A 521137-nucleotide genomic window follows, 5' to 3' on the forward strand; every position below is an offset into this window, starting at 1 on the left:
GGGACTTACGGGGGTGCCTTAATGCCTCTGTGCAACACCCCGGATTGGTGGCACTGATGGGAAAATCTATATAAAATCAGTAACTGAATACTTCTAAGGGTAAGGACTGCGTGTGATTACTTGTTTGGCTGCATCGGCTGAAGCTGTAGCTGCTAACTCAGCAGACTGTAAGCAGTCAGTATTGTCTTTTTGGTTCATTCTGGCTGCAATTCAGGATGTTAATAATAATCTAGAGAGCTACATGAGGCTTGGAACCTGGCTAGCAGAAACCACCTCTGTCTCCACATACTGTTACAGGAGGCGAGATTGGGGAGATGATCTGGTTGACAGGTGCCCTAATTTAGCCATGAGTGGCAGGCATTTGTGGTGGAGACCTGTACCACATCCATTATTTATTAAGCTATTACTTAGGATCCAGAGTGACTGTATTTATTTGTAGAAAAATGTGTGAACACCTTGATTGCTGATTCATGTTTATCCATCAGAGTCTATGCTATGGGGATGCTTTGTTTTTAATTCAGGAACAAAGTATCCCCTCAAAGCTAAACATCAGGCCATGTTGTTATCTTCTTGCCCTGGCGCTTACGACAGCACTGAGAGAACACTGGCCAAGTCGATGGGCAGCCAAATATAATTTATGGCTTGCCTTAAACTGATTTGTTGACTTCATGAAAGGCCCTGTCAAAAAGAACAGTCCCCTGAGTCTTAACAATGATAACAGTTATGTTGCGTCAGTGCTGAAAAACTCTTGGATAACAGTGGCCCTATCCTGAAAAATCTTTTTAAAGTGCCTGAACATTGCATTTTCTAAAAAGAAATAGGGCCAAAGCTGTTGTTTGGTAGTTAATTTTCGTTTTCTTCATCCTTTTTTCATTTTATTTTCCACTGATTGGAATACTCCCTTAGAAGCATTACAATATTTTTCCATATTCCAGGTAATTAAAAAAAAAGATGTGTGGCATTTAAAGGTGATGCTGCCAACAAGGACATGATTGGTTTCACTTGTGTACAGTATTGAATTTGCAAGTGATATCAACACATTTGCATCTGCATCAGTGTGACCGACAGCTGAAAACATCCAAGATGCGTATCAGCCTCATTTCTCATCTCCATGTCTCACTCAAGCAGAGGAAGCAGCCTCAGTGCACTGCACGTGGATATGCTGTTCAAAGCTCCCTCGTCCAAGGGCAAGACACATGTGCCCTGCCGTGGACTTGGTGCACATCAGACTTCCATCTCAGGAAGCCTGCAGCCACCATACCCGGCCGGGCTCCTCTGCTGCTGTCCTCCATGTTCTCTGCCCCGTGACTGCCCTCCTGGCGCAGCCTTGCCCCTGCCTGGCTGTGAAAACAGCACACACAGTTGCAAAAGAGCATCTCCTTTGCATCTTTTCTCCTCACTCTGTTTTTTAACAATCTTGTCTCCATTAAGTTCAATATTGTTTCATTGGGTGAAGTTCTTCCTGGTGGAAATACAGTGCTTCAGTCAGAATATTTTCTTTCAAATCTTGGTAAATTTTACATGTTTGCTCTTGCCTCCTCCCATCCCTTACCTGAAGCCACGACACAGATTTAGTGTGCTGCAGCTCTGCAAGTTGTCATTATTCTGAGTATTTTTCTGCGGGTCTTACTTGGCATTGCTGAATGTCAATTGTGAAATCCTAGCTTACAGATAACACGGTATCACAGAAAGAATTATAAATATGTTCTTGTCCAAGCACATAACAATGAGTGAGTCTGAGTGTGACAGTTTAGATCTCTGGTTTCCTCCCACCACCACAGGAAAAGGAAGCTGCTTCTGTGCTTAGACAGCAGCGATTGCTTCCTACATCTGTGTGGTGAAGCAGAGGTCAGCCCCTCCTCGGCCCTGCCAGCTCCAGAGAAACAGGCACAGTGGCTCCAGCTCTGCAGCCTGTCACCGGTGCGGGGCCAGAGGCCCTTTGCAGCCTTTGCAGTCACACGAGGCTAGGAGGGACCTGGCCCTTGAGGAGAAGAGGTTTTGCAAAATTTAAAATAGGTTAGGGAAGGAGGAGAAAGTCCTGCCAACTTCTGGGATTGCAATCCTGGGAGATGAGTCCACGGACCTGATATAAGCTCAGGCAAAGCAGAACCACAATCCCATGGCCTTCACAAGGGTGTTTGCTTGATCAGGGTCTGGGTTTTTGTGAAGCTGAGGGGAAATAATTGTATTAAAAAGCACATGTCTTGTTCCGTCTTTCTAGGAAAACACAGAACAAAAATCCAATCCATTTGGGGGAGACAAAAAAAGACATGCATTTTAAAGCAGAATATCTGTTTTTTGTACAATTTCTTGTGGAGAAGAACTCCCGGTATTAATTAATGAGCCAAAACTAGATCCATTAAAACAAGTGAGACTTCTGTCATTTACTTCAGGTTGAGCAGGTTTTGATTCATGTCATATAATTACAGTAATTTTCTTTTAGCATCTAAACAGTGAAAGTACTGTGTAACCCACACAGTTAAGTTCTTGTTTTCTGTGAACAAAGTAGATCTCACTTCTTTTATTGGTAGTACAGCTGGACAGAACATATGTTGCATAGTTTGATGTCTTTGCTGAACCAGAACACTGGATTTTGGGCCCAAAGAAAATACTCAAGTGTTGGTCCTCTCCCTTGGAGGTAAAACTATTCTGTTTGTTGTTGGGGTTTCTCTTTTTTTTTTTTTTTTTTTTTTTTTCTCCTCTTCTAAATGTTATTTCTTCTTGACAGTTCACATTCCACAAATAACAGGAAGGATACTGTGGTTAACATGTGGTTGCAGTTCTGGAAAGTGGCAATACAAATCACAATCTAGGATTCTGTATTTTATTGTCTCTCTCCAATATCCATGTCAGATCTGCATAGACTGGAAGTATATATATCGTAACAAACTTTTAAAACATTTTTATAACCATCAGCCACATAAACCCTGCTTGACCCTAGGAATCTCAAAGTGTGTCTGTGGCGAAAGCATCACAATGATAAAAATCCTATTACAATTTATTTAATAATTCTCCTGATGATGCAAGAACTAGAGTACATCTACTTCACCTGTTAGGGCTTGTGAAGAAGAATGGAGTTATGCAAAGAAGCCTTTTATTATCATTAAAATTCCAACTCTGATTTGCAACTACACTTTTTTATTTAGTAGCATTTACTATTTTGAGGGGTGGAATTGGATTTTTGAATTCGTATTCCTTGTACCCCATTCTTGAACCTGGCGTAAGAAGTTAGGCACAGGGAAGCAATTTCCCATAATTGACCCTGTGGAGAAGCCCAGATATGAAGGTGCCCTCTGTGTGCAGAATGTTTTTAAGAACCCTTTTCTACACTACGCCCAGTAAAACTTGTTTGAAAGAGCCTTGCCGGGCCACAACATCAGATACTACATTCCAGTCCAGTTCTCCCATCAACTGCTGGCCTCAATTATCTCTCTTGTCCTATGCAATATAGCAAAGGTTAAAGCATATGAACAGCTCAGCCAGTTGACTTTATCTTTTGTTTTGAAATCATAAAAATCTCTTCAATTTAAGAGGCAGATAGTGCTTTTGCTTGTGAGAGTCTGGTGGCTGAAGCCGTATGAGATGGGTGGACTTGCCAGGAGAGGTAGAGGGAGGGAGAGGTAGGTAGTATTGCCAGTGCTGCGGCAGAGCTCAACAGGGCCTGCGACAACAGGGCCTTGAAGCAGGGGACGAGGCAGAAGCTTCGGGGTTTTTGAGACAAAGTCCGTGGCGTTCAAGGCTGATGCAATCTCAGGGCCTGCAAAAGATTTTTGTTGTTGTTTTTAAACTCGCTTTTGCGATTCTTGAGCTCAGGTTCCCCTGCTGCCTAGCTCCCTGAGGGTCCCCCGGGGGCAGCCCCCCGCGGCCCTCCCGGGAAGGTCTGGCGGAGCCTTCCCCCGCGGCAGGCTGGGCGAGGCCCGGGCCTATCCCATACAGCCCCCTCGCCTCCAGCTCTCCCGCTCGCCACGGCGGCCTCTGCCCCATCGGCGCTGCCCGCGGCCCACCCGCCCCTGGCACGGCCCAGCGCCGGCCCGCCGCCCCCTCCCACAACATGGCGGGGCAGCTGCCCCCGCGCGCGCCCGCCCGCCCGCCGGGCACCGCCCCGCCTCCTGCCCGAGCAGGGCCCTTCTCTACCTGCCTGGAGGCCCACCTCTATGGTCAGGGGCGCGGCGGGCAGGGGCGGGGCGGCGGCCGGCCCCGCCAGTGAGGGGCGGGGGGCGTGGCCTGGCCGGCGGGTCGGGTGCCAGGGCTGGCGGTTGGAGCGACCCCGCTTTGTGTCTGGAGCCGGCGGAGCCGTTGGTGCTGCTGGGGCGGGCCGGCGGGGGCGCGAGCCGCGGCGGGGGAGGAGGAGTAGGGGAGGAGGAGGAGGATCTCCGGCCCTCGGCTCCCGCCCGCAGCCGGCGGCCGGCAAGGGAAGGAGGCGGAGCGGCTCGGAGCTGACCCTCGCCGGCGAGCCCGGCGCGGGGGGGAAGGCGCTGGCAGCGCGGAGGGGCTGAGCCGTTGCCCGGCGGCGAGCGAGGGCCCGCGGGAGGAGGCCGCGCGGGGCCGGGGGCTGCCCGGCGTTGTGGGAGCTCGGGGGGCGGGGGAGGCGGCGGAGGGGGAGCGCCTTCCCCCGCCGCGGGGAAGGGCCTTCTCGGCCGCGGCGAGCAGCCGGGTGCCGCCGGGGAGGAGCCACCCGCCGCCCCGCGCTCTGGGCCCCACCTTTGTCGGGGTGGCCGGGGGCGGCGTCGCCGCTGCGGTGGGGGGCGGGGGGCGCGCGCCGGAGCCCGCCCGGCGGGGGGACACGGATGGGCCGAGATGCGGCCCCAGTCCTCGCCGTGAGAGCGGGGGAGGGTCGCGCCTGGCCGCGGAGCGACTGAGGCGGTCGCCGCCGCCTTCCCGGGAGCGTGAGGCAGTGAGGAGGGGCGGCGGGAGCGCGGAGACCTGTAACGGGATGGGACGCGGCGGTGCCGTCAGCCCGTAGCGGTGCCGGTTCCCCCTGCCGCGGCTCTGCCGGTGCCTGGGCGCGGGTGCGCGGCTGGACATGTTCGCTGCTCGGCCGGGCCGGTCCCTCGGCGCGGTGGAGCTGCGTGGGAAATAAGCCCGGTGCCCGGTTCCCAGCCCCAGCCCGGTGGGGAGCGCGCCGCCGCCGCCGCCGCCGCCCGGCGGGGGGAGATGCCTCGGGGCCGGGAGGCAGGAGCAGGCGCTTCCCCGGCGGCCACGGAGCGGTGCCGAGCCCCGAGACATGACGGCGGGCGGGTGTAATGGAGTAAGAGCGAAGACGGCTCCTCTCGTCTGCCATTTGCCCTTCCAGACGGGATCGTAAAGCCAGAGAGTTGAGGAAGGCTGCGCGCAAGGAGGAGGAAATTCCTCTCGTCGGGCCCCCCTCCCTCCCCATTTTTTTTGCTTTTTTTTTTTTTTTTTTCCTCCTCCTGCCTGGAACCTTGGCTCCCCCAGGTATGCCTGCCTCACTGCAGCACCTTGTGCTGGTGCTCCTGCTCTCCAGTGCCACCCTGCTGCTCAGCACTGCGGCTGGTAAGTAGCCAGCGGGTGTAGCGAACTAGCCATTTTGGCAGAGGGAAGGGGGGTGGGGTCCGCGGGGATTTGGGCACATCGGTGTCTCCTTCAAAAGTGCTGGGCATCGATTTCGGCGGCGAAGCCCCATAAAGTTTTGAAATCCCGATACGTTAAGTGTCTCGGAGAATAAAATCGGCTTTATTGTGTAAATGACCTGCATTCAAGACGCATGCTTTGCCTAGATCTGCATCTCTTGTCTCCTAACTTTCAGTTTTGGAAAAATATATAATCTTTTTGTTTTGCATGCCTCGCCCTTTGTAAGGTAATGCAGGAATTTTTAATATATATTTTAATCGCCAGCAGAGCTGTGCCTGTCTTGCTGTGGGATCTTTGGGCACAGCCATTTTTAATTTTATCAGCATCGGTGCTTTTAGGGGCCTTAAACATGTGCTGCAGTTTTATAACACGCTTATTGTAACCTGGGGTTGTTTGGTTTTTTTTCATGGAGGAAGGATCCGAAGCAAAAATTTAGCTGTTTCTGTTGTCACTTGTGATAATAGAACGGTAAAAAGAAACGCTGTTGGGAATGTTGAAAGATCTTGGAGAGTTTTTTGTGTTTTGTTTTCTTTTTTTTTAACAAGAAGTTGGAAGCATATATGCTAAGGGCATCCTCATTCCTATTTTCTGGATGCTCTAGACCTATTTTTAATTTTGCTCGGGCGCTCAGTGTCAGGTATGTAGGATGGTTGTCCCTGATACTGGAAGAGAGATGTGTATTGGTCTGGCATCCTTTGGTTTTCTGTCATGGTGACAGAATAGCATGTTGGAGCCTTCGGAGTGTTTACCCAGCTTTGTTAGGCACTAATACCAATTCTTTTTGCAGTATGCGTTTTCCAGCGGTTTTGGAAGACTCCTAGCACTTTGGTGTCTTTTGCTAATTGGGATCCAGTTTGCAGTGCTTGCTTTTTTTAGTGTTATTTTGTAATCTGATGTGTATAGTCCATAAATTAATCTTTGTAAGAAAATTGCTGTATCTTGCTAAGATGACCCAACAAGCTGATGGTAGTTTCCATATTACATTTCACTGAGGTCTTAAAATTGAATTATTTGTTAAAGTTGAGTATATTTGGTGTCATTATTAGGAAAATCCTGTAAATTATGCATGTTGAGGCAGTTTCTTCATCGCTCTGACTGGATAGTCCCTGATTTTCTCATTTCTGCTTTTTAAGAGATTTCTTTCAGGAAGATATTTAAATTAAAAGATTGATGTTGCCTATATCATCCTGACCTTTGACTGCCATTATTTTAGATTGACGTCTGCAGTGTCTTTCTGTGGTAGAGGAGTGTTTTTCTTTTTTCTTTTTCTTTTTTCTTTTTTTTTTCCCCCTAGAAGAAGGGACTTATGAAGGTCAAAAATATTGGTATTAAATCATGTATGAATCAAGAATACCCAGCATCTTAGCTGCTTTTTTTTTTTCAAATACAATTTTTAAAAAGCGTAGGCTTTTTTTCCCCTCTTTGAAAACTTCACTGAGTTGGTAATTTCTGTGCCCTCACGAGGGAGAAGGGTTACTAAAAGAGTGAGTATGGATTTGAACCAGGCCAAGGGCTGGGCAGGTGCCGTGCAATGTCGTTCGCACGGCTTTGCCAGTTCACCTCAATCCTGACCTGGCAACAGCATTCCCAGTATTTCAGTTCTGGTTTTGCCTTGCTAAAAGTTATTAAGGATGCTTGTTTGCTTGTTTTGTGAATAGGAACCTGTTTTCCCATTGTGATTTATTTCTTAATTGTGAAATTTTAACAATCCACATTTTAAAAAACCTTGGTCATAATCCTCTGTACAAGTAATTACACGGATGATTTAAGCTTTAGTTAAAGTAACTAATGGTTGATTTTAAGTTTAGGCTGCATTTCAGAAAAAAAATGTCTATACATGGGGAAGCTACTACTAATGTGTAATTCTGCCCTTTTATGTTCATGAAAGAGCTAACACTCTTTTTTGTCTTCCCCTCCCCCAAAGTATGAACTGTACGCTCCCATCAGAGTGAAAATGCTGCTTTTGTAGCTTTGCAAACCTCTGTTAATTCTTACTTCTGATTAGTGAATGGATACTATTTCTCAGCAGTGTATAGAATTGTTTATAAATGCAAAATTGCGACATCAGAGGGATCAGACAGGTTTGTTAGTTTCTGTCTGGTGGAGAGTATCTGGACCTCCTTGGGGAGAGCTCCAAAAAAAATCTTTACAGTGGGGCTGTAGATGACAGTTTCGCTCATAATCTGGAGTATGAATGAGGAAAGAAGGTGGTTCTGCCTTCACCTTTGTGGCTGAAGATACAATAGAGAGCTAGCCCTGGATTCAGAATTACTTGCTGATTATTAGGGGGAAAATATTAATGGCTTCCTCTGGTAAAATTCATATCTGAACAGGTATCTGGTAACTCTGTATTTAAATCACATACTAGTCCTTGTAAAAAGGAATGCTACAGTAAGGGCATTTTAGTAATACTAGTCTTAGTAAAAATTTGAGGGGTTTAAAAAGCTATATTGGAAAAAAATGGTTTGCGCCACTTTGTTCTTTATTTCTTATATGACTTGATATACCACACTTTAAATCTTGTGTTTAGAACTGTGAGACAGGTTTATACACCCTTATATTTTAGAGGATTTGGATGCGTTAATCGTGAGGGTTGTGCCTGCAGAGGTGGTTCATACACCTTTGAGCTGTTCCCCAATATTGCTAAAGAATTTTGTTTGGGTGTTCATATGGACCTGATATTAAAGATACAATCTTTCCTCGTTTCACTTGTTTGCCTTCTGTGATATGCAATATTAAACCACTTTTCCTTCTTTATACATATCCAGGATAGACAGCATTCCATTGTCTAATATGTAAATGATTTGTGGAAAGTATGAAGTGAAAATTTGAGCAAAGAGAATATCCTTTTATCTTTGGGAATCTTTCCATAGGTCTATGTCTGTGTGGTTCAGCACTGTTGCAAAATTTTTGGTGTGGAGTTGGATAGAGATTGAAGTATTTTTTAAAAAATTATAATCTTAATTATTCATTAAAGTGAGTGAACTGAAGCATCTTTATCCAATTCTGTCTTGCCAGTTAGAGTTACTTCAGCGTTTCAACGTAATTTGTTTGAAGTATGAATTGTGTGACACGGGGAAAAGCCTCCTTTGGCTATTCAACTCTTCTAATTCAGTGGTTTGAATTAGTTACTCTGTGTATCTTGCACATTAAACAAGTTTTTTTAAACATCTGCAAGCCAATTTCTACTTCTTTACTAGAGCTATACCTATTGTTTATGACTCTTTCAGATGTAACCTAAAAATTAAATTTATTTTTCTATTTGACTTGGGAGCTCTCTCAGAAATACTAGCTTAGTGGATGGAAACAGACTGAGGGACACAACTGGTATGCTTGATGGATAACCACACGTACAAGTGCAGCCTGTATGTCAGACTAGGGCTTCATTAACTGTCTAGTTGTGTAAAGAAATAGTGTAGCTGTAAAAGCACAGGAGCTATATTGTGCTTGGACTCAGTCTGGCTGTGCCTTGAACGTGTGCTGTCATTTTCTGAGCAGAATCTAACTTTCCCAGCCAGGGCTGTGTGTAAGCAGTGTGTAAAGTTTCATTTGGAACAAAATGTTTATGCCCTGAATGAAACAGGCTTGGTGATGCTTTATGTTGGATAGGACAGGAATCTGCATAGCTTACAAGCAGTTTTAAGTATTAAGCTTGTAGACTTAGTGGAACTGCTCACTGCTTGAATTTGAATTTAAAAATAAGTGAAATAGAAGATACGTTCTCCAAAACACCAACATTTCAGTACTTAAACTGATTTTCTGTGGGTTTTTTTTTCTGTATTTTTTTCTTTTTCTTTTTTTTTTTTTTCTTTGAAACATAGGTTCACAGAAGTGTAAGGCTGGAAGTGGCTTCTCTTCTGTTTCCTTCATTGTCTGGCTGCATGAGTACAGATAACAGTGTTTGTCTAACATGTCTAAAATCTCCAGCGAAGAGGGATTTCACAGCCTGTCTAGGTAGTCTGTCCTGTTACAGTGCTTAATTATGATGTTTTTTCATAATGCAATAGTAGTAGGTTTTTTCCTCTTTCTATTCTAATGCAAGATTGTTTAAGATATGCCTTAATTAATATGTGGCAATCCATCTGAACATACAGTGTGAAGCACACAGTTGCCAGGGTGGTAAGTTCATATGTTGAAGCCTAGTGTCTCAGACTTCGCTACAGTAATTTGCAATGGGAAGCTTGAGATGACTATTAATGTTTTAAAATGAAACTTTTGCAGTTTTAAAAAACATTTTTGCAACCTTATGCTCTTCCCAAAATTTTGATTTCTGACTTTAGGGGTCTGTTAATTGCATCTGATAGGAGAGGTCAGTCTAGGTGTGTGACCAGGAGGAGGGAAGGCTAGCAGGGCAGGAGACCTTTGGAAGGGTGAAGGATTCAATCTGGATTGCATTGGGTTGAGAACCAAGGTGTATTAGACAACCAGATGGAGATGGTGTCTTAACATTTGTCAGACTTGTTTGGAGAGTGAGTGCCTGCAGTTGTGTGGTGGAATGAAGTTTTTGCGCTGAGGGAGCGAAAAAAAGTGTAGTTGTAGGAAACAGTTTTGAACATTTCTGTTTCTCTCTTGTAAGAATGAAAGGGAGACCTAGTAGTAATTTAGATGATGCCTTTAGTCCTCTCCTTTTCCCTCAGTCTTGTAGGTTTGGAAACCACAGGGGTTTTGGGTGGTGATGGTATTTTATTTCAAGTCATTGGGGTGTGTCGGTTTTGTCAATTTCCTTCTTGGGTTTGCATTTTTTGTTTTGAACTCTAAAGTTGTCTAGCTTCTGCATGTCTGGGTACTTGGTGTTTTCTCTTTTGTTTCTGATTTCTGTGAGAGAAGGAGGGGAAAATAGGCAATGTGGACACAGAAGAGTGTCATTGCCATTTGCAAACCCTTCCATCTCTACCATTAACTTCTGGATCTGCTGGCCAATTTCAGCCATGTGTGAAAGATGCTGAAAGTCTCAAGAGATTAATTTGCTGCTGTTTTCCTGAAAATTAGGAGCTGAATAGGAGACAATTCCAAGGTAGAGGTTTCCCAAGGGGAAAGAATGCAGAGCAGAACTCAGCCCAGGTAGTTATCTTTGCTTAAAACTGGCTGCCCAGTCAGTGCAGGGATGCTGGCAAGCATGTTGGTGCAAACACCGTTCTGGACTAAGCAACAGTGTATTTTGTCTTCTGTTCACTCAAGCCTGCCATAGGAGATCTGGGGGAGAACTGGGGATCCCTTTTGTGGGAGGGGTGGAAGCTGGGTAAGAAGCGTGGGAGAAAAGGCATGTTTATAGGCGATTAGTCCGCTTCGTGTGGAACAACTTATGTTTCTGAGACAATGCAGTAGGCAGTTTGTTAAACTGAGCTTCCAGAACAATGCCCAAATCACTTTACTGAATGGTTGTCATCCATCTATGACTTCACAGTGTGTATGAGTAACTTGCAGTTTATGGTATGCATTGGTTTTCGCACTTGCAAGACTGGATTTAATCGACTATCCTGTGTATGCACTTATCTTTAGTTCAGATATCCCACACATTAAATTTCCTTATGATATTTTTTCAATGGCTCAGTAACTTACGCTTTTCCTGTGGTCCCTTTTGAATGTTTTTGTAACGTATTATACTTTCTTGAACCGGTAAAGTTTTATTATTTGTGTTAAGCAAGAGTAATGGAAAGGTATGTACTGTCACTTTCTGGGTTGGAGGAAGTAGCGGACAATGACACAGCTCGTGGTATAGTGAACCTCTCAGCTGCTGTACTGGTACTGGCATGTAGGCTAAGTAATGCTAGCGGTGCACAGCAGCTCTTACTGTTAACGTTTAGCCAAAAGGTGATACTACATTTATGCTCCTTGTTCTACTATATGTACTTTTTCTATTTTGAGTTGTAAGCGGGATGGGTGTGAGAAAATACGGGTAAGAGGTTGTTTGTTTGTTTTGGGTTTGGGTTTTTTTTTTTTGAGTAAGATGACTGGAAGTGTGATCGTAGGTCACATATGTTAATTGGGCTCCTTAATTTATACATTAGAGAATGCAGCACTTAATTAATATCAAAGTATTGGGTGTTGGCAGGGTCATCTCAAGCTTATCATTCTTGGCGTGAAGTAATTTCCCTCTGCGTAAGTCACGAAGGTCATGTTCACCTGGTGTGAGAAGCTTTAATGTAGTTCATTGAGAAGAATGACTGACTAAACATGCTCTATGGCTCTCGCTTTTTTGCCTTATCAGACTTACTGAGTTTAGTTTAGTTTCTGTTAGAAATAAAATGTTTTATTTCTGCAACCAAAGCAGCTTGGGTACAGGTAATTGAAACAAAACTCCTAGACCATCCGTATTACAGAACCTTATTTAGGTTTTCCAAGAATTTGAGCTAATCCACAGTTCTTTGCTATTCTGAAATTCGTTAGACTTGAGAAAACATATATTGGGGGAAAAAAATGGGTTGTTAACGTTCAAGCTGTTTTCTGTAGTAATGATTTTATTAAATGATCTTACAGGGCTATGTTTAGTTGTCCACTGCTAAAAAATGTTTGCTTTTGTTGGTCTTTTGTTAATGATGGAGTGGTTCTGTTGTAGTTAGTTTGTTGCTGAACCTACTTGAAAATTAATCCTTCCTTCTGGTGCTGTCCTTCAGAGAGAGGTCAGTAAAGCTAATTCTGTTGGGGTGGTTTGTGTCCTGATACTTTGTAAGTTGCAAAAATCTTGATGCAGACATACTATACGCTGTAGATGTGTGCTGTATGCTGTGAACTTTGCCAGTCCTATTACTTGTTGAAAACCCAAACTCTAGAAATTATTTTTCTATATTTGCAGACAGGGGTCCTTCTTAGTTGAAGATTAAAGTTTTTTATGGTTACTGGTTCTTAAAGATAAAATTTCATTATAATTAGCTGCCTGATATATGAATGATGTGAAAGGCCAATATAGTAAGCTGAAGAAAACTTAAGATTGTAGCACTGATGTTTTTAGTTAGACCGTGGCATCGCCATATATATGCAAAGCAGGCACTTCGCCCAAGAACAATATTTCTGTATTAAAATAATTTCAGCTGCAATCAGAGAAGGATAAAAGGAACCCTCTAATGGTGTTTGTCTGGATGCCACCACGGTGTTGGTTTCATATGTTTGCATGTTTAAAGTTCTTTTCCTTTATTTCTAGCTGTAATGGGCAGGCCAGGGAGCTGCAGCGGGAGCAGCTGCCAGGACTGAAATAGCCCTCCTGGCCTGGGCTCTGCCAGCGCTGGGTCAGGGCGCACGCTCCCTCTCGCAGGGCTTGCTGCTGGTTCCACTAGGACTCTGCTGAGGAGTGGAAGAACTTGTTCCAGCCTTCTGTGCTATTCTTACTCTGCTTTGCAGGCTGGGATGAATGACTCAGTGAATCTAAATGAGTGAAAAAAAAGATGTGGAAACAGTACAGTAAATCATTTCTCATGCCCACTGCAGCATTATTTGGATTTCTCTGTAAACTGTTTTTAGGTAGAACATACACAAATCCCTGATTGTAGCGCGTATTGCACAGGTACAGTGAAGATGATTTCTAATACATATATATATGTGTGTGTCTGTCTCTGTATGTGTCTATATCTTTATGTATTAAGTATGTTACCAAAATTCAAGCATACCAATCTGTCTCACTGCTAAAACCTAGTATTTTAATATTAGCAAATTAGCTGTTTGCTTGATGATCTTTATTTCCAAGAAGTTCTTATAAACAGCTTGTTTTGTGTGACTGGTAAACTTTCCACTTGCTAATTACATCCAGATTCTATCAGAACCTGTTAAATAATTTCTCTTTTAGTTATACTGAGATGAATCTGGCCTAATTAAATTTTAGTTAAATTTAGTCAGTAGTAGTTAATGCTGTTACAGCAGAATGCAATTATTTGATCCCAGTTGTTTTAACAGTTTCAGCTAAGAATTTAAAATCTAGTAAATATTTTTTTCCTGAATTTTTCAGTGCAAACTTAGAAATACTTTAAATGGCAAACAGAGAGACTTTCTTTGCTTTTATTGTTTCCTGTTAGAGAAGTAGTACCATTAACGAAGCTGTCAGCAAATTTAGCTTCCCTTATTTTAAGAAGTAGTGGAATAGAATATTTGTGTGCAAAACAAACCCCTAATGATTATTTTACTAATCTGTATGCAGACTATATAATGCTACTTAAAATAAAAGATATGGCCTTTGGGCACAAGAGTACGCAGTCCAAATATGACACAAAGTAGTAATTTAATTAAAAAAATGGGGAGAAGATGTGTGAACCGAGGAAGACTAGTGATACGGTAATAATATGATAACTTAATGGTTTCACCTTGAAAGTGCAAGAATACTCTCTTCTCCCTTTCCTGTGTGCAGGGCAGGGGAAAAAAAAAAAGGCAGTGGGGTCCTAAGACACTTGAATAATAAGTAGTGTCATAATATATGAGACTGGTAAGCATATTCTGAGCAGAAGCGAGTTCACAGAGGAAATGTGGAGGTGTTTAAGAGGGAATGCAGTAAGAGAGATGCTGAATTGGGTCCTGCTGAGGAATGGAAGAGTTAAATGTGAAAGCAACTATTCAGATGTCAGGTACTTTGAAGCAGTCATCAAAACAAAGACCTTCATCTTGAAGCAAGTGAAGGTCTCCAAAAGGAGGCAGATATTGTCAAAGTGATATCATGGGCAACAACTTGATTTTTTGGACTGGTTTTGGAAGGGTGGGAGAGGGGTTAGTAACAAAAGAGCTGAGCTGGGGACATAATAAGGCATGCAGAGGAATAAAGAATGGGCTTTTAACACTGTGAACAGAGTTGGTGATCCAGTAACGAGGGAAGAAGATAGGCGGAAAAGTCAAAAAGCTCCGCAGTTAATTAAGATTCTCATTAAAAATTGGGGGACCAGTTGGGAAGAATGGTGAATTGTTTGCAGCACACAGGGCAGTATGTGTTACACTCTTAGTCCTTTTGTATGTCCTGTTACAGAAAGAGGCTTGCACTAGCTGAGTGAGAAAGCATCTGGCATTGCCACTAAATCCAGAATATGTCCCGAAGAATTGTGTCTGAACTGCACTGTGTGTAGCTATTGCCCATCAAAGTAGTAGCAAAAAGTTTCTGTTTGAACTGCTGAGCATGTAAAGAAACAGATGAAAACTAAAATTTTAACTTCTAAAAAATGTTTTTATGTGGCAAGCAATGCAAAACTTTACTGAGCATATTTTTATACAAAGAACCTGAATAATCCACAGTTGTACTAACTGAAATATGAATTTTCATAGAATCTCAATCCTTTTCATGACTTTACTTTTTGCATTTGGTTAGGATTAATCGTCCATAAAATTGTTAAATATTTGTGAAAATCAGTGCAGTGTCTTAGGTAATGCTTAATTTAAGTGAATGACTGGCTACTGAGTTTTAGAGATAGTACTTACGTTTTAATGTTGCTTTACTACTAACAAGAAGAGATACAGCTTCTCTCGGGTGACAGGTTTCATGATGCATATGGTATCTTTTCTGCCAATTTCAAATCTTAAAATGTAGTTAAATTCATAGTTTTCAGACACCAGGATTTGACGTACATGTAATGATGCTGTTATATATCACTTCCAGTCTTCCTGCAATATGTTCACAGATACAATGCAAAATAAAAACCAACCAGAACACATCAATGGCTTTTTAGCCAGGCTTCTAACTGAAGTTAAGGTATTTCTGAATACTGAACTTCTTACTGTATTGGCTGACTTGTCTTCTGCATCTGATTACCAAGGGGAAAATGAAAATGTATGTGACTGTTCTGTATTAAAATGGAAATTTAAATAAGTCACTTTTCCCTTTCTGTGCTGAAGTGATGCCAGTTACAGACCTCTTCAACGCTGCTTTTTTTTGCATGCTTTTGTGTTCATGCTATTAACTTAAAACCAAAATCACTTTGGGACAATGAAGTTCAGTATAGTTACATTCTGTTGTCAAATGCTTATTATACAAGATGCTAGTGTAATCCCAGCAGCCTTTTTAGCATTGCCATATTCTGAATACTTTATTGATTTGTACAAATTTACAGTTAGTTCTTTGAACTTTACGTAGATTTTGGAGATCAGACATTTTAGTGAAACTATCAGGAAGCACTGAGGAGTAAGCCTATTGCAATATCCTTGCTTCTCCGGATAAAAGTAGACATCCTGGCTGGGTGTTTACCAGTGTTATTATAGGACAAGGTATTTGTGTCTTGATTCTTTTCCTAGATTTGCCCACCCTTCTCCACCCTTGGTTTTATTATTATTTTTAGGCTGGTTAGAATAAGCTTGTAATTAATTTACTTTTATGTTACCGACATGTGCTATCAACATAATTGCAACTAAATAGTTTGAAATAATCTAGGAATGCCACAGACAAACAGTTACTGCTTTTAGCTGAAATACATACTAACAAATGAGGATGACCTATTCAGTGGAATCTGATAGTAAATTCCTTTGTGGTAATTACCTATAGCTGTTAGTTCCAGTGCTTAATTGATAACACCGGGGCTTGCTTCACTTCTGTGAGGTGTGGGGATAGGAGATGCAGAGGTAACTGCATTCCATCAAGTTTCAGTCTAGACAGGCATGAGAGCATCATTCATCCTGTACCAAACAAGGAAGGCTAATCACCTTCTTAAAAGTGACCTTGCAGCTAAAGAATGCGGTGGGCATACAGAAGGGCAAGGCAAGAGCTCGCTGTGATCACCAGAAGCACTCATCCTAGAGGTAAAGGATGCAGTCTGGATGGCAGAATGTTGGGTTTCTTCGCTTTTCATCGGGGTGGTTGGTTTTGAAAGAAATGGTTTAATGAAACGCTGTACAGTTAATTATATTTGAAGGAAAAACTTGTTATCTAGTTGAGGTGGGAGGAATTTTGAAGTACACATTTATAGGAAACACCTCTAGAGACTTGCCTCCCTCCTTTAAGTAGCAGAGTGAGCTTTGACTTCTACAAACATTTCCAAGGATAGGGCTGTGCCTTCCCCCGCCCCCCCAAGAGTATGTGTCTACTTCTAAGGCATATCAAAATTTGAAGGTGAAGTGTGATGTAGCTACAAGCTGAGCCCAGTTTAATTATTTCTGCTGGATTTGTTAGCTTGATTTCTATGTAGACGCTACCAGAATTAGTTGGGGAGGAGTACTGAGGGGAAAAATGGCAGAGCTACTGAGGAAAGCATGGGAAGGGATTTCAAAATTTTCTTGGTGATGTGAAGACTAACAGTGAGTAGCAGATGCCCCTCAGGAGGCACAAGCAGTGAGATGCACCTTGACAGCTTGAGGGTAAATGTTAAGAACTCACGAAAAAGATATGTAAAGGAACAGGATCAGTTCAGATGGAAACTAAATAGTTTGCCACCTGCTTTGCTTTGACTGCCTGTGTGCATGCTTGTAACCTGCAGTAACTCTAAAAGCTCCTGGAAAGAATTTGTGAGTGTGCACATGCAAAGCTACTGCAGGATAAATAAATTCCTACTGACTGTAATTTCATATTTTATCTTACATGGCTTTGTGGACATCGTTCCTTCTCCCTTGTCAATTCTTCTGTTTGAGCGGGAGGTGATAATACTTCCACAGTTTAAAATCCAAGTGGAGCACTTAAGGAAGGGAAGCTGCAAATGATATATTTAGCAGAGGATGACCATAATTCTATAGTTTTATTTTCACTAGCAAAACTGGAATTACCTAAAAGCAGAGCATTAAAAACAAACATGAAATCAGTCACATAAAATCAAAAAATGCCATTATTGTGACTATCTGTCTGACCTTAATTCAGCTGCTTTGTGCATAATTGTGACAGTTTTTATGAAGTATTTTTCTCTGGGGGGTCTCTGCTTCATTTGGTGGAGAAAGGGGCAATTTAAAGTTCTTGCAGAGAGCAGACTTTTGTGGTTGCAGACCTTCCTGCTTCTCCTTTCCACTCGGATGCTGTATCTTCCAATGTGGAGATGATTCTTCTTGCATGATTCTTTCTTGATATTCTCTCTTCTTCATTTTCACTTATTCCCCTTATTTCATTTATTGTAGAAAGATGTTTTTATTTCAACTTGAACATTGCTGTTTTATGCATTTTTTTTGCCTTAATGAAAAGAAACTAGTTGTATCATGTTACTGAAAAGAGATCTTTGATAACTGCTCAGATCAACTGGGATGCATAAAGGAAGTGCAAAAGACTGAAGTTTATTCTTCCCTAAAGGAATGCTTAGCTTCCCCGGCTCTTCTGGTATGCTTTCTGAAAGTGTGGCTCTTTTTTTTTTTTTTCTTTTTTACTTTTATTGTCTTGCAGAGCACAAACTCTGAGGGTCGTGACTGACAGATGACATCCTCTGTGAATGTATAATTCATTCTGGGGAGATGCAGTAGGGTGAGATTAGAGGCAGTATAGGACAGTCATTGCCTACTTAAACTTGGCTCGGTATAGCCCATGAGAGGTGGCTCATCTACTAAACTTCTTTGAAACATGCATGAGCTTGAGCAAGTAATTAAGGAAGCGATTTCAGATATATATATTTAAATAATGCTTTTGGAAGAATCATATGAAGCTTTGGTTGGGATTTGGGGAGGGGGGCGGTTAGGGTAAAATTGTGTGAAGGTCTGTTCCAGTCCTTGGGTGATATACAGGTTCCATGCCACAGATTTCCAAACTGTTTCTCCTATAGTGCATTTTTATTAGAGGGTTCCAGGACACTTGAAAGGCAAGCCGCTAATACATTTTTTCACTACATGTAGAAGAAAACCGAAATTATTCTTAGTGTTGTCAACTACTGTATGGAGGGAGAGGGAGGGTGTGACAGTTAAAGAAGAAAGTCATCATGCTCTCTTGGAGATCTGTATCTACTCATTAGTGTGATAGTGAATACCTTTCCTTATAGTTCTGCTAGAACCGTTTTGAATTCTCATCTTTGTGTTTAAAGTTGTATTGTGCAAGACTGATGAGATCAGGCTTTGGAAGTTTGTTTAGAACTGCTGTAGCCTTTGCTTGCTCTGCCCTTCCTATCCTTCCGGTTTTTATTCGCCAAATGTATACAAATGTGAATACAAAGATTGTCCTCATCTCAAATGTCTCCGTTTGAGGAAAAAGACAGAGTTCCTCTCTCCTGTCCTGTACCTGACGTATAGTAGCATTTATCCGGTTCTGTTAAGGACCACACAAGACTTGTTTTAGCATGGGATTAATAAACCTCTCGTAGCTTTAAAATAAACGGAATGAAACTAGAGTCAGAGTTAACTAGGTCTTTAGCAATGATCCTTCTAGAGAGAAGCTCTTAAATTCCTCTTTAATGATCCACCAAATGTTTGCTTTTGGTCATCAGGAGCTGACAAATCAAAAAGTGCTGTCTGTCCCTACAGGTTCCCGTGCTGGAGTTAAATTGTCTCAAAGTGCAAAGGATGACACCAAGTAGCAAAGCTTAAGCAGCACAATCAAAATACATTTGTGAGAGCGCTGCATACCCTTTGCACTTGGTAGTGGGAGCACCAGCAGCCTTAAACACGAGCAGCTTAAATTCTGGATCCCCGGACTGGCCTGCTGGTTCATGTTCAGGGCCTTACCCAATGCAGGCTTGCTATTTCTGTGTGGAACAGAAATAGATGCTTTCAAAGGTAAAGTTGCCTCCTGCCCTTCAGGGCAGAAGTTGGTTTGGAAGCAGTTTTCGGCTTTTGCTTTGAACCTGTGACAGTATTGAAGACAGTGCATTGTTGCAAGCCCTGATACTCCATAAAAGTAGCTGAGGGAAAAGCAGCCATAACTACTATTTCCTATGTAAGATGAAGAAAGGAAATGGGAGCCTCCCTCAAGCACAGCCACTAAGCAAAATAGTTAAAAATAGCTGGTTTTCCCCTCTAAGCAATTGTCTAAGTTGCCATAAATGTTGTTGTTTCTTGGGAGCTGGAGACAAGTCTCATTCCCTGGATTTTCTGTTCTGGGACACCAGTTGTGTTTTGAGAACTTGTGCTGTGCACCACTGATTATTGCAGTACAGATGTTTAAAAGAAGAAAAAAAAAAAAAAAAAAGGCAGTGAGGCCTAACAGTGATTGTAATGAGGAAAAGCATCAGAGTACTTACTGACTATACAGACAAAGGCTGGAAGGAGGACTATAGTGAGATGAAGTATCTCCCTGTTGCTTTGCCTGCCACCAGGAAAGAGGACCAGATCTCTGGTTTGCTGGCTCCTGGTCCATTGCCGTCCACTTCACCTCATTGGGTTTCTTTCATTACAATCCCAAACTGATGTTTTTTTTGAGACATCTCGTAAATGAAAGCTGGTTGTGAAAGCATTGTACTTATTGAAAGTACACCTGCAGAGAAAAGTTGTGAAAAATGGTGTTTTTATTGCAAAGCATAGAGATACCAATTTTTAAATGAAAAAACATTTTAATTTGAAATACATTTTGGAGTGTCATACCTTGCATTTTACCTTACTGCTGTTTGGATTCTGCTTAGTTAAACTGAATTTTTTTATAATAATTTCTAACGTCTCAATTTCTTTGACTTGCTACCCCAAGCAGGCCACAGGTTCCAAATATCTGTTGTTTTGTATCATCCACTCATCATCTTTGTCTGACTGAGCTGTTCCTGTGCAGTTTAATGAACAGCTAAGACAGCTGAACAGATGACTAAATAGCTTTTTTTGGTAGTGTATACGATTGCCCAACTACGTGAATATATTTCAATGATTCAGCAAAAATGTGGTGCTTATTTGGTAGGCACATGGTGGAAGTTCCTTATTTTAGATGAAAGTGAATGTCTAATCTTAAACTGTATCTGTATCTAAATTAGCAAATCCAAGTGTCTGTACTTCAATATGCTTTCACTGTCTTTCTAGAAGCAGCGGTAAACTGAAACATTCCCTATGTGACCTTTCTTTTCCCTTTCCTTTTGAAATTATCCTCGTTTTTTTACTGCAAGAAGAAACAAAGTATAAGGACATGGGCATATTGCTGAAATTTCATTACTCTTATTTCTTTCTATCATCTTTGTGTATTTCCTTTGTTTTTTCACTTTTTTTTTTCTTTCTTCTGTCAGATGTTCCCTAAGTGTTTCTTCTGCTTGTGTAGAGAGAAAAGTGGTAACGTGAGCCTTAGCATTATCCAGTTATGTTGCTGGAATGTTTTTGTTTCTAATACTAGTATATGTAACATTACTCTGAGCCCTGCCTTCCCTATAGATTTTAAGAAACTCCTAGACATAAAGGACATTTAAATGAGCATGCAAAACCCTAAGAGTGTTTTCTGTTAACCTTTTCTGAAGCTATTCATTTTTCACATCTCAGGTAGTGTGAGAGAATCCAGTGGACTAGCATATGTAAGTTCCAAAAAGTAGGATGTAGTGTTAAATTCCTGAATTAAAATATGCTAGTTGCCAAGCCTTACACTGCTGCCATATTAAAATCATTATGAATGGACCACAGACACAAACTGTAGTTTCTCTACTGTGGGAGAAACATGCTAACTAGGTGCAGATTTCAAACTGTATTAATGAAAAAATACAGTAGAATTAAAAGTATCAGAATCTGTTCTGGTACATATAGATGAAATAGAGTAGTAGATGAAAATAGAAGAATGTATGCTATAATATTGGCTCACTGATGAAAAGATAGGACATCTGTAACAGAAATAGTTATTTCATTAATTTGCTTCTTGGAAGCACAAGAAATGCTGGTGAGGTGGTAGAATGCTGATAACGTAATTTGAGATAATTTTTTTTTTTTGCTTCCTAATTTTCCTCTGTGGCTGAATGGCTGAAGCTGTAGGCACTAGACTGGTGTGAAGAATGGATCCTCCTCACCAGAGCTATGTAATGAAGGCCTCTTTAAGTGTGTGGGGAAACAAAATCAAATTTCAGTTAGCCACAGGTCAGGGTTGGAAGGGACCGCTGGAGATGGTGTAGTCCAACTCCTGCTAAAGCAGGTTCACCTACAGCAGGTTGCACGTAGGCCACTGGATAATTGTTGTATCCCCAGTTCTGTCCAAATTATTTCATCCTATGGGCTAAGAAGTTATTTTAGTTTCAATTTGGAAATTGTTGCTTGTCTTGTTGGGCGTTTGTTTGGTTCTATAAATGCTAGAAACTTTAAAGTCCACGTATGTTTGCAAAGACTTTCTCCCTTGAAGTGTTGCACCTTGTTCTGTAATGCTGATTCTTGTTATACCACATTTCAGATCTTATCAGTATCTTTGGATGAAGTAGGGGAGCATTTAATGATGGTCTTAAAATTCTGAGATTTAACTCCAATGGTTACCACAAAAGAGACTACAAAGAGTGCTAAGAAGAGAGGAAAGACTGAAAAATCAGCCTTACAGGCTGTGTTGCATCCAGATATACCCTAGTGAGAACTGTCTGCAATAAGGATATGGAAGCAATTAATTAAAAAAAAAAACAAAACCAAACACCAAAAAAGCAGAGAAAACCCCCAACCAACCCCAAAGTCAAAACTTTGTATATTGAAAACAAGCTGTCATTAAAAAACCCTCTTGCTGTATGCTTTGAACCTAGCAATTTATTTCCTACTCTTTTTTGCTACAATAGTATTTTTTTTCCCAGAGCACAACATTGTGACCAAAATCACGGAATAAATGCCAGCTATCTAGAGGATGAGAAAAGAAAAAAAAAACCAAAGAAAAGGTGGTGGGGGAGGGGGAATAGCTGCTTCTACCAAGCAGAGTTGCTCTTTATTGGAGGCTACAAGCATTTCCCATCTCTCTTCTGTTTCAGTTTCCTCGTCTCCCTGGCTTTTGATCTTTTCACTTGGTTTTGACCTCCTTTGCTTTGTCTGCTCCTCTGAGCCAGCAGCACCACTGCTGCTTTCTCTGCTGGCCTGTGTTCTGTCTTCTCTCTGCTTTTCACATATTAGCACTTAGTATTTTGGTTTCTTCCTATTTTGTCTGCTTCCCTGGCAAGAGCAAGGAGCTCAGGAGAGAGTCATGCTTTTAGTTCCAGTTGTACCAGAGCAGGTACTTGGCTGCTGGGGGAGGAATGGAAGGTAATATCACCTCAGACTGTTCATAAAGCAGCTGAGCACATTTTTACCTGCCTATGGAAGCAGCATGTGAAACAATCCTACGTCCTGGAGAGACTGTAGAGCACGTTCAGCACTGCTGGTCTGTGAAAAATTGAGTTTCCAAACTAACAGCCTCTTCTGAAGTTTTTCAGAGGCCTATAATTTTGGTACTTTGTCAAGAAAATGAGCAATCCACCCTCTATTCCCTTTCCACTTCCCCAAAAGAAAAAAAGAGCTAGCCACAAACCAACCGAAAGCCACACCCTTGGTATGAGGCAGCCCATCTGCCACATCTTAAATTCAGCTTCTTCCAGTTTTAGAATTTGTCAACAGAATACTTTCAAAAAGTATTTTAATAGGGACTTCACAAGCTATTTTTTCTAGTCTTACTCTCAGGCTCGACAGCATCATTTTAACAGAATCTGGTTTTCACTTCTAAGTAAAATAGTAGAAAAACACTTGCCATATGAAATCTGTGACCACACCGATAGTTTGGCAAATGTCTTAAGCAACTGAAAATAGAGTTCTTCTAAGATGTGTCAGATTCTTAATTACAGGCAGAGTTCCAGGCTTGGTTATAATAAATGTAATTATTCCCTCCCCTCTCAATTTAAATTAAAAGTAAGTAAATACGAATAATGTCAACCCAACTGTCCCCCAATGCTGTCCTTAATTTGCTAACATTGAAAAGATGGTTAGCAATGCAATTTGTTTAAAGAGGTCCTAAAACTTGAATTTCAGGTTATGTATATGACCGTGCTGAGCTGAAATGCTACTAAGATAAACTAGAACAGGAATAATTGTGGTGGTGGTCAGTTTAACAAAACCAAATCATGATAAAAAGCCAATGACAAATCACACTTAGTGTGTAAATGCAAGTATTTATAACCTATTTGACCTGAATTGCCATCAGGTCTTCCGCTGTTACAAGTTTGATGAGAACTTCCCTTCTGCTTGAATATTTGTTTTGTAACATTATTTACAAAATACACATTATTTACAGGTAAATACAGTACCCAGTAAAATAATTTCATGGAGTTTGCAGGGAGAAATCTGTAACTCCTTGCAAAAGTTTTTTTAAGATAAGCAAGCCCTCTGTTATCTAACGACGGGGAATTCACAGCACTGCTATTGTGCAGCTTGTCCCCACTCCTGATGCTTCTCAAAGAAGTTGTGAGCTGTGGAGGACAGTACTGTTGTGATTGCTCCGTCTTGCTTTCTGCTCTGTAAGCAGAAGGACTTATATTCGGGTGAGACGTGTCTTCATGCAAAGCATAAACTTCTTCAGAGCTGCACGTGCTCAGGGTTTGTTATTTGAAAGCATGACTGTAAAAACCCTTACATCCCTGTGGAGAGCGATCCCCCTCTCTGGACTGCCCCAGTGACACAAACTATGTGTCTGACAACTAGTATTACATTTGAAAGATTGTTCTAAAGGCCTTTACGGGTGAAGTAAAAACATTTGTTGTCATTCCTGTTGTGAAGACAATGGTACAGTTTTTAAAGGCTTATGCCGATGAAGATGAGCACCTGTCTGGTGTGGATGGGGTACCTCCTTGCCCCCTCCATGTTTTTAAGAGCTTGCATCAGGCAGTTCAGTTTTCCAAGGGAGCCAGCAAGAGGTTTGATGTTTCTTAATTGGCTTGAGACTGTTTTCTCTGGGCATGAATCTTAAAAAGATCATGAGACATTGGCTGAAAGACAGGGGAGGAATCAGTGTAGAGTACTCCCTCCCCTTACGTTATCAGCGTACTCCATTTGAAGCTTAGGTGGTTGTGTTGAAGTACTTACCCTTCTTGCAGGGAAGTTTCATCCCCATCTTGTTGAAACACATTTGGTGGTTCCCACAGCAAGTGGAGACCTGTGCCAGGTCTGCCAGATGTTGCCTCAGGGCTACTGATAGGGCTTTGGCTGTCGGCAGCGTTCTGGTAAGTGGACATTTTGGCACTCGGTGTTTTGAATTTCCTGATGCTGCAGTTCCAGTCACTGCTTATGACGAAATCATGTAACCAGTAAATTATTTACAGAGGCAGGGCTAGATTGGCAGAGGTGCCCTCATTGTGAAGTGAAAGCTCGCTAAAGGAATGAAACAATAGAGCAGAATAGGAGCAGGATTTAAAGGAAGTAAAGGTTTTGTGGCAGCCAGCCAGAAGGCCAGATAAGGTTGTCTGAAGTACTGGCTGGGTTTGTGTTCATAATCTGATACTGCAGCCCTGGAAGCTTGCAGAGCTTTCTGGTTTTGTCTGTAAGGTGACTAAAATGTGTGATAATCGTGGCATCTTCTACTTATAACAATTACTACTAATAATTGCTTATCAAGAACTTGGAAGAGATTCACAGATCCTCTTCTCAAGTATTGTTAGCAAGGCTGGGGAGGCCAGGTCACTTCAGTTCAAGTCAAGCTCGTTTAGAACTGAGTATGCTGACCCCTCGGTATGGCTGAAATACGGTATTTAAAACGACAGCAACAAAACTATAGTCCTCCCTTTCTACCTCCAGACCTTCTCCCACACTCCCCACACATCTCTGGCAAAAACCTGACTGAGAACAGACTTGTTCTAGAAAGTTCTGTTGTGAGTCTTACCCATGGATTACATAGGCCTCCCAGGTCCCTGTTCCTCATCTGAACAGAACACAGGGCATGGGTATAAGGGAGGAATTCAGCAGAAAGAAACTGTATCTTAAGGGAAATTTCAGAAGAATCTGAATTTAAGTTTCTTGTGTGTTCCTGCTGCTTTCAAATACTCAGTTGCTACAAACGTCAATTTATTATCTGGTATTATCCTTACTGGCTTTAGGTTATGTTAGTACATCTTTAAAAAACAGTCTGTAGAAGTTTTTAGGTGTGCAATTGAAGTTAACTTCAAATATTTAACAGTATTTGTTACTATAACTTACTTGCCTATTTTTACAGGGTTTACGGTGGTTATGGGTATGATCTAATTTCAAAAGTTCTGAGAAGCTGAGAGAAATGAGTGTTGTACCCAGATTCCTGCCCCCTCCCCCCCGCCACAAATGGCTATTGAAGCATGCAAAGTCTTCTGGATGTCTCTAAATATTGTTTGTAAACAATAATAGATATCTTGCCTTTTTTCCTAATCCTTCATGTTTTACTGGGATTTCATTAAAAACAAGCCATTATCCCACAGAAGGACAGTTGGTTTCTGAGCTAATATATACCACTGAAAGAAACAATGTTAATTTTTTCTGACTTGGCATGGCTTATGTTTTAGGTGAAAATCTAGGTAGTCAGTTATTGAACAATTCTGTGTAACTTACCCTTTCATGAATGAGTTACCTATCTTTGTCATTCTTAACAGCCGCAACTGAGCAGTGTTCATTGAATATATACAAAATTAGCGCAGAGCTAGAAAATACTTTAAATCTTTTCAGCTACAGGTAGTCATCTAATGGGACAATCTCTGCATTTCAGTGGTTGAGAAATGTAATCTGTTTCTGATGCTTTTGTAGCAGGCAGGGCAAAGTGAAAACTTCAGGACTGGTATGTAAGCTAGGCAGCTATCTGGAAGCAAATGTTAATTTTCATTAATTTGATGCAGAATGGTGCTTGCCAGGGTCAGCGCTAGCATTGTGATTTGCAAATGGTGTTACACTATCACTATTCGTACCGTTTTTGTTTTAGGAAGCAGTTTGTGTTGGTAGAACAGATTTGTTGTTTCCTTGAAAATAAAGTAGCTCATGACAGTCTGTGATTCTATTCTAGAAGCTTTAATACACAATTTGAGCTGTACTTTTAGGTAGATCAGTTTTATCCAGAAATATATTTCTCTCTTCCTTCTCCCCTCCTCTCTCCCCTCCCCCCCCTTTTTTTTTTTTTTCATTTTAGGGCACGGAGAAGTAATTTCCCTGTGGAGATGGTAGTTAATGTGGTTTTAAAGATGCCATATAAATATGTAACTGCAAATACATAATTGAATTTTTGCACAGGGTTGCTTTTTAGGAGATACCTGCAAGTAACGATAGCTAAGGTTTGGCCAGTAGGTGCCCTTTGAGGTAGGGAGAGGCAGAAGAGTGTTTACAGTTCTTTTCTTACTTGTCCCCAGTTACTTGTCGCATTCTGGCCAGGGTCTTCAGGAATCAGGCAGGAGACTGCAGTGCTTGGAGCTGATGATTTAGTTAGCCTTCTATGGCAGCAATCCATTAGGAGATCTCTCTTCCAGCTTCTCTTCTGTCCTGCTCCTAGCTATGTGTTCCTCCTCTCCCTTGTACTTACTTGGAACTCATCATTAAGCATCTTTAAGTCACTTGGCAGAAATTGTAGTATGTTTGTGGGGCTACTGACATAGTTTTCTACCAGACTGATGAATTAGAGCAGCTCAGGTGGGGTCCTACAGTGGGTTGGCTCCAGCACTTCTTAAATAGTGGGAGCGTGGAATGCTTTTCTACTATGCCTTGAAATTTTCAATGTTACTGCTGATCATTCTGAGAAGGAAATTTTGCTCTGCCTGCTCATTGTATTTATTCAGGAACTTCAGGGCTGTTAGATGTTGAAACAGTATCTGCGTATGTACATAGATTCTGCAAGTGCCTAGGTTCCTTAATAACACAAATTTATACCATATTTTAAATGTAAAGAACCTGCAACAATTCCCTCTGCTGCAGAATGTGCTGTATTTCTTCTTTCATGTCCTTGAACCAAAGTTTCATAGCTGGCTATGTAAACTCACCTCTTGAAATATGCATCAGACTGATGGACATAATTTATGTCCATTTGTAAAACATGAGTCTTTTGGGTGTGAGATGAATGATAGTAATAACATAGAATATTATAATGTTATAACTGAACACTTCAGATAAACTTATTGTAGAATTTTGTAGAACGGTTTAGTATTTGTAATGTGCAAAATGGCTTACAAAGTGTAAGCAGATAAAAAAATGCTTAGTAATGTAAGATCTAGGTGATTAACAAGCAGTTAAGTTCATAAGATACAAATTTTTAAGACTTGCAGAAAAAAGTGCATCAATTGCAGTGTGTTTTTCCTGTAAATCTTCAAATCTGAATTTTCTCCATCTACAGATATTTCAACTTCAAAGGCAGATGAATTTATTTGCCTGCTTATTTTTTCACATTTTAGTGTAACTTTATGTTAAGGAGATTGAAAAGATGTTTTGAGTGATCTTTTATCTTTCATTATTGTCGAAGTTAATTCTCACAAAACTAATTTAAGGTAATTTTTATTGTGATCCAGTGCAATTGTCTTGCTTTGTAATCTGTCTTTATATATCAGGTCCATTTGACACTCCCTCTTCTCAGTGCCTTTACCTTATCTTAGAGAAGACCAGAGATGTTTGCATTGGACTGTAGCACAAGTAGTCTTGAATTTTATGGATGCTTGTGTGTAAGGTAAAGGCAAGTCTGATTATTGGCAACACTTGAAATTCCAAAGTCCACTGGTATTTGTCCAGGTCATTAGGAGTGAAATTACTCAGGGTCAGCACAAAGAAGGAAGTAACAGATTTACTGCTAAGAAATGGCTCGGAAATGTCTGTGTGAAGTAATTACACGCAGGAAGCTGTATGGGAATAGGAAGTCCGAAAAGGCCCAAACTGGTGACTTAAAAGATTTGGGGAGAATCCAGGCACCTGTGACTAGCAGGTCCGTCACCGATTTTTCTCTTCAGCTTGAGTGGTGGTTGTGTAACAATCCGGATCTGGTTTTGGGTATTTTGGTGTGGGTTTGGGTTGTGGGTTTTTTGTGTCCCCACAAATTTTTGTGTTCAAACACATAATTATGGTAAATTTCTCTACTTTATCCTTGGCTTCTAGGGGTTTCTAGAGGCTTGTCAGAGAGGAGTGTGAAATGGTTTTAAGGAAGGAAATAAAATTGCTAGTAAATAATCCAATTAAATTTTAATGCAGAGTGTGTATGGGCGTCTTAATTTCTCTGGGACAGCTTCTATCATCCATAGTTACTGAAATAATGAATGTTTTCTTTATAGTTTATTTAAAGGGATCTTCAGAGAACCTCTTTGCATATTCTATCAAAATTATGCAAATAGACTATCAACAAGTCCATTCACTGAGCTATCAAAAATGTATTAAAGCACTTCAAAAGAATTGAGCCAAGTGAAGATTTCCTGTTCTGAGGTGGTATCAGTAGCAGCAGATTCTTCCTATTTCTCATTTCTTTAAGAGGAAATTTGGAATTTCTTAATCTACTAGTAGACGTACATGGTACTAGGTTGCTGTGAAATAGGTGATGTTGCCTTTTGGCTCCAGAGAGGTCAAAGAATGAAGCACTGTGGAATTTACTCTGCGAAGGTTTAGTAGTTTACTCTTCTTTGTACAATTCTATACTGTCATTACTCAATATAGGACAAGGTTACAATGTAAACTTCTGTAAAATTCCCATAAAACTCCTGTGACAATCAAGTCAATGATTTTAGAATAATTTCCCCATGAAAAAAATTCTTGGCTTTAATTCTTGGAAGCATGGATGGTGTCACACAGTGGGATACTGAAGCAACCAGCTGACAATGACAATTCACTCTAACTCCTCCAGTCAGTGTTTGGTGACGGTGTCTGTATCAGTGGTCTGACCATTGATTCCAAAGCATTGGTTTCTTTGCATTTGTAGAATTGTTAACGTGTTTGATTTGCTTTTGAAGGAAGCAGTGAAGCCTAGGGTGCAGTTCTGTGGCAGCTGAAGTTGATCTAAGCCTTGACCTGCCAAGGGTGGCCACCTTTCTTGACTTCCACCTGCCCCTCGTGTGCCCTGCTAGCCAGCTGGCCTTGCCCTCTCTCCCCAGCCCTGCCGCAGCAGTGCTTCAGTACGCAGCGAGACCCTTCCCAGAGCTGGCTTTTCAACAGAGCTGGCCTCCCCCGCTCCCCTGGTTTGTTTTTTACCCAGATTGTCTCTCCGAGTTGGTTCACTGTGCAATTTCGTGAGCGTCAGCTCTGGCTCAAGAGAAGCAGCAGTAAGTAGGGGAGGGGGAAAGGCAAAGTGGTGCTAATCCCGCTTCGCTTTAAGAGGCAGCGTAATGGCCCCAGGAGAGGGAGAGAGAAATATTCCTGGATTACTGAATAACAGGGTTGTCTGGAGTTACTGAGCAGCTGATTAGAAAAAAATCTTTGTCTAACCACAAATGGTCCATGGAGCTCAAGAGAGTTGGTAGTTCACAACTGATGTGTAAAAAGCATATTAAACAACTTAAAACTGCATTGCCTCAATTGAAAGCTTGGCTTAAGCGTTGATGTTTTGGGAACGTCTTGTCTAAAGACAGAGATATTTATTTTTTTCATCCTCTATTCCCATTGGTAGCTTCCTTGATTTATAGGAGAAGGATGTTTAGGGCTTGATTATATTGTGCTTTTTAGGGACCTTTGGGGTAAACCTTTACTGAAGGAAAAAGGAACTGAATAGGTTTGAGCGGGTTGTGTGTGATACATTGACTTGCATTATCTTTTGAATTTCTGCAGTGGTTTGGGTTTTTTTGTGTTTCTTTTTTTCCTTTAACTCTGTTTCAGTCACTGGGTAAATAGCAAGTGGTGTGAATGCGTAAGTGTTGGGGGGGTTTTCTTTTTTTTTGTTTGTTTGTTTTGTTTTGCTTTATTTTAAAGGACCCATTTCTACTTGAAGCATTGCTTTGTGGTGCTTCCCAGCCCTTCTCTTTTGTTTCATGTGGGCCTCCCTAGAATGCTTAAATATGCTAATCCCTGACAGCAGGAGGGTAAAGGCTTTTTAAACTTTTTGGTTTTGTGAGCCTTCGGTTACTTAAGATAGTAAGAAAATGTAAATAATAATGATATGTAAATTAAGTGCATAATTATTTGTGAAGAAGTATAGTGCAGACATAGATTGCTTTTGCAAGACTTCTAGAATAAAGTGGGAGAGATAGTAAAGAGATAGGAGACATTTAAACACCAAACTTGCAGAGCTCTGAGGAACTGTTTCTAGCTCTACCACTGAATCATGTTTGATGTCTTTTAAAGTGATAGGTGATATAAAAGTTGGTATTGTTACTCTTCTAAAAAAACCCTACTTGTTTAAATCAAGTGGACAGTACAATTTTGTAAAAGCTTATAGTTAACCTATTTATAGTTTCAAGATTTCCTACTGAAGAGTTAATTGTGACTCCTTTTTCCCCCCTCCTACTTCATTTGTTGCTCCTTTTTGGATTATTTTGTAAAATGATAGCTGCCTTATGGACACAAGCTGTTACTGTGATTTTTGCATCATGTTTGGATAAGCTCTGAGCATTATGTACAGAAGACTGTGCAAGTAATATCTTAAAAACTTGAGATTTTAAGACAGTAATTTGCATTTATGAAGAAAATAAGGGACTGATATAAACTACTTAATGCTAGACAGGCTTTATGATTTTTAGAGATAGTTTGAGGTAGAAAAAAGTGAAGGAAATTAAAACGACTTTATCACTGTATTTATGATTTATTGCAAATTTACTAAATATCAGATTCAAAATCTTAATTCTTTGGGGCACATACAATCGAAAGTTAATGAATCCTTGATGTTAAGCACAAAGTTAAGCATATGTTTATGCTCAGCTTGAATGCTAGTCTTGAATGTTAAGCCAAACCAAGACATTTATCTTGTGCTCATAATAAATGGCTTGGATTTGCATGAAGTCAGATTTTTCTTGGCGCTTAATTGCTTTTGTTTAAAGTAGCGCTTTTTAATGGACTTTCATACAGTTGGATAATTCTTTTTTTAATGTGACCTGGTAGACAAATGTTTTTGGTCGTGAATTACCGACATTTTTAACAGGAGCCTACACGGACTAAGGCTGTAATTGTTCCAACCCTAGAGAAAGACGTCAATCTTTTCAAGATTGAAGGAGGTCATTGCTAGCAAAATGTTTTGTTATTGTTGTTTTTAATGCAAGCTATTTCATGCCATTGTCTTCCTGAAAATAATATTGATTAATAACATTAGAGGGTATTGAACCGCATTTAAAGTTTAGAATTGCTTGACATCCGTATTTGCGCATTAGTGGAGTAAAGCCCTTTGTTGCTTTTCTGTGGAAGTTGTGATTTGATACCGTTGGTTTCTTTTAAAAGATGGTTGATACACATGTGCAGGATAGAATAGGATGATTAAAAGGAGAAATACCCACTATATATCTGCAGGAGAAACATTTCTAGAGGTGGTTTTTTTTAATGCAAAATGTTATAATCTGGGACTTGGAGTGGCCTAAGCTGCTGATGCTTAGAAGCCAGAAAATTGTACTGGAAAATATTATATGTTTATGTGTCTAACATCTGAAACTGGTCAGTATTGGAAATCGTCCAAAAAATGTATGCAATGTAAGTGTAGGGTTTCAGAAATAGCCTACTCTGTTACTGGCACCAAGTGAATAGCTGGAGGGAAACTAATGTAACAGCCTGAAACCTTTTCATACCCTGAGCAGTCAGCTTGCTGAAATGCCTTTTAACCAGAAGCATAGTCTTTGTAAATGATGTGCGTTGGCTCATTGGGAAAAACATTTTGTCTCATACTGCAAATAAAGGTCTTCTGATCATTTTGCCTATATGTTAAGAATGCCGAGAGGTCAGTGTTACGAGTTATCCCTGTCTAATTCATGTTAAAGATCACACAATAGACTTCTGCTACGGAAGAGTGGTGGTACCAATAAGTAAGAAGTGCAGTTTTCAAAAGCACACAGTTGCCCTGTGAAGAAGGAAGACGTGGAAGCTGAATGGCCTTAACCTGAAGCTTCTTCACCCGTACGGTGTGGGTTGTTGCCGTGTTGTCACGTAGGCACTGGGTGCCATCCTGCCGGTGGTGGGGGACGTCCAGTTTTCTCGCAGCTCCTTCGCTCCACTGCTGCTGATCCTGCTGCTTTTCTGCTTCATTACCCTGATGTGGGCATTGTTGATGCCTTTTCACTCTCAGTCCCTCAGTCTGATTCAAAGGCTACTTTAGTGTATCTAAAGGAAAAGGTCTTTCACCTCCCGCTCTTTCAAAATACAGCCGGCATAGCAAATATTCTGTGGTGTGATTATGGAACTATGTTCAGCTGCACCGTTACAAAGGCAGATTTAAATGAAATCCAGACAAAAATTGTAGTCCAGTTCGGTGAGAAAATAATAAATGGAATAACAGGTTTTTCATGATAGCAGCTTGCAAAATTACAGATTACTGGATATTGTTAAGAAGAGCAAACATTTCAGTCTTCTCCATGCTGTTAATTATGCAGAATCAGTTTCTTTTCTCAAATATCCTTACATATAAATCCTTATTTTTGCATTTCATAGGTGTGGTGTTAATTTGTGTATATTTCATAGTCTGAAATTGAAGTGAGACAATGATGTTAGTACAAACCTTTTGTTCAGTACTGTATGGTAAATTTAAAATTAATGACATCTAATACACTGAACCATTATTTAGGTATAAATGTGGTTTTATATTTCAGCTGACAGTAGCATTATGCACAAATTGAAATATAATTTGTGATTAATGTAGGAATGGATTGTCACAGCAATGGTAACCTAGACAGTGCTTTACCACTTTTGGGCAGATGAACTTATCTGCTGCCTTCGGTGTCTTTCCTTTTGAATCCTTTGCCATCCCTTCTTGTACTCTGGTCCACACTCCTGTGTTTGCTGTTCAGATTTCCCACACCCTGCTTGTGCTGTTACTGCTGTATTTAATTAAATGTTTTGCCTTTGCAAAATTATCCAAATGCAGTGCTTCATTGAACAACATGCTATGAAATGCCGTTCATGGGAAGCAAAGTCGTCTTGCCAAGTGTCAGCTGGAGAGACCTGCACCCCCATTCTGTCTCTCCCAGCAGTGGGGAGAAGTTAGGCTTTATCTATAGCATTTATTATGGTTCCACTTTGTGCTCAGTAAAGTTCATCCACATCTTTTACTGGGTACAGTCTCTTGCTGCATTTATGTAATAACAATGTGAAACGCATGAATCTGGTTCTCTTGTTGTCGTACATGATCAAGTGGTTACCTTCTCAGTTTTGGGAAAAGCTTGCTCCATTTGGACAAGGCTTGCCTGGGTGGAGAGAGCCAAGTGCCTGTTCTAACCTAGGATTTACTTGGTATGTTCATTAGATATTACAAACAGAATGTCTTTTAATGTAAGCTTTGAAGAGTAATGCCTTTGCTAAATACTGTATACTTACTATGTATATATAATTTATGTGTGTAAAACAAAAGAGGTGGGCTGAGAACTGCTTTCAACATGAGATGGTAAAGGGAAGTGTCCAGCAGTGAAGGGAGTAAACTTCCTACGTGTTAGCCTTGGGCCTGGATGGTGCTGGCATTGACCCTGGGGAGGTGGGCTTCTTCCTTGGTTCATTGCTGATGATCTACCGAAGTTAACGCTGTTCAGATGGAACCTGGCAGCCAGTGGGATCTGCATGTATGGTTTCATGCAGGGCGTCTCCTGTGCGCAAGTGGTCTTTTTGAAAATAAATATTTTGGGCCTTGTTAGCAAGGAATTGGGTTATACTCTGTAATATGATAGTAGGTCAAACTCAGTTAAATTATTTTAATAAAGTTTGCAAATTATTGTAGGGAGAAGTAATACTTCTTTCCAAATAAATAAACCCTTAACCCAAACAGGAAAATTCTACTCCCTAACTAGATAAGAGAGAACACTTTCTGTGCACAATTCATTAGATTCTGGCTAATTTAATTTTTTTTAAAACTTGAAACTAAATGTTAGAGCAGCTTGGAAGCAGAGAAACTGCTGTCTATTATATAGTTAGGTTGTACTTGTTTAAAATTTTTTTAAAACAAGCTTGTAGTCAGTCAGGAAAGGAAATAATCTAAAATATGGATACACAGCATGAAAATTACTGTCATTTAGAAAATATGGAAGTATGAGTGGATATTATATTCTCCAGCAGATTATATTGAGTAGTGTCACTAATGTATTACTGTGGTGTTTCTTTAGTTGAGAAATGTGATGCTTGTTGAAAGGAAGAATCTCTTTGTCTTGTAGAACTTGGTTCCAGTTGTAGTGATTTGCACTACCAGTGATGCTTAGAAAAGAGATCAGAACTTGACTACTACTGATTTCATGTGCTGCACCCCCCCCTCCATATTAAATAGGTAGCTGGATTTCTAACAATTTAAATTAGAACAGTTAAAGGTTTCTTTTGCATCAAGTGTTAGATGACTTGAATCTATGTGTTCTATGTAAACTTTGTTAATTGTTGGAATGTGTTAGTACTTACTTTTCTTGAAGAGTTGAAGTGACATTGGATTACGTCAGATAAAGCCCGGGGTATAAGATATTCTAGAATGTCTGTTTGTCTCTTTATTTTGGAAGTAAAAGCCCTGCTGTCAGGTGCAGGTTTGCCGGCGGTTCTTGTCTGTTTGATGAAGGCTGTTTGCGGTGCTGTGCCAGGGAGTTGCCAGGACCTCATTAAGTGCAGCTTGGACCAGAGCCAGGTGTTCAGGGCAGGGGAGCCTCAGCATTTTCTCTCCCAGTGAAGAGGAGCAGTCCAAAAAGGGAGGGGAAGAAGGAAAAGGCTGCTTCACCCATCAGCTGCTGTGTTTTATTGTGCTAAAGGGGGTTAGTTAAGTTCTTGAGCTGTAACTTCTACTAGCTGTTGTAGAAGTTGAATGTGTTGCCTCTCATCCCTCACCTTTCTCCTTTGCATTAGTAAGACACACTAACTGTAACAGGATGTTCAAAGGTCTTCCCCTGTGTAGTAAAACTGACTTCTCTGGTGCTATAAATGAGAAACAACATCTGTCAAAGAAGTAAACATCACCACCTTAGAAAAATGCAGGCAGTTTTTCACATTTCCCATTCTTTGTGAGCTGCAAATTAGTTCCTAAAAATAAGTATTTCAGTCTATTCCTTTTCGTAAGCTATAAATGCAATCATAATTTCTATAAGGCATAAAGCTGTTTGCTAATATTAGAAGTATATTCCCTGTATCAGTTATGAGGGACTTTCAGGTAAGTTGTAACTTTTCTGAAATATTCAGTAACCGAGGCAACTGTGTTTTAAGAGACAAAAAAACATGCTTTTTGAAATGAAGTTCTGCTAGACAGAAGGATTTTCAACTCTGATGCCACTTTTTTCCTTCTGTATTTAACCTGTTATTTTGATCTGGATAAGATTTAAGGCTTTCTAAAAAATACAGTAGCTCTGAGCAGCACCAATATAAAAAGCTTTTCATTTAAGTGCTACCCTGCTGAATGTTTTGAACAGCTAAGATGCAAAACTGTGCCCTGAGATATCTGTGCATGGACAACCCAGAATCATTTAGCGTAGCTGAGCCATTATAATGTGAATTGGTTTTAGCAATGGATTGGATGAGTGTGTTACATAGAAGAGGCAGATCCAGGCACATATATCTTTCTCCTGTGTATTTACCCCAGAGTGCCCAAAAATATTGCAGGGTGGGCAGGGGGAGGCATGAAAATGAGTGACAGCCTGCTGCCAGCCAGGGCTGTCAGCTGTGAGAGGTACTATTTGCTCATGTTAGCCGACTTGTTTTGCAAATTTTTGCAAAACCAACTCTTTTCCAGACTTTTCTTTAGAAATCACGGTCTCCTCCTCATCAGTTTAATAGTTCATTCAGGTAAATGATGGCATTCTTAGCACAGCTGGGGAAACCTCTTCTGCCTTAAGAAATGGTGGCTTTTGTTGATGGCTGTACCAGGTACATGGAAAGATTTTTACAGTAGTGCTTTCTGTTTTGAGAACAGAACCTGATAATGAGTCAGAATATTCATAAAACTTAACACATGGCCCCTCAGATTCCCCAGGACTTGCGATTTCAGCAAAATCCCTTTGTGGCAATGCGGTAGACAGACTGTCATGCAATTTACTGTTTGAGACCTGTAGTTACCTTTTTGTGTAGCAGGGAGTATGTCTTGAAGGTATTTGTTACTGTTTTTCATATGCTGGGCTTATTTAATCTCATGGAAATGCTATTCAATGAGATGAATTGTGGTGAAGCAGACTTTATGCTGGTGAAACACTGCTGTTTGTACAGCTGCAGATCAGTTAATAAAGACATAAAGACACAGGCCAGAATGGGGATCTGAATAGTCCTGTATTGTCTGAAAACTGTACGCATCCTTAGCTGGGTTGACTGTGACGGAGGGAGGGAAGCAGCCTGTCCCGTACTGTGTTGGGTCCCATACTATTTTCTGGGAGCAGGACAATGCAGTTGGTAGTTAGCTTTTGAAACAACATTTGGTTTACAATGCAGATGAATTGTCTGTGTTGTCTGAAAAGAATGTGCCTCTTGTTTGTTTTTTCTAAGGGATTTAGAATTACTGTAAGGATTGCACAAACTGATGTTGTCAGTACAGTAGTAGTGTCTTTTGCTAGTAAGTCTTAGGAATACAGGGAGAAAGAAGAGTATAGAAGGATGAACGCTGAGTAGTCAGCTGGCACATCAACATACAGCTGGTACTTGAGCTAGAGGGAGTTGATTACCATTTCTTGTAAAATATCAGTTTAAATTTTAGGGGATGCTAATCTCAGAGAGGGGGTGGCTATTACACTCTGTAGATTTCTTTTACAAGAAATGGTAGTTCTGCAAGTATTAAAACCAGTGCATTAAGTAGCTAAAAATTGGAAATATTGCTGACCAAGCTGAAAACCTCAGATTTTCCCTCCAGCCTAAATAGGTAAGTTGCTTTGAATATTTAGTATGTAGGAGAAGTATCGGTGACCACTGCAGCTTATTTAGTAATGCTAGAATGGGTGAAGTACAAAATAAAATTAATCATCACAGAAGCTTTTGTTGTTGACTTTTTTTCTTCTCTCTAAGCTTGAGAAAGACATGTATCTTTCACACTTATCTCAAAATATCTGTTTGATAGTTTAGAAGGTTGTAGCTTTTGTTGGCATAATCTAAACCATGCTGCAGGTCCTTACAGCCATTTTTTGTAACATGGCAACTCTACAGCCATAGGTCCTGCATGCTGCCTTTATATGTAAAGTAGCTCATATAGTCAGAAGGAAGTAATTTCATTAAAGTTTTGCTTTTTTCACAAAATATCCACAAGTGAGAAGTGATTTTCTTGAACTTGTTTGGATCACAAAGAAAAAATAAGTTTTAAAGATCTGAATAATTATGAGCTGAATCATCCCTAGTTAAAGTTAGGCAGACAAGTATATGTGGCATTTTTCTGTGCCTTGATGGCATGCCAGAAATGTGTAATCGAGTTTGCATGTCTGGATTTGCATTTAGTGACTAAAACTCCATGTATGTAATTTAGAAAATAATTTTTGTTTAGGTATTTGATTTAAGAATTTAGACAACAATTTAAGAAAGGTTTCCAATTTGTTGCTAGTCTGTCATAATTGCTTGCAGGTTATGTATTGATACTGCTTGAACTTTTTCTCAGATCTGAACTTCGTATCACAGGACATCCACTAGAAATGGCAGACACTCCCTCATGATGTTTAAAAAGGAAAAATTATTACTCAAGAAAAAGAATTACAGTTACTTCTTACACACTGTCAAATGACAATGGCAACTTAAACCTTTTCATTGCACTTTCCCCAGTAGTGACTGTCAGATTCCTTACTGCAATAGATGGACTTTACAGGGACTCCAGAGAACTGGCAGCTGAGGTTATTTTGAATGTTAAGGCCCAGGGCTCTAGAGGGGAAATAAAGATGTGCATTCTGTCTAGTATTTCTCAAATATGACCTGGGCAATACTGCTTAGTTACTTGACCGGTATGTTTTCCTCCGTTATTTGTTTTATTTTCAGAAAGAGGAAAAGGGGGACAGTATGAATTCTATTATTGAATTTTTCTAGAGGTGTGCCAAGGAAGCCCAGGTATTTGGGGTCAGCTAGGAAATTGTTTTTCTTCCACTCATAGGAACTGAGCCATCTGTCAGCTATAGCAGAAATGTGCAATAAGAACTAGAGACAGTGTTCTTTGATGTATCGGAGCTTATTTTCATTTATGTGAGCTGGAGGACAAAGGGCTGAATCTCCAGGGCTTAATGATGTTACTAGTACATAACAGTATTGCTATTTGAAAATCAAGGCTTGCAAGAATCCTGAAAATGCTGGCATCTGTGCCTGCTATAAGCAGCGGTAAATTGTTTGTCTTTCCTTGCACCACACTCCTTCCACTTCATTCAGGCCAAGAGGGTGCAAAAAGGAAGGTGCAATAAGTACCAGAAGTTTACCATCTTACTGAGGGATGGCTTCTGCAAACTCAAAAAGGGATGAAACAAGAGCCATATAAATGTAATCTTAATTATTTTTCAAAGTAGGAGCCAAGCCAGAGTATTTATTAGGAATTTTCATTGTTTTTTCTTCCATGTGTTTTTGGCAATGGGAATACAATGGCGAATTGATGCATTTTGATGGAGTGTTAATGTTTACTTGAATATTATAATGGTTGCTATAGTTCATAGTGGCACCTGAAATGATCTTTTGGTTGTTCTTGTTTCCATAATACTGAAATTCATGCAGAACATTGCAACCAATGAAGAAAATTCACAATGATCTGTCATTCATCCCTCAATGGCTGTATAAAAAATACAAGCCAATTGTGCCTTTACTCCGGTCTTTCCACTTTTTCCTAGAGGTACAACAACCCTGGATTTGTTTACAATCTGCATAGTACTTTTTTGTTACTGCTATTATTACTATTTTCAAAGATTTTGATTCAAGGATACATAGCCATTTCCACAAATTTCATCCAGGTAGTTAGGCAGAGTTGATGGGCAGCAGGTATAGTGAAACATTACAAAATACTCTGGATACAGTGTAGTGAGTCAAAGGGCCGGGCTACTAGAGAAATCTCCTGTGAAGTGTGGAATTCTGGCTCTGCGTTTGATATATGTGGCAAAACTGCCGCTGACTTTAATGAGGTCAATCCTTGGGTTGTAAAGGGACTTGAATAAATACCTTGCGTAATTCTTTTCTTGTTTTAGTGACATTTCACACAGGCATTTGGGTGCAGATGTCATGATATTGATTGTTTTACTTCTTTTCAGAACTGCAAAAATAGGTGAATTTATATGAGTCTCTATGGTCTTTGTAAGAGCAAATTTGGCACCAGATGTCCCTGCTAGTCTTTGGAGGCTTTGCAGGAGAGAGGCACCTTATAAAAAGCAAGATAGAGATGGCATTTTGTTCCATCTGGAATCTGAGTGTTGAACCAAGGAAGCTTCAGGAGCTCCAGTTGCTATAGTGATGCTTGCAGTGATGTTTTTCAGTACTTATTTTCTTTGAGCACACATAAAAAGTAAAGCTTAAGAAAATAAAAGTTGACAGCCTCAGACTCACTTAGTTTTAAATGGTGGCTTGTGTGGAATCTTTTAAATCAATTTATGCTTATCAAGAAAACTGTGTAAAAAGATAAGAATGTCTGTTCTGTTCATCCTACTGCCAAGAGTAAGTTTTGTTTTTTAATAGGCAAAATTCTTGTTTCTTTTAGATACTGTATGTGCCAGCATAGGATTAGTGTTAGTGTATGCTTCAGCAGAAGGTGGTGGGGGTGTGCATGCGTAGATCCCATAGGATTCAATTGTTTGAATTGCTTTATAAACAGACACTGCTGTGAGGAGCTTATGTCTGATTTTAGATTAAAACACAGCAAGACGCTTGCATGTTGCACTTCTTCCATTTCCTCCCCTGTTCCACTGCAAATGGCCTTGGCTGGGAAGCCGGTCGGCAGAGCTGAGGAGGAGCAGAGAGACCTCCGCAGTGTTTCCCGGCTTCTGCCCTGACATCATCTCTTAACGCCGCTATTTGGCACTTGACTGGAATTTAGCGACTTCAGTACAATTTAAGTAAAGTGTGAATGATTACATGTGTGTACTAAAAAGTTATAGAAGTGAGAAATACGGGTTAGATGTGGTGATGGGAGAAGCTCTGGCAGAACTGGGAGCATTGTGCTTGCCAGAGGTCCTCCAAGAGCTGCTGTGCTGGTATTAAGTAGCGGGCACTTGTAAGCAATCTTTCTTTCAGCTGTAAAATCTCTTGTGTCTAATAAGCACCTTTTCTTTCCATTGGAGTCATTCTGGTGTCTCTCACCTCTACCCAGAGCGTTTTCATTGAACTCTTTAAGAAATTGGTATCCATGAGGTCTGTATTTTCTGTCAAATTTGATTGAATGTAGCAAGTAGGTGGTGTATGGTGGGTGGGAGAGGAGGACAGAACCTAAATAAAGAAGTTTGCGCTCTCACCATCTGGTCTCTCTTGGGTTGTGGAGTAGACCTGGTTAAGGAGGGGAGTGCCAAATTTTTGTGCAGGTGGGTTGTGGAGTAGACCTGGTTAAGGAGGGGCGTGCCAAATTTTTGTGCAGGTAGGGACAAACCAGTACAGGGGAGACCTCCACTGCCAGTGCAGCCCCGTGCCTGTCTGCTGGTGAATGTCTATAGGCTCGAGCACTTGTGGTCCTGTTTGTTGGTTTGGCTACGGGCTCACCAGCAGGCCTGCCACAGCGGGTACCTGTGCCAGTCACGTTACTGTAGCCCTGAGAGGTCTCTAGAATGTTCTCGCCTGCCTTCCCCCTGATTCTGCAGTTACACAAGCGTTATCCCGTGAGATGACAGAATGAATTACTTCCTCTGAATAGGGACTTTGATAAGCGCTTTGTAGTAATAGGCAACGTGACAGTAACTAGGGCAGTTTTGATCTTTCTTATTTTAATATTTTGGGTTACATACTTGGATGGAAGCATGAGTTGGTTCCTGTCTCTACTTATTTATAGTCAGAATAAAGACACAGTGTAATGACTTAAGGCAGAAAATGCCCAGATGTCGAGGTCAGGTCGTAGGCTGAAGAGTGCCAAAGATAGGGGCGATGGAGCTGTGTCTTGCGTCAGCTTAATGCGTCTGTTAGTACAGGGATTTTGTTGGTGCTTTTTTTAATGGTTGCTGATTTCTTCCTTGTGGACTTACGTTGTGGTAGAAATTAATTTTCACCCAACAAGCTTGGGTGAAAAGAAGAGAGTGACTTTGTGACCTGGTGGCTGCTCAGGCACCAGGATGTACGTATAGTGAGCTAGAAAAAGTGTATGGGTGCTTATGGGAGAAACTGGCATCTGCTATCAAATGCATCATGGTGGGAGGGGAAGCAGGCGGCAGGCAGGGGAGTGATAAGCAGGTTGAAGAAAATCAGTGAGAGACTGAATGCTCTAGGACTTTGAAAGGTAAGACGGGGAGTACAGTGAAGTTAAGCATTAAGGGGTGAAATAGCAAGGCAAAGAACCTTACTGCTCGAGGGGTGTGAAAGGGATATAGAGGGGAGCATAATAATGAACTCTGCCGGGGAAAACCTACCTATGGCTTTAAATGTTGTGGGATGGGCTCTACACTCACCATTTGAATATTTTTTAGTAAACTCTACTCAGTGTATGCAGAGATTGCTGAATTCTGTAGTACTTCTGTTGTCTGTATTTTTCAGGTAGAAGTTAGTAATTTTGCAAAGCCTGCAGACTGTCATGTCTCATTAACATTCTTCTCTAATGCTGAATATACTCTCAAATATTTTCATATAGAAAAAATTCTTTTTGTTTAGGACTTTATTTACATTTTTCCTTTGCTTTTATTACTTGCTTTGTATTGAATCATAAAAGCTTCATCTGAAGGGAGTGGTGGCTTTCTGTTGAAAGACTTATTTCTGTAGTTTATGTACTCATTCATTGGATAGAGAAAGCTTAGTCATAACTGAATTAAATTCCTTTTTTTTCATCGATGGGATGCTCCCTTCCCTCCATCACTGGCGGTCACTGGCTTGCTGTCACTGATGGGAAGAACTGCATATTTCTTGTTAGACTTAACTTCATTTTCCTTTGCTGTTGCCCTATAAAGACAACCTGGCCTGGATTTTTGTTTTCTTGCTTTGTGTTCTCTTCTCCTCTTTACAGAGAAGAGACTTACATATCCGCCAACATTTTGAATATTTTACTTTAAATTTGGCATTAATACCCGTGTTGTACATCCTTTATTGGTCCAGTGTTCTCAGAGAGCACTTAGGTCATACTCATTAGAGGTGGGAGAGAGAAGGAAAGGATTGATGAAGCCGAGCATGAACTGTTTGGTTTTTTTCCCCCCTCTGTGAAGTCCAACTGATTCTGTTGTTGGGAGCTTCTTCACTTTAATTTCTGTTAAATGTTTTCTGGTCCCTGAATAATACAGTGACTGGGTAATGTTAGAATCCACATGAATCAAACTATTTCCTGTTTTCTCATCCTCGTTGCCCTCAGTGACGTCCAACTATGATTTAAAAAAAACCAAGATGTCATGGAAAATACAGCTTTTAGAAATAAAGAAGCCAAAGACAGTGTGGATGAACTTGTGTGTAGACGCTCTTAGCAATCTTTACTTGGATGGACGGGTAGGGTGGAAGATTTCAAGAGCATTTATATAAGGGTGAAAACAGCTTGCAAGCCTGAGAGGTTTACCTTTCAGTATTATGGGATAGAGACAGCAAGCAAGACTTGGAGAATAACCACATTGTAAACAAAGAAGCTGAGGGTAAAACTATTGGAAGCTTCTTTTGTTTAACTACTCTGCCTCATTCAGACAGAGCATTTGAGAACTGTGAATGGCTGCTTGTTTCATCTCCTAGAGGATGTTCAAAGACCTTTAAATCCCCAAAAGGAGAGCGAAAGAAGACAAAGCAGAGGAGACACAAGTAAGGGAGGAATAATCTGTCTAATCTAAAAGCTTTCTGGAAAGCCATGCTTTGAATAAGTGATGCATATTTATACTTATGTAGTTACCCCTAGGCTGTCAGTCCTATCGTGCCTGGCTGTGAAATTGTGACTTTGGCTTCCTCTTCTGAGATACAGAGGCCATATCAATAGCTAGAAACTGAGATCAAGATTGTCCTGGTTTTGTCCCTGTACAGGAATCCTAAGATTCAGTATATAATTCCAAAGGACATAGATTAACTCAGTCAAAGCAAACCATAGGCAGCAAAAAATGCCATGTCCGTACTTCTGAAAATGAGGTACAGCTCTACTCTCTCTCCTAAAATTACTTCTTTAACCAGATACCAAAGGGATGAACTCAATTGGTTTTTAGTCTTGGGTTTGCTTTAGTGTCAGCCGAAAGGAGTGGTTTTACCAGATGAAATGAATTTCCTTCCACATCTGAATTTTCTTTACAGTTAATGAATTTTGAATTTCCTTTATAGTTGTATCAAGTTGGAATGATGCAAACATTCTCCCATTACCAGTAGAGCAACTCATAAAGATGTTGGAAAAACATGATGCCGAAGTGTTAGTAGATGTTAGTAGAAAACTGAAGAAGTTTTCTGAGCTTTGGTAAGCAACGGTTAAACGCTGGGTTCTGCTACTTTTCTGTTTGGTAGTAAGTAGCTCAGTCTCCAGTCAGAACAGTAATTCGTAGCCTTAAGGAGGGAGGTGTTTGGGCATAACAGACTATTTGAACACTCATATAACAAAGACACTTCGTTTACTGAGAGCTATTGGAAGTTTGTGTTTTGCAAATTTTTCTACACATGAAACAAAAAAACTATTTGAAAACATTTTGAAGATAAACCTGTAACTTCCAAATTGTTCAATTTTTCTCTTTCCATGGATTTTGGCATCGGTTTAGTTATTAGTAAGACTCGGGTAGAAGATTGAAAAGTCAAAGCTTCATTGCACAGTGTCCCTGGATCTGAATGGCAGTATTCTGTAATTCTTCCACTACTTCATTCTGTCAGGTTTTACTGTAAACGTAGTTTATAACTGAAGATTTCCTAAACCACATGCAATTTATATTCCATAAGTTCAATTTTTAAAATGTATAATAAATAAAACAATGAGTTAATATCACATTATCCTGCTGTACCCTTCTCTCTGGCAACAATTGAGTATTCCTGAAAGCACCTTCCAAGCTAGCTAGCTGTCTACAGTCTATGATAATCAGCTGTAATGGCACATAGGCAGCTGGTTTGCTAATCCTTTGATTGCAGTATTAGTTTGTCTCAGAGATTCTGAAAACTTGTCTGATCCTGTAAACGTGTTTAGTGAATATAGTAGACTAAATTATATCTTGCCTTAAGACTCTAAAACACATAATCAGGTTATGAGTTGTGTATTTTCACTGTGCTTCTGGGTTTTTCCCTTTTTTGATAGCTGTGTTTATGTTTAAAAGAAAGAAAAACATACCTGTTCTGAAACTGTTTAGCAAAAACATTGAACTTAAATTCATTTAACATTGGAAGGATTTGTATTTTAATCACTAGAAATTGTTCTTATCTGGCTTATCACCATGTCAAGTAATTCAGGCTCGGATCAGGATCTTTTACTTAGAGATTGCAAATAAGATTTCCATTATACAAATCTAGTAAGAAGAATGGGAAACATACTTTGTATATATGTATGGCTCATTTAAAATATCCAGTATCCTGTACAACGCTGTATTTTTGATAAAGAAACATAACTTTTAGTAATGCATCTGCAGACATGAGTGTTTTTTCCATGTTATACTTTAATTTTCATAAGTTTGAGCCAGTTTGCTAGAAATGAAGTACATGAATTAATAAACTTGATCTGAAATTCTTTAAAGCTGCTATTTAAATGTTTACTGCAAGCTATATTGCTTTCTAATGTTTCTAGCTCAAATTAAAGAGAAAAACTTACTTTATTCAGTTCATAATAACATTCTCAGTAGTGGCTGACACAGTGCTTGATTATAGTTCTTTTTCTAGAGACAACGAAACCAACTAGCTAATACTTGTTCAGTATCCCTATAATAAATGTATATACCACTTTGTGCTTTTATAAGACTAAAGGCTTTCAAAAAAGGTGAAAATGTGGAGGAAAAAAACTCTTCACTGGTAAATTCTGCCATTGTGAAGCCTCTAATTTTTTTTTTCTTTGTTAGATGAGATTTGTCTTTGTTCCTTCCTTGTTAGTCCCAAATGCCAGGATGCTATTTGTGCTTATTTCCTGTCCTTAAAGTATGTCTGATTCAGAAAAAGTGTGGATTCTAAAAATCACGGACTGAAGTGCTTATTTTATCTACCTATGTCTGTGGCAGAGAGCTAGAACGTTCATGGGGAAGCCCTTGTGCAGTCTGGCTCTGTGCTTACCCCTGGGACAGCAGGTTGGTGGGTCAGGCTTGCTAGTGACCCAAAGAACCTGATGTTTTCTGCTTACGCTACCTGTTGTTTCTTGTGAGACGTTTTAGCTGTGCTACCAGGAGTGTATATATAGGGTGAGGAGTTAAGATGGTCTTTCAAGCATAATTGTAGTTGTCATCCTCAGGTGTGTAATGCAAAATGTTAAGGAAGTTGATTACAGTCTTTTCTTTGAGTGTCTATATTTTGGGAGTGCCCTTTTCCATGCTTCCTGTCATTAGCATCAACAAAGATAATTAAAAACAATCTTCTGCTGTTTATAATAATTTTTTTGTTTCCTTGTCCCCAGAAGTTTGTTTCTTAGGTGTGACGTACTGTACTTCAGTACATGAAAGCCAGTCCTTGAAACAAAAGTGTGTTCAGTAATCTGGGCTTGTCTGTGTGTACCAGCCATGCACTTTTTGACTGCATAAGTTTAGAAACCAGAAGTTAATGAAGACCTTGTCTTGACTAGACACTGGTTTTTCTGACTACACAGAGTTTGCAAAAGTTAGTTTATATCGCCTTCTTAGCTGATGAAGATGTTACTAGTACAACAAAGATTTAAATGTGAAAGAATAAATGTGTGAAGAATATGTATCAATTGGTTTTATATAGTTCAGTGCTGTGCCCATAAATTTCTAACAATTTACACACTGTAACACCAAGAAATACATGAACAGTGACCTCTATTCAGTGGGCTGGTAACTTTGAAGTCTAGCAGAAGCAAAAGTCACTATTTTCCGGTTTTGCCCAGTTCAACAAACACCCATAAATACCTTTAGCTCACAATTCTTTTCCTACCTTCTCTCAGTTAAGGAACAGGAGTTTCTTAAGAGTAGGAGTGTTTGAAGTAGGTCCCAGGTTCCTCCCAGAATCTCTTACTCCTTGATAATACTCTGTGCTCTCCATGAATTTGCTTTCACCTTGCACTGGCCAAATTAAGGTGCCTAGGAAGCAGTCATGTTGACCATGCTCTTGACTCAAGATGACGATGGTTTGTGGGATACCATTAAATGCCTTGAAGAGAAAGACTTGAGATGGTTTGGAACTTAAACATATATTCTTTGAGGAGTTCTGAAAGGGTGGTGGGCTTGATAGCCTCATAAAACCTGTCAAGGTGGGAGCTAGTTTTTGCCTTTTGCTCCTCTTGTGATTTTTTTCAGAGTTAAGATTTCAGAGCCAAATAGAAAATATTTCTGTAGTCAGTCAACAGATAATATAATGTATATTACTGAGGGCAAAATATGATTACAGTTTTGGAACTAAATTTCCTTGTAGCTTCAGATCACAGAATGTTTGCCAGTTTTCAAATGTTTCAGCGTATTGTCAGTTGTATAAGTTCCCTAAAAATGTTTGTCAGAATTTTGGTAAAATACTGTAAAAGACAGGCTGTATGGGTACTATCGTTCACATTGAAGCTATTGAAAAGTTTTTGAGAAAATGTTTTAGTAATGCATGCAATGGAAATGGCATCCCTGCTTGCTAGAAAAGTGGGTATGTTGCATATGTTAGGGGAATTTCCAGTAACAGGCTTTTTTTCAAGGGAGTCTAAAGTAGACTCTGAAATAATTAATTTTGTCTGGGAAGTTTGTCACATCTGAGTTTGGGGGAGAAGTACCACATCATTACTTTGCTTTTACTGTTGCTCTTGATGCAGAGTTTCCTGTGTTATTCCATGCAGATACTTTACTTTGACAGCCCAGATAAACAAAAGCCAGACGCTCATACCCAGAAAAAAATCCCTGAACTCTAGTCTAGGGCAAAGATAAAGAATTTGGACTTCTTCAGTTCTGTGAATAGACACCGGCCACTGGAAAAGATTATGTGTGACTAAGGCTGTGATTTCTGTTCTGGCATAATCGCTAAACAGTAACATGAAGATGCTTATTTTTCTCTGAATGGAGACATAGTTGTTTAGGAAGTGAATAATATTTAAACAAATAAATTGGAAAAATGCTATGTTTGTTTAAATCCTGCAATATACATATTCATGCTTTCAAGAGATTAAATGTAGGCCGGGATTTTTCCAGGAGAGCTGGTTAAGTTGGATGTCCAAAATCACATCGAGTCAGTGAAAGCCAGCTATGTCCTTCCCAATGTTTTTCCTGAAATCTGGGTTTAAATGACCTTTAGCTTGAGTTGAAGTAATACTTAAATAAAGTAGAAGATACATATTAAAGCTGGCTTACAATACTTTTTGTTGAAAACGTATTGGTTTTTTTCTCCCAACATCGTGAGGCTGTGAGTAGATTCTTTCTGAGCTGATACAACTAGGTGTAAAGACTGGAATTCCTGTTTGCTCATGGGGTAAAAAAAAGAGATCGTTTCATCTTGAGACAAGAAGACGACACAAATCAGACAATGTGATTGAAGCCACAGAGACGCTTTCTGCCTTGCGAAGTCCCCACAGAAAATGGTTGTCTTACTAAAAACTGTGGAAGCTCTAAGATGGTTGCAAAAAACAAGCAGAGTTGAGAGTAAATGTTTTTATGCTTCTTATTCCACTAATGTGTTTAGATTAGGTTCTCTCTTGAGTGAGTGTTAAGCGTACTCCATGTTTTGACACTTCTGTGGTATTTAATGGTTTAATTGTATAAGTTTTATGCTGATTTACTTCTACTTCCCAGTATTTGAGTACTGACAGCTTTTTCAGAGGGGTATTTGAGTATGCCTGGGCCCTTGCATTTCCACGTAGGACAAGCTGACTGTATTTTGCTATGGTGTGGAATGTGAAGGTTTTGGAAATGTCCATAAGCTCTAGAAGTTGAAGTCTGATGACAAAGATGAGTATTTTAAAGCTAACAAAGTGAATGCTAAAATGCCATGGTGTTTTACTGTTTTCACAACATTAAAAAAAAACAACAAACCCACCCCAAAACCACCAAACCTGCTGGAATCTCCTGCTGCAAAGCCTTTAGCTGTTACTTAAGTGAAAAGTTGTGCGATAAAATGTCATTAGTCTTGTGTAATCGTTGAACCAAGATAATGTTATCATTTTTTTCACATACCAGAGTGTGCTTTTCACTGCTAGCAGGTGATATATTTAGAAATTTCCTATTGGACAGATTGATAACCTTCCTCTGCTACCTGTTTGTTACAAACATTTTGTTTTAATTCTGTCTTGTTAAAAATCAATGGCAATTTAGCATAAGGGAAAAAGAAGGAAGAAACCTGCTGAACTAGACAGACTTATACAATAAAAACAAATGTCCTAACTGCATACCAGCTGAACACAGCTATAAAACCACGTTAAGGAAAACACTGAATCATTGATGGAGGTATATTGTTTTTCTGGTTTAGATATATACATTCTGGAGGAAATCTTGTAAGGTGGAGGAAGCTCTGATTAGTGGCCAAAGGTCAGCTTGTTAGGGCTCCAGCTGAGACTTCAGGACACTTGGTTTTAGTTCTGTAGTTTGTCCTTCTCTGACCCTGGCTGAGTCAATGAAATATATCCTCATTACAGATTCAGCTTGAATCTCTTGCCCTATCAGCCTCTTGATGCAAACCATGAACCAGTATTGACTCTGTTGATTCAAATTTGCTTGAAATTTGTGAATTTTGTCCCAGCAGATTTTATGCCAGGACACAGGCGTTGCTAGCTTTCTTGCCACTTACCTTGTATTCTTGCCACATGGATAAAATTTTGGTTCTGTGGTAGTGCCTGATTTGGATGAGGCTGGCACAACGAGGTGGTCTGGTTGTCCTCAGAAATGTTTAGAAAGGCTGTGGAAGTAAGGCAGTGACACATTTTATGGGCAGTAAGCTCACGTATTTTTGCATAACATCTGGCAGCATTTGGGGACTACATCATTTGTCAGCTGCTAGCAATAAATCTCTGCCATCCTGTTGCTCTCCTGCACAGCTCCTCTTGCTTAAGCTGGGTTCTTCTAAGGCAACGCTTCCTTTTGAGAGTAAATCTGGGGTAAAGCAGAACAAGGCCTTCATTAAAAAATTTGAGTTGACTAATTTTTGGCCACACCATACCTCTCTATTTACATTAATAGCAACTCATTAAATTCCTGGTATGGTGCATGCATCTAACACCAGTGAGCTGAATATGGGGCATGTGGCAGTGGCCCTGTAGCCCTGGGGCTGTGAGGAGAGGGGGTCTGCACATCCCAGACGGGGCTGACAGAAGGCCATGGCTCGTGTGCCACGTGTGGTGCAAGACACAGTTCCTGGGTGGGCAGCCAAGTGTGAGCCTCGTGCAGGACATGCGAGATACAACACAGCTGCCACATGATCTTGTTTTATTTATTTAATGCTAAAGGACCACTGTTACTTCAGAATGAAGCTGAAACACCGTGCCCAAGTACTGGTGAAGAATACACAACAGGAAAAGTTGGTATCTCTGTCGCTGCTGGTAACGTTGCTCAGCAGACAGCACTGTGGTGTCGCCCTTTCTAGGGAGTGAAGAGAGAAAAGCGATTGCAAATTTGCTTGCTTACAGGTTAGATTGAGGAGAAGGAAAGACTAAAGGACGTCCATGTACAGAAAACAAGTTGAATTTTCTAGTCTCATGATCTTTTGACGGAAGTGTCTTGTAATGAACAGAAATGATCTAGTCCTCTGCATATGCAGTCACATAACGGCTTTGAAATGGGTATCAGTACTAGCAATCGTTTTAGTTTTGGCACTAGTTTTCAATCAAAGCCTGGCTCTGTGTAACTGCCAGCATTTGAAACTGATGTTACATAGCAAAAGCAGGCAAACCCAAAATAATTTTCATCAGTGGAGGCTAAGGACATGCAGTACTGGGGATAGATTATTCCAGACTTTAACAGTGAGTATAAACTGTAAGGGGTTATTGTCAAAATATATTTTGCAGTGCATCTTGAGGTACGTAATATGTCCTATAAAATATAGGTGGAGCATTAATGGTTGTGATGGGTATTTCCTCTCTTTTTGTTAGAAGAAAAAAAGCCTGCAGCCATAGATGTAAATTTCTGAAGCATTTTTCTTTATTTTCCTGCCTACCTCCTGGGAGTTCCTACTGTATTCTCTAATGCAAATTTCCATTCTTTCTTATTCATGTCTTGATGATATTAAACTAGTGGTTGCATTTGTGGAGCCCACCTGGAAGACCTCTAACACAGGAGTTCACTGTACAGCAATAAGCTGTGCTGTCTCCCCGGCCATACGCTCCCTGGCTGTGTGTTGCACCATGGTGCTCCTGACCTCTTGCTCAGAAAGTCCCCGGGGCCATTTCTGGCTGGTTGAAGACCTTCATGCTCTCATGCCCGATCCTTAAGCAGGCAATTTATTTACCTTCCTGACCAGTTAGTGCAGTTCTCTGCTGTGCAGTTGGTCAAACACGCTACAAAGCAGAGTGCTGGAAGTGTAAACACGTGGAAGATTACCAGCAGTTTAGCTTTTTTTCCTCCCACTCTAAGTTAGTATTAAGGACCATCTGTCTGTAAAGAATGGCTTCTTTCAAAAGGCGTCTGCTTGTGATATATTTTTATATAAGTGTATACACATTTAGAAAAATTTCTGATTAAAACCTCTGAGGAGAAAAAGATGAAAAAAAGCAGCAGTAATGCTTGTTAAGTGATGATTTCTTCAGGTTTCTGTTTCTCTGTGCATCACACCAGTATTCAGCTATCGGTAGTTGAAAGGATGTACTCAAAGGAGCCTCCTGATGTACATTACTTTAATCGCCCTCCTTTTAATAGTTTGCATTATGAAGACACGTGCTATCTCGTAACTGTGCCTCGAGGGTGATGATGTTTCCCCATATTGTGTAAATAAGAGAACTCCATAGAGAGCTGACAGGGCCAGAAGAAAACAGGTTTTGTGTCTATGGCTGTTCTGATGAAAATCTCAGTAATTCAAAGTTACAGAAAAAAAACCTTAATCTTTTACAAAAAAACTGTTGAAGCCTAATGAGGTTCCCAGTTGAACATATTTAAAGGAATCCCATTACAGGCAAACAAACGCTCAGAAACCTTTTTAACTTTTTGTCTTTTCTCAAGTCTTCACCTATGTGGTCATGAAGGCAGCTGGACATAATTACCGCCACGGTACCCACGTATGTGGTCCTTGATGCTAGCAAGTCTGTTCTTGTAGGTTACGTGCAAGTTTGTCTTGACTGTTATCATGGATTCTTGTATTCGTGACTTGCATCACAAAATGTATTGCCTGGCATTAATTGTAAAGTGGCAAATGTTTGTTTGTTTATTTTTAATCCCCACAGTTAGAACATGGAGTAGAATAATTCTTTGTAGCATCTGAGTAACATTTGAGTCCTTTTTCCTTCCTTTCCCCCTGCCTTTGCACTTGATGCAGATTCCATGTACTGCACTGAATAGATGAAACGTCAGGAAGTGTCGATTAAGTACTAATGGAACTGACTTCCTATGCTATTAATGAAAACATGACTCATGTTCTCAGGATTTGCAGTTGGATTCCTGTAACTTTTTGGTATTTCTGTTTTAATTATTTTCAGTAATTATGTTTTCGTAGAACACAAAATGATTGCAAAAGAACTAGTATATTAAAAGCAATAACAGCATATTCATTTGTTTAAAATGAGCCTAATACGGACGAATCATAGATTCATAGCATACAAGATTTCTGACAGTCAGTAGATGCACTTGTAATTTTCTTTTGATCTTTGCTGTTCAGAAGTATCTTTTGTGGGGAACAGAGGAAAATATTAAAATAGTAAATGTATCTCAGTGTTTTTCTAGCAAACCACTACAGACATCCAGACTTCATTTATTTTTGTGAATCACTTCTCTGTTCTTGAGCAATTGGAAATAGCAGTACAGTTACAGGGAGAAAATATTGAAATCAACAGTATAGTATTTATCCTATAACAACTTGCTTTTTCTGTCATCTTTTGTTGACAGTAGAACTGATAATTGCTAAGACTAATCATGTCAAAACCCGAGCCATATGCCAGAGCCCTGGTGCTTTTTCTTGAGGCTGTGTAGTGGCATAGGGATGAACCTCATGCTCCCCTGAGCACTGCGGCAGTAAGAGTGAGCCACAGGATGGACTTGGGAAACTACAGCCAATTCCCAGTTCCTTTATGACTTCAGGAAAGTAATTTAATGTAGTCTGTTTCCCTAGTCTCCTTTCGAAATAAGACAATAAGGTTTCACAATCTCTTTCAGGTTAAGTCTGTTAATGTGCACGTGGTGATCAGATGGCAACCAAGCAGGAAAGCTAAGAACAGTTTGTTTCTTAGACTGTTTCTTGAAGCATCCGTACTTGGTTGTTATGCCGCTCATGTTTTAAGCAGAGTTTTGAAACTGGACAGTAAAGTGTATTTTTTTTTAAATACAGGTGTAAAGTAGGCTGGAGAGCAGCAGAACTAATTTTGGGGTTTTTTCTGAGTTACGATAAGGAAGTGAAGAGCTTGCCCTGTTCTCAGTGGCTTTTTTCCCTTGGTAGAACTTCTGGAAATGGTGCCTTCTCTTCTTGTCTTTGTTGGAGATCTCTGATGAATGAGAGAGTGGAAGTTTGAGTTAATTTTTTTGTTTTTATTCAGTTGTTTTGACATAGTTTGTCTGGTACAGAAGTTCAAGAGGAATCAAAAATAGGCATTTAATTATAAATAATTCACAATTTGTTCTGGTTTTACTTTTGTCCTTTTCAATGTCAGCCCAACTCTTGCTACTGCAGATCTCTGTAGTAGCAAACTTTTCAGTGGTGTATGATGTTGTAAGCATTCAATTGCCATTTGTTTGTTTCAAAATTTCTCTTATAGTCTTTCATTAAAGGTGAATTAGAAATGAGCTGAGTGTATAATGGATTCCATCCATGTGATGAGCAAATATAGTTTACTATGAAGTTTACTTTATAAAGATAATGGAAGTACCAAAAGTCCTTCTCTTCTTACATATTGTGAGAGAAATAATAAATAGATGTTTCTTAGTTTTGAAGGTAGCCTTTAAATGTAACTTTCTCCTCTTTGTAGTCATAACTTCCTTATTTCTGAAATTACACTTGCCACGTGCTGGTTTGATCAGATAATTGTGTTTAAGTACAGTGCACTCTCCAGAGGTGTCTACCCCCACCCACAAAAAACCCAAGTTGTTCATTTCATTTCAGTAGCTTTTTAATCTTTGGGGGAATACATGCATCTTTGGCATTTTTTTCTGTTTGTTGTGCTTTAGACCTAATGATGAGAGAGTTATTATAGAATTACACATTTATAGAGAAACTGTAATCCAAGTTAATTTTAATGATTTTCTGTGGTTATTTTTTGTGATGCCTAACTTGCGCAGGAGTAATAAGATGGATAGCTTAAAAGCACCTGTAAAAGAGTTGAAACAACATGATTTTTTTTTTTTTTTTTAGTAAGAGCAGGGCTCTGGAAGATGACTGCAGCCATGCAGCAGATGTCCTGTGAGACCTGTGCTGCCACTTGCCTTGGTGCTTGGGCTTAGTTTTCTTTGTACGCTGGGACATTTCATATCTGGGCAAATGTACTGTATAATCTGATCTGTAAATGGTTTCTGCGCTTTGTCGATTTAAGGATACACTGCTGGCGCATCTTGAATCTGTGAAATCTAAGGAAAGGAGTGCTGCACAGTGAACTGCTTATGGGCTCTTAATATCTGGTGGGCACACCTGTCTGCAGGGGCTTTGCCCTTCATTTTCCTGACATAGGCAGCAAATGAACTGGATTTATCAAGTGGATCAGATCAAGAGCCTCCAACTTCATAGGATAAGTTGTTTATTTTAATTGCTCTTGTTGTTTAGTAAAGATACTGACATTAAGATATTTCCTTGGGTTTGGATCTATTTGAACTGAAGACAAACAAGATAATCTGGTAGTTCTAGTCTTACCCTACCATTTTGCCTGCCTTGGAGACAAAAAATAGCAAGTAGCCCAGCTGAGTAATTCTGGTTTTCTGCCTGGTTGCTGCACACTGAGTACCTCGGGACCTGTGTCCTGCAAGAATCACATGATAGTTGAGGTTGGAAGGGACCTCTGGAGGTCATCTTGTCCAACACCCTGCGAAGGCAGGGTCACCTAGAGCTGGTTGCCCAGCACCATTTCCAGATGGGATCTGAATATCTTCAAGGATGGAGTTTTGGAAAAAGCGGGTTTGGAATTGTTTCCAGCTAAGCTGCTATAGAGAGCAGCGTTAGTGGTTGCCCTTTCACATTGCAGCTGCAGAGCTTCCAAGGGACAGGTAGATGTGTTTCAGCTCTGAATGTACCGTGCATAGCTGTTGGCTCCCACGATGTCAGACATAAAAGCTTGGCCATGAGGAACACATATCAATCTAAATAAGCAACAGTATTTTACCTTGAAGAGGTAGGATTTCTGTTGAAATAAGTAAAGATTATAACAGGCACCCCAGTACTTCTGTGTGTTCTTATAGTAGTATCTCCATTTTTGGGAGGGAACGTTTAAAGCATACTGATCTAGCCTGGAGGCTGCTTTCAAGGCCTGACTTAAAAGTATTCCAATATTAAAAGTTTTTAGAGCTAACTAGTTTCCGTTACCAGGAGGAAGGAAACCTTACTGCCAGATTCCCAGAGCAGGAATGTGCCAAAATCATGCAAAGAAATTGCAGCAGCTCATCTATTCTGTTGTTCTTCAGGATGGTTTCTGGATATCTGAATGGCCTATCCAATTTTCTTCGGCTTTACAGCTTCAAAAATGAAGCTACAGAGGCCATAGAGAAAAATAAAGTAGCTTTTGTTATGTGTCCCCTGTTCTCCAGATGTTCCATGCCATCAGGGAAGGGGCAGGGGTCAGCAGAGTATTGCAATGGGTACTGCTCCCACAGGGGTTGTACTACTCTAACTTATAATCGAAGCAGGAATGTGCAATGATCAGCATGAAAACTCTAGTTGTTGGGTGAGTAACCTTTATTTTTTGTTGGAGAAGTTTCTCACTGAGATCATCTGACACTAAATTGTGGCACATTAACTTGCGTTTTTATTAGTTTGCTAGAAAACTGATAAAGATACGCACTCAGGTTGGTGTAGCAGTGGGTGTTCTACCCTCCCGTCTGCAGGTATTCTTACAGGGCAATACATTTTGTTTAAATCAGAAAAGCTTTTGGTAGCAACTGTTATTTTCTGTAGTGTGTGGCTGGACAGCATCTAGCGTGATGGTTAACAACTTTCCAAGTATCTTCTGCATGTTCTTGCCTCTCAATGTTGATCCTAAGAGATTTTTAGATAGGTTAAAGAGACCAGAAAAGTAGGCAGTTAAAGCTGTCTGTGTCTCTGGAGCACAGACATGATGCATATAAATATATTTTTGAGTAGAAAGCAAAACCAAAAGGTTTTTTCTTTTATTTCATTAGTTCAGAGGTGAAAAGATTGATATTTTTTTTTATTATTATTATTTTTTAGAACCTATTGAGGTATTATGAAAGTGTACTTCCCTGGAATTACTTTTTGGTTTTTCTAAACCAGAGGTTTTTGATAAGGAAACCAAATCTGTGTGGCTGTTTTATAAATTCTGTTGTTTTAAATTTTTTATTCACAATAAAGGCAAATTACGAAAGGGCTTATATTGCAGCAATTTGAGCATTCTGTAAACAACCAACATCTCAGGTGACCTTAGTCCCACTCAGCTATCACATGCAATTGATTCAAAAACCTTTGTAGTGTCCCTAGGAGCAGATATTTCTTAATAAAAATGTATTAATATAAAATTTCGTATTTCAGAAAGCCATATAATTCTGTCACATTCTCTCCTGAAAATTACAGTTCCATGATAATTTTTTCGCCTTTCTATTTTCACTAAGTTAGTCGGCTCCAGTTCCTTTATGGCATTGGACTACTGTCCTTTCACACATTGTTCCTTGGCCAGTCCCATGTCATGTAGCAGAGAATGCAGGACAGATGCTTCACGCCTGGCATACTCAGCTGTTCCTGAGAATAAAACTACTACGTGCGACTGGCAAGTACTGCTTGAGGCAGCATATGCTAGCTGTTAATGTGTGACCTTTTTGTCCTCAGTAACTTGAATAACTCTACTCATTTAGAAAGGAAAAAAAATTAGATATGAAATTTAGGCAACAAGAGTTTCTGATTATCAAGCCCATTGCTTTATAATAAATGTATTTATTACTTCAAAACTCTAGTTCCAGATGTAAAGTGTTAATGGTACCCTGACCAGTGTATGGTGAGGTGGGTGAGTAGTGTGGACTGTCAGCCAGGTTACTGGAGTACGTGGAGCTGCAAATGATTGAATTACAGTGACTTAAGAGGTTCCTGTCTCCTTAGCTGAGAGTTTTACCACCACTGGGCTGACATGTAGCTCAACTTACCACACGTGCCCTATCAGACCACTAAAAAATAAGCTAAGTTGCACTATTTTAATTACTGCTGCCACAGAATAAACCGGGAGTCACTGACAGACTGCTTTTCTGGATGGTGTAGCTATTTATGGTTGTCTCTGCATGAGAGAATTATGAATTTCAATTCCTTAATGAATAATAACAGCCTTAGAAGTGAGACATGTATCTGAGTCTCTTGGCTTGTCTTTCTATTACCCAGTCATCTGTGCTGGTGACACAGTGAAACAGCATTTTTGCAGTCAGTGCGCCTTGCTGAAACATGGCTTCTTTGGGGCCAGTGCTGCAGAATGATCAAATAAATAAATACTTAGTGAGGAGATATTTTATACGTAGACAGTGCCTTTAATAACTTACAATTATGTATGCTGTAATTCACTAAATTCAAAATCTGTTTTACTAAAATACCAGTCTATTCCACCTTGCATCTTTTTGCTACCAGTGCTTTCATGGGAGTTAAAGAACTGGTTAAAATCTAGTTATTGAGATACATAGGACAAGTTCTTACTGCAGTTGGATGTGTGCTGAGCTGTACTACTGAATAAACTGAAGTGCCTTGTAAGTACACACCTAGATTTTCATGCATTCTACAAAGTAATTCCAAGGAAGAGTGAAAATATTCTAAATATCATATTCCTTACAAATGATGGATTTTTTGATCTTGGACTTGATGCCTTTCTGAAGAATTTTATTGTTTGAATGTGTTTGCTTTTCCTAAAGGAAAGATGACAGAGGGATATCAGCATGGTTGAGTCCTTTCGTTGAGGTGATATGAACAAAAATAGCAGTAATCATAGGGGTAAAACATATGCATTCTTAAGATACTAAATTTCTGAAGTTTGTATTATTCTTGTAAAAAATATTTTTTTTTGTGGGTGGCTTTGGTTTTGTTGCAATAAACCCCCGCAGAGATTTTTCAGGTGATGATGGGTATTTATTTTGCGCTCTCTGTATGTTTTATAAAATATTGCTGCTGGATATTCCCCAAGGAGGCTTTACAAACAGCATTGCTCCTGTTTACAGGCAGTGTTTCATGGAACTGCTGGTCAATCGTATGGGTTTTACTCTGCCATTAGTATTTGTGTGGGTGGTCATTAATGAAGTTGTGTAAAAGAACCCAAACTGATAGGTTGCTGAGCATAAAGAAGTAAATGTCAGTGTAATGGCTGGATAACATGTAGAAGAGAAGAGTTAGGTCAATAGAAAGAGTGGAAAAACACCTCTGAATTAGGTAGGCACTGGGCTGGGTGGCAGTCTGAAAAAGATCATCTTGCTTTAGGATCTGGAAACAATTAAGGAATGCATGCGGTTGCTGAAGAAACCAGCTAACAGTTGTGTAACTTGTGCTTGAGGACAAATGATGCAGAGATGATAGAGACTATGCAATGAAATTTTTGTTCTGCACCTGTGAATTTTAAACATTTGCATGTTCATTTTGAAACTTCTGCTGAGGGCCTTTTTTTGTCCTCTTAATGAAAGTGACTTTCAAGATAGACCTCATTTTAATTTCTGACTGTTGGAGTACAGTTTAAAGAATGGATATGTGTAATTCAGGGTGGTTTCAAATGTACGTTTCCAGAAGACCTTAATTGTCCTTTTATTAAAGTTAATATTTTATGCATAAAATCGCTGACAGATGTTGTCCTTTCTTTGTCTAAAGCTGCGCAGAGTGAGGAGCGGCTGTGTGCTTTTAAGGACCCATATCAGCAGGACCACGGAATCAGTGAGAGCCGAATCTCCCAGGAGAATGGCACAATTTTGTGCATGAAAGGTAGTACCTGCTATGGACTTTGGGAAAAAACACGAGAAGGAGACATACATCTTGTAAAACAAGGTATGTAACATTTTAGTGTTAAGTGCAGTAGTTTTGCTACTCTCTTCACTTTTTTGTGATCTAGCCAGCCAATGTGAAAGATGTGCAGCTGCAAAGCTAGATGTTTTGTTTGTATATTGTACAAATGCATTATTTTAAACTTCCCACTTAGCAGTTTTAAATATGAACAGAAAGTTTGTTTGAAATACATGACTTACAAAAGAGACCAAAGAGCAATGCACAGTTGAAGGAGAAAGCACTCTAATTGCTTGTTACTTAGGATATCCACCGTAAGATGGCTTTCTTGAAGGTATCTCGGGTGTATGTGTTGATGTAATGATACATTTAAAAATGTCTCCTTAAGTGAAAATGTATATTCATGTTGATTGGATGTTTGTTTACAGAGGAAATTGCAGCTATAGCACAAGACTGTCACATATCACTAACGGTCAATTCACTGTTACTCTGTGGGGAAAGTGATGGTAGGGAGAGGCGAAGGGTCTTGCTGTTGCTGGAGAGGTATTTCGATTACCATTCACAGGGACTCTGCTCTTGATTACTTGGGATACAATTTAATGGAGTGTAAGGCTGAAATGAAAACTGAATGTATTTACAAGCATCCCGTGCAGTTATACATTTGATCTGGTGATCTGCCGAAAGAAGCAGTCTGCTCACCTCTGCGCCCATGTTGCCTCTTCCCTTCCAGGCATTTGTGCATAAACGTCATTAACTGCCGTTGACTGTACTTGGGAAGGAACAGTTGCTGCAGGGAGAAAGGGCCTGCATTAACCAAGAGATAAGTTGTGGTCCTGTAGAAGAGTCCAGTGATGCTAACAGTGAGGAAGGACGGAATTTTTAGAAATGATGTAAGAAGCATCAAACTATAGATGCAGTCTTGCCTAGCTCCGAGGAGGGGACTAGGTCACAGTTTCATCTAGACTGTGGGCCAAAGGGTGGTAATACTGTCTGTGGTATCAGAGAAATGGGGAATGGCGTACTTCTGCTTAGAAGGCTCAAGAATTCAGGTTTTATCATATTGAGGTTGACAGCTGGACACCTGATGTTAGCTTTCATTGCTGCCCATGTTTTTTCTCCTTGGCTGTGGTAAATTCTGAAATAAATTCTTCAGTTTTTGGTTTAAAAGGTGGTAGTGAAGTCAGACAAGCAAATTATGATGTGTTTTCACCCCACACACTTAATTTAGGTAATGTGTGGGTTTCTATAGGTGTATTTAATTGTCTATGCAATAGAATTAATTTTATGCCTCCTTTAAAAAGAATTAATTTGCCTCTTTCCACAGGTTGCTGGTCTCATATAGGAGACCCACAAGAGTGTCACTTTGAGGCGTGTATAGTTACAACCACCCCTTCCTTGATCCAGAATGGAACATACCGCTTCTGCTGCTGTAGTACGGACTTGTGTAATGTCAACTTCACGGAAAATTTTCCACCTCCTGACCCTACTGATACAACACCTTACAGTAAGTCAGATGTTTCCATCTCTTGTCATTTCATGGTTTAAATAATTTAGAGAAGGATCCTTCTGTCATGGTACTGTAAAATGCGAAACCTGTGACCTTACTATGTATATGCACCAGAAACGGCGAACAGAACAGAGCTTTTCCATATGAAGATTGCGTAGTGCTCTGCAATGAACAAATAAAACGCTTACAGGAGAATTGTTTGTATAGGCATCTGCTGAATGCAGACAACGTTTTCCAAAACGGTCTCTAATCTTGGGTACTTCAGTATTTGGATGCCCAGCATGAAGATCTTTAATTGGGTAGTATTTACAGCTATAGAATGCAAAAAGAATAGTTTGTGTTTAGGAGTGATACTATTTGAATTAACTTCAAGAGAGTAAAGGTACTGATGCTTTCAAAAATAGCGGTAGGATGCAGTCTTTGTAAGTAATTTTGGTCAAAATGGGAGCTTGGCATGCTAAAATAAAACAGTAGCCTTTTACTGGGAAAGTGCATGTGGTATAAATGGGTAGAGAGAGTTGACAAAGCATGATGCCTTTTGGCTGATAATACTGTTTGTACAACCAGTAAGCAATCACCGTTCGGTGTCTGAACCTAGCACTGTGCAATGCAGAACAGACTACTTGTCTCTGGTAATAACCATCTGACTGGGCTCCCTGAATGTGACTGGAGTTAATGCTGCGGAGGGGATTTGGGCAGGACGGGTGAGATAAATCCTTGTCCTTTTCTATCCCCCCAAATTAGGAAGACAACATTCCTACAAAATAATCATTGCTCGTGCTTCTCCAAGGGAGAAATTACAAGCTGAATTAATCCAGTTATTGGGTGATAAGATCTTCAAATACTTCTAAAGTGGAATTTTTAATACTGAAAGATCTAGCTTGACTTGCAAAGCGTGTGTATGTGTGTGGAGGGGGATATATTAAATTTGTTACACAGCCCTTAATTCACCCAGCTGTAATTGAGTGCTGCAGCATACATTTCTACTGACTCAACTGTTTTGTGTTACTGTGTCACCTTCCATTTTCATAATACGCAAATTTGGCTTTAGGCGTAAGCAAAGTAGGTTGCTGCCTAGCGCAGTTGTCTGCCTGCCTTGACGAGGTTAAGAGATGGAGGTTGGCCATTCCAGCAGTAAGGATGGCCTCATTCACCACTATGGTGGTTTTATTTGTAAAGCTCTTCTACTGCTGCATCCGACAGAGGTAGGGCTGCTCCTGGCACTGTAAACCCCGTACACCCACAGCACTGTGGAAGTAGAGGATGTTCTAAGAAGCTGGAAGGGTGAAAAAAGAGAGATGCTGCAGCATACTGACCCCTGCAACGCTACTGACCCCTGTTCCAGGCACTGGAGTCTCCATGGTCCCTTCTTGACTCTTTTAGAACCCATTTTGGTGCTGCAAGATTTAGTTTTGCCACCTGAATGTCAAGGACAGAATTACTGCTTCGGCAGAGTTCCATTTTTATGGAACTGTTGGGAAGCTTTGAGTTCCCTGCTAGATACCTTACTTGGGCATCATATCAGCCCTGCCTTTAAAGTTGACACAATGCTTTAAAGACATTAGTAAGCTTAGCTGCACAGGCTGTGGCAATCTGTTACCATACCTTTTAGATAATTAAATTGAACATGTCACAGTCATACAGGAAATCTTTTGCAGAAGGTTATTTCAGTATAGCCCATGAATTGAAAGAGCACCATTTCATCTATATTTTTGATAAGGTATTAAAAATGTTGTGCACTGAATAGTTCTTGGATGATGGAAAGTAAGGTGTGTGGCCTCCTAGAACTATATTTATGATCCTGTAAATTTTAAAGCAGATGTGACTGGTTTATGGTTAGTTATGTGAAGCCTGATGAATTCAGCCAACAGTTTACTAAGTCTTTGTAAATGTTTTTCTGCTGATTTCCAGTAAAATTACGCAGAATAAAAAGTTCCTAGAATAGCAAGTGGAAATTCAGCTATAGTTTAAAAGCTAGTGGAACCTGAAAACACTACTGATGAACCTAGTCAATTTAAAACTTCATTATTAAGGAAAATTATAGATGTTCTTTTAAAAATGTTTCCTTGCAACTATATGAAGGATCTGTGGAAACAGCAGAATAGTGTTAGGCCTTTGAGCTAAATCCATCCAGAAAAATAATGGAGGAATAAAAAACCTACTTTATACAATCTTTTAGTTGCAATTTTTTGTAGGATGATTAACAGTGGTGTATTGAAAGATGTAGCTAGACTGTAAACAGTTTAAGAAGACTAAGAGTAACTTATTAAGATCTTAATACATGTTAGTTAAAACAAATCACAGCAAATCTCTTAAATATTGCACTTTTATGTCATTGTTGTCTTTTAGGATATCAAAACATGTTTATCTTGCAACCATATCTGTGTAGTATGGAATACTATTTTTTTTTTTTTTTTTTTGGTTCATATTTGGTCAGGGCATAAATATGAGAAACCCATCCTGTCTTGTAAGAAAGCTTTTATAAAAATGCAAAATGCAAATAAGGACAAACAGGTTCTTGAAGCTTTAAATTTAATCTTTACTGTTGCTTAATGTGCAGCTGATAATTTAAACCAATCATACATCTGAGTAGTCATAATATTCATCTCTCCTATCTTAAAAAAATCCAAGTAGATTTGAGTAGTGTCAGTTGCTAGTCCCTCCAGCTAGAATTTTGCAAATGCTGTAGGATGGGGTATAGTCTGGAGGTATTGAAAATGCAAAGGCTGAGGTAGCTGTTTCCTGGTGCCAGGAGAAGTAGAGATTGGGGAATGGTCTTTATTTCAGATCTGAAGATTTTCTTGTGGAGTTTGGAACTAATGAAATGCGGTTCAAAACCAACCTCTCATCCTGAACCGGAGCTTGTACTTTGGGGGGAAAGATATACTTTCTTATGCTTTGCTAAATCACTCATTTTTCTTCCATCTTCGACTTTCACGAGAAATTGACCCAAAAAAATCCATCTTAACTTCAGTTAGTATGTGTACATACCCCTTAACCTGACCTAAAAAGGGCCAACTATGGCTTCCCAGGTAAATGTTTTGAGATGTGTGTTTACTCTATTGGCTTTGTCAAATATTTATTTAGAGACTTGTTAAATATCTGCCTCTTATGTCTGTAAAATGCTTCCTAAATTCTGAGACTGTTTTGAAGACAAGTTCATAATGGCCATTTAAATAGAATTTAAGTAGCTAAAGAGGTAAATGGTCTCCCTCATTGGTCATAGATACATTGTTGTAGTGAAACATTCATGTTGAAATAACATCAAGATGAAAGCAACAAAGACATTTTTAATTTTTTTTTTTTTCCTCAAGGCTGCATTTCTGGCACTGCGAATAAATCAATCTTACAGCAACTGAGTGTTAAGAATATACTTTTATATGACACGTGAGGTATTTGCATGATATATGGAAAAAATCCTTGGCATCAACAGTTGAGCATGAGTGGTACATATTGTTGCTGAAATTATGTAGGGTTTATTCCTCATAGCAACAAAAGGTGTCTGCAGGTTTTAGAGGATTTAGGAAACTTACGTAAAATAAAAGCACTGAGTTTTGGATATGAAGAAACTGCCTCACACAGCGACGAAGATGGAATTTTTTAATTCTGAAACACTGATAGATGGATTTATCTTTCCAGTGTATTATCCTGGCTTTCCTTTGCCAGCCTTCTTGCTATATATATATTATAAAAATTAGTAACAAAATAAATATATATATATATAAAAAATACATGTCTTTTAAGTGCTCACAGAATTCTGTGGAAACTTGTTGAGGAAAGCTACTATTAGAAAAGTAATTATTAATGTATGCAGCTGAATCAGGTTATTTAAGGTAGTAATAGACAGTTTTCACTTAACTATTGCTTTTGAGTGGCAGCAGTTAGACTCGTGTTGCTGTGAGCCCATGGTCCAATCTGACTCCCACCGAAGTTGTGTTAGATCATGTCAGACTAATTTTGCACAGTTGTAGCCCTGCTCCCTCTCAGTTGTTACCTTGAACTGCTTTTCTACCAGAGAGCAGCACACGATATTAATTTATAATTAAAATGCATTTATTTCAGCTAGGTTCTGCTTGCAGTACCTGATCAGCTAGGTTTGTAGCCAGTGTTTGAGCTGGTTTTTCATTTCTGATCTGCCTAATCTAAGAAAATGCTCTGTAAATAAGCATTTTCCCTTCTTTGCGTTGCATTTTTTCCCCCAGGAGATTTGGATGTACAGCAAAGGGAAAATTACAAACCTGTGCAAGGTGGCAGATCTTCTGTTTTGAAAGATGGAGGCAGGACTGATTCACATGAGCATTAAAATTTGTACTCTTGAAATGATAGGGAGTCAGTAAGGCACATTTTGCCTTCAGTGAAGAGAATAAGGTGAAGTGAATATGTTGTGAAGTGAAGTGAATAAGAAGTGAAGAGAATATGTTGTTGATATACCTTCACTATGCTATAAGGTAGGTGAGGAAATGTTAAGACAAAAATGAAGGGCCTGATACCTCTTAAAAAAAAAAGTAAGGTACTTTGAGACAGCAAAGTATTTGATGCAAGAAGATAGTACTGTGCCTCCCAGGAAGTTATTTTAGGGTGCTGTAGAAAATGAAGACTCTGAACTACTGAAAGAGATACAGATGAATGCACATGGAGATTTCTAAATACATGTCTCTGTTGAAAGAGTTTATATGTGGAGCAGCTAATAGAGGGGAAAAAACATAAAGTGGGATTTTCTTGGGCATGATTATCTAAGATACTGCCATAATGATGAAATATTTTGGACTTTTGGCCAGCTGTTAGCAAATGTGTATTTTCTTGAAATTTACATTGCCTTTCTGCCTGAAATCTAATGAATGTTTAAAAGAAATTCTGGTATTATTTATTTTTTGCTGTTTATTTGGTTACAGGAAACGAGTTAACTGCAGAGGGGGTTGTGACACAGGGTGTACATTGCTACAAATAACGATAACATTTTGGAAACGTGTGCTAATTAAGGCTATTTCGTGTGTTGTTGCAACTGGGGAAAAGGTGATAGTATTGTGGATTAATGTTGAGGAGAAGAAATAGAAATGAAACTTGTTGCAAGGAGCAAACAAAGTATTAAAGCAATGAGTGTAGAAGGCTATAGAGGAATGCAAGTCAAAGCCTTAGTTTCTGTAGAATCTGTGGAAGATTTTGCGAGTCACCCAAGATAACTGGTAATGCTTGTTGAGTAACTTCTGTTCAGTGATTCTCATTAGAAATGGATCCATCAGAAGCAGACTCTTTTAAAGATTGCTGGTAGCAGCACTTTAACATCTAAGACATCATAGCCTCCTGAGATTAAACTTGCATCTTTACTGAATTTAAAAGTAAAGCTTTGATGTGCAATTGGAGTCTGAATATGAAATGTTAGCTGTGAAGGCAAAGCCTGCTTAGACAGAAAACTGTACATAGAATTTTTTTCTCTTACGGAAACATTTAATCAGGAAGATGAAGTCGGAGTGTTTTACTTGCACTGAGATTGAAATGTTTTGAAAATGTTTGGAAATGGTTTAAAATTTCTGTTATGTACCAAACCCACAAAATGCTAAAAACTGTGTTAAATAAAACAACAACAGACATGTTTATTTGAAAAAGAAGAAACATTTAAAATATTATTTTTACAAAAAAACCCTCACCCTTGTTTTCTTATGAGTGCATTCCTTATTGTTTTGTCAAACTGCTGTTTGGAGTGCGTTTGATAGGAGAGCTGTACCAGGTAGCTGCAGAGCTGTGCCAACAGGAATTAGCACTGTGTTATGACCTGGAGGTCTGAGAGCAAGGACCTTTGCAAAGTTACATTAAAAATCTGTTGGAATCTGAAAAAAGAGCTTTTTGGATGCAAGGTAGGATCTTATCTTTATCCTGACTTTGCAATAGTGTATTTGGGAAGTGTGAGGGCTATAACTGTGCTTTGTTTCCAGAGGCCTAAAAGTATTTTACTTGAGAGTCTTAGAGATGTCAGTTCTTCAAGTAGATATGAACATAACTTTTAGCTTATTCGTTTGATATAATTGTCTGATCTGCAGCTTTGTCATCTTTGAAGCATCCTGCATATTTCTAGTACGACACAGCAAAAATTTTATTTGAGTTTAAGGTCTAGAATGGAGATGGGAAACATCCGTTTTCTGAAATAGAGTCATTTTTTCCACCTCCAATAATGGTGAAAACATACGTTTTAAGCCAACTAGTATCTGTAAATACAGGTGGCTCACAGTTCTTGTATCATGTGCAGTTCTTGAGGCTCTAATTTGCATCTCTGCTGGAAATTAGTTGCTTATAGTTAGTATGTTTTTTGCACTTCTATGAGTTTAAAGATCTGCAAATATCTTTGGGTAATGCAAATATAGTAAATATATTTTTTCCATTTACTGGGAATGCTGAGGATTGTCTGACTTTCATATTGTTGCATAATAAATTCAATGTCATAATTAGCAGAGATCTGTTGTGACAATGTACATTGGGGCTTTATTGTGACTACCTTATAGACATAAGGCAAAAGTAGGTAAGGCTGCTAAGAATGGGACTCTTTCAGAATGCATTAGTGGAACATTGGACTGTAAATAAAAAAGGTAGTAGATAAAGAATTGTTTTGCCCATCTCAATGCAAAAAGAGGAACTGACGAGAATGCCATACTTTTTATGTCTTTTTTTAGATGCTGCAATGTGTAATGTAATACATATATACAATGTATACAATATCAACATTATTCTAAACAAATCCTATGATGCTATTTAACAACCCAAATAATTTGAGAAATAGGTAGGAGCTCTCCGGAAGGCAGAATGACATATCAGTACACTTTCTGGGAATATTCTAGATCGACAGGCTTTCTGATGTAGTAGTAGTAATAGGCTTCTAATAACTATTCCACCCACTCCAAAAATTTAAAACTGGGTGCTGTTTATCTTAACACTTCAGAGCAAGTTTAGCGGAGATACTGTACGTTGTAGTCATTACCAAGCAAAAGTAAAACACTATTTATGTTTTGTGAATGTTCCACTTGTCTTCCCTGTGCTTTTTCAGACAACATTTATTTTCACATCGGATTTGTTGCTATCCCCTTCTTCCTGCCTTGTCATGCTAGAGGCTTCTTGCAGTGAGCAGGGGTGGCCACAGTGGCTGTGCACAGGCTCCTCTGCTGCTTGCAGCTCCTGGCAGAGGGCATTAGCTTCAGAATGCTACAGCTGTATCTCCCTGGGCATTCCTTGTATTTTATTTTTACCATGGTTCTACTCTGGTTTTCTTTAACAATGTTGAAATGCATGGAGTTAAGATCAAAAGGAACAAGTATGCTGCAAAGTTCAGTTATAAAGCACTGCTAGGTGCTGCCAGCTGCTACCAATAAATTCTCGCCCCCACCCTGTCACCGGTTTTGTCTGTACCCAGGATGGCAGTAGTGACAAGGGTCTTTGTCTGCGGACTGCTGACCTGGTAAGGGGCAGACGTGGGACTGGAACTGTTAAGCACAAAACGGATAAACTTACAGATACTGGGTATTGACTGTTCAGTACTATTAAGCTCATCTGTGCAGAATAGTGTTTAGAACATGGGAAATCTTTCATGTCTTTTTCTTGCTCCTTAATTAGACGTTTCAATAAGCCTCATTTGTTTCTATCCTATGTGCTAAGCTTGCTGAGAAAAACCTGGTCCCTGTATCGTGGTTTTGCCGAATACATTTTACCCTCTTGATTTTGAAACTGATATGACTTAGAAGTAAAGCTTTAGGTTCTTGGCATTTGACAGACACTCAGAATAGCCCCCTGTTAGCCCAGCTGCTTTGCAGTCTTACCCGAGTTGCTTCCATAGCTCAGCACGATGGAACTCGGGCTCCTCAGAGGAGACGGGGAGCCCAGACAGGTGATTAAAAGATGTTGGCACTTCAGAGTTGGTCATTTAATCACTGTTCCTTTTTGAGCCTTTTTCAGTAGATTTTTTTCTTTGTCTGGAAAACATTGTGATTGTGAAAACCCAACACGTTACTTAACTTTGATTTCTGGCTCCTTTCTTTATAATATGGCATACAGCGCTTCTTCAGAGAGGATGCTGTCTGGAGGTAAACCACTAATGGTATTTCAGTTTGGCACAATCTTAGAAGCTGTAGGTAAATGAAGCGTTTGTTTTTTAATAACGTGATAAGTTGTTTCTAAGAACTCTTGAATTACTTTTAGACAAAAGGTTTTGTCCATTAGATGTGGGATGGCTCCCAGGGAGGCTGGGGGCAAAGAGCCGCACGCCTCCAGGCCAGGGAGCAGAAGCTGCGGGGCAGCCCCACACTGGGTCGGCTCTGGCTTGCAGGCACTGCAGTCAAAGCCTGGACTCGGGACTGTCTCTGCTTATCTTTGTACATATACACTAAGTGGTTATTCTTTATGTGATTTGGTTTCTTCTTACTGCTTTCACAGCTGTGCTGTTGGAGCATCTTGTATTGGGAGTACAAAAACGGTTAGGAGATGTACTTGGTATAAGCTATCGTTTGTCTCTTTCCTTCCAGCATGAGACAAAATCACTGCATGTGGATGGATACTGGGGATCAGGGTTTTAAATTTGTTTTCCTTACAAAGAAAGCTTATGTCCTTTTTATTAATAAAGTCATTGGCAAATTAAGTAATTGCCTCAGGTGTTTGAATTGTGAACCTCTGACTAACTCCAGAATTTTGATTGTGAAGTTTCATAACTGGGTATCTAGCTCCTGACATGTCATCCTGGCTATGGATACCTCCATTATTTCTGAAGACCTGAGCTGTTGGGGCTGTTCTGAAGTCACAGAGATCTGAGGTGATCTTTGCGTTTTCTGGCTAATGGAAACCATGTGCTTGAAAACAAAGAGTTCACGGAGCATTCAGGGCAACCACCGCAGACAGGGAAGCATCACGTCAGTGTGCTCCTGCTCATGTTACTCTTGATTATACACCAGTTGCAGGTGTTTTCAAAACTGTTGCTTTCGAGACCAAGTAACTCCTACTGTTGCTGTCCAAATAGATGATGACAGCATATTCACTAAAAGCTTGATGAAGATTTGCATGAATGTAATTGTACTATTGAAAGGCCTTCAAGCAGAGATTTGAGTTGATACCAAAAGTTGATTTATAACCCAGAAAGCTTATTGTTGTTAATAGGGGAGACTAAAGTGAGGGGGATTCTTGCAGATGTTATAAAGAAACTTACATGAAATATAAGAGTAGAGTTCCTCAATCCATAACTACTTCTGTGTACCTGTACCAAGTCTTTCTTCATGTCTTTTCATCTTAGCTTGATGTTTTTGTGGTGTTCCCACTCTTCCCAGTCACGTTGCAGTTTTGTTCCCTTTCCATTATAGGTTTGGCAATGTTCCCTCCTTATGCATTGAACAGCTGTCGTTGATGTATACCATTCATCAGTATTATTATTATTATTCTCACTGGTTTGTATTTAATAAATAAAATGACCAGTGCTGTGCTGCTGTGGATGTTAATACCTAAACATTGGAGCTGGGAGACTTGAGTTTTGTGTGAGACTTTCCCTTCTTGCAGTTCTGATATTAGAATTGAATTTGTGATAGGAAATCGGAGTTTTAATGCCAGCTGTTAGAAATCTGCAGTGGGTTTTTTGGGGGGTTATTTTAGCTTCTGTGCTTTCAATATCAGGAAAAGTATGGATCTTACTAAATATTGAACATAATCAGATTTATGTAGACAGTACATACATTTCTTTCTCAGAAGTCTGATTATCAGTGTTTTATTTTGGCATATGAAGATATTTATTCTATAACACAATTGATAATTTGAAAGAAATAAGTATGTTCATTAGTCTTAAAATCTGACTTACATGAGTTTTACTTTATTTCAGTTAATTTGCATAGTATACTTCCATACAAAATTGGTTCATGGAAGAACATTTGGTATACAGATACGTCTAAAGGGATTCAGCCTCTAAGGGCAACAACACATGTTGAAAGAGGGAAGTGTGAAGACTTTCTATTATCTTAGCTTTTTTTTCTCTTGTTTCAGAGTAGAAAGAGAGATTTGATGTTTTGAGAGGTCTGAGGAAGGACTTCTTTTTCTAAGACGTCTGATACCCACTTGCATTGAGACTGAGTAGGAGTTTGTGATGCAATTTTAAATTCCTTTGAAGGTTCCGGTGAGGTGGATTCAGAGTTTCAGCACAACAGTTCTGTGCATTTATTTTGAAATTTGAGCATATAAAATATTGTGTATGTGTTTCTTGGCATCAGGCCAATTATTTCCTAACAATTTCTGAAGTATCTGTGGTATCACTCTCTACAGTTACCTGAAAGGAGGTTGTATTGAGGTGAGTCTGCTCTCAAGTAGCAAGTGATAGGACAAGAGGAGATGGCCTACAAGTTGCACCAGGGAAGGTTTAGATTGGATATTTGGAAATATTTCTTCACCATAAGGGTTGTCAAGCACTGGAACAGGTTGCCCAGGAAAGTGACTGAGTCACCATCCCTGGAGGTATTTAAAAGATGTGTAGATGTGGCGCTTAGGGACATGGTTTAGTGGTGGGCTGCATTTTAGTGGCAGCTTTGATAATCTTAAAGGTCTTTTCCAGCCTAAATGATTCTATGACATCAGACAGCTTTTGGCTTTGGCCTGGATTTTTACGTTCCTTTAGACTGACAACATGAGGCTCATTTAGAAATGCTTACAGGCCTGTAAATACTTCCTTAGACTAGCAAAAAATCCCTTGTTACAGACATTCAAATTGACTGCAGGGGTAAGGTGTCCTTACATTCTGTATAAAAGCACTTCCCACTTTTCTAACACTTGGACAGGAAATATGAGTGGTGGAGCTATAGCAGTGAAAGTGATTTTTTTTTTTTCCTATACCAAATCAAAATATTATGATTTATCTTTGATTGATGGTTCAGAGCCCTGTCTATCGATCTCTTCACAAACTGGATCTGTGTATCTGAAGGAATACATGGCTTATTGGATGCTCTACGCAGTTGGATCATCTATATGGAGCCATTAAGACCATTGTTGCTTGGTTGTAGTTCTGTTTCACTAATTAAAGCATTAACTCGCTCTAAAAGTAGCGATGTGGGACACAGAAATAGAACTTAAAATAGAAATAGAATTTAAACCCCAATGAATTAGTACAGATGTTATAAAGCACAAGTACAGTTTTTGTATACATGTCCCTTTGACATGGGAAGTTCTACTGTTTAGAAAAAACAAAACAACTAACACACGCACAAAACCCCAAAAGAATTAACACCCCAACCCTCCCCACCCCACCCCACCCACCCCAACAAAAACCCAAACACAGTAACCCCAAAGCGTGGAGAAAATTCCCACATTCTCACCAACATGAACTCCTGAAAGGTAGACATTGAAAATGCAGTGCATACAAATGGATTATATTCTAACTGCTGTTCTGTTCTCCTCCATTTCTGTTCTCTGAGGATATAATTGCAGCGAGTAAGGCAAAACAGGTGATGCTAGCTGAGCCACAGTGAATTACACTTGGCAATGTTTGTCCTTTGAATGCAGGTCCAGACACTGATGGGAAAGCAGAGAAAACTTGGTGAAAACTTATTGTGAAATAAAGCGCAGGAAACTACTAGAAGTCAGTGACAGATGAACATACAGAAAATATTTAAACTGGTCTTTGAAAAAGTTTTTTAATGACCCTGAAGACTAACTTGAGCCTCTTTGCTTTCATCACCACTGTCAGCAGATCATTCATGCACTTGTTAGCCGTGCAGATGAAGCTGGGAAGTGTTCCCCACCACACGTAGGGTTGGGAGAGCTGAGCGCTGCACACACCTACGTTAGGCACTCCCAGCTGCGGAGCCATTCATAGCATCTTCAGAGCAAACTAAAAAAGTGTGTGGGTGAAATAAATATGGCCTGTAAACCAAAAGCATTACACATCTCCTGAGTGCTGTGCCAGGAGCTCGGGAAGAGATGCTGTCCATGGGGCTCGCAGCTCTTGCAAACAGTGCTTGTACAGGCACACTGGCAATGAGGGAGTGCTGAGAAAGATGTGAGCTAACCCTGCTCAGCTTTGGAGGGTTCAACAGGAGACAAATTCTGTCCAGCACTAAGAGAATAGTTAGTGTGTAATGGCAGTGGGAGAGAGAGCATCAAGGGAAAGATTTTAAACTAATTTGAGATTTCAACTGCATAGCTCAGGTATGCTAACATTGTTGTTCCTGGTTTTATACAGATCAGTTAATGGGTTTATTTTTTTGAAATTATCGTTTTAGTTTGAACAGGAAACATCAAGCTGTACTGTGGGGGCAAACTTTATTCATAATAGTCTTAGGGTATTAAGATACCTGTTATGAAGACAGTAATAATGAAGTTTTGCTGATGGGGAAAACTCATTAATTGTGAATCCTCAATTTCACTGAATATTCCAGAATAGAACAAGTGAAATAAGGTGCCCAAGATACCAGTCTGAATAGCTTCTCCCAACTCTGCTGAACTTCATTCTACACTGAGCTAGTGTATATAGCATTATAACCAGTAGTAGACTGCACAGAGCAGGGAGTGGAGGTGAGCACTGTCCTGCATTTAGAAGGACTCTGGCTGCATGGTCACCACGTTATATTTGCTGTGGAACAGAAGTTTGCTATATGTGGGGGAGTATGGCGCTAAATATTTAATTAGCTGAGGTCATATGTCACCTAAGTGTTCATCAAAGACACGTTCATTTTATGCCTGCACACTCTTACATACTAACTTATGAGTTGGTAAGTGGGCATAAACTGGTAAATTCTGAGATTTTTCTAGAACTGAAATGATCGCTTTTAGTCGTTTACAGTTTCTGCTTAAGCAGGACCTGACAAATAGCCTAGCACAGTCAGTGCCACAGTGATGCCCGAAGCATGTCATGAATTTCTTCACAGTGTTAATGTATTTGTAATCATTGTAATGGGTTATGTCAGTAGCAGTGTCTTATTCCCAAAAGTGCAATTGGCGTGGTGCAGGCCTGTGTTATGATAGAGCCCTTGAGATGAGATCGGAAGGCAGGCTTTTTCATTCATTCTAGATTGCTGTAAACTGAAATAGCTACCAGGTAGGTGCTGTCAGCAGCAATTTTTTTCTTCTGGAGAAGAAAATCCGTATTTGCAAATGCCTTTTAAAGTTTGAATATTGGCTTACAGCTGTAATGTGGCTATATTTTAATTGTGCGGTAGAAATGTGCTCAAGTATTTGACAACTTGCTACATTATTGTGGTCAACTGGGCTCTTGACAGACCTTTCCTGCATTTGAAATCTTACAGCAAAGGGAAGTTTAGGAAGAAAAATAACAAGTGTATTTTGTAAGTATAATAGAAATCATAGGACACTTGGATTTCCTTTTTGAAAGGATAGATTGGGAAACAGAACTCGTCTCAATAATAGGACGGTACCTGCTCGGAGGCATAACTGGTGTGATTACCTGCAAATTGTTAGAAAAGATAAGCAAAGAAAACAAACAAAACACCCCAACCACCAAACTGTAGTACAGGCTGAAAGTGTAAACTTGATTGGTGTTTTCCCTTTCAGTTGGCAATTGTAAATCCTCATTTTTGTCCTGATTATGCATTTTCAGTTTAATAAAACTTATAGAATTGCATCTTCTTAAGCGTGATTTCTTGTAAGAGTAGCATGAGAACAATGGGCAAAAATATGCAGAAGACTAATGGTTGGGGGTGTCTTAAATGTTGGGTGACCAAACAAGTATGTATTAAAAGTGGGCAAGTTTCACAGTGTCTTCACTGAATCTAGGAATGCTTTAATGGTGTCCATTTGGGAACAAGAAGTCATTTGAAAACCTTGGCTATGACTGCTTGTATTTTGTGATGTGTTAAAGCAGGAACACCTGTCAGGAAGGAGTCAGTCTCAAGTTTAATTTTATTTTGTTGTTTCACAAAAAGAGTTTCTATTTGTTTAGTGGGACTTGGGGGTTTTGCCATTCATTTAACAGGATTTAATGGTACGCTCAGAATTTAAGTAAATCAGATTGACAGAAGCCTACTTGGTATTCATTTTTTAAAAGGTTGCTTTTCCCATTCTAATTTCTACAGTATTTGTGTAAATAAGTGTCTTGTGAAGATAAAAATCTCAGTCTGTAGTTTAATTGTACAGCGTTATTAAAACAGCTGAAACCACTACTCGGACTGTGACAACTTCAGGGACTGATCTAAGAAAATTTTTAATTACATTGAAAATATGTTTCAAGTAGAACAATTACAGAAGCTGTATCATTTAATATGTAAAAGTTTTATTCAGTCTGTGAAATCTAGCAGTCATGCAGATTCCAACATTGTTAGCAAATCAGTTCCATAGGATTATGAAATATCTCCCTGTGACCTATTCAGATTTGTGTTGAAATATTTATTCATGGTTTGAAACAAGTTTGTTACTGTAGGGCAGACAGAACATGTTATACAAGTGAAGTCAGCTGTATTTTTCATATACCCACGGCGTAACACAAATTGATAGCTTTGATACCAGCCTTTGTACTTGATTGATGTATATTTGTTTTGGCAGGGGTGTTGCCTTAGATATTGTCCTTCTTCCCCTCCCACGGTCTCTCCCGTTGGCTTTTGTACCCAGTTCCCTGCTCAGCGTAACCACAGTGGTACAGTGCAGCTGTCGGGGCACCGCTGGGCTGGAGCAGGCACCTGGGAGTAGGAGGCAAGGGATGCCTCAGCTGGCACTTGTGCTGCGAGAAATGAACATCAAACGATGTCTGTATTTCATCTGAAATCAAGTACTTAGATCTGTAGAAGGATTTTGCATAAGTGCAAACTAAGGATTGCTATTTATCATTATTGCCTTTTTCATCTTCATGTTATTTTAACATAATCAGAATAATCTTTGAAGTTAGCGAAGGTACTGTTTTTTTCCCATTATATAACTGGCCAAGGTAAAGCACAAAGCAACAAAGTAACCTACCTAAGATCAGGCTATTCTGTATCAGAGCCAGAAACAGAACCCAAATTTCTCTTTGCTTTGTATTTCAAATTCTGGAAATTTTTTCTTTCCCTTAGGGGGAAAAAAAAAAGGCATTTACACATATCTAATGTATGCAGTCGTGTGCCCTCATACAAGATACAGTTATCTATCTGAAGAAGGTCACTCCAGCTGATGCCTTGGAAACAGAAGCTGCATGTCGGTGGAGATTATTGATCTTGCTAGGGTCCTCCTGAGGTTAAAGCCTTTATCTCCTCACTGGGTCATTCTCACTGTTTCAGCTTCTTACCCTGCTGAGTGCTGGCCATGCCTCTGTCTCCTCCTGACTGCTCTGTTGGGCTTGTCAGGTTTCTGCAGCCTTTTCTGTCCTTAATTTCCTTCTGCTCAAGGATGTCCCCAAACAGCTGCATCTCATATCTGTGAAGTATCTTTGAGAAGCAGATTCTTTTGCCCAGAAGCCAGCTGAATCTCCATTTAAGCAGGGATAGGGTTAGAGGGAAATAGCCCCTGCTAAAGCCTCTCAGCTGGGGAGGAAAGACAGCTCTCAGCAGGAACAAGGAGAGGTTCAGCTGCTCTGCTGGCCACCTCTGCTCACCGACATGGACACGGGATTGCAGCAGAGAGAGCGGCGTCTTCAGTGATGACCCGGTGCTGGATGGGAGCTGAGCGAGGAGTGGGAGTGAGAGGGACTGAGAGCTGCTGATGCTGACTGAATGAGAGTGCCTAAGGGAGAAGAAGGGAAGATACTGCTCGCTGTGTTCCTCAGGGACCCTGGTGCGAGATAGGAGGGGGATTTTTGGCTGACCTCAGCTTCCTGCTTTTTGCTTCATCACTCAGTTCCTTCCAACAGTAATTTCATCTGGGAAATACCTGGTAAGGCAAAGTACAGTGTTAGAGGGTGGAGAAATGTAACGATTACCGTTACCTTAAAGTTACAAAAGTCTTAAAATATTTAAGTCCTAAAAAGAGAATCTGGTAAAAGTTAGAAATTATGTGGCCATGTAGAGAAGATGATTGGGGAAAATGGGAATGAGGGAGGATTAATGGGAAAACGGGACATGTGCTTTCATGTTAGACTTTGTCCTTCTAAATCATAGAATCATTTAGGTTTGGAAAAGTCCAGCTGTTAACCCAGGACTGCCAATTCCATCACTAAATCATGTCCCCAGGCACTGCATATATGTGTTTTTTAAACACTTCCAAGGGTGATGATTCTACCACTTCCCTGGGCAGCTGTTCCAATGCTTGACCACCCTTTCAGTGAAGGATTTTTTTCCTGATATCCAATCTAAACCTCCCCTGGTGCAACTTGAGGCTGTTTCCCCTTGCCCTGTTGCTTGTTATCTGGGAGAAGAGACCAACCCCCACCTGCCTACAGCCTCCTGTCAGGTAGTTGGAGAGAGCAGTAAGGTCCCCCCGAGTCTTCTCCTCTCCAGACTAAACAAGCCCAGTTCCCTCAGATGTTCCTCATAAGACTTGTGGTCTAGACCTTCCCCAGCTTCATTGCCTGTCTCTGGACACACTCCAGCACCTCTGTGTCTTGTGGTGAGGGGCCCAAAACTGAACAGGGCATTTGAGGTGCGGCCTCACCAGTGCCAAGTGCAGGGGGACAATCACTGCCCTGGCCCTGCTGGCCACACTGTTTCAGATACAAGCCAGGATGCCGCTGGGCTTCTTGGCCACCTGGGCACACGGCTGGCTCATGTTCAGCAGACCGTCACCCAGCACCCCCAGGCCCTTTCCCACCAGGCAGCTTCCCAGCCGCTCTGCCCCAGGCCTGCAGCGCTGCGTGGGGCTGGTGTGAGCCCAGCGCAAAACCTGGCAGCTCTCCCTGTTGAGCCTCATGCAACTGGCCTTGGCCCATCGGTCCGGCCTGTCCAGATCCCCCTGCAGAGCCTTCCTGCCCTCCAGCAGATCAACACTCCCACCCAGCTTGGTGTCGTCTGCCAGCTTCCTGAGGGTGCGCTCGATCCCCTCATCCAGATCGCTGGTAAAGACATTAAACAGGACTGGCCGCAGCACAGAGCCCTGGGGAACACCGCTTGTGACCGGCCACCAGTCAGATGTAGCTCCATTCGCCACCACTTTTTGGGCTCAGCCATCCAGCCAGTTTTTTACCCGGTGCAGCGTACACCCATCCAAACCATGAGCAGCCTGTTTCTCCGGGAGATGCTGTGGGAGATGGTGTCAAAGGCTTTACTAAAGTCCAGGTAGACACCATCCACAGCCTTTCCCTCATCCACTAGGTGGATTGTCTTGTTGCAGAACACCACGATAGGAGGAGCTGGAGCAGATGCATACCTTTTGGAATACCACGAGTGTTATTTGAATTGGCATTGGCCAGACAAACACAACCTTTAGTAACCATCAATGTTTCTAAAATGTCAGACAGGTTTAACTCACAGCTCTGTAGCACATGCCTTCAAATTTACAATTACAAAACCTTCTATGTGCAAGAAGGTACACTATACTGAGTTGTGCTGAAAGTATAGAAAAATACTCTTGAATTAAGGTAAGTAGGAAGAGCTGAGTTTTGGTACTAAAATATTTGCTACACTTGAGGATTACAGTTGAGGATTACAGTATTAAGCTGATTTAGGACTTTAGATCTGAAGTACTAGGACATAAACCAGAAGTGTAATGAAAGTTTTTTTTCAGAACTCTTTCTCACCCTGTTTTTATTGATTTTGAATTTTTACTTGAACAGGTAACTTGTCTAAAGTTGTGTTATAATTCAGATTCCATTGCATGTTTAGGGAAATGATTTTGAAATAAACACCCCATACAGTCGTGTCCATTAAATCAGTGCATTTTTCATTGCCTGCTGAGAAGGTTGACAGAAAAAAAAATATTCCTGAACCTCAGTCAGTGGTGTGCAGTTTTAGTGACAGGACATCAGCCCTCTGTGTACATGGCGGCGCAGGGCTGGTGGCCGGCAGACGCAGCATCATGCCTCCGTGCTGGGGCTGGCTCCGTTGGATAGAGACCGCTCCTCCGGGGTGCCCCCAGCACCCTGCTTTGGCTTGGCACAGCCTTCCCACCAAGGAAGTGGCTGGCGAGGGGGGGACATGGGTTTGTGGGAGCGAGGGGAGAGCGACCGGTTGGTAGACAGAATTCCTGGGCTTCAGATCTCTGGAAGATGTGAAAAATGCAGGCAGAGCTGCCATTTCTAAAAGGTTTGGGGGGGTTTGTTTGTTTGCTCACCCATATAAAAATAGGAGTTTCAGTCTTTTGATGTCATTTTTTGGGCTCTATTTTTAGTGCTTGGGAACGTTACAAATGTGAAATATTTAGCTGTTGAGCCTATTGAATTTAAAATAACTTAAAATAGCTTTGAAGAGGCTTTCTGAAGCACTTTTTTTTTTTTTCCAGTTGCAGTACATGCATTATTTGATCCAGTGTTTTTACAGAGGCTGAAAGAGTGCCATTATGTTAAAGCCAGTGGTACCATTTGGTTTGATAAGGAGGAAGTCCTGTTGGTCCAAGATCAGTATAAGGAGATAATGTAAATTTTTTTTCAGCTTTTATATTAAAAAGCATTTTTCTGACTATTTTATTTTGATATTGAAGCCCAATACGTTATTAAGCGCCTAAATTAACTTTCCATTAAGCTTGAAGGCAAGGTTGAGGTGTACTCAAATGCAGTTTTGCCTCTAAAAGAAAAATATTTCTTTTATCTCTGTAGTATCCCAGGTATTTATTGATATATAAGGAACTTCAGAAAGATAATCTAAATTTGGGGTTGGTTTTGAGTTGTTATTCATTATACATACATCATGATTATAAGGATCTGTTCAGTAGTATAAGAAATTACACTGAAGGTGCCCAAACTCGCAGAATAAAAAGGTAGAAAGGGAAGTTGTATGGGTGTTTTACCAGCTCAGAAATTACTTCTTTACAAATGTGACAAGCTGCTAATTCACCTCTCCATCTAGTCATTAAAGACAGAACCCTTAGGGATGGCATAACCCACTTTACTGCCAAAGAAATTACCACACATGCTTAATTTTTAAGTTTCATGTATCCATGCAGCCTTCAGTTGCGAAACGAGCAAAAAAGGCAGATGTAATACCCACAGCCTGGCTCTGGATCAGGTGTTTGGTGGCAGCTGGTACCCCAGAGGAGGATGGATTCCACCTGTCAGGCTGCCTGGCCACAAGGGCAGTGGGGGAGCCCTTGTCTTCAAGACACAGCCCAAAAGGTGAAATCTAAACAGCATTTTCTTCAGCAGATTTTTAAAGAGAGATCTGCCCACTGAAACTGCCATCACGAATGACTGCCTTCTGTGTGTAACAGGATTCCTCTGGAGCATACTATGGAAAATAAATTTTACAGCCCAAGCTGTATGATGTTTTGAGGCATTCTCTGAGGAGGCAGACAGAACCTGTGATGCATCGCTGCCAGGTCATGATGTTACTGTAAGTCTCATGAGAATCTGGTGCTTTCTTACAGCTCAGGTTCCATACAGCGATGCAATTGTGTGAAAAATGAATTAAAATTTTAGCTCTCCTGATGTGGAGAGAAACATGAAAAGATGTGTCGTAAAGGACACTTCATGACAAGAAGTGTATAGCATTTTATATAAAAAGTTAAAATTGGTCAAATACGATGATGCTAAGTGCAAAGTGGAAACATTTTGGTGACTGTTTAAATCTTCTCTTCAAATAATGGAACAATGAGAACTAAGTGCAAATTTTCTGCTTCATCTAAGCCAATAGACTAGAAACCAGGGATTTGCTCTTAAGTCCAGGGAAAACATCCGTTTTCAGTTATGAAAGAAAATTGCCTTTGGGTTACTGGTTGGCAGGATTATTTTGTTAAAAGAATGTTGCACCATCTCCCACAAAAAATACAGTTCCTGTTGTGCTTTTCACCTGCGTTAGCACTGAGTCCTCCGCCCTCTTCCACAGAAGTTTTCTTGCTAACTGCATTGTGCATTCCGGTGCCTCCAAAAATTGTATGTGAAATAACGTTTCTCACCTTAATGGTTTAAATATTGGAGGTGGTCACTTGATAGGTGTCAGATATTTACATTTTAGACTATCTTATTACAAAATTTGGACATGGATTTTAATTTTATTAATAGTTTGTCACACGCTTACAGAAGAATGCATCCTCATTTCAAATGTGCAGGCTCATACATCAGAACTGGGATAATAGTTGTTTTAAAACTATAAATATTTTTTTTATGTATATGTTCTTGTGCCTATAAAAGCTTAGGTGAATGGCTAAAGTTGTTAATGAAATGGCTGGGTTTTTTTCCTTTCATCATTCTCACCTGTGCATAGGTTTAATGGAAAACTGGCAATAGCTCCTGCTGGACCTTCATTGTAAAGGTCTGTAGAATATAACTTCAAGGTATTCTGACCTTGTAGTTCCAGCTTAACTGAAAATGTGCGCTTGAATGCATTGAGTTATATTGGTGTGTGATTGAGATTCTTGTTTACATATGTGAAATCTGACACATGTCCATGGTATCTAAAAGGCTACTAACATATTTCTTAATTTTGAGTTCTCTGCCTTTTTTTTTTTTTCCACATTTTGTTTCCTGCACTGAATGAATTTAAGATTTACGTAAAATAATTCAAGTTGTTTTGGTATAGTGTTTATATTGGAGGCTTTCTTGTCATTTACTCTAGCATGATGAAGACTGAACTCTCTTGCTGTGGGACAGTGGGTCAGGAATGAGGTAGTGGTCAGCTGGTTGGAAAGAAATGTTGATTACTATCCAGAAAAGAGGAGAAAAAAGACCCGATGAGGTGGTTTGGTTTGGTTAGAATGCGCTGCTAGAGCACAGTAAGGGACGAGGGCTTCTTTTACACTTTGTAGATTTCTAGGACACGTTTGGTACAAGCTATGTGTAGACACAACAGATAAACAGATTTTGATTGAGATCTGTGGGCGCTTGGAAAATATTGCTAATTGTATGCTTTTTCAAAGGACTGTGATCTTATCGCTGTCATGACAGTTGTGCAGGGCTTCTATGAAAAGAAATGCGACTTTAAAAGCAAGTAGAATTAATTATACTTGAAAAGTCTCTTTTCCAATCTGCAGAGCACATTTGCAGTCATCTGCAGCTTGAAGGCCACGTTGCCCCCACACTTCAGCCTTCATCGCGCTGTGCTGATGACTGAACCGTAAGGTTTCCCCTCATGCTTCTGATCTCATCCTCAGTATCATTAAGATTCCTTAATGGAAAAGCAACTTCTGCAACAGATTGGTAATGAACATATTGAATCTATCACATCAAAGAAATAGTTGTAGGATGGCGTGAAGACTGCTTCTTTTTAAAGTGATCTGTAGATCTTTGAGTCCCTGTGTAATTTTACTGGCTTTGATCAGAGTCCATACAGCTGTAGTTGTTTTGAAGAATCAGATGTTATTGTTGTGCTGTGGAGGTTAAAGGGTTCTGTTTTCCTTACTTGCTGGAGACTAACATTGCTACTTACTTGGTGATATGGCAAGTTAAAAAAATACTAATATTTTGGTACCTATCAGCTGTAAGACCACTTGGCTTCTGATACATTGATACCAGAAATTCTGTGGGAACGAAGGTAATTATTTTTAAAACTGATCTTCATTATATAGAATAATTGTATGTTTCTCTAAAATGTTTTTATACAATGTGTATCTAAACTTAAACACACGCATATTTTCTAGAATTATTTACTACTTTGTGACAGATACACAGCTGTGAGTCATTTACATGAAGAGTAGCAGATTTCTAAAAATGGAATGAAAAGATATAATAGCAATATAGAGATCTTGTGGGAATTTGTGTGCAAATGTCCTTTATTATATGATCACCCCCATATAAATACATAGCATTGAAACAACATTTCAAAGCCTAAGGTTTCATACCAGAGTGTTTAAAGATTAGAAAGAAACAATGTCGTTGCTTGCACAGTTTTAAGGCCAACTCCTCGTGTGTGTTTGTGTTGTGATACTGCCTTTAATTATACAATCAAATTTTTCCCCATGGGATGCCTAGTTTTTCAGTAGGGCTAACACTCAGCGCCTTGTCTTGTGGCTGCCTTAAGATGTCTCATCATAATGATGATTGCTATGGTGTCGCGGGGAGCTCTGTGGCCATCATGGTGTAGCATCGTTGGTCTAGCAGTAGAGAGTAGTTTTCAGGACAGCTTTCAGGCGCTGTAAGGAGGAGAGTATCCTTCCTTCTCTTCATTTCCCATTCTATTCACTCCGTACCTTGTAATTTTAGTAGTAGTATCAGGAGCAACAATCTGCTGAATGGTGGAGTAGGAAATGTGAAAGCTCGGCATGAGTTCCTCATGGTTTGTCAGTTAGGCTGGAGTAATTTACCTTCACAGCACAGAATCTGGTGCTTGAACTGACACAGTAATGTCAGTAGTAGGGGATTAGTTGATGCTTTATCAGGGATGGCCACAGAGGGAAGATATATTGGGGTGGAGAGAGCTAAGAGGGGGTGGCTGTCTGTGGGTTTTACAGTATTTGCTAATGGGAAAGGAAGATAGAGGAATTAGCATCCTCTTTCTGGCTCCCAGGGAAGAGTTCTGTATGTTTACAGAGTCTTTTGCCATTGGCTGTTGTTACCTGGTTTGGTCTCAAGTTTTCTCTGACTTCTCAAAACTTTCTTTGCTAATAGGATAAATTCTAATTTTAAAGCAGAGAAACAGGAAACATATAAAAAAGGCTTTAAATTTTAACAGTTGAACTACAGGGTAATAAACAAAGCTTTTTCAAGCATAAGCACGAGTTGGAATACTTTTGCATTAATATTACAAGCTTATATCTATAGCAGAAAAGTTAATTTGAAGGAAGAATATTATTCCTCCTGATGCTGTTAGCACTGCCAGCTTTCTTCATTCTGTGTCAATCCTGTGGAAGGTTCGGAAGGCAGCAGTAGACAACCTCCATGTGTGGCAACATGGAAGCTTAATTTAAAAAAAAATAAAAATGAGCAAAGATATTGTATAAGTGCTTGGAAACTATTGTGGCAGTGATGCCTGAGAGAGAGAAATCTTGAATGTGGTAGAAGTGCCTGCAGGGAGTATCTGAAGTGCAGGGCTGGGTTCAGCCAGATGACTCACTTCTGAGTACTAGAAGCATTACCCTTCATAGTGTGCTCTGAAATACTTTCTCAATTATTTGTGTGTACCTTCAACAAAATTCTCTCTGTACACAGGAGCTGTTATGTTTGGGTTTTTGGAACCAGAAAACAAGCTCTTTATTGATGGTGAGGTCAGGACGCTTCTGGGAATGGTGGCTTGTTGTTTACCAGCTGCTCCCCAGCCAGAAGGAGGTCGTCTCATTTTTAATACGAGTCGAGCTTTGTTTCTTTTTCTTATTTAGGGGGAAAAATCAAGGGGAAAAAAAAAAGACTTATGCTATTTGCTCTGATATTTCTTTGTGATGGGATTGGTGGACTTCAGAAAAATACTGACTAGTATCAGAATTACTGGCAGAAATGTTTCAGGGTAGAAGTGTGTATGTGCTGAGTGCCTTCTGAATGGCATCCTCACAGTACTGCTTGAAGAGTGGGTAGTCCTGTGAGTGGTACTCTCCCTTTCCCATCCAAGTGGGATAAGAAGTTGGCTCTTACGGTGTTCCAGGCCTTACAACAGTTTCTGTTGGTTTTAATTTTTTTGTTTTGTCAGGTTTTGTTTTAGATCAGGGAGCCTAAGTGGAAGTTGGAAATAAAAACCTCACACATAAATAGCAGTGAAACAAGCAACTGCACTAACCTCTGCTTTCAGCAACAGTAACATAAACTTGAGGAAGCTTTGCTGATACTTAATGCATACAAGCGTAGGTGGAATTTGGCTCAGCCGTCAACTCCTCAGTCACTGGATTTTCTAGAGTCTGCAGCTAATTCTGCTCAGCATATGCTATTGATTTTTTTATGCTATACATTGGTTTGGGAATTAATATTCAGACACCAGTCTTCCCAGTCTGAAATTTGACACTGGTGTTTGACAGCTTGTTCATCGTTCAGTTTGCATTTGTCACTGAAGAAATGCCCAAATATTGGTAATGATCCCAGAAACTCAAATGCGGTGGTTGAATAGTAGTTACGTATGTTTAAAGTCAATTTGTACTATGACATGATGAAAAAATACTGAAGGTGTGGGGCAGCTGTCTTGGCATTTTGTGCATAAACTTCAAAACCAGAGTCCACTGGTTTGGGAATGGGGTTGTTAACCGTTTCAGACCAACAAAGTCTTCAGAAAATCTTTGTTTGTGCTCTGTGATGCATCTAGAACTACTGATAAGAAGTGAGATATCAAATAAATTTTCTTGTTCAATTTCCTGATCATAAGCATTCATGGGTTTTTTGGACAGGACTATGTTCATGGAAGAAAACATGCAATTTGCATAGGTGTGTGTTTTACATGCCTATTTAAAAAGTGCCTTGCTTGAAGGTTAGTAATTACTTTTATTGACCCACACTGATGTGCCCTCTGGTGAGTTAATTAAAATGCATCTCCAGTTAATACCAAGAGAAATACGGCTTGTGTGCTTATGTATATGTATAATAAAATATGCAGTATTTTACGTAAAAGTAGATAAAAGAGGAAATGTGAAACTCGAAAAGTGCCTGGAGAGGTCCTTTCAGGTTTTGGCTTTGCTAGCATTTCTCGTACAGGCATTTAAAAGGCAAGGCTGGTGAAATATATCCGAAGAAAGAGATGGATTGAAAACCTGAATTATTTAATAAGACTCTAGTTAAGCTTTGGAAGGTTTTAAAACTGGGTCAATAAGTGACATATCTTTTTTGTTCTATTTAAGAAAGTTTGATAATCTGACAACATCAGAAGTTATTAGTCATACAAAGCAGATAGATAGCAGATAGATGGCAGATAGAAACAATACTTTGTGGGGGTTTTGGGGCCATCTGGGCTTTTTGTTACAGTGTTTCGTGCATTTCTTTTTAGGTAGATTTACAAGTAAAAGACAGTAAGGTTGTCCTTGCTGGGAAATGACTGGCCATCATATGCAGCGTTTTACCCACTTGTATTGTTTTGAGCTGCATGTTACCACTCCATTGAGATGTTCAGTTGCCCTTATTAAGAAATTTGTATTTATTCTTAAAATAAATGTTGCTCAACAACCTGATAACAGTAACTCACCCTGTAGGACAGACTTTGCTTTTGGAATATTGACAACATTATTTTTAAATGTTTATAAGAATCAAAAATTGGTTCGAGATAAGCCAATCTAAGATTTAAGAAACAACTTTGCTTTAAAAAAACCTAAAACATTCTTTCCTGTTGAAAGCCAAGGGAGCGCTCTGAGGTTACCTGGCGGCTGCACGGCTACCCCCTAAATAGAAAGAGCCCCCAGAGGGGATGGTCTGTCAAGGAAGGAGAAAGCAATGGTCCTTTTTCTCTGCATGTTTTTCTACAGCTGATCGGCACAAAACGTTGTTATTTGGAGATTTTCTAGTGGCTCTGCAGCCTGCATAATGCCACCATTCACAAGCTTCTAAGGGGAGAAAGAGCAAGTGTGCCAGTGCAGCCAGACCTGCTAAATAACCAGTGTTGCTGATGCCCTTGCCCTGGGCCATGCTAGCAGTGGAAGAACAGCAAGATCCTGTTCCAGGGTAGAAGAGGCATGTTGTTAACCCTTTGTACAAAGAGCTAAAGTAGAGCAATCAGACTTGGGTTTCGGATAGCATTTGATAAACAGTGGTGATGGGAAGGTTGCCGATGGCTGCACTCTAGGTCTGTTATCAAAGAAAATAGAGCTGAGATTACAGCAAAAAGCTCAGCCCCTCAAAACCTCCATTTTCTTAGTATATGCTATGCACTATCTTGAACTGATGCAAAAGTCCGCCACATTTAATATCTATTTTAAAAGATAAGCCAATAAAATGTAAACTCCATTCACAAAAATATTAGTAATTTCCTTGCCAACAGTTATTCAGCTTCTTACACTTGTGTATTATTTCATATAACTTTGTATGATGTAAGTTTCCTTTATGATGTTTTTTAATATATATGTGTGTGTGTGTGTGTATGTTTTGAATTCAGCATTTAGAGGAGAATTGTAACGTGTTTCTTTTAATCTCCTTGCAAAGAAAGTCACAACACTTCTTCCTCAGTACAGTGCTCTGTGGCAATAGCTGCTTTTCTTGGTGAAACTTATTTTATCAGAATCAGTAGCGCTGGTATTTCTTTTGACTGAACAAATTTAAATGTGATGGTGTTGGGATTATCACAAGCTGCTTCTTATTTAAAGGATTTATCAGATATAAGCTGCATGTTATTTTTGGTGGGTGATTTTTCACATACTTCTATCACAGCTGAAACTCTCTGGTTATTTTCTTTTACCAGCTTTTTATTATTTCCTCTTAACATTATGCTTATGTAAAAGTGGAAGCTGTTGTCTTACAAATTTGCTTTCTCTTCTTATCTGGTTCTCTTGTGTCTGTCCACACTGGGAATTGGAATAAATTAATCATGTTTAATTTATCTTAAATGCAGTTCAAGTGAAGTAAATTTGTCAGTTTATTCAGCTAGTGTAGACTGGGATAAATTGTATTGCAGTCTCACCTAAAAGTTTACCCAATGTTTAAGCCTTGTGTGCATTTTATATTTTGTGGTTTTAGCATAGTTAGGGCTCATTACAGTCTTTTAAGGATACTTTTAGCAATATATAAGACAAGTTTAGACATGGTTCCCAAACTTGGTTTTGAAGCCAAAGTAAATGAGGCCTTGTAGTGCCACATTCCAGTGATTCTGACATCAGAGGAATATCTGCAGTAATAAATTTTTATAGTAAAGTCGCTGAATTTTTATATGGCTGCAAGAAGCAAGACTGGAGTCTGACATGGAGAAGGATTAAGCTAACCATTCAAGACACTAACAGATCTTTTTCGTGAAAACTTTTTCCCCCTGTGGGAAAAAAAGCAACAACCAAGATATATTTTGACAAAAATCAAATGTTAATTTAAAAAAAGGCTCAATAAAACTGGTTATTTAATCTTGTTTAGGTTTTTATTACTGTTTCAGGTTTCCTGATACTCTGCTGCAGGTTTCCTGATATTCTGCTGCAGTCTGTGGAGGTATCTCTGTCCTTTTTTAAATTAAGGAGTGAGAATTATGCTAAAAATTATCTTGAGCACTGAACAAATTAAAACCACAAAATATTTTTGAAATATTTGCACAAATCGACTTGTATCTAATGTATGTTGTAGATATTTGAATACAATAATCAGTTTTCATCATACTTGCAGCACTATTAGCAACCATTTTTGAGATTTTCATCGGGGAAAAGTAATAAAAAAACCCAACTTGTAAATGTTACAAACCTGACTCATACCGGGGAACTGGATTGTGGCACAGATAGCAGAGCAGGAGTGCATCGACTTGGCCTTGTGTGGCTGGGCTGAACTTTGCCAGCTAGATAGAACATTCACTTTCTGCTGTTGGTGCCTCTCTATGGTGGCAAAGAAAGGCTGGGAAGAGCTGCTGACACACGGGTGCTCAGCTGTGTTTGGGCCGATCCGCTCTTTTGACATCCCTAGGTTTTAATAAGAAAGTGTGCAATGTTTTACAACCCAGAGTACAATTTTTTTTCCTCATTTTTGTAATAACAATTACATGTTTTATATTGCTGATTCTTTCATATTTATAATTAAAGTCTTCATCTTGTTTTCTTTCAGATTCTTCTCATTCTTTTCATCGAGATGAGACTATAGTTATTGCCCTTGCATCTGTGTCTGTACTGGCTGTTTTGATTGCTGCTCTGTTCTTTGGATACAGGATGCTTGCAGGTAGGGTTTAACAATCCTATTTTATTTTTTTAAAGATTGTTCTTTTGACTGTTTCTCAAATTTATACTTATGTCTTCTGTTCTCCCCAGTCCCTATTATATGCTTGTACATAACACTCCCTTCTCTCCCCTCTGACACTTTATGGTGATAGCCCATTCATAACAGACCAGAGAGATTTATCATTTCTCCAAGCTGGCATTTTGGGACCCATTTTTCTTCCACAAATTCTCTGCTCAGCACAGCTTAATTGAGATTGTGGGCATGCTTTACAGTTATTGCCAGTGACATTCAATTATCAAAATAGTTGTGTAGCAGATAGCCTTAAGTTTGTAGCTATCAGCACCTTCACTGCTGATTTACTGACTCCAAAAAGATTTTACAGGGTTCCTTTTTACTTGCTATGTCCTTGCCTACCGTACGTATTTTTGCCGAGTCCCAGGTAAGTTGTATTGTGTTCACTGTAGCATGGCAAAAAAAGTAAACTGTCTGATTCCCTCCCCTTCCACAGGAGACCGTAAACAGGGTCTGCACAGTATGAACATGATGGAGGCAGCAGCATCAGAGCCCTCATTGGATCTGGATAATCTAAAGTTATTGGAGGTAAATGTTCAGCTCAGTCTCTTAATCTCCGTTTTTATTCAGTGTAACGCTTGTGGTCCTCTCACCTCCCAGGTATAGTTACAGAAATGAATGCGTCAGTGCTCCTGTAACGTTTCCTTCTAAATCATAGTTTAAAGAAGAAATTAAAAGAAAAAAAGGTTACCGCAGTTACATTTTGCCTGGTTTTGTTAGTAATATTGTTGGTATTATCTAGAACGTGTTCTACCTTGAGAAGAAAATACTGAACACTGGGAGGTAATGGGGGGAAATTGGGATGTGCTCTATTTCAGCATCGCATCAAAAGATCCATCTTTTTGCTTGACACTGATTGCTTTTAAGTACAATGTCACACCATAGTCATTTGAAATGCTTTAGTAACACTATTGGAATATAGAATTTACTGCAGATAGGGTAGTATGTTTCAGTAGTGGTGCATTTATGTAGGGTCATTCTTCACAGTGGGCTACTGTCTATCTCCATGGCAACTAGAGGCCAACCAGAACTTTCTACTCAGCTTGGTATTAGATACATCATCAGAAAACAGCAAAATGTTATGCTTTCAGTTGGTATGCTTGATAGAACTTACGGAAATTTTAAAAGCTTTTAGCCAGAAATAAATCAATAGAATGACTGAGAGAGATTCAGAGAGTGGTACTTTTTTTTGCCCGTTAGAAATCACACCTAGAGATGCAGACTGCAGACATGCAGCATGGTGTGGGTTAGTGGTCACAGCAGGCTAATCAGCAAAGAAGCTTGGGTGCCTTCTGCCAACAAAAAAGTACTTGAAGCAGAGTTTACAAGGGTGTTAATGATGCGTATTGTAGAAGTGTGCAAAGCCCCAGATGAAATTACTCATACTGATATGTGGTCTTGGAAAAAGCAGTGACTTTGTTGGTGGAGAGATCTGCTATGGGGTCTTCTGCCCTCTTCCATAAATCCCAAGGAGCTGACTCCTCACCCCCAGTCATGGGGTGCCGTGGAACAAATTGCCTTAACCCGTGTTTGCCTTTTGACATCTTGAGGTGGCGGGGAATACATTTTGAGTTAGTACCTTGAAGTGACTCGCTGCTGCTTTGCAATTCGCTGATATAGGAGGACTGAGAAACGGAAAGTCTATCTGTTAAAGGATACTTTATTGTTGCAAACTTTCCTTTTAGACAATTTTATCATCTTTAGAAACATTACTTTTGTAACCCTTCTGCTTCCCATTTCTCGTCCATTTGTAAGTATTTTAAAAGTGAAAAGGTACTGCTCTGTGAAATCCTTACACTTTCATGTCTAGGTCTTCCTGAAAATTATTTGATTTAAATAGATGTTTAAATTCTTATGTAGTTAGAAATTTTTGAGCTTTAGAAACTAGGACTCTTTCTGAAGGTGGTCCTACTTTTTGGTTTAGAGGAGAGATCACATCTTTCTTCAGTTGCCATGGAGATGGGAAAGGCTGTTCTGTGGACTTTGTAACATAGTGGGGGCTCAAATAAAGTTTCACAGGTAGTAAGGAATTAAGTATTCTTTTCGGTTAAAACCTGCGTACCTCTTTTGATACCTGTTTTGCACTACAAATGGATATATTGTTATTACTAACCTGAAAGGTACAGCTTATAAAGCTATCTTAGACCTAAGAACTTCAGCTTCGTGTCCGTGATCTCTGAAGTTAATTAAAATTTATCTCATAAGTTACAAATGTTTAGTAGGCAGAACTTTAATAAGAGAATTAGCAGCACAAAACACATAGATTTTATTGATTCTATGTATGAAACTGCCGAATAGATTATCATTTATTTACTGGGTATTCAGACTATAGATCAATTAATTAAGATCTAAACTGGCCTGTCCTGAGGTTTCCAGCTGCAAAATAGCTTTTATGATAGTATTCTAATTCTAGTTTTCAATACAAAATATTGACTATTCACTAATTTTGATAGTATAAGTCAGCACAAAAGTTGGCGTACAATGTGTAGAGTGAAACCTCGGATTTTGTCTTCATTTGTTATTTAGTGAACTAATTATTTACATTTTTTTGCAGTTGATTGGCCGGGGACGATATGGGGCGGTGTATAAAGGCTCCCTAGATGAGCGTCCAGTTGCTGTGAAAGTATTTTCTTTTGCTAATCGTCAGAACTTTGTCAATGAGAGGAACATTTACAGGATTCCACTGATGGAACATGACAACATTGCCCGCTTCATTGTGGGGGATGAGAGATTCACTGCAGATGGCCGTATGGAGTATTTATTGGTGATGGAATATTATCCCAATGTAAGTGCTTCAAAGAAATCAATTGGGTTGGTTTAGATTCCTAAGAATAGCCATATTAAAAAGGATGTACTTTAGCATTTGCCAGTGTTTTTCATTGCTTCTGCTTGCACAGCAATGTAAAAATAGTCCATATAAATTATGATTTTAATGAACCTTAGTGTGGTTTACTGTAATAGGCTTTAAGATTTCCCAGTGAGTGCTACCAAATGTAGTCTTACAAATTTCTAGCTGTAGTGTTTGATCTTGGTTGTGGTGCAGGTTTTTTAGTCAACTGTGCAACATTCAAGGACAGAATTTGAAGAGTTGTTGTACTTACAAAGGATTTAATAAATTTCAGACTTCTTGGTATGAAGGCATTATCTCTGTTACGGTAGTTATGACCTCACTAAGTAGCTGTAAATGTTGGGGTTTTTGTAATGGAACATAATAGATCCGATACTGTTGTCAACCTTTTTTGTGGTACTGTAAATCATGTTGGCTTTTTAGCCTATTATCTTCTTTAAAGCTTTCTGTGGCATACCGTATTTATTTTGCTGTACCATATATTGATGATGTAGGACAAGTCTTAAGAAGGCAGCTTTACTTTCCAGAACTGTATCTTCACACCTCCTTAACTAACTGGATTCTTGCATCCCTCAGATTCATTGAGTTCCTAATGTTCTCTGTGTGTGTGTACACATGCATAGAAACAAAAAAATGTTTTAAAAATACACAGCATAAATGTGACTTTCATGAAAAATCATATAGTTTAATATATATCAGGGTTATATATATGAAAAGGCAAAAAATTATATTTCATAATTTGGGTTTTCACTTGTATATGGGAAAGAACTTTAATTGTTCAGTTAAGTAATGTTTTTTAATGAGCTTTTTGGTCTCAAGTATGAACTCATACTATTATTTGCTTCAGTGTGTAAAGGTGATTGTTGAAGCCTGATTGGTGATGGGGACAGTAGGACTAAAGCTGCTTATTCAAGTAGCAAAAAGAAGCAGAACAGCAATAAACAGCAGTAATGATGGCCTGTCTTAGCGTGTTTTAGGCTCTATGTATATGCTTGTGTTGAAAATTAAATGTGTATGTCTATATAAACATCTAAATTATGCGTAAAATTTAAGGCAACATAAACACTTCACAAATACATGAAGAGTATCTTTACTGAAACTTTTAAGTGAGGACACACTTGGTCATGTTGGCTTTTAAGAGATGGTCATTTAAGAAGAGATTGCAGGAACTAGGAACAACCATAGAAAAAGCTCAGTCATGCCATACCAGATGGACAGTGGCGAGGCACGTCAGCTCTGGCCTGTTCTGGCAGAGTAGGCTGATTTTCAGCTAATTGAGTTAAGTGAAATCAAGCAAGTCTTCTGCTCCTGTGAGGGCATAGCGTAACTGCCTTAAAAGGTGATCTGGTTTTGCTGTTTTCTTGAATGAATGAATTTTCAGCTGAAATGTAATTTGATTGAAAATTGTCTTGTTGCTTATATAAACAGGATCTCTTAACTATCTGATTAAATGCACAGATGAGGTTTATGACATCGTATTATCAGAGTCTTTCTCAGTATGGTATTAAGAACAGCAAGATTAGACTAAAATCAATCCACTGGTGGTTTGGAAGTCATTGGAAAAAGTGCACAGCAGGTGTAATTAATGCACAGTGTGATCCTTAATTCAGAGAGCAGATGTTCTGCTGTATGTGGAGCTAACAGCAGAGAAGGAAGCCTGCTGTGGCAGCCCTCCTAAAAGGGAATTGCACTGTTCAAACTGAAGTCATAAATCTTATTTCAATAAGGAGTGGCCCACCGAAGTCGTGCAGGTGAAATGCTCCCCATCCAAAACATCATTCTCCCTCAAAATACTTTCCTCCTCAGAAATACGAACATGCAAACCGAAACATTTTCACACAGAAAATTGTTCTTGGTGTTGTCTTGGTGAAAGCGAGACAGATAGGTTTGACCCAAATTGTGTTGTTATCCAAACATGCCTTCTGACCAAAGGAAGTACGTAAGTAATAAAACGAAGGATATGTCTATTTATCAATCAGCATGCTGTTCTGATGGTATTCTGAGGTGTGGCAGGTGAATAAGCAGTGAGTAATTTGCAAGGATGACATAACAGGAAATAGGTAGCAGCCACAGATGTGCCCCCCCCCCCCCCCCCCAGTAGTCAGACATTCAGGTCTTTTTAGAACAACAGAAAAATTGTTGTAAAACACATACAGAATCTTGCGATTGTTAAAACAAAGCCATCATTTTTATCAAAAGTTATAATCAGAACAAATGTCCCCAGTTTAACATAACTCATGACTAACAAGAATAATCTTAATTACAAATATATATGTCTCTAAATCTTGTCGAAAGCTTTTCCTGGCTGTCATTTATATTGAACTTCACTGAAAACATAAAATCACAGCCCTCAGCTAGCTTAAAAAATAATTGATGGCTGGCAAGCTCTACAGCAGAAAGATCTTGAAGTGGGTTTGAGATCTTCACACACCGAATGTCAGTCACACCATGACAACAGTCCTGTGGCCTCCGTTAGAATGGGTTGGAATCTCAACCCACTAAACCAAGAAAATCCCTTACCACACCCAAAGCTGCTGGCATTTGAAGGCTAATAAGAGCCATATGTATTTCTTTAAAAGCTTTAAATGCTGAGAAAAAAATGTAAATTTCTGTAACTAATTTCTGGGTTGATTTCAAGTTCATATAACAGCATTTTAAACAATGAAAAAAATGCTTGTGTAAACCTGTATGACACTTGGTCTGTGTTTTCACCGAGGAGGTTATTTACTTAGGGGTTCCTTGTTCTGCAAGGCTAAGTCTGAAAAGCTGTAAGACTTTTGTAATTCTATTAAGGAGTGTCAAGAACTTGAGTTTAGTTTTAGCATTGGATTCATAAAATGTCTAATGCTTCGGTCACTTTAAATTCTGGTATCTGTGTGCCTCCATCTGAGCTGTGCATGTGTTACATACCTGAATGTCAACTCGAAATGGATTTGAATGGCGCATACCAGCTTTTTTTTTTTTTTTTTTTAAACCAAATATTACATAACTAATTCTGCAATGAAGTGGTTTTGGTTGCACCTATGAGAAGATATTACACATTGGTACCTCTTTAAGATTACAGATTTAAATAGGCAAAACCAGGGTAGTTTGTAGACATAAATGTATTGTAATATGTATGCACAGAGAACTGGATGACTTTGTTCTATATGCATGGGGATATAGTTTGTTTAAACAGAGTACATTGTCATTGGGACTATGTGCATAAAAACTGCCCAAACGTGTCATAGTTTTCAGGTTCTGGCTCTTGTTTCAGATAATGGCCTCAATTTCTACAGTATCTTAGTATCATCAATGACACCCTTCCTTCTGGTTTTCTTGGAGATTCCACCACAAATTACTAAAAATACCCCATTTTTCACATCTAACTTCTCTTTCAAAAAAAGGGGAACATGACATTCTTTTTTTCTGTTTCTTCGGTGCATGTGGCATTCTGAATTCTGAATTGCCTCTGCATTGGTTTTTTTTTGCTTTGATACCTAAATAGATTATAGCAGGGGAGATGCCAGCGAGAGATGTTGAATATTCTTCTGTAAGTGCTAATGGTTTAAAGGCCACTGTTTAGTAACCCAAGCTGTTAAATGTCTGCAGTTACCTTTCTTCTTCTGTTGTTCAACAAGACTTTTTCAGAAGCATAAATCAAATGTGTGCTTTGCTTTTGTTTTGTAATTAATATAATTATTCCTAAAGGCAATCCCTGTTATTTTGTGATAAATTTTCTGTTCTGCTACTTTAGATGAAACAAATGGCAGCACTTGAAATTAATGAAACTTTGGTCCAGTCTGGTGTTTTAAAACATCTGGGTAAACACAGTTGCAGGATTACACCTTTCAGGAGCAATGGGTAAAACTGACTGTCCTAAAGATTTTGAGTTGTTCAAGTGGGCAATGATTTTAATCCAGATTTATTTTATTTTTTTTAGGGTTCTTTGTGCAAATATTTGAGTCTCCACACCAGTGACTGGGTGAGCTCTTGTCGTCTGGCACACTCTATAACTAGGGGCTTGGCCTACCTGCACACGGAGCTACCTCGAGGAGGTAAGGCCAGGAGGGGATGCCAAGACGTTCAAGATACTCTTATTTCTATCAGGTAGTAGATTCCGGCTTTTCTTTTTTCTCCGTGACGGTACGGTGAGTAGGGAATGATGAATAGAAATAGAGATTACTCAGAACTTCTGCTGTGTTCTTCCCTTCTGAACAATCCCACGTCATGGGCTCCATCTATGACACTTGTATGAAAACATGGAGTGAGAGCCAGCACAGCCCCAGAAAAAGGGAGGAGGAGGAGGAGGAGGAAGCAGAGCAGCGCGGTGCTGCTGTATCATGGCAACAGATGACTGAAGACCTGAAGTGCTGGATGTCTGTCTAGCAGAGAGCAAACAGATGGGGTGTTCTGTTTGTTCTTGCAGTTCAGACACAAATCACCAAAGCAATTTCTAGTTTGTGTGAACTGTATACACAAAGAGAAATAATTAAATCCTCTAGCTCCGTTGTAGTTTGATTTATCATATCCCTTGATTTTTGTCTCAGGGTGTGGGCCCATCTTCGCTGCATGCAGACAGTACTGCTGGGCTTCCAGTGTTCTGTTAGAGCACCAGATGTGACAACCTACTGATTTATATCTTCTATCTCTGCTCATGTGCTTCAGCCAGCGTTGCAGCAGCTGAAATATCATGATTATAAAGCAGATATTCTGAGATCTGTGATGTATCAGGCTGCAGAATATGGCCTGGCGCTGAAGCATTAGCTTTTTGGCAGTAAATGAAAGGATGGTGTCATTAATTCTGATCTTAAGGTGCTAATGTTAAGATTAAAATTCCATACTGTGTATCCCAAACGTTAAGCATCAGCTCTAGCAAAGAATGACGACTGAAGATGCGGCTAGATGTGCCAGGCTGAAAATACCTAAATCAGTATTCCTGTGGGCCATTGAAACTGCAGCTATGATCTTAAGTTCATCATTTTGAAATGTGCAGACAGGTGTGTCCATTAGCAGCCAGAAAATGTGTAAACCTTCCATCATAAAGAAGAGAGAGCCATAGGCTGATCTATGAATGCTAGGAAGGAACTCATGGAATAGAATCAATTCCACAGTAAAGCCGGTTCTATACTGCTGGCTGCTTTACCAACAAAATAAATTTGCATATAAACTAGGAAAACTGAAGTTATTCTTTGGAAAAGATCAGAGCACTTGCAAGATGAACATGTTCAGACTCTCTGGAATAATATTGTCTATGTATCTTCTGAATAGGTGCCAGTTCCAATCGTAACATAAATAGTTGATGCTGTATTTGACACGGGACTGTGGATATGAGAGAGAGCATTTGGAATGGCTGTCAGGGCTGTGGCTGCAGGTCTGTGCTTAAGTACACAATGCCTCCCCTGCCAAAATAATGCCAAAATACCCTGGCAGGAAGCTTATTGGCAAACATTTAAACTGTATATAGCCTAGTATGTTGTATAGATACAGTGAAACTGAATGCCCGTCAGTTTTCTATAGATAGCATACTGTGGAGCTTATTATAAAGAAGCAAAAATGTTAGCTTTCTAAAAGAAAAGTTGATTTTCTGTTTGTAATAGCTGAGCAGACATGATGAGGTCCTCTCATTTTGCCAAACAGTAGAACTGCTCAAATAGTAACAAGCACTTCCATATGTCCAAACAGACCATTACAAACCTGCAATATCCCATCGTGACTTGAACAGTCGCAATGTACTGGTAAAGAATGACGGAACATGCGTAATTAGCGATTTTGGACTCTCCATGAAGTTAACTGGAAACAGACTGGTACGCCCAGGTGAGGAGGATAATGCCGCCATTAGCGAGGTAAGTACAAATGAAGATACACCAGTGTGTAAAGGAAGACTAATTAGTGTGGAAGTAACACAGAAATATTTGTGCCTGTTGTTATATGGTTAATGTGAAGGTGGTACAATTCCTGTGAGGGGGAATTGCGGCAATATGAGTGAGAAATAGCTGAAACCTTGGTAGGAAGAAACTGGTTTTATTCTCCAAAGACTAACCTAGCATTTTGAAAGGTGATAGATTGGCAGCCCTGGAGACTGAAGGTTTCTGTGTGATGTATGAGAATGTGCAGGGTAGGTTTGGTTGACGCGTTGTTGGCCGATGATGTGGTACAGATCCCTTCAGTCTTGTACTGCAAGTATTAACTGAAGTCCAAACATTCTCTGATGGGTTTGCTGTTAATTTTTCCGATACGGTGACGTAGCGCATTCTGCATCCTACAACCATTTCTCTGTGTGTCATCTGCAATTTTCTGGACTTTAAATGGATACAGCTGGGAGAATGAGTGCATGTAGAGAGACATGAACCAACTGAGAATATGAACAAAATAACAGGGGATGCCTGAAAGAGTAACTTATGGGAAAACATCAAAGAATAAAGATTGTTTAGGGAAGTGAAGACAGACAGAGGTCTTCAAATATGTAAACAGCTGCTGCAAAGAAAAGGAATAAACTGTTTGCGTTCATTGTGGATAGGACAGCAGGTAACAGGATTATGTTGTAGGAGGGAAAATATAAGTTAGTTATGAAGAAACCTTCCTAATCTGTAGAAGGCATCCAAGGTCTGGAACAGACTGCTGAGGAGGGCTATATAGAATTTGCATCATTTTATGAATTTAAGGAACAGATTGGGAAAAACATCTGCTAGGAGTGGGTTAGAATGGATTCTGGGCAGAAAGAAGAAACAAATTTCTTAAGCTTTCTTTTTTATGATGCTGTGATTCAGAGAGTGGGGGTTTTAGCTGTTGTTTCCTTTTTTGTATAAGCATAGATATACTGTCACCTGAATGTAGGCTACTAAAATACAGAAATACACTCTTAAAACAAAGCATGAAAGTCCCTAATACTTCTGTGTATTTGTTGTCTTTGTGCTTTTACAGAAAACCTTTACATTTCATTCAAAGAATGTGTTTCACAGTGCTTGTCACCTTCTCTTAGAAAGCATGTGCTACATTAACAATGCCTAGTGTCGAGGTCCTTTTATTAGATCTCCTCTTACTGAACAAAGAAACGGGGAAACCACTGTTTAAAATGCAGGGATACGGAATAGTCCTGGGACAAAATACTTACTGGGACATCACTACTTACAAGTAGTGATGGGTGATTGCTCTAATCAAACATATGTCCTAATGAAAATTAATAGATATCTTCCAAGACTGTTAATAACCTTTGAGGATGCAGGGGACAGCCTTGCTGACAGTCCAGGAATAAAGAGAACAGGTTCCTTGTCAGCAGCATCCTCTTCCATTATGATACATGCCTTGGTGTTTAACAGAGTAATTCCAGAAAAAAAAAAACATTTCTGCTATATCATATTGTATATGAGAACATTGAATAAGGGACAAAATTATTTTGTTTTGGTACATACAAAAAAGTGACAGAGCAGGGGAAGGGTTTTGTTATGACTAGGCTCCTGAATCTAGAAGCTGGGACTTGCATTTTCCTTAACTGTAGAAAATATCAAAGTAGGTTATTAAAAAAAATTAATCTCCATAATAAATTGAATTTGGAAATTGCTTTCTGACATGAAGGTTTCATTTTATGTTTCTCCAGGTTGGTACGATCCGCTATATGGCCCCAGAAGTGCTTGAAGGAGCAGTGAACTTGAGGGACTGTGAATCTGCGTTGAAACAAGTAGATATGTATGCGCTAGGTCTTATCTACTGGGAGATATTTATGAGATGTACAGACCTCTTCCCAGGTAAGTAAAAGAACTGAAAAAAATGTAGTAGTAGAAAGTGGTACCAGCAACCAAAGCTGCTCCCTAGCCATAGCTTTTTAAAGTGAAGAAGGGAAATAATTTTCTCCATTGTTTTTGCCATTAAGTCAGTGCCATCTAGCGTTCAAGACGATTGTTATCAATACAGTGTATCTGAGTGTGAAGCATGGTTCATGCTGAAAGACTTCAAATTACCTGTTTAAGCAGTTTGCAGGCCTTATGCAAAGTTTAATTTGAGCATTATTATTATCGTCCAGAGTTTACAAACACTGAGAGCTGGGATGATGGCAAAGGCAGTACTTTCAGTTCTTAGAACTGATAGAAGTGCCTGAAGTGTCTTTCAGACTTTCCTCGTGAGAGAATGAATGAGAAAGTGCTGTGGTTTAATTTAGCCTTTAGTCAAATCATGCTTTTATTTATGCTAGTGATGTTGAAAAATCAGGGGAATCCTCCATACCTGTAATATAAACCAAGAGGAAGTAGACTTCTAATTTTGTGTCACAACACCATCTTCTTCCCAAGATACAGCTTACAGAGTTATTCTGACATGCACCGTTCTCTCTGTAGTGAATGTACTGCACTTCATGTGCAGAGACTTGTAATCTTGCTGGGCTTCCTCCCAGATGAATATATTCAGTCAGCAGTGTTTCACAGAAATTAGGCGTCATCCTCAGGCTCTCAGACATTCGAATGTGCCACTCAACCAGCAAAAACTAAAGATGCTATCCTTTGAGAGGTTGCTGAAAAACAATTTATTTGCAGTTCAGCTTTTTTGGTGAAGTTAGATTTTTGAGGAAAGTAGAGAACATCTCAACAGACCAACTTCGATACTACCTTTCATCACCTGAAAGCCCTTGCTCTGCCTTTTAGTCTGTGATATTTTCTTTCTTCCCTTTGCTAACAGGGGAATCTGTGCCAGAGTACCAGATGGCTTTCCAGACAGAAGTCGGAAACCATCCCACTTTTGAAGATATGCAAGTCTTGGTGTCTAGAGAGAAGCAAAGACCAAAATTCCCAGAAGCGTGGAAGGAGAACAGCCTGGTGAGAGACAATTTTCAAAGAAACAATCTTTTCACCAGATACAGAGTGACCTCACTTCTTAAAAGCAATTTTTTAATACATTCTTTTTTTAAAAAAATTGTTAGTATTTAAGGTTTGGGAGCTGCTTCTGTCTGGACTTGTTAAATACTGAATTCATTTTTTGAAAAGCCATTTACATAAAAGTTAGATTTCTTTTAAGGAAAAGTACTGTGATTATTATTGGGTGTTGAAGTATGATATACAGAGGGTAACTTGTTATATTACTTGTTAGACAGTATCTGTACTATTGTGCATGAAAGTGCCCATATGTTCTCTGTGTGCATGAGAAACATAAAGGCATTTTCTGCCTTTTGACATCTATAAACTAATAACACCCTAAAACAGCTAGCAAAAATATAGATATACTCTTGCAAAACTTAAATCTATAAAATTGTAATAAGGTTTTTCTGCAGTTGTTGTATAGCTCTCAGAATTTGCAGAGGCTACAGCTTCTAGCAATCATTTCATTATAACTGCATTAGGAACTTTATATGGCTTCATTTGATCTGCAATTTTTATTTTCAAGACTATAAACATAGTAATGTTGTTTGTTGTTTTGAATTAGTATAGATATGGCTTAGAGCCTTTCTTGCTGCTGCAGGCCAACAAGTTACGGCAAGTCAGCTGAACTCTGGTAAGAGTCTGTGTGCTTGCTTTCATCTGCAGCAAGGGTGAGGTAATGCAAATCCCCTTAGTTTAGGGGGGGTTGTTTGTCTTTTTTTACAAGCAAAGTGAAATGCAGACAGTTACTGGGTTCCACCTGATACATGGTAACTTCTTTAAGCTAAAATAGCTCAATTGCAAGTATGATAATGATGTATTTGGCTGTTATTTTAAAAATACTTCTGGTTATTCCCTTACTGAAATTACACCCTTCAATCTTCAGAGACTTTGCTAGTTGATAAGTGTGTAGCTACTGTGCAGATAGCGGGGAGCCTAAGGCCTCATCTATGCTGGTACTTGTAAATATGTATGAAACCATTTTCAGAGAGGAACATAGCCTCCAGTATTAACACTGTTGTAAAACATGTTGTAACCGAGTTGAGAACTTTGTAGAGAGGTTTTTCACAGCCAGTCTGGGGTGGGGGGCAAGAAAAACCCTCAGCCAAACTGTATAGGAAATGAAGCAGCAACTGTTTTAACTGTAGCCATGTTGGCAAATGCAGTGTTGGAAGAACCAAGCTTGAGAGCTGTTTCTGAAGACAGTTATAACTAATACAGTTCAAGAAGGTTTGTTTTGTTTTGCAGACTACCATTTTAAATGTTAATTATGTTCTAACAAACTGATAGACTCGAGCAATATTAATGATCCCCATATTTAAACTGCCTAATGCAGTCTTCCTGTTGTCACTACTTTTTTTGCAAAAAGTCAGAATAATAATAATGATGGTAAGTCCAGCTCTGAGGATGAATCTACACCATTGCTTTAAGAGAAAAGAAGAATAAGTAAACAATCTGTAGTTCTCTCATGGATATCAAACAACCTACTCCACCCTGTGCCAGTCTAGGATAACATCTGAATGAGCGAGCACTCTAGGGGAGATACTGTAGAAAACTACGCTCCAGTTAACCTCAGCCCGGACCCAGGTCCTAATCTTCTGTGTCTAATGTATAGGATAAAAGACTTTTGTCCGTTATTTACAGCTATGCTGACATGTTGGGTTATAACACTTTGCTGCAAATGCATCCGTTAGAGAAGTTTTCCATTTTCATTGGAGAAATATAAATAAAAAGCAATGCTTTATTTTTTAGGTCACATAATTAAGGCACTCAAAAGATGTGGAGTCCTGTATTTATGATGACCTATGCAGTTTCAGCCTGCTTCTTGAACATATGTGTTATGATACAGAACTTAATTGGCAGTATTGTTTTTCACAGTATAAGTCAATAATCTGTGGAGATCATGTGCATAAAATAATTCAAGGGCTGTGAACTGAGTTGAGATGTTAGCAGCATTCTTGTTGCATTTGCCAAAGCCAAAGCAGGGCCCAAGCTTGACTTCAAAGGTCAGGACTGTATGATAGTAGTACCTATCCCTTCTATCTTTTTTTATGAGTGCTAGAACTTCTAAATAGTGCATTGTAGTATAGATCTCTTTGAACCTGAAATTAATAGACAACACATTACTGCAGTAAATGTGAAGCTCTAGAACTTCAGTTTTGTTAACTATCTATATACAGTCATCACTATGCTTCTTTCATGATCCTTAAAACATCAAAAGGAAAGGATCTGCTAGAAGAGAGGCAATGTTAAATTAAACACTGGTTAAATATACTGCTGGTGAAACCTGTAAGGGAGAGTCTTACAAAGGGGTAGGACAGGAGATGAGGAGTGTCCAATGACTTGGATATGTCTAAATTGTGACTAAATCAAGTCCTAGAAGCCGAATGAAGGCTTTTATTCTGGGAGAGAAAAGGGATCCATTACACTATGCTGTCATTGTCCCTGAGTGTGCTTCTAGACTCGTGTCCCTCAGCTAAGAGGGGTGTAATTGCTTATCCCCCCTTCGATCTGCTGTGGGAAGGGAGCTGCAGGGTTTGCTAGTGTGGGAGCTCATCCCCACCTGTGCAGCCGTAGCTGCATCACTGAGCAGCAGTGACTTGCCAGATGCAAGCAATGCCAGGAGCCTGCTCTGTGGGTGAGGAGCTCTTGGCTAGCATGCAGAGCTAGTCCTGTCTTTCCCTGCCAGGAGTGAGCAAGGCAGTTCTGGCACAGAGGCAGTCGGCAGGACCCGCTGAGTGCCTCAGTGCCCAGCTGGGACTGCGCACAGTCATTGGTGCTGGAGAAGTTAAAGCTGGGCTGTAGATGTGAGATGTTCTGGCAAACTGTATCCTTTCCATGGGCCACAGGCTGGCAACAGGGGCCACTAAATGTCTGCCTGGGTTTTGTACTCGGCCTGTAATGGAAGCAGAAGTGTTCGGTGCTTGTAATTTCAGTTGTCTCCTCTCCAGGTCTCTGACCATATGGCTGCACGTTTTAGAGGTCTTGAGCTCTAATCCTGACTGCACCATTCACCCCACAGTGTGGTCCTGGGAAAGTGTGTCTGTTTCTGCTTCTCCATCTGTAAAGCAAGAGCAGCGATAGTGCAGACAAATTCACTGATATTTAGGGGGCATGTGGATGTTACAGTAGCGAACAGAGGAAGAAAAGCATGATGAAATGAGCAAGGCTGTGTTATTTGCATACAGTGCAGGGAAGCAAGGCAGAGATCATTAGCTGAATTGTGAGGATAACAATGACAGCATTTCCAGAGTATCATCAATCCTTAGTGCACAGCTTTCATAAGGTAGGGAGAGCGAGCTGAGTATGCAGTCATCAGAAAGGGCTGGCTGAAGGTTGTATGGGCATTGGTGAATGTAGCTTTTCCTAAGTCGTCGTCTTCCCAGTTGGGGTGGGTGTGTGGGGTATGATAATTCTAGACCTGCACATTGCTGCTGTTAGGGTAAACTAGCTTTGAATGGAATTGTCTGTCTTCTGTTTCTCTTTCTCACCAGTTTGTGACTGTTTTCATGCATACAGAATGCCGTCATAAAATAGTAAATTAGAAGCACAATATAAAAGGAAAATAATTTAAGATAAAGGGGTGTTCTTTGTCTCCTGGCAGGCTGTGAGGTCACTTAAAGAAACGATTGAAGACTGTTGGGATCAAGATGCTGAAGCTCGACTAACAGCGCAGTGTGCTGAGGAGAGGATGGCAGAACTCATGATGATTTGGGAGAGAAATAAATCAGTTAGTCCAACGGTCAACCCGATGTCAACTGCCATGCAGAATGAGCGGTAAGAAGAGAAAACATTTGGGTTTACTCAGCAACCAATGCCCCATGCAGTGCTCAGCTCACTCCAGGAAGGAGGCTAGAGCACTCTGCTAGCTTCACGTTTCTGCACACGTGAAGTGGGTGTGTTACGTGAGCTAGTCTATATAGGTGTATTGCATGACATGATCCCTATTACCTGTGTTCTTAAGATCTCCTCTGTCCCCAGAATTCAGGCACTTTTTATGTAAACAGCTGTACTGCTCACAGAGGAGCCTTTTAAACTGAACATAGGCAAAGTGTCTAAACAGGCTTGCAAAGATACGAAGGGACTATGAATTGTCTTTAAGGACTCTTGCTAAATGATTCGTAAAACTTCTGCTAAAAACTGTGAATTTGCAGGCAACATGAGTTCAAGAAATCATTTAAGTCTCAAACCTGTAGCTTTTCAGCTGAAGAACCGCAGGGCCATCGTTTAAGTCATTGCTATTCTGACCCAAGGGAGAGAAGTGCTGCACATTCTCTGCTTATACATGATCCAGAGGGAGTGAGAATTTGCAGAACTGACATTAGTGCTTACTAATATACACTAGAGATCTGGATTTGAGAGAAGAGTAATGTTGCTGTATATGGCAGTGTTTATTGTCATGGAAAAAATTACGTTCAAATTGCAGAATACCTAAATCGTTAAAGTAATAGATTTTTCATGGTTTAGGACCTTGTGACTTTTTCTCAGCATCACTTTCTCCATCTTGTGTGTTGAATTCTTGTTGCCCTCCTTCAGTGTTGTTTTTCTGCAACCATACCAGTACCTTAGCAGTGAACTGGACAAACAGCATATTGGACAAATGGAAGAAAATTACTGTTATCCAACTTAGTTGTGTAAATAACAGCCATGACAAAATTGCTGTCCTAGTAAAACCAATTTTCTGGTACCCAGGATTTTTCAAGGAAGCTACTGAAAGATCTGAGTTTGTACTGTGTCTGTCCTTAGTTTATGCATGAAAAGAAATTGAAAGACATTCAGCTCTCTTAAATGAGAGGCTTTGTAATATGAGGTGATTTTTACATATATGATCTTAATATCACTTATTTTTTCTTAAAGGAATCTGTCACATCATAGGCGTGTATCAAAGATAAGGCCATATCCAGATTACTCTTCCTCTTCCTACATTGAAGATTCAATCCACCACACTGACAGCATCGTGAAGAACATTTCTTCCGAACACTCAATGTCCACTACACCATTGACTTCAGGGGAAAAGAACAGAAACTCCATTAACTACGAGCGGCAACAAGCACAAGCTCGCATCCCTAGTCCTGAGACAAGCGTCACCAGTTTGTCCACCAATACTACCACCACCAATACTACTGGCCTCACGCCTAGCACGGGCATGACCACCATATCCGAAATGCCTTATTCGGATGAAACAAACTTACATACTACAAATGTCGTGCAGCCGGGTGGGCCTACCCCTGTTTGTCTGCAGCTAACAGAGGAGGACTTGGAGACAAATAAATTGGATCCGAAAGAAGTGGATAAGAACCTGAAAGAAAGCTCTGATGAGAATCTGATGGAACATTCGCTTAAGCAATTCAGCGGGCCAGATCCACTCAGCAGCACTAGTTCCAGCTTGCTTTATCCACTGATAAAACTTGCAGTAGAGGTGACAGGACAACAGGACTTCACACAAGCTGGCAATGGTCAAGCATGTTTGATTCCAGATGTCCCATCTGCTCAGGTCTATCCTTTACCCAAGCAACAGAACCTTCCGAAGAGGCCTACAAGCCTCCCTCTAAACACCAAAAATTCAACAAAGGAGCCAAGGTTAAAATTTGGTGGCAAGCACAAGTCAAACTTGAAGCAAGTGGAAACGGGCATTGCCAAGATGAACACTATCAATGCTGCAGAACCTCATGTCGTGACAGTTACCATGAACGGAGTGGCTGGGAGAAGCCACAGCATAAACTCTCATGCTGGCACAACCCAGTACGCCAATGGCACGGTGCCATCTGGCCAGACAGCCAGTTCGGTAGCGCAGAGGGCCCAGGAGATGCTTCAGAACCAGTTCAGCGGAGAGGATAGTCGGCTGAATATTAATTCAAGCCCTGATGAGCATGAACCCTTGTTGAGGCGGGAGCAGCAGGTTGGCCATGATGAAGGTGTTCTGGACCGCCTGGTAGACAGGAGAGAGCGACCACTGGATAACGGCCGAACAAATGCCAATAACAACAACAGTAACCCCTGCCCAGCGCAAGACACAGCTGCAGTCAGTATCCAGAATGTAGTGAGAAATCCTGGGCAGACCCAGACTAGAAGAGCGCAGAGGCCTAATTCACTGGATCTGTCGGCTACAAATAGTTTGGATAGCAGTAGTATGCAGTGTAAGTGCCTGCAGGACTTGAACAGTTTCCCTGACACTTTTTTACTTAATAACTACGTGTGTCTGCTTGAATAGAAAATGCTTCTGTCTCTCCTGTCCTTCCTCGAAGCGTACTTACTAAATCCCATATAAATTTAATTTCTGTCAGCACAGTTTAAATCATCTTGATAAAGTTCTGTCTCCATCAACCCCAGCACGTTAGGTCACTATCTTCCTTCCACATACATGGAGTAAATCTGTCCCTTTATAACCTGTCTACTCTGACTCCAGGAAGGGAGTGATTTCTAATTTTCATTATTCCTTGCAAGGCACCTACCTTGGCAGCTGCAAAGCACATTGAAAAAGCTTCCTATGTCTTCCTTCAGGGGCACATTACACCTTCTTTTCCTTATTTCTGCTCATTCTCTTAAGAGTAGCTGGCTCTAAGCTGCATTAATTAAAATAATTTATTATAATAACTACTTATATGCTTCATTACTTGTAAAGCAACTGATTTTACTGTGTAGCTCAGCCTAGACAGAGGGTCAGGCATTTTCTACTTTGCTATCTGAGCTCCAACAATTTTAGCAATCCTTTGTCACCTTACCATGTACATATTAAAAATTAATCAAAGTAGTTAGAGAAGAAATTGATTTTATAGACTCCTTCAGAATAACTGCCTTTAAGAGTTTTACTGCCAAAGGGGTTGCAATGGGGCACTTTCCTTTTTACAGTAAGAAGGTAATTGTGTAGTTACAGTTAAATCAGGTACTTCCTCTGAGATTCACCTCGGGCCTGTTGGAGCTGTTGGAAGGTGTGCGTTTTTAAGAGTGCATTTTTAAGGAGAATATATTTCCAAAATGCACCGTAGTCTTTGAAAAGTGCTTGCAAACCTCTGACTGTGTTTAGACAGATGCTGGGATACTAGTGAAATAATCTGTGGTGCCAGGCATATTTGGAAAGAAAAGGTTTAGAAACAAAACAGAACAAATCTTTCAAGAAATGTAGTTGAATATTCAGCAGTAGAATGTTAAAGCCTTCCTTTTAAGTAGGAAACCCTAATTTTGTCTTAACATGTTGACTTGAGTTGAAATCTTATTGAGGTAAAGAAAAAAGATTATTGCAGTAACTTTCTTTAATTGAAGGTTAAATTAAAAGTAAGGGTTTGAAGGTTATATAAAGTTTTGTAACAGTCAGATTTCTGCTGCTGAAATTTTGTCATGATTAAAGTTGCTTTCGCCAGTTGTACAACCAAACATCCCAAATCCTGACTTAGGATCTTAACGGAGAACGGACCATTTTGTCTTCAGGTGAAATGCTTTGCCAGGTTAAGCAGGATTAGGGGACCTATGATTTAATTATGCTATTAAAAGTTTAGCCTTTGCCGTCCTGTAGTAGCGACATTTTTTTGTACCTCCCATTACAGGTAATATAAGATACTATGATTGCAAAAGCCCCTCAAAAGTCAAATGCTGATTCTGCTGTTTGATGCCAATGTGCATTCAAGGTAACACAAATTACTTCACTGAAGTAATTTCTGACAGAGAACAGAATCTGACCCCTTGTTTTAGTGGCAGCTACTGTGGTTGATAGACCTGCCATGCCTCTGCCACACAGTTGATTCGTGTGATAAGATTTTGTTCTTTTGTTCTGTTTTGCATGAGTAACAACCCTGGACTCTCCAGTCTAATCTTATCTTCCTCGTAATACTATTTTCTGCTCTGTTTTTATTTTTTGTTTGGGTTTGGTTTTTTTCTTTTTTTGGTTTTGTTTTTTTGGTTTTGTTTTGTTTTTTCCCTCTCTTTAGTAGGTGACTCTTCACAGGATGGCAAATCGGGCTCAGGAGAAAAGATCAAGAAGCGTGTGAAAACTCCGTACTCACTTAAGCGGTGGCGTCCTTCAACATGGGTCATCTCCACCGAGCCGCTGCACTGCGAGGTCAACAATAACGGCAGTGACCAGGCAGTCCACTCCAAATCCAGCACTGCTGTGTACCTTGCGGAAGGAGGCACTGCCACCACAATGGTATCTAAGGACGCAGGAGTGAACTGCCTGTGAAATACTTTAAAAGCCAACAAATGACCTTTTTTTTGCATTATTTGAAACAAACGTGCAGAAGACATTTTAAAAAAAACTGCTTTCTCCTCCTGTCAGCAACCCGTACCAAGGACTCGCTTTAAATAGATTTCAGCTATGCAGAAAATTTTTAGCTTATGCTTCCATATTTTTTTATTTTGTTTTATTTTTTGAATGTTTTTGCACTTTTATTTAGTATCGCTAAAGTTAAGTCTGTCTGTTTTGACCACGGAATATATATATGTGTATCAAGAATGTGGTCTCAAAATATTTTTTTAAAAAAGAATAACAAAAAAAAGTATTGCTGATAATCAGTTTGGACCAGTTTCTTAAGGTCACTAAGATCATAAGCAGACTATAAGACAGGTTTGACTGCAGTGGTGTCTTGTAACCATGTTTTGATTTCTGTGCACAAGGTAGTTTGTATATTTCTATGTTACAAAGTGTATTCTCTTTTGAACCCCTCGTTTTTCTTGTGTCATGTTGAAATGTGCAATAGTCTATAGTTCACAGTATGCTTTATTGAAAAGTGTGTTTCTAAAACTGCCACGTTCCCCGTTTTGTATTTGTTAATTTTTCCCTGACAGTTGAGCAGTCAGCTAGTCATGACAGTGAACTTTGCACACCATAGCCAGCTTGAAGCTGCCTATATCACATTGTGCTCTGAGGTGACAACGCATGAATTTTCCCCAACTTGAAAGGGCTTTTAAAAAGGAACAAAAAAAAAAAAAATCCGAGCTCAATACACTTCCTTTGATCCTTCCAAATCAAAATGTGTTTCCTTTATAGTAGTAGATGCTAGCCTGTGAAGTTCTGAATAACAAAACGTTGAACAAATGTAAGAAAACCATGTCAGATGTTTTTTTCCTTTTTATTTTCTGTGCAGTTTTACCCCCTGTATTTATGTAAAGGCTTATTTAGATCACTAATGATGTACTTTGAAAAATACGTTTTATTCAGAAATCTTAATAACTGTCATACTTAAAAGCTCTAGTTAAGACAGGTTGCGAACGTGTTCTCTTTACACAGAGGAAGACTCATGAATCTTACTTGGTACAAAACAGTTTTGTGATGAGTTGCAAATTTGTCCTGATTTACCTCCTTACAGAGAGTCTAGGGTAAAATCAGCCTGATTACTTAAGCAGGTAGGTGCATCCTAATTGTCTGTTGTTGCTGGGTTGAGGTGAAACTTGTTCTCCCTTCAGAGTTTTTAGAGCCTCTCATTCATCTTTTTAAAATTTACTGCATGCTTTTAAAATTCATGGTTATAAGTGTTTGCAGGGGAGGGTTGGGGTTTTTTCCCTCTGCTTAGACCCTTCTTTCAGTTTGTATGTACATTGATTTTAGGTGTCAGTGGACATGAATGTAATACCTATTGAGTGAGATAAATCGGTTTTTCACCATCTCAAGTAAACCCTACCTTTTTTTAGAATTATTGTTTTTACTGTTTACTCAAAGGAAATTAATTTTCTTATTGGTCAGGACCTGCTTCCACGTAATAAATACCCTTCCCCCTGAGAAGTATTCTTTCTGATTGAAAACACTTCAGTAAAAACTATTGAGATAAACAAGATATAACACATGTCTGTCTTTGGTACTGAGTAAAGTTTTATCACTTTATCTGAAAACTGATGATGTTCAAAGAAAGAAAATCTATTCAGCCAGCCTGCCAAACTCCTGTGGCAGGATACTGGCAGCAAACAATTGTCTCCCCCAGCCTGTCTCCTTTCAGCTGACTGAAACAGATGCTCTGTGCTTTCAAGCTCATTTGTTTCCTTGCTGTTACATTATTTCCTCCCCGCACCTCAAGGTAAACTTTGCCAGCCCTGTTTGTCTATATCTGGTGATACAACTCGCGTAATACATGCCTTGCTACATCTGATTCGTGCTGTTTCCCAAACTCCCTTGTTTATGCTTGATTGCTATGGTTTTCTCTTGTAATGCTTCTTAATGTTTCTTAGATTCTCGTAGATATCTCCAAGAGATAACTTTAAAAATCCAGACTTCGATTAAGTGTAGTTGTAGAAATACAAGCCAGGAGACACAGTCTGGGCTTCCTGTGTTCTTCAAGCACCAGTTCAAGTAGCACCTTCCGCCTCTGAGGCATAATTGTGTTATCTGCCCATATAAATACACAGTTATATCTCCCCTCTTCAAAAATACTGCCTTTCTCTGGTTTTACTTCTAATTCACTCTCTGGCTTCCCATCTGCTCCAATCTCGCATCCCAGATGTTGAAAACCTGCCAGTTGCTCAGCTGGGTTTCAAGACCTGAATCAGAATTTTTGGCATTCTGTTCATAATGCTGGCTGGGGTTTCCTTCTCTTTTGGCCTTCTTTGAGTCTCCATTTGAAATACGGTATGCTGTTTTGTGATCGTCGCTTTATCATGCATATTGAAGATTCTTCACTCCTTTCCCAATGACTTTTTCCTTTGCCTTGCATGTATCATCATCAGCATTTCAGAATGTGGGCTGAAAAGCGTATTTAGGACACTCTTATCTAACTTGAAACACTCTGGGGAGAGAAAAGTTATTTGCTCTGGCTGCTGCTTCTTTCTGCTAAGACAGATTTGTACCAGTCTTCTAGCCTTTCTTTCAGGCCGATCCTTTGTAAGAAATCCAAGGTTTTTATGCTCGATGCAATCAAAATCACTATAATACCAGATGAAAATGTTCTTCTACAGTTTTCCTTAAACATCCTTAAAGTAAACCTAATGGTTTCTTTTCCTTTATCTGTTTCTGTCTCTTGCTGGAGGGCTTTTGGGATGAATTATTAGTAGTAGAAAGTACTGGCTTTGTAATCTACCGTGGATAAATAGAATTTGTAACATGATAAAAATATGTACTTTATTGGAAAATACCGTATAGATTGAATAGAGAAAAAATATTTATTTGTAAAGTTCAGTCAAAACAAACTCTTGAGCAGGTACCACAATATTGTAATTGTAAACCTACTGTAAAACAGCTAGATGAGATCAGATTAGCAGTTTGGTTTTAATGCTTAAATTAGTAATGCCCCTTTTTTGCTCACAGCACATAATCCAATCTCCACAGAATACTTTCTCTGTAAATTAAATGATACTTTATTTTATCTTATACCATGGGGAGTCATCCTTAACCAAACAAAATACATGTAAGAGAGAGAATTCTACAGATCGGTCTCATGCATAGTTGATAAATGTACTATAATCAGGGGAGACAAACGTGTTTTATTTCTTTGTGGGTTTGTTTTCTTTTGGTTTGGTTTTGGAGGGTTTTTTTTAAGAAGAAAGGATAATGATAAAAGTTGATAATTTTCTATCAATTTCTCATGTATATTGCAGGCAAGATAAATATAGCAAAATGAAAATAGAATGATAGTGTAAATACCTATGAATTGTGCCGCTGTCAAATAGGCAACAGTAGAATATTTGCTATGGTAATTTATAATGTATAATTCAAGTAAAATTTTAGAGCAAACATTTGTGATGTTTGTATATATAAGCCAAAATCCAAAATCTTACTGGTTTTAGAAATCATGTGCTAATAGAAGCAGAAGAGTTGCTTAGGTTAATGCATTGTCTTTTTCTGTTTCCTATAGTAGAGATGCTCACCAACATAACGTGATTTTCAGAATGTGAATTCTAACCATTTGAACATGCCTCATAGTCAGATGTATTTTCTTCTGAAATTGGTATTTACAAATCGGATTATCTGCAACACTTACCCTGAATTTACTTATAATGCTTTATAGCTTCATGTGCTAAACAATTAGTTTTAAAAATTCCTTTCTTGAAACTCTAGGATGCTCTTAAATTGCACAGCTAAAGATAAAGGAATTCCTCATTTAAAAGAAAACCTATCGACATTGTCATCATTAGAATATTCTCAGAAACAAAGCGTGTTTCTGTTTGTATTTTGCTTTCTTACTGCCGTTCATTTGTGTCTTGTTTCCATGTAGAAAATTACCTAATTTTAAAAAGCAAGACAGTTTCTTTTTTTTTTTCAGTGGACTGGGGACAAAAAAAATGCAAGATGGTTGCTGGCCGGTTTCAGGAACCAACCAACCATCCTACCAAAAAAACCCTCCTTATAAATATGTTCAGAAAGTACTTATCTTCCCATCTGTCAGCTTTCTCTAAAAGAAATCTTTAATCCTACCTGCCTCAGAAAGGAGAATAAGGAAGTTCTGTATTTGTATGGAATAGATTACTGGGCCAAGTTTAATAATAATGAAATTGCTACTTAAAAAATACATATGTACACATTGTATATGCCATAGTTTGTGTTCAGTGATTTTGCTCCAACGATACTCCTTTTTTAAATGTTAAAAAAATAATAGTCCGCTAATGTAACATTACTAAGCCTATGTTCAGATTATAATTTTCTTTCATTAAAAGTATTCAAAAGATCATAGCCATTCTGCTATTGAAACATTATTATGGAAAGTTCCAGCCTAATTAGGGAGAATTTAAAAACTCACATATTTAGTTCATACAGGAGAAATTCATTATGCTGTAATTTTTACTTGTGTAAAAATGATGGCAGTTCCCATTGCTGAAAGTGGCTGTTTTTAAGTCATAAAAATAATAATTGCCAAGCACAGTAGCATATACGTGACCTGGTGTCTGATTGGAAAATTTGGAGCAGCTTATCAAAGAAAATTGAAATAGAATTGATTAGTCTGTGAAAGTTAATAGACTGGACGACTTAGTATTTTGCATAAATTTGGATTATTCACATTTTTCTGTCTGGTCTCCCACTATCCGTTTTAACAGATAAATATATTAACCTCCATTTTTAATATGCTTATTATTTTTTTGTTCAACTTCTTCAGTGAAAAAGCTATACATATTGCAGTGATGCCAAATGTATATTTTTTTAATGTAAATTCTGTATGTATTTAGATGCATATGTGTGTTGTGCATAAATTCCAGGATAAAATTCTGTGAGTTACAGCATCAGACGGTAGCACTGGTAGCAAGTATAAGGTTCTTTTTCATATGCCATTTTAAGTTGTCTTTAGTGCATCACAGTAAGATTGGGATCAGTTTGTGACAGTCCGGTAGCACACGATCTCTCATGACAGATTTGTTCCTGATTGCTCAGATGGAATGGATTTACGAAAAAGAGAGAGAAAGCTGGGGGGATGCACGTGACAAACTTTACTGAAGCTGAGCAATTTACGGTACCTCTTTTAAACATCAAAAAAATAACCCAAAGTACTTAATAAACGGTGATTTTTACAAGGCTTTTTTGCGTAGTAGCTGTAGTTAACGTGTGTGGTTGCCATTTAAACGTAGTATTTTAGTCCATTAAATCCAATTACATTTTAGGCTTCTATCTTGTCATATAAAACTGTAGCTGTAGAAATACATCCCTTTTTGGATCCCACCTCCCACCCCACCCAAGTAGGCTCAGTTTTGATGTGAAATAGTAACAAGTCAGATTGCTCATTTTGAGGTTTCTTCTGTACTGACTAAAATGGGTAGCAGAACTTCCACTTCTGATATAACAGATTTAAGCGCTTCCGCAGATCGAAGTGGGAGTTGTGAAATCAGCATCCCATCGGCTGGCGCTTGGGCGAGCTGCCGCTGCAGTCAGAGGAGTCTGCCACTGGTTATGGGCACAGGAGGGCTGGGTTCCGCCAGCAGTGGTTTGAAAAACTTCTTGGGAGGATTAGCCCTTGGGAATGCTAAGGTGGGATGCGGGACCACCAGTGAACCCTGGCTGCTAACGCGCCAAGGTGTTAGCTGATGTCCGGGCTGTCCGGCGGGTCAGTGCCAGTGCGTGTTGAGAGGGTGGAACTGCACCAGTGGGAGCAGAAAGTTTCAAGATACAGACTCATTTACACCAAAGCCCTTTAGTGTTGATCTGGACTTCATGCAGGTCCAATTTAGTGGCCGCTGTGGTGTGTTACTAATACCAATTATTTTTTATGGCAGTTTCTATATTATTTCGCTGTGGTTTAATATACATAACGTGCGTAACGAGCAGGAACTAGGCGGAGTTACGTTAGGTTATAACGTATTGTCAGATACTTCTAAAAGCCTACTGATCAACAGTCGTGTACATTTGCAAGTCATTCAGTTGGTTAACTTTAGTGCATACATCCTGCTTCAACAAGCGCAGTAACTAGCATAGTAAGGAAGGATTTCTTCAAAGTTCTTGCAGGCTTCTGCAGGTATGTCACATGTGCATACATCCATCGGGGCATAGCATCTTGCCTGGTAACTATTCTAAAGCAGAAATAATTAGCCTCTATAACTCCCTAGTTTTAAGGTCTCCCAAAAGTCAATTTTTGTAGCCCATTCTCTTGTTTTTAAGACAGAGCAAAAATGTGTGTGGTTTATTTCTAGAGCACTTGATTCACTTTTTTTTGTGCTTCAGAACTGTATCATGAAGTATCACACTTCAGTCTTGTTTATTCAAAAGTAAAGAAAGTAGTTAATGTTTCTGTAGTTTGTAAAACAAGTCACAAGAACAAAGAAACAGGCAAGCCCAAGTTATAGCTGACTTTTGTTTGTAACTTTTGAATTTCCTAATTGGTGACTCTTCTCTTTCTTTCACACTGTTGAAATGTATTTAAAACAGTTTGTATGTAATGTTTCTTGTCTGCTTTTTGTCTCTAGAGGAAAAGTGTGCTCTATTCACATTTATATAAGCTGGAATCATATTTTACAATCACTGTTGATTATTTTCCCCCCAAGTGCAGTATAAGAGGAAAATGAACGTGGCAAAGACTGATTTCTAGGGTTTGGTCTTCTGTAGAAGCTGAAATAAGGAGATGTGAAACTGCCATTTTCCTTACGAAAGACTGTAAAGACAGCATTACATTACTTTCTGAGCGAGCTTTTCTGGGGAAGAGGGGGAGAAACCCTAGAATATGGAGTCTCATCAGAACCCTTTTGTTAACGGGTATTTTTGATTTTTCTGTCAAATGACTGAGGAAATATCATGTATGAATTTATAAATAATTGCTTTCAGTTATTTCTTTTGTATAAGCTGCCCAATACCCTTGCTATGCTGTATAAGTTGTGTTTCATGGAACAGTGTGAGTATGAAATAAAAAGCTAATTTTTGTTTTTTAATCATCTGTGGATGCCACTATGAAAGCTGACATTGTTAAAGCCACTACAGAGTTTTCTATGAATACTTGTAAGAATTGCTTTGTTATATATAAACCTAAATAAAGAGATTGTATTGATACAGAGACATTGGATAAGAACATTTAAAAGGCTATTCTTTAGCTCTAAAAGAAAAGGCTTGCTGTAAAATGGTGCATTATTCCATTTATTAAAGATCATATTAATGACAAAAAGCATGGTCTTTTGTGGGTTTTTCATGGGGTTATTGTCTACGAGTAATAAGACATGCTCGCAGGAGTGAGAGGAAAACAAGCTCCTGCTGCAGCTGTGTTTTGTTAAGGGATAAGGAACTGCTTCGTAACAGAGGGCTGCGTGGGACTTGCAGGCACCTGAGGCATGTGGCAGATGGCACACGGCAGCGTCACCAGGTAGAAGTGTGAGATAACTGGGGCTCGTCCCTGCGCATCGATGCGGTGCCTCTGCTTGCGTTTTGCCCATTCTCACCGGGCAGCGGGTGGGGTGCTGGTGTTGGCAGCTAAACACAGTTTTGTAGGCATTTCAGAGCAGCAGGCCTTACAGGTGGCTTCTTGTCACACCTTGTCTGCCTGCTAAGTGCTTAAATGCAGAAAAACGAAGAGGGAAAAGGAAAAAACAACAAAACAAAAAAGAAGACAAGATAAAAAGGTGTTAAAATTCCTCCTATTTTGGTTGGGCTGCACTTGGCTAGAAGTCAAGGTTGGGGGCAACCAGGCATGTGGGGAGGGGAACACAGCAAGCAACAACCTCTGTAGGTGGGAAAAGAATTAAAATAGCGGCTCCCTGTCCTTCCCACACGAACTATTGCACTCCTTCCCCTCCCCGTGAGGAGGCAATGTCAGGGCATGCTCGCAGGCAGGAGCTTTCCCAGCCCAGAGCGGCTGTCCTCTCCGACAGAACCAGAAGAGATGGTTGAAGTCAGTAGCAGAACCGTGCAGGTGTCCCCCGCTGACGGGCCTGAGCCAGGAGCTGGCTGCTGTGCCTCCTGCAGGGAACGTGCTGGGAAGAGGCGGCTCTTAGCTTCACCACAGCCTCCTTTGTTTTGCTTCCTGGTGTTTTTCAGCTCCTGATGCAAGACCTTCGTTTTGAAGGAGTTGTCTGGGATTTGTTACTTTGCAATGAAGAGCTCTTCCACTGCTTTCCCTTCTTCCAATCATGCTTGTGAGGCACTTCAAGCTGAGCCATTACCTGGAATCGCTGCCACACAAACGGTAGCTACACTCTGCCTGTACGCAGGTGATGCCGTTCACTTGACCTCATCTTTTTATCTCCAGTGTGACCGTTCCTAAGCGTGAGGGAGTTGGTGCCCCACAGCCAGATTGCCGCTAAGGCAGGCAGCAGGGTGCCGGGCTGTCGGATGTGGATGCTTGTCCGTGTGGAGAACAAAGGGAAACGCATGCAAAATGGTCCCGAGAACTGAGTATCACCCCCACTAAGTCACCTTCCTGACCAGAAGGAAACTATTAAGTCTTCCCTTTAAACAGGAAACAAGCCCCACCTCTCCCTCCCTTTCCAGCCATGCAAAGCTAGCTGGGCTCTGGGGCAGCCCCTCTGCCATGTGGAGGGGACTCGGGTCTCCTCGGTTCTCCTTCTGGAGCTCAGAAGAAGGGCACTGCCACCACCCTGCAAGCTCACTTGAGCAACAGCCGCCACAGCTGCCACAGCTTTGAGGCAGCCTTACACAAAGCGCTACGAAACTCAGCTTAGTGCCACGTCACCGGAGCAGTGAGCCCCTTTTCCTTTGGTTCCACTCCCAGCGTTCCTGGGTTTGCCTTGGCCTCGGGAAGGGGTTCCACATCAGCACCAGCTCCACAGCATGAGCATCCCAGACCCCACAGTGCTTGTGTGTCAACACGCACCTTGCACCTTAGAGCACTGTACTGTGGGACCCCACTGGCTCCAGCGCTTCCCATCACACACAGATGGGTGGGACCCATCCTCCACCCTGGCTGCTTCATTGTTTGTATCTCTTCTCCATACTTAATTCTTGTTATTTTTCTCTACCCACAGTGAGGATTTTTGCAAGCAAATGAAGTGGTGCCAGTCTTACACCTCTGTAGCCAAAGAACTACCTCCAAAATGCAAAGGAAGGAGGCAGACTGAGGAGCTGCATCTCTTGTTCTCATAGATCAGGAGGCAGCAACACAGCGAGGCCAGCAGCGTGTGGCTGAGCGTGTGGCTGAGCACCTGCCTGCGCGGCAAATCGCCCTGGTCCCACAAACGAACCTAGAAAGCCCTGGCTGCAGGGGGGGACGGTGGCGAGCCCTGCTTCCCCTGTGAGCAGGAGGCAGACTCCGTGTTCCAGGCTGGATTTGCAGCTGCCTTGCGGGTTTCTGCCTTTAGAAAAGGATTAGGAGTTGAGGGCCGTTGCTACAAGGAGAAGGTCCCTCCCCGAAGGAGAGCGCTCTGCTTACAGGCAGTGGCTTGCTGTCAGCTCAAGATGGCTGAGCAATACGGCCCACAGGAGACAGAGGCTGGCCGGCCAGGTCTTATTACCTGCGTGTGGGGCTCTAAGGACAATCCTACAAAGCTCTTTGTATCCAGAGGCCTCAATGACATTGGGGGGAGCCTGAGACCTCTCAAGCCTTCCCAGAAATGGCTCCAAGAAAGCTGGGTTTCTCCTGAGGTTGTAGCCTAGTCAGGGAGGGTCAGGAGGCTCCAGGGACGCCAGGAGCGCTGAGAACCTCATGAAGCTCTGGCTTCCCTGGGACACAACAGGCCAGTTCCCCACTGCCCTGCTGGCCATCCTGCCTCTGGAGTGGGGCAGAGAGGGTGGTGGCAGCACTGCAGCAAGATGGGGAGGGATGCTGACCTGATCCATGCGGAAATAACAAGAGTTCCTGCATGCCCTTTCCTCCATCGCTAGTGCCCTGGATGGAGGGGCTGCTGCCACCAAGAAAGGCTGGCGGGCAGCTGTGACAGAAGGAGATGTTCCCTCTCCGGCAATCACCACTCCTTGCCGACAGCAAAAGCAGCCAAGTCCTGCCCTACCCCGGCAGGTGTGGCTGAGTCTTATTCCCAGGGCATCCGAGAAGCCTTGACTGAGCTCTGCAATAACAAAATGTAACTGGTGAATTTTACTGATATATTTTTTACTGGGTGCGTGAGCTATGCAGGCTTAAGCAATAGTCTCCTCATAGATTTCCTTGTGTGACCTCATATACTCACCTCAGCCAGCTCTTTCCTGCAGAAATAACAGCCACTTTTATTCAGCTTTTGCTTTGCTAAATGGGAAATGAACGTAAAACAACAATAATTATACTCCCCTTTGTTCCAGAGCAGTGATGCAGCTGCAGAATGTACTTTGTGGAACGCAGCCACGTCAGTCTTCCATTTGTTTCCATTCAGGGTTTTTTTCCCCATTTACTTCTTGCTAATTCTGATGTTATGGAAATTCTCCACGTGCAGGAGATTATAGACATCTGCTCGCTGCCATGACCCAAGGCATGTTCTATTGGATAAGAAGGTTAATTTTCCACAGGCAGGAAAACTTGACTATACCAAAATGTTTGTATCTGTATAAATTCAGCTTTTCATGTTAGCCTGAAAGGTTGTCATTCTCCATCCAACAAGAAGTTGAAACATTTTGATTCCTAGAATTTAAATGCACTTGGGTCTTCTGCTTTTATGTCAGGGGATCTTCTTCTTTCGTCTCTCAGTACCATAGGGAAAGTCTGTGAGAAATCTACAAATGGTGATCTGAGCCAAAGTCATGCTTTGGGGATCACTCATCCCTCTTTTACAAAAACAACTAATAACGCTGCCTGAGGACAGCTGGTCTGTGGAAGATGATTAAGGAAAGCAAGTCAGAGCGTCTGAGCAAACAGCATTTCTAGATGGGGCTCGCATGGGCACTGGAAAAATGTTAAGGATGCAAATGTTGAGAAAGGTTGGAAACACCTGACCCAGGCACATTTCAAGTCCTGATGGGAAGGACAGGAGCCTCCCAAGACCCTCTATCATGGTCCAAGTGCCTTTTGAGAATGAGGACGTATGCCCAGTACAGAGTAGGCATGGTTTGGGCAGAAGATGGGCAAAAGCCAGCAGGCAGTGTCTCAAGTGCACGAGGTGGATTTGAGGAAGGGGAAAGAACATGGAGGAAGGATAGAGATATTTGTTTCAGGAGTCAGCAACACAGCAGGAAAGCATTTGTCTTTGGCCCTATTTCTTTGTTCTTGCCAAGTGCTAATAGGAAAGGATAGCACAGGGCATTGTGATAAAGAGGGTACAGGGGTTGTGCAGCTCATTCTATTAGCATCACTGCTTGCAACAGGCCTGCAAGCAGCTCCTAGGAATGGTACAGGCTTTTCCGCTTTCCCCTATTGCTTAGTGTAGCCTTTGTTTGTGAGAAGTTCGCACCACAGGCCATCAGAATTCCTAATCAGAATGACCAGAAATACGGTTTTCATACAGTACTTTCATGTGCATGCAACTGTGTGCAGAAGTGAGGTTAGTTTGTGCTCTGTTCCTGGTTTTGTTACTGACAGTTTCAGTAACTGGTATTTTACCAGTCTGCCATAATGAAATTATACATGTTTTCTCCATCTCTTTTCTCCCTTTCTCCCTCCTTCTCCCCCTCCCCCTTTCCTCTTACTGGAAAGGTAATAATTGAGCCCTGCAGATACATTGTGAAGAGTAACTTCCGGCACCTTCAGGTCTCTGGATTAGTTAAAAAATCAGATCTGACACAACTCATTGCAGCAAGCTGTAGGTCTGACCCTAGCCCAAGCAGTAGCCACTGCTGCACACTCAGTTCTACTGCCGCAGCCAGGGCACGTATGTGTGGCTGGAGAATCTCCTTCAGGAGAGAGGCCTTGCTGGATCTGTCCTGAGGTGGAAAGAATTCACTGGGAGCCTGCATTTCTGTTGCCATGCCAAGGATTTTCTTGGACCATTACATTTCTGAATCAGGCCTCAGAAACAGCTGGTTTAAAATCACTGTTAAGCAGGCTAATTTTATTTACTGTTTGCTTCTGGAAAACCAGAACGCAGGTCAGTCATGTGTTTGAGCTTTACTCTGTGATCGTGAGGGGTAGAAATGTGCTTGTAAAGCACAGGCAAGCAGCGGTTCCCACCCGCTTACATAGGCCATGAACTGAGATCGCAAGCGAGACGTGAGGTATTTGCAGGCAGAAGCAAGCAGCAGCATGAGAAGGGTTCGGTTTGGGCACCGTTAGCCACAGCAGCCAGCCACGGGAGATACCACAGGTCCTCCTGCTGCAAACCAGCAGTGGAAGCAGGAGGAAGGGCAGGTGGGTTCCTGGGCTACCCCTGGTGGGATGCCAGCTGGGGGGCCTCTGGCTCCGTGCTGGTGTGTGGCAGAGCTCAGCTCTTGCACGTTGGGTTTTTCCTCGGCACGCAGGCAGCAGGCCGGTGTGCTCTGCCGGGGAGGCAGGAGGGTGGCCGTCCTGCTGTGCTTCCCCGGCAGCAGAAGGGTCTCTGCGAGCTGCAGGCACGGTGGGGGAAGCCAGGCGACACACGGGTCAGGTGGGCGCATCAGCTGCTTTGGGCAGGCTGCTGGGGCGTCTGTAGATGGACACCAAGCAGACCTAGTCCGAGGATTTACTGGTCCCTGCCCCAAGGACCAGAGACAAGCTGCAGGCTGGCCGCTGTGAAGGGTCACCCAGCCGTGCCAGCCGTGCTCCTGCCGCAGCCAGCCCGACCCCTGCCTGAGCGCGGGAGCAGGCTCCGGCTGCTGACAGCAGCAGGGATTGGGACCCAGCTGCGCTTTCTTCATCTCCTCACAGATGATGTCCTCTCTGTGACGCTCTCCAGGCGGCGAGGCCAGGCCAAATGCCACGTGCAATGCATGAGGGCAGGACGGGACAGTGGAGGCAAAACCGATGTCTGGCTGAGGTGTAACCAGACGAGCTAAAAGCCCCGCTGCCTCCCGTGGCTGCATGCAGGGAGGATTCACAACACTGCTTGATCCATTCTTTCTAAGTAGGTGTTTTCCCAAATGAGAGAATCCCATGCTTCCACCTCATCACACACCCGGCTGAAGTCAATCAGCTACAGGGCTAGTATATGTATGTGGAGAGAGAGGCAAAACCATTTTCTTGCTGCCTCTCAGTGCATGGATAAGCCATGCCAACACACTCTTCACAATCCCTTTAGCTTTTCTAATTGTTATAAAAACAAACAGAAGCAAAATAAGATTGTAGGCCTCAATCGGGAGTGAACTTTCTGCTCTCTGAAGTGAAGAGTGTCTGTAGTTCTATGCCTATTCATCACGAACACGGGATGTTTATCATCCTACAATACGGCCGTAAAATCTGTTATTGAAATATTGTCATTTGTCAAATTAATTACATCAACAATTCAAATAAATATTTTACAGTATATAGTTCCATTATACTCACAGTACAGAAACTGTGCCAGTGGTCTGTAGGAGCAATCAGTGTCTAATGCTTGTAAACCAAGTGTTTCCTTCTATACTTTGTACGCATTCTTCTGCCCTGAGACTAGAAATACAGTGACATGTTAATCTCTATATACAGCACAAATACAGACAAATCTCTGTGTTGTATTTGCAAGTTCTGTAAATACATACTAAAAATATTAAGTTTTTTTAAGATAATTTAAAAGGAAAACTACTTGCTTTCTAAAAGGAAGGAAATTTTCATTGTGGAAGGGGAGGAATGACGTGCAAATAATCATTTAGCACCTTTCTTGCAGGATACCTGGAGGAGATTAAACTGTCTTGCTTACATGAAGCAGGCCACTTCTCTCGGTGTTACGGAAACCAAAGAGTCAGAAATGTGCTGGACAATATGCCTTTTCTGCTGCTCACTGCGCTCCCTCAGCAGAGCCCAGGAACAGTTGCGGTCACCCTCAGCTGGTGGGAACTCCTGGCGAGCCGAGCTTGGCTCCAGTCACCATCCTCCTGCAGCAGCCGGGCACTCACGACCAGGGTATTGCTTAGTGTTGCTGCTGTCATTTAACATGTTGTCAGAAAGTTGATCTGTGTGCCTGTAAAACACAGGTTGCATGTAGGTGCACTTCGCACTGGCTTCTAAAGAAATTAACTTCACACTTCTCCCGGGTAATGATGTGCGCCATGACCACGCAGTGGAAACATCTCTCAAGCCTGCAGTTAAGTGTAGCACTGAGGAACTGGGTCTGTTTGTCAAAAATGTGTTATCTTAACACCAGTGAGGCACTGAAGCCTCAGGATGTTATTTATATGACAACTTTTCGTAAAGATTGTACTTCATAAAATGTGGCAGGAACGCATTTTGCTTGAAGTTGTCTTTTGCTTATTGCATGTAGTTTGATTTATGTCCAAGGTCCCATCTGTTGTTTTTTATTGTTTTAATCTTAATACCTTATTTCAATCTGCTTGCCTCCTCAAATCCCCCCAGATATTCTGGAATATTAATTAGGATCTTACAGGGTTTGTGTGAAGCAAATTCTATTATATTTGTCCTGTTTTTAATTTTTTTTCCTCCTGTTGATGTTGAACACCCACATGAACAAGCAAAACAAACTCACTCTGCAGGGAAGAGATGAGAAATGCAATGAAATATCCTGGGGCATAATCTAATGTTTAGATTAAACGCTCAGAATCTTTAGTCTTTCAACCTTCAATATGGCTTGCATCAACTGTAGGTAGAAAAACAATTTCAGGCAGTAGATTGCTCCTTTAAATGTGCTGTTTTGCATTAATTTAATTTTGGAGTAAGAACATAGCTGAAGCTACTTGGAGCACAATCATTTTCTGTAATGTTCGCTATGATTAGTATTATTTTTAACAGTACGTTTTTCATATATATTACCATGAGCAGTGGGTGATTCTACTCATAAACTTTCAGTCCTTCGTACAACAAAACTCCCTGAGTATTAGCTGTTTTCATAGCCACACAGAGGGATTTGGGCCTATGAACTTAAACCTCTGACCCTTGTTTCTCTGCTTTTCATTTATGGTTACTATTTTGACCACCTCCCTGACTTGTTTACGTCCCTATTTTTAGTAGGTTGCAAATTTGTTAGTGCAGCTCTGTGTGTTTTATCAGTCTGCCTTTGAGGGCACTCTTGATATGCTTCCAGCACTTGGACTGATGTGTTTGTACCTGCAGCTTTTACTACACACCGTATTTTAAGAACGCACCAGCACCTTGCACATGAGGGGACGCCTGCAATACCTAGATTTACTCTCCCCACAGTGAGTACAAAGCAGCACAAAGTGTGCATCACCCCCGGGGTGTCACTTCAGCACGGGATGTGAGCACACTGGGACCTGCTCAGCTCCTGCAGGCCAACGGGCCGGTTAACCTACCAGGCAGAGAGGAGCTGGAGACGAGCGATCAATGGATCCTTGCACCGTGTGTATGTGGGATCACACGCGACTCCAGTGAGTTTGGAGTCACTAAAGTGACTGAGGTCACTAAAATGCTGGTTCAGGCGATACTGATAGAAGGCTCACAGCCTTTGTGGCGAGTTTCATTCCTACTTTTTGGATCACTGTTGGCACCAGCACATTAGGTATTATGATCAGAGTAAGGGCGTAATGTATGTGAAGAAACCCCAGCCTAAAGGTTGCATGTGAAATGTGGAAATGAGTTCAGAGTTGGCCTGGGCAGCGTTTGACAACGTCTGAAGGCAATAAGGAGTTCAACAGCTGAAACAAAACCCAGAGCTTGCAGGGTGGGTGTGCATGTGTGAATTACAAGGAGAGTCTGGGGGTGATCAGGATCCAAGTTATTTGGGGCTGGGGTTTTGGTTTGGGTTTGTTTGAGTAATTAAAAAAAAAGTTTCAAAACTATTTTCAAGTAACTCATAATCCTGCTGTAGTTGCTTCCATTATTTCCATAAGGTGTAGGAGTAAGATCCTGTTGTAACACATTTGTTACAGTTTAAACAAATTAATGTATGAAGTACATGGTGTTTGATTAGGTCTCAGTACATGACTTTACATGTTGAACTTTCATGTCTAATGCTGGTAAAGCAATAAAACTGCTTTAGAGTTGTACAGTATACATATGAGCAGTGTACATAAACACGTTGCTTTATATTCTCCTAACAACTGCGTGGAGCAGTGGCATTTCTACAGTGCCCAACAATGTGGGAAGTACTCTAATTGTCACAGATATCTTCTGCATTCAAAAATCGTGACTTGGCTCTGTAATATGCATCATGCAAATAAACATGAATCAATACCTTTAATTTTTGGCCTCTTCAAAACAGCAGCAGGAATTAGAATGACTTAAAAATTTCTTTGTGGCATGTTGCTTCCAAACAACCCCAGTATTTCTGGGGAGGATAAACTGTCCAAGGGATGAAAGCCTGCTGAGCAACCATACTGGCACTGGCAGTGGGTGCTGTCACAGCAGGAATGACTGCAAAGGGGATTGCATCTTCTGCTTTTGACTGAAAACTGCAGCAAAGAAGTGAAATAAATGCTGCATAGGTTAACCTGTTTTAGGATAACTGTGCACTGTCCGGGGCTGCTGTCATGGTGTAACCCAGCAGGCAGCTAAATACCATGGAGCTGCTCGCTCACTCCCCTGCCCCTCACAGCAGGATGGGGGAGAAAATCGGAAGGAAAAAAAAGTTAAATTAGTGGTTGAGATAAAGGCTGTTTAATAGGACTGAAAAGGAAGGGAACATAATAACAACAACAACAACAGAATTAGGATACACAAAACAAGTGATGTACAAGGCAGTTTCTCATCACCTGCCAACCAATGCCCAGCCAGTTTTCCCTTCATTTATATACCAAGCATGATGTCATATGGTATAGAATATCCCTTTGGCCAGTTTGGGTCAGCTGCCCTGGCTGTGTTCCGTCCCAGCTTCTTGTGCCCCCCCAGCCTGCTCGCTGGTGGGGTGGTGTGAGAAGCTGAAAAGCCCCTGACTTGGTGTAAACACTGCTTAGCAACAACTGAAACATCAGCGTGTTATCAACATTACTCTGATTCTAAATCCCAAATACAGCACTGTGCCAGCTGCTAGGAAGAAAATTTAACTCTATCCCTGCCAAAACCAGGACAATATCTACCCCTTATTCTATACCATTTATGTCATGCCCAGGTTCCACACTTTCCAATACATCCCAGTTAATCACCACCACCTTTCCTGTCTTTTGTTGATCACATCCATTGGGATCTAATAACATCCATCTTGCTGTTTTATTCCTAAAAAACTGGATGTCTGGTGCAGGTCCCTTTACTTTGTTTTATGGCAAAACTGACTTTCAGGATTCAGACTATTTTCTCCCCCTTCACAAAAACGTCTTCTGCTGTGCTGCCCCACAAGATGAGTCACAGAAACTGTGGAAGGACAAAGCAGCAGACTGGTTCCATTTATTTCTCCAGGCGTGCTGGGTTGCTGTGGAGCACTATGAAGCTCATGTTCTCTTTTTCAATACATACATGGAGTCACCGAGGGAATGAGAAGACCCCTTCACCTCCAATGCCAGCAGCACACAGCCCATACTGTTCTCCACTGCTCAGCCATTCCTGGCTCAGAGAGGACCATCTCCCAGGTATTTCACAAAGCGGGTTATCTGAGATTTTGATGCGCTGCCACATCATATCAGCAGTGCTTGTGATGGAAAGGACTGGGAAAGTGGCATTACGCATGTAATCTATAAGGTGACTTCAGTAAATTGCACACTTAAAAAAGCGATACCATGGGACTGATGGTGTCTGCCAGGCTTCTGGTGCCTCCCCTTGATGCAGCCGCTTTCAGGGGGGTAGCCCTGGATAATCCTCAAGACGGGGCACAGCTCTTGCAGCCAGTTTTGGTTGACCCATCCATCTACCCTGTGGTCCATATTACTAGTATTTACAGTACCTGTTAAGCAAGCCTAACGTCCTTCAAAAGACATTTAATTAATCCAGAATGCAAAAACTAACTTCATTACAACCTCATCACTGGAGACGCGTCCATCCCGCTCTCTTTTGCCAGTCTGATTTCTCATAAAAAGCTCTTGACTCTGACAAGGGCTTTACCTTCCAAGCCTTTAGGTGGGCCAGTGCCTAGGCACCTTGCGGAAGGGCCTGTGCACGTCGTCTGACTTTTGGGGTTTGTGAAACTGGCCAGCCACAAGGATGGAGCTCGGGGCTTTTGAAGGGAAGCTGGCTTCAATCAGAAACAGCAAAGGAGACTGGGGGAAGAGGAAGAAAAGCCCCAAAGCCAAGCACAGCCAAGCTGAAGGAAAGAATGCTATGTGATTTCTTGCCACACCATTTGTAGCACAGCAGCGGTATGCAATTGCAACATGCAAGTTGCAGTGCAGCACAGAGAAGACTTTGGGCAAGTTGTGCTGGCCCACAACAGGCACCTGCAATAAAGACAGAGACGATTCCTTCACGTCTTGAAGGTGCTGAAGCACGTTTACCTTGCACCTACGTAACCCATATGTGAACTAAGGCCTGTTTTGTGCCGTGCTCACTGCTCTGGTGTGTGAACCAGGCTAAGCGGGTGTCGGCGCTCCAGCGGGCTATTTGAAGGATCGCGGCGGGGACGCTGCTAACCCAGGGGAGCGCAATGACAATCCTGGCGGTTACGGGGACACGGTGAGATCTGCCTGGATATTGCCCACGTCGCCGGCGCCACAGCGGCAGCGCCCAGCTGGTGGCCAGGCGATTGGGTGTCGCGCTGCTGAGCCCCCGGCCCCTCGCACCGTGCAGCCAGAGCTACGGGCGACCGGGGCGGGGGACCCGCTGCTCGCGCCCGGCCGTTCCGCGGGGCCAGGCCCCGGGAGCGGGGCGCCGCCATCCCGGCCGCGCTCCCCACGTGACGGGGGCAGCTCGCCAAGGCCCGGCGCTGCCGCAGGATGCCGAGGGGCGCTCTCCCGGCCCCCCGGCCACCGTCCCCCGCCCGCCTGACCGCCCGGGGCCCTGCGGGACCGGGGCCCCACGGCACGTGCGGCACCGCAGCGGCGGGGGCCGCGTGTTGCTTTAAGCGCCGCTCCCCCCCCTCCCCGCGCAGGCTCGGCCAGTCCGGAGCGCGCTGCGCAGCCAATGGGCGCGCCGTATCTGCGCGAGCCGAGCGGCGGCGCGCCCAATGGGAGGGCGCGGGGGGCGGGGCGGGCGGCCGGGGCACTATTGTTGATGAGGCGCACGGAGGCTGCGGAGGCAGCGCGGGCAGCCCCGGGCCGGGGACGGCGGCCAGGGGGGGACGGGGCCGCCACCGGTGCTGCCGCCGCCGCCTGAGGCGTTGGATCCCCGCGAGGACCCGCCCGCGCCGCGCCTCCCCCGCCACCGACGGCCCTCCGCCAGCCCCGGCTCCCAACGGACAATGTCCCACCAGCGCGTGAGGCGCAGCGGCTCCCCGACCCCCGCCACCTCCCTCGGGGGAGGGGGCGCGGCGGCGGCGGCGGGCGGCGGCGCGGGAGCGAGCAGCCGCCTGCAGCCCATGCGGGCCACGGTGCCCTTCCAGCTCAAGCAGCAGCAGCAGCAGCAGCAACATGGCAGCCCCACGAGGAGCGGCGGCGGCGCGGGCGCCCTGGGCGGGGGGCTCCCACGCGCGGCGCCCGCCTCGCGCAGCGTCAGCCCCACGCGCGCGGCGCCCACCGGCAACGGCGCGCGCGGCGGCCCCGCCACGGCCACGCAGACGCCGGGGGGAGGGGGCAGCGCCGCCGCCGCCTCCTCCTCGCGGGGCAGCCCCACGCGTGCCGGCGGGGCGCGCGGCAGCCCCCCGCGCTCCCACCACCTGCCGCCGCCGCCGCCCCCGCCGCCGCCGGGCTGCGGACCCTCGCCCTGCTCCTCTCCGCTGCCGGAGGGCAGCGCCGCGGCGGCGGGCAGGGTCCGGCACCGGCGGCACTCGCCGGAGCAAGGCCGGAGCTCCCCGGAGAGGAAGAGCCCCAGCTCCCCCGTCTGCAAAGGTGAGCGCTCCCGGCGGCCCGCCCCGCCGCGCACCTGCCGCCAGCCCGGCCCTCACGGGGGCGCGGGGCAGCGGCGAAGGGCGCCCGCCGCCCGGGGGGCTGCGTGAGGCGGCGCGCCCAGCGCTCTGCGGGGCGGGGGGCGGCGGGGTGCCCGGCGCCGTGCCTCCGAGCGCGCCGTGCTGCGGCGGGGCCCGGGGCCGTGCCCGGGCTTGTGCCCCTCCGGTCCCGCCCCGGCTGGCAGCGGCGCGGCGGCCTCGCCGCCGTTGTTGCCGCCGGGCGGCTGCCTGGCCTTGGGAGGGGACGGGGCAGCCCGGCGGGCCGCCTGGGTGCTGCGGCGCCCGGTGTGCCGGGGAGACAGCCCGCGGTGGAGCTGCGCTCCGGGCGCACCGTACGGGCGAGCGCTGAGCTTGCTGTCGGAGGGCTGCTGCAAAGCCTGCGCGTCTTCTCGCCTTTCCGTGCATCTCCTGCCGGGCGCTGCGGGGTGTTCATCCGGTGGCCGCAAGCTTGCGATTGGAAAACTAGCTGGTGCTGTTGGCATTGCGCGTAGACGTAGGAAAAAAGTACTCACTCTCTCCCTTAGTAGTTACGTTCAGCACGAGCCCTGCAGAAGGATGTGTGAACTTGAGAGTGATGACGAGCTCACTCTGCAGTACAGTGCAGATAGAAAATAGTGCGGGAACGGCGTGCATTTTGTAGCAAACTGCTTTTTAATGTTCCTGAAGAATTGAAACGTACTTACTGAGAACGGTGAAATGTAAGCAATATGTAACATCTGGTTGAGGATAATAGATGCTTACATATGTAAGTCCTTTTTCTTCTTAGGGTAAAAGTTTACTCAGAAATGCATGAGTGAGGCTTTGTGTTAATATCCTCAAATCTGGAAAAATCTGTGACTTGAGATCCTGAAGCTTACGGTTACGTTTTTATGGAGTTGCACGTGGTAATCTAAAGAGTAAAGCTGACTAATATGCAGAAATCTAGGATCAACATGATTCCCTGTAACACTGCTCCTTCTCCTGATGTTGCTCCCTCATTCTAAAACAATGATTATAACCAGACTGCTGTGTCGGTTTTTGTTTTGTTGTTTGGTTGTCTTTGGGGTTTTTTTATTATCCTGGCTTTGAGGAACGGTGCCGCCAAATGAGACAGCCATAACCAATTGGTGCAGTACTGAAGGTAATGTCTGTGTGACTTAATTTTTATTTTCTTTGTGGGGTAGTGTTTTTTGGGTGTGGGTTTTTTGTTGGGTTTTTTTTTGGTTTTTTTTTTTTTAATTCAGACATGCCCCTTCAAGATTACCATATGGTTGCTTGTCTGTAGTGTAAGAAAGCAGTGCCACAAAGGCGGTTAGGTTCTGAATTAGATTTTTCTGCTTTCTAGGTCAATGTGGTGTTTTTTTTAAGTTTTATTTTCCAAGGCTTTGGATTGAGGAATGTGCATATTCTTCATTTGAGAGTCCTGTTAGTCGGTCATCTGAAAGACTTTATACACATCACAAAATACTGTCTTTTTCCTGTGAACTTTATAGAAACTCTTGCCCAAGATGCAGACTCCTGGCCTGGAGAACGAGGAACAGGATGACTTAGCCTTGAGATCCAGGTTCAAAAGCTGTTTGTGTAGGCATGCATCAGACCACTTTAGATGGAGAAGTTGCACCGTCTTCTGATCATTGCACAGAAACTTGTTGAAACCATGCTAACTTCTTTACTGGATCTAAGAACTAGCATATAGAAAGAAACAAGTCATTTGATTACTGTTCTGTGTTAACTTCACTAGCGTTTTACAAGATGTGTGAAAACAGAAGAGTAGCATCCATTTAACTGCTTCCGTGTGTTCACATTTCTGAACAGTACTTGTATTGGCCCAAAATTAAAAATTAAACCTGTTCTATATTGCTTAACTTTGTGTGGTGTAGTCCAGTGCTTGATAGAGACTGAGTTAACTTCAATTTTTTTCTTCAACTAAATGAGAAAACTTAGTGGTAGCTGAGAACATGGAAGTGGAGCTTCATTTTTGCTAATGAGGCTCTGGTTGTGAAGCCATGCAGGCCACTTCAGAGTATCAGTCAGAATCTATGACAGAATAACTTGGATTTTCCTATTTTTGGCTGATGATAGCTTTTGTTCATTACTACAGCTGCAGCCTTGGTTTTTTTTGTAGATTCAAGTGAACCTCAAGGTTAGACAAATGATAGCTTCTGATCTTTGATCCTGGTTCAGTAAGTTGTATGCTTTAGACACAGCTTCATGTTTTTCAGATTTTCTTTTCTGGGAAGCAGTTGAATAGCTTTGAACATAATCTTCATGATCCTGCTATCCTGCTTAACATTTGAGAACCTCAAGTTGTGAATTTACAAATGTGACTTAATAGATTCTTTGGGTTTGTTTTTTTTGTTTGGGGTTTGGTGGTTTTTTTTGTGTACGTGTGTGGTTTTTTTTGTTGTGTGGTATTTGTTGGTTTTTTTCATCCTGGTTTTCTGAACCGAATTGCAGCTAAGTCTTGGAAATGCTAACTGAATTTTCTGTGATGATGAGATAATTATGAACTGAAGAGTCTATGGCATAATTAATTTCTAAATTTCTGTGCTTTTCTTGCTGCTGCTCTCCTAAATATATGACTCAAGACCCTAGATCTTCCAGCTACCTAGTTTTCATCTTTTACTTTCCCCCTCTGCAGTCTCTAGCACTTGCTTCACAGACTTCAGCTTCTACTTGCCTGTTAATGGGCTCTCTCCTTCCCATCACTGTTGGTGGCCTCACTTCTACACTACGAGGTCTGTCCTGCAATCTCCAATTTTGGTTCAGTTTTCACATATGTCTCTTTACCTGTCTGCAAACCACCCCTGCTAGAGGACATTATTTTCACCTAGCAGTAGACTCAGATAGAGAAATGTGTATGCTTTGCCTTTATTGTTATTTTTATTATGGTTTATCTACTGAGCAAAGATCGAATGGGATCTTGTTGTTCGTGTTTTTATATAAAACATCTTCTCAGAAGGGTTCCATCTGTTCAGCTCCAAAAATACTATAATGCACCAGGCTGTGTAAACAAGAAGGTTGGGACTAGAGCCATAGCAGTTGTTTTCTGACCCTTTCAGGTGCCTTCAGATTGTCAAGAGATTTCTCTACTGGATGCTGAACTTTCGGGTATATTCCAGTCAACTTTATTGGACATTTAAACTCACTGTGAAAACTGAGGAAAAATTGATTTGTTTTATCTGGAACTACATTGCCCTTTAATTGGTTAGAATACTATATGGAAGAGTAATCTTAAAGCCTGCTTGTGTGAAAGGAAATGATGAATACTGTTGTAACAGTATATTGGAAAGTCTTGAAGAGTTCAGATGTGAACACCTCCTTGGGTTAGGGAGAAGGGATGGAACTCCATTACACTCTTAAATTTCACTGTAGAATTTATTTTAAGAATTTGGTGAGTGACACAATAATAGCTATGGACCTGTCAACATTAATTACCAAGGTTTTGCAGCAGTTATAAAAGGTACCGCTGCATGGTAAGAGAGTGCAGAAGGCTTTGTGTACCATTACGTGCCTGCATGGCTTACATAAGCTGTTTAACAAATGCTAGATGTAAAGAAAGTGAATTCATTATTGCAGCATCATAATTTAGGTTTCTTGTGGCCCACACTTCAGGGGAGTTTATTTGGATTAAAAATGTTTTCATTCACTAGGATGAAGTAAGTTGAGCGTCTTGGGCTTTCTGAGGTTGGTTTTGTAAAACAACATTAGTTCAGTCATTCTCCTACCAAGGGATTGCTTTGAATTACTAGAGGGAAAAAAAAATACAAGTAGTTCTTTTACATTTATGTAAAGACAATAGCCAAGATTGCCTTCCAAAAGGAATATACGCACTTCTGTAGTGTGTCTGTTCTTACTGCTGTCTGAATGTGTGGAATACTTTCAACGAAACACGAAAAGTAGGTGAAGCCCCTGCGATCAGTTGTGTGTGTTTGAGTTTTTGGGAAGAGACAAGTATGCATGGGGGAGATCCCATGAATGTCCTTTCTGAGGAAGAGGCTGACTAAAATGGAACAAAAAGGTCAGCTGTTATGCCTAGGTGCCAGAGAAGCTAGTTAGGTCTCGCTCTTTCTCACTGTTTTGGATGTTCTACCTGTATAAAAAGCTTCGGTTAGAACTCTTACCAGGGAATTTTGTGAGGTCAGTGGTGTTCTGTACTCTTCCAGCGGCGCTTTCTGTTGCTTCTTAGTTTTGTTTTGTTTTCTCTTCTCATGGTGTCTATTAGAAGATGTTTGTTGGGAGTTTTTATTTGCTTTTCTGAAAACTTTAATTTCGGATACATAGAAAGATATCACAGGACTGTAAAATCAATCTGCAAGTTACACTTCAGCAGCAATCCTTATTTTACAGTTCTAGCAGCAGTTCGGAACTTTTCCTGAAAAAGGAAAAGATGACTTTTCAAAGTGTTTTTTCTCTTCGGACTTTCTTATGTGTAAGACCTTCCGTGGTTTTTTCTTTCCTCCTTCCTTTTATATATAGGAATTTTTTCCTGTGAGGTATCAGATTCCAAGTTACGTGTTCTCTCTCACACTGTAATTTCCTTTTTCAGTTATAATTGTAGTTGTAGGACTTCTATGTTAAGACTCCCCACCACAAGCCACTGCTCTCTTTCCTACCTTTCGTTTAGCTGTTGGTAAGCATCTACGTTTGTACAATTTTGCTCTTCAGTCACGTTGTTAGACTGCCTTAGCTTAAATTGCCTTTGGAGGTGCCTGGCCTCACAGTTGCAATAATGTGTGTGATACTACTTTACCCGTAGCAATTTCAGTTGGTTGGTTGGACTGCAATGGCTTGTGAAGACGTGGTAACTTACTTGTTTTCCCACATTATGGACTTCTGGACTTGGTTGGTTTATATTATGTGTGTACTGTTTATGTTTCGTTCTATTATTTTACTTTGTTTGGTGCCAGATTGCAGAAAGACTTTGTTTCTAAATAGATTTAGACTAGTGGTGGATGGATAGGAGGGTTGATACTTATCACAAATATTGGTTTAAAGAGATAATCAGGCCAATTAAGACTAGATCTAATATTTAAGAAGCGTCTATTTGATGAAACAGCTCCATTGTTTTACATCAGCCACAGCTGTTGTAACTGTTATCTCTATGGAGGCAAATCTCTTGTTATGTAGGTCACATCAAGGAAAAATAGCAGCTGAACACTTGCTTCAAGTATTGTAGAGGAAAGTGCAATGAAAACATTGTGTATGTTCCCATTGAAATGTTTGGAAACTGTAACAGGAATTGTGTGGTAGACTTTGGTAATTTGTATTAAGACATGTTGTGAAGGTGGAAAAGTAAGTAAAACCATATCCAAACATCCTTGCGTCATCTAAATAAAAGTAATTTGAAAACAGAATTCTTTGAAGGAATTGTTAAATTGGAGGAAAATAGGAGTACTTATAGGCTTTGTGCCTTGAAATGAGCAGCTTCCCTTGAACTTAAATAGTAAACAAGCTCTTCAGTTTTCATTCTCTCTGTTTGCCCAGAAAATATTCTTTCCACTTTTTTTGTGGGGGATGGGAGAGGGCAAGAGTTTCTGCTGCTTCAGTTTTGAAGCCGTCTGCTACAGTGGCTTTGCAGATGATGTGACTGACTACATACACTTCCTGATTTTTTGTGTTTTTTTTCCCCTGCATCCTTTCTGTTTCCCCTTGGTAAAAAGAGACACTTCTTCAAGAGGAAGACTAATAATTCAGAAGAAAAATAAGGAGAGTATGGCAGCTGTTTCTGAGACAAATGATGTGTTTGATACAACTTTGGAAGCAAGTGTAATTTTTAAGGAATGACACATTGCATTAGCATGCCGCATTCTCCCATGGTACAAACAAAAGGAATCGTTTTGAAATCTTCTGACATAAACAGACCCTTCAGTGTGCTGTATGGTGGTAGCAGTAATAGTCAGAGAATTTCTTTGTATGGGGGTCAGTCTTAGGTGCATGGTACTCCAAAATTGAACTTTGCTGCTACTCCCTGAGAGCAGATCAGCTGTGAGCTCAGTACTAAGATTTTTATCATTGTTGGTACTAGTAGAAATAATAAATCAGAAGAGGTTTCTGGACTGCTTTATGTGAATGTGGCTGATTATAATGCTGGTAATTATTTCCTTACAGTCTAAATATCTTCCACATTTTTAATGTGTACATTTCTAATGCAAAATTTACATGAGGCTCTTTAGTACAGAATGTCACTAGACTTACATTGAAAGACTGCTGTTCTGTCAGACTAAGATGTTGCCCACACCACTGACAACTCTACGTAATGGGTTTTATTAGTATTTATGTATTTTCAGTAGATTGGAATGGCTTAGAAATTGAATTCTGGACTACTGATGGCAGTGTTTTCTATTTTCTGACTAGCAGTCAGACACTAATCAGGCAGTACTTCTTTTGCTAATAAACTTAGGTACAATACAAATTGCTATGCTATTTATGCTTTTAGTGCAGAATTCATCCTAAGGCACAGTCAGGGAGGACACATGACTGAGTTTTTCCAGTGTCCTTGTTGTAAAACTTCCATCTGATCTCTCTATCTCGTTTGCTGTCTTCTAGCGGTTTGTTTTTGGCCTTTGTATTCATTACAGGTAAGATTAATACAATTCTTTTAGGTATGATTCTGTGGGGAATAGATGAATTGATGGTGAGCTTAGATCATTGTGATCTCTGGATTTGCATTTTACATCTAGAAGAGCTAGTAACAAATAATGCGTGAGCGTATATGTATATCTAAACACTGGGTCTTTTCTGCTTGTCAGTCTCTTTAACAAACCTCAGCTACTATTTTGAGGAACCTTTCTTCACAGTGTTTACATTTATTAGCTTGCAGCATTGTCTTTTGCTGCCACTTAAAAGTATCGGTGACAGATGGCATCGGTGCAAATTTTTGGTTTTAACAATATTAATCTTCCTCTACTTGTTATATTTAACCTATTACAGTAAGGGTTCCTGTTAGTATCTAAATTCTTCTGAAAAGTGATACTAGTATAAAACACAGTGAGAATGAGGTGTTGCAGGAGGTGTAGCATCAGGCAATTATGAATGTAGTTACCAAGTGGCATGTAAAGGGAGGAGATGTTTTGATTATGTTGTAAAATGTAAATCATTACCCTTTAGTGGACTTCTGGATCTGAGGGTTAAACATAACGCTTTATGAATCTGCTGTATATTGTATGCTGGGTGGTTAATAAAAGATGTCAGTTCATAGTGTCCCTTGAATTAAAGTAGGTGAAGGGTAAAGGACTGGTGGGGTGAACTCTAAACTCAGCATTAAATTGAAGAAGTTCAGCACAGATTTTCTTTGTTAGCCTTTATGTATGAGGAAATATAGCTATTTTGATTTCTTCCAAGCCATCATCATATAAGAATCCAATGACTGTTGTACCTTTGAGGGAATAAACGGTAGTATGGGAGTACCAATGTGACATAAGAATGTGTTTAAGGAAACCATAAAAACACATTTCATTGCTTATCAAGACTGAGTAGAGCCTGCAAAAGGAAACCTAATTCCTATATTAAAAGTATTTTGTTATTTACTTAATAACATAGTAGTTCTGATTTGATATGATTTCTTGTAGACAGTTAAAATAATTAAGTTCTGTCTTGCTTTCTTTCTAATCACATGTTCTTATTCTAGCTGACAAATCAAGACCACCTTCATCAAGCCCTTCCAGTATTATTCGCCGGACTTCCTCATTGGATACGCTTGCTGCTCCGTACCTTGCTGGACAGTGGCCTCGTGATAATCATGGACAAGCTGCTCCGTGTATGAGAGACAAAGCCACACAGGTAGGATAGATTTTTGTCTTCAGAGTATTTAAATGTGAAGACAGGATTTAGATGTAAGAAGCTTTTCCCTTGAAAATGTTCACTTTGGCTTTCTTGCTTGCAAGTTCCTATTCACTTTCAAATTGCAGGAATCTGATCTTTGCTATTACCTTGGCTATGCATGAATTATTTGCATTCTTTAAGAAAAGGCTGTGAACTGTCATATCTGTTAAGAATTCTACTCTCTTCTTGCCTCAGAAAGGCACTAGCGTATTGCACATCTGTTTTCTCATTGTTCTTAGTGTGCAGTACACTAGATTGCACTGGTGTTAAGTACTATTTAGTTTAAGTTTATACAAGGGAACTTGGTGATTCCTTATGTGTCTGTCTTAAAACTGAATAAAAAGGCTTCTGCAGTGCCTGTATAAAAGTTATTGTAGCCTTTTCTATGATAGGCTGTTCATCTTCTGATTGTAAAAGACCTTTAATGTTTATCTGGGATCTATGCACCAAGTATAGAATTACATACATTGAAGAGCTGCCTCATTGAACCATGAATGATGTTGAAATTTAGCTCAACTGGAAAGTATTAAAGTACATGATTTGCCAATAAACTGCAACAACTTGACAATATTTCACAGGCTTTTAATGGCTCAGTCCTATGAGACCTGTAAGGATAGAACCAACAAATATTGAATGAAACTGGCATTACAAGAGTTACACACCTACCGTGACAGTTGTTTTATTGTTTCCCTTAAAGGTTGCTGTTGTTGTTACATGGTATCCTACTATATGCAGACGGGATTCAAGATGGATTTTTCCATAAAATATTGCAGTGTTTCATTTCTCCTTCTGTGGATGCAGTCTGGCAGTGGATTTCTCTAACTTGTGGGGTGAAAGAAACTGACAAACATACCAGATTTTAAATGGCTATTCCCAGAGCATGGTTTCAACAACAGGTCTCCACCAATTCCAAAGAACATAAGCAAAATGCAGTTGGAAGAGCAAGTGACAGCGTGTGGGATGTAGTTGATGAGTTTGAGCCTGCCTTAGGTTTGGTAACAATAACAAAAATGGGGCCAGGTTGGTTTCAGTGTGCTGTCTGCTCAAATGTGTAAGGTGTTGAACAGATGCTGTCTGCAGCATTGGTTGTTACTGTATGGCCTTCTCAAGATCTGCAATGTTTTGTAGAAAGGGCCGTAATTCGAAGAGCAGATAAGTAGAAAAAGGGAGGTGTTTTCTAGGGGAATATGCTGGTGTGGATAAGGTGGAAATGGAGGAAAGGAGAGCTGATGAACAAGCAAAATGGTTAGAAGATGGGGTGAGAGAGGTAAATCATAGTAAGAGGAGGAGGATGAAGGCAGGTGTATGATATACAATGAATTGCAGTTTATGCTTAGCTATTAAAAAGCATTAAACAGCAGAACTAAACCAGTGTGGGTGCCTTAGCTATTTTCATATTTGATTTATTAAGGTAATAATTTTTCAAAATAATTATATTTTTATACTGCTGCCAAAGTATTTGCTATATTCAGTTCATCTCTTTCAGTTTAGTTTCGGCTTAATCTGAGTCATGATTGGGCTTTTGTAATTTCTGTATTCTTCAGATAGATTAGATATCATCCTTTTTGGCTTACATTTTTCTTTTCTTTTTCTTCCAATTCTGACACATCTAGCTGCTGTGGTAGTGGGGCTTTCATATATAAGTGGGAACATATTTGCAAAGGTTAATGTGAAGACTGCAAAGGGCACTGGATATTTCTGCAGAGTAAGTATATTTAGTGGTGATTGATGGTAGTGTACTTACTGCTAGGGAAACAGAATGATCCGTTGTACTTCTTAATTTAAAATCTATCAAACCAGTAGAAAATTATGGCATGCAGCCATACATCTGTATGTCCAAAGCTGTGTTGATATGACACTGATGAGACACTGTAGATTTTAATCTTTCTGATGTGCTTGAGGGCAACCATTTGAGGTAGGGACAAGTTTAAAATGTGATTCGTGGAAGTTAAGTTTCTCAGGATAGTATAGGCTCTCCATTTGTATTGTTTAGTGTTGAAAATGGGGTGTTTGGATGAAGTGTGACTCACAAGTTCTGGCTCCAGTGTGTAATGTCAGACTTATCACAAAGTCTGACATGAAATGGTTGTATTCAGATTTCAGAAGTTTAGTGACGAGGAATTGAATCAACATCTTAAGATGTAGAAGACTTTTCAAGTTGAGTAAGCAGGGTATCTTGATTCTGCAGGTTTATGACAGAGAGAGTAGCGTCATTCAGGAAGCAGACTGGGAGGAGACAGCAATCAGTGACACATTTTGGCTTGCAGGCCTTTACAGAGATGCCTGTAGGTCATAGCTGAGAACTGTGTAAGAGATCCCAGGTCATGCAGAGACTATGTATCACACTCCTACTTTGACTTATTATTTTGATGAAACCTGTCTGTAAAACCAGACTGAATTATGTACATGCAGAATGTTTGTTGCCTGATGAATAAGTGTATTATTGAGTGTCCTAGGGTCTGGCTGGAATTCGTATGTACAGATAATTTTATGAAGTGCTTCTAAAACAAGTGTTTGTAACCTTGTGTCTTTTTCCTTTTGAATTAAACCTTTTTGGCTTTGCCTGTCATAGTTTGAAATACAGCTGTGTCAAAATACAACTTAAAATGAGACAACTGCTTTGTAGTTTTTAATTCTTGAAGAATAATTGATGGCAACTGCAAAGTTTTTGCCTCTAAGACTTTTTTTTTTCTCTTAAGTGTTCTGCTATCTGTGATAAACTTAGCCTTAAACTCATTTCTCTTTGTAATTCTAGAACAGGCAGAAGGATGTTGTGAAGAGTAGCTGCTAATAAGGAAGTACTAGTACTTTAAGAACCGAGAGAAGTAAAGTCCCTTTTTGTCTATTGGTGGTTGGGCCTGTGTTTCTTGAAGATAAGTATTATAAACAAAATACAGAGAATGAGTAGGAGGAGACCTGCTAAAATAGTATTACATTTCTGCCTTGATGTAAAGGTTTCCTGTAATTTAATATCTTATACCTACTGTTGCTCTAAAAAGATTTCTAACTCTTTGTGTTGAGGATGAGCATAAAAGTCAGTGTTTAATCCTTTTAAATGAATCTGATATTAATTTATGAAATAAGTCTTGAATATAAATCAAATGTGAAGACTAATTAGAGTGTTAATTAGGTGTTCTGGTAGGCAAGCACAATGGCTGTGCTGAGGTGAGAAGTTAGAATTAGTGGCTAAAACATTGTTCCAGGAGCTAGAGGATAGGATGAGATTCCAGATTGACATTTGAGAATTGGCTAGACAAACATTGGTACTTGGGAATGGGGGTTATCATTTAATCTATTTTACAATGAAGGTAAGCGAGTGCTTTTCTGGAAACATAGATTCTAATGGGTTCTAATTTTGCTATGAAAAAGGAATTTCAAAGCAATCCGACTAACTTCATTATTCAGATTTGTCCTTGTTAGTTTTTGATTTGGAATGATGATAGTGGAGGTTGCATTTATATGAAAGTTATATCTGTAACTGAAGCAGATGGGAGTTACAACCTGTATGTTCAGAGTTACACCTCCATTTTCCCTGCAAAATGAGATTAAATAACAGCACATTATTGAAGGCTCTGTGAGTTTCTGTCTTCTGAGTACAGATGGCCTGAGTAAGGTCAGCTTGTGGCTTGCAAGCTGTGGGTCTCAAACGTAAGAACTGTTGCACGCTGTAGATATGAAGGCTTTGAGGCAGTCACAGCTCCTGTCTGCAGGAGAGAGACATCAATGACTCCTAAGGATGAGTTAGCTACATCGCTGCTGCGTGCTGAGCACTGCATTGTGGCAACAACAAATTTAATGGAATTCACTGCCTCTGCGTGTAAGCTGCTTCCAGAAATCCTTTCCCTTGCTTCATTAGGTATGTTTCTTGTGACTGCTGAATGATGATGAATGTTTTTACTCTTCTTCTTAGATCCTTTACAGTTCATTGCTTTTGAAGGCTGTTCTGGACCTGGTTAGGTGGGAATAAACTGTCCTTAAAGCATGCAGTATCATCACAGGCTTGCCTGTGCATTTTGTTACCTTGCATTAATACACTTTATTTCAATGATACTTTGGAATTCTCAAAACTTTTTCACCGCAGTATGCTTGCAGGTTTCTTTAATAAATGTTAATGACACTGTTGGTTTAGCGAAACTGGCTTAGTATTATCTGTGTTGCTTTCTGCTTGGCCTGAGACAACTGTGAAACTGAAGCCCGTTGAGGTGTTAATAAATAAATTACCTGATTTGCAATAGCTCTAGTGGTGCTTATATGCCTTACCTTCGTTTCTCTCATTCTTCTGAGCAAGAACATGGTTTTGAAGCTGTACCGGGGCAGGCTTTCACAATGTTTACACCAAGCTACCCTTGCTAATGTGTCAGAAATAACAAGGGCAGCATCTATCCAGGAAATAAAATACGCCATCAAATTCAGCACCATCATACTGGCTCTTCAGAGCCCTGTAGCAGCTTGTGGTACATCTGACTGTTAATACTGCCTTATGCTCAGTAATTTGGAAGGGAAACTAGCACATTCCTGTACTAGGGTAGGCCCGGAAGTTAGGGCTTGTGCTTTTTTTTTCTTAAATTACATAGTTTCACTCCACTTTTTCAGTTTTGAGTGAAAAAATCATAATACTGTTCTCTGTTCTAATTTGTGTCAAAATATTCTGCCAGAAAGTAGGAATTACCTTTTTTTAATAATTCCTATAATCTTCTTGCTGCAGACAGAAAGTGCCTGGGCTGAAGAATATTTAGAAAAGAAGAGAAGCTCGCACAAACGTTCAGCATCATGGGGGAGCAATGATCAACTAAAAGAGGTCAGAAATGCTGTTATTTAGAGATACCTTTGGATTAAATTTTCTACTGGTATGCACTGTTACTGTGAGTTTTCAGGAAGGCATGAATGTTGTACTGCTTTTTTTTTTGCCGCTATACAGATTGTGAGTTTGGTAAAAAACCACCAAAACGTTAATTTGGTATTCTTTTTCGTTTAGTAATGCAAGACTATTAAAATTTTTAATCTGAGTATGTGGGAAAGTGTCAAATGCAGGTGACATTCTTTATTAAAAGAGGAAATACAGCAGTGACCAAACTACTTTCTAACTTTACGTACGTCAGGTTCTTTCATTAAACCTTCAGAGCTTCAGCTGAACTGGTAGCTAATATATTAGGTTTGCAAGAACTTGAGTCTGATTTAGTGCTGGCAATAATTATGAGCATTGTGGTAGTAAAGAATTTTAACTAAGTGATGGAATAATGAAACTATGTGTATCTGAATACATCTGGTGAAATCTAATGTGAATTTTTCCTTCATTAGATTGCAAAATTGCGTCAACAATTACAGAGAAGCAAACACAGCAGTAGGCATCATCGCGATAAAGAAAGACAGTCTCCATTTCATGGTAACCATGCAGCCATTAACCACAGTCAGGTAAGGGCATATTGGGTAGCTAATACTATTTTTAACTCCTTTCAAGGTTGTGATTTCTCTTAAAGGGAACTTGGAAGTATGACATACAGCTAAATATGTTGTAGCTAGGGGTGATTTCTATGAAATAGATTAATTTCATTTGACTTCCTTGAGTGTATGGGGTTCCAGAGCTTTTTATTACTTGACTGGGTTGGCTTTGAACTCCCACTTTCAAAGAATTTTAGATAATTAATCTTTCCTTAAAACAAGACTCATAAAGTGCATTCTGCAGACTGTACAAAAGGATGACAGACAAGTTTAATCTAAAATCATACATTATCTTTTTCATTACACGTTTGCATGTAGAATATGGCGTAGAGCAAACTGGTGGTATAAAGATACACTCAAAATTGTACTTTTTGCTGATCATGTTTTATGTCTTTACAATAGCAGTTGTCTAATTCTGTGATGGACTGATTTAGAGAGCTTACCTGACAAAAAACTATTCAGTGGGATTTTTACCTACTCTATTAAAAGTATACTCTTGATGGCTTCGATCAGCCTTTGTAAGATCATTTTTTTCCCCATCATTTATCATGTGTTGAGACTTAAGTAGTAATAACTTCACAAATTGTAATGTTTAGGCTACCGCATGTTCTGTGTGCAGTTTGTCTCAAGACTGGTAATGAGGTCAGGTTCACAGATAATAATTTTAACTTGATAGCAGGTTGAAAAAAATTACAGGCTTTTAGAGACGCATCCTTTTTCAAGTCTGTTTTGTCTTAGTAACTTTGACTAAACTTCCCTATTGGTTTTCTTAGTTTTTCAGAAGGGTTTTTTTTGCCCCTACTGATACCTTGTGAACCCATATTTGATACTCACACAAGTTTTTAACAGTTGCAAAAAGAACAAATCCCTCACAATTGTCATGCAGATCAGTGTAGTTGAAAGAAACTGTGGAACTGTCAGTGTTGTGAATTAGGGAAGTACTTCAGCTGTGAAGCTTCTCTGCAAATCTAATCATATTCCCAATTACTCCTGAAATGCAGTTAGCATTGTTCTATTAAATACCGTACACTTCTACCAGTTAATGAAAACTGTTTCCTTTCTGTTGTTCCATCCTTCTGGAAATAATTTAGGCCAGGGAGGGAAGCTGTTGTGACATCAGCATGTGTCCTGCTCTACAGGTACTTACTCATTCTGATAAAGGATGAAATAAAAAGTGGAAGGGAGAACCATACGTACAGTCCTGAGCAGTGGAGTGCATTTGTAGATGGAAGTCAGGTGTCTGAGTGAGTCTTTTATACTTCAAGACAGGAAATAAGAAAGTAGAACAGCACTGTGAATTTCTCCTGTACTGTTGCTCTTAACTCCTACTGTATACAAATCGGTAGCATCTTTTTGTCTCAGACCCTAACTTATCCCTGCTGTAGTTCATTTAATTAGAAGTCATGAATTTTCAGGACATAAGTGCTTCCTGAATTCAGTTTGAATTCTGTGCTACTGAAGTACTGTATTCAATCTCGAAAGAGAAGCTGTTTCATCCATCTCCTCTTCTGTATAGCAGAAGAACAGTTTGAATTTGAAACAGGCTGCCTAGTACAAATTCCTGCATTTTGATCTGCTTTACTGAAGTATGGGTGCACTGTAGTGTGCTGCTGATAGTGACTGCTGTAGCTCAGGACAAAACAGTCCAAAATGATGAAAGAAGAAAGGTAAATAAGAGGTTTTTGAGAAAGCCTATGAAAATTGGTGAGACATGTTTAAAAAAAAACAAACCAACAAAACAGGTCAAAATACTTGGTGCAGGTTATCCAAATTTGTAGAACTTGTTTGAAGATTTGTTCTGTACTTGTGGGCACTTGAGGCATTCCAAACAAACAAAAAAATGCAATGTACTGAGGAACTTTAGGTGTAGGCCTTTCAGTATGCTGGAGAATTACATGCAGTCTAACAGGTTTGGCTTGGTATTCTACAACCTGTAGGTTTCTGAATGCTAAGGTATTGTCGCTTTTATATTAGATAATCTTTGTGGGTTTGAATTGTGACAATGAACAGTGATGCTCCTACTCTGAAAAGTATCCCCCCAAAACTATGTGTATAATTTAAAAATCATAATTGCTTCATGCTCATGAAACTTTGTTGCTTGTATGGAGGCCTTTTGCGTTCTGCCAAATTTTAGATTACATGAATAAAATATTGCGCAACAGATAATTAGGTTTTGGGCTTGTGAAATGGACTATAAAATATAAACTGAGGCAAAGCAGCTTTTCCAGCATTGTGTTACAAAACAAACCATTGTTTTTCTTGGTAAATTTTGTGCCATCTGTGTCGAGCTACTTGCAAAGGGGGAAAGTTACAGAAGGCTTCAAAAAGAGTAAGTGAAGGTTTAGATTAATGGCATTTAGAGGCTGCTTTCTAAGTTGGAGTGAAAATCTGTAACTGTAGGCATCAAGGACAAAGTTCCTAGGCTTTTTCATTCCTTTAGGGAACTGCTAAACTAGAATTTCTGGCAGCAGCTCAGTTCCTTCAAGATTTGTGGGAAGGACTGTGTAGAAACACTTGCAGTTAGTGACGGGAGTATTTAGAAATTTTTTTTACATTCCCAACTTGAAGGAAAATTGCAGTTGTTGACTCTAGAGGGTCACACATGGATTTCTGAGCTCAAGTTGTTGGATTCCTGACAAGACAGAGAAAATGTGTTAGGAAATTGCCTTGGTAGTCCCTTCACAAGAGACCAGGTAAACTCTGTTTAACATTTTGGAAGTGGCTTACTTTTGTTGTTAAAACTAAAAGAAGCGATTCCACTGGATTTATTTCCTCTTTTCTTCCCTACTAATTAACACATAAGCTTTGCCACAATTCTTGGGCTTTACCCAATTTTTTACAGTGGTTATTACCACCTAAGCCTCCAACTGATTATTTAGTTGTGCTTCTTCTATGATTTTTGTTTGAAGAAAGAAATCCGCACTATCTCTGTGGAATAAGTTTGTTAGCTATTCTTTCTCTCTACTTGGAATCAGGAAATAGTTGGCGAGTAACTTGATCAAACCCTTGCTGCTAGCTACTTCCCCCCCCCACCCCCCAGAGCAACTGAGTGGTGTTTGTTTGCTTGTTTTTTCATTAGGCCGGGAATGTTCCATTCTACCTCTCTTTACAGGAAGAGGGGTTTGGAGAAAGGGCATGGTCTCCTCAGGTGATCTCAGGATGCTTCTGAGAAGGTTGCATTTTGAATTAATTGCATGGTACTGAATCTGTAAACAGGAGCCAAACCAGTGGAATCTTCCTTTGTTCTCGTTGTTAATGTAATGGAGAAACTAGAATGGAGACCAGAGCTGTAGTCAGATGGAAGAATAAATGGATAAGGTCTTTCAAAATACACCGGATTTTTAAAAAGTTAATCTTAGTTCTGAAGCAACTATGTATTAAAATTTGGGATTTTATTCTTTCTGTGGAAGTAGTCCTAAATTTTTTGTCAACCTTGTATTCTGGCTTAATATAGTTACTATGCTGGTCTTCATTTCAAACAGTGCAATCTTAAGTTTATGGAATAGGTAACAGCAGACGTTCATTATTATTGTATTATAATGAAATTAGAAGTGGTAAATCCAAAGGGAGTGAAATTGGGCTACAGCTGACTTCAGAAGGAACGCGAGTATGTTCTAAAGGCTTCAAAATTACTTTTAAATGTTTACTGTTAAATTTTCACTTTTAAAGTGATGTCAAGCTGGAGGCGGACCATATCAAGGGAGGCTTTGAGACTAGATTGTTGAAAGCTTTCTCTGCTAGAAATTGTTTTGCAACAAAATTCAGGATGTCCATGTCTTTGCTTAAGGCATCCATTGTAACAAATCCCTATAGTTTCATTTAAATCCTTGATATTGAGGTGTAGGTGTGTTCTGTTTCAAGGTTCACTTTTGGGTAGAAATCAGTAACTGTGTTTTTTAAGTAAATCTACATTGGTTTCTCACTGTTTCTGGTTCTTCAGGCTCCCATCCCAAAGAGTGCTCTTGTTCCTGTGATACCTATTACCAAATCAACAGGATCACGATTCCGAAACAGTGTAGAAGGACTGAATCAGGAGATTGAGATAATAATTAAGGAGACGGGAGACAAAGAGGAGCAGCTTGTTGTATGTATCTGCCACCATGACTGCATTCTATAATAATTTTTTTTGCCTTTGCCTTGAGGTTTCTTAAGTCATAAGCTTTATTTTCCACAGTTCTTGAATTAAATTTGTCTGGAGTTAACTCTGCTTTCTTTAACAAAGGTAGTTGAAAAGTCTTTTGGAAAGCAAAAAGAAGGAAAGAGTTAAAGCTTGAATCTGAACCTTTTCCTCTGTGATTACTGTGATACAAAATAAGAACTCTCAGTAAAACAGGGGAAAAGACAAAAGGTCTGTTCTCAGAGTTTTTGTAGTAGCTTTTTCTTTTGGCCCATGCTGAACTGTTCCTATCTCAGCTGAAGCATAACGTGCCCGTTTTTAACTTTCATTTTATTTGTAGTTATTTTTAGAGATAAATTTAATAATAAAGTATCAGGCCACGAAGATGATTAAGGGACTGGAACATCTTTCATATGAGATGAGGCTGAGAGCTGGGACTGTTCAGCCTTGAGAAGAGAAAGCCCAGGGGGGATGTTACCAATGTGTATAAATATCTGATGTGCAGGAATGAAGAGGAGGGAGCTGGGCTCTTCGCAGTAGTGCCCAGTGACAGGGCAAGAGGCAGTGGGCGTAAATTAAAAAACATTAAATTCAATGTGAACACAAGAAAAAATTAAAAAAAAAAAGTGTGAGGGTGCTCAAAACGAGAGCAAGTTGCCCAGAGACGTTCCGGGGTCATAGTTTGTGGAGATACTAAAACCTGGCTGGACAGAGTCCTGGACAGACTGCTCTAGCTGACTCTTGTTTAGCAGGGGTGTTGGACTAGATGATCTCCAGGGGTCCCTTCCGCGCTCAGCCGTTCTGTGAAGTCTTGAAAAATGTTCTTAGTTTCTGAACCTGACTTATTTTCTGTTGGAATCTTGTGTAACAAATAATTTTCGACTTCAGGCAGTTTTATGGAACCTGAAAAAACCCTCAGCATTTCTGGACTTAAAGAAATTCCTAGCTAGACAAGAGCGCCTATCTGATAGCTTTTATTTTTAACAGCCTCAAGATGTTCCAGATGGGCACCGTGCACCACCTCCGTTAGTTCAGCGTAGTAGTAGTACTCGCAGCATTGATACCCAAACACCTGGTGGAGCAGACAGGGGTAGTAACAACAGCAGCCGCTCCCAGTCAGTATCTCCAATCTCATTTCTTACCATCTCTAATGAAGGCAGTGAAGAAAGTCCGTGTTCTGCAGATGATCTTCTTGCCGATTCCAGAGATAAAGGTACCATGTAACTTTAAAACTTCAACAATGCTAAAATGTAAGTCACTGCTATGTGCATAAACACATAGTAAAAGAGGGGGTTTGTTTCCCACATCCATGAAGAGATATTAGAATGAAGTTTTTTCTTTTGTAAGTGATCTGTTTTTTTCCAAATTGCACCAGATACTGTGTGCACACATCTGCTGCTCTGTAACTGAAGCTGCATAGATGTGACTGAGGAATGTCCTTCCCAAACAACTTTGTCTTTAAATAATGGATTCATCAAGTACATTAAGCAAGCTGAAGAGCGAGAGTGTGCAGTGACAGGTGGAACAGCAAAGTAGGCTAGTTCTGTTGTTTGTGTCAGGTATTTTTTGTAATCTCAGGCAAAATGGGCAACCTTCCAGCATTATAAATGTGCCCATAAAAGTAAAACTGTTTGGGGCTTTTTAATCACTTTTTTTTTTTTTTTTTTTAACCAGAGGTCTTCTGAGATACACTAGGAGAGTTTTATAATTTAACATAAGCCTGTTGTGGTTTTTAAGGAATGTGGCTTTTGCCCATTTTGTTTGGCTAGATGGGACAGCACAGGACTGTATGTTCAGGTCTACAGTTGAAAACTGAAAGTTTCTAGGAAAGAACAGAGATTGCAGAGAAGTCTGAAAAAGTGATATGAGGAGAAATAGAAAGGAGGAAAGGGACTGAGATAAGAAAGCTTATTTGCAGATGAAGACTTGGAGGCAAATTAAAATGTTTCTTAGTTTTATAATGTTGGTAACAAAGTGGGTTTCAATTTGGGGGCATTTAAAGATAGTTATTGGGGTTTTTTTATAGTGTGACACATTTAAGTAATGAAATAATCTTTTCCTACAGAGAATGGGAATAATTCCCCTTTGCCAAAATATGCTACCTCACCAAAACCCAACAACAGCTATATGTTCAAGCGTGAACCTCCAGAGGGCTGTGAAAAGGTGAAAGTCTTTGAGGAGAGCTTGTAAGTTTGTTTGGTTTTTTTTCCTACATAAGAAATAATATTCAATATTCAGACTTACCCACTGGTTTATTGATTTTTTTCATTATTATTATTTTTTTGTCAGATCAAAACTATTAATCCAGTTACTAAAACCATGCTAACAGCCTGATCTCTCTTATTTTGTGTGACATATACTGGATATATGCATGTACTTTATTGCTGGAATTTTGTGTTAAGATAAAAATTTTGAGACTTGGATTTTTTTCAAACCAGCATAACTTGAGAGGACTCTCTCTGACCTGGCAGGTAGTGTGGGAGGAACTCCATCAGGTACAGAGAGATGTAATAATTAGCTGATGCTCCTGCATTACAGCTTCTATGTCACAGCTTGATGGGTGCATCCAGTAATTTGGACTCTGAATACCATATTCTTTCCAGCTACATCTACGTAATTGTGCAGCTTGTAGTGACAGAGGAGTGAATTTGACCCTGGGTATTTGATGCTTTGGTTATTTTGAAAAAGCAGACTTTTGTAATTGGAAATAGTCTGTGGGTTTTGTTATCATTTTCAGTGGAGTTTTTGTACCCTTATGTCACTTGTATGCAATAATCTTAACCTGTAGTTAAAAATTCCATTTCATCGCACAAGGAGTATAATTTGGTTATAATCCTCTTATGCCTGTATTATCTCAACAATGCTATCTAGTATAAGTAGTAATTAAAAAAATTATAGGTACCTTTGTGTATTTTCCATCTCTGATCTCTGCAAATGGGTTTTTAAGAGATCTGTATGGCCTCTCCATAGCAATGTGGAAAGGGTTACGCTAACTTAAGTTACCTGTTTCTATTTTTGGAGTGTATAAGGTATGTTGCCAACAGACAGATAGTCTTCACTTGTTTCAAGAACATGTTCTGCTGTGATTTGACTTGCATTTCCATTTTTTTGGATGTCCTTGCTCCATAGCTGTAGGACTGTTCTGTTGTGGAGTGAAACAGGCTTCTACAGTTGTTTTTACCTACCTATGGCAGTTCTTAAGACACTGCAGTCTCATGCAAAAATCTTTCACGTCTGGTACTTGCTTTTCACATGTATGTGGAATACATGAGCATAACTTTAAAGCTCAACCTTTGTTTAATGTTACTTCTATTTGAAGTTCACAGTATTTTCATTTTGGAAAAAAATTCATAAATGGGGCTGAATTTTCTGGATAATTGGAGAATCGGCTAACGTGACAATGTACCCTATGTACCCAATGAACAGAATTGCTTTTCAGAGTAGAGTACCTCCTACAAGAGTATGCTGAGAGATTGGCTTCTTTGGCCTAGTAGAATGAAGGTGGAAGTGCATACGGCTGTCATGGAAGAGAGGGGGAGGTTATAGGCTAAAGGACAGTGCTGGCAACAAGTAAAAATGAGTGTAAACTTGTGATGGTTATTTTCCAGCAGAGAGGAACAGATTCCCATAGTTTTGTCCTAAAGTAGAGTTAGACTAACTTAGCAGATTTACATTGCAGGGTTAGAGATAAACGCAGAAGGCATTCCAGTGCTGTCCACAATTTCCACCTGTCTCTTTCATAAATCATGTCTCAGAGTTGGCTGAATTATATACTGAAATGGCAAAACTTCAAGGCAAGATTTAAATGTGTTCCATGCTTCCTTCCCAGGTTACAGGTACTTGATCATTAATGCCACTTTGGAAATAATACATTTTACTCTTTGCATAGAGTTTTTAAGTAAGATGGGCTCATCTTTTGCAGAGATTCAGGCCACAGTCAGGCAAACATGCAAAGGAGGCAAAAGTTTGGAAAAGGGCATCCCCCTGCGATCATGAACAGCTCCAAGATAAGCAGTATTAGGAATGCTGCCCTGGCAGCTTGCTTTCACGAGGCTTGCTGTATGGGCGGTGGCGGGGGCAGAACTTTTTGGGTTGTGAAAGTTTCTGGAGAACACGATTGAGAATACTTGGTATATCCAACATATGAGAAAGAAATGGACAGAGTTTGTTATCTACAGCATGAAGGTAGTGGCTTCCTTCTGTGTGGAGACAGCCTGCCCTAAGGACGTGTATCTTGTAGAATACATAAACAAGCAGTTTAAACTATCTTGCTGTTTGCTGCATGGTGCGAGTCACTAAGGCATTACTGAGTAGCTGAAATACTTCAAGCTTAAACCTCAACCTGTCTCTAGTGGTGTGTTCAGCCATACATACCTGCCATTGCCAAAATTTTATTGCTCAATGTCATTTTGAAACTATTGTATTTTATTTCTAGGCCAAAACCATTGCACGAGATTCCAGCCTTCTACTGCCCTGACAAGAACAAAGTGAATTTCATTCCTAAAAGTGGCTCTGCTTTCTGTCTTGTCAGCATCCTCAAGCCGCTTCTCCCCACACAGGATCTCACACTTAAGGGCACTGCACACAGCCTGTCTGTCTCTTCTGGCGTGACGCCCAGTTTGTTACAGCCCATTACTATGGCATCATTGTCTGCAAACACAGATCAGGACAGGATCTCTCGTGGAACAAGTACAATAATACCACAGACCTCTATACTCCAGCAATCAGGACATATTGAGGAAGCTGAAGGATAGATTTAGCTTGTCTTGACGTTTTTCTGGGCAACTACTGGGAAGAAATTGGAACCAGTTGACTGGACCTTTCTGATCATGCTATTTGCATTGTTTTAACAATTTATGGCACTGTCATAATTGAACTGTTTGTATATTTGACAGTTTGGTAGCACATTGAGAAGTTCAGGAGGATGCAGCAGCTGATACTATGTTGCACTTTCTGCTTATGAAGACTCCGGGTGTGTTTCTCTCCGACTTTTTTTTTTTTTTTAAACACTGGTGAAAACAAAAGCTGTCGTAATCCTTTGCCATTTAAAGGACCAGTTGTTGTGATGCTGTGTGTCCTTTGACTTTTTCCCATTAAAACAATAATCTCAAGACCAACCAGCTGATCCCATTACCATTGTAATCTACAAAGGGAGAGGCAATAAGATGGTTTTGCAAGATGTCTTTTGTATGAAAATGTGTATTTTGTAACAAAAACTTGCCTTTTCTGGTGCATAGCAGATGGTGTTTAGAAGACACTTTCTCCCGCCCCCCCCCCCCCCCCCCCCCTTTTTTTTTTTTTTTTGTAGGGAAGGTTCTTTTTTTACTTGGCTGTTTTACAGCTACTGGGACCAAAGGATTGCTGAAGTATTTCAGCAGTCTCAAATTATGTGACCTTGCTGAACAGCCTCAGCCCTAAACAAAATAAGAAAAGTTAATATGTTTGAAACTTTCAAAACAGAAGAGTATTCAAAAAACAGTGTTAGTATATGGTGTACTTTTTTTTTTTTATATTGGAAGCTTGTGCTTCGGGTAAGTCACATTTTTAAAACTACTTCCTTCACAGAATCCCAGCAATGTTGGTTTATTGAGTGGAAAGTTGCATTTTAAAGCAGTTGCCCCAGTATTATTCTATTTGTCCATCGGATTTTTGTGCAGGGGTGGGGAAAAAACACGTTACCCGTTTACTCTGTATTCTTTGTTTCAGAAAATATGCCACTTGCCTCTTATAGGGTTGCTTGGCTGCTTAATGGAGTTAGTCAGCCTGAATCATTAATCACTCTTGGCACAAATTTGCTCTGATGTGACTCATCACTGTATTATAGACTTTGGCCACGTAATACTGAAATACCTGTGCATGGTTTCCTCCCTTTTGTCATAGTGGTGTTTTGTGTGTCCGTTGAAGGTGATTGTTTGTCAGGCATGGTATCTGTTACACAGAAGTTTACAGCAGCAGATACATTCTCCCTTTTTGACTAGCAATGTAGGCTGATGTGTAAAACAGAGGATCTTTTTTGATACCTGGTCTGTCCTGATATGCAACAGTTCATGGTTCCTTTGAAATTACAATAAAAGATGAAAATGAGGGGGAAGGGCAATTGCAAGCAGAAACTGTTCAGGAACCTCAGTGAGGTTTCTTGTGTGTTCCTGGAGTGCACTAATTGGGTTTGAGTAAATACAATATAGATATGCAAAAAACTGTAGTGACCTGCAATACCAGTGTTGTATCAACTTATACAACAAGCTGACCTTGTACCTCTTACTGAGTTAAATTCAGTAATGTCAAAGTAACTGAAAACCATGGACAGTCTCTGGGTCGGAATATTGGGTTGTTAACACATGAGCAGTTCTTGCTGGCTTGCATATACGTCGTTTCCATGGAGCAGTTGCATACTCAGGTCCCCTCATAACTGCACCTATTCAAAGATGATACTGCAAATATAACAACTTTGTTCAGTGCTTAATATGCTAAATTTGGTTGCAGACATTTCACTTGGGAGAAAAAAACCAACCCTGCATACCTGTGCAAATAATAGTCATGGTTTTGGTGCACATTTACTGTTCCTTTAAATCCTACATAAATAACTATGATAGCAATGTACTTTGCTCAACAAGTAAGTGTAAATCACACTAGCATGTGCCATTCCTGTGTTCATAGGATAACAAACCCTTTTTAAAACATTATGCAAAAAATTCAGCAAATGAAAAATGTACCAGGAAGTATTAAAATATTAGACCTGTTAAATTAGCAAACAAGCAGAACTTGGTTTGCTATCTTTCTTTCCATCAAAATAGACAGGATTGTGCAGATGGGACTGAAGAACTCTGTTCTGAAGTAACAGCTCTGATTTATGCTGAAGAAGTTGTTGAGGGACAGGGTTTTGAAATAATGTGGCTTTGTGCATCAAATTTATAGAATTTGGCCAGTTGATAATTCTTTTCTAGGTTTGTGTATGTTAATTAGTTTCTTCTGAAACAGTTACAGTGCAATTTGAAGTCTAAAAATTACTGCTTTAGATAGGTTTTCAGGTGAGGGAAGTGCTTGTAAGTCTGTTTTCTATTTCTGTAACAGTAGCATGTAAAGATCTTCTCCATCAATGCCAAACTGCCTAGTGCTTTATCAGGAGATCTTAACTGAATGGTTAAGAACCAAAGGGCTAAAGTTAACAAATAGCCTTTATTACAGCCTTGAGACTTAACTGACTTCACCAAAACTGCATTCTGATGTTTTTCATCACAGTGACTCTCCCGAATAGCAGTGGGCTTTCTTACCCTGGGACTTTTTGCACCTGTTGTTGTAGTACTTGAGCATCTCTTTGGTAGTTTACATTGTATGTTATTGGACAGTGTACTGTACAAATTAGTGAGCTGCTCTGATAAAAACCAAATGTATATTTGTGAGGTTTTTGCTTTTTATAAAAACAAACTGCATTCAGGACAATATTCAGTCTTTTTTATATGCAGGACAACTCTACTATTGCTGTGGCAGCTTTCCTTTATTACAAATCCATGCTAAAGACTCAGAATTAAGAAAATATGACAGCTCTTGTTCAGAGACAAGCTTTTACATGCGTGCATACAAAAATTAGCCTTAAAATTTTAATGTGCTGTCTTGTGCCATAGCAGAGCTGTTATATATTTAAATCAGTTTCAAAATAGCTTTGAGAGTACATGAACCTTTTTAAAAATTCTTTTATGTATGGAGTGGGGTATTCTGTTTTTCTGGGAGTTGACCCATGCATTACTCAAGCACAGTTTTACTGAAAGACTTCATGTTCTTTTGGCATACTTTAAATCCTAACTATGCATAGACCTAGTCAGTTCCTTGATTGCCTACTTTGTAGCTGAAGAAAATGAAAGGTCTGTTTTTATGCACAACTTGACACACTTGATATTCTAGTTTTCTTGGTATTTTACACTTTTAGCCACACTTAAAAGTCTGGTAGCAGTGTTCAGTAATACTGACAGTTGATTATGAGATATAGTAAATGGTGTTCCTCCAGTTAAAAATTCTACATAAGTCACAAGGATGGAGGTGGTTGTTCTTGTGATGAAGGTCTGTGGTGGCAGCTATGACTGTTGGAATTCTTGTTTTTTAAAAACTGAAGGCGCAAGGGAAGAGGACTTCTTTGTTAATGTTTGACCTGCTTCAACTGTTCTTTCCTTGTTTGGTGCTGTAATCCTGTAGCAACAAATTTAAGTACTTGGAAAAGTAGCAGATAATGCTTGAGTACATATGTCTTGGAAAGAAATTCTTGATTGCACACATATAACCCAAATGAGGAAAAAAGGGAGTGAAAATTAAATATTGTATACTGTGGAAGTAAATGATTACTGTGTTTGATTCACGTAAAGCAATAGCAGCTTTTAAAAAGTATGTTTGGTCTCAGGGCTATTTTTTTTGGTTGGTTGTAAAATAAAATTTACTGGAATTCAGAATCTGAGATTGCTTTGGAAAACACTGAAGCTGAGCCTTTTGGGAAGAAAAAAAAAAAGTCATATCCATTAACCCTTCTTCTGCCTCAGGCCTAACTCCCTGTTGCATAGAATTCAGTGATACAGCAATAATCCATTGCTGAAGTATTATCTGTTCTCTCCTGGCCTACTCTGAAATGCTAGCTGTCTTCATAGTAACTCACTGTCCATGTTTCCTTGCTGAATGTTTTCTTGCTGAGTACCTGACAGCTTCCCTTTGAAACTGAAAGGGCAAAGGAAAATCCACAGAAAGTCACCAGAGACTTGTAGTTACAAAGATCAGTGCTGCAGGGTGACTGCTTGGATATCTTGATTTCCATTTGACTCATCATGCACAGGCATGCGTATAGTCTGCATAGGTCTGCTGCTTTTATCTTTATGGTCTGAGGCAGGACTGGTATTTGTAAGAATCTTTTTTTTGTTTGTTTTCTTTATGGACAGATTTGCAGATCTGTTCTCATCTGGAACTGATGCACACTTACACGTATCTCAAGAGCAAAGCTCGTGTGTCACTCTTGTTCTCATGAAACGAATATAAGCTGCAAAAAAGACCCTTGACATAAAAACATCCAAACACTTGAAAATGTCAGGACTATGTTTTCTCCGTGTAATTCCATTGTTTAAGTGTGTGCCCTTCATCAAATGTCATAGCCTAGAGATGTCGTTATGGCTTAGACCCAAACCAGGTTGGCATGTATTAAAAGAAAAATGTTTGCTCTTAGAAAAGGTAACAGAAGGTACGCCCTTGCTAACCTAGGGAGGTGAAAAGCACTGTGGAAAAATTGGTTACATGGTGATCAAAGAGTTCTTCTGAAATTGTTTTTCTAAAGCTTGTGAGATGTACCTGTGTGTTTTCTTGACAAGAGTTTGCGTTCAACTCTGAAAATGGTTTCTGCTTTTATTTGGTTTATATAAAGAATGACCTAGATGCATTGTTTCGAAACTGTTACTTTGCGTGTCAAGTGGGGAGAGAATGTTAATTATTCACAAGTGTTTTGTGAAATTCCAGTCCTGTACCCCAACTGAACTGCAACGGTCCCTTTCTGAATACTCCAAATGTAAATGAAGTCCTGTTACTGCTTGCTTGATTTCATTGCATGGTATCAGTAAATACTTAAGGTATGGTCTTTGTTTAGTAGTTCTTCATTGGGATTTGTATTTGACTGCAGAGACTTCTGTAGTATTGACGACAGGTCTTATCTGAATTGCAGAAGAGGACTTGGCCTGGTAACACTGCAAGTTAACATTTCTTACACAAATTCCTTTTGAAACAATTATCTTCGGAAAATACAGCTAAAAAAAATAAATCAAAAACCTTTCTGGACACCTCATCCACCCTAATTGTCAATGTACTGATAGATAAAGAAGAATATTGCTTGGTTTTATTCTAAATTATTTCATTTATTGAAACATGCAGCTTTTGAAGGTAGCAGCAAAGGGGTGTCCAAAACGGCCATGAGATTTGCCTTTGTATGAAATCAGCTGATACGTTTTTCTGTGTTACGCTACGATAACTTGTGGAGGTGTTCTTGCATATGTGGTACTGATAGGTTACTCGTTGCACGTAAGGTGATTTTTATTAGCAAGAAGAAGGGATATTCTGCAAAAAGGGCCTATTCTGAGGTGATGTACACTGGTGTACAACTGGAGCAGCTCAACTAATTTCAGTGGAATTCTTGATTTACACTAGTCTCTTTGCTATGTGTAGTTATGCCAGTACTATTTTGCACAATATTATTTTGGATTTTGAGTTCTGATTTGTGAACTGTTTCTACTGAAAACAGTGAAGACTTTACAAACTGCAATAGTGGAATGTTTTTGGGATATTTTTTTTTTCCCCCTGAAATAAAAAGTCATCACTTTGAGCTACGGGCTAGTCTTGGATTTATTTTTAGTAACAAGGTGTTTTGTGTGCTCTGACAGCTTAAAGATTTGCCTGAGGATTTACCCTGAGGGCAGTCGGCATTTTTACTTCAAATATAATATGCATTTTTAACCTTTATCCCTATCCTTATTCCTCCAGTGCGTCCTCTGAGAGTAGTCCTGAGAATCTGCCTTTCCCCATCTTCATCTGCAGTAGGTTTGATCAGTTCCTGAGCACTTTACAATTCTGCTGTTAGAGGAAGATGCCACAAGCCCTGGATTTTGGGAACAGAGAGATTCAGCATGTGTTCTCCTGGGAATGAAGGTATGGGAACAGGACTGAGAAAAATGACCTGGATTCCTGCTGGTAGGTTCATAACACTGTTCAGTAGAACGCAGCTGCCAAAGCCTACCTGGGAAGGTACTTAAACTGTTCATTGAAATAGTCTCATATTCTGCATGTTTCTGTTCGCTCAAAACAAGCCTCTTCATGAGCAGAATTCGGGTCCCGGGCTCCTTTATGTTAGAAATAATGAGCTAGTTATGTATTTTGGGGTTTCTTGTATTAAATTTGTCTAATTTATCTGAAAGGCTTGGAGCAGTTCCTCTTCTGGAAAATGATTGTCGGCTATATTTCTTTCCAGAATGAAGAGAGAGGTAGAAGATTTCCCTGAATTTTGAGGAATTGCAGGATTTCCTGTGTATACTCCTCAAAGCAAGGCTGGCTTGTGCTTTTCCATCGGTGGAAAGGGTTGGGCCAATAAATGCAACAGCAGCAGGAAGTTTCACAGCCAGAGTCCATGGGTAAATTCGTGCCCAACTCAGACTACTTGGCTGAAATGTAAAAGAGGAATTCACAGCTGCTGAAGCCTGGAACCAACACAAGAGTCTTTTCTGTATTTGATATTTTCTCACATTTTGTTCTTTTTCAGCTGTTCAGTTGTCTGTGGATATTTGTCTGTGTCCAGGTGAGCAAGACTGATTCTTTACTAAACAGGCTGTTGACCACATTCTCTGCTAAACCATTTTTTCACCACTAATTACAAACCTGGTATTTAGGGTTTCAGGTATGTAAGGATGACTTTACTGTAAATACATCTGGTGTTTAAATTCTTTTTGCATCTTGTACTACATACAGGGAAATGGCAAGACACGTTAAGAAGCTTACAAAGATAATCTACGAAGACAAGGAGAACTGTAAGAGTAACTGTGTGGTGAGCGGTGACAGTCTTCCAGTTCTTGATTCACTGTTCTCGTTGTGAGCAGTTATGTTCCTCAGTTAGATAGCTGCTCATTTTGTTTCCTTGGATTGTTGGAGAGTGATCCAGGCAGGAGACTGGTTAGGAGAATTTCTCAGGTATCTCTCTTTTTTTTTTTTGAGAGGTCTAACTGCATACAAAATTGGTATAGAAATTGTATGCCAAGGCTGCATGTGTTTTATCCTACCCCCTTGTCCTCTTGGTGCTCTGGTCAGCATTTGGAAGTTGTGTAAGATGATTGTTCCACCCAGACTTTGAAACTTTTCAGATACTACTATCCTAAAATATTCCTCCTGTATACAGCATTTACAGAAGCGCTGTTCAGCTGCCAGACATGTACTGCAAGCAAAGTAGAACACTTGGTTAAATCCTGCGCTTAGGAGCAGGGGTACCGAACTGCTGTGGTGAGGCTGTTGATGAAGACGCTGTTTGTTACATGGTAGATTGTGGCTGCCTTTCCTAACTGTAGATGTGTAGCTGACCAGTGTAAGCAGTGTTTCACTGTAAACACTTAATTTCCTTGTTGATGAAGATGGCTGCTGGGGAGGTTTCCCTGTTCCCTAGCAGTGGGTGCTCCACTACACGTTTGTGAACAGTGAGCACTGCCAGAATTTATCAGGCTGTGTGGGTCAGATAGGCAGGAGTTGAGAATTGTTCTGTTTGCACTCCATCTTTCAGAACCTCTGAAGTTAATTACGAGTTAGAGCAGAACTTGACCTATGATGTTGGTACTGGGCAAATAACAAAAAGGCTACGTCCTGGCCTAGCCTAGATCTTTTGCATGGCTTTTGCAAATCCAAGATTTTAATCGTGACTTAAAAATATTATTCTGTATACAGAATTCATATAAGCACTGCTCAGCTGCAAGACATATTCAGGTGCTGTGTAGGGTAGATGAAGAGCTGCAGCACAATTTGGTGTACAATTTGCAGGTACAATTACCTGTAATTGCTGCAGTTAATGCAGTTAACGTCAGCTGGGAAACTACAAACAAAGCTGAACAGGCAGGTAATTATGAGTGAGTTCTCTCTTGAGATGAGGTTTTTGTTTCCATTTTCTTTTTAAATAGAGCAGTTTGTTCTTTTTTTAAAAAAAAAAAACAACCACAAAACACACACACAACCCCCCCCCCCCCCCCAAAACAAACAACAAACTCTAGAGCATTCTCAACCTTCTGTGAGTTGTAGATACTTAATCCCTTGTTAAGAGGTTGCTTAACAGCATGTTCCTGTGCTGTGTGTGGAACAATTCCTTTTCCTCACACAAAGAATGAACTTTTCCTAATGACTTTTGAAGGAATTTGTAAACCATGTCTTCAGCCCATAAAGTTGACCTTCAGGTTTCTGGGAGATGTTTGCTAAGTCTGAACAAATTTCTTCAAATAAAACTGCAAGGGGATGTCCTTGCCCCAGGAGTAGGATGGATGGCAGCATCTCCTGCAGGTGTGTAGCAGCTGCCGTCCCAAATCACTAATATCCATCCACACCAGGAGCTAAATACAGGGAAAGCGGCAGGTCACTTAGTTCAGGAGTCACAATACAGGGTGATTCTGATCTTAAACTGCAACCTCTGGACAGCATCAAACAGCTATTCAAAAACCATAGTTTCACAAACATGTCTTCAGCTGCATTGCTTGTTTGAAGCAGTATCACCTGCCTGCCTGTTCTTCTCTTCCACAGCACCTTCAGTTATGCCATACCTCTCTTTTTAGAGCCACAGCCCCAGTTAGTCCCCTTTACAACCCAGTGCTGTTCAGTCAGAGCTGATGGGATCTGAAATGGAAGAGCAACTAGCATAAACTAAAAGAAAAGTTCAGACTGCGTCCTGCAGTGTAATTCTCTATGGCCGAAGGCTTACTGGAACCCACAGAGGGTTGATGCTATTTTTTATGCTGCAAGAAGTTAATTAGAAGTTAAGGCAGAGCTTGACCAATGTCATCTTGTACTAGGCAAATTCATAAAAGAGCTACATCCTGACCTAATCTGAATATTTTTTGTGTGTATTTCTTTGGCAATATCAAGATTTTAACTGTGGGATTCCCAAGTGCCCTCATCTTGGCACACTGGACCTATATTTCTAACTGTGGTAGAAACTGTGTAGAACCTATACTCAGTCTCACTACTGTTGCCGATAGAGGTCCTGTGAAATTGCAGATAGTCAGCAGAACAGTTCTAAAGCTTTCAAAGTGCAGGTAAAAACGAAGTCATGGCTTCTTCAGAGTTGGGAAGTGATAGCATCATCCTATCTACCTTTGTCCTAAATACGGTTTTGCTGTCTCAGAGGTGTGAGTCCGAAGCATGTGATTTCCTTGAAGATAGAACAATTTTTAAAAGTCCATTGTATGCCCTGGAGTGTTTTCCTGGAACTAGTATTTGCCTGCTAACCCCAGGGATTTTATTTTTAGAAGGCCATGGGATAAAAGTAATTAGCTAGATCTAGTCCCATCCCGTCGTCCTTTTTTTTTTTTTTTTTTTTTTTTTCTCTTCTCCTCTCTGTGATGCATCAGAAAACAAATCTTTTCTGCATTGAACTTCACCAACTTAATAGGCTTTCAAACAGCTACCAAATGTCCCAAACCCAGGGTGTTAGAAACTGATTTTTCTTTTAAAGCTCATTGTAGGATCCTTCAGTGTTGTTCTCCTTGGAACTTAAATGTCCACCACCATGCCAGATGATGGGTGTATGTTTGGAGCAGGATTTTAAGCATTCCTTGTAATGGTAAAATGAAATCAGTCTGTTTTGAAGACAACTGCAACGAAATACCATTAATACTTGCTCGTTGGGTAACTCTGTAAACGTTAAGCAGTTCATCTGCTGAATATCTGGTGGCATCTGGATTCAAAAGGAGATCCAGGTCTGCGAAAAGACTGAACCACATTGATGCAGCTTCAGTCACAGCCGCAGTCATACTCTGAACAGCTAGAAAAAAAAAAGATCCAAGTAATGTTTTTTTTAAAACTAGTAAGATTTTTTCTTAAAAAAAAAAAATTAAATTTACCTCAGGATGTTTCCATAGGCAAACAAATAACAACTGAAGCTTTTTCTTGTCTCTCAGCGAACCAGAAACGCTGGCCTGACTTGCATTGATTGGTACGTGCAATGAAGTGGGAGACTGTTGCGTTCAACCAGTGAAACAGTTCAAAGTATGTTACAGATCAGCTGGAATTGAGGACTTAGTGAAGTAGAAACTGTTGGTGTTTCTTACCGAAAAATATTTTGTAATCCAAGATAGAACACAGTCTGCTTAAACCTTTTCTCCGTCCCTCAGCATGAGTTCCATAACGTGAGACTGAGTACAGCCAGTGTCAAATACTGTGTTTATGTTCCTTTTTTCTTTTCGTACTGGCACGTTTTCTGGCGCTAGTGGAACTTAGAGTATGCAAAGTATAGAACAAATTCTCTCCCTGTGCCAAGAGCGTAGTGCTGCTGTCTTAACATTGTGTCATCTAGCGCTTTCACTTGGAAGTGTAAAACGTGGTTGACCTCTGAAAGAGAGAAAAAATGGATTTGTGGTAACTTCTCAAGTATAGTGGGAGCCTAAAAGGACTGTAGGACTAGAGGTCACATGCTGGGTGGTTTGTTTTTTCTCCGTTGGAAATTCAGATGATATCACTTCTGCTGATTAACTTTTTGAGAAATAATGAGTTGGAGATCAACTACTGTGAAATAGTTACTAGATCCAGTACAAGACACAGGCTATGTGGTGGTGACTCATTTGCTATAAATTGGTACTTATTCCAGTTGTTTGGATTTTGTTTTTCCTTTGAGCAGCTTAAGGAAATAATGCCCAAGTAGACAGTATTAACTGCATCAGGTATTACCCTTTTCTGATTTTTGTGTAGTGCTGGACGCTACATATTTCATGCTTAAAAACATGCTTTATGATATGTACAGTTATTGTAGGAATTGGAGATTCTTGCTTTTGGCTGAAGTACCGATACAGATTTAAGGAACGCTAGATCTATATTTGTCACGTGCAAGACAGTCTCACCTAAATCTTAAAATCTGGGGTTTTTTTAGTAGATTTACTGGAAAATGTGCAAGAACTCAGTTTATTCTATGCAATCCAAGCCTATTTCTGACTCTATTTTCTTTTATAGTAGCCTAAAAAAAGCAAACCGGTTGAGTATTTTAAAACGTATGTTTGAAGAATGTGAATTCAAATTACAAAATTCTGAACCCAACAGATTTTTGAGAAGTGTTTCAGAAGATGCAGCCCTCTTCCTGGAGAAGAGGGTGGTCCACACACAGTTGCTTCCTGCCTGCGTTAGTCAGTAGTGGAATCAAAAGATGCCGAGGGTGCAGAGAGGTCCGTGCTTCTGTTCCTTGCGATGCCTGTGTCTCAGGTTATATGGTGGCTGAGTAGCTTCCCCATCTAGCAGCTGTATTTATCTCTGAATATTTTGACGTTGTTCTCAACATGCGCTTATGGTCTGAATGGTGCAAGCATTTCTGTGCCATATTGTGATTGCTTGGTAATCTAGACTTGCCCCTAATAACATTACAGTCATTTTAAACTGAATTATTTTGCTAGGAGAGCATTGCTGCTGTTTACAATGGAAGTAAGACCTAGTCTTTCCTACTGAAAATATTATGGACCTATGATTTTTTGCAGATTGCTTAATTTTGACATTTTCAGCGCTGTGAAGATAAGAAGCTGGAGGAACTGGCTGTGCTTTCTGATCAGGTAATTGACTCCTGAGATGGCTGCCTACCTTGAAGACTTAAAAATGTATTTTCACTTTGCTGGATGATCTCTCCAATACTGAAAGCAAAGGATCAAGATTCCTGGAGTATTATTAGGATATATTGAGTAATTGGCTCCTTGTCCTGTTCTTTCCATTTTCTAGTTGCTAATACATTACAGAATTTTACTTCTCTTCTGTTAGTTCTCTAGTTGTCTGCTCTCCTGCAAAACTTAAATGTGTAAAGTAGGACAGTGGGATGTAATGTCTTCATGTGTAAACTTACTCAGATAACCGTAGTATAACCTACTTTCAGGAAGAAAAATTAATTTCTATAAGTAACAAAGTCTTCATTTGGTTGGTACTGGATTTCAGGTGGCATTTCTTAAATGAGTGCATGTTCTCATTTGGAAGTCCAGGACCTTTAGAAACTTTTTCATGCTTTGGAGTAACAAATTCTCCAAGTGGCGTAGAACTGGTTGTTGGCCACTGTACAGAGGACAGAGCAAAGTTTTTGCTCTCTGTAGCTGTATTGGAACATTTTAAGCCATAATTGGCTTGATTCATCCTAATGTGGGGTGTGGCTGTAAGGCATTGGCCAGCTGTTCTCCTCTTTTGCAGAAGACTGTCACACGTGTGCCTCCGACTGGGAAGCATTTGAAAATGTATCCTAGCATCTCAGGTTGTGCAACTGATGGTCTGGCGGGCTGAAACACTCCCTCTTCCCCTTGCAGCACATTGTGTGGAAATACTAATGATGTTAACATGTTTCAGTACACAGCATTTGGGTTTTTTGAACCATCTGAGCTACAGCTGAGGAATAATGATTTATATGATACTTATTGTTGCTGTCTAAGCTTATGGTATTAAGGCTGATGGCATGGAAAAGCTGCTCCATCTGCTTTCTCTTCTGAAGAATATTACTAAGAAATGTCAAAGAGTAATTTCAAGCACAGGTGTTAAAGGCATTTTTGTTGAATTTTCTTTTTTCTGGGCTTAAAAGCTGAGAATCATCAGGGTTGCTTATCTGCGCATTGTTTCTTCATTGAACTTCTGTCTTCTGGACTTCTGGAGTAACTCCAGAAATAAAAATAGGCCTGAGCTGAAAAAACACTGCCAGAAGAGCTGAAAATTAAAGCCAGCAGGCCAGAAGAAATTCCCAAACAAATGTGTATGCATGGGGGTGATCAGTCCCATCATTATTTGTTAAAGAATTAATTATATAAAAGTTAGATGACAAAGTATTTGCAGTAGTATTGTTTAAAGGTTACATTATCCTTGCAATAATTGGGTGTTACATTTTGGAAAGTTCCTTTAAAAAGGATAAGGAGAGATTTGACTTTGAGTCTCCATTGTTTGTAATATCCTCTTTCAGCATGAAAACATTTTCCGTTCCCATCAGTTTTGTCTTTTTATTTGGCAAACATGAATATTTTTCCTGAACTTCAAGTAGAATGAAAAATTGTTATTTTTGTTGGCTTGCAGACATTGTAGCTTCCCCTCCAGTAAAACTGGCAGATTTATTTTTAGAGATGTTGTACCAGTACCTTTATTTAGTTGTTTAGTGAAAACTAATTAAACAAGCCTACAGAAAAGGTTTAGTTTAGGGCTTGCTTGCAAGATTTGAGCTGTACGTGACAGAGAATGTAGTTCTCTGTATCTGCGAATATGCAGTAAGTTTTACTCAATGGTTACGCAGCTATCTGCTTAGTGCTCTTGGCTGTCTCCACCTCCCTCTACTCTAGCTCCAAAGGGACTACTTCTGACATTCCAAACTGCTGAGCAGCTTTCCGACAGCTGCCATTGAAATCAGAATGAAAACAAAACTCTTTTCTTTGCCTTCTTCCCAAGTGTGGGTCAGGTGAAGCCAGAACTGGTTTCCTGCATGTGCCAGCTGTGCACTGCTGCTCCGTCGCTGGTGTTGGTGGTCACCTCTGGTGCGCAGCAGTCCCCTTACGGAGACAGCCAACGACTGAGAGCTGGAGTTGCACTTTGAGAATGAACAATACCATAGGCTTTGCAGTTCTAAGACTTGGGGATGTGAGCCTCTCTGCATGGAGGGAACTGCTTGGCATGTCTGGTGAGATGATCTGGGATACTTAGTGATTTACCACATCACTGTGGTGTTGGACCTTAACCTGTAGTATTCGCACATCTAGAAAAACTATCTTAGGTGTCTTTCAGATGTTTAATAAGTTTTAACTTACCCGTTGCTGGTAATTAAGTTAACCAGGTGAAAGATTAAGCACCCTTTGTGTTTTCTGAAAATTTTTTTAAAGAAAATACATTATAATAAAGCTGCTGGTCCTTTACCTTTTTGGATATTTCCATCCACTTGGTCTGCATTACTATAGATACAACAGTCTGGGCACACGTACAAAGATCTCGCTTGATAGCTTCTCTGTGCTCTGCCGGCTTCAGCAGCTTGGCCCGCAGTAGCCTGCAGGACTTCAGCACTATAGAGGACCTGCTGCTGCCCTTCCTGCTCTGCCTTGCTGGTGTGAAACTGGCTGGCTCCATGGAGCAGCTCTTTGCTCTGCACCAAAAAGTTGTAACTGACCCATGTGGACGTGTAGCTGATCACACGTGATAGCATTTCTTCCTCTGCTAATCTGCTGTGCTGCGTGAGGATGAAATTCGCTCTGAGAGCAAGTTCCTTCCTGTGTGGCTGCGTGGGTCCTGGCACGAGGGGACAAAGAGGGTTTAGGTCACTGGGGATGTGCACGATTGGGATGGATCGATACTGTCCAGTGTGCGTTGTCTGTTAAGGTGACTGTTAATTGCTGTGCTAGCGTGTCAAGTTTCTTGAAAGAAAATTGCTATGCATTCATGTGTCCTACCTGTCCCACTTTCTGTTGTGACAGAAGTTTCTTTGAGGAGGTTAAGCTGAATGAAATAAGAATTAATTGATCAGAGAGTGGTCGTGATGCAGGTTGCACTGAAATTTTAGTTGCTCTACAGAGAAGGAGAGCCTGCCTCTCCCTTGCGCTGCTTTTGTATTTGGCCAACACCAGCTACTTCAGTGGAAATACCTCTGACTTTGTATTGACGTCAGGGAAAGGAGGTTATTGCTATAGAGGTATGTAACTTTTTTAAAATTTGGTAGATACAAATTAATGAACAGTCATCATTTACACATGGACATAATACTAACAGGAATGTGGAAATTGAAAACTGATGTAATGTGAAAGAAGACGACAGCTATACTATTATAACTAAGGTGAAAAAGAAGAAAAATTAAAGACTGCAAGTTGAAGGAAAATACTAGAAATCAGCAAATAGTCCTTTTTTTTTTTAAAAAAAAAAAAAAAGAATTCTGGGAAGCAGCTATTTCTTTCCTAATAAAACATGCACAGAATGTTTGATTCTTCTGGACACCAGCTTATTTTTTGTGTTTACTTATTGATATTTCTGGAAATGTCATTTTTCTTCTTTCCACATTCTTCAGTGGGGCTGTTTTAAGGAAGACTTCTGTAACTGCTAGGAGAAATATCTTTCTTAAGAAAGAACACATTGACCTATTGTTTCATCTCTCCAATTTACTGATTTTTGAAGTGCAAGATGTGTAATGATGATGTTCTCTCAATCCGCTTGTAACAATGGTTCAGTAATGTGTTTAGAAACTGTTACTGAAATTCTGGTTATACTTCATAACACCAGAACTGTTTATATTTCCTCAGGAAGGTGATGATATGTCAAAATTTTGGTCACGCTTAAGAAGATTCCATTTCTAAGTTTCAGTGCTGTATAGACATTTATTAATTTCATAATTTTTTTTAATTCTATAAAAATAATCTTTTATAGACGGGATTTTAATATGCAATAAGGCCAAAGATTTAAAAGGGGGAAAAAGTGGTGGTGATGGGAGGATAAATATTTCATGCTTCAGTATAGATTGGCAAATGAGCACGAGGAATGACCTTGAACATGCTGAACACATTTTAACTGCTTAATTCTGGATTAAATGCTCTTTCTCCTGTTCTGAAACTTTGCATCTATAAGAAAGCCATTGTCTTAGTATGAAAGACATTTATGTCCTATGCAACAGAATGATGTGGATGGAAGTTCACAGGCTGTTCAAGGACTTTGGACGTGAGCTGAGCCATTTTGCAGAAACAAAGGTTAACAAGGGAGGCAAAGAAGTCACTGAGCAAATTTAAAGCTGGCTGCTAATTGCTGTGTTGTTGAACAGTCTGATTCTACAGTATGTGGATCTCTAACAATCGGCTTCCTGTTTGATTCACTTTAAAAAAAAAAACCAAAACAACACACACACAAAAAAAAAACCAAACCAAAACTTGAAATACCTCAAGCTTGAAAAGCACAATCCAATCTTACAGCCATTGCTTTGTAAAACTTTGTATATTCTAAAATTGGAAGACTCACTACTGAACATGCAGTTCTCATGTCCAGGTAATAGCGCCTGTGATTTTTTTATAGAAGGATAATTGGAAGACTCAAGGGTGAATGAGCATGGAATATTTTACTTTCTTGGCAAAAGAGAAGGAATTAGGGCTCAGCCTTTCCTTAGTGTACTTTACAGAAGGCTCTGCAGAATTCTTCACACCTTCTTTTTTTAAGTTGAAATGAAATTCTTAAATACTTGGTTTTGCTCTACAGACCATAGAGTGGTCATTCCAGAAGACAAGACAAAGGTGGCAGGTCCCTAACTACCATGGTAGACTGGGGACGGCAGGTGAGCCAGAGTGATCTGGTGCTACAGCGGCTGCCTGATAGGCTGCCAGGGAATGGGACAACAGGTTACAGTGATTGTTTTAAAGCAGGCTCACCTTCTGGTAGATGCCCCTTCAGCTTCTCAAACTCAGACTTGGTAGCCCTTACTTCCATCTGTATCTAAACCCACGAACATAGGAAGATGCAACCGTAAAAGTTCTGCCTTTGACTATTACATGGTATACTACCTGCAACAGCTTCTGACTAGAGAATCTATAAATTCAAACCCTCTTAGGAATCTGTGGAACTGGCACATACTCTGTTACAAGGGGTTTTTCTTACATGCTTATATAGTAAAATGATTGTGTCTATCCTAAAGAAACTGACCATCTATTGGAGAAAAGTGTAGAAACAACGAATAGTAATTATAACCTCGTCATTTCCTGAAAGTGAAAACATACTGAAGATATGCAGGTAATGTACAGTTACCTAGTAGTAGATGTGTTATGTTGACTTTCAGTCATTTTATTTTACAGAACTTTTGTGCACTTTGCATGTAACTACAACGTCATCCTGGAGGCGAGTGTTTGGGGCAGAAAAGAGAGTTGAATTTTCCTTCACCTTCTTGTTTGCTCAGAAAAAGCACTGAAAAGTAGCTACTGGAGAGACAGAGACGGAGAGACTTCTAGAAGGCGAGTATCTACATGAGTAGGAAAGTTGTTGCACGGCTCCTTATGGTGACTTGTTTGTGGTGATAAGCACATTCTTCTGACAGTAGATATTTGTTCTCCAGGTGTGGAGGGGGTGTGTTTGGTTTGGTTTTGTTTGCTGAACCCACTCATGAGATACAATTGATATCAGTGGCTAAAAAATGTACGGAGATGACATGTCTTTGCCTCCACTTAAATCATGGTGAACTTGTTGGCAACCAGCACTTTCTGTAATGTAGACAGTACTTGTATGGATGAGTGAACGTTCACTTTTTGGAGTTCCCTGTTTTGCTTGCAGTTGTGAGGATACAGCTCCTGGATTCACCTTTCATCTGCAGTGATGCTCCTCTGTATTCCATGGAGGCTGGTCGTTCCTGAATGTTGGTAGTTCCTGCCCAAGGTGAGACAAGGGCCAATCTGAAGGTAAAGGAAGAAAGAATGGTAAAATAAAAGAGCCCAAGTGAGCAGAATGTTTTGGGGAAACATGGAAGAAGTGGGCTGAGTTTAACTACAGCAGAGTTAAAATAAAGACTTCAGCCTTCATGTTTTATCAGCATTCACACACAGGCTGGTCCTCATTGCCTTCTTAGCACATGGCAAGAACGATAATAAATGCTGAGCTAAAAGATGGTACGTGAAGTTGATTTTCTTCATTCTGTGCCCCAAAGTGTAAAAGTACTAGACATGCACGTTCCATAAATGCAACCCTGTATTTACAGCAGTAACAGGAACCTCTTTGCACGCTTGTGGCCAAAAATGCATCCAAACGCTGCGAATGCCCAACTTAGGTGATGCTTTTTTTAACTTTTATTTTCTAATTGGAATTCCTGGCACTCTGCATATAAATAGAATTCAAGTGTCATACGGTAATGGCGAGTCTTACACTTTCACCAACTCCCAGTAGACAAGTGGGTGAAGGATCTGGCTTTGATAGCAAGGTGTGTGTGTGTATCTACCCAGCAGCAGTATTGAACTCACCTTCAATCTGTTGACTGAAAATGTCCAGCAATAGCTTGACTGTGTGACAGCAGCTATTGCTTATTGGTGCCTGGGCACTTCAGCAGTAAGATCCCTCCTGCAGAACTGCATAGGGCTCTGCCAAGTGTTAGCGTATCAGGCTGAAATTTTGGATTTGGTGTATCTCTGTGGGTGAGCTTATGTTACATTTGGTCTGAGGTGGCTGTGCAGCCCCATCTGAACAGCAGAAGGATGTATGGGGAAGAAATAGAACGGGCACGCAGTTTGAACTGTCTCAAATGATGGGGAAGAGAGGGGTGTGTGGAGCTCCCTTTTATCACCAGATCACCAACATGCACTAGCTTGTACTTTATATACCTCAGAGTTGAGGAAAGTGGTTTTCTCTTCAGGTACAAAATGGCTTTTACTTTTGACATGTCCCTCCAAATACCTTTGTACTGTATATATGCATATACTTGTCATATATGTACATATATGTTATCTGAATTGTACCTTCAACTGACAATAGCAGTGCATTGAACTGAGTGAACACGGTCTATTAAAAAAAAGTTGAAAACCTTCACTGGGCAGAAGAAGGGAAAATCCTGGACAACTATCCTTTTTCCAGTGTCACTTGCATTCTGCTCTGCCTGAAACATTAATAAGAGCCCTAGCTTCTTTTCTTCCTCAGATATGGCTATGAAAAGTAGTAATTGAAAAAATAAAACGTGGCAATTCCAATGTATTGACTATTTTTATCATGAGTACTCTGGGGGTGAAGGAACAAACGCATTGTTCAGACTGGTAAAATGCATAAAAAGACCTTCAGGTTGTGACAACATTTGCAGCTAGATGTGGCGTACGTGGGGCTGGGGGAGGAATTAATTAAAAAATGACTCACTAATGTCCATGTCAGCCATCATGTGGAACAATGGCAAAATGATGGGTGTTGGGAAGAAAAAAATGGCTAAGGGATATATAGGCATGCTGCAAAGGAAGATTAATATTTTACCGTACTATTAAATCTGGTATTTTTTGCTGGTTTTCTACTTAAATTGAGCTTTGGGGCTTAAGGCGGCACTCCTAGCAATGTGACATTTCAGGTAATTTTAAAAAGGGAAATTTTTCTGTTCTTTTTTTTGAGACTCACGAAAGTCTAGAAAAAATTATCTGTGATATTTACGTATTTTTACATATATATATATATATATATAAAATTCCCTAAATAACAAGGCAAAAAGTTTAAATGAGGGAGCATGTGCATATGTTTTTATGTATATATTCATGAACTTTTTGAAAGAATTCTCAGTGTGTAATACTTTTGAAATGCTCATTACAAACAGCAGACAGCACTTTGAAAGGCTATCTAGTTGTAATGTAGTTCTAAGTATTAATTTCCAAACAATTTCCTATAAATATTCCTAACATCTGTAAAATACAGCTTTTTACTCTGTCCAAGGTGTTTGTGGGTTTTGTTTGGTGTGTGTGTTTTTTTGTTTATTTAAGGATTAAGCAGTAAAGGTGTAAGGGAGGGGGAACATTTCCATAAACTTCTTCCACCTTAGTAATCCTGATGTGTGTAGTATGCTGTGATTTATAATGAGTAGCATGCTTGCAATTACATACTATTATGCCAGCATTTAAATTTTTAATTGGAAAGATATAAAATCCTTTTTAATCCATAAAATTTTTTAGTATAAGGTACCATTGAAGTTTTCAAGGATTATAAAGTTTTTCATTAAATCTTCACTAATAGGCCCTGTAAAGTTAAGTAGGTTGAATATTTAACAAAGGAATTTGTTTTCTTCTCTTTGTGAAAATGCAGCATTAATGTATTTTTTTCATAAAATCTTAGACCCAGTTTCTCAGAGGTCAATGTGCAGCAGTGATTGCCTCCAGAGACTGTAGATGTTTTAATGTATTGTGATGGTATAGACTATATAAATAGAGAAATTATTTATCTCTAATGTTACATATTCATTATTTATTTAAATAGTAAGAGCAACAAAAGGAAGAGCAGCCTCAAACCAGAATAAACTTCTCACTACATATGGTACTAAAAGTCCCTGTCAGTATTCCTCAGTATTCCACTGCTCAGTGGCAGAGATCTGTGCAGGCCATGTGAATGAAACAAAAAAACATTCAGAAGGAAATGTTGATTCATTTTTTTGTGAACAGAGTAAGTTACACTATAACATTAAATTATGTAAGCATATAAAAAAATTGTGAGTTTTAAATGATAAAATTTAATTTGTAACAGCATTCTTTTTTCTCAGAGCAGTCAAGCTTTCCAGCAAGAAAAAGAAAACAAGCTGCAAGTCAAGTTGAACAGAATTCTTTTTCAGGGGTCATGGAGGTATTTCTGGTGAGAGGGTCTTGTGTCAGTATGGTGTTTCCCCGTGTCAGTATGGTGTTTCATGGGGTGGCAGTGCAGCAGAATCACGTCCAAGGACTAAGCCAGATTTCTACTTGATACAAACAGATGACGTCTCTGTTTGAAACAAGAGTCGAACTTGATTGCTGACAAGTGCTGAGTGTAAACATTTTGTAAACAATTCATGAAATACGATCAAGACAAAAGTTACACCCATAAAAAAGCAATGGTTCATGCTGTTTGGGCCTTTCATTGAAGGTAATGAGGACCGCAGGCACGGAGGGAGGATTAGCTTCTGGAGAATGGGTACTGGCTTAATTTACAGGGGTGCAGATACCAGACTGTGCCCGTAGACCATGGGTGATGCCTCTTCACGGAGCCCTGCTGTTTAGCGCAGGCGAGCTGTTAGCAACCAGCGCTGGTGCTTATCAGTTGAGCATCACCTGTGCTTCCTTCCACTGACTCCCTGTCCTTCAGGTGCTTGGTAGTTCTTCTGAAGGTGGGAAAAAAACTAATAGCAGAGACACTGGCAGAATAAATGTCAGTGATCAAAGGTGTGACAAAGGCTGATACTGCCTGCTGTAATGGCCCTAATGTTGTAATATAGTTAGTAATGTATGTGGGAGGAGAAATGCAGTGGCGGTGCATTAGGCACCTGGAGTGCCTGCTCTCTCAGGACATGCTGGCCTAAAGGTCAAACCCAATATATTTAAATGGAGGGAGACTTTTGCCTCACTGATCTTGAAACACCTGTGAGGAATAAGAAACTAGTAAGATACTTCAGTTCTAAAACAGGGAGTGGGTGGCAAAATAAGGAGAATAAACAACAAGAAAAGACTACTGCAGAGGGAAATTAAAAAGCTTATGTTTCTCTGTAAATTTCTACAGTAGCAGCCCCGCAAACTGCTGTGTCAAAATTATAAAAAATAATTGTAGAAGGCCAGTAGGAAATGGTGAAAGCAATACTTGAGCCAGCTAAACAAAATTACTAGCTTCAAATGTGTCTGTCAAGGTATGAGAGATACAGTTCAGACATCCCAAAACTGAAAATATTTTTCAGTTGCTGCATTATACTGCAGCAAGCTGAGAAAAGATTAGAAATAGTGATTTCATTAATAAAAACAGAATTTTCTGGTACATAGTCTAATATTATCATCATCATTACAGTAGAATTATCATTATTCTATGATCTGGTCAGATAAAATTTTGTATCTCGTAATCCTCTGTTTACATCTAGCAGGCAATACTATAGATACTGCAGAGATTCAGAATGGTGTGTGGTGGGATGGTGCCTGGGTTGCAAACTGCTCTTCTGGCAAAAATGATGGCTTTTTAACAGGACGCTCTGGACTCGCGCATTCAAATTGCAGCAGCCTAGAGAATGGTAAAACTGAAATAGGAAAACAGTACTCTCTTCATCTTCTCATCTTTGGTGAGTTCATGCTGGATTCTGTGGTGCCAGTATCTCAGGCAGCATTTTTCATACTAAACATCTGTTGTTTTGATTCCTTTGTTTAAATAGATTGGATTAGAAGTGGAGAAAAACCATCATCTCCTCCCCCACGCCATTCTGCTCCAAGGCTTAGTTACTATGAAGACAAATCTTATTTATTTCCTTCCAGAAAGAGCTTCACTGACATGCAGTATTAGATTTTTTGGAAACTGGTTCTGACTCAATTTTCAGCTATGTCAATATACAAGATCTAATTATTGTAAATTACATTCAGATAAGGCTGCGTGTAAGCTCCTCTGTAAATCTATATAAAGTCCATTGATTCTGATAGGCTTCACTGTCTTAACTGACATGCTCTGGAATTACAGCAGGGTGACTGAAACCAAAATCTGCTTAGATCTGTGCTGTTGAGATCTAGGAAGCATTTTGTTTAGTGTTTTAACTGCAGGTGATAACTATTGGCCGTAGTGCAGTTTTCTGAGAAGCAACAGAGACTGTCCATTGAGGGTCTTTATATGGCCTTAAACCTAAAGGCAAAACCTTATTATGAATTAATTTATTATTCTTTTAAATGCTGTGGATATATCAAAAGGACCACTTGCATGTTGATGCAAGACAGAAGAAAGTTCTTTTGTGTAACACAGAGAATATACTTGATCCCTGTTCCAAGTAATAAAAACCTACTGCCAGCAAATTCCAACATTTCATCCTGTGCATGAAGTCCACCAAAATAATGATCTCCTAATCCAAGAGATGTGCTGAAAGTTAAGGTCTCATTTGAAATTGAGAGTGGAAGAGTCAAACATCACTGTGATCTTAGCAGCACGCAGATGGATTCTGGGCCCTGATGGAACAGAGTGTAATTCTGTCAGATTTGGACTTTATAATTATTTTTTTTTTTTAGGGACAAAAAGAGTTCCCAAACTTGCATGAACCTTCCAAGATTCAGGCTAAAGTTGATGCAGAACGTGAGAGGGAAAAGATAGGTGAGAGATTGAAATTTGTGCATTTTCAATTAGAAAGCAAATTACTGTATTTACTTTAACAGGGGACATTAGAGATGTTTGCTGTGAGTCCAAACCACGTTGTAGTATGATCAGCTCTTCCCACGAATGCACACACACGCCACACCTTCCAGACTCTGGTTCAAAGTACATGTTTTCAGCAGATGCCTCTGGGTGTCCACATTCGGTCAGCCACATACCTTCAGGCTTAGAATCACACAAGTGAGGGGTTTATGTCCCCCCAGTAGCCTTCAGTGCTGCAAGTACTTTAAAAAAGGAAAGTGTAGTTTGCCTGTTCTTGTCACCCTCCCGATCTCCAGACAAGCCCTGTGTGACAGAGTGTTCCCGATCTGGCCGGCAGACTCCATGGTAGCGCTTGGGTTAGTGCAGGAAACTCAGAAGTGCTGAGCGGTTCCACCAGACTTCCAGTGCACGCAGGGGTGTGTGCACAGACGTGGCAGTGACACCATTTAGAGAAAAATTTAAGAAAGTTCTCTTTGCTCAATAGGTTCAGAAAACTAATGCAATTCTAACACTAGATACCTTTTTCTTGGGCTTCTCAAATGATACAGGTGGCTGAGACTGCCCTTTTGAAAGTAACCGGTGCTTGTTAGTGGCAGGAAAAATGATGCCATTTTCATGTGTTCTTATTCTGCGTATCAATTCATACTGACACTGTTCACAATCCTCAGGTTTAACTCTGATTTGGCACCCAGCTCTGCATCAGATGTCGCCAGGTATTCATCTTCATTCTTTGGTGGGCTTGTTTCAGTTTCCAGTATTTCTTCTGCATTTTTTCAACCACTGGCCAATCCTTTGACCTGTCTTGGGTGCAGAAATCCATGAGATAGCTCTGTGTGTGTGCATGTGTGACAGGCTCAAATGTTTTTCAGCTGGGACAGACGTAGAGTTAAAGGAGAGCAACTAAGTCAGTGAGCATTTCCTGAGTGTTCTTCCAAGTGATCTCAGCTACGGTTCACATGCAGTTTACAGCAGCTGTGGTCTGACCGAAGATCCCTCCTCTAAATTTATAGACCATAGACAATAGAAAGCATGATGAGAGGGACCCTTTTGGAGGAGCGATCTAGATTATTGGGATGGTTTGCTATAACTGGTATATCATATTTCCCCATGCAGCTTTTTGTGAATTCTGGTTTGCGTTCAGAGGTTGCAAACATTTAAAGAAAGGTCTTTGCTGGAATTATAAGCTGAAAGTCTCAGTCGCAATCACAGGGCATTTATGTTGATGTTTAGTTTTACAGACATCTAAACTCGTACTAAGATCCCCTGATGGTCACAGGCTACTAGTTGCCCAATGGAATAAATCGCAAAGATATGCAAAGTTGACATTTTGAAGTTTTGGATAGGAATATTGCAACTGATACAGAAATTTACATTTTTGTGGTTTGAGTTAAGTTTTCAGCATTCCATACGGTGCATGCCTTGATTTGGACGGCTTGGTAGACTCATCCAGATGGAGCAGCTGTCTTTCCTCGACCAGGCTCAGCCAGCGTTTTGCTGGCAGCTGAAAAGCCACTCATTTCATGCTATTTACAGGACAATTTAAATTGGTTTTCATGACAATGAATTTTAACCCAAGTTTTGCCCCTAATTTGGGATCTCTGCCAATGTGCTTACATCAAACAAAACTGGTGACTTAACTCAGTTGGCCTTTTTTGGGGGTATGAATTGGGACATAAGCCAGTGTAACTGGTTGCTGTCAGACAGTGGTGTGTGCAGCGACTTGTGGCTGTGTCTCCCACCTGGGCTGCCCGGGCAGGTGCCAGCTGCCAGGAAGGCTGGGGCTCAGGCTGGCCTTGGTGCCAAACCAGTGAAATAGCCGTTCTGTTTGCTGGGATGTTGGGCTGGAAATCAAGGGTAGGTTGTAGTTCTGCCCATCAGAACAGGATCATCAGCTTTGCTGTCTGCAATGCTGTCATCTTAGCCACAACTCTCCCCCAGAGGTGCAGCAGGGATGGTGTGATGGGGCATCCTGCCACGGTTGTGCGTTCTCAAAGCACGTTAGGTAAAACCTACAGGCAAACAAAAACTAATCCTACCAAATGTGAGTACCTTTTTTTATTTTAAAATACTTAAAAAAAACCAAAACAAAAAACCCCCAAGGAAACAAAAAGATGCAATAAAACAAATAAAAGCATTAAATGAAGCAGGATGATAATCCATAGTATCTTCTGCTGGGCTGGGGTACGTGGGGGCCAGCTTGGCAGCCCCGTTCTGACAAAAAGTAGAAATCAAAAGTCAGGTGTGTTGACCTAGTTCACATTAAGTATTTAATCTGATAATTTTCACCTTTCCTACAGCAGGGGAAAAGAGTACATGCTGAAATTTCAGTGAGGTCATGGAACAGATCTGCCCAAATCTGATGTTTCTTTTAAAAAAAAAAATAAATGTTTAGAATCACACAATCCTGGAAATAACTTTGTAGCCTCCTTTAATTCAGTGATGAGAAAAACCATTAATTTCTGAAATTCATTAACTTTATATCCACGTTCAAGTAGGAAGTTGATAATTAACAAGATACAGATCAACTTAAGAGTGTGTGTATTTTTCCACTGGGGAATCTGCACATGCCTATCTAGCGCTTTCTGTTGTAGAAATGTCACAGAACATGCAGGAGAAAACCTCGTGTCAGGATTTTTCATTGAAGTGTGTTCCTTTTTCTGTGTAAGTCTTTCCTTCCAAACTCTGTGAAATATTTTTGTTTAAATTATAGAAGTCACTTTAAACACATGTAGATCTATATCCTAATGTATGTGTGCTGAAGTCTGGGGGAGTGTTGAGCTTACACTGGACATTAATCAGCTTGCGCCAAAACGCAGTTAAACTTCATGTAAGTTTATTTTCATTTAGGAAAAACCTCACCACCAGGCTATGGGCTGTAGGTTGACAGGAACGGGAGGCACCACAGCACTGGCTGGAGATCTGCATCCTGGCCCCGAACTCATAAAAACTGCAGCCTGAGAAGCCCCTGTCAGCCTGTCCCCTCCTGTCACCTGTGCCTGCAGGGTGTGCGCTGGCTCCGGAGCAGCTCACACCCAGAGAGGGTCTGGGTCTGGCACCAAACCGTTTGACTGGGGAGCTGGTATTTTGCATCTGGGGGTCTCAAAGAGCGACTGGCTTGTGGGCTGAGGCTGCCCGCAGTGCTGCTGGTGAGCTGACGTGCTGTCCCTGGTGGTTATCTGTATGGCTTATGCAGAAGGCGCTTACCCTGCGGGTGGCACCACGGTGAGTGGCATTATCCACACATGCGGGTTTAGGTTGTATGTCACTTCCACTGGAATGCTTAAGTGTCCTTCCCTCCCCCCTTGATTTTAGTTCAGTCTCCTCATTGAGAGAAGGCTGAGAAATTAAAGATTAGAAAACTAAACAAAATGCCAACAAGAGAGAAAACACAGTGCTCTGCCAGGGCTGGCTGTGGGGGAGCGAGGGCGCTCATCCAGAAGCAAAGATTAAAGTCTCAAAGCAAGAAGCTGAAAGAACCAGCTGGGAAAAAGCAAACATTAACGGAAAATGCAAGTGTGACACTAAACAGAGGACTGGGCAGGTGAGCCCTTAAAGTCTTAAACTAACACTTTCAATGTGTGTCTTCAGTGCATGACGTTGTTTGAACTGTCTTTAGAGGCAGGGCATGTGTGCTACTAAAGCTAACAGTTTCTGCCAGCTGTCAATGCAGAATTAAAAGTTGAAATATAACAATGTACTGCACAACTCTCAAAACCGAACCTACCTCCACCCCATTGATACAAAAAATAAGTTTGCAGTACTCGACTACTGTCTTTATTCCTCTCACTTGTAGTATCACTGATGTTTAAGGAAAGCTAGGAGTTAGTACATAAAATTTCATTCTGGTTCCATATTATGCTACCTGGGCACTGCAAATATGCAGAAAGGTGGGGGGGTTGTGTGGTTTTTTGTTTTGCTTTTGGGGTTTCTTTTGGGGGGTGTGTGTGTGGAAGTATTGTGAGTAATGTCGCCATCAGCACCTTGCTTCTGGACTGTGTTTCTGGCTCAGTTCTTCTGAGAAATTTTAAAATCAACTCGTGCTGGCTATTCTAATTTCACATTATTTTAAATGAAGGAGTGTGTTTGGAGAAATAAAGATATTCTTACTAAAATGTTTTAAGATGACAGATTATATAAAGAACTGTCACTCAGCCAAATCTAAAAAGTATTTTTGTAGGTTCTAGAATAACTTGTAGATGGTGATACAGATGCATTTCAAAAACGTTGTACTTACGCTGTATCACTTCATGTTAATATGTGCTACTTAGTTGGTTCTTTGTGTGTCTGACATTCTTCCCAGTAAGAGAACCCAAACTTAAGAGGGTGTGAAAACCCTCCCACTTCTGAACTGTGGTCTACCAAAACCTGCCTTTCTAGTTACTCTCTATATTTACTACAGGTGACAAGTGTAGTAGATCTCATGGATTCAGTGTTTGAAACTTAAGAAATCCCAGTTGGCATGAATTATTTAAGTCTAAATAATAATAATCATAATCTCTCTCCATTAAGCTGACAGTCCAAGTGATGTGACCTTTTTAATAAGTATTTTTTAAAGCTGGGAAAGCAAGAAAACTGTATTAAGGTTAACTATCCTGCATTCACAGGTCTTTAGACATATGCACGTAAGAGCACCCACTTACTTTTATCAACTACTTAATTGGCTGGAGGTGCTCCACAGCTATCTGACTGCAAAATACAGCTACGCTCAAGCATAATTTACCTGAAAGAAAAACTGAAGAGACAGTAATAAAATTGGCATTTCTTATAATACAGAAAATAGCTCAAGACTGTAAATTAAATGGTCACTGTGAGTCTTGAAATGAAAAACTTCACTTGGTTAAGACCTCCAAAAGTAAGGTGTACTGGATTAAGGATTAGCTAAAGAGGATATTACTCTTTTCTGTTTTCATACTAAAAAATTATTAGAAAGTTTTTCAAACTTTCATGAATATTAAGCTAATGATTGCTAAATTAAGACTAGCTAGCCACAAATGTGTATGTGAAATTAATCTGCGATAGTAGGGAGGAAGGAATGCTGCATGTTCCAGCACATACTAAATTCCTGCTCAAAAAATGCTTTGTATTTTTGGTAGGTTTACAAAACAAAACATTTATTCACACCATATTTACATGTTCCAGCTTGTGGAGTAAGTAGAAGGCAATGTTTTAAAGGAAAAAAAATAGAATTAGTTGCTATAATCAGGTATATTGCTTTATAAAGGATAAAGCACATACTAAGAACGTGCACATGGATTAAGATGATGGCAAGACAACATATTCCTTGTAAGTAGCATTTGTAAATAAAGGTTGGTCTGTTAGTTGCAGTACATTACTTGCAGAGCCAAGGGATCAGAGCTCTTTCCCCTGTACTCTTGCTGTTTTCTCCATAGTTTTGCTCTTCTAGTTATTTCCTAAACAGCTTACTCAGAACTTGTCCATATTGTAAACCTGGAGGTCAGAGTTTTCACTCTAAACAAAAATTAACCTTGCAATTTAATCATTTGACTTGATTGTGCTGAACAGGTCTTACATTTATTGAAAGCTAAGACAGCAGTGAGGATATTCGATTTTGGTTTCCACATTGTGAAACTTATGTGCTGGTTTGGCGTCTTAATAAACTGCAGTGATAGCTTTTTCTTCTAAATATTGAATTAAAAGCAAGACCACCTGCAGAGAAAAGGAGCTTGTTTGGATAGTCCTTGCCCTATCTCAAACCAAAAGTTATTGCGACTTTTTATATCCATTCTTTCTACGGACAAACTAATTTTTCTTCTGCCTTCTCTGTGTGATCCTCCACTTGTTTCTGTACAGTATCACAGTTATCGTACTGCAACATAACACATACCGTAATACAAGGCAGGCACCTTCTTTGAAAGTAATTTACAGCCCTAATTTATGAGCAAAACCAAAACGGAGTATTTAATCTGCTAGTAAATCTGTCAAGTTCCTTTCCATCATACCACTTGTGCTGTAAACATACTAAGTCTTTATTCTAGAAAGCAGCCTGGGTTCCTCAAGTAAAGGCTTAATCAAAAAACTGCCAACAGCCATACTGAAAGGAGGGCTGAAGTCTGATTTTTAGCTGCAGTGAGGCACTAAACCAATGGCTGTAGACAACAGCTTTATTTTTTTTTTTTAAGAGAAAGCAGGTAAGCTCAAAAAATAATTTAGTCCAGTGAGTAACTTTTCTGTATCAGGAACAGTTTACTCCTTATTAAAAGGGCTATACAAAGTCACTTAAAAGATGTTAATTCGAAACTGTCAAAAAGGGAGGAAACTCCCTTTGCTTTGTTTCACACTGATCACATTCCTAACTGCTTGTTGCTATTTTTCTGTGACAAATACCAATACAGGTTACCAATACAAAAACCAGGAACAACAGCTCTCTACACTAACAGAATGACTGCTGCAAAAAAAAAACCCTTTTTTTTTAATTTATTAAGAAAAGTCTTCTGGCTGTTAACCTTCATGCTCCAACATCAGAGGCTGTAGCTGGGTATCTGTAGCAATACAGTTTGTTGTCTGCACCTCCACTCAACAGCAACTGATAGAGGAAAATAAAATTGTGATTAATACCAGAACTAAGCAAAATACCAAAACAAAAGTTGAAGACTGATTTTTTTTTTAAGACATAAAAAGAAGTAATGAATAATGAACTGCTACTGCATGACTAAAATCCAGAATCAAAGTGCAGAAGCAACCTTGTGTCTTACCCTCTTCCTCCTCAAAGCAGAAACAAAGTTTTTGCAGGATTACTTCTAAATTTACTGAGAACAGGAGCCACAGAGAATCCTGAACCTCTAACAAAATGGTTTTTTTTCCATTTTATACATGTGTGTACCACTACAGTAGCAGAGCAGTTTGCTATAGATGATTATATAGTTTTCCCCTTCTACATGTACTGCCATGCCCCAGCTGTCAGTTCATGCTACTGCTTTAGTCTCCATGGCAGCAAATGGTGCTTTGGAATATGTATTTTCCCAGTGAGGTGTGCTGTTCTCATGTCTCCTTGTTTGGAGTATCGGTGTAACACCCACTTAATACTACAGAGCTTATACTCCCATCCTACTCCTTTGTACAGTAGCGTGGGCAAATGCTGCAGCACGTATGACAGTAACACCTAGTTATCGATGACAGCACAACTAAAACTTCTTCTATCTTTAAGCATAACAGAAAAAATAGTCCATGACTGCTTTTAGCCCTCTTCCTAAACCACTATGTATATAAATTGAGTAACTTGCTCTTCAGATTCTTACCCCTGCTTCTGTCCAGTCCACGCACAAAACCTTGTCTTCATGTGCAGCCAAGTCATACAGAGGAGCTTTGCAACTGGGGAAACACACTTATTTATAGTGACACATTTGAAGTTAAGTGAGCAATCACAGAAAACAAAGTTGGTCCCAGGAAAAAATACTATCATGATGCTATCAAACAGATGCGGTCTAGCAGTTATGAACACTTGTAGAGAGTACAGGTATCTACCATCTGTGACATTTTCACTACTTTCTCCAGAGCTGATTGCATCAGTGTTAACCTCTCCTGCATCCCCAAAGAGAAACACAGCAACATTTTTCACCTGCTGGCAAACTACCTTGAGACTGAAATTTAATCAATCTGCTGATTAGGAACAGTTTATTATATAGTTTCTTCCATGTGTAGATGCTGTGTGTTTTCCAGAAAAGACATTTATGTCTTCTGAATGCAAACCCTTTCATCGCTTGGAAATTTGTAATGAAAGGTATGAAAGAGTATGAAGTGAAACTTCCCGCTGTTAGGGTCATTCCATAGAGGAACGGTAAGCAGACCACCTGCGGTCACTAATCCTAGTAGCAATGTTATGGGTGCTGCCTTCTGCATGTCAGCCAATAGTGCTGTTAATGCCAGGTAAGTGCCGTGTTGGAAAGCCATATAGCTCTTGCAGATATTAAGTCACAGGTCCTCTGATAGACTACAAGTATTTTTCTCCCTTTTGTTATACACTTTACTCCTAAGACCTGGAGAATTTTCACAAACGCCACAGAAGTTTCCAGTGCCTGAAACTGCTTTTGCTGTTTCATTAGGTTAACTTGACTCTACAAGCTTACATGCTTTTGAACAGCAAAGAACACATTTATTTTACCTCCTTGTGTCCCAGAGTTTCACTATGTTGTCCAGAGAACCAGAGATCAGCTGATGCTCGTGGGTAGGTGACCACTTCACAGATGTCACCCAGCCTGTGTGAGATGTGAGAGACAGGAGAACCAAGGAACCATCTGAACAGAAGAGAGAGAGGAGGCCGGGGGGGGGGGGGGAGATATCAGTAATGCATACAAAATCCAGTGAGAAAAGCAGTCAGCAACGTATTTGTGTTCAAGGCAAGTGTTTCTGCCACCACTAATTCTAACTTCAAAAAAATCAAAGTGAACTTTAAAGAAAGCAAACAAAAATATAAGGCACAGAAGCTGGGGACACACACACACAAAAAAAACCCCAAAAGCCCAGAACTAAAAATCAATTTTCTTGCCACTAAACTCCGTTTTCAAAGATTTTTGAAACAAAGGATACAATACATGCTTTTATTATTAACATAGGAAGATAATGCTGTTAAACTCTGGATTAGATTTACAGAAGCTAAACAAGTAAACATGTCTATGAAAAATCTGGTGGCTCAGTCATGTTATCCGCAATCCTGTCAGGTGGGGCACCACTCTGTCATAACAAAGTGACTACTGTTTCACTCTAATGATGGTCTGACCAACTTAAGTGTGAAGGTTAAAAAAAAAGTACAGGCCCGCAACTGCAAAGTTGAACATTCATTAGTAAGTTAAAAAAAACCACCAACCCTAAGCTGCGTTACTTTAAATTATTAGAAATTAAAAGAAGCCTTGCACCAGATTATGGAAAATCTTGGTATTTGATAAAAGCCCCCAAACGGCTTCTTTCAAGCAGAGGGACTAGGAAACAGTTTGTGAGGTGTCTCTCAACAGGGAAAAGTTTTGATTTTGGAAAAAATAACCTGGAGAACATTCAAGTTTTAGCTCACCTTTGCTGCGAGGATCCCATAGCCTAATGTGTCTGTCAGTGCTCCCAGATGCGAGGCGTCGACACAGTGGTGAGTAGGAGATGGAATTAAACACTTTGTTTCCTGTCTGTCAGAAAAGAAAATAATAACTCAGACTGGAGCTACTATTTTGCAGAATTTTTTTGAGCTGGACTTTAACTGAACCTACTGATAAAAGTATAATGATCTCACCAAAGTTGATTTGAGATCTCCAGTCTCAGCATCCCAGAGTTTAATAGTGTGGTCCCATGATGCACTGCAAATTTCTTCAGCATCTGACCACAGCACAGAGGAGATGGCTTCTGTGTGGCCAGAGAGGGTTGCAAGGGGAGTCTAGAATTTAGAGTGGAGAGGGGATTAGATTGAAAGAATACATTTTTTTAATGATATTCAACAAATAAGAATACCTGTCTGATCAGCCTGATACATACCACCAGAAGTTTTCCTATAGTCATTTTTAACAAAGGGAAATTATTTTGCATGGCCACACTTCCAATATAAAATCCTGGACAAGCTGGAGTTCATCTTACCCTTGTTAGTCCCAGCTGTTCAGTTTTCTGCTTCTTCCGTGGTCTGTTAGCTGCTTCTTCCATTTCATCCTCTTCATCTGTAGGTACTGTGACAAAAGACAGTCAGACTTGACCCGGAGGTTTCTGAATTGCATTTCCGTAAAAGTAATTAAGCGAAACGCCATATTTACAGTACCTAACCCATCTATGATGCATGAATATTTTAACCCTATGCCTCTGACCAGACTAGTATTATATCCATTCTGAGAAAAGGAAAATGAATACAAATTAAGTGATGTTCTCTAGGTCACTCAGTTTTAAAGTGAAGTCCCAAATAATTTTTAAGACCATCCTCGTTCACAGAAAATTCGAACAGTAATTCAGGTGTGTGACAAACACAATCTTTTATTTTTTTAGATACAGTACCTATATATATACTCCTAAACTGACTCATCAGGACTTGGAACAGTGAAAGAAAGCATTCAGCTCAAATGGGATTAGTCTACATTCCTAGAAGAGACCTGATCAACTTGCTGTCCTCCCTATTATGGTGTCAATAACAGAACAGGAAAATAACCCACAAACTTAATTTGTAAGAAGTCTACACTCCAATCTGCACACTTACATAAATCGATTAAAAATAAATGAAAGAAATAAAGTACTGTGTTCTGAATAAAATAAGCCATCAGCACACAGTTGACAACCATATCTGAAATTGTGTTACCAACCAAAACAGTAACTTCATATAAAGATGTATATGGCCTTACAAAGCTTAGGGGAAAAACAAGTTCTTGATAGCTTTTACTATTACAGACTCAAATTTTCTTAATGAAAAAAACTATTCAGTATCCATCTTTTAGGTTGTTTTAAGTAGAGTTTTTGATTATTTTTTTGGAGAGCCAAGAATCCCAGCTTAACACTTATCTTACCTGCAGACCAGATCTTTAACATCTTATCCCAAGATCCACTGCAGAACTGTATGAACAGAAACATTGTTAATATTGATCCAGACAGACCTTGTAAGCCATACTAAATACACTTCTTGCTTGAAAAGTTAATCAATGGGTTATAACGTATGAAAACCAGTGCTGGGCTCCTCCAAAAAACCAATTTTGGCATAGATAAACTATTATTTTTCCTCCCTTTGCAGAAATATCTACAAAACAGAAATATTTCCCTCAACACCGAAAAGTTTTATTTTAACCTGTCTGATATTGAGTCAAGCTGGGAGCCATGACTCCACCTTTGGTGTGAGTGCTCTTTAAACTGTTGAATTCCTGGATGAAGAAGGACCTTTTCTACCACCTGGTTTTTCTGAGTACCACTCCGGAAAGTTTTTTTCCCCACCAAAACTGCTCTGAAAATTTAGGTCATGTTTTCAAATAGTTCCATTATAATACAAAATTCATGCGTGTTAGAAGTAAAATTTACTTTAAAATAAACGTTGAACTTCACTCACAGAAGTCAAGAGCAGCATTATAATCTCTTGTGCTATCTAAAGTCACCTTCACTTTCTGTGATACTAGAGGTTAAGTGCATCACTTCAACTAGTGTTGATACAGCACTCCTAATCCTCAGTAACCACCATTTATAACAGGACTGGAAACTTATCAGCATGTCCATCATAGTAACTAGTACCTATGCAGGGACAAAAAGATTATTTTTGAGATATGGGCTGCTAACATCTCAGAAGGCAACAGTTTCTTTCCCGGAGGCACTCACTTTAGTTCTTGTGCTATCAACAGCTACAGAGTCTACACTCCCAGCGTGTCCCCTGCAGCAGTGAAGGGCTTTCACTTTGTTTTTCTCCACATTCCATTCCCATAGCAGGACAGTTTGGTCCATAGAAGCACTGAGTAACAGGCATGATAAACTATCTGAGGAAGGGGAAAAAAAAAAAAAAAAAAAAAAATCATGCTTGCACCCAACTCTGCTTTCCAAAGTCTTTATAGTCTATATATAGTAATTTTAGTCAAGAAGTATCATAGACGAACTCATACACATCTCCATTTACATCATGTCACCCTGCAAGTATAATTAATGTAACTATACATACCAGTATTTGCTACAAAGACTACAAGGTGGTTAGACAATGTACATGTCAAACCTGACTCATTACTGTTGAAGGCCTGCCTTACACCATGACTTCATTTCTAACACCAATGACAGAGATCAAAAACATTGTAGCATTTAAATAATTAAATATTCACGGTTGAGGAATGCTGACATTTCTCCAATAAATCTATTACTACTTGCCTAATATATACGTATATACACACTAACCTTGCTTCACCCATGCCACGTCCTTCACTACTTCTGTATGCCCAGCTATTGTCATGATGCATTTTCCTTCCAAAGACCAAATTCGAGCAGTCTGATCATAGCAGCCAGTTAATATCCTACAGGGTACAGAATTTGAAACATTGTTTTTAAAACCAGCAATGTTTTTATGAAAAAAAGCCTCAACCAGAAACTCGAAAAATATTAGCATAGTAACTGGTTAGCTGAAACAAATTCAAAATACAGCTAATTTGTGTGTTCAAAAAAACCCCTTTTTGTTACAGAGCAAAGCTTCATTAAAACCTACAATTGCAAGGCTAGGAGTACAGACCAAAAAGAAAAGCAATAAGAGTACTGCATATTCTGGTAGGTGAGACTTAAGATTGCTTATGTTATTTAAAATAAAAAGATAATTTGTTGTTCATGGTACGTTACTAGAGGATCTCAAAGCATTTTCCAACTCTTACCTAATATAGGAACACTTCCTAGTTGATTGGAAAATGAATGTGAAAATACAGCAGAAAAACACAATTATGTTTGGTTTTTTTAAAAAAGAAAAGCTCTGCAGAAAGGTACGCTATCATATTTGTTAATACCAAATGTCACATTTGAAGTCAAGGGTTTAAGCTAAAGAGACATAAGGAAATCTTGCTGTCCTTTAAGATAAATAATAAATAGTGTATTAGCCATTTGTATTAACAGCATCTCTTGTTCAGAGACTCTAGCTGTTTTCTATTTGTGTTAAAAGTCGCTATCAGCATAGAATACAGGTGTAAAACTGAATTGCTTATAAAAGCAAGTAGCTGACTGACTTGACAGGTTAAAAACAAACAAAAAAGAGCAAAGAGGGGAACCCCCCTCCCCAGATTATTAAAGACACAGAATACCACTCCATTTGACACCTCTGTGTCCTCTGCACACAACAGGAATAAGCAAGACAAACCAGAATTGGCTTAATGCAGTACCATTCTTCAGTGGCTTGAACAGAACTGATCCAGTCATCGTGGAAGATGCACTCCTCTGGCTGAGGGGCCATGTATTTCTCCACATACTCTATTTCCACCACTTCTTCCTGAGCTCACAGACAAAATACTTACTTAGTATGGTTTTATTTTTTTAAAATCAGTAACATTTAACTGTAGTGTGGTGCAAATATACAAGTTCATTGGGCAAAGATCTTGTTATCCAAGTCCTCTGCCACAGTAGTGGAATTCAAGTCTTCAGATAGAAAAAAAAAAAAGTGAATTCTATTGCTTTCCATACTTTTTATCATATTGCTCTTAGTAGCAAGCTGGAAGAAAAATCGAATAAAGTCACTCTTCCCAGGTTTCTCTTCTGTATTTACCCGTAAAAATCTGGTGTCTAAAATACTTCACAACATTTTCTAGAGGCAATACCAACCTCCCCTATTATTCCCCAATGTAACTAATGCAGTAGGAGACAAAAACGTATTAATGATGGACTGAATAAGACAAGAATTTCCCCTCTGACCTGCATAGACAACAGACTGGATACCAATGCTCCTTGCATTGCTCAGTCCCATACTCTCTAATCACTTTGCAGTTTAGAATGGATTTAAAAATACAGGGCATTCTCTTGGGAAAGTCAGAAAAGAAATAAAAGCCAGCAAGGAAATCTACCTAGTCAGGATGACAGTGTAATACCTAAATCAGGTTGAACTAAACTGGCTGGCTGTTCTACTGTCCAAGATGCGGTGAAATCAAGTATGACTTACCGTGGAGATATTTTCCATTTCAATGTGCGTGCCCAGCGGCATACGCAAGAACTGGCCATTGATAAGGAAGTCAAATTCCACATACTTGTGATCCGCTGAAACAAATTAGGAAAAATGCATGCTCAGGTGTCACTGTTCATTTCATACCATCAAGAACAGCATCACTCTATGGCTGGTTCAGGAGAACAGAGCCAGCAAGAGGTTAGAAAAGACAAGAAAAACCCCACCCCACCCCCAACAAAACAGTATGTTTCATCTCCCAGTTTTAAGTGGGCAGCCCATGAATTCCATAGGATTATGTAAGAGTAAGGGTGATTTGCTGTTGGGGTTCAAAAGGTTGCCTCTTATTGTTAATATATTATTTTCTAAATCCTTTTCTCTGTAGCTACATTGAGCCAAACCGCCATGATGCTTCATCACTGTTCTGTATGGAATTTGCCACTAGTAGCCCACATCTTTGCCATCACTACCTAAAGCCCTGTATTTGAAGCAACAATAGGGAACTGAGAATTTTTGGTGTGTATTTCTCTCTCTGTACTGGCACAGTTGACAAAGGCCCCACATTTGACATGAGCACTGTGCCACGCACCGGTTTTCTATTCAAGGTCGCTTGCCATTTCACGGGTTCAAAGCGACTTGCAGGAGTCTCAGCAGGTTAAGATGCAATTAAGTCTCATTTCTTACAGAAAAAGGGATTTCTTGAAGACATTGCACAGGTGTCTTCCCCCGATAATCTTTCAGGGCAGGCCCATTTCAGCCTGAGAGCTGAGGGTTGAGCTCTTCTCACAGGCTTTCAGGAAAAACAAACCTTCGGTGTCATGAGTTCTTTTGCCAGGTTTGGGGAACGCTGCCCTTCCCGCCCGCCGGGGCGGTGCAGTCAGGTGCTGGGCCCCTCGCCCAGCCTCGGGAGCGCGGCTGCTGGGCCTGCCCGCACCGGCACGGCGGCTGCCGGGGCGGAGGGGGCCCCGCTCAGCCCAGCCAGGCCGAGCCAGGGGCGGCGCGCGCCGGGGCCCGCCCCCCCGGGGGACCCCAGCCCCAGGGCACCTTCAAGCTCAACCGAGGCGCTGAGCTGCCGCGCCCGGGGCCCGTGGTCAGCGACCACCGGGGTGGGACCCGGCTCCGCAGCGGGGCGGCGCTGCAGGAAGGGCGAGGCGCGGGGCCAGCGCCCGCTCGGGGGGTCCCGTAGCTCCCGCCCGCTCCCCTCCTCCTCCTCCTCCTCCTCCTCCTCCTCTTCTCCCTCCTCCTCCCCGGCACCTACCGTCGCCGGCCGCCAGCAGCTTGTTGATGAGGTGGCTGAGGTCAGCGGTCTCAGAGGCCGCGGGCACCGAGAAGGGCACATCCTCCACGGCGTACCTGCGGGCACACAGCGCCGTTACCAACCCCGGCGGCGCCCCCGCCCCAGGCGCGCCCCCGCAGCCCGCCCGGGCGCCCCCTCACCTGCGGTTCTCGGTGCGGAACCGCGCCGTGAGCTGCGCCATGCTGCCGCCGGCCACGTGCCGCGATGAGCCGCGCCCGCCCGCCGGGCACCGCCCCCCCCGCCGCCGGTCGCGCCCCCGCCCCGGCCCGGCCCGGCCCGCCGCCGCGCCACGCGGCCCGCCGCCGCTGGGACCGCCCCGCCCAGCATGCCGCGCGCGCCCCGGCCCGCCAGCCGCGGCTCGCGCGAGGCCCCGCGCCGCCGCCTTCCCGGCGCCCCCCGCGCGCCCTCCCCCTGCCCGGCTCGGAGGGCGGGCGCGGCGGCGCGCGTGCGCCGGGGGGCGGCCTGCATGGCGGCGCCTGCGGGAGCCGAGGCGAGGTTGAGTAGGCACGTTCCGCATTCCCCTCCGCTCCCCGCGGGGCCGCCGGCGACTGCGCCGGGCTCTTCCCTCCGGGCGGCGGGCGGGACCCGCGCTTGTCCGTCCCGTCCCCCCCTTCCTCCACCGCGGGACTGTGGTTCGGAGGGGCGCGACCGGCGAGGGCGGGGCGGGGGGGGTGAGGTGCGCGCGTGCCCCCTCAGGGCTGAGGCGCGGGAGGCGCTTTCCGCGGGGTGTTCGCGGGCACCTGCGGCCCGGCGGTGCCGTGCCGTGCCGTGCCGCCGGTGCGGGGCTCCGCGGGGCACCGGCTTTGTCCCCGGGGCGGTGAGTAGTTCCCGTGCGGGGCTGCGGCGCTGCTGGAGCCGGCGAGCTGCAGTGCGTGCCCGTTCGCCGCGGATGGCGGCGTCTTGGCGTTACCTGGGTTGTGTTTTCTTGCATGTATAAGTGGCACATCAACAATAAACTTCATACTAAAAGTAACAAACCCAAGACGCAGTAAGCTTTAAAAGAAGCTGTAAGTCAATTTGAATTTTTTGGCAAAAGGCTGCTTGTGTGAGTACCTGCTGAGTGCTTGGTTTATATATACATATAGATATAGATATAGATATTTTCTTCTCCCCTCCCGCCTTTTTGACAGTTATTTGTGGCCGGCCTCTCCGGGAAGAGTCGTGCTATCCCTGTGTGGCGACTCGGGTTGGGGCAACTTGGAGTGGGCAGGTGTCAAGTTGTGATGTTTTGTGAGACTCAGAAATCTCATCTGTTTTTTAAGTACACTTAAGAAATGCTTAAGATCTAACGTTGTCAATGTAACTGACACAGGTGCATTTTCCAGATACTTGTAACTACAGAAAAGTGAGTTGAGAAACCTTTTAAGTAGGAGTCCACAGATGGTCTGTGAATTCTTAACAGTATCTGCCTGCTCTTCTGTGAAAGAGAGAAAATAAATCTCAAACCTGTTGCACGTTAATGTAAAGCTAATTGTAGCTCATTTATTTGGGGGTATCGCTACACCCTAATTTCCTCGCTGTTACGTTTTACTGTAATTCGTGCCCTTCATAATGTTTTACTGTAATTTGCACCCTTCATAGTGGTGGTAGAGAAATGTCTTCAGAGAGAGCATTTAATTGTTGTAAGCTATGCAATTATCTTAAATCTTTTTATAAAATCTCTGAAAAGTTCCATGGAAAACACAAAAAAGATTGTTGGTGAGGCTTTCAACTGTATATTTCCTGTCAAGAAGTATAAATTAAAACCAGAATTGGGAATATTGCTGTCAGAAGTGCTGAAAACATGAACTTGCACTGTCAAACTTTGATTTACTTTTTTTCTTTTATGTTGTTGTTTTGTTTTTTGAAACTGGTATGCTTTGAAGACTTGAAGCTTGAAAAAATCTAAGACAACTCCCTCCTTCCTGCCCTGGCAGAGTATTCCTAGGCAGAATGTGCTTATTATCACAATGGACTTACCCGCTTTTTACAGTTTAGGTTTCTTATAACTAAAATCTTACAACATTGACTCAGTGTTAAAATAATGAGTTTGAAAGGCAGCATTTCCCTTTGGGATCTGGCTGCATGTTGCCTTCACAAGGAGGCCTTGTAATTGAAGGAAGGCAGAAGTAAGCATTTGTATGAGGCCTTAAAATTATGTCAGTCTAGAACTGGTGTGTTTTTAGGGACTGCTGTTTGTAGTTAATAGGTATAGCTATTACCATAGAATAAAGAATCAGAGGCAAGAAAATACAGAAATCTAATACCCTGTCTTAAGGCAAGGCAGAGGTGTGACTGGTCAATAATAGGATTTTAAAGTAATGCTCATTTGACTTTTCTGTTGGTGTCTTTAGAAGTTTACATATAAAGAATCAGTATGTGGGCTTCTGGATTAGAAAGGAGGTTGCAACCATTATGACAAAGGTTCACCTCGGTGAGCACTGAAATCCTGGTCCGGTTGGGAGTTCCTGATGTTACACAAGTTGTGTCTGTGAATGGCGATCAGAGAACCTAGTGTATGCAAAAGGTGCCCCTGGCTTTGACAGCTGCATTATCGTGGGAGTTCTTGATGGCTAAATAAATCAAGATCTGACAGGTTTTTGTGTTTTACTAAACAATCTTGAACTGTCAGTGTGTTTGTCTTTGGAATTGAACCACTGGTGGTAATGTAGGCTAGATTGTGGTGCATAATGTTTGCTCTCTTCAAGATACGGTCTGTAAGAACTTGCATGAAATGCTCATGATGGTTATCATGTTTACCTGTTCTAGCAGTTTCTGTGGCTGCTTCTTCTCTGTAGAGTTGAACCAAGGGTAGCAATGGCCATAGATTTCCCTTTATTTTGAACAAAGTGCTTTCCAAAGGGAGACAGAGCAAAGGAAGCAGTCCTATAGCGTTAAAATGTGCTAACCCTTGATTTGGAAACGGTCTTGGGAGTGGTGGGCTACGTGGAGGGCAGCCTGTGGAGTGGGTTGGGTAGAGCTGCATTAAGGCTAAAGCTGAGGCATGGAGAGCTGCCTGTTGTGTGGACAGGGGATGCAGCTGTTGATCCTGTTTTACGCCAACATTAAACTCCCACTTTTCTCCTTCAACCCATTGTTAAATGTGGGATACAGTGGTGTTACATTGGAAGTTTTTGTGGCACTGATGTAAAATGTTTATGAAAAGAAGGGATAATTGTATATTATTTACTCATTCATGATAAAATATCCATGCATGCATATGTATACAGGATTTAACTGTCTTGTTCGGGGAATTTGTTAGCAATATTTATACAACTATAAAGTTTATTAACTGTGTATGTACTTGTAAGTACCTGTAAAAACGTGTTTCTTTAAAATGAAAAATTTTTTGTTGTTGTTTGGGGTTGCACAGCACCTAGGTTAATGAAACCTGGGTAATTAAACCATGAGTTTTGTTGTCCAGAGTGATGTGTGCGCCAGTGCCTGGGTTAGAGCAGTGATCAGACAAAGTCACAGGGCAAAAACATACCACGGGGATTTTTTAAACACAAAGATAAAACTTTGGATATTTCTGGACTGTTTATAAGAGGAAGCTGGATAAATATCACTGTATATTTACCCTACTGCTGTAATTTTCCCCCTGAACTTTATTATTAACCAATGTTAGATACAGGGTATTGGGCTGCTCAGGCCATTGGTCTGTCCTGATAACAGTGATCCTTGTGTTATGTAGTCAGGTTCCAACACGCTCTGGGTACGTGCCATCAGTATCTCTGGAGCAAACTTCTTCAGTTTATCTCAAAGAGCTGAATGTGCTGCTTTGGCAAAACTGACGTATCTTTTTTACATCTTTTAACTGAGGGGAAATGGTTGACTGATGATGAAATCTGGTTTTCTCTCTGTTTTTTTCATTTACTGCCAACATGCTTCAGACATTTTAACTGAAACATCTCATAATTGTTCTCAGATCCAAAGCTACAAAATATTTGGTACACGTGAGGTAACTTCATTTGGAACTTGGTTTGGAGTGTCATCACTTGAAAGTTGTATGGAAAAATAAATCTGCTTTAGCTTAAAGTATTTAGTATATTGAGCATATGAGCAGCTTAACTTCACAATGTTGTTTGTATCAGCAGGATGCTTTAGTCAGCTTCAAAAGCCAAGGAGATGTGGATTTACTTTGCCCATTGTCCTTTATATCTTTGCAAAGCAAAATAAATTTGTGATCTCAGGGTTGCACGGTTCTTTTCAAGTCACTCTCAAGCCTTTTACATTCTCTTTACCAAAGCTGTGAACAGTTGAAATATCACAGCCAAGAAGGCCCATCTCAAGGAATTTACTGTGTAGTGTGAAGAAGATAAAGCTGGTAGGAGTCATGTGCTAATATAACGCTGCCTGCCTTTAAAATAATTACTGAAGGGAAAATCCTAAACACCTTTCCCCTTCCCTCACCCCAAACTGCAGGAATTAAGTTTTCTTCTATTCAGTTTGGCTATTATGTGCATAGTCTAGTATATATGTACTCTAGTAACACAGGGGCCAGGTTAGTAATTTTGGCTACTTGCTTATTTATGAATGTTTGGGATTGGTCACTGCTTTAAAAGGTGTACTGTGTGGGTGAGAGCATTATCTTGTGAATGTGGCAATTCACTGTCCAATATTCTCTGTTTGCTTGAAGGTTTATAGTGGGCAGCTGAGCTCCTTTAAGTCCTTTTCTTTAGGATAGGAGGTAGATCTCCAAAGTGCTGGGAGCTCTGTCTTTGTCTTTCATCACATGATTAATGCCAAATTCTGTTTGATATACCTGCTGGTTTTCCTGCCCTAAGCTTGCAGCTATAGACTAACAATAGTGATTTTATTTCATTTTTATGGTGCTAGAAAACAAATGTGATTTACTTTAAGATGGCTGCATGACAGAGTTGAGTAACGCAAATCCTATCGATTATGGAAGTAGATGACTAGTATTTTTGTAAAGCAGAGCTGGCATATCTGTAAATATCAAGTGTTCTTTAGATGTGTATGGTTGTTAGTTGAGTGCTTGTGGACATATTTAGATGAAAATCGTGTGAGTGTATATGTGTGCTTTGTATCTGTGTGTGCAATGACAAGTCAAGCAAGTTGTCTTATACAAGAGGCTAAACTATACTCCTGGAGCAACACACTGACATTTTTTTGCGGGGAGTAATAAAGTGATAAAGAGGCAAAGACTTCTTGAGGGCTTTGCTGTTAGCTTGCAACAGTGTTAGATCTTGCAAGACTAAATGTGTAAGAGCAAAAAAACCCTGCAGGCTGAAATTTTTATAACTTTTTCAGGTCATCTTGTAATGGAAGAAGGTGGAGCTGACCATGATGTTGCTATGGAAGGATCTAATGATTTGTTCATAGACAACTGTAATGGCACAGAAGAGTCAGAAACGAATGATCGGGTTTTTCAGGTGAGATAAATGTCCTTTCTTTCTTGATGCTTTCTTCACATTGTTTTCTGATGAATTTACATGTGTTTTTCTTGCCTTTATAGTAATACATTGTGTTTTATAAAAAAGTACAAAAGTTCCTGCCCTTGGGTTCTTGTGCCATTCAGTTTTGAACTGATGAATATCCAGATGTTATTTTTAATGACAGCCTTTAGTAACTGTATTAATAGATCCTGTTACAGTGCTGAAGAAATACGTGATTTGTTATGTTAACAATATTAGACAGTACTTGATGACACGCTTTGGAGTAGGAGGGGTTCAGAACACTTGAAAATCAGGTCAAATTGCTTAGTGACCAAACGTGACAAATAAGAACCCAGGGACACAGGACATCTTTGTAGGTATTGGGGAAGGGGAGTCTTTAATGTCTTTGTTATCAAATATTGCCAGATATTCCTAGTCAGAGAGATTTCTGTGCATAAATGTTCTTCTGCAGATTACTTCAGCTAATGTAAAATATTCAGGTAGTGATTTAGTAGTGTGCTTATTGTCTCTGTGTAATGTCTTTAACACAACTAATGCCATTTATTTGTTGCTGGTTTTCTGATGTAGTTTACAGTAGACTGTTTCAGCACAGAAGATTTATACCTGCAGAATTTTTTAGAAGGTTATTTGACTTTAATATTAAATTTAAAAACATTTCCCCCACCCTTTGGATTTGTAGCTCACAAAGTTTTGTAGCAGAAACATCAGAATTGTTTGCGTGACTGCTACAAAAGATAAAACGAATTGCACTCCTGCTTGCATTGGCCAAATGACAGCCTGACATGATATTTTACACAAGGGCTGCCTATTTTCCATTATTTTCATGTTTAATATTTGTGTTCTCAGAGTTTCAACACGACAGATACTTGTGCTTAAATACTTTAATGAAAATGGGATGTGCTGTAAGACCTTGATTCTGCAAGCTTGATGAAAATAAGCTCTGATTACCTATTTTTTGAGACTTGCAAAATCTGAATCTTGATCTTATGCTGTATAATTCTTGGACTTGAATTGGAGGGTTTGTTGCTTATTTTTCTTCTGTGGTAAGGAATTAAGAAAATATATAGACACTTTTGCCTTCATAACTAAATACATGTATCTAAAGACCTAGTGGAATAATTTCTAGAATTTCTTTTGAAGTCAAATCAAGTTGGTGGGTGTTTTACAGTTCTGGTTTTGGTATAAGTTCTCTCAGTTTCTGAGTAGATTTGAGATGTTTTAAAATGATGAGTGGGTCTGGGGAACAGATTTTGGGCACAAGGGGGTTTCTTTCCCCATAGTAGAGAGGGTTGCTTCTAGGAAAGCAGAAATATGAATACACTTTCAGCATGGAAATGGAAAACAAAAATGGAGCTGCTAGTGTCAGCTAATAGCCTCTTTGTCATAAGGACAAGAGCTCCCTCCAAATATACAATACAGCACACTGGTTTTAAAAGTTCTTTTCTTTCTCCCTTTTTTTTTTTTCCCTAAATAGAAATTGCTACTCAAGATTAAAGTACATTTTACTGTTTTTCCTCTGTGAAAGCAATTAACCTGCATGGATTCCAGGGATCCATTGTTCGGACAAAGTAACTCTCCTGCAGCCTTGCCCATCACAGTACGCCTCTCAGGAAGTTCTCCATCATCAGCTGTGCCTGTGCGGCCACCCCAGCTGCAGCCTCACTCTGCAGAGGAGTTTCACTTGGTAGACCAAACTGGGCAGCCTCTCTATGAACTGCAGCCCCTAGGAGGGCCCAGTGCACCGATGGTGAGTGTGTCTGAGAACAGGGCAGGTGGTGTATTCACAGATGAGGGAGCTCTTTGAAGAACTCTTTTACATGGTGCTTGCTTGTTGTAACAACAGCTGATTCAGACTTTATTTCTAGCAACAAGATGAAACTTTTCAGTGGTTCAGTTCATGCTCTAGTTGCCCTTCCTCAGGTAGGCCAGTCCTGTCTCCAGCCATTACTAAGTTTGTTAAACACCACCTTATGTCTTTTGTCTTTATCAAGCCCGGATGTTATTGTGTGATGAGATCTCATATTTCTATCACTGCTGCTTTCTCTACATTCCCTGGATGTAGAGAAATATTTTGGGGGAGGTTGGAACATGAGCAATAAGCTAACCCATTGTGTCTCTCCCAACCAATAATTTGCTTAAACTGTTGCTTTGTAATTCTTAACATTTATTTTGTAAAAAGGTAACTCACCCAGGGGGTTTGGTTGGCATGTGTTGTCACTAAAGAAACTTCACCCCCTTAAAGTGTAATAAATCAGAAATAAGATTCTATTTTGTATTATTCTAGGTTTTATAACATTGTTGGGAACAAGTCCTTAGTAATTATGGGAAAATATGCCATAAAGAGTTGTTTAAGTTTTCCAGAATTCTAGGAGATTTAATTTTTTTGTTGTTTTTAAAGTTCTGGAGCTTTTTCTGTCCGCTTTTGCATAAAATGCTGCCTATAGAGGTCAGTTTCTTAATTGTAAAGGTTAAAATTTTTACATGTTTGTAATTAATTCTGCTAGTCCATGAAGAGTTTTGCAATGATTCCAACTATGAGTGTTTTTCAGGTTTTTGATAGCCTTAGTAAGTGTTGTAAGTTTCAAATAAATGTGTCATTCATTGTAGAATCTTGTTAGTTTGGTGTGGTTTTTTCCTTTAATCAATTAAAGGGCTATTTTAAGAGGGGGAAAGTAATTTTGACGATCACCATACAAACTAGTTTCATTCATGCTTTTGTGTGATTGCCTTACAGATGATTGTTGCCAGCCAGTCAGAAAATGGACAGGTGCTGCATGTCATTCCTTCTGCCCAGCCAGGAATGGCCCAAGTGATTATTCCTCAAGGTCAGCTTCTGGATGTGACCAGCACGCAGGGTGAGTTTAACCTGTGGAACTTGAGGGTGTGTGTTCCTGTGGCTAACTATAGCCTTCATGATCTCATTCTAAGCACCTTGATTGTATGTGTTTCCTTCCTTTAGTCAGTTATAAGACAAAAATGCATATTTACTGAATCTCCTTTCTGATTATGAGTCTGGCACCCCACACACCATGTTTTCTGCTGGGCAAAAGCCTTATGAAATAAAAACTACTATGCTTACTTTAGATATGTGATGGATAGATTGAGACATCAAGCACAAAGCTGTTTCTTGTCTTCCTTACCTTTAATAAAGATATTTGTGCCAAGTCAGACAGCTGTATTATCAGCTTCAAATTTTCACTGTCTGTTTACTTCATTTTGAGTGAAGTAGTTTATTCATGTAACGCAATCAGAGGAATTAATGTTGTTCTGGTCTGCCAGAGATCACTGGTGATTATGCATTTTCATGAAGCCAGGAATGAAGGACCTAGGTAGAAATTCAGTTCCCAGTGAGGTTTTTTTCTGGAGACTTGCTGTGTAAAAGACTTTGTAGTTACTTGATCTTCAAAAGACAGTTAGGAAGACTTATCAGTAGTTTACTATGGACTGTCGGTCCCCAAGTTTCACTTGCTTGCACATGGTGGTAATGCATGGAGTGGCACAGGCTTCAGAGAGATCATAGTGTTTTAAGGGCGTGTGTATGCTCCAAGCTTTGAGCCAGAGTGGTGTTACTCTGATGTGCACACCTGTAAATCTTCAGGCACAAGCTTTCTAGCGGAGTGATTTCTGTACTGTGTATCACTTTCTCTCAGAATGGGGGAAAAGCTTTCATAACTGAAGGGCAAAAATCCTGCATCTAAAGAGAGCTCCCTTTTTATGTTGAAACCAAAGTATCAAATGTCTGTTTTGACAGTTTTCCCTCATGTTTTCGTTTAACTTATACACACAGGCTTCAATCTAACAGTACTTTTTGGCTTATGAATGCTCCCTGTTACCAAGAAAGGCTAAAACATTTGTTCTAACTGCGTGTCAGATTCAATTACAGGAGGCTTTTTTTTCTTGTTTAGGTGTTCTTCTCTTAAGTACAAAGCAGTGTCTTAATCTCCTTTTCTCTTATTTTAAAAGCAAGCAGTGTGTGATTTGCAGCTGAACAAAATAATTGTGCAATCCTATATCAATTTGTGGAAATGTAAAGCAGAGTAATTTACAAGTTCTTTTGATTATTTGCTTTGCTGTGGAAGGATTCATTAGCAGTCGTGTGATTATCAAAGTCCTTGAGTACAAACAACCTTGTCAAGTGTATCTTCATGTGTGTGCCAAGAGTTTGAATGTTGATTCACAACTATTAAACTACTTTATAATCTACAAATCTTATTACATATGTCAAAATGCTTGCTTTTCCAACACACAAAATTTAATCATAGCTTGTCTTTTCCCCATTCTGACTTCAGTTATTAACCAGAAGACTGTTCTATTTTTGTAAAGATGTTGCGGAAGAGAAGTGTGGTGATGGGAACTTGCAGACTGTGGTGGTGGCTGCTATAGCAGACAGTGCAAGCAGTTACATTCTACATCCACAGGCATCTCTCACTGTATCGAAAAAACCAACCACCAGGTAGGTCAGGAGTTAAAAGGGTGAACAATCACTTTGATGTACTGTTAGTGCTGTCTTTTTTTCTTGCAGTTTGTTTTTGCATTCGTTCACACAAAATTACCATAGAGTGGAGGTTATGAACCCTTAGTATTAGTGAATGATGTGTAGTTAACTGTTTAAAGTTAGCTTTTGTATGTGCCAAAGCAGTGGAGAAAGCAATTAAAGCACCTGTATTTCAGAGAGAGTTGGATGTATTCTGACCAGAGCAATAGGTGGGCATTTAAAATAACACAGTGCAAATCACTGAAATTACTCCACATAAACACTGATACTGCCAACCAAGAATTCAAAGTGATCCAGTGAAGGAACTGCAGGGAAAGTTGAAATTTGAGGGAGCAGTTTCTTGTAAGAGTATATTAAAACCTATATAAACCATCCTCCCACAAGAAGAGTTGATTGAAGAGATTAATTTTTTAGATAGGAATTTTGGTAGTTAGCATTAACAGGGAGAGCCTAATCTGTGTTCTCTGGGTAACTTCTTCAGTTTCCTTTGATAAAATACGAGAAAGTAGCTGCTAACTATGTGCTTCAGTGGAACACAGAGGCAGATTGGTTAGCAAAGTTTCTAAGGTTAAAATAGTTTTTAGGTTTCTCTTCTCTCGATGTCCACCTAATTCTGTCCCCATGCTAAGCTTACTATTTTAATTCCTGAATACCCTGGAATTCTTCTCTGCTTAAAAAAAAACACCCAAAAATGCGAAACCAAACATAAAACAAGAACAAAAAAACCCAACCAAAAAAACAAAACCAAAACCCAAAGATGACATTTGCTCAGTGGACTGCAGGCTGGCTTTGCATTGGTTTATGCTCTTTTGAAATCAAGATGTGGAAGAGATTAATCTCACTACAGCACAAAATTATGTATATTCAAGAAACATTTAAAATTAAGAGAAACAGTTTGTGAATGGATTTTGTGAACACAGTCTGTACGTGTTAGAAAAATAAACCCAGAAAGGAGTGGACAAGAGTATGGACAGGAGATGATGCACTTGAGTTCTGGAATAATAAAGATTAAGTAAGCGTTGTTTCTGCCCCAGGATTTAGGGAATGGAGAAACTAGATAATTACTTAAAATAGTTATTGGAGCTGGTTTTCAGTAATTTAAAATATACTAAAATGTTTAGCATTTAACAAGTGTTTGATATTGGATTTAATCTTTAGCATTCTATGATCAGTCTTCACAGTAAAATTATTAAGACAATCAGCTGATCTATTTTACTGTGTTTTGTGTATTATCAAGCAGCGATATTGAGAATACTGAATGCTCAGAGGTCTTCCTGAATGTAGGAAACGGTGCTTTTTTAAAATACTTGTATTTGCTGTGAGTTATTTTAACAATGAACTAGAATATGAGGAAAATGAGCCCTAAGTTTTTAAGGCAAATTGATACAATATCTGTAGTTTGATCACATGCTGTAGGATTATACATAATGTGCTGATTTGATGTTACTTGTAGGTTAGACTAAATTATTGCTTTTCTGGATGTCTATATAGACTTCTGCTATTTATTTTTATTTTTATTTTTTCAGGGTAGTGGAAGATCCCTTTCCCATCCCTCTCCAGCCATTGCCACCAAATACACCTGCATGGGCACGCCGTCTCAGGAACTGTGAGGTGGGCTGCAAAGAATTCTGACTTGATGTTTAATCATTTTAGATCTAAGATGTTGATGCTATGCCATGGAAGGAATAATTCATAGTTGTAGAAGTTGTGTTCAAGCTTCGTGATATTAGGAAATACTACTGGTACTAGCTGGTACTCCTAGCACATTTAAACACATAAAATGCTATGGAATCCCTTCCTTTTTTGGAAATGCTAGAATAACTGACCATCAATAACTCCTGAAGCAAAAAATGTGGTTCTTAAATCTTGATGCCATACAGCAATGGGAGAAGCTGTTGTGTGCCATGTTAAGAGTTCACTCTGGAACTATAGTGCAAGCTCTGCTGTCTTCTGCTGAGCAGACTGTTTTTTGTTGTCCTTAGTGATTCATTGATTAAATAATAAAATTGCTCTTGTATGGCCTAAGTCTGCAACTGTTCATATTAGTTTGTGTTGCAGAAATCAAGATCCATGTGACTTGCCAGGGTCAAGTCTGGGACTTTGAGCACCTTAATGTAAATGTTTTACTAAGGATTTCTATTTGAGGTATTCTCACAGGGATGGGATTTTGTTGTTGGGTTGGGGGGGGGTGGTATTTTTGGATTTTTTTTCTTTCTTTCTCTCTCTTTTTTTTTTTTTTTTTTTTAATCATACCAACATGGTTACCTGTGCTTGTCTATTCCCTGGAATGGCTTTTGACCTAAACAGGTCTTTATTTGCATATTGTTTGATGCCTGCAGAACTGTCCTGATGACTGGGATGATCTCAACAGCTAGAATGTATCATAAATCACTCAAAAGGAAGGGAGGGGAGATGGGAAGATTCTTGAGAGATCACCTACCCCTTCTTCCTGTTGCCCCTTCCTCATTTTACCAGACTTTTCCTGATAGATGTTTATTTTACTGTCTCTTGATACTGTTTTAAAGGAAAACTCATACTCTGTCTAGCTGGATCACCTCTTCAGATATCCGTACCATTTGAGGTTTTTCCTATTGACTTGGCCAGTGCTAACTGGAAATTGCAGTTGCAGTGACTTGGAAATTGAATTTCTTTATGTATCCCCTCAGAAATAATTTTTAAATTAAGTAAATATATGAATCTGTTCCTCTTTTTTATACGACTTATTTCGTACAAATAGTACTGTTCATTATTATATCCACTTAAACATTAAGAGGTCAGAAAACTAATAATGCTAATTCTTCTATGACGGAGATAGCATTTTCACATTCATTTAATTCAGTTGGCCAGTTAGTTGTTAAAGTCCAGTAAGATGTATAACCCTTATTACTGTGTTTTTAGCACTGTGTGGCACACACTTTCCTGTCTTGCTATCCATGTAGCTGATGTGAATAATCTATTTTTGGTTTCATTTTGTAGGAGGACTTGTATTATCTGCTTTATTTGTCTGAGTCTATTATGGGAAATTTCACCTGCTGTGTTTAAAATTCACAGCAGCAGCATTTATAGAAAAGGAAATCAAAATATTGTCTGTTTGAATGTGTTCTGAGGACATAAACATCTGCCTGTGCTGTTCAGCAATACTATTGCCTGTATGCATGAATCTTCCCTGCTCCTTTTTAAAAAAAAAAGATATACTTTTGCTGTTCTCCCCACAGAGTCAACCCATCCAAGGAGGAATAACCCAAATTCTCTTCCTCCTTGTGTGTTATCAGCTGAGTTGCTTTGCTGAGTTTGTCAGTTACACAATGTAAATCCACCGGAGACTGCTAAGATGCATGTGCCTTTTTGTGGGCACAGACTAGAGACAACAGGATTTTGAGGTGTCACTTACCTTTCAGGTGTGACTGTCTTGCAAAATGTTTTGTTACTCATAACAGGATTGAAGGGTCCAACTGGAATTTGGAGATCTAGTAGAGGTGCGGATAAATACTGCAACTCACAATTCCACTCTTTCAGTTGCTAGCTAGAATAGAAAAACTTAAAACATTGTTGAGGTCTGTGTGAATTTCACAGAAGATGCCAGCAGGTGAAGCCATGGCAAAGCCTGGATACATACTGCCAATTGTATATCCCAGGAGGCTGGCCAGGAATGAGCTCTGAAGGGCAGTGACTCCTTTGGCAGTTAGTACTTGCAGGCAAACACAGAGCAGTAAAAGCTGCAGCTGTCCATAATTAGCATTAAGCTGTGTTTGGTGTCAATTCCCTGACTGCCTTGAAATGTTCAGCTTATGCTTGCTGTGCCTAGACAGTGTAATGCCTCTGGTATCCTGCTGCTGTTGGTTTACTCAAGGAAAACCGCAGTCTTGGTGTGTGTACCTCAGTGTAAGGTCTTACGTACCCTTGCTGAGATGAAGCTGCTGGGAGAAAAGGAATTGTGCCTTTTTTTGGCTTGAACCTTGGCTGGAATTAAAGGGTTGGAGGGTATCTGATTACTTCAAGGTTATTACATTGTTAATAAAAAGTGGATTTTAAAAAAATAGTTATTTTCTATAACCTACTTACTTTTCACTGGTCTGATCAGAATGCATTTCCAGCATGTATCAGAATACTGAAATAGTGTAATTTAAAACTGAATCAATCAACTGTACAAAGCTCAGCTTATCTATTTGTGTGGAGCAGATGGTCTCATTTGCCCATTTGTTCCTACTTGGTAACCTAGAGAGCAGAGAACCTATGTGCTGTATGATTTTCTTCTAATCCTCCTCTCCTTCCACCAGTTTTGGGAAAATTATTATCTTGTGAAGAAGTAAAGACAGAATAGGATCAGTGCCTTCACCGTTACTGATACTTTTCTGGCACAAAAGTTGTATCAGTCTTCTCATCTCCCTAAAATAAGGTCAATGACCTGTTTATAGTGAGAGGTATAAGTGGAAAGGAAAATGTTGGTTATGCAGGAGTGGTACTCTGTAATCCTTTTTGCGAAAGGTGGCACCCTGGGTTTCTGTGAAGAAGGTATTTGCTTTGCTTCTCTGGATTTTTCAGATCAAGTTTTGGACAGAAATGTTGTTTATAATTTCTGGCTAAACAATTGCCAACTTCTCTTCCTCACTACAGCTGTGTGAGTGCAGCCTATATAGACTTAGCTGCTGGAGCACGTGCTTGCAGTGCAGAGAGCTGCTGAAGTGTATGCAATTGGTAACTTAGAATAACTCATGCAGCTGGTGCGTATGTAACCCTTTGCTTTTGGGCTTGCGCTGGCAGCAGCACTGTGCTGGTCCAGTTCATTCACCAGGTGTTCATTTGTTCTTTGTTGATTCTAGGTCTTGCTAACAACAGACATTCTGTTTTCCTTAGGTAGAGGCAGGTTTTATGCAGCTGTCACTAAAGTACATAATAATCTTGGAGAGACACTGTTGCTGGTTTTGTTGTCAGTATTATTTAAACATCTGGCTGCTCTGTCATTGAAGACAGCAAAATAGATCTGTCAGGCTTAAGTACTGATTCACCATGCGTTTGCCCCACAGATACACTCTGAGTTGGCAAACTACTCTGCATGTTACTTCCAGCTGCTTGGTCAGCCTGATCCTGAGCTGCATATGAACAGAAGTGAGCATGGCATGCTGAATTTGGCTGAAAAGCTCTTCTCTGTCCCAGGGCTTTTGCTGCTTGCTGGCTGGCCCTGGCAGACCAGCACTGAACCAACTGTGATGGCTCAGAGTAGCTGAACAGCTGTCACAGGGGATGTTGCAAAGTCAGCAAGTTGTTTGTGGTTTAGGGTTTTTTTTCCTTTTTTTTTTTTTTTTTTTTTTTTTTTCAGGTTAGATGCAGTTTTTCTGGAGATGCCCAGAGCTTAGCAGAGTTCATTGAAACTATCATCAACTTGCACATGGCAAATCTGGTATATTATGTTTCTGTCTAACGTTGAGAATCAAGAGCATCTTGAAGACTGGGAGGGATGAAACATTCAATTCAAAGTCAGCGCACTAAGTGGGTGAGGCAGTTACTGGTGGTACAAGCAGGTGTATTCCACTCTGGCTCAGTGCAGCGTGTGTGTGTTGAAGTAGACACATAGACAGTTTTTTAGTGCTTCAGAGATTCTCTGTGGCAGTCAAGTGAAAATGTTTGCCTAAGACAAATTTATCTAGGAGGTGACTACAACTGAAGTCTGTAATGGGGGAAACAACAGGAGTAAAGTTGTCCTGTGGAAATCAGAGTTGGCAGTAACTGTAGTCTTTTCAGGGGTTCTTGGTGTACTTAGGGCCCTGGAGGGCTGACAAACTCCTGACCTCAGTGGGGACTGCTCTGGTGTTAGATCCTATGCTAAACCTATTTGTGAGGATACTAGTGTGGTGGAAAAAAACCCCACGAAACACCAAAAGTTTGGGCCTGTGTCCTCACCTGCCAGAGTGCCTGACTGCTTTTGTTTTCTTGTGTAATGTTCAGCAGTCAGCTAGGTGAATAATCCTATTATTTCACCTCCTTTCCATGCAGAAAATTGGGGACTCGTACCGCGGCTATTGTGTGAGCGAGACAGAATTAGAGAGTGTTCTAACGCTACACAAGCAGCAAACACAAAGCGTGTGGGGGACGCGCCAGTCTCCAAGCCCAGCCAAACCTGCCACACGGTTGATGTGGAAATCTCAATATGTCCCATATGATGGGATCCCCTTTGTCAATGCAGGTAACTAACTTTTATTTTAATAACTACTTTCAAAATTTCAACATCAATTGCCAAGTAGGCATAAAGAAGGATCTTTATGATGTTCCTTAGTGTTGATAAAGTCAAGGCACAAATGTAAAAAAAAGAGCAGCTTGGGCACCTCCGTGTCACAGTCCGAAGGAGCTTATTTCCCTGAAACCACAAGCTTATGTTCTGTTGTAATCATTTTCTTTTGCTCTTTAGAAATAAGTTAGTTAAGTACTATTTGATAGGAGTTCTTGCAGCAAGATCTTTAGGTGGAAGTCCCATCTGCTCTATCAGGACGTGCAAGTTCTTACAAGGGTAAGAGCTTGTTCAAGTATCATTGCCTAACATGGAGATCCTTTGAAGAGTTTGTTCAACAGAGGCCAATAAACTATTCAAATGGCATCCTTTAAAAAAAATAAATAAATTAAAAAACCAAACTAAACATCAACATACCTCAGGAGATAGATTATTGTTTTTTAAAATTAATGTGCAGACTTCACAGGTTCGTAATAACATATTTAGCTCATGCAATGCCTGTGTGAAATTACTAAGAGTTCATTTGGGTAAGAAATTAACAGGTTTTAATTGTTGCATAGAGATCATGGTTGACTGGAATGTAGGTTATGTGCTTGTATTCTTGGTTTTGTTTTGTTTTTTGAAAGTAACTGAAAAAGTGAAATGTTAGCACCAGTTTTAATGCTTCAGCCATAAACTGTAAGATACAATAAAGCTAAGAACAAAACCAAAACAACTTACACTTTATTTTTTCCCCAAAACACATCTGAGACCTCTTTAGTTTCCTGTTAAGATCTGTCTGATAAATGAGTTGCCGCACAGTAAGATAGATAGAGCAAAATCACACACGGATTTTTTTTTTCTTTAAATTGTTGTAGACTAATAGAGATTCAGATTATTAAATTGTAAATTTTTTTTTCCTTTTCTCAGACTCCCAAACGGGTATTATCTATATTTCTAATGTGTTGCCTTTCCAATACATTTAGGTTTAGTTTATAACTCCTCTATGAAAAGCATTCATTAAAATCCTTTACACCTGTAGAGTAGAGGCTGTAAATATGATTTACTGAGCTGGAATTTAAATCCAGGGTAACTGAATTCTAAACCATGCAGGACAAAAGTGGTGTTCTCAAGGAATTTATCATTTCTGTGTAAGTGGAACGAATCTGTAATACCTTCCGTGCTGTGCTTCACCTGTGGGGAAATACAGAAAAGCTGGTTAGCTCCCTGTAGCGTAAAACATCCACTAATCATCAAAATCTTGATCATGATTTTTAATAAGAGTTTTGGATAGTTGATACTCTTGTAAAAAAGCCCTATCAAATTGCTTTTGCGATTCATATTAGCAAGGACTAGTTCAAAACTCCTGAAGTCTTTTCAAGCCTAGAACTTTGGTTTTAAGTTTGTTTTTTAAAAATATACAAGATATCTGTTTGTTATACATAATTATCTTTTAAATTTCCTTTTCTTTATTTGCATTGATTTTATATTTTTTTCTTAATGTCACACTCTAAGGCAATAAATAGATCATTTGGTATCTTATGGAAACGCATTATGTTGCTGTTGTGATACTTAAAAAGGTTTTAGTTATATCACTTGTGGTATAGGCAGCTCCTTGCCTGCATATTGGAGTATATGAATTATAAATAAAAGGTAACACAACACAGAAGAAATTTGGAAGATCCTTTCTTGACCACTTCAATGCTATGCTTGTTACCCCTTTTGTTAGAGGTCTGACTGGAAAAAGTCACTTACTTCAAGTTTAGAGCTAAGCAATGTTTGTTTAAGCCTGTCTGGTTTTGTGTGGGTATGCCACAATGATACAATCTTATTTAACAGAGAAGATAGGTCAGACTTGCAATTAAGAATTTATGGGATGGCATGGTCTGAAGTATTGATTTAAGACAGGAGGCTGGACATAGCTGCTGACCTTTTGTCATGGTTTAACTCCAACTAGCAGCTAAGCACCACACAGACACTCGCTCGCTCCTCTGCAGTGGGATGGGGAAGAAAAACAAAGGGTAAAAATGAGAAAACTCATGGGTTGAGATAAAGACAGTTTAATAGGTAAAGCAAAAGCCGCGTGTGCAAGCAAAGTAAGGAATTCATTCACTTCTTCCCATCAGCAGGCAGGTGTTCAGCCACCTCCAGGAAAGCAGGGCTTCATCACGCCTAACAGTTACTTTAGAAGACAAACCCTGCCTTCCCCCCTTCTTCTTCTTCCCGCTGCTTTATATGCTGAGCATGACATCATAGGGTATGGAATATCCCTTTGGTCAGTTTGGGTCAGCTGTCCTGGCTGTGCGCCCTCCCAACTTCCTGCGCACCCTCAGCTTCCTTGCTGGTGGGACAGTGTGAGAAGCAGAAAAGGAACAGGGCTCTGTGTGAGCACTGCTCAGCAGCAAACTAAAACATCCCTGTGTTATGGACACTGTTTTCAATACAAATCCAAAACATAGCACCATACCAGCTACTGTGAAGAAAATTAACTCTACCTTAGCCAAAACCAGCAGACCTTTGATTTCAGCTGTGGATTTTCTCAGTTATTTTGGGATTCTGCTTCCCTTATGTTTATTATTAGCATTGTGCTCCTTTGGTAACTTACAAGGCTGCTCCTCTTGTAAAGTGTTGGTGTTCACCAGGGCAGAATCCAATATCTTGCCTTCATATATGTTGCAGGAGTGTTGTGAGGTGTAGTAAGTTTGCGAAATGCTTTGAAAATGCTCTGTGTTCCTGTGGGAGAAGCATTTGCACTGTATTTGAATGCTTGCTACGCTGAAGTGTTTTGTCTTCTGAAGAGCCTGGTGGTACACAGGAATAACTGTTTTGGATCTTTCATCTTTTCTATAGTTACTGCTTTACTGTAATTATTTCAGTGGTTGCTTGAATAAATAGAGTACATTACTTTCTGTTCCCAGGAAGCAGAGCCATTGTAATGGAGTGCCAATACGGGCCAAGGAGGAAAGGGTTCCAGCCCAAAAAAGCGGGTGAGCAGGAAAGCGCCTCTGGCCATCTGTACAAAGCCACTTGTCCAGCAAGGTAAGAATTGTCTATAAAGCTGGAAGAGCAACTCAGCATACTAAGAAAGCATTCTTTCTGTGAGCCTTGACGGCACTGTTTGGGGTGGTAGCTGATAGGCACTGTAGCTCTTAGCTTAGTGTCCTTGATAACTCGATGTTGATACTCATTTAGATGGGAGGAAGAAGTGCTGTCCTGTTAAACTGATTAAGGCTGAGATTTGATAGGTTGCCTGGATGCAAAGTAGCAGTACATCGGGATGTGAAATGCAGGTGGGAGTCATTCTCTACCTGAGCATTAGTTAGTTATCGTGGTGTCCTTTAGCAACCATTTTTAGCCCTGAAACTTTGTCATCTTATTTGTTGTTTTTCCTTCAGGCTTTTAATTACACTCATATCAGTCAATCATCCTAATTTAGCAGGTGTCCTATTTGCTGAAGGAGTTCCAGTTCTTCCTGTTCACTGGGGACTTTCTCCTTATCCAACACTAATGGTTTTTTTTTTTCCTTGTCCTTGAGACATCCTCCTGGAGGGGTGCTTGTTCAGTTTTTACTGAGCTAAGAGTGTGTTTACCTGGACAGCTGCAGCAAGATACATATGTGCTCAATTCTGGCTTCAAGCTGGGTAAACTGCAGCCTGTTCAGAAATGGTGGCGTGCTTTTACTATACTGAGGGACAGAGGTGTTTTGATGAGGTGCAAAATCACTCTGGCTGAGTGGTTTCTAGACCGGAACAGAAGTGTGTCTGTCTGTCTGTATCCATCTTCATTCTCTGTTGATGTGTCCTTAACAATTCTACATTTCGCTTAGAGGCTCCTTACCCCCTGCAACACTCTGCTTGAACTTCTTGTATACTACTGTCTACATTGATATGAAGTAGGTGGGGGTTTTGCCTTCCCCTCCCTGAGGGCAAAGTGTACTGAAGGAGAATTTTGGTTTTTTTTATCCCACCCTTGGAAGGATCTATATTAAAAAGGTTCAGAAGTTTCCGGAATACAGGGTTCCTACTGACCCTAAAATTGACAAGAAAATCATAAGAATGGAACAGGAGAAAGCATTCAACATGCTGAAGAAGAACTTGATAGATGCTGGCGGTGTCCTCAGGTGAAGCTTCCACTTCTTTCTTTATCTTGACAAATGAAGCAAAAAAGAGCAATAATTTGCTTGGTTTGCTTTATTTTTTACCTAATCAATTTATTAAGGCTCTTGCTTAATAGCAATAGTAAAAAATCCCAGTGTCAGCAAGACTTCTGTGGCTCTGGTGTATTAATTTGGTAAATGTGTTCAGCACCAAGCTGTGGAACTTCAGCAGATGTTTTCATGCAGGGAATAGACAGAGATAGTTGTATTATTTGGGGGGTTGAGCTGGTGTATTTTGCAATGAAAAGTGTGAGATGGCCCTGAGCTTTGAAAGGCAGTATCTTCCAGTTCAGGGGCTGTAAAAACTTAAGTTCTCTAACTAGGTTGTTTGTGATTGTCAGACTGTTCCCCCAAGAGACTCATTTTCTTGCCTTTCCTTCTTGCCAGGTGGTATGTACAGTTACCCACTCAGCAAGCCCACCAATATCATGAAATGGAAACTTCCTGCCTCCCTTCTTCACCCTCCCATTTTTCTGTGTCTTCTCCTGAGGAAGAGGAGGAAATTGTTAGAGATGAGAACTGTACTTTGCCCTCCCGACTTCATCCTCAAGTGGCAGACAAGATACGAGAACTGGTGTCTCAGGGAATAGAGCAAGTCTATGCAGTGAGGAAGCAACTAAGGTACATAACTGTCCGGCATGCTCTCAGTCTATATTTAGTGCTGTATTGACTTTTGCATTTGATTAATCTGGTTTACAACTAAATGTCGGTGCTGATGCATTACTGGATATATTTCCCATATGTCATGAGAATCTGTTTTTCCCAGCTTTTGTCTTTTCTTTCCATTTTGTTGTAGGTAGCCACTAAAAGCTGCTGTCCTCTTTAAAGTTAGTTTAATAAATGGGGATTTTTAATTCCAAACTCTGTAGCAGCACAGAGAACTGCGTCAGAAGATCACCTAACTTGCTCTTGTCATGCAACAAGGGGAGGGAGAAGGTAGCAATGTCTATAACAGGGGCAAATAGCAGGATATGTTTTAACTACGCATAATGTTCTTTAACATGTGACAGAAAGTTTGTGGAAAGAGAATTATTCAAGCCTGATGAAGTGCCAGAAAGACATAACCTGTCCTTCTTCCCCACTGTGAATGACATCAAGAACCACATTCATGAAGTGCAGAAGTCCCTGAGGAATGGCGAGATGGTGTATAATTCAGAAAGTATCCCAGCAACAGTACGTTGGCATTTGTGTTCCTTTTTGATTTTTGGAGTTAAATACTGGAAATCTTACTTTTAATTTTTACCTCTTAGCTGTATTTCATCCAAAATTCTCCATGACTTTCTATTTCCAGCAGCAATATTTTCAGTGGAATCCCTGGCTGAGCAGGATTGGATTAAATGTGAATAAAACTTTCTGACCTTCTTCAGTATTTATTCTCATCATCATTAGATCGGTATTAGTTGATTGACAAATTATACTATACTAGCACTTCATGATGACTGAATGAACTGGAAGACGTGGCCTAGAAAAACTGGCACGCATCAGGGAATTTTATTCATGACTTTGTCATTGTCTGTGTTTTGGAGAAGTTACTACTACTTTTCTATATCTGAAAAATGGGGGTGAAGTATGTCTCAGATGCACTCTAAATTAGGGCTTGCACAACATTTTGAATGTGTAAATATTAATAAGTGCACTTTATAGCAAGTTAAGTAAGCATGAAATAGATACTTCAGAATGCTCAGTAACTCTTAGGTGTTGTTCCTTGATTTTCTTCCACATATTGAATAATAAGTGATACACAGTGATCCTAATTTTTCCAGTTACGAGGCTCACTGCTAAGGAACTGCTGATTTAAAATCAGCTTTGACAAACTGTACTGTTAAATCACGCTGTGTCATCAGTCTTTTCCCTCTCCGTGCATTGCTCTTGGCCCAGGTGAGTGAGTGATACTTGTTAGTTAGCCAACTGGTTTCACTATTTTCTGTTTTAAAGTCTCTGAACTGTCATGAGCAGACTTTAGCTTTCCTAGGATAGTGCATATTAAAATCCTTTTACAGTTGTTTGTTTGGGGTTTTTTTGTAAACCAAGCACTCCCAAAATGCGTGATTATAAGAAAATAAGAAAATGTAGTTTTAGACACTGTTTTCCTACAGATCCTATATTGAGACTATGTTCCTGTAGTAGACAAATTTGCACCCTTTCCAAGAACTGAGATATTTTTCCTTTCAGCTGCAGTGGACCACAGACAGTGGGAATGTTCTCACAGAAACAGTGACTGTTACATTTGCATCACCACCTTCAGATGGTAGGACTGTATTAATAACTTAGCTGTCTCCTGATGTGATTTGTTTTACTAGCTATGTCACAGAAGTTTGGTTTCCTTCCAGAGAGGTGGCTGTCATGTTCTGTCACTCAGCTGAACTTAAGGATTATTTTGGTGTGTCTGGCATACTTTTTTTTTTAACTATTTGACTGCATGTGTGGAAAAATAATTGTGATGGGATTGGCAGAAGTACAAGAATTATAAGTTTGATTTTTATTTAGCATCCTCAAGCAACTGAAGATTTTAACAGGATGGTTATGGGGAAAGAACATTTTACCTTGGATGAAGGTGCTAATAACACCTGTGTAGAGAAAATTAAATACCTACTGAACAGATAAATCTGTCAGGGCACAGAATACCCAGGAGCCAACTAGGTACTTGTTCCTTGGTGGTTTGTGCTTCACACATGCTTAAACATCTTGCTAAAAAGGACTTGAATGCATATTGGGATTCCTGCTTCTCACAAAGTCATTGGCTTGATGAATTCCACTGCTAGGATCAGGCCCTGAACAACAAACACTGTATTTCTGTTGTCAGAACTGAGAGCACTCTTTTCCTTTTTCTCTAATGCTTAGAATAGAAATAGAAACACAGGTGTTTAGTGGCAGCAAGGCTGTGAGATACGTTTCTGCAGCTCTTCATGTGGTGTAACTTCTTTACTGATGCGTGAAACCATAGTATCTCTTCCCAGTGATTGCTGAGCCACCTAACAAAGCATTAAACTTCCTCCCACTCTGCTGCAAAACCAGTGTAGACAGTGTAGATTTCTGTAGAAACTTGATTTTATGCATTCATGGTCAAGGCTCTGGGTTTTTTTAAAGACACTAGTTACTTTTTGTTGTTGTTGAAAGTGGTTCCTGCTACTATTACTTGGACTTCAAAACATGTACTAAAACGAAATACAGGTGTGTTTAACTAGATCTACTTGCTACCCACATAGTTAAGATTACACATAGACTGAGATGCTCCACTCAATCATGGTTGCTGGTAAATTTAAAATTAGATTATTCTGTCCTTTTCCCCAGGTTTCAAGAATATTTTGTCTAGTGTGACACCAAAAGATCCTTTCTGCATGTTTGTGGATGCTTTCCCCCTCCCTTATTTAATAGGTTTGATATGAAACTCAACAGAAAAGTGTTGGTTTTTAGCAGGGATATGATTGCAGCAAGGTAGAAGAGTTTCTATACTTTAAGATAATGCTGCAAACTTGTTAGATGTTTTTAATCTTAGTGACGCTGCCAGCTTCTTTTTTCCATTTAACTAGAACATAGTAGCAGGAAATACAAATCCCCAGAGATTTGGCTGACTGTGTGATTTCTCCTAAATGACTTGGTGAACCTGATTTACATGGAGCAGTTCCATGTACACCAGTGCATTTACAGCTAATAAGAAGGCCAATGTTGGACTTAAATGTTTTGTTTGGGGTTTTTTAAACTCTTATTTTAGCTGTTGCTGCTATGGATCACTTTGAACTGAAAAGCATCATGCATGCTTGGTGCTCTTAGGGTAAGAATTTCAGTGTTGACAACTGTCAGAGGACAAGAGGTAAATTTTTAGCCTCAGTTGGAATAGTGTCCCTCTCTTTTAAGGAAGTCTTGTTTTTTAGGAAAAAAAGGAATTTGCAATATGAGCGTCTAGACTTACTGCACTTAAGCTTGCATATCTGTACTTCCATTTCTGTGTTTTTAGGGAGAGACAGAGAATAGTTGTGCCAGCTGTGATAGAGCTCAGCAGGGATGACTTTTTGTATGAACTGTCTGAATGCTAGAGAAGGTTCAGGAGGACCAATTCTTCCTTTCTTTGTCATTCACAGATAATTTTCTAAGGCAAAGTAGCCTATCAAATGTAGAAACATCCATCCAGTGACATACTGAATTTTAAAGGAAGCTAGAGAACTGGATTTGTTTAGTTTTCCATCCATGTGCACCAATTCAGTAAATATAAGCAGATACTCTTAATTCCAACATGTCTTGTCTCCCCGTGTATGTGTGGGTATGTGTTTGTACACATTGCAAATTGTATTACGAGTCTAAGCTAAAAAAGAAGCCTGAGTTTGAAAAAAATCAGCTCTCAATGTATGTGAAGTGGTGGCAAGGAAAAATAACACTGACTTTTCAAACTACTGTTTGTATAATTTTTTTTATTTCAGCTTATGCCAAATGAGGACAAATTTACATTTAAGAAATCAAACAATAACAGAACTAAAGCCAGCTGTTTGTTTTCTTATTGTGCAGAACTCCATATCTCCATGTGATGCAGCTGTCATTGTTCTCTCCTAGGTTTAAGAATCAGTGTAACTATCAAACCTGTGCTCACTTTTATGTCTTTTATGAAGTATAATGACAAGTGAGATAAAGTACCTGTGTGTATATATATATATATGTTTGGGGTTTTTTAACTTCCGGCATTCATACCGAACGCCCATGCAGTGTAAGGAGTGGGTAGATTGGGAGTTGAACTATTAGCTTTATTCTAGGCGTGTTGGTGTAGAATACAACCTGAGGAAAGAACTGCTATGAATATTCACATACGCACACAGGATCTCTGTATGGTATTAAAAAGACCCTAAATATTTGAAGTACTTGTGTTCAAGGAGATGTACAATGTGTATTTTATGCTCAGTTACAATAAAGAGTTAGAGTTTGCAAACCAGTAGATGTGTTGAAAGTGTTACCACTCACTTAGATTGCTGGGAACTTTCATGTGATTTTCTGTTAGAAAGCTTTTTGCGATTGACCGTTCTCAATTTTTTTCCATTCACCAGGCTAATCTACACACACAAGACAAACTCTTTTATAGTTGTAGCAGTGAAACTGAAATAAGAGGCTAAGCATTGTCTGCTTGTGTCTGGATAAATCTTAACTAAAATGTTCTGGGTAGCTCAGACAGGAAATGGAATGATCCCGTGACAGGTTTTCTTGCAGAAATTGCTACAAGTGAATCTCGGGTTTTACAGGTCTTGAGGAAATTAAGTCCGTCATTCTTGCATTAAGTAAGAATGTTGAAGATATGGTGTAATCTGTAGGCTGGAAAGGTTGCCAGATATAAATGGACTTTTGGTGTGATAGTGCATAGAAATTATCTTAGTTCCACAAAGATGTTTGGAAGGGAGTGGTGAGACTTGAAGGATTTCCTGTGTAGATTTTTATTTTGGAAGACAACCCTTTCTTTTGATGCCTGTCTGTTATTGAGCCCTTACTGAGGTGTATGTATTGTCAAGTTATTTGACTGCTTTTTTGATAGAAATGTTCCATCTTTTGTGTTATAACTAGAAATTCAAAGGATAGTGTAGGGTGCAGTTACTTTGCTGTTCAAAACTGATTTATTGGTGGTGGTTTTTGTTTGTTTGTTTTTTTACTCTGAACTGGCACATACAGTCATTCTTTACAGTATTGTCTTTCTCTCATACCCAGCCTTTTTTGTTTTGCATCCAAGTTCTTCTGCAAAGAGAACAGCAAAGATGTATATACATGTCTTTATATGCCTGTATTGAGATTGAAGGGGGTTGTTCAGTTCACAGGGGAGGCTCTTAAATGGGAAGAAGAAATTTGTCATAACTATCTGCTTCCTCTCTGTGGCACTGTAGGGAGCTCAGCAGCAGAGTCAGTCATCAACAAAGCAGAATCCAACCAGAGCGGGGAGTCCTTGCTACCAGAAACAGCTCAGCTGTTGTCTTCACTCTCTTCACTTCAGCCCAAGATATTTGCACAACTTCAGGTACAGTCAAGTCGTTTACAGAACATCAGATGTTCTGCGATGGGAATGCTGAAGGTGAGCTGAGAACAGCAAGTTCCCTCTCAGCTAATTATCCCAAACACTGGCTTGGTAACATGGACTTTGAAATAGCTGTCAGCTCTTACTTTGACCTGTCTTGCATGTCACATTTAGCATATAGCTGTAGTGCAGGGGATCCCACTACCATCTTTTGACACTTTGAAGTTAGGGTCTTTTGTGAAGGCAGAACCAGGAAGATGAATGTAGTGGGCTTCTGCCTCAAACCAAGTACCTATTCATTTTTGACATGGTCCAGTCATTTCATAATGAAAATGTTGCAAAACTGAGGGGAGATTGTCAGTCTTATTTATTTCCTTTAAATCCTCCTCCAGCCTCTTAAGAAAGTATGCCAGAATCCTAAAACTGCTCCCAGTTCAGATCTGTAAACTTCCAGGTTGAAAGGCTGAAGAGGGGGATAAGGGTATCATGCTAAAAGAACTTCTTCTAAAGTTCATCTCTGTTCAAAGCTGGCTCCGTTAGCCTTCTTCCCTAACTATGTCTTTGAAAAGCTACCTTCACGCTTCCTGAATCCCAATGAAATGAATGATCTCTTCCTTAGAAACACAGTCTGCAGTAAAATGCTGTTTTGCTTGCTGTTCCCCTTTCTTTCTGAAGACAACTTGGCTGCACCTCACACTCTCTCACTCTCTCTCTCTCTCTATTTTTTAAGCAGTACGCTTGGCTCTTAGTGCTCACCTCTTGTGTGAATGGGCAGGATTGAGGAATGATTGGAAACTGAATATCAATCCAAAACTAGAGCTTTACAGTCATAAGTAGTCTTCTAGATACTGCTGGATACCCATTGTTCTAATTGTTTTCTAATACAACTTTAGCCTCAGGTTGCTGGGATTGACTGTTCAAAAGAGATGATGTATAGGAAGTCAGAAGCTATCCAGTTCCAGCATTGCAAAATACGTGCCATTAAATGCAAATTACTCTTGCTGTAAATACTGGTATGTTAGTTCTTCTGCCTTCTCTTTCGCAGGGATTACAGCTGCAGTCAACTTGTACCTCCACAAATGGATCAACAGCCCTGATAGCTGTAAATAACCATTCCCCTCCCAGCCCTACAAGTCTCCTGGAATCCATAGGGAGTGCAATAACCAACCATTCTCTAGTACTTAGTCAGGGACACAGTCTGCAAGCAGGTGCTGGCCTAGCACAGCATAGCACCACTGCCTCTGCTTTTGAGACTTCACCTGGCTCTGATCAGAGTCTGGTCACCACAGGCCAGCTGGTAGCAGTTGGAGGGGTAGATGACTCCAGAAGCCTAGAAGGAGCAGTCCACCAGATTCTCTTAGGAGATGTACAGACTGTTCCAGTACGGATTGTGGACAGCCATCCAGCACTTAGTAAGTTGCAGTCTTCCCAATAATACGTAAATGGAAAATATGGTGGATTTTATTCTCTGTGTCTTGAAGAAAGGAGAGAAATGTGTTGATAAGGGGGAACTCCAGCACAGACTTCTTTCAGCTGATTCTAATTAGCTTTTACTGTGAAAACATGATGACTGTAAACCAAACCAAACCAAAAAAACCCACAACAAACCAAAACTTAGTTTTTAGTGTAAGAAGATGACTTCTTAGTTAAACTGCTTATCACTTTCTTTGACCAAATACCAATTTATTTGATGAACGCAATATTTTTGCCAAAAATCCTAATATCTAGCTAATATTATGATCGTCAAAATATTTTTTAAAGGAAAAATAAGAATAGAAAATAACCAATATTGAATCTAGTTAGAACTCTTTGGACAGAAATGTGGGGGTTTTGATGGCTTCTTTCTTTGCACCATCCCAGCAGATTTCTGAGTATTTTTTATAATTTTTACTAGAATCCTGTAGTCATCAATATGCTTTAGAAGTGTTCAGATCAAGTTGTATGTAATTGCTTGGAATTTCAAACTTCTGTTTGAAAATATTTTTTAAAAAAATGCATAATAAATGCCATAAATAACTTTCTCTCTATTGAAATAGAAGTCTCCTTAAAACTATTGTTATCAAATATAGATACAGTCTTTGAATTCTCAGCCATGGAACTGGATTGAGAATGAAAGCTTGCATTCTAAAAGAATGCTTTCTGATTCTTGGTGGAGAAAGTCAATTAGATATGGAGCATATATAGATCAGTGCAACATATCCGTTTGACTGTCCAGAGAGTCTGAAATGTTAGCTGTGCAATGCTTTATTATTTCTATATTATATTTTCTTGTCATCAGTGACTTCTAAAAAGATGACTTTTGAGTAGTTTTGCCAGAACATCTATGCAAGTATGTGCTGGATCATAGCCTACACCTTCATAATGCCATAGCAATAATTATCTCCATATGTCCTGATGACTTTTGCAGGTCAGCAAAACTTAATTTGTACTAAATTCTGTAATATTCTGAAAATGGAAATATAAAACTACATGAAGAAATAAAAAGGAAATTAAGGGTTCGTGAGGAAATATAACAAAATTTGTACATGTTAAAGTAATACTGGGATATTTTACTGTGGCAGTATTGTCAAAGTTAAATTGTGAAGGGATTTTCTGCCTACTGTACTGACATATTTTTGTAACTGGTTGTTTTCCCTTTTATAATTGAATTTGACTACTTTCCTGAGAAATTCTGATTTCATTCAGGGTAAAAGGATTTCAGAGAGGTTATCCAATGCACCTCTTCCATTCAGTCGTTTACTCCATTTGTTAAATCTAGATGTGAATGCCTCTCAAATATTTTTGTAAGTGATGAGTGTTGTAAGTCAATTTTTAAAGAACTACTGTTTTACAGAAAAAGAAATGTGGTCAAATATAAAAATATATAAATGCAAGGACTAAGTTTTTTGGGTTGCCTTTTTTTTTTTTTTTTGCTGCTCAAGGTCTCAGTCTATCATCTCCATACTGAATTTGGAAATTGTGAGAATATTGGTGCCAATCCTAAGTTATATGGAGGAGTTGCCTGTAAAATTAATAGATTTTTTTTTTTGCTTTTTTTTTTTCTTCTTTTTTTGTTTCAGAGACAGGTTCTTTGTCTAGAGAGCAGGGGGACAAAAAACAGTCTAGACCAAAAAGGAAATAATGTCACAGATTTTATGTAGAGGAAACACCATATACTTGAACTTAGCAGTTCAGTCAGTGTGTATTTCAAGATACTCTTTTCTTCTCTGTGTGCATACACTTACACAGTGCACTTGGTTAAAATTATCCTGTATGTTCTGGATTTTCTCTTTTCCAAGTGCTAACTTAAGAATAAGCTAATTCCTGCTGAAAATGTATGTGCAGTCATAGAGAAGTGGCCAGTTATGCCTGAAGTGTAAGTCATTCTCTAAATCAACATGCTTTAGAGTTAATTTTTTGATCGATAAGCACCTTTATTCCTCCTTTCCCCTAGAAAAGAAGAGAAAAAAATCCAGTAAAATGGGAGCTTTATTTTTCCATGGGGAAGACGAATGACATTTTGTGTGAGACTAATTTTCTATCTCCAAACATACTAATTTTTTTATAAAATATTTTAAATATTCCTACTCAAGGGAGCCCTTACTGCAGTAAATTCATGTCAACTTGCAATGTCTTATACCACAGTAGATGACATAACTGTCTGTCAAACTAAACAGTAGTGACCTCCTGAGTTCCTGAAATATTTTTCTTTTAAATGCATACAGTTATTTGGGCTGAAGCATTGTCAGTGGAGTTTGAACTTCAATGTATGAATTTTGTTTTGTTTTTAAGCTGAAGAAAATACAGAGGGTGTTGTCTGTGTGAGCCAAGTTAAACAAGAGCCAAGAGAAAAGGCATTGTCTATGAAGCCAGATAAAATCAGAGACTGCCATAGTTCCTCACCTATTTAAATCTGTGAAGCCTGGAAGGATTTTTCAAATCGGAGAACTCTTAAGTGTCTTGGAAGCAAAGGCGGGTGCTCTCAAAGTAATGCCATTCTTTTAAAATTGTATTGTGACATTCAGACTAGGCATATTTTACACTAGTTCTGACAGACAGCTCTTTTGATTTATGATGGATGTGGTTTAGTGCCAATTCCAGGTCATTCAGTTGCCCGGTGGAACATCACCTCTCTTATATTTGAAGTTTTGAGTAACTTGGATGCTATCCAAATGGCCCATTTTGGTCAACATTTCTGAAGGTCTTCCACAATTTAATTCCTTAGCTTTAGAATGTGGATCACACTGGGTTTGCTTTTTTCCTTGAGACTCTCGACTGTTACAGCACTACAGACACCATAGAATCTGCCAGCTCCAAGACCACAGAATCTGACAGCAAAGTGTATCAATACAGCAATGGTTTTGTGACAAAATGAAGGTCCAAGATGCTAAATTTCAAAGTGATGAAGGACATAGATGCTTAAGAAAATGCAGCTTTGACATGATCATAATGTTAACGGCATGAAGATCAAGGAGAGGAGAAAGGTGAGGTTGCCAGGTGAACGTAAGGTTGTATAATGAAGAAAAGTATGTGAATTGTAATTCTGAATGTTTTCAACTTTGACATCTTCTAACTTATGTTCTGGCTTTATAATGAGGTTCATTGCTGCATGCACCCTTTGCAGTGGTACTGTATTAGCAGTTGGTCGTAACAACTAAATGCAGGAGTCTTGTCTCACGGAAAATGATTGATGCTGCCATTTCAGCTTATCTACCTTTTGCTTTATGCACTTAAGCTATTAGCTCAGACAAATATGACTTACGCTGCTGCTGTTTGTGATGTAGGGCTTATGGATACATGACTAACGAAGAGAGGCTCAAGAAAACAAAGCAAGTGATACAAATCTAAGCAATATGTGCAGGTGTGCTATGACTATAACATTCAGAAAACAAATTGATCTTTTTCAATGGTGGCAGCTTCCAAGACTGAAGCGGTCTATATTACTTAGAATAATTACCAGGAATCTTAAAAACTGAATATGATAAAGAAATATCTTTTAGTAATATTTAAGCCAAATCCGTAAGTGACAAGCACTGAGTTACATAATCCGTGACAGACGTGTTTCTTTAAGAAAAGAAATATACTTACAAATAACCTGGAATCCATTTAAAGCAGTAAATGAAATTAAACTGATGCCAACGTAGACACCAAGTGAAATGATGATATCATTTGTTAGCTTCAGATGCTGAATTCTTAGAGCAGCATTCAGAGTATTTTGAATACAGGATTATCAGCAGTTCTGTTATTAGTTCCTACTAACTGGTTGAGAACTTGATCATAAAATTTGATTAATTTTTTTTCTGCATGAAGTACAAGAAAACAATCTGAGGACTTTCTCTTTTTCAGATTTAAAAGCAAACAAAAAAACCCAACCAAAGGCAGGAAAGAGATTGGTTCATTCATGTAGAGGAGAAAATGTTAGTAATATTATATGAACATAAAGATTAACATTTTAAAATTGTTAGATTTATTAACATACACTCAAGGCATTCACGAACATAGTCTAAATAGTGGCCATTTAAAATTAGTTTTTAATTTTATTTTGAGTATTTAAAGCTAAAACTTTCGAAAGTCTCACATTGAACTTGGGTTCCTAATGCCTTTATATGCAGCATCTGTTAGGTAGGTGCTTCTAATCTTACCTTAACATAGATTAAGTTCTGTGAGGTTACTAACATTGCTAATGCTGTTCTTTTAAAGCTAATGTTTATGGGTTAGCTTAAATCAGAATTTTCCAACAGGATCATGCTATTATTAAGTAAGAGTCAGTATTTTATCATGCAAGTGCATAGAGAATCTCCAGTTCTTTGGAGTCTCTTGTATTTGGTTTCTGCACTGACTTGTTTTGTGGTATGCCTTACTCATTTCTGGTAGGTAAAATCCCACAAGGTTCACCCTTTTGGGCTTTTTTCTTGTTAATTGTGAGAATATGTTCAAAATAGATGTTCTCTGCTTCAGTCATAGTTCTGGAGCACACAGGCAGCAGTCACCTTTACTTTTCCAGCTTGGTAACTATATACCAGAATGGGTACCTCCTTTCATGCTGCTGTATTGAGTGATCACCTTTGTTTTTTCTTAGAGGTGAAACAAATGCATTCCCAAGTATATCACCTTTCTCAATATTACTCATTTTTTTTGAGAATAGTTCCTCATTTTTGAGAATGCTTGTTCTCAAAAGAATGAACTGCAGCTAAAGATTACCAGCAAGAGGTTATTTCAGTTTTAGTTCTCTTCAAAGCAGACCATACATTTGTGGTTGGAGTAAAAGTATGAGGAAAGAGATGTTACATTTCCATCACGTCTTGCTTAGTTCCCTCGTTAACAGATCTTTCTTTAACAGCCACTGTTCTTCGCATCATGAGCTACAGTCTCATCCTGTGCTGAACAGTATTTCTGATGGTATTTCTATTTTGGGTTTAGTACTCACAGATGGAGGAAATACTCTTTTAGTCCATCTTGAATTGCAGACTGTGAAATGGATTTTATAATCAACCCTGATCTGCACAGTACCCTGAAAACAATAGAACAAAAAGTTGGGAGAAATTTAAAGAAGCAGTAAAGAATTAGTTGCTTTTAAAAGCTGGGGATGAGAGTTGGAACAGTACGGCTCATCGAAAAATTTTGAAATGCTTATCTAGCCAATACTCACGCTTTTGTTTTCAGTTCCTTCATTTTCACAGAATTTCAGTTCTTTGTCTCCCAAATACATATTCCAGTTTATTAAATAGTGTTGTTTTTTTAATTTAGTGTAACCTTTCCTCTTTAAAGAGTATGTTTACATTTGTTCTGTACATGTTGCTAATGGAGGAACACGAACTCCTCACGCATATCCAGTCTATGTTCAGTTTAACATCTTTGTTCACTAATGTCCACCTAAATTTTACAGAAAAGGCTCTATTACAGATATGGAAAAAATCACAAGTAAACCACTTTCAATGCAGTCAAATTTGCTTGAATAGAATACTCAAAGCTTATTTTTCAGAGAAAGCTATATAGTTTGGTGCAAAGTAGTTGGTTATTACTTTGGAATAGTAGTAGTTTTTCTGATGTTTAGTTTGTTTTCTTGTGTTTATTAAGTTCAGGTGTTTATTTTGCAAACCTAGAAATCTTGAGCTTCAACGGTACTGTAAATGAACAACTTATTCTCCAATTTATGCTCGTTGTTGGTTACCGGTAACAGTGCTCAGTGGGCTTTACAAGAAGGGCTGTGCTTATGTATGTGCATGCAAAAATAACTTTTTGCTAAAATGTAGAGAAGACTTAAAAAGGCATGCATCCATAGCTGTCGTTCAAGGGTGGCAGCCTCTTGGATGGAAACGGTAGTGTTAATGAGTCCTTTTTGTGGTATAAAATTGTTGTAGTTTGTACAAAATTTAGAGACAAATGTCTGTATATGTATGTGTGTGTGTATATATATATAGTAACTTAATGTATAATATTCCTATTCAAATGCACACTACTTTTAAAGTAATGGTCTGTGTTGTGGTTACGGGGGCTCATGGGGAGAAATGCAAGAGCTATTTCAGGGCAGTGCTTTCTGGGGATGAAGAACAAGTAGTACAGCTCCAGGGAGACCAGGTGGAAGAAGTTCCTGAAGGTGTGTGAAAAGCAAGGGTGCTGTGGGGAGGGCTGGAGCGGGGGCTGTGCTGGGGGGGCTCCAGGGCCCTGGAAGCAGGTAGCAAGCTCATCACAAAGGCAAGTGCAGCTCCTGAATGTGTGCCAGTAGTGGATGGGGTGAGCTCATGGCAGGAATTTAAAGGTTTGAAAGAAAAGGGAAGCCTATCCTGCCCTCAAAACCAACAAAGCTGCTTGAGTTTTGGTGAGTACCAGAGGCAGGTAGATGACTTCCCATAGTCTGAGATGCCCATTCTTCTAATATGAAGAAGCAGCTCCTCTTGGAGCTTTAATTTAGGAGCATAAAGTCTTTTCCTTTACATGTTACCAAGGTAAATATACCTTTTCTTCCCAACTGAATTAACTTGCTGTTCTCTTCGTCCCTCTGACTGCAGCTCTGTCTACCTCAAGCGTGCTCAGTATCCACACAGATGTGTCTTCCTTCACACTTAGGGCTTCCACCCACGTCCCATGCCCTCAGGCCCTCTGGTTCTCAGTGTTTCACTGTCATACTGTTGGAGCAGCTGGTGAGTTCACTGCATAAGTAAATAATGGTGAGATTTGCTTCCTGTCAGTTTTTCTTCCCATCTCCCCAGGATCCTAGGTCCCTGTGCTCCTTATAATTGCATTAAGGTTTTTCCTGGCTTGCTTTTGGGCTTGTCATCCTTAGCTGGATCAGTATCAGGCAGCCACATTTCACAAGACGCTTGTTACATTCACAGCAACTGAGAAGATTTGAGAAAAGCATAGTTTCTGCCAGCTGTTAGGGCTATATATTGAGAAACTGACCTCTCATTTTATACTACTTGAGTTCCTGATTCTGGCTGTGGATAGTAGCTGGCTTTGACTTGTCTGGCTGTTGGCGAACTTACAGTTTGCTCCGTTAAGCCTATTCAAACAGATTTGTTCTCAGAAGATTAAGCAGGAAGAATCTGTTCCATTAGGGATAGCAAGCGTGATATAGCTGAGGATGGTGCTGTGAAAAGTTACTGCTTTTCATGGATCTCTGATGAGAAAATTCTTGATCTGCCCTTCCCTTCTGAACAAGGCTTCCATAAGAATAAACTTCAGAGCCTATCCCATCAGTAATGATTATTTTCTCCCAGCAACAGCGCACCTCATTAATGAATGAAACAAGCATTGTGTAAAACAGGCTGTGTTGATTTTTTTTATTTTTTTTTTTAGGTCAGAAACTATCCAGGAAGCAACAACTAAGGTATGATGTGGGGGGAGAAAGAGGGGAAGGCAAAAATCTTGTCACATGACAGTAGTGTATGTGCGTGCATTTGGAGGTTTTTTCCAGTGTAAGCTGTTACACCCTAGTATCTCATTCCATTTCTGACGCATATGACAAATGAAATGTTTATTTTCTGAAAGGATTTGATGTGTTTTCTGGAGAGTCTTCAAAGGAGTGATAATAAACAGTACCGCTGTTCTGTAGAAAATATTAGTGGGCATTTTTCGTCTAGGACCCCATCCTATTCCAGTACAGAAGGGGTTTTGAAAACATGGAAAGCTTTCTGAGGACAAGTACTGATTGTCCTTGTCCTAAGGAGTCTTCCCTGGACAGAAAAATAGGAGCACTGGATGCTGTGGGAATAGTTCTCATCAGTAGTCCGTTAGCCTCTGCTAGATAGAGGAAACCTTGCAAAAGGCATGGGTAAGTTAACCTCTTTGTGGAAAAAGTTAACTTTGAATAGTTAACTTTGAATGCTTAATAGTTCTAAGTGATATATGCATAGAGGATTGTATGTATCAGGTGAGAGGGGAAGGAAAAAAGAAAATGGAGACATGAATATAGTGTTTGCGTGTTAATTCTTTAATAGAGTTTTAATTATACCTTACTGTGGTTAAATGGTGCAGATATTTTAGGGCACATGTAATCAGATCTTTTAATGTGGATAATTGGAATTCCTGTTTTTACTACAACCATCCTTAGCTCTGCAGGGCAGCTCAGTTGGTCATTTGGCTTGTACTGGCCTTCTGTTAATGACAGTCTGCCTGTTTAAACAAGAGCATGCTGTTCTAAGCAAATTAGATTTCTTGTTCTTCTTGATCTTTTTTTCTAATAGAGATTGATAAGGCTCACAGGAGGATGAAAATCTGTTTGTAGTACAGTGAGTTCATAAGAGTTGATTTCTGGGTCCTCAATATGCAGGAGCTAGAGAGCAAAAACTTACATACTATTGCCATTTGGTCATTTTTCTAAGGTACTTGGATTTCTACAGTGGGGGACAGTGTCAATACAGCATAAATTACCACTAAAACACTGTTAAAATTTTAGCTCTAACCTTTGGTTAAATGTTGATAGTTCAGTGGCTCCAGGAGAGACCAGACACTTACTTCTGTTCTTTGTAGAATAGTCTTTGCCTCTAGGTACTATTTAAAATGTAATTGGGTATGGCAATTAAATGGCAGTAGGAATGCCATTTGAGAGAAAGATGTGTTTTGGCAGATCAATGGGAAAGGGAGAAGTTTAGTCCCAGCATCCTCATTCCAGACTGACATTCTCTGTGCTGGTCCTGAATGCACCCCTTGAGAAACAGTGATGATTTGTCTTTGTGTTCTGACATAGCTGTTCTTTCTGCTTCCCCACTCAAGAAGTTGCACAAGACTGGAAGGGACATGGAGATCATGAAGAAGGTAAGATCTTATGGGAGGACCTGCAGGAATGGAACAGAGGGGATTAAAGGCTGATGACATGACTTCTATAAAGCCCGCATTATTTGGTGGGAGGAAGAGGATTTTTCAATAGAGAATAAAAGTAATTCTTCCTTTTCAGAAGTGTTAGAATCACTGTGTCTCTCTGTTCTGCTTGATGAGATGCCTACTGTTTGGACAGATCTCAATGTTTTTATGAGTATGTACCAAAATGTTAATGGATGCTTATCCATGCATTGCCGTCTTCACATGTCATACTGAAACTGTAGGCCAATAGTGCCTCTTGATCTTTATATTGTCTGTATACATTTTCTTAAAGTAAATGAAGCTTGTTTTATAAAGAAACAGTGGAGAGCTTTTGTCTGAAGTCCTTTCAGATGTATGTTTTTTACAGAGTAAGCTTTAACTTAAAGTGAATAATGTTGTATTTCTTAAGAAATTCCTTATGAGGAAATATTAGTGTATACTTCTAACCCTGTAATAACCTAAAACAACCAAACCCTTTTCCAATTTTTTTTCTTCTTTTTATCCAGAACAGAAAGCATTCAAACTGTCCTTCAAAAACACCATGTTCAGAGCCTGAAAGGTTTGGCACTTTTCTTCCTCTGAAGGTGATCTTCCACCTATGCTGCAAATCACTGTGTTCATCGTCTTCCACAAAAAAGAGCAGCAATTATAGAACCAAAATCATGCAGGGGAAGGAATGGGGTGGGAAACGGGGATGACATCAGAATTCTTTCTTACCACCTCTCCCATCATGAGGGCACTTCCTTTTCACGTGCATAATCTGACCTGGTCACTTGACAGCATGTCAGTAACAGTATCTGCAAACCACAGTTTGTTTATAAACATTTGTCACATCAAGACTAGGTGTGGCAAATTTTCTTTGTGCTTGGAATTTGCATTGGTTTAGTGAAACCACTGGTGGTATAAATAGTCAAGTCTCTAGAACTGACAGAGCTGTGAATTTGGTCTTAATCTGAGCTCTAACTGAGCTAGGACAAATTCTGAGGCTATGCCCATGTGTTCTGCAATACTTGTTGAGCAGAAGAAAAACCTGTTTCTTCCAGCTCCCAAGAAGAGCTGCATTTGTGTTTCTACCTGACACACAGCTGCTCATATTTATCTCTTCATGGCTTTTGGAATTCTGCTTTCCAGTTTAAGAGAAAATAGAGGTCTCCTGTATGAAAAATTGATGGACAGCGTAGATAGTCTGAGTTGGGAGTACCTAGAACTGTCACCCTCAAGTATGGTGTAATTTAGGAATGAGAGCTGGTAGAAGGAATAAGCAACTGCAGAATATCATGGTAAAAATGGTCATTCTTGCTCTTAACGTAGTACCCTCCTCACACAGTACCTTTTCTTAAACATCTTGAGAAACACTCTCAAACAGAGAGGTCAGCAGTGGAACTAAAATGAATCTCAGTTTCTTCCCTGCTCCCCCCAGCTTACAGTTCAACAGTGATTTTGCAAATTAGCCACAAGTTTGGCCTAAAACATATCTTCTATCCTAGATCTAAGCGTGGAGTGTTTAATTCCTAAAGGACCATGCTAAAAATTTAGTCATGCTTTTTCAGGTTGCAGTTCTTGTAGACATAAATGTACCTTTTTCTCACAGATATTTCTCTTAAAAGTTAAAATTAAATGGGAGAGAGAATTGGAAATTGATTATTTATGTTTCTTATAGATGACACTTCAGTTTTCTGAAGTGTCCAGGTTTACCCCCTTGGCTTCTACTTTTAGCTCTTAGTTCACTATGTGTTGGATGTTTTCTCAGGACCACTTACCTCTGAGAGTACTCCACACAACCAGCAAGAGACCAGAACAGAGAACAGAAGAGGAAGTTAATTTTGTGAAAAGCTGCTTGCAGGAGTTAGAAAGCCCTTGAAGTTACAGCTCAAGATTGCAGTTTCTTCTGGTTGAAGTGGTTCACTTTAAATGGTAAATATTTTTTTTAATATACAACTTTTTTATTGTTGATTTTGGTGCTATTTATACTCTGAGCTCACATCTAATAAAAGCTGGAATGGTAATCATGTATATTTGCTTTTATCTTCAGTGCACTAGTCATCTTCTGAATGCGAACTGATGTAACAACTCCATGTTCTTGGCTGTTGACAAAGCTCTTATCGCATCTGAGGTGTTTCGTACATGGAATGGGATGGAGAAAGTGGGAACCTTCTTGACCTTCTACTGAGAACAGATGACCTGTGGAAAGAAAGCTTTACCAGTTTTAGATTGCTGTCTTCACAGTAATTTGGTGGGTGCACAGGTTTTTCATGTCAGGTTCTAGTGCATGTCTAACTTTGAACATAATACAAGCCATAAAATTACTTTCCCCTGGCCTCACCATTTGTTTTTGGGTTTTGTTTTGTTTTATTGTTGTTGGTTTTTTGTTTCCTACCACTGTACATACTCAGCACTTTTTGAGAATGGGGGAATTGTTTTAACATGTTCTCATCTACCACTTTTCTGCCATTCTCCCATTGCCTCTTTCTCCTAGCACAGAAACAAAACAGAGCAGCGCAGAAACAAAAAATTACTTCTTTAAATAACCTGCTCTGTCAACCTTAGTTTCCCATGTTTGGGGATTAATTTCCTCTCTGCTTTATTGTGCTGGAGGTTGATTCCTTGCATGAATGAAATGTAAGATGCTGTTATCTTTTGCTTGACGAGGAGGAGATACTGGGGTGAGCTCCACTACCACCTTAACTCCAAAAGTTCTTGCAGGAAGCACTTGCTACAGGTTCTGCTCCTGCACCTGCATTTCCATGCAGGCCAGCACAACTGCAGGGCTGTGCTGATGCGAGCAGCATACTGCACTATGTGTAGCAGCAAATTATCAGTACAAATAACTGTCCTTTGCCCCCTTATATTGTTTTGAATCCAGATTAGTCTGTAGGCCTGGCCCATTGTGCACCCCACAAATGACAATTTGGGCAAAACTTGAAGGGGAGCACAGGAGAGGGTCAGGAAGTTCTTTAATGTCCAACTTTTAGGTTATGCTTCTGTATTGGGTGCAGGTGCCCAGATGTGGGTGGCCCTGTGCAAGACACAGCTGGTTCCAGCCAGCTCTGCATTGGACCCCACTGCAGGACACAGCTGAGCTCACCAGCAAAGCTGGTGGCACTTCTGTGGAAGCATGTTTAAGAAAGGGCAAAATGCTGCATGGCAGGGAGCAGTGAGGAAGAAAGTGAGAGAAACAGTTCTCTGAAAACCACGGTCCGAGAAGGAGGAGAGGGAGGAATTCCTTCAGGTGCTGGAGCAGATTTCCCTGCAGCCCACAAAGGATCCCATTCTGGAGCAGGTGGAAATTTTCTGAAGGAACTGCAGTCCACAGAGAGGAGCAGGCTTATGCTGAAGGACTGCAGCCTGTGGACATGACCTATGGTGGAGCAGGCGAAAAGTGCGAGGAGGATGGAGCAATGCAAAGGAGCTGTTACAGACTGACTGCAACCCCTCGTTCCCCTTTGCCCTGTGCTGTTTCAGGTGTGGGGGAAAGCAGAGGAGTTGGGGGGTTTAAGGTTTGAAGTTGAGCCTGGGGAAAGAGGGGAGCGTGAGGGGAAGGTGATTTTTAATTTCTTTTTACTTTTCACTATTTTAATCTATTTGACTGGCAATAAATTAATTTTCTTCACATTGAATCAAGTACTTGACATTTATATCTGGACTCAAACCACAATGGGAAATACTGAAATCATTTTTCTTTGATCAGTGCAATCCAATATTGCCTTTAATTTTTTAAGTAGGACACAAAATGGATCAGATTTTAGTTTTTAAGAAGTCCATCTGTGTGTAGAAAGGAGCGCACCTTGTTTGAATCAGGGAGTGCATTTTTGGATGTATTCTGGTTAGGCCTTTCAAGTTCTGCTCATTCACCTTTTCACTAGAGTAAATCTCAGCTGCACAGTCAACTCAGGAACAGGTCTAATCCATTGCATTTCTGCTGAAGAAGAATATCAGTCATATTTTTACAGGTTTGAGCATGAGAATCATTCAGAGGAGAGGATGCTGCAGCAGTAGAATCTACTTGATCTACTTTGGTAGTGGTGTTCTTGGAGATGTTAAGGATGCAGCATCTTCATGGCATTGTATCTAGCTGTGTTTCAGAGAGTAGCAAAGTTTGGGGTGAGTGACATCTTCGGTGAAAGTACTGTTAATCTTGGGAAAAGAAATAAAGAGTTTGGGAATGCGATTTATATTCCTGTGGTAATTTCAGAGATTATTTTCCTGAATGAGAAGAGAACTTCCTTTAGAAGATAAGTTTTGTATGTGAGTTCTTACACCACCTACTAAAAATATCTGGCACTGGTCGCTGAGTGTACCTAGACAGAGTACTATGTGACATGACACACATGGTTTCTAATATAGGCACTGTTTGGAATACAGAACTGATGGATGGCTTCCTAGCATTAGCTAAATTAATTTCTTACCTTCTGTCCATGTCTTGCTATGAAAGGAAGACTGTAAAAAGGAACATGGTAAATTGTTAGTTGTCTGTATGGAGGACACAAAGCTATTTGTGGTGGATAAAGAAGTCTTTGGTAATGAATTAGGTGAGCTTCAGAAGGGATTGCACTGTCATTATGACTTCATCAAGTATTTGCTTCCAATGATATCACTCACTTTTATTTTCTTACTGCTGACTTATTGTATAATCTATTCCATAAGCTTTCCTGGCTATCTTAAGGCTGTAGAAGAAACGCATATAACAATTCTCTTTTCTCTTGAAGTTCTGTGAAAGGGAAAGGAATTCCCCTTTTTGCAGCTCTCGGGGACAGCCATGCCTGCTTGGCCACTAGCTGCTCTGGAGGAACACATGATAATCCATATTCCCTAGTTATCAGAACCTCTTTTGCACTGAAGTACTCCGTAAATCTATGAACTTGGATCAGGCAGAGTGAACTTGTCAATTATTTAAAAAAAAAAAAAAAAAAGCAGGCAAACTACCCTGGAACCAAATTTAGTACCTTCAGGAGTGTGGCCTAAGGTTTATCAGTAGCAATTGTAAAAAGATCATTGTTTTCATAGTGAAACGTGGTTTTATTTTGCCAGTTCAATCTATGAAAAAAGTGTCTCCATTCCTTTTATTTCAGACTTGTGAACTTCTGAGAGACCACTAGCAAGATTAGCTAATAACTGCAAAATGGAAAAGTTTCAGTGTGGACAGGTGGTAACAAAAGATAGCATAAAGTCAGCCAGCATAATTATCATTAGTAAGGTAAGATCTTTCAGACACTAACCACAGGCTAATACTTCTGGTGGTATGCTGATACTTATTCTGATCTTACAAACAAAAACAGTGATTGTGAGCCATTGCAGAAAGAACCGGGAAATAAAGCACTTTCTAAAATACGGCTCTGTGGTGATTTTGGTTTCTGTTGGCTTTGTCATGCTTTCACTTAGCGTTCAGCTTCTTCACATACCCTGTGTAGGATCTGTTTTATCCCATCTCATGTAGAAAAAGTTAAAATAAGTTAAGAGTTAATACATAGAGCATTATACACAAATTCTTCATGCAAGATATATGATATTTCCTATATTTTCTAACAGAAATAGTCAAAATCTTTTAATATTATTGGTAATTATGAGAAGAATTTGAGAGTAACTTCATGTTCTAGATTCACTCTTTTATCTGTGTTTCTCTTTTGGAATTGATGAATTCCCATTTCTTTAGGAGCAGTTTTTCGCAATGAAGTGACTGTTTTCAAATGAGCTATAGTTTCCTGACTGCAGCAGAAATGGCTTCAGGTAGGGAAACTGGAACTGTATTGAGTTTTGAGTGGACAGAATTTCTGAAGAGGCACTGGAGCCACCTCCACACTCACAAAAACATTAGCTTTTGTGTATAATGTTATAAAGGTTAACAAGGTTTCAAGAGAGGTTTGACAAAAACTAGCATTAACTGATACATCCTTCTTGAAAGTTTCACTTCTAAAGACAACTTCCTGAATTGCTTTAAAGCACACTAATAGGAAACATGAGGAAGTTTTTCTTGCTGTGTTCATTCTCAGAATGATAAAAGTACACACAACAGTGTGTGTACTACAAAGAAGATAAACTGACATTTCCTCCATTCCTTTTGAAAAAGAGACTTCGAATAAAAAAGTTAAAACAATGATTTAAAGTGGAGAAAAAGAGGTAATTCCTTCCAAATACATTGTTAATCTGCAAAGGATATGTCCACAAAGTAGTATTGAAGTGAAACATTATTTAGAATGACAATTTGGACTATCCATAGTTATGTTACTGGTTTATAAGCTGAAGCAATCGAAACCTTTAGCGTAGCGAGTACAAGCTAACCATGAACTGATGGGGATAAAAAATAATGGCATATTCTTTGAGGATCTGTGGAGGGTAACATCCTTTGCACTTCATCCTGAAGTAATCCAGTACTAGCAACTTTCCGTGACAGTTTGACTAAATGGGCTAGCAGTCTGATTCATTTGTGCCGGAAAGGAGTGTTAACATTGCCTTAAACCACTAGGATAAAAAGCATCATTCTTTTGGGGATTTTCATTTTTAATTTTCTCTCTTTATCTATATTTACTTTATTTGGTGTTTTAGTATATTGTATGAGGAAAGAAAGCAAATTTGGGGGTTTTGGATGGTGCGTTCTCATTGCTAATTCACATCTTGAACTTTTAGTCTGCATTTATGACATTATCACTAATACGGGGACAAACAGTGTCAGGCAGGATTAGAGAATTAGCACAGAGTGAGGTATCAAAAACATTTCTGCTGGCTTTTATTTTTTATTTGGTTTGAGTGGCAGTAGATAACTGACAATAATAATTACAGGATCTATGCCGTATTGAAAATTTTTTGGCATCTACAGGGTCAAGCAAAAGAGACAGGCTGAAAGTGCTGCTGTTTGGAAAAATAGTTCAAGAGCTATGAGCATTGGCAAGGGACACAACCCTTATCCCTATATCCGGCAGATGAGAGAACAAGGAAGGAAACAGAAGATGGATGCGAGCCCTGTTTTTGTTCTGGTTGTTCCTATATTAGATCAAAAGATTTCTAGGAGAAATTAGTGAGCAGCACTGCAACCGAAAACAGAGGTGAGAGCTTGGTGATGGCAGCTAGTTGAACTCCTCTAGGTCATTCAGCTATTCCTGTAGCACTTGGAGTGAGAACGTACTTTCCCAGTCCTCCTTCAGGCTGTTTGAGAAGGTATGTTTTATCCCAGACTGTCCATTCTCTGGTTCTTGGCTTGCGGGGGCAATGACCGCTTAGTCCAACAGGTTATGAAAGGAGGTGGGTGTTGGATCAGTGCTCTCTGCTCAGACAACATCAGTAACAGTTCTAAATGTTGCTGGTTCTTCGTGCAGCAGGTTGCTCTGTCCGCATCAAGAGACAGCAAATTTAGGAAGTAGCTATACTTCTGGAGGCTGCAAAAAAAGGACATTTGTGTGTGTATGTGTAGCCTCACACAATGCATACACATACAATCATGTATATATTTTTATATCAGGCTCAGTCATTTGTTGATAATAACTTCCTATAAACAACTGTTGGCACAAAGCCATTTTCAGTCATCCTGTAAAAAGCAAATAGCTTGCGTTCATGTGACAGCTTGATGAGACAAGAACCTTAGAAACTGTTGATAGTATGTACAGCTGTTTTACAAAGGCAGTCATTTAAAAATACATATTTCCTGAAATGTTAGCTAACTTGTTTGTCTGTTGAAAGAATTTTAAACAGCATGGCTGTTAACTTGTATTCCTGCTTCTGTGCCAAGCAGTTGGTCATTCAAATCTACATTATAAATTAGTCACGTACTCGGCAATTTGGGGGTTTTTTTAATCTTTGAGTAGAGAATATAGAATTCAGTCTGTTTCAAGTCTGACATGCATTATAGAAGAATTAGATGTTTTGTTCTGATTAAATATTTGATTTTAAGAAATGTTGATAAAATTAGTAACAGCTGTGGTCAATGATAGTCTTACTACAGTGAATGTGAAGTCAGACCATAGGAAAGAGTCTGAATGGTTTGTGAATCATTGACTGCTGTTTTTTCCAGCCAACATCAAAAAGACGTTTTCAGCTTGTATCAGCTAGTATTTAGGCATTGCTTTGTTCTGCAAACAGGTCGAGAGGGATTGCAATGGGGTGGCCCATGCAGTCATAGACAAGAGATGAGGTGGTGCATCTAAGACATCACAAAAAGTAGCAATCAATGAAGGAGAGACAGCACCAAAGTTCTAAATGTAGATGAGCATTAAGAAATACCAACATTACTGGGCACCACTTCTTCTGGAGCATCTGCACTGCTGGACTTGTGCCTGGCCTGACCTGACCTGCGTCTCCGCATCAGCTAGTTTCCCTGCACTTCACCCTTTCTGTCTTTTTCCCTGCCTTGGCAAAAGGGAGGGGGAAGCAGGAGGACACTTGCTCCACTTCCAATCTCTCTGCTCAGCACCATTCTGTTCTTTTCCTAAGAATAGGCACAAGAGATTTTCCTTGTATGTGGGTCATTGGGACTCTGATCACAACACGAGTCCATGAAGATAAAGCATCTCAGACTACATGAAAGGAGAATCAGAGATTCCGGTACTTGCAGTGCTACTTATTCTGCAACTTGCAGCATGGAATGAAGTTTGTGACCCTCCCAGCAAGACTGCGCCAGTTTGGGTTTAGTAGAGACACGTTTTTCTTGCACTAACAGCCTCTTCAAAACTGAAACTTTGTAGTGAGTTTAAGAGGTGCTTGATCTTTGTGGAACAATGGTAGTATGAAGGAATCCTCTTTCACTGATGGACATGTGATGTATGTCAAGGACAAGGCTTTGATATCAAAGACAGGACACCAGACATGAGTGTAGAGGAGTCCTTGGGAAGTGTCACAGACAGCTGAAACCTGCAATGCCTGCCTGGACTACAGATTATGGCTTTTTCCTGAACAGGGGAGCAGGAACTGTCTCCCTTGACTAGTGAGCACTATTGTAAAGATTGGTGTTGCTTCTACATATTATTTTGGCTTGCAGTTTTGGTCAGCACCTATGTATAGCTGCAGATCCATTTGACCTTGCCCCTCTCTTGTCAGGAGTTTTGCCTCATTCTGTTTGACACTCTTTGCTCCCTCTGTGTTTTGAGAGAATTACTCAGCTACAGAGTGAGGCTGCCTGGGACCTTGGCACAGCACAAATACTGTAGTCAGTAGAGCATACAGGCTTTAACACATTTGTGCTTGTCACCTCCCACTTCTAAAACCATTCCCAAATGCCATGAAAAAGGTGTCGGCTGCACCTCTTCTTCTTTCCCTCAGTCTGGGAAAGGAGACTTGCCAACAACTCTAGATGTAAGATCTAAACACTAGCAGGGGGACCCCTTTCCCACTCACATAATTCACTCGAGGGACACCGTTTAGGTAGTCTTGAGGAAGGGGAGCTCTTGCACAGCCAAAAGAATCCTCTGTTTTGCTCCCAAATACTACAAAATGTAAGTAATGAGTAAAGAAAAAGTGTTTTAAAAATCCAGCCTTAATACTGTGGCCTGAGATACTCTAAAGGATTATTTCACCGCACTATTATCTAAGTTCATTGTTTTCTGTTCTCCTCTTTTTATCTCCTTGGTGACAGAGCTCTTTTTTTGCAATGAGTGCTGTGGTCTCCCTCCATAGAAATCTTTACAGCCAGAATTACCATCTTGACAGCTTACACTGTTCTCCTGTGAAAGCTGATGATGAGGGTGGACTTCTGCAATTTGTACCTGCGTTTCATGGGTAAGGATGTAAAATAAGATCCTGCCTTTTCCCTTCGTAATTCTTAGGGTGCCAGTGCTTAACTGTGTGCACACAACTAACTTCAAGGACCTTTTTTTTTCTTTTTTTTTTTGTCAAAAATTAAGAAAAGGTGTAGAATTCCCTCATCTTACTGATACATTTGCTTTCTGTTCCTTCAGGATGGCAAAGGTACCAACTGCATTAATCCTTTTTGATGCTAGAGGGAGCTCACGGCTTGAGCAGTCAGTGAAACACGGTATCTTGGGCAATTCTTGAGGAAACAGATGGGAAGTAAAGTGGCGCTGATGACAATAATGCACCTTTTTCCATCACTGGCAAAAGTAGAAGGACTGAGTTTATCTGCTTAGGAAATTACACATGGCTTTCAGAGACACTCAGATAATGAAATGCTGTAGCTGCAATTTCTTCTGTATCCGAGCACCTCTCTGTCATGGCTGGATTTATCTTCACAGCTTCCTCTGAGGAAATAAGCCCCCTCATACCCCTGTTAGTACCTGGCAGACTAACACAGAGAGCACTCATGGCAGTGCAGCTTTTAGACTGTACCTGCCATAGTGGCTTCAGTCCAGCATCAGTCTTGTGCCTAGGCAGGGAAGCGCTGCAGTGTCTTCTTGAGAAGTCCCGATGTGCTGCATTTCTGTGCTCAGCCAGTTCTTTGAGGCACAAATGCAGACCTGTCACAATACCTTCTCGCCCACCCTAGCAAGGCTTCAGTTGGGAGAAGCTGCTGGGTGGGCAAGGCTAAGAGATGTGTATCTTGGGCTGCTCTGTGTTGTGCCCTCTCCCCAGCTGTGGCTCAGCCAGCAGCAGTCATGGAGCTGGAGAGAGGCCACGGGGCTGAGCTGTGAGTGCCCGCTGTCTCAGAGTAGGGGGAGCTGACAGCAGGCGTTTCAAGCACATTCCCATGAGATACCATTCAGCAAACAACTGTTCAGTGGGTTTGAGAGGATGAAAGGCAAATACACCTTGGACTTAAGGTCTTCTCTGAGACAGTGAAGGCTGTGGCAACCTGGTGGGCCTAAGGCATCCCAGAAGCACCTCAATAAGATGAACAGCCAGCAGCAGGTTGTAAAGAAGGTTGTTTTCTTGCTGGCCAGAGGTGAGGAACAGCTCACCAGGTGTCTGCAGAAAGCATTAGCCAGAACAGAAGATTGGGAAAGGAAGCTGACAGGATTTGTACCATGGAAGAGTCCTACTTCGAGAAGGAAGTGTAGAGAGTAAGCAGCATGATGGTATTGCTGTGTGCAGGGATTGGTTGATCAGAGAAGAGAGTGCCTGCACATGCAAACAGATGTAAGCAAACACACTGCAGATGTAGATATAGAGATACATAGATATGCACAAAGGAGTATTTCAAGGGGAATTTTTGAAAGCACCCAGGAGGAAACTTGAAAGCACAAGGTGACATCCTGAAACATGTTGGTTGACTCTTTTGCCACCTCCTTGGTTTTCTGCACTCATGATCTGTCACGGTAACAAGGTGGTTGAAATTAGCCAGCAGAAGCTGCAATCTTTGGAGGCTGAAATGCAGCCACACTTGAAATAGGCTAGCTTAAATATCTTAGTTAAGGTAACTTTGCATAATCAGAGCAAATTTAATTTACATTACATCCATTTGATTACTCAGAGTTCTTGACATGTGGACTTCTAATCCTAATGAGCTACCTGTATCCTGTTTAATGATATTTCAAAAAATTCTTACTCCTTTAGAAGTAGCTCAGGTGTCGCTGTGTTGCTCAGTGAGGTTACTGAAAGCATGCAACAGTAAGTGGACGATCATATTACTTCAATGTCTGAGGCAAAGCAAAATTAACTGTTCTGCTGAGTTTTGGCAACCAGGGCTCCGTGTTTGTTTAGGGGCAGATCTGCCCGGGAGAGGGTAGTGATGCACAGGCACACACTCCAGCAAGGGGTGCTGGTGGCTTGTGCAAACACAGGCTCTTGATAGCCACCTCCTGCACGTACAGCTGAACTGGTTTTCTTCTCACTTAGTGTATTCTAAATATGAAGTGTTTAATGCAAGATAAACAAGTGTGATACCACTGCATGAAAAGTGTGAGGTTTCTTTGACCCTTTCCAGTTTCGGGGTGAGAAGTGTTCAGTGTCATGATTTCTTTCTTTACTTGCACATCAGCGAGGAGGGAACAGTATTCTTCTGGGGGGGCTTTCAGGTGCTGTCAGGCCAGCATTAATGTAACTGGGAGCTTTTAGCCTGCTCTTCGCCATAATAGCCATGGTGGGGAAAGTACAATATACCAGATAGGAAGGGCCATAGGGACAGGTGGATATTAGATATGACACAGAACAATCACTCAAATGCAAGTCACAGTAGGGAGATTTCAGTGGAATATTACAGCCAGAAACATGCTCTCCTGCTGGAATAGACGCTGTTCAGGAAGCCATACAAGGGGGCTCTTGCAAAGGGCTGAAGATGGGAAGGTATTACAGCATGTTGACTTCATAGATATCTGGACTACAGTTTCCCTGACGTTAAGTGCTGATGATTACTAGGATTAATAGCTCAGTCTAGTTTGTGGAATAGAAGATACTGGGACATACATGTGTGCAGAGGGCTGAAGTTTTTCTCCTTGGTATCTTGTAACACAGTTGCATAAAGCTAGATTCCTTAGGCTTTGCTCATAAGGGATGTGTTAAGTACCAAAAGATGCCATTGCTTGCTCTTATAGGTGACACTGTAGAGAATCCTCTGGACAAGGCAGTCATGTTCCTTGATCACTTAAGCGGTTCATCTCCATGAACATCAAAGGCATCATTTTTATTTTGCTAGATCCCTTGTAAATTCTGTCAGCCTTCTTTTCCCCTTCTTTTTATTTATGCTCTTAACAATAGAAGTTGAAATGAAAAAGGCTGAGACTATTATAGCACATGCTATTCAGGATTTACAAAATGGTTGATTATGTTCTTGGATGTACTGTGAACACGAGTACAACGATGGCTTTATGGAGTAAAGAGGATTTTAGCTTTTAGGACAGGATTTGTATAGGAATTGCGAGCTATGGGGAAAGTATACCTGTGGGTTACATTTATGCCCTTATTCCTCATACCACAGAGAAAAAGAGCGTTAAAGCTGCTCTAACATATCTGACTGCAGCTGCACCTGAATGGCTACAGCATCAGCCAGAGACCTCAGGAATGCAGCAGCAACAAAATCTTGCTTCTTTTCCCCCTTTGCTAATTAAATTAGCATTAAGATGAAGAGTTGCTGTAGAGGAGCACAGAGGCAGACACTGAAGGTCTGGCTGTAACTTCTGAGGGGAAAACATGACCAAGTTTCTAGCAACAACAACTAGCAATAGCCAGTTGTTAGAGACATTTTTTTAAAGTAAAATCAGCAGATCACATTTGTGAAAGCTCTGGCATCTCAGACTTCTAGAAGAGATCAGTTTCGGGTGTCTCTGTCCAAACCTTTCCAGGGGAGTTGGGGCTGGAAGTCATTGCTGTATAACATCTGTTCACTGATCTCTCCAGCTTCAGTATTGTGTTCCTACAGTATTAGTTGCCCAGCAAGAGGCTCACATAGGCTATATCTATATTGTATGCAAGCAGTGCCTGTTGAGAAATCCCTGAATTGGCTCTGCACAGTTGTGCTGCTCTGCAGAAGGACTGACCTAGGCTGTGGGTGCAGGATGGCTGTTAGCATGGTGCCAGAAGTAGGTAAGTGCTGCACAGCACTGAGGCGTCCGTATTACAGTCCAAAGCTGGCAGGATTTGCTCTGGCTAGAGGATCTCTGTGCTGAGCTGCCTCTCATAGTACAGATATTCCTCTTGTCTGCTGTATTAAAGGCTTCACAGGGAGAGTGAGCAATCTCCTGAGGCCAGAATCAGGTCAATGCCTCTGACTGGGAAGCTGGAGAAACCGTGGACTGCACCAAAGCAGGCCACAAAAGGCCAAGAAACCGGAGGGGGACAGGACATGGAGAAAGATGGGCCTGGAGCAAAGGCAAAACGGGGAGTTCATAGGCAAGTAGAGCAGAGCAAAGACATGTCAGGAAATGACAGTACTGAACACTCAGCTGCATCCCTTAAGGCTGCTTATACCCCCATACCCTTGGGAGGCTGAACACTGTGCCCTGGTGATCCCAGTCTTTGGATTGTTTGGATACAGAAGCCACATCAGACTGGTCAGGATATGAGTTCATGTCTCAGTCCCCATCAGTGTAGAGTTTAAGTGTTCTCAAATGCATCCTCATAGCAACATCTCCCATTGCAAACAGGGAGATGGAGATGTGGGGACAGAAACAGCTTGCCTAAACTCACAAACGAATCCCAGGGCATGTCTGAGGAGTAAAGGCAGAAAGTCACCACCCTTTGCCTTTAAACATTTAAATGCCTTTAAACATTTCCAAATGGGGCTGCATGGACAGGCAAAAATGTCACACAATTGCTGCTGTCCCTCCTGTTTTCATGGGGCTTTAGCCTACTTGTCTGTTAAGCAGGTGAGTACTTCTCCCCTGTACGGCTCTTGTTGGCCAGGAGGAATGAAGAGCAGAGGGCAGGTGCAGCAAGTGCCAGCTGAGGGCATTAGAGGGAAAGGTTTTTGCTAAGCTGGCAAAGCGAGACCTGTTTTGTAGAGAAAGAAGAGCTGAAAGGATATGAAGACAAAGCAGGGAAGTGACATTGAAGTAAACCGGGATGTGTTTGCAGAGATTAATAGCTGCTTCCTGTTCCATATTTCAGTGTGTCTTCTGCTTGCAGTAGTTTACAAACATACACAAATGATTTTCTGGAAAGGCATCTTTTATTTGTCCTTACTTCTATTTGTTTTCCCCTGGGTTTCAAGGCACAGGTGCAATTGAAAAAACAGCTCAAATCTACATTAATGAGCTCAAACACAATTCAGGGCACAATCCAAAACTGCACAGCTAATGCACACCTATTCATTGTTTTAGTAGGATTCATATCAGATTTTGGTTAGATAGTTTAATTAAAGTGTGACAGGATAACAGCAGCAGAGTGAACAACCTGTGAGGAATCCACTTAGTCATTGTCTGTTAACCTCAAATGCTAGTAGAATTAATACAGAAAAAAGAAGGGAAAACTAGGGAGAAAATATCCTGGTGCTAAACTATAGGTATTAAAGAGCAAATCTAAATAAAACTGACTTGACGAGGTCCAATGTAGTCATTTGCTGCTCCCTGCAGGAGCTATACCTGAAGGAGAATACACTGGACAAACACTTGCTGACAAGGCCATGGCTGTCAGACTGAAGCTTTTGCTCCAAGACCTTGCTTGCTGTGTTCCCATCTCTTTCGTACTAGATGCCTCACCTTCAACTGTACTATTCTGGGTGAAGTTCCAAGAAATAGACCCAGCAGCCTCTCATTGCCCATCCTATCTCTGTCACTGCTACGAGCTCTCCTCCCTTCTACCACAGGACCAAGTCATTTCAGCCTGCCATGCACAAGCTGATCACTGAGTTTGCCTTCATGAGGGGGTTTCTCAAAACTCCCCTTCCTTGTGATAAATCTCTTTGTCTGCCTTGACCATTCTTCCTTTCCCATGCTACAATTGCTTTTTCTGTGGTACCTTTATCTTCTAAGCCATAACCCAACTTTTTTTTATTTTTTCTTTTTACCTCTCCATTTCCCCTTGCTTTGGATATCAACAAGATCTCAATTCTCCCTTCTGAGTCGCTATTATTTTTTGTTCAACTATCACCTTCATTTACAATAAACTGCTAGTGGCAAAGAAGGATGACATTTAGACACTTACAAAGCAAAGCCAGTCAGAGGCTGGGCCGTGTGCTCCTGGTAACCCATTGCTTTATTTATCAGTGTATTAACTCCCTCATTTAGATTGCAAAATCCATAGGCAAAAGCAGTTCCTTTGTATATGTTTAATGATTATTCTTCTAAAAAGAAAAAGAGAATATGAACAGAAACTGTGATTAACATGAAGAATGAAATGCTAGGACTTATTTTCTGTTTCAGGAGTGTGGTCCTCCAGACAGTTCAAAAGAGGGAGAAGGGATACCACTGATCTCAGAACACTGCAGCAAGACTGAATCTGGAGAAAGAACTGTATCCACATTCTGCCGTGGCAAGAATGGCCTCAGGTATTGTTATTTAATTTCCCTGTGCCTCAGCATTCTGTGTGTAAAGGGTGATTGCTCTCTCTTTGACTTGCAAGGTTGTTCTGAGATGTTTTGATCCTATAGAGATGAGTCAGAGGAGCACTTATGAAAAGTTTCTTTTGTTACAAGAGATGTAGTTACTGGTGAAATGTTGAAAGGAAAAGGCCAAAATCATGAAAATTTCAAAGCTACCAAGCCCTCAGGAAAGAAGTGTGAAATCCTGTGAGGAGTCTGTTTCTTCAAACCAGAGTCTTGTGGTTTAAGCAGTGAGGAGTTCCCACATATCTTTCTTCCTCTGTTTGGGATAAAACTTTAGCACCAGGATATTTGCTTAAGTAGAGAGGGTTGGGTGGGTGCCTGTACAGAGAAGTTTGTCATTCCATACTTCAGCTGAATAAAGCCATTTCTTATAACAAAAGAGGCAGCACTGACATTGGGTGGCTACTAGTGCAGTTTCTGAAACTGGTGACATGCACGTGCACAGGTACACAGGCACACAGGTGCTGCTTTGTCTCTGCAGTCCGTGGTCTGGCTGTACCATACAACCATCCATTGGGGTGCTTCATTTGAAGGTTAGGTAGAATAGCACAATGTCCAGGGATTGGCATCAGTAAAAGATCTGCACAAACTCGAGGAAATAATTTCCTTTTCTTGTTCTTCAGTTTCCTCATTGGCTAGAAATGAGTCGAGCAGTTCTCGGCCTTGTACCCACACCACCTTGTACTCTGTAGTTGAAAAAGGCTATATTATTCATATAGGCATGCATCGTTACAGTTCACTGTTTGAATGCTGGCTTTTGCAGAGACCTCTTGAGACATCTTGTCTACATTTCACTGTTTAAGTGACCAGCGTGCATCTGACCCTGTACTATTGCAAACTGCCTCAGAAGCTGGCCCCGTACAACTGGTGTTTGAAGGTGGGGACAGTCTAGGAGCCCCTCAGAAGGATTCTAAAATGGTCCTGACAGCGGCTTTGAAGGATCTCAGGATGGAGGTTCATGCTGGCTTTTGTGTCACGCCATCTCTCCATCACCAGAAAAGCACCCACAGCCAGAAGGTAGGAGGTATGGCCCCATGCTAGATCCCAGCCTGCCTCCTTCAGCGGTGTGGGGAGGGGAGGCTGCTCCCGTCCTGCCTTCCCAGCAGCATCTCCCAATCACAGCTGCTGGATAACGGACAGCAGCCCCAGGTTTTGCTGCGAGAACTTAATCTGCACTGTCGTCCCTCATTACTGCCACTCAGTGCCGTTGTGTCCAGCCATGAAGGGTCACAAGATGACATGAGAGAGGTCGGGCAGGGGGTGCCTGGCAAGCACCGGGAAATATGGAAAGGCTTGAAAGAGAACAGCGACCCAAACGATGCTCCCAGCGGCTCGGTGGGGATGGGGCTGAAAGCGGCTGGGTTCGCACCAAGTTTTCCCGAAGGTCACTCTGCAATATGGTAACTCCCAGCTCGGCTGTCAGTGCCCATAAAGGCAGCTCTCCTCACAGTGCGGGGGTGGGGAAGGGAAGGAGGTTTGTTTAGAAGCATTAGTGTGCCCCTCCCCCGGCCCCATTAGTGGCCCTTATTAAACCAACACAGACAAAGAGCAAAGATGCCCTCGTTAATGGAGAGTCTGCGATAATTACTCTGCTCTGCCGCTTCTTTTGGGGCCTGAATGGCCTTTGAATAATGTTTCTCTTGCTGTGGTTGCAGACAATACCCTCGCAGACTGCTTTAAGCGGTGCCAATCCCATTAGCAGAAGAATAGCAGAGCTTTGTGGTTGTGTGAGTGTGTGTGTGCTCACGGGGAGGACTGCGGGTTGGCAGTGGGAACTGGGCTACGCTGCCCACTGCTTTCGCTCGCCTCTCTTGCCCTCCACGGCCCAAGGAAGCAAAGCAGGGAAGTACTGGGTGGAACTCCATCTCAAAAACAATCCCTGTTTAAGTAACGCCTGAGCCAGGGGGCTTGCGGGAGCCGTGTTGCGGCTCGATGCAGGAGCACAGAGACGGCACATCTGCTCACCAAAGGGGAAGAAGGGAAGAGCTGGGAGGCAGAAGCCCCTCAGGACTGAAAAAGAGGAGTGCCCCAGCCTTTCCCCATGTTCCCTGGCACGGCTCTCCCCTCACACCCACACAAGACACCAAAAGGGGATGGAGGCCCAAGGGGCTCCAAAAACAGAATCCAGCTGTGCTGCTTCTTTACAGAGAAAATGAGGTGACAGGCATCCCTCTGCATCCAGTTGATTACAGAGCATGGAAATGGCTATACTGCCCAATTTCGGGAGGGTTAATTTTGTACTGCACACCCCAAGCAGGAAGCTAATTAGTGTGTTTAATAGGTAGCTATCAGCCAAACTTGGAGGAGTTGGAATAACTCTACCTGAGCCTTTCTCTTTGATCTCCCCTTCTGCATGATAAGTGAAAATAGTGTATAGCCGGGCTGGCTGCAGTGTTTAATTTAATCATCTGATGATACTTATTTTCACAAACATGAACTCAAGGAACAATTATCGGAAAGGCTTCATCTTGTGCTGAACATGCCAGCTAACGGCCTTTCTGTGAGGTAATAGCTTCTATGTAGGGAGTCAGTAATTAAAACGTGTGAAAAAAGGCCCCTTCTTCAGAGGCAGCCGGGAAAAACAGTGGGTCTAATGCTCAGCTGGTGAGAACTGGCAAGTCTGTCAATGGCCACAATAAATGAGCATTGCTCCTTCCAGCAAAGAATGTGCCCAGAGGGTTCTTGAGAGTTTCCTATTTTGAGAAAGATGTTTGAATTCTTGTCAACAGGAGCCAAACTCAGGAATACGTGGTACAATGATCTGGTCTTTGAAAGATGATTCGGCAGGACTCATGGGAGATGTTCAGATCTAAAGGAGTGCACTCGGCCCTGCAAACTCTCCCACAAGGTGAGCAGCTAAATTAGGTTTCTAGTGTTAACAGATAGAACCATTTTCTCCCTCTTTCAGTGTTAACTCTCTAGACTTCCAGAACCATGTTCAAAAAGCTAAGAAAAAGGTGACATTTGAGACATTCCAAGTAGAAGGAAGATGACTTCCTTTATGTCTTCGTCATGTGGACATATAGGGTTCAATTTGTTTAATGGTATAGTTAACCACCAGATGGCTCTATGCACTCTGTTCAGTTTTGGGCCATATGTTGATGGTTGACAAGCAAGGGGGACAAAGCTGGAAGTCAAGCTGTGCGGAAAGTTCTGTTGAATAGCCACCATCATATCTTTAATCACTATATCATGCTTGAAACAGCTTGTGATTTCATGTTGGAGGATGGTGATATGCTTAAAGAATGAAAATTGCAAAATCTGGAACTTGTATTCTTAGATAGATACAGTAATAAAAATTTCCAAAGTTCAGATTTCTTCAGAATTAGAGTGTGTTATCCTGCAGCTTTGAAGGATGATGTTGGTCATTTGTTCTTTTCCACTGGCACACAGGCGGCAGGAAGAGAAGTCTCTACCAAACTAGAGGAAGAAAATGTCAAGTCACCTGTTCTCATATTGAGTTGTTTTAAGCTATGGTAGAGGGATATGTGATGAATCACAGGTACAAAAATGTGATTTAGAAAGGGGGATGGAATCTCTTCCTTCTGTCAGTAAATGGTAACAGTTGTTCATTAAGTGCTTCTCAGACAGAATAGAAAATTAGAAACTTGAATGCAAACTGTTCCCTAGCAGCCAAGCATAAGAAAGATGCGCATTAATTGCATTTTGCCTATGAAATGGAAAGTGTTACCCATCCCAGTACTTTTGCAAATGGTTTCCAGCGGGTAAGAACAGAGTGAGGAATATCTAGAGCTGGGAAAAGTGCTCTTTAGAGGGCTGGGAAGGACAAAATTAAGAGACCATCATCAGCCTCTTTCACTATGTGTTCCCCCCCTTTCCTGGGGGAACACGGTGTTTCCTGCAGACCTCCACAGTGCACAAGGCAATGCTGTGAGGATGCAGGGGGCCCCTTGGTGCTTGGTGGCCCCAGGGAAGCATCTGGCAGGACATGGAGCGCTGGCAGGAGGTGCCTTTCCTCTCTCTTGCACAGCTAAGTGCTGGGAATTGCACAATGCAAACTGTTGTAATACTTGGATGTGTTTGGCAAATGAGGTCTCAAGTAACCCCATGGAACACGGTGAGTCTGTAGGAAAGAGAAGGGTGCAGGAATAGTGCCTGACTGCACTGAATGCCTGGGACTGGACTTGGCTGCTAAGACAACTGGGATTGTTTTGGGTTCATGGCACATGGTTACTGTCCTTTCAGACTTACGGCTGCCAAGTGTCTCTGGGAGGCTGTTTTTGAGCAGAAGGGTGAGCGTTCTTGAACAAGGCTCTTCTCTTCTGTCCCCTAAAATGAAATGACATCTATGCCCTCCTGCAGCCTGAAATCACTTTTCCACTACAGGTGGAAAATTATATATGAGCCACTTCCCAGAAAATTATCAAAGTATGAGCGTAACATTAAACACAGGGAATTTCTCTTCAACACAGCAGTGAAATAAGAACCAGGAAAGGGAGGGATTTTTATACTTCTCTTTGAGCGCGGTGCACACTGCCTACCTGCTCTCCTTCCCTGACATTCCTGTTCCCACAGGGGATAGACTGGTGTGCCCAGTGCCTCCCGCATGAGTGTCTTGGGCCTGGAAGGGGAACTCGTAATTCATAGTTGGCAGAGAGGCAAAGTTCTGAAGCATCGTCAGACCCAGGAGTCCTAAAGAGCCTCTTCCCCTCTGAGGAGCCCAAGAGATAAATGTCTCAGTAGCATTTGAGAAAAGGCAGGATGACAATAAATAACATGGCAAGTGATGATACTGCCTTGTCCCTGTCCTTTGAGTGATTGCAGTGTGTACTTGTGTACTGTTGAATTAGAATAAAAACATCAATCTTTGACTCTTACCCAGTGAAGAAGCCGTTCATCTTTAGGAGGAGTGCTTGAAATGTATGGTGCTCCAGTAATATATAATTTGTAAAGGCCAAGATTACATAATTTTCAGTCAGATAAACTGTTATTTTTTTTGTGCCAAAGGCTCCGATTCATCCCTACTGTCACTGAAATGAGGTAACCCATACGAACACAACTTTGTCAGTCGTGCCAGTCGCATTTATATGTCGCCGTATATGCTAAGTGGTCGGTGTGTGAATATGAGAAGAAAAACTACAGATGGAAGCTAACCTAACACATGCCTTTTGTTGTGAATCCTTTTTACAGACCCAGTTCAGCGCCGCATTTTCGTGCCGTTACATCTCAGCACTGACCTTGCCGTGCTGCTTGGAGCAGCGCCGCTGGCTCCCCTGGGTTGCGGTCAGTGGAAGGCAGCGTGGCGCCCGCGTCGTGATGCACATGTGGTGCTGCGCGGAGCCTGGCTCTGTGTGCTTGACGTCAAAATTCAGGTGAGGGCGTGCTGGGTGGTGTGCCATGCTATCCATACCAATGAAAAAACTCATTTGTAATTGTCTTGTAACTTTTTGTTTTCTTTGGGTGACAGGTTGGGCTGGAGATGGTTTTGCTGCCCTGGGGGGATCTGAATTCACACGCTGCGCTGCTCCCTGCACTGCAGCCTTTGTGTCTCGCTAAGCGTGTTTGCACTTGGGATTGTTAAAAATCCATTTAGGATTTTGCATTTTCTGCCTCTCCTTAAGTCGGGTGTCAGCTCCCTGAGAATCTCGGTTGCTTTAGATGCGTGGAAAGGTGCAATTTTACCCCTTATGTGTGTGTAGGAAAACCCGAAGATTTTGCGATTATTTATTTATTTATTTATTTACGAGGAAGTAAGCAGCTGGTGGGTCACTGGGACGCGGAGCTGCTCTCCCACCGTCAGTAGCTGGCGCAAGGCCGGAGGGGCCCTGGCCGCCGCTACCGCCGCCCGGCCACCTCCGCCCGGGCCTCCCCCAGCGCCGGGGCTGCCGCCTGGGCGGGCGGCAGCGGCGGCAGGAACCTTGGTGCCGCGGAGCCGTTTCCCGCGGCGGCCGGGACGGCTTTGCGGCAGGACGCGGCCCCGCCGCCCGGCAGCGAGGAGGGGCCGCGCCGCGCCGTGCCGTGCCCGCGGCTCCGCTCCGCGCCGGGCCTCCTGGGAGCACCGGCAGAGCGCGGCCCCGGGGCGGCAGGTAAATACTCCCTTTGGGCTGGGGTCGGTGCGCGGCTTGCAGGGTCTGCGAGGTCCCCCGGCTCCCCCGGGGCGGGCCGCCGGGCCGGGCTGGCCGCAGCCCTCACCGCGCTGCCCACCCGCCGAGCGGGTGTGCGGGCTGCGGCGCGGCCCGGGCGCGGCCCTGGCCCTGTTTGCATTTATAGCACGGACACGTCTGTGGTCATGTGCCCGTCTGGAAAGACACGTTCCCGTGCGCAGGGAAGGGCCCTGCGCTTTGGTTCGCTGCCGCTCACCACCTCGGCGGGAATGGGGGCTGCTCCCCGCCGGTAGAGTCAAACTCCAGCATGTGTAGGCACAGCGTGCAGGCATGCCTCTCTGCTGTAATAGCTCCGAGCATGACATAATGCCGTGGTCTTCTTACATTGCAGTGAAATCGCTGCTTTTACAGAAGCAAGCACCCAAACCCAGCCAGTGGAATTAGATCATCTGGAGTCAGATAGGCCCGACAGGACAGTATCTGTATGTGGGCCGTGTGTGCTAGGTGGAGTATCAGCAGAGATGCTAGAGTCGCCGGCACTGCAAGGTAAGGGAAGGGGAAGAAGCTCGAGATTAGGTTTGTGTAAGGAATCATGACTTGCGCCTGAGCTGTTCTCTGTTCTGCAAATATGCACTTACGGCCCCAATCCTGCAAAGACGTACAGACAAATCTAATGTAGGCACTGTGTAGTCCCGCTAAGGGACTACAAAAAGGCACAGTATATTAGAATAAAAGCATCTGAATCTTAGTAGGACCAATGCTCATAGATTGAAGCAACAGTAGTTTTCATCTCACAACTTTCAAGGCTGATTTATCCAAAATGAGTGAATTAAATTTGGGATTAAAAAACCTCCAGAAGTCTAAAATATGAAATGGGGCAGTACGTAGTGGAACAAAGGATCTTAGTAGTCTACAGTAGCTAGATACATCATTCCTGCAGAACTTTATCAGAGTGAAGTCACAGTATGTATTAACATTTTTCATCAGGTGTTTTGAGGTTTCTGCTGAGCCTCTGCTAACCTCTTCTGTAATGAAGTTATTGTTCAGTTTAGAAAATAGCATTTGTGCTGAGTAATCACACAACTCTAGCGGTACATGTGGTTACAACCAGCCTGTGGGGTTAGCTGCTGTGGCAGGGCTGCCAGGACCTGAGGGTTTGGGTTGCTGTGGTAGTTTGTAGAACTTCAGCATTATTTGGATCACTGCTTCCTTTCCTTTCCCTGCCCCTCTTTCCCCAATTAATTTAATGCGCCAAACCACTGTGGTCCTGGCTGTTTGAAAGACAGGAGGAGGGCTTAGTTTGAGGTTTGAAATGAATTTGTTGTTAAACACTGTATTTCCATCAATGTCAGCGTTCAACCACTAATAGTTATGGGGAACCCAGGTCTCACTGCAGAAAGGCTTGTGCTGTCCCAGCTGAGCTCTTTGAGTACCACGGTTAGAGATGAGTTGGCTGCAGTCACAGATCAGGGCTACTCATAGCTGTGTGCTGGGCAGATTTGGATGTTGAGTATATTTTCTTATGGCCACACCATGATGTCAGGGAAGAAATGTCTCACATGTTCTTGTGGGAGATGCTGTGTTTCTTACCCTCCTTCTGGTCTCTGGGGCAATTATTAAATTGCTGTTTATATTAGCTAGTGCTTCATCTAGAAAGGTCCAAAAGTATCTTCTGAGTCCTAGTTATAAGGAGATAAATGTTGACTTCTGGCAGCCCCCGGTCTGTATGTCCTTCATTTCTTAAATGCAGCCACCTCAGGGTGCAGCAGGACGTGGCTGCACACAACAGCTGAAAGCTCAGCAGCCTGATTTTCAACAGTCTCTGTAAATGGGTCCTGGAGGAGCAACATTCTCAAGAACAAAATGTGCCTTTTATTTCTGTTCGGAATGCATAGGGACAAACTGAAAATACTTTAATTTCTGATCTCTTTATTTCTAAAAAAAAAAAAAAAAAAAAAAGTTAAAGTTTTTAGGGGCTGTCTGTCTTTTCCCTTCAGTGTAGTTCTAGAAAGTGTGGAGTAGGGACATACTTACAAAATTTCAGTTTGCATTAGCCAGAAATGTTTATTTTTTGAAAAAAAAAAAAAATTTCACCTGGCATATACAAAGTTCCCCCACATCCTAGCAGGAGACAAGCTGGTACATCATGACAGATACAATTAGAAATATTAGACTGAGCCATGTTGGTTGTTGTTTCTTGAGTGTCCAGTTCAGTCGTGTTTCCTTTTGTACTGGAGGTTTGTATCACCCGTCTTGGATACTCTGTTACCTGGCAGTCTCTGTACTACTTGTGTTGAACTTGGGAGGTAACCGGCTGTTTTGTGTTGTGTGTCTGCCTTGCAGAGCGGGGAGGAGTTCTTGTAGTCACGGGAAACATGGAAAATGCAGCTTGTAGAACTTCACACAAATCTGTAGACACAAAGCAAATGAACCCAAGGATAGAGATAATTCACTCGTGTTGTTATTTGAGGCTACAGGTATGTTTAAGACAATGCGTTCGTGCCTCAGGCCAAACCACTGCAACGCTTCATTCTGTTTGTCCATGTGGACTTACTGCCTGAAGTGGGTTTGAAGTGTTTGCATCCAGAGGATCTACAGGCGCGGTGCTAGACCTCAGGAGAGCCTCTGTTCCCCTCTGCCTGATACCCTGCCTTGTAAGGTCAGCCAGCCAACAGGGAGCACGCTCAAGGGGGTAGCCAGATTTTCGTCTCGTATAACGTACAAAGGTGCCCACATGCTGACGGGTTTGGCTGGCCTGCAGCCTGCACAGTGTGTCACCATCACCTAACTCCCCTCCAGTCAGTCTGCTTTGCTTTCTGTTCATTTCCTTGCCAAGGGTCGAGTCCCAGTCCAGATACTGAGTTTTCAAATGGTTACTCACCCACGGGAAGTGATACAGCCCATGGTTACTCGGTGGTGCTCCTCAGCCAGGAGGGATGTGTGTCAGATGGCTGCAAGGCAAAGGAGTCAGTGATAAAGATCTTGGGAGAGCTGTGTGGCAGTCAGTCTCCAGAAGAGAAAAGCTTTCTGTGGTCCATCTTCCTCTGCTGGGTCCTCCTCACCCTCTGGACTCACTTTGTTCTGGCGCAGCAGGCTGTTGTGTGCTTTCCAGCTTAGAGTTTCTTACATTTTAATTACTGTTTTCAAAGTGCAGTTAAAATTAAAGGTAACATAGTCTATAAGCACTGTTTATTATTCATTACTGTGTGCTCATCACTGGATGAGGTGTTCTTTAGCTGTGGTGTGTTAGTTGCCCACATAGGGAGGATGCCTGGGGAGCCTCCTTGTTAAAGGCACTGGGTCAGATCAGAAGCTGGGGGAAACATGTGCTTCACAGAGTGAGACTCATGTATCTTTGCTAAGGGTCTGCTTCCCCTCACAGAATATGGTGTTCTTCTACCTCCCTGGTTTCACCTCTTTCTTCATTTCATCTTTTCTCAGTTGGTTGTTTTGTTTTCTGTAGCGTGAAAGGTCACTGCTGGCTTTTAGTTTGACTATGATTGCAGGTTAATTGTACCAAGTTAATTGCAGCTGTTCCTGCTCTTTGCCTCTCCCTGGGTCTAGCAGACAGGATGTGGGAGCTCTTCTTCACTAATAAATGTTGGTGGTTGATTTCATCCTTAAGGGCAATGAGACTGTAGCAAACAGGTGGGCTTACAACATGAAAATGGTTATGCTTACATTCAGTTATCCTCTCTAGCACCTGGCCCTATAGCCAAGCATTCCTGATGAGAAAGCTTCTTTCTTCAGTTTTTGTGAGCTTTTCCTGAATATTGTCAGTGGTTTTGTGCAGGAACATTAAACAGAAGGTATTCATGTGAGACACTTTAAAACTAGTATTTTCTGAAAATTTGAAGCAATTAATTTCTCAGTTGTGTGGGGGGGGAAGAGGCTTTTGAAGAGGGGCTTTAACAATGTGATCTAAAGATAATTATTCATGCCATGCTGAACCAACCATGGACTCACATGGCAGCCTTTTTGAAATGGTGATTCCCTGTTCCATATTAAATGTTTCTTGTAGTTTTATCTTCTTTCAAGGCACAGTAAATTTCATCCAGACATTTAAATGATGGATGTGACAACCTTGTGTGCTGTGTTGCTCACTTGGTGTACACAACAGTAGGTCACCTGGAGTTTTGGAATCACTTGGGGAGAGGGCTTGCCTTGTGCTGAGGGAACAAAATACAGCCAGGATACAAGAAAATGGGATAGTTTGTACGGGGACAGTGTGCCAGCTGATGCTTGCTCCCTGGAATTGTCCTTATGAAATTCCTAGTTATCAGTTGCCTCTCCAAATTGAGTATGAGAGGCAAGCAGGAGCGTAGCTTTCAATTGCTGCTCAAAGAACTGGCCAGTGTATGTGTGGAATTCATAACTGCTAGGAGTGTGTTTTGAACCAGGACTGGTTACATATGGATGGCATGCAGCATGATGGATCTGACCGGGGACAGTGTATGCTGAGGCTTCAACCACAGCAGCTGTAATACTGTGCTTCCTGTACAATGAAGGGAGAGAGGGCTTCTGGCTGGGGAGAGAACTAGATGCCATCATGCTTTGAAAAAGCTTCTGGTTAGAACAAGATGGAGAATGTTTGCTGAGTAGGTCTTGCTGTACTGTAAATAAATAAAGCAGCATCTGCCATCTAGTTGCAGCAAGGTGATGCTGGAAAGAGGGCACTCCACAATACCTTAAGGGCCTTGTGCTGCCACTGCCAGTTCTTCAACTACTTCTGCAAGTGTTCTGCATCAGTGATGTATAGAAGTGCATAGGCAGTGGTAAAAGGCTTTGTGTGTGACAGTCAGCCATCTGTGCATCCTCATTCTTTCTTCTACCCATTCAGGTGTGCCCAGCTGATAAATATAGCTCAACTTCTTAACTAAGAGGTAACGCCGAAGTCTTCAGTTCCATAGCTTTTTTCTGGGATTCTGCGCAGCAGAGCCTGGTTTTCAGGGACTGTCACTGACCTAAGTGTGTCCCATTTAGGTTCTGGGCAATACCTGGCTGACGTGACCGATAAAGCTAGTCAGAAATCCTTGTAGCAGCAAAACCCGTAGGCTGTGATTTTTCAGAGTACCACTGGAAGACATTCAGGTCATAGGCTGAGGTTGCTCAGGCTGACAGGCGAAAAAACTCATTAGGTACTAGCTGCTCCAGCCTCAGTGGGTTGTGCTCAAAGAGGGTATACATCGATCTTTTCTTATGACCTGTTGTTCAGACCAGGCTTGTCACAGCCCATAAACTGCACTGTAGTGGTCCGGGCCTGCAACACAACAGAAATAAAGGTCCCTGAGGCTGCTTGAATTTTTTCTGCTACCAATTTGTTGCCCAATTGAAAGAACATCCCTTTCTATTTTCTTTGTTGGCATTGGAGTTTCAGCCCACAGTTGCAATGCAGCATGAGATAAGGAGAGCTGGTTCCCACAGCAGGTTCCAGAGTGCTGAGAAGGGGATAAGGCAAGCTCTCCAGTAGCTGAGGCACCCTTGTCCTCTATTTGCATACAGGTAACTTGTAAAACTCCTCTTCTGCTCTTGAGATAAAATTCTCAGAAGCACCCAAATCTTTGCCAGGAATTTGAGCCTAAGAGTCGTTAGGAATCGGTGAGACTTGGAGGACTTTTAACATTATTATCTGCCTTTTGCTATCTTTTGCTGGCCAAGAGCTCTGATTTATGCATTTCCTCCAGAACACATTGCCTGTGAACGTCATTGGTTGTTCCTTTCTAATTTTCTCTCCAAATACAAGAGAAAAGAGGGATTTCCTATTTATCTGTTGTTTATCACTCATTGTTTTATACATCTCTGTTACCCGCGTACTGAAGAGGAGGTCCTGTGAGCACCAAAACCAACAAGATTGCTTATCAAGTTGTGTGATGCCTCCTATTCCACCTTCCTGCTTTCCTCCTCTGCATTCTAGCGTTTTCATATCCATCTCACACTAACCACTTGTGCTGTGGCTAATTTGGAGAGACCCATGTGGTGACACTGACCTCCATAAGGGATCAAGTTTTGCCTGCTTCCCCCTTAGCAGGAAGGTGAGTTTGGGCCTGTTTCCTGTGCATTGATGAACAACAGTTCAAGAACTGCATCTTTAAGGATACTACTGCTTTGTCACATCTAGTTGAACTTACCCATGCAGCTTGAAAGAGAGAGAAGGAGAATAAATGGCAGATAGGCAGGATGGTGGCACAAACCCTGTTTCCTTAGGAAACTAGACTGAAAGGTGCTTCTTTTATATATACTTTCTGTATGGATTGGTGAGCTAAATGGATCTCTTCAGTCACTGGTTCCTAAACTCATGCTGGCTCTAGCTTTCTCTCCTGCCTGAGCTAGAATAACAGTCCTGAACATAGTGTGTAATCTGGGGGTATGCAGTGAGTGCCTGTAGTGGTGGTGTGAATCACCTGCAAGATTGCTTCCTACCCTTGCCTTTTCTGTGCATTTTAATTTTTGCTATGCAATGCCTGGGTATTTTCCTTGTCCCGTGGGGATCCAGAAAAGAACATCAGGAAGTTAAATGATCTCTTCCAGTGTACATGCTTTGGCATTTGTCATCCATGATTTTTCTTTGCTGTCAGACTGTGCTGAAACCTAGGTTAAGTCCCTGTGGCTTCTCTAACGGAAGTAATCTTGACTAATGACTAAACTGAACTTCTGTGATTCATGTGGTGCAGGCAGCAATCCTTGCTGTTTACCTCAGCCATGTGGGTAATATGGCCACTATAAACTCACGATAGTAAAGACTTTACTCATGTTGTAAGTGCACATTAATTACCTGACCGCTGCATGTTCATGGACGAAAGCTGTATCTGCACTAGGCAGACATACAGAAAAAGCATGTTTCTCAGCTGCTGCAATCCCTGTGCCCAGCAGTTTTTGCAAAATACAGTACACCATGTTCCTTCACCTTTTTTTCAGTAAGACTAGTTCCCAGGGGCCTGAATGAGTTGTTAGGTTTGTACTTCCCATAACAAATCCCTGCTTACAGTTGCGTATAGCTTTGGCAGTCTTTAATAGTTTGGGCTGATGCTTCTCTCTTCCTCTCCTATTCACTGCCTTAGACTGACTGTCTTTGGAAAATTTCAGGTGTTTCCAAGAAACAATGCATAAGATAATATATTTTATAGTAGTTTAAAAGGAGTTCATCCTATCCTGTTGTTTGCCTTTTTTTCCCCCTTCATGTGAAGCAAGTGATTTCCGCTCGTTTCCTTCCTGGAGGCGATTCTGATGGAGCTGTTTACTGCCATATCAAAGTTTGCTTTCATTTGGCACCAGATTAGTGCAGAAGTCTGAATTAAATTTTTGTTGAGTGCCACTGTCAGAAAATGCCAAATTGTGTTTATGGAGGATATATGATCACAGAATCCCAGTGCTAGTGGGAATTACTGGCACAATTCTTTCTTTGATCCGGGGAGGTTCTTGGCGGTATAGGAAGGGATGAGCCTGCCACCACTGAGGTCACATTTCACATCTTTATTGGGCAGGAAAAACAGAATAGTTTGGAAGGTATGAGTGCTGCAATTTGTGAGCTGTGTGATGCAGGGGCCTGTCATCTTCTCATGACCTTGTGATTCAGCATCTTACTGGATGCGAGGTCAGTTTGTAGTTCGGCATCACCACACTTGGCTGCAAGACACTGCATAGCTCCTGTCTCACAGAATCCAGAGAAACATGCGGCCACATGAAGCTTCCAGCATTTAAAAATGAACCTGTTAAATGTAAGTGCCAATTTTTTCCCCCTTGCTTTCCACCTTTCCTAATGATTTAAAGTAAAGAACAGAGCAACATTGCATCTACTACCACTGAAACGCTTCAGTGGAATGTCACAAGCCCTTCTGGAGCGATTGCTGCTCCAGTCCCTTGAGTGGGAGCAAGGCTGTATTCTTTGCCAACCCCTGTGAGGCAGCATCTTTGAGTGGGCCAGCCTGTAGCTTTCACTGTTGGTGTATGATTATGTTAGTGCTGATTTTGTTCAAATGAATGCCTGTTGCAGTTTTGCAACTTCAAAATATCATTCTTGCTTTAAAGACATGTCATAGCAGGATGTAGACTAAGTGGATGGGTTGCACCACATCATATCGCTTAGCCTGTTCCTGGAGCTCCCAAGCTCTAGGGTACCAGTGAGCAGAACGTTGTTCTGGGGTTGCTGACAGGAATGAGCTTCAAGAGTGAACTCTGTGCTGCATTAAGCTGACAATGCAGATGTGCCCAGGATGTCTTTATTTCCCACTGCTGTCAACTGACACAGTTGCACAGCTTTGCCGAGGGTCTGTTCCCATACCATTCCAATTCGAAACCACTGCAGATATGTTTTCCTGAGCCCTCTGGTTGTGGTTCTGGCTCTGCCTTCAATGTCTTACTCTACATTTACTTGTTGAAAATGATCTTAGTCCTGGTTCACCATGAGGCTACTGAAGTGAATCCTTGAAGTGAGATATGGGGAAGAAGTTCTCCGTGTAAAGGCTCAAAGTTTCCAGGGTTATTGAAAGTTATTTACTTGGAGTGCGTTTGCAGAAATCATGGTCTGAACTGCTGATGTCAAACACAACTGTGTCGTGGCTGTCCAAAACTGAAGCAGGGATGGGAAGAAGCCAGCATGTCATTACAGAGGGAATTGGTTTGTGCTACAGGATTCTGTGCCCCCTTCTTGACGGGCTGCTGGCCTCCTTACTCCTTGCTATAGGAAAAGAATGCTCATTAAACAACTTTGCTAATAGAAGTTAGGCAAATAGACTGTCCTGGATTGAAAAAAAACCCCCTTAAATAGAAGTATTATCTGTGTTTGATGATGTTTAATAGATGTTTTTTCCTGCTAAGTGTAAATCTTCATGGGTCCTGGTAGCACTTCAGCAGCGTTCACAAGCTAATGAGCTGTTAATTATCAGGCCTGCGCAGGCTAATTAGTTCTGTTAAGAGTGTATTAATCTAGGTAGAGCACTGAGCTAATGCAGCTTTGCTGCTTCTAGGATTGAGCTGATGGGGTGAAAGCTGGGATGTAGATCTCTGACTTTGGGCTTTTCTGCATGTACAGACTCCAGGTACATGATTTCTCCTAGCAGCTGTTGGAGCTGTTCTCCTGCTAGCGCAAATGTCCAGTCTCCGTGTCCCAAGAACTTGCCCACATTTCTGATTTCCCTAACTGAAACATGCCTACCATGCAGTTCCCTCAAGCATGGCAGCACTGTGGATAGAACTTCAAGAGGGTGAGGTTAGAAGGCTGCAGGCTTGGTGAGACAGAAGTCAGCAATGAGACACCCTGTTATTACACTACAAGGAACAGAAACCCCCCTTCCTTCCACCTCACAGGTGTGCGCTCAGGTGGGTCAATACAGTTCTTCAGTAGTTCTAGCCTTAAAGCCCTTTGCTATTCTTATGTTATGTCCAGTCAGTCAACAGCTTGGAAGTAAAGATCTGCAGATTTGTGATGGTGCGGGTTATGGCATGTTTTGTTTTGCTGGTAGAATGCATGGTCTTTCTGGGGCTTAGGTTGCCATGTGGTTTCATTTAGGTTCCCAGTGATACTCTAGAGGGAAACTCTTGTGTGCAGTGCTTTGCAGCAGCCTAATAGCATTGATTTATTAGGCAAATACCACAGTTCTCTTTATGCAGACAAGTAGGCCAAGTAGCTGCTGTAGAACTCATATTGGTCTCCTAAAACTGGGAGTGCAAGCAATCTGAGAGGAGGTGGCAAACTCTCTGAGGCTGATTGGCCTATTTTACTAACCCTTTGTTTCTCAGCCTTTTCTTACAGCCTGAAGGGAGCCTGTACTAAGCATTCCCTAGGTGACTGCATTTGTGATGTTGGCAGTGCCCCTCAGTGCAGCTTTCTAAAGCTTGGTTAACAAATGGCATCCCTTTTGTTCCCTTTACCTTGTGCCCCATCATGCTGTCTCTAAGTTCCAGTTCAAGAAGTGATAATACAGAGTTCACAGAAAGTGAACAACAGAAGCCCCAAAGGGGTTCTTCATACACAACCAGCATGGTGTCAGATGGAGAAAGTAAAATCAAGGGGACTGTGAGAGAAGTGATGTGATTAAATGTATTTACCTGGGAAAAGGCCCTTCCTGACATGATGTTTTGCTTTGTTTTACAGGTATTCTCCGTCACTATGAGCTTATTTCATAGAGAGACTGTAGCCCGATTGATCAGTGGATAGTAAGTCTCCCATCTGAAGACGGGTTGATTTGGTTCCTTTCTACCACTAAGGATTGTGGCTGGTGAATGTATTTGCCCCACCATCTCTAAGTTGATGGTGCGCCAAGGACAGATGTCAAGCATCTCCTTCTCTGGATTTCATGTGGTGTCTTCTTAACGCATTGCGACGCCTTGGCCCCACTGGCAGCGCAGGATATGGAGGCTCTTGAAGTTGATGACATTAGCCCTGCCTTGGAAGTGACTGAAGACTTTTTCAATAGTTTTGATACTAAGCTTGAAAAGATTGTGCAGCCCTCTGAGGTCTACGGTGTACAGGAGGTGCCGGAACTGGTTGGGCACGAGGTATTTGATCAGGTAACAGGGAGCAGGAATCTGAGGAATGTCGCCTCCTTAGCCAAAAGTAGCCTCTTATGGGATCACTGCAAAAATGGCCTCTTGGAAACCAAAGCTCAAACAGTATTCCCTGCCAAAGACCAGCATGTGGTGCAGAGGGGAACAGCTGCTGACAACCTTGCTTGGGCAGGGGAAGGGGAGACCGCAGCTTTTAACATCTTCAATATCTGCCAGCGGAGGAGAGACAGGCCCCGCTCAGTGAATGACATCCTGGTGCAGAATGAGGAAGCCTCCACATTCAAACCAGGGCACAACAGGTCACGCTCTGATATCAGCCATGTAAACTGGGGAATGGTCTTCACCGGCACCTCCTTGCAGCAGCCACCTGCGCCTGGTCAGGTCAATAACTGTGCTTTGCTCTCTTACCTGGCTTTAACCAAGGGAGAGGACATTCAAGGAAATACAGGTTTGTGCTGGTGCTTTATTGTTTCTGTTGGTATGAGGACTTTCCTATATGTTTTTAATATTTATCTTGAAAGAGGAGCTGCATGTTCTAAAAAAACAAGAAACAACCCCCCCAAAAAACAACTGTGAGGTGGCTCTTAAAAGGATAGAAATCAGCATGGCTTTGTTGTCAGTGATGTAGCTCTGTCTGTTTGCCTGCCTAAGGATCAGTTTTCAAACCAGTCTTGACTTCGGTTCCTTTCATGCTTTGAAAAATGAAGCTTGTTTTACTTTTTGCTTCTATTTTGTTCAGCTTGACTCAGGAAAAAAATTATGTTTTTTTATAATTTCCTTACCTGATTTTCCCAAACTATTGGGCAAATGGCAAATCCAAAAAAAGGCAGTTTTCATAAACATTGAAGAGTGGCCATCAAAAAAAGGGCATACAAAGCTTTACTGTGAGGCCTGAGATCTCTGCTCTGTTTCTTTAAGAAATGCTGGCTATTCAGTCCATAAACAATTAACAAAAACTCAGGCATGCAATTTGTGCTTGTCAATATTAAGGCATCTCTGCCAGCTTTGTATGGGGTACAGGAAGTCTTGTTATCAGATTGAAGCAGGCGTCTCCAGTGAGCCATATGAAGCGGTGTTTCAGCGAGTGATACTTTTTCCTCTTCCTTTCCCAAGCAGTACACTGGAAGAGGTTGTGCTCAGGGCTTCGGAAACACTGACCCAGTGTCTCCATCTCCATGATTTATTTTGCAGAAGCCAAAAGTGGACTGGGCACTTACTGAAAAGAAAAGCAGTTAGTTCCACAGAGATTGTTATAATCTAAATAAAGGCAAGACTTAACAAAGGAATTTAAAAACCAAAAGGTGGTAAAAGCATGTGTGTGTGTGTGCGCGCGCTTATGGTGGAATGACTCCAGTTATGAATAGGTGGCCTGTTTAGGGTTAAAACAGGTCTTTGGGGTTAGGTTTTCCAGATAAGTCAGCTATTTTGGAGCATGGAAAGCAGGTGTCTAATTTTGGTGTTTGTGGATGTGTGTGTATATATATATACGTCACAGCACTCCCAAACTATCAAGCTGCAACAAGGTCTTTTACCATCTCATACCAACATACTCTTCACGCCAGTCCCTCTGCTGCCTTCTCCTAGTCTCTCCTCATCCAGGGCACGCTCACACTCTCTGCTTCTTCCTTGGCTGCCCAACCACTTCACAGAACCAGCCACAGCTGCACCTTGCCTACATGGGCCAACCCGCTGCCCCTGAAGCCAGCCCACAGCCGTATGTTATCAATATTAATTAACCCAGCTTCCTTCCTCTACAATTCCCCCCCCTTTTTTTTTCTTTTTAACAATTCATACCTCATGTGTTTACCAATCATCACAAATTTCTTACAAATAAGCTTTTCATACAGTCCTCTATAATTCCTCTACATATACACATATGTATATATGCATACACGAACCTCTGGGTGGTTGTGTTATATTGTGACGTAGTTGCTATATCCCAGAGAAGGGTGCTTTTGGTTGACAAAGGCAGGTATACCTGCTGTTGTTTTTATTAGGGAGATACACTGCTTCCCACAGAGTGCAGTCTCTGTTCTGTGTCCTTCCTGTGAAAGGGATGCAGAACAGGAACGCGCCCAGAAGCCTGGAGACAGAGCTCTCGGTTTTTGTCAGTGGTGTCCTGGGTATCTCATGGGTTTAACTTAACATGTAGCACCTTCATATGCTCACAGAAACACCAATAAAATCTAGCCATTAAAGGTCAGTACGTGTCCCTGACAGTGTTTTAAGCTTAAAACTTTTTGCCCAATTTCCCCACGCAGCCCTCAGAAAAAGATGGGGGTTCTGTAACGTACACTGTTTATGATAAGAAATACCCAAGCCATTCTGTATTTAAAGACCTGTTCATGTACTTACTCAGTTAGAGTTGTTTCAGACGGCCACTGGATCCCCAGCCTGTAAGAAGCAAGTCACCAATCCAGCGGGTATGAGCAGCAGAGTCTGAGGCCAAACTGTTCTCCCTTCTGTCAGTCCAGGGCTCAGGCAACTGCAAGAGCACATTGGGGTGCACCCTAATGTGTTGCATTTCAGTGTGGGGTGAAGCAAATTACGTTCCCCCTCTCCTTTACACACAGATGCAAGACAGTGTGATGCAGCTGTTCATAAAAGGAAGCAAAATGAAAAATGGAAACGATGATGTAGGTTTTTCTTCCCCTTCTGGCAAACAAATTTTATTAGGAACTGCAGTGCTGGGACATCATTGCTTCCAAAGTCAGGGACCGCATGCTGCAGTCTTCGTCCCCTCCTGGGTGAGAGACTCTGTGCTTTCAGAAGCTGGGCTGTCTGCAGTGATAATCTTCCTTCCGCCCTGGCTCCCATTTAAGCTGTTTCAGTCCACTTTGCTTAGAGGCTACAGACCACAGGGAGATGCACCAACCTTCTGGAAGCCCTAAAAGGGCCTTGCTGTGTCCAGAGTCAAGTCTGTAACAGGACTTCAAACCAGTGTCTAGAACAGTTTGATAGAAAACCTGCTGTCATGTAACCATGAGAGGAAGAGAAAAGACAAGAAACGTGCTCTGTGTACAGGTGGATCTAACCGTGGGATTCCTTAAGCTTGGTTGTATCCAGGGTTCAGTCACCCCATCGCAGTGTGCACCCAAGGCGTACTGCTTTGGTAGTAGCAGTGGAGCTCAGTTGTACTTACCCCAGCCCCTCAGCAGACACTTAAACTGTTTAAATGTGGTTAATCCAATGAAGATTCAAAGAAGTTCTGTGCTCTGAAAATACGCTGTTTTAACTTGTTTCCTTAACCTGTTCTGCTTAACAGCTGCACAGGTTTTAGAAGGAAGCCATGGTATTTCTTCCCTCTGTGTTTACAGGAGAGCCTGCCATAGAGTTTGCTGCTACTGTGAGCTGAGCTGAAAAGAGAAAAGCAAGAAAGTAGGTGTTGCAGATATGTGTATCTGGAACTGGTAATTGTTTTCACAAAAGACTGAAAAATGTGTTTTAAGGTTGACTGAAAGCTGCTGCAGTGATTGAAGGGGTCATAGTGGCTGCAGCCTGTGGAGACATCCTTTTCCAGGGCTTTAATACAGATGAAATGAACGCATATGAAATACTGAGAGCAACTTCAGCCACTGCTGGTCAGGCCTCATTGCTGTAGAAGGACTTCCATCTGGAGCCTGCAGAGGTCTCCCCGTCCTCCGAGGCTGGCCAAGTTGCTGCGTAGATTAACTCTTCACAGTTTTTTTTCCTTACCTTTATTCATAGTATATTTATTACTATGAGCTTATCTGTTCCTGTTGCTTGCTTTTTTATAATACAAATAAAATGAAACTGGATCCTTCCCATGTGCTGTGAAAGAAAAGGATCTGAAAAGAAGCTGTGCCTTTTGGGGCGGTATCTCCTTAGGCCTGCTGGCAGGAACAGCTAGTGTACTAAAAGTGAACGCTGTTTGTGCCGGGGAGTAGGGTCAAGAGAAACGAACGCTGTTTGTGCTAGGGAGCGGTGTCAAGGGGGAAGTGGAGCTAGCAAAGACGGAAGTTGTACGCCTATTCAAGGCAGGCTTTTGTATTTCTGGACATGTGGCCTGGGAATCAAAGGGAGAATGCTGCATCTGTAGTATTCAGCGAAAGCTTGCTTAGATCACTAAAACACAATGTGAGCAGTTATCTTTGATAGTCATGTGGATGTTTTCATTCAAACACAGCTGCTCCCAAGATTGTGGGATGCTATAGCACTTTTCCTGGGTAGCTGTTTTGTTTGCCTGCCATGCCTGTGAGCTTGGGGAACCCTACAGCTGTCATTGTGCTGAGCACCTGCACCCTGACAAACTGACTGCAGAAGGCTGGCACCTTGTGCCTCTCTCCACAGGCAGCTATGGAGGTACCCAGCCAGCCCCACTGATTCTGGCAGTATGTTCTGCCAGGAAGCTGAGCCTACCAGATGTTTGCAACGCTATGGCATGGCAGAACAGAGATATCAGAGAAAGGTGATTGCCTTAAAACTGGCCAACAGGCCCAAATTCTATGGTCTCTGATCAAGGCCAGAATTTCACCTCTTTCTTTTGACTGACTGGTTTAAAAAAACACCTATTTTCCCCCCCTCTCTTCACAATTCTTTTATCAGTCTGGGAGCCTAGCCATCATTTGGGATACTTTAAAAGTATGACCTTGTAGTCAGTTTTTGCAGGGGATGTTTCAAGAGAGGCTTGGGACTCTCTTCATATAGCTCTTGTACATATTGCATACTTTTCTAGTGTGCTTTTATGGAGGTAAGACATCTAAATTGGTGTTCATGAGCAACACGCCACTGATTCACAGGCTGGGGACTAGGAGTGATCCTTGAGTTCTGAGGAGTTGTTTTCCAGTGTTACTTTCTCTTGTTTGAGTGACTGCACAGCTGTTATGTTGGGGTGTTCTCTTTGTTTGCCAGGTATCCTCACCTTCAGCAGCAGCAGTAGTGGTGGCTGGTACTAGCTCTGCGCCTGTGATGTTGGCTCATGCAGCATTTCGGGGTACATACCAGTGTGTGGAACAGGTTTGTGGTGGTGGGTCACAGCAGCAGACAGCAGTGCCATCAGTTGTTGCTGCTGTTGTCCTGCTCAGGGAGGAGCTGCAAAGGCAGCTAGCTGGAAGGAGGAGCTGCTGCCGAGGTGGAGGTGGCCAGAGATCCTGAGAGGTGTGAAATACCAGAGGTGTGACATGCAGCCTTCACATTTTCTCTCCAGTGACGGCCAGGTAAAGCGTAGCTCCTGACCTATCTACCAGGGAGGTTTCTGAAACCTAGTTGCCATTTGTGATTTTGCAAAACACCCCTGTAATGCTGTCCTTTTTCTGTGGTATGTAGAAGCTACATAGCCAGGGCAGACCAACAGGTCATTAATTGCCACTGGGATGGCACAACATTATAGGTCTGTGGTTGTTGTGCAGAAGATAATGGTGCTGCCATTTGAGAAGCAGATGGTGCGGAAATAACACTTCTGCACCTTCCCCTCTGGAGAGCAGGAAGCCTCAAACCACTTGGAAATAATCCCAGAGGTATCAAGCCAGTTGGAGAACTGATGCCCTTTCCTGTGGCCGATTTATTTTCAGCATTAGAAGGTAGTCAAGAAAAAGGTAGCTGTACTGCAGAGATTTGAGGCCTTTCAAGATTTGAGGAGGCAAAAATGTTATTTAAAATAGAATACGAGTTAGATGGCCTCCACTGCAGGAGTCTGTAAGTGCCAGGCCCTGTCTGTGCATCTATCAAGAGAGAGCCCCTTCTCCTAGGAGATCACAGCTTAAATATACCACACAGTAAGGGTAAGGAGGGTGAGTAAGGACAGAGGTGAGGTGCTTTGCCCAAGATCAAATGGGAATGTAATTTGGATCACCTGACTTCAACTCATCTGCCAGATGATACTTTCCACTAACTCCCCTGGCTAATTCAGGGAGTGCAACACTTATTCCCTGCAGGCTCACTCCTGATTTCTCTTTGGGCTTGGGCACCCTCTGAGCTGGAAGGGCCCTGGGGGCTGGCAGAGAGCAGCAGCAGGGGACTAGGCTGGACAGCTGCCCCGAGTAGAGGGAAACATGACCTACTCCACTCCCTTGCCTGGGAGGGTGCAGAGTGATGAAGAGGGGAGTGCGGTGGGAGGGGATGGGAGGGGCTCACATACAGTGGATAAATTCACAGTGCAGGAGGACTACAGTAAACAGTGCTGGTGAGTTTGGTTGTGAAGCTGTTCTGGTTGCAAGGGTTATTCTTTATGGAGGTTTTTGCTCTGGAGTTACGACACTCCATAAAGCTAATGAACAGAGTTTTCATCTCCTGGGGCAGTGCTGATTGCTTCCAGTGATGTTGTGATGACTTTCATAACTGAATTTTCTGGTTAGTTGCTATCATTCCCTTAGTGATGTCAGCTAACTCTCCTAATGTGAACTGACCCTGTTTTCTTAGCTTTGGCAGTCACTTTATACCCTTTCTTCCTTCTTTTTAAACTGAATTGAATAAATATATAAAAAAAATCAGCAAATCCATCTTTCTTTGATATTCTCACTTCTTTTGCAAGTGCTGCTTGCATCTCCTAACTGGTAGTAGGTAACCGTCTCTTTGAACTCATTATACTTTTGTCTCTGCCAGAGTTGAGTCCTGTTCTGGTTTGGTCTTGCACTTTGGATCCAACCTCCTTCTCCACTCCACTGCCCTCTTGGCACAGGCACTGTGTCAGTAGGCACAGGATGCTGGTGCATCTGCTCAGCAAACAGTATGCAAGTGTTTGACTTGCTGCAGAGGAGCAAAAAGGGTCGGATGGAGTGGCTGGGCAGCTATGGACTTCAGCAGTTTCCTGTATGTTCCTTGTACAATGCCACATCTGAAGGGAAAATCATAACAAATAATTTGTTCAGTTCTTTATCTGTTTAGGCAATTCATTCAGTGAGGAGCTGTTTTTTCATGAACAGCTATGCATAAATCTAAAATTAAGGGTTTGCAAGTCCAACATTATCAAAGCAGGTTTTCCTTTCCCTGTGTCTAAGGAAGATGAAAAAGAGTGAATGCCCTTCTGGTGGGGAGGGGTGCTGTTTCTTTATATAAATTAATGCAAACTCCTGCCTAGTTAGAAGTCCTGTTGCTGTAGTGGTCCCTTGGAAAGAAGTAGCATTGGGAGAAGCAGCCAGTTTTGGCTTGAGGACAGCCATCTGCTGGAAATTTGTGGCTAAATGTCAATGCCGTTATTACAGTACCAAGTGGAATCGGATATACATGCCTGAAAGAGCTATACCTGCAGAGCCAGATAGGAAAATAGGTGGGAAGAAAAGACCGTATTGTTAACTAGGAGGGAAATGGATATTGTGGATCTGAGTCATACTGGCTGAGGCACAGTTTGTCCCTGATGTAGCAAGCCACACCAAGGACGTGACTAGCCCAACCCAGTTTGAGAGCATTTTGGGTCGCAAAGGTGTCTGCTAAGTTCTGTGGAAATCAGAGACAAGGACTATTGACAAAAACTCTGTAACTTACACTCATCTCTTTACTAAGCATTAGAGAATCCAGAGGGGACTGCCACCTCAAGAGACAACCCCCTCAGAAACAAGGCATCTCTGCTTCAGCCCTTTTCCAGGTTACTTGTTATTATTGTCATCAGAAATGCTTCAGTAGTGGAAAACAGGGGAAGTTTTCCTGCCATACCAAGAGGGACAGCCGGTTGTTCAGGAGCATATATCTTCTGGACGTGCTGAGACAACTCCCTCTCCTGTGGTGCTGGTCGCACCAACTGACCCCAAGTGTGGAGAGCAGTGGATGTGTGCTCGGTGCGGAGTTCCTAGCCGGGACAAGTGGGCAGCTCCCAAAGGAGAGGAGAAATGTAGGGGAAGATACTGCCCTATCCCCAGCTTCTAGATCTCTCTTTGTTTCCCTCTGCCTTCTTCCCCCTCTTCCCTTGAAATTAGAACTCCAGATGGCTCAGGTGTGGGCCATTTACTGTGATTATTTCCCTTTTTTTACTCTACTTCAATTTACTCTCCCTGTCTCTGTAGGGAGCAAAAGAGATGCAGTTTCTGTTTGGAAGGTGGATGGAGCATTTGCTTTCTAAGTGGAAAGGTATTATCTGGCACTCTGCACATTGAGGAGATGAAGGAGTAGAGGGTTGTAAGGTGTGTTTGTATGTGCAGCATATGGATTCAGCCTGTTTCTGCCAACCTCTATTGCCCAGACCTAAACAATACGAAGCATTTGAATTTTAATCAAATTGGCTGCTGGTTCTGTCCCAGTTAGAGCCAGAGCCAGTGCAGCTGATTCATGGGAGCTTGAAGGGAAGTAGTGGGGTGAAGGCGGGAGAGGGGGATGCCTCTGTGAAAAGGCAGGGAGAGATAGCCTTTCTGTAACTCAACAAAAGACAAGCAAACCTGCGTGCAGATGGAGGAGTGGCTGGGGGAAGGTTACGAGTTGTCCTATTATGGAGAAGCTTGAACTGTCATCTGTACTTGATGGAAGCGAGAGAGATTGCAGTTGGAGCTGCAGAAGGGCTGCCTCCCTGATTGGATTAATAGAAAGGGAAGATGACTCTAGAATGGCTGCCCATTATCTGCACTACAAAGGGATTAGTGTGGGTTTCAGAGAAATTAATGGCTTTTGAGTTAGCGCAGAAATACTAATGAATGTCAGGGCCAGAGATGTACAGTGAACAAAATCGGTTCTCTTTTAGTGCGTGTGAGTGCATGCGTGTGTATCTATCCATTTGGGCTATGAAAGTGGTTTTTCTCTGCCATTTTGAGTTTTAGATTAGGCTTTCAGTTTTCATATTTAGCCGAAATACTCTTGAGTAGCTTATTTGTCTGCAAGGCATAGTTATATTGATTTCTTTTCCACCTTTTCAGACCTAGTGCCACAGTAGCAATTTTTAAATTGTTGTTATGATTTTAGTCATACATGCAGGAAATCTTTGTAGGTAGAGTGCTTTGAATGTGGTGTTAAGTGCAGGCTCCATTCTGAGTATGTGGGTAATGTGGGGAAGCTGAGGCTGAGCTGGCAATGCAAAACCTGAGTGCATCCTTCTTGTTAGTGTGGATGGGTGGTAGCATCCTCCCCCTGTTTTTTTAAACCCTATAAGGTTTGCATATCCACGTTAAATATATCAAACAATTAATTCTTATGTTTGTTCATTAAGTTTAACTGAAACTTGTCTGCTTAATCTTTGTAAATCCTTAAAGTTGGTCTTCACTGAAGAGCTAGACAAAGCTTTTTATTTTTACGCTTGCTGTCCTGAATCCTCCTCCTGCCCATACACGACACTCACAACCAACTATAGCAGTGCTTTCAGCCAAGGGTGGGAGCATCTCCTTAGAATGTACGTTACAGCCCAGGTTCTGCTTTCTCACCAGTTGGTGTCAGAAGCCCCTTGGACAGTAACTGAGTCCCTCAAACACTCATAGTTCCTGGCCCATTAGCTGGTGGTGGGGAAGAGCAGCATGGCCAGTAACCCTGGCCATGTTAGCTGGGAAGCCCAGTACAGATTGGGGATGCGGTGACTTCTTTACAGGCTCTTCTTTGGCTCTTTGTTCCAAGCTTCATCAAGCTTCTATTCTGTTAGATCTGCGCTGAATGCATCCTAGGTACACTCGGAGGTGATCATGTCTAAAACTTGTTAGAGCGTGGCCTGTTAACATGAGTAGTAATTGGTTAAGCTGAGATGCTGAAAATACTTTGTGCCTCCAGCTGTCTGCCCTATGCTCTTTCAAAGGCTGTCAGCCTGAGGGCAGAAACCACTGGTGAAACAGCTCCTGTGTTGATGTGGTTTGTAACACTGCCTGTTAAGGTCAATTGATGCTGATTTTGTTTTGACCTAATTGTGCCAGGCGGTGGATGAGGAGCTGTTCCCAGGTGGCTACCTTGCTCCTGCATCAGTAATACTGTTCTCTGAGGGAGATTGTCAACCTCTTCACTTGTGTCTGTTAATTTTGTCAGTGTTTGTAAGTGAAGCAAGTGGAACTAGAAGTCAAATGGAAGCAAAAATTTGTTCCTCAGGGCTGGGTTGTTTTGGGGTCCAAGTGTTAAAGTTGGTGTTAGAGCATAATAGTGTGAATGCCACTGAATTTATACAGAGACTGACAAAAATTGTACAGAGCCACATGTCCTGCCCAAGGTGAAAATACAGTTTGCATGTATTGATGATGGTTGAAGTGGTGCAAATCAGATTGGGGCAAATCTTGCGTGGAAACCTTTTTTAAAACTCAGAAATGCTTTAGATAATTTCTTTTAAATTCCTATCACTTTGGTGCCCAGACTGACTCATATATGGCTGGTTTTCTGGGGGTGAAGAAAATTCCCCTTGAGTTTGCTTTGTGCCAAGGTTTGTGAAAGGGTCTGAAGCACCTGAAGTGCTGAGTCACTTAGATATCTGTGTGTGGGTCTGGGAAACCTCTTGCTTCTCTTTTTTGGTCATGTCTGCTGGTCCTGACCGTGATTCCCAGAAATCAGCAAAGCTCCTCTCCAGTAAATGGAGCTGTGCAAAATGTTCTGATCCCAGGTCGTGCTGAGATGTGCTGTTGCTGGTCACAGTTCTCCATTCCCCGTGTCTTAGGTAAGTCACTGCCAGGTGCGGTGCCCAGGTGCTGGCAGCGGAGCTGTTCCAGCCAGTTCCAGTGGCCTCAATGCAGGGCACAGTTGTGGGAGCCACCAGATGGGCCTCTTTGACAGATTGCATGTCAGAAAGGACAAAGCACTGCCCAGCAGTGTGAGGAGTGAGGAAAAAAGTGTGAGAAGCAGCCCAGGGTCAGAGGAGAAGGTGCTGCAGGTACTGGGGCAGGGATTCCACTGCAGGCCCTGGGGAGACAGACCATGGTGGAGCAGGTATCTCCTTCCAGTCCCATGTGGGACCCCATGCTGGAGGAGGTGGAGATGCCCTGAAGGAACTGTGCCCATGGAGAGCTCATGCAGGAGCAGGTTTATCCTGAAGGACTGCAGCCCTTGGAGAGGACACATCCTGGAGCAGGAGAAAAGTGTGAGGAGGAAGAAAGAGCAGCAGAGAGGAACTGACCACAACCCCCCATTCTCCTTCCCCCTGGGCTGCTGGGGACAGGGGCAAGGTAGAGGGGTTGTGTGTGAAAGCATGAAGTTGAGCCTGGGACAGAGAAGGGCAGGAGGGGAAGGTGGCATTTTAGTTTGTATGTGTTTCTCACTGTGAGATCTATTTTAGTTGGCAATAGATTACTTGATAATACTGTATTCTTTTGGACTAGATTCTGGGAGACTTGCAGTGTTGTTGCTCTGTCGCTATCCAGGATAATCTTAGAAAAATTGCTTTGCTCCTTTGTCCCTCTGTTTCCCTGTCCCCTTTTTTGTGAAGTGCTTTGGTACCTCTGGGTAAAAAAATTCTGCATTCTCTTTGTCTCAGATGTGGAGTCAGTGCTTGTATTTAATAATTATAACCTATTGTGTGAAGGCTATTTCTGTGATCCTATCCTCCAGATGTATCATGTATGGGTGGGAGAGTTGCATGAGCCGGAATGACAATTCAAAATGATTATTTAAAAAAAATTAATGATAATGTTCTCGTTTTGTTTCCTCCAGAACACAAGCCAATGTTCCCAAATATTCTGAAGAAGGGATATTTAGAAATTAGAAGAGACAATGACAGCTACTGGCAAACCTGTTACGCTGAGCTCTCCCCATACAAACTGTACCTATATTGCTTGGACAGCAGTGGCAACCAGACTCTTCCCACTGTGTATCCACTCATGCTTTTTCAAAGGGTCACTGTTAGTGGTTGCATTGAAACCAAGGTGGTGGACGCTGTCTTGTCAGACAACTCACAGCTGCAGCTGAAGGCGGAGTCCTCATGGGAGGCTTTGGACTGGGGACAGAAACTGTGGGAAGTGGTGCGTGCTTCTGTGCCTGCTTTCACAAGACAGCAGGAGAAACTGGAGAATGTGCCAAAGCCTGAAAATAACAGTGACCTTTCTCAAACCAATGGATTGTTAGAGAAGCCTATGGAACTCTTCCTATCCATGAATTTGACTGAAAACACTAAAGAGTACCAAAATATTCTCAAATCAGGGACTCTTTATAGGTTAACTGTCCAGAATAACTGGAAGGCATTTACTTTTGTCTTGAACAGGTCTTACCTCATGGCATTCCAGCCGGGTAGGCTTGATGAAGATCCTCTGCTGAGCTACAATGTCGATGTGTGCCTGTCGGTCCAGACAGATACTCAGGATGGCTGTGACTCTTGCTTTCAGGTCATTTTTCCTCAAGATGTCCTCCGCCTGCGTGCAGAGACCCGTCAGAGGGCCCAGGAGTGGATGGACGCACTGAGAGCAGCAGCCAGCACTACCAGAAGTTTAACTCAGAATCCACAGGTCACACTTAGGAACAAACCTGGAGATCGGCCCTTTGGAAATGATCTTAGAAAGAGCAAGCGCCAGTCTGTGACCACCAGCTTCCTGAGCATCCTGACCACGCTGTCTCTAGAGAGGGGGCTCACAGTTCAGAGCTTCAAGTGTGCAGGTAAGCAACCAGGTTCCTGCACCCACTCCCCTTCTGCAGTAAAAGAAAATCACTTGGAAAAGCATGTTCATGTTTTAGCAGCACACAGCCGTTCCCTGCCTCTCACTATGGCTGTAGACACTTAGGTGCGTTAGCCTTTCTTTGCTGTCTGTAAGATATGGAGGAAAAGCCTATGGGGATATTCAGGGATTCACCTGGATGATGAGTAATGCTGGAATGTTAGATCCTGCACATACAGTGCTACTGAGCCAGTGCCGCCTTACAGGGTGACCGAGCTGTTTTCTTGATTCAGGACACTGGAAAGGTGGTCCAGAATCAAAGGGATTTGAATTCTGGATACGATGCAACTTTCCAACTTTGAGCACTTCTGTTTCGTTTTATTAGTGTGTCTCCTCTGGGTCATTTTTGGAACTCATTTTCAGCTCTGAGCCTTTTGGGGAGACTCCTCAAAGCATATATGCTTCCCTGAAACACCATCATTTGGTGATATGTGTTCTGGCACTGAGGTTCAGGCGTGAGCTCTCTGCTTGGTTCTTCCCTTGAGGCAAGGGTGAAAACAACCTTCAGCCTCAGCATCTAATTGTAAATTTCAGTTAATTTGACTGCTGATTCTAGTCCTAGGCAAGATGAGTATTTTATCCAGTTTGGGAACTAAGTGGAAATAGAGAAAGCCCAAGTAAATGCAGTTCAGTGTCCTTTTACTTAAGCAAGGGCACTTTTGTGGAGCAAATTGGGGCACCTTGTGCCTAAACTATAGTCTCTGGCTGGCTTTAGTTATGCTCACTTAGCAACTGTCAGCTGTATCAGAAACAGCTTTTCTGGAGGGTTTTCCTCTTTTGTTATGTGAACTGTCAGGGTCCTGCCTCCTCCCTGCTCTGGCCTGGCGTAGGGGTCTGGTGTGGAGGTCTCCTGTTACTCTGGAATCACGCTCAGGGTGCGTGTGTGTGAGTATGCGTGTGTGTGAGTATGCGTGGTGTCTGTGTGGGCTCAGGACCTAGTGGCTGGCCTGAATCCCTTCCAGGGGAGACCTGAGCCCCAGAAGTACTGGGTTGCCCTCAGAACTGGCAGTGGGTTCAGCTAGGTTCATCCCTTTCTGGTAGTCATCTGCAGGTGGTGTTCCTGCTCACCTCTGCACAGTGCATGGCACCCGCCTGGTAGCTGGAGCATCGTGAAGGCTGGCCTCACTGCAATTAATGATTTGGTCACAGTATTTTGGGCCTGTGCCTGAAATCAGTTCTGTTTTTTTACCACAGGCTCTTTGTGTGACTGCATGTCAATTTTTTCAGGGAGTAATTATGTGCCAAATTATTGCTGAAACTGAAGGTGCCTATAGGTCCTGTGGTAACTGATTACCTGAACACCACTGGACAATGGTCACTTCTTACCTTTCAAGGTAGTTGTGAGAGAGAAAACTGCAGGGAGACTCTGGGAATGGATCCAGTAAGTATCCCCAAGATGGATCCAGCCCACTGTGTTACCCAGCAGACAGCCTTGTGAAACTCAAGAGGACAGCAGAATTAATGGTTGCATTTTAAGATGACATCCCAGTTGACATTAAAATTTTATTCCTTTCTCCTAATTTCTTTTAATTCAAAGCTCAGTAGAGGAAATCTTTGTAATTTTGCTTCATCCTCTGACTGAGGTGCAGGAGAGTTTCAAATGAGCATTTCTAGTGATCTCCTCAAAAATAGGATCAGGACCTGGGATGGCAACAAAATGCATGTCTTAAATGTGGACTAGGTTTTAGTCTTGCATTATGTACTATGGGAGCAGAATTCTGTGGGAAAGGGTTCATTTCCAACCCCAAACGTGGGGTCGATGCATCTGCACTCACGTATTCCCCACAGAAATATGGTACTCTGACCATGTGAGGCTTGCGTGGAGTCTTTTCCTGATGCATGTGAGGATTCCCAGTGCTCCTGTGGTCTTCTTTTAGTTTGCAAGACTGAACACTCGTGCAGGGAAATGCAGAGTTGTGGAGTCTGTGAGAAGCTGGCCACTGGGATTCCCCGTACCTGAGGGTGGGGGTGCACAGCATTTGCTGTAGGAGTGGACACATTGCCGTCTGCCTGAGACCCTTAAAGCTGGTCTTTGAAACTGGAACTTGTAGCTGTTAGCACATCACAAAGAAATTAATAATTGTAATTATAACTGGGAGAAACTGAGGAAACTTGTGTGGCTCAGAAAAGTTTGTGCTGAGAAGACTTCGGAGGCACACCAGCAGCTGAGAGCCCTTCCTTGTGCCTTGCTCCCTGCAGGCAGTTTGTGCTGTTCCCTGGCATGGGCTGCTGTTTAACCTAAGGGGCCTGCTGTTGGTAATTACAGCTTGCAGGCATTGAGAACTGGGTTTTCCCCAGGGCTGCTGGGAGGGGTAAGCTTGGAAAAGGATGAGGAGGGGGGAGGAAGAAAAGTTTTGCTGTGAATTCTTCAGCCATTTAGTGCAAATTCCTGTAATTACCGTCTTTGTGTCCTGTCCCAATGGCGCATAATACAGCAGAAGCCTTTCCTAATTGAGACCTTACAGGAGGTACAAATCCCTCCTTTGTTCGGCCTAACAAATTAGTGCCAGAAAGTGGCAAGGTCCGAGTGGGAATCAAAGACAAGCAACACAAAGATGGAACTTAAGGCTACAGTAATAACCCTCTCTAGTCCTGCAGGGGTGGGAGGGAAGGAAAAGTAATGACCAATGAAAAATGAAGGGTTTTTTTGTTATAAATTCCCTTGACATGACAGCACCTCAGGGCTGCTTTATTTATTTAGGAAAAGTGATTAAATAGTAATACAACAGGGCAGACCATTGTCTCTCGAGCTAGCCCCCTTCCTACAGACCCCTGCTGCCTTGGCTAATTGATTGACAATGAACCTCTGATAAAAAAGGTTGTTGGGAGGACCTGATGGGGACAGGGTTTTTTTTATTTTATTTTCTCTTTGCAGTCTTTGTGGGGTTCTCCTCCCCGATTTTTTTTCTGTTTGAAATGCCCTCTGCAACCCCCTTTCCTTCTCTCCCTCCGTAAAAGCTTTTCAAGGGACCGCTCCCAGACACACAGCTGACACTCAAAAGCAGGTAGGGAAGAATGCGAATGTCTGTGCCTCGCTATTGACAAGTTTATCTTGGAGGCTGACTAGCACTTTTCAACTTGTGATATAAGCCAGGACGGTGGTGTCAGATGTAGTTATGGGACAGGGGGAACAAACTGTTGATGCACTGGAGTCAGAAGGGCAGCTTGAAAAAAGTTTTCTTTTGCTTGATCAGCAGATGCAAAAGCTTTTCCCCACGTTTTTAACTCTTTGTCTTGCTGTGGAGGGCAGGGCATTATTTCTCCTGATTTCCAGGAAATGAGTGAATAGGCCGCTGCTTGAACAGTGGAGAGGCTTGGTTTTTGAAAACACTTTTACCTTTGCTGCCATTATTTATATTTTTGGCAGGGAAGAGCAATACATTTTGGAACATGGGGTTAACTAGCAACTGGTAGCACTGGAATGGCAGCTGCCTTGTCCTTTGTGTGTTTGTATAACTGAAGGCTTCATCTTGCTGTTGCTGGGTACAGCTGTGTTCCTGTGGGAAGTGTTTGGGGCTCTGAGCCAGAGTGGCATTTGTGAGTGTCAGTCTGCTCAGGTGAGACTTTGGAGGGACCTACCCCTTACCTTCAAATGGATATGAAGTGAAAGTTGGTTGCAAGTCCAAGCAGGTAAATATCAGGGTTTATGATTTCTAGGAGTATGTAGGAAATGACACATGCATTATGTTAGGAGGATCTGTTGGGGTGTGTGTGCTATTTTTATGTCTTTATTTCACCTGGATAAAGGAGAAATTCCCAAATAGTTCATGTTACAAATTTGAGATGATGTGGCTTCCATCAAAACATGTTTGGTAAGCGCAGCACCTTGCAGACAGTGCTTGCTGGTTGTGAGTACTCCAGTGGCTGTCCTGTCTCCCTGTTGGGCCGGCTATGGGCTGCTGGGACAAGGTGGGCATTTCTCCTGCAGGTCTGTAAGGAGCCCTCATGTCCTCAGGTGCCCTTCACTGCTGCTGTTCCCTTGGCATGTGCCTTCACGTTTCCATAGATGGGGAAGACAAACGGCCTTTGCCCTTGCCTCCTGTTTTTGCATAGCTCCTGTTCTTTTGATGTCTGACTTCCTTTTCACCTTTTATTTTTTTTCCCCCTGTCCTATATTAAAACAAACATTTCTTCAGAGAAGTCAGTTGTGTCTGCCAGGAACTCTTGTTGCTTAGACTGCAAGTCCTAATGGATGTGGGAGTTTGTGCCTTCTGCAAAATGTGCTCTACATGCTTTTATTTGCCTGTATGGTTCCTCTTGTGGGGTGCCTTCTGTCTTCATTTCCCTGCTTTCTCCATGTCTCCTCACTTGCCAGAAGGATAAATACTGCTATTAGGGCTCCACTGGCTTAGTTGGCTGAGCTGAATGAGAAGCCGAGGTTAGTAAATGGGCTATTTCCTGAGCTTGCCGCCCTGTCAAATTGAGCAGCAGGTGGAAAGCTGCTGGCTTTCAAGGAGTCATTCTGCCTCTAGTGCCGTGATCATGTGTGTAGATGGGGAACAGCCCAGCGCAACGTGCCCAGCTCGTGCAGCCTCTGCTCTAGCTCACCTAGTCTGGAACCATCCCCTACTGCAATAAACGTAAAGTTCTTTCCTTTTTTTTTTTTTTTTCTTCTCCCCCCCCCCCCCCCCTTCATGAGAAGGAAGTCTTTCCCTAATAGGTTGCAAGCCAGAAAGTGTGATTTTTAAAAAAAAAAAAAGGGAAAAAAATTAGCCAGGTACTATGTTGACTTGTTCAGCTTCTCGAAAAGCCATATAGTTGAAACTTCTCAAATCCAGATAGTTGAAAAGCAGGGGTGCTTCGTCCCTGAGTTTAGTAAATACAGTTTGTGAACTGTCATCACACCCAGCACCTATTGGTAGCATGTCACTGAAGTAAAAATCCTAGGGGACAAATCTTAGCAAATGTAGCACAATAATAAAATACCAGAAGGTCCTTTGGAAGGTTGTCAGCACTCTTGTCACATTTTTAGTCCCAAATAACAATTGTTGTTACCTGTCCAGGGCTTTTAGGATTGTGCTTTCTAAGTGCTATATGTATTTTGTGCTTGGTTTCATTTCAATTGATCTCTTTGTTCCAAGACTTCAGCAGCTTTTTGCCTTCCCTGTATTTGAGACTCTGTGAAGTCCCCTGGGAATGTGTTTTGCACTCTAAAGGTTTTATTGTTAAGTATCTTCGCTTTAGACCACAGTCTTCTAGTTTTGTATTTGACATTCAGGCCCAGTTTCTATTGATTCCGAAGTAAAACTTCCACTGCTGACAGTGGTATTTCTAAACTCTTACTCCTCCATGTCTAAAGTAGTATTTGGAAAATACGTGTCTAAAAAAGGCCCCTGACTTGTTGGGAGGAGTCGGGGGAAGGTTTGCAGACAAGGGTGACTTGAATTTGTGTAGCACAAAGTACTTAATTTGCAGTGGACCTACCTCTGTGTTTCAAAGGTTGCTGGTCCATGGTGCTTTGCCATGTGGCATCTTGTCTGGGGAAAGATCAGACCGCATGGTATCTCTCTTACTTGCTTGAGTTGATTAAACCTGTTATCAGCGATCACAGATGAGCATGACGTGATCACAGAAGCTATTTAATCTTCACTGGTAAGGTGAGTGAGCTCTTCAATACAGCTTTAAGATGCTTTGACTAGGGGGAATGGCAGCAAGAACTATTTTTTTTGTCTGAGCTGGTAGAAGTTAGATCCCTCACCTTCCTGGGATTTGGCCGTCACCTTTGCGGTGATGTTTTCCCCTTCATAGGATTTGGTTTGGAGTTGCCCTGCTGCTGCCCAGAAGAGCAGTTTAGATGAATACTTGGCCAGTTCAGTGCCTGTCCTGCCTGATGTGCACTTTGCAATCCTCAGTTGGTGTTTTACTGACTTCTTTGCCTCAGCCCTTCAGTCAGAACAGCTGACACAAATGTCTTGGCTGATGAATCTACATATTCCCCCTGTCAGATTTTAAGGGTGCCTGTGCTGCCTGTATGGGGATAGGTGACCCCATTGCTCTAATCTGCCTCTGTGAACAATCTGGAAGCTTTCAGTATGGTTTTTTTTTCCTTTTTCTTTTTTTCCATCACAAATAAAATATCTGTGCTTATTTCTTTTACTGTTAAGAGCTCAGTTCTGCTGTGTGTGAGTATGTCTCTACCCTCAGTGTAGGCTCTGTGTTTGTTGTTGGCTGTGCCATGTTTCTTCCTGGCTTGTGGGTGCTAGTTCCTCTGCCCCCAAAGAACTCTTGGTTGCTTGGGGGATTTTTTTGGTCCATTTATTGTGTGAAGCCAGGCTTGATGAATCTTTTGGCATAAAGTTTAAAGAAGAGAATGCCAAAACCAGGGAGTCTAAATGTCCAAGTCTCGCCTTTGTTGGGATGGAAAAAGCTACTGGAGAAAAGGAAGCATTTTCAGACCCCAAAACTCTTTAACACCTCCATCTCCAGTTCTTCTCTTGAGAACCCAGAGTTTCCTCATGAGTTGTGTTACAAGAGACAGCTTTACTTGTTGGGCTAGCATCTTTTAAATCAGTCAAGCCAGCTTTTACTAATAAAGGCCTTGCCTTTACAGAAAGGCACAGGCAGGAACTAGTTGCACACCACTTTCTGCAGTTACAATTTATACCAGGTCCCTGAGCTAGTTTGGGACATACCTGTTAATTTAGTTTCCTAGGAAACAAAGCTTATGTTATAATGCTGTTTGCTCACAGTTTTGCCCCTGCCCCATAAGATTTGAATCTACCTGACTGTTTTAACAAAATTTGGAAGAGGATAAATAGCAAAGGTTTGGGAATCTTAGAGGTTTCACAGAAGCTGGCATCATAGGGAGCCCCTCTTAATGTTGCTCTGGAAAAAAACCTGTGGTGTGCACTGTGCATTTGCTCAGCATCAGAGCATCTGTGCAGGTGTGCAGCCCTGGGAGACAAATACAGAAGGAAAATGGTTGCTTTAGGTCCACTACTGGAAAACCAGGGCATTTGTGTGTGTGTTGGCAGGGTTCCCCGCCTTCTGTTACGTCCCACAGCAGTGTATCATCAGCAAAACTATTGCATGTGGATCAGGTCAGGGGAAGTGTAAAAAGTTACAGAACAAACCACAGGCCAGCTGTGAGTCTGGCCTTCTACACTGTCACTAGACTCTGATACATAAACCGTGCTGTGTAAATCTGAACAGTGCCTGTGCCCAAGGTAGTGCTGTGGTAGTGATGTGTGACCAAGAAGAAATATAGCCAAACAGCATCGACAAAAAATACATAACCACACTTAACGCACAGTTCTTCCTCATGTTAAAAGGAGGTACCAAACCAGCTGTGTATTCAAACAGAGACAGAGCTGATTATTTGTAAGTACATTTAATAGTTGCTGTATCAAATAAATTAAACTTAGCAAACCAGATAGCCTTCAGTGTAGGTAAATGAGTGAGCAGTGCCAGGGATAAGTGGTCTTCAAACTAACTATGGAGCAGTAATGAAAACTGAGCTAAGCAGAGACTCTCTTTGCTAAAGGACCTGGCCACAGCTGAGGACACTGGCCCCAGTGTTTGCTCAGATCACACAGGTACCTGGTACGCTCTTTGCTGTTCTCTTGTTTACCTTATCAGTATGTAAAACCGAATAGGAGTGTAATAGACAGCAAGTTGCCCATGAGACAGCAGTATGTCCTTGTAGCCAAGAAGGCCGATGGCACCCTGGGGGGCATGAGGAGGAGCGAGGCCAGCAGGGTGAGGGAGCTGATCCTCCCCCTCTGCTCTGCCCTGGTGAGGCTCATCTGGAGTGCTGTGCCCGGTGCTGGGCTCCCCGGTTCGGGAGAGACAGGGAGCTGCTGCAGAGGGGCCGGCGGAGGCTACAGAGATGGTGGGGGGAGTGGGGCATCTCCCTGGTGAGGAAAGGCTGAGGGAGCCGGGCCTGTTCAGCCTGGAGAAGAGAAGGCTGAGAGGGATCTTACCAATGTACACAAATATCTTAAGGGCGAGTGTCGGGGGGATGGGGCCGGGCTCTTTTCACCAGTGCCCAGTGACAGGACAAGGGGCAACAGGCACAAACTGCAACACAAGAAGTGCCTCCTGAATACGGGGAAGCACTTCTTTGCCCTGAGGGTGACAGAGCGCTGGGGCTGGGACAGGCTGCCCAGGGAGGCTGTGGGGTCTCCTTCTCTGGAGACGTTAAAAACCCTCCTGGATGTGATTCTGTGCAACCTGGTGCAGGTGAACCTGCAGGGGTTGGACTAAACCATCTCCAGAGGTCCCTTCCAGCTCTGACCATTCTGTGATTCTGTAATCAACTGTAGGAATGGGAGTACCATTATTAATTATGCTCAAATTACCTACTTACTCCTAGCTGGCAGACTTCAAGAGCTGGCCCAGAGAGTGTGTTCAGTTCCCATTCCTGACTAAGAGCTGGCGAATTACTGAATCCTGCCAATAAGTCATTCCACAGGAGCTCCTATTCCCTGCTGTCAGGCAGCGCTTCAGAGTCTCAGCAAAGCAAAGCTGAACAGGTTTCCATTGACTCAGAACGGTTAGTCCATCCTTTGGAGTCTATTTAAAAAAAAAATAAGAAGAATCTGGGAGCTGGGGAATAGTGAGCTGTTCCTTATTTCTGGAGAAGCTGATCTAAATTATAATTAAAGTGGGATTTGTACATTGCTGCCATAAATAATGTGGGATTTGTATGTTACTTAGATAAAGTCTGTAAGAAGCTCACAAAAAAGTAGGCAAGGTAAGTAAAGTGTGGGACTTTGCTTGGAGGTTTATGAGTTTTTGATTATTTCTTTAGGAAGATAATTGCTTTGGAATAAAAGTAGTGCTGGGAAAAGGACCAAGTGTAATGCACATTCAAGCCTGGATAGGCATGAGGGGAAACTGAGCTGGTTTGTTAGTGTGTTTTCCTTGTGAGTTTGAGTTTTCCCATGGTGGAGCGAATTGGAATAGGTGCAGAAACACAAGGCCAGCAGCTGAAGTAATTCTCACCTTCTCTTTCTGATTGTGCTGAGCAGCTAGAGCAATGTTGTATGTCTGATTTAACACGCTGAAAATTCATTGCTTTGGTTCTCCTGCTTAGTCTGTTTTATGGCTTTATCAAGCTGAAAGCCTTTTGAAGTCTGTGGGTCATTTTCTTCATATTGTATGTTGTTTCTAAATGAATTAGCTTCTGAGCTAATCTGTCACAGATTTAATTATGGTACACAATCACGAGGGAGTTGCTTTTTCCTGATACTAAGCAAGGAACTTCACTGAATAAGGAGACCAGTTGTGTACTTAATTCTAATTTGGTCTTCCACTTTTTCTGTTTCACTGTGGAGCTACTCCAATCTCTTCCTACTGAAAGACTGAAGAAATAGGTATATGGATAAAAAGAGTACTTGTGTGTGTGTCTTCCTTGACCGTAAGAGTATGCAACACCCTGAAAGTGGCAGAAATGGTGTTTTCCACACTTTGCAGAAGAGGAATTGTATTCCAGTGTCATGGATTCCTCCTCCATACTATCCTCACCACCATCTTAAGTCAAGGAGAGAGACTTGTTACAACAACTTTTTAACCTAATCTTCCTGTGCTTCTTGCTTCCCAAAGTCTTAGCATTTGGAGATGAGCCTCTTGATGTTGATACTCTGCTCTGCTTACAGACATGTTGAGAGAAGTTCATCTGTACTCAGCAGCACTTTCCTGCTGCTATTTTTTCTAACCCCTATTTTCTTTGCTTGATTTCAAGGCTGTTTTGTTATATTTTCTGTGATGAAAGGTTTGAGATTACTCCTTCCCTCACTTTGCTAACAGTACACCTACAGCTACACTTATTCCCTCTGTAGCTTGCTCTATAACATTGTTTAGGTAGGGATGATTTGGGATACTAGGGAAATATTGCACTGTTCTCCTTGCTCTACGCTCAGGGTTTGCCAGACCTTTGTACAGATGTTATAGAAATAATATTCTGTGTGAGAGCATTAGGAATAGGTGAGAGAGGCTTGGTGAAAGTTGTGCTGTTTTTTACCCCCATCTGTGGAAGGTGCTCTCTAACCACAGGGAAGTAACAGTTTTCTCTGCAAACATGGAATGGTCCCTTTCCCCACCCTTAACTATTTATTGTGTTGTGTTACTGCCTCTGAGGTGGTCAGCTACATCTGACTATCTTGCTGGGAGGGGTGCCTAACAGTTTAAAGCCAGGAATCAGTACTAGCTTTGCTTCTGGTAAACATGATGGCAGGTTTATGTACCTGACCGTCCAGGTGCCAGATTTCCAAGAGCATTAAGCCACAAGCTATTTCTTCCTTCTCTTCTTTCTCTCTCACTCTTGCTTTCTTTTTTTCCATCTTTAAAAAAAAAAAAAAGTAGCATAAGTGGTCTATGCCACAGAAATATGTTTGTCACACTACATCGCTTTGAACTGCATAACATCAAAGAAAATCAGTGCTTTGATAACTTGATTTGAAAGGATTGTAGAAATAGCCATCATTATGAGTCACAACAGATAGGAATGGAAAAGATGGTGATTTTCAAACAGCAAAGCTTGCAAGGTAAGGGAGAATGTAAGGTAGGTGCCAGTGCTCCATTCTCATCTAAAATACAGCAACCTTGCAACTGTTTTGTAGCTTTACAGAATGTGATTTTACTTGAGGATATGGAGTGAGAAATAGTCTGTGTAAAAATGTGTTTCAGAGGAACAGGAAAACAAACATGGGCTCAGAGAAGGGCTGGGATAAGGGAGAAAGCAATGATGCTGCTTGGGTAGGAACTTCTTCCACTTTCCTCTCTTTATAAAACCACCCTTCCTGAAGGCAAGGGCATCCAGGATTGCTTGCTGAGATCCTCCTCACCCCAGAGACCTTTAGTTCTTATGGGCTGGACATAGGGAGGAGGAGGTGCACTTTGGTGCTTTGTCATTCCTCTCCTGAGGAAACTCACCCCATGGACTGGAATGAGTTTCTGGGTGCAAGAAATCAGGCCTTAAAATGATGACTTCTCAACTGCAAACGTTTTAGTTTAGGATGATGGCAATTCAAATTGGAATTTAGCTTATTCTTACCTTCAGTCTAATGGATAGGAGTTAGGGTACTGAGGCAAACTAAGCAGCCTGTGGAGTGGCAAGGAGCGCACAGTGGCAGTTAGGTGAAATCAGTGTGTCCTGTCCCCATCCCCATCCGCCAGATGAGTTGAGTGTTGGCTAGCGAGGAGTGTGGATGAAGGTTTCAGTGGCATTGAGTTAGGAAACTTCAGTCTCATTCAGACACAGCTTTACCACTAGTACTTCATCAGCTGGTCCAGTCACATTGAACTGGAGAATGCTACAAGTCACTTAGCAGTCTCTGTTTCATTCGATGTGAGGTGATGGCTGTATGTAATGAAAGCTAAAGTTGGAGCCAGTTGAGGTGTAAAGACAGATGCTTCAGTGCTTTTCAGTGATAGGGAATTCAAAGGCAACAAGTGAGGAGAAAGATTCAGACTCTTCATTTCTTTTAGCAAGGCTGGCACAGAAGAATGTGCTATACTGAGGTACTGCTAACACAAACATCCTCTCTGAGGGCTTGTTCCTGTTTAGCTTGGGAAAGAGGGATGCTCTGTTTTGTAGATCTCTTCATCTTGCTCCATGAGGAGTGGGCATACTTCTGTTTCCTTTACAGAGGGGCAAGATTTACCTCTGTTGTGCTTATAAAAACACAGGCTCCATAGCAACAGTTTGAGTACCTTCTGCAAGCATGTTCCAGTGCTACTAGTCAGATTAATTTCATGTCAGCCAAACAGGACTGGTATTTCATGTCTCTTTAGCTGATCAAAACCTTTACCTTTTATGTATGAATGCATTTTAAAAATTGAAAGAATAGTTTTATATGTACTACAGGGCACTGATACTGAGCTTACTACCAAGTATGCCTGCTGACTTCAACCATAACAGCATAGTGGAGCAGTACTGCATGGAAACACTTTTAACAGACTAGTCAGGAAACTGCCTTTTTGAAAAAAATACAGAAAAAAAGAAACAGAAAAGGAAAGACAGGAAAATGCATGCTTTGCACTGAGGGAAATACGAAGTTTTTGGCTTCTTTAAGTTCTGATCCCAAGCCACAGTCATAGATCACCTGTTTTTTTGTAACACACTGCTGAATTACCTGAATTGACTTTACCCTTATAAAAGGCATACCTGCATTCTTTCTGCCCAAAAAATGTTGCTTTCCAAAAAGTTTTGCTAAAATTTACTGTACAAGAATTATTTCTATAGTGGTAATAGTTTACAGTCATAATGTCTGGGTTTTCTGCTTGATTATTAGCTAAGGTGAGATCACATTTTTGCATTATGTACGTTGAATTATACCACTTGACATACATGCTTGTACTTACGCTCTGATTTTATGGATGGTAAAGGAGAAGACACTATATGAGTAGCTCTTTCATCAGCTGACCTGTTGATATATTTGCCTTTTTCAACTGCATATCCTCACTTCAGAAAAAGGGAAGGGTGAGAGAGATGGAGACAGAACAGGTTCCACACTGATTCACTTAATAGTGTGAAATCAATGGCCAAATGGCTCTGGAGTGTGGAAGAGGAGGAAGTGAACTAATTGTGTGGTCAGGTTATTGTAATTGTTTTGATTAGAGCAGAGGGGACATGGTAGCATCAGCTAATGGGGAGAAGGAGGAGTTTGATTAATGCCTAGAGTAGTTGAACTGTAAACTCTCCTCAAGTCAGGGTAACTTCTACTGGGGAAAAAAGATGCTCTCAGTGAGAGAAGTTACATAGTTACAATAAACAAAATCAGTTATACTGACAAAAGCAGTCAGTCAGTTGACTTCTGCCTGAAAAACTCTCTTTAACCAATACTTTTGCTGTGAAAGTGATGTACAAGGATTCCGCTAATCAGCATTACTAACCAGCTCCAGTGGAGATCGTCTGAGCATACAGCACATGCTGGAGTGGGGCTCTGGTGCTAATTGTGTCTGTAGCTGTAAATGTCATACAAGGACACTAGCATTTGAAGGAAAAGCAGAAACACTGTCATGTGTGCTGTTTCAAAGAGGTGTTAATAACCATAGATATCTCATTGTATCTTATCCAAACATTTTTAGCCTCACTTCCTGAGCAGGTTGCTTAATGGGACTGTGCTGTCTGTCTTCAACCCTCCACTCTACTATTTGAACCTGTTGGTTCGTTTTAGTCACAGTTGAGAGAAAGACAGGGGTGTCAAATACGTGGAGTTTCGATGTGTTTCGTGAAAACAGGTGGTCAGGTGAAGAAGAGCTCTGCATTAGTTCTTTCCAACTAAAGCAGCAGTTTTTGAATGCATTGTTTTATCCTAGGGACTCCATACAGGAGGGCATGGGAAGACGCAAGGGATCCAGCTGTGAAAAAAGTATCAGGCAGACCTCAGACTGTGTAAGACCCAGAGTAATCCAATTGTAAGGAAAAAACCCCAACCAACCTGCAGGAAACTGAGCTGTGTCACTACTGCTAGTCAAGGACTACTCATTCTCGATGTGACTGCTGCTCACAGTTATTATTCATGGTCTGACTGTCATTTGCCTTGGCTGTGCTAATGTGGCTGAATCCTACCTGCCAAGTCAGCATCCCTTCTGGCTGTCAGCAGGAGCTGGCTTGCATTCCTCCAAGCAGCCAGTGTTGGCCTGTTCCATTGTGGGGAAAATGGGAGCTTTCTGGAGCAAGCACACAGTACTTCCGTGGTCTGTTATTTTTTGTCTAAGCTGCAGGTCATGGTTTTCAGACAGCCATGGCTTTTAAATGCCCAGTGTCTCAGAGTTGGTCTTCTCCCTTTGTTTATTAAGAAATGCTAAGTATTCTTTGACTGCTTTCTGAACTCTCTGTCATAGATGCCCAAGTTAGTTTATGCTTGTTCAGTGCTAGTTCAAGAATACTGATATCTATTCCTCTGTTTTTTAGGGAATGAGGAATGGCGCATTGGTAAAATAAATACAATTTAAAATGGTAGAATAACTACTTTTCTTACTGCATCTGAGTGTGTACCTCTGGCATGATGTACAAATCCAGACTTTTTCCTCTCACTCTTCTCTAGGCTGTCAGCGCTCCATAGGCTTGTCCAATGGGAAAGCCAAGGTGTGCAGCTACAGTGGATGGTATTACTGCAGCACCTGCCATGTGGATGACAGCTTCCTCATCCCTGCACGACTGGTTCATAATTGGGATACTTCCAAATACAAGGTAATCTCGCTGTAGGTTGGCTTGCTAGCAAGTCAGCTGAATTGCCCTTCAGATAGAAGCACAGACATGGTAACAGGTTGAAGGTTACAGGCATTAACTGCTAATACTGTCATCTTTGTCCCTCTGGCCAGAATAAGCCATGCTCTATCAACAAGACAGATGTTTTCATCACAATTTCCTTAGCCAGGCCTACGACATTCCTCCGCAAAAGTAGCCATACTCTTTCTTGGTGACATCTTTTCCGTCATTGCTTATCTGGCTGTTCAAGAGACAGGGAGGGACAGAACACTGAAGCCTTTCTTTTAACTCTAATCTTTGCAATTATTGGGCACTTGAGGAGTACCTGTTTCATGAGTGCTAGGGACTATGGATTGCCGCTGCTTGGTGATGGAGGCTCAGTTGTGGAAATGCCCCCAGGAAACAAGCGTACCCACATGTGGTGTTTGCAAGGCCCGGTATGTCCTGTCTCTTGGCACGAACATTTCAAGCACACTCGAAGTACACTGCTATAGTACTTGTTTGGACCAGACAACCAAAAGTAACACAAAGAGAAAATTCTACAGCTGTTCACTTGCCACACAAGCAGCTTTTCTAAAACTTCCGTAATCTGCTGTTTGCTGCTGCCTTGGCTGCTGGTTACTAGATAGGGTCAACTGATTACATGCCTTAAAGCATTATGCCAGCAAACACGGTAGCAGTGTTGTTTTGCTATCTTGGGGAACATACGCTGAAACAATAACAAACTCATAAGGAATCCAGACCATGCTAGAGCTTCAGACCTAGCAGCCACTGTTAGGAGAGGCTGTTTGATGTTTTGTGTCTGTGAATATTATTATTATGGGCTATTTGAGAAGGAAAAACCACGAGTACATGCCCTATTAGAGGAAAAGCAGCTCTCTTGAAGAAGAAAATTTGTCAGATGGGGAGATTATTAAAAGGTAGCCAGAGCCTGCCATCAGGAAAATGATAGTCTGGCGCCATGAAATGCAAGATTCTTTGGAGTTACGATGTTCCTACATGTGGAGACACTCCCCCCCCTCCCCCTTTTTCCTAGAAGCTAGGGATAAATATTTAAGATTTCTTTCTTTGAATGCTTTTACAAAGGACTAAACTTGCTCGCCTATGGTAGTATAGTTAGACCTGATATGGGGCAAGTGGATGGTAAGGCAAAGAGCTGTCAGTAATACTGCCGTGAAAACAAACTGTTTTGTTTTCTAAACCTGCAGGGTGAAAACTGTGGTCTATGCTCAGTTTCCTGTGGTCTTGGTATAGGCAGCTGAGGCACAAAAATAAATGGGACTTTCAAGCTTAAGCATTTATTGAAGGCTTAATCTACTGTAATCTCACTTTAATAGTGAGAATTTACTAATTTGCACTTTTTGTAAACAGGCAGAACAACTGTGATGTGGCTTGGGAGCACAAGCAGATTCTGTGCAGATACCTTACCAGTCTCTGTGCCAAAGTGCTCAGAGGGGTGGATTTAAGAAAGGAACACCATCCCTTGGGCAGAGCACTGCAGCATCCCCAGCTACTAGAGCAGAGACTAAGGCAGGGAGGGAGGGTGAAGAAGACTTCATGTGCCGCAGTGGCACTGTAACAACTGAGCTATCGGTGGTTGGTTCTCTTCAGTTCCATCCCATGCATGTATAGCATTAAAATAACAAGTAGTTCTTCTTACTTTTGTGAAACCTTTGGGGTTTCCCCCTTTCTGGTCAATTCTGCATACATATGCTTTTATTTCTGTCCCTGCTATACCTCCATAGGAACTAAGCGGCACTTTTTTGAGGCAGAACACATACTGCCTGCACTTCTACATCTGCATTTCCTTTCTCCATTTAGAGGTAAGGTCTGATACTTCTTCGGAATGGTCTAAAAGGCAGCTTAGTGCTGGCTGCTGCACTTAATAGTTACAATGAAACTACACTGAATCCTTGGTAGTGTATTGATTCAACCTGCTGATTTGGCAAAGACAGATACCTTGTCCCACTTTCTTGTGGCGAACTGTGTCCAATTCTGGGCTCACCAGTTGAGGAAAGACAGGGAACTGCTGCAGAGGGGCCAGCAGAGGGCCACAGAGATGATGGGGGGAGTGGGGCATCTCCCTGGTGAGGAAAGGCTGAGGGAGCCGGGCCTGTTCAGCCTGGAGAAGAGAAGGCTGAGAGGGATCTTACCAATGTACACAAATATCTTAAGGGCGAGTGTCGGGGGGATGGGGCCGGGCTCTTTTCAGCAGTGCCCAGTAACAGGACAAGGGGCAATGGGCACAAACTGCAACACAAGAAGTTCCTCCTGAATACGGGGAAGCACTTCTTTACCCTGAGGGTGACAGCGCTGGGACAGGCTGCCCAGGGAGGCTGTGGGGTCTCCTTCTCTGGAGACATTAAAAACCCTCCTGGATGTGATTCTGTGCAACCTGCTGTAGGTGAACCTGCTTTAGCAGGGGGTTGTTGGACCGGATGATCTCCAGAGGTCCCTTCCAACCCCGAGCATTCTGTGATCTTGGGAGTAATAATTTTCTTTGGGCTCATTTTTGAAGGAAGATCACTTTGATTTGTTAGCATTTCACCTCCTGTGATTGGCCAGCATGCCCACAGAAAGCTGTGCAGCAGCATTCCAAAATGAAGCTAAACAACAAAGCTTCTCCTAAATGCACAGCCCTGCCCCTCACAGGTACCTCAGCAATGCCTGCAAGTGGAGCTTCTCCGGTGGGGGTATTTGCTCCTGGCAAGACTCATAGCATACCCCAGAGAGGTCCTGCAGGAAATAAGCACATACCACATTTGATGGTCAGAACTGAAACAAGGCTTCAGTTTTCAAAAGCTTGTGTTTCACACAGCCTGAAACATGCCTGTCAGTCCACCAAATGGAAGCAAAGTGAATTAAGAGTTTGACAGCCTGCACTTTTTCCTGCCTGCTGCCTTTTCCCTGCATCTGCAGGGGTTTCTGGGGTCTGTCCTGCCTGTCTCTGGCACAGCAAGCAACAATAGGTACTCTACAATGTGAGCTTTTATCATGGTACAGTGTAATTGAACATGTTACATTTCTTTTCTGTTTCATGGACTCCTAGATATTTGAGCAGCTGTGGTAAACTTTCCTCAGTTAAGTAAGTTTTGCAAATGGAGAGGTTCTTGTCCACTTTTGGCAAGACGAGTCATGAAAAAACAGAAGCAGTAGAAATCTGTGGGATTGTGTCTTCCCATACCCAGGATCTTGAAAAACAACAATGCACTTAACACCTGAAAGCACATGGGTAGGAGAAGAAAAATCCCCTTGACTGCAATAAAAGCTTTTTGAAAGGACTTGGCAGTTAGGCAGGCATGTTTCTTCTGTCATAACTGAAGCAGCAGTTAAGTCCCCCAGTTCACTTTTTTTTTTTTCTCCTGTCTTACTACTGTTCTCATACTTGTGTTTTTCTCGTGTTTGTGTGAAGGGAAAAGAAAAGAGGCAATCTTGTGAACACCCTTCCCCTTTCCTTTACTTAGACCAACTGTTTTCTCCATTTGCACGCAAAAACCAGTAAGTATTGCACTCTGGTTCAGGTGGCTTCCAGCTTGTGCAAAATGCCAGACAAACACAGAAGGAAAGGAACTCCTTGTGCCAGAAGGCTTCAAGGGAGGCTGACTTCTGATAGATTGAATTCTGAACTGTTAGGTTTTCAGCCTCTAAAAAAGAAAGGTCTGGAAATGTTAGCATCTGTCCTTGTATGACATTTCAAGCTAAAACCCTGTTGCACTTTGCATCTTCTCACTCCTTCTGGCTTGTTTAATAGGATTGTCTAATCTGTCCAGTGAAACTGGGGGACTGTGAGTACCCTAGTACATGTACTAGATTGTTGGCTGGTAGCAAGCTGAATTGTTATGGCTGCCTGACCCTTCTCATTATAAGACTGCATTTCAGCTTCTTGTAACTTTGCTATGGTTGGCAATGTGAGTTAATGTTTTACGTGACTTGTGTGCCTGTGTCAGGCATGCAGAGTGAACCGACACCTTCCTGTCAGCCAGTGATGCTGGGCGAAGCTACTTTTCCTGCAGGTACATTGTATTGGCAAGGAGAGAGAAAGGTTTGCTTTGCTCCTCTCTCCTTAAAGGCTGCATTTACCATGCAGTGCCAGAGCTGCACAGTAATACTTTGGCATCATAGTGCACATGTATTGCAGATTCACTCAGGTGACCTCAATTCTGGCATTCTTTTGTTTCTATACTCTTAATGTTGTAGTCCCAGGAGGGTTGTCCTATACAGGGTATAAGTGTCCACAGGTGTGAGTGTAGTACTATAGAGTAATCGTCCTCTGGTTCCTGAGGCAGCAGGGCAGGTGGATGAGGAACCCATCGCTTTGGCAGGGATTTAAAGCAAGGACGTAAGAGTACAAAGACATCACCTCCCACCAGGTCCTCCTGGTGGGAGGTGCTAGTCACTGTACCAAGTATTCGTGTGCCCCCTAGGGAATCAACGAATATGTGGCTTAATTTGCACATCGGTGGAAGAGGAATAATATTTACTATAGATACAGCGTTGTCAGGGGATTGCTGAGATATTACCGCTGAATAGTTTAATGATTGTAAAAACAGGTTGTTTAACTGTAGTCTCTTTTGTGCGCTGCAGTTAGCATGTCTAATAAAACATCAACATTGCTAGTGTTAGAAAACTTGACATATTTGCAGTTTGTAGAGTTTTGTTCTACAAAATCCAAGTTGCCTGTGTTGCTCCTCACACAGCATGTTACCTGTGCTTCCATTCAGTAGCACAGTTCCTTGTATGTGCATTATTAAAAAAAAAAAAAGGAGGGGTGTGGGGAGAAAAAAAGAGAAATGAGTGAGGTATTTAATACAGGTAGGTGAGATATTGAATACAGCTTCAGGGCATGGGAAACCTGTGGAGTTATGGTGTGCTGTATTTAAAATTACATGCTGTGTTACCTGTGTAGTTATTGGTGGGAAGGCTGGCTTTTGCATTATTTCTTATATTTTTATTGTGCATTGTGGAAAGGTTACACTTGGAGCTCGCTTTCCCTGCAAGTACCTAGTGACTTCTGTAACTTGTGCTGGTTTCAGAAGTGGTGCTATTTGTAAGGATGTATATTGCTTTTCCCTTCTTCCTACCTTAATGCACCGGAAGGGAAATAACATCCTAAATCTCAAGAGGCTATGGTGTGCCCTTCTCCCTTTGTTAGCCTAATTCATGCCTCCCTCAACTCAGTGTAAACACTGATTTAAAGGTCCAGGAGGACTAATTGAATTGTGGAAGGAATAGCATTTCTATAGCACAGTTTCAAGTGATTTCCAGCTCATTTCAGATAATCCCATCTTCTCTTTTCCAGCTGTGATAAAATGCAGAAATAAGGAATGAGAGGGAATTTGGCCTTCTCACCTCAGAAACAGGAGTGTCTTTTCTAGTGGGAACAAAAGTCCCATTACTTTGTCTAGGTTACAGTACCTCTTTGCAGGTGGGGGTATAACACAGCACAAATTTCTCACAGATGAAACACTGGGAGTAAGCAATACCAGTAAAATTCAACTTTATTTATCTGTATTTTTAAAAAAAACACAACAGTTTGATAGATGTGTTTCTGATTATTTTCTTTTTATATAATTTTAACCATATTTGCTGAGCATGAAACAAATGGGAGCAATACTCTACACTGGAGTTCTGTACCCTGGGATAGTACAATGTGATTGGATTTGCAGTGTTTATGTTTCCTTTTATAATGTTGTGCTTTGGCACGTAGCTAATCACTTGCTTCTTGCCAAAAAGAAAACAGCAAACAGAAAAATATTAACAGGGAATAAACTTGGTAATCAGTGTTTAGACTTGAAAAACATGTAGTAAGGATGTTAGCCTGCAGTGAAAACATGTGTGGCTGCAGATATCGCTGTACTTTGGGTAAGTAAGTAATTATCTCATACACTCAACTTGGATGGGCATGATGAAGTTTGACTTGGCTATAAGTAGAGACAGCTGGATCTCTCTCAGCTCTGTCTTCATTTGTAATTGGTAACAGAGTTAAGTTTTCAGATGCAGAGAATAGCTCACATCACAGAGGGAAAGATTGCTTAGGAAGAGCTGGGAGGAAAGCCTAGCTAAACTGCTTTATTTTTCAGGTGTCAAAGCAAGCCAAAGAGTTCCTGGAATATGTTTATGAGGAGCCATTGATTGATATCCAGCAGGAAAACCCCATGTTGTACAAGCATGCTGAACCTCTGGCAACTGTTGTCCGCCTGAGACAGCAGCTAAAATCTCTCCGAGCCTATTTGTTCAGCTGCAGAGCAGCAGTGGCTGAAGATCTGCGTAGAAGGTAAGAACCACAAGGATGTAGTTTCCTTGTCACATTGCTTTTCTCTTTTTTTTTTTTTTGTCACAATCTGCTTCTGAAGGTGTGACCTTATTGTGCTTGTATCTTGTGTCTGACTTCCCTGGGCAGCTGGGTTGTCTGCTTCCAGAGAAAATGGTTTTATAGGGTTTGAATACCTGAAATTGTTCTTGGCAACTATTAGCCCAGGGGTCACACGTTGTGGTAAGCATCTTTTATTCTTCCTCAGTCCTCAGGCTTCCTGGCTGTGCGTGAGTATTTTCAGTCAGGTGTAATAACTTATGCTCCCTGCCATGGCATCACAGTGTGGTAGTCACTGTTGGGACCTTTGAAACACCTCACTGTATGGCAAAGCATGAGAGAGGCCAGAGCCACCCACCTGTCCAGCACTTCTGCCCTCTTCTGTGACATGATCTCACACAAAGGCAGGGGCCAGATGTAGTCCACTGGTATGTGACCCAGCATATGATTTATGACACCAGAGCAATTGTGCTCTTGCTCAGCCACTATCCTTTCCATCCATGACATGGCTGCGCTGAGCATTTTGTTTATTGGAAAATACATGATTACAGCACAGCAGAAGATGTTTCATATAAAACAGTAGTTTTATTAAAAATGAACTTCATTTTAAAAGGGCTGTATCTTAAGTCTATCCAGCTGCTGCTGCATTTTTCTAACAAGCTAAAAATGAATAATCTTGAAACCATCAAACCACAGTTGTGACCTTAAAAAAGCCAAGTTACTTGTGTTGTGGATCTCCTCAAGAGAGGGGGAGATGTCTGTGCCCATGCTGTACTGTGAGGTGAGTGGCTTCAGGCAGACGCAGCTGACCTGATGGTAAATGCATCTGTAAGCATTTGTATACCCAAGTTTGTACGTAAGACAAGACTGCAAATAGGAAAGCCTCTGCTTTGAAATTATGAGCTGCCAAAGGGCAAGAAAGCAAGTGGTAACAGTGCCTGTATTTTGAGCATGGTGGTTTTAGGGATGGGGGACCTGAATTCTCTGGGAGGGAGAGGAGGCTTGCACTAGTGCCTTTATCCCAGGTAAGGAGTGAGACAGTATGCTATTTGGTATATAACCTATGTCACTGCTTTGATGAATTACCTCTTAACAACTAAGAGAAGGATACAGCAGCAGGTTTCTGGAGAGCACTACTGAGTTCTTGTGGCAGGGACATTGTGTGTTACTATGAGTTTGTGTCTTACTATCCAGTTCCTGTTATTTGATAGGGCAGGTTACAGCATTTTAAAAACTGGGATTATTTTTCTTCTGTTCTAGAGGATGGTATTATCTTGCAGAGCTTTTTTGCTGTTCAGCTACAATAACTTTTCCTGCGCCATCCTCTTCAATTGCAATAAAACTAGAAGGGGAATAAGGTTTGTGAAGGCTGCTGTTCAGAATAAATGGCAGAAAAGAAATTATGCTTTCTGATTAATGCTGAAGAAAAGAACACCCTGATTAAGATAGACAGGAGGAGGCACAAGACTGAATGGACTTGGGTAAGAAAGTGAAAGAAGAGAGATCAAAGGAGGCCTAAGTAGAGAAATGAATGGACTAGAGACAAAGGATGAGGGAAAGCCAGGAGAAGGAGGAGATTCAAAGAGAGAAGGGATCTCAGGAAATTAAGAGTTAATGAAGAAAACAGGACAAAAGGGGAGCCCCAAAACCTGCTTCCAAAAAGGACAGATGACGAGTGCTGAGAAAATGGAGAGAAGAGAGAATGGAGAAAATTTAGCACAGAAATGTGTGCCATGGTCTTCTCTTGGGGCAGGGAGGAGAGAGGAAAACCTGCCTGTATCAAAATGAAACACCCAGAATGGCAGAAGGGGAAACTGGGAAGTAGTCCAATGGTCCGTTTTCTTATCCATGAGTTCCTTCATACTGTCTTCAAGTAAAGCTCTCTGTGGTGGAGAGGAGGACCCCAGCCGAAGAAGAGTTTGGTTTTGTACTAGGGGAAGGATCTCCAGTTTGGTAGGACTTGTTAAAAGGGCTGTGAAAGCCACTGAAGGAATGTACAAAACACATCTTAGATTCTAGCTCCTTCTTGGTCTGTGAAGGCTCTGTCAGGGTGGGTTTGGTGCTCAGTTGTGCCCTCATATCTCCTCTAAGAAGTCTGCAGAGATGGAAAGGAGGCAAAGTTCTTTTCCCAGGATTTATTCCTTGCTCAAAACAGTCCCAATGGCTTTGTTTTCTGCATCTGTTATCCCCGGTGCAGACATTCACTGTCAATGTGATTGCTTTATAGATCACAGCTGAAAATTAAACAAAGAAAATACGTGATTTAAATTTCCCTTTGGCTCATCACGTGGGCAAGTTACAAAAAAAGGAGGAGTTAAAACAGTACAGTGAGACAGCATTCCTAAATTTAGTACTGTTTGCTAGTTAGAAATGAAAGACTGGGGGAGAGAATCTGGTTATCAGTCCTGCTCTAAAAACATTCTTTTTTCTGCTTGGTCTTTACCTTAGTATGTGAATGACTATTAATCACAAGAAAGTGAACACTGCATCTTGAAGACCTGTCAGACCCATATAAACAGACTGAAACAAACTGTTAATATTGCTGTCTAGGGAGAACTAAAAACAGTCTGATTAATTGTATTGGCACCTTGCTGCCTTTGGGACACTGATAGAGCCTGCCTTATTAGGGAAAAGCAGATCACTCTGAGATTTCTTTTATTAATGCTATTTGCATTATCATCATCTTTAAATCTATACCTTGCCCTTGAACCCAGATCACAAAATGAAGATGGGAATGAAGTTGGAAACTGTTGGTGTCCTCCGGGAAGACAAAACTGTTTACAGTGCTTGCAAGTCACTTTTTCTGAAGAATTCCAGATGGCTATAAACCAGGTTAGCTCAGGATCCAGTTGGCATAAATGTGGAAATGTTATTTATAATGCTTCGTGTGCATGGATTAGGTACTTGGGAACTTTGAAACTTGGCATCTAGCAGAGAACTCAGGGCTGAACCACATTGTGAACTTTGAAGAAGAAAGTGACTAAGTAGAAAGAGAGGAATTAAAAAGGAAGGAAGAAAGGAAAAGAAGTGGAAGAAATCCTGAAAGTAGCTAGAAAGCTTACAATAAAAGTGGTCTTCATCAGTTATAATGATTTATTCTCACCTATTGCTCCACTGGATTCTAAGTTCTTTTTATATTTGCAAGGAACTCCAACACGGCTGGGAGGAGAAATAAGGCCCTCCACCTGTGCGAATCAGCAGCATTCCTCTGCCATTAGCTGAGACTCCAAGCCTGTTGCTGAGCTCCCTGTTTTACCAGGGACCTTGTTACGCCCAATTTGCTGTGGCTGTCACCTCAGTATTGCAACAGACATAATTTGCCTCAGATGTCTTTACTCAACAAGTTCTTGCTTGTTTTGGTTGCCTTGCTTGTGTGGACAGGATTCAGGCAGAAATATACAAGACCAAAACCTAGAGCCAACTTAACATTAGTGCAAGTGGAGCTGTACAGGTCCCACCAAGACCTGCAGATTAGGGATGATGAATGAATGGCACAGACAAGCAGGATGGAGCCAGTAAAACTGATAGCTGGGAAAGAGTGAGAATCTCCAAGTCCATTAAATAATGAGGTTATTCTGTAAATCTGCAAGTTTTATTCTGGTTTTGCTTTTTTCCTTTTATCTCTAGACGTAAGACAGACTAACAGTGTGTCCATATGCCACAGCCTGTTTTCCTCTGTTCTTGTCATGGTTGAAGGCTTTTCAGGTCAAGGAACTGTCAGAATGATTTTTTGAGCAATCTTCAGGCACCTCCATATCTACTCTAGGGTAGGCTAACCCAAGTCAGCCTTGGAACTCTCTCTGGGCTCTCTTCTCTCTCAGCCAGCTATACACCTAAACTTGGAGTTCAGGTGTTGCTAGCTCAGATATTTTAGACAGATGGCAGTGACACAAGGTAAATGTTCTGCAGCACATTCCCCTATACATTAGTGCTCATTGCAGTGCCCTCACTCTTTAAGTAAATCTTCTGAATGGTGGTGAGAAATTATATGGAAAAACTTCCATCTTGTTACTCATCTCTGTTGTCTGCCAGCTCCAGAACAGCAATACATGAATTTTACCCTAGCAAAACACCAGTGCTGCATACATTACTTAGCATCTTACAGGAAGACCAAATTAGAGCTTGCTGTTGCAGCAGGAGGTTGAACGTACACCTCCAGTGCCACAGATGTATGGTCCTGGCTGAGCCTGGCAGTCTGTCAGCATGATGCAAAACAAGCCTGAGGCTGCACCTGGAACACCGTGTTCAGTTTTGGGCTCCTCACTTCAAGAAAGACATTGAGGTGCTGGACCATGTCCAGGGACAGGCAACAAAGCTGGTGAGGGGTCTGGAGCACAAGTCGTATGAGGAGCAGCTGAGGGAACTGGGGTTGTTCAGCCTGGAGAGGAGGAGGCTCAGGGGGAACCTTACTGCTCTCTACAGCTACCTACAAGGAGGTCGTAGGCAGGTGGGGGTCGGTCTCTTCTCCTAAGTAACAAGTGATAGGGGAAGAGGAAACAGCCTCAAGTTACAGCAGGAAATGTTGAGATTGGATACTAGGAAAATTTTTTTCACTGAAAGGGTGTTCAAGCATTGAAACAGCTGCCCAGGAATCCTTGCAATTGCTTAAAAAACACACAGATGTGTTGCTTAGGGACATGGTTTAGTGATGGACCTGGCAGTGCTGGGTTAATGTTGGACCTGATGTGTCTTTTCCAACCTGAATGATTCTAAGCCCAAATTCAGTTAACGCCGAACAACAGAGTCCTGTCATTGCCTACAGTGTGGGGCCTTAGGCATACCACTTCTGACACAGGAGCAGATGACTTTCAAAATATTTGTGTGGCAATTGGGGAGCCTGTCTAAACACATCACAGGAATCCTGATTGATCTTATGCAATCACTATACCACCAAATACCTCACGTATGTGAAGCTGGGACTATGTCATCTTTCAGACCAAGGACAAGAGAAGGTCATTAAGTCACGCTCAGACTGTCAAAGGAGACTGTTTCCTCCATTTTCTTAGCAATGCGTAGGCCATTTGGAAAGTGGAAAATCCTAAAGTGGGAGAACAAAGACATATCTCGTGAAAGCAGTAGACTGCAAAAAGAAAGTTTAAGCAGGAAAGGAACAGAAGGGTGTGGATTCATAGCACCCAGGGCTCTGAGTTAATGGCAAGACCAAGAGAAGAAGATTTGTTGCACAGGTGATTGGAAAGACTGTGAGAGAGAAACTCATTCAAAGAGGGTATCTGGCTATCCCGAGAGGATCCGGTGTTAAGACCAAACAACAACCTAAAGTGATGAAAGGTGAGAAAATAAATGCAGAGATGGCACGAGCCATTTGTTGTTTTATATAGATGCTGCATGTGTGTAGTCATTGCGGTAGCTGAAATAAAGCATGCCTGTTGATGGGGCTCTTAGAAACAGACCACCTCTTTGCACCAGCTCTTGTGTCTTTTTGAAGAAGTAGCTGTGTATGCAGGGTCCTTGCAAGTTAGCATCTTAAAAAGCGTTTGGCTAAGGCTCTAGGGGATGGAGTTAAGGTGGACTTTGAGCTTTCATTCCAACTAGGGATAACAAACCGAGCTGGAGCAGCAAGACCTGTGCCAGAGCAGCCAGGGTGGAGGCAGTGCTGCTGTCTGTTCAAGCCAAGGGATGGTTAAAAGCACAAGCCAGTGTTCTACCATGGTAAACATCCAGCTGAGGAGCATGCCAGGGTATATACAATACATTTTCCAGAGGACGGGTGGGTCTTTCAGTTCATGTTAGCATTTTCTGGTCTAGGAGCACACTTGCATCTTCTTGTCAAATAGATCAGTAATACTGGACATCTTTCAAAATGGTGGTTTCCATTCACTTTTTGAGACTAGATTGCTTTAAAAAAACATAATGATTTAAAAAGAGGTTCCCATTAGATCTAGACACGATGTTAAATCTGACTTGTGCCATTTTTATCACTGTGTTTTTATATCAGAACTTCCAGCAGCAAACTGCAAGGGTTCAGAAGTGCCTGACAAAAAGAGAGCATTTTCTTACTCTTCACTTCAAGTTATAAGCTGTTTTGATTTCAAAATGAAACTGTGTGCCTCTAATTCTCTGCATCCTGCTTTTAGTAACAGCGGTACTTGATTCCTGAGTTTGATATGTAGTAATTCTTGTCTTTCACAATGTTACCGTAACCTTGCTCAAGTAACCACAGAGGAGAGTTAATGTGTACTGCATTTTAGCTGAAAGTTTATGTCCTCGTTCAGGATTGCTGGTGGATGATAAGAGTAACTGTTTTAACATAGGGGTGCTCATGGGGAATTTCATAACAACATGAAACAGTAACTTACCTGGACACGCTTGCTAATAATTCTAGCACTTAATGCGGACTGAGAATATGTGGGAATGTCTGCTCCTAGAACATAACCAGAAGAGTGTTTGTACCTCACGAATGTGAAATGGTTTACAAAAGCTTTTTTAGCCAAACCCATAGAATTAGAAAAAAATCACTAATGTGGTATAATACCACATGAATTAAATAAGTAGCGTTTTGGTTTAATTCGTTAATTTATTACTACTTTTTTGACTTCCAAGTTGTTGGGTTTCCCAAGGCTCAACTTACTCGAGTAACTTACTTCTGCTGGAAAGTTGGGGTTCTCCTCGCCCAACATACTTCTGTTAATTTCCAAGGAAATACAAAATCAAAAGCTTGACTAAAACTATAAGAATGAGCAACACTGGAAAAAATCCTACCTTTCCCCCTCGCCTCTGGTGCTGTTATCTACCTTAAATTAACAGATTCCGTGTCAAATGAATTGCAAGAGAAAACTTAGGAAGAGATGTTATGTACCCTGCTACATATATTTGGGGTAGCTGGCAGTTTGCTGATCCCCCTCCATACTTTTAAAATCAAGTAGTAACTCAGAAAGATGTGAGCTCCTGTCAGTGGGATCAGAGATCCTCTTGCCCTGTGTCTAGGGGGCGGAAAAACTGTGGGAGCAGCAGTAAGCAGCATGCGCTTGCCTTCCAGCTGCTTTAGTTTGCAGCGTGGTGCAGTAGTGTAAAAGTAAATTGGTGGTGGTGTAAGTCACGGTGCCAGGGTATGAACTGTGCCGGTGCCTGGGTACCTGTGGTGCTGTGCCAGCTGTGGGTGTAGCAGCTTCCTCAGAGGGGTGGAGAGGACGTGTGAGTGTGGCTGCGTGTTAGACTGGTGCATCTGCGTCTCCCGTGAGTCAGAGCTCAGTCATACAATTCTCAGCCTGGTCAAACAAGACACTCCTGGCTGGCACATGAAATCGCGGTGCCAGCTTCCCCCCCCCGCTCCCCTCCCGTCCTAGGTTTCAACAGGCGTTTTGGTACAAAAGAGACTTGGTTGTGCCCACCTGCCAGCTAACTTGGTTTCTTTTGATTGCGCTGTAAAAAGAAGAGTTCGCTCTGCTTATCACGTTTGTACTTTGGTTATAGTGTCAGGCTTGGGCAGATTAATTGGTTGTAGCTTTAGCAGAGCTGTCAGGGTATTTAACCCATTGGAGAAAAATTACCTGAGCTGATGATGAACAGGCTTTAAATGCAGAGCAATTACTTAGTGCTAACAAAGCACCATGACTACGCACTTTGTCCACATGCAAAAAGCAAAGTCTTATCGGTGGTTCTGTTTGCAGGAGGACACTAAAAGATAACCTTTGTTTGTGCAAATACTTACTTGATAAGATCACCCGAAAGGGGATGAAATTTCTGGTTCTGTCTTGCCTGAAGGTTATGCTTCAAAGTATCAAACAAAAAGAAATAATAATCACAAACCAAGAATGCTCAGTTCTCTCTTTTAGGTGGACTGAAAGTCTCTGATGGTGAGTTTCTTCCCTGCTTGCACTGATTGCTTTATTTCTAGCACATAACAATAAAGCAATTTAGAGACCTTTAACCAACAGGACTTTGGATTTCATTGTTCACAGGAACTGGCAAAGCTGGAGGGCTGGTTAGCATTGAACTTGGTTTGTTCATTGCAGGCTTAACCCTGACTGGTAGCCAGGGTTTATAGCACAGAAGCCCTGTGACTCACAACTGTTCTGTTTTGCATCGATGTTGAAACTGGTTTGGGAGTTTCCAAACTGTGAAAGCTTAGGAGGTGCTTTTAGTGGACATGCACTCGATACCATTCGCCTCTCAAGGGTCACAGGTCACATTCTGAGGCAGCAGAGGTTTGCGTTTTTCCTGTGATGAGTCTTAACATCTTGTGTTTGACCTCTGTCTAGCTTGCTCCAGGTTTTTTCTGTGTTAAGATCTGACTGAAAGGACACTGTTTATTGAATGGTTTTAATAGAACAACTTTAAATAAAAAATCCAATTTGTTGTAACGCATCAATTGAAATATTTACAAAACTGACGTCTTTCATTTTGCTTTCAAATAACTTATTAGAGATTTCCCATTTGGTGTTTGTAAAGGACCTTTATATCAAGGGAAAAATAAAATGCAAGCAGATGTTTTGGTCTTTTTGGATTAAGGCCTTCTATTAACCCAAGCACGCTCAAAGATCCATCTCGTGCAGAAAGTAAATATGTGTTTTCTAGTGAAATGTTTCTAAGTGTAGTTGTCTTAACCTGTTCTGTGGTCTGTGTCAGATTTGTAGGTATGACTGTGATTTTAGGTTGATTTGGTTGCCACGTAGTACTTCTTTGTCTGGACACTAACGCAACGGCATGGTGTTTGTGTGAGCCCATCTCGCCTGCTGAACTCTACTGACTTTGGCTTCCTTTGACCAATTTCAGTTGCAGTTGACAGAGGGCTGGAGATGGCAAAGCCATTACCTTTCTACTAATTATGCGAGAGGAAGTGTCTGGGCTGAGAAGTAAGAGGTGCTAAATTCGTCCTGTGTGCCCCCTACTGAAAAATACTTTATATAAAGCCACCACCTTATTAGGTTCAAAGAACCTGTGCAGACAAGCAAGCTATTGGAAACCAGCTGTCATTCATTTTCTTGCTTGGTCTGTGTGGATTTCCTGCCCCAACTGATTTGCTTGCATTTTATCATGAGATTTTTAGAAAATGTGTTTGAATTTGACGTTCTGGTGCTGCTTATATTTTTGTTCCTCATCCAGTGACAACACTGGCAATAATGTATTTGAGAGGTGGCTTCACAAGTTACATTCAGGTAGCTGTTAAGTTTCATTTTTCCTTTCCAAATGGGACTAATAGAAGTTTTCTGGAGGTGATCTTAATTGCAGACATGCAGCACAGCAAGATGTGATTTTGAAACAGCTGCTCAGCTCACCACAGGTGTGGTGAAGGTGCATCATTTATATTTTAAGTGATCAGGGACTGAGCTGCCTACTTGAAGGTGATTTCAGTGATCTCCTACTCATGGACCTGTGTGCTCTCCACCTTTGGTGATGTGGGCAGGTGGCAAAGGGAGTGTTTTGCATCTCCACACGTATTGGGAGTCATACAGGAACTGGTCCGGTTGCTTAATAAGGAATTTGTAAATGCTGTTGAATGTGGGAGCTCTGTCTGCTCAGCTTTTTTCTCTTGCCCATCACAACCAAATTGTGGTTTTTTGAGTCAGTAGGAGGACTGCAAATCTGAAGCTGGACCATCCTTACTTACTGAGGGTTTTTTAATGTGTAGAGTTTCTATAGCAATAGAAATAAGCACTCCTGTCACTTGAGTGCCTGGTATGTGCATGTATATATGTGTCTTGCATAAGACTGGGAGGGCAGTGCCTGCTTCTGTTCCTGGAAATAGATTTGGAAGGAAGGGAGGAGTAGTGTTGGGTGCTGGCTCTGCAGGGCTGCTGCTGCAAGCTAACATACCTCAGGGAGGGGGGCAGGTACAGGGAAAGAATAACTGTCGCCAGGACTTGTGCTGGCTGACACCACCTGATAAAGGAGGTCCCTCGATCATGAGTTTGCTTTTCATCTGCACACTTTTTATTAGGGGTTAGAACTTGCAGGAAATAAAATGCAATCCTTGAAGGCAGGGGAACATGATGTTAGTCATCGATATTAGTCATTGACAGTTTCTGCCTTATGGGTTATTCAGGTTATTTCCTGAAAAAGGAAATCTTTGATTAGCTAGTTATTTTCCTTAGCACTGCTGTAAGGGCATCAGCAAATAATACAGTTCCTAGCAAAGCTACCACACTGCTTAGTGCCTGCCTGTGTGATCGGGAGGAGTAATGGGGAAATTTTAATGGAAGAAATTGTATCAGAACTGAAAAATACTAATGGCTTCAAAATGCTGTTCAGAGTTGACTCCTTAGCAATCATTTTTAATAAATCGTGTATGTGCAAATGAGGAATCCCAATGTCATATATTGTCTAATACCTGGAATTTGATTGTTTTCTAGTGGTCTTTAACATTGTGCCAAATGTATTACAAAGGTGTGATACAGCAGAGCCACTGAAACATGGTCACTTCTAATAGGAGCAGTGGTGTAGCCTACATAACTCAAAGCGGAAAATGCAGTATCCCAGTGAGACTGCAGCTGAGAATTAGGTGGGTAGAGCATACATGCTTGTTGAGTCAGAAGGAGCAAGGACACAGTCCTGCTCCAGAAGAGTGCCGTCAGATGGCAGTGCCCAGTTGTCAGTGCCTTGCTTGCAGGACTCTTCCCCTCCCACACCAGTAAAACTTAGATTTTTTTTTTTCCAAACATACAAAAGGAGTATGAGACTTTGTACCACTCACCTTAATTGCAGTGAAAAGGCCAAGTCCCTGGAACACAGCTTTGAAAGCATCAGTTTAAGGTAGTTGTTTAAGACAACTGATGGACTAAAATGAAGAGGGGTACTTCCGTTATTTCTTAGATTCAGTGTTCTGTTAAAGGTTGCAGTTGGTGCTGTTATCCCTGCTGACCTGTGTTTTAGCTAATTACGTTGTCGTAGTTTCTAAAAATCTCTTTGAGTTGCTGTGTACTTTTTCATGAGTCTCATATCATGACCATGTAAGTTCACATCGTCCTTTCAGTACCTTTTGGTTTTCTGAACATGTCCAGTGGTCTTTCTGTTCACTGCCGTTCAGTTCCACCATTATAAACCAGTCTTTGCCAGAGCTTTGTTCAAGCATTTAGTAATGTCAAGAATTTGATTTCTGTATTGCGTTAAAATTACATGATTGTAATGTAGGAACTGAGTTCACAATTTCTTCTCTAAGCAACAGGTAGTGTAAAATAGTTGCACCTCTTCAGATATTTGGTTGTGTTTTTTGCAGGAGTGATGCGATTCTCCACTCATCATGATGCCTTTGTGTGGTGTGACATTTGTTCTGTGTAGATAGAAAATAAAGCTGGTCAGCTAGTTGTTTCTCTGTGTGTGCACACAAAGATAGACATTTTAATTAGATGCACTTTTCGTCTTCCTGACATCTTTATGGCAGATTCGTAGGTTTTCATAAACTTTTCTTGCTAATATCTGCTTACTTTACAAGGTTCATTTTTCTCTAATGTTACTTTAACCTAGGTTTTCATTTTACTTCAAGTCACTTTAATTAGGACATCTCTTCTCTGTTCAGGGTTCTGTAATTTAGCTTTACTGAACAGGTCTGTCAGTGGATAATCAATGGTCTTGCCTGAAACCTTGGTTTATGTAAGGAAAATATACCTTTCTCAAATAAGTCATTATAAAATCTATACCAATCTATATATTTCTGTATGCAAAAGGGAACTGATGTCAGTCAGCTTTGCTGGAAGAAAAGTATCTGGAAAAAATGTATCTGCATGACATTTTCCCCAATATAGTTATTTCAGTTACAAAACCATAAATCACATCTGAAATTAACTCTTATAGCTTTCTAGCAGACCAGGAATCTTGTACTAAAAAACCTAAGAAATACTTCTGATGCGTAGTTTGAGTTACTTGGTTTTGTTACCGGATTAATTGTTTGAAGAAACACCTTCTGTCCTCAGGATGAGCTTTCAATAGCTTTAAATGTCATGGTACATGCTTACCTGATAGTTAGAGAATGACACTGGCACAGCATTCGTTCTTATTATGGAACTGTGTGCCCGTGAGGAACGCTGTAAAAGTAGCTGGTTCTTACAGGGTGACATAATTCCAGTTTCTGACAAGCTCTGTCTCTAGCGTCATTATTCTGCAGTCTTGGTGGGGAGAGGAAATCTTTTGAGTTTCCCCATCAAAAAGGCGTGACACACACTTTTTTCTCTTTTCCAGGATCTTTCCCAGAGAGTATCTTCTCCAGCAAATCCATCTTTATTCCCTTGCAGACCTTCAGCAGGTAAGTTTCTTTAACTTACACATCAAGCTTGTTCTCGTCTTCAGTGCTAACTGTACAGTCCCCCTTTTAGCTAGTAGTAGCATAAATAGCTTTACTTCCAAGCCATCTCTGTGATTTATAGTTTAATGTAAAAAGAGGTTAAATGGGGCATTAGTTAGGGTTGAGAGAGAGAAAGCCAAGAGCATCGGTGTTGAAATGGAGCTGGAAAGAGGCTGCAGAAGAAAAACGTAGTCTGCAGAGAGAACTTTGCTGTGAGGAGTTTTTCATCTGATCAATGAAGGCTCATCTAAGGCTCAGCGTACAAGTGACAAGTAGTATTTATTTCTTTGCTTGAAGGAATAGTTATTCAGGAATTTATGAGTTTGTACAGTCCTTAGGGCAACACACTTATTTACAAAATCTGCTAGGCAGTACCATAAGAGGGGGGGAAAAAAATACAAATAAAACAACAGAAAAAACTCAGCAAGCCTGCCGTACAGAGTTAAGCCATGCAATGTTACTATGGCAGATGTGACCACAGAAGAGGTAATATACCAGCAAAACATGTCCTTGCATTCATACTGATTGAACTAAACAAGCACCTTGCAGTACATCTGCCCGAACAGCAGAATTTTATTACGTACCAGATTGAACAAGAAGAAATTGGCAAAAAGAGCTGAAAAGAGAGGACAGGGAATATAAGGTGAATGTGCTGCACCACTCGGATGCACAATGGAGGGAGCAGTGAGTAAGATGTGCTAGCTGACCTGGGCATGTCTGTGTTTGCACTCTGATGCCATTGTCAGTGATGTGTAAAACACATTATTTTAAGTTTATTCCACTGATGTTTCCCTTGTTTGGTGGTGCCTTTTCTGCAGGATAATGGGTCGCATAGTCAGTTATGGGTGTTTACACATTTAAGTTGAGGTAGTTCAGGTTCAGATGTCCCTCAGAGCTGGAGACTACAGAACTGCAGGAAACACGGAAGTCACAGGGTAGAAATGATTCCATATATAAAATAGAAAGGCCAGTCATCTGAGGTCTAAACCTGTTTGCACATCTTTTCAGCATGTTCTGCTATCTCATCTTTAATAATCAAGCCATTAAAAAAGCAAGCTACTTAACTCCAGAGCTGCAGTCTCCCTGGTGGGCCTGTCTATTAGCCCCAGTGCTTTGTAAGCTGCTTAATCAGTTCCTAACATTGGTAGTAGATATTTTAGAAGCAATCAGCAGCTTATCAAGCACCCTGTGGGAGGGAGGGAGGGTAGAAGTCACAATTCATCCATTGATTTAGCAGTTTGCTTTCGCACGTTTCTTTGTGTTTGTGTTTGCAAGACACCTTTTCTTCCCTTGAGAGCCTCAGCCCCAAACTTATCATATTGAGAGGCTATATAGTTTCATTACTATTTCTGCTGGGGTGGGTTAAATTGCATTTACCTTTTAATCTAGTTATATCCTTGTTGTCAGCCTGGAGAGGCTTTTCCACATTTCAGAGGTTCCAAGTTTGAACTCGGATTGCCTGTTTCTGTCGAAACGGAGCCGAAGTGGAAAGGGCTTCATTGAGAAAAAGAACCCAACCACCAGAGAAACGCTAATACCCTTACAGCTCCCGCCTCCCCTGTGGTTTGCCCCTTACCACTGCTTTCTCCCGATTGCTCATCATTTTCTACCAACCTGCAGTTTGGGTGGTTTTTAATCCTAAAAGTTTCCCCTCCTTTTGATTCCTCTGCAGCCTATTTCCTCATATCCATGGGCTGCTGTATCCTGCTGTCCACTGTATCCTGCTGTCATGTAGATTGCATGTGTTTGGGGAATTAACTAAAAGGTTTATTAAAGATTAATGGAAAGATAAGGCATGGTGAGTGAATTAGAAAAGCAGAGAGGGGTAATCTGCAGATATAAGCAACCTTTACCCTGGTTAGTCCCAGCTCAATTCTGATTTGTTTCCTAGCCAAGTTCTCTTTAAAGGTCATTTCCTACCAAGCAGGTGAGTTTCAAAAATGTGGTATGAAAGTCTGTTCTTGGGTGCAAAAAGGCTGAAATGCCTGTTTGCTGGTAGATGAAGAAGCATATAATACTATTGTAAAATGAAACCCAATTTGAATCTATTTCTAAGCTTCATAGAGCTCCATGCCTAGACCTTATGGATGTGGCAGAGTACATACTTGAGCTATCTGATGGTCTGGGGATGGATCAGTTTGGATAGGGCTCTAATGGGAAGACCTTAACTGTAAAGTTAAAAGCAGAGCGGAAGAATTTGAAAAAAATGGCCTTAATCTTGGAAACTCACCACATCATGGTGAGGTGGTGGTTTTGCTAGTTCTTCACAGATGCTTGTAGTACAGATGTGAGTAGGTCTGACCTTTAACCAAAGAGGCAGCAAGTGATCATCTTTACTTGTATGTGCATGCTTGTTTAAAATAAACACAAACGCACACACGTACCCCAGCAAGGTTTCACTGCAGACCAGGGACCCAGGGACTACAGTAAAGTTTACAGCAGGTCTGTCGATGGGCATTCCTGTTGGGTACGTATTCACAGAATCCTCTTGTTGCAGTTGTTGGAGGTGTTTAGCAGATAAGATAACTAATCAGGTGCATTCAGATTTAGGAAACAGAAACCCAAAGTGTGACAGCTTGCCTGTTCTCCCCTATTGTCTTCAATGGCTTTCCTTTTCGACCCTCCCTGGTGTCATCTACTCAGGCAGTAACCTGCCCTGTGTCACCCGTAGCACCATGCGTCTCTGTTAGCCATTTTATCCAGGGCTATTCCAATCAATTAAAGCTTTAAAGAGGAAGACCTCCGGTTGTTAGGAAGCCAGTATTCACTCCTGAAATTGCTGGTTTTAGCAGACGTAGTACACTGGAAAAATGGATTACTTTTATTTATGTGCAGTATGGTCCCTGATGATGCAGTCACAGTCCGGGGCAGCTTCACCCTAAACCTACTGGACTTATGAACTCTGCTCCCTGCAGGCATTACTAATGGACGTATCACTGGTTTTATGGACAAGTGGACACAGTTCATGCAAGTTGGAGTTAAAACCGGTCCATTCATTTTGTGTGACTATGGGGCTGCTTTTGTTGAGACTAACAGTTTTTACACTGTTAAACATTGATTTGGACAGAAACAGACTCAGACAAGACTCTTGCATTTCTTAGGAAAAGTAATTCTTGTTGTTTACATTAGAATCCATATTAATGGGAGCTTTTAAAGTAAAAGACTTGAGGAAGCTATTGTGATGAGTTCAGAATTCAGATGCTTAATCCACACAGAGTTAACTAATGTCTTGCCTGTTTTTTGTGTTAAATAGGAAGATACACAATTGTACGTAGATTATTGTAGTGATGGACTTTACGGTGGAAACACTGTTAATCATCTCAATTATTTCATCCTGGTTATACTACCCCTAAAAGATATGTTAAAATAGAAAGGATCCACGTAACAGCAGAGATGACTGGATGTCAGGGATGTAAATTGTGAGTGAGGTGCGAGATTTAAAAAGATGATGATTTGAAGACTTGTTTACACGGGAACACTTGGGGTAAAAAAACTGAAGTGACAAGATATGGGAATCTAAAATGATGAGTTGAATTACATTGAATCACTGTGTAAATACTGTTATTCAAAATATAAGCAGCTTTCATTTGGTTTATCTCCATTTACTTTGGAAGCAAAGTGAGCTAAATTGTATTAAGGCCATTTTCATTCTGAATGTGTATGTCCAACAGGGATTTAATGTAGTATAATTTATCTATTTTTACATTGTAGATAAACTAATCCATTAAAATGTAATTAAAACATCCATTTACTTCAGATCAACTTTCCTGACTATCTACCTGTAGATGAACCTACAAACAATGCGAAGAACAGTGGAGAGAAAGGATGAACAGGAGAGACCTATTCTCACAATAATATAGCGTAGGTCATACAGTGACTATGATGTGCATAAAAATCCTTAACTGAAATGCTGCTTTGCAGAGCACACAGTGAGCATGAGGAACTTAATGCCGTAGTAATATTGCTGAGGCCAGAAGTTTATCATCTTTGAGAGGATTAAATATCCATAATGAGAATGTCCACAGTTACACTATGGTAGATAAAGAGATTTTAAGGTTACAGAATAGACATATTGTTTATGGAGCGGATTAGGAAGATGTCTTCCCTATTGACAGATCAATGATTTCATCTTCCTCTGACATATACGGTACTGATCACAGTGTCTGATAGCATTTCGCACTAGATGAACAGCTGGATCTAACAGAAGCATTCCCAATAGGAAACTCCTAATGTTTCTGTTCAGGAGAAACTTTACATGTTTTGTGCATGTAAAGTCCCCTAACAAAAATGTGGGGAATAAAAATGAACTTTCATGAAACAGAAGTTGTACTTAATTTGAGCCTAGTATATTGTTAAAGCAGGATTAGGAAGCCTTAGGAGAACAAAGAAATTGATAGGTGTCGCTCACTTTTCCAGGCTTTTAACCCATTTCGTACTATCATAATACCTCATTTTCTTTGGATTTTCCCTTTATTTTCCTAGAGTGAGGTGGAGGAGATTGGAGGTGCTCTTTCTAGGTTTTTGTATGTCCAGAATTTTAGGTTGATTTAGACAAGTTGTTTAATAAGTCCCAAACATAGCAAAGACAACAAGGACATGTGGACTTTTTTTTGCTCTTTACTTGCTGGTGTTTTCAGAAGTAAAACTTCTTTTCTGATCACTCAGTCCTCGTACAATTACTGAGAAATGCTTAGCTTAGATGTATAATGTACAGCCTAATGACTTCCAAGCCCATCAGTGGTGGTGTCCTTGTCCAGCAGCTCCTTTTTGTTGACACGTAAAAAGGATGGGATGTGGCATCCAACCCACGTGCCTGTGCTGGTGAAAGATGGTTGTGTGCATGTGGCTATATTGAGTGACAAAACTGGGGTTTGGCTTACATGCTTTGCACTTGCTCTAGTTCTAGAAGTGTTACTGGGGTAGATGCGTGACAAACACCCCCCACCCCACTCCCTGCTCTTAATGGATATAGCCACAGCTGTAAAAGCATTAGCCCAAACTCAGTGATACCAATGAGGAGGTCGATTGCTCTCGTTTGCTTCATTCAGTGATTCAATATAAACTGTATCAGCTTAAACTTTTATTTACCAAAGGGGTTTACCCTTGTAGCTGTACCAGCAGATCCTTTAAGTTTAGGCAAGCCCTTTTTTGGCTTGAGGTGCAGGAGGTAGCAAATGAGAAGGAGAATGTGCTTTTTGGCAGGCCTGGCTGTGCTGAGATGGCTGAAGATTTGTCTGTCGCAGTTCTCTGTGGGAGTTCACCATGCTCAACAAGGGCAGCAAAATGCCAGGCACAGCTGTGCCGTAGCTGCCACGCTTCAGAGTTCAGTACCATAGTGAAAACATTGATTTATTCCCCAGCCTCACAAGCAAGAGTTGACACGGTATGTGTGACAGAGATGCAAGTCCTCCAGTGCGTCACTACCAGTATTCAGCTGACCATGGGTTGGAAGATGTTGCTCAGACTAGAGCTGGTTTAAAACAGTGGTGGGTTTTAACTGCCATGTCATGCCAGGGGCAGCCGCTGCTCCTAAGTATTGGGGAGGAGGTAGACAGAAACAGATGGTTGTGTGGGGAGGTGAGAGATCTACACATCGTTAATTTGCATGGTGGTCCAGTTCTTATCCTCAGGCACATGAGATCTGGACTCTTTCCCGCTCTGCTGCAGGCTTTCTCTGACACGGGACAAATAATTTTTAATGGGATTAAGGTAAAATGGGTCCTACTTTACTATGCATATGTTTAAAGTAGTCATCCTAAGCACAATTGAGTTCAAAAGGGGGAAGCCCAGCACTTTGGAGGGCTAGTCTGTCTGACCTATTTTAAATATGTTGTGTAATTACAGTACACTAAGATTTTGAGGCATTTAGATAATTCTGTGCTTGAACTGTGTAAACATGCATCTTGGACCCTAATGACATGATGCTAATAGCCATCTTTATGCCCTTCTTTTACAACCTGTGCCTGCTTGACTGTGGTAACTGTATTAGCAGAAGAGTAGTCCTAGAATGGGAGAAGCACAGTATATGCATTTCCTTAAATATTAAAAGTTCTGATAGCAAAAGATCAATTAAGCAGCTGGTATACTTTCCTGTGGCTATGGCTCCTTTATCACTCATTTCTGTCACTCCCTGGAGTTTGCTAGCACTGAGCTGTCTGTCAGCAGAACAGGAAACTTCAGGTTAGCTGATATTTCAGGTGTGTGTATAACTCCCTGAAGTGCTGACAGCTCTGCTTACAATTAGTGGTAATGGCAACGATCTTACTGGTGTTTCCTTTTTACCACAGCTTCACTGGGGAAGGGAGTTGCTGTCATTCAGAATGGCTCATGGTCAGGCAGAGAGCGTGGCAGAGCTGGCCAGGCTCGTGGGTGAAGACCTGGCCAGGAGCATTTTGGCAAGTGGCAGCCAGGAAGACAAGTTCATCTGAGTTAGGTGTGTTAAAGTCTTGGAGACAAAGTGTGGTGATACAGCAAGATTGTTAATAGATATTTTTAAGAGCAGAACTGGTTTTTTGCACTGCTTGAAACCAGAGTTTTCAACAGGGCTTATTAAATACGTGTGGTGCTTTTCCATCTGAATGTATAATCGAGGCTGCTTGGGGTTAAGTGTGGCTTTTTAGAACGAAACTGTTTAAAACAACGCATCAGTGGTGCCAGAGGCTTGCAGGAGCTTCTAAGATGAGAGGTCCAGAGATATTTTTAATTTTTTCAGCCCCTGAAAGAGGCAGTAGCAATAGAAGCTACCCCTTCTCTAGTCCTTTGTGCTAACCAGGTTTCTTCTGTTCTTTTTTGGCTGTGCGGAATGGAGGTCAGGCTTAGCAGTGTGGAAGATAGGGCTCTAACCTCGTACTTCACGTAAAATGTCTATTCAGGAGAGGCAGCTGGGCATATCTCAAGGAATAACATCCCAAGAAACCATATTTACCGAGAAACCAAAATACTGTCTCAGGGGTACCTGCTTGGATGAGAGAAGAACATTTCTTTTTTAGAGACTTTTTTAAAATACACTTTGTACTCGCAGAGTAACCCTAGCCATTTTCTTGGTATGTTGCTGTCTTGTTCTAAAATCCTTCAGAGGACTCCGCCTTAAAATGCCCTGATCCAGTCCTGTGCAAGACAGGAAATTTTCAAATTTTGTGATATCACCGTGAAATAACAACTTACGCAGTGGGCGTGTAGAGTCAGTTATCTCTGCATGCAATTGCCTGCTTAATCTTAAAAAAAAAAGACGCACATATATTAGCTCATATACTCTCTGCCTGAATGCATATTGTGTATTTGCTTGTGTGTATAGAGTCCCGTATGTTTTTAAGCTACGGCAAGCGCTTTCTGTTCTCTACCAGCCAAATTCCTGGTATTTTTTCAAGCTTGTTTGATTAAAACAGCCTTTAACCTTTGCTTGAATACCTGTTTCTTAAAACAACCTATAACTCATCCCTGCAACAGGATTAGGAGAACTTGGGGTGTGACAAAATTGACATGCAGCTGCCTTGGAAACCTTGGGGGAAAGAGAAAGGCGGTAAGGTGATTGAAACACAGTGAGTGTGAAGGCAGAAGTTGTAGGGCTGGAGCCTTGTTGCAGGGCTTGCTGGGGAGCTGGCACGAGTGATTTCCAGGCGTGTTTTTTATACTGAGACAATTCCATCTCTTTCTCACTTGTGTCAGCTTGCACCCAGAGATGTGCTGAAATTTCAGGCTCTTCTTCCTTTCCAAGGGAGGAGTGGGGGAGGGCTCGGAGAGACCTTGTCAGCCTCTCTGCCTCCTGCTGTAAATTCACTTGGGCTGTCAACAGTTTGTTCCTCTCCCCCAGCCAAGGTAAAACTCCATCTTCACCTTGCCCCCTGCCTATACGTGCTTGTCACAGATTAGCAGCATTTGCTGCTGACCTTGTTTTGTTTTTCCTCCTCTTCCCAGTGCCTGTTATAGTTAGTAGCTAATTTGTGGAATATCACTTTAATACCAAATTAAAGTGCAACATGTTGAGTGGTCTGGTTTGGAGGGACCGCAAACAGCTCTGCTGTCAGTGTGGTCTGCGTGGTGCAAAGAAGCCAAAGGGAGCTTGTGATTTCTGTTTATTCAAATTCTCACTCATTTCTCATTTAGTTTGATTTATTTGGTGGGTGGTTTTGTGGGTTTTTTTGTTCTTTGCAATGTTTATCGCCAGGTTTCCTTTCAGGTTGTTCTCTGCCCTGGGTGAGTGATGAGTTAGCACAGCACAGTGTGTGGCTGTGTGATGTTGCTTTGCCTTGTGTCAAGGCCAGCGATGGCAAAATGGTGACATGTATGTCAGAGCCAGTGCCTTGTGCTGATGTCAGCAGTGGATGAGTGGAGTCCCTAGCCTCACCTACTCCTGTCCACCCTGCTGCCACCCATACCATGAGCTGAACAGGCCTTTGGAACAGCCAGGGACCTGCAAAGGCTGTGAAGGGAAGAGGAGAGAGAGAGAGGATGGGGTGGTGTCACCCTTACTGTCTGGAGCTGGGGTTGTGGCCCATAGCATGGCTGTAGCAACAAAAAATGGGGCTCTTCTTGAAGTTACTGCTGTGTTCTTTTTTAATTTGTTTTACGGCAGTGCACAGTGACTGTGTGTGCATACAAATATTAAGAAATTATTCTTGCCTTAAGTCACTTGCAATTTAAATAAACAGGACAGGCAACCTGAAAGAGATGACTGGGAGTCAAAATGGAGCAAGGAAAGCTGACTGGACCAGTATATTACACAAAAGACGGGGCAGAGCTGAGATCTGATATCTACCTCCCTGGGGCTTTTACTGCATGATCATCCTGCCTCGTTCCATTTCCCTTTCCTCTGAACTAAAGATTAATTGTGCATTGAAATCATAACAAGGATTCACGGTGTTAGGAATCTGGTGAACGGAAGGGGAAAAAATCCTCAAGGAAATTAGCAGTCCATGAGCATTGTCTGTTCCCTAGAAATAAATGACTAGGAACTTCCCAGCCAGGGGAATGTGTTTTCCCTTTCTTTGCAGCTTGCATTATCCTTAGCTAAGCATATTGTGGCATGCTTGTCTCCATGTCCATGTTTTCATCACAGAAATCCTGACCCTGCTGAAATCTCTCACAGGGCAGAGATTCCATTTACCCTTTGCGCTTTAATGCCCAATTTCCATGCTTAAGGGATGTGGAAAACACTTGCTTATTCTCCACTTAGCAAACAGGTAAAGGCAACCATTGTAGCTTTCCTGCATCCTAATCTGTTCTTACTCTTCCCAGTTTGTGACAGTGATCGCTTGTGACAGAGAACAGAATGCATCAGAAAACGCATTCTGAAACAGGTTGCACAATGTAAGGATGGGAGGTAGAGTGTGAAACAAAGGTAGTTGACTGGAGCAAAAGAGGTCTGAGGCAGGAGTTAGGAACACCTTTCCAGCCATTTTAGGTGCTGGAGCATTGTGGTATCTCTCTGGTGAGAAGTTTTTAAGCAAGTCAGTCATCTGACGGCTGTGCCGCAGGGAGAGGAGTAAACTGGAGGTTTCTAGAGGTGTTTTTTCTAGCCTTATTTTCTTGTATCATTGGTAGTTCTTTCAAAAGCATATTTCTCATCTGTCCTGGAGGTGAAGAAAGATTGCTGAGCGTTTAGTCCTCCTCCACAAAGTTTCCAGCAGTGGAATTTGGAGGGCAGTGAGCACAGTGGTGAATCCAAGCAGATCTGTTCAGGAGATTTGCCCTTTCATTCTGTCCAGGAAGTATGCTCTCTGTGGTACTCCGAAGTCTAGGCAAAGCTGGAGCTTTCCTCTGAGCTTCTTAGCAAAAGGCTTGGTTCAGACCAGCTGTTTCTGGAGAGGTAGAAAGAAAACAACCAGGAAGAAGAAGAAACCTTGTCTTTAGAGGATGGTGGAAGGCTGTGCACGATTATTGACTGCTCCTTCAAATAACTTCCTTCTGCCAGACGTGCTTGTGACACTAATGCCACTAATTAAAGTACTTTCTATCCCTTCAATGTATATAATTGGTGGTGGTGAATGAGCTTCATGTCTACCACCCCTTCAATTTTCTCAGTGCCTCTTGGTCTTTTCATGTCTCTTCTGCATTGCGTCAGTGCCTGCTGGCAGATTCTGCCTGTGTCTGTCTCTGAGAGAGAGCCAAGTGTGGGTCTGGCCTTGAGAAATAATCATAAATTGTGTTCTGTCAGGAGGAGAGGCCGGGACAATCCAGTTGAGATTTGAACCTGTAATTCAAGGTGTTTTAGGGATTTCATATCACTTAACCCATCCCCTCCAGGCATCACTTGTGTCTGACATGTAAATCAGACTGGAGGAATAAGTGAAACAGATCGCTCCGTGCTCCAGAAGGCTACGAAGGAAACCTGTGTCTTTAAAGAGAGTGCCTTCTAATAAATGTTATCTGCAGAGAAATACACCAGCCCCTACATAGGTAGTTAATGTTACTGCTTCAGTGTTGGCTTATAAAACAACTTTATCACCTCTGTGATGATAATGATTAACAAGCTGATTTACAAGGGTGGGGTCACAAAGCCATTTTGCAAATTTAGCTTGTCTCACAGTGGCCCTGATACAGAATCTGAGTTTTACAGTATTTTCACCACTTTACCTGGAATACGTAACCCTGGTGCGGGGGTTCTTAAAGCAGAACGGTAGCAACAGATAATCTATGAGGATGATAACCAGGGTTTCCTCCTGTGCTTCTGGTAAGGAGGAAATCACAGGTCCAGGACTGAGGATTCAGGAGAGTTGAGGACATTTCTAGCTCCCTTCTCAGTGTTTATTCCTTGGTCACTTAGACACAGTAAAGTGATGGGGTTCCTGGGCACGCTGTTACATGATGCCTGTGGTTGTTGGCTGTCCCTTGTGCCAGAGCTGGCAAAATATACAGATGTAGGTAGATTGCCTTCTTTTAGATTCTGGAGAGTTTCTCTTAAAATATTCTTCATCTGTTGATTCTCCATTCTCTTGGATCTTAATATAAGAAAAAATTATTTTTTAACAGCTTCTGTTCTTCCTTTTGTTATCATATGTTGGAAATTACTCAGACTAGTGAATTTAATCTAAATTATTTTAATGCTGAAACCCTTGATGTTGTTTAACATACCATGACACTTTTCAGAATTTGGACTTCTTAACCTTGGCAGAGGTTAAGAATCGAGCAGAACAGTGTATCTGAAAGCTCAGCAAACTGTATTCCCTTTACCGCCTGTCTGGACAGTCCTCATGTAGGTGATCAAAGGTATTTATGATCTCCATGCTATGTAAACATCTACTGCACTTTCAGAAGTTGGTAAAAATGTGCAGACAGAGCAGGAGACTTGATGGCCCTCACTCAAATTCACCATATAGACTCCTGCGGGGATGGAGGTCTTACTCTTTACCTTTTACTTGTTAGCTAGCATTGCTGATAGGAGCCCTGCCCTCAAAACAAACACTCGCTGCCCTGAGAAATGTCTGAAAACTGTACTGTTTTTTCCTCTCCTGTCCAGAAAGTTCATCATGTCTGATAGATGTCAGTGTTGATTTATGTGGTCACGATGCAAATGTTAGGTATTTCTGTGGACGTGGTCTAATAGGTGGGTGGAGGGCTATGGAGGTGTTACTTGAAGCAATAGTGGATTACAGCTGACTCATTTTTCCTTCTGTTTCTATGCATTCCCCCTCTAGTTACCCCCAAAGCCCTTGTAATATTACCTCTTTGGGAATGACATAGTCTGAGTTTAGAGAGGACTTACATACTTACCTTGTGTCATCAATATTTGATTGCTTTTCATTGACAGTCAGAGGCTTCTGTTATGTCTTTTCTGATTTGAACAACTGTCAGGGACTGGAACAAACTCTTAACTAATTTTGTATTAGGGCTTTTTATGCCTTTTTTTTTTTTTGGTCTTGTTCTGTTTTCCAAACAGAAAATTATCACAAGCCATTGATTTAGGTTACCATCTCTCTGGGTTAGAACTCCCAACAGAGATGAGAAGTTCTGCCACTGTTACCTTGGCCACCTTTCTGGTTTGGCTTTTAGTATGAAAACATACATATTGCAACACTGCTGTCCCGTGAGACCAGTTTGTGCAACCCTCCTTCATGCTGGCAAGTATGTTCACATACAAGGAGTCTTTGTTGACTGAAAAGGGAAGACAAAGTGGCTTGACTTCTCTCTGCTGTGTGTAATGGGCTGGGGTTTTGAACCCCTTGTCTTGTGCTGCATGGGAGAAGGAGGTTTAGGGGCCAGGGCTAGGGCTGGGGAATGGGGGACCTTCAGAGGTGGGCTTCTACTAGCATTCTGCTTAGCCTGGGCAGCTTGGAAGAGGGATGGAGTCAGTACAGAGCTGTAGCACAGCGTGTTGGAGGTGAGGGGACTGCCTCTCCTCTGGTGCAGGACAGCATCGTGGGCTCAGAAATGTGTCATGAAGGTAGGGCACAGGGATACCGGTGAGAGTCCCCTGGGCAACACGTGCTGCTCCTGGAAGTTGTCTACGGGCAATGACCTGTTGTGCATACAGTGGGCCACTAAGGAGGATTCGCCTGTGGAAGGTGCTGTGATCTATGGCCTTTCCAGTTCTTGCTCTCCAGAGGCAGCTGGCTCTGAAAAGATCACTTTAAGAGAGCGAGGGAACTATGAGTAACTTCCAGTTTTTGGACAGCAGGATCAAGAAACCTCTGGGGGCCAGCAGCCCTCCTGACAAGTAGTTAAACTTTGACTGGTCACATATTGCCTTCATGATCATATTAATGTGATGTATCCAAAGAGTTTTCAACTTGTACCATAGCCCCTGCTGCCTTCCATCTTCTGTCTTCCTGCTGAATCAGGAAAAACATAGCCCAGTGCATGTGCTTTGTGTCTTCCCACCACCCAAGGCTCTTGCAGTGGTTGCCAGCATTGGCTTCTTTGCTAGCGTTTGGCAGTCCCCACGTTTCCCGCCCCCCCCTCAGTCATACAGAGCATAATTGTTTTGTTAGATTTATATTTGCTGCCTAACTGAACAGTAGCACAAAGATATACAGAGAAGAAAATTTTATTTACCTTTACTCATAACTTTCACTTGTATGAAAAGCCTCTATTGTAGAAATCGTCTAAAATAGTTGTCCCGGCACCTCTTTGGCATGTGTTCAGATTGTGTGTATACACTTTAGTTTCTCCCACTGCTGCAGACAAGGCTCTGCCTTCCCCTCTTGCTTGCCAATACACCTCAGCTTTCCCAAGCCGGGTGCAGGAGGCTGGGCAGCAGGGTGGGTTGCTGCCCTTGCTGGCTTTCCTGGCTTCTCCTCTCCCCTTCCTGGCACTTGCAGCTGTGCGCTGGCCGGAGGGATGCTCTCTGGATTATGGGCACGGAGGCTTCTCCATAACGCAGATTGTCCCATTTAGGGTGGGAGATAGTGGCAGTTAGTGTAAAAAGCAATGCTTGTTTTGTGGGTTTAAATAGTAAGTGCTTTGAGGGCAGGGCCTGCCTTTTATGTGTGTACATGTGGGTGTGTATTTTTATACAGTTCCTAATGCGAGACACACAGTTAGCAGCAGCAGTATGCAAAGCCATGGCTTTCTGTCCTGTGGTAGCTTAGAGAAGTCTTTTATCCAGACCCATAGAAGTGGACAGTGATTCTGATGTGAATTGCTGGGGCTATTGAGAGACACAGCTTGCTTTGGGTCTCCAAAGACAACTATCTGCCTCCCGTCGCCACCAGGCAGCATAGCCTAGTATGCTCCAGGTACAGCAGTGGTAAGCTAACTGTAAGAACATGGCCTGTGTCCAGAATCCTTTTGGGATGGGATGCTTGACCAATTCAGGAAGAGAAAGCTGCATTCCACCCTCCATCAATTGATGACTAGGGTGCCATCATCAGTCGCCTTTCACCCTTAATATGGGGTGACAAAACGCTTGCACTACAAAGAATTCAATTAGAAAGCAGACCTTGCTCTTCATGTGTGCTGTAGATAGGAGAGAATCTGAACTCAGAAAGATTTTAATTTAAGCTTGATGGGGTTTTTTGGTTGGTTTTTTTTTTTGGTTGGTGGGGTTTTTTTTAAGAGGCACAAATATATTTTTAAGCCTTTCCGGGTGCATGTTGAGGCTGTATTATGTTACAGGGATACATCAATGGTGAAATTTTTGGTTTCTGTTCCTTTGGCATACTCTTAACTTAGTTTTCTGCTAAATTTCCACATTTCTTATGAAATGTGATGGACTGTCCTGCAACTTGTACTGTGTGATTTCACTGTTTCTCTGTTTTGTGAACTTACTTTGTAAGCAAGTAGAAATGTCCTTAGGAAAGGTTCAGGTCAAAGCTTAGGAGTGACTCCAGCAGTGAGAACAGATGTGTGCTGGGTTAGGCTGCACTGGGGGCTGTGGAGTCTCCATCTCTAAAAGGCTTTAGCAACAGATACAGCTGTAAAGAACGACACAGGTGTTACTGGCTCTGCCAAGGCTGCCTCTTCAGGTGTTGTCATCATTGTCCTGATTTGCCCCGATGTCTGGATAATGAATTACATTTGTTTAACACACTTCTACGTTTTAATCACTTGTGTTTCCTTGAAACTCAAAATCAGATTGCAGCATCAACTGGGAGAGCATCCTGGGACTCTGCCATAGTGGTTCTGGGATGTCTAAACTGACTGACCCTGGATCTCTGGCTGTTACAAGAGAGTGCTTAGTCACAGGAGAAGTTCTGACACCTTTGATTATATGTCCTATGCTTCTTTTCCCAGGCCATAAAACACTCACTGTGGAAGTGTTATCATGAAACTCCTCTTGGGGACAGCAAGTAGAAATCTTCTTTTTGCTTGCCAGGGTAAACGGAGATGAGGATTTTATTCTTGCTAACTACAAACACAAATGAGAGAAGGCTGCAGGCAAAAGTCATGTCCTGTGCGCAGCCTTGAGGTCTCTGATGAAACAAAATGACACAAAATTTACAGATGCTAAAAACAGTGATAACATCAGTTTGATGTTGCATTTTGTCTTCCTGCTATAATGCAGTAAAATGGCCTGTAATTCATGTTGCAAAATTGGCATGCATGGCTCTTTGAAGATACCATCTTCATTGTACGTCTGCAGTGGCCAGAGTTACAAGCCAACCCACTACAGTGCTACAACAAGCCATACAAATAAATAAATAGGGACAAGTAACACCAGCTCCTCAGGGGCAGCTGCCCACTCTCAATCTGTCTTGCTTAGGTTGTGAGCTCTTCAGCATAGGGAAACTTTTGTGCCCTGTACAGACTTAAATTCACCCCTGGTGCTTAGGAAGGTAATATATTATGTTAGTTTTGTTTATTACATTATATAAAATGTGATTTTAATTCAGAGATTTAACTTTTAAGTCCTTGCTGATAGTGACATTAGTACAGACTTAAAAGTGTTACTTTGCAGCTCTGTTGTCAGACTGGCATTTTAAGTTGAGCTCTGGCAGTCTGTCAGAGGTGGTTGCTGTAGCATGAAAATGCTTTGGAAAATATGTATGTATATTGTGGGTTATTTATTATCTTTGTATGTGTATTTCATCTGTAACTGCTAAATGGCTTTTTGGAGGGTGATTGTAGCTGTGTCACTAGCTGAGTGGCTTCACTGTTTCTTTCCTCCTGATTATTGAGTACTGTCAGCTCTTGTGTCTCTGCCCTGCTCCCAACTTGTTCGGCTTTCAGACCCTCTGTAACTCTGGAGTCTGCAAGCAGAAAGTTTCTCCCTTTAAAATGAAAAACAAAACACAGCCTAGGGGAGCTAAACTAACTTCTGACCATCTGTTAGAAGGTTAGTAACATCATTACCTTGAACTATACCTTCATTTCATATTTCATGCAGCAGCTTCTCTGCATTGTTTATGTTCTAGTTGAAGGGGATCTTCCTATACCAGGATGCAATAGGAACGTCATTTTTCCTCTAACATGAGCAGATGTCCTATCTGCAGTACTAGCAATAACATTGCCGCTTCCTGTTGTTGCAGATGTTGGTAGCCGGCTGGAGCTGAAAGCGAAAGAGAGGGCACATTTCAGCTCATGCATTCAATGCCATCAATGCTATCTATGCACCTCCTTTTCCACATGTACTCTTCAGCAGCCTGTCTCGGCTAGCAGGCAGGAAGTTGCCCTGGAACACAAATTTATTTCCTTTCTACTTTACATAGGGGAGGAGTGCTTCCAGTATCTCTGTTGTTCTTCTCTCCCTTGACCTTTGGTTTCTCTAGATTGGTTTACATTAAACCCAAATCACAAGTGGTATGTTACGGTGTTTAGGGAAGGGATGCCTGAAGCGAATCTGGCACATAGTTAAGTACGAATCTCCTCACTTTTAGGATTCAGGGCACAGCCCTGTGCAAGTCCTCCTCAATCAGCAATTATGGCATTCTTTTTCCTTTTTATAGAGGTCACTATCAAATCCCATGACACATTTTTATCACTAATCTGGCAGGCTGCCATTCAGACCACAGGAAGCTCTGGAGAGAAGAATATACACTTAGGGCCTTATTCCATCTTCATTATTCCCTACACCAGCAGAATTCCTTAAAGTCTCTGGAAGTTTGATCTGAATGGAAACTATTTTGCCTGAATAGCACCCCTTATGGAGGCATTGTCACCGAGTCAGAAATTTAGATGAGTGTTGTGGCTAGCAGTTTAATCTATACTGCATGGCTGTTTTTTCACAACAGTACAGGGAGTGCTAATCACTTCTAATGGTCTAGCAGGATTGTCTGGCAGCGAGGGACTTCTCGATTTTGAGAGCTGGACACTGAAGGAAAAAACCCCAGTTCCTATTCAAGACTTTATCTGAGAATTTATTCATTTTGGCAATGAGGGGAATATTGTATTTTAATGGTTTTCAATGGGAAACACAACCTCACTAAAGGAGGAAAACCAGGGTTCCATTCACACAAAATACGCAAAAAAACCTTGCACTTTGGAAGAAAAGGAACAAAGACAAAACTTTGATTTGTGCATAAAAAATAACAAGTGAAAATCATAAATGTAAGGCAGTATCTATAACTATCAGATGATAATATGGGAGGCTTAAACTCTTTTCTGATCTGCTTTTTTGTGCCTTAGTAAATGAATGCATTGTTGTACTTAAAATTACTACTAATCTTGTATGTTACTGCCATATAGAGACTTACAGAGAGATAGTAACTTAGTTTTTACATTTACATCATTGTCAATTCATTGGCTACTATTATCACTTGTGATTTCATGGAGCTGTAATTGCTGAGATGTAACTTTTCAGTTGTTTTAACCAGCAGCACTTAGCTGCATTTCTGTATTAATAAATACTGTCTCCGTCCTTCAGGGAGTTCTAGTCTTTCGGGGTTTTTTTGAGTTCATTCAATATTGTCTTCTCGTTTCAGGTTATTGAAGGAAAACTGGCTCCTTTCTTGGGGAAGGTGATCAAGTTTGCCACCTCTCATGTATACAGCTGTAGCCTTTGTAGTCAAAAGGGCTTCATCTGTGAGATTTGCAACAATGGAGAAATACTTTACCCCTTTGAGGACATGTCTACAAGCAGGTACTGTAATGTCAGTCTTACATTTGACTTGCATATCATATTCTTGCGGATTCTCAGCCTTGTATGCTCTTACTTAAATAACTAGGGACTGGATCTCACCCATGCACATTTCTGGGCAGCTACACTAGATTACAGGTCCAGGGAGGCCACCACAAGCAGACTTGGAAATAGATGGGAAGAGCTACTTCCCAAACTCTGTAAATCTCAGAACAGCTGTTCAGAAAGGGAAGAGTCCCCAGCTGCATCACACTGTGATTTATCCAAAGCTCCTCTGAGTTTGAAAGGTGTCTTGAAAAGCCAGATGAATTCTCTGGGGTGATCACAGACATCTTTCTGGACGTCACTGAGCCCATGATGTGCTGGGATTGTCCATTATAAAAAAAATAACCATCTATTCTGAAGTGTTTTCCCCATGAAATGTTATGGCTAGTTCTCTGTTTTTCTGTGTGCATACTCCTCTGTTGCCTGTGTGTACAAGATTTTATTTTTTTTTAAATGACTTTGCTTTTCTCAGGTGGCTACATAATAAGTATAAGCATATGCCAGTCCTAAGCTAAACAAAAGAACATTTCATATTATATGGAGTACTGGACGCCAGATCAGGGACAGGAGTTGCATGGAAAACCTAGTAGCAAAATGCAGGAAACCAGAGCAGACTTGGCAACACAGAAGTGTTACTGCTGTTCTTCAGAAATGTCTTGGATTTTGAATAAAGAAGATTTTAAAAATATTTTCTTTTAACTCAACAGAAAGACAGTATGTCTGACAGCACAGCCTTCCTCCTTAGAAAAGTACTTTTTTGGCTGTTTCAAATACAGTAATTTTAATTTGTTCTCCAAAGTGTTCCATTGAAGGGGAAAAAAAATGAAGAGCCACCTTTGGAAACAATCAGGACCAGCCTGTTAAAAGGGCTTCATTAAGAATCTGATTCCCTTGCATGCACAAAGATGTTAAATTACAAGCAACCAGGGACTAGTCTTTGGGGATTTTCAGCCTGACCTATTTCAAAGGCTGTTTGTGCATTCTTTCTCCAGACTTTCATTCTAAAAGATGCATTGACAAAGAGGTGGACATAAGCTAAACAAGGTGTGCAGCTGAGCTCTATAAATGGCTTTCAAGAAAGAATGTACCTAGGGTGCATGGTGAGATAGGCTGAGTTAAAAAGAGAAAGACTAAGATGACATAAAACATACAATGTCTGTTGAGGCTGTGTAAGAGGTGACTGAAGATATTCCTGAAAGATTGATGAGAAGGTGTAAGAGCATTTGGGAAGACAGGTTTACTTGAAATCTGTGTGCATTTGATTTGTCTGGGGGATTTTTGGTCACAAAACCATTGTTGGATGTATATTGTTCCCCCGCCCTTCAGCTGAGATCAGGCATACCTCGCAATTACAGAGTTTAAAACCTTCTGGAATCAAGTAGTATTTGTCAGCAGTTCAGTGAAAGCCACAAGAAGCTGCTCTGGCTCCTCATTTTATGTGAATTAGAAACCAGAAGGACTTCTGTTCATGTTTTACAAATGTGAAGTTGTGGTTGATGTCATGCCAAAGACAGTGGTCTTTGCTAATGATTTTAATTAGAACACGATCAACATGAGAGGTCCTCCAATATTTTTCCTTTTAACTTTGTCAGAGGTCGTTCTGCTTACTCCTTTTGTACTCCTTATCACTAAATCTTGCTTTTATCCCCAGAATTTTCCATTTCCCTTCCTAGTTAGTTTTCTCATCTCATTACTGCTCATGTGTGTGCATGTACCTCTGAAACTAACCAGATTATTTCAGTTCCGTATTTTTGCTCTTGTCCACCTTCAGACTGTAGGCAAGTCATGCCAACAGAGGAGCTCTTATATGTTTTACTGTGCAGCTTCATCAGCTGCAAAGCAGTGAGGGAGAAGGCAGGCTAGAGGGGGTTTGTGTTTTTTCCATCTCTTACATTTGAGAGATTTCTGAGGTAGGTGTGCTGACCACTACAGCGACAAGGGTAAGCTGAGGTGAAATAATGTACAGAGTAACCTGTGGCAGATGGACTGGCAAGTCACGAAACGTTCGTGTGAAGACTTGCAATTACACCTGAAATTTCTGATGACGTGTTCAGCTTTCCCTGTTTGTTAAGTGTCATACAGAGCTCTGAGTGAACAGTTAGCTGAGATTTGGGATTTAGTTGTACTGTTCTGAGTCCACAGTGTGCAGTGAGAATTGACTACAGTTCACTTTCACCATCCTGGTTTTCTGGAGTTGGTGTCTACAACATAATATTCACATTTTATACTCAGTACTGGACTGTCAGGTACCTTGGCTGTAGCTGCTGAGTTTGGGAGGGAGGAGCAGCTGAGCTCTGAAGACCATGTTTTCCTTCTTGCTTTTGAATGTTGCTCATTGGCTTTTGAGCATGCTACTAATTCTGCCAGCAAATTGTGCTGTTAGGTTAGAAATATTCAAAAGTGGGTGTATGACAGCTTTTGCAAACTTCATCTCTCTGTTGAAATGTTTGAAAAGTGGTCTGTTTGCATGTGTGTGGGTGGTGGTGGGGTGTGTTGAGCTGGCATTTGTTTTTCTGGCTACCTCCCTGACCTTTCTTGCTCTTTGGAAAGAAGAGTGACAGCTGTCAGAGGGCACAATTCCGAGGTGATTCTCAGCTGGCTGTTACTTTTCCATCTTCATGGTCTCTTAGGACAGCTTTGAGGTGAAGAGATTGTTTCTCTCTAAAACATTCTCAGCAGTTTCTGGAGCAATCTTCAGTAGGAATTCATGAAGGATGGATCTTCTTTGGATAGATACAGCTGAGAGAAAAGCAGGGCCCCTCTCGAGGGCTGGAGTTTCTCTTTGGTCAGGTTATTTGCTTGAGAGTCATTTTTGTCAGTCCTTGAGCAAACAGAGTGAATACCTGGGTTATGCACTCCTCAGGGTTTGAATACACATATATTACATACCCTTCTCTCACTAATCAGCATGACACATTCCTTTGTTGGCAAACGGTTCCAAAACAAACACAATCAGTTCACTTAATTAGCGGGTCTGTGGGCTGTGCTTGGCAGGCTCTTTACATCCTGCTGAACAATACAGCACAACAGTTTTCTGCCTTGAGTGTAAGAGTGGGCTCACAAAGTCATAAGCTTTCTAATGATATTTCCTTTCTGTGGCTTTTCTTGGGAGGTGGCCATTCTGCACAGAGCGTAATGAAAGCTGTGATTCAGTAGTTAAACAATTTCTAAAAATTGTCCCATCCTTTTGGGTGCCTCTTCCAGTCAGTCTGATTCCTCTGCCCCCCATTTCCCTCTTTTCTGTCTTCACCATATTTATATAACAATTCATCAGGATTCTTTCTAAATGTCACAATTTCAGCATCTTTTTGAAGGCCTTTAAATAATGAGGACTATATTTAAATCCTCCTGAGTTAATTGCAGTTTCATGGAGCAAATTGCCAGCTAACGTAAATTTGCACAGCTCTGCCTTTGCTGGAGCTCTGGCAACTTAACCTGAGCATCTACCTCCTGTTTTATTTATTGGACCAAATTCGCCCTGGGCTTAAATTTAGTAAATAATCATACAAAATTACCCTATTATATCACTAATTTTATTTTTACAACTGTTGTGAAATATTTAAATATCCCTGGTTATGAATTGACTTGTTAGACCTATTCTTGTCCATTTGTTAGCAGCCAGGCTATGCTCTTCAAGTTATTCTGATATTGCTTATTTTTCATTACCATGGTGAAAAGTTTTTATTCCTTTCTTCTAAAATTAAAAACAAACAAACAACAGAGGTGAAAAGAAAATGCCCGTGTAGTGATACTGCTGTCTGTAGCATGTGGTTGTGTTTGTTCTATAACCTAGAACAATATTTAACAAGTTTTAAAACTTAAGCAATAATGAGGAAAAATACCATTGGAACAATAATAGATTATTCATTAGAAAGAGTTTTGTGACCAGTTAGATAATTAAGTAATTATAGCTGTGTTTAAGATTGATATATGCTACCCAGTTAATAAAGTTTTGGTCTTGCCTGTGTGTCAGCATCCTAGGGACTCCTTTCACAGGCAGTTTGTTGTGTTTTGCTGGTAAAGCTACTTGCTTGTGATTTAGTCAATTCGTTGCCTTTTATGTGGTGACTGTCGATGTATGTGAACCCTGGAGAGTTGCTCTTTTGTGTTCATATGCATTTATCAAGGCTAAACTGTTTTCACTTTGCAAAGTTAATTTGTTCTACAGATCAGTTAAGGCATGTAGACCTTTTAAGATACAAACCAGAAGACCCAATTTTAAAAATAGATGTGCCACAGAACAGGCTTGACTATATCAATCAGCTTGGATGCCTCTATAATCTTCGGCCACCATCCTGATAAGACCTATGAATGTACTTAACTTTACACATAGCAAGAAGTCTTACTAAAGGCTCTGAGGCAGCGCTTAGCTCTATGCGCGTGCCGAAGTCTTTGCAAGATTACAGCTCACTGTGTTATGGATGTTGTGTCACTGGACAAAACCAGCTATTTGATACTTTGGGAGAATGTTAAAGATAGATATTAGGTGGAGAGACTGAAATACGTAGTGCAGAGCATTTCCAGGAATTACCTTGGCACAGGTCAAAGGCATCACTCAAAGTACGTTGTTTTCCCTCTTGCTCTGAAAAGTTCATTTTATACTAGACATCCGTTTCCCAAGCCCAGTTTACCTGAGCTGTGCTAGAAGTTTAGTACTTAATTTTTGAAAGAGCTTAGCTTATCGGGTGTTGATAGTTGGTTCAAAGCACCCTGAAGTGATCTGCTCAGCACTTTCTTTAAAGAAACTTACTAAGTAGGTGTTAGGTTCTCTCGATAATTTAATTTCATCTGAATCTGTCAAAACTGGTCAAAATCTTCTGGCCCAGATCTTCTGATTTTTGTCTGTGCAGGCTAGTGCAGTAGTGTTACCTAGAACACATAAAAAGAAAGAGATAAAATACACTGGCTTTTTCATCAAGCATTGTATTTTAGAACTGAATTAGCTTTATAGGTTGTTTTTATCTGCTTCATTTCAGAGTGGTATTAACTAGAATATTCATGGTAAAGGCAGATTCCTATTTCAAGTAGGAAGGTCTCTGCAGTGCTGCCTTGTACTGCTGGCTGAACGAGGCAGCCGTCTCGCTTCCAGTTTCTTCTTTGCAGCTCTCTGCTCAGCCTTCTTCCTCACTCTAGATATTTCCAACTTGCCAGTCAAGACCTCTTAGTTCTTCCTTCTCCTTCCTCATGCAAATTCCCCTTCTAAGACAGACTTAGCCTATAAAAGCCAACACTGCCAGCTCTAAGCACTCAGAAATTCTACGATTACCTTAAGAATCTTTTTGTTTCTGTACTTACTTTATTTTTTAAATGTTAAGCTGTTTTTTTCCATCTTGGGTCCATATAGGCATGTCTTCAACGCTATGGCAGAGCTCTGAAGTCCAGATGCCTTTACCTTTCTGTTTTAATAAATGTAATCACAGGATTTCCAGACTTGAGACTTACAGAAAAAAGCAAAATTGTAGACTCATGCAGTCAAATTACAACAGTTGAGGGCAGTATGTTAATATTACTGTTAATAATATGCCTTAATCTCTGCTTTTAGGTCTTCAACCACTACTTTGTGAATACAGTTAATTAATAATAAGACAGGTGGAGGGGCGAAGTCCAGTTCATGCTGTTGCAGCTAGCAGAGGCAGAGGATATGTGTCTGAGCAATGTAAACACTTGAATATCTGTGGCATCTCAGCCTCACCAGTGGTTTGCGAGTAGCGGATCTGCCAGGGCTCTTCCCCTTTCCAAAGTAACCTAGCTCCACTCACTACAGTGTAATCATGAGTTTCAGATCAAATTTTTTAATACTGATTTTAGTATTTATATATTTATATATATAAAAATAGAATATATTTAGTATTATATTGTGAACTGCTGTGTACAGGCCACGTTACATGGCTTGGGATCTCTGAACTTAGACAACTTGCGAGGTGCAGTGCTGAGGTTGACAGTCAGTCCTTAGTTCTGCTGGAGGCAAGTATGAAAATATACATAGATAAGTGTAGCATAAATCCCTGCAGCCGAAGCTGGGGGGAAGCTGAGGACATGCATCCCTCCTTAATCAGGAGCGACAGAGCTCTGTGAAGAGGGGTCTGGGAGCTGCAAGATCCCTTGGCTCCTGCTTGACCCCACTGCTGTGCTCCGGTGTGGTAATTCAGCCTGCGTACACAACCGTCACAGGAGGAGGATAGCAGGTGGTTAAATCAAGCTGTTCTTGTTCAACCCTGGCCTGTAATGAATTGTTCTCTGAGCACCCAAACTAAAGCCCTGCTCTGTGATTTCTCTGGGTCTAGCAATGGAGGAGCTGATACTGAGGCTCCCCCCGCCACTGGTGGAGCACTGGGGGTTTTCTCTCCCTTCCCGTGAGCAGCCCTCTTTTCCCCTCATTTGTGAGGCTTTAATATCGCTGACCACTTTGCACATCTGTTGGCTGCAGTCCACCTCAGCAGTGGGTGCTGGCACAACAGGACTTGGGGCAAGAGATGGCTCAGACGAAGAGGCACCCAGTAGCAAGCCCTGGGTGGCTGAGCCAGAATAGAGGCTTATTCATTCATCCTCCCCACCCTGCCTGGGGTGCTTTTCTAGCAGCTCAGTCTAACCCATGCTGGGTAAAAAGGAGCAGAGCCTGGGCTGGCAGTTTTCATGCAGGGACACCAGATAGTGTGTCCTTTGGCTACCCCGGGTGGCATTAGTAGAGCAGCAGTGGTAGCGTTGGTCACAGACATCAGGCTGTGTTTGGGCTTGTCCCCTAGAGGTGCAAACCATGGGTGATCTACCTGGTGAGTCCCATCAGCGCAGGCTGGCAGTTGCTGTACAACCCTTGCTAGCTGCCGCCTGTAACCAGCTCACCCCTCAGCTCAGTTCCCCCAGCACACAAGCTGGGCTGTTACAGTTGTTATTTCTGCTGTTTGTGTACCCCCAGGGGCCAGGACCCAACCATGCCATTGTAAATGAGGAGCAACTTCAAGCTGTGCTGGCATGTCAAGGGTAACCCCCATCTGATGAGCAGGTATAAGGAAAGGAAGACTCTGATTATGTTTTGAATCACTGCTGGCTCCCTGAACACTGAATTAATCATTTAGAGGGAATTTCAGATGTAAAGATTTGAGGGGCTGGATATTGAGCACTGTTCTGGTTTTGTTTGGCCTGGGTTTTTTTTTTCCTCTTCAGAGGCAAATTTTTCAAAAGCAAGTCTGAAGTATTAACAGTTTTTAAGTATGGTGTTTAAAAAAACCTACTGTATCTGGTAAAGACCGTGTGGCATACAAGGCATTGTCTTAACAAGCTCCTTCTAGGGACAAATCATTGTCATATTAGTGCCAACTTTCTTCCATTCATCTACTACATGGGCGTCCCTCCCTAGGCAGGTTCCTTGCTTTGGTTCCTAGGCAACTGTAATAATAATGCTGCACGTGTGTGTCAAGCATTGATTGCCCTTGGGGCTTTTTTTGTGTTGTAAGTGAACACAGGCTAGTCCATTTTCCTTGTCTTTGTGTTCTGCTAGTCTCTGAGAGTTTTGAAGGGCACATCTGTGATATTCACAGCTGAACAATTCAGAAATACTTGCAGACAGGCACATGTGCATAGCATGGGAAGGTGATCATGCTGGAATCCCTAGGCAAGGCTTACTTCAGCTGCTGTGGTTTGCTCTTTGGGGTTTTTTGATAGCCAAGTTACAGGTGGCTTGGTATTTTGGATGCTTGGTGAATGTATAGCATCACCTAAAGAAAACATAACAAACAACCATGTTTTATCTTGGGTTTACTGTGCATGGAGGGAAAGAAAAACCCCCGAAGAGTTCTAGTTGATGAAGGGTTCAGCCCTAAATCAAATCCTTACTGAAATTCCTTTCAACGGACTACTCATTTGAGCAAATGTGTGCAAGGTCTGGTAAAAAGGAAGTGGTTTTTTTAAATGAAAAAATGAAACTTAGCATATAAAATTGTAAGAGAAAGGATGGTGGGTGAATATGGCACTGAGTGAGACAGGGGAGCTCTGTGCCCCTCTCAGCTTTTCTAAGAGCTTCTGGCTGACCTTGAGCAAGTGAGTTCATCTTTTTTCCCATTTGTGAGGTGGGAATGGTGGTATACCTGTCATCCACCACTTGTTCATTTTGGGGACAAACAGTATAACCATGACTTGTTAGATTCCCTGCCTGGTGTTTGGAAGCTGGCTGGGTACAGCCCATGTGTGTGGTACTGAAGCTGTCCTAGTACACCCTGCTAGTCCCAGTGGCTTCATCCCAACATGGTCACGCTGGTCAGTCTGTCAACATGTGAGGTACCTAGGAGACAAATAAAACTGTCTTTTAGGTGACATCTTGGACCACCAGTTGATCATCCCTGGTTTATTTTGTCTACTTAAGGTGGAAGGTCTTTGAGGCCTCTTTGTTGTTACACCCTCTCTTTGGGCATCTGCTCTTACCCGTGGCACCTAAACGGTGGTGCAATACAGAAGAGAAATACAAGTTGTCAGTTGGTTGTGCAGAATCTAGAATTACTTGAGCCATAAGCCTGTGAAATACACTTGGGAAGCATGAAAAAGAATTTGCCAGAATTTACAATTTACCGAATGCTGGTATGTATGTGTTTCAAATGCTCAGACTTAATGGGAGACACTAACATCGGCACTTCCTCAGCATACAAGGAATGATTTTTATGCTTTTAATGTAGACAGGCTTTTCTTTTGTAACTAGTAATAATAAGAACATTGTAGTGCCTGGCTGGCTGTGGAGAGCTTTGCCCTTTCTTGCACTTTCCAGTGTAATAGAAATTATTCAGAGAATTGAATAATTCTCTGCATTTTTGTTACTCTGGTGTTCAAACAAGTAAAACATCCTTAAAACACTCCCTATAGTCTCAACAGAAATAGAGTTAATCAGGAAAGAAAAAAAGGGAGAAAACACTGAACCGGAGAGGAAGCTATTTCAGATGCCTTCTTAGAAGGCTGAAAGTCTGTGTGAAAACAACATGCAATGTTCACCAATTCTTCAAATAATGTTTGAAAAATAGCAAGATGCTGTTAATGTGCAGTATCGCAATGTTATTCATTAAAGAAGGAAACATGAAAGGCCTGAATGGCTGTGGGCTCATCAGCTTATTATCAGTGGTGTATAGAAGTCTCACAAAAGATGCAGGGACTTTTTGGCCTCTAACCAAAGAAGAAGTCAGAATTCAGATATAGTACCTGAACTGTGAATTACCTATGACAACAACAAGGGTTAAGGAAAAGATAGCCGAGTGTAGTGAACTATTACATGGACCTTTTTTAGACCCGTGAAATGTATTTTTTCTCCAGAGAAATAAAAGCAGTTTGGAATACTGAGGCTTGAAAACAATAGTAAAGAAAAACTGTGAAACTCACATATGGAGATAAAATTACATGTCAGGATTAAATACACAGCAGTCTGTTCATAATATTCCATGAAGGAATATGATTTTGGTGGGGTTTTTGGTATCACATCTCTGGTAACATTCTAAATATAATGGAAAATTTCTTGCAGTGACATTAAGAATGGTCAACCAGTTGACATTTCCAGGGTCTGTTAAGAATGACTGTGTTTGACATGATGAAAAGCAAAGCTGTAGAAGGCTTGGAGTAGTATAGCTCCATCACTTCAAAGGGAGTAACTTACCACTTGCACAAAGGCAGAGCAAAATCAGCATTGCTCCCCTGGGCTGGTGACTGAGTTTCTTTAGCAATGAGGGTTGCAAGCATGTGGTGAAGGCTGACACAGGTATCCTCTCTATCTGTCCTTATGGGGAGCAAGAGGCAGCTTTGTTCTCCAGCTTGGAGCACTGTTCTTCCAGGCTGTGTTTTGTTGTCATCTGCACCCTGCAGATGGGGCTGAGAAGTATATCAGCCTTCACTGGAGAAGGCAGAAAATAGGTCTTCAGAGTGGCAGGCAGGCAGAGGTGGTGGCACCAGAATGGACTGGCAGTGGTCACAGTGGCTGCCAGTTCAGTGCACTGTGAGACCTGGAGCTGGCTGTTCGTGCTGCCTCTGGTTAGTGCCCGACAGCGTGGGGTCCTGGTCAGAGCTTCAGCTGTTGCACCAGCTCTTATAATTAACAGCACAGACGTTTCTTCTTGCTCTTTTTGTTCTGAGCAGTGTGAGAAAACTTTGTTAATTCTGCTGCTAAGCTTATTTCTGAAAAATGAATCCACATTAATTTAAACACCATCAATCTTACTTTTTTCTGTGCTGATGGCCTTTGACTGGAGAAGGCAGGTGTGCTGGCTCCTCTCTCATCCTGCTCCATCAATTTCAGCAACAATTTCTGAGAGGTTTTGTCACCACCATGCACGCTGTGGAGAAATATTGAGCGAGTGTAGGGAGTGGCAGTGCAAGAGCGCAAAATTACACTCCTCATCAATCATTCCCTCTAGCAGCGTCCAGGGCACTGCAAATTGCTGACTAACAAGGGAGAATTAGCTTGATAAAATCGCCATTAGTGTCAGTTCAGAATGATGTAAAGTTTTAAAGACATTGCTGTCCTTTCTTTCTCTCCCTCATCCATTAGTGTGTCTGTTCTTGGAGATCCCAATCCAGCAAAGCACGTAAGCACATACTTAATTATAGGCAGATCAGTAATCCCAAGGAAATCACTGGGATATGAGTCTTAAGCATGTGTTTATGTGCTTCACTGGATCAGGGCCATAACACACACTCTGAGTACAGAAATGATAAATATCTGTGTCAGCCAGTTTCTTGATTCAAAACCAGATTTAGACTTACTAGCGGGACTTAAAAATATGATGATCAAGTTTTATTGCAAGAGAGCATAGATGTTAGTAGATATACAACATTATACTTAGTTTTACCAGTTTATGCTAGCTAGAAATGTGTCCCTCTAAAATTCTGCATAGCCTTCTCAAAGCCCTGCAGTTACTAAAATCTAGACCATGGTTGGGCTTTTGCATAAAACTTAAAGTGCAGCTACACCAGGAACAGGATCGGGAGTATTTTAAAAGTTACGGGTGAGATGCAGATGCAACCTAATATAACAGGTTGTGTTAGCTTATGGACTTCTCTCAGTACTGCCAGACAGCATGCCAGGTACTACAGTTTGCCTTAGGGCTTCTCAGTGTTTGGGGTTTATTTCTTCATGTTTTCAATTTTTCTTCACAGTCTTGAGGACAAGAATCTTGTTTCCGAGAGGGAAAAAAAACCACACAAAAAAAGCTTAAAGCAAACAGACAAAACCCCACTAATGATAACAATGGGTACTTGGATTCTTATATAGTCATTTGACTACAATAGCTGCAAAAAAGGCAAAAAGCAAGGCATTTCAAGACTTCCCCCAGAATCACTAGGGTGACCAATGCCCCTCATTTGTATTACAGAATTGCTTTAAATTTTGGTGTTTTGTTGCTTTCATTATTTGATTATCCCACTGGAATCTAAGACTTTGCACGTCTTTCATCCTTTTTATTTTTTTCATCTGGTTACAAAGCTGTAGTGACTTAACTCATCATTACAGACAGTTACGTGCGTTGAAAGGCTGAGAATATCCAACTGTTTAGTTGTAGCCCGCTCCATGATCACCAGATGTTTCATTGCTCCACAGCCATCTGGAACTGCTGGGGCTTGATCTGCTGTGACATTACATCCATTGCCTCAGAGTGCCCCAAAAGTAATCTAGTCATCTTGTTTGAGCATTTGATTTTTTTGAAGTCATAATATCACATTTGAGAACAGAATAGCACAGCTTTGAATGCCAGGAGCTGTAATTGTGTTGATCTAGTCTGATCTTCCACAGGACGCAGAGCAGAAAATATCGCATACCTCTGGTTCATATTTTGCTTTGTGGAATGACTTCTTCTCCTGCTGTTGAAGTGGACTGTACTTTACTCTTTCCAGAACAGCTGACCACTGGAACTTCAATCGGGAAAATGTCATATCTTGGCTGTTACAGACGCTGGAATATATCTTAATGGAAATGAATATTGTTGCTCTTCATTTACAAACCAAAGCAGCAAACTTGTCTTTCATAAAACAAAATTGATGTCTATTCCGTGATAGACCTGAATACTAGTTAATAAGAAGATAAGTGTTAATCCTTCTAAAAATTTCTGTCTGAAGTGCTGGGCCAGATTCTCAGCAACTAACTGCAAATGGATGCAAGTCAACTTTTGTGGTCCTGAGCAGCTTTAAACCAGCAGAGGTGTGGGCAAGACGGTGTCTTTTGCAACTCCACTCTTTTGAAACATAATGCTCTTTGAGCTACCAGAACTGTCTGAAGGAATGTCCACTGCCCACAATCCATGTGAAGTCCATTGCATGCTCTGGTCCTATTTTGTCATTCAATTTTGACACTAATTTGTGTTTGCAGGTGTGAAAGCTGTGGTGCTGTCTTCCACTCTGAGTGTAAAGTGAAGGCTGTGCCATGCCCCAGGTGTGTCCGTAAAGAATTGCAGAAGAAGCAGAAATCCTTCTGGAGGCGACTGAATATGGATGAAAACTTCGAAGAGTCTTGCAACATGTTTGAGTTGTCTTATCAGAACACATGAATTTCTTAAGGCAGTAGCCAGTCTGAAGAGAATCCCTTTCCCAGCTGCCAGTTCAAGCAGCTTCTCAGCTTAGCCAGGCAGAAGTCTTTTTGCAAAATATTATCTGACCTTCTTCATCTGTGAATAGCAGCTGCCAAAGTGGCCATAAAGCCTTGATGGCTTTGAAATACCAATGGCTAAACTGCATTTTGCGTTGAAGTCCAGCCTCTAGCTGTCATACAAAATGTGGTTTACTTGAAATGCTTTAGGTCTAGCTAATTAGGCACCCAACTTTTTCTTTTCCACCTCTGGAGAAGATTTTTCATCAAGGCAGTAAACACTTGCTGCCCTGACCACATTATTTTTTATGTTGTTCATTTAGAATTGATGAATCATCTACTTATTTATGTGTATTATTTATTTATTATTAGCCTCGGCAGAGGTTCTGGTGAGGTGTTTCACAGAACCCAACAGGGCAGGAATGATTTTAAACCCACCTGCTCCTGATGTGAACACATGGTTCCATTTCCTCGTGTTTCCAGAGAACTGTTTTTAAAGGATCAGTGCATTTACCTGTCACTTCTCCTTGAGGAAAGAAGAGTATCTCCCATCAAACCTTATTTGGGGTGCTTGCAAACATAAGATGCAGAATAATGTTTCAGCTCTGTTTATATATTTATAACCACCCCAGTGAATTATTCCATATGCAGATAAGCAGGGGACTTGCTACTGTTTATGTTCAGGCTGGGTATATCGGTTAAGCTCTGTCACTGAAGTCCGCTGAGTTTTACACTGGTTATTCTCGACCTGTGTGAGGCCACATCCTCATCTCCAGTAACATGTTGTTTTCTGACTTCCTGCTAGTCTCGTGTTTTAAGACATTTTAAGTGTCCACATTGGTTTTGTTTTTATTTCATGAAGTTTACTTTAAATGTTTCTCTAACCTGAACCTGTTAGACTGATAGCCAGGAAAGTGGTCTTGCCCACGTTGGTGAGAAAATGCCTCCAAAACTGTGAAACACTAGTCTGCTGTGTTCATCTGCAACTTGTGTCCTGTGTTCTCTGCGAGCACTAAGGGATTTTATACTTCTGTAGTGACTTCCATGGTGGAGAGCGAAGTTCCTCGAGATATGATTCTGCTCCACACACCTGGAACACAGGGAAGTATTAAACATGGTGAATTACATATATTGTGAAAGGGGAGTACATGATGGATTTAACTGGGGAGATGTGTCATCACTGGCGGTGTGTTTAATTCATTTTGGCTTCGTCTCCGGTAAGCACTTAGAGATTGTCCCTCCAGCCCACATTCTTAACTCTTTTCTCCAGACCCTGCAGTAATATGTGTACTACATAGATATGAAAGTGTTCACATATATATACACACAGACACACACATACACCTATGTACAGAAAGCAAATATTGTTTCAGGAGAAAAAAGCCAGTTGCATGTGTATTTTTCCTCTCCTCTCACATAGGTTTATGAAAATGCAAAATACTGATCTTTGCTTCCTATATAATCTGCAGGCTGTTGTATTCAAGGCAGAAAGCAGTCTTGGTCATTGAAGCGCCTCACTAATTGCTGAAGTATTTTAAATAAAAGAACAGGAATACGTCATGCTTATGTTAAAAGGTAGAATGCTACAATGAATTGCCTTGTACTGGAGTGTAAGTGGTTACCTTTCCTAGCTTCCAGTCAAGGAAAGTAGCTTAATCTGAGCTTTCTTGATTTTGAGTGCAACTACTGTCTCTCTCTATACATATTTATATAAAAGCATGTTTATATCTGTATACATTAGACAACCAGTGCCTTTCTTTTCCAGAAGTCCTTCTCTCAGTGGGATTCTTTGGAAGGAAGTGAGGGTTTTTCCATGTTCTTGGCAAAGTAGTATAGGGATTCCCATATTTAATAAACCTAGTGAATCATGCACCTTTGTCACTTCCCCTACATGGCAGTGTCTGTCTCAGCTCACTATTCCTCATGTGAAAAGCGTTGCTTTTGGCTATCATCCTTAAAGATGTGATGTTCCTTGCAAGTCCATTCCCACGTGAAGAATTCCCTGCATGTTCACAATGCAAACACTAGGGAAGTATTGTGGAATTAGTCATGCAAACAGGAACTGCAGTGGTACTGGCTGAATAAACAGTATGCTCCTGGGGTTTTCAGCATGCATTACTACTAGTCCTGTGGCAAAGCCAGTAGTTCTGAAACTGTCAGAATCTAGCAGGTACTATTTTAACTTAGATCTAGACATAATGGTAGACCATTAAAGAAAAAAGGGCGGTGTTCTTCATATCATCATGCTCTGGTGTTTAAGATCCCTTACAATGCTGGTCATGTCCAGCTCAGTTTAGAGAACGCTGCTTATGTGCACTGTCAAAAACCCTACGGAGTCAGGGAATCAAGGTTTAGACATTGCAAACTACGACTTTGACAGATGTCCTGATCTCCGAAGTACCAGTCGTGTGTGGGTAGTTAGATATCCTAGCTGATTCTGGAATAACAACATAGACAGCATTGGAGTTACTCTGGGTTTGTGCAGGTATTACAGAGCAGTTTCTTTGCTGATGGAGAGGAGAGGGGGAAAAGAAAAAAAAGAAGAAAAAAAAAAAAAAGAGTATGATGTCAGTAAAACTACTGGAATCATTAGTCATGGGTCTGGAACCACTACCATTACTAACGGCAAAGAGCAGAAGGGTGTTGTTACAATATACTGGCAGCACCCAAAGCTTTATGTAAAAGAATGCTGTACAATACAGGTCAAACTCACTTCTTTAAAATCCAATGTTGTGGTAAAAAAGCCAGTTTCTAAAATGGATACATGTTCATTTCTACTTTGGAAAAGTAATACAGCTTTTCACAGTAGCTATAGGAGCAGACTGTGATGTGGAAGATGCTTTCCTCTCAGGGATGCCTAGCTCCTGTTCAAAAAAAGTTACTCTGTATGAACAGTTAAGATAAAGTCTTCTGTTGCTGCCTTTCGTAAGCATAATGAAAGGCTTGAGCCTGGCCTCAGAAGGTGCCGATGCAGTAGGAACAAGCCCTATTCATTTTTCAGGACTGCAAGGCAAAAGAGTAAACTGAAACTACTGCTCACATTACTAGCTCAGAAGACCCAAGTCTAACAGGACAGTTTTCCTGCAAGAGCCATCTGCCAGAAGGGGACTCAGTCTGGGGTCCTGTAGAGACGGTATGGGTGTCAGACAGCGCCGTACCCCTGGGTGGTTGCCTCTGCTGTACTGACAGTGCTGTATGCTGGTCCCCATTTAGATTCTTTTCCCAACCTGCAGCCCATAGCCTGCACATGGCTCTGCTCTGCAGACTTCTGGGTGGGCATCGGCTGGCAAAGTACCTGCGGTCTTTCCGGATTGCACAGCTCTCTCCACCCCCCATCCCCAGGTGAAGTTACATCTTGTCCTACCCACACATGCAATAAATTTTAACAACAGCTTTTAATTGTGCATCAGGAATAAAATGTGCTGTTTGTCTCCTTCACAGAGGAGGTGCTTTCATAGCTGATGGGGGAGGGATTGATCTGTACATCCAGGTACTGCTTTTGCTTGTACAGAACTTGTAATCGGTGTAGAAGTAGGGTACTTCACCGCAATGGACTATAGCCTAACTCTACAACTACTTAGAAATGTCTCATCTCAGTTTAGTTAGATACATATTGTTTTAATCTAGGACACTGTAGCGATCCTTATTCAAGTCTCTTTTCCTCTTTACCATGACCCTGTAGCTTTCCTTTAATGGGAAGAAAGACCTACCTAGGGGATGGAAATTGCACTTCTTTTTTATATTACCAACCTATAAAAGAGGAATTTGGCTCTCTTACGTAGAAATCTTTTTATTGCTTTTTTGGGCCTGTCTTAGGTGATAAAAAATGATGGGTTTGTGATGTGACACAACATTGTGGCTGGCACATACCAATATGAGCTCATTGCTGGGATGATAGGAATTGGCAGGTGTGAGGCTTTCCTAGGTAAGTGGGAGAAGGTACTTTTTGGTGAGGAACTGGTTTTTTATAATACTCCACAAGCTCTCGTGGCCCTGTTAGGAGTAAATCATCAGGGTACCTCTAGGGCTCCTCTTGTCAAAGCTTCTCTTAATATCAGGATACTGTGTGTATTATAATGGATTGATGATAACGTCCTGAAGACTTTAAAAAAAAAAAAAAAAAAGCAGGGGATATTTATTAAACAATGAAGTGGGGAAGCTGCACACTTGTATTATGCTTTTTCCCTGTAGCAGCAGAAGCCACTGAGTTTCCCAGGCTTCCCAAGGTCACGGCCTGGATTGCAACTGACTGTTGGTCTGTAGAAAAGAAATGTAATTGAGTAATCACCATAATCTTCTCTCTATTTTCCTGCTGCAAGCCAGTCCACCCTCTCTCTCTCACTGCCCCTTCCCTGTCTTTGCTCACAGTGCTGAGCCTACAGCTGGACTTTGAGCTTCATAGCTCATGGTGTTGCTTTTGAACCAGTCGAGTCTGATCATTCTCTCCTTTGCAATTTGCCCTCCAGTTTTCCCTTCCCAGTAGGAGTGCCTTACAGTACTGTATATTAGTGTCTATCTTCCTGGTTTGGATTTCCTGATTGAATCTGCTGTTCGATTAACTTGTAGGCTTGAACTGAAACTCTCCTGTGGCTGCGCATGCTCTTTTGCAGAGGCAGCTGAGTAAATTGGTTTGCTTGTTCTCCCTTCATGAAGTGAGCTCTACAGGCTGCATGTACCAGCTCTGAAGACACCAAGCGACATCGAAACCCCTCACTTTTGCTCAATTTGGTGCCTTAAATTTTCAAAAGTGAAGTATTTTGTCAGGAATGCTCTGCCGTGATGCAGTGTGTTTGGCATTGGAGCTCGAAACCCTTGCTCATGGAGTTTCTGTCTTGCTAAGAGGGGTGACCATAAAATGTGTTTACTGTCTATGCTTTGAGAGGGAAATATGAGAAAGGGTGGCATGGAGATTGTGTTGGGTTTTATTACCTATATTTTGGAGACTAGCTGGGCTTCTTTTCAGCCAGAAATGTGATGGTGCTTATGTGAGACCTTCAGGACCTGCGCATATGCAATAATGGCAAGCACTAGGCATTAAAATAGGGTTGGGTCACATGCAATTGTGCTCCTTCTGGGACCGCTGGCCCAGACCACGCCGCATGGCAAGGGCCTCCCATAGGCACCCCCTACCCGCATGCACAGCGGGGTCCAGCGCTGGGGAGTAAGGGCATTTCCTCAAAGCTTCATTTTGATGCAGCCTGGTTCCCTGAAGGTTAACCTAGTGAGCGTCTGGTCAGCCTCACCTTGGAGAGAGGGTTAACCTACTTAAATTTTAGCATTATTTGCTAAAGTATGTGGCTAACTCTTCCAGTATGTATCAGCCCTGAACACGTGTCCATACTGACTGTGATCTTTTAAGTCCACGTTTGACACCAGTAGCAGGATCCCATTTGACATGGCAGTGCTGTTGCTGCATTTTAGCAGTGTTGTGAGGAGACAGCCCGGATGGTAATGTGCAAAGTCCTCCTTTATTTGAAAACCCTGGTGTGCACACACTGGCTTGGGTCATATCTTAAAATGCCAACTTCGTCCAAATTCCTTAGGGTGGCTGCTAATCCCAGTCACAGAGATGCCACTTGTGGGCAGCATCCGAGAAGTCCAGGCCTGGAAAGCTGTCAGCTCTCTAGGAGCAAAGTCTATTAGGCCTCATCTAATTGCACAAATGTCAGCGGCTCATTTATTTATTTGTGTCTAACGCACATGTTAAACCAGTATAAATCCTTGAATACACAGCGTTGTTTTGGTGGAAAAAGAAATCGTTACATTTTGCTGATGCACTTGTCTACAAAGTTGATCTTACTTAAACTGAAGTGTACTTTGGGCCTGATTTTTAATGGCATTGACACGTGTGACATCTGGTTAGCTTATACAGTCCCTTCTATACTTGAGCTAAGCAAGAGTAAGAACTAATGAGCAAAACATGTCTTTGAAGAGTTTTAAGTGATAAAGGCAGCTTCCAAATCAACTTTAGTTCAGCCAAGGCAGGTAGAAGCCGGGCACGGGCAGCAGAGCGCAGTGGCTGGTGCTGGCCCTGGCAGCCTGGGCGTTCCTTCCTGCCAGAGCACCAGCTCACCTGCAGCATTTGTGATGGATTTAGCATCACTGGCAGCGCACCCTGAGTTTTTGGAAAACCATTACGTGTGGTGCCACTATTAACCTATTGGCAACATCATTATGTGTGTTTCATTGTTCTTGTGTTTACATTGTTTGGTTGGTTTTTTACTCTTGACAAGGATTTTTTTAAATTATCTGCAACTACTAGGCAATAGCCTTAATTTATTATTGATGTGTAATAATGCTATAATTTAAATTCAGTGAGTTGAATTGCTTGTCGACACTTGAGCGGGGTTTATTTGGGTTCACTTGTGATGGCATTAGTGCACCAGTCCCTCCCTCGTGTATAAAGGCAACTCTCAATAAACACTAAAAAAATGTTACTCGTCCTTTTTGATTTGCCTTCTGGTGGGTACTGCACCACGGGTAGGACAAGCTTTGAAAGAGTGCTAGTTTCCTGCTGGTGAAAGTCTTCCAAATCCAAGCAAATTATGATATTTACAGTTCCTGAGTCTGAGCTGGGAGGTCTTTGGAAATACGGTTAGTGACTGCATCAAGCTTTGTGGGTTTGGATTCCCAGTTAAATCTCTTGTGTTTCTTGAAAGCCACGGATACCTGAATTTTTAATGGTGCTGACCCCCAACAGCTTCCAGGGGAGCTTACTGGGAGCTGTTGTTGTTGGGCACCTCTGGATACAGGGCTCCTGGGAGGCACACGGGAGGCACAGGGAGGCAGCTCCCCACTGCGTGGCTGTCACATGGACCTCTGCCAGAAGGGTCCAAGCTCAAGGCCTGGAATCCCAAGTAAGGGAGGCATCTCCCAGCTGGACTGAAGGGACCACTGAAGGGCTGGAAGGGCAGGGGTTTGCCCATGTTGTAAGGGCTGTCTGACTAGCGGGTGTTGAGCAGGCATGATTCCTGCTCTTCTGGGCTGCTTCTTCCAGTGCACCAGCTGAGGAGCTTCCACAGCTCCAGGGAGCTGTGGATTTGGTGACTGTAAGGATCACAGTGCTGAGCTGTGGTGGAGCTCATGGACCTAAACCCCCGGCTTGAGGGCCCCCAGAGAAATCCACACCTAGCCCCATGCTCTTGTGGCCTTCAAGGAGAAAGACACATGCCTTTCCTCACTGTCTTGCCCCTCCTCAGAAAGACCAGAAGTCCACCAGGAATGTCAATCCTCTCTCCTGCAGGAACCTTTGGACTTCATCCCTGTGATGAAATCAGCTACAAGCAAGGAGTTAATATATGACAGGGACCACACAAGCTGCACAAGAAAACCACGTGCAAGACCTTCTCTTCCTTCTTATTTGCTTTACAAGGTGAGCAAATTCTGTTATGACAGGTCCTCCCCCTTTCACTGCCACATCCCATCCTCACTTCACCCTGTTAGAGATGGTGGGAAAAAGCATCGGCACAGAGCAGAGACCGTGGGGCCTAGGGAGCCCTGGGAGGAGCACTTTGGTTGGGATTTTTTCTGTCCTCTGGTGGCTGTATTTACAACCTCTTCTCTCCTCCTTGCCCCTTCCCAGCCTCCCTGCTGTGCTCTGTTACAGTGTATGAACCCTCACTGAAATGAGCTGCTGAAAGGACATCCTCCAGTAGCTGTCATGGGCAGCTTGGGGCTGGAGTCTCAAGCAGTATTTCTTTTGGTTCCAGTCAGGAACTAAAGTGGTGGGATTTTTCTCCCTGTTGTACATTGTCATTACGTGAAAGCTGTACCCTCCAGTGAGGTGTAGCTCTGCCAATAAAACCTTTCATTGGCAGCTCTGTTCTCCTGCACATGCACCCCCAAAAGCCATGCTTTTTGGGTTATGTTAACCATTTCTGTTAATTTATTAGCTAGCTTTTCACGCAGCAGGCCACAGAAAATACCAGTCAGACCATGAATTGCATTGTCCCCTCCAGGTCCCTTGGGAAACAGTGGCAAAGTGGCATTCATTTCTGATGCTGAGCAAGGGACACAGACTGGCCACCTTGTGCTCTTCATGGTTGATACTCCTCATGCTGGTGGGGCAAAACAGTGTTTTATAACCATATAAGCTTATGTGTTTGGGGATATTAGATCATGGGCAAATCTTATAACCCCTTAGGTCCAACAGCCAGTCTGTTGGATTTTGTACTTAACATTTTCTTGTTGCATGTTAAATGCCTTACAATACATTGAGCCAGAAGAGCTGATCACCGCCTATGGCCAAGTCCCATGAGTGGTATTATGGTTCATGTTGCCTAAGCCTGCTAAGACAAGCTCCAGCACTTCTCTTAAAAGGTCAGGACAGTTCCTTTTTAAAAAGTTACCTTTCTAGCTCTTAGACCAAAATTAACTTTGCTTTAATATGGGGAGGTGGCCGGTTTTCTAAAAGGTGGCAGAACTGGAATGCAGCTCTTCTTCTGGGAATAAGTGACAGTGTCCTCAAGCTTGTGAAGTCCTGAGGACACTGTCTAAAATAAATGAAATGGTACAAGCTCCTTGTCCAGAACTATTCTCTAGGCTGGCTGAAGGAAGTAATTTTTTTTTTCTTTCGACTTTTCCATAACATGTATGATACAATCCCAATTACGCTACAGTAATAGATTAACTCAATTGAAGCTAGCTTCCTCCTCCTTTCCTTAGGGACAGAGAGGGACCTTCCAGGTCTGAGGCTTACCATACTTTTTCAGTGAAAGGCATGCTGAGGGCAAACAAAAATATTCTGGGAGTGTGTATACATAGCTCTGGACTGTCTTTTTGAAATAGTTCTTGTTTAACTAAATACTCTCCCAACTAGTGGTCCCATCTAGAGGCCTGATTATTACCACTATGAGAAGGTGGTGAAAAGCATCTCAGATAATCAGGTGTCACAAGTAAAACCAGACAAAGCCTCCAAGGCAGGCAGGAGTAAATTCCAACCGTTTTCAGCATAGACAAATTGGCATTGAGGCTGTAAACTTGCTCAGAAGTCAGTCTGCCGTTTATAGTAAGTGACTTTTGATTTTCTGTAATTGAGCTCAAGGCATTAGCCTCAGATATTAAAAATGAAGTTGTGAGGCTCATCTGGAAAGCAGAGAAGTCAGATAAGAGCTGGTGTTAAGGCCTGAACTTTCATTGACTTGAAAGTTTCCAGGTGTTTATCATGTAGGTACAATATAGTGTATTTAGCAGGGAATAAGAAGGAAATGTTAGCAAAGTTAAGTATTGTTTAAAAAGAAGAAAATGAAGTCACTGAGTCTGCGTAAGAAAGCAATAGAGTAATCAGTGTGCATGGAGCAGCTCAGTCCAAAGTACTTTCCTAGCACTAAAGATTATAAATTAATCTCATTTGTGACTGATGCTGCAGGCAGGTACCTAAAGTGCAACAACTAAGTCATGAAACATGATGAGTGTCTAGTGGCTCTCCACTGACTTGGTGTCTTGCCTTGCAAGTAATCCTGATTTCTGAGAGCAGGGGGTACAGACTCACACAGGACCAAGGTTAGAGTGGAAAAACAGACCCAGCACCATTCTGTCTTCAGACACAATTGCTTGTGACACTGGTGGATGTTGTTTGTTGTGTACACATTGCAAAACGTCCTGTTCTGGCTTGGACTCTGCACTTCTGAAGAGTGCTCGTCTCTGATTTAACAGACAGCGTGATCGATCCTTCAAGCAGGTTCAAGCTCAGCTAACTCCAATGGAAGCTGCAGTTTGTGAAAGAACCAGAGCTGGGCTCTCAGTGTTTAGAGACATGAGCTGTAGCAGTGTGTAAGATCGGCCGATTCCTTGTAAAATGCGTGTGCATCTAGCGCAGACTTAACCCTGGGTGATAACAGGTAAAAGAGGGCGAAGGCATAATAAAATGTGGGTCTCTACTGTAGGTATTTACACAGTATTGACATTGTTAGCTGTGCTTAGAGATTTATGTCAAGTGTAACTGTACTGTCATAAAACAATAAAGTACTTCTGTGAAGGGCTTAGGGCAAAGGGGAGGCAGAGAAGTCTCACTATATAAGGCCCTCCTCCAGCACCCCTGGTAATCCATGGGAATGTTTCCATAGCTGTCAGCAGGAGCTGTGTGGAGGCCTGCTAGGGGAGGGCAAGCAGAAGCAGCACGTTTACTATGTTTAGAGTAGGTAACTAGTGATTTTGTCTTGGGGGAGATATTGCCACCACCAAACTTTAGGAGCCTAACACAGATGACAAGTCCACCTTGCAGTCAGCAGAGAGATGAGGGTTCCTCCCAGGGAGCAGGGATATATCTGAACTGTATTGTCCTCTGGTGTTTCATAGAAATGCTGACAAGGGCCCATAAAAGTTGAGAGAAGACATTAAGAAAAATTCTGGGCTCAGGGTGGTCGTGAGGTGAAAAGAGCAAGAGCCCAGTGTCCCAGGGTTTCTGCACAGTGTACCCTGGGCTCGGCACACTTTCAGCTCTAGGCTGTTGCAGCTTCACTTCTCACACTGGGCTCACAGTAGGCTTCCCCTCAACATTTTGGCTGCAGGACCAGACTTTGCAGCTGAGCTCAGTGTTTATATGTAGTGGACGAAACTGAAATGCCAGTCCCAATCAGTCAGAGCACCAGGGAGTTTAGATCCAGGCACAGTGCCTGCCTGTCCATGGCTCTGTGGCTCCTTTGTCCTCAGTTTGTCCTCCATGCTCATTGTCTCTGGTCTTCATGAGGTTATGGCAAGATTTCTTCTCCAAGCCAAGCCGATACATGGGACCTGCTAGTCTTGCTGCAGAGAGGTATTGCTCTTCCACTAGAGGTGATTCCTATGTAGTTGTTCCCTGGTTAGATGACACTGCATGGGAGGGTGTTTTCCTGCTTCTTTCCAGACGCAGGAGGTAATTATTTTCCATCAAAGCATTTAGCAGAAGTATTCCCCACCGTAGCAGTCCCACAGCGGTCCTGCCATGGATAGAGAGTTGCCTGCTTCCTGACCCTGCTCTGGACAATGCTGCTCAGAAATCAGCCAGCTTCAAAAAAAAAGAAGCATCTCTGTGGAGAAGAGACATTTCAGAGCCCTTCATAAATCCAAGCGTTGCTGCCAGCCTGGCTTGCTTTGCTTTTCGTGTCAGGAACCAGAGTGCTCCACACCTGCTGGTCTTCGCTGTTCTCTGCGGGAGCTGATATGGGCTGTTTGGAAAACAGGTGGGTAGGTGTTGAGCGCTTCAGCGTTTGATTCCATGTCTCTCAGCTGTCTGAAATAATTTTGAGCCTAGGCAACTGGATGAGCCTTCCATACTTCCTTCCCAGAAGCATTGCCTATGCCGTTTCCTGTCCCAGACTGGATCTTAAAAGCTGATGAGTAGAGCTGAAATCTGTCCCTCACTTGTCAGATACATCAGCCTCTAAACTCCAGGGGTAACTTCACACTGGGGCAGCCCTCACAGTGCATGAGCTCACTCCAGCCCATGTGTGAGACTGGGTTGGTCCCTCCCTCTGAGTCCTGGGAGGTGTCACAGTGGCAATAAACAGCCTCATTCCCATGTCATCTGTTGTCCCTTTCAGTCCTCCAGTCCTCCGCTCAGCTGGTGCTGGAGATGTGGCCCAGTGTGTTCCCCTACTCCCAACAGCACCGCAGGCTCCTACTCCACAGGACCGCCACTGTAGGATACCCTGTCCTTGCGCCCCACTATCCTTGTGCAGAAAAAGGGTATTTTAAGCTCAGTTCAATAAGAGGTGAGCACTTTCTCTTGCATCTGTACCCAGAGCAGAGTGCCACAGCACCAGCATCCCCTTGGGCTTTGTGTGTGATCTTTTCCCATGAAATCTCAGTGGTGTCCTCATCACATGAGCTCTTCAGCCTCTGGGATGGTGAGACAGCTTGGGAGATTGAGATGATCCTTTCAGTTTGCACATCTCTTGCTCTGCATAGCCAGCCGTTAAAACTATTCACTTTACCCTTCTGTGTAGGAATTTGTGGGGGACCTTGGAGCAGATCGCTAGGGACTGGCAGGGGCTTGCGTGCAGAAGAGATGTGGAGCAGAGTGTGTTTCTTGCTTCTCGCACTGCGCTTCTTTTTATTGACCTGCCTTGCTGATTGGAAAAGACCCATGTCCCCCCCACAGCCCCCTCTTCCTCCCCAGCCGCACAATTGTCACTGCCAATTAGTGCATTGTTAGGGCACACAATGGCGCTGTGGCCACTGGAATGGGCTGCTTTTGTGCATCTCCAGTCGGCTGTAGGGGCAGTCAAGATTCATTTAGGGCCTTACACAACATGGACAGAAAATACTATCAGAAAAGCAAAAGGGGGAAAGAAAAAGGGAGGGGGGGAGAGAGAGGCAGCAAGAGGAGGAGGGGGTGAAGCCTGCTATTCAGGGGTTAGCCCAGCCGCATGAAAGGCCCAAGAAGCAGTGCCACATTGAAGACGCCCCTTGGAACACAAAAAGGAACCAGGGCTTAATAGTAATTAGTGGGCAAACTGCAAAGAGCGCGGTGGCTCGCCAGTGAATTGTTCCTGCACTTGCTGCCACCGCTGCCCCTTCCCCCTTCCCTCCGTCTCTGGCCGGGAGGGGAGCAGCTCCGGGGTGGGAATTAGCAGCCCTCTGCTACCCACCACGCTCCGGGGAGGCCTCATCTAGCTCTTTTTGTGGCAGGTAAATTGGATTTCATTCTCTAAAGCTTGTAGCCGATTACAGGAGGTACTTTGCAGCCAGAGCAGGGCACAGGGGTATGGTTTTGGGGCCAGCACTGTACCTGTGCCAAGGACCTGTAAAGCAGCCCGGTCCCTTTTGGCAGCCCGGCACGGTTTGCCTCACGGCTAGGCTGCATTTGCCCATGGCCTGTCCCTCTTCCCCCGGCAGAGCCTTGGGGGTCACTGCTGTGGTTCCCTTCTGCTTCCGTTGTTCCCCTCTTTGCTCATAACACAATCAACTGTACAGGTTTTAATGATCTGTTTAGGGAGAAGCCTGATAGCAGCTTTGTCAGATTAGAAGCTGTGAGGAATCTGCTCAGGCTGAAGACCAAACCTTGCCCTTGCTTCTCCACGAAAGACTGCACAGCGCAAAGAGCACTTGCATCCACCCCTTTGCCCTCATTTCTGTGCCAGCTGTCAGTCATGCTAAGGCCTTCATTGGTACGTACAGAGTTTCTTAAAGCACGTTTTGGCCCAGCACCGCTGGGGCTTGTCTTGGGTAGTTGCATGAGTGTGCAGCAGAGTACATTTAATCTCTACTTCTGTGGAGCTCAGCTTGTTGCTGTTATCAGGCTCAGCTCAGCTCCTGAACTGCTCGTACTAGGTTTAGTAAGGAGCTCCTGTGCCCAGCAGAGTTAGCTGTGTCTCAGGAATATGCCACGTTAAAAGGTCCATAAGGCAGGTTTGACGTCACATAAATGTGCTTAAGTAATGAGGAGAAATTCAGGGCGTCTTAGCCCAAATGGAAAGTACACAGAGACACAAAATTATGAATCATTCCTTTTACGTTGTCAGGGAATCTAATTAAAATCTGTGGAAGAAAGCTGCAGGGCCTGGTGGTTAGTTTGCTGGCTCTTCTCAGCTAATGGATGTGCATTTCAGCTATCCTTGGATACAGGGGTGCTGGAACAGGTGCTGATCTCAAGCACAACCACACACAACGCCACAAACTTAGACTGGGCTCTTGTGGATTCAGCTCAGTACAAATCAGACCAGACACCAACTGATCAAATTTAGTAGTCTCTGCTGGAAACGTTTGCAAACATGAAAGCGATACACGCGCATGCACACACACACATACGGTTCTGAACCACCGTCTCTCTTCTGCTAGAGACTGAAAATACCTTCTCATTTCCTCTGTTAGCTACAGGTGCAGCAGAGAGTTCCTCTAAGATACACGGGCAAGCTTAGGAAATGCAGTTGCTGCTCCAGTACCAGTCTTTTTCCACCACCTGGAAGCCACAGCTGCTCTGTATATCTATATAAAATACATTTGATTGTATTAGAACAGCGACAATAAGATTCACAACCAAGACTTTTGGTCTGTCCAGAATCCCATCACGGGTTTCACACGAGGCTGAGGGCAGCACAGTGGGCATCAAGGGCTTGGCTGGCGTTGCTGGGATGGCTCCCACAATGCAAACACCATCAGGGAGCTCACGGCGTACGTGTCTCACAGATAGAGCTAGTTGAAGGCGCTGTCTCACAACACAGAACGTGTCTGTCTCTCACCAGCCACAACACATCCTCTCTCTACTAATTAGCAACATCCCTGGCAGAGCCTCAGCTGAAAGGATTATGCTCTGTTCTCACCTTGCCCTCTCCCTTCCTCCCCCAAAGAGGAATGTTTAGTCCTGTCGGGATGCAGCCTGGCTGGCCCAGGTAAGGGGTCGGCCCGTGCCCCTCCAGACAGCCCCTCTACCAGCAACAGATTTTGTCCCCGGGACAATCAGTCTGGCCCTGAGTGACGGCCACACAGCATCGCATCCCTGCAGCGTAGTGCCGGGGGTTGTCAGCCTAATGTGCTCTAGTGGAACGGAAACAGAGAGCAGCATCTGCAGCAGGAGCCAGAATAGTCTTTTTCCAGCTCAGGAGGGAAGGGTTGATTTCCCAGCTCTGTGTGGCCAGAAGGGCGAGTCACAGAACTGCAAAAGCATGGAGAGTTGCCTGTCCTTTCTCCCATTTTTGGGGTTCCTTGGCTGCTGGGCCCAAGAGCTCTTTGTACAGCAGGTACATTCAGCACCTAGCACAGTGAGAGGCAAATAATGATGTCGCGTGGTGGAAACTTGCACAGCAGTTTCTCTGAGTGCACCCAGTGGGGTCCTGCCTGCCTCGTGACAGAGTAACAGCTGGGGGTCTGGCAGTGCCAGCCTGTGGGAGGCATGGAGAAGGGCTCAGCCGCTCCCTTGTCCCAAATAGCGGAATGGTTAATTTCATCAGCATAAGGGAAATACATAGTGAATTCTGCTGCAGCTGAACAGACTTCTCTAAGCAAAAAGCTGAACCAAGCTACTCCACCATTTTCATGCCGTAAGGAAGGTGGTGGCCTGTGTGAACCCCATCTTTGCAGTGGTTATGCTGCCTTTTTTGTCAGCTTGTTGCTTATATAAAATCTATTTGATTGTGTCAGTTTGGTAAAAAAAGCCTGTAAGAGGACTGCACAACCTGGTCATCAAAGACTTTTGACAACCCTGTGCTAGCACTTGTGGAAGGATTGAAAATACTTCGGAGCACTTTCTTGCATCCCCAGGGTGAATCCCAAGCAGGGTAACATCGTGTGCTGCATGGTGCTGCACATGGTAGTGAGCTACAGGATTTAGAGAATGAATTCCTTCTTTTGCCCAGCAAATCTCTTGATGTGCTCCAATTCTGTAACACTAGTCCCTGCTAAAGCTGTTGCCGTTTAAGATTGAGCTCTGTGGGTCACTTGCATGTATTAATTTTTCACATCTAACTAATGCCTAAATGTGAACGTTGTTAGCGACATCCTTTCCAAAATCACTTTGACCTGTGTATTACGTTACCCCGTGAATGACTTGCAGAAGGAAGTAATCAAAACATGTATAGTTCCAGCTAGTGCTAATTGCCTTTTCATCTGTTTCTGTCCCTTTTTACTTGTGTCCAATAAATGTTGATAAGGCAGGGATTTAAATCTGTACTTCAACATAATTTGGTTCATTTAATGGGAATGACATGACTCACTAAGGCTTAGCTCCAAATATTCCTCCAGCCCTGTGTCAAGCACTTCAAGGATGTCAGAAGCAGATATGGAGAATCTGAAGTGCCTGGTCTTAGCAAGAATGCCTGAAAGGTCAGGGAGGGGACGTTGTTTCAGGAGGTGTCTCCTGAAAGGCCTGGGTACGTACTGGTTCAGGAAAACACGTGTATTGCATATGAACTTTCCAAGGGTACCGCAGATGAGTATGCATACAGGATAAAACTTGCAAATGTGTGATTTTTGATTGCCTCTGATCTTGGGTGGGCAATGTGGCGTGTTATAAAGGAGGGCCTGTAGCAATGTCTGGAAATAAAGATCTCTTAAGATTTCCTCAAGAGGTCCAAAATTGCTGCATCTGGAAAATTTTGATCACAGCATCTTGAGAGGTTAGTGAAGAAATGCGAAGTGGTTTATGCCTTTGAAACCTATTTTGACTGTATGAAACCTCATATTTTCAGAAAAGGTGAGACTGAACTTGAGCTATTCTGAATGCAGACTGAAGTCACTCCTAACAGCAACAGTTGTTATCATATGTTTTTCACCAAGTGAATTTTAAGCCCAGGAGAGACCAGCCATATCCACAGATGTTCATACCGACAGCGGAAGGCCAGGAGAGAGCAGCCATAACCGCAGGTGTTCATCCCAATAGCCATTTCTTTGTAAGGTGCAGATTTAGCAGACAGCAAGTTTCTTGGGAACATTTCTATTGACTGACCAATTCTCTCTGAAAGCCAGGCAGGATCTAAGGGACAAGTGCTCACTGGGCTGTTTCCTGGCTGAATTCTGCCCAATTTCCCAGCAAGCTCCTGGCACCCCAGGACCTCCCCCATCCTGTGCTCCCACAGCATTCCCAGGCAGGGGGCTTCTAGGACTTCATGTTGTGACAGGAAAGCTCCTAGCTTTTCCTGATGCTGCAGAATTTCTCAGAAGTACGGGCAGCTCACCCTGTTTGGCACAAACTGGTTTGTTGTACATTGGGTTTTAATGTTGGGATTTTCCACAAAACAGAAATCGCAAGTTTCAGCCAGCTTCCGTCCAGGCTGCCGAACTGTTTTCTCCAGGGGATCTTGCCCATTGGCGGTTACAAACTTGCCTTCTAACTCCAAAGTATTTGCTATGTTTTCAGCCAGAGGTTCCTCTAACCTGTCTCTCCCTTTGCTGCATTAGAAAATGGCTTAGTGCTTTTGTCCCCAGAAATAAAGGACTGCAGCTGTAATGGATATTATTTTAATGTTGGTGTAAACCAAGCAAATAGAAACAAGCTTCCAAAGGTTGTGACCTGAGGCAGGGCAGGGAAAGCATTGTGCCAAAGCTGAACTGCTTGGAGTAGTTTTACCCTGAAGGTGTCTTACAGCTAAGGAGAGGGCAGGAAAGGGAAATTCCTGTTAAGAGATGGCACTGATCAGAACAGCATTGGTCTGAAGATATGCAGTAATTAGTCTATATTATTATTATTTCATAGAGACATTTGATAGCTCCCATGTATGAGTTGGGGTTTTGTTTTATTCACATGGTCAGAGTCAAAGCTGGTGTAAGCCAGCACTGACCTTGGCCAGGCAGTGCAGCTGTGCTCCTTCGTGCCTGCTGAGGAGCCTGGCCAGGGGTCAGGCTACAGGGAAGAGGTGATGGTCCCACCTCACATGCACACGGAGGGTTTATGGTGGAAACCACAGCTTCATGGCTGTTAAGGTCACCTTTGCTGGACATTCAGTTCAGACAAGGCAAAACTTGGATGGTTCATGGGAAATGCCCTGCTCTCTCAGCTGGGAAATGGCCTGAGTGCTCAGACCACTGGAGTGGCAAGCACTGGCCCCTTGGTCATGAAAATACCTCAGATTTCATGCTTCAAGGTTGATCATTTGGCAGCTTTCCTGAGAGCTCAGTTCACTTACAGCTGTAAGCATACAAATGCATGTGTGGTATAATCACCCTGCTTGGAAATCCCAGTGGAGCAAAGTATTTAACTCTGAAAAATACTTGGGAGTAAATTCTTTGCAATGTATAGAGCAGCAAGCATTTCAGAAGCAATCTAACTGTGTATTTAAACAGTCATTACTACCTTCTGGGCAAATAACACGTTTTGAAAATGGTCTCTATACACAATAGACGCTAACAGAATAAATCCTAATTGCTCTGAAGGACCCATTAGGCTCTATCAGGTCAATACATGGTGGAGGTTTTTGAAAGTCACTCACCCTGTTGTTACATAAGCCACAACTTGAAAGTCCATAAATAAGTATTTGCCCAATGAAGAGTGAGGGCTTTGCCAGGGCCATACTAATTTATCATGTCAACTTAACTATGGGGACTGGTCGTTTTTTGCCAAGGGCCCATGTGTAAAAAAAAAAAAAAAAAAAAAAAAGTTAAAAGCACGACATGATGTGTTTCAAAAACTGCATATCTGAAAAGTTTCAGGCTGCACTATGCCCCCCAACAAAGTCAAATTGAAGTTCACTGCTACCTCCTCATCTCAGCATTTTGTGAATCACAGCAAGATTTAACGGTCAGCTGCAGCTGTGGTGCTGATGGCCAGGCGGTGGCATGGCAGGACCCTTCCTCACCCCCACCGACCCTCCTGTGCCTTTGAACTGGGGCCCTGACCCTGCTTCTGCCTTCTGCGTGCTGCAGTGGTGGCACCTTGGGACAGGAGCACCCCTTCGGAGTACCAACTGTGCCTCACAGAAGGGATCCCAGTGCCTGGGGAGACTAATGCAAACTAATTATGTAGATTTTACGTTCATTTGTATGTACAGATATTGTTAAGTAATTATTGGTGGGTCTGGGAAGATGAGTTTCAAATGCAGCCGCTCTTCCTGGTTTTACTTTAGTCTTACTTACCTGAACATCTGGTAGCAGTTTACAAACTGTGGTGCTTGTGTCAAGTGTTGCTGAAGGCTCTGGCACTGTTAGAAATCGTGTTTTGCATTAATTCACTCGGAAGCCGTCTAGTTGCATGTAGGTTTTTGAAGATAACTACGGTTTGGCATGGTTTTATTTTCCTGTGATGGGTCAAGGTGCGTAATTGTACAGGCCTATGTAAAAGCAAACAGTATTGATGTAGGTTAGGATTTTCAAGAGGATTTCAACAAGGCATCCATGGTAAAAAGCATCCAACTGATTTAAATTGGAATTCCTGTCCCCAGCCCACTGCTTTTAAATCATTTGGGCAGATGAGAAAATGTTTCCCCCTGCTGCAGTTTCACTTCGGTAGGATTCAGGTGCCAGGGTCCCTTCTGCACGTGCTGGCAGTGGTTGTCATTCTGCTCTGCCTGCTGGCAAAGGGCTCAGAGCCCCTCCCCCCCAGTCTCCCTACCTGCTGGGTCTTTTCTGCCTGCGGGCAGCAAGGACCTTGGTCTCTTACTTCAGAGCCTTCCTCCAGGTCCAGTTACCACCATCAGTCTTGGTGCACAGGTGTGCGGTGCTGGCAGCCTGCAGCCTTACAGCTTTTGGGTGGGAAGGCAAATGCTTGGCACAGGTGGAGGCGGACAGCGCGCCCGTCCTGGTGCAGCATGCAGCCATGTCCAGTGCGTAAGGGAAACATCAGTCTCCTTTTTATACCAGTACACGGGGTCTGCTGTGCTGGAGCTGCCTGGGGGCCGCATCGTGATAGCGAGCATGACAGCAGTCCATCTCTGCAACCACGGCAGGCAGTAACGCACAGCCTTGCCAGTCTTGTGCTGCTGCAAACCACTTTGTGGTCCCCAGCACCCCCTCAGTCAAACTGTTTGTAATCAGGGGTCACTGATAATTTGAGCAGAGCCTGAGCTAGCACAGCCTCCAGCTGGTGACTGGCAGGCTGCCCACCAGCACCAGGAGCCCACTGTCACCTGTGCTGGGCCCCCACCGCTCCCTTCCTGGGAGCCAGACACTTTGTCAGTGGTGCAGACAAAGCCAGGATTTGCCGCTGGAAGAAGGGTCGAGGGCCAGGGATGGCGTGCTGGTCCTACAACAAGAGGGGCAGGAGGTTCCTGCCCTGCTTTGGTACAGGCAAAGCCAAGAGCGAGATCAGTACTCCCCCGGCTTTGTCCCTGCCCAGAGCCTGGGCTGAAAAGCTCTTTGCAAAAGTCTGCTGAATAGTCTAACAAGGGCAAGGGCAACAGCTAGTCTTTACAAAGGAAGCTCACTTAGTCCTTTTCTAAAGTCTTTTAAAAGTCACAGTATCCTTCACAAAGGCAATTTTTTCCAGGTAAACAGTACAGGCTGACAATAAAGCAGTGACAGAACCAAATACAGAAATATTTACCACGTTGTTACTTTATTCTTCTACCAGGAACTGCAGCATCCCAGCTGAAAATGCCTCAACAGGTGGAAGTTATGTCCATGAGGACACATATATTGTCAACACCTGCCCATCTCTTCTGGGATGGAGCCACCGGCAGGGACTGGTTGGGCTGTTAAGCAGATCTGTCTGCCATGGTAGAGCTTTACAAACACCTCTGCATATGGATTAAAGGTAAAATGATTTCCTAATAATTTGTAGAGTTTTTTAACAACAATAGCAAGTTCTTAGGGGTGGGAAACACTTTCTCTTTTTTCTCCAGGGTTTGGCACGGTAGGTTTTGTGCAGGCACAGCTTCTGTCACTAATAGTGCTGGATGCACATAAAGCACTGTACTCTCATACTGTACTGTAGAGATGAATAACAAGCTGTTCTGGTTGCTCTGCTACATATTCATAAAAAACAAAAAGGAAACAGAAGCACAGAGCAAGCCAACAGATGTCTACCTGGCTCTTAATTGGATTTTATGTGTCCCCAGCGTAGCAAATACAGCATTATTTACAGCCAGGCTCTAAGAATTAGATACATCTGGAGGAGTGGTGAAACCTGAACCAGACTATGGGAGTTGGTAGGTTAACTGAAATGAAGAGCTGCCCCATTTTCCCCTTCTTATCTTCTCCCTTCCCACCTATGTACTGGTTCTCCGTTGTGTGTTGAATCAAACCAAGATACTGCCCAAGGGAATGCTTATAAAAATGAAAAATGCCAGCAAAAAAGGAGAATTTCTAGTCTTGTGGAGCTTCATCAGCATTTTCTAATTGTACAGCAATGATGATAATAAAAAGGCTGCCCTCTGCTCTCAGCTATAATTTGGATAATCAACTGAAAGCCGTAATGAAACTGTCTGTGATTGCTTTCTGCTGGACTGCTAGTTCACAGAAGCTCATTGTTGGGCAGAATTAAAAGTTATGACTCCTGCTACAGGGATACACCACTGTGTTCCAAAGGAACATGTGACTTTGTAATTCTCTTCTGTATGGCTTTATTACAGGCAAACCTTGCATAAAGCAAAGAGGTATAGAGAGTTAAGCTTTTGTTTCTTTGCCTGTTTTCTAGAAAGTTGTTCAGTGTCAGAGCTGGCAGTACCAGATAGCGTGTGCGCCTGGCCGGGGGCACTTGCAGGCACATCGGATTTGGGGTGGTCTCTGGCCTTAGGGTGCATGTGGCCTTGGGGCACGCTGCCCGCAGCACAGGAGCCGCAGGGCAGCAGGCGAGGGCAAGGCGGGAGCCAAGCCGTGCTACGGGTCGCGCTTTGGGTCGTTGCCCCAAGGGCCGCGGGTGCGGCGAGGGGCAGTTCGGGTGTGTGAGGTGCTGGGCACAGGCGCTCCCCAGCGCCAGGCCGCAGAGCGACCGTGCCGGGCCGCGGCTGCGCCTTGGCTAGTCGGGCCGGTGCTGGAGGCGAGTGCCGCGGCCCTGGCCGCCCTTCCACCCGCGCCCCGGGCGGCGCAGGGCTGGGGAGCCGCCTGCCTCCCGGGCCGGAGCGAGAGCGCTGCCGCAGCGGGCCTGGCCCCAGCTCCTCGCCGCGCCCCGGGCGCCACCCGGGCTGGGCGCTCAGGTCCGCGCTGCCGAGCCCGGGCGGCCGAGCGCAGCCGCGACCGGACCCGCCCGCCCCGGGGCGCTGGGACGGGACCGCGGCCCCGGGCAAGCGCCGGCCTCGCTCGTTCGCGCCGCGCCCGGCGGGAGAGAGGGGGCGGCGGGCGGGCCGGCCGGGGCCCCTCCCGCGGAGGCTCAGTTGGCCGGGAGCGCCGCCCTGCCCGGCGGCCGCGGAGCTGGCAGCGGCGGGAGGTGCTGCCGCCACCCCTGTGCCGGGGCCGGGGCCCGGCTGCCGGAGCAGGGCGGCCGCGGGGCGGGACCCCTGCCCGCCCCAGGGTCGCCCCCTTTGCCCCGCACGCCGTTGCGTCCCGCGGGGGGCCGGAGGAGGAGGGGTGCGAAGCGGCGGCCGCCCTGTCCCGCTCTGCTCTTCCCCCCGCCGCCGGGGGGCCGGGGGCAGGCACGGCGTGGGCCGCGGTTCGGCGCCGCCGTCCCTTCTCGCCGGGCCGGAGCCGCCCCCGGCAGGCGGGGCGCCGCCTGGCTCGGCCGAGGGGCGGCCGCGGGGAGCCCCGGCGGGGGCGGGGCTGAGGGCGGGGCGCAGGCGGGGGGCGGGCCGGGGGCGGGGCGCGGGCGCGGCGCGGCGGGAGAGCGCCCGCCCGCCCCAGAGCGCAGGTGGCGGCGGCGGCGGCGGTCCCGGTCCCGGCGGGCCCCCGCTCCCGGCGCGGCGGCGGTGGCGGCGGGCGCCCGGGGCATGCGGCAGCGGTAGGACGCGCGGCGGCGATGGGCGGCCGGGGGCTGCCGGTGCCGCTGCTGCTGGGGCTGCCGCTGCTGCTGGGGCTGCCGGCGGCGGGGCGCGCCGCTTCCAAGGCGCTGGTGTGCCAGGAGATCACGGTGCCGATGTGCAAGGGCATCGGCTACAACCTCACCTACATGCCCAACCAGTTCAACCACGACACGCAGGATGAGGCCGGGCTGGAGGTGCACCAGTTCTGGCCGCTGGTGGAGATCCAGTGCTCCCCGGACCTGCGCTTCTTCCTCTGCAGCATGTACACCCCCATCTGCCTGCCCGACTACACCAAGCCGCTGCCCCCCTGCCGCTCTGTCTGCGAGCGGGCCAAGGCGGGCTGCTCGCCCATCATGCAGCAGTATGGCTTCGCCTGGCCCGAGAGGATGAGCTGCGATAGCCTGCCGGTGCTGGGGGACACCGAGGTGCTCTGCATGGGTTACAACCGCACGGAAGCCACCACCCTGCCGCCTTTCTTTGGGAAGCCCACACGCCCTGCCAGGGACGCAGCCAAAAACCTGACGCCGCTCGATGGGCAGCGCCCCTCCGGGCTGGACTGCGGCCGGACTTGCAAGTGCAAAGCGCCCCTTATCCCCATCTCCAAGGAGTCTCATCCGCTGTACAACCGCGTCCGGACTGGGCAGGTACCCAACTGCGCCATCCCCTGCTACCAGCCCTACTTCACCCAGGACGAGAAGACCTTCGCCACCTTCTGGATTGGCCTCTGGTCCATCCTCTGCTTCATCTCCACCTCCACCACCGTCGCCACCTTCCTCATCGACATGGAGCGCTTCAAGTACCCTGAGCGCCCCATCATCTTTCTTTCTGCTTGCTACCTCTTCGTCTCCGTGGGCTACATTGTGCGGCTGGTGGCAGGGCACGCCAACGTGGCTTGCAACCCAGAGCACCACCACATCCACTATGAGACCACGGGCCCGGCTCTCTGCACGGTGGTTTTCCTTCTCCTCTACTTCTTTGGCATGGCCAGCTCCATCTGGTGGGTCATCCTGTCCCTCACCTGGTTCCTGGCAGCCGGCATGAAGTGGGGCAACGAGGCCATTGCTAGCTACGCGCAGTACTTCCACCTGGCCGCTTGGCTTATCCCCAGTGCCAAATCCATCGCTGTACTGGCGCTCAGCTCTGTGGACGGTGACCCAGTGGCCGGGGTCTGTTATGTGGGCAACCAGAGCCTGGAGAACCTGCGGGGCTTTGTGCTGGCACCACTGGTGGTTTACCTCTTCACCGGCAGCCTCTTCCTGCTGGCCGGCTTCATCTCGCTCTTTCGCATCCGCAGTGTGATCAAGCAGGGCGGCACCAAGACCGACAAGCTGGAGAAGCTGATGATCCGCATCGGCATCTTCACCGTGCTCTACACCGTGCCTGCCACAATCGTCATCGCCTGCTACATCTACGAGCAGCACAACCGGGAGGCGTGGGAGCAGGCACAGAACTGCTCCTGCCCGGGGGACCCCCACCGCCCCAAGCCTGACTACGCTGTCTTCATGCTCAAGTACTTCATGTGCCTTGTGGTGGGCATCACCTCTGGCGTCTGGATCTGGTCTGGCAAGACACTCGAGTCCTGGAGGCGCTTCACAGCCCGCTGCTGCCGGGCCAGGAAGCCTGCGGGTGCCTCCATGTACGGCGAGACCAGCCCGGCACTGGCGGGCAGGACGGTGCTGCCCAGCATGGCCTCCTACCACAAGCAGGTCCCGCTGTCCCATGTGTGACCGGAGGGAGCCTCGGTGACCCCAGCCACAGGGAGGAGAGGGTTGCAAAGACCCTGGGCCACAGAAGAAGGGGTGGCAGCTGGGCCACCCCCAGCATCCTCAGCCCCACTGTGGTGGTGCTGCCCGGGACTGAGCATGTGTGCCCATTGGGGTATGGAGCGGCCGCAGCCCCAGGCAGGGCAGGGAGAGGTGCTGCCAACAATGTGGGAGCAGAGAGACAGGGACGCCTGGAGCCTGGCAATACTGTGTGTGCTCCATTTGGGGTCCCACACCCTGTTTGGGGTCCTAGGGTGCTGCTGCTTGCAGGCCAGTCAGGTGGCAGGTAGCCTGTGAGCTCTGATTTGTGTCCTACGATGAGCCTCTGGGCAGGTTCTGCTGGTGCCAGGGTGAAGGGGAGAGCTGCAGCAGGTAGGGTGGGTGGTGGCCCCCAATCCCGGCTAGTACTCCGGCACTGCCACCGAGCCACTTGCTGGAGCCCACGGGGTGCGAGGGAGCTGGGGAGAGCTGGCAGCTGGGGCTGCCTCCCTGCCGTGCTGCACCTGAGCCCCTGGGCACAGCTACGTGTTGCGGGGGACAGGGCTGGGGGCCCCCAGATGTGACGCTGCTGCTGGCCCCACTCGGATGGCAGCCCGCTGAGCCGCGGGGAGGGAGCTGCGTGGGCCAGGGGCTTCGTGGGCAGCAGCAGTGTGGGAGGAACGGGCTGCAGAGGGGAACGGCCACCCAGCCCTCGAGGCAGGCAGGGAGAGGGTCCCAGCTGTCCTCAGCACAGGCGGGGACTAGGTAACCCCAGAGGTCCCCTCTCCCCTGGGCAGCACGTGCTGCTCTCCCCGGGCAGGGGGCTGAGCAGAGGCCGGTGCTGGTGGGGCTCAGTTCTGCGGTGCTGACGCCTGGGTCTGGCCCGCTGCTGTGCATGGGCAGCTGCTCCACTGCCCACCCCGGAGAGCCTGGGGGCTGCGCGGGTGACGAGGCTGCCGTCCCAGCGCGGGGTTCACAAGGAGCCCTGGGCACCGCTGGCAGTGGCAGCGACAGCGCTGGGAACGGGTCGATGCTGCTCTGCACCTCTTGCCTCTGCAGCCTGGCGAGCTGCTTACGTCTGCCTTGCGCCGTGCAGGTTACCTGGGGTGAGATGGGCAGCCCCGGCACTGCCTGCCAGCCTGCTGGCTGCGGCACAGCGTGGCACAACCAGCGCTAAAAGGGTGGTTGCACAACTGCAGCAGGTAGTGTGGGCATGGGGGGGGGGCGGTGGTTCTGTGCCAGGCAGCAGTCTGTCTGTCCTGGGGAGTGGCTGGATATTCCAGCTATCCAGCTTCAACACTTCTTGCTGCTTTTTTCAAAGCTGTGCCTCTGTCGGAGACAGTGTGGGATTTGCAGGATTTGAGAGTGAGCAGTTAATTTAGGAAAACTTAGCAGAACGCTCGTACTGCCTTTCCTCCAGCTTCCCAAGCCTTTTCCCTTCCCTGTGTCAGACAGCAGCAGCGCGCCGACAGAACCGGTGCCTGGCATTAAGCGGTGGTGACAGCTGGGTTTCAATAAGTAGAATGATGCTGAGAAGGGGGGTGGCTGTTGTCAACTTCATGGAACGCAGCAAGGGCAAGGGGCTCCGGCTGTGGCACAGGGTGGTGAGAGGTGGCTTGTGAAAGCACCCGCGCTTGGTTTTGGTTTTTTGGGGGTTTTTTTTCCCCTTTCCCCTGCCCTAAGTGGTGATCCACCCAGCCATTACTTGAGTCATTTTTTTTGCCTGCCTTCAAGTGTGGCACCGTGACCCAGCTGCTCAAGCGCTGGAGAACAGCTGCTGGCTTTGCTCCCACTGGACTGCAAGGATCCCAGGTTGTTCTCAAGAAGGTTTCCACCTCGTTTTAAAACCAAATCCAGGGAAGCGGGGCAATGCTCGAGAGGCACATGTACTGATAAAGCTACTCCCAAGGTACCACATGAGTGTCTGGGGGGTTCCGGGCAGAGCAGCAGTGCAGGGGATGAGGGCTCGGCAGGGGCTGCCCAGCCGCACAGACCAGCACTCTTGCGACAGAGCGCTCGCTCCCTCCCTCCAGCGTGTTTGCTGTACTTCATTGTGGACAGAATTGCACCGTGTTGTGTTACAAACTGTGAATAGTTGTATTATAGCCCAGGTTGTACATACAGAAGCCGTAGTGACCTTTGATATGGGTTTGGGACAGGTGTGTTCTCGGCAGCAGGGCAGGTCAGGTGCAGAGATGCTGTGGGCAGTCTCGGGTTATGATCCGGGGTGTTAAATAACTCCAGCCTGCCCAATCTATGCCTTGCTGGACTCCTCTCTTTCTATAGTGCCTTTTGTAGATACAGCTAAACACATATCATGCAATACAATGAACAAAACCATGTCAAAGGTGGTGTTTTGTTGTTTTTGTTTTTTTCCAAAGTGCAACTGACTGTGTAAAGCTTTTTTTTTTTTTTTTGGTAAAAAAAAAAATATCCAAAATTAGCTACAAATCATTGCCTATTGAAAAATGCAAGAGCGTTTTCAGCTTTGATCTAATGGTAGGTTAATACAATCAACGTGTTTGAGCCTGGCTTCTCAGCAACAGGTGGCAGGAGGGGGAAGGCGCCGTTGCTGGGTGCCCTGTATGCTGTAGCCAATTTACATGTTGGGTTTTGCCTCTTCCGTTACTGATGCTGTTCAACATTGTTTAAATAACTGTACTATATTTTGTGAAAAGCTGAAGAAATTTTATTCAAAGAGAAGTATCAAGATTAGTTATTTATGAGGACAAAAACCACCCCCCCCGTGTGTTGTTTTCTTTGCTTCTGCTTCTGTTAGAATATTAATTACCGTAAAAACTTAATTGCGGGAGGACGGGGAGGCATGTGCAGGGGGGCAGTGCAGAGCTCTAGCTCCCTAGGGATCGTGGGGGACCAGCGAGTTCTGCATGGCGCCGGAATAGCATTTCTGTGTGCACGAGCCCACATGGCGCTGCCCTCGGCATGGGGATGCCACACTGTGGCCCAGCCCAGCACGGTGCTGCGTGCCATGGCCCATGTGCAGCCTCTGTGCTGAGCTGGGTTTAATCCTCAGGGGCTGCCGTGCCGCACGCTGCTGCCCGTGTGCCCGTGACCTCTCTGACAGCGTGTCTCCTTGTCAGGCCAAGGTCGTGCCTTGCTCGTAGAAGAGGGTTAACTATCAACTTTTATTGGTGTTCTGCAGCTTGCGCAGTACCAGTCCCTTGCCCTGTGCTGGAACTGGGCCCTGAAGAAGTGCCCTTTGATACTTTTGAGGCTGAGCAGGTGACAGCTCTTAGCCAAGCAGGACACTGCACGCAGATTTGAGTGTCCCTGTTGCCATCTGCTGTGAGCTCGCTCATGCTGGGAGGAGCACGTAGTTGAGGAAGGACAGCAGGGGGTTAAGGCTGGCTCCATGGTGACTAATGGTGCAGGACTCTGCTATCTAGTTAGGTGTGTAGGCACACACTGGGACCCACTAGATAGGATCTCCTACCTGGAAGCAGTATTCCAGCACCCAGAGATAAACCTGACAGCTGCACTGACTGACTCACCTGATTCCTCAGTGCTGGGTGATCCCCCCCATGCTGTCAGGGGCCACCCCACGTGCAGGGCAGCGGTTATGGGCTATGGAGAGGACATGTGCCATCTCAGCATGAGGCTCTTGCTGATGGAGCTGAGGACACTTGCCGCCTGCCTCTGGAAGCAACTCCAGCACCTCGCTGGCAGCCTTGTTGCCATCCTCGCCCCTCAGCAAGCTGCTGTGTCCTCGGCTCCGCAGTAAGTAGGAGCTGAGCAGAACTGCTGCCCACTGCCTACCTGGAGCTGCTGTTTTGGAGTGAGGGAACTAACTACTCATGCTGCTCCATGTCCCGTTTGGGCAGCTTAGGCCATCCTCGAGGTAGTCACCGGCTGCCTGGGGGTTGAACAGTGCAACTGCAGCTGTTTCAGGCTGGGTGGCATGGGGACAGTGTCTGACAGCATGGGGACCATATGGCTTCTCAAACAGGTTTTAATATCACAGAGCAGAAGCCGAAGTGGTTGCGTCACCCTAAAAAAAATGCCTTGTCCACAGAGGCAGCCTGAGACTTTTCTAATCCTATGCCAAACAAGCCCGTGTTCAGCCAGGTAAATACTCTCTCCCTGGCTAGTCAGCGAGGGGCTGGGGGGCGTGGGTTAGTAAGTGCGCTGCAGTCACGTTGGCAGCACCCTGTGTGTAATTCACTGTATCCTGTCAAGCAGCTTACTTCGTGCAAGTGTAGTTTTCCCAGGTAACGTTATGGAAAGCCAGCCCTACCTAACGCTGCTGCGCTGTGGGAAATGCCCGTGCGGAGTGGGGGCAGCAGCCTGCCCGGGGCTGAGCTCTGAACACACCAGCTCACCCTGCCCCGCGCATGCCGGCCAACCCCCTCCGCAACCTCTTGCCTCAACTGCTTTTCTGTCCCCTTCGCTTGCTCAGGTTATGTTTGACGCCCTATGCTCTTATCCAGAAGCACCAGCCTTGACATTTATTCCATCCCTGGAGTGCCTGTCCTCTTAACTGCCAAACCCACGCTGAAGTAGTTCTCATAAAATTTCCTTAGAAACAAAATACACAGTCCCTGTACACAGAGGGAAGGGGCTGCTGGAGGCCAAGGGCATCACGTAGCTCACAGACAGGTCCCTGGTGGCTTCCTGCCCCTGCTGACCGCTGACACACGGTGCTCGCGTTGTTCTTGGTGGTGTTCGCCTTACTCTTGCTGGGCCGTAACATTAGCTATTGTCTCTGCAAACAGTATTTACTGCCAGATGGGGCATGCTGCCCTGGAGCTGAATGCAGGCAGAGGTCGCCTCAACATCGATTAACTAGGATTCAGCTGCCGGGTTAAGAGACACAAGGTACGCTGAGCCTGTAGCTGGTTGCTCTTCCCTGGGAGCAGAGGTAGGTAACAATCTCGGTAATTACAATACTCAAGCTATGATTGTAATTTTTCTTTTGCCTTTTTGAGAGAAGTGCTGCTAATGTATAAATACTACTGAGAGTTACAGGGAATCTCCCCCTCCCCCAGTTCATCTTCCGGCAGAACCACCTAAATATAATTTCTTCCAAAATGTTATCGCCGCTCATCCCTTCAGAAGGGAGCTGTATCTTTTTTATTGTTTACTTAAGAAATCCACTAGCTGTGTTTTCCAGAATCCAACTCTTTCAGGGGAGCCAGAACATTGAATTAAACGGAATTGCTCTTTTTTTCTCTCCTTTAAGAAGTTGAGCCCTGTTTAGCATCTGCTGAACAGATCAAAATCCTATTGACAATGTGCTCTGGGCTATGCTACAGTAAAACTAAAGCCAGTTAAGGCTGGGGACAAAATTAAGTTCAGAGCAGCAGTCTCCTGCAGGATGCACTGCAGAAGCAGCCATCAGCTTGAGCTGTCACTCTCTTGCCATCCAGGCCAGCAGCAAAAGCCTCTGTCTCATTTGGCAAAAGAGGTAAATGACTGCCCCATGCCAGCCCACAGCAAAATGCATCAGACCCATCACACAAAGCTGAGGGCGCCTGGCAGTGCAAAGGGAAGAAAAGCTCTTTAGCAATTAGGTCAGGAGTCAATCCTGGAGTTGGTCGCTTGTAGCTTCCGATTTAGTGCTCCTCAAGGGAGGGCTTAAAAACCATAAAATCGCCTCCAGTGAGACTGGTCCTACTTAAAGGACATTTCGGTGCAAAGAAACTGTCAGTGATAGTCCTTTGAGCAGCCCCAGTCAAATTCTAAATCCAAATGCTGTGGGAATAGCCAGGCAGCTCCGCAGGTCCCTACCGCACCTTCAGCTGAAGCCGTGCCCCTGCCCCAGCCACCGACCGAGCGGCTCTCTGTCGCAGCTGCCCCCTGACTCTGCTGCTGGCTCCCCAGACATTCACAAGTCACCGATAAAATGAAGGCGAGGGGCCTTAATGCACACCACTGGGGGTTTTTCACACTTGAGAGGAGCTGCCCAGCACCAGATACTCATGATGGGGAATTAAATCAGACAGCTGTACAGAACACACAATTCACCTTTAACTTTAATTAAAATAGAGTTTATTAGCTTTTCTTTTAATACAAACATGAGAAAGGAAAACCACCTGAAGATGTAGCATTGTTTCCAAAATTGAATTGTGATCAATACCTGAAGTGCCAAGTTCCATGGATTTGGGAGCCAGGGGCTGACACGTTTGCATACCGCAAAAGGCTGTATGCATCATTTTAACAGCTGAGCGCAGCCGAACTGATGGCTACGCTCAGAGCGCCCCACTCGCAAAGGCATATGGACTGGCTGTTCAGTGTAAGTGTCTGGGCCTTGGCTGGAAAAGGAAGTGCACAAAACCCGCGCCGTTCGGGGGGAGGTCTGCTCCTAGGACAAACCGCCTAGAATCTATTTGGATCCAAGAAGGGAAGATACCACAAAGACTTGTAACAGGAATAGTCTAATAATACTTATCCTGTTTAGAGTTCAGTTTCAGAGCCTGAAAGTAAGCTCCATTCCAAAGTCTCAGAAAGAACAAAACCCAAGCTTGTAGAGCAGTTGCACAAGGTAAAATTCACTTTGCAAAGAAAAAAAAACAAACACCTGGGTTTTGTAGAAAGCTTTTTGATAATTCTCAATTGAACACAATATTTGTCAATCTACCTTGTCAGGTAGCCCAGGATTCTCAAAACTCATTACTGTCTCATTATGAATGTAAATCCCTCCCAGGAAACAAAAACCCCAAGGAAGCCAGATGGATGCACAATATCAGCTTTAGGAACTCCACTGTATATAGCACAAGAGATCTGCAGTAGAACTCAGAGAAGCAGTGCTGCACACATGCCATTCACCACTGGATCGCTACACTGTTGGGGATGGTGATGATGTTTCCAGACCAACTTTCTCATTCAATGCCTCAGAAAAATATACAGATTGCATCTCTTCCAGAGCAATGTAAGTATTAGAAAATGAGAGAAGCACCATAACTCACAAGAAATGCAGCATGGACCCTATACATTTTAACAATACATAAAACCGTGTCTCTGCCCCCAGTCAAAACATTCAAAGTCTTTTGACAATCTCTACTGAGTGGAGTTGTGGGCGCAGAGTTGGAATTCCTTCCTGCTGGGCAGCTTCTTGGTTATGAACAGATCACCAATAATAGCAGCTTTTAGTAGCCAAACCAGGGAAAAGCCGTCAACACGTGTCTATGCTACTGTTTTCAGCTCCAGAGTGGCTTTATACTTTTAAGAGTCCCATGTTCTGTTTTGTTTTTGTTAACACTGCATTGACCCGAAATACATATGCAGCGAGACTCTGGATGACAGGGGAGAGGAGGGAAGAACATTGTAACTATAGTCACGTGGTTAGTGTTTAAATTCTAAAATTGAAAACTACTTATTATTAAAAACCTCAAGAGTTCACAGCTATAGGCCTACATAGTAAGCAAACATCTGTGGGGGAGAGAAGGAGAGAAGTTTGTTTTTGCACCTCTGGATACATTAGAAGGAGGAGAGAGTTGATGTGACAAAGGTCTTGTCTTTTGCACCAAGTATGCTCCTCGAGCTCTGGGCTCTCTCCTCCTCGTGCTGGAAGACACCATCACCTCTGGCTTGTGCGCGTGGAGTGGTGGTATTCCTCCAATTCATATGGATGCTGGTTCGTGGTGCTGCACCCTTCTCTCTCCTCAGGAGAGGATGGCATTAGAACGGCGGATGCCAACTAAGTTATCAGCACTGAAAGATCGTCTCATAGCAGCTTTTGACAAGTCTTTGTATTTGTCTTCACACAGCCGGGAGATAGCCTGGATACCATGTTGAGATACAAAATGAAAAGTACGCGTTAGAAAAGCCTGAACGTTCCAAGGAAGCATTTACAAGCGTAATGCCAACAGCGCAGCTGCTCTGCAGCAGTGACGCCACTAGCTTTTTTACCTAGAAAGATAGTAAATAAGAACTACTTTGGAGGGAAAATATTAAAGGGGTCTGTCCCCATGCTAACAGCAACGCTACCCGTCAGGAAGGAGGACACGAAGAAGGTGAGTGGTTTCCATATCCAAGTATCTTTGTTCTTTTACCAGCCCCACTATCTAATGGAGGACTTGGACCCATTTCAGATGTATGAGTTTGTGGAAGTTATGTTCAAAATTGCACCTAGTAGTTAGGTCTGGTGCACACAGCAGCACAAAAAAATTATTTTAACAGTAGAAAAACGCACGCAGCCATTTCTATGAGAGAAAAGGTGTCCCTTGGACACCTTGCCCTCAGCCACAAAGTGCAAGCAGGCCTAGGAAACGAAGTTCTACTAGGATGTCTGTTTGACCTTTACCTTCTCTACACCTTTTTGCCCCCAACATGTCCTTCCTGGGATCACTCACATGATCAGGTTCCTAAAGAGGTCCAAGAAGGAAGGGCAGCCCACTGCTGGATGGCACGGCAATGCCCATGGCACTTTAATACAGCTATTCAATATCAGCACATGTGGGCAACTTAGTATTTAACTGCTTTTTCATGCATTTATTGGCCTGCCTCTGCTCTGCTGATCTAGCTAGTCAAGCAGCCTTTATTCTGGTGCAGCTATTCCAGTAATAAGCCTAATTATTTAAATCCTAGTAACACATGATTGTCTAGAAAACAGTGTGTCCTCCCCTGCAACACCTATTGCTGACTGGAGCCTTCAGGCATTATCAACGCAAATAAATAAGGATACCTGTAATAAAAGGCTGAACTGAATTTCAGTCCTGAACATTTACTTCCATTAATAATTTACCACCTATCACCAGATGATCTTTCAGAGTCCTGCGCTCAGCTACAAGCCTACACCTTCCCTTTAAGGCAGCACCCATTCAGCACAGCCCAGTGTTCTGGAAGTTCAAAAGGTGAAAAACACTCTGAGCATGAATAAACTTCTAAGTGTATTTTAAAATAATTATTTACATTTATTTCTGCCGACCTTCTGGAAGCATGCATTTGGCTCAAAAGTGGCATTCTTTGAGACACTGGCTGCATGAGCTCCTGGTGCAAGACCAGACAGACTCTCCATCCTGTTTTAACACTAGCACATCAATCATAAAGCAACCTGTGTTGACATATTTAGCCCCAGTCACCCATATGGTGTAAATCAGTTTTCAGTCCCTGGAATACTAATTTGCTGCTTCATACAGGCTCCTGTCAACTGCTCCATGTGCTTCTAACCAAAACGTAGAATTAAATATTTTAGCGAATGGTTTAAATATTTATCATGTTTTAGAATTAAATCCAAAATGTCCTATATACATGCATTAGTAAGTGCATTATGGCAAATCACATACTGTACTGAAAATTACTCTGGTTTTAAATACCAAGCCCCCAAATACTAGCAAAGAACAAACAAACCAGGCTCACAACCTGTAAATCATCTACTTATGCCAGGGCACTGAGCAGTTCAGTAAACAATTTCCTGTGGAATATGAACTGCCCTACAACCACATTTACAATTAGTGACAGTATTAGGCTAAAGTGCAAGTAACAAGGGTGAGACAAAGCAGAAAAGTTGCATTGCTTAACTTTAAATAGTGGAATTCATACGCGTATCATACCTGTCATTCCAAAGGACCAGGAAGGATCCCACTTATTCCCAAAGTTCAGCCACTTCTGGGATGAAATAGAAAACCCCACCCTGGCACTTGGCAGAATTATTGGGGATGGGCAACAGAACACTATAAGCCAAGGATACCGTAGCACACGCTCTCTGAAAGGCGCTACGGTACCGGTGTACACAGGGCCTGCAGTAATGCCTTTGTTGAAAGGTCAACAAAACAACATGCAGAGTCATCAATTAAACCTGGACAGATGAAAGGTTGCATTGAGCCAACAAGAAGTTTTGCCTGGGAACCCAGGTAATTTAGGTATTTTTCAAAATGTCTTATGTATCTCCAGCAACTAGGAAGACCGACTCCACAAAAGTTCCGAGTTATTTTAAAACGAGCCTTCATACCAGAGGCGGCTGCAGGGACTCACAGGGGGGCTGCTCTCCTATTGAGCAGAAAGGGCCAGTAATCTGTATTTACACTCATCTGGGCATTCTAAAGGACTCCTAAGAAGCGGCTATACCAGAAGTTTATCTTAAAGCAGCGTTTCTCTGGGAAGGTGAGGTTCTAAGAGTTGTGAAAAGAAACATTACTATTGCTGCAGCTGTCCCCAGACAAATGGTTTGTTACACCATGACAGCAGTAAGAGTGCTTCCCCCAAATCTGAAAGCAGCTGTGCGGTGGGATGCAGTGGGAAACCTTCAGCTGGTAGTATTTAGAAAGGTCCAAGTGTGACTGTCTCTAGGTGCTTGGAATACAGACTGTGGCCAGGGAAGGACAGACAATCCATTACATATGACACTAATCCTTTCAATCTTAAGCAGCCTAGCTGAGCTACAGTTCCCAAAATAACTTCCATTTTATTTTGTGATCTGTTAGACTTCCGTAATCTCTGTCCCTTCCTTTCCTTGGAATACTAGCTTAGCCTAGGCATGGTTTTAGAAGTGCTAACTGTAGTTATAAAGGGGTTAAATTACCCCATAATACACTAATCTAAAAGCTTTTTAGTTTTCCTAACCACCACTTAACATGATTAGCAACAGATGCTCTTACTACAGGTACAGGCACAGTCCCCTGCTCAGCCAGTCTCAGACCATTACCTCCAGTTTCTGTGCTCTCTCTTTACTGAGAGGCTCCAGCAGAAAGCTCAGGTTATTGTCATCTGCTAGGGAGCGAAGATCGAAGTAGTATTTGGCGTAAACACTGGCAGGAACATTGATATTAAACTGCAGTAGCTCCAAGAAGTGTCTTTCCATCTCGTTCCTAGGAGGCATAAGGGGCAGAAGACAAAGGAAAAAAAAGATTGTTTTAGCTGGCTGAAAGCACTGAAGAGACCTTAAGCCTGTTTTTAAAAGCAGCAACTTGGAAACAGTCATCCAGAGCTCTGTATTACTGGGTTTGAGAGACGGGTCCTTCGCCAGTGCTCAAAACAAGGTGCAGCTTTTGAGTCCTGGCACCTCCAGCTCGGAGGGGACGGTAGCACGCCCTGCCGCGCACTCGCCGGGCCGACCGGGGAGGTTCATTCTTCAGAGTTCCATTAGTGCAGCTGTACAATTCATGCGCCGTTCTCACTCTGTACGGCCCCACACTATAGTGATCAGATGAAAGGAATGATGTATGCTGTTTATTAGCTCTGAAGAACTTGCAGACATTTTCACCGGGCTGATAACAGGAAGGGGGTTTATTGAAGTAGAGGCGGACTAACAAAAGGAGTAGGCAGATCACCACGGCAACAAATGGATCTATGAAGAGCTGCTGCTATTATCTCACAGAAAAAAGCCTCTTGAAGCAACATGGATTCATCTCCAATAAATAAATAAATAAGCAGCATTAGGTGGGAGATGGAATTCTCTCCTCAATAGCATTAGGCAGGATAACAAAGTACTATGTCAAAGGGCGCTGTCCAGTTTTTACTCGCTCGTCTAATTTCACCGGGCAAAACGTTTGGAGGAGAGTAAGGAGAGCACTGTGACATGAAAAAGGCTGCTTCAGCTACTGTACCATGGTCAGCTAAATCAGAGATGTTCTACAGAGGACAAACAATGCTTTACAAATTAACCTAAAATAAACTGGTGGTACCCAAACCAAGCAATTCAGTTCAACACTAACTCAACGATTGTTCCTACCGGTAGCTGACTTGTCTCAACAGAACTGAGCAGCTGTATGGGCCAAGTGTGAATACACCAGAAAGCAAGCTGCACAAATTCAGTACCAAGGCTGTTCTTGCTTTTGGGGGGCTTTTGAAATTGATGTTTTACCTATCAGGGGGTGGTGGTGGTGGGATATAAATCAAGGAATCATCTAGGTTGTATCCTGTGTTGGATGGCAGGTCTCAGTATGAATAGCAGCTTTGTGCTTCTTTCTAGCATAGTGGACTTGAGTGTCATTGAACCTAGTGCCAAAATTAATTTCCTGTTCATATGGTCATAAGCCTATAGAAATGTAAATCAGATAATGTTTTGATGATCAGCTGATCAGAGCTTGATTTACCCTGTGAATAAATGCTCTTCACTGCCCCTTTTGTACTCACTAGGCTAATACATTTTAATTCTGTAAAAATACAATTCTTCATTGGATTAACAAGTCTATTAACGGTGGTTTAAAACCTGGGAAAGGATAATGCCTGTGTGTTTTCTGTGCCTTATTTACAAATATAGGTAGCCAAAAGAACGAACAGCATGTGTCCCCTTACAAGCAATCATAGCAAGATTAGCAGCTGCACAGTTAATTTTTCAGTGATTATGGATTCACTCTCATCAAAACAAGCAAGTTTTGACAAAGGATGACTCCCAAATACCAATTTAATTTCCTTTGATTTTTTCCCCATTAGAAATAAGTAAAACAAAACCAGACACCCCCCAAAAGCCAAAACAAAACCCCCTTTCAGTAAAAAAACCCGCCTTTGCTTTGGTCAAATAAGAAAGGGCTTGTGATAGAAAAAAACAAGACGAACACTTTAACCTGTGTTGAGTAGGAAGAAGCTAAGGCAAATGAACTCATCTGCTAGTGACAAGGCCTGGATCGCGTATCCTTTAACAAACTTTAACCCACTGGCAGTTTCTGTGAGAACCGCACGGCTCGCACCGCTCACAGAGCTGTGAGGTGGCGCTGCCAAGCAAGTGTCTTTGAGCAGTAAGGACAGCGTGTTTGGTGGGGACGAGGTGCACCTACCCTGCCTTCTGGAGAGGTGTCTGGCTCGTACACGTACACACACACACAGATTTGCAAACTGGGTGAACTAAACCAGACAGAAAACCTTTTGCCAGTTCCAGCGTGGTGTAACTCTTATGCTTGGTTTGCAGTGGCTCAACAAGAGTATCCATCAGGTTAGCAAGAGCATTCCAGGTATGTAGAGCCAGGAGGAAAATTCACAGGAAGTTCACAAACAAAACGTGCCACCAGTCCTTGTGGACAAGCCTTTACTGCACAGGAATGGCCCGCCCAGGGAGCGATACCCAGTACAGCCCTGCCGAGCAATCTTCAGCTGGGAAGCTGCTGGGGTTTGGGGTGGATTTTTTGGCAGTGTTGCAAAGTCCCCAGCACTAGAATGCAGACATGCCTGAAATCCTTTGCCAGTTGTTTCCTCGCAGTAACACCTGTATTCTAATACCATCAAATGACTAGTTTAAAAAACTACTGAAACTACTAAGGCTGACAATTAACTGTAGTACCAACTATTAATTGAAAGTAGACTTAAAAACAGAAACCTCAGTTTTGCTGAGTCTTTTAAGCAGTTTTCCAAGGTCCTGATCATGGTGATGTTACCCAGCCCAGGAGCAGCGAGGTCTGCCCAAATGCAGCACTGCAGGGCCTGGGAGGACAGCCCCGGGCCACTGTCAGAAAGGGGTTGTACAACTTCTGCCCATACCTAAATTCAAAAGTCGAAGTCATTTCAAATGAGATAGGATTACAAATATCCCGTCTTCAAATTGGAGGGAAAAATAAGCCTAAATTCAGTCTATTTTCCTTACCACCATCACTGCTTTGAAAATCTAAGTACTGACAGCTTCAGGAGACCCAGCACTGGCAATACAGAATAAACATCCTGCTTGTTACGGATACTTTCAGTGCTATCAATTTGATTTGTCCCAAATAGGGCTAGAAGAGGAGACATCAAAAAGAGCAAGATGTACACTCCAGCACTCCTAGCATTGCTGACCCCACTTCAGCCATCTCATAGTTATGCCTCAAGTATGTTCCTCAGAGAGATGAGCACTCTGAGCCAGGCTGAGTGAAGATGTACATTGTATAAAATCACTAATTATGCTTTCCTGAAAGCAGAGCTGGCACAGCCCTGCATTTGGAGACAAAGAACTCCCAGGCAAGGGGTGTGTATGAAACACGGTACTATGTTTGCTGTTTGTGGTGTGACATAACTTTTGTAACAAAAACTGGTTTGGGGCAGACAACTCCCCCATCTTCAGAAATTCCAACCCCCACCTAGAAGGAAGAAAACTGGACATTCCTCCTCCTAAAGAGTCCCAGATAAATAATTACTTACTGTATTTTAAACATTAGCTTTAGGCTGAATCCAGGGAAGAGCGCTGGGGGCAAGAACAGAGTCTCTACACGGGTAGCCTCTCAGTGCTGCGTGCAAACCTCTGCCACCTCAGTCTGCTCCACTACTAGGACTGATGGTTACTGCACAGCAGCATGATAAAACTCAAACACACACAAAACACGTCATGAAGCTTATTAAGGCCAGAAAACCTGGCTTGGTATTAAGCTAGCCTTCTGGCATTTCTACCGCTGTGATAATAAGAGAAATAGGGGGACAAGCTAGCAAATAGAATTAAAACAATAACGTTGACATCTCAAAGCTGTTGGAGATGATAGAACTTTGCAAGAAGGAATTTAACAGAAAGTCTAATGGGCCAAATCCACTCCACATAAACACGCCTCCAGCCTGTAGTACGAGCCTGGAGCCACAAGGATGAACATCCTCCGAAACTGCAGGGCTTAAAGCTGAGTGCACCAAGAAAAAAACAGCAGATTCAAAGAACTTCTGAAAAACTAAAATCTACATCTGAGACAAGACTAGGTACAAGGAACAGCCTTACAGAAACAAGCAGTAGTAAAATGGAGGAGTTTGTTCTCAGCACTGTAGACAAGTCTAAGAATTCACCCAAAGAGGATGAGCTGTAGCAGCAGCTGGATGTAACACATGCAACCACAGGTACCAACACAAACACCGCCTGTCTGCCAGCCGCAGTGGCTAGGAATTCAAACCTTGGGATATATTTAGGCCTTAAGCGGATACAAATGCAGACACATAAGTCACAAGTTACAGCTTACCTTGCAATTTTTCAAATTCTAAACCAGAAAAGGTAGGGAACAAATTTAGTTCACTTGGTTTTTTTCTTCCCAAAAAGACTTTTGATAAGACTATAAATTGGGCACTTGCGTTACACCAAATCAAAAAGTTAATGGAAACAAGAAGCCAGTCCCATGGTTCATCACTGGGGGAAAGAAAGTAAAGAAAACTAACTTTGAAGTTACTCACCCAAGTCATTAGACATATTAATACAGATTTGTCTCAAAGTAGGATTATCCAAAGTTTCCTAGGTTAAAAAACAGAACGAGGCTGGACACCAGATATACATCATATACATATACCATCGCACCAGACAGACATTTTGTCAGTGTGATCACAAAGACTGCTGTTCCAAAAAACAAACCAAACAAAAAAATCCAAACAAACAAAAAAAGACACCACACAAAACACACCCCACCACTGTAGATTAGCCAAACCATGCAACTTACATGTCCTCAACAGTAATGTCCTTCAGTATTTGGCAATAATCCACATTCCACACAGCCTGATCATCCCAGACTTTAGAAGCCAGCAGAATAGCTCCTAGGACTATCCTCTTCCAGTTACTAGGGCATATGTCAATCTCTGCATAGGTTAAAAGCCTTTCCAAATAAACCTACAAAAAGAAAAAAACCAAACCAATTTTATATGTGTAATTAAGACCAGGAGCCAAGTTCTGAGCAGCAAGCCTGCCATTCCAATATGACTGTTTTATCCCATTACCGCTAAGTGTGTCAAAGTAAGTATTGGTGATTACTGTTTATGCTTTAGAATCCAAGCTGTCAGGAGTTACAGGTTCCAGCACAAGACCTGTAACACCAAGGTATACAATAAAGACACTGGAGAATCAGTTTTGAGCAGCGAGCACTGCTGTTTCAGGGAGACACTGCTAGAGTTCTTTCCATCAACGAGTCCAGGCAGTCACTGACAGGTTCTCATGAGGGCTTGTCTGGGACAGCACATCACTCAGCATCATGCGAGCCTTTCATCACCGTTAGGGTTCAGCACTTGTAGCCTAACAGGAAGCGTTCAGCACTTCCTGCACATCACCTGCAATGTGATCTCTACTCACAGGACAAAGATGTGTTAATTGCTATCTTTCCACAGTGAAAGGCGTTATACTGCTATTTCTGCTTCACTCTGTGAACAGACTTCAGTCCTTCACCTACAGCAGTGTCATCCTCTGCTTTTACCTACATCACCAGCTGCTGAGATAGTGAGATACCCTTGTCCAAAGCGTGTCTTGGTCTTTTACTCATTTCTCCCATGTAATCTCCAAGCAGCCCAAAGATGTTGAATCGGTCTCTTCCTTAAAAGTTTTCTATTTCACACTCCTATAATAATTCACATACGAAGTAAGCTGCACTTTCAAATTTGAATATAGATTGTTTTTAATGTTCTAGTCCCTCAATTAAGTCCAAGGTCCTAATGAAACCTCAGAAACTAGTGGGTGCAGGAAGCCATTGTACAGGTCTAAGGGCAGGATCACGTCTTTATTACTAGGGTCTCCCCACATTTTCTTCCCATCCTGTGCTTGTAGCCGTCAAGCAGACTGAAGGTGTTCCTATTATAACAGAGCCATCTAGTGGTAAAATCCGCTTAAAAACCTCTCTTTTTTTTAACTACTTCAGCGACTAGGATCGCCCAGGGTTAGCGATCATCTTTGTCTGTCAAAATTACCTGCATGTCTTTGGAAAAGCAAAAACCTCAAACTACTTGCAGAGTTTCAACAGCTCTAACTATCTGGCCTTTTTAATTATTTCCTTATTAAAGAGAGTCTTTCAAGCTCAGTTTGCTTAATTACCACATTGTCTTTTGGTGAGAGTTCTCTTCTGTATTCCTTTCAAACTGTTTTTCAGCAAGAAGCCACAACGAAGACTGAAATCTAGTATGCAACAAAGTGCAGTTTAAAAGATTGTCTAATGGCGCAGTTATATCGGTTGTGGGTTTTCTTTCCTTTCCTGTACATATACATATGCATATATGTGTGTGTGCACATGGTATCATCATCACTTTTTTATATCCATCTTGCTTTCTGAAATCAAACAACAAACTGTAATGAGATTATTTTCTTACTGTTGTTCTTCTGTTCCAAATACATAATGTTCCATGTCACCTGGGGAAAAGTTGTAGCCTCTTTGGTTTAATAAAAGTTTCATAGAAAGGCAGCAATGATTGGAGAACATAATAGTGAGAAAGTTCATCTCCTGGAGTTCCTACAGTATTGATCCTCTCAACCACTTAGGCGGTGTTACTTGCACTGTTCTGGCTAATGTGAACCCAAAACTTCCCACTTTCCCCTCCACACAACTGAAATGGAAGATGTCTTCATGTCCGATCTTATTATACCCCACTGTTTACAGCATCCGGCTGTTCTGCCTTTCTCAAACTTCTTCAGAGAGTTACATATTATGAAACAAAGAGTGTTTGACTGATAATTATCTAATTAAGCATTACATATTCATATGTAGAAAAGGTAAGTTCCTTTTCAGTTATCCACTTAGTGACTACTTAGAAATCTTCTCTAATGAACTCACTTGTACAGGGTCTTCATTATTAACAAGGTTTAATGAGATACTGTAACTATTTTAATGTCAATTCAGCCCAGTTCATTCATTGAGGGAAGGGGAAAAAAAAGGGAAAAAAATTTTGAAAGCTGAAGTTTCAGTAATCAGGCCATCTCTTACCAGTGTCACTATTGCACATTCAGCTGTCAGTTGTGCAGCACTGAAGAGCGTCCGAACAAACCGGTAGATGTGCTTGTGATCAGGGTCATGCTTGTAGTAGTCATCTGGAACTTCCTCCCGCTGAAAGAAAGTTCTTTGAATTACTGAAAATCTGTCTTACTTAATACAGACTTTAAAGAACAGCCACACATGGTTGTTTCTTCTCACCGAGCAGAAGTGCATACAACCCTTCCCTGTCACAGAGACAGAACAAAATTACATACTGAAAGAAGGAAGCAGCCTTGCAAAATTACGAATATTCCAAACAAACGCAATAGCTTAACTGGTATCTTTGTTTTGAACACTGTTGGATCTGTAAGGCTAACGGGAAAGAGCATGAACTACCATCATTATTACAGGTGCTAACTGTTGTCCACGGAACATTTTATAGACTAAAAGAGATTTTAAAAAAAGGTTTCTCCCTACAAGAAAAATCAGATACATACAGATCAGAGAAACACTGGCTTTTCAAAAGGGAAAATTAAGAGACTTCACGAGATTCCCCTTCCAGCTGAGGAAGAGCTGAAAAACTCATGTCAGTAATTCTGTCACGGGTAGAACTGGAAGGTAACTTACGTTACACTGGCCTCATAGGACTTGTTCTTGAGAGATTCCAGAAAGACAAAAAAGCTAACGAACAACTAGATTTAAGTTTGGCAGGATGCTAACTATTTCTAGACACAAGGGAGAAGAAAAGCTTAGAAATAAACAGTCTGTAAAAGAAATCCTAAAATAAGCATTTGAAAATTCTGACCATGGCCCCCCAAGACATTCTGATATTCAGCACTCTTCCTGGAGGGATGAGTTCCAACTTTACACACTGGTTCTGCAAGACCGATATTGAATAGGTTTCTGTCCACAGTCCAAGCTAGACCTATAGTACAGTAAAGATACCAGATGAGAACAGCATAGCTGCTTGGCATTAACGAAGCAGTCATAAGGGAAGCAAAGCAGCAAGCATTTTCATGTGGTCCTGTAGCTTAAAGCAGCCAGGTGGCCGTGTCAAGTACAATGAAGGGGAAGTGAACTCTGTATTCTCCACACAGCCAGTGGAGGTTACCTCTTCCAGGTGGGCAGGCAACATTAAGAGTAACATGAGCAGGACTCCCCTTGTGTAATTCCTGCAGTACGAGCAGTACAAAAGCACATCTGGAAGTACATTTCTGCTCACTGGAACTGAGGAGGAAAGGACTGAGACTGGTACGTATGACTGAGCCTGCAGTGCTGCTAACTAAGTTTGTTACTTCTGCTGTTAGGGTCAGTAGAGCCTGGATTTGGACTCCTTGTGACTGAATCTTTAGAAGACAAGGTGTTCAGAGACCTCTTCCAGCAAATTAACCTTTATCAAGGAACAGTAGGTACCTAGCCAAAACCCCACTGCTATTGATACTAACAAGCCATTTGTGTCTTTCCACTCAGAAGTATGACATACAGCCATTAGTGTATTTCTGTCTGTATACTGCAGTAAAACAGAAGAAACCTTTAAGTGTTCCCTAAAGGGCACAATGATTCTCCTCCATTCATACACATTAACTAGGAGGTAGGCTATATGAAAGGATCAAAAGATGTCAGGTTGCCAAATAAAGAAAAGAAATTGTCTGATGAAGTGGAATTCATCTTACATAAATCATTTTCAGTGTAAAACAACTGATTCAGGTAGTTAAATCAGCAGAAAAGTCTGGTCCAAAACTGAAGTGCCATCATCCATACAAGAAATCTTCTGTATAGCTCTTCTCCTGAAGTTCATTATTTTTATGGACTAAAGGATTGTATTTATTCAAGTGTACAAAAAAAAGTAGCACAATGGGTCACGTTTAGGGATGAAACTCTAAAAAAACCTTAAAATATTTAATTGTTTATTAAAAACTGTTTATTAACAAGCCAAATCTGCAAGACAGATGAAGCTGCATTCACTCAGGTAAGTCCCAGAGCAAACTCAACTTTTAAAGCCACTAGAGCTTTGCTAAATTTACTTCAAATGAAAAGTAACACATTTCAAATGAAAAACGAAGGGAGTGATTCTGTAGGACAGTCATTAAGCTCAAACTGGACATAAAAAGCACACACTCCACTCCTGAGCTTGCCTTTGCCTAAAAAGATGTACCAGGACAGTCATGTTACAATCACATGCTGAAAACTCCTAGCTGTTACTGCAAGCAGCATTAAGCACATCGGCTTTAAAATGTGCTTTTCAGGTTTTTTTAAAAGACCAAACACACTGTCTCGTGCTTTGTGTGACACTTCATGTATTATGTTCTCCTGTTTGTAGCCATTGAAAAGGTTAGGCACATACCTACTAACTATGTTTTCCTAAATAAATAGGAAAGACTTTTAAGGTAATGTTAAAGAGGGGAAGACAGACAAAGTTCAGATATGAAATATGCAAGGATCAGCACATGCTTGCTTTCTATTTGGATTCAAAGCATAGAAAACCAAACATACTTTGCAACATGCAGAAAGACTGGGTTCTGTTCACGATCTAGCTGATAGCGAAAGTCCAGAGGAGACCGTTTACACTGTATGTTATATGTAAGATACAATTTAAAATCAATTTTCTTGTGACCTGCTGCTAAGATATTTTTATGATTTATACAATACAAACCAAGATGTTAAACTCTCTTCAATTCAGAGAATCAAAAAGTTACACTTACTGTGAGAGGATGAGATTTTTCATCAAAAATATCCAATGATCTGTCGGAATCTCTACAAAGTAAAATTCTCTGGTTTAGCAAAAGGAGTTAGTTGCTAATGCTGTGCTCCACTAAAAAGTACTATTCATTAAAAAGAATAAAAGCACATATTTTATAGTTCAGCTTTTCCTAGAATATGGTATGAAGTTATATTGTATTTTCCCAAAGCATTTAATGATGAGATCTTACAACTGAGTATTAAAGCTAAACCAATAATAGCTATCCATGTTCTCATATTATGCTTAGTACAGTTCTCCCTTAAAATGTGAAACCATCTCATTAATAGCGTTTATTTCAAAAAGGCAACTGTAATTTTGAAGCATATGCTGCAACTAGCTGTCATGGCAAGGGTTATTTGTACATGGGACAGAGTGTTCCTTCAACCATCAAAAATAATCTGTTCCTCTGTATTCAGGTAAAGCTAAACAAAGTCCAAAGGCTGACTTGCGATGAGTTAAGTGTATTTTCCTTACTCCCTCTTTTGAATTTTTATGCTTCGCTCTCAATGAAGCACATGCCATTGGACAGTGGTATTACTGACCTTCCACATCATCTTCAGAGAGGGTACAAAGAGGAAGCAGATACAGCATAAACTTCCAGATTTTTCAGCTCCTTTAAGTTATCCTAGCTGTTACTGAAGTGACCAAGATCATATCCTTGGCTCAAAAAGAAAGTTGTTATATTTCAGAAAGAAGAGAAAGTTCACTCACCTGTTCTTTATATGGTAGAATATTGCTAATGTTACACTAAAAAAAGAGAAGAATAAAAAGAAAGACTTAATAAAGCATATTCTGTGAACACTCTTCCACTACAAAAGCTGTTGTTCAGGGCAAGATGTTCAGAATCCATTACGTACTGGCTTCCTCTCACATTCTCAAGTACTCTGTCTCATTTCTAATGTTTACCTGCCTGAAGATAAACTGGCCAAAGCAAATTTGCTACCCAAACTACTTTGACAATCATTGTACAGATACTTTTGCCACAAAATAAATGTTATGCTGCATTTTAAACTCACACTTTCATTGCCTAATTAGGTGACATTTATTGCAAATGTGGACTATTCACAACTAAAATACAATAAAAGTTCTACTTGATGTCACATACGCTGTTGTAGATATTCTGCTATTTTAACTCTGTATCTCTGGCTGTCTTAATTTAGGACCTGTCTTCCAAAAAAAGAAAGAGAATATTAATGAAGATTATGTTATACTAGCATAATCCAAGAAGGGGAGAACAGATCTCAGTCTCCGCTCAGTCAAGTAAGGCAATAGATTTCATATTGACACTCATCTACGATGGCCAAATTTCAGATCCTTTACTGGCAGTGACAACAGGAACGCTGCCATTACAGGAATTCATCACAGGCAAGCTCTGATCTGTTGCCAGCTGTACACCACTTCAAAATGGCACAAGCACTGTCTTTTAGGTTCTTTCTTCTCTAGAAAAGGAGGGACATGCCAGATACCTTTGTTTGAAACCAAATTTGAAAGCGACAGGTTAACTTGGACATTTCCAAACTCTACTAAACTGTTAAAGCAGTAAAGTCTTCTGGGCCTGAAGCTACTTTGCCTTCCGTTCCCTTCAAGCACAGTAAAACTCTCTTCTCCGTTCTCGGCTGGTATCATCGACAAGCAAAAAACTGTCTGTGTGGTGCCCAGAACAACAGGTCAAGTAGCCATTTCCATTGGAGAACCAAGACAACTAAAAAATTATCAAACTCTCCTACCTGAAATAACAAGACGAAGTGGAAAGCCTAGAACCAAACCGCAAGCCAGCAACATGTGTTATCCACGACTAGAGGGCAGACTGATACCACTGCAAGCAGCAACCAGTCCTGCAAACTTCTCCTGCAACTCCATACGAAGTCCATTTCAAGTTTTCCCAGATGGAGTTTCTGGATTTGGCTTTCAGTGTGAAGCCTTTGAGCTCCCCACCCCAACACACATCTTTAAACCCAAAATGCTGACACGCTTCGCTGCCTCAGATTCTCAAGTGCACAATGGCAACTACTTTGAGCTACAACACTATATTAGCTCTGTAATGGGAAAAAACCAAAATGCAGCTCACTTCTGCAGTCATGATTAGCCAGACCTCTACACCCCTTCCACGACCACCCTGAATAAGCAGTGCTGTGCTCCTCCCATTCAAGTCTGTAACTGGTGTTGTAACAGACAAGACCACCACAAAATCCCAAATAAACCCTGCAATGCTGCTCAGCCTCTTGTTGATGACAAATGGTTCTTACCACTTTATTGTGCTTCTAAGGTTGGGTTGACTGACGGTGCTGTCATCTATAAATATTGTTGAGCAGGAGCTGTATTTTTTCGTAAGCTGCCCAGGAGAAACCTTTGGGGGGGAGGGGGGGGGGGGGGGAGGGGAAGAACAGAAAAAAATTCAAAGAAGAGGGATTCTGTAAGTTTTGGTTTACCACACTGAATCCTGGCTTTACTCAAGTAGTTACTGCAGAGGAGGTCTTTGTAGATGAGTGCTCCTGCTATGTAAGCTGCCCTATAGCTATCAAGTTCCTGAGGATACCCTTTGTGTACGATAAGTTTATAAATCATCCCTTGTAATATACAACGCGATGGTTTTAGGTAGGTAATTTTCAGCAGAAATAGCTGCAGGTAAAGCAGCAAGTCCTCTGATTTGCTTAGTTCTCTTCCATTCCGTTCTTGCCAGTTCAGGTCTCAGTCTTCCCTCTCTGTGATGTACTTTATTACTGTGACTCCATAATAATCTTGTCCTTTCTTTTACATCCTATACCTTTACATTTTCTGGTTATTCAATATCACTGCCTGCAGAGAAAATTTTGCATTTGGGGTTTTGTCTTGTTATATTTCAGAAAAAAAGAAGCCTCTTCCTGACGTTGCTCATTTCTCCCATGTATTGTTTAGCATCTGGAAATAAAAGTGTTACTATTATCCTTACTTTTACTCTTTAGAGCTAGCAGTATGTTCCATGATCTCTCCTAATCCTGTAGACTTGATGAGCTAGGACATCATAATTGAGGGAAGAGTTTTAATCAAGCAATTCAGGATTCATTAGTTTTTGCCAGAATCTTTTTAAATGCCTTGTCTAAAAACTTGAAAGTCTTCCATATGACAGTGTTGGCACCCTTCACCATGCAATGGCTGCCCAGGAATATCTCCCATTCCAGCTGAAGTTTGCCAGCAAAAATAATCCAATCATGCTTCAGCTTGCTGCTGGCAGACTGAAGCTGGAATAGAGTGAGTGAAAGAAAAAGTGAAGAAAAAGAAAGAGCAAAAAAGAACCACCCCCCATAATCATACTAAATACAACAGACTTGAAGTATCATTCTCTTACCAGTAACTTATCAGTAGACACTTCACTATACAGTATTTTTTAAGCTTTGTATTAGTAACTTCCATTCTTAGCTTCACTAATCAATGATTTTTTATCCACTTATTAATGACATTACATCTTTTCTGTATTTTTTTTTTTGTTAAGTGAGGGGTCAAAACCAACTAATATTTGGAGAAGAAGCTTAGAGCGTATTTTCAGATTGTAAAACTAATGGACTATCACTTGTTTCTCATGCTGCTGCTGCTGTTTGCTCATCATTCCCTTTTCATGCTGGATACATTTCTTACAGTAAGTCCTGCAGTGATGCTCAAACAGCAAGTCATTTAAGACTTATCTCCACTGATAAGTTAAGCCAGTTTTATTTCTATTTAAAAAAAAACGTAGTGAGATTGACTTATGTTTTCTCCTCTACTGCTCTGAAAACTCAAAACTGTTACAAGAAAAAATCCATTCTTATGCTTTTTGACATCAGCCATTCTATACTCTGCCATACTGTGCCTGTTTATTTTTTTTTAAAGACAGGCAATGATAATTCAGGGGCTTTTTGCTAAGGAGGGTTTGGAACATGTGTAGGACTATACACCTAGCACTACTACAGTTGTCTCTTGAATTTGTCTGTGTCCTAATATGCTTGTATTATCTATATAGCACAGTAGGAATTTGTTTACTTACGTGATTGATGTGGTTACTCTTCCTCTTCTCTCGCACTAGAAAGAGGGAGAGAACGTGAACTGGAAGTTTTCTAAAATACAATTCCAATTTATGTTCAATAAAGTCATTCTATTAACCTAGTCTTCTGAAGCACATAAGTATTAAAGGTTTCAAATTTGACTTTAGATGTCTGGAAAAGTAGTTGGAGGAAAAAAAACACTGAGTTTTATCAAGCTAGTAAACTACATATTACTTCCAACTATCCACATACACATTTAGGAACTGCTTCTACTCATCACACTAATGGGAAAACATCTCAGCTTTTAAAAGATGCTGTGCATCACAAAAAAATGGATGATTTCAGATAGTTCAAATGTCCAACATCCAACAGCAACCACTTAGCAATCAGAAGTAAAAACATCACACACTGAACCTGCCAAAGACACACAAGGAGGAAGCTCACTTCCCAGCACTACCTATGTGTTCTCTCTCCTCCTATTAAGTATCTTGTTACCTTCTGCAGAAGATGCTGGCACAAGCCATGCCTATTTATCGTATAGCTGCAACCATGTTGTTTGATCATTTTAAACTACATCAGCCTTTCAACAAAGGTTGCAAGGTTTAACTTCCAGCTGTAAGGGTAGCAGTAAAATAGTGCTGTTAGAGGAGAGCTGAGAGTTGCATACATGCAGAAAGCTGTACAAACGTGATCAGCCTGGACAGGTGACTTCTCCAAAGTTTTGACTTCAGAACATTACCACTTGTTAGCAGGACACAGTCTCTAATGTATTTAGAAAAATTAACAATTGGAAGAGATTATCCACATTTTTTTTGGTCTTTTTGCATAAATCAAAACTTGTCATCCTGATAATATATCAATAAAAGAACTTAAAGATATTAATTCTACTAGTTCTATGGAGGGTTAACCAAAGAAGATCCAGTGAAATTCAAAAATAAATTATTATGCCTGACTTGTCCATAAAAACACCCTCTAAAAATCAATTCATCCAGCTAATACAAACTTCAGAGAATAGTTTAGTAGTTGTTATGTCACCTAGCAGACCATTCTTCCATATGAACACGGGTGTATACATTACATTAAATTTGAAGAATACCAAATCATGTTTTAAAAGCAATACTACCCCCAAGATGGATGTCCATGTAGTTTGAATGTTACTTGCAGCAAGGCTGAAAGGCTGCACAGCGAAGCTGCACTATGAGCTATGCACAAGAACTATGTCAACTTACTAACTGCAACTTCAGCAGTGGTCACCTAACAGGCGTTTGAAATGTGCAGGTCAGATCCTCTGTTTGAGGACTGGCCTTGGAGGCATCAACAAAAGAGACTTACACTTCCTTGGTATCATCGCTTTGGGAGAATCATGCTAGTGCTTGTTTCCACTGCTCACAGGTCATCTGAGCATTGCAAAGTTGATACAACTGACAATTTTACTTCTTGCCATAAGACTCTGAATAGCAGGACTGCAACTGACAGATCTGTCAAAATAATTCTACTTTTCCGTGATAAAGCTATGCCAAGGTAGAAGACACATGGCAGCTTTCCATCAACACATCCAATCTCAAGTGCAACACTGTTTTAGAAAAAACAGCGAAGAAAAAACTTCTTCCAACAAGAAGCAACTATAAAAGGAACAGAAGCATTTTTAAAAGAATATCTGAAAACCCTTTTTAGTTGCAACTTCAAAATTTACCATTGTCAGAATTCTTTTCTATTTGTACAATATGGAAACGCCTCCACTTTTTAACAAGCTATAGTATTGTTCACAATTGACTTTATTAAGTAAGCAAGGGATCTGCAAAGAAACATCCTTTAACTTTTTTTTAAAATACTTTTTAATTTAATTTGAAACAGTCCTTGGTCATAAAAAAAGCCCACCACTGCTTGAAGCTTGAACTAACACTTGTGAAGAAAGGCATGCTGCTTCAGACTATTGGGATCCAGACTCTGAAATCTCCTGGTATTTGAGCATTTCTGTGTAAACATGCAAATTATTAATTTCTATGCTTTGAAAGAATTGAAGCAATTTAAGTGTTCCCAAGCTGTATAATTAAAATAGTTATTTTTCCAGGTTTCCTCCTGCCTTTTTTTAAAATGGAAAAAATTTAGCTTACCATCTGTTTGAGACTTGCTCAGGAAAATTGTGCTTGCTCTGGGATGATCAGATGGATTAGATTCCAAGGCTAAATCTGAAACAGAAAGGACAAAAAAAGGAGACACCTTTAACAGAAGATGATTACTTGATTACTGCAACAATTCCCACCCAGCCTTAACAAGCTCAAGCACAGTGATGGAGACAAGACCAGAATGGGCTGCCTCTCTAAACCAAACCCTTACTTTTGCCATGATAAATAAAAACCTGACATCTTCCTTTCTGGGAAAAAAAAAAACCAAACACAAAAACAAACAAACAAACAAAAAAAGCCTGTGGACTTATTCCTATTGCCATGAAGCTCTGAAGTAGCTTATAGTTTCCATCAACACAAAATCTGGAAAAGGAGATCTTAGAAAACAAAAAACATCTTCAAAAGTCAGTACACACTCCTGCATGCTAGGGTAGCTGGATGTGGAGCCTGTGCTCAGCAGAGGGCAGAAAGCTAGAACTTTATCAAGAGCATAATTTAAAACAAAACAAAACAAAAACACACAGACAGAAAGAAAAAAAAAGAAGAAAAAAAGAGGACGCTGCTGATCTTTCACTCTATGCTTTAGGTACCCAATATGGCAGGAAACAATCTCTGCGGTCTTATAAAAGGACCTAATAAGTAACTTTTACAGTGCTGATAAATACCAAAACATGGGTCTTACACTATTCTATTATTTTGGAATTTCAAGAAAAACTCTCTACAACTAGTATGTAATTATTGAAGAACAAAATGACTGCTTTAATCCTTTGCCACAATGAACAAGTGATGACATTAATGAGGATGTTATTACCCCCTTAGATTAAGATGGGACTGATTACTAAAAAGTTTGTTGATGAAACTGTAAACATCACGATGAAATTTTGAGCTGCATTAGCTCTGACAGAAGAAACAGCTGTTCTGAGGAAGTCACACTACAGACACACTGACTTAAGCAAACTTATGAACAGAATAATCTGTGATCCTGTACATCCTGGAAAGAGCAAATTTGCATTCTGATCTTCCTGCGTGCTACTTACGCCACGCTAACCACAAAAGCATGCAAGCTCACAAACTTGCACATTAGTGTTTAAGGTGCTACAGCAATGCAATTGCCACACCCTTAAGAATCACCATCAACTTTTAATTAAAACAAAACAAAACCCCACAAACTTAAGAGAATTTTATGCACTCAACCAATAGAACTCTGGTTAAATAGTAGCCGAAGTACGCACAAACTGTCTTGGTGCTGGAAATCTTAACTATGCAAATGTTTTGTGCTGCACCTAACTCACAGTACAGCCACAGCCCTCATGCGTTGGCGAGTGGACGTAATTGCAGAAGTGTGTGTGTCCCCAAGACGTCCCATTCCAGATTCCCACTGGTACACAACACTGGTATCCAGACCTCTGTTTTCCAAGTACTTGGTGTACAACATAACTGGCCTTAGACAAACGCTACTGCTCAAACACTGGTCCAGGATGCAGAACACTGTAATTTTGAATCTGTACTGTGTAAGGTAGCCAACATCTATCTAGAAAAACCGTTCAGTTGTTCACGTTTGCCCCCTCTCAAAAACGGCCAGTCAGCTATGAAAGCAGACCATCTCAAGCAGTTTTTAAAAGCTAACCTACAAAACCAGTATTTCTGTTTTCACCTTACCGTGCTCATTCATGGTACACAGTGAACAGATACCTGAATTTAATCATGTAGTTCTAGTCTGAGTAGTCCTGGTTTAGAAACCCTAGAATGGAATTCGTGTTACAGCTCATACCTGAGGTACCACGAAGACGCATTTGATTCTGGAAAAAAACAAATCAGCATGCAGTAGTATGCCATACTGGCACATTTTAAATATTTGTATAAATATTTATATATTGTATAAATATTGTACAAACGTATATAAATATGTTTGTAACATCTCAACAAAATAGTGTTAACTGTTGTTTCAAATTTGTCCACAATGTTGACAAGTTCTGATTTAGCAAAAAAAACACCAACCAAACCACCCAACAAACTTTGACAAAGACCAAGGAATTCACTAATAATGGCAAATATTAAACAACTTTTTAGATTTGAGAAAGGAGTGATTAAGAAATGGCAATATTTTACTGGTCTGACAAATAAGTACATCAACAGGCAGAACAAGACTAAAATATGCAGATCTAAAATAGTGACTAGCAAGTTAGGATGCAAACAGAGCAAACTACTCAGAATTTATTCACTTACAGTTCAGCAGCAACTTTTAGAACGAGTCAGTCAGGTTAGAAGTGACCTCAGGAAGCCTCCCATACAACCTCTTCTCTGAAAACAGGGTCAGCTATGAGGTATAATTACGCTGCTGAAGGCTTTATCCAGCCGAGTCTTTAAAACCTCCAATAAGGGTCCACAGAACCCGATCACCTTTCCCACCGAGGGGGGACTAATGCCTACGAGGCTACGGGGCTTGCTCCGTAGGGAAGAGCATGTAGGCCTGTAGGAGACTTGTCTGATATTCAGGGGGAGGCAGCACGGGCAAAGACAAGCACAGGCCAACAGAAGGAAAGGGGCTGCTGACTTCATTAACTCCTAACACAGCGCTTTCCGTTTCTCCTTGTTCGATTTCATTGGGTTCCTGTTGGCCCAGTCCTCCAGCCCACCTAGGCCCCCCTGGACAAGCAGTCTCCAGCGTACTGACTGTTGCCCTGTTGGGTGTCATCTGCAATTTGGGCACACTCCATTGCCTCCTCCAGGTCACCGACAAATTAACGTTAGACAGGTGCTTTTCTCCCCAAGGAAGAGACAGTACGGGATAATGCCCATCCTGCCCTCACCCTCTAAAAAAAAAATAAAATACACCAAAATCTTGACTTCCCCAAGGTTTTGATTTACTTTGCAATGATATGACTTGCTAAAGCTCACTTCTTATAGTTTCTGCCTTTTCTTGTGCTCTGCTAGTCCCTATATCCACGCTGCTTAGACATTCGAAATCAGGTCTAGGGCTAAAAGCACTACAAGAGTTAAAACACCTGCACTGCAAATGCAGCCAACTCTCACCCCAGACAAGAAGGGTCTAAGACCTGCAGCACTGCAGGATGCACAAAGGCACACAATACTGACATGGCCACGCAAGTCAAACTTGTCCCCCTGAACCCAAGTAGACCCACACATCTGAGGAGAGGAAAAACAGTGAAGTCCACAGTGCCTCTGCCAGACACAAGATGCTTTCTGCTGGACAAAGTCCCGTGTATCAGTACTCATAGCACACTAATCCACAGATTATACAACCAGAGTTACGGTACTAATGAAGTCTAAGACACATTGTGCAGGCCCCAGTAAAAAACCCCACAAAAAGTGATCAAGACTAATTGTAGCTAGGTTTCTTATCCCAGAATAACGTGGCATTAGCAGAAACAGTACATCTGCTTTTGTCTTGCAAGACACTGCAAGGAAAGAAAGATGCATTTAGTAGCCCACTTCACTGTAGCTTTCCTCTTCTAAGCAGCCAGAGAATTTTAACCGTCTCTTCTGTGCTGTTCTCCCTGGACAATGCTTTTTCCCAAGCAATGGAAAAATCAGTCACACAATTTGCTCTTTCTAAACTGCCAGCATTGCTCATGAAATACCAAAAAGCAGCAGCAATACAGCTAATGAAGGAAGCATAAGGCAAGAGGCAGGTAAGGACGTGAAAAGAGGCAAAATGTGACGGGAAACACAGCTAAAGGAAAGCCAGCGGAAGAGATAAATCTGCCTGCAAACAATCTGACTCACAACCAAGCATAACTCTTAATACTTCATCCTGGTAGAACTTGTAAGTCCAAACCCAAGATACCTAGCCCTGAAAATAAGGGTCTTGATTAGGATCTACATCACAAGATGCATGACAAAAAGCTCAAGCTTCACAGAAAGTTAACAGAAAAAGAAAGAAACATGATATGCCACAAGATGAACGAAATAACGAGAATTAAAACATGCAGAAACAAGAATGAGAAATGAGAGAAGCAACAAGAAGATACAAAGAGCAAGAAAACAACTCCAAAAGATTTTTGTTCTAGAGGCTATTGACTCAATAGAAGTCAAAACACTTTTTCTGTTGGACCCTCACACTTAGTGATGAAGAGGTGAGAAGGGAAGATTTCCATCAGAAATTAAGCCTGCGGGAACAGCGCAGTAACACTGCCACGCTACAACAGCCCTCCACCTCTCCGAGAGCTACATATTAAACACAGCTTTTCCCTTTATTTCGCTGCATCTCTCAGTGCCGTTTACTCACGTGGCACTACCAAGCTTGTCTGATCAACCCTGTCTCCAACTGGAGCACAGAGAAGCCTGAACTTGCTTCCCCCTCTCAGCATTCTCATTTTAAAGAATCCCTTGCAGCTTGCTTGCCCTTCAGACAATCTCAGCTACCTCTGCTACTGCTGTGTGCTCAGCGCGCTGGTAAGAGCATGTGGTCCCCCACAGGGCAGATCACATTACTTCTAAAAGCAAACCTCTGCCCCTAGCTCAAGCTCTTACGTCCTTCCCTCAACACAAAATCCGCATTAAGACTTTACTTTTATTCATCTATGCCATATAAGAATGCGTGTGGGTATTATGCATTTATAATGCTACCTATTTATCTACTGTTTTACACCCCTCCACGAGTGATTTCTAACGATTAAGAACACATGTTACACACTGCATCACACTACATATATCATTTCACGAATAAAGCTGACAGTCAAAGATGTCACTGTTATTAAGTAGCAGCCCTTTGAAAACTTCACTACTTTAGAACACTCTGTTATTGCGGTCCCTTTGTTCATTTTAGCCACATCCTCTGCTTTACTAGACAGCAGTAACATTTGGATACACCACATATTTAAAGCATTAAAACATTATATCATCTCTTTGCCATAAATAGTTTCTTCCCTTCCTCACTGGGTTGCCAGCTTTGATTAATGTTTGAGTCTCCCTTGTATTTCATTAGCTTACAGTGTGGAAGACGCAAGTTGCTTAAAAGCTCCCAATAAAGATTTAAAAATTAAAAGAAATTAGACTAACAAATTTGCCAATGCATTTCAGAAATGTTATTCCTAACAATAACTTCATATAAAATTATTTGTCCTTTAAATTATGCTATCCTATTTCTACTACCAAAAACTTTCCTAAAAGTTACAACTCTGGTTTCTAAATTCAACCTGCTTCACTTCCTCCTCACCAGCCACAGTGAGCGCACCACAGCACCCAGCACACAGGTTGTTCTCCATTTGCCTTCTCCTGTTATGTCCCCAGTTACACACGGGTTAGTCTATCCTTTAAACACACCATGGGTGGCTCCCTCCCCAAATTTGGACAGAATGAAAGAACTTTGATCTCCTGATTATTCACCTTTAACAATTTACATCTCTTCCATAACGGGATGGACTCAAAAGATACAAAACTTGCTCCGTTTTCCTAACTAAAACAAGCAAATTTGAATACATAAAGGTGTATAAATATATACCTATATATACACATAATTAAGTGCTTTCAAACACAACCAGTTCTCAGAAAGGAACCCTATTTTGAGGGAGAATCTTGGTGAAAAGTGTCTTGACCAACACTTGCATATGCATAGGCCCCTTAAAAACACTCCTAGCTCCACAGGGGAAATGAACTCTTTATACAGAGAGAAAACCAACTAAACCCAGCCCACACAGGTGGCCTTTGTTCACACAAAGAGGGACTGTTTAGGTTGAAAGAGACCTCTTGAGATCACCTAAATCCAACCCCTGCTCCAGCAGGGCCAGCTAGCGCAGTGTGTCCAGGACTCTCTCCGTCAGGTTTTGACTGTCTCCTCAGACAGAGACTTCACAAGCTCTGTGGGTGGGCAACCTGTGCCAGTGTTTGACCACTCTCATTGTTAAATGATTATTTCTAAAGATCGTGACTTTACACAATACACACAGAAAGCTAGTTAAGATCTGTCAGTTGTTCTTTATAGCGCTACTTTGAGAACACAGCAATATCATTACCAATACCTGGCACGTATCTAAGCGGACTATGATGTTTCAGAAGGCTGCAGAAATTACTTCAATATACAACAAGCTCTCTTAATTAAGAGGGAATTATTTGTTCTTTTACACCACACTCCTAAGTTGTGCTGGTGCAACAAGAAACTGACACAGTAAGCATTTCAGATAGAAAGCAGAAGTGTAAACCATCTATTAAATACTGTGGGCTAGACAGGGTTTAAGTTCTATATTAATTTCTACAGTTTAGGAAAATCAATACAATATTAGTGTTCTTGCATTTCTTAAAAGTGTAGGAGAATCCACACCACTATCATTGACCTCCACAACAAATCCCAACATGATCTTGTTGCACTTGGTTCACAGGCCCTGTTGGGGAAACACGACAGATCTGTTCCACCGCACACAACAGCTAGCCTTTTTGGGACTGAACAAGGTCAAGTGGGCTTCTGTGGCTTTCATGATGTACCTGCCAGGGTTAGAATCCCTTCTACACATTTTAGCTAGACTGAACAGCAGGATGTCAGGAGTGCCCCAAATTCCACAGTGAAGGCAAGGACCAGTTATAAGGGAAGAGAACTAGGTGCCCCTACAATTTTATCTTGGAACTAGAAGGAAAACAGCAGTTCACAAGATAGACTTTTAAAGTAACAAACGTTTCTGTGCTGCATTTAACATAGGACCTTTTAAAAAGGTAAGAGAAAGAACTGGTCCCATGCTGTCCACTTTTTATTCCCCACATAGACCTTCACACAGAACACAATTCACTACCATCAGAAGCTAAAGCAGAACTCCACGGCTCTAATTTTTTAGTTAAGCCAAAAAAAAATTTTCTAACACGTTACATATCAACCAAATCTTATAATCCCAGATCAATGCTGATAACTGCAAGTGTAAGGAAAGCCTTTCCCATAACTCCTCACATGCGCTCTGCCTTACTTATCACAAGACATGGTTCAGAAAGAAAAACAGGCGAGTACCATAAATTTCAGTCTCATCTAGTGTCTGCAGGTAACCAAAATAAGATGCACTGTACTGTGTGCAAGGTGTCATATGCCACCTGATGGGATGGCATATGTTGTGGTTTTTCTGCTCTTCCAATTGTTTGCATTAATGCAAACTTGAAATCAAGTTTGAGCTTTTATGAAAGTTAACAGTGTCATCAAGTTTTGTGCCATTTTAGGCATAAGTTCAAACACAGTGGCTTTGTGTGTTCCCAGCTTACCTGCAGTTTGTTCTATAAAAGAAAAATAACTATCTGCATAACAAAACATGTTCAACCGTTTTAAAGATTTTTTTTTTTTATGTCTTTGAGAGACAATAATTAGAGTCTGCTTGGCATGTTTGATGACTTTTCACACTGGAAAAAACCCAACCACCATGTTTGATTCCTGCAATGATGCAAGACCCTTTCAGAACTCCAAGTTGTGTTCTGTTGCTCCAGAAGCAAAGCCGCTTTTTATTTATTTATTTATTTTTTTAAAAACGACACAGCTCAAACATGCAGAACGCTACCTGGTTGACAGTGGGATTTTTGTGTAAGTTGTTAAGGTAACCCTGATATTTGCATCACCTGCAAGTATGATCTTCAGTTTTACTCATCTGGCTTTACTACACATTTAAATAAATAGTGCCAAGCTTTTTAAGCCAGTTGCGTACTTGTTTGTCCCTTCAAGTCAAAACATTGAGAGTTTTCCTCTTTAAACATTACTTTTCTAGTGAGTGAAATAAAAGTGGGCATTCAAACTCCAGCTGTAATGAAGAAAACCCAAAGAGAACAGAAATCTCAAGATGAGCTAATTGGCAAGGATCTACAGATCCACGGCTGGGGTTCTTAATGTTTGGTAGAATTTTCCTCCTGCATCTCAGAGTCACTTCTTCCTGTATGTGGAAGAAATGTTGTTAGAAACCTTCATTTAATATGTAATGCAAATCTGGGAGGAGTAGGTTTTTGTGTTTTGTTGGCTTGTGCAAGAGTTTGTTCCCCTGTTAGTCAGCTTTTCAGTATGACCTCACCGCCCTGATCACACTCGAGAGCAGATACTTCTAGCCACAAAAATTCTATTGCTTTACAACATCTACCCTGACAGGTAGGGGAGGGAAGAGCAATTCTCCTAAAGCAAGCCAGAAAAGGAAAGGACCCTAGAGATAAGTTACATGGAAACAGTAAAAAAAAAAAAAAAAAAAAAGTCAAGATGAAAAAATTCAGTTTCCTTAGTTCCACAAGTTTCATCAAACCGCTCAGGTTAGCCATATTATTTCCTTTCAGTTATTTCCCATTTTATGAAAATCTCACAGTTGTCATAGCTGTTGTACCGGACGTCTGAAGAAACACTCACCAAAACAAATCTGTTTCCCTCCATGTGAGCTTCATGTATATATGTTCCATATCAACTGTTCTTAAAAACCCAAGGCTTACACAAACTTGCTCACTGCAGAAGTCTCCAAAATCCAGTGAAGAGAGAAAAGGATAGAGGATTCCCTAGCTGTCAGCAGTACCCAAGCATAAGAACAGAAATACAGATATTATACTATGGCAATGATTTCTTTTATTTCCACTTCCCAAATTTTTAGATCAATTTCATCATTGTTTCTAAACGACTTAGTGATTCTGTCATTTCCACTACAGGCACTTCGAAGATCATTTCATAAAGGCCCTGACACTAGGCACCTTAAGCCAACAACATGGAAGAGTCAATTCCTTCACGTTTGGTCACGATCACGTATTATTTGTAGCTGCTACAAATACCTTTCTAATTCCTAGCCAGTTATAGGAAAAGAGATATTGAGAGTTCTGGGAAAGAGCAGCGAGGGTAAGTTCAGTGAGAGACTCTGCAAATACAAGGAAAAAAACGAGGAGGAGCACCAGAAAAGGGACATCAGTTGATTTTCACCCCCAATTTCATGTTTGACTAACTAGACTACGGTATTTGCCAGCCTATGCAGCCACAGATCTTCCAACAGAGAGGCACAAAAAACAGCATGAGATGGTTAAGCTTTTCCTGTGCTGAAAACCGTTGGCATCAAAAAGCTGACTCCTTGCATCAAAGTGTTAATCTATTATTATTATTATTTAACTTACTAACATTTTAACCAGGATTTTTTTTTAAAAAAAAAAACAAAAACGGGAGAAAAAACCACCTCCACCCACATGCCTGAAGTAAGCTGACATTATGTAAGAGAGGAGCAAATGAACAGTATTTAGACCTTCTGCAAGGAGGTTCGTAGACAACCAGCTGGTGAAATCAGATCACAAATACCTGTTTGTATTCAACACTGTTTAGTAACTGCGGCATGCAGGCAACTTGAAGCTTGCCCCTTTCAGCATGGCACAGCCTCTAGAGAGCCAGGGGGCTGCTGAAGAAAGAAAATCAGACACACAGGTGCTTGAAGAGTTATTCTAGACACTAGTCTGCCTGAGCCTGTTCAGGTAAATCTCACCGCATTCTCTATTAACTCTCCTCTTCAAAATCCCCTTCCATTTGGCCTCCCATCTACCCTCTGTGTGATGACTGTATCCCACCCAGCACCTCTCCTGATCCCATCTGCTGTTCTCTCTCATGCCTGATTGTCTCTTCCCTTGTCATTCTTCACCACCCACCCACCCTCAAGTTCTCCAGGTAAAGGTACCAGGTCATTTTGTCCCACCAGTTCAGCAGGTCAACAATTTTCCCCTTGGCTCATGTGAACCTGGCAAACCTCTGCCAAAACTGCTGAACTCAGTACACAACAGAGGTGGAGGGAGATAATGTTCTCAAGTACAAGCGAGAAAAATCTGCCAAGCGAGGCCTTGTTCTAGTTTTATCCAAGGATCAAAGAACTTATGAAAAATTAGATCTATGTTTAAACATCGGGATCTGGCAAGAAAGTGTCAGCCACAGGAAGTTCTCCCCCAAATAACTAAAAAAAAAAAAAAAAAAAAAATTAGAGTAAAAAAGAAGCCCAAAATAAAAATGAGCAAGCACTCATCGTGGGCGTGGGGGTGGGTGATGACTGGGACACACAACACCCAAACAAAAAATCCAAGGAAAAAACAACCCCATCTTCCCCCAGTAATCAACGCAGCCCATATGGCACATTAGGATCAAAGAGCTGCCATTTCTACAACTAGGTAGGAAAGCCTTTTTGGTCAATTCAAACTGCTTCAGACTACTGCTTGCATGCCGAGAGAAGAAACACAATGCTCAGCTAAGCAGTCAACTAGCAGCTTTAGGTTCATTTTAGCTTTCAATATTTAACATTAACAGTAGGCATGAACCTATGTGGAAGAAATTATCATTTTCAATGTTATGTTTATTCCCATTTACTTAATACAACCCGGCTTAGCATATCAAACCACAAATGCAGGCTTATTTCTCACTCTGAAAAAGCACGCACTGAACAGGTTATGGCTTAGGATCTTGAGAACCACAAAACACAAAGTCATCCTTTAAATTCCCTCTTAGCAGTGGATCTGACAATCCCTTCCCATTTGAATTAACTTTTGCTGAAACATTACACTTTCAGTTTCACAGCATGTTTTATCTCCATCCCACTTACCACTGCTTTTTTGTCTTACATAAACACCACTTCATAATCTCCCCATTTTAAGAAAGTGAGATTTTTCTGGTTTAATTCTGATCTGATACAGACAATCTAAGCAGTGCTGACCAGAAAGCAGTACCCCTGTTAAGTAGTGTGCTGGAGAAGCTATAGAATAATCCTCATCTAACAGCATAGACCTGCGAGAACCACATTCCACTTGCTACAAAAAAAGAGGAAGGCAAAACAATATGAACCACAAAGTTGGTAACTTCTGCGTTCCTGATACAACCTAAACATTCAATTTTAGCAAAACAAGTGCAAAAGTATTAAGATAGACTTAAGAACAACAAAAACACTTAGATAGAAATTTAAGGAATGGGGAGCATCTCCATCACATTTGGATGCTAGCTTTCTGATATATTTAGCTGTGTTCTTAGAAACTCCTAGAACTGAGCAGCATGGAACAAAAATAGCCAAGATGATCTTGACTTCCCCCCCCCCCCCCCCCCCCAGCTTTCTCTCTTTTCCCCCCTGCCAAAGCATTCAAGAAAAGGCCAGTCAGTAGATTCCCAGACTTCTGTTACTGACAAAACTGGCATCTTAGCTAACCTATGATATTACACATTAATAAATTTTGGAAGTAATATTTATCCCTCAAATGAAACTGCTGGACTACTTACCACTATAGCAACGAACTAATGCTCTGTAGTAGTCCCAGCACAGAAGCATGTAGGCTGCCTGCATGGTTTAGGTATGCTGACAGCCTTTATAACCTAGAGTTAAGAGGGGTAAGCATAGCTATCTGGTATATGCAAGTGCTGCGTTTACAGATTTATTATTTTCACGGAAGGTCTTAAACAGCAGTATCACTTAAAATTTCATTGTCGTATCTGTTTCATAACACTTGATTTCAGACTTCACAAATAATGCTTTACGTTTTGAAGTTAACTACTTTTTCAATCCTACCCAGGTAGTGCTTTATAATTTTCAAAAATGCACACGAGAAGTTTTACTTCTAATATTGACCATCCAGAGCTGCATCATCATAAAGATATCAAACCTCAATACTTTTTGCAGCCCCAGTCATACCAATCTGAAAACTTGGTATATAGACAAATAGCATCTATCATTTGTAGCAGACCTACTTCCGAGGGCACGCAACAGTGAACGACATACCACTGTAAAATGGATCTTTAAAATCACCTAATTATGCAATTCTAATTATTAGGATTACCTCCTGCCTCAAGACTAAAGTGTCCATAGCCACAAAAGTAACATTTGTTATAGACAGCTACCATCTTATCCTCAGACACTTTCACTCGTGTCTGCAAATTCAAAAAATTAAATACTTCCCTACTTCAAGGCCGGTTCCGACATTTGGATGAATTCACAATTAAGCCCAGTTACTTAGCACTGCTGACATGATCACATACTAAAGATCCAAACAAATACAACCCTTATTCCTGAGCAGATTTATTTAGCTTAGGCATTTTTCCTTGGCTTATTAGAAACTTTAGAGAGTTTAGCTCCTCCTCCCTTAACGAGTCTGGGAGAGCTGAGAGATTTCTGTATTATCTTCCCACAAACATTTTTATTTCTCCTAGTTGGCAAATATAATTTCTCCTACTGCAGAACTGCACAGTTGTCTCAAAGGAGATCCAAAGGGCTGGCTGTTCCATCTCGCTTCTGTAACAGCTGCACCATATGGTGCTGTGCAAAACCATGCAAGTTTAATAATTTCATTTCTGAAGGTTTCCCCACACTCTCCTGCAGCTAGTTTCTCGCTGACAGCCATTTTTTTTCCCTTAAGACGAGTACGGAGGGTCAGCGATAATTGTTACTGTGTGCACTGTACATAAAAGATGCCAGACAGTTTATCTTTTGTCGACTGAATGTATTTCATATAGGTGTGGTTATAATTAGGAGGAAGAATAGCAAGGCGTTTGTTAATTAAACTAAGTTTTGAACATCATAAGCTATTACCCCGTGCTGCATGCTTACGGTGTCAAGCGAACACCCAGAGCGGAGCACCCCTAACCTGGCAGACGTTGTCTCGGTAACCCTCACCGCAGCACAAACCTGCAAGCTCTTCCTAGGCATGCCTGGGAAGGAGACGCGTTACAGAGGGGTCCGTGACACCAGTGCTCCAGGTGTAACTGGAAGGAATCGGAACAGCAAACACCTACTTTCCCATGAGCTCAAGGAACGCAAATCAGGCACACGCCAAGAGCTACGCGAAGGGACCTCGGTGGAACGAGCCCGCAGCTATAACCCAACACCCTGCACTGGCAGATGACAAGTTACCCACGTCCAGCCACAATGATGTCATATGCACACGATCTTTGTAATTCCTAATTCCCCGATTCCCCACACACCCTCTTCCTTCCTCCTGTTCAACAGACTGGATATGCACCAGCTTCTGCGAACCGCCCGGACGCTACGACCGAGTCACGGCTCCATCGTTACGGAGAAACGCGCAGCCGGGCTCGCACCTCGGCCGGGCGCCCGGGGGCTCCCCCCGACCCCCCTCCGCAGCGGGCCGGGAGCGGCCAGCGGGGCACTCCCGGGCAGGGCACCCGGCCGCCCCCCCCCCGCCCTCGGCCGGTTACTCGTGAAGCGGCCGCGCCGGCCCCGCGGCTCGTCCCTCGGGGTGCCGGACCCCCGCCTGGCGGCGGCGCGGCCGCGGGGAGCCCGGGGCTGTCAGGGCCGTGAGAGCCGCGGGGAACTTTGCCGGGAGGCGGCAGGCCAGGCCCCCCGGGGCTCGCACGCTGCCCCCGCCGCCGGGACAAAGGGGGCGCGCTGCGGGCGGCGAGGCGCCGCGCCCCGGGTTGCCGGTCCCCCCCGCCCCCGGGCGCCCACCCGCCGCGGAGCGGGGCGGCGGCACCACGGAGGCAGCCGCCGGCGGGGCGGGGGTGCGGTGCCCGGCGCTCCCCGCCGCCCGCCCGCCGGGCCCCGGCGCTCGCCCCCCGCCGCCGCCGCTCACCATCCGGGAACTCCCGGTCGCTGATGTGCTGGAGGTGGGGGCCGCCGCCGCCGGGATCCGAGTCCCCCGACTCGGCCTCCGCCGATCCCGAGCCGGCGCCGCCGCCGCCCGCCGCCGGCTGGTACGCGTCCGCCCAGCGGTCGGGCCCCGGAGCTGCCCCGGCGCCGCCGCCGCGGGCCCGGCTGAGCTTGGGGCTGGCGTCCGGGGATACGCAGCAGGTGACGGTGTTGCCCATGGAGCCCGGAGCTCCCCCGCCGGGCCCCGGCTACGCGGCTGCCGGGCTGGGGCGGGGGAGGGGGAGCCGAGGCGCCGGGCGGAGGGCGGGAGGGAGGGACGGAGGGCGGGAGGAGGGCGGGGCGCGCCTCAGCGCCGCATCACCGTCTGCCTCCGCCTCCGCCCCGGCCGGGCGCGGCCCCCGCCCGCCCCAACGGCCGCGCGAGCCCCGCCGCCGCCTCCTGCGCGCGGCGAGCAACGGACCTCGCGCGAGCGGGCCCCTTCCCCCGGGCCGGGGGAGGGGCGGGGGGAGGGGCGGCTCCGCCTCGCTCCCACCCAATCGCCTCCCGCCGGGACGCCGCGTGACGCGGCTCCGCCAATGGGCGCGGGGATCGTCACGCGGCGCCCGCCGCGCCCTTCCGGGCCCGCCCCTATCCTGCCCCGTGCGCACACGCACACGCAGCGCCGGCCGCGCCCCCGCCCCGCCCCCTGGCGGGGCCACGCGCCTGCCCCGCCCGCGGCGCGCCTGGCTCCCGCGGCCCGGCCGCGCACGTGCTGCCGGTGCGCCGCCGCCGCCGCCGTAGTTGTAATAGTGCGATCGTAAAAAACCGACTGTGCAGTGACAGAAAGCAATAAATCGAGTAACCGGGTAATAGGCTCATGTATTAGCCAATGGCAGTGTTGTCTCACCTTACCGGGGGTTTGAAAGGCCGCTGGGCGCTTGGCTGGGCCGGCGGTCACAGCGGCCGCCCAGGACCCCTGTGGCCGGTGCTGGTGACTTTGCAGTGAGGTCCCTCGAGCAGCTGGGAGCAAGCGAGGCCGTGTCCAGCTGCTGGCTGACAGCCTGCCGCTCGCCGTGGTGCAGGGCCGGTGCGCGTGGCCGGGCAGGAAGCGTTACACGTGGCCGCCGGCATCCCCAGGGGTTCTGCCTCGCTGTGTTGGAGGTCTGCGGCAGCTGTGTGTTCCCATGGTGTGTGTGCCTCAGCTACCTGCGAGGCTTCTCAGAGGGCTGGAACGCGCAAACACACTCCAGGGAACGATGGATTAGGGGGCAAGGCACCCACAGCAACCAGGGGCCCCGATAAGAACGAGCGTACCCCGTCCTGCGGTGGGTCGTCACCTCACCGCCCCTACAGAACTTCAGCCCTGGCCCCTGATGAGAAGACGGCTCTGCAGAAACCTTAAGAACATACAGAAGTATTACTGAAGGCTGCCGTCGTGCTGGCAGTTATTCCGGACGTAGGTGGGCTCAGGGGGTTACTCCATTTTGTAGGACAAATCCCAGCGTCTCTCCCACGTGGTCAGGGACCACAGACAGTTTTCAGGCAGAACCGCCCCTTGCTTCTTCGGCAACAGCAAGTCACAGATACTGCATTTCTAGAATCTGTACAACGTAATCCCAGGCACAAAAAAGGGGAGGGGGGAACTAAACGATTTATAGTCTTATATGAGGATTATGCCCTCACACTGATGAATTATACTTGTTCACTTGCCAGCAAGTTCTCTAAACTGTGTTAGCGAAGCCTTTTCGCAGCCCGCTGACGATTTGTAAGGCTTTGCTACTCCCGGCCTCGCCGTGGGTTACAGGAGCGCCTCACCGAGGCTTTGATTTTGGTGCTTTTGGAACCACTTCAGCCCCACATCCCTCCACAGCTGCTGTGCTCTGCTGGGAAAGACGCAGGACAGCAGGTCGTAGTCCCAGGTCTAGGAAGGATGGGGACTAAACCACCAGGTGGGACAGGAGACTTGCCCAAGCCAGGGAGGGGAAAAAGCGTCTTCTTGCAAAAGAGCCGTTCAGAAACTGGAGTTTTCTTCACTCTGTTGTTGTATCCACTGATGTTTGGCGAGGATAGTGAGGGAAGAGAAGAAAGCTGGAGGAAAAGCTGGTGTGGTTTAGTGAAGCAATTAATTCTCGAGCAAGAATAACAGCTGGCTTGCATCTGTGCTATTTAATATTGCAGCCAGAGTAACTCACCCTCTTACACCAGAAAAGCAATACCCTTACTCATTTGCACCTGGATGTCTCTATTTTAAGAAGTGGCGGCAGCTGGGTGAGCTGCTCCCCTGCTGCGCTGCTGGCCCGTCCAGCAGCTCATGGCTGACGGAGGTGACCGTGCTCCACCTGGAGCGCGGGTAGGGCCAGGGGCAAATCCGCACACCTCAGCCAGGCAGCCACAGCGCCAAATGTGTTTCTTAAACCTTATCTATCCTGCTCCTTGCAGCCGTGCCAGCACGTGTGGTGGGGCTGCCCAGCTTTGCTGGAGGGAGATACAACCTCAGCAAGTGCCTGTTGGGATCCCAGCAGCAAGCTGGGACCTCTGCTAAGTCTGGGCTTCGGAGCAGCCTCGGGGAGCCCTTTGCCAAAGCTGCGGGTTTTGGGGGTGGAAAATCCTTGTTCAAGGGTGAAGAAGAAGTAAGCAACAGTGATTCACTAGGCAGCTGAGCACGGGGACCCAGTTGTTGAGGGCAACAGCCAAAACCCCACGTACTTGTCCCGTTATAGGAAAAATGCTGGGAGCTTGGAGTGGCTGGAGTACGTGACGTGTCTCACTGCTATTTGGGCGTGAAGGTTTTGGTTCCTCTGCCTGCCAGAGGCTGGATTTTCCCGTGGGTCTCATACTTGTTCTCAGTGTGTAATGCCGCAAAGGGGAAGAGACGAGGGCTGTTCTTCCCCCACACTAGCGCTGCTGTAGAGTATCAGGATTTATACAAGCATACAGAGGGAGGAAAGAAACCAGTAGTCTGTTTCCCTGTGTAGCCTTATTCATGTAGGTCTTAAGCAAGAGGAAGCTCACTTTAATCCCTGGAAATCACAGAAAGAGCAAACTGCCCTACCACCCCATCGTTCCAGGAGAATTTAAGCTTCTGTTTCCACATACCTCGGTATGCCAGTAAAGAGTATTTTTCTGTATCTGTGCGTGTTTCCCTGTAGCTGCAGTAATGAAGAATATTAATTTCCCCCTCCATTTTGGCAAAGTAACTCCTGAAATCTTAATACAGAACTGATTTATCAGGATAATATGACTAAACCTGTTGCTGTGTGTATTTTCTGCAGAACCAGGAATCCTGTTAATAGATACAGCCTGAGCAACACCCTGCAGAGATGAAACACATTATCTTTCATTTATGCAGCTTAGCACTCCATTGACTTACTGCTATAGCAATATACTGAGTACCATCTACCATGATTTATTACCGGTCCTGGTTCTCCTCCTATTTTCTGTCTTGTCTTTCTACTGTTTTGCTTGATTTACCCCAGTGAATCATCAGGCAGTTTCCATTATAAAAAAATCAATTACTTTGATGTACAATGGGCAGCACGTATCTAGTTCCACATTTTGCATGATATGTAGGCATTTTGGATGGCAGATCTTGGCAATAATGAATGCGTAAGCTGAAAATAGCTTACTACGAACCACTGAGGTTCAACCCCTTTTTCTCCTGCTCTGGGAAGAGAGGTCTGTGCCATGGGACGCCGAGTTACTGCCTGTTCTCTCTCAGCAGGGCATCCAGCGGGCTGTAACTCTCGCTCACGCACAGACACCAAACACCATGGTTTTACTGTTTTCCACCCTGCTTGAAGTGTTTCCCACTGGTTGCAGCGTTCATCCCCCCACCTGGTTTCAGGGCTGTCCTGGTTCACCAGGGCTGTGGCCAGGGTAGGGCAATTCCCAGTGCAGATGGCGGTGCAGGAGGGCGAGTCAGTTTATTGAGCTCTCCTGATTACAGGGCTGGCCCATAAAGATTAGCGAGTCCTATTGCAGAGTAGCAATAATGATGTCCCAGGTAATGGGGGAGAATTGCTGCTATTCCCAGGGAGTAGCTGAGGCCAGTCCCACTGATAGCAGCGTGCCATTTCTGCACCTCACTTGGGAAGGACACTCCAGCTTCAAGGTGTACCGGCTGAAAACCACCATCAAGGAGAGGCTGGCAAGTTGATGGAAATGGGGTTTATCGGTGTATTTGCTTGCTTGCTTCAAGCCAGAGGCAGACACTTGGGCAGAAGCCTGACGACGAGCTACAGCCTAATCTGAATGGGGCTCACACCTGCGTGTTTGCAGAAAAACTTCAAACAAATCGGAAAGAACTTGTGTCACCCTCTGCACTGGGCAAGCACTTCTTAAAATGGTGAAAGCTTTTTCTTATGGGATGAGAAAACAGTTTATTGCTCAGCTGTAAGTGCATGCAGTATTAGTAGTTTGGATTAGTGCTGAGCATTCATGCTCAATTTACCTCTTAGGAATTACATTTAGTTTCATTTCAACACTGCCTGAGCGCAGCATTCAGCCAGGATAACTCAGGCAAGGAGGGCACAGACCAAAGTTCTGGAATTCAGGCAGGTGTGAGCCCCAAATTAAGGCATTCTGGGGTTTTTTTTGTTTTCTCTTCTCCTGTTTCAGTTGCGTGCCTAGCAGGTTTCAGTTGCTCATTACAGCAAAGAAGGACCAGCTCTCAGCGCTGTCCTGAAGGTTGGTACATAAAAATAAAGTGCCCTGATGTGCTTGCCAGGCTCTGAGCACAGAGCAGGGTGATGCAGCAGGAACTGTGACTGCACTACAGCTAGAGGCCATGTGCTGTGCCTAGCTCAGCTCGGGGAGAGCATCCCCTCTTCTGCCTGGCAGCTACTCCCCGCCGAGACAGCCATGCCTTAATGTGAAAAAGGCAAACCTTTCCTGGTGAGTGGGTTACAGCAGGTTTTCTTGCAAGGTGTCTCCCAGCTGAGCCACGATGGGCAGACCAGGGATTTGCAGTGCCCAGAGCACGGATGGATACTGTCGGGGCAGGGACACAGGCCCTATAGCTGCCAGGGGTGAGATGCACCTCTCTAGAAACCAAGGACAGAAGTAACTTCAGCAGGGTCCCTCAGTCTGTTCCTTAAAAGCACACTGCATCTTTCTGCCAAGGAATAGAGAGGAACAGAGCAGCTTTTGACTTGTTTTGACATTGTCGGTTTGTTCTCCTCGCCCAACCCCGAATCTTGGTTTTATGAAGATAAAAAGTAATTCTCTTGCATTAGTGTTCACAAAGAAAATGTGACCTAAATGTAACCTACAAAGGAATAGCTCAAGGGTACTGACTGCCGAATGGATTCCTGCAGGTGTTAATGCCAGCACGGATGGGAGTTTATAAATGTGACACTTAATGTCACTATTCCCTAAAGAGTCCAAGTTTGTTTTACAGGCCATCATTCCTCCACCAAGTGACAGCTCCTGTTTAACTTTTAATAATGCATGGTGGGGAGAGAGTACGTTTGCTTTAATTTTCACTAAAGGGAAGGCAACTTTGCAAAATGTGGGAAAGGAATCCTAATTTAAGCCCTCTAGGGAAGTTGCTCTAATCACCAGGAGAACTCCACACAGCCTTTAAGGCAGGCAAGGCGGGGTCCTGAAACAAAACCTAATTCAGATCGAGATGACAGCCAAAGGAGGAGCAGTTTATATTCCCAAGATCGGGAGATGAGAAAGTCCTATGATTTATCCTGAAAATACAAAGGGCCAGATTCACTCCTGATGTGAGTCCAATGAGGTCAAAGGATCTGCACCAGTGAGGAACGTAGCCTGACAACTGCTGAATGCAGCTTCTGAGCTGTAAGCTTAACTGTATGTATAATTATTTGCAGGGTGCATAATAAATGAAGACTGCTAGGCTTGACAGGACTAATATTAGTGCTACCAGCTGTGTTTTGGCTTGTGGGCTTATAGAGGAAGGTAATTCGCTTTACTTGGCCCATTTGCCCCATATATGTGAGCCGCTGTCTGCTTGTGTTCAAAGGAACTCCACTTCTCAGACAAGTCTTTACACTTCCTGCCATGGTTACTTGTAGGTAGAGTTGTGCATGTTTTTATTTAACTCCCTCTCTGAAAGCGTTCATAACCACACGACCCTGTAGTCCTTTGCTTCATGATGCAAAACCAGGCTTCCCTTCATCTGCGAGCAGCAGTATCCCTGAGAGGAGACATCTGAAACCATAGTTACCAGCTCCTATCTCAGTAACAACTTTTGAAAAATTCCTAATCCAAGGGTATGTTCTTGCCCACACCAACTGCAACAAGAAGCTGAGTCTCTCCTAAAATGCTTGACATTAAATTGTCGGCTTCTCCGTAAGCCATCCAGCTTCACAGTCACCACCAGTCCCAGAAACACAGAAAGGCTCCTTGCAAACCTCGGTTGTGCTTCACTGGGCCAAGGGTCTCAAATCCTGTAAATTCTGCTGTTATCTTCACCTTGACTTAGTACTGCACATGCCTTTCCAAGGCCATGTGCCTCCTTGCTTGTCTGCAGGGCGATAAACAGCAGCTCTGGGATGTGTTTTGTTCAATTTCTCCCTTCTTAGAAAGTGTCCCAGCTGCAGGAGGCGTGCTTTCTGATCTTACTCTCAAGCAGTCCACGGATAACTTGGAGAAGAGCCAGGACACTGTCTTTTCCTGGAAATGTAGCTGCAGGAAGAATGAATCACCAGGTTGAACCTGTATAACCAACTGAAAACAAAAGCTCAGACTTCTGTGTCTCACTGTTGCAAATAATGGGGGGAAAAATAGGCATCCTGTTTTGAAGTCCACTACCAGCTGACAGGACAAAAATACTGCATGCGTGATTGTCTTTTGAAGCTGACAAGTAACATAAGACTATGGCCATTTAAGGGGAAAAGCCTGAAGCAAAACAGCAGTCAAGGAAAGAGAAAATTCCAGTGGTCTGGGGGGAAAAAAAGTAACTGGAGAGGTTGTTCAGAACACACAAGGTGGATTTTTAGTAGCTCTAAATTTTCATGCTTTTAAATTTTCCTTACCACCCTTGGCTGGTGGTGAATATGTGCAAACCAAGGCCAGGAGACTGTGTTTCATAGCATAAGGACAGACTTCAGTGCTGGTATCATTGATTAAATCTTTTTGTCTCTGCAGCAACCTAAGATGTCATTACAGGCAATGCAGAGGCTTCTTGGCTAGCACGCAAGCATCTGGAGCACTGCAGGGATACCAACAGCACGCCCATACGGGAGTTAATGTTTCTTTACCGTAGCTTCTTTTTTCTGGTCCTACTTTCATTTTGTCTTAAGGTAAAATAAAACCAGCTTCACAGTTATCAAAGGCTCAGATAGAGTTAATGGAGACTTAGTACCTGATAAGAGAATTCAAGATGTGCTCAAGCCAAGGAAGATGGAGGTCTGCAAAGCTGTACTTTGTGTGCTCTGGGGCAGAGGGCTGGCAGTACTGTTTTGATGTCCCAAGTGTTAGAAATAGCTGTTACTGCGGGTCATGGATACAAATTTCCTATGAGGAAAAGGAAAAGGCTTTCCAGTATTTTAACACAAACGTTAACATGGATGTGTGACTTCATCCAGAAAAGTCAAATTGCATGCATAAGCCCTGCAAGTAAGTTTGTTTAGGGCAAACTTCTGAAGGTTTTAATTCCAACCCTGGGCCACCAAGGCCTGGAATGTGGCTTTGAGGAGCCCTTCCTGTTAGCTTTAAGGCACTTGAAATTGCTTAGTCTTGACTCTTCCTTCTTCTCCATTGTCTGAAGGATTTTCTTTCCATGGAGTGAAGAAGAGAAACACTGCCAATACCATTACAAGTAACACTAAAATCCCCACATTTTTCCTAATCTTGGATTCTTCTTGGTCTTAAAAGGGTAACCTCTGCACTGAGGCAGATGCTTCTGCATCTATGTGAATGCTATAGCTGTTGTCTCCCTGTCCATATAATTGTTTTTAGATTGTTATGAATTAGCTGTTGTTAACTAGTTTTAAGTTAATACAGTGCCTTGCTTGCATTCTAATTTCCTCTTCGATTACATAATACTGTACCTATAGAGCACATCAGAAATGTGGCCACCTAACGTGAAGCCTCTAGATCCATGCTCAGACCTCATAAAAAGGATCTTTTTTTGCAGCATTGCCCCCCGCCCCACTATCCCACATGCCAGACACACATTACCCTGGCCTACAACCGTCAGGCAGCTGCAGCGAGCACAGAAGCTGCTGGCAGAGGAGGGAAATCACAGCACTGCTCTGCCATTTCCCCACCACAGCCCTGCCTGCGCTCACGGGAGCACTGCTGGAGCAGCCCTTCCCAGCGTGCGCCGATGCCTGCTGGCATGTCAGTCTCACTCAGGTGGGTTCGGGGCTCTCCCATCACAAGATCCAACATGTGGCATCTCATGGCCTGGAAGTCCAGAAGCTGGAGCTGTGGGTAAGGCTGTAAGTCTGTGAACATCTGCAAGTGCAGTGGAAGTGGAGGAGGTTTCCAGCAAATGAAGCGCAGCTGGAACTGCAGTGGTTGCTTGCGAAGAAGAGCTTACTCACTTTGCTTTTTGTTCCTTAATTAAAACTTCAGAATAATGTCAGCTTTCAGACCTGCAAGGACTTTGAGAGATCAGTCACATAATGCCACTAAATGCTAAGTGATCTTTCTGTAACGGCATTATAATAAATGTGGTGATTATGTTTGACAGTTTATCAAGATGTGAGGTTGAAGGCGTGAATGTAGTATTATTGATGGGAACTATTCCCCCTTCAGAGGGTCCAGCAACTTCAGCTCAAGCACTTATAAAATTATACATCTTCATATTTTTGATCATTACTTCCATTGCTTAATGTAACTCTCTGTGTAAAGGAAATGACATGCTAGATCAGACTATACACTTATTTCAATATTTAACTTTTTTTGCAAGGACCTTGCTGAAGCAGCAAGTTAAAAGGTCTACTGATAATCCGTCAGCTTCTGCAGAAACTTAAGTTTTTATTTTTAATTCACCCCATTGATTTCAAAGATGATCCAGATCAGTTCAAGCTGAGGCTATCTTGATTCTGCAACTGCAAGCTGTCAGCAGCCAAATTAATCTCTGGTTTATTCCCTTTGTATTTAACAGCAAGTGGTTCACCGCCCTATCTATCTCACGGGTGTGGAGAATCTGGAAGCTACTGGTGAAGATGAAAATGTAAAAATTTTAAAATAATTTCACTGTTAGTCACTTGAACGGCCACGGATACATAGGGAGAAAGGCTGCTCTATTTTCTGGGTTTTCCTCCAAGCTTTGCATTAGTTCATGTTTGTTTGGTTGATGAAAGCTCTTGGCAAAATAGGTATCTGTCCAAACTTTACTTCAAAGGCAGTTTTTGTATTTCAGTGGAATGAGAACCAGAAGTAGCTGCTATTTATTTAGAGAGGAAAGGATTAAACATGTACGACCAGAAGTTTCTACACAAATGTAGAACAGAACCATTTGGAATAAGGCGTTGCTGTCAGAGGGTTATCAACAACACAGGCTTCTAGATAGAGTTTTAAAAAAAATCAGATTGTTTCTATTTATACCTGCCTTTGCCTTGGTAACCAGAGACTGCGTGAGGGCTGCAGTGTTTTCCCCACATCATGGGTGGCTCCAAAATCCATGCGCAGCCATGCGGCACATGCAGCGTCTGCAGAACTATCAAAAGAACTGTCACTTTCATTTTAAATATTAAGCGGGAAAGAGAAGATTTCAGTAAGGAAGGTATATTAGTATAGCTTCAAAATAATTGGTAGTAATTTCTGCCTCATCTACTTGATTCTTTGATCTTCTAAGTATTACAAGGACCATTGCTCTTGAACAATTTTTCTTAATTACCCCAAGCAGCTCACCTGCATCTGAGGTAGGAGGATTTACTTATAATTGGACACATTTTGCCTGCTCTATCAAGTAGTTGAATGAGATAAGAATGGACTTCAGTCAGTGTTTCTTTATACTTTAACTCATTCTTGCTTACCTTAAAATCAGCTATTTCCTACTTTGCAAGTTTATCTGTAGCTTAGGTGTCCTAGCTTTCTGCAGTATTTAGAAGCTGAACCAGGCTACATTCTTGCGACTTTACTGTTGTGCTAAGCTCCAGCCCTGCTGGAAGAAAAAGCATTTCAGTTCTGGGCAGCTGTTTTAGCCAGAATCCTTTGTTGTTGTGTTTTCCTTATCTTTTTACTGTCAGGAAGAGTGGAAGAAACCAAGTTTCCTTCTCTGCTGCTATAACGCCCAGGTATTGTATCTTCGTAGAAACGGGATATGGAAAGAGAAAAAGGTAAGTATAGGCTTAGAATGAATACGGGGAATCAGGGCCCTTACTGAATTTCTGGTGGACTCACTTCCCTTTTAATAGCTTCACTCTCCAGTTACGATCTGGAAAGTAATTTCTGATCTCCTATTTAGGCTCATGGAAGTCAGAGCCAAAGTAACATCAGGGAGGAAGAAGGGGAAGTACTTCTGGGAAGCAGAGCAGGAGTGGTAGAGAACCTGCTGGGCTCCAAAGACATTCAGGGATATCTGACTTAAAAAACAATGTTCTCAGGATAAAAGCACTTGCTGCGTTATCATCTTTGGGAACAAATGTATGAATTTTCACATACAGTCTTTTTCCACTCTGGTTGCTATTCAGCCAGACCCATGGTCTTATGAAATACTGCAGGGGAAGAAAAGTGATCTAAGGGAGGGAAAAAAGAGGCAGCTGGGAGCACTGGAGCCCTGCCACACTCCTCCATGTGTTGGTTGGAGATCCCAGGGCTGGCATGTGTTGTGGGAGGTGGAGGCAAAAGCTTTGTGCCATTTGGGAGTTTCCCTCCATTTGCCTGATGATGCAGTTTAGGCACAGCATTAAGCGATTCAAAAACTCATCCAAGCAGAGTTCTCATTTCAAGTGTAATCACTCTCATTGCTTTTCCCACACTGCCTATATAAATACTTGAAAAAAATAATTGAGGTAATAGCACAAGTAGTTTCAACCTCTCGAAGGCAGGAGTAATGGCAAGGGACCAGTACTTTAGGACATAAAACCACAGTAAGCTGAATCATCGTACCCGCTCTGGCACATTTTTGAGGAGAAGTCTGAGTTGCCATAAGACAAGTATGAACTGGTTTGGAGCAAGTGAAATTCTGGTTTCCATTCCCCTAAAGTAGCAGAACCCTAAAAACAGGCTTTAGTTCCTGCTAGCCCTGTGCAGCCTGTAACGCTTCTCCACAAAGACTTTCGTGACTCTTGAGCCACTGTTGAAATCAACAGCTTTCAGACGTACCTACATTCGCTTTTGCCTGCCAGCCAGATTTGCTGCTCCTGGGGGGAGAGTGGGGATGTTTTCTGGAGCCGGTTAAGCTCCCCAACTCTGAGGGCCAGCCTTGCCCTGTTCATGGTGACACTGGGCGCTGCCAAGCTGCACAGGCACTGGAGATGGGTGCAGAGAAGGTATGCTGCTCGCCTTCCCCGCTCCCCTGAGCGTGGCCCTTTGCACACTCAGTCCTTCCCAGGGGCTGAGGAGCATGGCTGGAGGTCCTGCGCCTTTTTGTGGAGTACCTGCGGCTGTGCCTCCAGGCAGCCAGAGCGCAAGCGCAGCCAGGACGCTTCCCCAGCTTTCCCGTGGCCTTTAGCAGTCTTTGGAGCAAGTTCAAGTAACTGGAGATGGAGACACACAAAGGAGAAGCGCACTGTGTTGTTCTGCCAAACAAGAGATTAAACAGGGCCAAAGGTGAGGAGAAGCCCATGCACAAACAGCGCCGTGGGAGCGCTGCACCACACCACCAGCCCAGAGCCGCTGTGGCTTCCCCGTCCCAGCCAGGGCTCTGAGCGAGCCGCACAAGCAGCGCAGCGTCCCCGCGGTGGGTGCCCCGCTGCCGGGGCTGCTCCCAGGCCGGCGGCAGGCGCCTGCGGAGGCCATGTCCGGCGGGCTGGACAAGTGCCTTTGCGCTGAGTTCCAGAAGCGCCTGGAACAGACGCCATGAGCCAGAGGCACGGAGAGGCCGCGCCGCAGCCGGCACCGTCCCACAGGGCGTCTCGCACCCCGCTCTGGAAACGGAGAAGCCCCCGGCCCCAGCGGGAGCCGCGCAGGGCCACTGCCCGCCGGGATGCCCCCTGCCCGCCGGGGCCGGCCGCAGGCACCGTCCTCAGGCACGGTCCTCGCTCGGCCTGCGGCTTCCCGGTGCCGTACGCCCGCGGCCAGCCCCCGGTGGCCGCCACCAGCCGCGGGCCGCCGGCACCGCCCCGCAGCCAGCCGTGCCTGGCGTCCCGCCTTGCGCCCCCCGCCCCTCTGCCGCGGCTGAGGGACAGGAGCGCCCCGCTGAGCCCCGGCCTCACCACTCTTCACCCGGGGTTTTCTGGCCCCGCCGCCCTAACCCAGCCGGGCGCCCCCCGGGCGGGCGGCCCCGGCCTGCCACGCGTGGAGCGGCGGGGCGGGCCTGGCGGCGAGGGGCCGGGCCCAGGCGCTGCGGGAGCCGGGCCCTTCCCGCCGGCGGCCGCGGGCCTCCCCCTGCCCTCGGCCCGGCCCGTGGCGGCGCGGCGGCGGGCAGGCGGCGCTGGGGAGGGCCCTGCCCGCCGGGCGCGGAGGCCGCGGGAGCGGTGAGGCCGCGGGGCTGTGGCTGCGGCCGCCGGGCCCCGCCGCGCCTCGGAGGCGGTCGCCGCCGGCGGGATGGCCCTTGTGCCCTACGAGGAGGGAGCTGGCTGGGGAGCGCGGCAGCTGCACAGCCCCTCGGCCACCCACCGCTTCGCCAGCCGCACCATCCGCCTCAGGCAGGACTGGCGGCGGCTGGGGGTGGCGGCCGTGGTCTGGGATGCGGTAGGTGGCGGCGCCGGGCGGGGTGTTCCGTGCTTGGTGTCCTCGGGTGGCACTTGCCCGAGCTTCCAGAGTCACCTGAGAAACTATTTAGCATTGAGTTGCCAAGGGAAGGCTTTCTTCCTGTAAGGTTGGGGTTTTTTTTGTGTGGGTTTTTTTGTTTGTTTGCTTTTATAATAAAAAAAGTTAAACTCTTAACTTACCTTTGATTTCCCTCATAAGAGATCCTGGAGGACTTGCAAGGGAAAGGGGCCACCTTAAACTCTGCACGGCCAGTGCCGAACACAGGCCATACCCTGGAGAACTCGCAGAGCTCTCACCGTTTCCGACCTGACACGCTTCAGAGCACGCCCGGCCCTGCTGCCTGTGGTGCTAAGGGCTGCTGGCAGCATTTCACTTGTCCTGGGGATAAGGATCCTGCCAGCCAAGGGGGTCTGTGGCGGGCCTGAGGTGGTGGGGTGGGCACAGTACCACTGCAGGAATCCAAGGCCATCCCATCGGTCTGCATTGGCTCACACACAGATGGCACTTTTGCCGCTAGTTTTGAAGAACAAGTGTTGCAATTTTAGCAAACTCCTCAAATGAACTGCTGCATCAGCTCTGACAGATCTTGCTATGGAGAGAGCTCCTGATCAAGACTTCTGTAGAATGTAACACATTACATACAATCAGATAAACGTGTTATCACTTTGCTTTCCGTATGTCCTTCCTGACAGCATGCCAGCCTTGTGCAGAAGCCTTTTGAAATACCACACAAGATACTATGAAACCTTATCCTGGACTTTTGCAATACTGTGATCGTTCATCAGTGTTTGACACCTCCCAGCTTTTCCTTTCCAAATGCAACTCCTTCTGCCTCATGTTAGTTTTGGGGATTCATGAAGCAGTGTTACTACAGCTGAGTTGTGGCCTCCGTGGTACTTTTTTCCTTTTGCCTGCAAGAGTCTTCCATAAAACTCATAAAAAGACCGCATGTGCACACAGGAGGCAGAGAAGGGCTGAACAAAGACTTGGTGCAGACCTGAAGTGCCTGACCCTTCCCATAACCTTCTCTCTCAGTGTAAATCAGAAATCTTGTGTTCAGTACGACTGAAATGAGCCCTGTGCTTAATTGCCTTTGTCTCTTAGTTTAGGCTGTTGTCCTGTGTACTTATCTGGAGATGGGAGGCATCGATGTCAGGGATCGGTCTGTGATTGAGCTGGGAGCTGGAACCGGATTGGTGGGAATAGTGGCCACGTTATTAGGTAAGGGCCTCTTTTGTTTGCTTGTTTAAAGCGGTTTACAACTGTAGTAAAACTAGCACTTTTACATCCACATGCCTGGTATAGAAGTTAGCACCAAAGCTACATATGTGAACTGTGATGTTTCCTGTCTGAGTCATCTTCCTTTCTTGTTAGACTTGAGAGCCTGCTGCGTTATTTATTGTAGTGATGGTGCCACTGCAGTTTACTTTATGACGGGACCCTGTTAAGGCTGACGCCTGTTACCATGGTACTCAGCTCAGCACCATTCAGTCCTGCAGCTATTCTCCCCCAAGGAGCAACTGCTGTGCTTGCCATCTTCCACTTCTCCTCATACACAGCACAGATAAAAGCTACAGACAGAAATCACTCTCTGAGCTTGTGTAGGCCTTGTTAGCCTATCTTGCAGACAGGGAAGCCAGAGTCTGGAGAAATGAAGTGATTTGCCTGTGATCTGTCTGTGGCTGAAGCAGGGATTGTTGAATTTGTTGAATATGTTGAATTTGTGCTAACTGTCCCAGGTTAACTTTGTAATTCAAAGCTCTAGTGGCTGTGGAAGGTGTCTAGTGTCTACTGAAATAATAAAACCAAAGCAGTTTGAGAAAATACAATCATGCCATGCAAAATCACACAGGCATAACTTTTGCTGTGAAAGAGGCTTTCTAGCTGCCTCTCTTCTACTGAACAAATAGGGAATTTGAGCAGGTTAGTTCTAACAATCCATGTAACTTATTCTGTTGTCACCTGTGGAAAGGCAGAAAGTAACTCCTCTAATTTCATGCACTAAGAAAAAGCTCTGGAAAACACTTTCTGTTTCCCACCCAACTTAATCTTCATGTGGAGTACACTTTATATCCTTAAGTGACTGGTGAAGGGTGGGATGTATATAGATAGTGGGCTTTTTACTTGTTTAGTCCTTTTGTTTGTTTGTTTTAAATCAGGCAGCTCAGGGGAGTTGTTAATGTTTGACAGGAACTGAGGAGCCTGCTTGACTTAGAGCATTGTATTCCAAATGCTGTATTTATGGACACTGACTATTTGTCTAAGACATATACTCCTGTACCGCTTAGGTGCTCATGTTACCATCACAGACAGGGCGGCAGCACTGGAGTTTCTGGAGTCAAATGTACAGGCTAACTTACCCTCTGAACTACGTCCGAGAGCTGTGGTGAAGGAGCTGACCTGGGGAAAAGACCTGGCTAACTTCCCTCCAGGAGCGTTTGACTTCATCCTGGGTGCAGACATCGTTTATCTGGAAGAAACCTTTGCAGAACTGCTTCAGACGCTGGAGCACCTGTGCTCAGCTCAAACTGTGATTCTTCTTTCCTGTCGTATCCGCTATGAACGGGATCACAAGTTCTTAAAGATGCTGAGAAGCCGTTTCTCTGTATATGAGGTCCACTATGATTCCAGTAAAGATGTTCATATCTACAAAGCACAGCAGGGTAGTTGCAAGGATGACTTTTGACTCTATGCTTTGTTAGTAAACCACTGATGCTGTTCAGTCCTCCCCTTGTTTTACTCAATACACTTGTTCCTAAGCATATAATTGCAGTTGTGTTATTTCACTGGCTTCTTATTGTGATGATCTTGTCTGATCACTTGGTCTGATACAGCAAGGATTGTACTTAAGTTCTGCATATTGAACCCCTGCCTCATTTCTCAGTAGAGTTGTATAGGGTCTTCCACTGACTTTTTATCAAATATCATTTTTGAAACTGATTTAATTTGCAGAAATCTCAAGGCATCAAAAATGTCATCAAAAGGTCTGTTGTTTAAAATCAAACCACGCTTAAATTTCTGTGGGAAACTTAAAAGTAGATTAGAGTGGTGGTTTTTTTTCCCCTTATCACATCCTTAACTTCAGAAAAGTAAAAGTGGATGAAATATAAGCTAAGACTCCAGCTTTAAATGCTTTAACTCTTCATGCCTTCTGCATCTTAAAAGTTGTGGTAAAAGAAGCTACTTAAAGGGCAAACCAACAAAGGCAGGTGCTATAAAGTTGTCCTGTTGCCATCACTGCTGAATTGAAGAGGCATAGGGAAACAGAACAAGATCTGGGCTTGGGGTGGGATGGGGTGTAGGTTCAGAATCAATACTGCAGTGTAAGCCAACTTACAAGTCAGTGGTGTTTTTACCTGACTTGCAAGCGTGGAGGCTATGCCTGCAGTACCGATGCAGTCGTGGTTTTTGGGCTGTCCCTAACAAGGTAACTTTCCCTTGCACAGATAGAGGCTCCCTGGAGCAGATACACATGTACATTTGCCACCAGGGAAAGTGCAACAAGGAGACTCAAACTGTTCCTTAAATATCAAAACAGTCCTTGTCTCTCACAGTACTACTTTCTGCCTTTGTGGCTCACTCCGAGAGCTGTTATTTGGGAGAGGAGGGTACTGCCACAAAGTCTTTGTAGCTGCGTGAGTACTTATTCTCGTCTTACTTGGGACCTGAGGCCAGTGTCTAGATTTCAGCATGCTCTCTGTGCACAGTAGTGGTTAGACGCTGTTCTAAGTAACTGAATTCATACCTTGAGCTTGTAAAAACAACTCTGGGTATTTATCCCATGAGATCCTAAGTGAAAAATGCTGCAGCCTGGAATCTGGCTCGCACCAGCAGCAGCCTTCCTTCTCTTTCTAGTGGTGGAAGAATGAAACCGGTGAAAACAATGTGATAACAGAAGACAGCTATGCTTCTAAATGCAGGAATTGCTGTAGTACTTTTTTTTGGTGGATGTGGAACTTTTTTTTTCTTTAAACAACTTACAAAGCCCCAGGTCAGGTTCAGGCTCTAGGTGTGTGCATGTCATTGGCACTGGCGACAGGAAACACCAGCAGCTGCTTCAGCTCATGGATGTTAAGAGTTCTTTTTTACTTCTGCTTCCATCAAACTTCCTAACAAACTTTCCATGTGTCTTTTCCAAGATGCATGGGGTACACGGTCCAGAAGTGATGTGCAGGCTGTAATCTGGAAACGACACATTTATCACTACAGCTCTCATGAAGGAGGCCCGAAGGTCTTGTGCCTCATGCCTGGTGCGCCTCTTGTGTGTTTTCAGCTCAGTTCCTTGCTTGGCTCTGGACTCGGCCTGAGAGTTGCTGCTCTAAAACGCTTGCTTACAACAGTATCCTCAGAAGCCACATGGTGTCACTAAAACAGTACTTAGGCAGCTGGCTGGGAATTCGCAGTCTGAAACGAGAGCTGAAGTCTCTTTGAGGGAAGGAAGACAGCACCTTTAATTAAAAAACAGAACACAGTGTGAGCTTTAACGTGCTAGACATGGCTTTTTCTGTCCTATGAACTGGGTGAACAACGGTTGAAAAAAAATTAGGAGTAGGACTTTCTCTACAGTCTAGTTTTTGCAGTATGGCTGTAAATTCTCACCACTCCTCTTCCTTTTCCTCCCCACTGGTGTTCCCTTGTCTCTGAGCTTGGCTGTGGTCACTGTATGTTAGGCTACTCCAGGGCTGGAGCTGGCAGAACGCAGTGTGCTGGTGGTTGGGCTTGTGAGCGCGTGTGACTTGGTCCGTGGGGAGAACCTGCTACCTGGCTGTCCTCAGCCCTTGCAAGAGGCTGCAGCTTGCAGTACTGACAGCCTTAGCAGCTTGCACTGTTGTCAGTAGGAACATGCTTAAAAAGCCTGCTTAAACAGCACAGAATAAAGCCCGGTGTAATATAGACTAAAGCCTAGTGCAGAAACCTAGGCACTTTTAAGAAGGGGGCTTTGCTCCAGGCCTTGCTTTGATGATAGGGAAAGTTTTGTACTTTTAAAACAAATCAGTTTAATTGCACTTAATGGTTTAGCAGCTTTCAGCATCTGTTTTCCCATTGCTGCTGTTACAGCCCATAGCGTTCCTCTGAGAGCAGGCACCTGCTAGAAGAGACCAGGCTTGGCTTCTTTTGCTGTGTTGCTGTTGCAGCAAGCCGTATGCTAGCCTGGAGGGTATGTTTGAAGGCTGAAGCAAATGCTACTGCTCCTAAGTAAATACTTGTGGCAAAAAGCGTGAGGTGACACCAGCAGCTCAGGCGAGTGCCTTGCCCCTGACCTGCAGAGCTGAGTTCTGGGTGGCCCCTCCCCACCTCAGCAAGTGGCAACCCCTCAAGGGGGACACCTTTTCCTCCGACTGCTGTTGGGGTGCGGGCGCTCCTTTAGATTTATGAGACCAGACCCAGGAATATTGTGCTTAGTCCACCACTACAAGCACATTTGTTCTGGTTGCTCTTTAAACTAGTGTTCAGGGGCAGGCATCAACCATGAGAACGTAACTGCTGAAACCTGCAGCCCATTCCTGCTGGGTAGCACTAACAGGGAGATGTTGGGAGTGAACCATACCTCCACGATGACACCTGTGAACTCTGGTGTCTGGAGCCTTTGGTCCCAGGTGAGCTTCTGCTCTAGTATGAGATGAAGCACGGTAGTGCTTCAGCAGCTGCTTGGCAGTTACGCTGACACCCTGCCCAAGTGCTTTCTATCACCCTGTTCACCTCAGCACTGGAGCAGTCGGTGTGATTCTCCTTGGAGTGGTTCCATTGCATTGGTCCTGTTTTGTAACAGATGATGTGAACTCAGCTGTAGGGAGGATGTGTTTGGGCATGGGTCCCCGAGTAGTGGGGCAATGCATAAATTGTCTCTTGAGAAATAAAATACCCTAGGGAGAGGATCCAAGTCACAGGGAAGTGACCAGATAAGACATGAACATGCTGTGAGATTGTGAAACCATCCCTGAAACATGCCACTCTGCAAGGGAACAAACTTTTCTAAAATGTCATTGCAGCTAAAGTCATGTTTGATTAAGACACAGGGTATGAAATTCAGCTCTGCATCTTAGGGACAAAGAGCTTCAAGGTGCAGCAGTGTCAGAAGAATCAGGTTTGCCAGCTGACCTACTGACTGCACAGGGACCTGTGCTACCAAATTCTTTTCCGTGCAAAATTCAAGCCAAACTGCATTTTTGTCTCACAGACTAACCCCTGTTTGGGATTCTCCCTCATTACCGAGATGCAGATTTTTCTGAGCAATACGTGAATGGCATTATGAAAGCGCTCAGCTGTGAAAACCACAAAATCCCAGCCATAATGAGCTGACCTTACTGCTTCCCCTTCATTTCACTGGAGGTGTGTTTACCTCAGCGCTGAATTTGTTCTTCTGGCTTCCATCCCGGTGTTTGGATCCAGCCTTGCAGATTACATAATAGGGTTGTGATCCTTGCAGTGTTTGCTGCCTTCTGTTCTGCTCTGTTATTAACATCCGTAGTACACGGTTTACAGGAATGCTTAGAAGTGAGAAAGCATATTTAAACTGCAAAAGGGAAAAGTCTTTCACACATTATTGAACAAGAGAACTAACTGCCACCAGAATGGGTCCTGAAAAGCAGGTTTAAAAAAATTAGAAGTGGAAGAAAAACTTTGTTTTTCAGGACTTAACCTCTCCCTAATCTAATTCACTTTAATTAAGATTAAAAAAGCCTTCCCTTTGGGGAAAACATCTCATGAATACTTACAGCAGGCCACAGATCATGAGAGGACACCATAGTCTGCTTAAAATACACCTTTTCCCATATTCCTATCTAGCTACCATCTGCCACTAAATTAGTGTAAATGGAACATCCTGCTTAAAAAAGAGACTTTGTAGAGTTTTTAAAAGCATGTTTATGTGACTGCACATAAATGTTTGTGTAAAAAGGGAGTTATGACAGTTTATACCACAAAGGTTACAGTAAGAAAAATCACTTCTTTATGACAGTAATTCACAAATTCACAAGAATCACTTTAATATACAAAGCAATTACTACCATTCTGAAACACAAAGCAGCTAATATGTACATAGTGTTAATAAAATGCATTATAACCCAGTACAATTTTTTTTTAAAACACAGAAAAAGCACAAAAAAATAAGTAAAAAAAACCCAAAACACAACGGGGATGTTTCTAGATTTTTTGGGAGATGTTCTCCCCCAATAATGGATTTTCGTTTAGTCTTTTAACTTCCACAAGTATGTGGGAGTCGAGCTCAAATACCCTGTTCTGTGCTGACATGGTTTGGGTAAAGAATCAGAAATGCAGATGAGGTGAACTTTCTCTTTCCAGCTTACATTACAAAGGGAGAATAATAACCCTTGTTCTGGAAGCTTCCCTGAAAAACGTTGTCCCAGAACAATTTCAAATTATAAATCCAGACTAGAACCAACTCAGTTTTCAAGTGAACAACCAATCTGTGGACAAGTCTGTGGAAGGGTTGGCTGTCAACTAACCCGTCTTCTTGCCCTGTTCCCCATCCCATCCCTAGAAGCCCATACAAGCAGCACCATTTCAGATCTCATACAAACTTGAAGTTCTAGAATTTTTTAAAATTAATGTTTTAATATAAATAAATGTCATTACACACACACAAAATGGAGTGGCACCTGGATAAAACACAACTTGTGGAGAGCATCTGAACATCCCTAGTTCTTAAAAGCGGCCATTTCCAGAAAGCTAACTGGCTCGAGGCCTTCCTTCCCCACGCTCTCGCTCAGCTATCCCCTAATTTAAAGAAATACATAGACAAGGCCGAGACTGCATGAACCAACTGCTCCAGAGTCGTGAGTACAGTACTGGGTCAGCTTATGAACTGCGCCAGCCGTGGGTCACGACAGCCTGCCCCTGGCCCTCTCCCTGCCAGCACACAGCTCCTGAGCACAGCTGGCTTCTGCCTCTGGCTGGTGACAGCGTGACCTGAACCCATCACGCCGCAAGCCACAAACTGCACTTGCGGCACCAGAACGCGAACAGGTCACCCTCTTCAATCTGTGCTACACAAACCAGCCCAAGCAAGTCTGTTTGCGGGCCAGAACTGAAATACTTAAAAAAAAAAAACAACATTCCAAGGCAAAACACTTGAAATTCAAACCCTCTTTACCAACTGGATCTGGTCCCTTTTCCCCAAAGATGTAGATTTAAGCCATATCCATCCACAGACCTGAACCTGTCACAAGCACACAGCAGACTGGATTTCAGCACCCCGTTTCTCTCCATCAGTCTGGCTTCTCCCAGACCAACTGAGGTTCATGATACATTCAGGTTTCTGCAAAATCAGTGTCTTTTACAGCTAGCAAATCCAAAAGCTCAGGGAAATGAGTTCCCAGGCACAGTACAGAGAACCATCAATGTACTGTATGCTTTTAAAACCTGCCCACAGTGACAGATTCCAGGGCTATAGCTAAATTATCATTGTTCCTGCAAAAGAAAGGTGGTTGTGCTTTTTTTTTACCTTTTAAAGCAGGGTGACACATTGTCAATGTACCTTTCCTTCCTGGTGTCAAAGAACTGGAAAACCTTCTGATTTATTTTCTTGGAATGCAGCTTTTACAGTCTGCAGCCAAATCTTAAATTAAGAAAAGGGAAATCAAGCGGCTGAAAAATAGTTTAGCTTTCCTCCCAAATTAACCTCCCTTTCCCCACTTGGGATCACTGAACTAGTTCTATTCTAAAAATAATTTCACATCCATCCTGTAATACTGCTCTGAGACACCACACAACTTTAATTCTTTCCAGTCTTCAGTACTGCCAGTTCAGATCTCCTGCCATTTTGAAGTAACGCCTGCTGGACGCCAGGTGCTAATCAGCAAGTTAAATTTGCGACGGAGTCAACTGCTGCGAGGAGTGAATTGTGTGCAGGCAGCAGGATTACAACAATTGTCTCAGGAAGCTTCTCAAGCAAACCCAATTGCTCTTAATTTGTTTTGTTCTGCATGTTTTTTTTTTTTAAAAGTGCACATTTTAATTAAACATTTACAAAGAATATAGTGTAACAAAAATAAATACATGACCTTTTGGTTAGATCATTGGCAAATGTTACATCACTAACCAGCTTCAGGGTGAAAAAATGACAATAAAAATAGGGTCTTGGAAAACCAATGAAATCCGCTATGAATCATCATAGATCTGCAACCACTGATACTGAGCCTGCTTTGATGGGGAGACCTGTCTTCACTTCAACCCAGAAAAAGCACTGGCTGTCTGTCATAAATTAAAAAAACATAAAATAAAAAAGCAGTGGCCAGTTTTTGCTAACAGATGCCTACCTGCAGCTGCAGTCTACTGGAAGCCCAGATTTAAAAAAACAACTGTAGTACAAATTTAGATCAGAAACTATCAGGGCTGTTTTTCCTTATTAAATCTAACTTTTTTTTTTTTTTTCCTGAGCCTCTTCATGATTCTAAACACCCCACCAGTTTTCTGATCTACGTACAAGTACCAGAGAAGACAGTGGTCTACAACGCAAATGCCAACTACAGAACAGCCAGAACCTACAGGTGTCTGTACAGTCCTGATGAGCATGACAGGCTAAAATTGTGCTTTCAGATTACAAGCGATGGTGCTGGCAACTACCTGATGCTGGTGAAATCACTGCTTAAATAAAGATGCATCACCACTACCCCAGGAGGAAAACAGAAGTCTTATCAGTGGTTCCTTTAGAAAATAACACCTTAACAACCACTCCAATTGTTTTGCCTTTGATATATAGCTGCCGAAGAGAAAAAGCACAAAAGTGAATTATTCTAGGTGGTGGTGGTTGTTGTAAAACAACTGTTTACATAATTTCAAAAATCTCCATCAATAAAAAAAAAAACCCACAAAATCAAACCTCTACAAAAGCCATGAAAGATGAAATAAAATTCTTGAAAATGGATAACTGAGAAACAGCACAAAACAAATCAGTAATAAGCACTAGAATAATGCAGCCCAGAACTACTGGGGTGGGGGGAAGCTTTCACACACACGCACACATCCACACACACCCAGACACACACAGACAAGTAAAAATTTTTTCTGACCTCCATATACTATAATACTCAGCATTCCTGACTTAAAAGCTCTCAGAGCTGTAGATTATATACTGTGTGTATATATATATATGTACATATATTATACATATGTATTTTCCAAGAATATCTAAATTAAAAGAGCACCTCTGACAATATCTTAACTGCCTGATCGGTGCTGTTGTTTTGCAAAATAATGACATTACAAAAATTATATTTCAAATCAATTCTTGTTTATTATGAACATAATGGATCTAGCCCTTTCTAACCCTCTCTTCAGGTCAAACAGGCTATCAATTCTTGAAAACTCACAACCGTGAGATATAAAACTAACCCTCCCTCCCCCCTGCCAGCATAATTTTCGTCCTAGTTCCAAACGTCCTTAGTTTATAGAAGCTGATTACCCCAACCTCACTACTTGGTAAATAACATACGAATGGATTCCTGTGTCATACTCTTTCCCTTTTTGGGTCAATATGAATGGTAAAGCATGTATGGGAAACCCTAGCCAGCCCTGTACTTGGTCCAATACATTTTTAATTATTGTCATTTCAGATTTCCATTAAGTCCCTAAATCCTCAGTGCAGCATAAATAAAAATAAAAGATTCTTGCAGATCCCTATGTACTTTAAAATAACGTTCTTTTTCTTAGTGAAACATTAGTTGCTAATGAGGTCTAGATTAATAACGCTACAGACTACTTGCAGACCATGCACAGACAAACCAGCAACACAGTTCTCTCACTGCCACACAAATTTGCACCAACCCTGTTTTAGAAGAATCCCATCCAGGTACCAGTTTAAGCTTCCTGGTCCATTCAGCTCCCAGGCTTTGTGCTGAGTGACTCTCAGCAAGCGCTGGACAGTGCTCATTACCCACTAGAAAGAGCTCTCAGAACACAATTAGCCCCATTCAGGTTCACTGCAAAAACTCAAGTTTTTGCAGATAGGTGGTTCTACAAAAGAAACAGCCTTAATGTAGGCATGTACAGCCTTTGCCGTGTTTCTCAAAGCTGGGGGAACCATTCCGTGTAACTGTAAATGAGGCTATCATGAGCTTCATGTTTTACAAGAATGACTCCTGTGTTGTCAACAGTTCTACTCTAGCACTAGTTCTGAAAACTGGTTACCATTGTATTTGTATTCTCTGACCTTTAAGAATCAGACAATAAAAGCATCGCTGAGAATTTAGGGTCTTCTTTAAATTTGCACTGCTAAACTAATAAATTCATCTTCCAATAAATAAAACATGAAAATCAATTCTCTATGGCAGATAAAAATAGCCCATTAATAAACCCCCTCAAAACGTGTGAAAATGAATTCTTTCGTAATTCTGATACTTCTGTTCTCTTCTTGAAATACAAATGTAATTTGAAATTATTGACAGATTTAATAATAACGCTCTAAGTTTAACCCTGCTCCTTTTAAAGTCTCTTGGAAACTGAATGCCCTCTCAAATGAGAAAACTAAAACTTTTAATACTGCTTAACTGTTTGAGACTCAACTGCCCCGAGACTTCAAAATGTTCCTCTTGTAACGTCACATTGATTGTATAACCTTTTAGAAGCTCATGTTTGAAATTTATCTTAAAAACAGATAAGAGTGAATGGGGAAAAAAAAATTAGCTAATACTTTGCTGCGCAAGGCATTAGTACAGACCAGAGCCTTATTCATATGTCTATATATGAAAGTTTGACCAGAAGCACAAAGTAAACTCACTCCATTGAATGACCCAAGTTAATGTATCAAGAGACTGGCTCCAGAGGGCCAGTAAACAAACTGCACATGATACTTTTTAACACATGCTTTTTGACAACTTCTTGACATTCTTTTTTGGTTCTTTTTAAGCATGATTCTTTTGAAGTCCTAATGCTTAGCACAGAGTTGTTTTTAAACACAAACTACCTTTTTTTAACAATGTAAATCTGGGAAAGATCACATTTCCTCAGCGCACACAAAAAATCTGATCTTGCAAACATCTGAGGCACATGAGTAATTCTACTCACAGGAATAAATTACTTGGTAAATCTGACCCTTTACATGAAAAAATCCTCCAAATAAATTAAGACTTTAGCTAGCCTGGCCAGGTTCAACTAATACTGTCCCTTGCGAAGTAGAAACTGGAGTATTTATGTTTGAAGTCCTCTTCAATGTTTGAGGTTGTCCTGGTAGTTTTCATACTGCAATTCAATTTATGTATAGAAGGCAGCCTCAAAGTTTGAAAAAGAATCTAGCAAACCAGGCTGATGTTTTCATTGGGTACAGTAATTTCCATTACATAGACAGTGGTAGGGAAACAGAAATAACCTCATTGCTTGAGAGCACGTGGGACACAGACTATAGTATCATCAGGGAGTATGTATGTGGAGTTGGCCACGCTTCAACTGCTTAGTTGTTCTGCACACAAATTGGTAGTGCTTTCATGTTACCCTTGCTCACTATGCGACCGTTTTTGAAATGTCACTATTGTACCTTTTTTATTCTGAACTCCTTTCCCATCCAAATACCATTTCCCAACGAGTATCTTATGAAGCTGATGTTTGCTTTTTGTGCATTCAGAATGCTGAGCACACTTGCACACATAAGCTTCAAGAAGCAACAACTGACCAGTGAAGCTCATTTCAATGCATTTGTTTCTGAGGTATGGAGAAGTTTTCACTAGCCTAGGAGGGTTTAGCACAGATTACAGATCAAAACCCCTCCTGGGCTAGTTTGAAAAAGGTATGTTATCTCCACACCAAGAACGTGACTGTGAAGCGCTGTTCATTTGGCATTCTGCTTAGCCGTGTATTTTTATAGTTCATAATGAATATGTGAAACCAATTTGGCAACCATTGCTTCTTCATTGCACCATGCATGCTCCACGTATGTGGCCCACAGTTCTCCGGACCAAGAGGCTGGGGTGGTTCTGTCTCTAAGGCAATGGAAAGAGCTCAGCACAAATTCTTGAAATCATTACAGAAGGACCCTCCCCACAGTAACTTCCCAAGGGACCACTGTTACTCCTTGAAGAGGATGGGGAGACAAGAAAGAAGCCTGTTCTTCTTCACGCTGAGATCAATGATGAAAATAATCTTGTAGGGGGAGAAGTGGAGGCAAGTACTTGAACATTCACAGTTTGATGCAAAGCACAGATGAAGTATATTCTGTAGTTGCTTCAGGCAGTTTTGCGCATAGAAAAAAAGAAATGTTTAGAAAATAAAAAGTTTATTTTGTCTTTCTGGGTATAGCCAGAACCAGTCTCTATCCCACCTGGACAAGTGAAAATGGGAATCCAAAATTAATCTGATTTGTGGCAGTAAAGGTCCTTAAGTGCTTTCAACTCCTCAATCAGTGTCTTGTTTTGGTTTTCAAGCACAGCCACTCGATTTTCTAGACATTTCACATACTCCTTTTTCTTCCTGCGACATTCACGTGCTGCCTCTCTGCAAAGCAAAAAAGGCCATTCAAATCCAGAACGATCACTTGCAGACATGGGCTACTTAACCGTTCAGGTCAAATCTTTACCTAGTACTGCCATTTTTAGAATATGTAGGTATCGAAGCTGTACTTTGAGCATTCATGTATTTGCTCTTAAGCAATACTTTCAATTTATTAATAATGCTTGCATCACTGCAATAATATAAACAACTCAGAAAAATCACAAAATAAACAGTCACTAGCAACCACATCATTCTTTAGTCCTTGTCTGCTGTGCCAAGAGCATGGCAGTATTAATGTGCTGAAGCAGATCTGAAGACAGTTAAACTTCTAAGGCTTGCTTGTAAAGACCGAGCTGCCTGTAAGTAACTTGGTAACATACAAACACCATCAATGAAAAATACCTGAAACATGTTACTACGCTGCTGAGCATCCTGATGGCAGTAACACCAAGGCAGAAGCTATCCTGCGCAGCAGCAGTAATGGTACTGATGTGCAAAGTAAGCACAAGGCTAAATGTTGCAGGTGGATGGGAGTTCAGGCAGAGGGCTCTCCTGCAATGCAGCTTGTCAAAGCAGCACACCACAGACACGTGTAAGTAATGCACACGCTTGTTTGCCCAGGCCTTTAAGCACAAAGCAGAGCAGCTTCGAAAGGAGAGCTGAAGTGTCTCTTCATTGCAAATACTACACATATTGGTGATACAATCAGTGTTCTGGGAAATGAGAGGACAAAACTGAACTCAGTTCCTTTGCTTATCAGATATGCAGTAGTTGTAGTACTAGGTAAAAAAGAATGTCTGTTCCAGGACTTACCTAGTAAGAAGACTCTAAAAGTAGTTTTTTAAATCCAGCCCACAAACGAGAGAGGATGAAGAAAACCTAGTTTGTAAACCCTGAAAGGACTCAGGTATCCATTTGTCACTCCTACAAATACAATTTCACATGCTTGCTACACCTCAGTGGGCCATGTGCAGTATTAAGAATTCAATGAATTCTGGGCTGTTACTTGTATCACCAAACTATTAAGTACTACTGGATCAGGAAGTGCCTTCCGCTGAAAATTACAAACCTGTCTTCTTGGGTGACAACTTTTTCTTTCTTTTTGTGATTTTGTGCCAGCCTGGGCAGTATATTAAGCCACCGCAAGTCTGCGTGCCTTAGTTATTCATTATGAACAGCTCCAGCTATACTGAATTACAAGAGAGCTTTTAAAATGTAAAATTTACACAGAAAATTTGCACAATAATATCTATGAATATTTACGCTATAATCCTCCAGTAAGTACACCTCACCATCTGCCTGCCTCTATCCCTTTCCCTGCTTTGCTATGGAGCCTAGATTGGAAATATCTATTAAGCAGGCAGGCTAGAAGCACCACATGCAACATGATACTGTTGAAAAAGCTGTCAATTTAACTCAAGTGGGGGTAATTCCCCATTGTTTTTCTTGGCTTTCCCAAACACAAAAGCTTTCTTTTACTGGAATAAGACTGCTGACTAAATGAGGGGATTCAGAACGCCAATTAATTTTCTTCTCAAATGCAGAGCCTGAAAGGGTGACATCTACTATTCACTGACATCAGAAAAATATATAAAAAGGGAGATGGGTGACATTCTATACAAAAACCTTTTTAAAAAGTGAAGTCAGCTGTTCAGCATTATTTACTTCATTAAATAAATTTACTCCTCAGATAAGCATTGGGTCTGCTCATGTAACTTTCTATTGTGTTCACAGCTCAGCCATCTACAGAAGATCAATGCACCTGTACAACGTAACAGTTTTTTCAGACTGACAGATAAGTAAAGGGTGCTTTCATGGGGCTCCCCCTGCTCAGACGGGAGGGAAGCGCTGCTGCTGCTCTCCCAGTGCCGCAGTGTAACGTAGTGCACAGGCTCCCATCTGTGGCCTGGGGATGGAGTTCAAACTTGGTGTGATGGGTCAGCTCAGGCCCACCCCTTCCCCCGCCCACAGCAGTAGGCTTAAGGAACATCATGCCCAACTTCTCTCTGCTGCTCCCTTCCCTCACTGCCTCCACCAAGTCCCACCTCAGCAGGCTTGGCTGTTCCTCCTCACACACTAAATCCTACAGGGTCAAGTCTACCCCCCACCTCCTCTCTCAGTTCCTCTGCTGCCACTACTGGCTCCACAAGAACTCAAAAGGAGTAGCTGCTCATTTGGCCTTTCCTTGAGTCTTTCTGTCTCTGGAGGATAAAACCCAAAGGGCAAGCAGCTAAAGAAAACAAGTGAGACAATCAAGAAAGCACTTGTAAAGAGCGCAGGTGGGCCAGCAGCAAGGAGAATACATGCAGAAGGCTAAGGTAAAGAATCCGGGAAACGAAACTACACAAATGTATTAACTGAAAAAAATCAACTCACCTTGGTGTTTGCAAGAACATACCTACAGTCATACAAGTCTCTCACCAATTACTTTTCTCCTTACGGCAACAAATTCATACACCTCACAGAATGAGTCTGACACCTTTACTTAAGGTTTCATAGTCACAATACATGGCATTAGCAGATGTGCTTCTTTGCTTTGCATCTTTAAACAAAGGCAAATTCTCCAGAAGCATTTCATAACATGACTAAGAAAGATCAGGATTCTTAGTGCTTAACACTCTAGTCCTATGCAGAGCTGACTGGAAAAAAAATTCTCTAAATATACATGCCTGTTCTTCATTAGACGCACTTCCCTCTTCCGTGCGGCCTCTTCTGCTGGCTGGGTTGGAAGTGCTGGGGATGACGCCATGACTACGCCTGGTGCAATGGTGCTGGTAGGGGCCGTGCGAATCTGGTAGGTCTGCACATCTCCTGAGGCAGCTGAAAGACACAGGGGAACATGATGTCACTCTGATGACAGCAACATTAAATGTGGTGCAAAAAGCACCTTGTCGTCTAGCTAACTATGTACTCTGGGGTACAGTACCGGAGGGATGACCATCATCTGGGTCATCACTGCTGTCTCAGTCTTAGTTTATTAACGTATGCAAGGTTTGGGGCATTCCTGTTGAAGGAGTCTTCACTTGCGCTTGATAACTGGATTTTGTCTTGCTGTATTGCTATGCTTCTTTCTCCCTTAGTATCTTCCTTTTTACTTCCCTGTTTTTTGGGCAGCTTTAAGAAGACGAAGGATGGGGCAGACAGTTATTTCTAGCTATGCTCCAAATGTTGGTCTACAAAAGGAGAAACTGCATGTTTAAGTATTTGGTACAGAAAAAAGGGTGTAGAAAAGTAGCATTTACTCCAACAAGAGAGAGACAGCGCAAACTAGACACTCAACTTCACTGCTTCTCTAGAATGAACAAGGTCTTGGTTTCTTTTGTTTGTTTGTTGTAATCTAGAAGTGTGTTATATTTGCCTGAGCTCATAAGAAAATATAGTGCCACCTAAAGAAATCACACATCCTTAAGAACACTAAACCCAGAAGATCAATGCAACAATAGTATTTTTCTCGACTGTAGTTTCACTGATGCCCAGAGACCTCTTCGCTGGGTTAACTTTCAAATAACCTGCTTTACAATCATAAAAGCAGGGGTACACTTTTCTGTTATTTTTCATAATTTTTAATACCCCCCCTCCCATTTTTGATAAACCAAAATATGTATTTTAATACAATACCCCCCCCCCAACTTACTTAGTCAAAGTAGCCCTGCTTGCTCTAAGTGGAGGGCTAAGACCAAACGATCTCTTAAGGCACTTCCCTAAATTACTTTATGGTTCTAAGACTCAATGATTAAGTACTTGGTGACTAGTTACAAAAGCTGCAATAGGGAGAAATTATGACTTGCAATTGAAAGGAGGGAAAAATTACTAATAAAGAGTCCTGAAAGAATCAAACAACCTTCCTCCCTAACTTTAATGCTTCGCTTTAAATTTACTGTTGTTGCAGATGACTATCTAGGAGAACTCAGAACTCTGAAGTAGTATCAGCTTTTGCAGAACATACCAATAAAAAAAATCATGTGGACAAAATACAGGAAATATAGCATTGAAAACCAAAAATCAATATATCGTTTTAAGAAGTAAGCCCAAAATACCCACAGTTTTATCAATCTGAAAGGAAAGGCTCTCAGAAAATGCAACAAATAGCTTTGTCCAGAATTTCCTTTAATCATTTTGGAGACTTATTTGTGCCAAATCTGTTAATTGCTTCCTGACACATTTGAAGGAGTTAGGTTTGCAGCTTATATCTGCACGGAGAAAATGTTATACAGAATGACTGTTTGTGATGTTTCTCACCTTGTACAACAACTTGATTGCTGGGTACAAGTATCTGTTGTCCATCTGTGGTCTGTGCATATTGTAAAATGGTGGTGCCAGGTTGGGTTGCAGCTGCGTTGGTCATAGTCAATGTCTGGAGACCTTGTACTCCATCTGTGCCGTTGTTAGACAACTGTATTGCTCCTCCTTGGGTAATAGCAACTGAAGACGAAAAAAATGGAGACAGCATTTTAGACACTAATTTACTCATTAACTTACAGTATTAAACCTAGGTATGGAAGAATACTGATCTCAGTTAAATCCCTTGAGCCCTTATACACCCTCAAATCAGACACGTGACTTTAGTGTACATTAAAGAAATCATGCTTTCAAAGTAAGTTTTCAAGTTTTCATGAGACCCATTGCAGGGGGGGCAGGTGGGTGGCAAAAACCACAGCCTAAAACACAATTTAGTTTCTCTGATAAAACAGCGTCACACAGAAGAACTACCATCCTCCCCCAGGAATACTTTTTGTTAGTTAAGATTTTCTTCTTGGTTGGTTTAGATCTTTTCCTCAGTCCCTTCTTTTTTCTTCTCATCTGAAATTCCTCTCCTCTTCCATGCTTTATGCCCTTCAGTCTCCTCTGCTGCTATTGCTATCCATCTTGTGTTTCACTTTCTTCTTGCTTTGGCTTTTTTTTCTTCTGATTGTATCCCCCCTTCTCTACAACTTCCTCAGCACCTTCCTAGCAGTGTTTTCATTCATAAAGGTCCAGTATCACACTTTTTTTTTCCTTCAAGCCGTCTTACTTTGCTGGATATTTTTCCTTTCCTCAATCCTGCCATCCAGGTGAACTGAGACATCACCCCTCATTTGTGATTCCACAGAATTTCACTGTGTTCCTATATACAGACACATCAGAATCTCAAGTATCTGCACAAGCAGTTATTTTACAGTTATGGCAGGAAAGCAGAGTTAACGACATCAGTTTGTTACCTAAAATTAGGTAAGATATTAGGCAAAGTGGCCGAGTAGTAACCAGAGATACAAAATTTTCAAGAGATGTTAATAGAAAGATGTAAACAAGTAGTCCTTTCTCATTTTTGTATATTTAATACTGTGTGTGTTTGTGTGAGACAGCATGTGAATTCTAGCTTTACTGCTGTATACTCAATCCTTTAAATCAAAGGACTACATCTATAAAATCTTATGAATAAAGAAAACATGGACACATATATTTATTACGCATTTTACATAAGGTTGATGAAGTTCTTATTTTTTCAGGACTTTCTAAAAACGTATTTGCAGACTGTAATATTTTCTCTATTGATGAGGTTACAATTTTGTGAATCAGCATTAATAATCTGCCAGGAAAAAAAGAAACTTCTGTATTACCTCATCTGGTTCCTGAAGTGAAAAAGTTTATAACAGCATTATGGTTAGTTTATATTTTGCCTCAGGATGCATTAGCTGCACTAACTGGCAAGCAGTCCCAGGAATGTTAATTGAACACTTCAAATACTTACAATAAGAATGTGTTTAAAAGGCATGGTTATCAAACAGTCAAATTAAAGTAATCTTATTTTCATCTCCTGCTTTGTCCTAGTCCAAACAGTTACAGAAATAATAGTTCTTCATCTTCTCATCCCCACTTACTAGCACCACTGAGAAATTCAGACTACATACTGTACTGCCCACTGCTGGTTTGGTAAATGGGAGTTGGCACCGTAACAGTGGCGATGGCAGGTGCTGCTGTTTCCTCTTCAGACTTTTCTTCTTCAATCCTTGGCACTCCTGGGGCGTCTGAGGACAAGTCATTCAAAATTTTTCTGGCAAAGACAGTGTGTTGTAGAGATTTTAATAAAAATCGAGAAAAAAAAAAAAAAGTCTATTTGATACATAATGCTGGATAAAACTGAAAAGTGCAGTAAGCCAGCAAGGAAAATATGGGTGCAGAATAAAAAACTCGCACTATCTTCAAACTCTTATTGGAGAGGATTGTTCAAAGTGCCATGCACAGACGGGCAAGGGAGCCAGTACAGAACAGCTGTGCTTATCAAAACACAAGATACAGGTGCTTCTCAACAGGTTCTTCTCAATGCAAGATACAGCTATTACAACCTTCCCTTTTTCTTAAAAACATGTTTCTTTCTCTCTCATCCATTTTTACTTGTTTCCTGCTTTTAGCCACATGAAGATTTGAAGAAAGCAAAGTATGTAAAAACCTGTCTCCTCACTTACATTAGGGGAACTGCTCCATCTCAGAGACCATAAAGACCTCAGCCAGACAGCTGAGTATAAAGGCAGACAGCACAAATGCTTGTAAAGAGCAACCAGCTTATAACGTAACACCTGCCCGGGAGGCAACACTGAGTGCTTGAGTAAAGTCACAGTTACATTTACAGGTGCCCTGCCTGAGAAAGCTGTGAGATTAGCATGGGTAAAGGAAAGAACAGTTCGTTTAATTACTTCCATGGGTTAATTATCCAAAGCCAAAACTAACATCATGGCTACAGGTCCCCACTGAACATGACTGTAAGACTGACCACAGCAGTTACTGCAATCAGCATCGTTTAGACCAAACACTGTCCCTCAGAAGACTGTCAAGCTCTTTTCACTGCTGGCTTAGTCTGTCACTGCAAAACACTACTTAGAACAACATTTTTTGTAATTCTGTGTTTTCCTGTGGATTCTCATTGCAACTCAAAGTGTGAAGCAAACACAGCTGTAGACCCCAAGCTCCAAGACAATACTCATTTCTTAAATAAGGCTCCTAAAGCTTTGGGAGCCAGAACATCTGTATGGTGCTGTTTGGGGAGAGCAGTCACTCTGCTGAGCAACTTGACAAACAGAGCTTTGCTGTTGCTGTTTTGATTCTGTGTGCATGCAAGAACCCCGGCATGTGAGGAGCAGCTGAGGGAACTGAGGCTGTTTATTCCGGAGAAAAGGAAGCTCAGGAGGGACCTTGAGGAGGCTCAGGGGAGACGTTATTGTTCTCTCCAACTACCTGACAGGAGGCTGTAGGCAGGTGGGGTCAGTCTCTTCTTCCAGATAACAAGCAACAGGGCAAGAGGAAACAGCCTCAAGTACACCAGGGGAGGTTGAGATTGGATATTAGGGAAAAACTGTTCACGGAAAGGGTGGTCAAGCATTGGAACAGCTGTCCAGGGAGGTGGTAGAATCACCATCCCTGGGGGTGTTTAAAAAACATGTAGACATGGTGCTTAGGGATGTGGTTTAGTGATGGACTTGGCAGTCCTGGATTAACAGTTGGACTTGATGATCTCAAAGGCCTTTTCCAACCTACATGATTCTATGATTGCACAAGCCCTTCACTGTGCCAAGCACTACTTGGACAAATAAAAAATTCCCATCCAGAGAGTGTGCAACCTAGGTGCTAGACCAAAAAATCTGGAGGACAGAACAGCTGAAAATATGGACAGAGCAGGGAGGATGAGGAACAAAACCGAAGCAGCTCAAGATACAAAAGAAGAAACCACAGCTCATCACTTTTTAAGCTCATGTCAGATACGATCTGGTGGTTAAAACCTATCCTTGCCATCATAAAGATGGATTTAAGATAGGAGGTAAGGTGGCAGCTTTACAAATATAGGAGCTATGAACTGACATGGAGAACATCAAAGTGGAGTTTCTGAGGAAGAGATACAGCTTTCAATTCTGTGAACTTGTCTGCACCTATCTTGCCTCTGTAAGCAGTTACAGCAGGTTGAATAATGCCGACCAGGAATTCACTAAACACATCAGTATGGCTCAGCCTTTCTGACATGACCCCTACACAGGCCCAGAGTCTGAGCTACGTATACAGGTTTTACAATTACAATGTTTTGCTGAGTTAACAGGATCTGCTTTGAGGACAGAGGCTGTGGTGTGGCAACAGTGCATGCAAAGGAGTCCACTCAATGAGAAATGAGCATGCACAAGTACCCTCTTCTTAATTTTGCTGCTTGGTTACTTAGCTCTGTTGTCTCATGATAAACATGTACAGTAAAAGCAAGTGTCTCACTGGTGAAGCAGACTGCAAGAAAGTCTGTGGCAGCCTTGAAGTCAGCAACACTGCTCCTCACAAATAAAAGCATCTTCCCAGATCTATTATGGCTAGGGTTCTTCAACAGTGATTTTGACTATCTTCAGCAGAACGGCCTTGAAGGCTGCTGGAGAAGGTAAAAAATAATCTGCAAGTACTAAAAAAAACCCCGTTGAGATATGCTCAGGCCTACAGTCTCCCTCTGTATAAGGCTATGCTCATAAAGAAAAAAGGAGTGTCTGAGTTTTCTGAAGCAGGAGGAATGCACAGGTCGCTTAAAATCTGATGAACTCCAGAGCTGTTCCTTAATACTATTTAGCATGTATTAAGAATGAAAAGTGAGATTTAGTACAGCCAGGAAAAGATGTACAAGGGCTTAATTAATAAAGTAACATATGACTAACACCATGTGAAGGGGCATACCTCAGTTGCTCTTACCGCAGAAGTACTTGCCATGACAACTAAAGGTACTAGATGCCTATCACTACATTCAACTCCTACCCTGACTAGTTAAACTGTAAACACAACCAATTTTGCTCAAGCAGAAATTCTCTCTGAGCCACAGAACACCACGTGTTTATTGAAAATCTCACAGGAGAAAGGAATTAAGTTTTATTGCTGCTAGCATTTCAACAATAATGAAAAACAACACAGTTGATTTTTTGCAGAATACCAATTATATAGAAGCCACTTTCTTGCAAAGCTTCAGTGTCTCCCATGTATTAAGTATCCATTAAAGCTATCTCCAAGGCACCTAGCACAATAATACTGCAATGTTTCACAAATATGGCACTCAGCTTATCCTCAGCTCACTTCGGTCTTAACAAAGTGTAACAGCTGAGGTTTCTTCCTCCTCCTCCTCCTATCTGGTTCTCTCTTTACATCCTATTCCATGGGAAGTCATCGTAGAAGAGAGATTTCAGTTAAACGGTAAATCTAAAAATAACTATACAATCACACTGTCTCCCTCCCCATGTGAAGAACCCACCCATCAAGCAAAATGCTTCTGCTTTTAACCTCCATACCTGTAGGAGGGTCGTCTGGAAAGTATTTCTCTTCGTTTCTGTGAGTCTGTGACACTGTCTACTGATTCCTGTGAATCTTCACTTTCTGCTATAGTGGAGATCTGTAAATAAGAACAGCAATAAAACTTAACACGACACTTCCAATGTCTTTATTTTCAGGAAATGCTGACATCCTGTGAAACACGCTACAACCCAAGTATTCTACAGTGCTTCTGCCTAAGCAATGAACAGAAAGGGCAGGCTGTTTAGTAACAGATCCAGTGAAGAATGATCATGGTGAGTTATCTACCTGTGAGAATGTCCTTTATAATTTAAATACTCCAATAAGAAAATATAAACAGTAGTTCTACACACTTTTTGCTTTCCACGATCCCCTGTTTCCACTCATTTTAAGAAAACAAAGATTTTTATTTTTTTTAAGTAAAATTTAGGGAGAGAATAACTAAAACCAAACCAAGATAGAAACATTCAGAAACTAACAAAATAGTGAAGCTGAGAAACAGCAGTTTGTAAGTAATTAGGTATAGAGAGACTGCCTTTTGGCAGGAAGGGGGGATTGTCAGAAAAATGTCATACGTGATGATGCTAAGAAAAGACAAAGGTTTATGAAGGAAAACGGAAATGTTTACATCAATCATATTTGAATAATTTTAGATTTGAAGTGTGCCAAAAATTTTAAAACATCTCCAATACATAAAAGCAGAGACTGTTTTCCTAAAGACTATAGTCACATATGTGACAAATACACAAAAGCTAACAATAGTTAGTGAATCGTAAAATGCCTGTGTGAGAAACATAGCTCACAGCCTGACATTTTATGCACTGTAGGGAAGATTCCTAAAGGCTCAAAAAGCTGGCTGGTGCCCAAATGTCACAGTTACCAGATAGGGGGCCTGAACATGTCCAGGGCTGACTGTGAACTACCAGGTTTTCAATATCCAAACAGGCTGGCTTTGCACTGAGCCAGGTGAATTCCACGCATGGTTTCATTGTCAGTCTTCCACCTCTGGGCTAGTAACTTGCTCATCTCCAATGAACTAAAACTCTAAACTTTTGATTCCAGTAGCTGAGGAGGGTAGAGCCTGCCACAAACTCAGCACTAAAGCTGACAAGGAGTAAACAAAGATGATTATCAGAATGGCCTAGTTTTAAATTATGCATGCTTTAGTATTTTTTAAAATAATATCCAGCTAAGTATCTGTATCAAATGTCTACTTTTAATGTTTACATTTTAAATTAAACTTTTGAGTTCAGTGCAATAAGAGCAAAGAAATGAGGTACAGTCCTTGCCCTGTGTAGCTGCTGTATGCCAAGCAATTTCTCTTTCTGCGTTCAGTAACACTGAGCTTAAAGTGGTTCAAAAAACCCAAAAGTTACAGGTTTCAAAGGTTTCAGACTACTTGTCTTCAAGCTACCTCATCATATCACATTACCTGTCTTACTTTACAGAAGAGAAAATGATAAAGCTTTACAAAGCAAACAATATTCAACAGGCAAATTTTAAAACCATTTTTATGAGAGGACTGATAGGTTTATTTTAAGACATCTGTTCTATAAACCAATGCAAATATTTTTTCAATAGCAAAGACTCTCATCCCAGAATATCAGTCTCATTACTGATTAAAGATTACATTATAAAAAAAGAAATCTTTTTTGTTGACTTCAGAACAGCATGAACTCTTACTCAATAAAGATGTATGAAAATATAGAAGAGAGAAAAAGTAGAGTAATACTGTAAGAAAAACCATGAAGCTGTTAAACTCACCAACAACATTCTAGCCGGAGATGAAACTGAGCAATGTTTGAAAGTGAAAAGTGGTTAAACCAGAACAGGAAAAAAAAAACAGTCACAGAGTAGCAAATACTGTACAGATTTTGCCTTCAACATGCTCTTAAAGTTTATATAAGCAAAATCACAATCCAGGACACAAACACATCAGAAACCAGTGAACTGGCAGGACTATCACAAGGCCCAATTCACATATGAGGAATTTCTTCAGTCAGTACCTGAACTGTCTGGACCTGTGGAGACTGAATAACTGACGGCTGGGCAGCCTGAATTACTCCATGCACTTGAACTGTCTGCCCATTGGGCAGCTGAACTAAGGTCACCGTGGGTGCAGAAGACGTTGCGTGAGCTGCTGGCATAGATACCTGCAAAGAAGAGACAGTGAGCGTAAATTAGGTTATTGCAAAATCTTATTTCACTACCAAGAACGCTTTCTGGTGAAAGAATTAAGTCTCTTCTAGAGCCCAATTAGATGACCCAAATGTTACAGTGTAATACAAAACCCCCTGACCTGCCTAAGCCCAACATCTGACCTACTTTACAAATTAATCTAATGCAGAATTTCTGCAGGCTCAAAACATTGCTTGTAAAACCACTGACAAGAATGAGAAAAACACAACTACCTCTATTTTGAGGTAACCTAATAAAAACACATTATTACCTTTCGCCTACTTCAGTTAGATACTGATAGGACTTGGGTGTACTCCTACGGACGCTGCTGAGTCAAAGGCAGAAACATATGGGAGTGCAGCTATTTTTGTTCTCACTCAAGAAAATGCGAAGTGTTTGCCAGATGTAAGAAGTTAAATTTTTTAGGGAGCCATAGCTTTCAGACTTTCTAGACACAAACCGTATTAAGTAGCTGGCACAGTCCATTTAAGTGAGGAAAACTGACCATGTCTTCAGACACAAAACTTGTGGGTTTGCAGTGAAAACAAATGGTTTGTAGGCAGTTACTGTGATTCAGTGTAACGGGTCAACAGAAACCCTAGCCTTAAAGTTATTTCTGAGGAAAAATTGCCCACATTTTAAACCTTCAGTTCCTAAACGACTTTGTTTCTCCAGCATAGGCCTGGAGGCATAGTGGCTATGCCAACAGGGAAACGCTGAAGACTGCAGCACAGTTGGTACCACTGCATACATAGCCACGCATGTTCTGCGCAGGGGCTCCGAGGACAGCGACATCCATACTGAGCTGTTCAAATCACGCAGAGAAGGCTCACTCTGGCAAGTCACAAGAACTATTATGGGCGGCTAAAGGATGCTAGGTGGCTGGGCAGGTGCCCCAGTGTGCATCCAGAACGCAGCAGCTGTACGATGACACGATGCATGTGTTCGTGGCTGGGGGGCTCCTGACAGGTAGGAGGGTGCCAGGGCTGCCGCACCTGTGTACATGGCCCTCCGTCTGCACCTGACTTGCACCACCATAGCCCTCAGGGGAGGACTGCAGGCAAGCGTGAGCTGCTCTGGCAGACCTTAGGCAGGTCTTCTAGACACCCAGCTTCTGAAAATTTAACAATCCTCTGGTGTTCAACGGCATTTTCAAGAAATTTGATCCATGTAGCTACAATGCCAGAAGGGGCTGCACTGCTGTCCTATCTAATCTCAAAGAGCGTCTGTGTACTGGACGCAGAAGTAAATCCTCTGCTGTCCCTGTGAGCACGTGGTTCTCAGAAAGCTGCAATAGCTGATCTCTGAATTTCCATAAACATCCACTGCTTACAAGGGAACCTTGCTTAACAACAAAAATAAAGGGAATTACATGTAGACCTCTCTCCTCCACGTATGTCTCTCCCAAATCCACAAATCTGTGTTTGCCTTTACCTTCCTTTTTCAGGAAAACAGCTGCAGCATTACACGGTGGTACTTAACTCACATCTGAGAGAAACCCGGGCTGAGATTAACATGCGCGCACTTCCCTCTGGCAAATGATATTCCTTTACCAAGCAACCTTTTTAATAATGCATGTCTGACTAAACCGTCCCTGGCAATGACAGCAAAGCTGATCAACTGGAGGCCACTCTGTGGTCGGATTAAGCCAACAGCAGAGTGTAACTTCCGCAGATGTCTCTGACTCATACCTTGTGGAACTGGAACGAGTTTCCTTTTGACTCTGAAAACTACCCTGAACTCAGTAAAAATGCAGCAATTAAACTAAGCTTACAAGAGGGGTGACCTTACAAGAGATAATGGAAGAACTAAATTGACATAATTAGTTATTTAGATTTGTCTAAGCCTCCGAGGACACTCCCTAATGCCAAACACTGCCACTTCATGTATCAAAAATATCGTAATAATGTAACACCAATGTGAACAAGGCAAAGAATTATGTTTAGACTGTTACATCACCTTCACAAGGAATATAAAGCCAGGGGAACAGCTAAGGTGCAAATAATACAGTGAATGACAACAGAGGAAATCAGGAAAAACGTAACATCATTCTTTGTGGTTCACATGGATTTTAACCATAGCTGTACAGATTTTTCTTACTTGGAAAAATTCTCATTCAAGTACCAGGGTAATTTTGCCCGAGTAAACTGCATTCAACCCACTACATACTTGTAAATTCAGCTGCCTGGAGGTTAGTATGTTAACACAAGAATTTAAAACATTCTTGCTTCTCTGGACTAAATCTTAATGCATAGCAAGCAAGAAGCAGTTTACTGGTTTTGCAAGAGTAATAAACTACTTCCACCCAGTTCACACTGAAGTGTTATTCGCACCACCTACATCCTGTGCCTAAGTTAGACAGTGAGAACACTGCCCAAAGAGGCAAGCTGGTGCAGGGCAGCTGGTGGCCTGTAAATTCACACTACAGCTTCACTCAACAAAATCACCCTGTGCATTTTAACAGCTCCAACCCCTATACTATCACTTGAATGGAAGTATAATAGCTCTGGTTTACCGAAAGGTGCAATGACTTTAATAATTTATAAAATGCTAAGTGATTTAACACTTGTGCCACTTACAAGACACTCAATTCCCCAAACTCCCGAGATATAAAAAACCTGTTTGTTCTTAGTGGACTGCAAACAGTTTTAAAATTAAATGGTTACAGAAGAGAGATGAACAAATTCTGTACTCATTTACACAATGGAGTTGCTTCTGCCAACCATCACTGTATCCAGGAATGAAACCAGGTTCCAAAATTAGAGATGTAGCTGGGATTGCATTTCTTGTCTCTCCAAAATAACTGGAGGATAATAAACGATCTACTACTGTCTCTCTAAACAGCCAACAATTCTGTGAAATTCTGGTGACAACAGGATAACATGAGCTGTCAAATGCCAGCTTGTTCCACTTGATTATAATGTTTATAATACTAATCCTTTCTGGTAAGATGCTGTATTTGCTGCATTATTTATCTATATTTTTCGTTTCTTCTCTTCAGAATTAAACTGACTGCTATAGACAAGTTTCTAACAAAAAGCATAACAGCAAAACAATCCAGTCAATATGAAAAAGACAGTAAATTACATGTTTTGAAAAAAATACCTTTCAGTGTATGGTTGTGGTAAAGAATGCTAGAAATATTTTCATTCATTATTCTATTAACATTACAGTTTACACACATACAGTTCTTCAGGACTAAAACCAGCCTAGTGTGATGGGAAGTTAAAAATCTCTACTGCTTTAAAAATGTGAAGACAAATATTAAAGGAACTATACATTGCACCTGTTTCAGAATCATATCAATGGAACCTTCTCTCAGGCCCATGAGCAGACATTAACCCTTTTAAAAAAATTATCCAATAGGTAAAACTATTACACCGTATGATTTTATACCTGGGCTAACGTTGCAATCTGTGGTTGTGCCTGTACTGTCATCTGTTGGGTTTCTGCCTCTGTAACGGCTGCATCTCCACTCTGCTGGTTCTCTGCTCCAGATTCCATGGTCATTTAGTTACCTACAATCACAATATTTGTCGTAAGTCTGGGTTGGTATGCAAGTCCATTATTCTTGGTGGATCTGGTAGCAATCACTGCAGCTGAGTTCCCATTACTACATACTGTTTTCATTTGCTTATTAAACTGTTGCCAAACTATTAGCATTCAGGCAAATGTTTTTCATGCCAGGTGTCTGCCTCTCAGGTTGATTTTTCTGTGTGTAATGTTTCTGAAAAACAGGCCCAGTCTCCTCCAATAATGAGATCAGAAAAAATGCATTTTGCTCATCTTAAAAAAATTGCTTGAGCAATCGCACTATGATGATCTAGTACCCCCGGAATTTGGAATAACAACCGGCAGTCTGTCAGGAAGGGTGCTCCTTCAGTGCCAAGGTGACAAGATGCCCTGCTACAGCCCTCCCTCTCCCCCGCAACTGCAGTTTGCAGATAACCAATAGCAATTGCTTCTGTGTTGGGCATTTAGTTTTCAGTCTTCTTCTGTCTGAACTAAATATGCAACATCTCCATGCAAATTCTTTCCACAACCAGACTGTGTACAGCCCTATGTCACAGCAACTTAGTCTTCTCTACTCAGCAGTTTTAAAGTCAGTATACGTAAATGATGGAAGCCATTTCTACTTGAACCTTACTGCGAATAGATGTTTTTGTATTTAGAGGTACATAGTAGTTTGTCATGACCTAGGTTTTCTATCATATATAGCTCCTAATACACTTATATTTCTAAGCAATAACTGAGCAAGCTGAGATCACCATAACACGAAACTCTATAAAAAAAGAGGTTGCATAACTTCCAAAACCATGCATGTAGGCAGAGTGCAATGAATGTTAAATCCTGCACTGATCTGCAAAAATTACTTTTCAGATCTTCTCTAAATACTGGTATGGAAAGATTTAATATATAAAAAATTACTTCAAAATACAAGGAAATGCTCCCAATGGTGATACAGCAATACCATTGTATTATACAGAACTCCAAATATCAAATACTAAGAATGTCCATAGCCACAATATTTATTCTGTGTCCCACCCTGTGCTGCCCAACCTACTCAGGCCTCTGGCTACCCTAGGGCAGCACATACCTGTCTTCAGCGCTGGACCAAAACAACCAGTAGAGCATTTCTGCTTTGGGGAAGAGCCTGCAGGCAGAGGATGCTCAGATTAGAAGAAAGGTGGAAAGAAGGAGAAATGCGCCTCTCTTTGCTAAACTTTACTGCCACCACCACCACCACCACCACCACCACCCCCCTCGCCCCTCCCCGGGAAAAGACTTAGAAGTGTCAATACAGGTGGTAGTACCATGACCACATTCAAGACATTTCATTTTAAACACAAAGTCAGGGAAACTTCCATTTCGGTGCAGACTATACTACAGTATTACAGGAAACAGAATACTCTTTGGAGATGTGTTGCCTAAAGCAGTAGAGTCACACTTCAATCCAGAGTATAATGTGGAATTCTGTCTTACAGTAAACGATCACTAATCAAAAAAAGATAAAACAGCATTTCAAAGCAGTAGCTGCATCTCACATCAAAAGAAAGCAAGTCAATATATACAAATCAAAGTCCGTATGTTTAGTATTGAAAGTCACTGTTCAAATGAGCGTGTGTGTGTGTGAACAGTGAAATGTTTAAGTACCAAATATTTAGTTCCAACACAATTTTAAAAATTCTTAGGAAATGAAAAGAAGGAAAAGAATTAAACCTGATTTTCCTTAAAAACAGTGACATACAATTTAGAAATTTTTGGAAAAAGTAATTAAAATTCCTCTAAGCACCTGGGATTTTGTTATGCCTCTCCCTGTTGCCATGATTTTTGTCCCACATAAACTAGGTATTAGTCTGACAAATGCTCACAGATAAACAATACTCTACCTCTATGCATATACTGGTAAACTGGCCATGAAAGAAATTAATTGTAAACTCACTGCATTTTAAGTAGTCTAGATGTTACTATTTTTATAAGAGTTTCAAGAACAGCCTGTGTCCCCCCCTTCTTTCCTACTGTACCAAATCTCTGTGCTGCATTTCATCTCCCAGAAAGCACAAAAGAAAACCCATGCACTATTACTATTTGCAATATATATTACCAAACAGTTCTTAAAGACTTCATTAATGACAGCAGTTTAAGTGGCTTTCTATCAGAACTTTAACACACCAGTTGTACTGTAACAGTCTTAGTCTTCTATTATACACCAAATTTTTGAGCATTCCGCATTTTCACAAGTGCAAACTACAAACCAGACTACTGTAGGTTTCTTCGATTTTTATAATTTTTAAAGAGATATCTGGTTTTATCACTTTTTTGCAACTATCAGCCAGTTTGGTCCAAGGTAAGAAAATCAACAACTTTTTCCCAATTCCGATGCATGTATCATGGTGACTCCAGCCAAAACACTACCTCATCGGAACCATTTGAGGAGCAGATCTTTCGCAACATCTCCCAGCCAAGTATCTGAAAAGAACTTTAAAAACAATTCCCCAGCTACAAATTCGAGTATGTTTCAAAACTAATAATGCTTTTGTTTGCTGATAGAAACCATTACTCCAGTATGGAGTCAGTTGCTATACAAATGGAATTAGAGATAGATGAAATGTGCAAGTGAGAAGTCTCTTGAATCAGGTATTTAGCAATGTTTGCAAAGGTAGATGTTGCCAAATTCCTGCTGATAAATGCAGTATTTTCCTAGGAAGACTTTCCAATTCTCTCACACGCTATTCAGCAAAGGACCTCTGGTTTTACAAGCTTGGTTTACATACTTGCATCATCTTTTGCATATGCAATCAGCAAAAACATTAGCATTTTGGGGTGCTCCCTCCTCTACAACACCAAAATGTCGGCAATCAAATTCTTAACGTGACTTGCAAACACCTAAAGGGAACCTCCTCATAATGTACAGTAAGCACCAAACAATGCAGGAAGCTGCCTGCAAGATTTACACCTTAACACATGCAGTTTAAATGAGTGTCCAACATTACTTGTAGTTTTTGGATAAGCTCTTAGTCTCGTGTTATTCACAAGCTCTAAGTACTCTTGAATTTGGTTCCATTTACCTTGCACTTACAGATCACATTATTTGTATTCTAACACCTTCACTACTACCTTTTACGGTAACTTGTGAGGAAAAGAAAGAATCAATTTTTTAGCATCACAACATCATATTCCAGATACAATGATTACTACATTGTTTTATTTTTAACTTTAACAGTACAGTATGATTAAGATTGCCAAGATATATAAGAGCAGGCACCTAGAACATAAATACTTAGTAAATTGTGTGTTCAGATTAAGACCAGGATGGCTGAAATTAAGGCTGTCAATTCCTATTAGTTCTTGTAATTTACAATGTAACAGATGAAATGATGTTTGGTTTGAAACCTTAACCTCCCCACACCTACAAATGAATGCCAATCTTTCTACCTCCTTTCTAAGCTCTCATATACCCCTAGACTAGACAAACTTCGCTGACCAGTACCGCTGTGGGTCCTCAAGCCCACCCCACCGCACCATCCTTTTGCTCCTCCTGCCCTGTTCACAGTGGCCCACCCTGCTCCCAGGCACTGATTTCCCTGGCAGCCACCACACCTCGACATCTCGAAGGGAAGCAGGGATCTGAAAGTGTCCCAGTGGGGAACATGTGTCCAAGGCAGGGAGCGCATACAGGAGCAGAGGGAGCACACCTTCTTCTCATCCCTCCCTGCTTCCAGGTTACTTTCCATCTTGTCAGGAGAGTACCTGTACTCCCACTTTGAGGAAAAATAAATAACTGCTGTAGTTCATCTTGAACCAAGTATTCTAAATGAAACTAACTGAACAGTTAGCTGTTAACAACCAGAGTTGGAAAACCAGAGTATGCTTGCCTAAAGCAACTCGGCTATGAACTCTGAACACAGGTTAAGAGAGCTGATGAGATCACCTGGTTAGAGATGGTTTAACTCATGACTTCTATGTAATACACATTTTTCTTTATTAGTTCAAAGCAGCTATTATTATACTTACTAATACTTTCTTAATAATGTGCTTACTAATGATTTGAAACTCTGAAGGTGAAAAGCCAAAAAGCTAAACATTCAGCTGACACCCAGTAATTTGTTTTAGCCAAATCAGGACTGGGAGAAAGAAGTTCAGTGGAAGACAACTAACTATACTAGCTCAATTTACACCATGATAGCTGAAGACAGATGCTAATAAACACAAACAGTTGCAGATTGCAGGGAAATGGAACGGCACACTGTAGAAAAATCTGAATAAATCTGTCTTGTTAGTTGTGTAAACTTGGAAAGGGGGCCTGGGCATTACTACAGATAGTTCACTTCAGATTTCTGCTTAACATGCATCCATGGTAAGAAAAGCTGAAGTGGTACACTGCAACAGTAATAAGAGACAGGGTAATGTTTAAAAATTTTGTTTGTATAGATGGACCCTATACATCAGCTGGATGACAGTACAGACATTAGGAGCCATCTTCAAAATGAGTTCTGTGGAACCTGGGTGTGCAGAGAAAGCAAAAATTTGGGGCAATGAAAATCTGCTGTATGAAGAGACCAGATAGAAATACAATACTTACTCCAAAGAGAAAAATGCTTCAAACAATAAAAAATAATTTATATTGGTAACAGGGTATGTAAACTTGAAACATTCACTGTCTGATTATAAGAACAGCAAAGATGAAAGGTGACAAATTTAAAAGTATGAAAATGAAAACTTACAAATATGTATTAAATATTATGAAAACTGATACTTTATGTACTGCACAAATAGAGCACTGATGCTGCTGCTGCTAAGCAAGTTATCAGGATTCAAACAGGTGTTAAGACATGCACATGGATAACAATACCCAAGAATATCCCAAATTATGGTTATTTCATACCAAAAAAAGTGCAGATCTGAAAGGAAGACAAATCATCATGAGTCAGGATTTAAATCAATCTCTAATCCTTAAAAACGCAAATGAATGCCCCAAAGCTTTCTGTGCTTTTCAGTGGTCCAGCTGGCACAGTAAAACATACTACCTCTCCCTGCAAGCCTTCCTTTTCTGTCTTTAGTGATATGGTGACAATTCAGTTATCAGTTAATGCTTACACTGACAGTTATTGGCCATACAACATAACTACACCTTGAGGCAACACAGTTCGCTTTACACCTCAGACGTACTGCCACAGCCCGCTCACAAGCGAGCACAGCTTTACCAACTGACACACTTTAAAGTCTCCTTCTCTTCCATAGCTAGATACAAATTCTGGTTTTATTTTATTGAATTACACACCCAGGTTTTGAAGAACAACATGACAGCCTCCAAAAACAGTGCAGAGCAGAGACCCAACAAACTTACGCCCACCTGGAGACCAACTTGTGCAACATCCTCAGACATTCACCAGCCGTCACCTGCAGCCACATCAGGTTCCCGATCCAGTTCAATACTCAGCCACCCAGCTGCTTATGGCAGCGAAGGACTGGGGCAGCAAGGGGGCTGAGGGAAGGGAAATGGAGGCAATGCCTGCTTCTCAAGCCCTGTATTCGGCTTTATTCATAGCAGGCATGCCAGTACAATTGTGCAGGAAGCAAATACAGCTCCACGGTCCAAAGTTCCAGGAATCTGACTCACTCTGTATTTACTACGTGTGGCTTTATAAAGCCACAGATCCACCATGAAAGGACTGAAAGGGTCATCAAACCCCACTCGTGTGCTATTATTTGTTTTCACCTTTCCAGTGTAAGTACCGAGAACATTCACATGAAATCTGAAACATTTCCACTGTTACCTTGTAGCATCTGCAGCCCTTTCAGCTGCAGCTCAACAGCCACTTTATGAACTCCATTCAATGGCTGCCAGACTGAAAACATTGAGTGAAAAATAATTTTATTTACAGCTAACACATGGGACTTCAAATAACCAGTAATAAATGCTCAAAAGGACAAGACAGGCCCATAATTATCTCTCTCTGTTGCTAACGACTACAGTGGGTTGGCACAGGAGCTGCAATTTATGTCAGAGCTTCTCTGTCATCCCAAGCTGGCACTGCCCCTGCTGCTGCACCCTGGGTATTTGCTCCTCCTGCCCTCTCCTCCGGGTGACAGGACTGTGCATCACACTGTGAACACAACCTGTTTGCTGCTTTGTCTTAAATCTACCTTTTACCACTTCTCTGAACAAGTCACCACATAGACACTCAACGATCATGCCAGCTTCTGGGTCACGGCTGGGCAAGGGCCTGGCAAACCGAGTGGAAGTGGAAGTAAAAGAATGGCCTCGACAACCAACTCCACTGAAAACATCAAAAATGGGGAAGAGTATTTGCAGAGATTATTTGCATTCACACACAGCAATCTGCCAGGCAAACCGAAGAATAAAAAGCTGGAAAAATTCTTCTTGTCACTGAAGTTGAAGTATTTGATCTTGAACTTCCAAGAAAAACTGAATCTCACTGTAAAGAGATCTTGCACAAAGCAGAATCAGACCATCACCTGAACGTAATACCTCTAGTCCCACTTCTGTCTCCACCAAGATGACACTCTGAGAAGTTTCTGACAACTCTTTGCTGACTGAATACATGGTGTAACAGCCAATGCAAGAAAGGCAAATGATGTAGTTATTTTCATACAGATCACAGAAGAAATGCAACCAGGAGCCTTGATTATGTGTAAGAAACTTTTCTGGCTCATGACTTTTCCAACAAAACTTCTAGTGCAGTTGTAGCTGTACTTCCAAAGTCAGTTAAAATTTCTCATACTTAACAGATTCAGGTATGTAAATGACTAAAGTACCGGAACAAATCAGTTGTGTTGCATGCTCAATCTCCCTTTCACTAAAGAAAAAGCAGTAGCACATTTTAAAACAAGGGCAGAAGACCAAACACCTGATCTCACAGCTACAGCAGGGAGCACCCAAATCAGTGATCATGTCTAGATACTGTCTTCTGTTAGCGTAACACAAGAAAGCTGATATTTATCACGTAGATGGTGAATCAGTATGCACAGGTAAGGTGTGCAAGTGAAAGTTGCTTATAAACACTTCACTGATTGATTTTTCTGATTTGACTCCACGCTCTTGCCATTTTACTAGTATCTAGTGTTTCTGCCCTCAAGCTTTTTAAGAGATTGTGACAACAATTAACTACAAATTATTTCTTGCATCACAGATTCTATGAACAAATACAAGAGCATCCAAAAAGTACTTGCTACACGCACATTATTTAAATCATGTTTAATCTATGCTGCCTTTTCTTGCTCAATATAGAATTAAGGAACCTAACTGAACTACAACCTTTCCTTTTGAGACTGTGAACTGGGCACTAAAAGTAAAGGTGAAGCCAGCTTAGAAAGAACAAAACTACTTATTTTAATTCTACTGATAATATGTATTTACAAACCCCACCTTTTCCCTAACTTTATCTAATAGTTGGGATAGGTCTTATGTGAATACACCAGTTCTGCAAAGGGGCTGAGTGGATAGACCAGAGGAATCATCTCCTAAGGCGTTAACAATGAAAAGCAAACAAATGCCTCTCCACTGTCTTACCCCCTTCCATTCAGAAATTCCCCCAAAATACTGTCAGACTTCACTTAGACAAAACAAAATGTCAAAACAAATCCAGGAAAGGTTATAAAATCATTGGGTAACTACTACTATGATTACTGAAAACCGATTCTATAAATACGTTCTAATTATAAATGCTCTGTCTTCATACTGAATGCACTTACAGTATTAAAAGACTAATTCACATACTTTACCCCTGTGATCCTTAACATAGGACAGAATTATTGTAACTACTTATAAACACCTGTAGTGAATACGTGTAGTAAAACCCAGACCAAAACAAAAAAGCTGAAAGATATCTGCAAACTGAATTTGAGAGAAACCAGGTATTTTAAGGATGTCCTGGGCAGTATCTACAATCAGTTCACGAGGACTTAATGAGAACTTGCTCATTTCTGAGAATTCAGCACATTTTGTAGTTCTTACACACTTGTTGCCAATACCATATTTATGCACAGTATTTACATACAAAGTGACCACACTTTACTACAGCTTACCATCTGTTCTCCAACATTATTTTTAGAACATAAAAAGCACCTAGTTTTCAATCTATGCTGATTTCTTGCAACTCCTAGTAACTGTAGAAAGAAGTTTTCCTTTCACGAAAATGAAACCATGTGAAATTGTCAAAATAAGTGCCTCTCTTCTCCACGTATCTGCTGAAAGCACTGCGGCTCACTTTGCAATGTGTAGCTGCTGGTTACTTAACAAAAATTATCAGAACAGCATATCTGAACAGTGTAATTTGTGTGCAGACATCTTAAACACCACATAAAATACAGGCAGCAAATGATTTTTCATAATGGCAACCGGGAGCTAACGTTCCCACTGATACACGATGAACTCCAGAAACAAGCTCTTTGCAGTTGGAACAGGCCTAGCAAATAATCAGCATAGCCACACATGACGAGGTTTAATTTTTGGCCCTTGTCAAACTCCCCTTTTGCTTTTGACTTAAACAGCAGCAAGTGGAGAACTGAGGAATGAATGACTGCATGAGACCTGAAGCTGACCTCTCAGCACAACTGACTGCACTGACATGAAGCCAGCCACTTCTCATACTTGCACTTCTAACTTCAATGCTAAACTGTGACTACACACTAGTCTGATGGCAGTATTTAATAAAATAGGAAGATATGATTACATCGGTACTAAGATTAGTGAAGTATCTTTGTCTGTCTGTCTGTTTGTCTGTTTCTCCAAAAGAGGAGCCCCTGTGATGCTGCTAGGCGCTGCAGTTCACCAGCAGTGTTGACTTCTGCAAACAGCAGGTACCTCATGCTGCAAGGTGGGGACGACACCTGCTCAGCCTGTGGTGAAAGCTTGCTGGACATGAACCAGCACTCATCTAAAAGCCATGGGGTGTATTAACGCAGCCTGAACCTAAGTGATGCAAGTACAGCAATGGGTACGATAAACATCTCTGTTCTGCTCATGAGGCCCTGTGCCCAAGCTGGTACACCCTACCTCTTAGTACGGGTAGTTAGCTTGGGCTCAGTGCCATGCTAAAGCAGCGACATGACCCCTGTGTAAGAAGGTAGGTTGAACCTGGCTGGCACAGTGAGCAAATGAGAAACAGTGCTCTGGTGCCACCCAGCTATCTACGTATGCCAAATAATTTATCCTGCTGCGCTGGTCAACAAGCAGAGCCTTTTGGGCCACCTCCTTTCATAACAAACACTGGCTTGTGAAGGTGTTCAAGCAGAAGAACTAAGGCAGTCCAGAGTGACAGAAAGGAGAGCTGATTCTGCAAGCAGACAGAGACCTTCTCCTTCTTCAGTGACAAGAAGAAAATGGGAGATGATGGTGGAAAAGAGGACTGTGTCCCTACCACCAATGGAAGTGTTCGGAGCAGAAAATTATGCCAAGTTAGCCAGGTTAAGACCCATCTAAGAAGGTGCGTATTTTCCTTTTTTCCACTAGGTAGACCTGTCAGGACTTGAGGTTTCCACTTTACCTGCCACAGCAATTCAGACAGATCATACTTGTTCTCCTCCACATGGGTTTCTGCCTCTTACTGTCTTTCACTGCCCCATCATTCATTCTGGCAGAATAAGAACCACCTAAATGCTGCAAGACGTATTTGACAATGGCTTGACATGTTCTAAGGATCTCTGTCCACATGACAAGCAACCTTTAAACATCCCACGTCAGAGGCATCAGCTGGAGGAACTGCTGCAATCCCAAACCTCTGGCAGCATGCAACTCTGTAGGGAGAGACTCTACAAATACTCATATTTTAAAAAAATTGCTAACTCTGAGGTGGGGAAACTACTAAAACTTGTTCTCAGCAAACTGCAGGAGCCATGACTAACTGCTCAACAGAGCCGGTCTCATAGAAAGAGTGAAGTAGGACTATGATGTTGTTAAGATGAAGGTATTTTTCAAAAGTGTCTCCTGCATAGGATTTGCTCTATATATGTGGTACAGATTCATGCAGTCTTGATCACTGGGTACATGACAAATGCTTAAGTGAACAAAGCTAAAGCTACTCTGAAATTATATAGAAGATTATCCAGCTCTCTTTTGGTGCTCAGAGCAAATCAGGAACAACTTATTAAAACCTAAAAACAACTGCATTACACAGATTCATATCAGTCTGGTTAACCTGAGTGCTCCAAGCCCAAGGGACAAGAATACAACATACAGTAATCTTACACCTGTAACAGAGAAAGGAATTACCTCCATACAGGTGTTTCCTTAATTGTAACAATTTAAATTACCTACCAGGTATGATTTAATGGAAGCACATGCAGGAATGTGCTAAAGACAGATAAGCATATAAGCATGTTTATTATTACCTGAGATCTTTCTATTCCAAAATAATGTTTCCACAGTCTCTGTTAATTTTACAGTGTGAAAATATTAACAGATGCATCACATTTATCAGAACAGCATAAGAATAGACTGAAGGTTCTTAAAGATTACACAGATTAAAGATGACACTCTAATGCATTATGAATTAAAAATATATTCTGAAATTTAATTTTCTGGAAAGTCCCAGAAATTCAGGGGACTCTCCCATGAATAAAGTAAATGTTTCCTTTTCCATTCTATAAAGAGGAGGCTAACTGTCAGGAGGTAAAGTTTTCTGTTTGGTCAAATTAGATATCTGAATGTCATCATCCATTTGGTTTGTTCATGTAAAAATTAAACAAAAAAAGCCTGAGATTTAAACACTGTGGGTCACCTCAGCAAAATACTGCAGATCGAAAAGGGTCTGACGCTGGAATCCCAAAGTGATACAGTTCACACTTGTTTTTATACCATTCTTCTGTTTCAGAAAGCTACCAAATCAGTTAAGAAATTCAGGATAGGCATGGAGTTTCAGGTATTAGCAGCGTAGTTAAACTTGACAAGAGAATTTTAGGTAGAATTTGTGTCTGTGCTGAGATTCTGTCTGTTGGTGAGAAGGGACAGCTCCACTGCTAGCATTTCTAACCCACCTCTGAATGACAGTGACTAAAGGATTAATTAATTAAAAAATGCCATTTCATGTATTTACGCTGCAAGCTTTATAGGCATAAACTATTAAAACAAACATTGTTCATTCTGTTTGATGCTTGGAACATACGTAGTATTTTTAGAGTTCAACCCATAGTATAAGAGCTCGAAGTTATATAACTTGGTAAACATTGGAAATTCTTAATTAAAAAAACCTCAACACTTCTAGTGAGTTCAGAAAGAAACCACAACAAAATAGATGTTTCAGACCAATACTTTCACTGTTTTATTGATTATCTTTAGAAATGGTCATCTGAAAGTAAGATAGACTGAACTATTTATACAAAGCTGACATTTACCACTTATAAAGTCAAATGCCTGAAATTCAAAATAACCTGTATCTGTACAAACAACATATTTCTGTTATGGTTTAATCGCTTTGTTTCTTTCTTAACAGGCAATATAGACTATTTTTTTGCTTCAACTGTCTCAAGTAAGTGAAAACCTTTGAATTTTTTCTGCAGTTGGGAGTGCTACCGTAGAGTATGCCCAGGTATGCACAAGAAAAACGGCACTTCCTTACAAACCTTGCCCTTGTCCAACTCTTGAATGCATCCTATTCACAAAATTTATTGCAACATTAAACCCAAAAGATTTGATGCTTAAGCCACAGCTCAGACTTAGATATATTTTATATCCTAAAATTGCTCTGGCTTTACTGGTCATATTGAAATCACTGTTGCTTGGCCAATTAGTCTTGAAGCAACAGCAGGCACATCTTGCTTAACACACCAAAATTAAATCTATGACTAGCCCTCTCCCTAAAAACCAACTGAAACAGAAGTTTGTAGTAAATGCTACAAATTTTGTAGTAAAATAATTTTGACTAATGTTACCAACTGAGTGGATTCTGATTTATTTTCATGTATTTTCATATTTGTCTGGACAGTGCAGGAGAGCTTCTTAAATGAGAAAGACCTCTCATATACCTGCCAGGCAGACCTACTCTGCATAAGTATCACCTCCAGCACAATTTATCTTGGTTCTCAAATACTTAATCGGAGTTTAAGACCTGCATTACCTGTGGGCAACACACCTGTCTCCATGGAACAGAGATGTGACTTGCTGGTAACACTGAAGGGCAGAATGATGACCCTGAATAAGCAACGGGAGCCAGTGATGAACCAGAAACAGCCAGAGAAAGAAACAGAATCCATGTTTTGCATCAGTGTGTTGCACACAAAAGAAACCCCCCATTTTGCCCACTGCAGCTACAGTCTTACAAGCATTTCTGCTGGCAGCACTGCCAGCTCAGGCTCTGCTTTTCTCTGGATTCCCTCTTACGCATACCTTTACAGCTGCCTCTGAGGCTGTGCAGTAAATGGGACTGGGCAACTAATTTGCCCTACAGATAGACCAGAAAAGACAACTTATTTTTATCCTGGACCAGTTCTCTGATCCAGTTCATGTCACTGCCTCACAGACAACCATACTGATGCTACTGGCACAGGAGCTGGAACAGGGAAGGTGGAACAGAGCCTACCCTGCTGCAGCCAGGCCCGCCAATGAAAGCAAGGTAGATCAAATCATGGGGTACAAGTGTCATAAGACTGTGGGAAGTTAACAAAGATGCTGAAGAAAAGAAAACATCTATATTCTGTGATTTGATTATGATGATTTGATTTGATGATGACTCCACTTAAGAGTGGGAGGCTGGAAACAGGATGATTCTTTTTTACAGAGTCAACATTAGCTTTCTGAGGATTGGGCAGAGAGATGCATTTTTCAAACAGCCATATCGCTGACAAAGCAGTTGTCTGCAGCAGGTAACATACTTCTTCCTCTACCCATCCCAGGATAATGTGCATTGATTATACACTCCAAATTTTCATGCTAGTAGTTTCAGCCACAATTATTATTTTAAAATCAGGAAGACAGGCCTGTTTACAGTTTACAGTAAAAAGGAAACTAACACGAGCTCACCACCCACACGCCTTGGGCCAACTGACAGCATTTCCACCACCGGGTTGGATCTGGACCCCTTCTGGAGCTTCATTTTTCAACTTGGGCTTGGTTAAAGAAATGTTACGTATAATTCTCCCCACCTGACAAGGCTTCTCATAAAGAAAAGGACCCAGGAGTTACACTGATCCAACCTCTTGAGAGGACCCAAACCTGCTTCTGGTAAGGAGTAGCCAATTTAATCACACAGCTGTCACCAGGTTTTCAAGAGGGAAACTTCCCCTCCCTGTTTTTTTTTTTCCTTCAACTGAGATACTGTGTTCTAGCTTTCCCAGCTGTGACAAACTGATGTGGCTCTCATCACCATGGACAGAGCCTTTCTCTTCCTTCTTTCACTGTGGATCATGGATGCGCTGCAGTTCCCCAAGATGGGTTTGATGACCCAGCTTTTTGATGCTGAAGGAAGTTGCGTCCCCCTCCACCCTCTCCATATACTCCCCCCGCGAACTTGCACCAGTGCTGGTGCTTACAGCATCTCAATCACCAACCAATTCAGCTCACTCACAGAGGAGACAACTAACCTAACAAAAAAGCACAGTTTTCTCCTGGGTTAGTGATTTGAACTGGCTCATTAGACCTTACATACAATCAACACTACAGCCAATGTAAGGGATGGCTGAATACCATACAGCCAGGAGGAGGCCAGCAGGAAGGAGTATGATGTCTGTCTCCTGAGAGACACACACAGTTTACCAGCTCAGATGAAACCACAGCAACAGACTTGTTCTGTTGGTATTATGCTGCGGCATTAGCACACAGTGCCCTTTTCCACATCTTCCCTCCCTTGGTATCACCCAGAATTTTCCTATCAGCACAAGAGAGAAAGATTTGGACGACCTTCACGAAGACAGGCAGGGGTCCTACTTTTACAGTAACACCCTAGGCTTTCTTTTTTAAGAGAAAGCTCTCTGCAATCTACAAAGGCATAAATTTACAAACCCTGCTCATATTGCATGTCACTTGGAGGAATGGACAGGCACCAGCAGAGTCTGAGGCCGGGCCAGCTACAGAGAGCCAGAAGAAGAGTTATCAGAAAAAGGCAAGAAAATAATGTTTGCCATCCATTATTCCATGGGGTATGAAAGATAAGCTAAATGAGAAAAGATTTTACATTCAAGCCCTAGGAAAGGTGCAAGGGAAAGCAAAATTCAATTGATACTGCAACAGCAGTAGTGAACAAGAGAAAAGTAAGGGTAGCACCTATCAGAAAAGTGCATGCTATTATTGGAACCAAAATGTCACAGGAGGCTGCAGAGTTGCTGGAGAAATGATTAAGAAGTTGTGGCAAAGAGCTGCAGAGAACAGCAACAGGAGGTTAGAAGTTAGAACAAAACACATGAGAACAGGACTGAGGAAATGAACATGACAGACGTTAAAAAAAAACACACAAAAGGTATTTAAGCCAAGTAAATAAGTAGCACAATGAACAGTATGTATACATGATATTAAAGTTTGGGAAAGGCTGCTGCTCATGTTCATTTGCTCCCATTTAGCGCACATGAAAACTTAAACTTAGCTAAATGATCCAGGGCTGCAGCAAGAAGAACCACAACAGGACCTATGTCATCCAGCTTAGTTATAAACACAGCGATAATTTAATTTTTTTTTACGTAGGCTGCATTTTCTTGTTTAGCAGCACTGCTGTTTGAGCTGCCCTCATCTTTCTGCTCATTCCAGCCCCATTCCTTCCCCTGATTATGCTGGTACAGCTACTGTGCAGCCATGCAGCAACCAGGGGAGGGAATGATCCAGGTGACAAATAATCAGGCTCCCCAGCCCTCACCCTGCTGGACTGTTTCCCGTCAGGCCTGCCATGCAGTAGCCCAAACATCTGTACTGGTGCAATGGAGAAGACATGAAAAAATCACCAGACATGGAGTATGCTTCAGCCAATATTACTGTCAAAAAAAGGTGTGTGGCACTATGGTTTCAGTCCATCAGGCAGTAGACAAACTTCAGAAATTCTTGGATTTCTCAGGTTAGGTTGGGGGTTTTTTTGAGTCTGCTCAAGAAAAGAACCTGATCTTTCCTAAGTTTAGAAAGCTATCTGAAAAAGTTTCTGCCAAAAGAGGAAAATATGACCCAGCTTTACAGTTCTTCTAAATGAAGGGAAAAAAAATTTGCCAATAACCTCATTGACCAAACAAGCTATCACTGGAACAACACTTAGAGGATCAGAGATTTTTACACATCACTTGAACTCTCCCCTCCAAAGTGTGAAAACATCAAGGGCAGACATTTTTTTCAGCTTCCTGCATGAAGGTAGCTTCAAAATAGTTCATTATAATGCTTCCTGCAGCTCTGCCTAAAGTAGCTAGCACAGTCTCATGTCAGAGATTGACTGAAATGCAATGAAAACCAAAACAGCAACTGTCAGGACTCTCCTGTCTTTCAAAATACTTTTCCATCTTTCACCTAATGGCCTTGATTTATGACAAACATCAAATCTCACAATACTCTCAGGAGAAAAAAAAGGTATGCTTATTATCTTAAGCAGTAAAAGAAACACTGTACCTATGCACTTTGCTCAAAATCACTGACCTAACAAGCATCAGTGCTGCTTTAAACTTGTATGTATGTATATGTTTTACCTATATATAAAACATATACATTGATCCAAATAGGAACACACTTCCTCCAAATTTCTACCCTCTTTCCTTTACGTGGTTCCTCCACCACCTAGTTTCCTATTCTGTCCACTTTGCATGGGATATTCTAAATCCAGCACTGCCAGAGAAAAACAGGAGCAGCACAGAATGAGAAAACCCTTGTCTGTTTTCAAATGCTTTTTTACCTAGAAGACCAACTAGACCCCGGCACATCTTCATCTCCTGTACAGCTGAAAGGCTATTTTAGAAACATGGAAAAATGGAAGGTGCCGTATTTGTTCTCACTCACCTTCTTAATTGCGGTACAACCAAGCAATCTAAAAATTGTGAAGAAGAAAAGAGTTATCAATGCCTTCATGCTGAGTGGTGTACAAAGGTAACTGCAGATTGCTCAGGTTTTCATAATTACCATGAAATATGATCACACAGACTGCAGATGAGGCAACACAATTTTTGATTCAGAGAAGAATCACTGCCTTGTCACGAAACTAACTGTACGCAGGTAGGGCACCAGAGGGCTCAAACTGAATTCAGCAGGGTTGTTCCTGTGGATGAGGATTGCTGTCATGTCCCATGAAAGTAACCTTAGATTAGTGGCAGAAAGCTAGCATGGCCTTCTCACTGCACAAAAGCCTTGAGAAGTGTGACATGAGTAACTGATCTCGACTTGCTTCCAGAGATCCCAAAATAGAGGTGAAGTGTGAATATCCCATTTGTTTCAAAAGGGTGTCATCAGAAACCCCTCGTCAGGACCTTGTCTGCTATCAAAATCTGCACCTACAGAGCTGTTGCTGCACTTCGGCAAGAAGAGGTCATTTGCTTCTTACTGCAGCAGAACAGCTACTTTCCAGAATACGATCAGCTACTACAGAGTATTTTATATTTGACATCAGTACCAGCAATAGCTACGCTGGTGTAGGCTTCCAGGAAATAGATAGATTGATGACTTGACAGTCTAAATGAGATGCTTCTAAATTTTCTGTATCAGCAGACCCCTCTCCCCTTTCAGACCTTCGGTTTGTTGGTTTTTGCGTTTTTTTTTCACCCAGTGTAGCAGACACCCTTATGGCCGGAAGTATAGAAGGGAAAAAAAAAATATAGAGATCAGCTGCAGACAATTTACTGCACATTTAGACACAAAGCTGAGAGTACTAATCTAAACACTGATGTTCTATCAATGAAACTTAAGCATTAAAAATGATTACGCTCTTCTTTCCTACATGCAAATATTTCATTTTGGGTCACCTGTAAGTGATGCTTAGCAAATACACAACCACCTCCCTGTTCCCTTTTCTCTCTGATCTGTGAGGATACATAGCTGGTAAGGAAATAGAACTGTATCAGAAAATACGGATCTGAAAGTCTTCCCCTCTATTATGAAATAGAATAAAATAAAATGCTGTGTTTTAAAGCTACAAAAAACATGCAAGAATTTACTGTCATTTTTGTATTTAAAATAAAGTGCATATTCCATTGAACCAAGAATGAATGAAATACACCAACTACTACACTCTCTTTAATCACTAATAGCAGCTACATTGCTTACTGAAGTCCTCAGATGCCTATTAATCAACTACAACTTTAGAAAACCTCTTCTCATGTTGGTATTACTCTGAAGTGATGTGGAGCACCTTCGGCCTTTACTTCAAAAGAACTGGTGGAAGTGTCAGAAAATGGAAATTCACATACAAGGAAGGACAGGCCTATCTACACATGTGAATCACAAATATACGTCTTGAATAAAAACTTATGTCAGTGACTTCACACTTTAAAAAAAACAACACATTTGTTGATACAGGGAAAGGGAACAAGTAGAATCTCAAAATTCCTGTATTCTGAAATAGTGTTCAGTGGTCACAAGGGACTGAACAGAGATATCCGATATTCCTAAGTAAGTCTCTAGTCCTTTATTTAAGAAATAGGAAACTTGCTTCTAACCGCAGGGCTGGGGCCGGGGAGGGGGGGGAAATATTCATGACAGGTGTTATTCCAGCAGCAGATTACGTGCAGACACTTCAACATTTAAGAGGGAGAACAAAATAAAATTAAGAAAAGCCCCCAGCTTTCTGGGAAGAAAAGTCATATGGCCAACGAAATTTTGGTATCCTTCCACACGTTTGAGAGGTGCTAACAATCTTTGGTTAAAAGGTTTTTTAAGACTGCCACATCGTTTTTACTTACTACTATGCCCAAAAAAGCAGATATGCAGGTTCTGACAGTAGAAATGAAGCCAAAACAACGGCTTCTCTCCTAGGCAATGGAAGGGGGGAAAAAGCCCCACGGCTGCGGCAGGACCAGGCCGGTGGAAGCCGGCAGCCGAGCTGACATTTGCTGCTAAAGCCGGGATAGAGGTCAAATCCTGCCGGCTGCGCAGCACCCGGGAGCCCGTGCAAGACCGGCAAAAGCAAATCCCAAACCGAGATTTACCAGCCGCGGCCGGGCTCGAGCTCACCGTGGGTTAAAAATACCGCCGGGAAAGCAGCAAGGCTGCTGGGGTCGGCACCGCCGTTCCCGGTAAGTGCACCGGGCTGAAGGCGCTCCCCTCCGAGCGGCCGGCGGAGCGCGGCGTGGCTGACCGGGCGCCCCGGCCCCTCCGCAGCCGCCCGGCGCGGCGGCCCTGCCCCGCGCTGCAAATGAAAGCAAACCACCAGACCGAGCGCCGGCCCGAGCGTCCATGCAGATTTTATTAAAAACTTCTCGTTACAGAGCCTGGGAGCGTGTTACAGAGCCTAGGAGCGCCCCACGCACTCGCTTCCACCACGGCAAGAGTCTGTTTATTTATTTATACAGCGCATTCGGGTCACCGGGGAAGCGAAACCGGCCGGGCGCGGAGCGGCGGGCGCGGGGGGCCGGGGCGGCCCCGCAGGAGGGCTGCCCGCCCGCCCCGCCGCCGCGGCGGCCGGCCCCGGAGCCCGGTGGGGCCGCGCCGGCCGGGAGGCCGCGCCCGGGGCCGCCGCCGAGCCAGGCGGGCAGCGCCGGGGGGAGGCCGCGGGGCGCACACGGAGGGCGGCGCGGGGAGGGGGCGCGGGTGGGTGCCGGCCACCCCCCGCCGCCGCCGCTCCCCCCTCGTCGTCTTCCTCCGCCGCCTCCTCCTGGGGCCGGGGGGCGCGATCCCCCTTCCCCGCCGCGGTGAGCGCCGCCGCTGGCTGCCGCCAGAGTCGCCGCCGCCGCCGCCCGGCCGTGGCGGCCGCCGCCGCCGCCGGGGCCGGCTCCCATCCGCCATTATCCTTTGTTCGCGGCGCGGCGGCGGCGGGGATGTTGCAGGGCTCGGCTCCATCTTTAAAGCGGGCGCCCCTCCCGCGGGCGGTGCAAGGCCGGGCCCCCGCGTCCTGCCGCCCGGCGGCTCCCCTGGTCCCCGCCGGGCTCCATTTCCTTCCCTCCCCCCCGCCCCTGTTTGCTGGGCGCCTTCCTCCTCTTACCGGTTACCAGGCTGCTCCGTCACTGCTTTCGTTCGCGCCTAGGATCTCGCCGCAGTTTTATTCTCTCCCCCACGTAACACACCGCGTCAAACTACACCTCCGCCGCGTCACTCACACACACACAGGCGCTCCCAGCCCGGCGACAGGCAGGCAGCGGCCGACTGAGGAGCGCCAGCCAGGGAGCAAGCGCCGAGCGCGCCGCGGCCCGCACGGAAAACGCCGAGCGCTCACGGAAAACGCCGAGCGCCCGGCAGGCGGCGGGAACGGCCGAGCGCGCGGCCGGCCCCCGCGGAAAGAGCCGAGCGACCGCGGAAACGAACGAAGCGCCCCGGAGGGGCGGCGGAAAGAGCCGAGCGGCCCCGCGAAGGCGCGAACGGCGTTTCCGCCCGGGGCGGCCCGCGCGGAAAGCACCGAGCAGGGCTGCGGGGGGGCGCGCGCTCCCGCCGGGCGCGGCAGCCGAGCCGAGGAGGCCGGAAAGCCGCGAGCGCTCACGGAAATGGCTGAGCCGCGCGGGAGGCCGAGCGCGGGCCCGTCTGCCCCAGGGACGCCCCCCGCCCCAGGGGCGCCGGCCCTTCCGAGCTCGCCGTGCGCGTCCGGGCGCACGGACTGGCACCCCGGGAGACGTGCCGCCCTCCCGGGTCCCCTCCCCGGGTGCCCCGCTGCCGGGCCGCCTGGGGAAGGGGGCTTCCTCAGGCCCCCGGTTCCCACCCCTCGAGCCAAGCGTCCCTGGTCTTCGCAGGCCCAACATGGTGGGTGACAAGCCATCCTGCCCTTCCTCGCTGCCTCCCGGCAGCCGGGCATCCCCACCACCCCCTCCCTACGTGGGGAAGCGCTCATCTCCTTCAGGTGGCTCCTCCAAACCTTCCTCCATTGCCTGGTTTTCCCTCCGGGGCTCGACTTCGGTCCTGCGCCCGGCCCTTGCTGGCCCTGCGGCCAGCCCTGGCAGCCCAGAACCAGGCCCGGGGTGCCTGCTGCTCCATCGCCACGCAAGTATCCCTGTGACATCCCGCAGCCCTGAGCAACAGGCCTCCACCAGCGCTGAGGGGACAAGCCTGCATTGGCACTGACGCTGTAACACCGGCGTTTTCGGAGCGGCTGTGGCCGAGGCGGCAGGCTGCACCATGGCGCCGGCCCCATGCCTCGCCACCTCTCCGCAGGGACAGGTGTCACGGCCGGGAAGGGGATGAGATGCGGGTTTGTATCTCATCATTGAAGAGGAGCAGCTGCATTCTGTGGCCCTTGACCCCATCGGCAGTGCCCGTGTGGTGTCTGTCGCTGGGGATTTTGGACGCTGGGTAGGTGGACTTTTCCTAGTGGAGGTTTTTCAGCATTGATGCTGCCGTGGAGCTGCAGCGGGGCCAGGCCAGCCCCGGCTCCGCCGCTTCCCACACACACACAGGTGATCACATCCACCTGACCATCCACCCTGAAGAATGAACTGCTGGAACTACAACCAGATAAAAACTATAGAAAGCCTTGGAGAAGCTACTTTTCGTTTCACAAAACCTCAAGATGGCACTACACAACAAGATTTGAAGCTCCAAATGTGGTTCGTCTTTGCAGCCACATGGCACAGCCACCCAGCGATCCTACCTGCTGCCAGGCCACCGTGCAGTCCGGTGATACTGGTGTGTGGTTTACATTAGTTTTCCTCTTGTCAAGCCCTGTTTTCTCAAGAAGGTCGAACTGATTTTACTCACTCTGAGTTTCATCTGTTATCCTATATCCTAAATCTGGGTTCTTCACCCGGTGTGCAAGAGCTGATGCACATGGAGCCAATATGCTTGTTTAATGGCAGGCCTGGACGGAGGTGGGTACTAGGAGGTAACCCTGCAAAGCCAGCACACCTCCTAACGCACAGTAAAACTTCTTGTACACTTTGAACAATTGTTTACAATTATCTTTAGTTTAGGCACACTTCATTTTCATCATTTCTTATAAGCCTCCTCTCCGCGTAAAGGTACACAGGGCATGTTCTGTGGGGAGAGGGCTTTGTTGGTAGGGGGCTTGCTTTGCTCCAGGGTGGATCTTTTAGTATGCTAGTTAGGATAGTTCACACATAGCTCAAACAATTTTTTGTTTAGTCTCTTAACCGTTTGGTTCTCCTTGAGCTTAGCTTGATAACTCTTAACTTGATGTATTTATGGTGTCTCTCCTTCTCCCAAAGCTGTGTTCTGTTAACTGTTGGTATTCTTTCTTTTTTTTTTCTTCACTATAGATTTTTACATTTTTTCACTCTCTCTTTCTTTTTAAAGTAAATACTTCTTACATCAAATCCCCCATTTGTGATGGTATAAGGGAAGAATTTGTATTTTTCCCTTATATTAGTCTCATCTTTTCATAAATTGGTTCACACAAGATCAAACAACATCTCTGTGTACATTGAATTAATACATATATACTTGTCATATATTAGAACTCTTGCAATCACGATGCGTATCACTTTATCCATGAACTTAAATGACCTAAGAGGTCAGCCATTTCTACGTTTCAACAAAGCCAAGAGAAGTGTCATTCTTTTGTATCTCATGTAAAATTTTAGGGTTTTTTCAAATCTCGTTAAGGTCGGTAGATATTCTACCCCTTCGGTACGCATACACTCCCCTTAGATGCTAACAGCATGTCAGTCTAATTTACCTGCTCCTTTTGGGGCTGGGAGATCTGGGGTAGTTACTTCCCATTCCTGTTCTTCTATCCTTTGGCTTGTATTAAAGGACATAATGCTCCATAATTCTCCCCAAGATACATTAGAAAGGTATTCCTCTTTCCAAGGCTTCTGGGAAGTGTGTGCAGATCCAGCAATTGGTTCTGTTTGCTGTATGTATTGTTACCTGTACTAGTTAAAAAATGCCTACTTTTCTCCCAAAGGTCTTTAATGGCTGCTTCTCCCAGGTCCTATCACTATAAATAAGCAAAGGATAGCAATTTGTAGTACCATTTCTCATTGCAAGAAAATTAATATTTTTCTGGATGCACTCTACTGCTACTACTACTACTACTACTACTACTACTATTCTTTTTTATGTTGTATTACTATTATTAGCATGCAATAATACAAAATTAATCCTTAAGCGCGATCTAATTCAAGACATGGTTTTCCAGAATCCTTTGTGGAGCTCACCCAAATACAGTAAATTTTAATGTACAGTCCCCGGTTTGTTCAGTGGTCCACTGTTTTGTTATAGGTGCTTTTTTCCTCTGGGTGTAAGGTATCCAGGAGTTGACTTCTCATTTCACTACTCTGTAGACAGTCATTAAAACAGTATATGTTTCCTTACCCTTTTCTTTTAGTGGTTCATTTTTCCAACTTTTGAGGTGAACCAAATCTGCTGGTTGAAACTGATGTACTGGTGAATCTGAAGGCAAAGGAGCTCTTTGATTTACTTATCTATTTAAGGAGGGTGGCAGAGAGATTAAGCATCTCCTTAATATTTCTTCACCTTTAATATGCATTTGGCCCTCTTTTGTGGTTAGGCTATTAATTGGATATGCTTTCCCATACAAAATTTCAAATGGGCTTACCCCTTTCTTTGTTCTAGGGGCAATCCTAATTCTCCTCAGGCCACAGGTAATCCCTCAATCCATTTCATATGAATTTCCTGGCACGATTTTGTTATTTGTCTCTTATTTGTTTGATTCATCCTTTCTATTTTCCTGCTAGATTGTGGTCTCTAAGGGGTGTGCAAATCCCATTTAAACTGGAGGAATTTGAACACTCCTTGGAGTATCTCTGCGACAAAATGAAGTCCGTTATCAGAGGACAATCCTTCTGGAATCCCAAATCTAGGAATTATTTCTTTTACTATTACCTTAGTGACTTCTCTTGCCCGATTGGTATGGCAAAGGAAAGCTTCTGGCCATCCTGAAAAGGTACCTACTGAAAGAAGCAACTACTTATACTGATTACACCTCATTAACTCAGAAAAATCTATTTGCCAGTGTTCCCCAGGAGCAACTCTTCTTTCCACATCTCCTGCTGGTGGTTGCTTTTGGATTTTAAGATTATTCATACAGCATGTCTGACACTTCTTCACAGTGATGTCCGCAAGGGTCTGCATTTTGGTGATACTGCATATCTTTTGATACTGGCTACTAAGGCTTCTGTTCCCAAATGGGTTTCATTATGCATTTTCTGCATGTTTCTCCATCATTCTTATTGATATTAATATTTGATGGTCAGGTATCACCCACCATCCTTCGGAATTTTTGGAACATTTTAGTATTTCAGCCAATTTATCTTCCTTTTCTGTATACTCTGGTAACTCCAAACCCATTTTTCTTTTGGGTATCGGTGCTCCTAGTCTTGACTCATTTATTGATTCCCTTCTTGCTGCTGCATCTGCTTATCTGTTTCCCAAGATTAGGTTCTTGTTCTGTCAGGGGCAATAGGGTAGCAGGGTTCAGGGAGATTACTGTTTTAAGATTAGTGTCATCTTGTTCAAGCAACTCTGCTTGGTATCTCACTAGTTGACTAGGATAGATCCAGAGATGTTCTTTCTGTTCTAGAATGGCTGTTACTGCATGGGGCACTAGGACAGTTATTGGTTGTTCTAAAGTTGGTTTTCAGTTATCAGTGTTGTGGCAGCTACAGCTCTAGGCAAGCAGGCCAGCCTTTACTTACTTCATTTAATTGTTTAGAAAAGTAAGCGACAATCACCAGGCAGCTGAGTTAACACTCCCAATGCTAACTGCTGTCTTTCATGTACATAGAGTTGAAAAGGCTTATTCATGTTAGGTAAGCCTAAAGCTGGAGCTTCCATCAATTTTCTTTTTATTTCATATTGAAGTAAAGTAATATCGGGGTATTTACCTTGCCATGGCTCCAGTTCCTTTGCCAATACATTACCAAACAGAGCGGGGCTGTTCTTGACACCTTGCGGGATCATGGTCCGGCATAACTGCACTTTTCTTCTGGTGCTTGGGTTCTCCCATTCAAAGGCAGAGAGAGTTTGACTCTGCTCAGCAACAGGTATGCAGAAGAAAGCATCTTTCAGATCCAGAACTGTGAAATAAACATGTCTTAGTTATTGTGGCTACAAGCATATATGGATTTGGCACCACAGGATGAACATCCACAGTGATCCCGTCTATTTCCCTTAAATCTTGGACCAGCCCGTACTCATGAGTCTTGGGCTTCTTTACAGGTTAAATATGGGAGTATTATAGTCAGACTGGAATTCTCGCAACAGTCCATGTTCTAGGAAGGTGTAATTATTGGTTCCAACCCTTTCATAGCTTCCATTTTGATAGGGCATTTATTGTCTTTTCCTTACCGATTTTACCTCAGGTTTCAACTCAGTTTCAATAGGAGACATATTATTTGCTCTTCCTGATTTCTTAGATGCCCAAACCATGGGAATTACTGCATTCAGTACCCCATCCAGGATGTTGTCCTCAGGCTCCTCAAAAGTTTTATCTGTCAGCAAGCAAATTTGTGCTTTCCATGCCTCATCAGGTGGGATGTGGACCTGTACAGAATTTTCAGAGAAAGTTATGTGAGCGTTCCGTTTGCATAATAATTCTCATCCTAGTAGAGGGAGGGGGGATTCTGGCATATACAGAAATTTATGAGTTAATTTAGGATTTCCAATTGTGCATTCCATAGGTTTTAAGAAAGGCTGTATTGCTTGTTTTCCTGTTGCCCCAACAATTGGGATTGTCACTTTACTTAAAGGCCCTTTACAACTAGTAATTGCAGAATAAGTTGCTCCGCTATCTAAGCCAATGGACTTTCTTTAGGACCCTGTTTTCCAAAAGCTAGTACATTCCGTGAGTTTTCCCGACAAGAGCTGACAGATTGCTTCCAGTTCCATAAATCAGAGGTAGCAAACAGCGCATGTACAAAAACTGGTAAGCCCTTCACCCCCACTGCTTGTCTCAGATCAGGCCTGCTGGAAGCAGGACTAAAGTTTTCGTCACCCATCTGGATTTTTGGTTTTCTCTTTTTCCTTTTTCTTTTTTTTTTTTCTTTTTTTTCCTTCTTTTCAGAAGTATCTGATGATTTTTCCTGGATTTGTACCATATAGGGATAGGACTGTGGGCACCAGCAAGTGTACATCATCTGGTTCCTCCCCCCCTACAATATACAGTCCCATTCTTTTTGCCTCCACATGCACTCTCTTTTCTAGCACATACAGCATGAACACATCTCCCCTCACTTTACACTTTTTCTGAATACATGGGTCTCTATATGAAGGCATCAGTATAAAGCACCTCATTCCACTGCCCCAACTGGCAACAAAACAGCATCAGTTGTAATACAGTATTAAATTGTAAAGACCCCTTTTCTGGCTACCGTTCACCATCACCCAATTTATAATTTGGCCTCTAGTTGTTACAACAGCATTGTCAGTTTTCTTTAGTTAAGGGTTCCCCTCCAAACTTATTCCAGTGTTTCAGGATGCATCCCAGAGGAGCGCACAGGGAAACTTCTTTGGAAGTAGCCATACCCATATTACACTTAATTCCGCTTAACCCAAAGTTTCATATGCTCAGTTCTGATCCTCTCTGTCAGCAAAGACAAGGTATTTACCCCTTTCCTTGTCACGCGTCTGTGTGTTGAAACTTACAACCTTTAATCCTACTGCTGCAAACATTCTGAGCACGACTTAGGCAGAGGAATAATAGCGGCTGCTTACCAATTCCACGATCCCGTCCCCCCCATAAAAATATCTCTAAGGGTGTTGCACCTTTGAGCTGCCTACCACCCCACAGCTGAGATGGGCCAGAGGAGTCCCCGATCAACAGGGTGGTGCATGCTGGAGTCCTGCTTGGTCCATGTTCTGCTGGTCAGGGATGGCAGGATGATCCGGGCAAGGCCTTATGGCAGTCCCATCCAGGTGGCCAAAACTCTTATCCCAAATCCAGGTTCTTCACCCAGTGTGCAAGAGCCGATGCACAGCATCAGTGTGCAAGAGCCGAGATGCTTGTTTAATAGCAGGCCTGGGCAGAGGTGGAACACATAGCTGAACTTCTTGTACACTTCAAACAATTGTTTACAATTACATGTAGACTTAATTCTCACTGGTTCTTACAAGCCTCGTCTCCATTTAAAGGTACAGTGTCCTTTTTTTTCACTGCGCATGTTCTGTGGGGAGGGGGCTTTGTTGGTTGGGGACTCTCTTTGCTCGAGGGTGGATCTTTTAGTATGCTAATTAGCATAGTTCACATATAGTTCAAATAATTTTCTGTTTAGTCTCATTAACCATTTGGTTCTCCTTGAGCTTATCTTGCTGTGTCCCAGCTTGACATATTTATGATGTCTATTCCTTCTCCCAAGGCCATGTTTTGTTAACTGTTTATAAGGATTTAACTAACATCCTCTGTTTTCCGATTCTTTTCTTGTTTTTCACTATAGATATTTAGATTTTTTCCCTTCCTTTTTTAAAGTAAATAATTCTTATATCATAACTCCATCAAAAATTACAAAAGACAGTGAGCAATTATGGGTTTACTTTGCCTTTGATTTTGTTGATTACAGTTATTCTAAAATAAACTGAAACAATCCACCTTTGATGCTTTTTAGAAAAAAAGGCAGCTGAAGTTAAACAGATAAAATGTTGTTTTATTGACGACACATACTATGGCTTGGGCCGCAGCACATTTTCTGCTTCTGCTGTGCTTTTTCCCTCTGTCCTGATTGTGGACAGAAGTTCCAAGGTTGCAGCACAGCGTAGCCTTGGGAGCTACCCTCCTCATGCCTGCTTCTCCCCCTGGGTGTTATGGACCTGTGCTGTGCCTTTGGCTCATGCCCAATCCTGTCTGCAGTGTACAGCTGACATAATTTTTGGAAATTATTTTTTCTTTTTAGAGTCTGCTAGGATATGTGAGCTCGACCCACTAAATAAGTCATTTGCAACCCCTATTGGGAGCAGAATTTTTCTGCCATTTAAAGCTTCTGAGACAGGTGAGAAATCTAAAATCAGTGTTTCTAATTTGGTCTATTCATTGATAGCGAATGGAAATACTTCCACTCCAAATTACTGGTAGACATGCGAAAGGCTTGTCTCACAATCATGCCCTTCTCATTTCATTCCAGTACTGAGGTAGCAGGTTGTTTCTGACAGTTTTGATATTTGAACTCTAGACCCATTGCACAGCATTTTGATATTTTAATGTGTGTGTCATAAAGTGTCTTCTATGCATTTTGTTACAAAATCAGATTAGGTAATTAAAAAATATGATTTAATTCAGCTAAACCATGGACATTTTGCTGTGTGGATTTTAAAGTTTTCTAAAACTCCTGCTTTTCAAGGAGGGGTTCCGAGATCGAAGTGTAAGGATTCAGCCTTTGTGCTATTCTTAGGAGGTGTAAACTACTTTCTGTGAGAAAATATTTATAATGAGCAGAACAAATGTAGCTATCTGAGTGTCTCCTGTTTGAGTCATGGATTTCTTTACCTTTTTTGCCATCCTTCTCTTTCCCTTTGTGTTAATATTTGTGTTGCATCAGCTTCTTTTATCCCCCAAATGACCATAATCGCATACATTCTCCACCTGTGCATGTTTCCCAGAACTGTATTGCTCACCCTTGTTCAGCAAATCTGAAGAATCACAGCAATAAGCCTTTAAGGGAATAAACTCTTTGTCCTCAAAAAGCAACTAAAATGCTCTAACCAGATCTCAGCAAATGGCTCCTACCAGAAACCTGGGCAACACTTGCAACCTGAGTGATGAGGGTGCTGCTGGTGGTACTGAATTACCTGGTCCCCCAGACCAGCCAGGACTGCCCTTAGCTAGGTGCCTCCTTGCATGGCTCTGATCCTGCTGCCCATTTAGGGCTAGTACTGTGGCTCTCTGCTGATTCTTGCCAGCCCTGCTCTCACTCACAGCTCTCTGGCCAGCTCCTTAGCACTTCTCTGAAAGTCTGGCAGATCACTGATGAGTTTGCAAAGGGCATCTTGCAGTGGTGGGTACTTCTCTGCCAGCCAGCGTAGGCTCCCCATATAACAGACAACTCAAGAGAGCAATTTATCTCTCAGACTAAAACAGATGCCTCAGATAGGCCAGATGCCTGAAGCGATTTGAGATTACACCCAATGTTGCGTGTCTTTGGTATCTTCATCTCTTGCCCCATTGCTGAGGTTTAGACCGTACACAGATGGGAGCTGGATTGATCCCTAATTCATGCTGGCACAGTGGCAGGGCTGGGTGAACATCTCATACACAACTGCTGTGAAACCTTCTGAGCAGCTGCTTTGTACATTCCTCCTTCCTTTACAGGTTTTACGGGTTTTCTTGGTTTGGTTTGGTTTGGTTTGGTTTGGTTTTTTTGCCTCACATTACATCTGAGCAAAATCAGGACAAAGCAAAACTGGAACTTCTTTGGGAGTGAGACTGAAGGTCTGCGCTGCAAAGCCTCTTTCCCTCACTGACATCTACATGTTCCTTTCACTGTTGCCTCTTGAGGAATCTGTGGAAAATGGGATAGTAATGATGTGCCAATTACCCACAAAGTCCAACAGGGAGAGCCTGACTTGGGGAGTGAACTGAATGCTCAGCAGTTTTCTTCTTCATCAGTAAAAGTTTGCTTGATGATGAGTGAAACCAGCAAGATTAATTACTTTTTCTTACAATTAAGCCTCAGAGGCAAATTCATTAGCTTTGCAGCTTCCAGGTTGGTTACCCTGGGCAGTGGACTCCTTGCATACAGCGTTGCAGGTTGATTGCCCACGGCCCAGGGCTCATAGAGGCTAACGGGTAACTTATAGATCAAGAAAGATTCACGCTTGGCTGTAAGGCGTGGCAGAGCCACAATGCATACGAAGCACTCTGGAGCAGTGGACACTGCTGACACTGGTAGCATGCACAATAATATTTATTGTGGAAACACAGACAGACATGCATTTTCGGCTTACACACAGCTGTAAAGACAGCAACACAAAAGTGTTTTTTACAGCCACCTCTGGGAATGATTTATGACAAAATAATCTTTCAGCATCAAACGCTCACTGACACTTTCTAGAGCACCAGTGTGGTCTTGCAGTGCAGGGACACAGAGGGTGTGTGTGACATTAAGCACAAGTATTGCTGGGGAGAAAAGAAGGCAGGGTCTGCTCTGGGGCTTTACAGCTACTGTCACTAATGGGTATTCCCCCAAGGAAAGAGAGTATTTGCAAATAATAAATGTGGAAGGGGGCAGATTGATTACGTAGACAGTTAGTAAAGTATCCAGCACTTTTCAGTGGAAGGAGTATTGCATTGCACTTTCTATTCTATACAAATAGAGCAACTGATTTAAAAGCAGATGTAGTGGAAGGTAGGGGTGTCACCATACCCCTGTGATGGGTGGCCATTCGGTAGCACAGGCAAAGCACTGAACTGATTATCACTTTCTGAGGAGAAGACGAAGATGATGAAGAGGTGTTACGCTGAAACCCAATGAGAAAGGCATGTCAGTCCTCCATTTCAGTCTCTACTTCTGAGACAGATGGAGGCTCAACTTCAAACTCTTGTACAAAGCAGTCTTTTGTCATTTCATATCCTCCCAGGACCAACTGAAACTGCTTACTCATCAGGATAAGGAGAAACCCCTACAGGTTTAATATCTGCCACAGAGAACAAGATTCACTGGACTCCCTGAGCACTTTGTTAGAGAAGTAGTTCTAAATTCACAGTTAACTCAGAACAAAGTAACCAAAAATAGAAATGGTTTTTCAACATCATCCCACTTAAAGTTAATGAACTGCAGCTCAGGTCTGCCCTCACTGCTCTTGGACATTCATCATTGCTAAAAGTAATAAATCTTCCTGGCCAAATACAGGCTTTACAAGCAGGCAGATTGCATGCTCAATTAGTCTAAGGAAATTGGTCACTTTGCTTAACCCCTGCTGTTTGAAATATGGAGCCCCGCTGCCGTACCATCCCGCTGGAGCAGGATCCGTTTCTTCCATTGAAGGAGCAGCCAGGGAGGGGAAATCCTCTGTTCCGAGCATGCCGTGCCTCACCTTGTGTGGAGCAGAGGAGCTTCCCGGCTCACAGGCTGCCACAGCAGGATTTGCCTGCTCCGGCCGGCGTAGCAATTAATTTCTGATCCCCAAACACTTCTAGTTACATTCTCTGCTAAATAACTCAATTATCAAATTGAATTGAATTATCAAATATCATCCCCCCCAGAAGCAGAAGGGATATTTCAAGGGCAGGAGCGCAGGAGTAGATGAACACAACTAGCTTTTTAATGCTGTGTGCTGTGTTTTCTAAGCCTAGCCAGTAAAATAAATCTTCTGGCTCCCCGAGCACGCTAGCAAGCTCAGCCTAGCCCACTGTCTGAACAACTCCGTGCAGACTAGGGAGAAGCCTAGGCTTTCTCTTCAGTCCATGAAAAATGCCTCTTGAAAGTAATTTTCTTGCCACTATAGCTTCACTTTTCTTTGTCTTCCTCATGAAGTTGGATTTCTTCTCACTTTGCTTGACTCCTGCTTAACCCTTGCTTAACCATTTCTGGGTTTGGTTACTTTGTTCTGAGTTAACTGTGAATTTAGATCAAATTCTCCACACAGTGTCTTCTCATCACAGAGATACCCTGGCTCACATAGTTCCAGTGCCTTCTGGGGGGCCCCACTCTTTATCCAAAGATAAATGATTGTGTTCCCACTAAACTCCCTTCCTGCCGGGCTGCCTCCTTTGTCCCTACCTCTGTCCCCTCCATGACTTGGCGAAGGTGTGACAGCCTCAGCGCTGCAGTGCAAGCTCAGCTGCGGCTTCTCAGACTCACTCCTCTGTGCTTCTTTCCCTGCTTTGGGATTGACAGATGATGGCCCTGCAGAAGCTTGGTTATTGCTGTTATTCCAACTTATGGCAAGTTCCTCGTGTGCCAGATGTCAGCAAAACTGCTCTGGGCTGAGCCTCTAAAGGTTACACAAGCTTTGAAGTGCATCTTGTGTTTTCACGTGACAGACTGTCACACAGAAGGGACAACTAAAATGAATTGCTGACCAGGGAGGGGCTTAGACATACCATAAATACCTGGTTATGCTCCAAATGATGGTGACCTTTTTTCTTCTCTGTTAAACTCTTATCACATACCTCAGAAACCTTCTGTTGTTTTAAAAGTTACAAAAAGTGATGACTGATACTATTAGAGCTCATTAAAGTAGCAGACATGGCAAATACAATATGAATGGGATACTGACCTGGCGTAGATAGGTGCTGCAAGTACACCCGGGATCCTGCATGCCATGAAGCAACTGCTGTCATGAGGCCACATCGGCCCTACGTGTTAGGGAGAAGGAGTGTGGGCTTCCCAGTAACCCACCAGTCGGAGAGCTTTTCCTTTCAAATGGGAATGGGATGTCACCTGCCGCACATGAAGGAAAAAGCTGTTGGATGAGGCACAGTGGAAGTCAAAGCTGAAACGAAAACCCAAACCCAACCCAGTAACTGCTGTCAGAATGAATTGGGGGGCAGGGGGGGAAATTGTTAGGGAATAATTATTGGAAAAACCCTTGGCTTTGGCCCTGAGTGCCCACATTTCAGCTAAGGGTGGCTGCTAGGGCCATTTTTGTCTACATTCTACATTGCTCTGGTAAATACCCCCTTTCTATCAGCACAGCCTGCTGGTTTCGAGTCAGTTCCTATCATATAGAAAGTATTATTTAGACTGACTTTCATACCTCAAAAAAATGAATCCTACACCTCCCTAGCTGCCTTTCCTCCATGCAAGAATCTAGAAAACACTAATCTGGTGAATAATTTTGGTGGTGGCAGAAAGAGGAGAGCCTGCGTGTGGTGCTCAGTTTCAGGGTCACTATCTCACTGTCTTGGTTTAACAAATGTCTGCGTATGTTCAACAGCTCCAAATTTTAGCACATCCGTTTACTATGAAGTCAGGTTGCAGGAGTTGTGGGGAGGAGGGGGAGGTTGTTTGGAACAGAAAAAACAGTGGAAACTCTTAAAAAGTAGCACAGGTCAATCTGAAGCAAAATGCAGACAAGAAAGAGGGTGGGTGGAAGAGAGGAACGATTACCATTAGCCTTCTTTGGTTTCTATCACAGGCGTGTGCTATCCATTACTAATTTAGCTGCATGAGGGAGCCACGATTTCTTTAAAACATGCCAGGACTCCGGTCTGTCTCTCAGCCTGTAATATCATCCAAACAACAAATTGGGTCCCAGCTGGGCTGTGTTTATCAGCTTAAAAAGAACTGATTTTCTTTTCCCCAGTCAGGAGGAAAGCGTTGTCTGACAGCACGAACCAAGATCAATGCTCTGTCTCAAACTCCCTGCAAATGAGCAATTTCAACCATTTGGTTGTCCAGGTATGGATTTTGGCCCTGCAGGCTTTAACTGTGCCCTGTAACTGGTGACACATCCCCACTGTCCATCCCCATCATCGATCCTCATCCCCATTGTCCATCCCACCTGCAGGGTCCTTCATCACTTTTTATCCACCACCACCACCACCTGCACAACTAATTAGACTTTGACCTCTCTGCCCAGATGCACTAGCTTAAGGGAAAATGACTCTATGCTGATTTGAATCACACTTAAACCTTGTTTCAAATAACTAGGTTTAGCTTTTTTTGTACTTGTTCTTGCCTGTTGTCTTTCAGATTGGTTTTCATGGCCTGCTAACTATTAAAGCACAGTGATTTGTACAATACTTCCACTAGCCTTGCTATTATGTGTAGGTAAGAATGAGATACTGTATCTAATCACAAGTATTTATTTATCCAATTATATAACATATTTACTTGTGTGGCTATATAACATATAATTTAATTTGTTCTATGAAAATAGTGAGCCTTCCTTACTAGATTTGTGTCAAACCATCTGAACATAAATTGGAATTCAAATAAAAAATCACATTACTTTAAAGTATTCTTATTTAACTATTGATAAAATAGCTCAGATGGGCACAGTGCAAATGACAGTAAAATTGGCGTTTACAACAGACCTATTAGACAGAAGGGAATTGGACTGAGAAAAACAAATCGATTTTTTTCTACACCATGCCTGATATAAAAACTGTGCATAAAGAAGGGATCTAGTCATTTAAAAAATCTTGGTCAGTTAATTGGGGAACAAATGTTTGCTTTCTCCCTCTGTCTCTCTCCCTGGGGGGGATGTCCTGGGGGAAGGTGAGGGCTGCGGTGGGAAGTGACCTCCAGCCCTCCCCAAGGCTCCTGTCTGACCTGGTGCCCCCTCTTTGGTATTATGGCCCTCAGTCCCACTGAAGTGACCCCCACACGCCACTGCTGGGAACATGCTCAGCAGCATTTTCAGTGTTGCCCAGGGTCTCCTGATGCTGCAATGTGCACCCGCCTTGTTGGCTGCTCCCAGCGAGCCCCAGTGAGCTGCTGCTGAGGGCTGGGGAAACAGCCCTGGGACCGTCTGCATGAAAGTCTGCACAAGAAATTAGTGTTTGAAGAGCAGTTCCTCATCTGCAGCTTAAAGCATCCTTTTTTTTGGAAAGCCCCTGTTCTTACAGCCGTGGAAGTGGACGCTCCCCTCCTGTTCTGCTGTTCCCCCTAACCCCGAGGGCTACAGATGTGCCATGTTTCCGACCCACAGCCATGACCAGCAGCCCCAGGATGCTCATGGTTCCCAGACAAGGCAGCAGCCCATGGTAAAGCTTTCTGCAGGCAGCTGGCTGGCCTGCGCCGTCCTCTCTGTGGGTTTGTATCCGCTGGACGATTTTTGGGTTGGAGAGCAGCGAGCTTCATGGCGCGCTCCCCCTGGCCGGGCAGCAGGCAGCCCGCACACACGAGCTGTGACGCTGGCCCTGCCCGCAGGAAAACGGGCAGCTATTGACTGCAGATCTCTTTGGCAAGATAACTAAAAGGATAGGGAAAAGGCAAAGCCAAGCATTTGGCTGAGTTTAGGCTCTTCTGTGCCTTTTCAAGCACAATAAAATTAACAGTATTGTCTCTGTGTGTGTGCTAGCACTTGTGGAAGGCTAATGGTGCCAAAACAGCAAAAGAAAACAAGAACAGGTTTGGGAAGACAGCAGGGTGTTATCCATAGAAGAGAAGATTTGTGATTTAATTTGAATAGCATCATGCCGGAAAGACTCTGCCCTGGATGAAGAGCAAGTTACCATGAGAGAGGAACTCTCCTGCCCATTTCTATCTGTAGGAAGAGATTAAGGATGACAGCGGCAAGGATGCTGTGGGAGACCAGCCCGTGGGGACCTGAGGCTGCTTAGCGTAATTTCCTCACTTTTATCTGGCTTTGGACATGGGTGATCTATAGCCCTCCACCCATCAGACCTATCTCAATCTGCCAAATACATTCAGCTCTTCTGGCAGCATAAGCAAGCAGATAAAACCAATGGTAAGACCCATGGCAACAGTTTGCTTTCATTCACGGATGTTTTTAGCAGAGAAGGAACAAACTGGACACTGTCTATCCAGGTTTCTCACTGAAATTTGGAGTTTTCAGTCAACCACATCTGGATGAATCTGCATTTCTTCAAAACAGAAACGCAGTAGGAGCTTTGCAGTTTGCGAAGCCATAGACAGATATGATCTCCCTCCTGATGTCTCCCACCGCAGATTCTCACGGCTGACACGAGACCCACCCTGAGTTACAGCAGTTTTTGTGCTCCTGAGCACCAGATTTCATCCTCCTCTCATTCTCTGGGCTTGCCTTTACCGCCACTTCCATTGTGGCTATAACATCAACATGTCAAACAAGAAGGTGGGATAAATATCTCAAAGCTGCTTTTGGCTTCAAGGCTTGGCAGCCCTTACGATTACTGTGATTTGTGTGGAACGGGAGGGGTCATGAGCTATACAGTGAGAGTGCAACGCAACACAGCACAATTTCAGTGCCAAATTTTCATGGGCTGGCTGACACAAATATCTCAGCAAGGCAGAAGGGTGAGAGCCACAGAAACCCAAAAATGCAAGAGAAAGCACCATGATACAGCACTAACTCCTGTTTAACAGAAACATGCTGTTTCTGTAAGCACAGCACTGGAGCTTTATTAGAGGGTGCCAACCCCAGTCCAGCAGGAATAACCTTGAGTTAAACAGCTGTGAAGTCCAGATAACCTGGGGTTAGCTTCATCTGCAGAGGGTGCCGGGCTGGATGCTGGTTACTTAACCAAGTTCAAATTCAGATGACGGTGTCTGCTCTGTTACGCCAGCTCACTTGAACTACCCCATGACAGACACCGTGAGGGGGAAGGAATGTTTTTCCCAGCACTGATTTCTTTGCGCTGGATCCCCGCTTGCTAAGGATGCCTCACCCAGGTATGCAGCCATGAGCCTGTCAGCGCTTTGGAGCGGTGTCTGCCATGCCTACGGCAGCTCAGCTGCCAAAAATCCTGATAATAGTGTTCTTTGATCATTTCTTTCCCCATCATTCCTCTCACGTCATCTCTGCGGGGAGGCATCTCAAGTGATGAAAGGTTTGTAGGGAGAGGTGATATTTCTGATCTGAATAAAGCATGCAGTTGGAAAAACGGGGTGGACTTCGGGCCAGGCCCTTCTCCATGCTGCTGTGCAGCGTGGGACAGGGGTGGCTGCTGCGATGCCTGCAGAACACCAGCAGTGCCGAAACTTCTACTGCTTTTACTGCAGCAGCAGGTCCGATGGAGGGTATCACCTTTCCCTGCAGATCTGGTCTTGCTTTTGGGAGGGCAGGAGTGGGGTTGCATGGCAAGGTTTTGGTACTGGGGGAGCTGCAGAGGTGGCTCCTGTGAGAAACTGCTAGAAGCTTCGCCCGTGTCAGTGGAGCCACTGCCAGCTGGCCTCAAGACAGTGGGCCACAGTGGGCCGAGGCCGAGCCCATCAGTGACGGTGGTAGCACCTCTGGAATAATGTATTTAAGAAGGGGTAAAAGGACCCTGCTGTGCAACAGCAGCCAGAAGAGAGAGTGAGACTGTGAGAGCAACGGCCCTGCAGCCCCCCAGGTCAGTGCAGAAGGAGGGGCAGGAGGGGCTCCAGGTGCCAGAGCAGAGATTCCCCTGCAGCCCCTGGTGAAGCCCACCTAAGGCAGGCTGTCCCCCTGCAGCCCAGGGAGGTCCACGGTGGAGCAGATACCCACCTGCTGCCCAAGGAGGACCCCACACCAGAGCAAGTGGATGCCCGAAGGAGGCTGTGACCCTGTGGGAAGCCCATGCTGGAGCAGGCTCCTGGCAGGACCCATGAACCCATGAGGAGAGGAGCCCAGGCTGGAGCAGATTTGCTGGTGAGACTTGTGACTCCTCGGGGGACCCACGCTGGAGCAGTCTGTTCCTGAGGGGCTGCACCCTGTGGAAAGAACATGTGGAAGGGGCCACACTGGAGCAGTTTGTGGAGGATTGTCTCCCATGGAAGGGACCACACACTGGAGCAAGGGGAGAGTGTGAGGAGGAAGGAGCAGCAGAAACAACATGGGATGAACTGACCACAGTCCCCATTCCCTGTCCCCTCTGCTGCTCAGTGGGGAGGAGGCAGAGAAATAGGGAGTGAAGCTGAGCCCAGAAAGAAGGGAGAGGTGGGGGGAAGGTTTGGTTTTATTTCTCGTTACTCTACTCTGATTTGATTGGAAATAAATTAAACTGATTTCCCCAAGTCGAGTCTGTTTTGCCCATGATGGTAAATGGTGAATGATCTCCCTGTCCTTATTTTGAGCCATGAGCTTTTCGTCGTATTTTTCTCCCCCGTCCAGCTGAGGAGGGGAATGATAGAGTGGCTTGCTGGGCACCTGGTGTCCAGCTAGGGTCAACCCATCACAGAAAGACAGAGCCCAGGCAGAGGCAGGACCCTGCTTCCCCGGCCCTTCCCACAGCCACCCCCATTCCTAGGCTGGAGGAGCCTGGCTGGGGGCTCGGGGGGCCGGGGCACACCTTCTGCTGGGGGCTCTGTGCCTGGGCACGCTGCCCTGCTCCCCCTTGAAACACCCACGGGAATGCCATGCCCAGTGCTGAGCTGCCACCCTGCTGGGGCACTAGCATGATCTCCCCTCCCAGCACCACAAGACAGCTTCTGGGAGAACAAGATTGTTATTTTGTTTTCTCCTTTTAAATCTTCCAAACAAGACCTTATGTGCAACCTAAGCAAAAGTCCTGAAGCTGCAGCTAGCAGAGAAAAGAGCTGTAATGACTGTGGATGTTTAATGGCAGATTGTAAATGACTGGTGATGTGTCAGCTGGAGGTCTTCAGCAGAGCAAGACTTGATCTCGATGGGTAGCTGCCACCCATTATCTGCAATGAAATAAATGGAAATACTTCTGTGTCTTTGCTTGATGCCTTTTTTATGTTCCAGGTTTGGAGATTTTCCTTGTTCCTGTGAAGCAGACTGTGCTGACAAAAAGGAGAATGGCTTGCAGCCGGCCTCTGTGAGGTGCCCCAAGCTGCTAGCGCAGCCTGAATGCCCCCAGGCTGCTTTCGGGGCTTGGTCTCACTGGGTGCCTGCTGCCCTGCTTCCACTGCAGTCAGGAAAGGTGAGACCCTAAAGACAGAGGAAAGCTCCTTCACCTCTTGCGCCTTCCTAACTAACTCCCTGTGCAGACGGTACTGTCCCGGGGGATAGCGCTGGCCGATGGTCTGCTTCAGCCAAACACGGGTACTGGCAACAGCATCTGCTGCAACCTCGGTCAGACCAAGTCATCTCTGTTCCCTTTATTTGCCTTCCTACCTGGGACCTTATCCACCAAGATTTGTGCCCATTAAAGAAAAGAGTAATTTCTTACTGTGTGTTTCCTCTTACACAGTCTGTGGAGTCACACAAACAGTGCGTTTTCTGACCAGGTCAAGAAAAAAGATGTAGTTCAGATCAGCCCAGATCGTTTGGCTGGTACAGACCCTCATGGCTTAGAGTTATTTCACCCTTTCTAAAAAAAACCCATCAATGTCCAATGCTACAACAAAAAAATCTGTTTTGAAGAAAACCAAAAATATTTTGGTGCTTTCCCATTTGCTCTGTCACTGTGAATCCTCTATAAGAATCCTGCGAACATCTTGGGACTTTTAACACTTATTTCTTGGGTGCTGATTTTGGGATGGTGTTAGCCCGGCGCTCCCTGGCTCGGCCACCAGTGCCTGCTCCTGGCACATTGCCGGGCGCTCTTCCCGGGCACAGCCAGGGTGGGATCTGCCCGTGGGAGGTTTTGAGGGGCTGTGGGTTACCCCAGCCCGGCTGCCCCTGCGCAGCCCCGCGCACATGCATTATCAGGGCAGAGCTGAAGATGGCAGCAGGAATTTGGTTTCCCTTCCCGTATTTTTTCTCCTTGGAAGCACATCTGCGAGAGGGGCTGCTGCGGAGTGCGAATGGGGCTGTGAAACGGGTTTAATTATGCCGCTCATGTGGTCACTGTGGAGAAAGATGAACTTTTCTCCTCTTGCATTTAACCCTATTTCATGCATAAAGAACACTGAAGAAACCCAGAGATCTCCGTGTGGGTCTTGAACAAAAGGTGAGGCCTTTTGTTGGGATCCTCCACCTGGTGTGGGGACCGCAGGCTGTACCCACAGTCCCACGAGCTGCCGGCTTGCCTGCGCTCCCGGCCAGGGTGACATCTCCATGCTGCCTCTGATGGCTTTTGGGAATGGACACCACGCAGGTTTGCAGTGCACAGCTAGAAAAAGAAAAATAATTTTGAGATGAATACGCATTTTGCATGCCAGATGCCTGGCTTACAGGGGCTGATTGCTGAGAGGCTGGCTGCGGGTGGCTGGGGAGGGGGCACTGCCAAGAGCCCCGTGTGCTGGGGGTTTGCCCGCTCTACCAAAGGGGGGTCGTGGCATGAGATCTGCCTGTTTGATAGCAGCAGGCAAGGGAGGGATGCCTGGTGCTCTGCCAAGTACGCAGTCGTGAGCACTTGACTCTCAAGCCAACGAGAGAGAGGCCAAGGAAGACAGCAGGAACTTTATTCTGCATCTTAATTTATAGATGTTTCCTTAATCCTCTCACAGACCTCATCTGTTTGAGAAATCAGGTTCATATGTCATCTGTAATGTCTCCTTCCAGACAGATAGCACCACAGCATCTGCAATTTCCATAAGTGTGTTGCACTTTGAAGACAGAGATACACGGGACACTTCAGCATAGCTTTTAAGTGCCGCAGGATTTGCCTCATCAACATGAAGGTCTATTCGTTGTTCAGTGCACAGCAGTATTAGTTTCAAGTCGCTCAGATGCATCAAGAGCAGAAGAGCCCATTGCCCTGGCAAGCCACTGTCAGCTGATGCATGGCCCAGATCCTCATTTAGAAGGCAGGAATTGAGAGGAGGCCTCAAAAAAAGAAAAAAAAAAGCCAAAAAAAAAAAAAGCCCAAAAAAGTACAACCCTATAAACTTTACATAATTTCCTAGGTTTCATTCATTTTGCTGTAATTTTACACACGTCTTCACATTAAGTGCTTATATTGTCAGAGGAGCACTCAGGATAAGTAATGTCACTCAGTGAGTCACAAATGGAAGTCATGTCGGCTGGCATTGCAAAATGGATCTATAACTGGCTTTTTGTCCCTCAATTTGAGATGGTCTAATTCGATTTCTGTGATTTACGGCTACGAGGAGGATGCTCGCTGTCCTCCTGGTCCCTCTGTGTGCTTGGGCTCGACGCCTTCCCCTCTTCTGACTACCTGGGGGTTGGCCGGTGATTAGTCTTTGCGAGGGTGGTGCACGTATGTCCTGCCGAAACCAATTTGTGTACCAGTAAGTGGAAGAAGGAATATTTTTACCTGTCCTTGCTGACATCCCAGGATAACAAGTATCATTCATGCCAGTCCTGAATTCAGAGATCATGGTGAAACTGCATTTGTAAGAAAAATGAGCGAGGCGTTTGGGATGAGTTATGGAGACCTGCGAGAATTTACCACTGCGACACGGAGCTGCCGGTGACAGCGGCCGTGCCCGGTGCCAGCTGCTTGAAGGGCTCCTCTCTGCATGTTTATTTACTCACTGTAGCTCTGACACAAAACCTCCCGCATTGGTGGGTTTCCATGGGTTGCAGTGGGCTTCGGATGGAAGCTGTGACACATAAAAATAAACTGTCTGTAAAATCACACCAGCTACTACTTGGGCAAGGAAAGAATCGGTGCTTAATGTACTATGTCTGATTTAGCAAAAGAGGTGTTGCCTCTCAGTATCAAATACGATTGAGATAACCACGCACGTGTGGCAGAGGGCCAACACATTCATCCTTGTGGACCTGGTGTGTTCAGGTCCCCGCAGCCCGGTGGGGCTCGCCTGCTCTCACTGGCAGTAGAGAGGCAGCGGTCGCTGATAAACCCTTGTGGACCTGAAAGCTGAGGCTCTTCCCAGCTCACCCCAACTAGAAGTCAGAGCATCATCAAAGTACGAAACCCGCTGGCTTTAACAGCAAATGCTCCCCCATGCCTGAGCCTGTCACTGCACCGTCCCTTCCTCTGGAGCGAAGCGGCAAGCCCCCGGCTCCCAGGCTGGGTGGCCATCGCAGGGCTGAGTGGTGGCCACTGGTGGGCTGTGTGTTGGTCTGGTGTGCGGGCAGGGGGGCCAGCTGCAGGCTGTGTGTCAGTCTGGTGTGTGCAGGGGGGCCAGCCGCAGGCAGGCGGGATCTCTGCTCGCCTGGGCACGTCTGTAAGTTGCACACAGCTACAGGCATGCACAGGCGTGCAGGCACGCACCGCTCCACCAGCCTGACCCCAGCTGACAGCATGGTGGGAGCAAATCCTCCTGCTGATCTAGAGCTTCTCTTCGCCCTCTCTGGTGCTGCCCTGCCGTAGGGTGCGGGTATGAGCTGCTGTGGGGTCCCAGCGGTGGCAGTTTTGGCATGCAAGGAGCTCCTAGAGCTGCCGGGGTGGAAGGCGCCCTATGAAAGAACAGATGATCACCCCTCATCTTGCTCAGCCCACAGACGCTCGGGTCACTAGTTCCGTGAACAGCCCCAGGCAAGCTCCGTCCTGACCTTGTGAGCCACGATTTTGGGAAGAAAACACCGAGCAAAATCTGTGCACCCTGTGCCCTGGCCACCCATCGGGCCCCCATGCCATGCTCCCCTAAAAGCTGAGAAAAACTTACTACTGGCTGCCAGCTTGGCAGGACAGCCAGACTCCTGCCATGACCCTGGTGGGTCGCTCGTGGCTTCCCAGCACCCTCTTGCCTTGCTGCATCATTCTCAAGTCATGAATATATGTATTAACTCCAGAATTGTCTTAAGCAAACATTTATCTTGCAAAGCAATGGCCGTTGTTAAAGACTCCGGGGATGGATGTTTAGGAAAACGAGCCCATTTGAGTGCGGTGCTGGAAATGAGGATGTTCTCAATAATTTTTTCCTCAGGTTAACAGTTTCCAAATAAGCAGGTGAAATGGTCTGAGGTGATTAAAGCAATAGAGAAGATTAGTTTTGTTATATATAATCACCTTTGCTTCTCTTTTATGTGTGGAGTGATTTTCTCAGCAGGATGTGTTATCTATTTTAGGGAACGCTAGCCTTTTTCCTTTTTACCTTTTTAAAAAATGTAAATCAGCTTTTTAATCTTTTTGTGTCGATTTGATAGACGGCAATAGCAACTCTGTCTGGTAGTAGTTTCCCCCTTCCCCAAGTACTTCTTTGCCTTTAATTGCCTTAATTGTTCTAATTTGAATAAATCTGGGATCACACCTTGGCTTGTGGAAATTTGTGGAGGACCTGCAGTGTCCTGCCAGGAGCCGCTCCTGCAGACCCCTGTCAGCTCCAGGCAGCCAGAGGGTACAAAAGCCGGAGCTCCTCTCGGATGGGTTACGGCTTCACCTCAGCTCTGTTTCACTCCTGCTCCTGCAGGGAGTGGGCACCTCCTCCTTCCCCCTGGCTGTCCCCATCTTCTCAAAGAGATGAAGTTTTGTGTTGAATGAGGCAACTCCCAGAATACACGTGTGGGTTTTTTCATCAATAAAACTTTTTCCAGAGGTAGATGCGGTGCTGGGACTCTCACTTCTGCAGGATTTCCTCTCCCTGTGCCCTAGAGGAGCTCACTGATTTAAAATCCTTATTTTAAGTGGTGCAAAGCAGCAGCAGCCTCTTTCAACAGCGCTTGGCTCCGCTGCCCTCAGCCCTCTCCCCACCTTGGGGGTAGGACGCGGCTGCCTGTACGGGGCCACTCCTGTCCAAACCCCTGCACTGCCGGCTGTCTCAAGGACCTGTGGATGCGGAGCTGCCGCTCCCCTTCGGATTACAGCCAGAAAGAAGGAAAAGTTGTAATTTGGCATCCTCATGCATTTTATTGGTGAGCCGAGATAATTTCACCCTGGTAAAATACGTCTCTCCAACAATCCCCGAGCCTCAGTGGGGCATCCTTGCTGAAAGACACAATGTAGAGAAATGCCTCCATCAATATGGGATGCGTTCATGATGGCACATGAGCTGATACAGCCTGTCAGGTACACGACGGGGTGGAGAAGAACCTGAGAAATTATTTCATATAGACCACTTGGAAAACAGTCCCTGGAGCAGCCCGGATGAGAAGGGCTCCCTTGGGAGAGCTGGGTAAAGAATATTCATCTGTCAGGGATGTCTTGAGGAGAAGGTGGAGATGGCCCCAGCCCTAACAGAGGGACCTGCGGACAGGGATGTATCCCTACGTGTGGGATGCTGCCCACACTGGGAAGCTCCGAAATCAAGGAAGAGGTAGAGAGGGAATTTATTTCCAAGGAAATTGTGCCCAGAAGGCACAGGGCAGCCCAGCAAGTCGGTCATCCTCACTCATCCCAACCCAAGAGCTGCCAGGGTGGAGGGGGGATGCTCTTTTGATTAAGCTGCCACAGAGGCACTTGCCAGCTCTGGGGTCACTGCCTGCTTTTATAGAAAAGTTAAGTGTTATTGGGAAATAAAGAAGGAAAATGCTAGATGATTATCAGGGAGGAAAAAAGGTTACAGTAAAAAAGGGAATTAAGAGGAGAATAACAAGTTGACCATTATTAGGGAGGGAGATGCAAAGAGATAAGGGGTGGGGGTGGGGGAACAAACATCTAGTACAGTATATTAGACTTCAGCGAGGATGTAAGTATAAAATGCTCCACAAGTCCTGTAATTGAGAAAATCCATCAAATGTCCTGACAGCTGTTCCAGCATTTCCAGAAGCGATAAAACTTGAATTTATTTCACTTCTGGAAAGGGGGCAGTATCACCTTCTGGCGGCTTTAATGAAATGCCATAAAATTTGAGGAAAAACTGTGCTGTAAAGTAATAAAAAAGGGCAGTCAGCAGTGGGTTGTTTGCTGAAATGCTGTTGGAGGGGCTGCGGCAGGGCTGACCTGCCCCAAGAGCCACGGCACCCACCGCGCAGCCCCAGCCCCAGCCCCGCGGCTGGCGTGCCCGCAGGCGGCCAGGGCAGAGCCGGCACGGCGGGGGCTTGGCCCGGGCTGGGGGGCACGGAGCCCACGGGGCATCCAGCCCGTGCCAAGGCGCAGGCAGGGCTGTAGGAGACCTGGAAGAGGCTCGTGCGGCTCCCACGCGCAGCCAGCCCGTGCTGGCACCCCTGCTCGGAGCAGAGGGCTGCAAAGTGTGGCCACCGAGGATATGGTTTTAATTTGGGTTTTTTTGTTTAACTGTAGCGTTGGGTGACAGGAGGAAAGGTCATCACTGCAGAATGTCTCCCCTCACGCGGGAGCTGCTAAGCGGTGAGCTTGTTTTCCTATTTAATTTGTTAATTGAAACTAAATTTGTAATACAACATTTAACTTATTCCAGACTCTGTAATTTAGCCCTAATTTGTTGGCAGGAGAGCATACCTTTCGCATACATTTTTCTTTCTGGCTCACCGTCATCTCTCACATAATTGCTGAGACGGTTTCCTTCCATTGCCTAATTTTGTGTAAATGCCGCAGGCACCCTGGGATCCAGCATTACTACCCCCAGCTGGCAAATATTATGGATCTAGGTAATATGTTTAAACAAGAGTGGGAGGAGACATCTAAAAATAGAAGAGAGGGAAGGAGCGGCACTGGCCGTGAGCGGGGAGCCCCCTCCTCCCCCCCGCTGCTGGCAGGTGCTGGGAGCTGGGGTTACTGGTGACACCTCGCTTCCCCGGAGTGACACAAGGGGAAAGCGGCCGTGAAAGCAGCGCAAGGGCCACCAGTTTGCTCCCAATTAGTGCTTAGTAATGTGAGCTCCTCCGTGCCAGACAAAAAGCTTGGGGTGAGGCCACAGGGACGATGTGGCTAACACGTGTCCCAGCCACCACAACCAGTAGGACACTCCGTAACGCTGGTCTGGGCTCCATCACCCCCAGTGCCGCTGACTGTGGCTGTGGCCGCTGCTGCATTTCTGCCAGCATCGCTCGCTCTCGGACACCTCCTGTGATTGATGACCTTTTTTGGGAGTAACTGGGACAGCTGTACAGGGTGAGAAGTCCATACTTTGGTCCGACTGTGGTTTCCAGCAGCTTGGCTGGAGGATGAACTACGGGAGTCACGTGGGAGTGGGAGACTGCAGGAGGGGGCTCAAAGCGAGGAAGCATCTAATGGCCAGAGTGCACGAGGGGGGGCTGCTCGTGCTTTGCAGCATGCCAAATGCTCCCCACTGCCAACCAGAAAATAAAGGAAGACAAAAAAGGGTGGTCTGTGAAAGGACTGTGAAATTCCTAAGCGGGCTTGTCTTTTCACACACACCGGTGCATACTGGCCAGATCAGAGAGGCTGAGCCCTGCTGATAACCTGCGTGCTTTATTCCGTGTTCTCTCCGCTGCTTGCAGAGGTGTTGAAATGAGCAAGGGAAACAACAGCTCCAGCCCACAACGAGAATCCCGACGGGCGACAGGCAGGCCAGCTCTCTCGCCGCGCACTAAAAGCCGCGCACTGTGTGAGGGGGACCAGGGCTGGCCCACGGCATCCGACCGGGCGTCACAGCTGCTGCCTGGATTGCTCGTGGAGAAGAGCTGTTTCCACAATAAGTACTCCGAGGCAGCCCATGACTTCCCGCGGGAGTTATTTGAGTGTAAGGGGGGATTTCTCCAGACTTCCGTGACGGTGCATTAGGGGCTGATAATAAAACACCCTTGGGCGTGAGCGGGGCAGAGCTCACCCCCTTCGGCGAGGGACGGCGCTGGCGTGGCACCGCACCAGGGGAAAATCTGGCTCCTGCCCAGCCGTGGGAAGGATCCTTCTGATTAACCCAAAGTCCAGATTTCTGCGTGAAGGTTCCCATGGCAACCGGGCTGCAAAGATTAAATATTTAAAAATATGGAAGCGATGCTGGCGTGCGAAGCAAATGCAAGAACTTTGGGACAAGCGGCATCTCCGTGCTCCATCCATGCGGCTGGGTTGTGGCCCACGCTGGTGTTTTGCAGCCCTGCCACTGCCACCAAGGCTTCCACAGGCTGGGAGCAGCCTCCCTGCCCATCACCCTGCCTGCTGGCATCTGTGGGACATTTCTCCCCTTTCCACATGATTTTCCACAACAGAAACTGCAGGGCATGAGGCTGGCCACTCCTGGCAATTGCTCCTGTGGCTACCAGTGCTCCTTAGCAAACGAGTGGGTGGGGAATGCAGTTTAAGTGAAAACCGAACGTTCCCCAGGCCAATGCCCAGTGAAATGTTATTTGTGGAGAACTTCAAAGCCATTCCCAGTAATGTGGGGTGGGGGGAGCCAACCAAAGAGCACTGCTGTTCATTTTACAAGTGCTGGAAAGTGCAGTTTAGTGAAAAGCAAATGCTCTGTGGGAAGCGATCACTTTAATAATATTTTGATGGAAAGTTTTGAATCCACTAGACATGAGTAATCTGTTTTGACCTCCTTCTTTTGCTTCTGACATGCTGCTTTACCTGAAGTGCATCGCTCTGGTGGCGCTGGCACTGCTCGCTGCAGTAAGCTCACTCCAGCTCCAGCGGTACCCATCCTACAGCAAACCAAAAAAATACCGCTTACAGCAATGCAGGATCTTCACCAGGATTGCACATTTCAAGCTTAAGGTGGTCACCTCTTTTCCCACCCGTCATAATTGGTTGGTACAGCGACTGAGTAATAGCAGTAATACTAAAGAAAGGTGGTGCCGGCATCCGGGCATCCGCAGAGAGGTACAGATGGCCTCTCCAGACACAGCGGAGCTTTAACGGCATCACAGTTTCAGCTCCCATCTCTGGAAAAGAGATATCTAATTTCTGAAATCACTGGAAAGTTAGGGAAGTTGAGTTTTTAATGGCACCCACCATACCTATATCCATGTTTAACATTTCAGCCTTGTCTCTAAGGTAAAGTGAGGCTCATTAGAGCCCTTTTCTAATTAGCTGCTGCAAACAGATTTTCTTTTATAAATGCCTGAATGTAAAGTTATTTGTGTACCTAATTTCTTTTTTATGTTACATTTATTTTTAAGTGTAATTCACTACGGCTTAACATTTGTAATTCTTGCAGGGGCATTACAACCAACGATGCACATTTATTACAACCCCTTCAATTGCTACATTTTATTTCCATATGCTTTTGAATTGCTATTGAGCTTGTTTTGTGTTCTTCCCATCGTTAAAGTGTATTTTTTTATTGTACATAAATGGTAAATAATTGATACCTGCCATATGGTGCTAATCATCCTGCCAGCCCTATGTCTCCACCCTGTCCTTTCATTCTTTGCTAACTCTCCCCCATCAGCTTCTCTCCTTTCTTTCCCAGTTTTCTCCACAACTTCACCCCTTTGCACTCCAGAGGTGCGCTTGCAGTGATGCAGTGCTGAGAAACGCACTGCCCTTCACCTCCACTCAGCCCAAACCCTCCTCTTCCTCCCTGACACCTTTCAGGGGAGGTGATCCGCCCGGGAATGCTCATCCTGCCCCCTCTCCCCAAGGCCCCCTCATCCCCACAGTCCCATCACCCCACTCATCCCAACTGGTCCTATCACCCAGGGACCAGAGCCCACTCTGCCCCAACACCTCTGGGCTTTGCTGCACGACTCCTGCTGTGCCTTGTTACTCTTGCAAGGGCAGCACCCTTGCCAGCTTTTCCTCCTGTGTTAGCAGTGTGTACAGACATACGAGATACGAACACTGAGCCGCAGGGCTGAGCTTCTCTCAGTATAGACTGTGCTGGAAAAAAGTAGCCAGGGCATTACGGTAGTTAATGGCAGCAAACCTCAAGTGCTGGCAGCTCCAGAGAGAAGCAATGAGCTAGAAGCCACGGTGACATGACCACCTCCTGCCCTGTCAGGGAACAAAACAGAGTCCCTCCAACCCCTGAGGTTACTCAGCAGTGAGTTACGTGGGCTACATAGGCTAAAAAACACATTTGCAAGTATCTGGTTGCCAAAGCCAAAGCAGGGAAAGCCCGGAGCTCCCTACAACCAGAGCAGGCTTTCCATGAGCACAGAAATGTCTTTCTCTTAGCCTGAATTAAATCTTTCTAGACATAAAAAAACCACCCTTGGAGACAGATCCTTGGGATGGAGAATTTCTGTCTAAATGGTTAAAAGGTCAGGTTGCTGAACTGTGAGTGACCAAAAGCAAGGTTTTGTAATGGGAAGTGCTGGGGAACATTAGTAGCCAGCATTATTACCAGTCCAGCCAACAATAAAAGCTTGTGCTGCGCAGATATGTGACCATCCGTGCTGAGCTAATTGTTGATAAAATCCTCGGAGTTATAATTAGCCCCGGTGGGACTCCTCATGCTGCTAAACTGAAGCGCATGCCCCCCTGTTTGCAGGGGGGAGCTGCAGGGCAGGGTGGTGGCCCAGCGTCCCCAGGGCGCAGGGTGGGACCGGTTGGTGCAGACCCTGTGGGGCAGCACCAGCCTTGGAGGAGGGGAGGATGGGGATGCTTGGCAGGGTTGGGAATAAACGAGCCAGGGCTTCACTCTGTCCCCTCTTTCCCACCTTTCCACGTGATGGCCAAAATGGGCTGTTATATGACAGTTTTGCCATTCTGCCCTTGCCAGAGCACAAGCCCTCCCACTGCCTTTAGAGCCTGCAGGACAAGGTTCTGGGATGCTGTGCCGGTCCATCTGCCCATCTGTCTGTCCTGAGAGCACTGTATGCTGGGCACAGCTGTGCAACTGCTCCTCTCTGCTCTGGGCAGCATCGTGGATGCAGATGTGTGGCTACATGTGGTGCCCAACCCCTCCAGCAGCCCTGGCACAGCCCTGGCAGTGTCCCTGGGGATGGAGCAGCCATGGCCTCAGTTCCCCGGTGGGGCAGGTACCAATGGCACTTCTGTGGATGATGGGCTTTTTGCCTCTCCCTCCATGCATACGTGTGGGCAAGCTGGGCTGATCTCCCTGCAAAACCAAAGTCTGCACGGCCGTGGCAGGTGCCAGCCTGGGGGAGCACCAGGGGATGGGGCTCTGCGGTGGCAAAGAGGGGCAGCAAAGGAGACATGGGTGGGAGGGAGGAGGTGCGAGGAGAGCAGTGGGATGTGGCAGAAGAAGGGGACAAAGGTGCGGAAGGTGTGTGTGCCAGTGCTGGGGCTCAGGTAACCCGAGTTCTGCGAAGGGGAGGTTGCTGCTGGCCGTGGGTCGGAGGCAGCGATGTTTGCCTCTGAATATTGATGAAAGATAGTTCTAGGAGATGGGAATTAGCTGAAGGCTAAAGGCATCCCTCCTGATGGACTGATGTCTGCAGCGTGTTTAGTAATGAACCCGAGCTCCCTTCCCTACGGCCTGTGTTGTAGTGCACAGGGAACAGCCCTACTGGATGTGCCTTGAGCAACTAATTCCCAGAGAGATGCAGATGGCCTTTGCTCTGTCCTGAAACCCCCTTTTTGGCAATCTTGCTTCACCGGGGGACTCACTGATCAATAATTAAAACAAGGGATAATTAAAAACTCATGAAAACCTTCTCTGAGACCCCAAAGTGAAATATATCAGCTTCTCCACTAGCTACACTGCTTGTCCTGATTTTGCAACTCTCCCAAGCATGGTGATCCGACCGTGACATCTTGCTGCTGCGGAAAGCCGGAGATGACAGCCTCTGGGAGCAGCAGTCGCCAGCAGCTCCCTCTGGGGCTCTGATGCATTTCCAGCATCGGTTGCATCATTTGCAGTGTGGCTGCATGCAGGGGTGTGCTCACGTGTGTGCTTGCCAGCTTTTGTTTGGAAGACAGGGCAGTTTTAGCTACTGGCATCCAGCAGAAACTGGAGGCCCTGGGTCCCCTTGCAGCTGAGCAAAGCACCCCCCAGATATGAGCAAGTAAATGTGACCGTAAGAGTTCAAAGTCTACTGAAATCCCACCATGAGGGAGGAAGACTAAAGGTGTTTTACCTGTTTGCTGCCAGGTAAAAGGTGACTGTTGTAAGAATTGAACCTGTGAGCTGGGCGTTTTTTTGTGCATTAATAAATCTAGGGGTGATAATAAAATGGCAGTTTTCCTACAGAAAACACAGACTTTTCCCAGGCACCTAAATGTTAAAACACGTCGAGCAGACTTTGAACCCGGAGTGCCACCCGCTCCCTCTGGCAGAGCTGAGCCCCTCTGCCTAGGGACACTTTCCTGGGTACATTCAGGCCTCTGAAACACTCCAGCTAAATGGCATTTGTTAGCTTGAGGGAATGTCTTTAGAGAAAAAAGCAGTGTGCTGGAACCAGGTGCCACCAACGTGTGATTAATAGCGAGTGGTGGGGTCTGCACTCGCCAGTGGGGGGACAGAAATGCTCTTTCCCTCCCAGATGTCTTTGGCACAAGCCTTGGCAGCTCTTTCTAAGCTTTTCCTGAAAACTAGCTGTCTTGTGGGACTAAAAACCACTGCTGCATCAACAGCTGCGCTTAGGGGAGCAGGTGAGACGCAGCCCTGACATTTCCAGTCTGTCCAAGCAAGACAGCTCCTGACCTTAGCTTTGCCTGGATGCTAATGCTGCCACCAGACCACATACCCCACATCCCCCGGCACACAGGGGAGCAAGATGCAGGGCAAGGGGGCTTCCACCCTCCTCCATCCACCTGGCCACAAGCCCATCCCCGCAGGTCCCTGCCATGGGAACCCGGGTCCCCGGGGACACATCTGTGCTGCCCTGCAGCCTCCGCATCCCTGCAGGCCACGAGCATCCGAGGAGATGGCTGCTGCTGCCAAGGCTGTCAGTGCCCAGAGCTGGCACCGCGGCCGTAGACGCGTCCAAATCCTCCCACGCTGCCAGCAAGGCGGCGAGGCTGGCAGCGGTACCCGCCGGCTTCGTGCGCGCCGCCACGGCGTTCGCGGGGGAAGAGCCTGGTGGCTCCCAGGCCTGAAATTTCTCACTCGTGTCTGATGGGCTAATTATTATTGATTGACATTTTTGGAGTTTTCAGGGCACTTTGGGGGAAGAGCAGAGTGTGGGAAGAGGAATATGTTGACAACTTTTTCACATAATCCTTTCCAGCCCCCTCATTTTTCAGTCAGTCATGGAATGTATCCAAGTATCTGGGATTTTAATGAAATTAAAAGCAAGCAGACCCAAAAAACCTTTGAAAAGCACAAGAAAAAACAAATGGCAGTTTCCCTCCTCTCCAGCCCCTGTGCCACATGGTGGGGATGGACATCTGAGGGGGCCTGGTGGTGATGCGGGGAGGCTGCCTTGGCCCTTGCTCCTGGCCCCACACCAGGGCAGCTCTCCCAGCCCCGTGGTGCCCTGTGGCCAACCTGCTTGGGTGGTCAAGTGGCATTTGGTGTGAGCACCTTCCCCTCCCTCCATGGCCTGCTACCAGGTCCTGCAAGAAGGAGCATTTATATGACTGTCCTCTGCCCACACCAAGAGATGCACGGCATCCTCAGTCCTTTTACAAGGGAGGGTGGTTTTGGTCCAGCATCCCTACGCACTGAGCTGTCTTAAGCAAGGTTTTGAGAGCCACAGCTGGTGGTGTGTATTTATCCTAAGCCCTGAGTGAAACCCCACTGGGAGCTGCACCTCAGCACATGCTGTTCAGGATCCCCAGAAGGCTTCAAGCAGGTTTATTGCAGGAAAAAAAAAGCTCTTTGTATTAATAAGTAACAATCTACTTTAGCTTAACTGAACTGAAGCAAGCAATTTGTATTGCACGTGCTATAACGATGCAGATAAAAGTGGTTACAAGGGACAAATGATTGCATACTGGATGCATGAGCATCGACACGTGCTACATCTACCTCAGCGGCTCTAAATGCATTCGCACAAGTTTAACCGTCGCTGCTGGAGGTAACTCTCAGATTATATTGTGTACGATGCAAATCAGTGTACAGTAAATACCTAATTAGCAAGCTGGATTTTAAAGTGGCATCAAATTTTCCTTGGAAATGGCAACCCAAACTGCCTGCGTGGCTGGGAGGCATCACTGCACCCTCACTGCCACGACTGCTGGTGCTGGGCAGAGCCGGCACGGCAATATCTCCGAAAGCCGCTCCCACTGCATGTTAATACTGCTAAGGTACAATCCAGACACAGCTGGAGCTCTGGCTCCTACGAGATATTCAAACCTCAGCCTGCAAACACATACTCTTTGTATTTTCCCCGGGCAGCTTGCTTAGCCTTTAGGCTTCCTGGGTTTTGAATTGACTCTGCCTTTTGAGTGGGAGTTTTAAGAAAAAAACCCCAGCAGGTTGAAAGCAAAGGACCCGGCTGTGCTGACTAACCATTTTGATTTAAGGCGAATGTGGGAAATACCGCGGGGAGAAGCGAAGCCTCCGCTTTGTGAGCGGCGCATCGGCAGTCAGCAGCGCCCGCTTAAAATGGATCCCAATACCTGCCGTCCTCAGTTTAAGATTATTAATGTTACTTAACCTAAACAAGACCGGACAGGAGGATTTTCCCCCAGCATGGATTAGTAAGTCAGGAGAAAAACGAAATTCAGCAGAAATCCTCTTAGTAATTTTTATCAGGGGTAGATTTTCACATCTGAATCTCAGCTGCCAATTTGCATGGATAATCTCAGATTAGCTTTACTCTGCCGTTCACTTATTTGTTCCCCCCTCCTAAATAAGCACACTTTTGCAGTGACAAAGGAGACAAACAATTCTTTAGGAGAACGGCTGTGACACCTAAATAATAATGTTAAGAAAGTCCATCTAAAAACGAGCAGCTCGGCACTTTTGGCTCCCCCCTCCTCACCATGCATTATTCATAGTAGACAACAGGACCGAATGTGTACGCTCCCTGTGCAATTACCAGGAGAACATATTCAAAGACATATGCTAGTGCTTCTTAGTGAAAGGAGATGTGCAAGCACCCATTATTTACTAGGCACTGTTACAAAATCTGCAAGTTTGACTCCAAGGTTGCAGCTTAATTGACTCCCCCTGGTAGCTCTTGTCATCCATCTAATTCAAGCCACGCAAAAGCCTGGCTGTTGTTTTGTGTGCGTAAAATACACTGGCTGCTTTGGCACATGCTGGTGAAAAAAATGTGGTTTGCATCGATTAACCTTTTTTCTAGCAAGGAGAGTGGCTGAATGACAGGGCATCTGAGAAGTATGTGAAACTTCAGCACTTCACTCAAAGCAAATCATCACTGAGGTCGTCCGTGTTATCATCATGGCTGCCTTTGGCCCTGCTCCTCCTGAGCACAGAAGCCTCGATAAGGATCATCTGCTCAGTTTATTGCCTTCTTGATCTAATAAATATATTTCCTGTGAGAAAACCCTTCTGTGGGATTTATTTAAATCAGCCTCCCAAAATTCATCTCTGCAAACTTCCTTCCTCTTCCTCCCACACTGGTTTTCTCTGCGTGCCATAAGCTGTAAGGATCCGTGCAGTGATTCCTTTCTGTATCCCCTTCCCAGGCAGGCAGTAACCTCTGTGCACATGGAAATAATTTTCCTCTGATCACCCAGACCAGTCTAGCTCTTCTTCTCCCCAACATGCATCCCCTGGCAACGCGTGCCCCTTTAGAAATGACGCACAGAGGGGCGGTGGGATAGAGGCACCACCAAAAGCACCAGAGCAGGGTACCTTACTCTGTCCCCTGTCACAGCCCAGATGAAGAGACGTGCAGTCAGTTATTGTCAGCAGAGGTGTTTGACACGGGTTGTACAACCACTGCCGGAACAAAGAGCCATGAGAGGGAGGGGGAGGCTGGCAGATAACTAATGGGGGTAAAAGCCACCTCCCCCAGTGCCTCAAAGCTTTGGTTTGCGGGCTCTGAACATTCCCAGGAAGCTGCCCCATGCCCCGGGGCTGCCGTGGGTGGGGGTGAGGGCTGCACCCCACCGGGCACCAGACCCCTCCTGCCCCAGCTGGCGATGGGGGGGTGACCAGTCAGCGATGCCCGGGCACAGGCACAGCCTGCCCCGAAGCGCATTGCTTTGGCACTGACCCACCGGCTGGGCAGGAGCTTGCGGGGCGTGGGTGGGTTGATATTAATAAACAGGGATGGCAAAACTTTCCTGGTAGGGGACTGGTGCTGACAGGCATCACTGAAACGAAAGAGAGCAGCCAAGTTATTGTAGGGCAGCTGCCTGTGCTGGGTGCTGGTGTGCTTTAGGCAGCTACTCCAGCCGGGAAAGGGCTCTGCAGCAGCGCAAGGACCAGACCTGACCGGGATGGGCTTTCCCATGTGCCGCTGAGGGATGTGCCGTGGCATCTTGAGGCTGGGAGCTGCAGCAGGGCCAGCAGCAAAGCGCACCATGTTTCACTGCTGCACCTTGCCGTAATTTACCCACAGCTTGTCTCCCCTTTGTCCCCCTGTTCAGTCTCACACCAAATGGAGTTTCCCCCAGGGCTGCCGTCTGCCAGGGAAGCCGTTCGCTGGTGGTGCCATCCCTGGTGGTGCCATCCACTGGCGATGCCAGTGCGGCAGAGGCCAGGCAGCACACAGCACCTGGCTGTCTCCACGCAGGACTCTGGAAAAAAGCAGCAGCAGACGATGTGCTGAGGATGTGCGGGCATGGGAACGCAGCACCTCTTTCCTTTCCAAGTGGGAATGCCCCAAGAAAAGAAGGTCAACAGTCATACCAAGGTTTGGGATGACAGTATCATACTGTTCCCTAACTAGTCAAATAAACATAAGAATCTGTATGGAAGCGCTCATCCTAATTTTGAATAAGTACAAGATCAATTAATTAGGCATGTTTTGGAGAACTTGTGTGAAATATATACACTTTTTTTACGCAGCCCTGTTCTGCAGCTCTTTGGGAGGTACAGCATCGCTTCCAGCTTGCCTAGACTGGGAGGAGCGACAGAAGTGACGATCTGGTGGGCTTTCCACGTAAATCCTTAATGTAGACGTGCTGCAGCACCGCAAAAGGGAATTGACTTCACTGCAAATGAAGGAAGGCCTTAAGTGCTTTGTTGAACAGCAGCCGAGCTCTTTGGTAATGAACAACAGTGACAAAAGAAATAAAGAAGCAAGCCGTGATAGCCTGATGTGGTTGCAGTGGAGTAGCTGTTCCAACGGTTGTTGGCGTGTGAGATGACAAGTGAATACAATCTATCTCTGCACATTGCTGCAGTCTTTCACCAGAGGCTACTTTAAAAACCTTGAAGACTTGGCAATTAAGAGGACCTCTAATTGAAACAGAACAACACTAGCATTTTAATTGCCATGCGGCTCCCCTCCAGAGCATCGTGGTCTAGCAGAAATCCAAGATTTCTACAAGCAGGTTTAAAAACAGGTTTTTCAAATCTTACAGAAGCCACGCCATGCATGTGCTTTGCCTCAAGAGTGGTTTGTGTCCATGGGGAAGGGATTAATTACTTCACAACACCAGGGCCACAGGTAGGGGTAGAAAAGACATGCTGCTGCAACGGGTGACACTTGCCCTGGAAACTGTCACGCTGGAGTACATGGAAACCAACTCCAAGCGGTGGGCAATTTAAAATGCATTAACATGCTCTGAAGCCCAGAGCTGAGCCTTCTTAAAACAAACCACTGGGTGCTAATGATTAGTGGCTGGACAGGGGCAGGGAAAACCCACCGGTGTTGCACAAACTGGGATGATGTTGCTCTGATGTGCCCTGTGGAGGTGTTGCAGAAGTTCAAGTTGTATCAAAGAACTGAAGAGAACCAGTGTTCGGATATTCCTCCCCATTACCCTTCGGTTCGGTGGCACCGACACAGAGGTCGTCAAGGAAGGGGCATTCATTTCTCCTACAGCTGGGAAGATGCTTAGGGTGATAGTAAATGGGATTACAGCAGCAGCCTCACTCCAGCACAGAGCAACAGTAACACTGCGTGGACATGGACCCTTCGAGGGAAGGAGGGAGATGCTGGGCGTGCTGGGAGCCGTGGCAGCATCCCCTGTGGTGGGTGCCAGGGCCCGTGCTGGGCAGGAGCTGCTGGCATATGCATGTTGTAATATATTAATACACTTTTATAATTCCTTTCATTTCTGAGAGTCCCAAGACATGCCACAGCAGATAATCCTGCTGATTAGCCAAATCAAAGCTTTGTGAGCAAAACCTGCACACTATTCAGGGAGCTGCACAATATGAAATCGATGTATTGAAAGAGCACTCTCCACGGCAAGTGCTGCTCGTTCACAGCCCCCGTCCGCTTCCCATTTCAAGGTAAGTGACATCGAAAGAATGGTCGTGGTGTTGTTTTCCATTGCTAATTATCTGCTGGTCCTGGACTGGATGGCACTCGAGACATAAAAGATGCCATCTCTTTCCCAGGGAGATGAGAACCAATGCACAGAGGGAAAACCAAGGCCAGGAGACGAAGTTTCTGCTGCGCAGTCTGTGCCAGACACCAAACCTGGGCTGAAGCTGCAAATGGGTTTTAGGAACAAGTCTGCAAAAAATGGTGAGCAGGTGCCTGGCACGCGTGGGAGAGGAAACACAGAACAACGGATGAAGAATAAAGTTTTTTTCCTCTACCCAAAGCAGTATCCGGAATCTTAATCTAAAATCTGAAGCCAAACCCCATGCTGGGAGCTTGGGGTTCACCCCTTATTTTTGCAGAAAATCCCAGCATCAGGTGCTCCCGCCTGCAGTTGGTTTCCACTGCATGTTTCAAAACCAGGTCCTGGTCCTGCTCGAGGGGAAGCAGGCAGCAAGGGCGATGCCGGGGGAGCAGCATCCCCAGGCAGGACCCCTGACAGCCTCCCCTTTTCAGCACCCAGGGAGGGACACCACTAGCACCCTTGTTTTCATCCCCCTGGCCCTGGCAGCACCGCAGCAGCCTGATGCTCTGCCGTGGGCAGGGCTACCTACCTATTAGATAATTGACCGTATCCCCTGCCAAGGCAGGAGGCAGTCTCCTGACAGAGGCTGTAACAGATATTAAACGTACTGCTCTTGATCTCAGCAAAAAAAGGCCACTGGAGTAATTTTTTTTTAACCCGCTAAGTAAAAGCTTTCTAGCTAATATTAATAGGTTTTATCTGATGGAAATGGTACATTCATCATAGAAGGGCTTTTCTTTTTTTTTTCTCTCCCATTAAACTTTCGAAGAAATGTTTTAATTTTTTTAAGCTGTCATTGATTTTTTTTGTAAGCAAAAATGGACATGTTCAAGCAGAAAAAAAATCCATTTCATTGCAAACCAATCTTCATTTAGGAAAAGATTTCAACATACAATTTCCAATTTGGTGTCATCGCATCCTCCTTGTCCCACTATTACGCAGGTCAAATTACACAGGAGATTGATAAAAGTACAAAAAACTTGTTTTAGCGGTAATTGGAACTTTTATATTTATTTCCAGACAGTTTTGCCTTGCCGCTTTCCTCTTTTTCCATCAGCCCAAGAGACTAACAGCCCTAGGTAGCCGCATGTTCATGCCAAGCCCATCCCAGGGAGGTTTGTCCCTCTCCCTATTCCCATTTCTAAACGACCTTCTCAACCAGACACGGAGTAAGACCCACATTCAGGTCAGCAGGCACCAGCACCAGCACCACGGGTGACAGCCAGCAAGTAATGCCCCTGTTAAAACCAGTCCCCTTGCTGAAATGCTCCTTGTCCCATGCTCCCAAGAGCCTTGGTGCCCTCAGCTCCCACCTGCCCGGCTGGGGTTGTGCAAGGTGAGGAGTGGGACGGGGGCAGTGGGCAACAGACCTCCAGCAGGGTCCTGCTCTCTCCGGCATGGAAACACGGGGTCACCAGCATGGCAAGCTGCTCTGTTTGCCCAGATAATGTCACCTGCCAGGCTTTCGGACATTGCAACAGCCCCTTGGTGCCAGTAAATACTGGCATTGCCAGCGCTGCCAACACTGCACCTTTGAGCCCCGCGTGCCTTGTGGCCTCATTAGCCCCAAATTACGTACATCCAGGGCCATGCACCAGCCAGCTACCCCCTGCCAGCTCAGCACCTCTACCTGCAGCCTCGGGTGTATTTTGCAGTTGTCTCCGTTTGGTACAAACTGAAGGAAAAGAGGGAAAAGGTGAAAAGCAAGGAAACGGTCTCCCGCATTGTTCTGTCTCCAAAGGAGGGAGGGAAGCTGCTGCTACAGCCCGCAGGGGCACCGTCTGCCGTGAGTCAGCAACCAGCCAGATTTACTGCCAATTGATTAAATTAACATTTGTTATAAGCCAGGGAAGGGAGGAAGGGGGGGGGAGAAATCCTCTTCACAGCTCTTGAATTATTTATGCCCTGGAAGCCTCCATGCGGTGCTCAGGGCAGGCAGCAGCGACTCAAGGGTGGTACAGGGTGTGCAAGATGCACCGCTCCAGAAGGCATTTTCCTCACTTTCTTTTGGCTATTAGCTCTGTCTTCGCAATAAAGGCGTAACGGATGGTAGTAAAGCACCGCTGTACTTCTGATGCCCTCCAATAAGTCTTCGCTGACTGGTGCAGGAGCAAGGGCAGGTTTACGTGGACAGGGGCAGGCAGGACTGGCTTTGCTCTGCTCCCCTGGCAGGGAGCCAGGAACGGGAAAAAAAAAAAAAACCAAACCAAGTTGAATTCCCACCAATTAGATGTGATATTTTTTTCCTAGGTGCTGATAATGAATCTGGATGGAGTCAGCTGGATGCTCTTAGATCTCAGCGAAACCTGCTCCCACGTGCAGTGCATGTGATGCGAGGCGCTCGGTTTGGGACTGGGCTCGTGTCGCTCCACAGGGGCTGTCTGGGCTCAGCGTGTGCCTGGCGGGGACAGGCAGAAAATGTGGTGGCACTGCTGAGAGACATGTTACATGGGCAACGCCGGAGTGGGCTGGACCTGCCAGGAGAAAACATCCACGCAAATCTGGGTACACAAGTTGCCAAGCCAGTGAGGAGCGGGAGCTTTCGTTCTTGTGGCTCACGTTAGGTTTTGGAGGCAGCCAGCCCTGATGCAAGACCACAGCCTTGACCATGGTGGCCATCTATCTGCAGAGTTGGCAGCTGGCCCAAGTGAGAAATAAGGCGACTCTTCCCTTTCTCCTACAGCCCCATATCCTCACGCAAACACCGTCAGGATGCGTTCCCTTTCCGCTGGCTGACCTGCTGTATGGGGATGATGCCATCAGCCCCTCAAGCCCCCGTGGAGTGACAGGTGAGAAGTGCGCTCCCTGCAGGGATGGGGACACACGGGGGGACAGGATAGCAGAGGAAGGAAAGGAAAAGCCACCAAGGTGCGAGGGCAGCAGCAGGGGTGACCCCAGGAGCAGTGCCACCCCCTGTCCTCACCAAGCCTTCCCGAAGCCCAGCCATTGTGCCTTCACAGGGTCTCACCCCACAGCCCGTGCTGGCACATGGGGGCTCCCTGGCCCCCCATAGCTCTGCACAGTGTCCCCCACCCTCCTGAGCCCCAGGCTGCCGTGCAGCTCCCTGGCATCAGCAGGGCAGCCAGCGCGCCTGTACTAGGGAATAAATTTAGGTATTTAAATTTCTCGTTACAGTCTGCCATCAAATATTCATAGTAATAGATAAACGAGGAGAGGAGGGGCAAGCCTATTGCACAAGGGCTGAAAAGGGAAATAACTTTTTACAACCAGCCAATTAAGTTATAAATCCGGATACATCCAGGATTTATTTAACACGAGCTCTGGATGAGAGCGTGCTGCAGTCGCTGGGGGAAGCTGCAGCTGCGAGCAAGGGCAGGAGGTGTGCAGTTTGTCCAGCCCTGGAACGAGAGCTGGAGGAGGTGGTAAGAGGAGTGGGTGGTCAATGAGGAGGGGACCCTGGTGTCGGGGGTATGGGAAGAAGTCAGCAAGGAAATCGAGGAAAGGCCCCCCTGCACCACCTGCGAGGGGATACAGGAGTGCATGGCGGGGGGGGGGTGGCAGCAGGGCTGATGCCCAGTGAGCCAGAGCACCAGGCAGGTCTCTCTCCTCTCACTGCCCAGCTTCGTCCAGCCTGCAGGATGCTGTCAACCTACCTGCTGGGATTTAAGCTGAGGGCTCTGGTTGCTACCACAGCACAAGATGAAGAAGGTAGCAAAAGCTGAGAGGTGGGCTCAGGCCACTGAGCACCTTTCCACAGGTGCCTGAAGGGCCATTGCCCGAGGACCATTTCCCACCACCATCTGCTGGGAGGCAATAGGTCTCTCTCCCCAATTCCTGCTGTGAGAAACAGCCCTGCTGTCCCAGTTTGCAATGATGTGGCTTGAAATATTGCAAGAAAAAACCCGCATCCTTGACATGAAGGGATGAGATGTGGCACTAGGGAGGGACCATGTCCCGGTTTTGACTGGGATACAGTTAATTTTCTTCTTAGTAGCTGGTACAATGCTGTGTTTTGCATTTAGTATGTGAATAATGTTGATAACACACTGATTTTTTAGTTGTGGCTAAGTAGGGCTTACCTTAAGTCAAGGACTTTTCAGTTCCCCGTGCTCTGCCAGTGAGGAGGTGCACAAGGAGCTGGGAGGGAGGCAGAGCCAGGACAGCTGGCCCCAACTAGCCACAGGGATATTCCACACCACAGAACGTCATGCTCAGTATATAATGTGGGGGCAGCTGGCCAGGAGGGGCTGACGGCTGCTCGGGGACTGGCTGGGCATCGGTCAGTGTGTGGTGAGCAATTGTATTGTGCTCTTTTGTTTTTCTTGGGTTTTATCCCTCTCTCCCTCTTCATTACCTCCCTTTTCATTACTACTACCACTACTACTACTACTGTTACTGCTACTACTACTACAATTATTATTATTATTTTAATTATTATTGTTATTATTATTATTATCCTTATTATTATAATATTTTACTCTATTTCAATTATCAAACTGTTCTTATCTCAACCCATGGGTTTTACCTTTTTTCCCCATTTTTCTCCCGGTCCCCCCAGAGGAGGGGAGGAGTGAGTGAGTGGCTGGTACTTAGTACCCAGCTGGAATTAAACCACTACAGACCACACCTGCTGGCACCAGCCATAAGATGCCTGGGCAGCCCCGCTGGTCCCAACTGCACCATGGGGATGGTTTGGGTTTTCCTTGCCCTCCAAGCGGCTGCTCAGTCTGAGCTCAGCCTCCAGTGCCTGGCGAGACACGGGCGAGGAGCTGTTTCAGCAAATTTCAGTTTCAGAGAGCAGGCGGCGCGCAGAGGGAGCTGCCTGCTGCCCTGCTTGCTGAACCGCTGGCAGGCACAGGTGCCCAGCAGGCTCACAGCAGCCCCAGAGGTCATCAGTAGATTTTCCCCATCACTGATAGGAAAGGGGGTGGGGGGTGGGAAGGCTGTTGTCTTGTTGCACACCCCTTCCCCAGAGCCCTCTCCCCATCCCTGCTTTCCCCCAGTGGCTATGCCTGCTGTGGGGGCACCGCCTGGTGCAGGAGTTCCGCAGCAAGGGGGGTGTCTTTGCAAAGCTTATTTCTGTGCAAGGATTTTCTCTCAGCCAGGCCAGGATTTTCCTAACCCCCAAAGGCCCGGCACCGTAAAGGTCAGGGCATATCTCAGCAGAGCAGCGCATCCGGCACGATGAGCGGATGCCTGGACCCCTCTCCCAGGAGCCGGTGCAGATTCCCGGACAATATCACTTTATGAAGCTCCAGGTTTTCTGCATCCCAGGGAGCAGAGCTGTCAGGGAGGGCCAGAGGCATGCCAAAGGGAGTTTGGTCGCTGATGAAGTTTCCAGTCATATTCTATTTTAATGCTGAGATCCTCCATTTGTTCAATTCTTAAAGGAGACCCACAAAGGAAAGCACAATTTGGGCTCATGCCCAGTGTTTGCTTCCCTGTGCTGAATAAAAAGACCTGGAAGTAGGTATTTTTATAAAGCTACTTTTTGGCATTGGAAATGTGGATCCTTGCTCTACCTCAAGACTCTGGGGAGGCAAAAGGACTCGCATATGGTGCGGTTACAGAAATGATAATGATGTGAGCTGAGCTGCTGAGAGGTGACTGGAGCAGGCTGTTTGCTGTCCAGTGTTTCTGTTTGTTTTGTTATTAACATTACTTAATTTCAATGACCAACTGACATTTTAGATAAAAAGCCCTTACTAAAGCCTCAGCATCATTCCCCCTGCTATGGTATACTTTCTGTGGCCTCATCCTCCATCTGCTTCTGCAAAACATAGACTATCACGTCCATCAGCTAAAACAGCAAACAGGAAAAATCTTTTAGGAAATATATTTTAGGAAAACAGCTTTTCCCCTTCCAGGACTTTTGTCATACAGAAAAGATACCTACAAGACAGCAATCTAAATAGGGAAACCCCAGTCCCAGGCCCCAGGTGCCCCCAGGCTGCCCTGGCTGCACAGGGCTCTTTGCTCTTCCACAAGCTGTGGGCGAAGGTGAGTGCTGTCCCCCCGTGAACACATCCCTTCCTCAGCACAGCCACCCCCTGCATCCCATTTTGGGGCAGGATTCGTGCTTGTCCCCCTATGGGAGTCCACTGCTGCGAAGCCTGTACATCTTTGTGCCAGCTTTTGTCTCAATCTGTGTGCATGTCTTTGGAGCTGCATCCCTGTCACCTCTGCACGGACACCCCCACCCCTCTCCTCCTTATTTCCAGAGTCACTGTTAACAGCTGGGGTCATTGCTGACCCCGGGCATGTGCCTATACAGCTGACAGTAAAAAACACTCAGGGAATTTAACCACTAATAGAAGACCACTCCCCATGGGGCTGACACCACTCTCCAACGCATTGAGGTTTTCCTTGTCATGCCCCTGCCTTTTCCAGTCCGTGCTGCTGGGCCAAGGCTCCTGCAGCCCTTGGCTCAGGGTGGAGCGTGCCAGGGGCTGGCAGGCAGGAGGGCAGTGGCGCAGGGCTGGGGACGCTGCTGCAGCTCTGCCTCTGCTGAGTCACGGCCGCCGGACGCTCTGCAAGTCCCTCTGTTTCCTACGCCGCTGGAAAGGTACCAAAAGCATTAGCATTGCGAGCCCAATCTCTGCAAGATAAGACAGCCTGATCCTCACGGTAGCTCCTGTTGCTGCCCATGGTTCCCTTCCCTGTGTCCTCCAGCCACCCGTCTTGCCCTGGTCAGGCAGACTCCCTTCTGTGCGCGCTGCATGCCCCATGTTGAAAGCAATATGTTTGGGCCTTCTCCAAAAAAAGCCTCCAGACCTGGTAAGCTGCTGCCATAGCTTATTTACAGGCTGCTGCTCCCCCCCCCCCCCCGTGCCTCTGTCCTCCCGCAAGCACAGTGATGGCTCCCGCCTTTCTGCCCCATCCCATGGCACTGCCCAGCTGTGGGCATCACTATGTCCATGCAAGGGCCAGACAGACGCCAAAGTGGCCTTCAGCAATACGACAGACTCAGATGCTGGCCCTTTGTCAACACTTGCAAGCACAGGGGAGGCGAAGGCTGGGAGGTACTGGCCTGCCCTGCACCCTGGGAGGCTCACAGCCCATGAGCTCTCCTTCCCTTCAGCCACAGACAACTGATTTTTGGGCCCTGTGCCTCCATTTCCCTGCCTGGGACCCAGACATGCATCCCTTTCTCTCCAGGCTGCTGTGACAATGGCTGTGTTTAAAGACTGAGGTTCCTGGACACTATAGCAACGGGGCCATAAAAATACTTAGGGCTGAGCCACTCTTTGTTTGGGGTTTCTGGAGCTCTGGTATGACTGATGAGCTCTCACCAGACCAAAACCATCTTAAGCAGTCTCTGCCGGGGCCAGGCTCCTCTTGACGTCAGTAGGATTTGGACCAGGGCCCATCTTTCAGAGGAGGCGAAGCCAAAGCTGCTTTTAAACCATGCTGCTTCTGCTGACGGCAGTGAGGATGGAGCGGGGTGCAGGTCCACAGTGGCCCCGGCAGGGCCCTCCAGGGATACAGCTCAACCAGATCCACTCACTTTGGCTGGCTGGTCCCATCCACCTTGTTGCCCCTGAGACCTCAGGGCTCCTGGTGTGGGCAGCGGCCCTGCTGTGCTCCCTGGCCTGAGAGCCCCAGCTGTTGCATGGGAAGATGGGGCTTCCTCTACTCAGCTCCTCAAGCAACACCCATCATCCTTTCACATCTTCCTTCCCAGCAAGGTTTCCTGAGGGGACAATGTTATTGCTACCAGGATCTGTGGACACCTGGGGACTGAGGGGACCAGTTCTGGTTGACATTTGTGCTGTGGGAGAAGCTGGAGAGACTGATCACAAAACCCCATCATCCCAAAGATGTCTCAAAGGCAATACTGCAAATGCCAAATAACCAGGAGTTCAGGTTGTCCCAGGGGGTCTCCCCTCCCTTTTGGGCATCTCAGCATCTCCCTCCCAGGCTGGGTCCTTACTGCACCGTCAGAGACAAGGTGAAGGTCTGCAGAATAAAAGCAATTCCTTCATGGCCCATCACGTCTCCTCCCCAGCTTGCCCTCCCTGTGCCCTGGGGATCCTGCCTCCGGCTCCTGCTCTCCCATTTTTGGTTTATACAGGGGCCTCTCCGGGCTCTCCCTCACCCAGAGGCTCCCGGGGCCATCGGGCCACCAGCCAGTCCCCTGGGCTGCCAGAGGGGCAGCGGGTGTCTGGGAAGGGCCCCAGGCTGCAGCGGGGAGCCCAGCACCAGGTCCATGGGAAGGGAGCACTCCTCTCCCAGCAAGGCAGCATCCCCAAAGAGGCGTGTGTCCATATTCCCAGTGCTCACTTTTGCTGTCCCCAAGCAGCAGGACTGCCTGTCCCCCAGTCCCGAGGTGCTGGGGCTCAGAGCACCCCGGTCCCCCATCACCTGGGCAGAGACCATGCCAGCCGCAGTGTGCAAGGGGCCCGTGCCGCCCCTCTGCCCTGGCTGTCTTCCCCTGGGAAGGAGGGCACGATGGCAGGGGAAGGGGGCAGGGGGGCATGAGATGCCCATCCAAAGACAGGATCCAGCCAGGACAGGCGCTCGGAGCTGCGCTTCGGGCATGCTCCCCATGCCCGGGGACAGGCAGAGCCTTGCTGAGGCTCCAGCCCCGCTGCTCCAGGCACCCCGCGTGAACCGGCGCTTGCCAGCGGCAGAGCTCATCTGGGCACGGGTTCCCAGCACACACTGCCCAGGCTGCCGGCTTCGGCTCTGGGCTTGCCACCTGCCCGGGGTCCTGCTCCGGGCTGGAGGGTCCTGGGCAGGACGGCAGTGTAATTAACTGCTAATCTTCCTCCTCCCTGGATTTGTTCATCTCCGCCAAGTCTCCCTGCTGCTGCTTCCAGGCATTTCATTGTCTCCCGGCTCCTTCCTGCTCACCGGCTTCTGTCCCAGGGCTGCTCTCCGAATCCACCAAAGCTGCTTCTTGGGTCTTACACTAATTTTAAGAAAGGTTCTTCCTTACCCTGGCGATTTTGCTAGTGTCTCTGTCAAAGCTGCCTTTGAGAGCTTTGCTACTCGTGCTCACTAATAATTTAGTGTTTGGGTTCTGCATGGCTTCCTACTGTTCTGGCTCCACCGGTCTCCCTCTTGCTTCACTCATCTTCTTCCTCACACAGGTTGGGAGCAGGAGCCAGTTAATATTTGATTTCCCTCCTGACTGCTGTGTCTGGGAGGCATCGGGGGATCAGCTACAGCCACCCAAGGAGGGAGCAGGAGCCCCCCTAGAGCTACTCGCAGCCCTCCCAGATGTCTCACTTTGCTGCCTTTGTGCCTCATTATGCCCCATCCCCTCATCCCTCCCCACACCCACCCCCTGAAGGTCTGTTCTCCCTGTTGATAATCCATTATCTACATTTAATGCCTCGCTGACGTCCTCCCCTTTGTCTGATGGTGAAACCCTGACCAGATGTGAAGCTTCTTCTGTTACTAATGGCAAATCCTTTTGCAATGGCAGGTTGGAAAATGGGGAAACTGTTTTCATGAAATAAAAATTGAAACACTGGACTCATTTTCATTCTGTGGGCCTCACAAAGGAACAGGTTTTGTTTGGCATTATTTCTGCCTTTTTACAGAAAATCACTCCTTAGAACTGTGGCTCAGAAGATGGGTTTGGATTGTCAGCACTCGTGCTGCTAAGCCTCTCCTTTCCTGTTCTGGTGTAGTTACTATGGCTCTCATGGTCCACTTGCCTCTGATAAAAAAAAAATATATAAAAAATGCAAATGTTCTGTTATGTGTTCAGACCTCAGAAAACTGAGGTCACCAGTAACACTTCCAGAAACACGTCTGCCCTCTGTGCGTGCTGAGCATGCCTGTGTGGATGTGTAGATGGGCTCCAGGAAGGGGGTGAAGTGCGGCTCAGAGGAAGGTCTCCAGTTAACCCTCAAACTGTGTTTTTATCATTTGGCATCATTCCCAGAGTCCTTCTGCAAACTTTCTTGCTGCTATAGTAAGGCGCTAGGCTGTCCCATAGTGCCACCCCCATGCAAAGTCACCCTCATCCAAACTACTACTAAAATACAGCAGCACTGGCTGCTACGGAGCAGCAGAGCTTTACAGCAGCAGCAGAGCTGCGGTACCCAAACAAAGCCCTTGAGAGCCTGCAGACGGATCCATGCCACACCGGAGCAGCATCTGAATGGAGACCCTCAAGCTGGAGGGATGCAGCTAAGGCATCAGCACGTGCCCCTTTCTGGTGAGCCACCACTAGCACAGCACTTTGGCCTTGCATTTGGGCTGTGTGTGCTGGGATCTGCATTGTCTTTTTTTTTGCTGAGACAGGTGGTAAGAGGAGATCCTGGACCACAGGAACCCCAAGCACTGCCAGCAAGCTGGGAGAGAACTGTCCTCCTGACCAAATGCTTATTCCCATCACTACAGATGCGCCTGTCTATGTTTTTCCTTCAGATGCAAGCATTCATTTTTGCAGCTAGTCAGAAATTCACTGACAAATACCAGCCTGAAATGTTTCATCTCCTGTTCAATGAACTGTCACTGAACCAAAAAAAAAGGATCCACAAGGACATGCCTGGGCTCCTGGTGGGTCTGCCCAGAGCCAGGATTTGAGGAGCCTCCCAGATTCAGTCATGACATTCTTCCAGTTGAGGGGAAATCTAGCTAGTGTTTGTTTCAGCCTAATTCAGAAGGATTTTTTGCTCTTAATTTCTGGACGCAACAGCATACCCTGTGAACTGGAAAGCCTGTGCACCAGCAAAGCTGTGTGTTAGACCCATGGAGGTTCTTGTGTCTCGTCACTTGGGATGAAGAAGTCGATGAACTCATCTGACACCCCAAAGAGCTGAAATGATAAACAGAACATGCAAACCACAGACATGCAGGCAGCGTGAACACTGACGCTGCCCAAGAGATTCAAGCAGGAGCTGGTGCAGCAAAGGCGCCAGGTTGTGACTATGAAGATGTCCTAGGGCAAGAAGAGCAGGCAGACAGAAAAGCTGTGAGGGACAGCTGCGGGGAAGCACGAGAGCAAACTGGCAAAGTGGGCTGAGGAAAAGAGAAGAGAGGGAGAGGTGGGGGGCCACACACCAGCAAAACCAGCCTTGGAGTCAAAAGCAAAGACATTTTTCCCAACGCAATTTTTCCCAGGTGCAAGGAAACATTTCTTTGTGAAGGTAGAGGTCGGCAGCAGACGTGTTTCCCCTCACCACTGCTTTCTCTTTCCAGGGCTGGGAGCCGACCAGGCACCGCCTTTGGTGCTCCCCAGCACCACCAAGGAGACACGGCCATACAAAGAGAGACGGACTTCAGTGAAGCCATGGTTCACTGCCCCCCCAGCTAAACACTTTTGACCTGGGAGGAAAAAACGCTGGGAATGGTGACAGCACCTTTGCCTGGCTTTTACCCTGAAGCTGAAGGCAACAGCAACTAATGCAGTGATGGGAACAACCAGGGCAGCCCCTCCTTTGCCTGCCATCCCTTCAGTCCCCTCACCTTGGCTCACAGCTGTGTTTTGCCCTTAACAGCAGGGCTGGTGGGTCTCACAAGGGCAGACAGGCGCTGCTGGCTGCACAGTGTGAGCAGGAGATGCTCTTTGCTCCACTCATTTTTTTTTCCTTCCCGTGGTTTGTTCGTCGTTTTTTTTCCCCTGGAAGCTTTTGCTGCGGAGGTGCCCTCCCAGTCAACTGGAGCAGAGCCATCCTGCATGCAGCAGTGCCACCAGCTCAGGGCACACACTGGGCATTGCTCCACCACTGCAGAGTGAAATAAAAGTAGGGCAGGAAAGTAGGTTTGACAGAGCCAAGGACTGGACTTGTCACCTCATTTGCCATCGCTCTGGGAACCAAAAACTGCCAGCGCCAGCCAGCAAGTGGGACAGGCAGCTGCCGGCATGCCAGGCAGAGCGAGCAGCCCGTGCCCTCCCGAAGCCATGGCACTGTACGCAGCCTTGCTCTGCACCTGCCTCTGGCAAAGGCTGAAGATCTCCGTGGGGATGATTCAGGTCTTGCAGGTTCCCCAGCCACCGGCTGCACTCGCCTGATTGATAACTGAAGCAAACGCCAGAGGCCAGGGTGAAGGCACTAATTGCAAATACCCACTGCTTCCACTGGAGTGGCAGGACAGTGCTCTGCCAGCCAGCACGGTGCCTCTCCTCGCTGCAGGGGTCTGCCACCGGCACAGAAACCACCGCATGGGGCCCCCAAATACTTGACTTTGCCTTAAATTTGTGAGCCAGAAAATCACCCCCCATGCTGCTGCCTGCTGCAGCAGAAGGTGTGCTTCTTTGTTTAAGACGTTTTCTAATGGACGTGCTGCAGAGCCACCACATGCGTTTTTGCGATGCCCACTCCAAAAGTCCTCAGAACATTTGGGCACCCTGGTGCACTGACCTCTGGGATGGGACTAGACTCCAGGTCCGGGCAGCAGGAAGGATTTCTAATGGCCGAGGCAGAAGGGCTCGTGCTGGCACGCAGCAGCTTTCTGGGAAGCTGCCTGTGATAAACCCCATGTAAGGGTGGGAAGATTCAGGGCTTGCGACCTCCAAAGCAACTCAGCCCACAGAGACCACGGCTGTATTTTGGCAAGCAGATCGCTTCCGCCTGAGGTGGGGGTGGCAGCAGCTGGGGCTGGGCAGGCAGGAGCAGGATGAAGCCCTCACTCCCCACAGCAGCTGGGGCAGGCAGCCCAAGAAACAGGGATGTAACCGGCACCTATTGCAACCCCTGTCCCTGGCTGCCCCTCTGCCTGCGCGTCCCCCTGCGCAGCCGCTGGTGCAACTTTTCAGGGGCTAAAACCAGTGCTGCTCCCTCCTCGCTCCCAGCTAATTGCTTTAATGCATCCCGAGGTGCTTGCCCTGCCTCCCTCCCACCAGCGGCTCATCATTTATTCACAGGGCTGAAACACCCCGAGCAGCATCCCGCTGGCCGTCACGCTGCGGGGGGCTGATGCGGGGCGGCTGGCCGGCCACGGAGAAGAATGACATCATTTTCGTGTTGGAAGCCAGGCGCGCAGGGCTGGGGGAAAGGCTTAGCCCACTTATCTTCCGACATACACCTACAATTTTCCCTTTCAATCTCCTTCCAATCTGGCTACTCCCACGTGAGTTACTAATATAGGACACGCAACGGGGCTTCTCCCCGCCTGGCCTAACTTCATCTATTTGACTAATTAGCTTGGTTTCGCTGAGGGGGTGTGGGGGTAGAGAGGGGGAGAAGGGATGAAAAGGGAGGGGGGGGGGATCTTGTCCGAAATCCATCCATTGCTCCATCTTCCCTAACCCCTACGCTGGGCAAGCTGAGCACAGCTCCACTGACATTGGCTGGCAGGACCCGCTGCGGGGCTGGTGCTCGGTGGCTCTAACGCCACAGCCAATGCCCTGCAAAACCCTGGGGCACACTGGTCCCTTCCCACCTGCCCTGCCAAAATACCTGCCCACAGCAGCAGCCCCGCAGGTGCTGGGGCAATATTGCCCCTGCCCCGGGGAAACGAGAGTCCCCAGCTGGCTGGCAAGGCAGGGTGGGAGGGGAGAGGGGCAAGCAGCGGAGGGGTTACTAATTTGTTTTCCGCCTGCCCCGTCCTGCAGCAGGTCCGGGACAGACAGGGTGTTTGGGGGACACCTCTCCCTGGGAGGGAGTCCCTGACCTCCCAGCGCTGGGACCCACCAGCACCGTAACTACCTGCAGCCGGACCCATGGCATGTGAGAAGCTTTACGAGCTGTTTGGCGGGGAATGAGTGGTTAATTACCATGTGCCACCGCTGTTAACCTCTGCAAATAAGTCTAATTATCACAGATTAATGAACAGAGCCCAGGCACATCCGAGGAGCTGTCGCTGAGGGTCTTTCCGGGGCCACATTTCATTATCTTTCCGAGAGACACCATCCTGCCTCCCCCACTGCCCCCCCGCAGCCATGCACCCTACTGATGCTCCAGCTGGTCCCTGAAGAAACGCAGCCCCACAGCTCCTGCACTGCTGCAGCAGCAGAGGAACCCCGAGGGGTGCGCCAGGGAAGGCATGAAATCGGGGTCCCTGACAACTCACAGACCTCATCACACAGACATCAGCATCCTACAGGGATGCTCACACATCAGGGCCATCTCCTCACACAGGGTTGTGCCTACCCCAGAGGCTCTAGTTTTGCAGGTAAAAAATCATACAAGATCATCCAGTCTCATCTGAGAAATGAAATAAAATAAAATAAAATAGAATAGAATAAAATAAATTAGAATAAAATAAAATAAAATAGAATAAAATAAAATACCTAAAGCATGTCATTAGCTCTTGTGGTTGCAGGGAAAAGCTTGAGTGAATCTCACTGGCTGAGAAAGCAAAGGAAAAAGAAACCAGTTACTGATTATTTTTTTAAAAAGCCCACTCCTTCACCCTCACCACCTTATGAGAGCCCGTGGCTGGGCAGAGGGGAGCCCTGGCACCCACCGTGGGATGGACAGCAGCATAGGCAGCCACCTCGCCAGGCACAGCTGTGGGACCAGGCTGAAGATGGCAGGAATGGCAGGAGGCTGGGGATGGTACAGGATGCAGCCTCAAAGCAAGAAACATTAATAAATGATATGATTTTATGATCACGTCAGGAAAGCTTACACTTCCAGCATTAAAATAAATAATGAAATTTCTCTTTTTTTTAGCTATTCTGTCTCATTTTCAGCACTTGCTGAATGGCTGATGCTTTGCTATGGTTACTTACCCAGCACTCAAGAGCATCCTTTCAGATTTTAACCAATTAGCCCATGCTCACTTCGACGAGCACTGCTACAACACATGCACATGACTGCCGTACTGAGGCTCACATGCCAGCAAATCAATAGGGCTTTTTTTCACTACCCTGCCTGAATTTAAGAAGTTGCTAGCCCTGACTTTACATGGTTTGATGCTGGGAGGGGTTTGCCAGTGGAGGAAGGAAATTCTCACACGGGGATGTGCTACCTTTGCAACTTGTGTCTTGGTTGCAAAGACCCACCCTTGGCTACATCAGGATCAAATGTGTCCCATTGCCTGTCTCGTGGTGGTTTCGCTGCCAAGCAGCACAAACGCGTCCCCGGCTCTGACACGCTGTCATGGGGAGAAAACCAGCAGATGCAGAGGAAGCTGAATGGGCAAATGAATGTTAAAGTAATTGGAGCTACCATTTCAGACTTGATGAATATGTTGCTCAAATTACAGCTCTGCCTTGAAAACAAAACAAAACAAAAGCCCCAATGAATGTAACATTAATTTAATAATAGTGCAACTTGTAAATAATGTAACACTCATTTAAATGGTTGCTCATGCAAGATCTCTTGAGAGGAGAGTAAGGGACTTTATAATGTTGGAGCCGGGATGACACATGTTCCGTAAAACACGATGTTTTATTCATCAGCTCCCCCCCCCAAAGCTGGCAGGGCAGTGGGGTCGGGGTGGAGGTGCTTGCAGGCAGCCCCCAGCCCTGTCACTGGCCGTACATATGCCCCCTCCTCCTCACCAGTCTCTTGGCTTCCCCCAGCACTGTCCCACCTTGTGCCTGGGCACTAGCAGCTCCTCCGGGGCTTCGCCAGCCCACAGCCCATCTCCCCCATCCTGCAGACATCTGCGACACCCACATATCTCAGGCACCTGTCCTCCCTTCACTGCAGCATTCATTTAAATGTTCTCTTAACCCTCTACCATGAGGTGGAATTAAATTAACAGATGCAGTCCAGGGCCAAGCCAGTAATCACCATCAAACCCAGAGAAAACCAAAGCAGAGATACCCAATTCGACTCTTTGTCCCTTCCATTTTTTTAAGTTGCCCTTTTCCTCCCTCTTTTTACTGCTGTGAGAGCCTATTACCAGTGTCTACAACTTCCTTTCACCAAGGACCTCTGGGTTTTTCCCTGCTTGCTTCCTCTGCTTTATTTATTGACATATTCAATAATTCAGAGAAATCTTATTTTAAATGCACAGGGCAGAACTCGCCCCCAGGTTTAAAAAACAAATCCTGTCACGTTTGGCAAACAGCTGCATACAGAAGGCAGACATCAAACATATATATCCAAATACGTAAATTCAAAGAATCAATAGATACAGCATATTCTTTATTTTCATTCTTCATCCAGAAATAAAAGCTTGTGTATAACATTATCATAATATTGCCGTATTGATTTCCTTGCAGTAAGGAGCATCCTACGAGATGTGCCCCAGGAATAAGCTTTCCTCCTGGAGTGAAGGTCAGCTTGCTGCCACAGGGACTATTCTTACATGACCAAAAATGCTTGATGGAGAGCTGATTTGCAGGGCTGGGCTCTAACCCAGCACAACCACTCTTCCTGCTCCTCCTCGACCCAGGAGGCACCCAAGAGCCAGCTAAGGGAAGCCCTTACACATGGGGCTTTCAGAGCGAGTCCCATGGCACCTAAATGCTCCCCCAGCAAAGACCTGGGGTCTGAGCTGGTGACGCGAGGGCTGAAGCCTGCAGATTGGCACCCGCCATTCTTTTGCCCCCCCCGTCTATATTGATCCTGTGCACTACATTTATTCTGCTCCAACGTGCTATTTGGAAGGTTACCTCTCCTCTTTCACAACCTGTACTAGACTTATTTTTCGCTTCTCTGGTGCCCACCACATTACACAACCTCACAGCTGACCAGTGCTCCCCAGCCATCACCTGCCATGTAACTGCCCAGGTTTGTTTGTTGATAATTGAGAAAGAAATGTAAACGCACTGCGATGATTAAGATATACACAGCTGGTGTCACCAGAAACAGGAAAAAGGAGCAAACACAGAGCATGTATGAGAGAAGCCCGTGCTGTTTCATACTGACTTATCCAGGACCATTAGCCTCCTGATGATGCCAAAGGCAAAGAGGCTGCATCGCAAAACCGCTGGGCTGTGCCTCTGGGATTTCTTCATGCATTATCATTTTCATCTTGCTGCTGTTGGTTATAAAATAAATGTGTACATCGATACAGCAGTGGCAAGCAAGCATCTGTTTTGAAAAGACACTGGCATTGTCTTATAAATGTCAGCAGCTGAACAGCAGTGGGCTGTGTCACCTGCTACCGCTTCTATTGCTTCCCTTTTATTAAAAATACATATTGACAATAAAAGCTGCAGCTAAAAAAAAAAAAAAAAAAAGCCGCTCCCTCCCCAGAAGAAAGACCTTGCTCTGCTCTTCTTGAAAAATCTTTAAACATGTGCCCTGCGAAATGACCTTACACATCTTCTCCCCTCCTGTGAATGCCATTGAAGTACGCTTTGAAAATCAGGCAGTAAAAAGTGAGGCTCCTATAAGCGGTTTAATAGCGGTGCTTCTCGCAGCCACTGCAGCAGCAAACGTTTTGAGCTTTCTACGATACTGCATTTTGTCCAACCTGCCCTGCTCCCGGCCAGGCAGTGCCATGCATGCACGTGTGGTCAGTGCCCACAGCTGCACGGCACATGGCCCCCCGCTCTGTCCCTGCAAGCGCTGCAGGGGCGCTGGGTGCGCATGGGGCTCGTGCCACAGGTGGCCGGGATGGACACAGTCCGACACCAATGCCTGATGCTTCTTGCTGAAATCCAGGGGCACTGAGCGTGGAGGGCTTTACTACCATGGCAGGCAGGAGCCAGGCTGGAGCTGCTCCCAAAGGCTTTTGCTTAATGCTCTGGGTGCAGGTAGTAAGGAGAGGTCAGAAGCAGTGCAGATCTGGAGGGGATTTATCACAGCTGACTGGAGCACTGTGGACGGCACTGCTATAATTTTACTATGATATCAGCTTAAATTATTTTTTTCCTTTTTGGTAGATGGATTAACTCTTAATTGAGAATGATTTGTAAAAGTGGCAACGCCTTTCCTTTCTAAGTAATACAGGAGAGAGAATTTAGAAAAGTGTCCCATGAAAGCAAACAGGCTTTATTTCAACAGTCCTGGCTAAAACCTCACTGTTTGAGTTCCTGACTCTTTTTTTACTGCTTTCCTTCACCAGGCATCTCAAGGAAAAAAGAGCAGCGACGTTTTAGGAGGGTGACTTACTGTACACAGCCCACTGGGTGCTTCAGACTGTCACACATATTGTGGGCTTGCCATGGAGATGCTGTTAAACAGATAATAGTGATGCCTGCAGTTCACATCCTTTACACCTCTGTATCAGGGAACCAGAAAGGTGCAAGTCCCGACACCTTCACAGAAACCCCAAAGAAAATACATTATTCAGGAACACGAGCATGTGAACACCACCACATAAATGTCAATCGCTGCGCACCCTAAACATCGGCCATTTGTAAACTATCTGACTGCAAGTCAAATTGTTTTATGGTTAGAGGAGCATTTAATATACTATGAACAGTTTAAAGTTAGCATTTCATATTCAGAGTGATTAATGACACCATATTGTATTTCAATTACTATGAGATACTTCCCTGTAATAAACGATGACAATAATATTCACATTAAGTCAATAAAAAGCATCTTCAAAGTGTGATGTATAAATGCCATTATCGCAGCCCAATGTGAAAGCATCATACAACAAGTTAGCAACACTGATAACAGAAACCCTAGCACCCAAAGGTAGGTTCATGTGAGGCAGAGGTACTGCCCTCTTGCTCGGGAAGCGGTACCAGCTTCTCCACTACTTCTAGGTAAAACTTCATAAACTCCAGCCTGGGAGCTGATGAGATGGGGACTGCAAGCATGGACATCCTACGGCCAATTCCTAGGCACTACTGCTGATAAGAGCTACACAACAGGCCACACCAAAGCCTTTCATGTTCTCTTCTTCCACGTGAAACCTCATTAACTGAGATGGGAAATTATTTTTGCGCATACTGTTTTAACCTGCTTGCTTTCTTTTTAATTGCTAGCACTGATTAAACTTGAGTACCCTACAGACTAGAAACAGCTGCCTTCCACAGTCTCACACCTAGAATATAGTTGCATTCCCCATCAAGAAGTGGAAAAATGGGGGGGAGAGGGGAATTCAAACCAAGAAAATATTTCATTTCAATGAACAGTGAATTGTTATGCCTCGTCATTTAATTTAATTTTGTTTCATTTGACTAAAATAAAAAGACACTTGGCTTAGATGTCAAAACACAAAAGCATATCTAAAAATTGAGATACAGTATTAAATATCATCTTGAAAAAGATGTTAAATTAATAACTGCTATGAACAGTGTATTTATAGCTAGCAGAAAATATAGTAAAATGAGAAGGTGGAAGTAAAACATTTTTGCATCATGGAAATGACAACTCTGTCTGTCAAAACAAGACATTTCACCATTATCAAAACAAAACAGAAAAGCCCAAATGATTCACTTTGACTTTCCTGTTGAAATTTATGTCCAGATTGGCACATCCTCACAAAATGCCTCAATTTCAAAAAAAGCTGCATGTTCTTCAGACGAGAATTCACTTCTGCTGGAGACCCTTGCAGCTGCTCCTGCTGAAAGGCTTGGGAGAGCAGGTTCCTCTGGTCACACCTGGCACCACTGTCCCTCTGGTTAAGGATCTGGACCCCTTGCCTGAGACCCACACACTCCCTCTGACCAGTGGAGGCTGGACTCAACAGTCCCCATTTCTAAGGTAAAACATAAGTGATCTCGTCTCCCTGCTCCAGAAAAGGCAAGGCTCACCCTTTTGGTACTACCACAGAGAAGCAACGGGCAATAATATTCACATTAAGTCAATAACACTGGTATTTCACAAAACTCTACAAGATTTATTTTTTTTTTAAAAAAGAACAGAGATACAGAAAATAAAACTTTTGTTTTGCAAGTCAGTTTTAACCCACCTGATGTGGAGATTGCAGGAGAGTGAGGAGATCTTGCAGGGAACCATTATCCATAGATCACTGCCTGGGCAGACCATAATGTAACGGCCTCTCCCAAGATATTAGAGGCAACCGTTTCAATAAGCATTTGTCCTGCAATGGATTGCAAGACAAATGGTGATGCCCCTCCAGACTCCCACCGGTCTAGCAGGGAGGACACGGTCCTTGGGCAGCAGGCCCTGAGGGGACAGGAGCCCCTGGCCCCACTGTGGTGGCCTGGATGGTGAGGACCGTGATGGTGCTTGTCGCACAGGCTGGGCCTCGCCTTCCAGGGCTTCCCCATGCAGCTGTACCCATGGTGGCTGGTGCCCTTTTCAGGCTGGGTGGCTGTAGCTGCCCACCACGGCCATGGACATGTTGCTTCTGCAGTCCTGCATGGAGATGCCTCCACCAACATGCTCTGCAAAGCACTGCTGAGCTACCCGGTACCCTGCACCACAGCCACACAACTGCGGCCCTGCGCTCCAGACTGCCTCTGCACCATTTTATAAATCCCTGACTTTATGACCAGTGGCTTTTATTAAAACAAACACTTAGACCCAGCTAGAGACCCCAGCACTGCCTCCTGGTGCCACAGCAACCAAGGTCTGTGTTGGTCCTGCACAGGCACACGGGGTGTCCAAATGGGTTAAGCTGAGGACAGGCTGTATTGAAACTCTCCCATGATGCCTGCTCATTTGGGGGCTTGGAGGATCTTCACCCAGTTTCCTGCAGCTAGAGAGTGCTACACCTGGGGACATGCACCGTGACAGCCATAAGGATCATCTCACCACAGTAACGTCAATGTAATTTTATCAACTGTCTCCTCTGCTCTGAACAAGAAAAATACTAGCTGCTTCAACAAGCCTGTATTTAAGGTTTTGTTTCCAAAGATTGCTTTATTTTGTATTCCTGTGGAAATTACCGGTAGAAAACAAAGAAACTTCCATAGTTTATCAGTCCTAATCCAATTAATGCTAATAACATAGGTCACTAATAATACTAAGTAGCTCTCTTCCAACACAAATCAGACTTGTACTGCTTATTGTACAGCTGAGAGATGGAGGCAGATGTAGCAGTAAATCGCAAGCTGAGTCTCCAGGTCAAACCAGGCCATGCTCTGCCCCTCACTTTTGGAGTTTCATATTATTCATTTCTTTGAGACATGTGTTCTTACTTAAGCCAATGGGAAATTTGCCACTGACTTCAAAGGAACCCGGAGCGAGCTCCCGCAGCAGTCGCTCTCCTTACGAAGATGGACTGTGCATCCCCAGTTTTGCCACAGCACGAGCAATCCCACCAGCTTATAAAGTCACGGTCCCATTTAAAACACAAGTGCTGGGTGAAAGTTTTGGTAGGAATGCTCTGCTAACCTTCATCATGGCAACTTATGAAAAAAACACCCAAATTTGTGCAGAATACAGCAAATAGGTTCATAAAAATTATTAAAAAAATATACATGCGTACTGTAGTGGCTCTGCCCAGAAAGGGGTTAGTCATTGTTTCTCAGGGTGCTCTCTGCAGCAAGACTACATGCTTGAAAAATGCAAGAGGGCAGGGGTTCAGCTCCCACAGTCAGCCTGCCCAGGTGGCCCCTGGTGAGCTGGGGTCTACCTAGAGTGCAGGAGCCAAAGGATGGGAGGTTTGTGGCCAGGAGTTTTCCTTCTCATCTGAACAGAAGAGGGCTCATTCCCCAGCAGAGCTGACAGCAAGGGCAAGGCAGTGTTGTACATCACCTGTCCAGGCCATGCAAGCCCTTGCGACTCCCCTGTCAAAAAACCAGTAATGCCTTTGTGCATTGTCATGGAGAAAAACTGATGTCAGAGACCAAGGCAGATGCTGGCCCACACACCTGCTTCCAAGAATTTGCAAGAGTTTTGGAAGAGACATGTGTCTCCCTCTTTCTTTGTTCCTCCAAGGCTTCACCTGTCTCTCAACTCCTGGTTTCAGAAATCAGCAGGGATCCATCAGACACGACAGGCACCTGCCTTCTGCTTGGCAAAGCTCTGTCAGGAATGATGACACCCAGTACCTCTACCATCGGCCACCCACAAACCAGGTCTCAAGGCAGGGTGTTGCAGAGCAACACTTAGATCTTCTTAGCTGCCACTTGGCACTTGTGTGACCTCTTAATTTCTTTCTTCAGAAAGAACAACCTCCCAGTTCACCTCTGCAGGCAACCTCCACTTTATAAAATTATTCGCCCCCAAACCTTGTAAAAAATCCTGTAACATTCCCCGCGGCTTTAATAGCAATAACACTGTTGGCAGGAATTGCTATGGGTAGAAAGGGTAGGGATGACAAGCTGCTGGCCGCCCTGCTAAGCACTGCCCCAGCGGAAAGCACAGCTCAGTAGAGCTCCCTTGACTCCCAAATTGAGGTGGGCAGCTAGGAGTCTTCTCAAGCTACCAAGGGCTCGGAGGGAGCAGATATGATAGTCACAGGCCAATCCCTGCACATTAATGTGCAATTTCAGAGGAGATGGGTTTTATTCTGGGTTCTAACTTGCTTTGTGGCTTTGAGCTAAGCTTTATCTCTTTCACATTTAACCCATGAGCTTTTGTGTCGTGCAACCAACACCTCAAGATTAATGGAGCACTCTTGGTGCTAATGCCCTTCTACCAGCAGCTAGGTATCCTTCTGACCCAGTGATGCAGTGTGCAACACGAGCTGAACAGGTATGAGATGCTCTGCCGAGTGCTGCTCATGCTATAGACAGAGCCAGGTACACCCTCAAGGGGAATCAAAGCCAAAGAACAAAGACTGTGGTGGGAGAGAGGCCCCAAAGACTGACTGCCCCTCTTGAACAACATTCATTTTCCTTCAGCAGTCCACAGTTGCCGAACAGACAAGGGCTGAGGCCCCAGGAGAGCTCAGTGGTGAGCTATTTTGTTTTTTACAGCCTATGTCTGCAGGGCTCAGTTCAAAGGTCTGTCTTCAAGCAGGGTGAGGGCTTAAGAGAGAGAGAAGCCCTAGAGGTGCAGCCAGCATTGGCATGGGAACAGCAGTCCCCAAAGAGATGCTCTGTAGAGGGGGAAATGCTGTGATACCCAGGTGATGTCCCTGTGTCATGCCAGCAGAGCAAGCAGAGCCCAACTGATAAACCAGAGCAGGGACTCTGGCCTGCGGCTGAGTTGGCTCCAGTCTCTTTGTATGAAGCCTGGCCACTGCTGTGTGGTATGTGTGTGCTTGTGCCAAGCCAGGTATTTTATTCTTCATGCATCTCTGCTGGGGAACCTGAAAAGCTGGCCAGCAGGCAAGCAGCACAGCCAGGACACACACATGCACCCATCATGACTTGTTCTGACAAGTGAGCTCAGAGCCTCAGCTTGCTTCCCTGCACTCCATCATTTCCTTATTAATTCACACATCTGTACCTGACTGTGAGAGCCACGTCTTCAGCAGCTTCTCATAAGTAACAGGACTAACAGAGAACCCCCAAGACAATGTGAAAACAGCACAGCGAGAGAGTCTTGCAGCTTCCAGCTGAAGACAGGCTTAGCTTTCAATGCATTGCATTTCCTTCATCTGTGAAAAATTGAGGGAGAAAAACCCAGCAGCGCTGCTCTAACCCCTGCTTTCTGGAGAGCCCTCTCCTTCCCACAGGTACCAAGTGCTGTTGGTGTTTGCTGTGCTGCTGCAGAAGAGCCACACACAGCAAGTCCTCTTTGTTGCGTGTGCTACCTGTGCTGCGATGCCATCTCTTCTTAAAAGGACTCTTGCTGGCTAAAGCCAAAACAAACCAACACTTTGCCCAGAGTAACGTGTGTAATAACACAAGCCAGTCCCCAGTTACCATCTGCCGAACTATGCCAATATTCTCCTATTTTATTGTAAGGTTTCCTATAAATTACCCAAGTGCAATCCAACTCAGTCATTAAAAGGCCACTAATCCAGAGACGCAGAACACAAATGTGTATTTATCATGTCTGCTGACAGCAGCACAGCATCTCTCAAGGCTGCTGGGACCCCCTTCCCAGGCCACCCTCCAGCAGCATTGATGCACTGCTAGCAACAGCAGCCCAGAAAGATCTACAAAGTGGACACTTTGTGTGGAAGCCCTAAGAGTCCAGCCTGAGCCCAAGACTCAGAGGTCTTCCTTGCAGCTCATTATTATTTATTATTTGTACTGTAGAAGTACCTGAGAGCCTACTAATATGATCAGAGACTGTTTATGTCAGATGCTGAACACCAACAGAATAGCAATGATAACTGCCCTTGCCAAGAGGTTCAGAAACGTACAGATCACTTTGGGCAGAAGGGAGGACTCAAAAGACAGCAGAGGGAGCGCTTAGATCCAGATGGGTTCAGAGCTCTCAGTGGGGCCCAAAGGAAATGGCGTGTCCCACTGGTAACACTGGGGTTGTACCTGTGTGCTTCTGGAAGCTTTGACCCATCACCATACTGCTCTGGGTGTAACTGCAGTGCTTTCCAGGACAGCACTGCTTTGTGTTCTGGCTTTGAAAACTGGGAGACAGAGATCGATCCTAATGCAAACAGCCACAGCCATAAGGTAAAAAATGATTGCAAGAAATATGAAAACCCTAGAGCACGTGAACAAACCACAGCAGATAAAGACTCCTTCCCCAAAGTGAAAACTCAGTCCTGTTACATGCTGTGTGTGCTCGGTGCCTTTTCAGGACATGGGGTCAAAAGCCTCCAGGTCAGATCAGGATCAGGCCTGTTCAGCTCTGATTTCTAAATTTCCCTTGAAGCATCAGGCTTTGTTTTTTGTCTCAGCCCTGAGAACTCAGCTGGCTAACGTTGCTGCTTCAGGAATGGCATGTCCTGCTTTCCCACCAAACATCTTCTCCGTCTGGCCAGCAATCAACTTGCAAAGTCCACCGAGACTTTCGGATGCCCTGAGCTATGATTATGGGTTAAACCTATTCATCTGTAATCCTGGAGGGTGCTCATTAGCTGCCCTGCAATTAAACCCATTGCAATGTCCACAGGGCATTGATTTGAAAGGGAAAGGGAGCCAAATGGTGCCTGTTTTTAGGAAGGAGGGGAGGCACAGGAACCTGCTGTGCCACACTCTGGTGTCCGTTTCCATCACTGCGGATCTGGGGAGCAGCTTGTGACTCACAGGAGGCCAGGAGGCACCTCCACCCACGCAGGCCCAGCATGGAGATCCTACCACACAGCGTGTCCCATCCAGGCAGAGCCAAGTGCCAGTGAGGGTGATGGCTGAGAGCTACAGCCATGCTGCTCCCCGGTTCGGAGACAGGAAGGGAAACCACCTCTGTCCCCTGTGCCCTTGGGATGCTGCTCGTGGGCTGCACCTGCCACAAGAAAGCATGAAACACTGAACTACCCTCCAGGTCACTGAAATGCTGCTGTGCAGGGATGTGAGAAGGATGTGGGGCCAACAGTAGAGGCCTTTCTTCAGGAAACTGAGGTCTGAGGAGGAGGTACGTGGTTGGGAGGGTGAGAGGTATCCAGCTGGAGGGGCAACAGGGGATGTTCAGGGCCTGCAGAGAGATGCTTCACACTGGGAAAGGAAGTTGTCTCCCTTTCGGCTGCTTGATATTTGTTGGGATTTTGGTTGTCGTCAGATGTGGACATGGGTACAGATGCACAGACACATTTGGGTATCAGGAAGTGGCAACTCTAAACAGCAGGGTGGCTTTTGAGCTCTCCCACTGTGCCTCTGGCAGCCTCTTCCAGCCATGCCACCTGGCCATAAACCACCACCATGAGTCCTCCACTCCCTGGCAATAGCTTTCTGCATCCACTCCTGGAGAGGGTGCAGCTGCAAATCCAAGCACGCTCCAGCGGGCTTCTCAGTGCTCTTCCTCCCCTTTGATCTTTGCAAAGCTTTACCACCAGTGGCAACCTCAACCCTACCAACCTGCAGGCACAGGCACAGCCTCTTCCTCTCCAGGAGGAACACTGAAGAACCATCTCATCTGAACATCCCCATCACAAGCTGCAAGCACAGAAAAGCTGTATTAACTTTTGATCTGAGATGGGGGAGAAGTGATGCAGCTGGCAGTGTAACATGCAGATGTGATGGTAAAAGAAACTGATAGCCTGGACACCTGGACCAACTTGTCTCTGCAGGAGAAATTGCTTTAGCACTTTTGTTGACTACACAGAAACCATAGGGTTTAAAACGGCATCATGAGCTGTGCACAGAGGATGTCTGTAGCTGTTTCACTGGTACCAAAGGAGGCGTATCCAGTGAAATGTTTGAACTACAAACTGATATACTACCCGATGGCTTTATGGCACCTTGTCACTGCCCAAACCAGAGCAGTGAAACACAAACCCAGCACCCCAAAGTCCCCTGCAAATCAGCCTTCCCTGTTAGGTCCTCACTACGTACCCCTCCCCATTGCTTCTGGGGGCAGTGGGGCTGGGAATATCACAAGAGAAAGCAACCAGAGCAACCAAAATTGTGATTCTGTGCACACCACTGGCTTGTAGGGACCCAGCAACTGCAGGGGGTCATTCTGCACTGCCAGCTTGGAGGGAGTAGAACAGCTTGTTGCCAGAGCTCCTGTGGCAGGCAATGAGAAATTCAAGCTCATCCCAGAAAACAGTGAAGTCACCTTTTCTCTTTCTCTAGAAAAGCAGAAGGAACAAGGAAATATTTTCTTTCCTTTCACTAGGACTAAGCACCCCCATTGCCCCTTGATGCCAAAAATACAACCCCTTCTTCTTCCCAGGTGCCAAGACCTATTGGTGCTATTGCACAACCAGCCATACCACCACCCTGCATCTTCCCCACATTTCAGAAGGTCACAGGAATGATGAAGTTTGGGGTCAGCCTAAAAAGTCCTCCCCCCACCCAGGCTATTCTCTTTACCCATTGCAGGACAAATCTGTGCTATGGCCAAAATGCCTGTCCTTACTCCCTGCAGGTCCAGCCTGCACCCTTTGCCTGAATTTTTGTGTAGTCCTCTGTGCCCTTGAGCCCAGCTGTGTAGCAGTGGGGAGGTATGGCTCCTCCTCCACATCTGATTGCATTGCTCTCTGTGATGGGTGGCGTGGTTGGGCCGGAGCAGGGAAAGTGGCTATCTGCCAAGAGTAAGGTCAGTACAGCCTGGGAAAAAAGAGAGCACTGGGCAGAAATTGCCTTCGGCTACCTCTGGGTTAGCGCAGGTAGATGCTACCTCAGGTGCTGGGCTGACAGCATTATACCCAGCATATCACCACATTCATTTTTTGTACAGACTCTTCTATTTCTTCCAAGTGACAACCCCATTCTGCTTTCTCGACTGACCTCCAAAGCAGAATATCCAAGACAATAAAAATACAATGTCTGCCTGGAAACCACCCAGGCAAGCAGCCAGATCTGTAGCCCAGCTCTTCACCTCAAGGCTCAGAGCCAAAATCCTGCCCTCAGACACAATTCCTCCTGAAGCCAGCCAGAGCAGCAGACCAGCATCTGCTCACCGGATCTGGCCATCAGTTACAGTGCAACGTGGGCAGAGTCCGGGCTCTTCGCTGGTGTCAAGCTCCACAGCTAAGAACAACCTTCACCCTGAGGGTGGAAAAGTTGCTGTCCCTACCGAACATGCGTTCAGCAGAAAGTTCAAACCAGACAAGTAGAAAGATTTTAATTTATTCAAATAAGAGCTGCTCAGTAGCAAGCAGAGGTGACTCCCATGGCAGAGGGGACTCTGGGCTGCCTGTATACACCAAGCTTTGCAACAAACCAAAGCGTGAGCAACCCACAGCTTGCACAGGCCAGGTCTCCTCTCATGCCAGTGTTAGAGGAGAGCTTGGACATCAGAGCACTAAACTTTCCACGTATTAAAATGGTAATTATGCTAAGCAAGGCCAGAAGTATAGCACCAAAGTGTTTTTCAGCCACAGGAATTACAGAATTTGAAGACAAAAATGCAAGTTTAAGTAGCTCATACCATAAACCTTCACTGCTTTTGTCCTGTATTTCCCTGCCTAGGTCAGAAAAAGCCTCTGCATATGCATATGGCCTTGTTCTGACAAGCTCTTAAAGATAAATGCTTATTGAAAGCTTTTTCTGAAACAGGTGTTTTTTACATAACCCTCTCAGGATGGGAGCTGTGTTATGATATCCAAGCGCTGCTTCTTTCCAGCTCCGACCACCTTAGTCCATTTCTCTCCTCTCCTGTCTTTAAGTTTTCCCTTCCCAAGGTGCCCAGGAATGGTGTTGCTTTGCCAGATTGAGGCATGCTTGGAATCGGTAACGATGGTCTGTAATACCTCTCCAGCAGTGTTTGCTGCACTAACTAACCTTCCCTCTCATCTTCCCACTAAAACATACATTTATGGGTGTATTTATGAGAAAGAGCAGTTTATTATTCACATCCAGCCTCACACCTAGCTTTTCTGCTAAGCTAAGGGTGCTGGAGATGCTCCTGTTGGAGACAACCTAAGGCTCCGTAGGTGAAGGCTGTGAAACAGGCATTGTTTATACAAGCAGCTCACAGGAGACAATCATCTTCAAGTGAGCTGCCCCTGGATCGTCAAGACCTGCAGCCTCAGGGCCAAAGCCTGAGCAACAGCCTCCACAACCCACCCAGCTGCTTCTGCAATGCAAACACCCAAAGTGTGTTTTTGCAGAGGTGAGATCATTTATTTGAGAAAACCACCTGTGCCCAGCCTCTCATGACGACTGCAGCTCCTTCAGCAACTGCTTCATTTCCCCCTTTCCCTCTAGATTTTGACTCCTCAAACTAGAGCGTGCTGCTTACTCTGCGTTATTCTAAACTCACGGCAGCATTGCTTGCCAGCACCTAAACAAATTTGGGGTTGGTGCAGCCATCGTCCTTTAGATGTTTATTTTGAGAAGCTTTCTTCAAACATGGCTTTCAAAATTGTTAATGTGGTCCCAGTCTTGGAAAAGGCAATTTGTCTTCATCACCAAGAAAACACACCATTAGCACTGATGAGTTTTGCTGCCTCATACTTTCACATCAGAGTGGGACACCTGGGATGAGATGTGCATGTACTTGTGGCATTACACCAATTTATACCAGCTGAGCCCTGGCCCAGGCACCCTTACCTGGTTACAGAAGGATGACAATAGCAAGCAGAGACATTTTAGTCACTTAAGAAAAGTGTGATGCAACTACTCTAAAACCAGATAATTTTACCCTCCCCGGCAGCACCTGCTTGCCCCAATACCCAGTTCAGCTCACACTTGGTGACAACCCACCACAAAGGGGCACCAGGGCAGTGTTTGTTCAGCAGCCTGGAGGCTAGACAGAGCCCTGGCAGTGCAACTGATGGGACTATAGGACCCTCCAAATTCAAGAGCAACAAAGAGAGCTTATTTCTTCTATTACTGGACTTCCCTGCCCCCCCCCATCATCTTTAAGTGAGCACACTCAGTTTTGCAATCCTGCCAAAATGAGAAATGCAACTGTGCCCAGCGCCAGAGCAACTTTGGGGAAGCTTTGCATTGCACTAACCATTTAAGGTCAAACAGCCCATT

At 43.2% G+C, this 521137-nt stretch overlaps 10 protein-coding genes and 2 long non-coding RNA genes across 54 annotated transcripts; 7 read left to right on the forward strand and 5 right to left on the reverse strand.

Moving 5' to 3' along the window:
* Nucleotides 1–2986: 2986 nt before the first annotated feature.
* On the reverse strand, nucleotides 2987–5377 carry LOC129736612 (translation initiation factor IF-2-like). The gene is made up of 2 exons (XM_055717963.1): nucleotides 4135–5377; nucleotides 2987–3757 (listed from the first exon to the last, which is right to left on the reverse strand). The coding sequence occupies exons 1-2, from the start codon at nucleotides 5375–5377 to the stop codon at nucleotides 3522–3524; spliced, it is 1479 nt and encodes a 492-aa protein (XP_055573938.1). The 3' UTR covers nucleotides 2987–3521.
* Nucleotides 5378–5392: 15 nt separating this feature from the next.
* On the forward strand, nucleotides 5393–115081 carry BMPR2 (bone morphogenetic protein receptor type 2). Of its 4 annotated transcripts, XM_027798744.2 has the most exons (14): nucleotides 5393–5514; nucleotides 58531–58704; nucleotides 59984–60163; nucleotides 87738–87848; nucleotides 88357–88448; nucleotides 90475–90705; nucleotides 94691–94805; nucleotides 96433–96593; nucleotides 98345–98492; nucleotides 99415–99551; nucleotides 103195–103367; nucleotides 104448–105727; nucleotides 107132–107212; nucleotides 107513–107640. In XM_027798744.2, exons 1-13 carry the CDS (start codon nucleotides 5439–5441, stop codon nucleotides 107179–107181), a joined length of 2928 nt encoding a protein of 975 aa, XP_027654545.1. In that variant the 5' UTR covers nucleotides 5393–5438; the 3' UTR covers nucleotides 107182–107212; nucleotides 107513–107640. The 4 variants fall into 4 exon arrangements, with proteins under 4 accessions (XP_027654545.1, XP_027654544.1, XP_027654543.1 ...); XM_027798743.2 differs by having other exon boundaries at nucleotides 107132–115081; XM_027798742.2 differs by lacking the exon at nucleotides 107132–107212 and having other exon boundaries at nucleotides 107513–115081.
* An 11853-nt stretch (nucleotides 115082–126934) lies between these two features.
* Nucleotides 126935–174974, forward strand: FAM117B (family with sequence similarity 117 member B). Of its 7 annotated transcripts, none has more exons than XR_008733753.1 (11): nucleotides 126935–127716; nucleotides 135382–135533; nucleotides 140281–140373; nucleotides 140874–140987; nucleotides 144955–145098; nucleotides 146119–146344; nucleotides 147197–147317; nucleotides 155629–161414; nucleotides 162034–162595; nucleotides 163264–164491; nucleotides 166623–174974. XR_008733753.1 is itself a non-coding variant. In XM_055719515.1 (8 exons), exons 1-8 carry the CDS (start codon nucleotides 127131–127133, stop codon nucleotides 149883–149885), a joined length of 1755 nt encoding a protein of 584 aa, XP_055575490.1. In that variant the 5' UTR covers nucleotides 126935–127130; the 3' UTR covers nucleotides 149886–155474. The 7 variants fall into 7 exon arrangements, 2 of the variants coding, with proteins under 2 accessions (XP_055575490.1, XP_055575491.1); XR_008733751.1 differs by having other exon boundaries at nucleotides 155629–156436; nucleotides 156607–161414; nucleotides 162034–164491; XR_008733750.1 differs by having other exon boundaries at nucleotides 155629–155793; nucleotides 156113–161414; nucleotides 162034–164491.
* A 1559-nt stretch (nucleotides 174975–176533) lies between these two features.
* WDR12 (WD repeat domain 12) lies at nucleotides 176534–187762 on the reverse strand. The gene is made up of 13 exons (XM_055719517.1): nucleotides 187610–187762; nucleotides 187431–187525; nucleotides 186173–186267; nucleotides 185403–185509; nucleotides 184441–184556; nucleotides 183880–184034; nucleotides 183087–183132; nucleotides 182179–182264; nucleotides 181841–181981; nucleotides 181631–181736; nucleotides 180728–180860; nucleotides 179865–179937; nucleotides 176534–179152 (listed from the first exon to the last, which is right to left on the reverse strand). Exons 1-13 carry the CDS (start codon nucleotides 187648–187650, stop codon nucleotides 179075–179077), a joined length of 1272 nt encoding a protein of 423 aa, XP_055575492.1. The 5' UTR covers nucleotides 187651–187762; the 3' UTR covers nucleotides 176534–179074.
* Nucleotides 179944–183633, forward strand: LOC129736716 (uncharacterized). The gene is made up of 2 exons (XR_008733754.1): nucleotides 179944–180346; nucleotides 183308–183633. It is a non-coding gene; the product is annotated as an uncharacterized LOC129736716 (long non-coding RNA).
* Nucleotides 187763–187808: 46 nt separating the features above from the next.
* CARF (calcium responsive transcription factor) lies at nucleotides 187809–229307 on the forward strand. 23 transcript variants are annotated; one of them, XR_008733738.1, is made up of 21 exons: nucleotides 187810–187964; nucleotides 192723–192844; nucleotides 194394–194615; nucleotides 195603–195723; nucleotides 197192–197321; nucleotides 198890–198974; nucleotides 203355–203544; nucleotides 206484–206604; nucleotides 207542–207685; nucleotides 208109–208342; nucleotides 208732–208894; nucleotides 209894–209969; nucleotides 213574–213704; nucleotides 214747–215113; nucleotides 221690–221821; nucleotides 222480–222510; nucleotides 223870–223937; nucleotides 224494–224541; nucleotides 225733–225896; nucleotides 226015–226215; nucleotides 229052–229307. XR_008733738.1 is itself a non-coding variant. In XM_055719504.1 (20 exons), the coding sequence occupies exons 2-19, from the start codon at nucleotides 192734–192736 to the stop codon at nucleotides 224536–224538; spliced, it is 2454 nt and encodes an 817-aa protein (XP_055575479.1). In that variant the 5' UTR covers nucleotides 187809–187964; nucleotides 192723–192733; the 3' UTR covers nucleotides 224539–224566; nucleotides 225733–225894. The 23 variants fall into 23 exon arrangements, 10 of the variants coding, with proteins under 10 accessions (XP_055575479.1, XP_055575478.1, XP_055575483.1 ...); XR_008733736.1 differs by lacking the exon at nucleotides 229052–229307 and adding an exon at nucleotides 224077–224154 and having other exon boundaries at nucleotides 187809–187964; nucleotides 224489–225896; nucleotides 226015–228147; XM_055719504.1 differs by lacking the exons at nucleotides 226015–226215; nucleotides 229052–229307 and adding an exon at nucleotides 224077–224154 and having other exon boundaries at nucleotides 187809–187964; nucleotides 224489–224566; nucleotides 225733–225894.
* Nucleotides 229308–239662: 10355 nt separating this feature from the next.
* On the forward strand, nucleotides 239663–360486 carry PLEKHM3 (pleckstrin homology domain containing M3). Of its 5 annotated transcripts, none has more exons than XM_027798772.2 (11): nucleotides 239663–239778; nucleotides 240599–240859; nucleotides 242565–242683; nucleotides 244987–245168; nucleotides 255991–256851; nucleotides 267891–268826; nucleotides 282880–283025; nucleotides 289124–289317; nucleotides 301486–301549; nucleotides 318886–319043; nucleotides 331411–338063. In XM_027798772.2, the coding sequence occupies exons 5-11, from the start codon at nucleotides 256248–256250 to the stop codon at nucleotides 331586–331588; spliced, it is 2280 nt and encodes a 759-aa protein (XP_027654573.2). In that variant the 5' UTR covers nucleotides 239663–239778; nucleotides 240599–240859; nucleotides 242565–242683; nucleotides 244987–245168; nucleotides 255991–256247; the 3' UTR covers nucleotides 331589–338063. The 5 variants fall into 5 exon arrangements, 4 of the variants coding, with proteins under 4 accessions (XP_027654573.2, XP_027654571.2, XP_055575387.1 ...); XM_027798770.2 differs by having other exon boundaries at nucleotides 240599–240852; XR_008733701.1 differs by lacking the exons at nucleotides 239663–239778; nucleotides 240599–240859; nucleotides 242565–242683; nucleotides 244987–245168; nucleotides 331411–338063 and adding exons at nucleotides 245630–245882; nucleotides 338870–338998; nucleotides 351542–351724; nucleotides 360340–360486.
* On the forward strand, nucleotides 353753–357423 carry FZD5 (frizzled class receptor 5). Its single transcript, XM_005442816.3, has one exon. It carries the CDS (start codon nucleotides 353861–353863, stop codon nucleotides 355589–355591), a length of 1731 nt encoding a protein of 576 aa, XP_005442873.2. The 5' UTR covers nucleotides 353753–353860; the 3' UTR covers nucleotides 355592–357423.
* Nucleotides 360487–361598: 1112 nt separating the features above from the next.
* CCNYL1 (cyclin Y like 1) lies at nucleotides 361599–395939 on the reverse strand. Its single transcript, XM_055719413.1, has 10 exons — nucleotides 395439–395939; nucleotides 381948–382022; nucleotides 379836–379870; nucleotides 378085–378185; nucleotides 376550–376585; nucleotides 375801–375852; nucleotides 373111–373230; nucleotides 370873–371039; nucleotides 366210–366372; nucleotides 361599–363345 (listed from the first exon to the last, which is right to left on the reverse strand). Exons 1-10 carry the CDS (start codon nucleotides 395671–395673, stop codon nucleotides 363229–363231), a joined length of 1101 nt encoding a protein of 366 aa, XP_055575388.1. The 5' UTR covers nucleotides 395674–395939; the 3' UTR covers nucleotides 361599–363228.
* A 1921-nt stretch (nucleotides 395940–397860) lies between these two features.
* LOC114016835 (uncharacterized) lies at nucleotides 397861–407848 on the reverse strand. 4 transcript variants are annotated; one of them, XR_003561548.2, is made up of 4 exons: nucleotides 405394–407502; nucleotides 404963–405074; nucleotides 402768–402919; nucleotides 397861–402088 (listed from the first exon to the last, which is right to left on the reverse strand). It is a non-coding gene; the product is annotated as an uncharacterized LOC114016835 (long non-coding RNA). The 4 variants fall into 4 exon arrangements; XR_008733643.1 differs by having other exon boundaries at nucleotides 397865–402088; nucleotides 404963–406830; nucleotides 406960–407502; XR_008733642.1 differs by adding an exon at nucleotides 407737–407848 and having other exon boundaries at nucleotides 397867–402088; nucleotides 404963–407100.
* On the forward strand, nucleotides 407830–411002 carry METTL21A (methyltransferase 21A, HSPA lysine). Of its 2 annotated transcripts, none has more exons than XM_055719168.1 (3): nucleotides 407830–408214; nucleotides 409345–409448; nucleotides 410437–410730. In XM_055719168.1, the coding sequence occupies exons 1-3, from the start codon at nucleotides 408068–408070 to the stop codon at nucleotides 410588–410590; spliced, it is 405 nt and encodes a 134-aa protein (XP_055575143.1). In that variant the 5' UTR covers nucleotides 407830–408067; the 3' UTR covers nucleotides 410591–410730. The 2 variants fall into 2 exon arrangements, with proteins under 2 accessions (XP_055575143.1, XP_055575142.1); XM_055719167.1 differs by having other exon boundaries at nucleotides 407924–408214; nucleotides 409345–409456; nucleotides 410524–411002.
* Nucleotides 411003–415161: 4159 nt separating this feature from the next.
* On the reverse strand, nucleotides 415162–456020 carry CREB1 (cAMP responsive element binding protein 1). Of its 4 annotated transcripts, XM_055718102.1 has the most exons (9): nucleotides 455674–456020; nucleotides 437724–437780; nucleotides 436523–436644; nucleotides 432955–433101; nucleotides 430948–431048; nucleotides 427564–427706; nucleotides 425915–426097; nucleotides 424345–424495; nucleotides 415162–421678 (listed from the first exon to the last, which is right to left on the reverse strand). In XM_055718102.1, the coding sequence occupies exons 3-9, from the start codon at nucleotides 436634–436636 to the stop codon at nucleotides 421534–421536; spliced, it is 984 nt and encodes a 327-aa protein (XP_055574077.1). In that variant the 5' UTR covers nucleotides 436637–436644; nucleotides 437724–437780; nucleotides 455674–456020; the 3' UTR covers nucleotides 415162–421533. The 4 variants fall into 4 exon arrangements, with proteins under 4 accessions (XP_055574077.1, XP_005442863.1, XP_014138365.1 ...); XM_005442806.4 differs by lacking the exon at nucleotides 437724–437780; XM_014282890.3 differs by lacking the exons at nucleotides 436523–436644; nucleotides 437724–437780 and having other exon boundaries at nucleotides 455674–456019.
* Between the last annotated feature and the right edge of the window lie 65117 nt (nucleotides 456021–521137).

The sequence above is a fragment of the Falco cherrug genome, chromosome 8, assembly GCF_023634085.1.
Source record: "Falco cherrug isolate bFalChe1 chromosome 8, bFalChe1.pri, whole genome shotgun sequence".
NCBI classification, from domain to species: domain Eukaryota; kingdom Metazoa; phylum Chordata; class Aves; order Falconiformes; family Falconidae; genus Falco; species Falco cherrug.

Excerpts from the sequence above, each read along its gene's own strand:
- LOC129736612 (XM_055717963.1), bottom strand. The coding sequence starts at position 5,377 with ATGGGGAGGGAGGGGGGCCCGACGAGAGGAATTTCCTCCTCCTTGCGC. Across the intron at positions 3,758-4,134 it reads AGAGGTGGGCCTCCAGGCAG|GCCCTGAGATTGCATCAGCC; the intron begins GTAGAGAAGGGC and ends AATCTTTTGCAG.
- BMPR2 (XM_027798742.2), top strand. The coding sequence starts at position 5,439 with ATGCCTGCCTCACTGCAGCACCTTGTGCTGGTGCTCCTGCTCTCCAGT. Across the intron at positions 96,594-98,344 it reads ATAATGCCGCCATTAGCGAG|GTTGGTACGATCCGCTATAT; the intron begins GTAAGTACAAAT and ends ATGTTTCTCCAG. Across the intron at positions 98,493-99,414 it reads ATGTACAGACCTCTTCCCAG|GGGAATCTGTGCCAGAGTAC; the intron begins GTAAGTAAAAGA and ends CTTTGCTAACAG.
- FAM117B (XM_055719515.1), top strand. The coding sequence starts at position 127,131 with ATGTCCCACCAGCGCGTGAGGCGCAGCGGCTCCCCGACCCCCGCCACC. Across the intron at positions 140,374-140,873 it reads GCAATGATCAACTAAAAGAG|ATTGCAAAATTGCGTCAACA; the intron begins GTCAGAAATGCT and ends TTCCTTCATTAG. Across the intron at positions 145,099-146,118 it reads ACAAAGAGGAGCAGCTTGTT|CCTCAAGATGTTCCAGATGG; the intron begins GTATGTATCTGC and ends TATTTTTAACAG.
- WDR12 (XM_055719517.1), bottom strand. The coding sequence starts at position 187,650 with ATGGCGCAGCTCACGGCGCGGTTCCGCACCGAGAACCGCAG. Across the intron at positions 181,737-181,840 it reads GAGATCTCAAATCAACTTTG|ACAGGAAACAAAGTGTTTAA; the intron begins GTGAGATCATTA and ends CTTTTCTGACAG. Across the intron at positions 179,153-179,864 it reads TGGACTGGACAGAAGCAGGG|TTGCTGTTGAGTGGAGGTGC; the intron begins GTAAGAATCTGA and ends TTCCTCTATCAG.
- CARF (XM_055719504.1), top strand. The coding sequence starts at position 192,734 with ATGGAAGAAGGTGGAGCTGACCATGATGTTGCTATGGAAGGATCTAAT. Across the intron at positions 197,322-198,889 it reads TCGAAAAAACCAACCACCAG|GGTAGTGGAAGATCCCTTTC; the intron begins GTAGGTCAGGAG and ends TTATTTTTTCAG. Across the intron at positions 206,605-207,541 it reads AAAGCCACTTGTCCAGCAAG|GATCTATATTAAAAAGGTTC; the intron begins GTAAGAATTGTC and ends CACCCTTGGAAG.
- PLEKHM3 (XM_027798772.2), top strand. The coding sequence starts at position 256,248 with ATGGAGGCTCTTGAAGTTGATGACATTAGCCCTGCCTTGGAAGTGACT. Across the intron at positions 268,827-282,879 it reads TCAGAGCTTCAAGTGTGCAG|GCTGTCAGCGCTCCATAGGC; the intron begins GTAAGCAACCAG and ends ACTCTTCTCTAG. Across the intron at positions 289,318-301,485 it reads GCTGAAGATCTGCGTAGAAG|GATCTTTCCCAGAGAGTATC; the intron begins GTAAGAACCACA and ends TCTCTTTTCCAG.
- FZD5 (XM_005442816.3), top strand. The coding sequence starts at position 353,861 with ATGGGCGGCCGGGGGCTGCCGGTGCCGCTGCTGCTGGGGCTGCCGCTG.
- CCNYL1 (XM_055719413.1), bottom strand. The coding sequence starts at position 395,673 with ATGGGCAACACCGTCACCTGCTGCGTATCCCCGGACGCCAGCCCCAAG. Across the intron at positions 376,586-378,084 it reads CTTAGAAGCACAATAAAGTG|TGTAACATTAGCAATATTCT; the intron begins GTAAGAACCATT and ends CTCTTTTTTTAG. Across the intron at positions 366,373-370,872 it reads GACATTACTGTTGAGGACAT|GAACGAGATGGAAAGACACT; the intron begins GTAAGTTGCATG and ends TATGCCTCCTAG.
- METTL21A (XM_055719167.1), top strand. The coding sequence starts at position 408,068 with ATGGCCCTTGTGCCCTACGAGGAGGGAGCTGGCTGGGGAGCGCGGCAG. Across the intron at positions 408,215-409,344 it reads CGGCCGTGGTCTGGGATGCG|GCTGTTGTCCTGTGTACTTA; the intron begins GTAGGTGGCGGC and ends CTCTTAGTTTAG. Across the intron at positions 409,457-410,523 it reads AATAGTGGCCACGTTATTAG|GTGCTCATGTTACCATCACA; the intron begins GTAAGGGCCTCT and ends TGTACCGCTTAG.
- CREB1 (XM_005442806.4), bottom strand. The coding sequence starts at position 436,636 with ATGACCATGGAATCTGGAGCAGAGAACCAGCAGAGTGGAGATGCAGCC. Across the intron at positions 431,049-432,954 it reads CACAGGTCCAGACAGTTCAG|ATCTCCACTATAGCAGAAAG; the intron begins GTACTGACTGAA and ends TCTTATTTACAG. Across the intron at positions 426,098-427,563 it reads AACCAGCAGTGGGCAGTACA|TTGCTATTACCCAAGGAGGA; the intron begins GTATGTAGTCTG and ends TTTCGTCTTCAG.